Genomic DNA, 576,716 nt, shown 5'->3' on the forward strand with positions numbered 1-576,716 from the left:
ACCCAGAGATTACACTGAAACACATTATGATTAAATTATCAAAAGTCAAAGACAGAATTTTGAAAGCAGCAAGAGAAAAATGACTTGTCACATACAAGGGAACCCCCATAAGTCTATCAATAATTTCTCAGCAGAAACCTTACTGCCAGGAGAGCGTGAGATGATATATTCAAGAGCTGAAAGATGAATCTACCAGCCTCAAATTCTACATCCAGCAAAGCTTCCTTCTGAAATGAAGCAGAGGTAAAAAGTTTCTCTGATGAACAAAAGTGGAGGGAGTTCATTACCACCAGACCTGCCTTCCAAAAAATGCTAAAGGGAGCTCTGCAAGTCAAAACAAAGATGCTAATTAGTAACATGAAAACATATAAAAGCATAAAACTCACTGGTAAAGGTTAGCATACAGTCAAATTCAAAATACTCTAATACTGTAATGATGGTGTGTAAATTGCTTATGACTTTATTATAAAAGATGAAATTATATAAATATATGCAATGATTTGTTCATTGATACACAATGTAAAAGGATGCAAGTTGTGACATCATTAATATAAAATATAAAATATGCAAAAGTGTAGAGTTTTGTATGTGATTAAAATAGACTGTTGTAACTATTAAGTGTTTTATATAAGCATCATTATAACCAAAAGAAAAAAATCTGTAGCAGATACAGATTTTTGATATGGATAAAGGATAATGATAAAGGAAAAGAATCAAAGCATACCATTACAACAAATCATCAATGATAAAGGAAAAGATAATGATAAAGGAAAAGAATCAAAGCATACCATTACAACAAATCATCAATCACAAAGGAAGACAGCAAAAAGAAGAAAGGAACAAAAGACCTATAAAAGTATTCAGAAAACAATTAACACAAAGGAAATAATGAGTATTTATCTATTAATAAATTACTTTAAAGGTAAAGTAGATTAGATTTTCCAAACAAAAGATCTAGAATGACAGTATGGATTAAAATAAAAATTATATGCTGCTTACAGAAGACTCACTTTGACTTTAAGACAAAACATAGGCTGAAGATGAAAGGATGGAAAATATATTCCATGTAAATGGTAATCAAAAGGGAGTAAGAATGACGATATTTGTATCAGACAAAACAGGCTTAAGTCAAAACTGTCGCAAGAGACAAAGAAGGTCATTATATATTGATAAAAGGGTCAATTCAATAGGAGAATATGAAATTACACACACACACACACACACACACACATATATACAATCCCAGCATCAAAGCACCTAAATATATAAAGCAAACATTGACAGATCTGAGGGGAGAAATAGACAGAAATACAACATTTGTAGGAAACATCAATACCCCACTCTGCAATGGATAGATGGTCCAGACAGTAAGTCAATCAGGAAATGGTAGAACTGGACAGGGCTATAGGCCAAATGCATCTAATAGACATACAGAACTTTCCACATATTCCACACACTCATTCTCAAGCACACATGGAGCATTTTGCAGGATAAATCCCATGTTTGCTCACAAAATGGGTCTTAATAAACTCAAGAAGAATCATTCCAAGTATCTTTTCTGACCAAAAGAGAATGAAGCTAGAAATCAGTAACAGCAAGAAAACGAGAAAATTTACAAATATGTGGTAACTAAACACACTCTTGAATAACCAACCGTTGGGTCAAAGAGGAAATAAGAAGAGAATTTAAAATATCTGGAGACAAATTAAAATGAAAATGCAACATACCAAAACTTATGGGATGTAGCAAAAGCAGTTCTAAGAGGGAAGTTTATATTAATAAATACCAACATTAAGAAAGAAGAAGGATCTCAAATTAATGATCAAACTTCACACCTCAAAGAACTAGAAAAAGAAGAAGATATAAGTCCAAAGTTAGCAGAAAATAATAAATGGATCAGCCAACTGATCTTCAATAAAGGTGACAAGAACACACAATGGGGAAAGGATAATCTTCTCATCAAATGTCATTATGGGTCATTCATTCACAAGACAAGTCTTAACAAATTCAAGAAGAATCAGTCCAAGTATCTTTTCTGACCAAAATAGAAGGAAGCTAAAAATCAGTAAGAGCAAGAAAATGACTCTTATTTGGTATTGGGCAACTGAACCTCATTCAGAAGAATGAAATTGGACTTTTACCTCACATGACATGCAAAAATCAACTTGAAATAGATTTAAGTCTTAAATGTAAAGTCTGAAACAGAGAAACTACTGGAAGAAAACAAGGAAAAAGCTTCTTGACATTGGACTTGTCAATGATTTTTTGAATATGACATCAAAAGCATAGACAATAAAAGCAAAAATAGACAAGTAGGATTTCATGAAACTAAAACCCTTCTGCACAGCAAAGAAAACAATCACAGACTGAAAAGGCAACCTACAAAATGGAAGAAAACATTTACCAACCACATATCCAATACAGAATTAATATCTTTACCCAATATCCTGTCCAAATAATTAACTAACTAAGCCTCATTTCTTAAGCTGAGTTATGTTGCCAAGCACTGTGCCGGGTCACCAGGCAGGCTAGAGAGAATATTTGTCTACTGGGTCACATGAACTTGGCTTTACAACTGAAGATACTGAAACCCAGATCAGAAAAGTAATAAGGCAATTTTCGTGGAGAGGTTTGGTGGCAGGACACCTGGCTATGGAGACAAACCCATCCACAAGGCATTCCAAGAAAGCCATAGTCTTTTTAATACCCAAATGGGTGGCTCTTCACAGATTCCAGGGTGGACACCACATTAGCCCTATATGTGTTTGATAATGGGCAAACTGGCTGAGTAGAAGGCTTCAATTTGTCTTTTCTGGTGTCATGTAAACACACACTAAAATCGTTTGGGATATAGAGTCCATCTCTTCTCCCTAAGACTCCTATGGGGTCCTGAAATATCATTCTTACCTGCCAAACTCTTCTTCCTAAGTTCTGTCCCAGACCCTGGGAAGGCCTTTTCAAAGGCAGGATCTTCACAATAGCCACCCAAGTAGCGAACCGTTCCAAAATGCTTCTGCCTTCATTTTTTTTTTTTTTTTAATTTTTAAAGTAGGTCCACCCCCATTACAGAATCCAATGCAGGGCTCAAATTCACAACCATGAGATCAAGACCAAGAGTCAGACACTCAACTGACTGAACCACCCAGGTGTGCCCCTGCCCTCATCGTGTGTGTGTGTGTGCGTGTGTGTGTGGGGGGTGTTATTCTTGTTGTTCTTTTTTTTTTTTTTTTAGTTTATTTAAATTCAAGTTAGTTAACATATAGTGTATTATTAGTTTCAGGGGAGAATTTAGTGATTCATCAGTTGCGTATAACAGCCGGTGCTCATTACTTAAAGTACCCTCCTTAATGCCCAACACTCAGGTACCCCATCTCCCCACCCACCTCCCCTCCAGCAATCCTCAGTTTGTTTCCTAGAGTTAAGAGTCTCTTAAGTTTGCCTCCGTCTCTTTTTATCTTATTTTATTTTCCCTTTCTTCCACTATTATCCTCTGCTTTTTTTTTTCTTAAATTCCACATAGGAGTGAAATCACATGATAATTATCTTTCTTTGATTGGCTTATTTTGCTTAGCATAATACCCTCTAGTTCCATTCATGTTGTTGCAAATCGTAAAACTTTATTCTTTTGGATGGCTGAGAAATATTCCACTGTGTATATATACACCACATCTTCTTTGTCCGTTCATCTGTTGATGGACATGTTGGCTCTTTCTGTAGTTTGGCTGCTGTGAACATTGCTGCTATAAACATTGGGGTGAAGGTGCCCCTTTGAATTTCTATGTTTGTATTCTTTGGATAAGTACCTAGTAGTACAAGGTACTACTGAGTCATAGGGTAGTTCTATTTTTAACTTTTTAAGGAAACTCCATGTTGTTTTCCAGAGTGGCTGCACCAGTTTGCATCCTGCTCTCATTCTTTAAAGGTAATCTGGACTTGGAAAAATACATAAGGAGCTGGACTCACTGTAGAGGGAACACTGCATGATGAGTCAGGGGGTCTGAGGTCAGCCTCTGTGGGTTGACACTGGAAAGATAATTAGCTACCTCAGGACTCAGATTCTGTTTTATTTAGGGTTCTCTAGAGAAACAGCACCAATAGGATACGTGTGTGTATAAAATTATAAGATTTGGCTTATGGGATTATGGAAGCTGAGAAATTCCACAATATATACCATCTGCAATCTGGAGACCTAGGAAAGCCAATAGTGTAATTGAGTCTGAGTCGGAAGGCATGAGAACCAGGATAGCTGGTGTCTGAGGGCAGAAGGATGACCCAGTTCACACAATGGGAACAAATTTGCCCTTCTTGTTTTTTTCTATTCAGGATCTCGATAGATTGGATGATACCAACCTGCATTGGTGAGGGTTATCTGCTTTACTCTCCTAGCAATTCACATGCCAATCTTTTCCAGAAATATCCTTGTAGACATACCCAGAAATCATGTTTTATTAGCTGTCTGGGCATCTCTAGTCCAGTGAAGCTGACACATAAAATTAAGCATCGCAGTCTCCTCTCTTGTAAAACAATAAGGTTAGAATAAATGACCAGTAAAATTTCCTCTTCCCAAGCCAAACCTTCTAACCCCATTGCCCAGAGTGTCCTGCTGACCCTAACCCTGACTCCGCCCTCTTATCACTTGCCAATGTTCACTGTAGGTGAAAGCCTGCACATTTACAATGGCAGTTGCCACACTTGTGCCCAAGCTGGCTACATATCCTCACTCCCTATGTGTGCTGTGAGAGGAGATGGGTCTATAGTGTGATCAGACACCCCTTCTCTGTGCACCTGAAACCTGCTGCTTGGAAAATCAGGTAAAGCCTCTGACAGCATCATTAGTGTGAGTCAGCATGATGCTGTTCAAGCCCACCGTAATGTGAGGAGTGAAGGGTGTAATTTGCTTGAACACACATACTCTCCTGAAGAATAATTACTTGGTGACCCACACACTTTTGGGGAGGTCAGAATTCCTCTTGAACTAAGCACAGCCTTCTTTGTCATCTTCTGTCTGAAGAAAGACAGCTACTCCATTGTCAGGAATGGAAGCATTAAAAATGAATGGAAAAACAAATAATGCAGGGAAGCAGGACAATTTTTGTATCATTTGCTGCTCAAAGGCTTATTTTGCCATTGGGATGAAAAGACATTCACATGTCTCATTTTTTTAGATCCTGATACAAGCCCAAAAGGAGACCTGTAGCTTCTAAGCAAATCGATTTGGCAAAAAGGTAGTGCTGGTGATGGAACATGGGACTTTCACCTATACCTCTGTCTCTCAGCCTATTGGACTAGGCCTAAGGTTCCTCCCCAACCCTAGTCTGTTACTACCTCTGCCATGTGTTTTGAATTATGATTTGGAAAAACATATAACCTGCCATCGTGCACTGTATGGGGGAGTGAGGTGCCCTGGGCCCTTGTTCTGTGGGTTGACCTTGGAAAAGCAAGTAGCCATTTCAGGCCTTGGCATCCTTTCTTGTCAAATGATAAGGTTGGAATGAACAGCCTTAAAATTTGCTCTTTCTGGGGCCAAATTTCTATAATTCCACTTCTAACTCTATTGCCTAAAGAGCCCTGCTGACCCTTACTCTGACTCTGCCCCATTGTCCATTTCCTTTGTCCATTGTAGTCGAGAGATCTAGATATCTGAAGGCATACCACTGTGGCTTCAGTGATTTAACACAACCAAACATAGAAGTACAATAATACTAGCTCGGTGAGATTACAACCATTGTGCTTTCTTTACTGTACATATAGTAATGAATATCAAGCTTGTCCTTTGGACCTAGCTTGGCACCAGGTACTGTGGGGGTATCTAAGGAGAGTGTGACCTGAACCTTGCAGTCACAGAACTGCAGGTTTTCTTGTAAAGTTCATTTGTTCAATCTTTGTAAAACAAGGGGATAATAATTGAGCCTTAGTCTATGATACATGAGAATAAAAGAAGTTCAAAGAAGGGAGAGATGCATATGAGCAGAAGTGGAAAGAGGTATTTGGGATCAACGTGGGGCTAAGGCTGGGCTTTCAAGGATCGGTGGGAACTGGACAGGTGAAAAGAACCTCAAAAAGAGGGAGAGGAGGGACACTTGGGTGGCTCAGTGGTTGAGCATCTGCCTTTGGCGGTGTGATCCTGGGGTCCTGGGATCAAGTCCCACATAGAGCTCCCCATGGGGAACCTGCTTCGCCCTCTGCCTATGTCTCTGCCACTCTCTATGTGTCTCTCATGAATAAACAAAATCTTTTTAAAAAGGGAGAGGAGAAGAAATCCCCAATGTTGAGGGGTGGTGAAGATCCTGTGCCCTCTGAGCAGAGACCACATATTGGAAATGAGATAAAGTATACAGAGGTGGTTATAATCATACAAATATAGCACTCTTCTCATTGGAGAACTCTTATCTGAGTTATCAAAGTTGATTCTTACAACATCCTTCTTAGCTGATCTTATTATGGCTTCTTTCACAGGTGAAAAAGCTATGACTCAGAGAAGCTACATAACTTTCCAGCAGTCACAGAGCTAATAAAAGTGGAAGAAGCAGAAGCCCATGTCTTCTGAATTTAAGTCAGTGGTCCTTTTTCTCTACAATGCTTTGAGAGCTAGATTATAATAAGCCTTAAGTGATAGGGCTGACATCAGAGAGAAAGGTCTGAGACTCTAGACTCACAGAGGCGATCATCGTAACTTCTATCTTCTCAAGAATTTTACCTGGTCCCGACTCAGCATAGATCTATGGGTTTTTGTGAGGAGCTGTTGGGGTATGGACAGGGCAGAGCATATTTTGAGATCAAAGGATCAGTCTGGCTAAAAATGTTGAAGTATGTTGGAGGAGGAATGGAAGAGGAAAACTCAGTTGAAGGAAATTAATTCATGTAGAACCCATGACTTCAAAATTCTTTTCATTTATTTCACCCTTCACGGAGTATCTACTATGTGCTAGGCACTAGGCCAGGTGCTAGTGTTTTTTCTTCAGGGTCTTGAAGAATTCCAACAATACCTCACCATCTTACAACCTTTTCCTTGCATCCTTCCGCCATTCAGAACTTCAATTATAAATTCACCCAGCAAATATTTAATGCACACTTAACAGTTTTACAGGCCCTATTTTAGGTTATAGGAAGCACACACAAGAGACAGGCTTCTAACCTGTGGTACAGGAATGAAAATACTAAATAATGAGTTAGAGTTAAAATCAAAGCCTCTGAAACAGACACAAAGTAGATATTAAAATTTGATATATATTTGGACTGGTATTTAAAGTCACTAGATAGTGCTGAGATAGTAAATATTTGGAAGGCCTTAGACTTGCATCCTTACCTGTACAATAAGTAGATTCTAGATGGATAAGAGAGTTAAAGAGCAAAAGGAAACCAGGAAGAAGTTGTAAGATCATGTTTCTCTCTCTTTAGATGGAAGAGACCTTTCTGAACATAAAAGCAGGAGAAGAAATAATATAAAAATATCAATAGATCTAACTTCACAATTTTTAAAAAATGTACACACAAAGAAAAATACTATAAACAATATTGATGGAGGTCTTCCAGGGCAATTTGATGCTGTGAGTTTACAGCTTGAATGATGCTCTTTGCTAGAAACTCTTTGCTAGAAGTGATGGATAAAACACAAAAAGCAAACCTAAAGGATAGATTGAGGCTCAAGTACAAGATAAACATCTTTGTGGATTGGACGCAGCAGAAATGCAAGCCAAAGTCTTGGGTTTGCTGGACCCTGGGTCTAATGTCAGGCTGAGAGTAGCAATAACTGAGCTAAAATCCCTGCTCTGTTTGAAGATAGGAGCTGGAGAAAGTCTTCTGAACTTGTTCATGAAAACAGCCTGGAAAAAAGCTACAAAATACTACAGAAGGAAATATTTTCATATCATACAACTGATAAGAAACTTGTATCTATGTTATACAAACAGTTCCTACAACTCCACAACGAAAAGACAAATAACTCTATTAAACATGGGCAAAGGATTTGAATAGACATTTCTCCAGGGAAGATGCAGTAGAATTCCTTAATCCACAGTTTCACTCTCTGAGGTTTCAACCACCTACAGTTAGCTATGGTCCAGAAGCAGATGACCTTTCTGACATGTGCTATGTCACAAGACCTACACCATTCACCTCATTCGATCTTATCACATAGATATTTTATTATCTCACATCACAAGAAGAATGAAGGCAGTACCTTCAGCTATTTTGAGATAGAAATAGAGAATACATTGCCATAATTCTCATTACAGTATATTGCTATAACTGTTCTTTTTGGTTATTGTTGTTAACCTCTTACTGTGCCTAATTTACAAATTAAAGTTTATCATAGGTATATATGTATATAGTATAGTATAAACATAGTATATATAAGGAAAAAACATAGTATACATAAGGTTTGATACTATCTGTGGTTTCAGGCATCTGTTGGGGGTCTTGGAATGTATACATTATGGACAAGGGGGGACAACTCTACTCAAGCCACCAATAAATACATGAAAATGTGCCTGATATCATTACTCTTAGGGAAATGCAAATTAAAACCACAGTGAGATACTACTTCACACCCACTAGGATGGCCTTGATAAAAACAATGGATGGCCAATGTTCATAGCAGCAATGTCCCACAATAGCTAACTATGGAAGGAGCTGTGATGTCCATCAATAGATGAATGGATAAAGATGTGGCCTATATATACACTGGAATATTATTCAGCCATCAGAAGGGACAAATACCCACAATTTACATTCATGTGGATGGAACCAGAAGATATTATGCTGAGTGAAAGAAGTCATCCAGAGAAAAACAATCATCATATGGTTTCACTCATATGAGGTATATACGAAATAGTGAAAGGGACTATAAGGAAAGGGGGGAAACTGAGTGGCAAAAAATTGGAGAGGGAGACAAACAGTGAGAGACTCCTGAAGCTGGGAAACAAAAAAGAGTTGCAGAAGGGGAGGAGGGTGAGGGGATGGGGTGACTGGGTGACGAGCACTAAGGAGGGCACTTGATGGGATGAGCACTTAGTATTATACCTTATGTTGGCAAACTGAATTTAAATAAAAATTTTAAAAAACCAAACAATGGATGATAACGAGTGTTAACAAGAATGGGGAGGAATTGGAATTCTCACACATGTGTGTGGGAATGTAAAATGGTGGAACTGCTGTGAAGAACAATTTGGCAATTCCTCAGGAAGCTAAACCTAGAATTACTATATGACTAAGTAATTCCATTCCTAGGTATATACCTGAAAGAATTGAAAATATGTATCCATACAAAAATTTATACCTAAATGCTAATATTAAGTGCTATGAACTGAATTATGTTCCCCATCCCCAAATTCATTATTGAAGTGTGATGGTATTTGGAGGTGGGGTCTTTGGGATATAATTAGGTTTAAATGAGGTCATGAAGGTTGGGCCTCCTCCCATGGGATTAGTGCCCTTATAATAAGAGACTTCAGAGAGCTCGTCAGCTTTCTACCATGTGAGGACACAGCAAAAAAAGTGGCCATCTTCAAGCCAAGGAGTTCTCACCAGAACTTAACCATACTGGCAGGTTGGACTTCATATTTCCAATCTCCAGAACTCTGAGTAAAAAATTTATGTTGCTTTAGCCACACAGTCTGTAGTATTTTGTTATGGTGGTCTGAGCTAACTAAGCCAGATTTTGGTACCAAGAAGTGAGACGCTTTTGTAAGAAATAATAACAAGTGGAAGGAAGCAGTTTTGGAACTGGGAAATGGGTAGAGATCAGCAGAGTTTTGAGGTGCATAATCAGAATATGGAATTAAAGGTGATTCTGGTGAGATCTCATATGGAAATGAGGAATATATTACTGAAAACTGGAGGAAAGACAATCTTAGTTGTAAGGTGACAAAGAGTATGTCTGGACTATGTTCTAGTGTTTTCTGGAAGGTAGAACTTGCAAGTGATGAAATGGGACATTTAGCTGAGGAAGTTTCTAAGCAAAGTGTTGAAGGAGCAGCTTGGTTTCTCCTGACTTCTAACAATAAAACACACAAGGATAAGGATGAATTGAAGAAGGTGTTAGGTAAAAAGGAACTAGTACTTGGATATTTGGGAACATCTCAGACTATCCATATTGCAAAAAAATGAGAAAAGTTGTTCTGAAGAGAACACTAAAGGTGTGACTGAACAACCATTTGATAAGGAAATCATGGGTATGACTCATGGACTCAATCAGCTCAGCTATCTCAGCAGAAGCCAGGAATAGAGACGGTATTATACAAGCAAAGACACTGCCAGCTTGAACTAAAGGAGACAGAAGAAGCTCTCAGACTCCTTGGATTCTATAGCACTGGACTATAGAGATATTCAGCTGTAATGTGCGTTGTTGTTGTTGTTGTTGTTGTTGTTTTTCATAAAAAAGGAAGAATGACCCCAAAGGTGATTCTGAGATAATCAGCGCTGTCTCTTTGGTTTCAAATAGCAACGCCATTACCTCAATTTCAACAGGCTAGATAGTCTCCATCCCAGAACTTTGGGTGTAGGAACCCCGCCTGGAAGAGCCAAGAAAATAGAACTGCCACCCTAGAGGGTCCAGAGGCAGGATATAGAGTTAAAGAGAATTATTCTTGAGCCTTAAAATCTAATGGAATTTACCTCATTAGGTTTTGGACTTTCTTGGGACCCATAACCCCCTTTATTCTTTCTTATCTCTCCCTTTTGGAATCGGAATGTTTATCCTATGCCCGTCCCATGATTATACACCACACAGTTTGGTTTCATAAGTTCATAACTGGAGAGGAAATTTTCTTCAGGATGAATAGAACCTTGAATCTCACCCATATCTGATGATATTTGGATGAGACTTTGGACATTAGACTGTGCTGGAAGGGGTTAAGGTTTTGGAACTGCTGAGGTGAAATTAATGTATTTTGCATGTGAGAAGACAAGAATTTTGGAAAGCTAGGAGCAGAATACTATGGACTGAATTCCATTGCCACCCCCTCCCCCCAATTCATATGTTGAAGTCCTAACTCCAAACGTGCTAGTATATGGAGACAGAACCTTTAAGAGGTGATTAGATTAGGTTGAGGTCACAAGGATAGGGCCTTGGGATGGGATTAGTGTCCTTATAAAAAGAGTGAAGACACAACAAGAAGGTGCAATCTAGAGAGCCTTCACTACAGACAGACCATGCTGGCATCTCAACCTCAGACTTCCAGCCTCCATAACCATGAGAGATAAACTGCTGTCATTTAGGTCACTCAGTCCATAGAGTTTTCTTATGGCAACCCAAGATGACTAATACAGCAAATTAACTCACAAATCAAAAAATGGAAACAGCCCAAATATCCATCTGTTGAGGTGTTGAGGTCTAGATAAATAAAATGCGGTAGCCTGTATAATGCAATACTACTGAGCCATAAAAAGGGATGGAGTACTGCTACGTGCTATGATATGGAGAAACCTGGGAAACACTCTAAGTGAAACAGCCAGACACAGAAGGCCACACATTGTATAATTTCACTTATATGAATTGTCCAGAGTAGGCAAACCCATAGAGATAGAAATTTTAGTGGTTCCCAGGGGCTAGAGGTAGGAGGGAATGAGGAATGACTGCCTATGGGCACAGGGTTTCTTTTTGGGCTGATAAAAATGTTCTGGAAATAGTGTTGATGATTGGACAACTTTATAACTATACTAAAAACTACTGAATTGTATACTTTATAAGTATCAGTTTTATGGTTTGTGAATTATATCTCAATAAGACTATTATTTTAAGAATGCTTTCTAGGGCTATAGCCTCTGGCAAACTGTAGGCCATGAAGGAAGGTGAACATAAGCTCCTAGATTAGCCAAGCCATGGTGAGCCAAGCCACCTTGGCCAAGCCAAGGTGAACATAAGATCCCTAGATTAGCCAAGCCATGGCCCAGCTTTATGATAGGATAGGTGATGGTCTCAGTATCAACACAAAGCCTGGTTATGGATTGAGATTCTGAAGGATCCAGTGGAGGCAACTGCAACCACTAGGCAGAGAGGAATAAATAAATTAAAACAAAAAGAAAGTCCATAGGAAATTACACTGCAAACCAAAATATCAAAATACAAGAAAATATGTTTAATGGAAGCCAACAATCAAAATCAACATTCAGAACAGAACATAAATTCATTTGTGTGAAATTACATTTATAGAATGTTCTGATGAAGACTTTATTATAGATATAATTAAGATGCTCAAAGAGAAAAAGAAGACATATTTTCCATTAAAAAAAGAAATTTCAAAAAACAAGCAAAGCTGAAAAAGAACAAATAGATATGAAAAAGAGTCAATTAAAATGATACCATCCCAGAAAAGGGATCATTACAATTTTGCAAAATGGAAATAAAAGGAGGATCAATTAATTGGAAGACAAAACTGAGAAATTCACAGAAAGTGTATCACAGAAAGGCAAAGATGAAGAAAAAGCAGTTAAGAGATGTGGAGGATAAAGTTGAGATACCTCAACATTTAACTAGTAGGAATTCCAGAATAGAAGAATTGTGGGAACAATGAAAAATCTATTTTCTTAAAGAAATAATGTACAGAAATATTCTAGAATTTTATAAAAATAGTCTTCAATTTGGAAATGCATTCCAAGTATAAAGAGATCAAGAACAAACCCTTTGATGTATGGAAACACAACATATGAAAGAGACAGCATCATAAATTAATTGGGAAAGTAGTACTGCTAAGGAAATATGGAAACTATTATGTTCTTATTGCATAGCATAAACCAAATAAATTTTAAATAGACTAAAAACCTAAATTTCAAAGGCAAAGCTTTAAGACGTTTAGAAGGAAATATTAAAGGATATATTCATAATCTTTTGATAAGGTGAATCTACTTAAAAGAAAACAGAAAACACCAAGGAAACATTGTATTAATTGGATTATTTTAAAATATAAAATTTCTTAGGGACACCAGGGTGGCTCAGTGGTTCAGCGTCTGCCTTTGGCTCAGGGCATGATCCCCCGGTGTAGGGATCAAGTCGTGTATCTGAATCCCTGCAGGGAGCCTGCTTCTCCCTCTGCTTGTGTCTCTGTCTCTCTGTGTCTCTCATGAATAATTAAATAAAATCTTTAAAAATAAATAAATAAAATATAAAACTTCTTTATAATCAAGATAGAAAAAAGAAAGTTAAAAAAACAAGATAGAAGAGATATTTACAATATATGAAACAGACAAATAGCCATTCACGGAACATTTAAGGAATGCCTATTACCAATAGAAAGAAGACAACACAATAGAAAAGTGGACAAATCATACAAACAGGCAATTTAGAAGAAGAGGAAACCTGAGTGATGACTGAATATTCATTTAAACCTTGAATGGAAGAAGGTCTCCATTTAACAAGTAATGGTGGAAATACAAATTAAAATAACAATGAATGTCAAAATCACACCTCTCAGATAGGAAAGATTAAAGTTTGACAATACTGAGTATGGGTAAGAATGTGGAGAAACAGAAATTCTATTACATTGCTAGTGGGTGAGCACATTGATATAACGACTTTGGAGGTGAATTTTTTTTAATTTATTTTTTATTGGTGTTCAATTTGCCAACATATAGAATAACACCCAGTGCTTATCCCATCAAGTGGCCCCTCAGTGCCCGTCACCCAGTCACCCCCACCCCCCGCCCACCTCCCTTTCTACCACCCCTTGTTCATTTCCCAGAGTTAGGAGTCTCTCATGTTCTGTCTTTGGAGGTGAATTTGATTGTATTTAGTAAATACAAAAGATTTACAAAAGATTAAAAAACAAAAGATTTTTATTTTCTACCACTTAGGAAAGAAATTCTCACACCGGGCTAAAGGAGGTATATTTATGAATACTCTTGTAAAATTGTTGGCAAAAGCAAAGCCAAACAAAAACAAAAAAAGAGGAAAGGAAAAAAGGAAACAATAGGAGTTTTCTTTTTCTTTTTTTTTTTTTAGGAGTTTTCAATCCATTCACAGGAGAATGGATTAATCATTTGTGGCACGGCATGTAAAACAATCTAAGGTACTGCAGCTAAAAGGAATGAACTACAGATACATGTATCAAAATTGAAAAATATTGGACAAGAATGTGGAATTGAAAATAGCTAAATGCAGAAAGATAAACACCGAATACACATTATATACTTATAATGTAAATTTAAAACATGGAAAGCAATGTCATTGAAAATCTAAATTTGTAGCAAATGTATGGAATAAAATGACTGAATTCATGATAGTGGTTAACCAAGTGGGAAAGTACAGAAGGTTTTGGGTTTGTGGTCAGTGGGCACACAAACCTCAAGTTTGGCTGCAGCTTCTGCAAAATAAGTCTGAGCTTATTCTAGATATAGAATAATGTTAAGATTTTATAAAGGAGAGTCAAGAGAGTTTATTTTATTATTTTAAATGTTTGCCCTACATTTTAGATGCTTATTAGAATGAAAATATTAAAATTTAAACACTTTAGTACTGATATATAAAGTACACGTTGGGAAAGAATAATTGCAACATGTGCTGGACAGATGCTCGAAGTTCTCGTTATATAAACTACTCTTGTTGAGCAATGAAAATGAGGTGAGCACACCAGAGGAAGTCGGAGGAACAGCATTAACAGGCAAGAAGAGAAAGTTCATCCTTGTGAGTTTATAAAAGCAAGTTTGATATCAGCACAAAGATGCAGATTGGAGCAGCAATGAGGTCCACTCTTAATTTACCAAATTCTTGGAACTGGTCTGTAGGAAGTGGCCAGAAATTCTAATTGAAAAAAAATAAATAAATAAAACAAAAATGCCACAACTTCATTTTCAGGGATATTATTCATGGTTAATTAAAATGGTGAAAAAAAAGTGACAATAGAGTATGTGCCTCTGCCCACGCCAGTAACCTAGGAAAAATTATTGATTCATCCTGTCTTTTTACTCGCCATCACCAAAGACTGACAGTTATACTTATTAAATTCAACACATTTGTTCTTCACATCTTAATATCTGGGAAACTGGGATGTGTCTTACAGTCCCTGCCAGCCAGGGGGCAGTCATGATGTAGCTGTCATTGTCGAGTTGCGCTGATCAAAACTTGCAAAATGGTTGTGCCTGTTCTTCTCAAAAGCTTCTTGAGCGCTGTACAAACTTCATACATACAAACAAGCTCAGAAACCCACAGTCGTCTAAAAGTACCATCTTAGTACAAGTTAGAGCAAATTAAGACAACTGTGTTGAACGAGACAGAAATGAAACCGGAAAGCAAAGCAGAAGTCTGTATGGCATCTTTAGGAGTTCGAATCTGGGAGGCACAGACTCAAGAAGAACCCCTATATGTACTCTGAAAGGGAAGGAAAAGAGAGTTTATGAAAACAAAAACCACAGGCATATGTAAGTTGTTTTGAAAGAATCATGATTGACATAGGCAAAAATAATTCTTGTATAGAGAGGTTACTAAGCTGGTTGCTAGGTTGGAGTTCAGTGAAATCAGCCTCATTCTGAGAACTGTAACAGGATGTAGCCGTTTGTGGTTGGCACAGTCTGAAAGTTCCATCCAGGTGTGCTTTGTGCAGAAGACCAACTTCCCCAATCACCTCCTGGCTCCATTGTAGGGCCCCTTGACATTCCCGACTCTATTTCAGATGTTTCTGTTCACAAATCTAAACCAGTTAAATGAAAACAAGCAGGAACAAGCAGGACATGACATTTTTAATTTAAGTGAAAGGTGAGAGCAAATTTAGACAAAACTAAGCAGTTCCTGTCAAACTCTCGATCTATCATCCTTCTTGGAGCTGATCGCTTACAAGGCACTAGAGCAAGTTCTAATTGATATACTAAGCATTTCATGGGAAACAGCTCAAAAGTCACTCATTCAAATCCAAAGTTCCTATTGCTCATTAGAACTAATTAATATGTAACTAAACAGTTTATCTCGAACCAAAGACAGACTTAAACGTTCTTCTCGAAAGTAACATCTTAGGATGGGTTGGAGTGTGTGTAGTTGAAACTAAGCTGTGGAGGTGAAACCAACCTTGAAATCACTCATTCATTTAAAATAAAACTCATGAGCTTTGTAAATGCTACATGTGCAAGCAAACAGGAGAAATGTTCCTTGTCCTGCTTATCAAGAGGTCATTGGACTCAGTAATCATTTGTTTCTCACTTGCTTGAACTCAGATTTGGGTTGCTTTGAATGAAAAGGACAATCTTAGCAGCTTTTTGGGGAGAACAGTTTGACGACACACAAAGGAGGATTGTTGATGTGCTAAAGGATGAAAGAGTGACATGGGATGAAGAGTTAATACCTCATTGTATAAACGGCCTCTGAAGATCCATAAGCCCCCAATAGATGTTTAGGCCAAAAACAGAGCTCGCAAAGGAAGCAATAACAATCAGCCAAGAAACATTTGAAACATATATGAACTTGGAGGATATCAGAGAAGTGCAGACTAGGACAAAAAGTTCATTTTCCTTCTTAAATCGCCAAGATGTAAACGATAAACCACCCATCAGTGCCCAAGTTATGGTAAAACAGGAAATACTATGTCCTTGTAGGAGGGCTCCCAGAGGTAGCTTTTCTAAAAAGCAATTTGCCAATATTTAAAAAGAGACTTAAAGATATCCATGCCTTGCTTATTTATGCAAAAAACAAAAACAAACTGTAGGAAGTGTGAGCTGAAAAGTGAACAAATTAGGTATTGAGGGTGAAGGAGAGATCCTAAGAAGAGGAAAGGGAAGTCAGAGAGAAAGACAGGCAGTAGCACTTTCTTTTTTTTAAAGAGATAAAGAAAAAGACAATGAGCATTCGGAATGGAGAGAGGGAGTGGGGGAAAGAGAATCCCAAGCAGGCTCCATGCTCAATGCGGAGCTCTACCTGGGGCTCGATCTCACCACCCTGATATCATGACTTGAGCTGATGTCAAGAGCTGGGAGTTGGGCTGACTGAGCCATCCAGGTGCCTTATGTGTTTATACACCCTTTATGTAGTATCTCTGAGTTTTAGAAACAGACCACCCTCCCCCAAATAAGTAAATAATTTAAATCAACCAGGATGTGGGGAGACCCAGAATAGAACACAGATACCAACAAATAAACCTAGTTGTGTTACAAGTGATTAACCTCCCTGAAGATGATCAGAAGAAAAAAGTAACCTTAGTGACCTTGGAAAACAGGGTTTTGGATACATACATACTGCAAGACTAAGGACACACAGAACAGTGTAAAATACTATATTCATATTATTAAAAGCTTGAAATCAGAAATCAACTGGCACCAACCTATCCCTCATAAAAATGGTTTTCTACATTTGAATCTGATCCAATCCCTGCAACAGCTTTAAACTCTCTTCTTGCAAGACCAGCACTACCAAAAGTGTCAGAGCTTATTGTTTACTTCAAAATTGTAGCCTTTGCTAAAAGTGCCAAAGCTTGGAAGGCAACCCTATGCCTGTCTAAAGTACTTTTATCTAAACATATTCCACTGAAAGCTTGGAGGTTTCCATTAGCGAGGGTTCCAACTTTTCAATGATCAGAAAGGGGGGTAATAGACACTTTAGTTCCCCCATTGAGGAACACTAACCCATGGAGAGTGTTGAAGAGACACTGAACAACAGGATATGCTTCGGAATTACAAATAAACTTTATAGTGAGGTCTGGGACAACTATTTTACAGAGATCTTCAAGATTCCTGGGTTAAAATGTGGATTGAGAGCACTGGCTGTTACACACAACTAATGAATTATTGAACACGACATCTGAAACTGATGATGTACTATATATTGGCTAATTGAATTTAAATTTTAAAAATCTGGATTGAATGTGTACATTTATTTTCACTTCCTTCCTAAATCCTGCTGGGACTATAGAAAAGAGATTTAAAAACATGCAAACACAAATGTATGGGAAAAGCAAGAAAGAAGATAGCAACAAAATTTTGCGTGATGGACGGAAGTAGCCTTATGTGTGGTAACTGACTTAGGAGATCCAATAAAGCTAAGTCCCAAGGTACCAGGGGGTAGAGCTGCAGGCCACTCTGATATATACTGCAGAATCCTGAAGAGCCACAGGACACATTGCTCTGAATCTCGGCAAAGTGAGTGGCTAGGCTGAGAGAATTGGGTAAAAACTGAAAAGATATGGAGGGAGAATGGTAGAAAGGATGCAGCTCTGTGACCTACTTCCTCATGTGTGTGAGATCCAAGGCCATCTTGAGAGGGCTTAAGTAGGCAAAGCCTTCTGTGTGCTTCCTTCAGCATCTGCCTAAAATTTAATACATCAGGTTAAAATTGTTAAAAGAAATGTCAAAAAGCAACTTTGAATTAAAAAGGCAATAGTTTGAGGATGTCAGCAGAGTGAGGACCTGTAGATTAGTTGTACGTGTACAAGAATGAGTGTATTTTTCCCCTTCAAAATAAATCTTCTCCTTCACTCACTTCATGTACCCTCTGATGGTAGGTGCAGTGCCGGGATGTTTCTAAACTAGAATGCCTCAGGTCATGACTCTAATTTCTTACAACTAAAAAATGGTTCTACCTAAGGCCCACATAGCCTCTAGTAGAAAAGTGCCAACGCCCTAGAATGTTTTTCTTGCTACCAACTGCTATAAATACCTTTGAGTTACACATTTCTGAAATTCATTAGGAATTATCTTTGAGCAATATACTGAAATGTCTTTGTCTGGGCTTGGAGGTTTTATTTTTTCAGCTATCTGAATTCAGCACTTGGTCAGATGTTGTAACCTGCCATTATGCCAGCACCAATGTTATTATAAAACTACATTGAAATAATTTCTGTGACAGGTTTGCATAGTAAATATAGAGACAGCTTAGTGTAGCATGGCATTTTTCAATTTTAAGTAAAGAATCTCTTTTAAAGGGAGGGAAAAAATGCTTTCACTGTACCTCAAGCATTGACTCAAATTATTTTTACTTGTTTCTAAAACAAAAACAAACATTAAATAAGGTATAGATTCCTTATGTTTTTATAGCTTATAAACTATACAATCAAAACAAATATTAAAATTAAATTTAAACTACAGCAAAAAAAATCACACAATACTTTTAAATTGATAACATTGAATTTCTCTAGTTAGGATATAGAAGTTTATGGCAAATTATTACTTGTGTCATAATGACTAAAAAATAACTGGATGAAATGAAATTTCCCATATTTTTAAAAATATACCAGAGAGCTGTGGGTGCAAATAAATTTAAAAGAATAAGTTCCAGAGAGAAAAGAGTCCTTTCTAAATGAAGCAGAGATCTCATCTAGAGATTAACAAGCTTCCTTAGTAGGCGCATTTGCTAAATTTGGGCACAAGAAGACATTTTGGCTTACCATAGGCAGGGAACTTTATGAGGGAAAGAAAAGTCATCATAGTTTTTAGTGACCTTGTGGACTGGCATGAAGGAATGGAAGATGTTTTTCCCACCTGCCAGTTTTCGATCATATAACTTTTACTGAGTTTTGGGGTATAGTTAAGAGGAGAGCTTGGCTAGAAAAGCAGAGAAAGAGTCCTGTAATCTTCTGGTTCTTTCAAAGGATAACCCCTGAAGGAAAAGCCCAGAAATCAACACAGACAAATCTCACCCTTAATATTCTCGAAAACAAAGGAAAACTAAAACTAACAAACTGATACTGAGCCCCAACACAGCTCAATTTGTTGACAGAGGAAAAAAGCATGTCTTGTCTGGAGAAAATAGCATTAACCTCAGTCTCTTTGGCTCTTTTATGCACAATATCTGACACAAAATAAAGAATGAAGAGATTTTCAGGAGAATATGATCATACTACTAAATATATATGTATATATATGTATGTATGTATATACACACATAAATGTTATATACATGTATGTATTTCATATGTGTATTATATATACTGTATATGTAATATATAGGGAATTTTTCCTAAGTTATAGGAAGAAAATCTTGCCATACAAATTTCTAGATCATATTATTAAAAGTGAGAAATACTGTGATTCAAGATAAATAACATTCTGTCGAAGCAGACCTATAGACAATCCAAGTTTTAGAATTAGCAGAGGACCTTAAAATAATTGTTATAGATATCTGTTAAAAATAAAAAAAAATCTAGACAGAAATGGATGAAAACAGAAAATTTCAACAAATAAATAGAATCTATATCAATGAAATATCATCTGAGAACTTAAAAATACAATATTTGAAGGGAAGAATGGAAAGAATGGGGAGGACAGGAATTCCAAAAACGTGGAGTGAAAAAAAAGGGCAAATTTAAAAATTTTAAATAAATTCCATTTATTAATTCTTTTCTTAAAAATCCCATTTTGGTATTATTCTAAGAAATCTTTACTTAACCCAAGGTTACAAAAATTTCTCCTAGGTTTTCATCAAGAAGTTTTACAATTTTCTCTTACGATCCATTTTCAGTTAATTTTTGTGCATGGTTTGAAATGAAGTTCTAAGTTTCTTGTTTTAAATATGGATATCCTATTTTCCAGCCCTGTTTGTTTAAAAGACCATCTTTTACTCCATTGGATTGCCTTGAAACCTTTGTCAAAATCAAATGACCATAAATGAAAAGGTGTTTTTTTTTTCCTGGATATTCTATTATTTCATTAATACACATGCCTATCCTTTGAGAACAGCTACTGGCAGTCTTAAAAGTTTGTTCTTGCTCAAATTGCTTTGGCTATGGATTTTGATATGGATTGCACTGAATGTATTGCTCAATTTGGAAGAACTTCCATCTTAATAATACATGAATGTGGGATGTATCTTAATTTAGAGCTTGAATGTCCCTCACTATGATGTGTCTATGTGTGGATCTCTTTATATTTATAGTAGGTAGAGTTCACTGAGCTCCTTGGATGTGTAGATTGTTTTTCATGAAATCTGAGGAATATTTTTTCTTCCCATTTCCCTCTTTTATCTGATTCTAGGAATCCATGTTGGTGTACCTGATGGCTTTCCACATTTCTCTGAGGCACTGTTCAGTTTTCTTCCTGTTCTTCAGATTAGATAGTTTCTATGGGTCTATTTTCAAGTTCACAAATTTTTCCTTCTGTTAGCTCCCATCCTATCTGCTTTTGAGCCCTTCTAATGAGTTTCTCATTTCAGTGTTATTCAATTCCAGAGTTTTCCTGTTCATATTATGCATTTTTATTTTATTTTATTTTTTATTTTATAAAAATTAAAAAAAATTTTTTTATTTTATAAAAATTTTATAAAAATTTTTATTTTATAAAAATTTTATAAATAAATGCAAATCAACACCACAACATAATACCACTTTACACCTTCACACCCACTAGAATGATTGTAAAAAAAAAAAAGATTGGCATTATTAAGTGTAGAGAGCAGGTAGAGAATATACATGTAGAGAAATTGGAAATCTCATGTAATGCTAGTAAGAATGTAAAAGGGCATAGCCACTTTGGAAAATCAATTTTGGGGAACCCTGGGTGGCGCAACGGTTTGGCGCCTGCCTTTGCCCCAGGGTCCGATCCTGGAGACCCAGGATCGAATCCCACGTCAGGCTCCCGGTGCATGGAGCCTGCTTCTCCCTCTGCCTATGTCTCTGCCTCTGTCTCTATCTTTCTGTGTGACTATCATAAATAAATAAAAATTAAAAAAAAAAAGAAAATCAATTTTGTGGCTTCTTAAGTGGTTAAACCCACACTCGATGGTATAACCCAATAATCTCGTTCTTAGGGATGTATGAGGAGAAATGAAAATATATTTCCACAAAAAGACACATATGTGGATGTTCATAGCAGCATTACTCATAATAGTCAGAAACTAGAAACAACCAAATTATCCATCAACTGGTGAGTAGATGAACAAAATGTGATGCCTGCATGTGATAGAATGCTACTCAGGAATAAAGAAGAACAAATTATTTACACATATTACAACATGATTGAACCTAAAAAAAGGTAAACTAAGGAAAGTAGACAGACACAAAAATTATACATATTTTTGAACTGTATTTATAGGAAAAATTCTAGAAAAGTCACATTTTTAGACACCAGAGGCAGATCACCCGAATAATAATCTGGGTCTAGGGAGTGGGAGTAAAAATATACTGTAAGTAGGCACAAAGGAGTTTTTTACGGTAATAAAAATGTTTTGAAACTGCATTGTGGTGATAATTTTGCAACTGCATAAACTTACTAAAAGTTAACTGGACCATATGCTTACAGTGGATAAATTTTATAGTATGTAAATTATATACCAATTGAACTGTTTAAAAACTTGATAAGGCAGTAAGGAAAATATACAGACCCATCTTACTCATGACCACAATGCAAAAGTCATACCCAGAACATTAACAAACCAAATCCATGAACGTGTAAAAAATGCTACTGTATTACCATTAGATTGTGTTATTCCAGGAATGCAAGGTTGGTTGAACATTCAAAATTGGCCAATGCAGTTGTCCCATCAGCTTCTGCTGGGTCAGTGGTGAGGGCTCTGCCACCTGACTCAGTGTGTGCTCACATGGATTACTAGTTGCCTGTTTCCCCAGGTAGTTTTGGAAAGCCCAGGCCCCTGGCTCAAAGGAATCTTCATTGGAAGCATGGATGGCATTCTGTCTGTGACTAGACTGTGAGGCACCTGCTTACTTCTGCCTCAGTCAGATGAAATACAACTTTGACTTTGGCTCTAAGCAGTTGAGTTTCCCCAAAGTTAACTTGCCAGAAAAGCAGGAGATGGTCTTGTAGTGCTGTGTTTACCGGCCATTACTGTGGTTGGGCTGATGTTGGTACTGGAGTTATCCATAAGATGCAATGAGCCTAGGAAGGAACTCATACTACAGTGGCACTAAAGTCCATGGGAACCCATGCATAATGTGTAGAGAAGACTTCTTGGAGGAAATCCTCAGTGTGGCCACTTTTTTGTGCATTATTGGAGAATATTTAAGTAAGCGGGATGGGTGAAATTGATAAGATATGTTAAGCATACATAGTGAGTAATCTATTAGCTTGACAGATAGAACATGAATAGGGATGTGGGGTTAGGGGTTAGAAATTAGAAAAAGTAAGGAGGGGCGCCTGGGTGGCTCAGTCAGTTAAGCGTCTAACTTTTATTTTATTTTATTTTAATTTTTTTTTAAGCATCTAACTTTTGACTTCAGTTCAGGTCTTGATCTCAGAGTCATGAGTTCAAGCCCCACATTGGACTCCATGCTGGGTGTGGAGCCTGCTTAAAAAAAAAAAAAAAAAAAAAACTTAAAGTGAAAGCAAGGAAGGGCTTACCATGGACTGTTCTAGTTGACACCTGAATGTATGTCCCTGACTTTTCTTAGAGCATTTCCTAAAAAGGTCTTATAATTGTGAAACCTTCCCCTGTCCGTTTGAGTTATATATGTATATCTCACAACTTCAGAGTGTCTTTCTCAAGGACCTGAAAGCCATTCCTTTAAAATATAATCCTTAGGAAGGTAAGGCCTCTGTCTCCCAGTCTTCTTAGAAGGAAAGAATCCTAACTTGGAGAATTGCCATAACCAAACACAGCTGGCCTAATCAACATTTACACTAACCCACCCTTCATAATTCTCACTTCCCTGATTCTACTGACCCCAGCTCACATCCCCCCACCCCACCCCAGTTTCTCAGTCTTCTGTTAAAATACCCAGTCACCTCCGCACAAATCAGGGTTGGATACTCTTCCCTACTGCAATAGTATGTTACTGTTGGAAATCTGTCCTTGGCACTCTTGAATTAGTGTCTGGCCTTGCTTATCTTTGATGCCATAAAATTGGGGGACAGAAGGGTAATGATGGGAGAAGATGCTATGGGGGCTTCTGGGAGCTGAAGTTCTATTTTTTTTTTTTTTTTACTATTTTAGGGTGATGGTTACACAAGTGGCAGCTTTTATGTTGAGTCCTTGAGCTGCCCATCTTTGATTTGCAAACATTTCTGTAGGTGTATTATAGTTCATCATTTTTAAAAGGGTTAAACAAAGAATAATTGGCTCTGCTTCTGCCTAGAGGCTGGTGCTTCACAAATTGCTTCCTAGAAACGTAAACGCTGTTCATTATTAGCTTCAGGAGAAAAATTGTGCAGACTTGGTATTACTGATATGATTCATTGTAGGAAGAGTATAGATTTTTATGTATTAATGACTTTTTGAGAAGCCACTCATATTAGATTTTAAGACTTTTCATGCAGAATCTTTTCACATACTAATAGTTTCTTTACATTTCTTGATGCATATGTATTATAGCACAGGAAGCTCATAGACAGTAATATCCTGGTAAATTTTGGACTTTGAAGGATGTTGCATAGTACTGTTATTTTTTTTTCTTTATTTAATTTTTAATAACAGCAAACGTCTCTATAGTGCTTATTCTGTGGCCAGACCCAAGTACATTACAGGGATATTATTAACCCACTTAATCCTCAAAGTAAGTCTGTAAAGTAGATACTATTTTTATCTCTATAGATAATGAAACTGAGGACCAGAGAAGTTAAGCTATTAGCTAAAAGATTGCACAGACAATAGTGGTAGAGCTGGACTTAGAACTATGCGGCCAGGCCCACAAATTCATGTTCTTAACTAACAGGCTATGCTGTCTTACAAATGCTAAATGAATAATTGTATTGCAATGGCAAAATAATAATGTGCAGTTTAAAACATATGTAGGATTAAAATAGGGTGAGAGTCTGAGTTTGCAAACAATGGCCGGACTGTACATAGAGCTGTGACCCCCATCTGCAGCAACCAGCTCAGGAAACCAATCAGTTGTGCACAGTAGCCAGTCCAAGAATCAAGCTTCTATCTCTTAGACTGGCACTCAGACAAAGGAAGCTAAATAATAATAAACAGAAACAACTGGCCCCAGATGCCCAGGATTTGGTTAAAACCCGACAACTTCTCTAATTTTTGTCCCCATTTCGGTTAAAGACCAGAGGAGGCAAAATACACTCCTCTAACCCATCATATGGGATGTGTCTCCTGATGATCCTATCTACAGCTTCCCTGTGCCAACAGCCTCCTCTCAGGGCACACCTGAAGCTCCTACCCACCCCAAAAGCTCTCCGACACCCTGCCTGCCTTTGAGTCTCTGCCAAGCCCACATGATGGTGGCTGACTTCCTTGCAATAGCACATTCTGAATGAACAGCCTATTCTTTTCCCCATTTGATTGGTCATTGTTTATTTCCACAAAGGCAACAATGGCAGAGCATCTGAAGGGGGCCGTTCTAGAGCGCCAAGGAAACACCACCATTAGCATGATTAAAATATATTTCTGAGTCAATAACTGTATTGATCATATTCTCACCTTTGTGGACAAATGATTACAGCCATTACTATGTCCACCAGTCAGCCCTTCAGTTTGAAATATTATAAAATTGAATAGGTTGTAAGAATTCTTGGGTACCATGTCGAAAGCTTTCTCCCTTTCCACCATTTTACCTGGGCCTATGATCCTCTTTCATAATTCATTCTTTTGCTGGTTCCTGCTTATATCCCCTCTGCATACCAACCCTTCCCAAATTTCCAGTCAAGATTCATTGCCCTACTTAGAACACCAAGGCCAGTCTTGGTCTCTAGCCCCAAATAATGAATGAACTTTGGAAAAAGCTTCTAAAATCAGCCTCAGTACTTCTTTCGGGTGGAGCTTATGGCTGTTTCCCCCAGGGCCATTCAGGGGAGGCCTGGTCAGGATTTGTTCTGAAAAGACAAAAGAAGAAGGGATATTTGACTTTCAAAATCCCTGTTCCAACTGTGAGATCCTGCAGTTTCCTGATTAGACAGAATGAAGGATGGAGCCTGGCATTTACCCATTAAGGCAATGACGAGTAGGTCTAATTTGTGGTATCTCTAACTGATAGTTTGCATTTTAAGGTTAAGATATTTTATTGCTTCCAGATGGTCAGCTAACTTCCAGCCACAGGAATATTACTGCAGAGCTTAAGAATAGCTATGATGCAAAGAGAGATTTTAATTATCATGTAAAGGATCTAATTAAAAAGACATACAGTAGTCGGCTTTTCACATGCTCAAGCCCATAAAAATCAGTAGTTTAAAAAATTACCTTGAGAAAGAGATTGGAAAATTATTCAATTTGAAGCAGAGACACTTGAGGAATTTCTTGAATTGAGGAACCAGAATTAGGTTAACTGCTTATTCCTAGAGGCCTTGATTTCCATGTTCTTCCTTCCCTTCTGTTTAGTGGCACAAACTGGTAGGAGTTCAAGTCTTTTTGCTTCCTTGTTAGTCTACTTCTGGAATGAGGCGGATTTTCTGAAATCAATCAGTCAATCAATCAACTCAGTAAACAAGGAATTGGTTTCTTGGTCTCTGAACTTGAGGCCTGTGTTCAGATCCAGATTCTTCCATTTATTGGGTGACCTGGGACAAAGAACATAGCCTCATTGAGCCTCATCTCTCTGGTGTGTAAAATGGTGAGCCGTCTCCTGAGAGTTTCTGGAGTGTATCATGAGACAATGAATTAGCTATTGTTATCTGCAGAGTTTCAGAATGTGTACTCATTCACAGACAGATGAGGCTGAGGACTCTAGAAGACAGGCTCCTAGCAGGAATTCTATAGCAAGGTATTTGACAATGTACTGTTTCTTCTGTGACTTCCTCTCCCTGACTCCTGAGCTTTGCGACATAGGGACATTTTGCAAGAGGAGGGGTGGGTTTTGTCGCAGGGATGAACAGAAGGTCCTGCTGCAGATAAACTGAGCTCTTGGGACTTCATGATTTGGAACCAGATGGCTATTGATGAGTGATATAGTGACACTGGATAGACACATCTTCCCACGATGCCCCTGCACTTATCTGCATCAGGATCTCCATCCACCATCCCCATTTTCTATATTTGGTACCTGGGGCCAATGCTAGAACAAAAAAGCTGAAAATGGCCAGCAAAACTCAACTGAAAGCCTGTCCCATATGTGTTCTTCCCCTTTGTGGCCTCCTGTCATCCTAAAGTCTCCATTCTCTCCCCATTCTACCTCTCCTTCTCCTTTCCCATTCAACCCAAGGGATTAGTTTGATTGGAATAAATCTGAGGTCTCCAAATATGTTAATCCTTTTCTTGGAGAGTGAAGTTATCACAGCCCAGTCTTTATAGCTCTGCAGAGTGCAAGCTCTGAGGCTTGGCCAGAGGCTATGAGAAAAGAAAGACATCCCTCCTTCCACTGCTCTGGTTTGGAGACCCTAATTTATTGGGCACCAAGGCTGTTCCCCTTGATAAACACAAGGCAACCCAACAGTGGACATAGCTTGTGGACTCTTTCCATTTCTGTTTTCTACCTTCAATTGTTGGTCTCGTTTTTTTGGTTAAAAGGAGGTAGATGAGAGCCAGTGGGATCATTATGGAAGAATGAGCTGTGGTCTCTTCTTCCATGAATCAATGGGTACCAGAACATATGTTCTATTTTCTGGAATTGGTAGACCTCATAAGGTAGAAAGTTAGCCCAAGTCAAAGAATGTTTAATTTGTTAACTTGAGTGACTGTAATAGACTTGCCGAGTGGGGGTTGTAGGTAGCTAATACTCCCTAGAATCTCCTTTATCCCTACTTTCCTTTTCTTCCTTCCTGCCTGCTATGTTCAGAAGTCATATTTAAAAGAATGAGAAGGTTCTAGATCATACCTCTTTTCTCCCAGAAACAAAGCACAGAGCCCTAACAAATGTAGCAAGTGTCAGCTGCATCCAGAAGCCCAGGCTAGTTTACATAACTATTGTGAACAATGAGCTTCAGGTAATTAGGATAAGTAGCTCTGAGAATTAGGATAGGGCAAATCACTCCCTACTGCCAAGTACATAGAAGAGTGGGACTTGTGTCTAGAACATCTAAAGTACTCTGACAAATCAATGGAATAGTATACAATCTATTAAAAATAGGAAAAAGACTTGAATGAGCATTTCATGAGGGAAGATTTATGAATGACTTACAAGCAATGAGATACCATTTCATACCCCCTAACATGGCTAAAAGGAAAAAGGTTTCCCATACCAAAGCATCAGTGAGGATGCAGAAGAACTGAATCTCTCGGATGTTGCTGATGGGGATATAAAACGGTACAGCCACTTGGAAAGCCAGTTTTGCTGTTTCTGATGAAGTTAAAGGTACATTCACCATATCTACCACTGACTCTCCTCCCAGGTATTTACCTGAGAGAAATAAAGACGTATGTCCATACAAAGACTGGGTGGATATTCATAGCAGTTTTATTTATACTAGCAAAAACTGGAAACAATCTAAATTCCACGAACAGAAGAATAGATAAATAAATGGTAATATCTATATGAAGGAATATTACTTAGCAAAAAAAGGAATGAATTATTGATACATGTTGTTATGTGAATGAATCTCAAAATAGTTGTTCTATGTAAAAGAAGACAGCCAGACCAAAAACAGAGTATGCATGTTTAACTTTATTTATAAAGAAAATAAATGAGTGTCTTCCTGGGACTGGAATAATCGACCACAGAGGGGCATGAGGGAACTTTTTAGCGGTGATGAAAATATTCTCGCCTTGTGAGGGGATCTTGACATTTGCTACAACATGGATAAACCTGGAGAATGTTATGCTAAATGAAACAAGCCAGACACAAAAATAGAAATAACTGCATGGTCTCACTTATCGGTGCAATCCAGAAAAAGTGAAATACATAGAAGTAGAGATGAAAAATAGTTAATAGAGGTGGGGAGGTGAGGAAAACAGGGAGATATTGGTCCAAGGATGGTTGGATGGTTCAGTGGTTGAGTGTCTGCCTTGGGATCAGGTCATGATCCCAGGGTCCTGGGATCGAGTCCTGCACCGGGGCTCCCTGAGAGGAGCCTACTTCTCCCTCTGCCTATGTCTCTGCCTCTCTTTATGTCTCTCATGAGTAAATAATAAAATCTTTTAAAAAACCAAAGATACAGTTACGTAGGATGAAGTCTCTAGACTTCTAGAGATCCAATGTGCAACATATGACTGTAATTAGCAATGCTGTATAGAATGTGGGAAATTTGCTAAGAGTATAGATTTCAAGGGCTTTTATCACACAAAAAGGTAACTATTTGAGAAGATATGTTAATTAGCTTGACTGTAGTAATCATTTCACTATGCATATGCATATTAGATCATGTTGTACACCTAAATATATATACAATTTTTGTTAAAAAATAAAAAGTAAATATATTGGTCACTAAGTAAAATATTCTTTATCTTGAAAATCACAATTGTTATGGGAGTGAATATATTTGTTAAAACTCACTGAAATGTACATTTAAAACTGACACCTGTTGTTATACGTAATTCACACCTCAATAAATTGATTTTTTTTAACTGGGAAAGCACAACTCTAAACCCAAACCAATGAGCACAACCAAAAATATTGCTAAGACTTCTGAGTGGGCTGAGGAATTACCCAGGGGGAACAATAACCAGAAGTCACAGGAGAGAGGTGGATTAGCTGTGCCAAATCAGAAGTTTTTGGTGTTTCTTTGAGAAGGATTTTTTTGTCAGCAGAATTTCCCCACCCTAGTAGTGTGTGCATAGCTGTCTCTCTGCAACAAAAATAGTGGGTTGCCTGGTGAAGATTGAAGGACAGACAACAGGCCGGTAGTCCTACATAAAATCACGTCTATCACGCAAAGAGTATTCGTTCGTCGGAAGTGGCAGATGATAATGGTAAATCAGAGATTTCGGAGCTCAGAAAATGTCAGCTCACCTGCTTTTGCTAGGCCTGCATTGAGACATGAATATTTTAAGCTTAGGGATGCTATTACGGGTCTGGAAGGCCCAGGGCAGGTGTTCTGATATTGGCTTTATGGATACCTGCAAGGAAATTCTCCTGTGTATTGGACACAAACAGGCTTTCCCTTCCTAGAAGATTCAAATATCTCCTGTTTCCTTTTAGAGGAATAAAAGGCTGGATGTACAACCACAAACACAAATCAAATCTCAGTGGAAATGCTCCAGAATTCAGATTGAAGGGACATCAAGAAGGGCCGCTGGGGGGTCACACTCATGACCCGTTCAGACAAGAGAGGGGTCTTGACCATTCATTCATTTATTTCTTCAGGCCATTTATTCACTCGCTCATTCAGTCAATATTCCTTGTGAAGCTTCTGCATGCAAAGTATCTGAGACAGAGCATGTTCCTGATTGTGTCTCACAGTCCATTTGGTGATAGACATGTGAACAAGTAATTATGACGTAGTCTGATCATTGAGTGAGTGTTCACGAAGATATGAGAATATAGACAAAGGAGTAACTCACACAATCTAAGGAATTAGGAAAGGTTTTGTGCACACTCGGGGTGGAGGGTGGTACTTACCGGACAGAGGTGCCAAGGGCCAAGTTGGTGAGAGATCCCTGACCTTTCACCTTCCCTAAAACAATCCATGTGAAGATATCACCTATGTTTTCTCTAGGCCCATTGAAGGCTGAAAATACCAGAAAAATGAGGAAAGGGGGAAAGTTGTTTAGAGTACCTCCAGTTCTGGGATGAAAAGGATGGGCAATCTTATTTCCTTCACCCAGCTAAGCTATGAGCCATCTTCTGGATATAAAGAAAATAGCACTTTGGTATCATTTATTCATTCATCTTATTTATTAATGTGCGTGGATGTGTTTATTGATCTCCATGATGCCATTGTACACATACATTTTCCCCAAATCCACAAGGTGGTGGGATCCGGTTACATCATTCTTGATTTTTCATTCTTTGTTTTGCCTTGCTTTTTTCCTTTTCCTCTTTGAGAGATTTCCGCCTACTTGTCCTCCTAGGCAAGAAGATCAATAAGAAAAAAATGTCATTCACAAATTTTGCAGTGACACTCCGAAAATGCAGGTTAACAATAGTGCGCTCTGGGGCTGATTGTAGCAGAAGGAGGGTGGCACCTTCTCTGCCCTGACTTCTCTGACACACCCTCTCCCTTCCCAGTTGGGGGGTTTTGATATCTACCCCCACGGATGTGTAGTAAAGATGAAAAGTAGTTAAAGCTTAGCTCTGGGGCAGGGTTTGCTAAAGTGGGGTACCCATACCTCTAATGAAACCTGAGAAAAATGAGGTGGTCTATGGATGGGTGTTTTTTGCGAAAAAGTTAATCACTTAATGGGCATTACAGGCACATGTAGCTTATAAAACAGAGCTATGAAAAAAAGGCAGCAGCCTATAATGGTTCAAAGCATGAGCTCTCGAGTTACGACCACTTGGCAAATCCAGGCTCTTCCACTTACCAGCTGTTGAAGCTGTGCCTCGGTTTCCTTAATTGTTAAGTGGGTATGATAATAATAACACCTACTTTGTATAGGGTTCTTATAAGGATTAAAATGAGTTAATGCATGTAAAACATCAATAAACTACATAAGCAAAACATTAAATAAGTTAAAACGTGTGTCAGAAGCATGATGCATAGTAAGCATCTGACAAAACTCCACTTATTATTTTGTGGCTGTTACTGTTTCAAATGTAGCTACTTGAAAACAGAAGGGTTTGTTTGAATAAAAAAGTTCTGTAGTTAATAGTACAGTTGGTACTTAAACATGAAAACATTGGTAAATCCATCCACAGTACAGTAGGTTAGGGTGACTGTAATGAACACAACCCCAAAGTTCAGTGGCTTAAAGCACAAGAAATTTACTGTTTTCTTAACCTCATGGGACAGATATTCCCATGAGCAGGTGGTTTTGCTCTATATGGGGTTTCAGAGCCCCAAGGTCTTTTCGTCTTGAGGCTCTCTCTCTACCTGCCCTGCGAGTTTCCTCGTACCTTCAGGCTTGGGGCAGGTTGTCACCTTTGGGTTCTGGCACAGGCAAGGGGAAGGAAGGCTGGCTGCTGCCTCACAGTCCCCAGCTGGGCAGTGGCCACCCCACTTTGGCTCACGTTCTGTTGGCTTCAACTTCATTGCGTGAGACTGGGAAGAGCAATGTAGCCGCATCCCTGGTTTTGATGGACAGCTACTGACTCCGAATGTTAAATGATTGAAGTTTGGGGAATACTGATCTTGGGGTTGGTGGTGGGATTCTTCCAAGGGCTAGGGCCAAGGAGCAAGATTGCCGTTAAGGGCTTCCCTGTGACAGGGAATGGCTGATGAATTTTAAGGCCCCTGCCACTTAAAACTGACCTTTACCTTTTCTTTTTCTGCATTGTAATTCCCATGATACATGCAGCTCTTATGGAAACTCTGTTAGGACTTGGAAAGTTAGGAGTTAGGAAACTCATACTACAGCCTTGAGTTTGGGGGTGCCTGGGATGTGACGGATGGGGGACTGGGATGGGCAGGATAATGCCTCACCCCAAACCTCACCAAGATCATTCTAATGATCATCATGTTATCATTCTAATCCCCAGAACCTAGGAATATATTGATGTGTATGCGAAGGGACTTTGCAGACGTGGTTAAGATCGAAGACCCCGAGATGGGAAATTAGCCTGGATTTTCCAGATGGCTCCAGTCTGATCCTGTGAGTCCTCATAAACAGAATCTTTTCTGGCTGCAGTCGGAGAGCCAGAGATGGCAGTACGAATTCTTCCCTAGACGCCCCAGAAAGGAATACAGCCTGCCAGACACCTTGATCTCAGCCCAACGAGGACCGTGTCTGGCTTCTGATCTATGGGACTACGAGACCAACTTGTGTTGTTTTAAGCCTCTAAGTTTGTGGTAAGTTTTCACAGTTAATACAGGGACCTGTATCCTCAGTTTGGAAGAAATGGTGAAGCAGGAGCAGGAGACATGGAAAAATACTAACTGGAGGGACACCTGGGTGGCTCAGTCAGTTAAGCATCTGCTTTTGGCTCAGGTCATGATCCCAGAGTCCTGGGATCCTGTCCCACATTGGGCTCCCTACTTAGTGGGGAGCCTGCTTCTCCCTCTGTTGCTTCCCTGCTTGTGCTATCTCTGTCTCTGTCAAATAAATAAATAAAATCTTAAAAAAAATAAAAAAAATTAACTGGAAATCCAAGGGTTTTGAGCATGAGGTGACAGGGACAGCCAGGTGAAGGTGAGCAACCCCAGAGAATCTTTCCCTTAGAAGTACTTGGGAGGACATTGGATTTCGTGCAGCAATTTGATGGAGGATCTTAAAGGAAAAGGTGGCCCAGGGACCTAGGGAGCTTGAGGACAATCAGTTTACATGCCCTTGGCCATGAGTCAGGTAAAGATAAAAATACCACCAACTTCCATTCATCCCAGAAATTCCACCTGCACCACGAGAATTCCCCGGAACCTTTTTCTTTTTCAGAATACTTGCAGAGTATTTGGGGCTGTTCCACGTGGACTCTCAAAAATTATGCTGTCCTGTGTATTTTCTCCAAACAAGCTTTTGCATTCAGCAAACTAGCCCAGGAAGCTGTGGTTTCAAAGGCCACCTCCCTAGGCTGCATGAAACTACCCAGCAGAGCCAGTCTTGAGTCCAACCTACCACCCATTATAGAAAACCTGTTGTTCTGTATCAACCAGTAAATATGTCATGAGAAAGGTATCATGGGGTTTATGAACATGCATTTCATCTGGCTCTGGCGCATAGGTTAGCAGGTATCAAGTTGTGAACAAAAAAAGATGTGTCAAAACAACGCAGAAGCAGAATTCTAGTCCTTGAAAAAGAGCATGGGGATTAATGACTTAACAAATGCCTCTAGCTCCCCTGCCTCTGACCTCAAGCACTCATATCCGTTCTTGTTAGCAGGACAAGGACTGGCACGGGGCTGAGTGGGGTCAGGGAGGGGGGCCAAGGCACTGCAGGGTGAAGGGCTTTGATTGCTGTCCGTCTCACGGATGGTTTGAGCCTCTGGCCATCTACTTCCTTTCTTTTTTTAATTATTATTATTAAAAATTTTTTTCCATCTACTTCCTTTCTGATCTGCCTCTTCCACTCAGGCCAGAGCCCTACTGAGCGGCATCAGCATCACAGCATCTGTGGCCCATGGTGAGAAAAGCCTGGTCTCTCGGCCTCTCCTCCACATGCTCATACTCACCCCAAAGCCAAAGCAAGCAGGAGTCCAAGAAGTGTTTTTATTCATAGTAACAACAGGCAATGAACAGAAAGTGAAAAGTTGCTTTTGAGTTCCTTACTCACACTTTCTCTCTTTTTTTTTTTTTCAGTTAGAACCTATGACAATATTTTGGTTGTTATAAATGTTCATTAAATTAAGAAAAGTTGCATATACAGTATGGCAGTTCCTCCAAAAAATAGAAATACCATATGATCCAATAATTCTACTACTGGTTATTTATCCAAAGAAAATGAAAACATTAATTTGAAAAGATATATGCACTTCTATGTTTATTGCAGCATTATTTACAATAGCCAAAATATGGAAGTAACCTCAGTGTCTGTTGACAGATGGCTGATTAAGGAAGAAGTGGTATACAGTGGAATACTCTGCAGCCTTATGAAGGATGAGATCATGCCATTTGCAACAACTTGGATGGCTCTAGAGGGTATTATACGAAGTGAAATAAGACCGAGAGGGACACCTGGGTGGCTCAGTAGTTGAGTGCCTCCCTTCGGTCCAGGGCATGATTCTGGAGTCCCAGGATGGAGTCCCACATCAGGCTCCCTGTAGGGAGCCTGCTTCTCCCTCTGCCTGTGTCTCTGCCTCTCTCTGTGTCTTTCATGAATAAATAAATAAAATCTTAAAAAAAAAAGACCGAGAAAGACAAATATCATATGATTTCAGTCAGAAACCCAGATGAATAAACAAACAAAAAAGCAAAATCAGACCTATAAATACAGGATGGGAAAATGGGTCAAGAGTAATGGGAGATGGGATCCCTGGGTGGCGCAGCGGTTTAGCACCTGCCTTTGGCCCAAGGCGCGATCCTGGAGACCCGGGATCGAGTCCCACATCGGGCTCCCGGTGCATGGAGCCTGCTTGTGTCTCTGCCTCTCTCTCTCTCTCTCTCTCTGTGACTATCATAAATAAATAAATAAATAAATAAATAATTAAAAAAAAGATGCTTTGTTAAAAAAAAAAAAAGGAGTAATGGGAGATAATAGGCTTCCCATTATGGAATGAGTAAGTCTTGGAAATAAAAGGCATGGCCTATGGAATACAGTCAATGGTTTTGCAATAGCATTATATGGTGACAGAGAGTAGCTTCCTTGTGGTATATAAACTTATCCAATCACCATGCTGTACACCTGAAACTAATGTGACATTGTGTGTCGGCCATAGTAAAAGAAAAAAATTGTATATATAAATAAAATAGAAGCTTGGGCATACCAAAAGACTGGAGTGAGGTTCATGTACATTTGAGAAGGGCATTGCCAGGGCACCTGGGTGGCTCAGTGGTAGAGCATCAGTCTTTAGCTCAGGTCATGATCCCAGGGTCCTGGGATTGAGTCCTGCATTGGGCTCCCCACAGGGAGCCTACTTCTCCCTCTGCCTCTGTCTCTGCCTCTTTGTGTCTCTTGTGAATAAATAAATAAAATGTTAAAAAAAAAAAAAAAAAGAAGAGAGAAGAGCCTTTCCATTCCAAGGTATTCCCAAGGGAGCTGCCCTTGGGAGGGGTATGGGGTCCCTGAGTGAAAATAAGAAGGAGTCTGGCAGCAGGGAGGAGGGAAGGGCACTGGGCCCTCTGCAGCACTGACTCTCTGAACAAACCGGCCCAGCCCACCAGTCCCCCATGGTTAGGCAGAGTTATTTCTCCTAAGTGCAATTCAATAATTTTGATGTTATAATTTATTTGTTACTTACATCTCCTCCTAGACAATAAACCCCACAATGCCCTGCACACAACAGTACATGACAAGTACTTGAGAAATGTTCAATTAATGAACAAATCAATGAATAGGTACTTTATAAGTTTGTAGATAAATCTGTGGATAATTTGTAGATAGAAAGGAGTTGGGGGTTCTCTGTTAGGGCTTCCCAGAGGACTGGGATGATAAACTGGGCCTTAAAATGGTCTTTGAGTTTTAGAAGGAATCCAACTTCTAATGGAAAGGAAGCATTTTAGTGAAAATGTAACCCCAGGGGTTCCATTCAAGTTGGCCAATAGGAAACCATTGCTCTTTAATGGCAGACCGTACCAGGAAAAGATGTGAGATGTGTATGCCCATTATACATACAGTTCTTCAGAAATCATATACATGTGTGACCCTCACTGTATATATTAAATATCAGTAGATTTTTATTTCTTTCTTATTTTGGGTAACAGTAAACGAAAGTTCTAATATTTTCTTCCCATACCCCAGTGGGTTGCTTTGTGTGCCCACATCCTCCTGGACAACGTGATCGTGGCCAGAGAAGAAGGCCCTGGGGTTCAGAGGTGGCTTAGGTCTCTCGGACAGGTGAACCTGGTCTTGATGCATGTTTCTAGCAATGACAAGGCTTTCTCAATTCTAGTGATTTTAATAACAGTAATAATAACCAATATATACTGAGTGTTGAGAAGTACAATGGCCAGACCACATGTAGCAATAGGACTTTGATCCTCGCAACCTCTGCAGCAGCCAGCCTGGGAAGCCCAACCCCAGTCTCTGCAACCATTGGCCCCCAAGGGTGAAGAATTGCTCGGTAACTGCCAGCTTCTCTAATTTTTGTCCCTGCTTCCAACTTAGGATCAACCAAAGAAAGCCAAGTATGCTCCCATCATCAACCCTGAAGAATGCCCCACTTGCTAGGGACCCTGCCTGCAGCTTCTCCAGGCCAATGGCCTTCAACCTGGGCTTATCTGAAGCTCCCCTCTCCCCCGACTTTCTTTACTATTAAACTCTCTCCTCTGCCTTTGAGTCAACACAAATGATGGTTGACTCTTGCAACAGCAAACTCTGAATCAACAGCCTTTGGTTGTCCTCAGCTGGTGGTCTTTGTTTCCACAGTGCTTACTACATGCCTAGCACTGGCTAAGTGATTTACACATTAGCTATTTATCCTTCACAGCTGTAGTAATATAATGGATAGTATTCCTGTTTAATAGCTCTGGAGGCAGGCGACGCCCCAGAGAAGTGAGGTGACTTGCCCAGGGTCACACAGCTATGAAGCAGTGAGGCTAGGCTGAGATGCATACAAGCATGGCACATAGCATTGGCCCTCAGCATGGCCTCTCCCCATCTGCATAGCCCCCCCCAACTCACTCCACCCCCCATTACTATGTCCTGTGAATTCTTGAAGGGGAGAAGGGTAGATTCTTGTCTTCTTTATTTTCTCCCCCCCCCCCAAAAAAAGCAAACCCTCCAGTGAAGTAAGTCAGACAGAGAAAGACAAACACTATGATCTCACTTACATGTGGAATGTGAAACAAAAACAAAAACCCCTCATGGATGCAGAGAAAAGACTGGTTGGCAGTTGCCCAGAGGTGGCAAGGGGATGGGCGGTAGGTTGGCAAAATGGGGAAAGCGGGTCAAAAGGTATATGCTGCTAGCCGTAGAGTAAATAAATCTCTGGGGATGTAATGTACATCGTGTTGACTGTAGTTAATACTGTATTGTGTATCTGAAAGTTGCTAAGATAGAAGATCTTAAAAGTTCTCATTGCATAAAAAAATCTCTGTAACTGTATGGTGACAAGTGACAGGCAGACTTACTGCGCTGATCATTTCACAGTGTACACAAATATCACATCATTATGCTGCACACCTGAAACTAATATAATGATATATGTCAATTATATCTTATTAAAGAAATCAAATAAAACCCCCAGTTTCTGTTGCTCAGGGTTTTATGGGAGTGATGGCTCCACCTCTGTGCTTCCAGCAAGAGTAAATAAGTAGCTTGGCAAAGCCTCTGCAGAGAGATGGGCCCCGGCTTTTCCTGATGAACCTCCAACTCTTTCTAGCTTCTGTGATAGATCAGGGTGAGACGTGAGAGATTTTTAACAAGCAAGGAAAGGTGACACAGGTAAGTTAGAGCTTCACGTCACGTGAGCCATGGTTGATGAATGAAAAACGTATGTAGAATTGTAATCCTTCTTGGACTGCGGACAGAAATACATCCATTTCCCTCCTTTCAGCGTGCTAAATAAACTTACCAATAGACCTCGTTTTAAAAGCGTTTGCAGTTGGGCACCTGGGTGGCTCAGTGGTTGACTATCTGTCTTTGGCTCAGGTTGTGATCCTGGGGTCCTGGGATCGAGTGGCACATTGGGTTCCCTGCAGGGAGGCTGCTTCTCCCTCTGCCTGTGTCTCTGCTTCTCTCTGTGTGTCTCTCATGAATAAATAAATTTTAAAAGTCTTTAAAAAAGTGTTTGCAGTTTAACTGAGTTTTATGATCGGGAAAGATTTTTTGGAGCTCTCCAAAAGTCAAGCACTTATTTGCTCCTTGGTAGCAGGGGGAATAGAACCCGGATCTCTTGGTGAGCAGGCCACAGAGGCTCGGAGGTATGGTTTTGTTGGTTTTACAAGCTGGATTGGGGACCAGTGGTGTGCAGTTGGATGGCATCTTGACTGAGGGAGGTCGCCCACCCCTCTGGGAGTCTCTGGTTCCAGGACAATTGATGACTCTGTAAATGAGTCCTTCCATCCCTGAGTATGTGGTTTAAATGGCCAGGGGTGCTCCTCCCAGGCCTGACAATTTCCTCAGCAGGCAGACGCTGCTCAATTCAGTTCCTTCACATTAGTTCAACCTTCATCCATACAAGCTGCTGGCCTTCATCCAGAGTCTTCTTTCTTCTCTCAACATATGCAAGCAACCAGAGAGTTCCACCAACCCGGTATGCCTTGGAGCCACCGATTTCACAAGCAGCTGGCATACAATAAATATTGAGTTGATTACGTTTCTGCATATCCAACATATGCCAGGCAGGTTTTTAACTTTTTGGTGTCTCGGCCCACACTGAGAATCCGAAGGAGGTTGGAGGTCTTTTCCCCCAGAAAAATGCCCAGGTAACACCCACTCACAAATTTCCGCATTGGATTGGGGAATTTGGTTTACGGACTTGCAAAGTCTACCTTGGGCACTTCTGGGGGGAGGAACTGGTTAGGATCAGGGAGTTAAGAAGAACTAAGGATCCAACTGCAGTTAAATACCCCCAACTGGTAACGTCTCCCAGCTTGGGGTGAGGTCAGTTTCCCTAAGCGCGTGCTCTTGCTTGGATGCACCTTAGCAAGAAAGAAGGTGGGGAGATTAATTCAGAGGTGGGGATTGCTGGGCTGGGGACCATGGGAGCGTAGGCATAAGAGAGTGTGTGAACTGTGGCCAATCCTGGGAATGTGTTTGAAATAAACAAGTAATCAGAACTAAAGAGTAACCAGGAAGGGTAGAGAAGGAACTCAAGAGAGGTTGGAAGGGCTTAGGTACTTGGGAGGGAGGCAGGGGTTGCTGGTGGCTGGAGAAGATAGATGTGTGTTTGGAACTGTGAGGGGGGAATTTTAGTGCAGGATTGCAAGAGTGCAGGCAGTACTTCTGTGATGCTAGGGCTCAGGATGTGAGCCTGACACTGGGCCACTCATGGACTTGTGGGTGTCAGATGTCATTTAGGAATGTAGAAGCTGTGCGGGATGCATGTGGAAAGTGAGGAGAGAAGCCTGTTAAGGAGTATGGTAAGATCATCAGTTATGCTGAGCCAGGGACCTCTCCCACCCTGGAGGGCGAAAAGAAATCTCCCTGAAGTTGAATCTTGCCTGGAAACAACTCCAGGGCTCAGAGGGTGCTCCCTCGGGCTTTGTTTTCTGTCTCCTACTCCCAAATAGGCACACGCTTGGGAGTCAGACCCACGTGGGTTTACAGCCACTCAGCCACTCACTACCGGGGACCTTAGCCCCTGGCCTCAGCCTCCCTGGCTTCAGTGTTGTGGCTGAAATGCTAGAAAATGATTTTTGCAGCAGTTTCCACTGGTTGTGTTAGATTCCATCTGGGTCCTCAGTGAGAAATTGTGGGGACCCTGCGTGCCCCGGTTCCTGCCAGGTCACTATTACCCAATAACTCAGGTTTCTACTCCCTTGGCGCCTTTCCTAGCCAACATGTGTGTCTAGAAATGGTCCCTTGGGGTTTTTTCTTTTTAATGCAGCTTTTTCATTTAACTGTTTTTGTATTCACTTTTTGTAGGTTATATACAGCAAAAACCATGAAGATCCGATTGAACCCAGGCACCAAGTTCGAAGGGAATATATATATATTTTTTTTAAAAAAAGCTCTATTTTTTTCCATGCACTTTTCTGTTAAAAAACCAATAGTCAAAATAATAAATAAGCAACAAAAGCCCCAAAGCCCCAAACCCAATGGTAAAGAGAAATAAAAAACTTTAGTGAGATGGGAATGGTGAGGCGGAAACCACCAGATTCATTGGCCTTCGCTGCCCATCCTATTGGTCGGCAGTCTGGTTTCTTTTCTGGGCCCCAGGAATGAAGTGCATCGAGAAGGGTCTCTGAATTCCAGCCTGCGAAGCGCCTGGTTTTGGGAAGAGGAAGACATCGTGGAAACCCGGCAGCCAAAACACGCTCCTTAGGACTTCGGTGGGGCACCTCGGAACTGAGACTTGGACGTTGGGCCGTTCCCTCGGGGCGCCCACCCGGCCCGCCGGCGCGGCCCGCTCCCAAAGCAGCGGGATCCGGGCTTCCAGGCCAGGTTTTCCCTCTAGCCATTCCCGGCCACGCAAAGCGGAGCTGCGGGCGCACCGAGAGGGATGTCCTCCTCGCCTCCCCGGACGGAGCGAGCCCGCCAGCCCCGGAGCGCCGAGCACCCCAGGGCCGCTCCCGCGCCCGCAGCGCCCGCAGCGCCCGGCATGGCTTGACGTACCCGTCCCGCGCGCGGCCTCCTCCCCGGCGCCCCCGCCCTCCCTGCCCGGGCGCGCGCACGAGCCGAAGGGCCGGGAGCCTCGCGCCTCGCGCCTGCAGCCCGGCAGCCCGGCAGCCCGGGGCGGCGGCGGCCGACAGGCTCGCGGGGACTCGGGCGCCAGGGCGGCGGGGGAGGGGGCGGAGCAGGCGCCGCCGCCGCCGCCGCCGCCGCCGCCGCCGCCGCCGCCGGTCCCTCGGGCCGCGCCCCGCCCCCTGCCGCCACCTGCGCGTCCGCTCGGGGCTCTGCGACCCGCGGCGGGGCCAAGCGGGCTCTCGGGGCCGCGGCGGCGGGATCGCTGCGTCCGAGGGCGAGACTCGGCGTTTGGCTCCGCGGCGCGCGGGACGAGCGGGGCTGCCTCCCCGAGACTCACGGGGCCGCCGTGACTTTCGCGGTCCGACTCCTCCTTCCGGCCGCCTCGCGGCGCGCCCGCCCGCCCGGAGCCAGGCCGGTGTGCCCGGCAGGCCCCGCAGGCTCGCTGCGCGCGTCGGGGCTGGGAACGCGTCCGGGCGCCCGCGCCGCCGTGCGCGCCGGTGAGCTTGGTGGCGGGTGGGTGGCCCCGGCGCGAGGGGCGGAGAGGACGTCGCGCTCTGCCCCTGGGCCCGCCCCCGAGGGCTGCCCCCACTTTGAGAGTAACCGAGACTTGAGCGTGACTGCGGAGGCGCGAGGATGCGGGCGCCCGGCGCGGGCTTCCCCTCCGCGGGGCGCGATGGAGCGAGTCGGTGAGCGGAACAAAGGCGCCCGCCGCGGGGCGCGGGTCCTGGGCTGAAGACCGCCGCCGCCTGCGGGCGAGGGTGGCGGCCGCGCTCCCCGCGGACGGGCGGCGGCCCCTGAGCCCGGCGGCCCCTGAGCCCGGCACCTGCGCGCGGCTCCACGCGGCCCCGGCCGCCCCGGGCCATCGGAGCGCGGACAGACCCCGGCCCCGGCCCTTCGCCGAGAGCGGGGGCGCCGGCCGGGCCGCGCGCTGGGAACTGAGCAGGCGGCTCCGGGAGCACCTCTGCACACCGAGCCCCCCGCCCCGCCCCCCCCCGTGCTCCCCGCCCTCCCGGCCGCCTCCTCTGCCCGAGCATCCGCGCCGCGGGGCCGGGAGAGCCGCTGGGCGCCCGCGGCCGCCCGGAGTGCGAGGCTCGCACGGCCCTCGGCTGCCCCGCGCCTCGCCGGAGCCCGAGGGGGCGCGGGTCCGGGGCGAGGGCCGGCCGGGCGTGTTTGATGGCTTCACTGAGAAGAGTCAAAGTGCTGCTGGTGTTGAACTTGATCGCGGTGGCCGGCTTCGTGCTCTTCCTGGCCAAGTGCCGGCCCATCGCGGTGCGCAGCGGAGACGCCTTCCACGAGCTCCGGCCGCGCGCCGAGGCGGCCAACCTCAGCGCGCACAGCGCCAGCCCCATCCAGGACGCCGTCCTGAAGCGCCTCTCGCTGCTGGAGGACATCGTCTACCGCCAGCTGAATGGTAAGGACACGCGCGGGCGCCCGCGGGGCTGTGCGCGGGCGGGCAGGGCACTGGTACCCCAGGGGCCCGCGCGGTGCGGGGGAGCCCGTACTCCTGGCTCCCGCAGGCCCCCTCCGACCCTTCCTGCCCTGTCTTGGCTGCCGCAGAGAATTGCCTGCTTCTTCCGTGCCCCGGCTGTAAGTTTGCTTTGATTGTGGAAAACATGTCGGCACAGCTGGCTCCCAGTCCCCGCGTGCGGCCGCATTACCTGATGACTCCCGTCCGAGTGCAGAAACTAGTCTCCCGGCCAGATGGGACGGGAGGCGCAGGCCGGCTGACTTGGACCAAAGGGCTCTCGCGGCCTTTGGTCGTGCGGTGGGGCTCAGACAGGGAGGGGCGCTGGCGGGCTTGGAGGTCTGCAAAGTCAAGGCCTCAGGTCTGGAGCTAATGCGCTCCGGTAGTAAGTTGGAGGAATATGTCATCTCCCCGGGAGGCGGGCTGCACAGCTAACATGAGGACTCCTCCCTTCCTGCTGCCTCCGTGGAGGCTGCTATTAAAAAGCACACCCCGTTTCTCGTTTCTCGCTGGAGAGCTGCCTGAGGGTGATTGTTCCAGTTCGTGGTGGGTTGGGGAAGCAGTGTTTCGGAGTGTAGGAGAGCGAGGCTTGCCACCCAATTAATGACAGTCGTCAGAATCTGTCCCATCTAAAATGCTCTCCTCTGTGCTTCTGGAGAAGGGGGACACGCTTAATGTACCCTGACCGCATCTGGCCCAGGGGCTGATGGGTCCTTGGACCCACGCTATCCCCAAGGTCAGAGTGAGTATTACCCACCTGAGTACAAGCAGCTCTCCGGGGTCCATAGGGCTGGCGTCCAGCGGAGATCCAGGGTTGCCACCTCCCTTCCTGGGCTTCTAACTATCCATCTCATAATGGTTCCAGAACTACAAATTATGGTAAAGATACTGATAAGAGTAATTGGTATAACTTTTGCTCCCCAGGGGTCCCGGCTGGGTCCTTCTAGGTGGGATGTGGTTGGATCTCTGAGCACCCTCTGAAATAGCCCCATTGGTCTCCTTGATGTCATTTAACAAGTATCCAGGGGATGCTTTCAGCTTGTATCTGCCCTGGGGAGTTATAATCCCTGTTTCTTTCCGGACAAATTAGAAGCTTATGGGGCTGAGCCTTTGATTCTACTCAGATACCTGCCAAAGACCTACACATTGGGCCCGAAAGAGAGTGCAAGATAGCCTGGGTCTCACTTCTAGGCTGCACCCAGGGACACAAGTCATTTTAGTATTGGTTTCAATTAGGAAGCAAAGTATGGCATAGCCACGCCCCCATATGCCCCAAAGAAGAATAATAAAATCTAAATGGTGTTTACTAAGTGCACAGACATGCAGGGACTCATTTAGTCTTTATAGCAACCCCAGGAGATAGGTGCTGATACTGCCCGCTGTGGGAGCTTGCTCATCGCCACCTAGCCAGGGGGTGGAGCTGGGAATTGAACTTGGTCTGTTCCAGAATTGAGGTTCTTAGCTGCTACACCAGCCTGCCTCAGCCTTTTGTCATGTGTCAGAGTCACATGGAGGGCCTGTTAAGTCACAGGTTTCTAGACCTCAGCCCCAGAGTCTCTGATTCAGTGGATCTAGGGTGGGAGCCCCAGACTTTGCATCTCGACTCGCACCGTGGCCCGCTGCCTGCACAGAGCAAGCAAGGAGGAAAGCCCATTCGCCTGGCAGTGCCAGCCGGTTGGGGTAGGGGTGGGCACTTCTGAGAAGCCAAGTGGGCAGGGGATCGGGGTTCTTTGCATGCGAGCTCTTCTGTCATATAAGCAATCTCCCTGGGGGCCAAGGAGCATCTGGTGCTTGGGGCTGGTGGGGTTAGGCACTGTGGGGTGGGAAGACGGAGCTTTCTCAACTTGTAGCCTCTGAAGAGGAGCTGCCAGGAAGAGTGGCTTGAGGGCTTTTCCTGGGCAAGCCAGGAATTCTAGCTGCAACTAGGTGGGTGTTATCTTCCCAGCAGCTAAGTGTAATTTGGAGCAATGTGAAGTCTGGGGGAAGAGGGCAGAGCAGAGTCGGGAAATGGAGAGAACCCTCTTCTCCACCCCACCTGCTGGCGTGTCAGGCCTCTGCTTGCCTTGGGAACTGTGTGTGCCACCTGTTGGTGCAGCAGGACTGCTGGGGCTGCTGGCTTCAGGGGGAGGGTAGCCCAGGGTGGCAGGAGTCCCAGGGCCTGGCAGATGGGACCTGGATTCCCTTGTCCACTTGCTCTGCAGCCTGTCTTTGTCCCTTTCTACTAAAGGAGAAGGAAACCTTGACCTTGGTGTTTATTCCTCAGGAATTAGTGGAGGGTCTGTAAGAGCCTGTCACCGGGCCTACTGTAGGGGCAAGGCCACTTGGGTCCAGCCCTTTGGGTACAGAGTGGGAGCTGGCCTGTTAGAGGCTGCTCAGATTTCTCTGACCTTCCTGTGGACTCAGGGAGTTCCGCCGGAGGGCCTCAGGGAGAGTTCTATAGCTCTCCCTGGCCTCGAGCACTACTACCCCTAGTGGCTGCTCACTCCCAGAACGGGTTTCCTTGGGTGTCCAGGGGGACCCAGGCTTCCTTAGAATCAGCCCCTCTGCGAAGATTGTCAGTGCCAAAATCGTGAGTCCTGCCTTTTGTGTGTGTGTGTGTGTGTGTGCGCCTAAGATTTTATTTATTTACTTATGAGAGAGGCAGAGACACAGGCAGAGGGAGAAGCAGGCTCCCTGTGGGGAGCCCAGTGCAGGACTTGATCCCAGGACTCCAGGATCATGTCCTGGGCTGAAGGCAGACGCTCAACGGCTGAGCCACCCAGGTGCCCTGACTCCTGCCTTTTGAAAAAACAATTGTAGGTTGTTGTTGTTGTTACTCTTTTGTTTTTCTTACTACAGGCTGGGAAGGACGCTTTCAAGAGAGAGTGGGGGTGCTGGTATGGCGGGGAAGCACCCAGAGAAGAGTTAGGTTTTTCCCGTGCAGACTGTCTGCAGGGCCCCCACTGCTGGGCCGGCTCCCTGTGCCCCGCGCCTGCACCTGGTCTCTCACCCCAGCGCTCCGCCCAGCACACGGGGCTCCGCTTCCTGAGGGCCCAGCTTCCAGTGGCTGGCTGTTTCCTAAGGGGTCATGGGCAAGCCTGAAGGCTGATCGTCAGGGCCCGCCACAGCCAGCTCCCACCAGCATCTCCCATGTCCCCACCTCTCCCAGTGCCTTCTGCCTCCTGCGGCCAGACTGATGGACGCACAGTTACGCCCAGCATTTGCCTTTAGGGTTGTAGCCTCCACATTTCAGCCCCAGCCTTGGAGAAGTTGTCTGGCTTGGCTGTGGCTGCTCCCTTTCTCTATTCCTCCATCCTTTCAAAGTTTGGCTCAAGGTCCTTGCCCTGGGGTGGGAGTGGGGCTGTGCCAGGCCACACGGCGGAGCTCTTCCTGCTTCGGGTTCCTTCTGGAAGCTTTCTTGTCGGCGACTCTGCACCCAAGGCTTATATGCTTGTGCCTCCGTGGGTTTATCTCTTGAGCCCAGAACTGGACAGTAGGTTTTTCAAGGGCTTGAACTGTATTTTGGACTTTTTAATACCGCTTCCGTTCTTTAAGCATCTCCCACGGCACCTTGTACGAATGTGGGCATCTACAGTTTATGGGTTGATTCATTGGATGGGAGCCAGTTTTAGGAGGTGCATGATGGACACACAGGAAATAGTCTCGACACTGCCTTGCTTGGGTTGGGCTGGGTGGATGTGGTGAGGAGGAGGGAGCTGGACAGCCTTAGCAGGGAGACCCAGTGTTTGGCAGGCTTCTGGTCTCTGCCACCTTGCTTGCGCCATCTTGAGGCTGTTTGGCCCTTCACCCCCCTGACGGAGGGGCCCCAGACCCTTTGGAGGAACTTGGGCGTGAAGCAGTTGTCCAGCCTAGGGCATAATGCATTTCAGTATATTTTCTTTGAATGTGTAGTTTTTATAATACGAATATGGTTTTCTACTTTTTTTTTGTAGAAGAAAATTAATTCACATTTATTGTAGGCAATTTGGAAAATCTAAAAGAATTACATGAAAGAAAATAATGCTGTGTTAAGTTAGTTTACGAAATGGTGGCCTGGTGGTTTTGTATGAGCATTAGGAAAAATGGACCTAGGGACAGACAGATTTTCTGTTAGAATTTTCATGGAACTCTGTATGTGACTTGTGAGTTTCGTGAGTTTCTTTCACCTTCTGAGGAAGTTGTTTGTTTCTCTCATTCTAGAGCGGAGAAAAAGGTGAGAAACAGAGATACTGTGTGGCCTAGCGGGGATGACATAGCCAGTGAAGGGCAGAGCCAAGATTTCTTGAATACTCAGTACTTTCCCCCAGCCCGGTGCCCTCCCAAGGAGTCAGGCAGGGTAAAGACACCATTTCACTCTTTTGCTTGCCCCGTGTCAGCCCCGAGCTCTGGCAGCGACCCCCTCCCTCATTGAGCCCCGTGCAGTGAGTCAGAAGGGCGCACGTCACTGCTCCAGTAAGCCCAGGGCAGCTCTGTCATAAGAGGAAATGCAATCGATTCAGGTTAGCTTCCAAATTTAGATTTCAGAAGGATATTGAGTAGAAGCAGGGTTGCCTGAAGAAATTGAAAATCTTTGTGGGAACAGAGAGAAGTCAAAATTACCTATCCGAGTCCTGCCCCCAAGCCTCAGAGGCCGACAAAGCTGAGTCTGAGCTATGGAAAACCAACAGGTTCCCAGTAAGGCAAGCACAGCCCACCCAGCCAGACGCCTAAGGACAGGCGGATGGAGGTAGTGATTTGCTCTCATAGGCCTCATGGTGGAGTCAGAAAGAGAGGGATGGCATCTTATTTTTGTTTTAGTTTTTTTTTTTTTTTTAAAGATTTTATTTATTTATTCATGAGAGACACAGAGAGGCAGAGACATAGAGGGAGGGAGAAGCAGGCTCCCTGCAGGGAGCCCGATGTGGGACTCGATCCCAGGACCCTAGGATCACAACCTGAGCCAAAGGCAGATGCTCAACCACTGAGCCACCCAGGTGTCCCTAGAGGGATGGCAATTTGAAGGCGGGTCTTCTTGGATGCCAGAGCCGGCCTGGCGCTGTTTCCTCTCTGCTGCCAGGACATAGCTGTGTGCCTGTAGACTCCAGAGTTGGATGAGACCTGCATTTGCTATGGGAAGGAAGTAAGGGGGAAGGAGGAGAGGGCATATTTGTATGAAAATCACTGCAGTGAGTGTCAGAAGGAGGCCAGGGCAGTTTGAGCCTCCATGTGCTGGCTCGTGGCGGGCTTCTGCGGCAGGCAGGGGGCCCAGCAGAGCCAGCCTGGGCGCTGGAGGGAGGCTCACTTCTTACCTCTGATGGACTCATACCATCTGGTGCAGCCTCCCCTCCTGGAGAGATGGGGAGCCCGTTCTCGGACAGCCCTGGATGCAGGCACGACTGCGTTGGCCAGTGTGCGCGACAGGCACCCTGCCAGCTGGGTAAGCTGCCGCCTGCCCCAGCTCAGAGGTGGCGGGGAAGAGGCCACCATGTCATTCTCGAGGAAGAAATCCAACCTGCTGACCTTTGCTGTTGCCAAATCGGGAGTGTCCTTTGTGGATAGGAGGAATAATTAGAGCTAGAAGTGGCAACGGGAAGAAGGGGCATGGACACGGTAAGGCGCATGTCAGGCGAAGAAAATCTGAGATCAGATAGCTTGCAAGTCCTTTTTAAGAATATAAAATTAGAAAAGGTTTGTTCACTCGGCTGTCAGGGCAGACTGGATTGGATTACTGAGTCTGTCACTTACTGGCTGTGTGACCTTGGCCCAATCACTTCACCTCTCAACTGAGAAGTGGGGTCGTCGTAAGTCAGGACGAAATGGGATCCGGGACATGAGACCAAGCCCTGGGGCCCGGCGTGTGACGGCTGGGAGAAGGTGCGGGCACCCAGAGGAACGGACCCTGCTGGCCTGCCCTCCATCACATCCCTGATGCTGGGAACTATCCTGGTCTATAGTAGGCGCTTGACAGATGTTTCTGGCATGAATGCACGAACAGCTAGCCATGCTTTGTGGCGGAGTGGGGTCATTGTTATCAGTGATGTGAATCCCAAAGGGGGTAAGAGGAGGTCGTTTTCCTTTTAACTTGCTCGATCTCTGAGTTAATTGGGATTCTTTTCTCTCCTTGTGTTTGTCTGAGGCTGAATTCTGTTTCCTTCTTCCCTCTTCTTTCTTTCTTTCTTTCTTTTTTTTTTTTAAGATTTTATTTATTTATTCATAAGACACACACAGAGAGGCAGAGACACAGGCAGAGGGAGAAGCAGGCTCCCTGCAAGGAACCCGATGCGGGACTTGATCCCAGGACCCCAGGATCACAACCTGAGCCAAAGGCAGGAGCTCATCCACTGAGCCACCCAGGCATCCCTTCCCTCTTCTTTCTCTCTCTCCCACTCAACATCTTTAGATGATGCCTTTGGGTGACACCTGTGAGGCAGAGGAGAAGAAATGGAAGCCCCTACATGTCCGATCCCATGACAGAAGCTGCCAGTTGCCCACACGTCTTCGGAGCACCTCCTCATGCCAGGTGTGGGCCAGTGCCAGGATGTGGAGAGGGGCAGACATCTGTGGTCTAGTTGGGAAGGTGCCTTTGTGGTCTTTTTGGGTGCACAGAAGGTTCTGGAAGGGTAGTAGCTTGAGTGTGGAAGGGTTGAGGCCTGAGCCGGCACCAGCGAGGTGCTTAGCCAGTGAGTGTTAAATTTGAACATGGAACTCAAAAGTTTTGATGCCTGGGGACCAGATGTGGATACAGGTCATAGAAGAGGTTTGGGGCCCTGGACTGGGAGGCCGTGGTGTGGTCGACATGGGGGGCCGCGTAGAGGCAGAGTGTGGGGACCTATGAGAAGCCTTGTGGTGGGAGCTTGCTGGTGAGGTGGAGCTTGTCTAGAGGACCAGGACTTAATTCTGCAGATGTGGGGGTGCCACTGGGTGATCAGAGCGACATGCTGACATGTCATGGTTCAGTGTTTGCACAAATGGGGGGAAAGTGGGTTCGGATCCAGAGGTGGGTAGAGGTGCTGACACCACTGGCCCAGCCATGCCTCTGCTGCAAGATCCAAGTGGCACTCTGAGCAACCAAGACCCTAGTGCCCCTCACTTTGGAGCCCCATCCTTGGCCACATCCCGTGCTAAGCGTCAGCACCTGGAATCGGTCCCTCTGGAAGGTCTGAACCAGCCCTCAGAGCTCTGTCCTGTGCATTCCCCTCGAGCTTGCTCTCCCCTGCCCTCCTCTGCTGCTCTCAACCTCACGGAGGCCCTCCCAGCTGCCCTGTTGCCCCCCCAGCCTTTTCTGGCTCTGTGTGGCTCCATCTTTCCACACCTGGACAGTCGCTCCCATGGAGAGCCCGTCGGGAATTCTGCTGGCTTCTCCAGGGTCCTCATCTCGGTGTCCTCCACCCCATTTACCTCTTCTCTCCCTGATCCTGGGTCAGCCTGAGGAGAAGCCCCACCGTGGCAGGGGGTGGTGCCCTTAGGATGCCCGCGGTGCTGTCTTCACAGGGCCCCAGCTTCCCCAGCACTAATGACAGATCTCCCTTTCTGTTCCCCAGCCAAAGAGGAAGCCAAGGTGAGGGGGTTGCTGGGGGATTCTGGGGTGGGGGGAGGCGCATAGTTGAGGACTTGTCTGCTCTGAGCGAGCCCAGTCCCCCCTGCCCCTGGCTGCTCTCGGGTGACACAGAAGCCTGCCTCTGCAGCAGCCATTTACGCAGGCTTTGGCCCAACTGGAACTCCTCTGCATCTGCCTCCTGAGGCCACCACCCGGTGTCTGGGTTCTGCGGCCCCTTCTGGATTCAGCTGGCATGTCATGTGGTGAGGCCGAACCTGCTCCCCCGGAAAGGACCAGAAGACAGAACCCAGAAGTCCAGGAGAGCCAACTCTCCATGGGCTGGCCTTTGACCAGGGGCCATGGGAGCTGTTCCTCCCTACTTCCCTGAGGGCTTCAGCAGTTGAAAAAAAATGCAGGACTCGTTTGGTTGAAAGATTTTCTTCTGCCTTAGTTATTGTTCCTCGCAGGTCTTTAGACCATTCTGACACAAGGATGACTACTGGCTTAGCCACTGATAGAGAAGTTTTCCCTTTTAATAATGTCCCTGTCATTGCTAACTGCAGAGCCTCAGCCTTGCCACGCATGAGTAATAAACCACTGCCATAATTACAGGCGGCCCCATCCAGACACCAACACATGAGCGTGCTGACAGTTAATAGGGAGCAAGGTTCCACAAGAGCCTCCTTCCAGCCTAGTCTCAGACACAATGTCTAATTGTGTGATTAGTGTTTACTGAGGGATGTCTAATGGTTACACATGCCTTGTTAGGTGCTGTATGTCCCTGTAGAAAGAGCGATGAACTAATGGGAGACCCGGGTTCTAGTTCTACCCTTTTTCTAGGGACTAGAGCTTATGTGTGTATGAATGAGAGCCACGTGACTGTGGGGTCCTTTAACTCTCAGATTATGAGTAACACTCTCCTCCCTCCTGTCTCATTAAAACTTTGTGCATTCTCCAACAACCATTCAGAATCCCTTTCATCTCTGGAATCACCTCGTCAGAATTAATTGTCTCATCTTCGGGGCTCTTAATGGTACTTTGCATGGGCCTGCTTTTAGCCCTTGCTCATCTCTGTCTTGCATTCTGACCAACAGTTTACATGGCCAGACCCAAAAGTTTATAAGAGAATATATCTATTCATTTCTAAAAATCCTTCTCTGTGTCATTTGGGAATTAGTTCATGGAGTAACTTGGTCTTTTGTAATTGTAACAAGCCCACAAGTAGTGAGTAGTGGTAGCTAGCATTGGTTTGGCATCATGCGGTCATTATGAGGACATAATTTTGCGACATTGTATTTCTGCTGGTCTTCATGGTTATAAGATGACTGCTGTAGTTCCAGTCGTTGCACCTTTGTACAAAGAAGGAAGTGGCCACATCTCTTATACTTAAATCTGGAAAGAAAATCTTTTCCAGAAGTGTCTGGCATGCTCTGCATGTGGTCTAGAAAATGGTCGCATGATCAACCTTGCTTCAAAAGAATAGCTGCTTTCTGGAGAAGGTGAGTACGGCTGAGGTGAAAGACCACAAAGAGGGAATGGCATTCACGTCACGAATCCACGGCGCCTGCCATCCCCTCCACACCTCTAGTAGATTTTCAGCAAATATTAAAATGAAACAAGATCCTTTGCTAACTAGAAGTCAGTGAACTAGAATATTCAAGTCTTGGGGCATTTCGATTAACTTAGGTTTGCTTTGAAGATATCTCACAGATGGAAACTATAGCCATATGTTGTCAACAGCCATTTTTGTGTCTCTGAAACATTTGTTTTAGGGTTGGTGATGTCATAGTTTAATTGGTAGCATTTTTTCCCCCTACAGGTACAAAAAAATGGTACAACTTACAGTTGGAGGCATCTTAGATTTGGTGAAGCCACCGTGGTTTACCCTGCTCAGTAGTTTTTCTGAGCGCTTGATACGTATTAGGTGTTTTGCGTTACTGGGTTCTGCATCATGCCCATGTACGCTACTGTGCCCACTTTATGTATGAGGAAGCCGAAACTCAGAGAAGCAAATATGTCTGGAGATAGCCGCCGGCTGCCTCTCTGTGCCTCACCTTGTGAGACTGGGCTCCCTACCTCCTGGGTGTGCCGCCCCGTCCTGATCAGCAGGATGGCAGGGCCGGGGGTTGCAGAGTGGCAGGCATGGGGGCTCCGTGACAGGAGCGTGGCAGGGAACCTTACTTCCTTCAGGTTTAGCAGTTACCAGTGTGTAAAGTTGTAAAGCTGTTAATTCTAGGGCTCTAAATTATGCTGCGAGAGCTTTAAATCCAGCCCATAATTAGAACAAAATGTGAGAAAAGTGAAATTGATATTAAGTTAATTAAAAGGCTTTGCTTATATTTGCAAGGAAATTAGCACAACAAGAGTGCTGACAAGTGCACATTGTTAATTTCTCCTTGGTTTGGGCGACTCTGCGCAGGCCTGAGGCCAGCTTTGTTCTTGGCTTCTGCCCTGTGCCCTCTCTACAGTCCAGTCTCCAATTTACTGGTGTTCACGGTGGCTTTAATTGGGCAAGATCAGCATAATCTCACGAGGGTCATTTTTTAATGCAAACCAAGCCTTGAGTCGGAGCCCCACCGACCAGCGAGGGCGCAGGCACAGTGTTGGCACATGCTTCTGGGAAGCCGATGCCGGGCTGGCGTGCAGCTCCGAGAGTCCCAGAGTGAGCCCTTTGGCTCCAACGCACCCTTGTCATCCCTGTTCGCCATCCTGATCTGTGCGAGAGACGTGAGGCTGGGTGTGCGGTGTAGAGCTTCAGCTGGGAGTTCCCAGGAGGCGGGGACAGGTCTTTTTGATGGTGCTGTTGATACCAGATGAAGGTCTGCTAGGGAAGCCGACAGCAGGCAGCCTCGAGCCTTCCTTGCCCGGCTGGGGTGGCAGAGCTAACGCTGCTGTTCACCAAGATATTTTCCTTTCCTCTGAGCGCACAGCTCATCTTTAGCCTTGCCTGCAGCGAAGTGGGGCCACATGACTGAGTTCTGGATAGAAGGTGGGTGGAAGCGATGTTTGTCACTGTCAGATTTGGCCTACGAAATCCCTGTGGGGTCCCTGGTGCTTTCTCTCTTTATCGGTTAGCGGTGGCCTTGGAGTCCGCCTGTTGGTGGCATGTAAGATGGAAGGGCCGTCAGTCCCTGAATGGTTGTGTGGAACAGAGGCCCACCCTCTGTGGCTCTCCCTGATGTCTCTGTGCCTTTGGACCCATTGAGATGTTGGAGCTTCTCTGTTACAGCAGCTAGTGTGAATTATCCTGACGAATTCAATTAGGCAGAGCCGGAACTCGAGTCCTCCTAAGGGACAGGCCTGTGTATCTACTGGAGGTCTCTCTTCTTGATGGATGTGTCAACATGTGCTGACTGAGCTGACAGTAAGTGGGTTGGGGAACGGTGGTCCTATTGAAATCCTTCTGGACTAGCTTCTCCGTCTGATCTTTGGCTTTACGAAAAGAGTCTTGCTTCTCAGTGTCCCGGTGTTCTATTTACAGAGTGATAGAATGATTGTAATCATCCCCTACTTATGCTCCATGTTGGAGCTGAGGGATAAGTATTGAAATATAGCTAAGTTGTTTGCAATTATAAAGAACTAAATAATATATGCATTGTCTTTATTACAGCTTCTGCTGATAGGAACTGGCATTTTTCAAGATGAGACAAACTGAAAAGGTTAGCTTAAGAATTAGCAATTTAAAAAATCATGATCTTTGCTGCCACTGCATTTTAAATCATGCAAACATTTATGTTTGTGCCAGAGTTCCACAATTTCCTTTAGAGCAATTACTGAAATGCATTCACAAGATAAAAATGGAGTTCAGGGAAGAATATTTAAGAGCTCTTTAATGATGTTACAAACTTTGCTAATTTGCCAAGTTGTTCTAAAACCCACTTCCATTTTCTTTTTCTTTTCTTTTTTTTTTTTTCTGTTCTGCCTCCCCATCTTCCTGCAATTGAACTGATTCCAGAAGGTTTAAAGAAAAGGGCTGAAATCAATATTGAAATACACAGATCTTATGAAATATCTTTTTTTAATGAAATATCTTTTCAAGAGCTTTGTGTCTTCCTTCATTAGCTGAAGGTGAGCACTCAGGAAGAGATAAGAACCCTTGGGCTGTGTTTACTCGTACGAAGCAGTTTGGGGAGCAAAGGAAAGTCAAACAGTAGTTACTAAGTGGGAAGTTTGAGAAAGCCTCTTACTGCTCCTCAGCAGCTTGGGTATTAGAGCCCTGGGGAGGGGTAGCAGGCCCCAGTGTTTTCTTCTCCTCCTCCTCCTCTCTCAGAGGTCAGCTTGGCACAGCTGCGGCCAGTAAAGGGCTTGGGGTCCTTGCCACTTCCTCGTTAGGGCTCTGAAAACCCACAAGAAACCCTTCCCCTTCCCCACAAGAAAGGATCTAATGTTAATGGTGCGCAGTTTCATGAGTGCTTAAGTAAGTCTATGGCTACCTCTCAGGTTCTCTTGAAAGCTTCATTTTTAGTAGAGAAAGTGCGATGGCGCTGAGTTTGGGACAAGAGCCAGAAATGCAGCGCTGGCCCCGCCAGCTACTTAATTCCCTAACCAGTGCATCTCCAGGGGGCGCCACACAGTGGACTGAGCAGGGACTTTGGGGTTAGATAGATTTTCCCAAAACTTCCTTTTGGCTACTTAAGTCAAGCCCAACCTTGAGTTTTGGGCAGCTCTGTGTTGCCGAGCATCAGTTTACCCATCTGGGAATCAGCAGCTGCTCCTAGAAGTGTGATAAAGACTGGACAAGATGACATTTGTAGAATACCTCGAGGAGGGCCTGTAGGTTGGCCAGGAATCCTGCTAATCCTGCAGGGCCCAGACCGACCCTCTGGGACTGCTCTTCTCCCCAGTGCAACCTAGGTGGGATCTAAAGTGTGCTCATGTTCTGTAATTTCATGGGACACGTAGGTAGAGTCGGTGATTCAAAGGTGCCTTTTCATGTAAATGGTGGTTGATCAGCATTGGTTGGACGTGCACTTTTTGGCAGCAAGAAAAAGTTCAGTCTCTAAAGGAATGAGAAAGGATTTCTGTAGGTGTGGTGGTTTTAAAGTGTATCTGCAAATTCTCAGATGGACGCTATTCCCAGCAAAAGGTGGAGTGGACGTCCCCCTCCTCCGATTATTATTGGGTGGCCTTAGCGACTGCCTGTAGAAGCTAGAATTCATCGGACATGGACACGATTTTTTTTTTTTTTTTTTTCGGACATGATGTTGTAGGACTTCCAAGGCTGGGCCTCAGGGGTGATAGAGTGTCTCCCAGGCGCTCTCCCTGGGGATGTGTGTCTTTGAAGCCTTGAGCCACACCAGTCAGACACCAGGCTGTCTTGAGGCTTCTGTGCTGGGGCTGCTGGGATGAGGGAGGGAAAGGGGGAAGGAGCAGGGGATGGGAGGGGGAGAGTCTCAGCTGGTCCAGCTCCCAGCCAGCTGCTTTGGTCTTCCCATTGCAGGTGCCCAACATGACAGGTGAGTGAGTGAGCTTTAATCTGCCCCATGCCCAACCCCCTCCCTGCCCATCCCCCCTCCCTACCCATCTCTTACCCAACTTATCCCCCCTCCCTACCTATACCCCACCTATTCCCCACCTCACTCATCCCCCCTCCCTACCTATACCCCACCCATCCCCCACCCCACTTATCCCCCCTCCCTACCTATACCCCCACCCATCCCCCACCCCACTTATCCCCCCTCTCTACCTATACCCCACCCATCCCCCACCCCACTTATCCCCCCTCTCTACCTATACCCCACCCATCCCCCACCCCACTTATCCCCTCCCTACCCATCCCCCATGCCCCACCTATTCCACCCCACTAATCCTACCCCACCTCTTCTGCCCTGCCCCTCACCACCTTGGCCTTCAAGCCTCGCCCGCAGGTGCCAAGTGGAGCTGAGAGTAGTCTCCCCACCCCGGAGCTCTGCCCAAATGGCAGATCCATGAGCAAAATACATGCAGTTGTTGTTTTAAGCCAGTAACCCTTTAGGTGGTTTGTTGTATACAGCAAAACATAGCATAACGGGAGCACCGGGCCAGCACCCTTGTGTTCAGTAAGGTGTTTTTTTTTTTCTTCCTGACCGCGAGAAACGGGATTCCTGATGATGATGAAGATGACGGTGCTGACAGTAGTAGATGTATCAGTAGCTAACACTGTGCATGCGCTCAGAGTACCCAGCGCTGTGCTAAAGACTTTATGTGGATGTAAAAGTGGGTAATGAATTTTTTTTTCTAAGTCTTGGGTATATGCCACCGATGGACCGTGGGCAGCAAGCAGCCTAATGGTTGCAAAGAGGGTCAGGTCGGCCAAGACTTCGACGTCTTAGCCAAGCCTGACTTGGCCCTGAGCGCAGAGAAGGAAGGGTGGCGGCGGGGAGGCTCCCTCCCACCGGGCGTCACTTCGCCAGCGCCCAGCATCGTGTCCAGACCCGCGGACCCTCGCACCGGAGTCCCCGACACCCCACCGTTTCAGGTCTTTTAGGTGAAACAAGCAGACATTTGACAGAGCTTGTTTCTGCAGGAGGCAAATGACCTGAGGAGAAGTTGAAATAAATACAGTAAACTTCTTTGATTCTAGGTAAGTAGGCTGGGAAGTAGGGGCCTTGTCTGGTCTTTTTTTTTTTTTTTTTTTTGAATATTTTATTTATTCATGAGAGACACACAGAGAGAGGCAGAGACACAGCCAGAGGGAGAAGCAGGCTCCATGCAGGGAGCCCTACGCGGGACTCGATCCCGGGACTCCAGGATCAGGCCCTGGGCTGAAGGTGGCACAAAACCGCTGAGCCCCCCAGGTGTCCCTAGACTCTGGTCTTAGAATAAAGAAACAAATCAACATCGTGCTTTTCCCAGAGTGAGAACATTCTTTTTTCCGGTCCTAACTTGGACGCCCAGTGCTTCTGGGCCTTATCACTTACTCAAGAACCTGGGAACCCAGAGCCCAGTGGTTCCCCGCCTGGCTGAGCTTCGTATGGACTTGGGGAACTCTGGGGGAAAGTGCCAGTTGCCAGATCCCTCAACCTGGAGGTTCACATTTTGCAGATACGGGTCGGCCGGACTTGGCTTCGGAAATCCTTATTTTTCAAAATCTTGGTAGGCGATTCTGAGGAGCAGCTGGGAGCCACCAAGGCGGTTGCCGCCTGTGCTTTGAAGTGTTTCTTATGTCTTCCTCAAGGCCAGAGCTTTCCCGCCTCCCTACCCGCGGCCTGCTTCTTCGAGGGCAGATAGCACTCCTCGTCTCAATGTCTGCATCTGTGAAAACATTATCGATTCCACAGGGCTGTTGGGAAGCTTGGACGTGTTTATTCACATGGGGTGTGTGATACATTTCTGGCTCCTAGTAGATTTATTTTTAACTTTCCAACACAATTAATGTTATTGCCAGCATTTGCCTCTTAATTTGGAGATTCAGAAATGTACCATCAAAAATGATCTTTTCTTTTCCTTACGGTAAAAACACTTAACATGAGATCGACCCTCCTGATCCTCAGCAGGTTGCACGCCCCCTGTTGGGGTTCACGGTGCCCCCATTCTGCCTGGACCACGCCTACATCTCACACCGCCTCAGTGTCTTGTGTTGGATAAGTTGGATCTGAGTGAATATATTTCATTCTGTTTGCTGGGAGTACAGTGTTCCCTTTCTATGTAAAACCTGCTTGTCCTCTGGTGTTTGCTAAATTAGTTTACTGTAGTATTGATCTTCCGGTTTACAAGGCGCTACCTTCCGTCTTTGTTCTCAGGGGCTACCAGAGCGGACTCCCGAGGACTCTCCTCTCCCCCATCCCCTTGCTGCTTCCTCTCCCTGGTGTGGCCTGGCGTCGTGCCTTCTACCTGGGAATAGACTCTAACGGTTTCCATCTCCAGGCTGTGCTCCCTGAAGTCTGCTGCCACTTGGCCACCATCGCGTGGTCCCCGGCCACAGTTTTGATCAAGCCACGCCACGCGCTCCGTTCGCTTTGTTCTTTGTCCCTGGCAGTACTTCTCACCCCTTTCCTGCAGAAAGCCACCTGTCATCTCAGAGTTCCTGAAAGTGATGGGGGTCTGTTTGGATGTGAGAGCTTGGACCCTATGAAGGCAAATTTCGCAGTGTGCAGAAAACTTTTTTTAAAAAGATTTTATTTATTTATCCATGAGAGACACAGAGAGAGAGGCCGAGACATAGGCAGAGGGAGAAGCAGGCTCCCTGCAGTGAGCCCGATGTGGCACTCGATCCCAGGACCCTGGGATCACGACCTGAGCCAAAGGCAGATGCTCAACTGCTGAACCACCCAGGTGTCCCATGCAGAAACCTTCTAAATTGATCAGTTTTTTTCCCCTAATCTTCTGTGGTCGTCTTGCCCACATCCAATGGCATCTTTGTCTGTTGGTAGCCTTTTTTTCCCCCTTGAGTCTTTCTAAAGCATTCAACTTGGTTTTCACTGAGACAGTCACCCTCTTTTTTTCTCACTCATACTGTCATCCATTTATGTGATTTAATAGAATTACATAATTACAGTAACAAGCACAGCTGGTATGAAGAGGTTTGGGAAAAACACAAGGGACTGTTGGCAGGTACACAACTCAACTGGTGAGAGCAGAGGCAGGCGGCATGCAAGATAGAGGGGTACCTGTCAGCCTGGCGAACGCACACCAGGGTCTGTCAATCTGTCTGTGTCCTGCTTTATGGAGGTGACAGAGGGTGGTGGCCAGGCAGTCTGCATGGCAGTTAAGAGAGTATCTATGGTATCAGCTTAGCATGTTCACTGTGATAAGTCAAGAAGGTGGGAACAATAAAAATGTGAAAATAAAATTGTTAGAGAGCTGCAGCATTCTTTTTTCTCTGTAAATGTTCTTAAATATTTAAGATCATGCTTGCATATAAATGTTTGTGTTCTGTGCTTTCTCTTAACATTTTTACATAAATATTTCCCTATATTATTAAACACCTCATAAACATTAACTTTAGTTGTTACATAGTATTTTCAAAAGGATTTTATTTATTTATTCATGAGACACACACAGAGAGGCAGAGACACAGGGAGAGGGAGAAGCAGACTTCTCATAGGAAGCCTGATGTGGGACTCCATCCCAGGACCTCGGGACCACGCCCTGAGCTGAAGGCAGACGCTCAACCACTGAGCCACCCAGGCATCCCTTACATAGTATTTTCATGCAGTGGTTTTACCATAAGTCTCTCCCTCAGCTCCCTATAGACAGAGATACTGATTATCGCATGAGGAAAAAATTCAGATTTTTTTTTCTTCTTCTTAAGGAAGGACCCCATTTCCTTCCTATTTCTCTCCTATGTGTCTCCTTCATTACTCACAGAGAACACCCCATTTCTGATGCTCCTGGCCACCAAATGTTGTTTCCCACACCAAGTGATTCTCTGTGTGTCCAGCTTGGAGGTCCTGTAATTCAACTCCATCCTGATATTACCTCCCTGAGGGATAGCATCAGATGCCACAGGTTAAGGGTTAGCCCACAAGACTGTCCCCACAATTCAGATGTAGGGTACAAGCCAGAGTTTCCAAGGACTCCTTCCTAATCATGGCTCCATCTTTCTGGTGATCAGCTCTCACCCAGGAGCCCACCTAGAGTCACCTCATTAGAACAAGACTCCATCACTCAGGAATGTGCAAGGCTTTTGGGAGCCCCGTATCAGGAACCAGGGTCAAAGATCAAATACTAGAACACAAGATTCTCCTACTGCTCTTATCACTTAAGTCACGAGGGTTTTAGGAGCTTTGTGCCAGGAGCTGGGGGCTAGAGACCGAATATATATTTTCTATGATCTCACAATTACTTTCAAATTTTTATTATGAATAACAGTGTGATGAACATCTTTGTATAGAGAACTTTATATCCAGGATCAAATAGAAGTAGTGTCGTATGGAATTAGTAGAGCAAAAAGTATGGGCTTTTAAAAAGACTTGATATATTTTCCCAAACTGGTTTCTATTAGGTTTGTATGAGTTTGTTTTTTACAACAGTATGTGACAGTCCTTATGCTCCCCTATCTTCTTTCACAATGAAGAGATGTTACAGTTTCTAAAACCCTGCTAATTTGATCAACAATCATACCTTCTTGTTTTAGCTTACATTTTCTTGATTGGTAGTGAGATTGAATATTTTTCCAAATACGATTTATTTGCATTTGCATTTTGCTAAAATTTTAAGCTCTGATTGATCTGTTAAAAACAATTTATCTGTTGATTAATTGAATTGTTGATTTGCATACATTTTTTATGTAGTGAAGAAATTATCTTTGTCTTCAGTTTTTATTGCAAATATGCTTTCCAAACTCATCGCTTACCTTTTAATATTGACTGTTTTTTTGGAGGGGGTGTATTGGGTTTACATTTTCCTAGAACATTTAATTTTGCAAAGTTTTCTCCGATTCAGTGTTTAAAAAAATATCCCCATGTATCTTTCTGGCCTTATATAAAAAATTAAGTTGAATTTTTAGCATATACCTAAAAATACCCATGAGAATTATGCTTGGGAATTATACTTGGGAGTTGAAGTTCTAGCTTGATCTTTTCCACTTATTTTAGTTATTTCAGCCCCGTTGGTTGAGTAATGCTGCCTTTCCCACTGACTCATGCTTCTCCTTTGTCATGCTTTCAATTGTTACGCAGAAAAGAACGATAATGTTTCCCGAGATGTCTGTTCTGCTCTAATGTTATATCTATACTTGAATCAATGCAATGTTATATTAATTATGTGATCATATTGGTCTCTAACATTTTTCTGTTCTTTTTTTCCTTTTTTAGAAAAATTTACTTATTTATTTGAGAGAGAGAGAGAAAGAAAGAGAGAGAGAGAGAGAGAGAGAGAGAGAGCATGAGCAGGGGGAGGGGCAGAAGGAAAGGGAAACACTGAATCCTCAAGCAGAACCCAAACCCCCTACTGTGCATAGAGCCCAACTTGGGGCTCCATCCCAGGACTCTGGGACCCTGACCTGAACTGAAGGCAGACATTTAACCGACTGAGCCACCCAGGCGCCCCTACATACTGGAATTCTTAATTTTGTTTGTCTTTCACAGACCACGCATATTCCTGAAGGAAAGGTATGGAGATGATAGATTTTTAGAGATCTCGTTTTGCATTTTTCCTTTGCTCTTACATATTTATGCCTTGGCTAACTACAGAATTTCTTTGTCAGAATCTTTTCCTCTCAGTTGTGGCATTGTGTTCTGACGTTTAGTACTGTGATGCGTAAGTTGCATCCATCTGTCTGGCCATCCATTGATCCATGAGCTTGAGCCATCCATCCATCTGGGACCAGCTATGTAACTTGTGGAGCCCCCTGGAAAATGAAAAAATGCGAAGTACCTTGTTCAACAGTCTTTAACAGCTTCGAGATGGTGACAGAAGAGCCTTAAACCAAGTGCGAGGTGCTCTGAGTTCAGGGCTTTTTTATTTCATGGATGCTTGTTGAGCATGCGCTATGTGTAGTGTTCTTTGGGCTAAAGAGCCCTCAAGGTACATTGGGACATGGGCAACTTAGTTGTGGCGTTGTCAATATTTGATGAAGGTGTGCACAGGATATTGTGGACACACAGAGGAGAGAGAATCCCACGAGACCTAGCTAGCTTCTGGAGAAGGCTTCTGGAGGAGATGATACATGTACTGATGTTCTGAGTGATGCTGGGAGAGTTTTGAGCTGAAAAGTAGAGACATGCTCCGATTCAGATGTTTTCAAGAGATCATCCTCCTGTGTGGAAATGATGTTGTAGTGGACAGGGTGAAAGCAGGAGTGGAAGCAATTGGAAGGTCACTGTGGTAATCTAGGTAAGGGAAGATGGAAATGGTGGCTGGAGCCTGTTTGGAATAGTGTCATATCCCAGGTTGATTTTGCAGTTAGCACCGTGTCCATCTGTGGATGGGATAGATATGAAATTGGAGAGAAAGAAAGCAGTTAAGGATGACTCTGTGGTTTTAATCTACTCAGAAGAAAGGAGTTGTCATTTCCTAAGATGGGCAAGACTTGCAGGAGAGCAAGTTTGGGGGGAAATGAAACATCCACCTTTGGACACATTGGATTTGAGATGCTTATTATGCATCCAGGTGGAGAAGTTGAGTAGACAGTTCTGTTTGTTGAGGAACCTCCATACTGTTTTGCACAGTGGCTGCACCAGTTTGCATTACCGCGGGCAGCTCACAAGGGCTCCTTTTTCTCCACATTTGATATTTCTTGGTGTTTTTGATTTTAGCTATTCTGACTAAACTGTTCTTAGTGACTTATTTGGCATAGAGGAGAAGGAGGAAACAGATTTAGAAAATGAGACTGACCAGCTTTTACGACTCTTCCTCCCTTATTCATGTAACAGGGATTTTGGAATATGGGATCCTGTTTCTTTCTTTTGCAAAGAGCCAGTCCTGGGAATATTTCTTCTAGTTCATATTCCTGTAGAAGATGGTGAAGGTAATTTCTTGATATTTATTTATGATGAAGAGAGAATCGCTGCCACTTAAATGTTGAATTATTAATGATGTAGGAGGAAATGACTTCTTTCGGAAACACCAGTTCTGAAGGCGTGTTAGACAGAGACCAGGTAGTAAATTACCTCTTTTAGCTACAGGCCGAACGTGTTGATGCACATCTAAAAGGATGCAGTGATTACCTTCTCCGGATTGGGTTCAGGCAGCCATGATTCTGGAAGGAAGTTCAAGATCAATTCACTTATGACACTTGGAACATTTTAGACTTCGTTACTAAGGGATTGATCTATGTCTAGAGGGAAAGTGGGGCTCCCTATCAGAATCAGTAGATTTGGAACCCAAACAGAACATTTTCAAGATTCAGGGAAGAACCAATGGGTCGCAGGCCATCCTGATCTGACCTTATGAGACAGTTGGTCCAGGATCTGGCTTGTTCCCGGGCATGGTGTTGTGTGAGGCAGGGAAACACAGCACATAATCATCCCCTTTCAAAATTAAGAGGAATTTTTGTAGAGAAGTACACTTACATGGGACTTGCCTTGTGTGTCCTGTCATCAGTATGAAACTCAGTGAGGAGACAGGGACAGTAGAGAAGACCATTTTATCAGCTGGGTAACCAGGTGAGTGTGAGTGTGTGGGTGTGACAAGGTATGTATTTTATCATCATCTCATACACTCACTTTAAAAGAAGTTCTCTAAGGCCATTCGCTGTGTTCTGAAATGGATTAAAACCTGTCTCTATTTCCAGCGAGTGATTTAAATATTGTATAGCTCATTTATAATTGAATAAAAATGCGGTGGCTCTTTACAGATTTTGAAGGCATTCTCTCTGAAAGGCTGTTTTGTTTTCTCTTTTTGAAATAAACATGAATTAGCATAAGAAATAAGGAGGCCCTGCAAGGAATCAATAAAATTAACTGGAATTGGATTTCACACTTTGAATGCACTACACGTCCCTATTAGGGGAGATATGGAGCAAAAGGAATCAGTTCAAAGAGAAGCCAAGGCTCATGAAAGACTGACCTACTTCAAGAGGATGAATATTTAAAATTGGAATAGCTTGAAAAATAATTCGTTTTACATTGATGGACCGAAGCGCAAAATAACAGGGAAGCCTGATGGCGAGACAAGTGGAGGAGGCTGGACTGGCCCCACGTTGGGGAAGCCCGGAGGTGTGGGGAGGAAGACCGGGCTTGGATTCTGATCTGGGTTTGAGATCTGGTTCTGCCGATTAGTTTATTTGAAGTGTTTTCCTTTGCATACTCAAAACTGTTTGCCTTTGCGTTGCAAATGAAATTGGCTTGGCTTGACTTGAATGTTAAAACTAAGCCTGTTTAATTTTTTTAGGTGCAACAATGAAGGAGGAATTTAGGAGTTCAGACCTAGCTTGAGCCTTGGCATGGAGGGGCTGAGCATGGGGAGTGAGTGCCCCTGCAAATGTGACCCAAGCTCTCCTGGACAAGGTGGCAAGGGCTTCAGGAAGGCTACTCTCCTCCTGCTGAAACTCTCCTCACCTCCCACTTGTGGGGCCCTCCGAGCATGGAGTCATAACCTCAGTACATATTCAGGGCGGTGAAGTTTCTGTCTTCTGAAGAGTTGTCCTTTGCAGAGTTGCCTTGACTTCATAGTTGAAGCTCAGTGTGCGCATCCATCGATTTTTCTTCTGCAGAAGAACGTGGGCGCTTAACATAGAGCACCTATATGGAATCACAGGAAAGTTTTCTGGTTAGCTGGCAAATAATGATTTCCTCTTGAATAAAATGGAGAGAGGCACCTGGGTGGCTCAGTGGGTTGAGCGCCTGACTCTTGGTTTCAGCTCAGGGCGTGATGTCAGGGTCATGAGATCAAGTGGGACTTTACTTGCGATTCTCTGCCCCTCACTCACTCTGCCTGCCGCTTGCTCTCTCTCTTTCTCTCTCAAATAAATCTAAGGGAGATGATAATGCCCATCAGATTGGTTTAGAAGTCTCCATTTCTTTATGTTTACTTGGACTTCTTAGAAGTTTTTTTTGAAATAGCCTTATTGAGGTATAATTAATAGACAATAAGTTGCACGTGTTTAATGCTTAACTTTGCTGAGTTTTGAAATATCCATGTACCGGGAAACCATCACCACATTCAAGCAAGTGTACATATTCATCACCCCACAGAGTTTCCTTGTGCATCTTTGTAATGATGCTTCCTACCCCTCCCACCTGCCTTTCCCTAAACAACCACTGGTGTGCCTTCTGGCATGATAGATCAGTTTGCATCTTTCCCTAGTTTTACATAAAGGGGATAATATAGTGTGTATTCTTTCCTGGCTGACTTCTTTCACCCAGCCTATAATTGTTTGGAGGCTCATCCATGTTGTGGTGTGTATCAATAATTCATTCCTTTTTATTGCTGAGTATATTCCATTATACGTGTGGCCCATGGTGTGTTTATCCATTCTCTCGTTGATGGGTATTTGGGTTATTTCCAAATTTTGGCTGTTCCAAATAAGACTGCTATGAACATTCATGTACAAGTCTTTGTATGAATATATATATATATTCATATGTAAATATATATATATATATATATATTTTTTTTTAGGTAAATAACCAGAGACAGATTGGCTAGATTATATAGTAGGTAAATGCTTAAGAAAGTATTTCTAAGATACTACCAACCCAATTTCCATTTATTTATTTTTGTAATTTTTAAAAAGATTTTATTTATTTATTTGACAGAGAGAGACAGAGGGAAAGAGAGAGAGAGAGCGGCAGGCAGAGGGAGAGGGAGAAGCAGGCTCCCAGACCCTGAGCGGAAGGCAGACGCTTAACTGCTGGAGGCACCCAGGCACCCCTCAATTTCCTTTGAAATTCCCACCAATGGTGGTGTGTGAAGGTTCTGGTTCCTCCAGGTCTTGTCTACACTTTTAGATTTGAGCCATTTGAATGTGTGTAGTGTCATCTCTTTGCAATTGTAATTGGCATTTCCCTAATGACTAATGTTTTTCTGTTGAAATCTTCTCACATATTTTATTTTTCATTTTTTTGTTCCCGAGTTTTGAGAATTCTTTGTGTATTCTTGATACAATCACCTTATCAGCTATGCGATTCACAAATATTTTCTCCCAGTCTATGGCTTGTGTTTTTATTCTTTTAATAGTGAATTTCGGAGAAAGGCTTTACATTTCAATGAGGTTTATCCAGTTCATCAGTTTGTTCTTTTATGGATCCGGCTTGTGGTATCTTATTTAAAAAGTCTTCACCTAACCTATTGTCACAAAGGAGTTCTTCCATGTTTTATTTTACACATTTTAAGTTTTCATTTTACATTTTGATTTATGATCCACATTGAGTTATTTTTTGATTCATATTGAGTTATTTTTTGTATATGGTGCAAGTTACGGATTGAGGTGTATTTTTTTTCTTTTTGTATATGGATAGCCAGTTGTTTCAACATCATTTGTTGGAAAGACTACCCTTCTTCCACAAATTGCCTTTTGTATATTGGTCAAAAATCAGTTGGCCATGTATGTGGGGGTCTATTTCTGGACTCCCTGTTCTGCTACTTTGCTGTGCATGTCCATATTCACAATGCCACACTGCCTGATTACTGTAGGCTCATAGTAAGTCTTAAAATGGATAGCATTTGGCTTCTAACTTTGTACTTCTTTTTGAAAAGCTGTTTTACCTGTTCTAGGTCCTTTATATTTCCGTATGAATTTTGGAACCAGTCAGTTTATACAAGTGGGGATGAACTCCAGTTGGCCATCTTTTAAATTTATTGCTGAATTGTGTTTAGAATTACTACCTCCATGTGCCTGTTGGCTGGTAGCAACAGATACTGTTCCTGGCCCTCTGTGAGTCCCAGCCATTGTTACCTCTCTTCCTTCTGGGTGGTTCTTTTCCCAGCCTCAGGTCCTTTCTTCATGCTATGCATTGATCCATATTCAGCCAGTACTGGAGGGGGTCCCCTCCACAGACCTCTGGAATTCTCTCTGTGTGCAGTTATCCCTCTCCAGTGCTTTGCCCTGTGAATTCTAGTTCTCTTGGTCTCCCTGGACCCCCATCTCTATTCCTTCAACTCAAGGAGGCTGCTGGCCTTTGCCTAGGTTCTTCCTCCTGTAATATGATAGGAAACTCTCAAAGCAGTGGCTCACCTCATTTGTTTCCTGTGTCTGTGGGGGAATCATTGTGCTTTGTTGCCTGATGTCCAATGTCTTGAAAACTTTTTTTTCATTTTGTCTGTTTTGGTGGTTTCAGGTGGGATAGTAAATTTGGTCTCTGTTAGTCCATCTTGGTTGGAAGTAGAAGTAATTTAGTTGGGTTTTACATATTGGTTTCTTCTTCTTTTTCTTTTTTGAAAAGATTTTATTTATTTATTTATTTATTTATTTATTTATTTATTTTATTTTATTTTTTAAATGTAATTTCTACATCTATTGTGGGGCTCGAACTCACAATCCTGAGATCAAGAATTGTATGCTCTACTGACTAGGCCAGCCAGATACACCTACATTATGGTTTCTTTGTTTGGTCTGCTTTTTAGATGGGACATTGCCCTGACCAGACTGTCTGACCTTCTATAAGGGAGGGCAAGTACTTTCCATCTAGAGTCTCCATTCCTTGGTCTTGAATTTATAACACCTTGTCTAAATTTTTGTATTTTTTTGTTTCTCTTTTCCATTTGATTAGAGTCTCCTTGAGGATTATGGCTGAGTTTTATTTTATTTTATTTTATTTTATTTTATTTATTTATTCATGAGAGACATACAGAGAGAGGCAGAGACACAGGCAGAGGGAAAAGCAGGCTCCCCACAAGGAGCCCAACACGGGACTCGATCCTGGACCCCTGGATCATGCCCTGAGCCAAAGGCAGACACTCAATCACTGAGCCACCCAGGCATCCCTATGGCTGAGTTTTATTTACATCTTACATCTTATTTACATTTGCTAATGCTTATGTATTGAATAAGTGAATGAAAGTGAATGAAATTCTCCATTTCCATAACGATGCATAGGTTGCTACTTTTCTCTCCCTCCTTCAAAAAAGTAGATCAGCAAAGGATATACTCTGAAGGGTGAAGCTTTATTTAAAATTTAGCTTATTTGGAATTTTGAGTGTGTTCATGTGCATGTGTATGTGTGATAGTGATGGGGTGCTAGGTGTTTTAATATTGTAAAGAGCTGACTAATTGGAAGTTAAAGTGGCCCTAAAATAATTTATGGTAAATTTCTCTCCAGGACTTACAGGTCTGGGACCATATGGTCCTGAGCTTTTTAATGAAAGTTTTAAACAAATGCCATTATATTTTATAGCTATATAATCTTTGCTGTTTAATTCATTTTTCTTATTTTGCTTTTGCTGCTAAACAGTATTAAAGGCAGAATCACAAAAATATATGATTAAGAGGAAGCCCTATGGGAATTTTGTGTTTTTAAGGGTTCTAATGATTTAGAAGGAGGATCAACACTAGTGAAAAAACTTAATAGAACAGGTATCTATCTCTATGAAACAATTATTTTAGAAAGAAAATTTATAACTCGGAAATATTCTCATTAGAAAATTTTGATTTCCAATTATTTTCAAGCTACTAATTTGGGGTGGTGAATTTACTCATTATGTTGCCATGTACTCTGCTCCATTCTCTGTGATTTGTGCTTGTGGCTGTTGCAGAATGCAAAATGTAAAACAAATGCAGACTGGGTTTTTAATCTATTTGAACAATTTGGAAACTTGCATCCCACTGTAATGGAATTCGCTGTGTAGTGCCAAAGGATTTTTTGATTCTGAAGTTTTTGTGCTATTTGCTTTTTGCTTTATTTGAAAAAGATTCTGGGATGTTGCCAAAGACAACTGGGAATTGCTTGAAACTATATTAGAAATACACGCGATGTGGTTGAATGTGGAAATATAGCTGCATATGTTGTGAGTCATTCCTAGAGCCGTTGTGGGACTGGGTATGGCTTTTCTTTAAGTAGTTGTGATCATATTTGTAAAGAGACAGTCAATAGTGAGAAGAACGTGAGGTTATGGGAGTTTTGCAGTTAGGACATATTGAACGAAAGTTTCTAGAGTGTTTTCCTTGACTATTTTTGATTTTCTACTTTGTTTAGATTTATTTTCAGGAAAGGATGCACCTTCACCTAATCTGATGCCACGTGAACAACATGGTGTCTGGATTATAAGAGTGAATGTCAAGAGAAAGAGGATGAGCACACGAGATGGAATGATAGGGGATTTTATGATGTAGCCTCCAAAATCCTGTCGCATTGTTTTCAGCACATTCTGGTCATCAAGGCAGTCACAAGTTTAAGAGGAGAGAAAATAGTCTCCACCACTCAGTGAGGAGTGGCAAGATTCTAGAAGAGCATGTGGATCTGGAAATACTGCTGTTGGCCACTTTTGGAAAACACAGTCAGCCCAGGGGCAAAGGTGGCAGGATTTGTAGTTGCATGTGGGGAAAGAAGAAGTGCAAAGAATCTGAGACCTCTTGGCGGGTGGGGATGCACAGAATGGACAGTGTTGGGTAGAGGCTCTGCCAGGAAAGGGGAGATGATGAGAAAGTTTGGTTTGGGGTCCCCTTGATTTGCTAGTAAATCCTGCATCAGAACAGCTTCAAAAACTACAAACCCACAAGTGTAACATTATTCTGGGAACAGACAACTGAGTTTTCCAATTATTTTCTGATAGTTTTGGGACAAGTCGGGCTTCCTGGCCTCCCCCCATTCTGGGAATGTCATGGCTCTCAGCATTTGCTTCCTTTAGTGGAGCTGGAGCAGCTAGTCAGGATCCAGGACTTAATGAATTCATCTAGCAGGTATTTATTGAGCACCTGTGGTATGCTCTGACCCAAGGAATTTAAGTATGAACTAAAGCCCTAAAGAGTTTTGTCCGTAAAAGGGGAGATGGTGCCTGGGGCCACCCACTTACCACTAATCTCCAAGGCTACAGAGTTCTGAGCAGGAACAGATGTAAAATGTGCTCGTTGGGCTTTTCTTTGCCTCTGGGTTCCCCCTGGGGTGCTCTGGTGCTGGTATCTTGGGAGCACAGAAGGTTCTGCCTGTGAGGAGAGGCCAGCCCACCATCATCATACGTTATAGAACATTTGTCCACAGGGCTCTTGGTTCCTGAGTCAAACTCAGCATCAACAAGATGCTATCCCCTCTTTCTGCCCCTGGGACAGAAAGCAGAGCCTGCGGCCACATGGCCCTGACTGGTATTACTGTCTCCAGTCATCCGGTGTCCCAGAAAGCCCGCTTCCCTAGGAACACCCTGCCCTACTCCTCACTCCCAGCCTCCCGCATCTGGACTCTGAGTTAGTGTCATACAGCCTGGGTGGTTCTGAACACTATTTATTCTGAAAACCCCGAATGAAGATCTGATCCCCGTAGCTTGTACACAAACGACTATAATTCAAGTCAGAAAGCCCTGAAATGCAGAAAGAGTTCCATAGAGGGAAGGAACCTTTCTGCCTGGGGAGAAGAGGGCAAGTCTATTTGAGAGGAGGGCATTCCAGCTGTACTGTGAAAGTCAGATGGAGCTGGATCTACAGAGATGATGGAGATGATGGACAAAACATTCCTGTTTGAGTCCCAGCTTGAAAAAAAAAAAAAAAAAAGCAAGGAGCAGGACAGAGATGTGTTTTATTCGAAATAATTTTTATCAGCCATTCCATTCCAGGAGCGTGCATATAGTTTGTGTGGAGGTATTTACCTTTTTTTTATGTCTTAAAATTCTTACTAAAATTAGTTCATTATTTCCTCCTGCATACATGCAGACATTTGCTTTTGTCAAGAAAACCCGAGTAGAGCCCTCCAGCTGAATCTACGCCATGGGTTATGTGAAAGAATCAGCAAATTGGGAACATTTTGATTTAGTCAAAACTTCTGATATGCTTTGAAAAGACTTCCAGCATTTGAAAAATCAATACTAGAGCGTGATATGGAATGTATATTTATTTATATTAAGAGTAAGAAAAGGAAATCAGAAGGTTAAGTTTGCTTGTCTGAAGATTTAGATAATCTGGACTGTGTTTTCCAGTAGCTCTCTGTTTTTATTTTTTATTTTATTTTTATTATTATTTTCTTATTATTATTATTATTATTATTATTATTATTATTATTATTTGGAGAGAGAAAGAGAGCAGGAATGGGGGTTGGGGAGAGGCAGAAGGAGAGGGAGACAGAATCCTGAGCAGCCTCCACAGTTGGCATGGAGCCCATCATGGGGTTCGATCTCATGACCCTGAGATCATGACCTGAGCTGAAATCAAGAGTCAGCCAGTTGAGGCACCCAGGCGCCCTGTAGACTGACCTCCATTTTTAGTTCAGAGACTACTTCATACATTTTATTTTCATGACCTTCACTCGAGTCTACAGGAGAATGTGAATGGTCATGAAAATAAAACTACTTTAGGAGTTCTTATACTGCGGGCTTGCTTGTGGTAAAATTATCTGATTTTGTTTATTGGAGAATGTCTTGATTTCATTTTCAAAGGAGAGTTTTGCTGTATAATGAAACCTGGGTTTATGGTTCTTTGTTCAGCATGTTAAAGACACGGTCCCACTGTCTTGTGGCCTCCAGGGTTTCTGATGGGAAGTACACCCTCGTTTGCACTATTGTTCTCATGGATGTCCCGTGTCACTTTCCTCTGCCTGTTTTCAATATTTGAACTTTGTATTTCCAGTTTGCTTAGATGTAATTTTTAAAATATTTATTCTGCTTAGGTTTCATTGAGTTTTGTGAAGCTATGCTTGTCTTTACTAAAGCTAGAAATTTTAGGTCTATTAAAATTCCTCAATTTTTTTCCTGCCCCTTCTCTGTTTCCTCTATGTTCTGGGACTCCAAATATAAGTTGAATGGATTGATGTTGTCAGACAGGCCTCTTAAGACTCTGTTCATTTTTCTTCAACCTTTTCTCCCCCTCTATTCTTCAAATTAGACAGTTTCTGTTGATCTTTCTTGAAGTTGAGAGACTCTTCTGCTATCTCCAAATCTGCTATTAATCCCATTCCAGTTATTGTATTTTTTACTTCTAGAATTCTCATTTGGTTCTTTTTTTTTTTATATATCATCTGATTTCAGGGCTGTGATTCCCCCATCTGTGCATTCATTGTGTATATATTTTCGTTAAATTCTTGAACGTGTATATAATAGCTGTTCTGAAGTCTTTGTGTACTAATTTTTATTTTATTTTTTTAAAGATTTTTTAACTTATTCATGAGAGACATGCACAGAGAGGCAGAGACACAGGCAGAGGGAGAAGCAGGCTCCCTGCAGGAGCCTGATGTGGGACTCCATCCTGGATCCCGAGATCACGCCCTGGGCCGAAGGCAGACAGACGCTCAACTGCTGAGCCACCCAGGTGTCTCTTTGTGTGCTAATTAAAAAAAAATGTTTTATTTATTTATTTATTTTTAGAGAGAGAGTGCAAGTCTCAAGCGTATGGGGGTTGGGGGGTGGGAGGGGCAGAGGGAGAGAAAGAATCTCAAACAGGCTCCACACTCAGAGTCCGATGTGGGGGCAGGGATTGGTCTCACCCGAGATGGTGATTTGAGCCCAAATCAATTGTCAGATGCTTAACGGACTGAGCCACCCATGTTCCTCCTTTTTGTGTTAATTTGAATTTCTGAATCATCTCTAAAATGATTATTTTTTTTTCTCAAAAATGGGTGATATATATATATTTTTTCATGTCTGGTGATTTGGGATCTGTCCCTGGATGTCATTAAACCTATGTCGTAGAGATTCTGGATCCTGCTTTAAGTTCCTTTCAATAGGATTTTTCTTCTAACAGACCATTGACTTGGCTGGACCTAAACTCCGACCTCATTCCCCTGTGCTATGTAGCACCTGACATCTCTTTTTATTTCTTTCAGTTTCCCTCTACTACTTCTTCCTCTGTGTGCCCCCCGCCCACCTCCGCTCCCAGTTATGGTACATCATGTCTGCATATAGTTCAGTGTCTGGCCAGGGATCTGTATGGATTTCATGTATGGATTTTATGGATTCATCCCACCTGGCCTTTCTGCCAGGATTTCACCTCGAACTGACTATTCTTCTAGCCACTGTTTTCTTCTGATGACTGAAGCCAGCTCCGGCTGTGGCCTTCGGCCAGGTGCTGGCTGATTGGAGAGGGCCTTCAGGTAAAGAGGCTTCTGTGAAGTCACAGAATTTACCTCCTGCAATTGTTTTTCCAATGTCGACTCCTGTCCAGTTTCTACCTGCTTTTGGTCCCTCTCCCCTACCTTTAAATACATTAAAAAAAAATTACACTTCATCTAGATTTGATCATTATTATCTGCTGAAGGCTTAGTCTGTACAAGCTGTTCTGACATTACTGAAAGCTGGATCAACACTGAAAAAAATTTTTTTAAGTTTCATTGAGGTAGAATTGATACAAAATAAACTGTACATATTTAAAATATGCAACTTCAGGGTGCCTGGGTGGCTCAGTCAGTTAAGCCTCCAACTCTTGATTTCAACTCAGGTTGTGATCTTGGCACCGTGAAATTGAGCCCTGTTGGGCTCTGCGTTGGATGTGAGCATGCTTAGAATTCTCTCCCTCTGCCCCTCTCCTCATTTGTACACGCATGCTCGAAATGAATAAATAAATCAATAAAATCTTTAAAAAATACAACTTCGTAAGTTCTAGTATACATTTATGCACTACAATCAAGATAACAGTGATGAATTTGTTAAGTTTTGAGTTTTGTTAAGTCATATATGAAATGAGTGGTGGGAAAACAAGGCTCTCTCATGCTTTGTATTTTGTGCATCACTTTCAAATGCAGTGTCTTGTTTTGGTCTTCATAATATTCCTGGGTTATGGACTGAATGTTTCTCCCTCTCCCCCTCCCCCATTCATATGTTGAGATCCTAACCCTCGATGTGATGGTGATGTGATGGTGTTAGGAAGTGGGGTCTCTGGGAAAGATTAGGTGATGAGGGGGAAACTCTGGTGAGTATAAGGAGAGGCAGGAGGGTTTGCTCTTCCTCTCTGCTCTGCCGTGACAGGATACCAGATTGCACCTACAAACCAGGAAGTGGGCCCTCACCTTACCAGATCCTGGATCAGCTGTTGCCTTGGGCTTGGACTAACCGGCTTCCAGAACTGTGACAAGTAAATGTTTGTTGTTTGAGGCACTGAGTCTGTGGTAAAGTGTTCCTGAACAAAGATACCCAGTGAATGTCAGCCTTCTGCAGATGAAAAATACTTTCACGGTTCTTAATGTCACCCTTCTGCAGATGAACAATTGAGGTGATGTGTTAAGTGGCTTGCCCTTTTCGTGATACCTGCCATGCTTCCTTACACCACCACACACCCGTGATTCTCAGACACATAAATTGTGGTCCTGCCTTCAGGAGTTTAATTTTATTTTTAGTGGGGAGAGAGAACTGCTCAGAACAGGACCAGGTAGGTTTGGGGCTGAGAATTTGGAGAACCTGCCAGCCAGGTGGAGGCGTTTGGACCAGATGTGGGTTGCGATGGGGGCACCCGGCCGTGTTCGACCAGAGGAGCTCAGGGACAAGTGGGGTAGTAGGGCTCAGGGAGCAACCGAGGCAAGGAGCCAGGTTTGGGAAGTGTGTGCAGTAAGCTGGTGTACTATGATGAGTGCGGTTGTGGAAGTGGAAAGGCAAGCAGGTATTATTAGAGCCTTTGCAAAGGAAGAACTATAGGGAAATAGGAGAAAAGGAAAGGAAGGATCCAGGGTAGCCTTTTTATTCATTCCTGATGCCTGAGCTGTTCACTGAGTAAACGCCTGACGATTATTTAGTTGAAATAAAGTGAAAGGCAGTAGGGAGAAAGGTGAGGGGGTGAAGTCGGCCTCTAAGCCACTAAATTAACACTTCCCTAACTTGCATGTGCATCACAATCACCTGGAAGGCAGTTTCTGGGTCAGCAGGTCTGCAGTGGGTCCCTCTATTTGCATTGCTAACAAATGACTCGCATGCCACTGGCCCAGGGCCACACTCCTCGGAGGACCAGCTGCTCAAGGTCCAGAGAACCTTCATGAATTCTGCTGTCTGCCCTGTACGCTTCAGGGGCTGACTCTGTAGGAATATTTTTCTCTCAGTTTTGTCTGCTGGGATCGACAGTCAGAGAGGTGTCTTGGGGATCATTAATCACGATTTAACATTTGCAAGAAATCTACTTTATTACTTCCCTTAAACTCCAGAGCCTTGTTTCTGGGGCCTCCCGGGTAACATTTTCAAAGCACTGTGGGTTCTGCCACAAATTCTTCGTGAGCAAACGAGGAGGCTTTCCGAATGTTACAGAAGATCCCATGTTCCGGGAAGGGCAGAGCTGGCTGGCTGCGGCAGCGGACAGATTGGGAGGTCCTCCTGGGATGACGGTCTGCTTATGGGCTAATTTGCCAAATGATGACTTCACATATCATCAGGTAGGGCATCCTGGGCATCTCTCCAGGATGTCCAGAACTCTCTCAAGTTCGTCAGGGGTCTTCTTGAGTTTCTGCTTGGATTGCAAAGAAGGGAATGTTGGTGTTAATGAAGCACTGAATGTGTGCAGGCTTTGCAGCCTGGGCCTTCAGATGCAGGGGGCGGTTGTTTCTTAGAACAAACCACGCGCATTTCACAGCGGTTGTGGGTCTGTCGGGGTGTCGCGGACCTTGAGGGGTTTGGTGATTCTTTTATAATTTTATGGCCCAGCTGTGCAAAGTGATGGGGTTTGGCTTTCTTTCCACTTAATGTCAGTTCCTGTCAGGAACTGAGCCGAGCACTCGGGAGCCTGTCCGCTCTCTAGCTGGACATTTATCCTTCTCACCCATCTGGCGCACGGTGGCTAATGGCTTTGCTGTCGTCCTGCAGTTCCTCGCAGTGTAGCTCTGGAAGACGAGAGGGATCCCCCTGGTGCACACCCCTGGCCTGGCCCTGGCATGCCATCGGGATGTTGGGGTTTTCCCTACTTCCTACCCCTGCACCCCACAGCATGTGTTTTACAAAAGCCCCGACTCCCACATTTTTGAGACCCAGAGGCCTTACAGGGGTGTCGAATTCCTCCTCCAAAGGATTTTCACCCTTAGCGGTTTCCCCAGGTGAAAGTGGACTCTGGGTGTTGCTCACCAAGACCTTGGCTTCTGATCCCCTTTGAGAACTCCCCCTGCCCCCCACCCAAGGCTAGAGTCTAGTGTCTGCTGCTTGTCTATAAAAACCAACAAACGAAAGAAGTTGGCAACACCGCCGCCTTCACTAAGAACTGCCACACATTGTGTTACGGGCTGAACTGTGCCCCCCACAAAGTCCTGTGTTGAAGTCCTAGCCCTTAGCACCTCAAAATATAACCATATTTGGAAATAAGGCCGTTAGAGAGGTAGTTAAGTTCAGATGAGGTCTTCAGGGTGGGTCCCAATCCAGTGTGACCAGAGTCCTTATGAAAGGGGAAATTTGGATACAGCAGGAAGGCAGCCAACTGCAAGCCAAGGAGAGCAGCCTCAGAAGAAGCCCACTCTGCCCGCATCTGGATCTCAGACTTCCAGCCTCTAGACTGAGAAAATACATTTCTGTTGTTGAAGCCCCCCAGCGTGGTACTCAGGCAGCTGTTGACGTAACCCAGATCTGCTAGATGATTTCTCTCTTCTCTGAGCTTGGGAGCCGTGGCCAAATTGTACTGTCTCCCCCCCGCGCTGTCCCTTAGGCCTGCAAAGAAAGCTTATAATCAGACCCGACCTGTCTGCTGGTTGCGGTCTTCACTGACACACTTTACCTCGGGTAAAGCCTTCCCATCTTCAGCTCAGCTATCTAAGAGACTTACCCTCGTAGGATAGGCCCAAGAGGCCCTGTCTGGCTAAATTTGCCAACTCCTTGGCTCAACCCTTAGACTTCCCTTCACTTCCTCAAGATGGAAAACAGCTGGTTACCTCAAATGGGCTGTGCACTTCCCTTCTTGGTTTTACAGCACAGTGAGTGTTATTAAAGCCCATTTTATGTTATTCTATGTGTAGCCACACTTGCAAAGGCCAGGTTAGTTGGCATTAACCAGAATTCTAAGTTAAGTCTCAGAGCAGCACTAAAAATTGTGTGGGGAATGACGGAGGGGTTTAGGGCTGTGTATGCGAGTTTTGAATCTAGAATCAGCCTGCCATACAAACTTCAGGACCTGGGGACATTACCTAGTTGTCTACAATTCAGTTTCTAAATCTGACTTGTGAAAACCTCATGGGTGGGAGTGTGGCCTTTTATTGCTTCTTCTGTCCATGCTGTGGCCCCACACTGAGCCGGACCCCGCCTCCTGGGGCACCTCAATTAGCTTGCCATCTTTGCCCTTCTCCATTGCTGTCATATTTTTAGTGGAGAGTGTAAGAGCTTGCCTTTTGAGTTCGGTCTTAGCAGGTGGGAGAGGCTTGTAGAGCTAGATCCTCAGTCTCATGAGTCACTCAGAGTTCACGTCACACTTGCCATTGCCCTTTGGGTGTTGATCAATTTCAAGAGCGTGATGGAAAGGAGCGGTTACTACCCTAATATCATCAAAGTTCCCTACCATAGAGTCTTACAGCCGTTATTTCCCTAGCCAGTACCAAAATGAAAGTGGGATTTGGGCCTCTACAAGCAAACTCAGCTACCTGGTCCTGTAAGTCAAGGCTGATGCTATAATGAGAAAATAAATATTTCCCCTAAGGCAAGCCTGCAACTCATTCCCTTGAGACAGAGCCCGTGTTTTCTTATTTTCTCTTTTTCTCCCCAAAGGTAAACAAGATAGGCAGACAGCTGCTCTCACCTCTGCTCCCCAGATCTCCTTCCTGTTTTCTCTGGGTTTTGTATTTAAAAGGAAAGCTTAAACCTCTGACAGGTGGACCCAGCCACAGGGTAAGAATACACACAGTACAAAGAGGGGAGGACACCCCCATGTCTTAGCAAAGCTGCCTTAAAATTACCAGTTTAACAAGAAGATCTGGGATAAAGACGTGGTGGGAATTTTCCAGGGGCAGGTAGAAATATCTCCTGAGTTCTGCTGACTTTTTGTCTGCTTTGTGTATTTACATCGCTGTTGTTAGTTTTGTGAGGTCATTTGATTTTTAAAGAATACAAAAAAATTTGTTTCCTAGTGTTATTACCCCCTTGTCCATTTTTCATAGTGAGAATCTTCATTCTTATTTTTAAAAAAGATTTTATTTATTCATTTGATGAGAAAGAGAGCGAGAAAGAGCCAGCGCACAAGCAGGGGGAGCACAGGCAGAGGGAGAGGGAGAAGCAGGCTCCTTGCTCTGCAGGGAGCCCTACGTGGAGGTTGATATCAGGACCGCAGGACCATGACCTGAGCTGAAGGCAGACACTTAACTGACTGAGCCACCCAGGTGCCCTGGGATTCTTTGTTCTTGAGAGTATAGTTTGTGCTTAAAAGCCGGGAGATGCTGACCTTGTGGGCTGCAGTTGTCCTAGGGATGGTGCTGCTTGTTGAGAGCCCTATCACTTTTATATGTTGAAATGTCCCCAGCAAAGCTTTGGGTGCATCGCCAGGTCACTGGACACAAGTATATCTCACAAGAAATGGGTCCCAAGGAGAGTGAGGATGCAGGAAAGGTTTTTTTGTTTTTGCTTTTTTGTTTTTTTGCTTTTTTTTTTTTTTTTTTCTGTAGCAGCAGCTCAATGTAAATGTAAAACACACCTGGGTATATTAAGTGTGTGTGTTTTGATTCATGCCCTACGGCTCTTGAATGAGGGTTTGATATAAGAAAGAGGAAAACTGAACAGCAAGGTTGGATGCTCCTCAGGAGGCAGCCTTTCTCGTGGTCCTTCACTTGAAAGTTGTTTCTGCTTGCAGAGGCTGCTGCAGTAGCATGCGTGGTGGGTAGGTGCCAAAGAGATTGATGAGAACTGGTACCCGGTCTCAGTTCCTGGAGGGGATGGGCAGTCGGAGGGAGGGAGGGAGAGAGGGAGGGAGTTGTGAGCGATCTTGACCATGAGAGCTGACCAGTCAGTGTGGTCCAGTGGCTAGTGCGGGGAGAAAGCTAGGATGTGGGTTGTTGATGCTGTGGCCATGCTCTGAGGGGGCCCCTGTACGGATGTCTTGGGTGAGGGGGTCAGGAGAAGGCCAGCCTCGCCTCAGCTCTCCCTCAACGAGACCATCTTTGCTTTGAACTTTTTATGTATTGGGCATGCCCCGCAGGACTGTAGATGAAATAAGATTAGAAACCACATCTTCGGAGGAATCCCAAGGGGCCTGAGGCTTGGTCATTAGAAACAGCTGGTCATTAAGAAGAAACAGCTGTACAAGATGAGCTTGAACTTGAATTTCAAATGTGAAGCTAAGAATGCATAGAGTTAGAGAAAGATAGCCCAGTTTAGAGGTAAGGTCCCACCCTTGTTTCTTGAAAAAAATTTTTTTTTTAGTATTTCTAAACTGAGGTGTAATTTACATATGGAATGAAATGTTTGGACCTGAACTGTACAGTTTTGATCAGTTTGGACAAACTGCTTAGGTTCGTGTAATCCACGCTCCACCAATATATAGACCAATTCCATCACTCCAGAAAGTGCTCTTGTACCTCTTCCCAGTCAGTTCTATATCCACCAGAAACAAGTACTATTCTGATTTTTTTTTTTTACCATAGGTTAGTTTTGCCTGTTCTAGAAGTCACAGAAACGAAATCGTGACATGTATACTCTTTTGTTTGTTTTCTTTTTCACTCAGCGTAATCTTTCTGCATTTATCTTTGTCAGAGATCTATACACATTTTCTTAAAGAAGCAGACAGTAAATATTTGAGGATGGTTGGTTGTTAGGTCCCTGAAAATATGCAAATGACTGGTCACTGCTCTGTTTCAATAAAACCTTATTTACGAAAACAGGTGGCCAATCTGCAGGTATAATTTGCTGACCTTTGACTTGTGTTAGTTTGTTTATCAGAAGTTTCTTTTTATATTTATGAGACGCATTCTGTGTATGAATATATCACAGTTTATTTAACCTCCTGTTAATGGACATCTAGGCTGTTTATGGTTTGGGGCTATTTTTTTCTTCCTAAGATTTCATTTATTTATGCATGAGAGACACAGAGAGAGAGGCAGAGACACAGAGGGAGAAGCAGGCTCCCTGCGGGAAGCCCGATGCGGAACTCGATCTCAGGACCCTGGGATCATGCCCTGAGCTGAAGGCAGATGTTTGACCACTGACCCACCCAGGCATCCCTCCAGTTTGGGGCTATTATGAATAAAACTACAATGAATGTTTTTGTGTGAAGATTTTCATGGGCCTAAATTTTAATTTCTCTTGTATAAACACCTGGGGGTGTATTTACTATGTCATAGGGTACATGTATGTTCAGCTCTTAAAGAATGTGCCAGATAGTTCTACAAAGTCATTATATCAACTTGTACTTCTGTCAACAACATACGAGAGTTCTCATCCTTGCCAACACTTGGTGTCGTCAGTCTTTTTTTATTTTAGTCATTATGGTGGCTATGGAGTGGTATCTCATCATGCTGTGAATACTTGATTAATACCCTTCCATCCCAGGAATTGTCTCTATTTCTGAGGTGGCTGGAAAGGCCATATCTCTAACGATGATCAACCTTCCAAGCATGGAAGCTATAGATTCTATGTAGCTTCTCTTTACATAGAATCTGGAGGAGTAAGTGGCATATGTACCTTCAGAGTCTTGGACAGAATGTATTTTGGTCTTTAGTCATCATCTAGTTTAATTATCCCTGTGAATCAGATTTTATACCGATACCCCTTTGTCTTCTTTGGTGTGAAACGTCCCACTTCCTTGGTTCAGTTGGTGGAGCAGAGCTGGGAGAAAGGTGTCAGCAATGACATCATTTCTGATTTTACAAATGCCATGCTCTTTCCTCCTTCACAGGTTTAAGACCAGACTGGTCCCCATTTATTGAAATACCCAGTTGATTTCTTCCTTCCATATGGTTGATTTTCCCTGGGGGTAAGGGGAAGGATTGAGAAAACAGACCCATATGCTCCTGGGTATTCTGTTTGTGTTTGGATATAGAGTTTGATTTGTGTCAGAAAATAGCAGTATTTTTATTTCATCGATTTCCTTTTTGCTTCTTTTATAAAAGGAAAGGATAGAAGCTGGGAAATTAGCTACAGAAATAGCAAGTGAATAATAAAATAATGTGTGTTGGCCCATGTGCGGTAGAAGAAAGGAATAATGTTTTACTTTCTTTTGGTGTGTATTGACAAAAGACATACTGGTTTCTTGTATCAATGTGGTGTTTTAGAGGCATAAGGAATTCTTGTATCCCCTTTTTTATTCACTAATAAAAATAACACTGTGAAGTAGTTTTATCAGCTTTGAAGCTCATTTTTATAAATGAGGACTCTGAGGGTCACAGAAATGTAGTAACATGCCCAAAGTCTTTAGGTTGGACTGTGGTCCTAGTTGAATAGGTATTGGACATTGGAAATTACTTGGTTTATCATAAGATACTTCAGTGAATATTTTTTTTCCACCTTGGAAAAGGAGATATGGCATCTTAAGAAAACAAACAAACAAACAAACAAACAAAAAGCTTTTGGATTGTCAAGTTCAAATACTGGTTCAAGATTGAAATTAGAGGAAGAAGAAGCGGAAAGGTGCACTTGGGGGAAGATAACTTTTTCTAGAGGTTCAGCCATACAATCAAAGCAAGCCTGCGCCTGGTATTGATGCCAATTGGTGGGGACATGAGGTGGTGAGAGTGACAGCCTGGGTGGTAGGGGTGACAGTGTGGGTGGTGGGGGTGACAGCGTGGGTGGTGGGGGTGATAGCCTGGGTGAGGCACTGGGGGTGACAGCCTGGGTGGTGAGGGTGACAGCTTGGCTGTTGAGAGGTTCTGATTAACCCTACGTCCCTGGGTAAGTCACTGAATCTCTCTGTACTACTTTTCTCATTTGTAAAATTGGGTTCTTGGATACAATCTTCTTTCTCCCCTCCAGCTCTAAACTTTACTCATTACCTAAAATAGCTTCAGTTTCCTTCATTTTGGTTATTCCCTTGGATCAAAGTCTGCTGTCTTGGTAGAGTGATGAACAAAACACCAGCACCCTTCAGTACCAGGTACTGTCTTAGATTTGTATGGTCCTATTGGAACAAGGTCCTTAAGGAATGGAGATAGATAAAAGCTGTCTGTTCCTGTGTCTGGAGACACTATAATGGCCTCTGACCACAACTTCCGATTCTTACACCCACCTTTAGGTCCCAGTGATGTGAGTTATGTAGAAAGGTGTTTGCCCAGCCCTGGCCTGGGTGGAGGGGCTAGGTGGGGAGGCAGTCGTAGCTAGTATGTATTGAGCACATAGTCTGTGTCTGGCACCTGCTCAGAGCTTTACCTACATTACCTTATGATATATCCTTCTAACAACTCTATGGGGTAAGTATTACGATTAGCACCATTTTGCAAATGAATGCATCCTGAAGCTTTTAAGTGATACATCTAAGGTGACAGAGGTGGGATTTGAACTTTGATTAATCCGGAGTCTATGATCTTAACCATTATTTCATGAGTAGCCACATAATAATAATAATATCAATAAGCCAGTGTTTCTTGACCCTTGCATTTGGCCAGGCGCTGTTGGTGAGGGGAAGGTTGGTGGGCAGGTGGGCCAGAACTATGGCAGGGGACGCACAGTGGGTTGGTGTTTTGTGTCTTCTTAGATTCCGTGTTAGTGTCTTTGATATCCATCAATCACAGAACCAAACTAATGGCCAGGGTCGTCGTCTTCTCCCCTGTGATCCAGAGCCCACACTTGGAACCACCTTCTTGTATAATTCACCCACCAGGCCAGTATCCCCCCTGCTTTAAATCAACCCAGGGCCAGGGACCAGACAACTGGGGACAGTCCCTCTGCCGCAGGTGTGCTGGAATGATTCAGACCAGCCAATCCTGAACTGCTCACTTGCTCTGCTTTGCTGTGGGCCAGGCTTTTGCCTTTGTTCTTCCTTCTGTCTCCTGAACGACTGACTCCTGGTGGCCCGGGTGGCCCTGTGTGGTGTGGTGTGCCCCTCACTCTCGGGAAGTGTAAGTAATCAATGTCTTCTTTCAAAGACATTGTCGCTCAGGTGCTTCTTCTTCTTTTTTTGCTCAGGTGCTTCTATAAATCAAAATCCTATGGTACAGTTGAGACAATCAGTTACATTTTGCTGACCGAGGATTGGTTCTGGAGAATGGAGTCATTGACTCCGGGCTTGTATACATTTAAAAAATTGCCAAGGGGTCCATTGGGATTTTAGGCAGACATTTGAGGAACACGTTTGTCTAGCACAGCAGCAGAATGAGAAGAGGCTTTGTACCTGGCTTACCTGGTGTGCAGAAAAAAGATTTACCTAGCAGACCCGAGACTCTTTCCAGAGATCTTCCTACAAGCTTGGCCCTTGGCTGGCATCTGAGAACTTGGATTTTGAGAGAGTTTTCACCCTTTCCTGGTAGGAGTGCCGAAACTATTTGTGCAAAGAATATGGTTTATGCTGAATAACTGCTTTCCTTCTTGCAGTGTGGAGTTTAGGTATATGGTAGGCCTATGTGACAACCCCCAGTGATAACCATGGGCGCTGAGTCTCTAATGAGCTTCCTTGGTAGGAAATATTTTACGTGTATTGTCACAGCTCCTTGCTGGGAGTACTGAGTGAGTCCTGTGTAACTTTCCCAGGAGAAGATTCTGGAAGCTTGTTCCTGGGTCCCTCCAGCCCTTGTCCTATGTACCTTTTCCCTTGGCTGATTTTTGCTTTGTCTCCTTCCCCTCTAATAAATCATAGCATGAGTATGACTATGTATGGAATCCTGTGAGTCCCCTACTGAATCATTGACTTGGAGGTAGTCATGGTGACCCTCAACACACCTGAGTTTGAAAACCTGGTTATGCTACTTAATTACGTGTGTCCTTGAGACTATTGCTTAAGTTATAAACTTAGCCTTTCTCTATAAAACAGGATGAAAACACTGATTCAAATGGATACGGTCTGAGGTCAATGAGATATATGCATATGGTAGCTTTCAAGTGTTGGTTCTTTTTCTACCATGGTACCCAAGGAGAGTATCTAACCAAAATGAGTGATGAGTCTGTGGCCGTTGCTGCAGGAAAGGAAAGGCCTTCAGGTTCTTTCAGTTTCCTGTTACCATTGCCTTCATCCGTTGAGTTATGTTCCTTGCTCTCTGTTGATCTGGAATATGCCTATTAACCTTGGCCCTGTACCAGCGAGATAGATGGAGAAGACACCAAAAGACTTCAGACTCCCAGGATTTTCTCTGGGCTGTCTGGACTAGTGGTAGACAACCGATGCCAACACAGAACACTAAGAAGGAAGAACCTCACGATTACCCATACTCTAGCTTACATAACTCAGGAAGGTGGGTACCTCACATTAGCCAAGAAGCCATTTTAGTCTTGGTGTCTGAAGGTGGGGTGGCTGGAAATTTCAGTAGAAAGAATTTTTATATCTGCATTTCATCTGGAAGGTCTCTGTGTTTTCCATCAGAGAAACTTTGTGTGTGTGTGTGTGTGTGTGTGTGTGTGTGTGCGTGCGTGTGCTTCTGCCATCCTAAAAAAGAAATCTGGGTCAAAACTAAGTGTGTAGTTCCCTTAATTTATATGCTGGCTGAAGGGGTTCTTGACCTTGAGCGGGCTTCAGTGTCACCTGGAGGACTTGTTAAAACATAGATTGCAAGCAACACCCCCAGAGTTTTTGATTCAAAGGTCTGGGTGGGACCTGAGAATTCACCTTTCTAAAGGTTCCCAGTTGTTGCTGCTGCTCCTGCCACTGGTGGTGGTCTCTGTCACACTTTGGAAAGCTCTGCGTTAGCCTGTAGCTCCTGTCGAGGCACAGCTGACTCTGGTTGAGGAATGTCTCTTTTGTCAAGAGTAACTCATTTATGCTCCTCACTGTGCTGCTTACACCCTACGTAATGGCCTAGGAGTTTAAGCTTAATTTACAAAAGCAAGAAGCCCTGAATTTTTTGAATGATTTCATAAATAATCCATCTAATTTTTTACAGAATGACATTTTAAGTCTTGTTTGCTCTCTTATTTGACTTGTGTTCAGAATACCACTGTTCATACTGTTATAACTTTTGTGAGTCACTGGTATGTATAAATGGTTTGAGCAGGTCCTTCCTTGTGGATTAGGACCCATAATCATCCATCCATCCATCCATCCATCCATCCATCCATCCATCCATCCGTCTGTCCATCCTTCATCATAGCTATACAGTCACCCACCCAGCCACCCATTCATCAGTCTACCTATCCACCTTTCTATCCATCCGGACACCCAGCCATCTATCCACCCACCTATTTACCAACCCCAGTGCAGCCAGCCAGTCACCCACCCATTCATCAGTCCATCTACCCACCTTCCTACTCATCCATCCCCTTCCCCACCTCTCCAGCCAGCCAGCCAGCTACCCATTCATCAGTCCACCTACCCATCTTTCTGTCCAGCCATCCATGCATCCATCCATTCATCCACCTACGCACCCAGCCACTTGTCCACTCACTCATCCACCACCCATCCATACATCTACCCATCTGTCCACCCAGCCATCTATCCAGCCAGCCAGCCAGCAAGCCAGCCAGTGAGCTATTCATCCAGCCAGCTAGCCATTTACCCAATATAATGTGCTGGTAGACTGTAGAGTTATAAAGAAAAATAAGACAATGTTCCTGCTCTCAAGAGGTTTATGGTACTGTAATAGAAACTCCTCTTTCTTGTCTTCCCTAGAGCAAATGTGCATTTCTTTCTTCCTAGTGAATTGCGGTAATAGTTGAATCCATTGGATTAATATCGTCCTTTCCCTGCAAGCGTTCATTTCCTCAGAAAATGTTGTGAGAAATCTCTGATTTCTTGAAGTAAAGGCAGAAATGTTTTTAACTCAATACATTATGTGGAAAGACAGCTCAAGGAAGCCTTTCTTAGCCTCTTGGGGGATAATGACATAAAGGTTTTCTTTGAATTAGGGTGCTGCTTTTTAGAAACTTCTGCCATGTTCTCAGATTACCTTCAAAGACCCATGTCTGTTTCAGCAAGCCTCATCAGTGGCTCTGCAAGATGGTTGTAGGAGGGGTTTTTTCAGTGATGGAGCACCCTAGCTGAGTCTCTTTATACCATGTACTCATAATTGTTAGTGAGCACCCCTGTAAATAATTCTAGAACATCTTCCTGTTTTTTTTTTGTTTTTGTTTTGTTTTGTTTTTAGTTTCAGAGGTAGAATTTAATGATTCATCAGTTGCATATAACACCCATTGCTCATTACATCAAGTGCCTTCCTTAATGCCCATCACCCAGTGACCCCATCCCCCCTCCCAACTCACCTCCAGCAACTCTCAGTTTGTTTCTTAGAGTTAAGAGTCTCTTATGGTTATAGTCCCTCTCTATTTTTATCTTACTTTATTTTTCTCTCCCTTCCCCTATGTGTTTTATTTCCTAAATTCCATATATGGGTGGAATCATATGGTGTTTGTCTTTCTCTATCTTGCGTGCCATAATGCCCTCTAGTTCCTTCCATGTCATTGCAAATGGCAGGATTTCATTCTTTTTGAAGGCTGAGTAATATTCCATTGTATTTATACACCACATCTTCCTTATCCATTCATCTGTCAGTGAACATCTGGGTTCTTTCCCTATTTTGGCTGTTGTGAGCATTGCTGCTATAAACATTGGGGTGCATGTGCCCCTTTGAATCACTATGTTTGTATCTCTTGGATAAATACCCAGTAGTGCAATTGCTAGGTTATAGGGTAGCTCTATTTTTAACTTCTTGAGGAACCTCCATAATGTTTTCTAGAGTGAGTGGCTGCACCAGTTTGCATTTCCACCAGTAGTTTACGAGGGTTCCCCTTTCTCCACATCCTTGCTAACATTTGTTGTTTCCTGAGTTGTTAATTTCAGCCATTCTGACCAGTCTGAGGTGCCATCTCATTGTGGTTTTGATTTGTGTTTCCCTGATGTTGAGTGATGTCAAGCAATTTTTCATGTGTCGGTTGGCCATTTGTATGTCTTCTTTGGAGAAGTGTCTGTTCATGTCTTCTGCTTTGACCAGGTGCCACTTTGGGTTTCACTGCTGGATAAGGTGGTTCAGGAGAGTGCCTGTCATGGACAAGAACTGTAAGAATGGCCTTATGTTTCTAGAGGCCTTTACTGAAGCATTTAAAATGGTAGCTTTGCTCCGTGCATCCCTGTATCCTGCAAAAGTGACAAGAATTTGCACTATAAAGTTGTACTAAAATATCTGAATTATTTTCACCTCTTCTTATCCTTGTCCCATCTTTATTTAAACAAATAGAGCTCTTTACATGGTTGTAGTCATTATGGATATTCAGTTTTTAGCTTTTCCCACTTTGCGTTATTTGGCAAATGTTCTTTCTTGCTCCTACATGGCCATAATGACTTCATAATAGTCACAGTTTAATATACTTTTATTGCTTTTCCATTTTCCTTTGCTGGATATTAGGTCATTTCTATTTTTTTTAAATATAAGTAAATGCTTCTACACCTAGTGTGTGTATATATATATATATATATATATATAAAGAAAAAATACCCAAGCACACTCTTTTTACTTTTTATGAATTATTTACATACATTTTGATGCTTGGGTTATTGTTCCTGTTATTATAGTTTTAATCACTCTTGATATAGTGAGTGAGACTTTCTTTCCGAAGACTTGAACCGAGGAGCTCCTGGGTGGCTCAGTTGGTTAAGCATCTGCCTTTGGCTCAGGTCATGGTCCCAGGGTCCTGGGATCGAGTCCAGCATTGGGGGGGGGGGTCCCTGCTCCGTGGGGAGCCTGCTTCTCCCTCTCCTCCCCACTCGTGCTCTCTCTTGCTATCTCTGTCTCTCTCTCTCAAATAAACAAATAAAAAAATCTTTAAAAAAATTGAACCAATCATCTCCTTGTCGAAATTGAGCTTAATAATTATTTTTTTTCAATCTAATAAATTTTAAAGCATATGCCCACTGTTTTGATTTAAAATTCTTTAACTGCTAATACCTTAAACCTGCTTTCAGTTATTAGTAAAAAAGTTCTGTTCACGCAGGCCCGTGTATTTGTGCTAGAGACTGATAACATATTTCCTTTGTATGAACTGTTTACATATATAGGTTTTTTGTGCATGCATGCGCATGAGTATGTGTTAACAATATTTATATCTGGGTTTTCCAGCTATGTTTTCTTTTTAATTAGGCTTCCTTGGCCTCATACAAGTAGATGATTTTAATAAAAAATACATAAAATAGTAACTCTGCCTGTTAGGAACTCAGGTATTTATTGAATGGATGAGTATTTCTCTTTTAAATGAAGTCTCTTCTATCACAATCCATTTTAGAACCACTTGGGAGAAGAATGCTATTATTGTTTCTAATTTTTTTCCTATATGCTGTATTTTTCATTTCTATGACTTATAAACTCTTAATTTTTTTTTTTTTTTTTTTTTTTAGGCAAACTCTACCCCCAGTGTGGGGCTTGATCTCACAGACCCAAGATCCAGAGTCACACACTCCACCAACTGAGCCAGCTGGGCTCCCCAAGTGTCATTTTTCTAATTATAGTTTTTCTAGTGGGTTTGATTTGTTATACTGGGTAGTTTTTGCCACCAAATTCAGATCGGGTAATGAATCTCAGCTTCATGAATCTCAGCTAATTTTTCTTCATCTTATTGTTTGGTTTCTGTCATAATGTATGCTATTCCATTTATTTCCCTTTAAGATTTAATTCTTAAAAGTTTGGATCATCTTTGGGGTTTCTCTTATGCCTCTTTGTTCTGTGGCTTGGCTTTGAGCTATTATTACGGTTCATGATATGCTTATTTTGAACATGTTCTGATATTTAGTGGAGAAGATCCTTTTTTTTAATTATTCATCCCTTTCCTCTGAAAGGTAGTATTTTTCCTTTCTTTTTTCTGTTTTTAACTGCATTTTACTTACGACAGTGTAAATAAGTAATGAAAAGCTGTATGGAACACAAGATAGTTTAAAGAGCAGCCCTCCCCTATTTAGTTCCAAGGAGATATAATTAGAAAGGTGTTATATATTTTTTAGAAATTCATCACACAGAACTGTAGTAATCCATTTGCTCTACACATATATTTTCAGAAAAGGATTATGTTGTACACCTAAAAATGTCAATTATATCTCACTAATAAAAAATTTTGTCATGCAGACAATATTACAGCAATAATAAAGAACATGAAGTGAAAGAAAATCCCCCATGGTCACTTGTAATATTTTTTGAACATGCACATAATTCTGTTAAAGTGTATCTGAAGTTTTATATGGTTTTAATTCTAGCCAAACTTTAGTTTTATCGTTTCATGTTTTAAATGTATCCATTTAACCCTGTGTAACAAAGATATTTCCATGGTATTATGTTTTAAATAGTAATTGTTTAATGTGACTCAGTAAACTCTATTGCATCAAGTTAGTGTTTAATAATTGATCTAACCAATTTGTTTGTTAAATATTAGGCTGTTTCTAGCATTTTGCTCTTACAGATAATGTAGTAACAAACTTTGTAGTACATATGGCTTTTTCTTATTGAGAATGATTTTTTGGGATATTTCACTGCAGAGAGGTCACTAGGCTAGAGCGTAGAGACATATGGGTGTTTATATGAATTGCCAAGTTGCTTTCCCAGCTTGAGAATGTGTGCAAATTGCATAACGTAAACAAATGCTTGGTGAATTTTACTACAGCTTTGCTTTCATATATATGTATGAATATATATATATGAATATATATATATGAATATATATATATGAATATATATATGTGTGTGTGTGTGTGTGTGTATAGTCACCCTGTGTTCCTCAAATTAGCAATAGGTATATTTCGTGAGTACAGAGGGACCCAGAATTTCAAATTATATTTTTTTGAGGTTGAACGTTTCTCCATTTTGTTTATTTATAGGATACTTCTTGTATGAGTTGGGTCCCCTGTCCGATTTTTCCATTCCAGAGAGCTTTCCTGAGCTTCCCTCGTGGGCCATGTAAGATGCAGCTCAAAGCAGCACTGAGTATCCCTGCCCACTCAGAGGAGGGGACGCAGACAATTCAGCAAGCATGAGGAAGACCACATTTGGGAAGTGACCACGGCTTGGGAGCACATGGCAGGGCACCTACCCAGACCCAGATTTCCCACCTTCCCCAGTGTGTAATCCCTTCCTGATCACAGGAGTAATGAATAGACCAGGTGACCCTGTGAGGACAGTGTAACCACATGACTTTGGCCATAGGCAGCAGGAGTGGCACCAAAGCCCTCATGAGTGTGGAGGTCCAAGTTAATCTTTCCATAATCAAGTCAAATTTTCACTCTTCATGGTATTCCTCTCTGAGGCACACACTCATTACCCAAGTTCCTTCCCAGAGATTCCCTCATGGTAACCTCAAGTGGACAATATGCAGCCTTGATTCTAATTAGTATTAATTTATTTGCAGGATTTTCTCACGTGATTCCATTTCTCAGGTGAGGTGTAGGGAGAGGTTCTATTGTCAGGGCAACCAAGGCGGTAGCTTTCCAGAGCAGCCTTGATGAAGATCTCTCCTTGGGCAGGGTCCTATGTTTCTATGGCCAAAAATGCGCACCATCTCTGAGCTCTTCCACTTTATCTCTTTCTTTTTTTCCCTCTGCCCAAGAGTCCTCTCTCCTCCTCAAGACTGATCAGCAAGTAGTTTCTCTGGAAGCTTACCAGCCTAACTTTGTGATGCCTTCTGTCCTCCCAAAAGAGAGAGCCCTTCTCTGAGTTTTGCCTTTGATCAGTTGCATTCTATTATTGGTAAGCAACATATATTTAGATTTTGATCCAGTTTCATTTTCCCTTTGGTAACTTGTAAGTGTAAACCATGCCCCTTTGTTGTCATATCTTATTTTTTGGTTTGATTTTTGACATGATGTATTATTGAGCTGCCACCTATCATCCGTTCTATGGAATCAGAATAATTTTACTTACCTTCATCTTCTCTAGTGATGCAGTGGGTGGCTACCCTATTTAATTCTTCTACTAAAAGGCACTGAGGACTGAAGGGATTTCATCTCCAACGTGGATAGCAGGAATGATGGAAGCTTGTTGGGGTGAGGGTGGGGATAGGATTGGAGGCATGTCATGACAGCTGGACAGTGTGAGAAAGGGCTTTCCAAGGCAAAAAATGACATGCCACTGTAGGGAAGTGTCACCAATACTTGCTGGACCTTAGGAGGAGACTGGTGGGAAATGAACTGACAACCAGCCATCAGTTCTTGGGGGCCTTACGTGCCATGTTGGTGAGTGTGAACTTGATCTTGAAATCGCCACGAGCTATTGGAGCTAAGCCACCAGCATCTTTCTGAAACAGCAGAGCAAAAGTTCACTGAAGGTTTTCTGGCCATTGCTTTCGCCTGGGGATTTGTCATAAGCACACGTTTGGAGCTATGGATGTATGTTGAGGTATGAGATGGACACACAGCCATAATTTTGATTTAAACATGATGTTCCAAGAATAACAACAAATACCTGCTCCCAAAGGAAGATTGATCAGGGGAGAAGTGACTTTCCCTACATGGATTGCTGTAACCAAAGAGCCTCAGCCAGACTGACCCATACAAATTCCTCCAAAGAACCACTTATGATATGGCTTTCACACTGTGTTTGTTTCAGTGTAGTAATTAATGCTTACAAAATCATATAAAGTATTTGTGTTTCCTTTCTTATGTAAGCAGTTTCATAAGCAGTTTTTTTTCTGGTATGATATGGACCTCCAGAAATGGAATCTCTGTTAAAGACATTATACTCACAGGAAACAAATAATTGATTTATAATTACTTGACTTGCTGCTTTTGTCCAATAATTGATTAGGTCAGTGGTTGGCGAACTTCTTTTGAAAGGGGCTGGAGAAGAAATAGTTTCAGCTCTGCAGGCCATATGGTCTCCATCAGAGCTACATAACCTTGCCTCTGTAGTGTGAAAGCAGCCACAGGCACTGTGTAAACAAATGAGTATAGCTCTGTGCCAATAAAACTTTATTTTTGGCCCATGATATTTGAATTTCATATAATTCGCATGTATCACAAAATACTCTTCTTCTTTGGATATTTTTTGCACCCTTGAAAGATGCAAAAATATTCTTAGCTTACAGATTATACAGAAGCAGGCCAGGGGCTGGATTTGGGCCATAATTTACTGATCAGCTGGCTTAGGTCATACTTTAGGGTTGTCTGGATAGCTGTGATTTACATAACACTCTCTTCGTGCTAGGTTCTGTGCTGTATCTTTCTTTTCTGATACTTTTCATATATCAGCTCACACAATTCCCATGAAAACTCTGAATTGTATCTATTTATTTACAGATGGGAAGACTGAGGCTTCCTGAGTGCCTAGGGTTATAGATTAGTCCATGTAATGCATGATGGGGGTCGCATTTTGAACTGAGATCTTCCTGAGTTTAGATAAAAATCCCTCTTCTTGAGGAGTTTATAGAGTTTCAGGGAAGAGAGTAGGCAGACATTTTTGTAATTGTTACACTGTGTTATTATAATTCAGCTGATGAGCAGATTCCTAGCTACAACATACTAATAAAGACTGGAATGTCTTTAGCTCTTGGCTCTTCAACATACTTAGTACAAGAGAGAGAAGAAATTGGGTGTGAATCTGGCTCCAAACTTGGAAGTTTGTTGACCTTCAGGTTATTTATCCACTTTCTGCCCCAGTGTCCTCATGTGTAAATGCAAGTAAAAATAGTGATTTACACGGGGGAGTTGTCCAAAGGATTATATGAGTTGGGATAAGCTAAATGGTTGGCACGTTAAATGGGAGCTGTTACTATTTTGAACTTCAAGTCAAGCTTAAACCCCCATAGCTATGTTTAAAACTCATGCTCCCCATTCTATTTTTGTGAACTTACTTTTGGAAAAAAAGATGATATTTTATGGACTAGTATAGTTGTTCAATATATTTTTCCTACAAAGATGAAATTGCAGAAGAATTTCCTTTTGTACATAGTCCTTATTAAATGTTTGTGATTGCAGGTGACTTCTTTCAGGATGAAGTATATATCACATACCTTCTTTTCCTGTGTTTAGAATTACTTTGCAGGGCTTAGCAAAACTGTTCCATTTATTACAGTTCATTGTAGATCTTTCGTATTTGGGAATGTTTTGTGAGTATATGTGTTTTATGGGTCTGTTTTTTTTCTTTTTGCCCGTCTTCCTCCAGTTATTAATATTTATATTTCTCATTTGCTTGGTATTTTAAACTTTAACGGAAAATTATGAATTACCTTTCAATTAACCCAACGTGACAATACATAGTATTCTCAAATGACTTCTCCATCATATACATTGTTCTTTTTTGTAATATTGTGCATTTGTGTTTATTTCTAATTTAGATTTTACCTGAGGATTTTGTTTTTTTTTTAGAATTTTGAAAAAAAGAGAAACTCTTCCTTTTATTTATTACTCCCCAAATGTTTTTATTTGTCTTTTAATAACACATTTATCATATTGTGATCAGAGAATTAGATTTCTATAATAATTACCTTTCTGTACTTAATGGCATGTACTATCTTTCCAATTATTATTCTATTGGTTTCTTTGAAAATAAACATTCTGTTTTCATTTAATTTGTTCTAATTCTCCATCAATTAAGCCTTATTAATTATATTGTTCAGATGCGTGCCATTGCTTTTTAGTGTACCAGATTACTGAATTCTAACAGCATGGCTTTATGGTAAATCACTAGTGTAGTGATTCTATCAAGTTCTCAACATTGGGCAGTCAGTTTTTATTTATATATTTCACTGACATTTATTATTTGAAAAATGTTCAACATTCTTTGGCTTTCAGTTCTTAGTATGCCTTTAACATTTTATAGTGGCTGTATGTAATTCGTTAAGTGAATTTTGACTCAAAAGCTCAGTAGTGTATCCATTTTTATTAAAGTACAGTTAACATACAGTTTTATATTAGTTTCAGGTGTACAATATAGTGATTAAACAATTCTGTACATTTCTCAGTGCTCATCTGGTAGGTGTTCTTTTGATTCCCTTCATCTATTTCACCCATCCCCCCCACCCACTCTGGCAACTCCCAGTTTGTTCTTTGTGTTTAAGAATATGCTTTTTTGGGATGCCTGGGTGGCTCAGTGGTTGAGCGTCTGCCTTTGGCTCAGGGCGTGATCCGGGAGGGCTCTCCGCAGGGAGCCTGCTTCTCCCTCTGCTTGTGTCTCTGCCTCTTTCTCTGTGTCTCTACTGAATGAATAAATAAAATCTGAAAAGACAATTTTTTTGGTTTCTTTTTTTTCTCTTGTATTGTTCATCTGTTTTGTTTCTTAAAGTCCACATGAGTGAAATCATATATTTGTCTTTCTCTGACTGACTTATTTCATTTAGCATAACACCCTCCTCTAGCTCCATCCATGTCATTGCAAATGGCAAGATTTCATTCTTTTTTTGTGGCTGAACAATATTCCATTACATATAATATATGAATATATAATTCTATAACATATAATCACTACATATATATGTATATATATCACTTTTTAATCTATTAATCTATGGATGGACACTTGGGTTGGTTCCATATCTTAGCTATTATAAATAATGCTGCAATAAAAATGCATATACCTTTTTGAATTAGCGTTTTTTTTGTTTTCTTTGGGTAAATACCCTGCGGTGGAATTACCAGATTGTATGGTAGTTCTATTTTTAATTTTTTGAGAAACCTGTTTCCACAGTGGCTGTACCAGTTTGCATTCCCCCCAATAGGGCATGAGAGTTCCTTTTTCTCCACATCCTCACTAACACTTGTTGTTTCTTGTGTTTTTTCTTTTAGCCACTCTGACAGGTGTGAGGTGATATCTTATTGTGGTTTTGATTTGCATTTCTCTGATGATGAATGATGTTGAACATCCTTTCATGAATCTGTATATCTTCTTTGGAAAAATGTCTATTCAGGTCCTTTGCCCATTTTTTAAATTGAATTATTTGGGGGGTTTTTTTTTTGGTGTTGAATTGTGGAAGTTCTTCATATAGTTTGGGTGTTAACCCCTTATCAGATATATCACTCACAAATATCTTCTCCCATTCAGTAAGTTGCCTTTTTGTTTTGTTGAAGATTTCCTTCATTGTACAAAAGTTTTTTATGTTGGTGTTGTTCTAATAGTTTAATTTTGCTTTTGTTTTCTTTGCCTAAAGACACATATCTAGATAAACATTTCTGCAGCCCACCTCAAAGAAATTACTTACTGTGTCTTCTAGGAATTTTATGGTTTCAGGTCTCACATTTAGATCTTTAATCCATCTTGAGTTTATTTTTGTCTATGGTATAAGAAAGTGGTCCAGCGTGGTCCAGTTTCATTCTGTTGCTGTCCAGTTTTCCCAACACCATTTGTTGAAGAGTCTGTCTTTTCCTCATTGTATATTCTTACCTCCTATGTCATAGATTACCTGGATTTATTTCTGGGCTCTATATCCTGTTCTATTGATCCTGTGTGTCTATTTGTCTTGTGCCAGTACCACACTGTTTTGATTATTACAGCTTTGTAGTGTATCTTGAAATCTGGGATCATGACCCTGCAGCTTTATCGTTCTTTCTCAAGATTGGTTTGGCTGTTTATTTATATATATTTTTTTGTGGATCCATACACATTTTAGAGTTATTTGTTCTAGTTCTGTGAAAACCCTTTGGTATTTTGATAGAGACTGCATTAGATCTGTAGATTGCTTTGAGTAGTATGGACATTTTAACAGTATTGGTTCTTCCAATCCATGAGCATGGAATTTCTTTCCATTTGTTTGCATCATTTTCAGTTTCATTCACTGATGTTTTATAGTTTTCAGAGAACAGGTCTTTTACTCCCTTAGTTAAGTTTATTCCTAGGTATTTTATTCTTTTTGATACACTTATAAATGGGATTGTCTTCTTAATTTATTTTTCCATTTCCTCATCATGAGTGTATTGAAAAGCAACAGATTTCTGTATATTAATTTTAAATTCTCCCATTTCCTGAACTCATCGGTTCTAGTAGTTTTTTGGTGGAGTCTCTAGAGTTTTCTATATGTGGTATCATGTCATTTGCAAAGAATGAGAGTTTTACTTCCTTCTTACCAATTTGCATGCCTTTGATTTCTCTTTCTTGTCCGACTGTTGTGGCTAGGACTTCCAGTACTAAGTTGAATAACAGTGGTGAGAGTGGACATCCTTGTCTTTTTCTGAATCTTACTTAGAGGAACCACTTTCAGTTTTTACCCCTGAGGATGATATTAACTGTGAATTTTCATGTAAGGCCTTAATTATGTGGATCTCTGTTCCCTCTAAACCTAACTTTGTTGAGAGTTTTTTAAAAAGGATTTATTCATTTATTTATTCATGATACAGAGAGAGAGAGAGAGAGAGAGAGAGAGAGAGAGATAGGCAGAGACACAGGCAGAGGGAGAAGCAGGCTCCATGCCGGGAGCCCGACACGGGACTCGATCCTGGGACTTCAGGATCACGCCCTGGGCCAAAGGCAGGCGCTAAACTGCTGAGCCTCCTAGGGATCCCCTTGTTGAGAGTTTTTATCATGAATGTATGTTGTACTTTATCAAATGCTTTTCCTTCATCTGTTGAGATGATCATACTTGTTTTACCCTTTTTCTTGTTAATGTGAAATATCACACTGATTGATTTGTGAATATTGAGTGAACTCTGCATTCCTGGAATAAATCCCATTTGATCATGGTATATGATTTTTTAAATGTATGTTGGATTTGGTTTGCTAATATCTTATTGAAGACTAAGTGCATCTGTGTTCAGCAGAGATACTGGCCCATAGTTCCCCTTTTTTTGTAGTGTCTTGATCTGATATGGTATCAGGCTAATGCTGGGGTCATAGGATGATTTTTAAAGCCTTTCTTCCTTTTCTGTTTTTTGGAATAGTTTGAGAGGAATTGATATTAAACTCTCTTTTAATGTGTGGTAGAATTTCCCTGTGAAGCCACCTGGTTGTGGACTTAATGTTTGGAAATTTTTTGATTACTTAATTGAATTTCATTGTCAGTAATCAGCCCGTTCACATTTTCTATTTATTCCTGATTCAGTTTTGGAAGGTTATATGTTTCTGGGACAGCCTTTATATTTCTGTGGTGTTGGTTGTTATTCCTCCTCCTTCATTTATGGTTTTATTTGAACTCTTTTATTACTTTTACTTTTTTATTTTTCAAAAATCTGCACATGTCCTTTTATATTTACTTCTTATTCATGTGCTATAGATTTTGCTTACTAATCTGGCTAGAAACTTCTTTTCCCCCTCATGGAATAGTAGTTAAGTTCTTGTATTTGGCATTACAGTTGGATCATCTTCTGTCATCCTGAAAAATATTTTCATATTTTTAGTTCTTTAGACATTTCTTTCCAATTATGACTACAGAATCCTGGCCATTCCTCAATGACTTTATTCCTTATTTTTTTTCCCCTCTCGATTAATTTCATTCTTCTGGTAACCAGCCTCTTTCTACTGTAATACCACTAAACCAGATTGGTCGGCAAACATCATATCTCTGTATGTACCTTTAAATTTTTAACTGCTTGATGCAAATCCGCAATTCTGGTTTAAAACAATTCTAAATAACAATTATGTATGTTTAAGGTGTACAGCATGGTGATTTCATGTACACACACATAGTGAAATGGTTATTATAGTCAAAGTAATTTAACCTACTGATTCTTTACATAGTTACCATTTTCACCTGTGTACTGTGGGAGCACCTGAAATCTGCTCTCAGCAAATTTCCAGTATTCGATACTATGTTATTAACTACACGCATCATACTGGCATCAGATCTTTAGACTTATTCCTCTTGCATAACTGTGACTTTGTGCCCTATCTCCCCATTTCTCCACCTGCCTGCCCTTGGTTAACCATCATTCTGCTTTTGTGCTTCTGTGTTGCCAACTTTTTAAGATTGCACACCTAAGTGCGATCATGCGCTCACTTTTTTTTTTCTTTCTGTGTCTGGCGTATTTCACTTAACGTAATGTCAGTAATTTGGGATCCTCTCAGTGGAAGAAGAGTGGCTGTGTACCCCCCACCCCACTCCTCAGCTTTCAACCAGTTCCCAGCTTTTCCTTTGCATACGGAAACTTTGAGAAGCTAGAGCCGATTTTTGGTCTTTATATGGTTCTCATTGATCTGCGATTGTATTGATTCTTATTCCTCACAGTACGGCAGCCACTCCCTTTAGTGTCCTTTATTTATCTTTTGGAGTTGGCATTTAAACCCAATTGCTGCCTTGAAGTAATTTCAGAAGTGAAATTTGTCAGCAGTGGTGCACGCAATAAATAATTCCTTCAGGAGTTGGACACATTTAGGTCTTCCGTTGAGGGCGCTCTGAAGCGACAGCTTTGCAAGGTAAACGATACCTGGAAATCTCTGCTTTTATTTCTGAAGTTTTATGTGTATCACTGAGATCTAAGATGACAACTCTGAGGAAAGCCTTATTTGTTGTGTTTCTTTAAATGCATCTCATTCTTTCCCTTTTCAGTGCATTAGGAAGGCATTTCCTAGGAGAGATTGGGGCCTTGCTCCTTGCTTGCAGATGCTGGAAGGAATGTCATGAGCTCCGTTGGTCTCCAAGCTAAGTTTTTAAACAATCTAGGAAAGCTGTCTCCTTCCAGAGCACGTTTTCCTTCATTTCTTGATTCAGCTTTTACAGGCACCTTTGCAATTTAAAGGTTAGGTCCTCTGTTGTATACTCGTGTCTCTCCTCCATATGTCAGTATCGTTTCATCGTTTCATCGATGTGATGTTTTGCAAAACCAGGGTAGCTTTTGACTGCATTTCTCGGGTGTTTCTTTTCTTTTCTTTTCTTTTCTTTTCTTTTCTTTTCTTTTCTTTTCTTTTCTTTTCTTTTTTCTTTTCTTTTCTTTTCTTTTCTTTTCTTTTCTTTTCTTTTCTTTTCTTTTCTTTCTTTTCTTTTCTTTTCTTTTCTTTTCTTTCTTTTCTTTTTTTTAAGATTTCTTTACTTATTTGCAAGAGAGAGAAAGCACAGAGGGGAGGAGGAGAGGGAGAGGGAGAGAGAGAATCCTAAGCAAACTCCATGCTCCGTGCAGAGCCCAGCGTGGGACTCGATCTCATGACCCTGAGATCGTGACCTGAGCCAAAACCAAGGGTCCGACGCTTAACAAGCTGCACCACACGGGGGCCCCTTCTGGGATGTTTCCGATTGTTACCATCTCACTGTAGCCTTCTTTTCAACCCTCGTTTAATCTTGATTTTTATGACCCCACCTTTCATCTTTTTAAGAGAAGATGCCAGTTGTTTCCTGAATGCCATTTTTGATTTTGGTAGTTGTTACAGTGTTGGTTATCAGAGTGGTGTGCCCATCCCAGCCCCCTGGCTGGCTCCCAGGGTTGAGTTTCTGCCATGGAATACATTTTCATCAATGCTAGGCTTTAGGGTGGCGCAGCGGTTTAGCGCCGCCTGCAGCCCAGGGCGTGATCCTGGAGACCCTGGATCGAGTCCCACGTCAGGCTCTCTGTGTGATGCCTGCTTCTCCCTCTGCCTGTCTCTGTCTGTCTCTCTCTCTCTCCCTGAATAAATAAATAAAATCTTAAAAAAAAATGCTAGGCTTTAAAAAAATTTTTTTAATGTCTTTAAATTTTATTTTTCTGTTGACTATGTTTTATTTTGTTGATATTTTCAGTGGAAGAACCTGTTGTCTTCAATTTTTGAAGTGTTTTCATGATCATTTTTCAAAATGATCCTCTATTGTATTTTATTTATTTCCCTGATGTAAGTGTGTGAACAATTATGACTTTATTCTGTTCATTTTAATTTTAGTTGTATTGTGATAATGAAATTTTAACTTCTACATTGGAGAGGACTGTATCATGCTCTCTAGGTACCCCATGCAGATAACCAGGTACCACCTGGCTCTACTAATGATTAGTTTTTTTCAGTCTCATTTTATTTATATCCCTTGGGCCCCATTATTTGTCCCAGAGTATTTTCAGGTGAAGCTCAGAGAATATGTCATTTCACCTATACATGTCACATTATCAGAGTCCTGGGTATGGCTGATGCCTCCGCATGGTGTCATTGAACTTGCTTTTCCAGACCCTGTGTTTCCTGTAAACTGGTAGTTGGATCAAGAGCATGGGTGCTCCAATTTTTTGGCCTCAGGACCCCTTTGCAATCTTAAAAATTATTGAGGACCTCATGTGCTTTTATTAATGTGGTTTAAATCTACTGATACTTGGTACAGGAGAAATTTAAAACTGAGAAACTTGTAACACCCTAATTAGCTATAAGCTCACTCTCCTTTGGTCATAGAAGACATCATCACGTATCATGCCGTTTCTGGAAAACACCATATATTTGGCAGGAAATGAGAGCATAAAAGACAATGTCATCGTATTACTAATTGTTTTGATCTTATGGATTCCGTGAAAGAGTTCTGGTACTTCCAGAGGTCCCAGATTACAGTGAGAGACGTGCTGATCTAGGGGCTCAGATCCATTCGGATTCATCCTTTTAGGGGTAGTGGTGATATAGAAGAGCTTGCTTCTTGTCTCACAGAGTCGAAGAATGAATCTTGGGGACAACAAGGAGTGAGCAAAGCAGAGAAACAGAAAGCTCTGAAAAGTGAGAGGGGTCCGGCGAGGGTTGCCACTGAGGGCTCTTATGGTCTATCTTTTATAGGAAACTGACCCGGGAACTTGGTAAATTTCTAATCAATATCAAGGTGGATATTTAGAACAAACTGGGTGAACTTGTAACTATCCTAATAACAAGATTTTTTTTGGTAAATATCCAGAGCCCAACCAAGGTATTCCCTTCTCTCCTCTATAACATTTCCTACATCTGGGATTTCTGTGATGACTTAGTCACCATTAAAAGGGGATACTGCCTAACATTTTGGAGCTGGGGAACCAGGTTTATTTTCTTCTGTTTTTACTGTCTTATCTCTGTTTTCTTGGGATGGGTAGGAGCCTGACTCTGGGGCCTTTCTCTTACCTTTCCCTGCCCAGCCCCTCCTGACCCTTACTTGTTCCTGCATCAGTGGGGGAGAAAGGGGCTCCTCAGATGGCCCTGTGTTCTCCTGCGGGATCCCATCTGGGGGGGGGGGGTTGTGAGATCTGGCTATCTCCTGTTACTGACTGATCCATGGTTATAGGTAAGACCATATGATCTGACCCAGTTTTTGAGAAGGTCTCGTGTACATGTGAGAAATATTGTTTCGCCTATTACACGCTTTTTGTTATTAGTTCGACTTTCTCAGTCACTTTATTTAAATTAAGTATCTTAATTTTTTGCTTGGTTACCATATTATGATATTGGGTGTTCTGATTCGGCGCTATTTATGCGAGAAGAATTTTTCTGGAATTTATGACGTTTTTGCCTTTCATATATATCACTACGATATTGTTGTTGTGCCCAAGATCGCGAATCCGAGAAACCACCGAGGAGCCGACACCGATGCAATCACACGAGGGTTTATTTACAAGCTCGAGCCTGGGTCCAAGGGTACCCGACGCAGCGGAGCAGGGACTTGGACCCCGAGACTAAGAGGCTTAGCAACTTTATAGGGGCCAGTGGCCAATGGGATATGCTCTGTCCTGCTCTGCTTGTCCAGGGGTAGGGGATTTTGTTCAATTTCCTGGGTCCCACAATTGTTTGGGCATGCAACTTTAATATTTTGTTCGTGTATTTTGCCCTATATTGTATATACTTTTCGTGTATATGTGTGTTTAACTTTTTTGCTTTTGTTTTCACTTGATATTTTTGTCTTTAATTTTTATGTGTGGGCATAATGCTGTACTTGCATTTGGTTAACCCAATTTTGATATTTTGTATTTTAATGTGAGGTGTTTCCATGAGCCTTGTGTAATCAGCAGATTATTGCATTTGGTTTACTCCAGATGGAGAATTTGCTTCTCCTTTGTCAGACCAATCAGCTTTCTTATTTCCAGGGCGGTGATTATTTTATTTGAAATAACTTCTATCTTTCCAGTTTTCCCACCATTTCATTTTTACCTCTCTTAGCCTTTTCTTTTCTACTTATATAAAATCACCCAAAGTCATAGGTATACACATTATTACTGGAAACTTCCATAATTGGGAAGTAGAACAGCAGAAGCTATCCGCATACTTACCCATGCTCTGTGCTGTCGTTACCACTGTGAACCATTGGGGATGTGCCTTCTCAGAACCTCTTCTGCATGCTTCTCTGCCAATTTGGAGACATTGAGATAAAAGTAAATACTTGGGTCTTTAAAAATGCTAATTGGATATGTACCCTGTATTTTTTCCTGCAACTCACTTTTTGTCTTTTAACCTGGCAGCATGTCTTGGAGATCCATCCACGTTGGCAGAATGGCTGACTGTATCTTGGAGATGCTGCGTGGCCGGGTGTAGACACAGCAGAGTTTACACAGCTGGCCTACTCTTGATAGACACCAAGGTGTTTCATTGTTTTCCTTTGGCAACCACTCCCATTATTAACATCCTCACCACAGCCTGTTTATGATACTTATAGTGTTTCTCCAAATAGAAAGCCAGAAATAGGGGCGGCTCAGCAGTTGAGCACCTGCCTTCGTCTCAGGTTGTGATCCTGGGGTCCTGGGATCGAGTCCCGCGTCGGGCTCCCTACAGGGAGCCTGCTTCTCCCTCTGCCTGTGTCTCGGCCTCTCTCTGTGTGTCTCTCATGGATAAATAAATAAAATCTTAAAAAAAAAAAACAAAACAGAAATAGGAATACTCGGTAGTAGAAAATTCTGTCTGTTTGGGGGCACCAGGGTGGCTCAGTAAGTTGAGCTTCTGACTCTTGATTTCAGCTTAGGTCATTATCTCAGGGTCCTGAGACTGAGCCCTGCGTCCGGCTCTGCACTGAGCATGGAGTCTGCTTGGGATTCTCTTTCCCTCTCCACCTCCATGCTCTCTCTCTCTCTCTCTCTCTCTCTCAAATAATAATAGTAATAAAAAAGAAAACGCTGTCCATTTTGAAATGTAATGGGCACCACCACGTTTTTCTCCCTGCAAAGCTGCACCACACAGAGGATTTCTGTTCTCATCTCTTGCCCATTTTTCCAATCGGGTTGTTTGCAGGCACCATTTAGGAGGTCTGCCTATTAATCCTTTGTTACATTTGTTTTAAGCACCGTTATTTGCTTCTGGTGTTTTGCCTGGCTTTTAGCTTTGTCAGTGGCTTCTAGTTTTTAATCTTTTGGCACCGGCTCTTTTTTTTTTTCTGCAGTAAAATTTCTCAGTGCCTTTATAAAGTATTTTTTGCATGGTTTTGTGTTTTTGCATATTTTAAATATTTTACGGGTCTGGAACAGACTCTTTGGACTTCTTTGTCATTCACTTCTGCTGTCCTCGACACTCCTGACACAGCCTCACCTCTGCGGGCTTGTGGAGAGATTGGAGGGGAAGACTGTGGCTGGGGCAGACAGAGGTCTTTTCCCTGCCAGACAAGGTCCCGCATCTGCTCTTTCCTTGTATCCTGTCCTCAGACGGAATTTTGTGTTTTGTCTTTACTAATCCCTCCACGTTGTCCCATGCCTCCGTGCCTGCACGTGTGTTCTTTTCCAACTGGAAAGTGTCCCTCTTTTGCTTGACTCGTGGCTGCTGAGTGCTTCGGCTGCGTGGGGCGCCCTGGAAGGCACGTCAAGTCGGTCATCTCTGCCACTGCTGTCGTCCTGCAGGGGCGGGTCGGCAACTCCGGAGGTGACTCCGGATGAATCACGCCTCTTGGCTGCTGCTGGGTGTCGTGCCCTCCCACCCTGCATCCACGCCGGCCAGTGACTCGCTCGAGCCGGTACAATGTGGTGGCATCAGTGAGGCCCTGCTGACCCTGGGCAGCGACCCGAGGAAGGTCTTGGGTGCCTGGAGCCGCCGTGTAAGGAGAGGACCTGAGGCCTTACAGACCCAGAGAGGACGAGAGGGCCACCTGTGCCAGCACCCGGCCGAGCCCTGCCTTCTCTCCATCCTGGCCACGGCGCCACGCTACCGTGGCTGTTACAGCTCTGTCCATCACCCGGGTGTAGCCATAAAACTGGCAGGAGAACCCATCAGCTGAGCCCAGTCATGAGAAGTGATGAAACGGTGGTGATTTTATACCGCTAGGCTTGGAGGAGTGGCTTACGCTGCAGTGGATCAGTGGAACAGAGAGGCACAAGTGATTGATAGAAGGGCGGGGATTGTTTGTTTATTTTAAAGATTTTATTTATTCATGAGAGACACACAGAGAGGCAGAGACATGAGGCAGAGACACAGGCAGAGGGAGAAGCAGGCTCCCTGCAGGGACCCTGACATGGGACTCGATCCTAGGTTTCCAGGATCACGCCCTGGGCCGAAGAAAGACGCTCAGTCGCTGAGCCACCCAGGTGTCCCAGGGCAAGGGCTTATTTTAAAGACATAATGGAAGGATGGCTACTATTGCTAATATTATTAAGTGTCTACAATATTATTAAGTGTGGAGACACTGCGCACATGTTCTGCGTGGAACACAGCCCTGGAATTCATTCTTCATGGACCGTCGTAATTTTAGATGCACCTGAGCAGTAGTAACAAGTGCTGGTCAACGAGCAGCTAGTACCTGCAGACATCGTCTCCAGGTACTTTGCGCCCGTTACTCTCAGCAGATTCCCCCTCGCATGGGTCATTCTCGCCCGACTTCTGCTCATCCTGCAGGATGGTGGCTGACGACAGGGGCAGGCCACCTGTCCAGGCTGCGTCGCCGCCGGCCGCCCTCGCTGCCCCCGCGGGCGGGGTGTCTGCCTGCGGCCCTGTGCCCGGGCCCTCTCCCGACACCTGCCGGCCACAGCGCGGGGACGAGTCAGCTCTGCGTCTGCCCTCCCATGACTGTGGACGTATTGTTCCCTGACGACCTGCGGAACTCTAATCACATTCTTAATCTTGTGCAACACCTGGAGTTAATAATCGCCTTGCCTTTTTTTTTTTTTCCTTTTCGTTGCTTTTGGATATTTTTGTCTGTGCTTATGGCGACTGTCCCATATGCTGCCACAAAATTATAAACCCCTCTGGATGCTCTTTTCCACCCGATCAAGCACATGACTTCATTTCTGTTGTGTTTTTGTTCTTCCCTTGGAGACGGGCCTCCTGGGGCCCCCTGGGGCCTGCGGGCGCCCTCCTCCTGGGGTCCTTCTGCCTCCTCCTGGGCTCGGGGCTGTGTTTCCAGGAGCTTCTGTGCTCTCTTTGATTTGTTCCCTTGGGATCCTCAGTTCTGCTGTACATATATTTTAAATATTTGTCTCTCCAGTTTTTTGAAATGCTTCAAAATGCTATGCCTTGTCCATTGCACCTCTGACTTTCCTTATTCCCATCATATGTATTTTTTTGGCCTTCTTGTCTTTTCATCCAATTTTGTGGGGAGATTTGGTCTCCTGACTCTTCTCTTAAAATTTTAAAACTTCTGTTTAATCCCTAAAACATGCTTGTTATCTAGCAGTGTTCCTCTTCTGAATACTCTGGGCCTATGTGATGAGTGTAGTACCTGCCCCTCGACTCTCTGGGGGCTCACGGGGGGCTTGCCCTGTGCCCAGCCGGGGGTGCACATGCTCCACGATCCAGGCATGACATTGTCTATTTGTTTGTTTTGGCATCTACCCTCATGTGCCTGATTTTTCCTGAAGGCCTGGGGATACTTTGTTCTTTGGTGTCTAAGAGGAGGCGCTGAGGTTTGGGAACTTTCTGCACCTGGTGGGTTAGAACAGCTGGTGGTCCCCACTGGGCGTTCAAGCAGGTGGGTGGCTGTTTCACTGGTGCGATGCCCTCCTTGTGTCCTCCCAAATTCATATGTTGAAGTCCTCATCCTTAGTACCTCAGGATGTGCTCGTATTTGCAGATAGGGCCCTTAGAGAGGGAATTGAGGTACAAGGAGGTCATTAGTGTGGGTCCTAATCCAATAGGACTGGTGTCCTGATAAGGAGTGGGGTTTAGGACACACAATCACACGGAGGGAAGACCATGTGAAGACGGGAGAAGGCAGCCATCCACAAGTGTCTGTCCTCTACAAACTTGTGTAGTTCATGGCTTTTAAAATACTTTCAGTTCCACTTTGATAAGTTTTCAGAGGGAAGCACAGAAGCATGTGTTCAGTCCCATGTTTTCCCTAAACTTTTTTGGTCATAAAGATTTTTTTTTTGTTTCTTAGGATGTTATTGTTATTTTAATTATGTTCACTGTTGTCTAAATAAATAATCCCTGCAGCGGACATCTGGTCGAAGGAGTACATCCAGTCCCCGTCTTTCCAGACACTGTAACCCTGAATTTCCTCCCCCATTCTTAGCCTGGTGCAATTGGGACTGATGTTATACCTAACTCATGCACAGGATCCTACTCGGTTTAAAACATTTGGCACGTTCGATCCTGGTCAGAGCCACCAAACCACAAGAAAATCCTTTCTACGGCTTTGGGAAGGGGAAGCTTTCTCTTTCTTCCATAGAAGTAACCAGAAGAAATGTTCTCCCATTCCTTGGATGATGATGTGAAACATCAGGTTTGGAACTGCTGCAGCCATTTTGCCACCATGAGGTGAGGGTCAGGTGGAGCTGCCGGCAGCTGTCACCATGTAGAGTCTGAGTGAGGATGAGGCCAACCTAGGAGGGGAGGAGAGGTCAGAAGAACCAGCACCTGGGAGTTTTGTTTGAGTTACTGCTGTAGAAAGCCCCACCTGACCTCTGCTTGGACATCCGAGTCACGAACCAAAATACTTCCTTTATTGTTGAAACCAAAGTGATGTATCGTTTTTGGATAACTTCACTTCCAACGAATATCATCTCTTTCTTACAGAAATAGTGCTTTACTGCCTTAAATGGGCAGGCATGGTAAGCAATAGAGATAATAATGATCTCAATTGATCTGCAGCTGTTGTGAGCCAAACACTGTCTTATTTTGTATTTCCAGGTCGTAAGTGCTTTGGGCTGTGTAATGAGGACAGTGATTACATTGGAAGCTGTTTCTTCGACAGCTGAGATGTTTGGGACTGTAAACTCCCTGCTCTGGGCCATTCTCCTAGGAAGTTAGAATTAAGTCCAGTCAAGGTGCCTGGGTGGCTCAGTTGGTTGATGCATCTGGCTTGATTTCGGCTCAGGTCATGATCTCAGGGTTGTAGGATCGAGTCCCACATTGGGCTCCACACTTGGTGCAGAGTCTGGGATTGTCCCTCTGCACCTGTTCTGGCTTGTGTGTGTGCTCTCTCTCAAGTAAATAAATAAATATTTTAAAAAAGAATTAACTCCTGTCAATTAGTAGAGCTCTGTTTTTTTTTTCCCCCACATGTGGGGCAGCACTGTACTCTGTTATCTAAGAGACTTCTCCAGATGTCTTGTTGCAGTACATTACACAACTTGCCTTTTGACCAAGCAATTACATCTTAGGAAATTCTCTCAAGGAAATTAGTAGATAAGTATGCATATACAAAGAAGAAGTATGCCAGAGGGTTATTGTGGCGTTGTTACTACACAAGAAGATTAGGGATGGTGTGAAGGACCAATAATGGGCAGTTGGTTACCTAAATTATGGCACATTTGTGCAATGGCATGCCATGCAAGCATGAAACAGTGATGTCCATGTATAGTTGGACTTGAAGCAATGCTTATGATGCACTAGTAGGTTAAAAAGAAAGCAGATATATCATAGCGGAGTATGATTGCATTTTGTAGAAAATTATATATATGTGCATATAAAAATTAGCCATCATAGATTTTTAAAATCCCTTTGGTTATTTTTTAATTTTTCTAAATCAGATCCATGCCATTTTTTGTAATATATTAAAGCTAATTAAAACCAAAATTAGCTTTGTGACACTAGTCCCCTTCTTCTGGAGCTTCGGTTTCTGAACAGCAACTGATGCGTGCGTGAGGTGCTTCTTTAGTGATTGGTCATTAAGGAGCTGGTAAGGTCTTATGTGTCTGTAACATGGATATTTTCCCCTCCACCCCACCTGGCCTTTCTCGGGGCTTGTCTCAGGCAGCCTGGGCGGGGAGTTGGGGCGTCCTCTGGACAACAGCAGAGCAAAAGGAGGTATGAAAAGCAGTGGACCAGGATTCTAATTGGGGAGCTTTCATTTCCTATCTTTGTGGTCTAGTCTGCACCCATCTTGTCACATAGGGTCGCGATCATCGCTTCCTCTGCTTCATAGCAGTATGGTCACAAATGAGGTGATACACCTGAAAGAGCCTTATAAACTAAAAACATCCTTGGAGAGGCTCTGTGGTCCTGTCCGGTCTTATTTGGGACAGAAGCTGGGATGTTGACTCTGCCACTTAATGTTTCTTGGGCTGGTGGTCTGTACAGTCCTGTGCTGCCTTCTGAGGAACCCCACATCATGGGAACAGAGTGGGGGGCAGGGGGATCACTATATCCTCTCTAGCCTTTGAGCCCTTCCTTAGAGATTTCCCTCCATGCAGTCAAGAAGGGAGACCCTAGGCCAAATAGTAGGTCCTGGAGCTCTGGGGAGAGCCCAGTTCTCTCCAGGCCATCCTGTCTGCCTCCTGTAGGAGCCCTGTCTGACCACACTCCTTGTCCCATTCTTCTGCTTTGCATAGCTACATGATCTGGATGCTTTGAGCTCTTTTCATAAGCCATGATTATGTTCCTTTGGCAGGAGACCTCTGTTATCTCTCCTGCCCCCTTTGCTTGATGGCTTAATTTCGTTTGCTCCCACCATTTGATTTGATTTGATGGTGTGCGGCATGACGTCTCCAAATCATTTCTGCCTGTTAAGCAAACATATATTTCTGGGATTGATGTTTTAATTTAATGAAACACATTCTAATGAGGGTCAGCTGCAGCCATGAATTTTTTATGAGTGATTTGCTGAAAAGCACATCAGATGGTAACATCCTGTGCTTGGCTGAGTGAGCCTGAATCCTCGTTCCAGCACATGGATTGAACGAGACATGAGACAAGGTTCTGCTGGCTCTGGTGTGCCTGGCTTCTCCTGCTGTGTGCTGTGGTCAATCCCTTTGCTTTTACGCCGTGGCTCGTCAGATACCTATTTCCGGCATTCATTGTTATAAAGAGAGAGCATTGGGAAGGTCCAGCCGGATAGAGGAGGAAAGAGTGGTCACAGAGAACCCCAGCTTGGTATTTGCTCCAGGGGCTCATCTTCAGGGTATATCAGCACAGGGAATTAGGCGGGTTTTGCTTGATGTGTGTGTGCGTGCATGTGTGTGCGCGCAGATGTGCACACGTGTGTTGGGTGCTGGAGTGGGAAGGAGAGGTCAGAGTCTCCGTGAGGGAACCTGGGGCTTACATAGCCGGTCTCTTATCCCAAAGCCATTCTCCTTTGGATTTGTTTCCTGTGGCTGCAGTAACAAATCCCTACAAACTTAGTGGTATAGAAACAACACTCTCGACCCTGAGTGCCGTTGGACTGAGGTCAGGGTGGCGGCAGGGCTTTGCTACCTCTGGGTGCTCAAGGGGAGAAGCTGCCTCTTGCACCTGCTGGTGGCTGCCAGCATTCCTTGGCTTGTGGCTGCATTGGTCCCTCCTTTCAGACCAGCCCTCCTGCTCCCCTTGCCCTCTCTTCTCCAGTACGTGTCAGTTGAATCTGCCTCTGCTGCTTCTTATGGGACACTTGTGATGGCTCGCAAGGCCTGTGCGGGTAATCCAGGATAATCTCCCATGTCAAGTTCCTTGACTTGAGGGACGCCTGGATGGCTTGTTCAGTTAAGCGTCTGATTCTTGAGTTCAGCTCAGGTCATGATCCCAGGGTTGTGAGATCGAGCCCTGTGTTGGGCTCTGTGCTGAGTGGGGAGCCTGCTTGAGATTCTCTCTTTCCCTCTCCCAACCACATGCACATGTATGTTCTCTCTCTCTCTCTCTCTCTCTCTCTCTCTCAAAAAAAAAAATACTTGGTCACATTTGCTGGGAACCCTTTCCCAAATGAGGGAACACTCACAGCCTCCAGGGATCAGGATCTGCCATCTTTGGGGCATTTTCAGCCTACAGCAATCTTTCCTCTTGCCAAGGCTACGATTTGATGCTACATGACCAGCGCTTCCCTTGCAGTCCACTCCCCAGTGCCTGGCTGGTCTGGTTCATGAGGCAAAGGACAAGTCAACAGTGGGCTCCAGGGTTTGCTCCTTGCTCTTCTTTTCTGCTCTGGGGGCCACTGTGTGGAGATGCGATTCTCAGAGGTGATGTAGCCATTTTATAATCAGGGGTGTACATCCAAGAGAATCATGAATAATCCGACTCAGAGCCCAGACAGGACTGCCTGCTGGCATGTCCCTCTGCAGCCAGAAAACTGTTCACTGACCCAGGGTTCACTTTGGGGGAGGGTCCCTCCTGCCCTGGCTGACAGGCCAGCCCACCTCACTGGCCTTGGGGTGAGAGCACAACGGGCCCAGACTGGATCCCATAGGCCTTTCTTGGCATGTTTTTGGCTCTTTCGGCAGCCACCGAACATCTGAGAAGCTGCTGGCCACATGGTTTGGCCACAGGCTATGCTGTCTCTCGGCTTCACGTCTGGTAGCCAGGACGTCTGAAGTTTAAGATCAGATCCAGGAGATCCACGTAGGTGAGGTAAATTTAGGGCCTCTTGGGAGCCATGCTTATTCTCGCTGTGGAGAGGGGTCCTCTAGCTGTCCCCAGTAGCCCCTGATGTCCGGGCAAAGAGGTACAGGATGGCTCGGCTCTTCAAAAGGTTCCTAACTCAACCCAGCAAATAAAGTCTCTGCTGGTAGCTGGGCCCTACCTGCATGTGGGGTGTATGAAAAGTAATGGAGCCACCCACCCCTCTCATTCAGCTCCGTGTCTATGATGAGCTGTGCCCAAGGTGAGGCAGATGCCCACTCGGGTCACCCCACAGGCAGGAGAGTAATGGGGTGGAGCCCAGAGCAGCAACCTGCATCTCTGATGAGCTCAGACCAACTGAGCCCCTTTGCTTGGAGGGATGTGTAGGGCAGGCCTCAGCACCACCACCCCTCACCCCGCCCCCGACACAGAGAACACTGTGTAGAGCTGGGGGCCGTGACTAAGGGCTGGAAGATGAGCCATGGCTAAGTCGGCCAGTGGGTAAAGGGACAAGTGGGTGGAGTGAGGGTCCCGAGAAGAGAAAGTGGAGGGCGTTTCTTGCATTATATCACTGCTGCTTCTGCTTTGTGCATCTCCCTCCCTGCAGTGAGACCGATACTGAATGACCAAATATGAGGTAATTGGTTAAAATGTGGAGATCTTTCAGCCTTAAGGTGCAGAAAACCAACTAACAGCCAATTCACTAGGGGGCTTGTTTCATGACCAAGAATGTAAGAATGGGTTGCTACTGCGTGGCAAGAAGCTGAATGTCAGGGCTTCCCTCTTGGCCACAAGAAGGCTGCCACAGCTCCAGGCATGCTGCCTACATGCCACAGCATTAGGGGAGCAAGAGCTTTCTCAACTCCCCCAGCCCCCAGCAGACTTTCCCCTTATCCCTTTGGTCAGATCTGTCATAAGGCCACTCTTAGCTGCAGAGGAGGCTGCAACATTTGTATTTGGGGGCTGGGAATGGGGCTGGGTTGGGCAACCACCCGTGTTGGGACAGCATGGCTTGTAGACCTTCGATGTCTGCGGGTTGAGAGCATTATGATCAGTGGATGCTGCCAAAGAAGGAGGAAGGGAATCCACCCCTCTGGGTGTGTCTCTGGTGGTGTGAACTTCTGGATCTATAGATCCCTGACATGGGAATGTCTAAAGAGAGGTCACGCAGGACTGGTTCTCAAAGCATGGCCCCCACAGGAGCATCATCCGCATCAGCTGGGAAGCTGTGACAAGTGTAAACTCGTGGGCCCCACCCAGACACACTGGATCAGAAACTCTGGGTGGGGACCAGAGTTTCACAAGCCCCCCAGGTGATTCTAGTACGCACTGAGATTTGAGAACCACTGACTTAGAGGCTGGGTGTTGGAGATCAGGGTGCCAGCCTGGGTGGGTTCTGGCGAGAGCCCTCTTCCTGGCTCATGGATGGCTGCCTTCTTGCTGTGGCTTTACAGGGTGGAGTGGGGAGGATGGGGGGAGAAGAAGGGGGGAAAAAGGGGAGAGGGAGGGACCCCTACTTTTGTATCCTCACCTCCACCCAGCACCCTGCCTGCCTTGGGGGTTGGAGCTTTTAGTGTCTGATTTGAGGGGCACACAGACATTCGGTCCATAATGATGGGGAAGTAGGGTGTGTGGGGCTGGTCTCTCCTGGGGCATACGGGGGTCTTCAGCATCCCAGCATTCCCTGAGTTATGCTCCAAGTCCCTGTTCACTTTGGAGAAGTCTTGGTGGCCACAGAGACCCACTGGGCACTGTGATGCTCAGTGGGTGTCCGCCAGCACTCAGAGTTTGGGAGGTGGGATGAGGTGGTCATAGCAAAGTGAGTAGAAGCGTCATCCCCCCAGGGGTTGGGTGTTAAACCCCCAAGGGGAGGCCACAGGTCCACACTCTTGTCCTCAGACTACACTGCTCGTCCCCTGGCTCGGACCAGCCGGTCTCATTCATCCAAGGGCAGAGGCTCCCGTCGGGGCCGTAGTGCTCGGGGTCGTGGAGTGACAGCCTTGCAGAAAGTGCTGTGCCCCCGCTGACCGCTCCCGGGTGAGCTGGGGGATGGGGAAGAGGGGACACAGGCACAGGGGCTAGGGGAGCCGGGGGAGTGGAAGGCGAGGGGCTTTTATATGTGGTTAAGAGCAGGTGCATCGCCACAGTGAACTCCAGATTCACACACGTGTCATTGGGTCGTGTCCGCAGCCCCGTGAAGGAGCTTACACTGTGTATTACAGACAGGGAAACTGAGGCTTGGCGCTCCACCAACCTGGAGGAAGGCTGAATGTTGAGTGTCCAGGGCAGGGTTGGGATGCAGCCGCGAGGACTGTAGCTAACACGCTGCGTGGGATGCACAGGAGGGCTGTTGACGGAGGAAACCCCGAGTCCTCACCACTAGGAAAAAATACTCTTTTTAAAGCGTCTCTAGGAGATGATGGGGGCTCACTGAACGTACTGTAGTAATCATTTCATGAGCTACGCAAGCCACACCATTAAACGGGACACCTTCCCTTGACACAGTGAGGTATGTCAGTTATATCTCAGTAAAACTGGGTGGACAGGACCCTTCGGCGTCCCGCCGTGGACCCTGGCTGCCTGTCGGCCACAGGGGCTCCCTCGCCTTCCTTTCTACGGGTGGGGTCTGTCCACAGGCCTGGGGCCGGGGCTGTGCCGGTGGCAGTGCCACTCCCCACCTCCCAGGCTGTCATCCCGTTTCATGGCAGTGGCAGACAGGACGGAGCTGGACCGGGTCTGCATCTGCCTTCTGTCCTGAAGGCTCCAAAGATGGGAGGAAGCCATGTGTGGGACCCATTCCCCCTGAGGGTCACTGTCAATGGAGGTAGATCCCAAGATGCTAGTAAATGAAATTGTAAGGAGAGATGTACCTGCTACAAGACCTAGAAGTTTACGTGGGCATGACCAGCACCGTCTGTTAATGATATGGAAAGACCAAGAATAATCAGCAGTTGACTTTGGGAGCCTGGAACCCAAACCAGATGGGTATATCGGTGTGTGATGGTGCAGTCCAGGACAGAGGATGCGTTGTTACTGTATCGGGGCGGGGGGGGGGGCGCGGGGGTGGTCCTTCCCTGGGGGTTCTCATCCTCGGGTTCCAGGCTGCCCTTTGGAGCCCTTTGCCTCTTGCTGCAGATTTTTCTAAAAGATTTTTTATTTACCTATTCATGAGAGAGACAGAGAGAGAGAGAGGCAGAGACACAGGCAGAGGGAGAAGTGGGATCCCTGCAGGGAGCCCGATGTGGGACTCGATCCCGGGTCTCCAGGACCACGACCTGAGCCAAAGACAGATGCTCAAGCACTGAGCCACCCAGGTGACCCCTGCTTCAGACAGTTTACACCGTCAAGCAGGCTATGGTCTGGCAGCCATCCTGTCTCCTTCAGGTGATTTTGCATGACTGCTTTCTGAGCTACTGTGTCCTGACATTACAGTTAATCTTGGAGGACAAGCCAGATGGGAAGGCCAGGGAGTTTGGTAAAAGGAAGGTAAGTAAACTCACCCTTATGCAGTGGTCAGATGTTCTGGAACGCATCATCGTTCCGTCCATGGTGATGATTAACCTTGGGTTCTTTCCTCCCACAATGATAACCCACAGTACTGGACCAGATTGCTTTTCTTCCTGTCCTTGAAACCAACCCCAGTGGGGCAGCCCCGGTGGCTCAGTGGTTTAGCGCCGCCTTCAGCCCAGGGCACAATCCTGGAGACCCGGGATCAAGTCCCACGTCGGGCTCCCCGCATGGAGCCTGCTTCTCCCTCTGCCTGTGTCTCTGCCTCTCTTTCTGTGCCTCTTGTGAGTAAATAAATAAAATCTTTAAAAAGAAAAGGAAAAAGAAACCAACCTGAGTGTCATGGCTGCAGATTCCCAAGTGTGGGACCAGAGGATTTATCCTGGCATTAAGTGCCTCTTTGTACCTGGCCTTCTGCACCGTGAGGACACTGGAGCTTCGCCTTTGCCCTTCACTAGAAAATAGCCAGTCTGCCCCTCTTGGCTTTGCCCCCAGTTGGGGGATAAGCCCCTCTGTCCAGGGTTGGTGACTTCCCGTCCCTGGAGCCCGCATTACTTGGCCTCTCCGGTGATCATGCTGCGACATGATTTTATTTTGCTGTTTTTGTTTGCTGAGGACCTAAAGTTGACTTGGATGGAATTACCGCTGGAATAAATGATGTATGAAATGAGAAATCTTTGTCCAGGACTGCCGGCGGGAGGGAGAGGACAAGAGAAGGCTTTCAACAGAACCACTGTTGTGCAGAATGACTTCCGATACAGCCAGAAACACAAAAGAATAAGACAACGAATCATCATATGTTTCTCTCCGTTTTTACTGAAAAGTCAGGCTTTTATCACTTTGCCATTAGCCCTTTGAGGCTCCCAGCAAAAGAGAGCGGATCTTATACCAAATGAAAGCAGATTTTCACTCTGCCCGGCCTCTCCCAGGGGCCGAGCACAGGGGCAGGTGACCAAGCACAGGTGCTTTTCTCCTTTCTTGACTCTAGGGGTGACCCTTCCTTCTGCCTGGTTCCTGGTGCCCTCGCCCCGTTGTCTCTTTGGCCTTGCCCAGCCTGCTCTCTCGGGAAAGGAGTCGACATGCTCATCCACCTGAGGTTTAAATGGGGGTTATTGCATCATTGCTAACTTCCCTTGGGGAGCGGGGGTTATTTAGAATGTTGGAAAACTGGGATCCAGGATCTGAACATACCAGGAAACAGATGATGCTTCTCAAGGCTGGTGCCCGTGAGGCTGAGCCGTACGGCCTGGCTGCTGGATGGGTCTAGTCTCCTCGTCGTGAGCTCTTTGGAGCCTGCAAACCACATGCACTGACCTGTCTGTGAGACTGCTTTTTTTCCGTTCTCCAAGGAGGGGGCGGCTGCCCTGTTCTCACCCCAGAGCTCCTTCTATCCCACCTGGGGCAGTGGGGGCAGGCTGGTGTTTCCCCCACTACCACACGCTCCTAGATCTCCGGATGAAACCTCTGGGCTGTGCTGGGAATCCACGACAAGAGCGATGAGAGCCAGAAACGTGGAATCCAGGCCAGGCCTCAGTGGGGCACCTGCCCTTGACCTTGCTCACAGCACTTGCGTGGGGTGTTTCCAGAAAGTGCACCTGCTGCAGTAGCTGGTGGCCGTGCTGGGGAAAAGTAATCATCTCAACCATTGGAAAGAGAAAAGCAAAGAAAGTCAGCCTGGGGAAGGAAACGATCCATACCCAGCTCTATTTTTGTCTCTGCTACATGCTCACTGAGTGTCCTTGAGGGAACTGCCACGGTGCTTGGTCTTGGTCTGTTGCTGTCCGGGCAGCCTTTCGTGCTGTGCTGGCCAGAACTCCCAGGGAGTCTCATGCCTCCCTGACAACGCACAGAGGTACTTGCATGTTAGCTGTTTGTTGGGGGGTGGGGGGATGTGGGCAGAGGGTGGGAGGTTGGCCCATAAGTCGTGGGAGTGGCCCAGCAGTGCCCCAGTTCACCAGATCACAGGCACCATGGATCTTTCTTTGTGCTGCCCTTGTAAGGATCGTCTTAATGTGTTGCCCCAATAGGCTCTACCCCCATGAACTCCAAAGTGCATAGGAGAGCTGCCATTTGCTGGCTGTTTCCTGAATCCTTCATACCCACTTAGTGCATTATTTTCTTTGCTTCCCATTTCCTAGATGAGAGAATTGAGGCTTAGGTAGGTCAAGTTATTTTCCGGGAGCAGAATGCAAACATCTCTCAATTTTAGACTCCAGCACAGAGCCCAGCACACAGTAGGTGCTCAATAAATAGCTGATGACTAAGTAGGGGTTTGGGGACTCTGAGGGGTGTTTCTCCATGCTCTGTCCCTGTCTCAGTTCTCTAGTTGGTTCACCTGTAAAATAATGTAAACTGGGGCCTCGTGCGTGATGGGGGAGGGCTGGGGGGTGAGGGCAGTTGTCAGCACCACTTTCTTCCCCTCCTGAGTTTGAAATCACTTGAGAGGTAAGCACAGGAATCAGACCAATGGAATAAGAATATATCAGCTTCATTAGTGGTAGGAGCTGGCCTCCGGAGAGTGCGGCTTCAATCCGTGCCCTTTGTGGGCTTCCTACCACTTCACCCCACAATTAAACTAATCCACCAAACACACCCAGACCTGGACAGCTTCCCTGTGGGACAGAACACATCCCACGTGGCAGAGGGCAGGTCAGCCACACTCTGTGTAGGCGACTGGAGCTGCAAGAGAGAGCCCCAAGGGGCAGGGCCAGAGCCAGGACTGCCTCCTCTACTGTCCTAATCAGGTGGGCCCCTCCGGTTCTGGAGTGAGGTGAGGGAACGTGAGGAATTGGGGGAGAGGTAGCTACATCTAGTATTTATGAAGTTAATGGGTTAAGTCTCAAAGACGGGGGGAATGCAGGTTCCCCTAGCCCTGTGGGTCTCTTGGATTCAGGGTTTGCTCTTGTCCCAAGTGAAATAATGAATGATGCCTCTCTTTACACACAATTAAAGCCTGTCCTGTATCCTAGCAAGGGAGTCACAGGCAGCCTCCAAGGCAGCCTCACGAAGTTCATTTATACGCCGGTGGCATCCTCTCCCTTTGAGTCTGGGGAGGGCCGTTAACCCATTCTAGTGAACACAATACAGCAGGAGTGACTTATGACACTTCTGCATTAGGTTATAAAATTCTGCCGGGGCAGTAACAAACCAAGACCAAGACCTAAGGCAGCTCCCTCAAGGACACCCTGTGGTCATTTCCGCCATCTGGGGCATGCTGTCTTGGAACACTCATCTGGGAGAACCCAGCTGACATGTCACACAAGAGGCAGCCCTGTGGAGAGGTCCACATGGCAAAGGATGCAGGCCTGTCAACAAACATGTGAGTGAGCCTGGAAGGGATTTCTCCTCATCTCCAGGTTGAGCCTTCAGATGAGACAGCAGCCCCAGCTGACAGTTGGGTTGTAACCTAATGAAAAACCTTGAGCCAGAGGCACCGTGGGAAGCTGTGCAGATTTCCAACCCATAGAAACTGAGGTAATAAGTGTTGCTTTAAGCCACTACATTTTTAAAAAGATTTTATTTATTCATGAGAGACAGAGAGAAAGAGAGGCAGAGACACAGGCAGAGGGAGAAGCAGGCCCCATGCAGGAAACCTGATGTGGGACTCGATCCCGGGATTCCGGAATCACGCCCTGAGCCAAAGGCAGACGCTCAACTGCTGAGCCACCCAGGCGTCCCAAGCCACTATGTTGTGGAGTAATTTGTTATGCGATGACAGCCAATGCGGAGAGGCTTCCCCTTCCTTGCACTAGGGCCCTGCAAAGTAGGTTACCAAGAAAGCCCAGTGGTATCCTAACCCCGTGGCCTTTTATGTGTAAGGAGCTGCGTCTGCCTGTTTGAAGCAGCTCAGCCAAACCAAGCCCAGGATTCTTTTTCTTTCTTTTTTTTTTTCCAGGATTCTTTTTCACCCTGGGCCCCAGACTAAGGATATGGACGAGCTGGACCATGTGATTAGGCTCTGCAAACAGGTTTAAAAATAGCTTTACTAGCTCCCACTTTGAGATTTAAGCCATCCATTTAGGAAATACTGTGTGGAGCTAGAAAAATGATCTTTGCATTATTACTTTTCAAGAACAAAATGATAAGTGACTTTGGAGTCAAGAAGTGGTTGTTTGCAGAGTATATGAAAAATAAGCTGTCATCCTTGTCCTATATTACATTGGAGTCACTGGGAGTTAGAACTTAGTTTTCTTAAATTTGGGTGTTTTAAGGGATCTTGGACATATTGAAATAAAAGAATGCCTCACAGTTACACAGAAGTGACATTTCCCACTTTTTCCCTCCAAGGATAGAACATTAAAAGCATGCTTACTCTTTTGGATCCTTACCAAGGGGCTCCTGCGCAGTGCCCAGGGAAGGGCCCAAAATAGAGACACATGTGTTGCCCCAGGCGCCTTAGCTGAGACCAGAGGAATTATCAATTATATTTAGAAACGACACCGTCTCAGATACCAAATATACTCTCCCAGCGACATTTGGGGGATTAGGCAGTTCTGTTTCCCTGGCTCTGGGCTTGTCCATAAGATCTCTGAAAGTGGCTTGTTTCGCCAACATACTTTGCATGTTCCTGGAGTTACAAATTCCCAAGGAGACTAATGCCCTTGGGTGACTCTTGCTTTCTCATTCTTTCTCTCCTTCTCGGTTTGGCTGTTCTGACAAGGGCTCTAATGGGAGAGTTGTTTGGTAAGCTCCTTGGGGACAGGCACCATGCTTCCATTGTGTCCTTGACCCTTTGCGACAAGGACTGTTAGTTGCCCATCTTCCCTAGAGATGGACTTTGCGACTGGATGCGTGGCCAGCCTCCCTTGCCATGTGACTGCAGAGATACGAACAAACGGGCTATGAACAGATGGCCAGGTGACATTTAAAGGGAAGGAGACATTTAAAGGGAAGGAGAACATGCCCCTCCTCCCTTTCCCACTCACCACTGGCTGGAATGCGGATGCTGTTTGGAGCCAGCTTGGACCAGATCTTGCGGCTAGCTAGGGATGGCGGGGAAGAGCCAGGGCCCCTGAGGACTTTGTCAGGCAAGACTGCCTGCAACCTGCCTTGTGTCAGCCAGTATCACTTTAGGTCTCTGTCACACACAGCAGACACTGTGTCCCAGTTCATTTCCCTGTACGCCTCTCTGGGTGCGTGTCGCCGGGCCTGCTATGGCAGGGACCCAGCGTTCATCGAATCGTGTGTTGAGTAAGTCACCGCCCTGGATAAAGACAACCACTGAGGATGGTTGCAGATGGCACCTTCCTTCTTCAGCCTGTGGTCTGCAACCACTTAGGCCATTAGAACCTAAAGGGTGGAGGGAAACTTCTCAATTATCTCTCTAGGGACCCTTCCCTGACATCATTCTTCACACCATTCTTGGCCAGTCTAGCGCCCAGCCTGATGATGCGACACACTGTTACGGGGCAGTCTTGATTATGCCAGAGTTCTTTCTAGCAAGCAGAAATCTGCCACCTTTGATCTTCTTTTCCTCTTTGAAGCCCCCTCAGATCAGTACTTGTGGGGGGCGATTTTTCAGGGAGGTAGTGATAAAGGGTCTAAACTCGGGAAAAAATGAAACCTATCCATTAAGGCAACGGGTGTCGTTGGCAGGAACAGGGTAGAAGCCAACACTGAAGCGGGTTGGGATTCAAGGTGAGGAAATGAGGAGATGAGATGCTGATGGCATGAGAACCAAGGGGTCACAGGAAGGGTTTGTGGCACCTCTCTAGGAAGGAGGGATGGGAACAGTGTTAGTGACTGCAGAGAAAGGTGGGATGCATGGCTGTGTCCGGTGAAAAGGTGAAGGAGCAGGGAGGACTAGGCTGGTTTGGGGCGCACCGTCCAGGCCAGGAGGGCGGCCCTGATGAAATTGAGCAGCGAGGTTATGAGCAGAAGGACACACAGTTCATCCTTTGAGACCAGAGGGAGGGGGAGTAGATGTGCTGGAGGGGGTTTGCCCTGAGGTGGAGGTCCTGAAGCCCAGGGAGATGAGCTAGATGGAATTAATGAAGAAATAGGCAAAGATTGTTGCTAAGCCCAGTGTCGAGCTTTAACAGGATACTTGAGTGGCATCATGAAGATGTGCCACAGCTCCAGTGGGTGGAGGAGAGGGAGCTAAAGGAGCTCTGTAGGGCTGACCAGGTGCCCAGCTGAGGTACTAGAACTTTCCAATAGTCCCCACAATGGTGTGATACTTTCTTGAAGTGCTCAGCCACAGTGATACAGGCCGAGAGGCATGGATTTTAGCCTTGATCCAGGGTAGGGTGAGGTTGGAGGTTGCCCTGGAAGGACACGGGTGCTGGGGAGTCGAAGTGAGAGTGAGACAGTGGTTTGGGGGCCAACCTTGGGGCTAGGTGGGGAGAGAAAGATGCAGGGGATGCTGGCTTGTGGGAGCAGTTTCCACTCAGGCTGGGGGGAGGAAGAGAGCGTGTGAGGGGGTGTGGAAGGGTGTGTGCCCTGCTTTCTTCCAGCTATTGGACAGGAGCAAGCCATACCTTCTGTGTGTCTGGATGCAGAGGATAGTGCCTCTGTCTCACTGGGACAGTCCTGTGACTTTTCCCGACCATCCAGTCTCCTCCTCGAGGGTCTCATCGCCCGCTCCCAGCACCCCGGCTCAGTCCACATTCCTCCCAGCTCTGCAGCCATCCTAGGAGCAGTTCCAGTACAGTGCACCCTCTGCTCCCACTTGCTCAGCCTCCCCGTGTGTCTGTCGTCGTAAAGGAGAAAGCTTGCTGTTGTCACTCTGGGTTTGAGCTCCCAGGCACCGCCAGTTGTTCCCAGCTTTCTAACACCATGGCATTTGATGCTGTGGCTTGTTCATTCTTCTACGAGAGACCAAGAGCTTGGTGGTCAGGAGCCAAGACTGTGGATTCACGTAGACCTGAGTTTGAGCTTTACCTCTGCCTCTTATTAGCCCTGTGACCTTGAGCGAGTTGCTCCGTCTCTTTGTCTCCATCTGTAAAATGGGGACAATAGAGATGCCGACGTAAGGAATGCGAGCTCTGTGGCAGTGATCTCGGGGTGAAGACAGAGACCGGGATCCCGAACACGGCCAGGACTTGGATTAGAAATCCACCCACTTAGGAAATATCAGAAAGGGAGACAGAACATAAAGACTCCTAACTACTCTGGGAAACGAACTAGGGGTGGTGGAAGGGGAGGAGGGCGGGGGCTGGGGGTGAATGGGCGAAGGGCACTGAGGGGGGCACTTGACGGGATGAGCACTGGGTGTTATTCTGTATGTTGGCAAATTGAACACCAGTAAAAAGTAAATTTATTATTAAAAAAAAAAAAGAAATCCACCACTAAACCACCCATTTTTTGGGAAGGACCCCCATGAAGAAATGGGGACTTCTGAGGAAAGGCGATTAATCCTTGTCACATAGCCCCACCCTGCACATTCCCAAACACCCCATTGTGCTTGAGTGGTTTATTGGCTCACAGACAACGAACAGTGCCGTAGTTACATTCTAATTGTTGAGCACCCAGTGACTCTTATCTCCCCGCCCACCACCCTGCCCTGTGGAACCTCTGTCACAGCCCACAAGTACTGTGACCGAGATCCGTGGTTTTTTTTTTAAGGGAACACACACTTGTATCCTGTGGGCTCACAATGTGTGCTAAAAAGACAAACTACTTAAAAACCATCTTGATTTTGTGAAGCACACTGACGTGTCACTTTTACTCTGCACTGTTTGTCACCCAGGATATATAGGAGGGCACAGGTCTGAAGTAGCCTACGTTAATTGTGACACTCCTGGCAAATTCATTGTCCTTGGGCTGGAAGGGAAGAGGCAGCGGAGAATAAGCAGCACCAGGCTGGGTGCGGTTGGCCACACACCACTTGGCCATGAAAGAGTGGGGCCTCCGGAGGTCTCCCAGGCTTGTGTGCGGCTTCTCGCTCTGAGTCCCTAAGGGGAACCGTTCTGTGGGCCCCAGGGCCTGAACCGGCTGGGTGTTTAGATTTTCTGGTTCTCTGAGGGGCAGAGTCTAGAGATAATGAAAGGGAAGCCTATGTGCAAATTCGTATTTCAAATTAGCTTTCTGGAGATGGAGATTTTGACACACACACACACACACACACACACACACACACACAAAAACAAAACACAGAAATCACTCCATAAAAACAAGAGAAACCAGTAAGAGAAGGCCAGCATGAATCATGAATCTGCAGAGATTTTTTTTTTTTTTTTTGGCAAAGAAATCCTTGCTGCCCAATACGGTGAAGGTTTTGCCAGCACCCACAGGCTTCCAGCTCTCTGGTGGCCTTGTAAATTCCGAGTCACACTTTTGGAAAGCCATTTGGAAGTACATATCATGAGCCATAAAAATATTTCATACCTTCTGAACTGGTAATCTCTCTTCTGGGAATTTATCCTAGGGCAGTTGATCTGAAAGGAGGAAAAATACCACATGCATGAAAATGCTGATTGTCTCGGTTTTAATACTAAGAATTTGGGAGCAACCTAAAGGACCAATGGTGACAGAACGGTGACTTAGATTGTGGTGTATTGAATCACAGAGTATCATCCAGTCGTTACTGTTTATAATTACGAAAACCACGTAGAAGTGCCTGAGATGACAACCTTTCATGATATAAATACATGAAAATAAGCATAACATAAGCTGTTCTCTGTTCTGCGATTTCTACATAAAACAGGGGTATCTGTAATAAATGGAACCTGGGAAGGGCACACGGAAAGTGAGAACATTTGATGGGTTCACCGGGTGAAAACAGGAGTGATTGCTTTTCCTTCCTTGCAAACCCCCCGCCCCCCCCCACACACACAGCCCCGTCGTTGTTTACATGTGGCAGAAAGTCAGATCCTAGTTTGTCACTGAATTGTTTGAGTTTGGTCATCTGTAAAATGGGTATAACGATCCTTCAGAATATTAGCAGCTCATCCCCCAGCCCAGGCTCTGTTCTTGGCCTGTCTATACATCCGCTCTTTAGCCTTCCCTCACCCGCCTTGGGGTGATGCTTGCAGACAGGCAGGAGAGCTCGGACACTTTGTCTTTTGAGGGTCACTGGGAGCAGAGTTGGGTTTCCAAACCCATGGGGTTTGACTACAGAGGCAATGCCCTTAACTCTGCCAGTTCCGTCTCCTTCGCCTTTGCTTTCCTGGTACTTCCTAAGCATGTTGTCGAGGTAATGTATGCTCCGTTTGGGCTTGGCATTTAGCAGGAGCTCAGTATACCCTAGCTGCTAATCACCATCCTCATTATACTGTTTGTATAATACAGTAATAAGAAAACAACAACAAAAGTGGAATCAGTACCTCGATGCTAATGTATACAGTGAGTAAAGCTTACAGGTAATGTTTCCAGGTCCATGCCCCAGTTTAATGAATTCTTAAGGACCATCTTCAAATAACAACATCTCTTACAGATTTACTTATTATAACAGAACCTTGTTAGAATGAGCATCGGAAGGGCACCTGGGTGGCTCAGTTTGGTTAACTGTCTGCCTTTGGCTCAAGTCATGGTCCCAGGGTCCTGGGATTGAGTCCTGCATTGGGCTCCCTGCTCAGCGGGGAGTCTGCTTCTCCCTTTCCCTCTGCCTCTGCCCCACCTGCTCATGCTGTCTCTCTCACAATAAATAGATAAAAATGTTTTTTAAAAAAGCATGAACATTGGACACCTTTAGCCTGGATGAGGCTAAAGTAGCACAGATTTTTCGCCAGCGGGGTCAGAAATGATAGCAGTTTATTTTAGTTGAGACGTTTTTATTTATCATGCTTTGCTTCTCCTTGGCACTCTGTGCTTCTTTAAAAGCATTTTCATATTTATTTTTCCCTCATTAATTTGGTGAGACATGCGGTGGTCTCCTTACTTAACAGGTTGGGGGCTGTAACCTTTATTTTGATCATATACCTTATTGGTAAAAATTTTTGAGTGCACACCTCTAATATCCCTATATTTGTTTACTTACAAATTATATGTTTGGCTCACAGTGCTGACAGATCAGATGTGAAAGCATGAGATAGTAAGGTGAAATAAGCGACATTTAAAAAAATAGTTTTCATAATATTTGATATAATAGCACAGAAAATCTTTTTACTCTCATTACAGTATCACTACTAGTCATGTTTTCAACGGGAGTGGTGGATATATTTTATTGTCTTCAAAATCCTGATTTAGTCCTTTGTGATAAGGTAACTCAAATGTCTGGTTTTAATTCACTTATTTCAGGTTTCAGCGTCTGCAGAGGTACCTCAAGGAGATATGTGGATCCGAGTGGAAGAGGTTCATAGGTACTTATGAAATTATGATGCTCATTTTTTAGTCCCATTCGTGTATTATGCAAAGGTTTTTGTTGAAATTCAGCTGGTAAATTTTCATTTCTCAGGATGTCAGTCCCTTGTTCTTGCATACTAGCCGAAATGAGCTGCATTTCAATATTTTTAACAAATGGGTTGGAAGCCCAGTGAAATTCTTCATTTGGAAGACATTTAAAAGACTAGAAAAATCCGTTTCCAAGTTTTTGAAGTGTGCAGATATGAGTTTTTGTAAATCGAATTACAGCATTTTCAGCCACAAATCATTAATCATGGAAACGTTTCCAAACATCCATTTTCAGAATGCTTCTCCAATGGTACAAGTTTTTGTGTGGGCTTTTTTTTTTTTTTTCTTTTCGGAAAGCATTGCTTCCTCATTCATCGTTAAAATGTCGTCTTTACATGGAGGGAACAAATTAAACATATTTATTTTTCCTGAACATCTCTTCTGGATGCTGTATGCTTTTGATAGTCACCTGTCATCCAAGAATGGACCATCAAATTTTGAACTTTAAAAGGTTGATAATGCATCACTGCTTTTTAAATTCACAACTCTTCTTACGTTCTTGAACGCAATTTGGCCAGGAAACATCTGGGTGTTCCAGAAGATTTAGGTCACTGCCCACCTTATTAAAGAAGTTTGGCAAAAATATGAATGGATTTTAAAGATGGTGCATTTTTACAGTTGATGTCCTGGAGCCTTTGGTGCCCTTTGCAATGGTCACTTGCCAGGAGTGACGCAGTGAGTGAATTTCATTGTGCTGCTGTTTCTGTAACCTAGCTGCCAAGCCTGTTTTCATTTCAGGTGAAGCTCTCATTCCATTAGGAGCTGCATTGAGTTCCCTCCTAGAACAGAGGGAAATCTATTTATTTGTTTAATTTTATTTTTGTTGTTTAAAAATATTTTTTAAATTTAAATTCAATTTGCTAACATATAGCATAACACCCAGTCCTCAGCCCATCACATGCCCTCCTCAGTGCCCATCACCCGTTACCCCATCCCTCACCCTCTCCCTTTTCTGCAACCCTTTGTTTCCCAGAGTCAGGAGTCTCTCATGGTGTGTCTCCCTCTCTGATTTTTCCCCACTCAGTTCCCCCCCTTTCCCATGTAATCCCTTTTACTATTTCTTATATTCCCCATATGAGTGAGACCATATGATGATTGCCCTTCTCCAATTGACTTACTTCACTCCCAGCATAGTACCCTCCAGTTCCATCCACGTTGAAGCGAATGGTGGGTATTCGTCGTTTCTGATGGCTGAGGAATATTCCCTTGTATACATAGACCACATCTTCTTTATCCATTGATCTGTTGAAGGACAGAGTTTTCATTTAGTTTAGAATACGAATTTACTGTAAATCTTTTGTTCATTGACTCACAAAAAACAACAAAAACGATAACAACAAACCAAAGACAAACCCACAGCCCTTAGGTGTGTCATTATGGAGACAGAACCTAGGGACTAGGACAAGCAGAGGAACCCTCACGCCAGAGCACAACACTCCTCCCCTGCATGCATCTTCCTCAGCTTTCTCTCTTCAGATTGTCACCGCTGTTTTCAGGACGTTTACCAGAGGTCTTTAATGACCAAGAAGTACATTTAATTTGGGGACAGATTGTTTCAGGGGTGATAGTTCAGCTAGTTTTGCAATGGTCAAAAGCACAAGTGTCTCTCCAACAGGATTTCTTTCTTACCTTTGGCTATAGAGCACAAAACCTTAAAAAATTATATATATATATTTTTTTTCATTCGTTCCTTTTTTTTTTTTTTTTTACTTATTTGAGAGAGAGACAAAGCGAGAGAGTGTGAGAGAGTGCACAAGTGGGAGGGATAAGGAGACTCCCCACTGAGCAAGGAGCTCTATATGGGGCTCAATCCCAGGACCCCGAGATCATGACCTGAGCCGAAGGCAGACTTAACCAATGGAGCCACCCAGGCACCCTGAGAATCAAACTGTTAATCATGTAGTTTGGGAAAGTTTGGAAGGCACTTGGATTGTGCCTCATAGGATGTTAAACATCACTGAGAACAGGATGGCGATTCTTGTTCATTTTCTGTGTGTGATGGTCTCTTGCTGTTCTTAGCTAATTGCTCAAGGCACAGTCTATTCTTAAGGTGAGGATCTGTTATTTTTTTTTAAGATTTTATTCATTCATTCATGAGAGACACAGAGAGGCAGAGTCACAGGCAGAGGGAGAAGCAGGCTCCCTGTGGGGATCCCGATGTAGGACTCGATCCTGTGACCCCGGGGATCACGCCCTGAGCTGAAGGCAGACGCTCAACCACTGAGCCACCCAGGTGCCCCCAGGATCACTGTTATGGTAGTGGATCTGCACCTACATATTCCAGTTCTCCTCCGATCATCCTCTTTCTTCTTACTGGGTCTGTGTCAGATTGGCACTGTTTTTACTTCCTATCGTGGCTGAAGACAATCTCCCATCAGGTGGGCAGGTGTCAGCTTTGCCCTGTTGGGTTGTTAGCCTGTGTTTGCCTTACCACCATCATCCTCTGTGCACATGCGCTTTGCAAGGAACCTTTAAGCCGCTCTCCTGTTTTACAGAGGCTGGTTTTGTTAAAGCCGTGCCCTAGAATCTGTGCAGTGGTGCGTGGGCATGTGTAAACTGCATGCTCAGTGCTGGGCTATGATCAGGCCCCAGCAGGTGTTGCATCCTCTGGGCTGTGGAGGTGCTGGGCTCACTCGGGCATTTTTTTCTTAACCACATGTGACAGCTCCCCCAGTGGGGATGCCACTGTTAGGGTGTGTATCACATGTGGTCAGAGTCAATATCCTGTCTTGTTTTCAGATCAATAAGCATTATGATAACGGAAGTTGTAGCATAGGCTTGTAATCTTGTTTTTCTAAAAGACTTATTTACTTATATGAGAGAGAGCATGTGAACAGAGGGAGGGAAGTGGGGAGGGAGAGAAGAATCTCAAGCAGACTCTGCGCTGGGCAGAGCCAGATGCGGGGCTCCATCTCAGGACCCTGAGATCGTGACCAGAGCCAAATCCAAGAGTCAGAAGCTCAACTGACTGAGCCATCCAGGCTTATAATCTTTTATCTGCAGTTCTTAAACTCAAAAAAAAAAAAAAAAAAGGTTTCCCAGCCCACAGAATGTACAACACCAAGAGTGAACTGTGATGTAAGCTATGGACGTTGGGTGATAATGATATTCAATGTAAGTTCCTCGATTATAGCAGACATGGGAGGTGCTGAGCGTGGGGGGGGGGCTGTGCATGTGTGCGGGCAGTGGATATGTGGGAAACCGCTGTGCCTTCCTCTCAGTTCTGTTGTGAACCTGCTCTAAAAAAAATAAAATCTTTACCACCTTTTAAAATATTATGATTAAAGTCGAACCCCCTATGAATATAAGGCTATTGATGGTATGTATGTGTTCCATTACTGTGACTACATTTACAATGTATACCACAGGAATATTCGTGTGTTCATTTGGGGTACTGGCTTGAGCCCATCAAAGAGTACTAGGTCACATGTATATAAACCCCCAACCCCAAATTCTGATTTTGAAATTGAGCTGGGCCCAAAGTTTTGGATAGGGGACTGTAACCCTGGATGCTCTTCCTATGGACCTGTGGATGGTACTGCCTCTCCCTGGTGTGCATGCACCCTGCTTTTGAGCATACAGAGGGTGAAGTCAAAGCCCAGGGGAGTTGTTTGTCGCTCCAAGTCACCCAGCAAGCTGGAAACACGAAATGAGACAGGTCTAGTGCTGCTTTCACCAAGTCACATCCTGTTGCCCATCTGAGGAGAAGATTCTGGGTCTGGTTTAAAACCAGAGCTTCCCCAAGAGAACATGTCTATTGGTGGCCTCCTGCCAGGAGAGGGTTTCATTCATTGCCAGCATCAGCTGTGAGAGGCAATGTCAGCAAGTGGGATGAATCTAGAATCACAGAATGTTCAAGTTAGAACATTTTGTCAATGGATTCCTTTCTATTTCACTCGCCCATTCAACACAATATTTATTGATCCTGTGCTAACAATCAAGCTAAGGCCGAGGAGGCCAAGATCAAATGTGTGTTCATTACCGCCCGCCCTGAAGCACCCACGGGTCGCTGTGGACAGACGTGGTGTCTGCAGATGGCATGCTTGCAGCTCCAGTGCAGCAGGCTGCATGCTCGGGACTCGGAGGGGAGGCCACCCCGACTCTGCAGACGGAGTGAGGACAGGTTCGTAGGGAAAGGAGCTCCTCAGTGGAGACGTGAAGGTTGACTGGGACTTGCTCAGGTGCAGGAGCCTGGAGAAGGTGCTTCAGGTGAGGGAGCAGCGTGGGTACAGGCGTGGCGGCTGGCTGGGGCCTTGCTCTGTCCCACTGTGTCTTTGTCTGTCTCAGCTCGGCGTTGCCCGCGATGAGCGCGGTGGGAGAGAACCCAGCCTGGGAGGCCGCCTCCTGTCATCCCAGGCCTGGGCCGAGGGGTGTAGATGCCCAGCGTGGAGCTAGTTTGAACCGGGAGGGACGGGTTTGTCGAGAAATGCTTCCTAACCCTGGCCCCCACAGCAGTTCCTTCTGCGGCATCCGTGCATGGATGGTTGGGTGGCCTCTCCTTGACTACTTCGTTGACATTATTTGGTTAACATAGAAATCGGTTTCTTTTACTTGGCTCGTCATTTGTAACTTCAGCTCATTTTAAAACCTGTTTTTTTAGGGTGCTCTGCACAACTTCAGCATGTTCTTTTCTGGGAATTGGGTGCAGGATACTTCAATTTAATTCCTTTTGCGTTTCTCATTTTTCACACCCATTGCCTTATTATTCTTAACTATTATTAAAAGGAATGATAAAAAGTAATTAACCATCTGGAACAGATTCATGCTTCCCATTAGTCAGGGCATCCGTTATAAAACCTCCCCAAAGTTCAGCCTTGGAAATAAATTCTCCAAGTAGGTGGATTAGCTAATGAATTTTTCTTCTCTAAAGGCGAGTGTATTTTCCCAGCACAGCCAGTGCTTCACTGCCCATTTATCAAAGGGGGGAAAAGTAGAAGTGAAAATGGAAACAACTTATCAATATAATTTACTGTGTTAAGGCTGTAGATTTGATAGGGTTTTTGTAGGGCTTCTGCACTGTACTTTCCTACTACTATTTATTTTTACTGTGGCTTTTAACATCAGCTCATTCAGCCAGTGCTCCTTTCGGGGTCCCTGGGAAACTGTCCTGGCCCTTCCAATCCATGACGGGGAAGATGGAGATGGCTCTGTAGCGGGAAAGCACCAAGAAAATGTTAGAGGTTCAGCTTGTCATGTGTGAGTCCTGCTGTGAATATTAGGGGTACTTGGAATTTGCCGAGAGGAGGAATTATGTTATGTGGTGGTGGGTAAGCTCTGGGTCATGCCTGGGTTCCATGAATCCCTCCCTCCCCCCTGGGCACGGATAGGCCGATTGGTTCCTGGAAGACCCTCATGACTGGGGGCGCATCTGTGCCGGACTGCCATACCGGCTCTTTGTACATAGAACCCCAGACATTCGCTTCCCTCTGCTACTTCCCTGGTGTCCCACAATGGCTAATACCCAGAAATTGAGCTAGGATTTGTCATCACTCAGCGTTCCCTCCAGATTCTGGGCTGCCCTTGAGCTGACATAGGCTCAGACCCCGAGAGTCCCTCCTTGGGAAGGTGCCTCTGCCCTTGGTGCTTCTTCCTCCACACAGAACATGGGGCCAGGCCCCCGTGGGCTGCAAGGCTGGCTCCCCATCAGCTGTGTCAACAGGAACCGTTTGCTTTTCACCAGCTCTGAAGCCGTTCATGGCACTCAGAATTCCCAAGGTGCCATGCTGATTCATGGCCAAGAGTGAACTCTTCATGCTCCATGAACTCTTCTAGTTTTGTATTAGGCTGATAAGGCTTAGCTTAAGTACATTGTCCTTCATGAAGCTTTGATAATGCTAGTTTACAAGTCGATTCTATTCAACAAATATTTATACACTACCTTTTGTATGCCAAGCCCCGTGCAGCGTGCTGAGGATACAGGGGTGAATGAAGCATGGATCTGTTCCCAAGGAGCTCTGACTTTGCTGATCGATGAACATACAGAAAAGTTACAGATAAATATGGTTAGTACCATGAAGAGAGGTCTCAGGAATATGCCACAGGAGCCCAGAGAAAAGCCTCCCCATCTACTTTGGAGGCTTGGGAAAACCTGCACAGAGAGGATTATATTTATGCTGGGCCTTGATGTGTTCCTAGGAGTTTGCCAAGTTGAAAGCAGTTGAAGCAGAAAGGATATGTACCATATGCATGGCTTGAAAGATTGTGGGGTGGGGCATGGTGTTTCTTTTTTTTTTTTTTAAAGGTTTATTTATTTATTTTTAGAGAGAGTGAGCGCATGCACGAGCAAGGTGGGCGAGCAGGGGAGAGGAAGACAGGATCTCAAGCAGTTTCATACAGGCATGTTTTTAACTCCTCAAATAGATGACACTTGAAGGCAAGGGGGGATGGCTTTCTATTTCTTTTTTAAGTCCTAAGCACCAAGATCTACTAAAGTATTGTCAAAACATGTGAGAAGTCCTGCCACTTGCTGCCAGTTACAGAGTCTGCAGGGTGGCAGGATTAGAGGCAGGATTAGTGTGCCTCTGGAGCCTCTGTGTTGACCTCAGCCCTAGATGGCTCCTAGAGACGGAGAGCTTTGTCCTCACCTCCACTGCCCCCCAAATCCAGATATGGAGAATTAATTAATTCCCCAGTGTGGTGATGTTGGAAATGGGGCTTTGTGAAGTCACAAGGGTGGAGCCCCCATGAATGGGATTAGTCTAAAAGCTCCCCTGTCCCTTCCACCATATGAGGACACAGCAAGAAGATGGCTGTTTGCGAACCAGAAAGTGAGTCCTCACCAGACATGGAATCTGTTGGTGCCTTGATCTTGGACTTGCCAGACTCCAGAACTATGAGAAATGAACATATCCTGTTGAAGCCACCCAGTTTATGATATTCTGTAACGGCAGCCTGAGTGGACTAAGACAGAGGCTTCCAGGTGAACGGAGGTGGTGGCCCCTGTCCAGTGGGTCAGATCTAATTCAGGGAATGTACTCAGCGGACAGTGTCACAGATAAGAATGGACATTGATAAATTAAACTGCATGCAGAGGGTGGAGACCTGCTATCCTTTGTCTTGTCCTATGAACAAAAATTAAGGGAGCAGAAAAGTTGCCAGAGAGGCCTATGTGTGTTGGCTGGGTGGGTGGGAATCATGGTCATTAAATATCTGCAGGAATTTCTTGTGGAAGAAGGATTCATTTTGGCCTGTGTGGCCTCAGGGGCCGGACATAGAGGTTGCATTGAGGCAGATCTCTCCCTAACCACTGATGCTGCTTAAAAGCACAACAGGCTGTTTAGAGAGAATAAACCTCCCTGGATGAGAGGCAGAAACAGCAGGGATATTTTCAGGGAGCTTCCTTTTCTGGGTAGGGGATCCCACCAAATGATTTGTAATGTCGCTTCCAATTTGAGGATTCCATAAATCTCTTGATGCTTCTCTAATGCTGCCATTCTATCCTGGCTGCGAGCACAGGCCAGGCTGTGTGGAGACATCAGAAGCTGAGAGGGTAGCTGACTGACACCTAGCCTCTGTCTTCATTATTTCAGCGTGTGGGATCCATTTGCCAAGACAAATTGGGGAAAGTATTTTTAGCTGCGGCATTTACTTTCACGGGTCCCAGTTTCCTAGAAAAAACTCTGTTCCTCCTCTTTTATGCTGCACCTTATCAGTCCCCAGGATTTTTACTCCTTGGGGTGCTATTTAGATTATTTTCTTTTTCATCTCTTAAACCAGTTTGATTCCAGAAGGATTAAAACCCAGGTGTTAAATTTCACCTAAGAGAGACAGCCTCCTATTGATTACTACAGAAAATACCCACTTCTGAGTCAGTGGCTGACTTTAGAGTGGGGTTCTCAGCTTTGCCCAAACTCTGAAATCACTTAGGGAGGTTTGAAACATCCCAATACCCAGGCTGCATACAGACCGGTTAGATCAGGTCTGGGTGGGGCCAGGTACCAGAGCTTTATGAAGCTCTCTGGTGTTTCCCCCTTCAGTCAAGTCTGAGAATCATGGTTTAAGATGCATTCTGGATTCCCCTTGTAGGACCTCTTGGCCTCTGTTCCATTTTAGACTTTAAAGGGATGGAGCAAAACAGCTTGCAGTTCTCACACCTGCCACCTGTATATTTTGGGGAAGTTAATTGAGTTCTTGGAGCCTCAGTATGGAGCCCCTAGAAGGTCAGTTATGAATGTCATGTCCTTGACATGGTTCCTGGTGAGGATTTCACTCTGGAGCTGTTAGCTATGATGACAACAATGATGTTGATGATGATGATATTGTTGAGGGCAGTGATAATGACAACGATGATGTTGATGTTGGTGATGGCAATGATGACAGCGTTGATGATGACCGTGTTCATAATGACGACAATGACCATGTTGATAACAATGATGGCAAGGATGAAGATGAAAATATTCATGACGACAGTGAGGATGATGAGGAAGAGGATGACAATGTTGGTGACAGTGTTCATGATGATCTCAATGACACTGTTAATGAAGATGCCGCTGATGAAGATGATTGTGAGGATGAAGATGATGAGGTTGAAGATGACAAGGTTCATGATGATAACAGTGATGATGGTGACGAGGATGAGGATGACAGTGTTGGTAACATGATGGTGATGATGATAATGATGATGACAACCATAATACACACTGGCTGGGCACTCTCCTGTATGGCTGTGGCCTTTGTGCCAGGTGTTTTGCACATGAACTTCCTGTGTTCCTCTCAGTAGTCCTAGGTGGTGGTTACTATTAATATCTTGCCATTTCCACATCACCACCTCCATGGAGAATGATGACATTTGTAGAGCACACTGCACTAAAGATGTGACAGCTGCGGGGGCTGGAGGTGATGAGCCTGGTCCCGGTGCCAAGAGCCATGAGCATGGTGGGGATCAATATCTTGGGCACCTCCCGGAATCCCACCTTATAGCCAGAAAGCTCTGCCTTTTCTACATGATGTTGTTGATGGGAAAGAGTATGAGGACTATTGCTGTCTTGGTCCCATACGCACATCATGTCACTTCTCATTGGCAGGCAAATTACAAGTGTTCACATGGCATATTTTTCATTCTTAGGGAATTTTATGGACTAAGTTGTATTCCTCCAAATTCATATGTTGAAGTTCTACCCCCCCTCCCAGTACTCAGAATATAACTGTATTTGGAGATAAGGTATTTAAAGAGGCAGGTGAGTTAAAGTGAGGTCTTTAGAGTGGACACTAATCTAATGTGACTAGGATCCTTATAAGAAGAAATTAGGGATCCCTGGGTGGCTCAAGCAGTTGAGTGTCAGCCTTTGGCTCAGGTGGTGATCCTGGGGTTCCAGGATGGAGTCCTGCATCGGGCTCCTGTAGGGAGCCTGCTTCTCCTCCCTCTGCCTATGTCTCTGTCTCTCTCTCTCTCTGTTTCTCATGAATAAATAAATAAAATCTTTAAAAAAAAAGAAGAAGAAGAAATTAGGACATGTAGAGAGGGAAGACCATGTGAACACACAGCAAGAAAGCAGCCATCTACAAGCCAAGGAAAGAGGCCTCAGAGGAAGCCAGTGCTGCCCACATCTTGATCTGAGACTTTGGCTTCCAGAAACCGTGAGAACACAGATTTCTGGTATTTGAGCCACCCAGCCTGTGGTGCTTTGTTATGGCAGCCCATGCAGACTAATACAGACACAGAGGCTTCTTTACCACTTTCTGGCATCTGCCTTTAGAACTTCATTGGGTTTCTCCTGCCTCTAAAAGAGTGGTTCTCAAACTTTAGCAGGTGTCAGAATACCCAGAAGTCTTATTAAGCAGATTTTTGGGCTTTACCCCTAGAGTTTCCGATATGTCAGTGTGTGAAATCAGGGGGGACCTGGAAATTTACATCCTTAGAATGTTCCAGGTGTCTTAGTTTGGCTCAGTGCAACAAGGTGCCACTTCTGGAGCTGGAGATCCGAGATTAGGATGCCGGCATGATTGAGGTCTCATGGGAGCCCTCTTCTGGGTTATGAATTCCTGCTTTCGGGTTGAGTCCTCATCTGGTAGAAGGAGAGGGGCTAGCTCTCTGGCTTCTTCTCAGGTCACAACTCCCATTCAAGAAGGCTCCACCGTCATGACCTAATGACCTCTCAGAGGCCCCAGATTACCTCCAGATCCTATCCGCCTGGGAATTAGGGCTTCAACACAGGAATTCTGGGGGACACAGACATTCAGTGTGTAACACGAGGTGATGTGGATGCTGCTGGTTTGGGGATGCTGTCTTAACAGGCCTGTAGGTGGTTCTCAGCAGGCCCTTCAAGCCTTTTGAACACTTCGGGATTGATGGGAGTCCTTCTGGGTTCATGTGCCTGAAGTGGCTGGTGTTTCAAGTCCTACCTCCTTTCCTCTCTCTCACCTTCTTTTCTTGGATCTGGAAGCATCTGAGTGCAGTGAATCCCTCCTTTCTGATAGGCCTTTTTGTTGGACAAACAGAAGGGCAACACCTTTATCTATTTGGAGTCCCTCTCCCCATGTGGTTGGGGTTCCACTCTCCCATACACAGGTATATCCCTGGGGTTACAGAGATGATGAACGCAAGCAGTCGTATTAATAAAGTTACTATAAAAAAGTAATTAATGCCGAAGACCTTTGAGTCGGCTACCATGATGACAGAGTGCCAGGTGGCTTACCTTTGCACAGAGAGAGAAAAGACAGCTCAGCAGAGGCAGGGGCATGACACCGGGGTGCGCCTGAGAGCAGAGATTTTCCTGGCAGAGTGGAGGGCATGCTGGGCTCCCGTCAGAGACAGTGGCATGTGCCAAGGCATGGGGGTTGGCAACAATTCAGCCTCTTGAGGTAATGAAGGGTGGCTTGAAGCATAAGTTCTGTGGGTGGAGTGTGGTGGGAGCCGAGGCAGGAGAGAAAGGTGGATGCCATCCCCACCTACTGGGTGTTTAGTACGTATCTTAGGAATGAGGCTATGTATCTTATGCCGCCTCTGTAACAAATGACTACAGACTTTGTGGCTTAAAACAACACTTTTATGCTCTTTTAAGTTATCAGGGTCAGAAGTCTTAAAGGAGACTTACGCACTAAGACCCATGTGTCAGGAGGGCTGTGTTCCTTCTGGAGGCTGCATGGGAGAATTGGATTTGTCCCTTGCCTCTGCCAGTGTCTAGAGGCTGCCCCTGTTCCTTGGCTGCAGCCGCAGGGTTGGATTCTCTGCTTTTATGGCCACGTGGCTCCTCTGACTGATTCTCTCGTGTCTCTCTTATAAAAATCCTTGTCTTTATTATTTATTTATCCATTATTGTCTCTGTTTATTACATGGGGATTGCCCAGATGACCCAGAATTAGATCCTGGATCAAGATCCCTAACTTACACCTGTAGAGCCAGATAAGGTAACATTCATAGGTTCTGGGGATGAGGACTGGACCTTTATTATTGGAGGTCATTATTCAGCCTGCCACAGGGCCACTGAAGAATTTTTAAGTCACCTCAACAAGATGAGCGAGAAATCCAATGTGGAAGATCAGCTCTGCTGGTCCCCGAGGCCGTGGGACCCTCAAATGGGGTTATTAATCAAGAAGAATCCAGGTCCTGATGAATTACTGAACTCTACCTCTGAGACTAATGATGTACTAGATGTTGGCTAATTGTATTTAAATTATAAAAAGAAAAAAGGAAAGAATACAGATTCTTCCGTGATCTGCCTGGCTTACTCCTCTGGTCGTCAGGTCCCTCAGGATTCCTCCCAGGCCTGCGTGGTGAGGTCCCCAGCACATCTGCTTCCTATTGGCAGACGACACTCTGCCTGGTGCATCGGTATTTAGTCGCCCGTCTCATTTGTTAGGCTGCGAGTTTCTCGAGCACCTTGCAAGGCATCAGCTGCGTAGTAGGCTCTGGCTTTTGTCTGTCAGCGTCATATTTGTATGTCGACATTGGGTGGCACCTGGGCAGCAGCCGATGCCGGGAATCATGAGATCTGCGGATCTGCGGTTGCTAGGACACCTGCTCACTCTCCACGCCTTCCTGGAATGATGACAGGGTCTGAGCTGGTAACCTTGATCCCTCTAGTTAGGGATTTCTTCATTTTGTCCCCTTCAGGAAGTCATGTATCTTCCAGGATGTCATGTAGTCTTTAAAATGGGCATAAATAAACCTAATAGCTGAAAATGACTTGGAAATCATTTAGCAAGGAGGAATAATTCAGTTGGAAATATTAGAAAGCAATTTTCAAGGCTACTTGCCTGTGTATTTCCAGAAATGTGCTCTCCCTTGAGATAATATTTCTTGCATCCGTTTCAGTAAGTATCTGTTCTGTTCATTTGCTGATGGATTTGGGGGCATTCTGTCTCCTGGCTCGTCCTTAGCCTCTTTTATCCTGCTTGTTCCTTAAAGCCACAGAGAATAGTAGGCTCCTTTGTTTAAAAACAGGAAACGGGATGGGAAGGGGACTTTACCTTTTGCTTGGAAATTCTGGTTTCCTGTCCCAAAGCAGAAAGCAATAAGAGAGGGTTTCCCATTATTTAGGGAGAAGGTGGAGCCCTCACGGGAGGACCCGACCAAAGATGGTGTGATTGGTCCACGCGCTCGTGACGGTGACGTCTCCTCTGTGTGGACAAGATGTCTTCATGGAGGAGACTTGTGGGAGAGATGGGGTGCTTGCTCTTTCCTCCAGGGGCCTGAGTCCCCCCAATATAAGCAGACCCCACAGAGAGATTGTGGGACGGCTTCCAGAAGAGGAGTCTGGCTTCTCCTTGGCTGGCTGGAAGCTTGCTGAGCCTTAGCTCTCCTAGGTCGGTCTTCAGATGGGGGGGAGGAGGAGGGACAGAGTCTGATGAGACTGTTCCTGGGAGCCCTGGAATGTGGAAGACATTGACACGAGTCCTCAGGGTCGGGGGCACCTGTGTGGACATGGGGTCCTGAAGGCAGGAGACCAGCAGCAGGCAGGGGGCGGCCTGCACCGTGTCCCCTCCCCCCGGGGCAGGCAGGTGCGAGTCCCCTGTGGCCCCCTGGAGGCCTCAGGGGCTGTGGGGGAGGGGCAGGCTGCACAGGGGGCTCTGCTGGGCGCTGGGGCTGCCCAGGTCGGGCCGGTGAGTCCCAGAAGAGCTAATGGCCACATCCGGGAGTCCCAGGTGAGGGGGTCTTCACAGCAAGCCTGGGGAGCCCCTCGAATGTGCCCTGCGGGAAAGCCCACCTTTGATCGCCCTCCAGGAGGTACCCCGAGACCTCGGCTGCAGAGTCTGTGAAAGGCGGGGGGCTCTGCTCCCCTGGCTCAGTCTGATCCCTAGTCCCGCGCCCTGGAGGAGTCAGGAGGTGGGGCTGGAGGAGGAGCGGCTGAGGTCGGCGGAGGTCGGCGGGGTGCACCTGCCTGTGCGGGGGTGACCTCCGCGGGGGCCGGGCATGGGCGGGCGAGGACCCGGGCGCCCCGGGCCGCCCGCACCTGGGAGAGCCCAACCCCGCGCAGTGTCCGCAAGTGAGAGGGAAGGGAGGGTGGAAGAATCGCCGCGGGGTGGTCGCGGGAGGAGCGGGCGGCCCAGGCCCAGCGCAGCCTGCGACCCAGAGAGACACGAGGCCAGGGCCTTTTGATCCCCCTGGGTTCAGCCCATTCCTTACATTTGTTAAAAAAAAACCTGCCAGGAGCCCCGGAGAGGGGTATCACTCCGGATCTGAGGCCCAGTGTATTGAGCGAACCCCTCTGTAGGAGGTAGTGGCCCTGCGAGGTAGGTGTGCACGCGTGTGTGTACCCGTATAATCCCATCGCCTCGCATCAGGGCCAGCACCCAGTGGGTGCTCACACATGTGTCTCCCTGCTGCCCCACACACTTAACAAGCGTGCTTTAAACTCAGGGAATCCTCACAGCAGTCTTGTGAGTGGGTGCTCTCAGTGCCATTTTGCAGAGGAAAAAGAAAGCACAGAGAGGTTAAGAAACTCACCGAAGGGCGCACAGCAAGTGTGGAGGAGCAGGGATTCGTCTGCCGACCCAGGCCTTCTGGTGCGTGTGCTCTCTCTCTCCCTCTCTCTCTGCCCTCCTCTCCCTATCATCTCTGTCTCAATTTTTTATTACAGAATTTCCTAAAACACAAACTAAAGAGAATGATACCACATACCTGATAGACACACATCTCCAGCCCTTCTCAATTTATAAGCTCTGCTCCGAACCCCATGCTCTTCTCCCTGTTTTAGCAAATTTGTTTGAGGTGGTGGATGTTTGCTGAGCCGATGGATAAAAAACAAAAAGAAAAAAAAAGAAAAGCAAGGAGTAATTGCCATTTGATACAGAGCAGAAGAGCTTAGCTCTGGTTGAAGCTGTTCATCCCCCCTCCCACATTCTGAATCAGCTGCAGGAAAAAAAAAAAAAAAAAAAAGGCAAGCAATTTAAATTCTGCATGCTGACTTAGTTTCGTCCTCATCTTATCTGACCTTATTTAGTTAGACAAAAAACAAAAACAAAAAAACAAAACAAAACATCAGGAAGGCATTTTCTAGGGATTTCATCATGACTCTTTAAATGATTTTCCCATTTACACTTATATAATTGTTTCATATTGGTTAGTCTTAATAATATCCAGTTTCATTTCTAAAGCAAGCTGACAAAAGCTTTTAAAGACTCACTCATTCAAATGTGTTAGAGAAGCTGAGAATAACAATGTGCTGCCAATTCATTTACTTTTCAATATTTTCTGCCTCAGGGTGCTGCACTTTTCCTTTAAAAAAAAAATCCACAGGTACAGAAAAGCCCTCCACCTTGATCCCAGGTCCCTGTTCCGGGTGCTGTAATGTAGGAGTTGGCCACCCTTTGAACCCAGCCCACGTTCAACTGCAGACCCTCTCACATACCTCATGTCCTCTGGCTCAAAGCTCCAAAAGTGTTTTTTTTTTGAAAGAATCTGATCTTACAGGAGTGAATAATAAAAAAAAAAAAAAAAAAAAACCTCTGGCCTTCATTCAGATTTTTCCTTTAAGTGAACTGATTAAAGGCTAATTTTCTTATAATAAAACTGACCTTCGTGGTTGTAGTTTCATGAGTTTTGGCAATGTATGCAGCCATGTATCTCTCACAGTCAGGATACAGAGCTGTTCCATCTCGTAAAAGCTTCCCTTGTGAAAGCCCATCTGCTCCCTGCTTCTGGGATTTTGCTAGTCTAGAATGCCATGTAAATGAGAATCCTACACCGTGTAGCCTTTTGGGTGTGGCTTCTTCCACTCAGTATATAATGCTTCTGAGGTTCATCGGTGTGGTTGCATCTGTCAGGAAGAGTTCATGCCTTATTGCCAGGTGGTTGTCCAGTGTACGGATGGACATTTGGGTTGTTTCCAGTTTGGAGCAATCATGAATAAAGCTGCTGTTAAACATTCATATATGGCCATTGTGTGAACATATTTTTTCATGTCTTTTGGATAGATACCTAGGAGCGGGATTGCTGGACCATCTGGTGATCAGTGTGTGCATTGTTGGCAACAGCATATAAGATTCTAGTTGTTCCACATCCTTGCCCACACTTGGTGTTGTCAGGTATCTTTTTAGCCATTCTTTTATACGTGCAGATTCCTATACATGGAAGGATAGGAATGCAGTATTTATAATCCAGCTGCAGTGAATTGCTCCCGTGAGCCTCTTTCTTCAAGAAGTTGACTGTAGGATTCCCTGGGTACGGGTGAACGTTGTGCCACCAAAGTGAACGGGACACTCTGAAGCGTAGCTCTTGGCAAGGTGGGCATTGTAATGGAACCATGTGGCACGATGGGAAGAACATCCACTTGACAGCCTGGGACCGAATTCCCTTTTTGCCATTTATCATGCCCTAGACATCTAGCAAATCATTTAAATGCCCAGCCTGGGCCTGCCTGTCCCCTTCTGTGAAATGGAGATAATCATGCCTGCTTGCCCACCCTCCTGGAGAGTGAAGAAGGGCCTTGAAAAAGGAACAGTGCCATCCAGAGAAGAAAGGAGGGCATGATTATTTTTATTGCTATCGAATTGCTGCTGCCTGAAACCCCAGGACTGAAGTAGAGCATTACTGTTATTAGCAGTGAAGGTCAAGAGGACTGTTTTTCATCCGCTTTGTTATTTTTAACCATTTTATGTACATATAATCCCATGAAAATGCCAGGGAAACTGCTTGGAATAGAAACTGCATGTTCTGCTGTGATTTTTAATACAAAATTCTCTTTAGGCATCACGACCTCTTGTAATCACTCACCTTACTTCCCAGATACCAATCCTCTGCAACGTTATTGGAGACCTTGCTCCAATTTCAAACACTGTCAACTCTTGCTCATAAAAGGAGCTGTTTATATAGTTTGTGGATTATGCCTTTTCCCCCTTGGACCATTTGTTTTACTGCTCAATGCCATTCTCAGTTGGTTCAGACAGGAGGAATGGAAGGTAATGAAATGTAGGCTGGATTATTTTTTCCCTGGTTATGGCTGTTGTTGAAAGTTTGGCTAAAATGTAGTGTTCTGGGCTCTCTGGGGATTTGAATTATTCATGCTATACCCCCTTCCTCTGTTAGCAAAGTCAGCAAACAGTTGAATGAAGGTGGACAATGAGCTATTCTTGTTTGTGGTCTATGGTTTCTATCTTACATACGCCAGAAGGTTTTGTTCAAAGTTTGTATGGAGCAGAATTTATGAGGAGCTCACTTCTCATTTGTACGTTGGAGACAACAAATATTTCTTTTGGGGAAGTGAAGGCGGGAGCAGGCGAAGGAGCCTTTGGCCGAGCATTCTCTGATGAGCTATGAAAAGTTTGATTGTTACTGATGGCCAAGTACAATAGTGGCATTTCTAAAAAATTTTCTCAAACGAGATACTGCAGGTGTGTGAGGGAGAGAAGGAGTGAGTCATAGGTCTCCCCTGACCTCTATTTTAATTTCAGAGTCTCACTTTAGAGATGTAAACCCACAGAAAAATGCCCGGCTGCTGGCACCGCACACAGAAACACTCCTGTTCATGTCTAGCGGTGCTGCGCTGGGAACCGAGCCCTTGCGTGGGGAGCGGGGGCGCAGGAGTGTGGAGGCGGGCGGGGGGCCTTGGTGCAAGGCTCCTGCCACGGTCCGTTTCAAGCTACCAGTAATTGACAGCTGGCTTGCAAAGTTCCTGAATATCTAGCAGCCGGCTCTGGCGGAGCTGGCTCCAGCACACCATTCATTTCGAGGAGCATTCTGCGTTTGTCAGTGATCCACTTTCACGTGTTTAATTCTCCCACAGATTCCCCTTAGAAGATATTTGTCGAGCGCGTTGCACTTCACATCAGTGCCCACAGTGATAGGTTAAAATGCGTTGGCAGGTGTCAGCTGGCTGATTTTGCTTTGACCGCAAACCCTCATCTCTGTGCCCTTGTGTGTTTCTGTGGGTGCCGCAGGCCTGTGGATGCTCCAGAGACTGGGTGGACGGGAAAGTTCAGGGCTTTCTGGTTTGCATTTCAAAGTGCGGGTGATAACTCCTGTAAGAAAAGTTCGTTTTCCAACCAGGGACATGGCTATTAAGGTAGTGGGGGACCAGCCTCCAACCTGCCTTTGGGGGGCCACAGCTCCTGCCCTTGGTCCCTGGTCTCTAGAGTGGCTGATGCAGCCTGTGAGGGTTCTGTCTCAGGAGTTAGGTCCCTAAGCAAACTACAGAGTGATTTCAGCAGCAGGAGGCCCCATAAAATGAACGCAGAAATAACCTGAAGGGTTTGTGTTTGCCTCCTGCTGGCCTGGCGGATGGTTTAGTCTCCAGAACCCCAGCTTCCCCCCTTGATCAAGTCACTATAACCCCTCCGTTACAGCAAGGTTGTCAGAGTGGGGATTCCCAGATGGGCAATGGCAGCAGTGCTGCCGATCTGTTACAAATGTAGATTCCTGGGCCCCCTCCAGATCCCGGCACCAGAAGCTCTGGGGGTGGGTCCAAGGATGGGTCAGTGCTTACTGAGCTCTGCAGGTGACACCAGTGCCTGCTCAGCTGTGAGACCTGCTGAGTCATGGGGCTGCTTATGTGAACACGCAGCCCAGAGCCTGACATGTGTATGAGCTGTATGGCAGCTCCACAGAGGGCCCTCCAAGGGAGACAACACTCGGTGGTCTGCAGTTCAGAAAGAGGGACAGATAACGCTGCTGGTGCTACAGTGGTGACTTTGTGGACAGGCGTGGCCAGCAGGAGGAAGGAAGAAGGGCTGCTTTTGCAGGGTCAGGCAATAGAATCACCCCTCTCTTAAGTGTGGGTCAGCCCCGGCCTGCTGTTGCCCAGCTTACAAAGAGCCCCCTTTCTAAGTTGGGGCCCAGTGCTTGGTTCTGACTTGTGGAGCCCTAGGAGAACGTGGTCTTGCTGCTGAGAGGTGGAAACAAAGGCACAATGGCCCACTTTTCCTGTAGCCAAGCTATCAGCTCCTGTCACTACCCATGCTCTTGCCGGCTTTCTTTTCTCCCTCACATTTAATACTCACTGCACTTAAGTCCATCATTTGTGATTAGAGTGTCTATTTGTCTCTTGTTTCCCTTGCCTAGCAGAATATAAGTACCGTAGAGGCAGGGACGTGATATTTAGTTTGCCTTTGTCTCCCCAGCACCGTAGCGCAGTGGTGGGCATGCCTGTAAAGGTCTGTGGGATTCATGGTGAGAAGACAGGGAGAATTTCAGTGCCGAGTGCAACCGCAGTGCTTCACGGATGAAGGAGACATGGTTTACATCACAGTATGTCTGAAGTGTCTTTGGTGATCTGGAAGCACTAAAAGAGGCCATCAGAAAGTAGAGGACAGGGGCTCCTGGCTGGCTCAGAGGACCGTATGACTCTTGAGCTCAGGGTTGTGAGTTCGGGCCCCACATTGGGCCTGGAGCTTACTTAAAAAAAAAAAAAAAAAAGTAGAGAGCAAAACAAGCGGGAAGCATCCCTCTTCCTGACTTTAAAATGGATTACAAAGCTAAGGGAATTAAAATAGTCTGGTCTTGGTGGGGCAACTGGGTGGCTCTGCCAGTTAAGCATCCAACTCTTGATTTGGGCTTAGATCATGATCTCAGGGTTGTGAGAGTGAGCCCTGGATGGGGCTCTGTGCTGAGCATGGAGTCTGTTTAAGATTCTTTCTCCCTCTGCCTTCCTCCCCACTGCTCGTATGCTCTCTCTCTCTCAAAAAAAAAAAAAAAAAAAGAAAAAAAGAAAAAAAAAAAGACACCTATAGACCAGTGGGACAGAATAGAGAGCTCTAAAATAAACTCTCAAATGTACAGTCAACTGGTCTTTGACAGGGGCACCAAGAATGCAGAGTGGGGACAGGACAGGCTCCTCAACAAATGGTGCTGGGAGAACTGTATACTCACATGCAAAAAGAATGAAACCGGACCTATTTCTTACACCATACTCAAGAGTCAACTCAAAATGGATTAAAGACTCGAACATAAGGCCTGAAAATGTAAAACTCCTAGAAGAAAATATTCTTAAAAAGCTTCTTGACATTGGTCTTGGCAGTGATTTCTTGGATATGACACGAAAAGCACAAGCAACAAAAACAAAATTAGACAAATGGGACTGCATCAAACCTAAAAGCATCTGCAGCAAAGGAAACAATCAGCAGGATAAAAAGGCAGACTACAGAATGCGAGAATATATTTGCAAGCCATCTATCTGATAAGGGCTTAATATTTAACATACGTCAGAACTCCTACCACTCAATAGCGTAAAACCCCAAATAATCCAATTAAAATACTGGCAAAGATGTAAATAGACATTTGTCCAAGGAAGACATGTAAACGGCCAGCAGATACATGGAACATTGCTCCACCTCACTAAATATCAGGAAAATTCGATTCAAATAAGATGCTATCACACGCACATTTGGATGGTGATTATAAAAACCCACCCACCCACCCACCAACCAACCCAAAGCTAAGTGTTGGTGAAGATATAGAGGAATTGGAACCCTTATGTACTGCTGCTGTGGAAGTCCAATTGGTGAAGTCTCTATGGAAAACAGTAGGGAGGCTCTTCAAAAAAATTAAAAATAGAGTAGAGAGAATAGACTAGAACTATATATGATCCAGCAATCCACTTCTGGGTGTGTACCCAAAAGAACGGAAATGGAATCAGAGATATGTCTGCACTCCTGTGTTCCTTGTACCAGGATTCACACTTTTGGCTACTCAAAAGGTGGGAACACCTAAATGGCCATCAGCAAATGAGTGAGTGAGGAAAGTATGGTATATGCATACTATGGGATGTTAGCCTGACATCCTGCTGTATCCTACAACAGGAAGAACCTGGAGAACATCATTATTATTTTTTTTAAGATTTTATTTATTTATTCATGAGAAACAGGGAGAGAGAAAGAGAGAGAGAAAGAGAGAGAGAGGCAGAGACACAGGCAGAGGGAGAAGCAGGCTCCATGCAGGAAGCCCGATGTGGGACTCGATCCTGAGTCTCCAGGATCACTCCCTGGGCCGAAGGCGGCGCTAAACCGCTGAGCCACCCGGGCTGCCCAGGAGAACATCAATATTATACTAAGTGAAATAAGCCCGGCGTGGAAGGACAGATACTGCATGATTCCGTTTATATGAAATATTTAAAATAACCAAACTCATGGGAGCAGAGAGTAGAATGCTGGTTGCCTAGGGCTTGGGGAGAGGAGAGCTTGCTGTTCAATGGGTATAGAGTTTCAAATAGGCAAGACGAGTAAGTTCTAGACATGCTGTACAGCATAGGGCCTGTAGTTAACGATACTGTACTGTGCACTTAAAAAATTTGAGAATAAATCTCAGCTTAAATGGACCTAAACATAGGTCCATACCCAAAGAGCGAAGGGGCACAGGGAAACTTTGGGAGGTGCCGGATATGGTCACTACATGGGTTGTGGCGATGGCCTCATGGGTGTATGCATGTGTCTAAACTCCCAAATGGTTTACATTAAATACTTACAAGGAGTTTTTCGTTTATCAGTTACACTTCTGTAACTCCGTAACAAAACAAAGGAAGAGAGTGGATGACTGTCCAGGGGAGGGGAGCATTTTTCCCTTGAGGAATCAGGAGGATTGCAGTTTGTCTCCTCACAGTCCACACTTACGGCCCCGGATTTCATGTATTTGCTTGCTGCTGTCGTGCCTGGTGTGGTCGCCCCTGAAGGAAAACATTTCAGTCACACAAAGGGGAAAGAAACTGAAAATTTTTTTCTGAGGAATTAGTTTGAGAAATTAATTTGAGAATAGAGCTGGTATTTGGACCCCAAGATAATTGGGCTTTTTTTTTTTCAAAGTTCTGTCTGATGATACTTAAGAGAAGGTCAAGGGAAGCAATTCATTTTCCTTTTTGAGGTAATGCCCAGGGGAGGGAGGGATGAGGGATACAGTAACAAGCCATCATAATAATATAATGTATAATAAGCAATCAAATAACATTGTATATGTAACAAGTAATAATATATAATAATGATCACATATTGTATTTATATTACTATTGTGTATTGTGTTATGTAACATACTACATCATCATATTATATATAATATGAAACATTAACTTATAAATATGTTATTACAATTATAACATAGAATGTATTGTATATATAAAATTGTATCGTTATTACTTAATAACATTTATTATTATTATTTTTACTTGTATATATATGTTGAAAGAGAGAGATTTATTTAAGAATTAGTTTGAAACTCAGGAAGCCAGAGGTGTACTTCAGTCTGAATCTGAAGATCTGGGGGCCAGGGGAGAGCCAATGGTGTGAATCCCAGCCCCAGGGTAGGAGAAGATGAGGTGAGGTGTCCCAGCTCAGCAGTGAGGCAGAAAGAAAAAGGGGATGAATTCCCCCTGCCTCTGCCTACTGTCGTAGCCCGGCACCCAATTCACCAGAATCACCCCCAGAAAGAATGTGGAATCTGGGCACCCCGGGGCCAGCTAGGTGGACACGTACAATTAACCACCACGCTCTGCTTTTCCTTGATCCTCATAACCACCCTGGGCATCGCTCCCTGTTCACAGAGAGGTTAAGTGACTCATCCCAGGTCACCTGCACCCTTGTGTTCGTTTCCCAGGACATTGGTGACAAATGGCCGCAAGCTGAGTGGCCTGCAATGATGAGCATCTATCTCTTCTCTCAGATCTGGAGCCTGGAGGCCTGACATCAAGGTGTCCACAGGGCTGTGCTTCCTGTGGAGGCTCGAGGCTCTGGAGAAGAATCCTTCCTTGCCTTTTCTAAAAGCTTCTGGTGGCTGCCGGCGATCCTGAATGTTCCTCGGCTTGCAGGGGCATCGCTCCAAAGTGTGGCTCCGTGTCTGCAGGGTCCTCTTCCCTCTGTGTGTCTGTGTGTCCTCTTCTTGTAAGGACAGCAGTTGCTGGAGTCAGGGCCCGCCCTAATCCATCATGACTTCCATCTTAATTACATCTGCAAAGATTTTATTTCCAGATAAGGTCACATTCTAAAATTCCAGGTGGATAGGAATTTGGGGCGGGGGGTGGGGAGCACTACAACCACTACAACCCTGTGTGTCTGTCTGACTTCAGAGCCGTGTCTGATGCCCTGTACGGGCTAGAGAGTGAGGCTTCCCTGGAGGTGTGCCCAGGCCTGGGGGAGCAGAGAAAGGTGGGAAAAACTGGTTGGGGGGTGGAGAGGAAGTTCTATCAGTGGGTGACATGGGCTTTGTTGAGGTTTTTTATGCTATTTGGCATGTCAACTTGTTTGCCCGTCATGTCTTCACTGGAAATTTTACCATTTGTCAAAATTAAAGAGTTTGGGGGCTCATTTAGTGATTTGTATTTCTCAGTCCTCTTTGACATTAACCTGAAATTCTTTCTGTTTGTGTTTGCCCAGTATATCTTGGGGCATGCTTTTAATTGGTCTGCATTATCTTGTTCCAAGCATGTTTTGTACAAGAGGAGAGAGTAGCATTTTCTATCCTGCTGGAAGCTTTTTACCTTGGGATGAGAGAGAGAGATCACAGAGGGAGGGGCATCCCTGTAGGGCAGAGATGGGGGCCAGAGCCCAGGAGGGCGCGATGGCACTGTCCGTACTTCCATCTCTCCTCTGGTCTTCATGGTTGTCCTGAGAAGTTGGTGTGATAATCCCTTGAAGGCTGAGGTGTGAAGCAGCCTCCTCCTGGTCACCTGGCTCATTGGTGGCGTAGCAGACTAGGTCACCATGTCAGCCTGCCTCTGCTGTCCACTTCCATTGAACCAGGAAGGCAGCAGATGAAGGTGGAAGTGAGAAAGATCAGGGTTAACACTTTTAGAAGTTATCAAGACCCTTGTCTAGTTATCAAGACCTTCTTGGAGCCGCCTGGGTGGCTCAGTGGTCAAGCATCTGCCTTTGGCTCAGGTTGTGATCCCAGGGTCCTGGGGTCGAGTCCCACATCAGGCTCCCCGCAGGGAGCCTGCTTCTCCCTCTGCCTGTGTCTCTGCCTCTCTTTCTCTGTGTCTCTCGGGAATAAATAAAATCTTAAAAAAAAAAAAAAAGACCCTCTTGGTTCCAAGTGACAGAAAACCACTTTATCTTCGATTCAACATGAAAAGGAGGAGGCAGAGATTTATTAGCCCCTATAACTGGGAAATCTAGGATAGTGTCTGGCTTGAGAAAGGCCAGGTCCAGGGGATCAAGTGATGTCTTCAAGACTCTGCTCCCTTCCTATCTCGTAGACATGCTTTCTCCGTGTGATAGCTAAGGAGGGAGCTGGGAACTTCCAGCAAAGTTGTATCAGAGAAGTCTTAGGAAAGTCTCTGGTCTGGTTTGAGGCACATGTCTGTCTCTGAGCCCCGCCTAGGGCTGGGGTCCTAGGGTTTGAGATAGGCCTGGTCTGCATCACTCACCCACTTGTGCTTTAGAAGAGTGGGGCCACATTGGTCTGCGTGGGGTGGGCTTCCCACAGAGGAGTTCTGCTCCCACTGCAAGGGGGTCAGGACTCTGCCCAGGTAAGAGACAACAGGTGCCTGGAGGTGGTGGTGGTGGTGGTCTTGCCGTGAGAGCCGATGGCTTTAGCCGGTGAATGTAAAAGAGATGGAAAAGCTGGAGCACAGGACCAGCTGTTAGGATAGCCTGAGACTCCAAGTTTGAGGAACAGCCAGAGGTAGAGAAACAAAAGGGGAGGCGGGGCTGAGATCAACACCAGGCCCTTCCACCAATTACCATGCTGGCCCTGTCTGGACTGACTGCGGATCCACACGCAGGCTGTCTAGCTCTGGCTGCCATAACAAAAAAATCCCCCAGACTCGAGCTCAGACAACAAACATTCATTTCTCACAGTCTGGAGGCTGAGAAGTCTGAGACTGGCGCGGCTGGGTTCTGGGGAGGTCCCGATTGCCAGTGTGTACCTGTCTGTCCTCTCCCAGGATCCTCATCAGGCAGACAGCAGAGAGGGAGAGGGTGAGGGTGAGAGGACCATTCATCCCACCATGGGCTCCACCCTCATGACCCAGTTACCTCTCAGAGGCCCCACCTCTAAATAAATCACCTTAGGGCTTCCCCCTGTGAGTCTCGTTGGGGGGAGGGGTGGACACAAATAGTAGGAGGGCGGGCAACAGCCAGGCCAGAAAAGGGGAGTGTTCTTAGATGGGCCAGTCGGACATCTCAGCCTTGACACATGTGCAAACTGACTGATGTCTAGGGGCTTCTTGCGAGTTAACTTCAGGACAAACCCCCCACCCTCCCCCACCCTGGGCTCTGGGTGATCCCCTGTCCTGCCATCAACCCTAGAATGTGCAGCTGGTGACTGCACAGGTGGAGGCCACCCTGATGGCCTTCCACTGCTGTTGGAAAAGAGGCGGCCACGTCAGGGCCCTAGCACCTGGCTGCTGCTCGGAGGGAGGAAGACAGAGTACATTCAGCTCACAATTGGTCCACCTGTGCTCCTGCTCAGGGCGGACCAGAAAATGGTCCATTTCCTGGAACCTGCAAATGTCCAGATGCAGATGCATGGGCCAGACACAGGTATTTCAGACCCGCCACTGTGGCTTTGATTGGATTTGGCTCCTGTGTGCTCTGGTGCCCAGAGGATGATAGGGTCCGTGAGGCAGCTTCTCGGCTGAGCTAATGAACGTCCATAGAGATGCATTGTCTTTTTTATTTGTGATCGCCTGCCTTCTCGTTACTTTTTCCTTTTGATCATATCACTGGATTAAACCCTTTCTGAAGTTAACTGTGGTGTCAGGGTGCCACCGTTTCCTTATGCTGGAAATTGTGTCAGTAGTTTGGAATTTGAGAGAAAATGATATATATTTTCTGATATCAAGAAAAATCAATTTTGACCTAACCACCTCCTTGGGTGGGAACAATCTTCTACTTGATGTTTTGAAAATTTATTTGGAATTAAAAAAAAAAAAAAGTGACCCAGAGCTAGCAGGTTAGCCTTCCGGAATGAGGATGAGCTACCTGCAGGATCCAATTCTATTCTAGAATGAACCTGATTGCTTCTCATCCCTACTAGGTTCTGGGGATAGTACCAGTTGTCCCTGGCCAGTTAACTGTTTCTTTTTCTTTCTTTTAATTTTTTTTTCTTTTTTGAAAGATTTGTTTATTCATGAGAGACACAGAGAGAGAGAGAGGCGGAGACACAGGCAGAGGGAGAAGCAGGCTCCCTGCAAGGAGCCTGATGCAGGACTCGATCCTGGGACCCTGAGATCACGGGACGAAGGCAGATGCTCTGAGCCGAAGGCAGACGCTCAACCACTGAGCCACTCAGGCCCCTTACGTGTTTCTTCCACAAGATTCTCCCAGCTTCCCTTTGGTGGTAAATGAGAACTCTACTTTCCTTGGGCTCCTGTTTCTTTGTGTTCAGGAGCACAGACCCGAGAAGCATCCCCACGGTGAAGTCGGCTGTGTGGAATCCTAAACTCATTCAGTGCGATGTTTTCTTTTGTGAGCTAAAGCTTAGATAAACCTGGCTCATCCTAATGATAACTGGCATACCTGTGACCCCAACAGTGAGACTGAGGCCTTATTCTCAGTTCAGGTTACAAACCTTTGGGGTTTGAGATGCAGCCACATGAGGACCTCTGAGCCTAGCAGGAGAGGCCGAGATTGGATCCGGGGATCAGCAGAGCTGGGAAGAGCAGTGCCAGGGAGAAGGGGAAAGACATTTAGCATCGTGTCAGGCGCGTGGCAGATGCGCCCTGTGTGGCCAGTGAGGGGAATGAATGGCTGGACGGACAGAAAGACCTCAGCCAAGGCAAAGCCAAGCACGAGGGCAGAAGAGGGAGGAATGAAGTGCAAATCGGGTGGCGTTGGGGGATTGTCTCACATGGACTCCGGGCTTGGGTGATGCGTCCACTTTGGGGAAGAGGAGTGTCTGCATCTTTGGGGAGGAGTGCCAGGTTTCAGGGAAGCAAAAAAAGGGAGGTTAGTTTACCGGGAAGAGGCCGAAGCCCCGTGGAGTTACATACCGGGGCGTGGGGTCTTCGAGGCCACTTGGGAAGGGTTTGGCAGCAGGAGAGAGGAGCGTCAGGGAGGGAAGGGCCCTGGGCAGTGCGTGGCTGGGGTCCAGGGAGGGACTGAGGCAGGAGGGGCCCTGAGAGATGCGGCCGGGGCGATGGCAAGGGCTGGATGAGTCCTCCCAGGGCCGAGGTGGGAACAGCAGCTGCGGTGTCCCTTGCCTGTGTGGTCCCAGGACACATCGTTCCTCCCTCTTCCTCCTGAGGATCCGTGGTTCCAATTTTGTCTCCAGTTAATTATTTTAACTGGTTGTACCACAAGCCACCTTCAAATTATCCTCATGTACAGGTGTGTGCATACAAATCAGTTAAAGAAAAGTCAGGCTCTCCTCTCTGGGACGCAGCATCAGTGTACATTCAGGGAAGAGTACTTTTCCATTGTTTCCAGACAAAGTCTTTCCTTACAGGGTTCTTGATAAAGGGTTCTGTGAGCTTTCATGGTTAGGAGGTTCTTTGCCTTCTATAGAACTGTTCTACCCTCTGCAGTTCAAATCCATTTTCTTTTGGTCGTTGGTGGAGATGCTTTAAAATTAGAGCATTTATTTTTACTAAATGAAATGCTGAGCTTTTCTTCATAACTGAGTCAACTATTTGAAGGAACACACATTGGAGCACTCGGGACGTGGGATTTGAAGTTTACTGGGACTTAAGCTTATACAATTTTGTCTTCCTCTTTTAAGAGAAGAAGAATGCAAATTTAGTAATACAGAATTACGTGCAAAGTAAATATCTAGAATGAGAAAAAAACTGTAAAAAAAATCAATAAGTTAAAAAGGCTGAGAAATATAAACATCCCAAAGTCTGGGAAAATAGTGTATTTTTGTTAGCTCCCAGACACCTTTATAATCTTTTTTGTTACATTTTTGATTGCGTATTATTAGGCTCGCTTTTTGTATAGGACAACAATTTGGGCATCCTTTACTGTTGAGGGAATACAAAGAGAATTCAGTCTTTTTTTCCAGTATGGTTCATTTTGGTTTTAGCTTCACAACTCCATATCAGCAACGTCCTGTAAATTTATAGGATTGTTGTCAAGTTTGGGGTGTGACTCCTATCCATTGTTACATGAGCTGTAAAATTTCAAGGCTTTCATTTTTTTTTTTTTTATTTTGTGGTCACTTGTCTTAAATATACTTTGAATTGATGACATTATGAGCACTCTTTTATTTTATTTTTTTAAAATATTTTATTCATGAGAGAGAGAGGGAAAGAGAGAGGCAGAGGGAGAAGAAGGCTCCCTGTAGGGAGCCCAATGCGGGACTCAATCCCAGGATCACGGGATCACGTCCTGAGCTGAAGGCAGATGCCATCCAGGTGCCTCCATTATGAGCATTCTTGGAAGCTGTTGCTACCCGGGAATTTCAACAATATATGCGAGACTGATAACCATCATCAGCATATTCCACTGGCGCTAAAATAAATGTATTCCCAGCTCAGATGTCCCAAATCAAATCCCAAATAACCATCTTTCTGCCACTCCTCCCCACCATATGGGGGAATCTGTCACAGAACTAGAGAGGAAAGAGCTTAGCTGATTGCAATAAAAGTATTTTGCTTTTGCAAATGTTTTGGAAACATCTGACCCTGTGTGCACACTGCTAGGGCCCTTTCCAGGCCCTGAAAGGGGCCCGTGTGAGTGAGGGACCCTGAAGCTCAATCTACAATACTTCATGGTACATCCAGCTCTGCATTCATTGATAACTTCTGAACATGAATATTTACTAAATCCTCTGGGTGAAGGAACTGGGGAGCATACTCTGGCATGTTCTTTTCTCTAATGGACCTTTAAAATAAAAAAAAAAAATTCTCCTTGAAATAGGCCTTAAGAATACTTGCCCAAATGATAATTACATTTCCTAGCATCTGTGTGGTGGTTTACAGTTTGCAAGGGTTCACAGTCTTTCTCTTCTTGCGTCTCCACTCCAGCCCTGCGAGCTAGACAGAGCCCGCATTATTCCTGTTTGCAAATACGGAGCCGCTCTCTGAGCCTGCCGGGGTTTTACCATCTGCCTCGCAGGAAGGGTACTTGGGGCAGGAGGCGCCTAGGTGCGCGCAGGGCCCGCCGGGCCGCTCCAGCCGGCTCCGAGGCCCGTTCCCTCATTTGTCAAGGAGGGATGGCCTCCTCGAGGTGACTCTTGGGGTCCTTTGCCTGCACCGTCCTCTACTTGATCCAGAGCACAGTTCCAGGCTCTTGCATTACATTCAGATCAGCGGTAGTGGGGGCTTTTCCTTCCCTTATTTCTCTGCTCTTTGATACCCTTTTATTTCCTGGCATCAGCCTGAAATCCTCTCACTGCATCTTTTCCGGAATGGAAGACCTGAGCCGGCTGGATCGAGGTGGAAATTATTTTCCTGATTCTCAGATTTCAGAAGCACATCCCAGACTCGCAGGCTGCTGCTACTGTGGGCTCTCCTGGGCCCAGGGGCGGCGCGGGGACCCTGCCCGTTGGACGGATTCCCTGGCTGTGCTCTGGCGCCTTGCACCCCCCCACCCCCTTTGATGCACACGCATCTGGGCATTCAGTGGTTCCCGCAGTTTCAGACCCGGCTTAGAGCAACACACAATGCTGGCAGACATGCAGCTGGAGGGTGCAGGAGATGGGAGTCCATTGTCGACCCCAGGAACATTCTGGCTCTGCATATATTTCTTCCTTTCTTTCTTTTTTCATGTATATTTTTAAAGATTTTATTGATTTATTCATGAGAGACACAGAGACACAGGCAGAGACATAGGCAGAGGGAGAAGCAGGTTCCCTGCAGGGAGAACCTGGTGGGGGACCTAATCCCAGGACCCCAGGATCACGCCCTGAGCCAAAGGTAGATGCTCAACCACTAAGCTACCCAGGTGCCCCTATGGATATATTTCTTTCAATGAGACTAACTTCTCATCAGATTTTTCTTTAAATTATGTCTCTAAATAGCACAAAATCATGCTTTGGTTCATATAATTGAGAAAGACTGTGAACTACGTAATTCAGTGTGCCCATTTTACCCTACAAGGACACTGAGGTCCAGTGATGAGTGGTTGGGAGTCTTGGAGCAGAGAGGTCAGTGGAAACCTGGACCTGTGTGCAGGCCCCCTCCTCACTGTGTGTCGTCCATCATTGGACCACATGTCTTTTTCCTTAAAATCTTATTTTGTGCTTTGTTATCAGAATCATTCTTGGGCATCTTTAATAAGGAAGTGATTGAATTTGAATATTCTGTGTTTGTTTGATTTTGGCCTTTACATGCATTTAATTGTACATGCAAGGGCAGCCTGGGTGGCTCAGTGGTTTAGCGCTGCCTTCAGCTTAGGGCCTGATCCTGGAGACCCGGGATCGAGTCCCACATCGGGCTCCCTGGATGGAGCCTGCTTCTCCCTCTGCCTGTGTCTCTGCCTCTCTCTCTCTCTGTGTGTCTCTCATGAATAAATAAATAAAATCTTAAAAAAATAATTGTATGTATAAATACAGAGATACTTTTATAGGTAGCTTCATATTTAAATATGTTCTTTTCTTCTTTCAGTTTTCATCTTTCCTTTTCCAAATTTTAATGTTTTTATTATAAAAGTGACAGAATGTAAAATTCATCATGTTAACTGAAGTGGACTTTAATATATTTCCATGTTGTACAACGATCACCATCATCTTAATTCCAGAATGCTTTCATCACTCCCAAAAGAAACCTCGAGGCTATTAGCCATTGAATATTTCATTTTACAGATGTGCTAAATCATGGTGCCAAGGGTATGCTTACAAGTGGACGTGTCCCCCCTCCAGCAGGTGTACCTTTGGAAAGGTTTCTGCCCAGGCGGGATGGTCAGGAATATGTTCCTTTGTTGAACGTGCCCTGGATTGCAAAGCCTTCTTTCTCAAGGCCAGTGCTGTAAGACACATTGGGGAAGGTGTGTGGGATTGGGGGGCCCCCCGGGGAGGCTGCAGGCATGGCAGGGAGGGAGAAGAGATGCTCATGGAGACCCCTGAGCTCTCCGAGCCCTGGTGGGTCAGAGCCAGTGCAGCAGAGACGAGTTGAGCTGCGGAGGGGCTGTCTGTCCAGAGGCAGTGAGCCATGGTGTCTGCTCTATTAAAAGCTCCCTCGACACTTTTGACAAAAGCCCCAGTGTTGGCTGGTCACATCCTGATTCGGATCTTTAGCCTCTGCCTCTGAAAACCCTCCTTGATGTTCCATTTGCATGTGTGATTCCATTCTCCCCGAGCCTGTCTGCTGTGGATTACTCTTGTTCTACAGACTCATGTGTCCAGGCTCCAGAGAGCTGTGTTCGGTTATAATAGGCGATAATTGGAAACAGTATGGTTAGGCAGGCGTGATGCCGGCCACAGCGCTCACCTTGGCTCTCTGCCTAGTGGGGGACCCTGACGAAGTCACTTAGCTTCTGTGGGCCTCAGTTTGCTTGTTTTTAAGTGAGTTGGTTGGAATAGATGATCTAAAAGTAATAATACCTACTTTCTAGGAGTCGTCGGGATTAAATGAGATAATGTATGTAAATCCTTTGGCATAATGCCTGGCACACGGCTTAAGTGCCCCCAGAGGCTGTTAATATAAATATACTAAACCTTATTAATATAGTAACCATAATAAACTGGCTCATCTATCCAGAATTAACTCCTAAATAACCAACGTCTCCGACAACATTTGATAAATAGCAAGAGTCCTTAATTTGTAACACCTTTTTAAAAAAATTTTATTTATTTATTCATGAGACACAGAGAAAGAGGCAGAGACACAGGCAGAGGGAGAGCCAGGCTCCATGCAGGGAGCCCCACGTGGGACTCAACTCTGGGTCCCCAGGATCAGGCCCTGAGCTGAAGGCAGATGCTCAACCGCTGAGCCACGTGGGCATCCCTGTAACACCTTCTTTATCATATATTAAATGTATTGATTAGAATAAGCTTTAATTATGACTTATCTTAATTATCGTGGCTTTATTGAACTTTTTAACATCTGGGGGCAACCCCTCTTATCATTTTACCAAGAAGAATTTCAGTTTTTCTTGCCTTCCTGTTCTTCTGTGTAATTTCTATGACTTTGCGTGACTTATATATATATATATAAGTCGGGTTATATTTTTCGGGTTGCCCCAGACAACCTGATCCTCCTGGGATTGTGATCAGAGTCCAGTTCCATTACACTTACATCTTGGTTTGTGAAAACTGGCTACCTAGTGATTTTTTTGGTCTTCCCATCTGGGACAAGGATGGACCTCTTCATTGGTTTATATATTATATGTCTTTCTAAACATTTATTGCCAGGATTCTTCCGAGACAGGCAATGATTTGGTACTATTTTGACCAGTATTTTCCCCATCTTGTGTTCTAATTGGCTTTTGCTTTGGGAAAGGGGTTGGCTTTTAATTTTTTCTATCATATTTGCCTTATGACTCTGACCTACACACTAATTTAATTAACACAGGACTTGAACTCACGACCCTGAGATTAAGAACTGAACTGAGATCAAGAGTCTGATGCCCGAATGACTGAACCACATAGGCCCCCTGTCTCTGATTATTTTACATCATTTTGTATTTACCCAACTATGCAATTTTTTTCCTGGTTTCTGATTTATTAGTATCTGCACAATTTTATTCCTCTTTTTCACTTCCCATTTTCTTTCTTTGTTTTTCCAATTTCTTGAGTAGAATGATTGGGTGTTCATTTCATTTTTTTTCTCATAATACATGTACTTAAGGCCAGGAATTTTACTCTGAGTGGGTCTGCATACACATAACCCTGACGTGGATTATTTCCATTTCGGATATTTTTAAACGAGTTTATCATTGTAGATTGGATTTTCATTTTGAACTCCCAGTTCTTCCAATTCTCCTTCTGGGAGGGTGAGATCGACAGCCAAATAAAAGTGTCACTTCGAAAGTGTCACTCTGTAGGGGCCACAGAATGCTGAGACTTCTTGGGCGTCCGGACACCAGATGCTCTGGGGTGCTCTAGGTGCTGGGCTGCAAAAGCCTATTGAGGTGTCAAGTCTGAATAGACAATGATTGTCAATGAAAGGATTGTCTTCAAATTTTCATGTGGTTTGGGTTCTTTTTCTTTGAAAGATTATTATAATTATTTTTTTTGTTTTATTGTGTTGTGGACTGCCTGTGGGCCAGCCAGTAATCTCTTTTAAAATTTTTTTTAGGTTATTTCTTGTGGCCTAATAGGTGATCTATTTTTATAGATGTTCCATGGATGCTTGGGATAGAGGCATAGTGTCTGTTCATAGGACATACATATTTACCTGTACATCCGCTAATTTAATGGTAAACATCCACATGCTTTATGTTATTACTTATGTGTTTTTGAACTTGATGCGTCAAGTATTTAAAGACGTCACTGAGAAGAGTTGTTTTGTTCATTTCCTCTTTTTGTCTAACAGTTCTGGTGTTCCGTTATCTGCTATCCCCGGCCCTGTGCTGTGATAGTCCATGTGAATTACGAATTTTCTCTTTTATCAGTATATAAGTGGTAAGCCATATGTGTTGCCGTTTGACGTCTTAACTTTTGTGCTCTTCCTCACACTTTGTGCTGCTCCTTTGCTCTCGGTCTTTGACTCTACGGGCAGTATTTTGTTTGTCTTTCTTGTCTCCCATTAGTAATTCTCTTTGAAGTTAGAAAGCAGCTCTTGAGCCTATAGATCTCCATTTATCTGAGGCACAAATGGAGTAGTTTCTTTTGATTCCTCATTGTGTATGAGATATTCTAGTATTTCTTAACCCTCTTACCTCACAGACACATGAATCCTTCACCTTCAGGACTCAGGGTGTGTGTGTGTCTATGTGTATATTATAATATATTGACCCAAATCATGTATAGCAATTTTTAAACATAGTACAAGTGCATATATAAATATAACTTAATAATATATGCAATATATTAAAATATGGCATATGTATATGGATGTGTATATATGTGTGTACACAACAGACACACATATACATTCACACTTATGTATTTATGTATTTATTTATTCCCACCATATGGATTGAACTTGGGCCCCATCATGGCACATGAGCTTGCCATGCTGGTAGATTGGTAGATTCCTTCTCTTGAGGCTGCAGGTATCAGGAAAGACAAGAACCTAGTTCTTTAATTGAATTTCTGCCACTGTTGCTTTAGTGGACTAAGGGGAAGCTTTCCCTTACCCCATTGCCTGTTCTTCCATCACATTCCAGTAAATTAAGTGGAAACAGTCAGGGCTCTTCTTCCCCTGCCCTGGGGAGGGCATATGTCACACGTGGTGCTGCTATAGCCTCTTCTCTAGGCCATGCTCTTCCCTAGGTCCAGAGTCTCAAAACTGATCTTGTAAAATAAAAAAGAGGGACACAGATGCTCAGTGGTTGAGCATCTGCCTTTAGCTCAGGTTGTGACTCTGGGGTCTTGGGACGGAGTCCTGCATCGGGCTCCCTGCGTGGCATCTGCTTCTTCCTCTGCTTATCTCTTCCTCTCTCTCTGTGTGTGTCTCTCATGAATGAGTAAATAAAATCTTTTTTTAAAATATTTTTTTTAATTTTTATTTATTTATGATAGTCACAGAGAGAGAGAGAGGCAGAGACACAGGCAGAGGGAGAAGCAGGCTCCATGCACCGGGAGCCCAACGTGGGATTCGATCCCGGGTCTCCAGGATCGCGCCCTGGGCCAAAGGCAGGCGCCAAACCGCTGCGCCACCCAGGGATCCCAAGTAAATAAAATCTTAAAAAAAAATAAAATAAAAAAAGATCTGGATCAACATGCTCAAAGTGGCCTTACTCATAGTAGCCCAAACGAGAGACAACCCAAATGTCAACCATAGGTGAATGAACAGACTGGTGTGCTCATACTGTGGCATACCATCCATCCAGCAATACAAATGAATGAGAAATACAGTGGATGAACATAAAAAATATCGTGTTGTACAAAGGAAGCCCCCACCATAGGATTCCATTTATAGGAAGTTCTAGAATGGTAAACGTAGTCTCTGGTGATAAGTGACAATGTATTGTTTGTGGTTGGCAGAGGGGACAGTAGACTGGAAGGGAGTATCAGTGCATCTCCTCAGGTGCTGGAAATGTTCTAGGTCTTGCCTTGGGTCGGGGTTGTGCACCAGGTCTTGTCAGTTATCACAGTGCATTGAACTTCAGATCTGTGTGTTTTATCATATATAAATTATAGATCGATAAACTACATGGCCATGCTTTTTGCAAAAAAAAATAAGGGTCTGAGGTACCACTTCACAATCATTAGGCTATGGTGAAACAAGCAGAAAAGGACAAGTATTTGAGAATGTGAAGAAACTGGAAGCCTTGTACCTTACTGATGGGAATGTAAAAGGCTACAGTCATGTGGGAAAGAGTTTGGGGGTTCCCCCAAAAGGCAGCCATAGAATTGCTCTATGACCCAGCAATTCCGATCCTCAGTATATGCTCTAAAGAATTGAAGATGGATCTTGGAGCAAATACTTGGATAGGAACATTTATGGCAGCACTGTTTACAAAGTAGCCAGAAAGTGGAAACAACCCAAGTGTCCATCAGCAGACAAAGGGATGAATGAAATGTGGTACATCCATGCAATGCAGTGCTATTTGGCCACAAAAGGGAATGAAGTTTGGATGTCTGCAACATTATGTGAAATGGAAGAAGCCACCCCAAGGTCACATGTTGCATGATTCCATTTATAGAAATATCCAGAAAGCAGATTAGTGGTTGTTAGTGGCGGGGCAGGGAAAGAAGATTGTGTACTGCATATGGAGTTCCCTTACAGGGCGATGGAAATGTTTTTGGAATAAGACAGAAGTGGTGGTTGCACAGTATTGTGAATGTACTAAATGCCACTGAATTGTACACTTTGAAATGGTTAATTTTATGGTATGCGAATTTCACCTCAATTTTAAAATATGAATACAACGTAAAACAAAAAAATCAGGAGAATAAAATAACATGTGAACCTAAATTAAATGTGATTAATGAAAAAAGAGACTGAAGTTGAAGTCGAGAGCTGGCCCGGGGGTGCGGCTGAGTCTTGGCCCCTGCTGGGGTCGGTGCCACATGCAGGCTGCTCCTCTGTCTTTCCGGTTCAAGCCCGTGTTTTCCTCTGAGCTGACCGCAGAGCACAGCCACAGCCCGGCTCTCCTGTCTCTGTTCCGAGTGGCTGGGTTTTTCAATTTACCAAAGTAAAGGTGTGTTTAGACCTTAGCTTCATCAGATTTCTACATCATTCTTATTTCCGTGATTCCTGTGTGTGTGTGTGTGTGTGTGTGCGTGTGTGTGTGTGTCTGTGTCCACCGTGTGTGCATGGGCCTGTGCCTTCTATGGGGTATTGATAGAAAGTTATTTTGGGTGTGGAGACACCTGATTCAGAGGTGCCAGACTAATGCAGTTTTAACTCCAAGATACAGAATATGATTTTTAAAAAACAGTAGCTGCCTGAGGGAACTTGGCAGGGAAATGAGGCTGATGGTGTGATTGTGGGTCTGTCACAACTCCCCGAGTAGGCTCACGAGGGTTTTCACCCCAGCGACTTGCAGATGCCAAGTCCGCACCCCTGCGCTGACGAGCAGAGTGTGAGTGCCAGAGGCGGAGCCTTCCTGCCCTCACAGGCTGGATCCTTACACCTGCTCCCAGGACCTTAGGTCCTCTTACAGGTGAGCACACCTGAGCCCCAGAGATACGTGACAGGGAAGCCCCTGTGGGGACCTGGGCCCATGTGGAAGACTAGTGCTCTTGGCTGATGATTATCTTTTCTCTGGGATGCCTTTTGGATTCATCTTGGTCTTCATCACATGAAGTTACCTCCAGTGTGCCAGGTGCTCAGCATACGTCACCTCCTGAATTCCCCGCAGCAGACCTATGAGATGAGGGTTTATGCCCCATTGAACAGACAAGGAAGCTGAGGCTTAGGCAGCCATAGGATTTGCACCACCGTGATTTCCTGCAGCTGCTTGCACGTACACGCTGGCTGGGCGTCTGCTGTGTGCCCCCGTGGGGGGTGCGGGCAGCCCTATGGTCACCCCCACGGGGGCCCAATTGGTGGGGTTCAGCAGAGAGGACATGTGGTGAGAGAAGGGCGGTGGTTAGGCAGAGAGCTGCGTGTCCTTCACGTGTCTGTGCTTTTAAAAGGTCCCGGGGGAGCGATGCGCCCTCATAATCACAGCATCATGGAGCCTGCTCTTCCTTGGTGCCTGGCCTTGATGGAGGAAAAATACCTGTTATGTTCAATCAAACTTTCTTTTTAAAAAAATTTTTTTTTCAATCAAACTTTTGAAGGAGGTGATTTAAATTTTTTTGATAACACGCTTGGGACTTGGGGTCCCTTTTAATAATTTAAGGTGAAGGAATGTGTGCTTTCATTAAAGGCAGGAAGTGGATTTGAAGTTTTTCTTTCTACAAGGAGGCTTGTTGAGTTTAAAACTCAGAATGACCTGGAGGCTCGGAGTGCTGGCAGGCAGGGAGAGGTCGGGCTGTCTTGTATCGGGTGTCCCCCCTCTGCCACAGCTAACGTGGCTGAGCTGTTCCGAATCACTGGCTATTGGATGCTCATGGACTTGGACAGGAGAGCAAATGGAAGAAGGTATTTTCTGATCCTAATAAGTGAGAATCAGCTGTTCTTCCTAGCTCGGAAGGCTAGTCATTTGTTTTCTACACACACCTATACACACATGGTTATCAATGTGCTGCTAGGCAAAGTTAAAAGTTGCACACAGTTGTTTCTTTGTTTTTATTTTTTTAAGATTTTATGTATTTATTCATGAGAGGCAGAGATGTAGGCAAAGGGAGAAGCGGGCTCCCTGTGGGGGATAAGGACCCCGGGATCACGCCCTGAGCTGAAGGCAGACTCTCAACCACTGAGCCACCAGGCACCCCGTACATGCTATTTCCAAAAGTGGGAGAAGAGAAAAGGGATTTCCAGAGACCCACACATGCTCGACATCCCCGCGTGTCCTCCTGGTGCGGATGCTGTGCTGCAGTCCTGTGCGCGCAGAGCGTGTTCCTGCAGTGGACCCGACACTGACCTTGAGCTTCTGGGCCCTCCCTCCCCACTCTGGCCAAGACTGAGGAGCTGGATGCTGCCGAGGGGGCGTCGGTACCTGGACTTGGTCTTTTCCCATAATGTATCAGCAACTGCTTATTTCACTTAAGCAGAAGTTTATTTTTGAGACAAATATTGTTGAATCAATTTACATTTAAAGTAGTTATTGATAGGGAAGGATTTACTCTTGCCATTTTGTTAATTGTTTCCCGTTAGTCTTGTAGTTCTTTTGACGGTCTTTCCACAGGCATAAAGTTTCGGTTAAGCCAGATGGATCCATCGTAGAGGTCTGCTGTACAACGTCGTACTCATAGTTAGGAGTGCAATATTGGACACTTACAAATTTGTTAGGAGGCTATGAGCTCATGCTAAGTGTTCTTATCACAGTAATATAAAACAGAAAAAAAGAATAATGTAAATGATAGATAAATTAAGGAATCTGCTTCAGGGAGAAAAGAATTTAGCTATCATTTGAATTAACCTTTTCTGGGTAGCTTCTGCTCTTTATTCAAGGGAAGAAGGTGAAAGACCTGCGGTAGGTGGTAACTTTTAATAGTCCTAGTAGGTACAAAGTATGAGGACAGACAATAATGATGGTTTCTTAAACGTATACTAGACTTTGTGTTTTCAAAATGAGCATCCTCTCACTTTAAATGATCACCTTGGAATTCTACACAGTAATTTCAGGGCTTAAAGACACAAACATACAAGTGTGAGGCTGTTGTGCGCACATGCCTCTTTCAATTGTTCTGGGCACGAAGTCTTTTTGTCTCCTGCTTCCAAGCTCAGATACTGCCACTGCACAGAATGTTAACTGCAAGTGGAGAGAGGTAGCCAAGTGGAGTTGGTGAAAATCCAGAAGTACTGTTTTACTGGATTTTATTAGTTTTACCAAAATTCATTATTTTCAGAAACAGAGCACGACTCTGCTGTTTTGAAAACAGAAAGCCCAAAACTGTCTCCATTGCAACTCTGTGGAACTTGCCTTATTCAACACGGGGTACTATATGTGATCAGGAGCAGCAATCTTCATGCACGTAATTAGTGTTACCAAGGTCCTTAGAAATAGGGTGGCTTCTGTAGGTTAGATATGCCAGGCTTATTTATACCACTTAATTCCTTTCTTTTCATTTTCTTCAAAAATTGCACCAAAAGTGAAATTAGCCAGCCCATTCGGAGTGAATGATTCCTGAGTCCACATTGGTCGGGTCTGTTAATGACGGCTGCTCGAATATACTTTGGGATGCTCAGAGAGAAAGAGAGCACGATCAAATACAGATGCAGTGGTTTCTCTCACTTGTGCTGGAAAGAGGGCTGATTCTAAACTGTCTTGTTAATAGAGTCATTACGGATACTTAGTACATTGATCTGTTCCTTGGAAACGATGTGCAGATTCTCTGGTATTGGGGGATTACTCTATTTCTTCATGACTCAGAGTAGGTTGGCCTCCCCTCTAAAGAAGATGTTCTTAGGTTTGATGAAGAGCCACATTCCTTGCAAGACTTGACCTCGAACATTTGAGACGAGCCCTTTGAATTTCTCTTTCTGGAAGCCTAACAGAACTTGGTACATATTTCTCTCCAGGATCCGAATAATAGCTGAACTCCCCTGGGGCTGCTGTGAGGCAAGTATTTTCAAAACAACCAAATTAAAGTTTTCTGAAGAAAGCAAACAAGAATCCGCTTTTATTTCTCTATACGTGTGTCAGGGAGCACGTGTGTATTTGGGTCCATTAAAATATGAAATGAGCTTGTCCCTCAAGAATGTACAGGAAGCTGTCTGCTTTCTCTGACTCATCTCTCAAGCATACCTTGCTTGTTTGAACAAAACACACCTCATTTTCCTGCTCTTTGGGTAGCCACATCCTTGATTTTGCCAGCTTTCCTGCTTTAGAGATAATCATCGGAACTCAGGCAGCACTCACTCATTCACTGATTTCTTTGCTCTTTTCGGCAGATAGTTTTTGAGCATTTGCAAAGTGCTAGGCACTGGCATTGGTGAAGTCCCAGGCTCTGGGTACACAGAGCTCTCGACCTCCTGGAGCTTATTATCTGGAGAGGCTGACAAACCGACAAATACCTGCATACTATGTAAGGTGCTGATGACAACTTGAAAGAAAATAAGGCTAGGTAGGGGATGAAGAATGGCAAGGAGGTGTGGTCTTATTTAGAGTGATGTTTGTGCAAAGATTTCAGAGTAGGAAGGGAAGAACCCACAGAAGGACTTGAAGTAGAGGGAGCAGCGTGTGCAGAAGGAGCAGAGGTGACAGGCAGGAAGGATGAGCAGATGGCTTTGGGAGCACGTGGTAGTGATTGATTTGTTGGGAGGAAGTGGTCAAAGTTGGGTATACTTCAAAGAAAGAGCTGACAGGGCTTCCTGAGGCTTTGGGGGGTTGAGGGCAGGTGTAGAGCCCACAGAGGGCAGTCAGAAACCTGAAGGTGGTCTGGGATGAGATGGGGAGATGGGTGAGGGGCAAGTTGGGGAGGGGTCTTGGGAGTTTGGTTATGGGTGTGTTAAGCTTGGGATGCCCTTTGGACATCCAGGGTGAGGTGCTCCGTGCACAGGAAGGTTTAAGAGTTTGGAGTTGGGAGGAGAAGCTTGGGATGGAGAGGTCGTTGGTATAGAGAGTCTGTTTAGAGCCATGAGACTGGCTCTAAGGCTTAGGCAATGAGGGGAGCCTGAGAAGAGAAGATACGGGAAAGGAAGGAGCTGAGGATGGGCCTGGGGACATCTTTCAAAGCCAGAAAATGATAAAGAATCACCAAAGGAGAATGAAAAGAAGCCAGTGATTAGATGGGAAGAAAACCAGGAGAGGTTAGTGTCCTGGGGCAGGGAGGTGGAGGGAGGGAGGAAGAGAGAGAGAGAGAGAGAGAGAGAGAGAGAGAGAGGTATTTATTATAGGAATTGGTTTAAGATCCAGGTAGCATGATTCAGTCTGAATCTGAAGATCTGGGGGCCAGGGGAGAGCCAATGGTGTGAATCCCAGCCCCAGGGTAGGAGAAGATGAGGTGAGGTGTCCCAGCTCAGCAGTGAGGCAGAAAGAAAAAGGGGATGAATTCCCCCTGCCTCTGCCTACTGTCGTAGCCCGGCACCCAATTCACCAGAATCACCCCCAGAAAGAATGTGGAATCTGGGCACCCCGGGGCCAGCTAGGTGGACACGTACAATTAACCACCACACTATGCTTTTCTTTGATCCTCATAACCACCCTGGGAATCGCTCCCTGTTCACAGAGATTAAGTGACTCATCCCAGGTCACCTGCATCCTTGTGTTTGTTTCCCAGGACATTGGTGACAAATGGCTGCAAGCTGGGTGGCCCGCAACGATGAGCATCTATCTCTTCTCTCAGATCTGGAGCCTAGAGGCCTGACATCAAGGTGTCCACAGGGCTGTGCTTCCTGTAGAGGCTCGAGGCTCTGGAGAAGAATCCTTCCTTGCCTTTTCTAAAAGCTTTTGGTGGCTGCCGGTGATCCTGAATGTTCCTCGGCTTGCAGGGGCATCGCTCCAATGTGTGGCTCCGTGTCTGCAGGGTCCTTTTCCCTGTGTGTCTGTGTGTCCTCTTCTTGTAAGGACAGCAGTTGCTGGAGTCAGGGCCCGCCCTAATCCAGTATTACCTTCTCTTAAGTCATATCTGGAAAGAAGGAATGGGGGGGGGCGGACAGAAACAGAGGAAGGAACAGTGCAGATCTGTCAACTACAGGGATGGGCAGGGAGGCTCTCAGACCATAATGCAGCTCTTGGTTGACTCTTAGTTGTCTTTGACAGATTGGGCAGAAATACTTAGCCCCCAGTACCCCGGCCACGCTCAGCCTTTGGCTGGGGCTGCCCAGGAAGAGCATGGCCACTGCTCCAAAGACGAGGCCACCCGTAAAGGTGCTAACAGCTGGGGGCTGTCCATCGGCAAGGTCTTTCTGGAAGGGAGAGTCAGGCACATCTGCATGGCTGCCATTCCTGGCATGCAGTTCCCTGTGTATTTCCACGACACTGTGGAGGGAATCAGGCCAGTACTCCTCTTTCCTTGTGGTTGGCTTAAGATGTGGCTTTGTTCACTGTGTCTGGTTTGTTGCCACTCCTCCACATACTGGCCAGCCTCTCAAGTCCTGTTAATGTTGCCTCCCTCTGTGAGGGCTTATATCTTAAGAAATAAATCCCTCTTCTAAAGTGTTAGTTGGGGTCTTGGGGAGAGAACAAAATCACATAGGTATACTCAATCCGCCATCTTTTCTCAGAAATCTAGTATTTTTTCCCTTAGCTGGAAAAGACAAAGCACCAAGGAAGAAGAGAAATTAGAGATTAAAAAAAACAAAACAAAGCAAACAAAACTGACTTCCATATTGGAAGAGCCAATATCTGCATAGACAGGTCTAATGCTGAATTAGGAGAACGAGGATGGAGAGCTAGATTTAGGGATTCGTCCTTGTGTAGATGGACCATGAAGGCACGGGGGAGGGGGAGGGAATGACCATGTGGGCTCAGGCATTGGTTCTCCCCTTTGCAGCTTGAATGACCTCGGGAAGATTACCTCATGACCCTACATAGTTCTGAATGCCTGGTTACATTCAGTCAATGGGTAACCACTGGAGATGGAGAGGGCTGGTGGTGCCTGGGTGGCTCCGTTGGTGAAGTGTCTTGACTCTTGGTTTTGGCTCAGGTGATGATCTCAGGGTCGTGGGATGGAGCCCCGCATTGGGCTCAGTGCTGGATGTGGAGCCTCCTTGAGATTCTCTCTCTCTCCTTCTCCCCTAACCCCTCCCCTGGAGACCTCTCAGTTTACAGGGGTGTCAAGGTGCAAATTACTTATGTTTGCCCACCTGTACCAATGGGTTATCTGCAGTTTGGATAGCTTCCCTTCATGATTCTTATTCGTTTTTTCTAGAAAAGGATCTGTTAGATGAGCATCCATTGCTAGTTTTACCACAACGTTCAGTATTTTACTTAGAGATGTAGTATTTTTCCTCCGTGGGTGTTAGGGACTGAGTCACATCACTCTAAAGTTAATATGTTGATGTCCTAACCCCAGTACCTCAAATGTAATAGTATTTGGAGATGGGGCCTTAAAAGGTAATGAAATTAAAATGAGGCCAGTAGGATGGGCTGATCTTTTTTATTTAATTTAGTTTTTAAAATTTAAAATTTAATTTTTTTATTTATTCATGAGAGACACACAGAGAGAGGCAGAAGGAGAAGCAGCTCCCTGCAGGGAGCCTGATGCGGACTTGATCCCAGAACCCTGGGATCACGCCCTGAGCCAAAGGTGACGCTCAACCGCTGAGCCACTCAGGTGCCCCTTAAAAGAAGAGAAAGTTAGGACATAAACATACACAGAGGGAAGACAGGTGAGGACACGGGGAGAAGACGACCATCCCATCTGCAAGCCCAGGAGCAAGGCCTTGGAGGAACCAGCCCTGCTGGTGCTTTAATTTTCGACCTCTAGCTTCTAGAACTTTAAAAATATAAATTTCACCCAGTTCATGGTGTTTTTATTAGGGCAGCCCCAGCCAACTGGGATTTTGTGAGGAAATGAAAAGAACAGGGTTGGAATGGAGGTAGATGTAAATAGAGATGCAGGTGTACAGACTCTTAAAATTAACTGCCTTAATCCCTGACTTCATTATTTTTCTTCTATCAAACGTAATCCGATTTGGAGCAAAAAGGCTTTGAACACAATTTAATTTTGCAATTGGGAGGGGCTTCTTTCTTTCTTTCTTTCTTTCTTTCTTTCTTTCTTTCTCTCTCTCTCTCTCTCTCTCTTTCTTTCTTTCTTTCTTTCTTTCTTTCTTTCTTTCTTTCTTTCTTTCTTTCTTTCTTTCTTTCTTTCTTTCTTTCTCATACTCCTGCTTCTCAGACTAATAAATTAGTAAATGCTCAGACAAAACTGTACATATTGGCAAATCTTTACCCTGCTTCTTTCTTCCTGTGGTGACTCTCCTTAAACTGTGGATCAATCCTGGCTCCAGGCTAAAGAATCACGATTGCTTTCTTCTCTCTTTCTCTGACCCACAGGGAGAGTACATTTTTCTTTTCCTTGGGATGGCAAGATTCCACCCTGTGGAAGATTCCACTCCTGTGAACCCGTTAGCAGTTGTTCCTAAAATCTGGCTCTATCTTTTGTGGAGACTGTATCTCTGACATTCCTTTATGTTTAAAGAAGAAATCTGTCACCTGTTATGCTCAGAGTTCCAGTGTTTTGGTGCATGTCCTGTAATCGGCCAGGGCAGGGCCCTTTTTGGGATGCAGTCCTCAGAGCTCCCAGTGGGATCAGTGGTTAAGAACATGTCACTGGGTTATCTGGTGTCCCAGCCTTTGGCCATGGAGCTGGAGAGCTTCTATGTTTTAACTAACATTTTGGATTTTGTAGAGATCCTAGTTGTTAACTGGCTGCAGAAGACTGTCCCCCTAACATAGCATGGTCCATTTGCCACTTTTTTGTTTTTAATATTCTAAGTTCCCTGGAAAGCCACTGGATATTGTAAATAGGAGAGTGTCATGATTTGATTGATACCTTTTTTTATACATTGTTGTGCAATGTCCAGAACTTTTTCATCTTCCCCAACATAATGTAAAATTTATCATCTCAAGGGGGGCCTGGGTGGCTTAATTGGTTGCTCAGCTGGCTCAGCCTACTTAAAAATTTTTTTTAATATCAACCATTTTTTTGTTGTTTGTCAGAGAGAGAAAGTATGAGGGTGGGAGAGAAAGAATCCCAAACAGGTTCCACGCCCAGCTTGGAGCCCAACTCGGGGCTCAATCTCATGACCCTGAGATCATGACCTGAGCTGAAATCAAAAGTCAGATGCTTAACCAACTGAGCCACCCAGGTGCTCCCCCCCATCTTAGCCATTTTTAAGTGTACAGTGTAGTAGTTTTGAGTACATTTATATTGTTGTGCAATTTCCAGAACTTTTTCATCCTCCCCAACTGAAACGCTGTACCCATTAAATGACTCCTCAGTGTTGCCTCTCCCCAGCCCCTGGCAATCACCCTTCTCCATTCTGTCTCTGACTTTAACTAGTCTAGGGACTTCACGTAAATAGAATCATGCAGTGTTCATCCTTTCGAGACTGAGTTATTTCACTTGGCATGATGCCTTCAAGGTTCATTCACATTGGAGCACATGCCAGAATTTTCTTCCTTTTTAAGTCTGCGTACTATTCCATTGTACGCATATACCATTCTGTCTATCCATTCATCTGGATGATGATGATTGCTTCCTCCTTTAGGCCATTGTGAGTAATGCTGCTTTGAACATTCTGCTGTGTGAACGCAAATATGTTCTTTTGTATATATACCTAGAAGTGGATTGCTGGATCTTTTTTTTTTAATTTTTATTTATTTATGATAGTCACAGACAGAGAGAGAGAGAGAGAGAGGCAGAGACACAGGCAGAGGGAGAAGCAGGCTCCATGCACCGGGAGCCCGACGTGGGATTCGATCCCGGGTCTCCAGGATCGCGCCCTGGGCCAAAGGCAGGCGCCAAACCGCTGCGCCACCCAGGGATCCCTGATTGCTGGATCATATGATAAATTCTATTTTTAATATTTTTGGAGGGGGAACCACCATAGCAGCTGTACCATATTATGTTGCCATGAACCATGTACAGGGCTCCAGTTTCTCCACATCCTCACCAACACTTATTTTCTGTGTGGGTTTTTTTTTTTTTTAGCTTAGCAATCTGTATGAGGTAGGATCTCACTGTGGTTTCTAGCACATATGTGAACTTCTGCTGCATGTGCATTATGTTTTCAGATACTAGTGCACAGAAACAGTAAGACTCATGCCACAAGGAGGGATGTCATGGTCTGTTGGAGGCCAGAGGCATCTGAACAGAAAATTATAATACATCATGCAAGTGTCATCATAGAGACAGGGCCTAAGAGAACACAGAGTGGTTACAATCAAGGAAGACTTCCCTAAAGTGGGGGTACTTAGAGTACTCTCTAAAGCCTGCTTGGTGGAAGAAACCAGAACAGGAGACACTAAAAATAAAGCTTGAAGTGTTTGCTGGGTTTGGGTTAGAGCAGTGTTTTTGGAATAGAACAATGTTTGACGCATTTTTTTCCCTTTTAGTTTGTCTTTCTGACTGAGAGATTATAAAGGTTACTTAATGGGGATGCTTACTTCACAGTTTGTGGTTATCTGAAAGAGACCAAACTGAGGCCTTTGGGAGGAAGTGCACACAGCAGGTAGGTAGGTGGAAGGTGCTGCATGAGCCTGATCCAGGGTGACGTGTGTTTGAAGGGGAAAGCTTGAAGGCTCTGGGTTAGGGGGAGTGCAGTCACGTGGGGAGGGGGGAGCACAGTGACAAGATAGCAAATGTGGACAGAGAAACAAAGTATATAAAGGCCTGCTATTTAGGAAGGGTGCTATTGTTGTCATGGTGACTCATATTTGTCAAGCCTTTGAGGATATATATGCAGAGGAAGAAAGAAGGATTGAATTGCACTCGGAGGTGGGCAGTCTGGCTCCCGGTCCTGGGACCGAAGCAGTGTGTGATCTCACCCGTGTTTCGGAGGGCTGTCCTGACACCCAGACTGCTCGGTTTCCATTCTCATGCCTCTGCACTGCCTTTTATAGAACTGCTCTCAAATGAGACAGTAGGTCTGATGTCACAAGATCTGTATGCTTTTCTCAGGGAGGAGAGAAACAGACAGAGGCAGAATATAAGTTTGCTGAACTACTGTATTAAACATCCTTCCCACCTCTTGGGGTTTGGTTTGGCACTTATACATATAGCATATGATCCCTGTAAGGCCCCCCGCAAATCTGTCTCTTGGAGCAGATCGAGGGCTCCTTGTATCCCAGAGCATTGCAGAGTGTCAGGCACTTTGCAGAATAAGAAACAGGTCCCTGGATGAATGGATACGATGGACATCGGGAGTACAGAGGTGGCCGGCCAGCCCTCTCGGAGCTCCCCTCCTGGAGGATCTTTCCTTTCTCTCTGCTCTCTCCACCCACCGCTTCTCTTAGCTCCTTTTTCATCGGACTTGGACAGCCGAGGTCACCTTCGGATGGTCTTTTCTCCCTTCAGTGTCATTTTTCTGACTTTTGTTGGTCAGGGTCATCTTGACACCATCGAACGCAGATCTGGTCATGTCTTTTCTCTTTCCTACTCAGAGCGTTTCGTGGTTTATTGGGACCCAGAGACCAAAATCCATGAACCTCTGCAATCTGATTTCTGTCTGTCTTTCCGGCCTGGCCACCCTTCCCATCCCACCTCTCTCTCATCTCATTTTGCCTGAAATTTGCCTCTCCTTTCTGTGATTTGAAGTAGATACTTCCCCTTCCCCTGGGAGCATGCTTTTACCAAGTCTCTTTGGCCTGGCACACACCCGCTTGTTTTTCCAGAATAAAATCCAGTGTTGGCTCGTTAGGGAAGCTGGTCATGTTCCTCTCAAGGAGAGAGAGCCATACTTTCAGTTGGGTTCTCATTACCTTTGCATAGACCTTCGCTGAGTCACTTATCCTGTAAATCCCCCCAAAGTATCTTTTACTTATATTTATTCACTTATTAATTTCAAAAATTATTTAGACCAAAGAAAAATTACATACTACAGAATTATCCTTATAAATATAGAATGTTGCAATTGCAGCAATTGTAGTTGTGTTCAGAGGAATTCATGATAAAGAGGGAGTGAGGATGAAGTCAGGGGCCATGTGAACTTATATAGTGTGTGTGTACACATGTGTGTGTGCGCGCACATGTGTGTGTGTTTGTGTGTGTACAGTTCAGCACTTTTGCCAGAAATGGAATCTGAATCTGCGGCAGTGCTTTTTGCCAGCCACATGAGGAAAGAAATGTCATCCATGTGGTTCACCTCATCTCTAGGAGAAAGCAGGTCAGAAGCAACACAACTGAGACTGGCGCAAGACCCCAAAGAGATTTTCCCTATGTAAGTTGTCATAAAGGACCCCCCACCCCGAGCCATATCACAATGCCTTCCATGGCGTATAAGGTCAATGTCACCTCACATTTTGTGTCTGGTCATGTAAGTTTGCAAATAACAGAAGGGCTGGTAGTGGCAGAGACCATGAAGATGTTTACTATCTACTTAACAAGAGTTCTAGAGGTCTGAGGTCCCAGGCTCTAAGGTGTCAGGTGTGAGCTTCTCATCCCGAAAGCTTGCACTCTTTTCTCCATGGTTGATCCAAATGTCATGTCCTGGTGCCAGCATCCCAAGTCGGGTAAAAGGGCTTGTCTTTATATTAGAGAGGGGCAACCTTTCCAGAATCTCTTTGGAACAAAGTCACATGGCTCCCCAACCAGTAAGATAGCTGGAGAAGTATCCAGAAGGGTATAATTGGCTTAGGCCAGCCTGATCATCATGGGGCTGTGCAGATTGCCATCTGGTCAATGTTCTTTTGGTGAGGAAGGAGGTGGGGGCAGAGGAGAAAGGGTTTGGGAAGACAGCTCAGAACGATGGCTCCAGTAGGCCACCCCCCACCACCAGTCCAGTAGACTCTTTTCCAAGAGGCAAACCCAATGTGCGACTCAGGGTTGATTAGATTTATTCCCCAAATAACTTTCAAGTCGAGAGAAGAGTGGCCACCCTGTATTTCGTTTTGGCGATCCTCTGGATATTATTTTATTTCCACTGACCTAGTCTGTAACCTGAGCAGCAGGGAGCTTAAAAGTGAAGCTTCCTGACAATATCTGGAATGAAGGCTTGCTGTCGGCCAGTTAACCCTGCATGGTGTCCCTCAGCAGACACGGGAATAAGGGACCACACATTTTCAGCCAAGTTGATGAAGTCAGTGAGGACAATGGCTCCCAAAGGTGCACAGCATCATGATGGAGGATGCTTTAGGTTTGGCATGCTTTAGGCTTGGCAAACACTCATTTGGTTCAGGCCTTCTAGCTAAGCTGTGCTGGGGTGGGGTTCACTGCTGATTCAACCAGATGAAGATGCTTCTTCTTTTTTTTAAAAGATTTTATTTATTTTTAAAGATTTTATTTGAGAGAGAGGGAGGAGAGAGCATGAGATCAAGAGAACATGAGATCCAGAGAGCATGAGCAGGGTCGGGATACAGAGAGAGAGGGAGAAGCAGACTCCCTCCTGAGCAGGGAGCCTGATGAGGGGAGCAATCCCAGGACCTTGGGATCATCACCTGAGCCGAAGGCAGATGCTTAACTGACAGCTATCCAGGTGCCCCTAAAACAGAGTGTAAAAGGTGAATGCTTAAGCTTATGAAAAAAAGGTTGGTGGAGACCTTTTTTTTTTAATATGAATAGCCTAAAAGATCGAGAAAGCTGAGAGGGAATACAGCTCACGCTTCTGTTTTCTCCAGAGCACAGGTAGGGTGCTGTGGTCCAGGACCACGTCTGCATCATGTAAGTGAGGAGGCTCCCAGGACAGTGGGGAGATTAAGCAGGATTATACAGCTTATCAGTGTGTAGAGTGCTGACAAGGACAAAATTGGGAGGATCTTCCCTTGACTCGTTAAATTGTCGAGATGGGCTGGCGAAGGGGTGGGAGCATTAGGATGTGGACGGCTGCACTGTGCAGTTGCTCTGCTGGTCCCAACGTGGGAGAAGCAGAAGATGCTAGAGCCCAGAGGACCCTTGGTGGTCTCTGAGACAGAAGAGGACATTAGTTTAGAGTATGAATCCTCTTCTTACACCAGCTGTCTCTCTGTCTGCATCCACCATGGAACCTTCATCAGTTATCTGTTTACTTGGATCAAAACCTTGATGTCAACTCCTCCCTCCATGCCACCACTGCCAAAAAGCCCTTGAAAATTTGACAGAGGGACACTGGGTGGCTCAGTCAGTTAAACATCCAACTCTTAATTTTGGCTTAGGTCATGATCCCAGGGTCATGGGACCGAGTCCTGTGTTGGGTTCTGTGCTCCACGGGGATTCTACTGGAGATTCTCTCTTCTTCTCTCTCATCTCTCCCTACCCCTCCCTCAAGTAAATTTTTTTTTTTTCTTAAAGAGAAAATTTAGCAAGATTGCCTGTGATTGTGTTGGTCTGCCCGGGCTGACATAACACATTTCACAGACCTAGGGGCTTTAACAGCAGAGATTTATAATCTCAAGTCCTGGAGGCTGCGAGTCCCAAGATGAAGGTGTCTGCTAGGTGGGTTTGTTTTGAGGCCTCTCTCCTTGGCTTGCAGACAGCTGCCTTTTCTTGGGTATGGTCTTCTTCTATGTGGTTATCCCTGTGGTGTCTTCCTTTTGCTATTAGGATACTGGTCAGGTTGGATTAGAGCCCATAGTAACAGCTTCATTTTAACATAAATCCCTTTTTAGAGACCTTTTCTCCAGTAGATTACTTTCTGAGATACTGGGAGTTGGGAATTCAACATCCAATGGCATGTAACAGGGCATGTTCCATGCTGTACACCTCACCTGTTGTATTTGACCTAATTTGAATCAATTCTGTGTGTTATTAGTTGCTTAATGTTTGTTTTCCCCATTAGCCTGTAAGAAGCATGAGACCAAGAATTGTGTCTGTTTTATTTGTGGCTAAATCTTCCCCTAGGTGTGGAGCACCGTAAGTGCCTAATGAATCTATGTTGGTTGAAGGTAGAAATGAATCTCTTCCTTTCTGTCCCCCTGTGATGTGCCTCATGGAGGCCACTCGCTTCCCAGCTCTGCTCACAGTGGAATACACACTGGCTGTGCTTGGTGGACTTGGCAGGTGAGGGCTTCCCCAAGAGAGATTGCTGGAATCCCAACCCAGAATCCATGCTGGGGAGAGCCACAGACTTTCACACTTACTGGACTAGGACCATCGTGTCTTACCATCCTTGGGTATTAGGAACATGAATACATTATTCTAAGCTTGTGTTGACCGCCTCATTCTCTGAATCATCCCCCCAAAGTATTCTCAGGAGTCTTTATTTTTACCACTCAAGCAATGCAAGCGTATCTCAGCTTCCTGTCCAGATTGTAGATTCCAGGAAGACGAGGGTGCATCCTCAGGATACTTCTTCCCTTCCGGTATCCCTCCAAGAGCTCGGAAGGAGTGTCTTTCAGTAGGCTAAAATTCCAAAGAGTAAGAAAAGAGAGTTGTTGAGCCCCAAAGGTTCTTCTGGGCTGTGGCCAACTGTCCAGTGCGGCAGAAGCACATTTGCAAGCCATAGGGCTTGTTTCTCTTTAGCAGAGAATAATTATTGAGAATGAAAGCCGCCTCAGAAAAAAAATCTTCAGTGTATCAGGTGAATATTTTGTAAAGGAGACTTTTTGACCTTAAAAAATGGTGAGCCGTAGCTCAGCAAAAGCTAATTAGGGAGAGAACAAGCCAGTCGGGGGAGAAAATGCATATTGACTCAGAGTTTCTCTCTATGAAGGCAATTTGTATAACAACGAGCACATATTGGGTTGGAGACACTTATTGCTCACTGGAATCCTTCCAGGGTGACTATTGTGTTGGATGCCAGAGCCCCCTCGGAAACCTGGGTTTAAAAGGAAATTAAATGTGAAGGGTTGAGTTGCCGCACTTTGTTAGCCGTGGGGAGGGATTTAAGGGGACATTTTATTGTGTGAGACATCAGGACAATTCTCGAAGAGCTCACTAGGTTGTCCACTTGAAAAAAAATCTCCCCCACACATGATGGATTTTAAAAAAGATCATTTAATTTTGGCTCTTGGGCATCACGGGTGGGGTAGGGAGGAGGCCCTTCATCCTTAGAGGAACAGTTCAGTTCTTCTAGCTTTACAGAAGAAAACACAGCTGAAATACAGTTTGGGCCTGTGATTTATTACCCACAGACAATGGTAATGGAAAAGTTACAGTTAATTATTCCTGAAGAACAGAAAATTGTGTGTGTGTGTGTGTGTGCGTGTAACCATGACACAAAACTGCTTCTCCTTTCGTTGGCCATAGTAACTGAATTAGGCCGGATAAATGTGACAGAGAACTTTGCAGAGAAAAGGAGGTAGAATGAAATTTTGAGTAGATGATCTGTAGACCAATACGGATGGATAGATAGATACAGAATATGACCCAACAAAGAGGTAGAGGATGGCCTTTCCTGGGTTGCTCTGAGCCCAATGGTCTTAGGAGTTTGAAGTGGAAATAAGAACTTTGAAGACAGGAGGCTAAAGAGCCTTTACTGTTGTTTTCCCTGCATGGTCTACTTCTGTGTATTTCAATCTTTATTATTATTATTATTATTATTATTATTATTATTATTATTATTATTTTATTGAGACCATTTACCTGCCATAACATTCACTCAATACAAATCACCAGTATGTAATCCTAGAACATTTCATCACTCCAAAAGAAACCCCATGGTCATTAGCAGTTACTATGTATCCCACCCTGGCTCCTGATAACCACCAATGTATGTATTTTTGTCTCTGTGTGATTGCCTCTTCTGGACATTTCATACATACAACCGTACAGTGTCTCTGCTATTTTGTCTGGCTTTGACTTAGCATAATTTCAGGTTTCATCCACATTATAGCCTTTAGTCCTACTTTATTCTGTTTCGTGGCTGCGTAGTATTCCATTATGCGCCATATTTGTTATGTGTTCTATAGCTGATGGACACAGGGGTGGTCTCCACCCTTTGGCCACTGTGAATAGTGCTGCTGTGGACACTTGTGTCCAAGCCTTTGTGTGGACACGTGTTGCTTCTCTCAGGGATATATCCAGGAGGGGAATTACTGGGTCTCGTGGCCACTCTGTGTTGAACCTTCTGAGGAGCTGCTCAACTGTTCTCTAAAATGGCTGCACCACCTTACATCCTTTAGGAATGTATGAGAGAGCTTTTATGACTTGAGCCCCCTCTGTCTGCCCAGCACTGTGCTATATCTGTCCTCTTGGTGTGCACTCTGCTGTATGAGCTTGTAAGTCATTATTCCTCCTTTTCAGAATGAGAAACTGAGGCACCAACAGTTTAAGACAGAGAGAAAGGAGAAACCAATCATTGTGGTTATTGTTACATGACTGAGTGTGGGGTCTCCCCTGAGGCCGGAGCCCTGAGATCCTGCCCCAGGGGATGGTGGGCAAAGTGGAAGTACAGCCTGGAAGGCAGAGAGGCTGTGTCCGGGCCAGGGGCAGGAAGTCTGTGGAGTAAGCAGCCTCTCTGCTGGGCCTGCAGCTGGAACCAGAGCAGAAGCCATGGAAGCCAAGAGCTTCATGGGCCACCTGGGGCTCAGGGGGACACCTCGGATTGGAACCAGAGGAAAGACAGAATGGGCCGATCCCTGCCTGTGGTCACCGGAGCCCCACCAGGTGAGAGCTGCTGGGCGATCCCTGAGGCCACCTGTACACAGCACTTCCCAGCTGCCTGTCCCCATCCTCACGCGCCTCAGCTCGAGAACTGGGCTGGGATGGATCCATATCGCTTCTCAGTCATTCCTGTCCTCTCCACTCCTCATCTTTGCTTTGATGATTGTCATTATTTTTGCTATGCGCGGGGGTAGGAATAAGTGTCCCCCTAGGGAAGGAGCTTTGCAGCACCACGTGAAACGAGCACCAGGTAACCGAGTGTCTCCTGCTGACCCTCTGGGCAGAGGGAGGATGGTGGCGCCACCCACACCTGCACACCTGGGCAGATGTGCTTGCCTCACGCTCCCTACCTGTTCCAGCCCTGGGCCGAGGTTAACCAGCACATGCTGGGGAGAGCGGCCCTGATGGCAGAAAGACGACCAGTGGAGACCCTCTTTGTGTGTACATTCACTGTAGCGCTTTGGAAATGGACACAGGCATTTCTGTGTTGGGGCCTCTTAGGATGCTCGTGTCCTGTAGGTCTTTACCCCCCAAAACGCTTCCAGATTCTTCTCAAGCGAAGAACGATAAAACCAGGGTGTTCTTCATAGATCATTTCCACAAACTCCCACCATTTTCTAGAAGGTAGGTCATTTTCTAGAAGGTAGAGAGTAACAGGGTCATGGGAGTGTGTGAGTTTTCTTTTGGTCCATCGTATCCATTTCAGTCTCTGTTTAGTCAAGCGTCCAGACTGTTCCATCTGCAGAAACCTGCAGCCTCCAGGTAGAGGCTGTTCGCCACGGTGGGAGCTAGGGCTGTCTGTTTCCCCTTGGAATACTTAACGTCTACTATGCCTGCTTTTTGTTTTTCTCCTTGGGGAACTCCAGCAAGGGAAGGAACCAAAGGCACGTGGAAGGAAGACTGTGCATGAGATGAACTGGGGGGAGCCAAGATGGGGAAACCTGTCCTGGTCACAGATGCCTTGTGTTCTGGGGATGGTGGCGACATCAATAGCTCCGGAGCTCAAAGGAAATGAGCTTTTTCTGTGTGTTCCCAGCCAGAATTAAGACCAGTATGTGGAAGGTAGAATGTTGAGGCTGACATTGGCTGTATTTAGAGAACATTTAAAATGAACACCAGCGGGAGCACCTGGGTGGCTCAGTGGTTGAGCATCTGCCTTCGGCTCAGGTCATGATCCCAGGATCCTGGGATCGAGTCTCGCATCAGGTTCCCCACCGGGAGCCTGCTTCTCCCTCTGCCTGTGTCTCTGCCTGTCTCTGTGTGTCTCCCATTAATAAATAAATAAACTCTAAAAAATAAAATAAAATAAACCCAATAGGCTAGTTGGGGGCTCACAAGTGAGTTCGAACCTCTGGAATGGGTTTATTCTGAAGCTGGATTCCATCTTGGCAGCAGTGTGGAGGAGATAGACGCATTAGGTCAAGGACTGGAGTGGCCCTGGATGAGACTAACAGTCTGGGATTTGGGGGTTCGTATTTGTTTGGGGGGCTATTTTTCATCTGCTGAATTTATTGAATCTCTCTTGGATTTTACCACCTGTACATAGAGTGATGAATCCTAAGCTGGTGCCTATGATGCTATATCTGGGTCAGCCTACATACAGCATTTCGCTTCTTGCTTCCCTTCTGGTCTGCTGTGACGCCACAGTACCCTGAGGTTTGCGTTGGGTGGTGGGACATCACAGTTGTCCACTGTACAGGTCACAGGGAACCACAGAACCCCCAAAACAAAGGCCTTTGGAAATCTCCTGATTTCCAGATGCCACCAGGTTAGTCTACATTCTTTGTTTTCTAATAGATGAGCTTTCTTGCTTGTGTCCTCATTCTGTCACATATATTTTCCCACTGGGACTGCAGAGAGAGAAGCATGGAATCTGGGACGACAAGGGGTCTCAGACACTTTTTGGACATTTTACACGTGTGAGTTTCATGGCAGGAATTTGCTTGAGGCCATCATCTCACCATGGCAGGGAGGGGCCTAGGACCTACAGAACCACATCCTGTGTGTGCCATGCCGTATGTATGTATGTATGTATCTAGCCATCTAGCTAACTAGCTATTTTTCTATTAGGGTAACTTTCCCGTAAAGATCCCTAAAATAGAAGCAGCCTCACATTTCTCTGCGCTTTCTTCCAGCATCTTCTTGGAAGCGTTACTTGTACCTGCTGCGTTCATATGTTCACTCTTGTTCTCTCTTGAGCCTGACCCAGGTTTTTTGGTTCCCTGAAGTTGTTCCTACGGGATTTGCTGGTCCTTGGCATTACCAAATCCATGGGGCTGTTCCTGAAATCCACCATTTGTAGATTTTCTGTCTCCATTCCTTTCAATTTTCTTGTAATGACTCTTCTCTTTCCGTCTCCTGCTTGTTGGCATGCCCAGGGCTCAGTGTTCACAATTCCTTTTTCTCTGTGTATCTCCGTTGCCTAGGTGACTCCTCAAGGAATGTGCCTTTAAATTCCCTTTGGACACTGGACAGTGCCAATTTTATATCTCCAAAACTGACCTCATTCTCTATCCTATGCTTGACATCTCCATTTGGATGTCTCATGGGCATGTCCAATTCAATATGTTCCGCCCAACCAAACTCTCCAGTCTGTATCACACCCACTCATACCCAGAGACCTTTTCCTCCCCGCATTTTCTGCCTTACTGAATGGCCCTGATGTCCAAAATCTTTCATTGCTCAGGTAAAAAATGTAAGTGAGCTGTTCTTGGAGCCTCTCTTTCTCTCATGTCTTCAGAGAAGCTGATCTAGCCTAAGTTTAGCTGGGCTGGCTTCTAAGTTGCAGATTGGACCCCACTGTCCCATGTGACTGTCATCCTCTTTGGATCATTGGGCCACTCAAAGCATGTTGTCATGTTGATACCAGGTGAAGAGGCCAAGGTCAACAGTCTAAGCACATTTCAAGCCTCTTCTCATGTCACATTCCCTAGTATCTTTTGGCCAAAGCAGGTCTCATGGCCAAGCCCACAATTAGGGGTGGGAAGTACACTGTGCCCAGCAAAATAGGGTGTGTATGTGTACTCTTCCCAGGGGTGTGGAGGGTGGAAAATGTGTATTTGCTGAACAGAAATCTAATGTAGCACCTTCAAGAAGCATTTCAAGGAGGAACTTTCCTTTTATGTTAATGGGATCTTTAGTCAACAGGTTCTTTTTATGAGGAACTGAATGCTCATTTTTAAACTTGTGGTGCTTCTGATGAGCTCTTTGAGAATACGTATCTTATTGTTTCCAGTTTCTAATTATAATTAGAGATGGTCATGATGGTATTGGTGGTGGTGGTGGTGGTGATATTGATAGTAATGATGATAGTGATGGTGCTGGTGGTGCTGATGATCATGGTGGTAGTGATTTTGATTGTTGTGGTGGTGATAATGATGATGGTGATGTTAATGGTGGTGGTCGTGGCAGTGGTGTGTGTGTGTGTGTGTGTATTAAAGGAAGGTGATGCTCATGGTTTTGAGGGGTGAAAGAGATAGCAACATTTTCCTGAGGTGGTTCATTTTTGTGTTGTCTTACTCCTTCCTCATCCCTCTTCTGATTTCATAATTTACCCTTTGTGACATGACCATAGGTGTTGTCACCCAAAATCTGTGGAACTATATGGATACTATTTAAAACTTACATGCTTTTGCAGAATTTGGTGAAGATTAGTGTTGCTAACCTTCACTGCCCTCTCTCTATCCTATTTAACCCCTCTCATTAGGCATAAAACCCTAGAAGGAGGGTTCAGGGCATGAGAAGGGAGGAGTGGGCATTTTCTCTGAAAGTTGTCAGGACAGGCAGGTACTAAATGAATGTGGCAAATGGCATGGTCTGCAATGTCTTGCACGCATGTGACACCAGCGAATTTCATAGGTCACAGCAGGAGACTTTCTCCAATTCAACATATTTCCTACCCAGCCCTAGGTCAGCTTTTTTCCCCCCTTTTTGTAGTTTTATAAGTGATGTGAGGCTAAGTGACACAATTAACCTGTGCAGCCAGCATCTTCCATCCCTCTGCTCCAAGCAATCTCGATGATTGCCAAGCTCTTCTTTTCTTTATTTTATTAGAAATATTTTTTTTCATCTACACACTCAGACATCTGCATCAGCTAGAGCCTGGGCCAGGCCAGAGGCATGTGTTTATCACCTCCAAACACAGGGGGATGTTTGTGCCAATGTTTGTTTGGCACTAAGAATGAGATCCAGGCCTTTTGGTCCTCTTCATCAAAGCATGAAATCAGAGAGTGTATTTCCTTAAGATGTGCTTGGCAACCTGAAATATGTTGACCTGGGTTCTAGATTCACCTCTGACCATCTTCGGTGATCTTAGGATCATTCTTTATCCTCACTGGGCCTCCTTTTCATATCTGCTGAATGCAGTTGGGGCTATTCTGAGGATCAAATTAAATAATCTTTATAGAAAGGTTCCAGGAAGTATAAAGTTCATAATACATGTGCGATATGTCATTTTGTATAAAACTGCAGTTTGAAAATTTATGGACGGTTTGTTCTAAAGGCACTTCAAGCACATAACAATGATTCATATCTCTTGGAATTGCAAATGCTGCATGAACAGTTTGGTTAATGGGCAAAAATGTACTTCTAGTATCCTGGGCTCCCAGGAGGGAGCACACATCCAAAGACCTATTAGTCATCGTTTTGTCTTTTAGGACAGAATCCAGCAGCGGATGACCATGTGTTATGGAGCGAATGTGTGTATCACCCCTGCCAAATTCACATGTTACAGCCCTGACCTCCAAAGTGATAGTATTAGGAGGTGGGGCCTTTGGGAAGTAATTGGGTTTTGATGAGGTTAAGAGAATGGTGTCCGCATGATGGCACTGGTACCCTTACAAGAAGAGGGAGTTACCAGAGTTTGCTCTTGTTCTATCATGTAAGGACACAGCAAGAAGGCAGTTGTCTGCGAGCCAAGAAGAGAGCCCTCACCAAGAACCAAATATACCAGCACCTTACTTTTGGACTTCCCAGCCTCCCAAACTAAAAAATAAATGTTTATTGTTTACGCCACTCAATCTCTGGTATTTTGATGCAGCTGCCTGAGCAGGTTAAGAAATCATGGAAAATTTGAAAATTTGAAAACACGGTCATACAGAGAGGGCTGAAGGAGTGGATATGTTTAGCCAGGGGAAAAATATGAAGATAGGTCATGATAATGAAACAATGGTGAAAACTATACGAAAGTATAATTATTTGCCTGATGGTTAAATCAGCAATGCCCTGCCATGTAAGGTGGTGAGTTCTTTATTCCTAGAGGAATTGAATAGAAACCAGGTGGCCATCTCTCTGGAATTCCATTGCTGGGTGGGGCGGTGGAGAAACAGTTGAATTTTCCTTCCTTCCAATTTGAGATTCTGTGTTGGATCCCAGGTGTACTATTGCCTTTAGACATAGGCAAAGATTTAGTCAGTTCTCTTGCACCAAGAAACAGCTGGTACAGTTGAACTCTGGGAGTTAATTCAGGATATTAAGACTCACGTAACCTTTGGACATTGTATCTAGGAAGCCGCGAGGATACAGGACAGAAAATGTCAAAATCATTATAATGCAGATGTCAACAAATGTCAAGATCATCATACAAATATATGAGCCGGGGGTTTTATAATAATTCGATATGAGTTCGTGAAGCAGTGCTTACCAGTTTCTGATGTGTGCCCAGGAGATGTCTGTATCAGCTGTATACTGTGGTAATATATTTGGCTGACCCAGCTTGTAATGCACTCATTCAAGTATTCTTTCATTTATTCAGTTGCTTTGCACATTCAGCTCTTCATTCCTGTGTGCAACATGTATGAAGAGCTTCCTATGTGCCAGGCCATGTGTAAGACACAGAGAGATCTTCCTGTTGGCAGGAAGTGTGAGTGATAAGGACGAGGACACATATGATAGGAGCAGTGCTGTGGTTGAGATTTCCACCCAGGAGCCGCCTCTGACTTTCTGGGTAGGGCAGTGCTCAGAAAGGGTCTGTGGGGTTGTGGTGAGTAGCAAGGATGACCTGCAGAGGCACGAGAGGGCAGTGACTCTTTTGGGGCATCAGAAGAGCGTGCGGTAGCTAAAATGATGCAGTGGAGGGAGAGGTGGAGGATGAGGCTGGGCAGGAAGTCAGCTAATGAGCAGCTTTGTATATTACATGAAGATTTTGGGTTTTTGGTGGGTTTTTTTCCCATAGCGGCAGGAATGCACTGATAAATTTTAATTTTAAGCAGGCAGTGATCAGACTTGCATGTCTTCTCCTGGCTCAGGCTCATTCTGAGGATTGGGTAGCGTTGACTGTAGTCACTCAAGGAAGGGGACTTGAGCTTGAATCCGGGAGGTGGAAGTGATACAGAGGAGGAACAGTGTCAAGAGATACATAAGAGTGAGCGCCAAGAGTCACTGGAGTAATGAATTAGAGAAAATAGGTATATGTGAATTAAGGGAATTAAATACATATATATATATGTATTATATATAATACATATTTTATGTATATATAAAACATATAATTAGCATATTTGTCTATTGTAAATATTATGTAATAATACTTAAAGTGCTTAATGTAGTACTTTGCATCTAACAAACATTAGTCAGTTTAACTAATTATCGCTAATAATCATGTCCAAAATGGAGCTACCTTTTTTTGGCAATATTTCCAGGCTAGCTTTTTTTTTTTTTAAGAGTTTATTTATTTATTTGAGATAGAGAGAGGGAGTGAGAGAGAGCACAGGCAAGGGGCAGAGGGAGAGAGAGAAGCAGGCTCCCCGCTGAGCAGGGAGCCTGATTCAGGGCTCCAGGATCATGACCTGAGCAGAAGGCAGATTGAGCCACCAGGCACCTCTGGGCTACCTTTTCTGTTTCACTGATTGGCCTGCCATTTCTTGTTCTGTTTTCACACTGTCTTAATTATCAGAGCTCTTCAGTATGTTTTACTAGCTGGCAGGTTAAGCCCCTTCCTAGCCCCTTTACACACATTTCTCAGGAACCCCCCTCCCCCCTTTAAAAGTTGGCCAGGAATATACCTGGAATTGTTACTCACTTTTAAGTTTATGACTGCAACTTTCTAATTGTAAGTTTGATAACTTCCGAATGCTTTAGCATCGTGGAGGACCTCCCTGAGACCCTCTGATCTTCAGGAGGCATCAGGCCGCTGCAGAGACCCCCCCCCAACACACGCTTACCCAACTGGGCCATGGGATATGCCGGCCTCTTGCTCTTGGGCTGGTGTGTGTGTGTGTGTGCACACACACATGCCTGCTTCAGCTGCCCAGATGATAAGGAGCTTCATGAGTTGACGAGGCACCAGACTGCATTTCGCCGCAGCCTCTATCTATCCTGGAGTTTGTACATCAGTTGTGAGTGCCATCCCTATTTCTGGAAGAATAATGCTGGTTATCTGTAAACTCATAAGTTTAAACTGTAACCCTGGAGAAAATTATGTCCTTCGTTGTACGGAGGGAGGTAGAAAGGCAGCTCGGACTTGATTTACAGCCATGGCTCTTTATTTTTGCTGCCACTGTGGAGTCCTGGTAGCTCGGGCCAGGCCGAAGGCAGACGTGGGCCGAGTGATTGAGCCTTGCTGAGCGGTCATCAAGTATCTGCACCTCAAGGTCCCTGGGCCCTGCGCAAGGTGGATAAGCTTCTTTGTTATCCACCGGTTAGGTGTTGACTTGACTATACTAGAAGGGAGTTTCTAGAATTTCAAAAGTGGAGGTTATTTTTATGCCTTAATGTTTGGAGAATTGGATGACTATTTGAGAAAAGAAATATTTAAAGCCTTGCTTCCCAGCATATATGTAGAATTTCCTCCTGATGACCTTGCCACTTGAATTATTATTGCTTTTTTTTTAGCTTAATATTGGATAGGGCAACCCTTCTCACTTTTCTTCTTTAAAAAAAAAAAAAGCTATATGTTCTGGCCTCTGCATTCTTCTGGGGTAATTTTAGAATTTTCGTTATGCTGCTGAAAAAAAATCTCATTTGAGGTTACATTTAACCTCTGCATTAAAGAGGAAAAATATGTGTCTCCGTTGCATTCCACCTTATACTTCAAAAACATATCTCTCTCTGCTAAGCTAGATACGTCTCATTTTATTCCCTTCAGTAGAATTTTATAATTTTCTTCCTATTGGTTAAAGTTATCTCTAAATATACTGCAATATATGTTGCTGTTATAAGATTTTTTTTAACACTGTATATTCTGGTGGGCTTATTGCTGGAATACAAAACACTGATGGCACATGACCTTTGATGTGCTCCAGCTTAGGGTTCCTGACTCAGGAGTGAAATTGCCTCCTGCTCCTTTCTTTTCTGCCCTGGAGGCACCTACTTCACAGACATGACAGTCTTCAAGGGCACCAGGGCCCTTTCATGGCCAAACCAGATGGCCTCTTTCAGGTTTGATTTCCCTGAAATCAGTTCGTCAGTGTAGACTCTTCTTTATGACTATGAATACAATGATCAGATGTAGTTTTAATTGCTCTTCTCTTAGTAGATGTTTACCTCATGGATATCTAGTGATATTTCTCAACATCAACTTTATTTTTTTAAGATTTCACTTATTTATTCATGAAAAACACAGAGAGAGAGGCAGAGAGAGAGGCAGGCTCCCTGAGGGGAGCCTGATGTAGGACTCGATCCCAGGACCCCAGGATCTCTACTGAGCCAAAGGCAGATGTTCAACTACTGAGGCACCCAGGTGCCCCTTCGACGTCAACTTTATTATGGATGACTCCAAGTTGAATCTCCAGATCTTTCTCTACTCATCCATGTAGTCAACACTTTTTAAGACCTTCCTGTGTGTCAGGCAGGCACCAGGGTGACCACATCCCTGTTCTTCATGAGGGTAGGGTGGTGCTAGACGTGGCACCGTGGGACAAGTCATCCCCTGGGGAGAGGTGGGATGCTGTATCTGTCAGGATCCCAGCAAGAAACAGATGGCACACCCAGGAGAGGTGACTAAAGAGAGTTTAGCAAAATATTTACCAAGGTTGATAGAATGACAAGTGATGGTGACTCGCCTAGGGCTAGCGACAGAGGAGGAAGCAGTTGGCATGCCATGGCCTGAAGGGGGAGCGGGGGGAGTGGTTCATGGGGCTAACTGTAACTCCAGGCTTACCCTAGGAGAAGGCTGTGTGGTAGCAGTGGTGGCAGAGAGGAGGTGACCCAACTGTTGCCCCTAACCTCTCTCTCTTTCCATCTGTCACTCTCTCCAGATGCCTCCTTTTGGTTGACTCCAACCCAAAGGCATTGATGCTTTCTCTGTAGAGATATGGGATATGAAACAAGCGAAAAGGGTGGATGGTGGATCTGGAGAGAAACATGAAGAATATTTGGTAGAGGTGCTATGGGATGACCACACTCAATTTGCTCTTGCTCCCTTCATCTTCAGCTTCTTGCCTCATAGCTCCCCTTGGATCTGCAGCCTTTGGCTGAAATAACTCATAAGGCAGTGCTTAAAGAAGCAGAGAATGACATGTCTTCCCAGACTGAGGGCAAAGCAACCACCCCTCTTTGCCCTCTTTTCTTCTTCTCCTCCTCCTCCTCCTCCTCCTCCTCCTCCTCCTCCTCCTCCTCCTCCTTCTTCTTCTTCTTCTTCTTCTTCTTCTTCTTCTTCTTCTCCCCTTCCCCTTCCTACCTCCTCCTCCTCTCCCCCTTTGCCAGTTGGGACTTCCATGCCTACAAGCACATTTTGTCTACAGTGGCTGCAGTTGCTTCTTGCCAGTTTGAGAAAGGCACTGTCAGAAGAGGAGGTTCCTGGGTGCCTGGAGTCATCCCCACTTGCTCCAGGGGCATCTCTTCCTGGCTAAGTGAAGACCAACTTGAGCCTTATTGGTGATCTTGAGTAATTCTTATTTATCTTTGCCAGGAGTTTCCAGGGCCTGCAAAGTCAGCACATTCAAATGCCAGTGAAAATTTTTGCTGCTTTGTTGAACCTTTCTGGCAGATTCAATTGGGGGGAAAATGGGAGCACATGGACCACAAAATACATAATTTGTAGTTGTCACATTGCATGGTGAAGAATGATCTTTTTTGAGGCTGCTAAGTGGGTGCCTTTCATAATGGAGGGAATAATGACACAAAAAGGAGGAAAAAACATATCTCCCTGGGAACTCTTGTTCCCTTTGTGTGGTTGGTGGGAAACGCGTTCCTAGTCTTAATTCCTATGCCATTCTGTTTCTTTCTTTTTTAAAAAAGATTTTATTTATGTGTTCATGAGAGACACACAGAGAGGGAGGCAGAAACAAAGGCAGAGGGAGAAGCAGACTCCCTGCAAGGAGCCCAATGTGGGACTCGATCCCCGGATCCTGGGATCACGCCCTGAGCCGAAGGCAGACGCACAACTGCTGAGACACCTAGGCATTCCCCTAGGCCATTTTCAAATGAATTCTGTCCCTCGCCCTTCCACCTGCGTTGGAAAGGCTGCCCATGGAAGATGCTGGGCAAACACAGCTGAGATAAATTTTGGCTATGAGATGGCATTTAATGGACAAAAGGAGTCCTTTGTCACCAAGGGAAGGAAAAGATGTGTTAACGAACCAAACTGATGAAATTAGAGGAAGAATAAGATGTTTTCTACTAAAACTGGTCAATCATGTCCCATTCCAGTAGTCTCCTTCCTTGACTTGTGGGCTCCAGGCTGGCAGGAAAACCATGGAAGGAAGAATTTGTGACTAGTGATAAAAAGGGAAAAGCCAGGTAAATGAGCCAAAGTGTACAAAACAACAGAAAAAAACCCACTGTCAGTAGTCCTTGCATGATCTTATCTGTAATGCAAAATACCGTACACATATATCACCTACATGTCAGGTAATAATTCTCTAAAGAATTATTATAGAGTTGAATGAATGAATGAATGAATGAATGAATCCTAGTAGCTTTCCAGTGGAATGTTACCAGGACATTTGAGGTCCTTTGTGTCTCTTTTCTGCAGTTGTTTCTGGTTTCACTACATAAGTTTATACCTCTGAACTGTTTTGATTAGCTTTCAAAACTTTGTATAAATGGAATTATTTGCATGTTTACTGCTTGCTTTTCATTTGGCATCATGTCTCTGAGATTCACCCATTTATTGGCAAGCTATTTGTTTTCATTGTTGTATAGTATCTTCTTAATGAGTTTGCTACCGTTAGCTTACCACCATCATGTTTTCCATGCTGGATTCTTTCTCCGCCCCCCCCTTTTTTTTAAAGCTTTTATTTATTTATTTGAGAGAGAGAGAGCAAGTGAGCACAAGTGACAGGAGTAGGAAAGGGAGAAGCAGGCTCCTCCCTGAGCTGGGAATCTGATGTGGGGCTCCATCCCAGGACCCCTGGGATCATGACCTGAGCTGAAGGCAGATGCTTAACCAACTGAGCCAGCAAGGCACCCCTGGATTCTTTCTTCCTAAATAATTTTCTGGATAGAACGTGTGTGTGTGTGTGTGTGTGTGTGTGTGTGTGTGTGTTGGAGGTTGGAAGGAATGTTTTCTTCCATTTCCTTTATTTTTGGAAGGTCAAATAATTAATCATCTGAGTCTCCATTTCTTTATCTCTAAAGTGATCCTGGTAATGTCAGCCTTGCCTGTTTAGTACAGAAATGGATATAAAACCATTAAGAAAATTAAAGCCTAAACAGTGATCATTAATTGGTAGAGAGAAGGTGGTCGAATGGATCTATAAAGACAAGCAAGAAGTGTAACCACTTGGTTCATACTGAGATATTCATTCCTTTAAGTTGTGGTTCCTTGAAGTCTTGAGCTTCATGTGTAGATTCAGTGAGAGAGCCTGAGTATAAAGTGGAGAAGATAGAAGCCTTGAAGAACGCAGTTCCTACTCTAGATACAGTGAAATCCCTGAGCATTGTCTGTCTTTCTCCTTGCTGCTTGACCGCTGCCCGAGCCTGCCACCCCTGCCGTCTCTCATGGCTATAGCCCCTGTCAGGCTGTGGCTTCCAGGCTCATATTTTGGGCTTTATCTTCTATCTGAACTTCCATTCTTGTGTGTTTCAGCTCCCCACTGGACCTCTGACTCTATCGGAACGTCCCAGGGGTGCCCTGTAGACCACATGACCTCATCTTCTCAAACCCTCTTCTGAATGCCCCATCTTTGGGAGCGCTGTTCCCACCTGCTCATCACTCTGGAAGCCAGGCTCACTCACTTCTTCCTGCTTCCTCCCACCCTAACACTTATCTGTCTCTGCCTTGGGATGCTATCTCTTAAAATACTTCTCTAATCTCTTCTCTCCTTTTGAACACTATCACCACTGTCTTAAAATGAGGCCCCTATCGTCTCTTGTCAGCTGCTGCAAGAGCCCTGGAACTGGCCTCCTTACTGTCACACAGGCTAGATTTTGTCCTGCTTTGTGTCTCCAACTATATCCAGAATCCTAGTCTGTTTTTCTATACCAGCCAAGGAACTTTGACAAAGTTACTACATTCTCAGACTCAGTGTCCTCATCTGTCAAACAGATAGAAATAATACCTTCCTCATGAGGTTGTCAAGAGAGTTGATGGAACAATAATACACTACATGTAAAGCACTTAGCAGGGTCCCCAGCATGCAGTAGAGCTCCTCCAAAAATGGTGGCTGTCATTACTGCTAGTGCCTGGGGTCTGTCCCTGTGCAATCCACCTTCTAGGTAAAATGTATAAGTCATTCATCAGATCTTGTAACTTTCCTTCTCTATGCTTTAGGCACCTGTCACTTACAGAGAAGAGTCTAACCTCAAGGGAAGGAGGGCCGCATAATGACTTTGGCTTTGGTGGGTTTCTTCCTCCATTAAAAAACGGTATTAAGAATTATATTTTATGACTATGTTGTTCTGATTTTAAAAGAACTTTAAACATTTTCCTGGGCCCCTAAAAGTATCGTGGGCTCTAGGTACTGTGTCTGCTGTGATGAACAAATAAATCCTCCCTGAAGGGTACAGTACCTTCTCTCTCTCTCTCTCTAGTTCTCTCTCTGTCATCTATCTATCTGTCTATCTATCTATCTCTTTTTAAATTTTTATTTATTTATGATAGTCACAGAGAGAGAGAGAGAGAGAGAGAGAGAGAGAGAGAGGCAGAGACATAGGCAGAGGGAGAAGCAGGCTCCATGCACTGGGAGCCCGATGTGGGATTCGATCCTGGGTCTCCAGGATCGCGCCCTGGGCCAAAGGCAGGCGCTAAACTGCTGCGCCACCCAGGGATCCCATATCTATCTATCTATCTATCTATCTATCTATCTATCTATCATCTATCATCTCTCCATCCATCCACCCACTCACCCATCTATCCATTGGTCCACCCACTTACCTATCTGTCCATCTACGTACCTATCTACCTACCTACCTATTATCTGTCCTGGTCTAGTCTTGCTGAGGTTACTCCCCCCTCCACACACCTTTTATTTTCTTTAAGTTTACTCCTCTCCCTTCCCTCCCTCCCTCCTTCCCCACTTCCCACCCTCCCTTCCTTTCTTTTTTTTTCTTTCCTTCCTTTCCTTCCTTCTTGTCTTCCTTCCTCTTTCCCTCCATCTCTCCCTCCCTCTCACTTTGTCCTTCCTTCCTTCCTGTCTTTCTTTTGTGCCTGTGTGTAGACATTCATTTTTGTTCTTTTGTTTATTGTTGCTTTCTTTGGGTTTCCTCTGTTTTTCTAACTGCTTATGTTAGATACTTACCACATTAATTATCAGTTTAGATGCTTACCCTTTCCCTGTATGTGCACTGAAGGTGATATAGCTCCTTCCAAATATCATTTTAGCACTCTCCTATCCATTTTGAGATGTACTATTTCATATTCTATCCTTTGTGTGTATCTTCTGATGGCACTGCAATTCATTATTTGTTTTAGAAGTCTTTAAATTGCCAACATGTGCAGGTTCTTTGTGGTATTTTTATTACTGGTTTCTGGTTTATTCTTCTTGTTATTATTATTTTATGTTTAAAGATGAACTGAAGATAGGTTGAGGCTTTGTGGCCTGTCAATCGTGAATATGTTCCATATGCCCCTGTAGAAAATATGTACTTACTAGAAAGTCAGGTGTAAGGTCCATTAAGTTGTTTGTTGATACTGTTGTTCAGTTGTTCTGTACTGAGAGATGTGTTCATATTTCCCGCGGTGGTTGTGCATTTGTTGATTTCTCCTTATGATGCGACTGGCTTTTGCTTTATATAATTTGAAGCAATGTTGTTAGGTGCATGGTAGTACATAATTTTTAATAGCTTCCTGTTATTAGATGGATTGTTAGTTTTATAATTAGGTGATGTGATTATGTTCCGTGTTTATTGTTATTAAATATATTTATTTATTATTATTATTTATCCCCATAGAACTGTTTGCCTTAGTCTGTTTTATTTGATAGTAATAGAACCAACCCAGCTTTAAACATTTTTTTGGTATTTTCCCAGTATGTATTTTCTCCATCCATTTCCACTCGTTTTTTTTTTTTTTTTTTTTTAATTCATTGCATTAGTTTCCCAAAGCTGCTGTAACAAATGATCAGTCTTGGTGGCTTAACACAACAGAAATTTGTTCTCTCACGCTGCTGGAGGCTGGAAGTTTGGAGTCAAGGTGTTAGCCAAGCCATTCTCCCTCTGGAGGCTCTAGGGAAGAATCCTTTTTTGACTCTTTCTAGCTTCTGGGAATTGATAGTAGTCCTTGGCATTCCTTGGCTTGCATTTGCATCCTCCAATGTCTGCCTCTTTTGTCTGATGGACTTCTTCCCTCTGTGTATCTGTATCTCTATATCTCTCTTCTTATGATGATGATACTAGTAATCTTAATTTGATTATATATGCAATGATCCTATTTCCAAATAAAGTTGTATTCACGAGTTTAGAGTAGACAGGGGTCCACTACTCACCCCAGTACCTTCATAATTAAATATTATTAAACATTTAAGGCATACAAAATGTCTTATATCCTGTGCATGGTGGAGCGCTACAGTCTTTTTTTTTTTTTTTAAGATTTTATTTATTTATTCCTGAGAGACACAGAGAAAGAGAGAGAGAGGCAGAGACACAGGCAGAAGGAGAAGCAGGCTCCGTGCAGAGAGCCCGATGTGGGACTCCAGGATCCTGGGACTCCAGGACTCCTTCCTGGGCTGAAGGCAGCACTAAACCACTGAGCCACCTGGACTGCCCTACAGTCACCTTTAGTTAACAAGCAATCCATCCTTCTCTCCAACCAGCAGATGTAGTCTCAACTCTGATTGTAGCTTACCTCTGGGAGTTTGCTTTTCTTTCTTGTAAGCTCAGCTATGTCTCTAAAGTATTATAAAATATTGTAAAAGTTTTTTATTCAGTTTACTGGAAACTTTTCATGTTGTTTAACCTCTCATCTTGTTGGAAACAGAATTGTCTATCACCAGTGGGTTTTATTTTGTAGCTTTATTGAGATTTTTCACATACCATGTCATTCTTCCACCTAAAAAGTGTGCAATATAGTGGTTTTTAGTGTATTCACAAGGTTATGCACATAACACTACAGTCCAACTCCAAGACATTATCATCACCATCCCTATTTCCCTCCCCGATCTCCTCAGCCTGAAACAGGCACTGATCTACTTTCTGTGAGATTTGTCTATACTGTACATTTCATATAAATAGAATCATATGATATGTGGTCTTTCCTGACCAGCATTGTTTACTTAGCATAATGTTTCAAAGTTTGTTCACGTCCTAGTGTATATCACTAATTCCTTCTTTTTTGTTGCTAAATAATATCTGATGGTATGGTTTGACATTTTGTTTATTCATTTGTCAGTTGATAGACATTCAGCTAATATGAATAATGCTCCTGTGAACATTTCCGTGCCAGTTTTTGTGTGGGCAGATCTTTTCATTTGTCTTGGGTATATATGCAGGAATGGAGTTGCTGAGTCATGTGATAAAATGATGCTTAGGATTTGAAGAACTGCCAAAACCATTTCCCCAGGTCCTTGCACCATCTTACATTTGTACCAGTAACGTTCTATGACGAGATTTTAAAACCCAGCACAGGTGTTTGTATGTGACATGGGAAGGGTTCTTAAAGATTTTTGAGCATTGTGAAAGTGAGGTTATTGGGGTGTTTGTGGCACGTTGAGGTGGGATGAGGGTTCAAAGCCCAGGAAACAGGTGGGAAATGTTGGAATAATCTAATGCTCACTTGATGGTGCCTTGATGGGGATAATGGCAGGCAGAAATGTCAGGGTTTCCTAAAGCTCACAGTGGACAGTGGAAATGATTCTCAGGTGGAAAAATGATGTTCACTTGAGAGCAACTCTGAGATGCTTGCTCGACCTTTGCTGGATCTTGACATAACAGAAAATACCTTTCTGTTTTCAGAGAAGCGGTCAAGTCTTGCCATTGTGTGATAGAGCCCTGTTCTGCGACTGGAGCAGATTTGTTGGCCTTTGGCTGGTCTGGGGATGCCTTCCTGGGAGGTTTGAATCATCCTCAGCTCTGTGGGCTGCCCATCATGAAAGCTGAGGGCACTGTTCACATCTCTGCTCCGTGTTCTTCCTGCCAGGAGCAGCAATGGGACTTGTGTGGATATAAAGTGTGTGTGTGTGTGTGTGTGTGCATGTGTATGTGTATACACACATGTCTGAGTGTGTACTGAGTAGCTTAAGCATTTGAAATGGCAAAAGGGAATGAGAGCCCTTAACAACAAAAGTTTTCTAGCCAAGAAGTAAAATTTCCCATAACTCTTGGATTTCAAAATTGCCCATCAAGCTGTTTATCGTATAATGGAACAGTAGGTATAAAGCTGCCACCTTGCTGGGAACTCCCAATTGCTCAGGGAGGCTTGCTACAGAGGCCTCCTACTCTGCTTGGCATGGTTATCACCCTTATGGTTTTTTTTCCCCTCTATGATTTATTCTTAAGCATATTGTATTTCCTTTTGCCGTTTAGATGAAATTTAAGTAAAACCATTAGGTAAAGAATGGTGTCAGGTTGTTACTTTAAACTTGTGATAAAATCCATCTGTATGTCATTCTCTGTTCAAATGAAGTAAAGACACCTGTGGTTTGGCAGTTCCAGGTACCGGCTGTCCTTCTTGTGTGTTGTGTGCGGAGCTCGTGGAAGTGTCCCGTGGAGAAAGGAATGTAGGCACTCTGATGGCTCCACTTTTGTCCCATCCTGTGTGACCTTCTTGGTCTGCATTTCTTCCAGTTTCAGTAATCTCTCCTGTTTGTAAATCCCTGCCCACTGAGTTCCCCCAGAGGAGGAAGAGGCTCCTTACTGGGAATTAGACTTAATCTCGGTGACCCTGACCTTATGTAGGATGAATGGGTTCAGGGCCTATACCTGGAATGACAGATTGAGGACCCAATTACCTGTGACAGGTAATGTTAGAATTTCCGCTGAAGCTGTATCTGAGCTTGAGTGCCATATCCTGATGTGGTGGTTTTCAAATTATTCTTTTTCCTTCCTTTTTCTAGGCTTATCCAAATCCCTTGGGCTCATCGAAGGTTATGGTGGGCGGGGCAAAGGGGGCCTTCCTGCTACCCTGTCCCCGGCTGAAGAGGAGAAAGCCAAGGGCCCCCATGAGAAGTATGGCTACAATTCCTACCTCAGTGAAAAAATTTCACTGGATCGTTCCATTCCGGATTATCGTCCTACCAAGTAAGTTCTAATTGAGTCATTCAGAGTGGCTTGCTGTCATGTGATGGGTGCAGCCCCGAGTCTGTGACATGTTCTCATGTATCTTGTCACTAGCACAGGGGCTTCTGTCTCAGTCTCCTTCACGGTCAACAAACCTAATACCAGGGATTATGAAATATGATCTAAGTATTGTATTTATTGCCAAAAAGTAATCCAGAAACGCATGGGAAAGTTCTCTATATAAAAAGTTTTAAGTAAAAAATAAAAAGCCCATGATCTCATTACTGAGAGACAGCAGTCAGTTAAATCTCAGCATCTTGTGTTTGAGTTGATTTTCTATAGAGTATGAGCATGCACCCCGATGCATTGTTTGTATCCTCTTTTCATTTAATATTATTTCATGAACACTTTCTGATGTCATTAATTATGATTGATGATGATTGTCATTATGACCATTTTGATCATTATTTCCGTTGTTGGAAATTTAGGTTATTGTTGGTTTGTCATCATTATAAATAACAATTTGATGAATATCTTCCCACTCACATCCTCGTGTGTAGTGATTTGGTATTTACTTTCTCAACCCACACTTCTAAAAGTATAAGCCTTATACCACGTCATAGGGATACTTCTGGAAGCTCTAGACACATGTTGGGATACTGTCCTCCAGAACGTTTATGGCAATCCACACTCAGTTTCAGAAATGCTCTGCCAAGCTGATGGGTGAGAAAGGGCATTCTGTGATTGTTTCAACTTTCCCTGTTTTGTTTCAGCCTTTCCTTTTAACCAATTGTGTTTGTGTCTTGGTTGTCTCATGAAACGTCTTTGTGCTATGAGCTCAGATTTAAGAATTATTATTTTTTTCTACTTGGGAAGTAGAGAAGAGGGATGGGTCATGGAATTAAGATGCTAGAAGAAAGCGTGTTTCTAGGCAAGCATCCACGTTGGCTTAACAGATTCTTTGTTTTGTGTTAGATTTGTAGTGTCTCTTTTTTTCCCCATTTAGACTGTGCCCTTGCTTAGAAGAGATTATTTCTTTTTCAAATGGATTTTGTATAAATCAGTTAAGTATCCTGGTTACTGAGAAAAATAGATTCAAGATAAAGAAAATTATCTTAAATGGATTTAAAATTGCAGCATTAGCCGAGAAACCTGTTAAGTCTCTCTCTGCCTAATAAACATATATTCATTTTGAATCGCTCAGAAAACATACATCACCCCTGTTGGAAGCTATTTTGTGTTCTTGGACTTTTGCTCTCAAACACATCTGGCTGTTTTCGTTTCCTGGTGCTCTCTGATTAGCCTTTCATATTTGGACGTTGGCAAATAAACAGAGCCTGTTTTTTCTTTTTTTTTTGGCCTTCCTTTGAGAATGAAAATGTTTCTAACATGGAGCTTACTGGAAGTGGGTCAGTTGAACACATATCAGTGAGCACCTATTAAGATGCCAGATGGCTTTTCACACACTAGAGGCAGAACATTGGAGAAGACACAGTCCTTGCCTACTTACTTGTTATCCAGGGAGAGAGGCAGACTTATAGTCAGATTGATTCAACACAGTGGTCTATGTGGTGTGTGTCAAGCCAGAGATATATACAGGCTGTGCGGGGAGGATCTGGAAGGTTTCCTGCTGGAGATGATGCCTGAAGCTGATCTTTACGTGTCACCATGGGTTGGGAAATGGACAAAAGAAAAAGAAAAGAAATGGACCAGATGGGGGAACAGCAAGAGCAGAGTTGGGAGCAAACAAAAGCATGGTGTGCTGAGAGGGGTGGGGAGCTATGGCTCCCAGTGCTCTGTACATTAGCATGGTTTCTTCAACAGACCCCTTGTATCTGACCCCTCTTGGAACTTCAGTAAGATGGCAGGAAAGAGCTGGAGAGGATGGTGATCTACAACGGACAACTGAACAGGTTAGGGAATGATAGCAGGGAAGAAACACCCACAGAATTTGGGCAGATGGAAAGAGAGGGGATGAATGAATGGTACTGATGACAGAGTGGGTGAAGCTAGGACCCAACCTCCTGCATGTGGTGGGCAGTGGTGGGAAGAGCTGAAGAATGCAGGCAGCCTCATCACACCTCAGAACCTCAGGGACCTGGGCATTGGAGGTTCTGGCTATTTCCAATGGCTGGGAAGTGGATTTGAAAGGAAGCATTGCAGATGCTTTCTTTCTCTAGAAGCGCACAGCCAGGGGCTACCCTTCCCTACCTGGCAGAGTTTGGGAGAGACACTCTCAGGAAAAGGTGAACTCTGGGCTAGAGCTCATAAGATGTAGCCTAGGACAGAGGGCAAGGCTCTGTGCCATCTGGGGCACCCTCACCATCATTACCCCCCAGGCTTTCACACCCCTATAATCAGCATGTGGAAGGGATCTCTTCTGAAGAAACCAGCCTCAGAAAAAGCCAATAGATGTGATCATTGGCTTCCTCCCCAAATGACTGAGTTCTGCTCACTCTTAGTAAGGCAAGCTTGTTGTAAAGCTCCATTTGTCTCCACGTACCTGTCTCCCTCTGAAATAAGACAGAAGAGCCAGGATCCCTGGACATCTCAAAGTGTCTCAGTTACAAAAGACCTTAACAACAGCAGCAACAATAGAAAAGGTACATAGGGGAGGAGGAGACTGTGAACTTTAAAACTATAATTAGTGAGTTAGGTTATGGAATGTCTTATTTTATTCACCAAATAAGAACCAAGTAAGTTAGAGAGGGAGACAAACCATGAGAGACTCCTAACTCTGGGAAACAAACTAAGGGTTACAGGAGAGGAGGTGGGCGTGGGCTTGGGGGAACTGGGTGATGGGCACTGAGGAGGGCACTTGATGGGATGAGCACTGGACATTATACTATATGTTGGCAAGTTGAATTTAAATAAAAATAAAGTAATAAAGTAAAGTAAAAATAAAGTAAAAAAGAAGTCTTGCAAGTTAAAAATAAGATAGGAATACATTAATAAAAGAGTGGAAGATAGCATTGAGAAGAACTGACAGATGGAAAAAAATGAAAAATAGGACAAAAAATAAAGCAGGAGGTCAGTCCAGCAGATTCAACATTAACTAATAAGAATATCAGAAAGAGAACAGAGAAAATGGGAAGAAGAAAATTGACAGACCAGTGATGGAGCACAATTTCCCAGGCCCGTAGGACATGAGCTTTCAGATTAGGAGGTCCTCCCCTGGGTCTACAGAATGAATGAAAAGAGAAATTAAACCCACATGAAATGTGAATCTTTTTGTGCAACTCCTCAGAGCACACTACTGTTTTCCAGCTGAGATGCCGCCTGATTTGTGAATCATTTCATAAAGGCAGTTAGGTCTTCAGATTTTACTGATTTATTTATTTTTTAAAGATAAAGACAGAGAGTCAGTGTGTGAGTGGAGAGAGGAACAGAGGAAGAGAGAGAGAGCATCTCAAGCAGATTTCCCACTGAGCACAGAGCCCAACACAGGGTTGGATCTCAGGATCCCGAGATTGTGACCTGAGCTGAAATCAAGAGACAGACACTGAACCAGCTGAGCCACCCAGGCACCCCTGATCCTCAAAATTAAAAAAAAAAGTCAATATAAAAATTCAGAATCAGTAAATACATTTAAGCAGGGCCTCCACGTGCACCTCTTCTGCATCTGTTTTCAGGAAGCTACTCAAGGATGTGCTCCAGTAAAACAAGGGGGTAAAGTAAGAAAGAGAATAATAGTATTGAAGAAACAGGGGACCCAAACAGGAGAGTACAAAAGGCAGATCCCAAAAAGCCAATAAAGGGATGTTCCAGGGTCACATTTCAGGGTGACAACTATGTAGCCGGCCAGGAGAACCACCATTCCACACTGGAACAGGGGGATAGAGGGCTTTGGAGGAGGGCAAAGGAGGCCAGGGGATAGAATTATTTTATTATCTAGTGTTTTTGACTACATTAAGAATTATTATTATTATTATTATTGACACATAATTGACACACTACCTTAGTTTCAAGTGTGCAACATAATGATTCGATGTTTGTATATACTGTTGAGTAATCACCATAAGTCTAGTTAATGTCTGTCAGTACACATAGTTGCAGGTTGTTTTTTCTTATAATGAGAACTTTTGAAATCTACTATCTTAGTAACTCTCATATGGGTGATACAGTATTTTTAACTATAGTCATCATGCTGTATTTGACAGCCCCAGGACTTACTTATTTTATATAACTGGAAGTTTCTTCCTTTTGACCCCTTTCACCCGTTTGGCCTCCTCCCAACCCCACCTGCCTCTGGCAACTACCAATCTGTTCTCAGTAGCATTGAACTTATTTTGTTTGTTTTTAGCTTCCACATATAAGTGAAGTCATACAGTATTTGTCTTTCTCTGTTTGACTTATTTTGCTTATCCTAATGCCCTCAGGTTCCATCCACATTGTCACAAATGGCAGGATTTCATTTTTTTAAATAGTGGAATAGTAGCCATTATGTGTGTGTGTGTGTGTGTGTGTGTGTGTGTGTGTGTGTGTGATATTTTCTTTATTCACTCATCCAGTGATGGACACTTAGATTGTTTCCATTTCTTGGGTTTTGTGAATAATACTGCAATGAGCATGGGGGTGCATATATCTTTTTGAATTAGTACTTTAATTTTTTTTTGGATAAATACCCCAAAATGGGATTGCTGGATCATATGGTAGTTCTATTTTTTACTTTTTTGAGGAATTTTCATACTGTCTTCAACAGTGGCTGCACCAATTTGCATTCCCCACCAACAGTACACAAAGATTCCCTTTTCTCCATGTCCTTGCTAACACTTGTTTCTTGTGTTTTTGATATCAGTCAGGTGTGAGATGGTCTCTTGCCATTTTGATTTGCATTTCCTTTGTGATTAGTGATGGGGAGCATCTTTTCATGTACCTTTTGGCCATCTGTATGTCTTCTTTGGAAAGATGTCTGCTTAGATCTTCTGCCCACTTTCTAATTGGATCGTTTGATTTTTTTTTTATCAGGTTGTCTGAGTTCTTGATAAATTTTGATATGAATCCCTAATCAGATATATGACTTACAAATATTTTCTTCCATTCAGTAGGTTGCCTTTTTGTGATTTTTTTTTTTTTTTTTTTTTTTTGGCTGTGGAGAAGCTTTTTAGTTTGATGTAGTTCCACTTGTTTATTTGTTTTCCCTTGGCTTCGCAAGATTTTTAAAAACCATTCTTTAGGAAAGTTTGGGACTTAAATTAGTGATAGAAACAGAAAGGGAAAAAGAAGCTTCTGACAAAGCAAAGCAATAGTTAGCCACAAGAAAAATCCAAGAGTTTCTCAAGAAAGGAATTGTAATTTTCTATACTCTGGCTCAACTGGGCACAATAGAGTCACACAAATGTAAATATTGGATATTTACTTACTTGCAAATTATGATATGGCTGTGTTGGAAAAAGGAGGAGGGCAAAATGTGTGTGTGAGGTGTGGGGAGTATAAGACCATTAAATCTTGGGCACCTGGGTTGCTCAGTGGTTGAGCTTCTGCCTTTGGCTCAGGGCGTGATCCCCGGATCCTGGGATTGACTCCGCATCAGGCTCCTCCTAAGGAAGCTACTTCTCCTTGTGCCTGTGTCTCTGCCTCTCTTTGTGTCTCTCATGAATAAATAAAAATCTTTAAAAAAAAAAAGACCATTAAATCTTTATCCTTAGAAACAGAAAAACCAGTTGCAAATGTGGCAAATTTAAATGTCAAGAAATAGAGGCATCATCGTGATTTAGGCATGTGGAGATTACAGAAATGAGATGGGAAAGTGCATGTTTTGTTTTCACAACACAAAAGTTTAACTAAGCAATAAGCATAAACCTACACAAAAAAATCAAGGCTGCCCAGGAAAGGTGGAAGTATGGTAGCAGAAAGAGGTGGAGAAGAAAGGAACAGGTGGGTTGGATGACATACATGACCACATTTGCCTTTTTAGATTATCCTGGCAGCTGTCTGGAGGATACATTGGAAGGTGGAATTGGAGATGAATTTGGGAGATTGCCCACAGTCCAGATATGGTAACCAGAGGCACCACTGTAAAGTCTGGGCTCCACCACAAAAGTTACTGAATTAACCTTCACTAATTGCAGATTAACCCTTGCCATTGAAGAGTGACAAAGGATGTGCATGTGGAAGCTACTCTTTGATATTTGAGCCTTGAGGATGTGAAGGGCGGTACCTGTCTGGGGCCAGAGTAGCTTCCTTTCTCCCGTGCAGTCCAAGCCCAAGAGGAAGTATCCCCGATGGATGAGATCCTTTTTTGGGGAAGCTCCCCAAAAGCCTTCCCAAGTGTAGAGGATTCAAATCAGTTAGTTTCATCACAATTTTGTGCAGAACCTTATGTTGCTTTAATTCCTACCATGTTATTATCATGCTACTCTTAAGAAAATTGTTTTTCTTATAGACGTGAGTGAATTTTTAGATAGTAGTGGGATTAACCACTTGCTTGTCATATTTCACGAAAATGGATTCCAAAATGTTGTTTTCCGTTTCAATTGTGTGAGGCTTTTTTCTTCCACTGGACAGATAGTTTAAATTTCTATGAATTCCATACTGTCAATCTTGCCAATTTCATTTCTTCACTGCTTTAAAGCTGAGAAAGCTATCGTCCCTCAGAAATACTTATAAATATTCTATTCTGTTCATGTTGCTTTTCCGTGACTCTTGTTTTTTGCTCCTTCATCCATCTAGAGTTTATTTTGGCATATGGTACAAGGTATGTATCTTTTGTTTAAAATGTCTCTCCATTTTTTTTTTCAAAGAAGCTTTTTCCAAAAGAAAAATCTGTAAATAACTCTTTCATTTGGAGATGCTGGATGTGATGCAGTTTATATGTTTTCTATATCTAGGCTTATTTTCTTTTTTTTTTTTTTTTTTTTAGGCTTATTTTCTAAGCTGTATGCTGTTCCCCTGGTCTCTATTGGGTTTTTTTCCCTTTCTTTCTTTGTTTTTAAATAAATTATTAAAAAATGATTTTTGAGCGAAGTCTCCAATTGGCCAGGCAGTGTGCTGGCAGCGTGGGGAGGAGCCAGGTGCGCTTGGCCATGTAGGAAATTGGAGCGTGTGGTGAGGGGCAGGTGGCAGAGGAGTTCACCGGGGTCAGGGGGCAGCATGGAGGAAGCCTTGGAGCAGGGATTGCTCCTGCAGGGAGACGGCAGGGCATTTCAAAGAGAACAGCCTGTGCCGGAGGATGGACAGGTTCTTGGATTTGGGGGTGAGGGGAACAGCACACAAGCTTCTAGCGGGAGCAGACTTTCTAGAGGGAATTATGGAAGGAGAGATCCAAGGGGAAGCAAGTGGCCAGGTTGGGAGGCGCCTCATGCGCCAGCCTGGGTTCCAGAGGGGACTTTCTCATCATCAGTGGACGCCAATGAAGGATTGGGGCAAGATGGTACTACTGGTATGATCCCTTTGCTGACAAAAGAGATAATGATTAACTGTGGGAGGAATGCGTAGGCTAGGCCAGAACAGATGGAGGCTGGCGGCAGGCTGGTTAAACAGATTTAGTCTCTTCTCCATCCACTCAGCGTTTGTTGAGTGCCAACTGAGTGCTAGGCATCGCCTGATGGAGAGGATGTTATTACTCTAATAATAGAGTGAGCATTTTATTATTAATGTACCATTTTTATGGAAATGGCTTCTCTGTAGCAAACCAAGGACTAAGGGTTGGAGTGGACGGGCTAGATTCAAGAAAAACTTTCTGAGACTCAGCCAGATGAGGCGAATAATTGGATATGGATGAAGTGGGTGCAATCAGAAGTTTCTAGCTTGGGAGACAGAGTGAAGTGATTTCATTAACTGGGAGAGTCCTGCAGAGGCCCAGGCTTTGTGTGGAAGATGGCAGTTTTGCTTGTCCAGGTTTCCCCTTAGTTATAATTTTCCTGAGGCAACCACATGAGACGAATCTGTCTGGCTTTATTCATTATGTGACGAGGTGTGTGCGAATGAAGAGGTGACATTTGGTGACACTGGAAGCCAGATAGGGCTTTAGAAACCCCACTCCTAAGATGCCTGGGTGGCTCAGTGATTGAGCGTCTGCCTTCGGCTCAGGTCATGATCCTGGGGTCCTAGGATCAAGTCCTGCTCCGGGCTCCCCGCATCAGGTTCCCTGTATCAGATTCCCTGCAGGAAGCCTGCTTCTCCCTCTGACTGTGTCTCTGCCTCTCTCTTTGTGTCTCTCATGAATAAATGAATAAAATCTTAAAAACAAACAAATAAAACCCACTCCCATCCCTTGCAGAGATATGCCATTCTACATCCTATTGTGGCACATTAATGATCTGCTCACCCGGTGATCTGGTAATATGGGGGTGGCACTGTCCAGCAGCACACAGATCCATCTGTGCTCATTTAAAGCCACCACTGAGATCCTTTTTATGGCTGCCCTCCTCCTCCCAGATCGTGTTGGTAATTTATGGGCAGTTTCTACTGCTGTTATCTTCAATTTCTCCTTTGGCTTCTTGCTTATAAATCCAGACGTCAGGTTTCTTTGGAATTCATTTTGCTTCACTCAGAAAGTCCCCTCTTTGCTTTGTTGCCACAAATTCTAACCTGTTATATTCCAATAACGTCTGCATTGGGCACACACTGCTTGCAACGTCTGTGGACCATCTTCGTGTCATGTCCAGTGGATCAGATCACTGCGCCTTTGGGTATGGAGCTCAGGAGGGATTTCCAGGCTGACTATGGAGATTGGAGAATCATCCAAGTCCAGTGGGTATCTTAGGTTGAGTCCATGTGTGTATGTGAGTTATGGTATTATAATTACCCGATTAAGTTTTCCATCTCCCGTGGAATCTTGATTATTGAATTTGTGACTGGGCTTTTATTTTTTTTCTGAATCATTCTTCTGATGATTGATATCCTGTGTCTCATAGGTTAGTTTTCCAATAGAGCAGAAGTACCTCAAAAAGAAGGTCAAGGAGCATGTGTTAAACTTTGTCTTTCACAGATGTGGGCACAAAGGGCAACTGTCCCATAAATACTTGTTGGTCGACATTGTAAGGCGGTACATGCTTAGGAGTGTCTCTGAATCACTGACCACAATAATTATTCCCTTTTATTGACTGCCTTTTATGTTTTGTCACTGTGCTGCATGTTTTATTGATCTTGTTTAAATTTAACTGCTCTCTGAAGTAACTGCTCCCATCTCTGTTTTATAAATGAGGTGAGGGGGGTTAGGAGACGTTGAGCAACCTGCCTGAGGTCACACAGCTGGTAAGTGCTGGAGCCCGGAAGAGAAATTCTGAGTCTTAGAAACAAGACAGTTTCTTTGGGGAATTGTGTGTGTGTGTGTGCGTGTGTGTCTGTGCATGTGTGTGTGTGTGTGTGTGTGTGTATACTCCTTTGTTTACTTCTCTTCATCCTTTTTACCCTTTCCTATAACTGAATTCCATCACCAAAGGGGCTCTACTTTGAATTTGATGAACTATTGTCTATTAAGACCTTCTCATAGGTAGAGTGATATAGTTGCAGACTCTTGCGGGATACAGTATTTGTTTGTAAAACTCGGAAAGAGTAAATAGTACAATATTAACAAGTTCAGGAAATGTCTTACCGTCAAATTGATTTCACCCAGAAGCATAACCAAGAGGATGGAACTTCTTCTGCTAGAGCTGGCCCTCACCCACAGTCATGGGAAGTAGGCAGATGGCAGTACCCGTACTTTAATATCTGATCATATCTGTGAGTGAATGTTGATTGCACCTTTGTGGGTTTCTTAGGTCTGAAGAGCATGTCTACGTCACTTAAAAACCTTAATGAGAGAGTTTTTTCAGATAGGTCAAGAGCATGGACTTGGAAATCTGAGTTCCAATCCTAGCTTTGCTTCTTACTAGCTCTGCAACCATGGGCAAGCTATTTAACCTTTCAGGGCCTAATATGTAAAATGCTGATGTGTTGGTATTTACTTCAGGGAATTGTTGTCGGGAGTAAATCGATTATTTCCTAGGAGCTGCATAGGCTGGTGTACCAGGCAGTAGTCTCAGCCTTTCTCATAAATGATACCCAATCAATACATATTAGCTGCAGTTATTTCTTAAAGATCCTTCATTGTACATACTTCAAACACCTTGCATATAACGGTGGAATCTTTAGGGAAGTATCTACGTGATGGGTAGGGCACAGCTGTGTGTCGCTAATATGGAAAACTCAAATCTAGGCTAATGAGTATTCTCTTGCCGGCAAGTCGGCACAGAAATCCAGGGGACCCAGCCCGAGACAGATGCCAGGCTATGTGATGAGCTCCTGGGAAGGGCATGTCACTTCCTCAGGCTCTTCCGAGCTGGATCAGTAGGCTCCACTTCGGGATCCACAGCAGCCTGCCTCTTACAGAAGATCAGTTGGGTGTTCAGGGAGCCCGGAGGCCAAGCAGAAGCTGGTGGAATGAGATCAGCAGTCTCCTGCTTCTGCTTTGCAATCATCAATAGCTGTCAGACAAAAAAGAGTATACAGTTGGCCTTTGAAGGGGGATCCATGAAGATTAGGGGTGCTGATCTCTTGCTGGCGAAAATCTGCCTATAACTTTTGACTCCCTAAAATCTTAACTACTGATAGCGTACTGTCAACCGGAAAACTAACCAGTAACATAAACAGCTGATTAACACATATTTTGTATGCTCTGTGTATTTTACACTGCATTCTTAACAATAAAGTAAGCTGGAGAAAAGCAGATGTTAGTAAGAAAATCACAAAAAAGAGAAAACACAATCACAGTACTGTTCTGTAAAAATCTGCATGTAAGGGAATCCCACAGTTCAAATGTGCTTGAACCCATTTCAAACAATTCAAGGATCAGCTGTTCTTATTTTTTCACAAATCAAGATGATTTCTTTCCACTGCATATTAAAATAATTTTTCCATGAATAGCACTGAATATTCAAAAGCGTATTTTAGAGTATTTTTCAAAGTGAGGTCTTCAGAGCTTGCAAAAAAAAATGTAGGTTGCTGGGCTCTACAGAGTCTCCCGTTTGAAGTTGTGACCACTTTTCCTCAATTCCTTCTGAGAACCTCTGAAATGGTAAGAGAGTTTTGAAAGATCAGAGGTTATTCAGCGGTGGCCTTGCCTGCAGAATGCCTGTGTTCTCAATGAAATTTTGATTTTTGAGACTTTCTGTGCAGCTGCTCCAGTGTGGAGCTGAACCTAGCCCCTGAGGCTGGCCATTGGCCTGGGGCAGCTGGGGGAGGGCAAGGGAGCCCTCATCTTCCAGGCTGGTCTGGGGTCCATGCAAGGACAAAAAGAACCCATTGTTGCCTCAGGCAAGCGCCTGCCTTAAAATCCCCGACTGTTATAGGCAAGAGGCAAAAGGCCCAATTTCCATCATTATTTGCTGCCTGTTATGGAAAGATGAGAATCTTAGAATAAATGTTCGAGAATGTTCTTTGGGTAAGAGTGTCAGAAATTGCCAAAGTGAAATGTGGAAGCTCTAGGACCTGCATCCCTGCTTGCCTAAATGCATGCATTCTTGCTACACAGTGGTTCTGTGCATTACATCACCTGGGAAGCTTTTAACATTGGGTTGCCTGTCTTCTCCTCCATGGTGATCAATTCAGAATCTCTGGGAGTGGAGCCTAAGCATCAGTATTAATTTTTTAAATTTTATTTTTAAAAATTTTTAAATTAGATTTTATTTATATATTCATGAGAGACACAGAGAGAGAGGCAGAGACACAGGCAGAGGGAGAAGCAGGCTCCCCTTGGGGAGCCAGATGTGGAACTTGATCCCAGGACTCCAGGATCATGCCCTAAGCTGAAGTCAGACGCTCAACCACTGAGCCACCTAGGTGCCCTGAATTAGCTTCCTTTTCAAATTTCATTGCATCGCACGAAACAATTGAAACCCCTCTGGGGTGTTTCAAATGTGGAGATGTAGAATTGGAAAGACCCACAGGAAGCCAAGATACTATTTGCACTACTAAGGGCATCGTAAACATGAAGGTCAAAGATTCAGCTAATGTTTAAGAAAGGATTCCACTTCTAGAGGTAATGCCACCCTGGCCACCCAAAAGTTTATGAATGGGCAAATTAACTTAATCTTTTATTCAAACCTGAAAGGATTCTCATCTAAGTGCATCAGAGTGAGGCCGCCAGAGGGATTCCCCTCCACTTCTGTTCTAGACAGTTTTCTGGACCAGTTCCAGTTACCTGCATGGGGCACATGACATCAGCAGATAGAAACCCAATGTGAACCTTGTCCTGTCCTGCAGATGGATCTGCTCTGTGGCCTGTGTCCAACCTCTAGGGTTATTGAGTACCAGGTGCATGTCTCCCAGATGTAGATGTGACTCCAGGAAAAGCCAATGTTGGGATTTATAGTTGCAACCCTTTGATATTTTATGTAAGGGTTGTAGGCATGCATGAACTGTATAGGAGTAGCTCACTTCCGGTTATAGTCAGAAATTCCCACAATGCCTGTCACCGGGGACTCTTGCAACCTGCAACCTGTGTGTTTCTAGGGGATTTTCCTGCCTGCCTAGTCCTAATGCCCCTCATAGTAGCAGTGCACTCTGAGTTAAAACAAACTCAGACACATGCACACACACACACACACACCACACACATACACCCCTACAAGAAAGTCCAAGCCATCATTCATGAGCCCAGTGTTAGCAGCCTGCTGAATTCCGCTCTGATTCGTCTGGTGGCTAGTTAGGTGAAATACTTTCCTGAGAACATTTGTTTTCCAGCTCTGAATATAATCAATAGAGGCAAACATCTCTGCAATCACAACACCTTTTTTATGTGTGGAATTCTCAGTTGTTTTTGCTCTGTGAGCAGAGTAAACATCCCCCAAAGTGGCAGTGGGGGAGTGCCACAGTGCCTTGTAACAAGGTGAGATTTACAGCATGGTGAGAGCCGGGGGGATAAATAGGGCTTCTGGCGGAATGGGCGAAATGGGCTAAATTCAGGTATTAATGGGAGTGCTGTATATGCACTGCAGAGGGAGACAGGCTCATCAGTATTACAGATGGAACGTCCTTGGAGTTCATTTAGAAAAAATTCTGATCAGCCAACAGAGCTCTGAGGATGGATGCAGGAAAAAGAAGACGGTGGCATATGGAGAGAACATATTTGTTCTTGGAAAATCAGTAGAAAATGTTTAATGTCATCATAACCTCATTTGCATAAAAATAGTCATATGCAGCAAAGCGAACGAAGGCAAGATGCAAAGCAGCCAATGCTGTTTGAGTTTCATTTCATTATGAATGACATAAATAATTCAATTGAATAAATAAATATAAAATTGCTTCAAGATGATGTACTGCGAATTATTACTCCTTGAAAATTTCTTTAATGGTACGTGTTGCAATGATGAAAGAATGTGATATCCCTCTGTGGGCAGCACCCTGCTGTACACTTGACCCTTGATAATAATATCGTGTTCTCTGTAACTCTCAAATGCATTGTGAACACACTTGCAATTTTTAGGGGACTGCCCTGTTCATAACATGACTTTGAAGAAGGTCTCGTCTTCATTGTGGTGAGTCTAGTCCCACTTTGCACATGGGTCTGCTTAACCCACATCTGATCATGGAAAGTTGAATGAGTCTTGGACTGCTCTTAATAAATACTTGAAACCCTGGTGGCAGAATTAGAGCCTTTTTTTGTGTGTGTCTTACAAAGTCTGATCAGGAGAATTCTTAAATAAGTATAAATTAGGGCATGGAGAAAATTGATGGAATTTGTTCGTTAATTGATATAAAAAAAATGTTAAGGGCTTTGTAGAGAGCCATGGGAAGTTTCTGTGGGAGTTGTACATGCACATGCGTGCGCGCGCACACACACGTACACACACGAATTTATTTAATCATTCAGCAAATACACATTGATCAACTCCTATGTCCCAGTTACTATGTTGGATGCTGAAATTGTAATGGGAGACAGATAAGAAACAAAAATAAACACAAGAAAATTAGAGATTGTGGTAAATGCTTTGAAGTAAATCCAGAGTGCTGATACACAGAGTAACTGGAAATGAGGTACTTTAGAGAGAGGTCCACTGAGGAAATAGAAGAGATGAGCATGAGCCAGCAACTCAAACCCTGGCAGAAAAACACTCCTAATGGAAAGAACAGTCCCCAGCAAGGCCTTGAATCTGTGGGCTTGGCTTTATTTAGAAACTGATAGGAAATACTTGGCAAATGGAGGAGGATGGAGAGGTAGGTAGGAACCAGATCATGCAGGAATATGGGCAATGATAAAGAATTTGGGATTTATTCCAATGGGAATAAAAAGTGACTTATTAGGTTAAATAATATAGCTTCCAAATTCAAGTCTATTTGGAGCCTCTGATGGTGACGTTATATGAAAATGTGGTCTTTGCAAATGAAACTTAAGTAAAGATGAGGTCATACTAGACCAGGGTAGGCCCTAAATCCAAGATGACTGGTGTCCTCATGAGAAAAGAGGAGACACAGAGACACGGACACAGAGGGAAGAAGGCTGTGGGAAGACACAGGCAGAGCATGGAGTAATGATGCATCCACAAGCCAAGAAATGCCAAGGATTGTCAGCGATCTCCAGAAGCTAAGAAGGAGCAAGGGTAGATTTTTTTCTAGAGCCTTCAGAGCATAGCCCCAACACCTTGATTTCAGACTTCTAGCCTCCAGAACTATGTGATAATAGATTGTTGCTGTTTTAAGCCACCCACTTTGTTATGGGAGCTCTAGGAAACTAGTATTGATAGCAATGGAAGCCTCTGGAGATCTGATATGGGGAGGTGTCATGATCTGATCTGAATGCTTTTGGGGAATGGACTGTAGAGAGCAAGAGAGAAGCCAGGAATCCGATTTGAAGAATAGTTAAGGTAGGAGATAATAGCGATTTCAGCTAGGTGAGCACAGGAGATGAAGAGAAGATAGAGTCACGATGGAGATGATCAAGGGAGACAGCAGAGTTTTAGATCAAATCATAGATGGAACAGACTACCATATGGGTGGATGATAGTGCTATTTACCGAGGTGAGGAGGACTGAAAACCAAACAGATTTGGGGAGATATTTAAGAATTCTACTTTGGGCATAAGTTTATATTGACTTTTAGTCCTGTCATTGGAGATATCAAATAGGCGATTGAAAGATTTATGACTCTGGAGCTCAGGGGAGAGGTCAGGGTTGGGTATAGGCCTTTGGAGGTACCAGCAAAGAGATGCCCATCGAGACTGAGGTCATAAGGAGGGCTGGAGATGAGGCAAGGGCCCAGGAGGGAGTGCTAGTTCATTCCAAAACTTAGAGCATCGGAAGAAGAGAGGAATGCAGCAATTGATGTGAAGAGAGAACAGCAAATAAAGAAGGAAGAAATCCAGGAGAGGGAGTGACCTGGAAGCCAAGAGAGGAGAGTATTTTCGGAAGGAAGGAGTGGTCACTAGCCATGAGTGGTACTGAGGTGCCAGAGGTGTTCAGTGGGTTTGACAACAGGAAGTTCATTGATGATCTCCACAAGGGTATTCAACCCTGATTTGAATTGTTTAAAGAGTGAATGGGAGAGAGGGATTGGGAAGATCAAATGGACTATTCTTGGTGATTTTAAATTTTTTTTAGTTTTAAAAGATTTTATTTATTTATTTATGAGAGACACAGTGTGAGAGGCAGAGTCACAGGCAGAGGGACAAGTAGGCTCCCTGTGGGGAGCCCGAAGCGGGACTTTATCCCAGGACCCCAGGATCACGTCCTGAACTGAAGGTAGACGCTCAACCACTGAGCCACCCAGGCGTCCCTCTTGGTGATTTTTGGTATGAAGAGTCATGGGATTGCATCCGAGGGTTTGGGGAATCAAAGGAAGTTATTACTATCATTATGCTGATTTTTAACTTTTCATTATGATATAAATTCACACTTCAGAAAAGTTTCGAGAATAGTACCTAAAAATTCTGCATACCCTTTACCCAGATTCTTTAAAAGTTAACATTTTATAATATTTATATCTCTCCACGGGTACCTATTTTTTCGTGAACTGGTTGAGGATAAGCCGCAGACAAGATGCTCCTTTCCCTCTCAATACTTCTCAATCCTAAGAACAAGGACATTCTCTTACATAACCACAGAACAAAATGGATAATATTACGTGTCTCCAGTCCTTATTCACATTTCACCAATTGTCTTAGTAACATCCTTTTGGGGAAAAAACTGCTAGATCACAAATTACACTCATTTGTCATGATTTTTTTGTTTTGAAATGGTCCTTCAGTATTTCTTTGTTGTCCGTGACATTGGCATTTCTGAAGATTGCAGTCCAGTTATTTTGAGAAACATCTCTCAATTTGGACGTACCTGTTTCTTCAGAATTAGATTCAGGTTATGCGACGGTGCAGGAAGACTACAAAAGTGCTGTGGTCATTTCAACGCATCTTACGAGGATGCCCGTGGGATCTAGTTGTTTCGTTGCTGGTGGTGTTGTTAATGTTGATCACTTGGTTGAAGGTGACATCTGCCCGGTAGTCAGCTGCGTCTCTGGGGCCCGCCTGGGCAGTAGGGAATTAGTAAAAGCAAGTGGGCTCATGTGCCTTGCTTTTGACCTTAATGGAAATGCCTGTAGTAGAGATGCTGGTTTTATGACTATTGGTATAGTTGTTTCCTGGTTAAGAAAGTATCCATCAATTCCGATTTTCTTGAGTTTTCTATTAGGAGGAGTTCAATTTGTTGAAGGCTTCTCAGTATTTTCAGTGCCTATACAGATAATCATAGATTTTCTTCTCCCCGTATTGTATATTATGTTATTAGATTTCCTACAACTGAATCAAATTTGCATCCCTGGAATAAATTTCACTAGGCCATGGTGTATTATTTTCCTAATGTGATATTCACTCATATTTTATTTAGAACTTTTGCATCAATATTTGTAATTCTCTCTCTCTCTCTCTCTGTACTTTCCTTAAGAGGTTTAGGTATCAATACATATAAGAAGAATTAGGAAGTTTTCTTTCATTTTCAATGCGTGGAACAACTTATGGAGCATTATGACTATGTGGTCTTTGAAAGTTTGTAAAATTCACCTGTGAAATCATCTGGTCCTGAGAGTTCTTTATGTGGTGATTCCTTGATGCTTTTTCTTTTCTATTTCTCCTGGGGAAACAGGCCTATTAAAGGCTTCTGTCTTTAATGAGGTTAATCTTACCAAACTGTCTTTTCCTGGGATATTGTCCATTGCATTTAGGCTTTCAAATTTATTTGCATACATCTGTGAATTATTCTCTCTTAAAATTGTTTCAAGAGTTATTTTTTCCCTTTGGTTTCTTATTTTGTTTTTTGCTTTCTCCTGTTTTGATTAAAGTAGCTAAAGTTTGTCTATTTTGTTAATTGCTTTTTTAAAATTAGAATTTTGATTTATTGATTAGATATTACATTTTCTGTTCTCTGACTCATTAACTTATGCTTTTATACTTATTATTGCCCTCCTTGTATTTCTTTGTGGCTTACTTTATGGTTCTTTTTCTAGCTTTCTGAGCTGGTAATGAAATTCAACTATCTTTGTTGCTAAAAGTTTTTAAGGCCTGGAATATTTCTTTTTTAAAAAAATATTTTATTTTTTTATTCATGAAAGACACACAGAGAGAGAGAGGGGTGGGGCAGAGACATAGGCAGAGGGAGAAGCAGGCTACCTGTGGGGACCCCAATATGGGACTCCATCCCAGGACCCTGGGATCCCGCCCTGAGCCAAAGGCAGGTGCTCAACCACTGGGCCACCCAGGCATCCCAAGACCTGGAATATTCTTATTGCCTACCTATTTTATGTGCTGTTTTCATTATCATTACTTTCTAGAAGTACTTTAATTTTGGTTTCTACTTACCCCAGACTCAAGATTTGTTTAGTAGCAGTTTTAAAAAATATCCAGATGGATGGCTTTAAAACAACTATTAATAATTTTTAATTTTATTGCATTGTGATCAGAGACTGTGATTTGTAATATTTCTACTTTATGATATATACTGATGTTTCCTTAGTGATTATTTTTTTACAACTTCCCCTGAGGTTGAGAAGGTGTTTTATTTCCAGGAGTAACATTTGATAGGTAGCCATGAATTCTATCGTAGTGATTGTATTACTTAAGCATACTTTATATATATATATATATATATATATATATATATATATATATATATATTGATCACAGGTCACAGCACTGGAGAGGGAGAGGGAGAGGGAGAGGGAGAAGCAGACTCCTTGCTGAGCAGGGAGCCCACTGAGGTCATGGGGCTTGATCCCAGGACCTCAGGATCGTGTCCTGAGCCGAAGGCAGACACTTACCCAGCTGAGCCACCCAGGAGCCCCTTAAGCATTCTATATTTTTACTCATTGTCTCTTTGATTTGTTTGCGCTAAACTTAGGGTGTTACGATTTCTTATTAGTGTGGATTCTTGCCTATGTTTTCTTACCTCTACTATATTGATTCATAAAGATGGTGGCTGTATTATTTGACACATAGATATGAAAATTTTTGTATCTTCACTGTGAATTATGGCTTGTAGCATTAAAAAGTAACCTTTGTTCCGTTTAATTGGCTGCATTTAATGCTTTTTGTCTTCAATCTACTTTTAGTGGTATCAGGATCACGAACCCTGCTTTCTCATTTTTCTGCTATTAATGATAATTTGAAGTTTTGGGGGTTCTCTGTCTTAGGGTAATGCTGTAATTTTATTTGCTCTTTTAGCCGTTATTTATTGTTATTTTGGAGAGTGTGGTGGAAGATTTGGATCTCTGGACCCCAAAGCTTTCGTTGCTATTTTGAAGTTGGGAGATACTGGATTTAAAGTTTATAGTGATGGGAATATCGACCTACATCAGTGGAGAAACTGCACCAAGGTCCCTTTAAGTTCTTTTTGTACTATAGATTCTTAGACTCTACCCTATGTAGACTGGATTAGAACCCCTGGAAGTGGGGCCCAGCAATTTGTATTTCAAGTGACACCTCAGATAGTTCTCATACCCATTAAAGTTTGAGAGTCGGGACGCCTGGGTGGCTCAGTGGTTGAGCATCTGCCTTTGGCTTGGGTTGTGATCCCGGGGTCCTGGGATTGAGTCCTGCATCGGGCTCCCCACAGGGAGCCTGCTTCTGCCTCTGCCTGCGTCTCTGCCCTGGTCTCTGCCTCTCTGTGTGTGTCTCTCATGAATAAATAAATGAAATCTTTAAAAATAAATAAAGTTTGAGAGTCACTGAGGTCGACGGGAAAAATGATAAAAATCAAATACAGAAACAACTACTCTTGGTCACAGCACTGCAGACTGAAATTTGAGGGACTTTGGGTAACTCATGTAATATTTCTTGGCCTAATTGCATCAGCATTCATATATTCATTCTACAAGAACTTATTGGTCACCAGTAACTTCTTTGGGGTTCATTTGTTTCTTGATATAAATTATAACCATCAGAAAGTGTAAAAAAGAATCCTTCCATATATTATATTTTATCCCTTGCTATTAGGAGAGAGGAACAAGTGACAATCTGGTATTTGAGATTTAGTAAAAACAAAGCATTTGCAGTGTCTGTCATTATATAGAGTTCACACCAATTCCCCCTGCCTTGTCTGTCTGCTGGATTTAGAGCGATGGCTGATGTTCCATGGCCATGTTCCTGGGAACTTGCAAAATGACTTTTCCATCACAAACTCCTTCCTTCCAGGTTCTTTGCTTCAGTGACTCCCATGACCTGAAAATCGCATTTCTTCCTTTTCTTTACAAGTTGTGATAATGGGAGATCACATCTCATCTGAATTGGTAGTCTTAGTATCTGGATGATCAGATGAACTAATTTTTTTTAAAGATTATATTTATTTATTCATGAGAGATACGGGGAGAAAGAGAGGCAGAGACACAGGCAGAGGGAGAAGCAGGCTCCATGCAGGAAGCCTGATGTGGGACATGATCTCGGGACCCCAGGATCACATCCTGGGCCAAAGGCAGGCACTAAACCACTGAGCCACCCAGAGATCCCCCAGATGAACTAATTTTTGAACAAATGAGTTTGCTCAAAGTTTTTAGAAGATGGTGAAGACACCAAATTGTTTACAGTAGATTTAGTTTAGTGCTGCGTGTCCTTTCAGTGTATTTGGTGGAGCCACATGAAATTGCTGATGTTTGACCAGAAATGGCAGTTTCCTGTGGTGCAGCCTATCACTTTGGTGCTTTGAAACTTGGCCCGGTTACGGTCTAGAGCTGGCTTCCCCTCAAGCCGAATAGTCGGATAACCGCTCTCTGCTTTTCTCTTTATTATGGGTGAACTATTTACGTAGATAACTTGTCAGATTTTTTTAAGTGTTTCTTTTTTGCAGCCAAGGGCTTCATGAATTATTTCACACTCGACTGGAAGACCTTGAATGGAAACCGGCTCAGGATCAGATTATCATTTTTTCAAACAATTGTCTGGCATTTTAGTTGTGATTTGGGAGTCAGCAAGCTCTATTGGTACGCTGCTCTTGGCGAGCCTGCCACCCCCATTCTCCGTTCCTTAAGGTGGCCTTCACGTTCCTTTTCATGGGCTATTCCTGTGCCTTGGGAAGGCTCTCCGATTCATTTCAACGAATAGCAGTTTCATACTTATTGTGTGGCAGACATAGAGCTTGAGGAATGTGAAAATGGGCAAGAGGTCCTCCCTGACTGCAAGGAGGTTTTAATCTGCTCGGAGAAGTGGGCACCTGTGGCTGTAAACTTGGCAGCATAAAATAGCTGTGACATTGACTTCCCACTGAGCTTTACTTTTGTTGCATAGATTGAAAGCCTTCTGCTTCAGGTTGCAAATCCTAGTGACTGCAGCACAATATATGTTATAAATAGCATTGCATCTTGACTGCAAATGAATTCAGAGACAGAGAGAAAGAGAGAGTGAGCAGAGAGAGGCATAAAAGGTTGAGCACAGTTGGTCTGGGCGTTTGTTTCTGGGAGTGAACTATGGCTGGGCCCAGGTATGGTGCATGACTGGAAGAGGCAGCCTCTTCCCCGTGGGAGATTTTTGGCTCTGTGGTGAGTGCCTCTGCGTGCAAACTTGCTTTCTGCCCGTGAGCACGTGTGTTCATGCTTAACTGATGCAAGGGCTACATTTCCCCCAACATATTACACCAAATGTACTTAACGGCAATTAGAATGTTTGCCGCCTGCTGTGTGCAAATCTCCCCAGAAAACAAAACTCTCCTAAATGGCACTATAAGTAATTCTGAAGATTAAAGCCAGTGATTTGCAGAGTGCTTGGTTTGTTTGCTTCCTGCAAATATCAAGATTAACAAAGAAATTCATTGATCCCATCTCGCCTCCTCGAAGCTTTCGTGTGGGCCTCAGGGAGTACATCACACGTGGCTTCTGCGATTCAGATGAAGACTTGCTATTGCTTTTATGGCCAAGATGCTGATTTAGAGGCATTTCTCTTGGCAAAGAGGTCTCAGGAAAACAAATCAGTTCATGTATATTTTTACAGGAAACGCCCCACCCTAGCCCTTCCCCAGCAATAGCCTTCTCAGTGGGTGTGAAGCAGGCCTGACCCGTTTCCAGGCTTTGAAAGGGCAACTCAGGTTGCTGCTGCTCTGGTTGTGTGATGCCAGGTGAACCTCAGGCGCTCTGGGCCGCTGCGAGAACAGTCCCTTTGCTCCAACTGTGAAAGAGGCCTTCAAGTCTTCCTTCATTTCTATTATGTTAATTTGCTCAAGAACCAGTAACTTTGGACTATTAGACAGTGTGCCTTGGATTGCGCCAGGCGCTGGGAAACACAGGGCTGCCTGGGTGGCTCCGTGGTTGAGCGTCTGCCTTTGCCCCAGAGCGTGATCCCGGTGTCCTGGGATTGAGTCCCGCGTCAGGCTTCCTGCATGGAGTCTGCCTCTCCCTCTGCCTGTGTCTCTGCCTCTCTCTCCGTCTATCATGAATAAATAAATAAAATCTTAAGAAACAAAAAAGGAATCTTTGCCCTCAGAGCAGAGTCACCTCCAAACATACATTATGTCCTGGTTGCTCTATAGGGACCAGCGACCCACACCGGCTGCCGTTTCAGGCGACTTCTTGGGACGCGCCAGCTTCCCGGGCCCCACCATCTGCCATCTCAAGATTATCCTTCCTCTGTGCCCACTCCCAGTTTCTCCCCGTTCCTCACTCTGCACCCAGATCAGTTAGGTAACTTGCCCATAGCTAGCATGTGGCAGACCGGGAATGCAAAGGCAGTTCTGCTCGGAATCCTTAGGATGCCAAGGTGATCCGTGTGCCCATGGCCTCCTCATCTGCTGGGAACTTGCTAGAAATGCAGGATCTTGGGCCTCGCTCCAAACCTACTGAATTGGAATCTGCTGTTTAACAAGATTCTCTGTGGTTCACATAGATGGTCAAGTCCAAGAAGCCTGATCTTAGACTGGTACCCAGACCCTTACCTTCGGGAGCGACCCCTGAGGCGTTGTGGCCAAGGCCCCATTAGCCAGGCGAGGCAGGCGGTGGTCTTCCAATGCCTTGACTTGCGCATCTCCTGTGCTTCTCTGGTGGCCAGGCCTGCCTAGCAGATACCTCGGGGCAGAGAGGCTGTCCTGCCCCGTGTTCCCCGGGCTGGAGGACTTGGCTGCACCTAGCATCATTCAAAGCGACTGAGGCAGTGTGGGGAGGGAGGCAGAAACAGCTGTACATACACTGACTTTCAGCCAAGATAAGGAGCTGCAGTAATTGGGTTCCCAAAGGTGTCAAATAATCATGCTCAGACTGATATGGAAGAAAGTGGACTGATGAGTAACAGTTCAGCACTCTCTTCCACCTGCAACACACATGTGTGCCCCCTGCCTGCTTCTCTGCACACCAGCAAGCCCCCTGGTGCCCTGAAACTAGCCAGGATGGGAAGGGCCTGTGGGCTGCCCAGGGGCGGGTACACAAGGCTCCTCGAAAGTTCCATGATGCACAGTGTGAAATATCTACTAAACATTACTGGACAGCAGCCCAAGAAGCCCCGGCTGGAGATGCCCTTCAATGCCTTTCTTGACATACATAAAAATTTCTCTTGCTGACACTTAATGGTGCTACTTGGGGCCGTCTGTTCCTCCAGAAACCCTCTGATGTTACACCCGAGCAAGCCCCACTGTTGCCAGTATTTTGCATCCTCTGTCATTCCTCACTGTCCATATCGCATCCACCTGGACACAGAGACCATGTGTGCGTGGATAAGTCACAAAATGCTCCCAGGCCGCCACCAGCTCCTGTACCTGGAGCTGTAGACAGATCAGGAATCCGAATCTTTGGAGCCAGCTCCTGCTTCACAGAGGCTCCCCAGTCATCAGAACAGAGGGGGCTGTGGTCTGCCTCACACCTGACCTTTTAAGCCAGACCCGTTCTCCCATCCCGGCCGGCCCAGATCCTGAGCTCAGTATTGAGGAAACAGGATGCTAACTCTGTAACTGATTTCAAACCCATTGGACACAGGTGTGGTGATCCACCTTCTTCCAGTCCTACCATTTGGGGCCTTGGTGTCCTACACACTTTTTTTCTTTGCAGGCTTGGGGTGTCTTAATGAAGCCTGTTGCCCCAGCCCTCATCCTCAAAGGACTTGGTACCCTCCGCCCTTATCCCACCCAGGTCAGTCCCAGACCCTCTTCTGTGAGGTGTTTGTATGGGAATGGAATCCCCAATTTAACATCGTTTTGCCAAATAACAGCGATCCTATAAATATTCATTTGGACCGGTATGCAAAGTGAAAGATTTTATGGAATATTACAGACATTTTCTACACATGTTTTTTTATTAGAACCCATTTGCAATTACTCAGGAAGGCAATTTTTAAACATAGGCACACACAGACCCAGGGTCGGGGAGTAAAATGTCTTAGGAAAAGAAGAGTTAGATGCCAGGACACTCATTTTGAAAAAGTCATTACTTTGCCTGCTAGACCTTAACGTGCTTCCTGCCTGCAATCAGGCCTGCTGGTGGAAGAGGGAACAAGATTTTTTAAGGATGTAGGAGCACAGGACCAGAGGGACTCATTTGCTGGGGCTGAATGCCAAGTGAAGATTTCTCTTTTTAAACCTACTACTCTCCTCTTTCCCTTCCCTTCACTGCTGGGCTTCTGGGAGGAAGTTTTGATTCACTCCCTATATTCCTTCCTCCACTACTCATCGTACAAAAGCACTATGTTCAAGTTTACAGATGCTTCCTATGATCCTCTACCTGCCACATCCAATAGATTTTTTCAAGGTTTTTTATAAAGTAAAGTACACAGTAACTGTTGAATGTATTCTTTATAAATTACACAGATATATACAGAATAACAACTCAAAAAATTCCTCTTAAAGCCTCAGGCCCAAACCTCACTCTTCTCAACAAAGGTAACCACCATTGACTGCTTTATGTGTCTTTCTGACATTTGCTAATGCGTGAACGTGCTGGGCATGTTCATTTTTAATTTTGCAGGGTGCTGATAACTTGTTCTTGAAGGGATTTTGCCTATTTGTACTTCAACCGGCAGTATATGAGGGTGTCATTCCTCACATTTGACAAGACTGTATAAGGTCTGTCTTCAATTTGTTTTGGCAACCCAAAGGATAAAAAAAAAAAAAAAAACTTTGTTATAGCTCTTGGATGCATGTCTTTGATTACTATAGAGATTGATCATCTTTTCATATACTTACTGGATATTTTGTTTCTTTGGATTTCTGAGAGAGCTGTGTTAATATATCTCAGTGTGATTGTGAATTTGTCTTTTACTTCTTGGATTTTCGATACATTTGCTTTGCATGCTTTCAAACTATGCTGTTAGGTGCATACATTCATGACTATCTAATTGCCCTAAATCATACCTTTTATCAATAAAAAATATTCACCTGACCCTGGATCCCTTCATTTTCTTGCAAAATCTCTCTACTTTTCATTGATTTCCTGCTTCTCTTGCTCCACCTTTTCAAAACTTCTTCCTCATTGCTTTGGAATATCTATCTAAAACATAGATCCGATTCTACTGGGTATAAGCATAGGATGAATGATGGGCCCAAAAAGAGTATTGGTAGAAACCCCAAATTCCAGTCCCCTGGCCAGGTATTTCTCTTCATATATGGGGGCTGGAGGACATTTCCTGCTTGGCTATGTGGTCTACTGGCCTTGGGCATAGGCAGGGCTGCCTTTCTGTTGGACATTTTTAAAAATATATATATTTATTTATTTATGGGGGGGATGAGTGGGGGAGGGGCAGAGAGAGAGAAAGAGAGCGAGAGAGAGAATCCCAAGTAGACTCCCTGCTGAGCCAGGGCTCCCAGATAGGATCGTGAGATCATGACTTGAGCCACAGTCAAGAGTCGAATGGTTAACTGACGTGGCACCCCTGTTGGACATGTTTGTTGGTGATTTTTGGGTGGGTACCTCTGAGCTATGTGGGTTTTCTGGTAAGGGATGGGCCAGATTTGGGTGAGGTCTCCTAATGCCTGAGGCCCCCAGGAAATTGAGAAATCCGGTCTGGCAAGTAGCTGGCTTCTTTGCCTGGTGTGGCCAGCCATTGATGAGTACATACCTCCTCCTGAGTTGAGTTTCAGAGATCAGCCCATTCCATCTGGGACCTGTAAGATAAAATGCCACGTTCATAGTTCTGATGACTTGAACTGAAAAACATCATTTCCTGTCAATAACACAGTGAGCTGTAGGTTTATGTAATTGGTCAAGGAAGTAGTTTTTGTTATGGTCTTTATTCAGGATGGGGTAGAGAGGCCCTGCCAAAGATCCACTCAGAGAACTGGTGGGTAGGAGAGGAACTGAAGTATCTGAGCCAAGTGTGAGTGCCTTTGGAAGATGTCTTGATAGAATCCAGCTTCCCCAGGCCTTATGAGGAGCGGGTGAACAGACCAGTGAGGAGCCGGGGTTGTGATCTGGGCAATGTGAAATGAATGAGCTTCTTGGACAGGAAACTTGTACACCCACATCCTTTTTGAAAGCTTGGAACTCAGCCTCTGAGGTCACATCTTGGCCTAACTTGAAGGGATGCTGTCCTTTGATTTAGACACATGCCATGTGTTGTCATGCCACTTCCCAGCTCAGTAATCCTTGACCTCATGGCTTCACACTGCTGAAGGACTGAAGACTGAGTCTGAATTTACAAACTGCCTTCAGAGCACCTGGTCAACCACTGGTTTCTTTTCCTCACCCTGGACATGCCCCGAAACACCTATTTCTGATATGGGTGGTGCATTACACATTTTCTCTCCTCTGTGTTTGCACATGCAGTTCATTTTGTTTTGCTCAAAGATTTTTCTCTTCTTTCCCTCTCTCCCTTCACTGTCCTCACCTGGAAATCACCTTCTAGTGCTTCACAGCACAGGGCAAATTTTATCTTCTCTGTGAAACCTTCCCTGGGCAGGCACCCTCCAGACAGAAATCCTAGACCTTCCTGAACAAACCTCCCTTGTGACATTTATCATTCCATAATTGTAGTTAACAAATCACCTGTTTTTTTCTCTTTCCAGGGTAATAGTGAGGTTTCTAAAAAATGTCTGTATCTTCAGCACTTTGTTAGTTCATAATTGATGTTCAGTGTGTGAAAATGTTACCATTAAGCTATTGTTTCCACGTGATCCATATACATTTGTCCTAGGATGTGTTAAAAATAAAAGAATAGGTTTTTAAATTTTTTATTTTATTTTTTTTAAGTAGGCTCCATGGAGCCCAACACAGGGCCTAAACTCACAACTTGAAGTTAAGACCCAAGCTGAAGTTCAAGAGTGAGATGCTTAACCAACTTAGCTACCCGGGCACCCCAAGAACAGGTTCTTTTAGAGGAACAAAAGATCCATGTTAAAACTGGGGGATAGGGCAGCCCAGGTGGCTCAGCGGCTTAGCACTGACTTCAGCCCAGGGCCTGGTCCTGGAGACCTGGGATGGAGTCCCACGTCAGGCTCCCTGTATGGAGCCTGCTTCTCCCTCTGCCTGTGTCTCTGCATTTCTGTCTCTGTCTCTCATGAATAAATAAATAAAATCTTTTTAAAAAAAACTGGGGGTTAGACACTGTCTTCCATCCATCATAAGATATTTAGAATTAAATAAAGTCACCATATTCTTCCAGAAGAGCTTCTTCTCCAGGGGTCTGATGTGGCATCTTCGGACTGGTACCCCAGGAGGGTACTCAGTCTTCCTGTGATTCTGGGGTCCTCATTAAATCCCTAGGATTCCAGACCTGTGCATTCCACACAACCTCTTTATGCCACAAGGGAATAGAATGTCTTTTCTCTATTTTACTTGTTAATGAATTTTACAAATATTTATTGAGCATCTGGGATGAGCCCTTACCTGTATGCTAGAGATGTATCAACCAAAGAGATGTGGTCCCTGACCTCATTAAACCTGCTGGCCAGTTATGGGAAGGCTAAGGTTGGGGCCTTTAGCCATGTGGACAGATTTATTATTACTGCGTGCTTCATGTGTCTGTTACCATTTCTGTACCTCCCTCACCACGCCAAGATATGAGGAGTTGAATCAACAGGCTACAAGTCTCTAAATTAGAGTGAGATCTTACCTGTAGGATTTTAGAAGGAAAGGCATTACCTGGAGGGAGGTTGAATAAAAATTGCATGTGATTAACATATCTGAGCGATGGTGTAAGTGGCAGGGAACATTCTACAGGACATTGAGAAATCAGTAGAAATGGCATTTAAAGAGGATTGTAGTTTGCTTTCATGCCGTTCTCCTCCAGAGTGGAAATATACCCTAGCGCAGAAGTCACCAGGTCGTTTCATCAGTGGTTATTAATGGGTAGACTAGATGCCTGGCAGGCTCTGTGGGCTGGTTCAGTTTCTTTGTAAGATGCCTGGGCTTGGGCTCACGTCTCGTGCAGCATTTATTATCATTGTAAATGGGCAGTTCCCATAACCTTAAGAAATTGGTATAGAGCTGGAACTAACTCCATAATTTAAACAAAATTACAGTTATTTTATATTTAAGTTTCTTGTGCCCTTTCAAAGCTACATGTTGACTAACAGAAGAAGGTCTACAATTGCAGTGATTGGTTTTATGTTTATTATACCTTTAGAATAGAAACCCTTTATTATAGAAGGCCATCTTGGAATGGCTCCTAGGTAGAGAAAAGAAGTGGAGGTCTACTGCGGTGGTAGGTATGCTTGCTCTCTGGAATGGATAACCGATGAGATCAGGCCAGTCATTCTTCTCCCCTGACTGCATTTGAAAAGGTAAAATAGTTGTGATTTTGGTCTTGACTCAGAATTCTCTCTGATTGGGTGTCAGAAGGCATGTTGTGAGGGTGACATGGGGTGATTCTTATTCGTGCCAGCTGATGTCAGGCCTGTATGAAACTCTGAGAGCTTGTAGTCAGGCATCAAGGTTCCTTTTCATTTTGTAATATGAGTCTGTCATTCATGTATTAATCAAAACTGATGTGTTTTTCTGCGTTATATTTGCTCACTATAAAACATAACAAAAAATGTACAAAGAAGCAAAGTTATTTATAATTCCACCACATAGAGGCGAAATGGCATCTCATTATTGTTTGAATCCTTTTTATTACTAGTGATGGTCCACCTATTTTCACGTTTGTTATTTATTTCTTTTGTTCTCTGAATTGTGTGTTCATTGTTTTTGCTTATTTATCTGTGTTCTTTGGGTTCTTATTATCTTTCCCCCTTGTAATTACTCTAAGGTTTTTGGTGTTTGTGTGTGTGTGTGTGTGTGTGTGTGTGTGTGTGTGTGTGCAGTTTGCGGTTTTAATTTTATTGTTTTTGTAATCAGGGGTTTACAAATATTACCAAACTATTGAAGATTCTTCAATATCCAGAGTTTGTATGAATATTCCCATACATATTTATGTTGCTTTCCTTATATTTTGAGTTCTACATTCAACCATTTTGTCTATCTAAAATTTACTTTTAAGGGCACCTGGCTGGCTTAGAGTAACATGAAGCTATTGATTTTGGGGTTGTGAGTTGGAGCCCCATGTTGGATGTAGAGTTTACTTAAGTAAATAAACTTAAAAAAAGAGAGAAAATTTACTTTCAGTGTGTTTGTAGGAAAGACTGTGAGTGTCTCACCCAATAAAGTGGTCCTAACACCATTTATTGTGAGAATCTTGCCTTATTGGTTTGTGGAACCACCTTGGCATAAATTATGCAAGATCAGATCTGTTTCTAGAATCTTTGTTCCGCGTGTCTGGCATCTCCTTCTTGATTAGATAGTCACTTTATGTTGGATTGAGCATCATGTATGTCTCCGGGTTTCCTTAATACCCTTTCCCCCTCTACAGTTTGTTATTTACTCTTCCCTGTTTATACTTTCTGGTCAACGTTGGAATTATTTGGCAAGTGCTAAAATCATTTCTAAATAAATCTTTTTTTTAAGATTTATTTATTTATTTATTTGATAGACATAGAGAGAGAGAGAGAGAGAGAGAGAGAGGCAGAGACACAGAAGGAGGGAGAAGCAGGCTCCATGCCGGGAGCCCAACACGGGACTCGATCCCGGAACTCCAGGATCGCGCCCTGGGCCAAAGGCGGGTGCTAAACTGCTGAGCCACCCAGGGATCCTTTTTTTTTTTTAAGATTTATTTATTTATTTATTTATTTATTTATTTATTTTAGACATAGAGAGTAAATAAATCTTTTAAAAAGTAACATTTTAGTATCTTAAACTTACGAAAGTAATACATGTTTGATAGAGCACTGGGACTACAGTTAAATATAAAGAATGAGCGTGTTAAAAAGAGAATTCTACCAAATAAACTGGAAGATCTAATTGACTTTATTAGGCAATTCATGAATTAGGCAGCATCTCATCTAGCAAATAGCAGGGTTCTCCGGGGAGTTGTGCAAAGTATGTTTTTAATTTTTTGATTTTTAAAAAGGATTTTATTTATTTATTCATGAGAGACAGAGAGGCGGAGACACAGGCAGAAGGAGGAGCAGACTCCCTGCTGGGAGCCCAATGGGGGACTCCATCTCAGGATCCCAGGATCATGCCCTGAGCCAAAGGCAGATGCTCAACCGCTGAGCACCCCAAGTGCCCCAGTAGGTTTTTATAGGAAGGAGGTGGAGTGAGAAGTTATTAGGAAAAGAAAGGATTGTTTCAGGTAGGGTGACATTCCCTGAGGGGGAAGGGCTGGGGTCTTACTAGGTGATTTACCCATTTTACTTTGGGGGATGGAGGAGGGTTCCTGTGACAATGACCTCATCAATGCCAACCAGAAAATTCCTGACTGACAAGTCAAAACAACATTCCTGGGGGAGGCGGAGGCTGCAGTGAGGTTGGATATGAAGCCCCAGTTTGGAGACCTGGCTTAGCAGAAGCCATCCCAAATCCCTCCATTCAGATCATCCTTGGGAAATCGTCTCTTTATTCTGAGGCTACAGTGTGGGGCTTCCCACACTGGGTAGCTCTGGGTTTCCAGTCTGGCTCTGTGTACACTCGCTTGCCTTTGGGCTGGTGACTCTGAGCCTCAGGTTTCCCATCAGTGCAATGGGTACACCCCTGGCTCACTGTGACAAGTGATGAGATAATGCAGACACTGTAAGGTTCTTAGCACAGCGTGTGGCCCCAAAGGCTGGACTCGCACAGGCATGTGTGTTCTACAGGGGGTGGGGGTCACCTTTTTACTACTCATTTTCCAGCCCCCTCTCCCCCACCCCGGGGCCAGAGGGCTAGCCCTCTGCTTCTCAGGTGATGGCCAAGGGCAGGAGAACACCTCAAGGTTCATGTGTGAGCCCTTCACCTGGTCCTGATAGTCAAAGCAAATCATGTGGCTGCGCCCAGATCCCATGTGTGGGGACATCGACTTTGCCACCTTGGTGAGAAGAACCTCGAAGTCACGTGACTGAGGGCCTGCACACACTGTGGGGTGAGGAGGAATGAATGCATTTTGCCACCAGGATTGACAAAATCTGCCCAACTGCTCCGGCCCGCCAGGGAGGGAGAAGGCGTTTTCAGACTGAGATGGCAGGGTCAGGTTGGCACTCGGCGGGGCCGGGGGGAGCAGCTGGCATGTGATGTGACTCTGACTGGGGTGGGGGTGGGGGCTGCCCCCAGGGAAGACTTTTTGGGTGGAGGACAAGAGTACCAGGGACAGGGGTGGCCAGATGTGGGAATCAACAGAAGTGTTTTCAGGGTCAGCGTCCTGGGCTGGATGGGCCAGCTTGGCCAGAGCATCGAAAGGAAAAGTAGCCAGCTTAGTAAGATGTTTCTCAGTGCCATGCTGACGTTCTAGAAGATGACCTGCGGCTCCAGATTGGAGCTCTGTGAGGGGCTGCGGGTGGAGGGGTGACCCTCTGGCTGAGAGCAGAGCGTTTCAGGTCCTTCCGTTTCTCTGAGGACTCCGATTGCCTGCAGTTTGGATCTGTGGGGCCTCGGAACCTGGCTATTTATCATTTCCACTTTGCATCATTCCCTGGTGTATCTGGGCCCTCCGGCAGCAATCAGGCATCCCCCTTCGCGGGGCTCCCCTCTGGAAGGTTACGGGTTGGATCCCATGTGTGAAGAACTCCGCGTCTGCTGGGTCTTCAGTGCACCGAGGTTTTCTTAGCTCTGGCCTGAAACTGTCTGCATTCATTTACCCCTAATTGCTTTTAGAGATTCTGTTCCTGAGCCATTGCTTAATGAAACTCTAGGGTTTTTCTTTTCTTTTTCTGTTCTTGTCCATTGACTGTAACAGGATAAGCTTCCTCATAGCCAGATAGATCCATCTGCAGCTGAGAATCCGAAGGAGGCCCCTCCCTGGCTCCCCCTGCCTCCGGCCTCTTGTGTATGGTTCCTCCCTTCCCTTCTAGAAAAACCGTGCTGCACTAAGCAGGGGACTGTGGTCAGGGTTGAGGGTTAAAGAAGGGGAATCAACCCTTTTCATTAAAAAGAAAAAAAGAAAAAACCAAACCAGGCACTGGGCGGCTCACTGGTTGAGCATCTGTCGTCGGCTCAGGTTGTGATCCTGGGGTCCTGGGATCAAGTTGCACATCGGGCTCCCCTCAGGGAGCCTGCTTCTCCCTCTTCCTGTGTCTCTGCCTCTCCCTGTGTCTCTCCTGAATAAATAAATAAAATCTTAAAAACAAACAAACAAACAACAAAGCCCTTCTGAAGACAGAAAGAGACACGCTGCCACCTGGCCAAGGATAGCTGAGTCTCATGGATTTTCTAGCTAAAGACAATGACCTTGTCTTTGCAAAAGCAGCTCTTTGTGACTCCGAAAGACTTCCCAGGAAGCCACGGAAGGAGAATGCACCTTTGCCATGGAGCCAGGACGTAATCAGCTCAAAACTCAAAAATGACTTGGGGAATATTCCAAAATAAATGTTTGTAGGAAGTAGGCTGGCAGGGGAGGACTTGAGCTCTGTTGATGGGGCAGTGTTTGAGAACAGGGCGCGGGCCTGGCGCAGGTTCATGCCCAGGACGGGGGGCTGCAGACGGGCTGCAGACGCCCTCTGGCCCCCTCCTGCCAGGCTTCTGTGGGAAGCCCACGGGAGGCATGAATTCTCACCTCAGTAGAAATAAATCCTCCTACACCCCAACATCTTGCATTCAGTTTGGGGGGCTTTTCCTGAGGGCCCTCTGGACCCCAAGATAGGAACCTGTGCCAGGCATGGAGCCAGCGGCCTCCTGATGGGTGCAAGTTGCCCCAGTAAAGCTGATGGGCAGGCCACACGGAGCTCAGGTGCTGAAGTAGGCAGATTGTCCCACAGGCTGCTCTGTGCAGGAACTGAGCTAATGAGGTGTGATGCTCCTTCCTGGATGAAGTGCAGAGCTCAACTTCAGGAAATTAAACCACTCAGCAAAGTGTGCATTCTCCCTTATAATGAGAGGTCCGGCACAGGGGCCTCGTACATCTGAGTGGCTCAGCCCCACATCTTGTTTTGCAAGGTCTGCTGTTGCTAAAAATGATACCACTCTTTCCTTGGATTACAGGAGAGGCTTGATGAGGCAAGCAGAAAAAAAAAAAAAAAAAAAAAAGGAATATAGGCTTGGTTAATGGTTTAGGTTTTTGGAATTTGAGTTCTGATTAGTAAATCAAAGGAGACAGCAGGCAGTTGAGTTCAGGATGGGATCTTTTTTAAGTGTGGAGGTGCCATGTTATAATTTGGGAGGAGATAAGGGAGGCCTTTGATCATAAAAAGAGCAGAGAGAAGAAATAGGCAAGGTAGGAGGGTTTTCATTTGTTCGTGCGGTAACCATTTATCTGCCAAGGACTGTGCTGGGCTCTGAGGAAACAAAATGAAGAACCCGCCCACCCCCCCCACCCCCAGTCATGGATGCTTTGAAATGGGAGAGAAGAGAGTTAAAGGTCTCAGGACGGCAGCTTGCATCATGAAAGAGAGAAAACAACAGAGGACGGGACCTGGCATCCGGCTGGGGGAGCATGGTGGGGGGACATGCTGGAAGGTTGGGGGCTGGATGGGGATGGGTATGTGCGGCAGAAGGAAGGGCATTTTAGGTAGAGAAGAAAGAGTGTGAATTGAGAGAGGGCATTCCTGGTTCTGGGAAGTACAAATGGTTTTCAGTAGTTGGAGGAAGTGAGGGACAAGATGACGTTAGAGGGATGAGATGGGGCTGAATTGGGTGCCAAGCCAAGGAGCTTGAATCTGATTCTGAAAGCAGTGGAGAGACAAGGAAGTAGAAGAGTGCCGGATCCCATTTGCATTTTATTTCATTTTTTTAAAAGATTTTATTTATTCATGAGACACACAGAGGCAGAGATGCAGGCAGAGGGAGAAGCAGGCTCCCTGCCAGGAGCCCGATGTGGGATTTGATCCCAGGGACTCCGGGATCACACCCTGAGCCAAAGGCAAGAGGCTCAACCCCTAAGCCACCCATGTGTCCCCCCCATTTGCATTTTAGGAAGATCATCTTGGGGGTGCCTGGCTGGCTTGGTGGGTGAAACATGTGACTCTTGATCTCAGAGTTGTAAGTTCGAGTTCCACGTTGGGTGTTGAGATTACTTAAAAATATAGTATTGAGAAGGAAGGAAGGAAGGAAGGAAGGAAGGAAATAAGTCATGCTGGCATCAGTGCAGTGGATAGAACAAGGTTGAATTGCAGAGGGTCAGGCAGGACAAAGGGCACCAGTAGGTGACTTTTGGTGTCATTCTGGAGGGAAATGATGAGACGTGGAGCTAGGGTCCAAATGGGCGGGGGGAAGAGTGTCATAAAGAGATCCTAAAGGTGGCAGAGTCTTCCAGATTTGATGACCGACTAGACGTGGTGAATGTGTCATGATTCTAGCTTGACCCCTAAAAGAGAGAGTAGGGTGCGCTGCAATGAAGACAGGAAGGCTCAGATGAAGCAGGTGTCGATTTTAGGCATGCTGAATTTGTGGGGCTTATGAGATGTCCAGGTGCAGATGTCCCACGGAAAGTTGATGCTTGAACCAAGGTCTAGGTGAGTCACGTGGGTTTGGAAGTTGCCAGTGTGATGATTGGAGCCACAGATTTGGGTAGAGACTCTAGCCAAGTCAGAGTCTGTAAAGTGAGACCATTGGAGGGTGGAGAAAGAAGCTTAAGGAGTTTAGGGATTTGGAGGACTAGCAGAGAGGCCACCCAGAATCAGAGCGGGCGGCCAGGGCAGGTCGCGTGGGAGAAAGAGCAGAGGCGGGGCTCAGGGGAACCCGGAGTGTGCAGCATCCAAGAGTGAATCGTGTTTATATAAGCAGAGAGGCAACAGTGTTACATCCTGCAGAAACGATGCTCACCCGAGGCCAGAGTGGGAAGTTTCCCTGGTTTCTGGCCACGTGGATGTCATTGGAAGCCACCGGGAGCAGCTGTAGTGGCATAGGGTGACTTGAAGCCAAGTGAGAGTGGAGTGAGGAACTGGAGGGTAGGTGGCAGGTGGGGGTGAGGAGAAGAGAGCCGGCAATCAGGCTGCTGGAGGGGGCTTTTGTTCATTTAGATGGGAGAGGCCGGGAGTGTCTGACTTGCTCACTCAGTTTGGACGTGCACACGCTCGCGGTGGAGGGCAGGACTCGGAAGCGCCTCACCTGGCCACCTGCAGAGGCCCCGCTCTGGAGCTTCACAGGGCCTCTGGGTCGAGAGTCGGCATGTTTGCTGGATGCTGCTGCTGCTGATGCTATCGGCCGGTGACCATTTCTGGCAATCTCTGCTGGTGGCCTTGAGTCCTTCCGTGGGGTAGGGGGCACCCTTCCCTGCCACAGGGAGATTGGCCAGCGGGGAGTGGTAAAAGCAGAGTGGGGGTGGGGGGCCCTCTTCTGAGAGGGATCCGAGGATAGTGGAAACTTTGGCTTTGTCTTGTCATCGGTTGCAGTGTGAGACTTTCTCTGTCTCTTTATCTATCTCTATCGTCTATAATTACGTCTATAGATAGATGTAAATAGATACGTAGAGAGAGAGAGAGAGAGAGCTGAAGAGAACTTATTTCAAAGAATTGCATACGTAATTGTGGAGGCTGGCATATCCAAAATCTGCAGGGCTCGCCAGCAGCTTGGAGACCCAGGGAGGAACTGATGTTGCAGCTAGATTCCAAAGATAGTCTGCTGGTGGAATTCTCTCTTCCTTGGGGGGTCCTCGATCTTCTTTCTCTTAAAATCTTCAACTGATTGGATGAGGCCCACCCAAAGTTTGGAGGGTAATCTGCTTTGACCCAAACCTTCTGATCTAAATATTAACCTCATCTAAAAAAAAGTACTTTGGGGGCACCTGGGTGGCTAAGTCAGTTAAGCATCCGACTCGATTTCAGCTCAGGTCCTGGTCTCATGGCTTGCGAGATGGGGCCCTGCCTCAGGTTCCGTGCTCTGTGGGAGTCTACTTGGATATTCTTTCCCTCTGCCCCTTCCCCTGTTCATGCTCTCTCACTCTCTCAAATACATCACTCTTTAAAAAATAATAAATGGATAGATTAGCCTTTCTAAATAAAAAAAGAGCCACTTAAAAAAAAAAGAGTCACTTTCTTAGGGAAAGCAAAAAAATAATAATAATAAAATAAAATACAAAAGTACTTTCAGAAACATCTAGAATACTGTTTGACCAAAATACCAAGGCCTAGACAAGTTGACACATAAAATGAAGCATCACTGTCAGTTAGACTTGCTTTTGGGATCTGACTTCATAATCTGGCCCCACATCCACATTGAGCCTGAGGGAGATGGGAGCGAGCAATTTGTCTTCTTGTTGAAGAATAAGTAAAGTTGTTGCTGGTGTGCCATAGAAAGCGTGTGGAGTACTCTGAAGTTTTGTGCCAGTTGGCATGTGTAGTGTCAATGTTCATGGCCATCTCTGGGCTCAGGAATGCGGGCATTTTTGCAGTAGGGCTTCCTAGGAGGAGACCCATTTCTGTTCCTGGTTGATCATAACCCATGGCCTGGTAGAGCTTGAGTTGGCACACACCAGCCACATCTTCAGTTAAACATTTGCTTAATGCATGTGGACTCAGGGAATTCGGGCAGCGGCTAAGAGGTGGGCTGACGCACTTGCCTCTCCTTCCTGATCACCTCTCTCTGGCAACTGGACACCACTGTTTGGAAAATGAATCCCATTGCTAAGTGGCTGGGCCACACCAGTGCTTTCTTGGGAATTTTGCCTCTCAGTTTGCGACGGTCGAGTATACATGAAGTGTGTCTGCTTTGGATCAATGAGAGTGTGGCCAAGCCAAGGACACATGTGGCCATCCAGGTCGGGGGAACGGGTGTGCCAGTTCTCAAAGTGCAGGGGATAGTGGCACAGGGGTGCATCCCAGATTTGCTCTCAAACATAAAGCACATTCAGAATTTGAAAAGGAGACACTCCTGGACCTGGACCTTCCATTTGGAAGCAGATTTGATATCGTGTGGATGTGATGGTGGTAGACGGGCAGTCATAGAAGGAGTCCTCACCTCTCACATCGGCTCACAGCAGCAGAAGGAGTGGATGTGAAGATGTGTCTGCCCCAAGCCTGTCACATCCTCAAGAGTTTGCTTGTTGGAGCATGGCTGCTCTTGGGGTCAAGGTGGTGTTTTCTGACTCAAAGCACCTATTCTGTTTGACTCCCCACTCTTCCTCCCTCTTGTTTCACTCCATGCTGCTGGCACATGCTGCAAAGAACCTTTATTATTTGACCTTTGTGACCTTATGCATGTTTTTGGTGTGCTTTGAAAATGAAAACGAATCAGCTTGGTAGGAATTTGCAGAGCCTGATGTGAGTCTCTGATTCCAAGACCTGACTCTTTACTGCTCCATCTCTAAACAAGGTTAGATAGATTTCTTCTGGAAGGCCCTGGAAGATAAAAAGAAGGGGATCCTAGTGCCTCTGTGTGCTCAGAAGTGCTCTTACTGTCCACCCCGCCCTCTCTTCTTGACCATGTAAGTTTGACCCATTGATCCACCTTTCTAGTTCATGGCTCCTCTTCCCTGTCCCCTTGATCCAGCTCAGTCCATCAGTCACATCTGGTGTAGGGACAGCCGTTTGGCACTTAGCATTTACTGCATTGTGTTACAAGCTGCCTTGTTTTAAGTGTTGAATGTGTTTTAGCTGCAAAACCCAGGAGTCTTGGGTACCGGCAGCAGAATTAGAGCCTGGGCAGTGCTTACTAATCTGTCCCCTCACTAGGGTGGGGTGACACTGCGCAGAGACTGAGGGGCATCACTGCACCCAGAGCCAGAGCTGATGGTGAGCAGCCAGGAATGCCCTGCAGATTGGCCACATGGTGACCGTCCTGGTGATCTGAGTGACTGGGAGAGATTGGGTTGGCCCTGGAAGGGGAGTCCTCACCTCAGCGCTCCTACACCCTGCCTTGGTCAGACAGGGGCATCTGAAAGAGTCTAACATCAGATGATAAAGTTCACTTCCAGGCACCCTTGCTGCCTTTCCGGCTCGTTGTGTGACTCAGAGCAAGTGACTGTGCACCTCCAGTTTCCTCATCTGTGAAGTGGGGATGATAATACTGCCTATTTCATAGGCAGGTTGCTGTGAGGATTCAATGAGACAGAAAAGTCTACTGAAGCTTCCAGAAGTTTCTGGCACATAGCCTGCACTATATAAATGTTGGTTATCACCATCATTATCATCATCATCATCATCATCATCATCGTCATCATCTCCATCATCTCTAAGTTTCCTGAGGCTTTCTGGACCACATTGCATCTAAGGTCTTTTACAACAGTGGAGATGTTTGGGCATCATCTTTTTGTTTCCAGCTTGACAGACTGGGTCACAAGTGTGACTTGGTCCCTCTGATCTGTACCGCACTGGGGTCATGTGAGTCGTCTCCTTTTTAAAAGGGGTTCACAGGCAGGGGTCTGCCTGTGACAGGGCATGGCCAGCTGCTCTCTGGGCTTGGTTTTCTTCTCCTCTGGAGGCCTAGGCTGTGACCTTCTGTTGTGTCAACTGTGATCCTCTCTCGTGGGTTCTGAGGTGACCTGTTCTCCCCAGATCTCCTCCCTTTACTCAGCATCCAGGAAGGGAGGTAGCCGACACTCTTGTTGTTAAGTGACGTCAGTGCCAAGGGCTCTGGGAGAGGGCGAGACAGTCATTACCCTCGGGGAGCTACCAAGTTCACAGAAGTATCCCAGGCCTGTGGATATATGGACAGGCAGGCAGGACAGATGTAAGGTGTCTGAGAGGTCTCGTTTGGTTGGTTACTTGTCTCTGCTTTCTCTCTCAGACTGCTTCCCCATCAGCCCTCTGCAGACAGGGTTGGGCCCGAAGTTCCCCGTAGCCCCTTGGGCCTTACACATGGACTGAAAATTATCCAGACTTTACGACAGCCTTCCTGCCAGCCGTCTCCATTCAGATGAGAGATTGTTCATTGCTCGCTGACCTGTGATTGAAAGGAAGTGTGTGATTTCCCAGACCCAGATCCAAGCCTGTGTTGCTAGAGGGAGCACACAATACCCAGCTATGGATTTTGCAGTATTTTGCAGTTTCTGTGGCATGCCATCCTCTGCTCATTCTTGGGTACCTTGCAGGTATCTGCAGATCCAGAAGCTCTTCTTTATCCTCACAGCCTTCCAGGTTGCTCTTACCTGGATTTTGTAGCCCGGAAGGCGGTCGGGAGAGGGGGATGGGCAGGAAACATGTCCTGATTTCATATGTTCCATTATGTAGAGAAGGGGCCAGAAGCCAAGCTGTGAGCTGATGCTCAAGTCCATTTGTCCAGCTGCCTGACATGAGCCATCACTGGGCCACCCCAAGAGTACCATGCACATCACCGGGGCACTGGGCACAGAGCGGCTTCCACTCACTCAGTTCTGTGGGGACTTGGGAATGACCGGGAGGGCTTCTTTCATGTTAGCCTGTGTACAAGGTGGGACACCCGGATGTGTGTGGTTTGGTAACCTCTCTGAGGGGCATCAGGCCACAGCGGGAATTCAGGATCAACTGCTAGGGGGTAGGAGCCATGTCTGTTCCCTTTCTCTGGGTGTTCTCTCTGTATTTCTATGTCCTGTGAGCCTCTCTCTTTGCCTGCACCATCCACACTTAATCTTCCCTCCCGCACTCCTCTTCTGCCATTGGGCACTGGGTATCTGGTTGTGGATCTGTCAGCACCTACTCCCTACTGCTTCAAAACTGCAGTGCCCGAGGCAAGTGGTGGTTCAGTGGTTAGGCATCTGCCTTCAGCTCAGAGCATGATCCTGGGGTCCTGGGATCGAGTCCCGCATCAGGCACCCTACATGGAGCCTGCTTCTCCTTCTGCCTATGCCTCTGCCTCTCTCTGTGTCTCTCATGAATAAATAAAATCTTAAAAAAAAAAAAACCCACAACACTGCATGCAGTGCCCATCTCTCCAGCATATTCTGTACATTTTCTACATAGCAGGCAATAAGCCAGCTAAGGTTATTATTATTTTTTTTTGAGGCGGAGTCCACCTCCCTAGACATTAAAGACCAAAGAAAGAATGCTGATTTTCACAATAATGACTGCATTCATCTTGTCTGCCCACTGTGAAACCCTGAGGGCATCGGGCACAGGAGAGATGAATTGTAAGCTGGGCAAGGATAGAGGCCTGGATAGGCCAGGCCTGGGAGGAGAATCCCAGGTGGGTCCTGCAGGAAGGGTCTGGGCTGAGTGAAAGCTCTGGAAGCCTGGCTCATGGTGATAGGGAGTACACAGAAGGGAACAGAGGAGCCGGAAGGGGACAGTGGGAGCATGGGGCAGGCAGGCCGCCTGGGTCTTTCCTTGAGTTGGTACGTTGCATTTGTACGGTGCTGTGAAATGATCCTTGTGGGGATCTTAGCCTGGCACCCACAGCTAGGTGTGATGTGGATTATTTTGACACTTTAAGAGATGAAGAAATATGAACAGTGTGCGCAGGTGACATGTCCAGTGCGTGACAGAGTGATTCTCATTTTTGAAACCTGCTCCTCCACGATTTACTGAATGGGGCGGGAGGAGGTCCCCCCTTCCTCCCTCGAGGCTCCCATGTTTCCCATTTCACGGCGGGGGTGGTGGTGGGGGTGAGTTGCGTGCTCCAGTGGAGACGCTTGACTCACCCCTGAGTCCTGATTGCATCATGACCCCATTGCCTGTGGGTGAAAGCAGTGCTGGTAAGATGCAATCTGGTCTTTTGGCTTCTTAATTCCAAGCCAGAAGGTGTTAAAAACAAGGGGCCAAAGACACCAGCCCGAGGGAGGAGTGCTCGCAATAAGTGAGTGTGTACAGCGTGTGGCTCACGTGGGTGGGCTGGTGAGTCATAGCAGCTGCCGGCCTGCCAGGCTCAGGGCGGTCGAGGGGGCTCGGAGGGACCTTCCGGGGTGCCCTCCTCCCTCAGATCACCACGCAGCAAATGGGATGATTCCTGCCAACTGCCCAGAAGCCCGTCAATAACCATTCTAATCTCCCTGGCAGCCCCCAGAAGTGAATTTACAGCGACGTGGTAAAAATGAGGCTCCATGATCAATGGATCCCTGGACAGTCTCCTCCAGGAGACACAAATGTAGATTGTAACAAAACTATTTTCTTCCGAAAATTGCCTGCATGATTAATATGGCCTGACATAGCCCAAGCTGTTCCGCATAAAAAACAGCCTTTTTTCTGGCTCCTTCCACAGTGCTGTTCCCCTCTCACTCCATTCCTTCACCTGGTTTCCTTTGTTTCTTCCTCTAACATGTGTGCTATGTATTGTTCAGTCTCACGCAAGGAGGAGGAAAACGTATGGAGATGCCCGAGCTTGCCCTTCCATTCTGCGCAGTTTCCGCTTGGTATTCCCAACGTGGTTCAGCCTGAGCACAGGACCAAATTCTCCAGTCCCCCTGGGACAGGGCGCCAGTGCTCCTGTGATTGAGCCTGCAGAGCGTGTCCCCTGGGCATTAAACCACCTCTCGTGTCGCTGGGAGCTCTAGGGAGGCCAGAGCTCTACACTCCCGTGTCCAGCCTGCGTGAAGAGGACTCTCTTCTCTTTCACCCTATTTTCAGAGATGGGAGAGTTGCCATGAAGGAGGACCCCATAGGCAGGGGTCCCATCCGCCCGCAGGGTCGGGCTGTGTCAGGCAACACGGTCCTATGCAGGCAGAAGGCCTGCTCCCTTGATTAGGATTATTGGCATGTGCATATCAGGGCAGGGTCTCCAGTACATGTCTTAGTTTGGGTTCCCCCAGAAGCAGACCATAGGACAAAGATTTGAGTGCACTGGTTGATTTGGGAGGTGGAGAGAACACCACTAGGAACATGGGGAAGTAGGACCTGGAAGGGAAGGCACCCCTAAATGATGCAGTGTGCAGATTGCCCCTGTGCGTGATGGAGCTTCATCCCACTGGGTGAGGGGGGGAAGTCTCTGGAAGTCAGTGTAAACCACCCTCTGAGTCCACCTGCTCCAGGGGTGAGCCAGCTGGGTATTTATGCGTCAGCTCCTGGCAGATGGGGGCAGGGAGATTGCTTAGGTGGCAGCGAGGTAGGCTCCAGGCCAGGAAATGCAGGCGCCCAATGGGGAGTCAGGCAGGTGGGCCCTGAGGTGGGATCGGGTGGCGTGTACGGGCACATGGGCAGCCCATGATACGGTAAATGTACCTGGGAGATGCTTCTGGTTCCTTTGGAGTGGTAAGTTTGGGAGAATTGGGACCGGATCCCTTCAGGTTTTAGCCCAGAGGGGCCAAGAGGGACCCAGGGATTCACACCTTGTGAGGACGTGTGCCATGTCCATGTGTCCATCCACAGCGCCCCTGCCTTCCTCCTTCCTCTGACTCCACTCCCGCCACCTCTGCCCACAGGTGCAAGGAGCTGAAGTACGCCAAGGAGCTGCCCCAGATCTCCATCATATTTATCTTCGTGAACGAGGCCCTGTCGGTGATCTTGCGGTCCGTGCACAGTGCTGTCAATCACACACCGACACACCTGCTGAAGGAAATCATCCTGGTGGACGACAACAGTGACGAAGGTAAGGGGCGGCCAAGCTGTCTGGGGGAGGGACATGCCCATGCACGGTGTCAGCAGTCGGGAAGTGCCACGTGCATTGTAACGCGAGCCTGCGTGTTGTTGCATCCTGTCCCCTGCGCAATGGGAGCAGGAGATGTTTTGAGGAAGACATGTGGGCCAACGCTGGTCCATTAGACTGCACGTCCTCGTGGCTCTTAAGGATAAATGACCAGCCTCATGTCTAAACTCATTTCTTCCCTACATGTTACCTAAACATGTTGACACTGAAGGGCTGAATTTGCCCACACTCCCCGCCCCCCAACCCCACTGCCAGGAGGTAAAATAAACAGTGAAAGCGTCCTGCAATGGGAGCCGTTCAGCTGGCATCCGAAGGCCCCTCTGGGCCGCTGCACCCAAAATGATCGTTGGTTTCAGAAATGAGCGGTGTGCACAGGCGCCTCGGAGTTCAGCCCTGTAGGCAATGATGGCTCAATTTAAAAAATCAAAAACAAGCCCGTGTTGGGTGGCAATAACAGAAATGCTCTGAGGTTCTCAGAGACAAGTAGGGGAAGGCTGATGTCAAGGTGAGAGGTGGAGGGGGTGGTGGGGAGATTGGTCTTCTAATTGTGCCTTTGTGTTGGCTCTTAGCCTCCAAAATGCACTATGCTCATGGCAGGGAGAAACCCCCACAAGCTGAGGACATAAAGGAAAGCCAGCCAGTGTGCCTGCTCAGCCAAGGGGGCTTATCTGTTGCATAAGGATTAGGGACAGGCTAAACCCCTTGCTCTCAGCGTGCTGAGGAGAGAAGGATTACCCCGAGTGCACTCCCGGGGAGGAACAACGCTGTGTGAAGGCTGATTACCTTCAGGAGCTCTGGTCAGAGCCCGTCACCTGTCCTCGGCCCAGGTCCAGAGGTCCCGCTGCCCCTTCCGAGCTGGCTGGCTGTCACACCAAGGGCTCCAGGGGACCTGGGCTGGGCAGTCTGCCAGTCGGGGTGCTGCCTTCTCGGGGGCCTCCAGATGTTGAGGGTTGATGGGTCATTTGCTGTATTTCTCACATCCATAGTTTTCTCTTTTTACCTGTGGCCATTTCATTATCTGTAGATAATGTAGTCTCTTGTGAGATACTGATAGTCTTCTTGTGTGAATGTGGCTCATTCAACTCTTTGAAGCCGTGACGTTGTCTCCCTGATGTGGTTCCCAGAGCCCTCCCTGCAGCCTCCCTGTGTGCCCACTGTGGATCTCTTGCTGCAGCACAGGAACCCCCAATTCTGTGCCCTTCATTTGCTGGTCTAAGTCCACCCACTTGTTCCCCAGGTGTCCCCGATGTGTGCCCTCCTCAGAGGATCCTTTACCGCCTTCCCAAGGCCCTTGCTCTGTGCTGCCATTCCCCTGTGGAAGCACGTAGCAGGTGGTGTCCCTGTGTCTTGCACAGCTGGCCTCCCAGTGCTGGATGGGACTTGGTTTCGATGAGCCTTGTCCAGTCTGGGGTGAGTAATGAATAAAAACAGGGCTGGCAAAGGGTCAGTGGGGGCTGTGGCTAGAGGCAGTGCAGAGAAGAGCAGCAAATCCAGAAAAGAAAGTGAGTGGTCTCTTCTGGGCTGAATTGGGATGAGGACTCACTACCAGTGGGGCTCCCTCCCCTGAGGAAATATTGGCAGGGCCCAGCCAGGGAGGAAGACCTGGAAGTACAAGCCAGTCTCAACCAGAACCAAGCCATGGTCCCTGGGAGATGTCTTATTTTAGGTTCCCCTGGAAGCAGACCCTGAGACAAAAGATTTGAGTGTGTTGGTTGATGTGTGATGGGGAGAGAACGCCTTTGGGGACATGGGGAAGTAGGACCAGGAAGGGAAGGCATCCTCCCTGGAGGAAATTCCGTTTCAGGAGGTCTGGAGTATGGCGGAGAATTTGCATTTCTCCCAAATTCTGAGGTGGGGCTGATGCTGGTGGTGCAGGGACGGTAAATGTACGTGCCATTTCAGTGGTTCACATCTCAGCTCTCAGTGAAGCTGGTTAGTGGGTGAGAAACAGGGTGGGACAGGTATTCAGTCCAGTCTGACCATAAGGCTAATTCCCATTCACCCTCTTCTGTCTCTGCTCCCCCCGCCCCCCAAATACCCAGTGGACTATATTAACTCTGGTTCCCTCTTTTTTTCTTTGGCTCTAGCCTCTCTGTGTTTTCCAGGCCAGAAATGCCTTCTCTTTAATTGGAACAGGAACTTCAGATTTTTTTCTTTGTTGAGATTTTCTTTGTGACTAGTATTATCGAGTTTTGTAAATGTTCTATATACACTTGAAAAGACCCCCACACACTGTAATCATGGAACTGAATTCCTGCCAGACATCAATTTTGTGTATTTAGGTAGAGTCTGAGTTTATTTTCTTAAGTCTTTTTGATGATAGTGTTTTAAAATCTCCTCCTACAATGACTAGTCCTTCCCATCTTCCTAATAATGTTTGATTTCTGTATCTTGTTGTCAGTTTCTTTGGTAACTGCAGATCTGGATCTTTGTGGCTTCATTATTAGTGGTGGTTGTCACTATTATGTAATGCTCTCTTTATCTTAAAAGCATACTTTTTTTTCTTGCCTTGAATTTTGTTCATCTAACATTAATATTATCCCATCTTACCTTCTGTTTGTGTGTGATTAAACCATTTTTTTCCCCCAGCCCTTACCACATTTTCTGATCTTCAAAATAATGCATGCCCTTTGCAGGAACATTTGAATGTATCAAAAGGTACTTGTAATTGAAGAATATAAATACTATACAGACTACCTAGAGACAAGTGCTCATTCCCCCACACCCCCCTTTTTTAAATGCATGTGTACATAGTTAAGATCCTATGGTAAAAACAAGTTAATGTTCTTCCTGTCTCCCCCCTGGACTGTGAAACATAATATTCATCCTTTTATTAAAAAAGATCTGGGGCACCTGGGTGGCTCAGTCAGTTGAGCATCTGACTCTTGGTTTTGGCTCAGGTCACAATCTCATGGGTTGTGGGATCAAGCCCCTTGTCTGGCTCTGTGCTCAACGAGGAGTCTGCTTGAGATTCTGTCCCTAGGCCCTCTCCCCCACACTCTGTCTCTTTCTCTCTCTAAAATAAACAAATCTAAATAAATAAATAAAATCTGTAAACATAATTTTTATGAGGGTAGAGGGGCCCGTTCTCAGGCTGGTCAAGACTGGCTCAGGTGGGAACTATGATCTCTCATCTCTATGCTATCATATACATTAAAGAAAAATAACACTTTTTTAGAAAAAGAAAAAGGGCGCCTGGGTGGCTCAATTGGTTAAGGGTCTGCCTTCAGCTCGGGTCATGATCCCAAGGTCCTGGGACCCAGCCCCACATTGGGCTCCCTGCTCAGTAGGGCAGTCTGCTTCTCCCTCTCCCTCTGCTCCCGCCCTTGCTTGTGCTCTCTCTCTCACTTAATCTCTGATAAATAAATTCAAAAAAATCTTAGAGAGAAAAAAGAGAAAGGAAAGGAAAGGAAAACGAGAAGGAAGGAAGGAAGGAAGGAAGGAAGGAAGGAAGGAAGGAAGGAAGGAAGGAAAGGAGGGAGGGAGGGAGGTCGGTCCTAGCTCAGAGAATGTGTGAATAAATATGATAAATAAGGAAAAGACACTGACTTGCTTGTGTACACAGATCCCGAGACATCTGGATTTTGTTTTTTAAAAGTGATTTCTTTCATTTGGGTTGAATGTTGACATTGGCCCAAATTAAGCTAAAGTAAGATGCAATTCTTGGTGCTCGTGTACATTAAACTGAGGTCACTTGGGCGAAATTGGCTAGTGATCACTGCTCACTCAATCCAGTGGGCACTTTCCTGTTCTGAGCCAGCCACAGCTGGCATAGTTGGTGGCTTCCTTCCTGGCACTTTCTCCTCCTGAGGCCCCAGCACCACTGTCTCCTCTGCCTTGACTCCTGCTTGATCACTCATGCTTCTGACCATCAGGACACAACGGGCACTTCCCCCCGTGTGTGTGCTCTCAACGACATCCAAATCCATCTTTCCTACGCAGGGCAACCTGGCCTCTCCTCTGAGCCCCAGACCTGTGTCCTCTGCCTCCTTGCTGGCTCAGGGTCCCTCTGAACCATAAGCTCGGTCTGTCCAGTGACCAGCTTCCCCTCTTGGCCTTGGAAACCTGCTTCTTGTTCTTATCTCCTGTGTCAGCGAAGGGCTTTGCCTCTTCTCAGTTTTCTCATCACTGAAGACTGGAAGGCTTTTCATTCTCTCTGTGCCATTTCTCAGCATTGAACATGATCCTACCTGGCCATGTCCTAAGCCACTTCTTTGCTTAGGTGCTCAGCATTCTTTGCCTTGATCTTTATTTGAGATGCTGAGGGGGAAGGAATTCAGGTGCATAGAATTATATAGATCATGATTCTTGACTCACTGAGTCATGGCCATCCTTTATCATTTTCCCTTACTTTTAATTGAGATTATAATTTGCATACCATAGAATGCATTGTTATAAAGAGTATATATATAGTTCAGTGACTTTCATTATATCCACGGTATTTTGTACCTACAAGCACTCCCTCATTCCAGAATATTTTCACCTCCCCAAAGAGATTCTGAACCTGTTAACCATCTCTCCCAGTTCCTCGGGCAACCACCAAGATACTTTCCATCTCTATGAAATTTGCCTTTTCTGGACATTTGAGATCAATGAAATCTACAGTATGTGGCCTTTAGTGTCTGGCTTCTTTCGCTTAACATAATGTTTTCCAGGTTTATCCATGTGGTTGTAGCATAGGTCATTACTTCATTCCTTTTTTTGTTTTGTTTTGTTTTCTTTTTAAAGATTTTATTTATTTATTCCTGAGGGGGGGTTGGGTAGGGACACAGGCAGAGGGAGAAGCAGGCTCCATGCAGGGAGCCCGATGCGGGACTTGATCCTGGGGCTCCAGGATCACGACCTGGGCTAAAGGCGGGTGCTCAACCATTGAGTCACCCAAGGACCCCCTACTTCATTCCTTTTTGTGTTTCAATAATAGTCTGTTATGTGGATCTAACACATTTTATTTATCCGTTCATCAGTTGAGGGATGTTTGGGTTGTTCTTGCTTTTCCGTTATTAGGAATAACACTGCTATGAATGTTCATGTATAAGTTGTTGTGTGGGCATGTTTTCAGTTCTCTTGGGTGTATACCTAGGAGTAAAATTGCCAGGTCATGTGAAAAATCCATAGTTCATTTTTTTGAGAAAGCATCAGACTGTTTTCCCCACTTTTTCACAGTGGCTGCACCATTTTGCATTCCTACCAGCAATGTATGAAAGTCCCAGTTTCCCCACATGCTCAACAACATTTGTTATTTTCCTTTTTAAAAAATAATTATGGCCACCCTTGTGCATGTGAGGTGATAGCTTGTAGTTTTATTTGCATTTCCCTGATGACTTATTATTTTGAGCAACTTTTCATGTGCTTATTTGCCATTAGTCTATCTTATTTGGAGAAATGTCTATTCAAATCTTTTGCCTATTTTTAAAGTGAGTTATTTGTTTTTTTAGTGTTAAGTTGTAATTGCTTATGTCTCCTGGGTACACACTCTTAGTGAATATATTCTGTAAGTATTTTTTGCAAATGTGTTTGCATATGTTGTCTTCCATTCAGTGGGTTGTCTTTTCTCTTTCTTTATAGTGTCCTTTGATGCACAAATATTTTTAATCTTCATGAAGTCTGGTTTGTTTATTTTTCCTTTTGAGTATTTTAACTTTTGGTATCATATCTAAGAAACCATTGTCTAATCCAGGGTCACAAAGATTTACATCTGTATTCTCTTCTAAGTGTCCTATAGTTTTGGCTCTTACATGTAGCTCTATATCCATTGTGAATGGTTTGTATATGGTTTGAGGTAGGGATCTGAATTCATTTTTTTCCCCCATGAGGATATTCAGTTGTCCCAGTACCATTTGTTGAAGGGACTGTTCTTTCCCCATTGAATGATCATGGCATCCTTGTCAAAAATAAACTGCCTTGAAAATGTGAGGGTTTATTTTTGGACTTTAAGTCCCATGTCATTCATCTATGTGTCTATCCTTGGGCTAGTACCACCCTATCTTGGTAACTCTTCTGTTATAGTGAGTTTTAAAACCAGGAGATAAGTCTTCCAAACTTATTCTTCTTTTACAAGATTGTTTTGTCCATTCTGGGAGCCGTGTGATGTTTGAATTTTAGGACCAGTGTGTCAATTTCTGCAAAAAGGCAGTTGGAATTTTGTCGAGTTTTGCATTGAAGCCATAGGTCAATTTGAGGTTTATTATCATCTTAGCAATATTAACCCTGCCAATCCATGATATGGAATCTTTCTGTTTATTTAGATCTTCTTTAATCTCTTTCAGCAATGTTGTGTAGTTTTCAATGTACAAGGCTTGCCTTCTTTGGTTAAATTTATTCCTAGATATTTTATTATTTTTGATGCTGTTGTAAGTGGAATTGTTTTCTTAATTTCATTTTTGGACTACTCATTGCTTATATATGGTAATGCAGCTGGGTTTTTTTTTTTTGTATCGATCTGGTGTTCTTCTGTCTTACTAAATTCATTTATTAGCTCTGATTGTGTGTGTGTGTTCTTTAAAGCTTTCTATCTAGAATAACATGTCATTTTCAAATAGGATAATTTTATTCTTACTTTCCAATCTGGATGCCTTTTGTTTATTTTTCTTGCTCAGTTTTCCTGGTTCCTTTATTTCTAGAAATGTACTTTTTACCAAATGCCTGATATCCTATCACGTCTGGAACAAGAGCGTTGACCCATGTGCTAATCCTAATTGTTTACAAAAGGCTCTTTGGGAGATGACAGCTAAGTCCTGAGTGAGCTCGGGGAAACACAGGGCTCACCCCAGTGGGGATATCTGGCAGGCTACTGTGTGGACCAGTGCTGGATATAAGGCAAAAATCTAGAAAGAGGAATGTCTGCTCTTTGTTTCCTGCCTGTGACCTCATCAAGGTACATGGCCTACTCTTAGGAGGAGGTCCAAGCAGACCATGTCTCAGGGATGAAATGAATGTCCTCAGCAGATCCAGGCAGCAGGCGTGGAGAGAGAGAGCACAAACTTTGTCAGCCTGTGGCCAGGATATCCAGTTATAGGGAAGAATGGGGATGATCTATCCTTATTCAGACATCATTTGACTCATCAGATCTTCAAAGATGACAAAGATTAGTAAGAGTCAGTGTCTGAGGATACAGAGAAAAAGACACATATACTTCTCATGGGACAAAACCACATATCTGGAGAACAATTTATCAACTCATATTAAAAGTTCTTGTCTCATTCAGACAATCTATCCTCAGTTTAAAAATAGGGTATGTTTGCAGGAGAGAGCATAATGGCAGGTCTCTATGGGTCTGCCTCAAGTTGACAGTGGACAGTTGGCCGTGGTGGCTGTACATCACTGTCACCAGGGGTTCCTCCTTACCTTCCTCCTGGGGACCTCCTTTGACCCCTCTCCTATGCTAGACTCTATGCTTTTCTTGGTTTCTGTGCTTATTTTGGTGAAACACAACAGCTAGCAGCTTCATTAAGAAGGACTGCAAGGAAGATAAACTCTTTTGAGATCATCCATGTCTGAAGAAAGCTTTATCCTAATTTTCTGTGATTGATCGCCTGGTTGAGATAGATATCACCTTCTTTCAGAATTTGGATGCTTTTGCTTCATTATCTTCTTTCAGTGTTTTTTAAAAGAACCAAATGCATTCTGAGTTCTGATCCTTTCTGTGTTTTTTCTTTTCCAGAAGCCAGTGGAATCTTCATTTTGTCCCCTGACTTTTGAAATTCACAATGATGAGCCTTGGTGTGGGTCAGTTTTTGTCCATTGGGCTTTAATTTAATTAATTTAAATTTAATTTAATTTAAGCTACATTTAGTGGCTTCAATCTGGAATCGAATGTCTATTAGTTTTCAGAAGATTTCTTGGAATATTTCATCGATAATCCCTCCCCATTTTTCTCAGTTCTCTATTTCAGCGTCTCCTATTATTCTGCTATTTTCCCCCATTTTTCCATTATTAAGCCTCTTGGGTGGAACCTTTAATTTTCTTATCTTTTCTCTGCTGCCTTATCTTTCCTTATATTTTTGCCCTGCTTTGTTTGCTCTCTTCAATTTTATCTTCCTTCTCTTCTATTCAGTTTTTTTTTTATCTCTGCTATCATGATTTAACTTCCAAGTGCTCATTTTTATTCTCTGAGAGTTCCTTTTTATAGCATATTGTTCTTATTTAATAGAAGCAATACGTTTTCTTATCCCCTGGAGGATATTAATAATATTTTGTCTTGTGCTTTGTTTTTCGGTTTTTCTCCCTGCACGGTTGCTTTTTTTTTGCTCTTTGCTGTTTGGGTTCTGTCTCCCACATCAGAGGTCTCCCCCCAAGGTCCAGTGAGCCTGTTGTCTGCTCATGATCACTGCTGGCTTTGACAGCAGAGGGGTCGCAGGGCGGGGGCATGGGGCAGGGATGGGGGGTCTAGTGATTGGTTCCCTTGCAAATGGCCTGGTGCTCTTGCCTTCACTGCCTCTTGAGGATTCTCTGGTGTAAATTGAGTTGAATCTCATTGTTTCCCACAGTGAGCTTGGGGTCAGTTGCCACACAACTGTCTGTGTGCTTTCTACCAATCACAGCTTCCCCAATATTGTGCTCTGTGTCTCCTCTCGTGTTTTCTTAGAAGGGTATGTGTGGTTCTATCCTATTTTGTTCTTAAAAATCCCTCTACTCTGGTTTTCAGTGACTGTGAGTAGAAGCAGTTCAGATTCATGAGTTAAATTCATCTTCTTATCCCCAAAATTCCATATTAATTTTTAAGAACTTTTAATATGAATTGATAAATTGCTCTCCAGATATGTGGTTCAGTTCCATGAGAAGGATATAAGAGTGTCTTTTCTCTGTACCCTACGGACTCTATCCTTTTCATCTTTACTGTTCTGATGAGTGAGAAGAGGCATACTTTTTTAAAATATATTTTTAGGGGATTTACCCCAAAGATACTGATGCAGTAAAACGCCAGAACACCAGGACCCAAATGTTTATAGCAGCAATGTCCACAATAGCCAAACTGTGGAAGGAGCCTCAATGTCCACCGAAAGATGAATGGATAAAGAAGATGTGGTCTAGGTATACAGAAACGACAAATACCCACCATTTGCTTCCACGTGGTTGGAACTGGAGGGTATTATGCTGAGTGAAGTAAGTCAATTGGAGAAGGACAAACATTATATAGTCTCATTCATTTGGGGAATACAAAAAATAGCAAAAGGGAATAAAAGGGAAAGGAGAGAAAATGAGTGAAAATATCAGTGAGGGTGACAGAACATGAGAGACTCTTAACTCTGAGAAACGAACAAGGGGTAGTGGAAAGGGAGGTGGGTGGGGGGGTTGGGGTGACTGGGTGAAGGGCACTGAGGGGGGGCACTTCATAGGATGAGCACTGGGTGATACGCTATATGTTGGCAAATTGAACTCTAATATAAAAAATAAAACAATTTCTAAAAATGAAAAAAAAATAAAATATATTTTTAAAATATTTTATTTACTTATTTATGAGAGCCATAGAGAGATTGGCAGAGACACAGGCAGAGGGAGAAGCAGGCTCCCTGCAGGGATCCCGATGTGGGACTTGATCCTGGGCCTGGAACAGGACCCTGGGATCACACCCCGAGCCCAAGGCAGATGTTCAACCCCTGAGCCACCCAGGCGTCTCATGACATACTTTTAAATCTACATTTTTTTTTGAATCCTAATGATGATGGGAGCTTTTACATGTTTTTTTTATAATAAATTTATTTTTTATTGGTGTTCAATTTGCCAACATACAGAATAACACCCAGTGCTCATCCCGTCAAGTGCCCCACTCAGTGCCCTTCGCCCATTCACACCCACCCCCGCCCTCCTCCCCTTCCACCACCCCTAGTTCGTTTCCCAGAGTCAGGAGTCTTTATGTTCTGTCTCCATTTCTGATATTTCCTACCCATTTCTTCTCCCTTCCCCTCTATTCCCTTTCACTATTATTTATATTCCCCAAATGAATGAGACCATATAATGTTTGTCCTTCTCCAATTGACTTATTTCACTATATATTTAACTGTCTTTATTTTTGTAGAGATTTGCCAAGTTGATGAACCCCTCCCTATTCTGTTTTTTCCTGGAGTGTTTATCTTCGCCTTATTGATTTGTAAGAACTTTGTATATATTAAATAAACTCCTTTCACATTCATCTTAGAGGTATTTCTGTCAACTTGTGCTTTTGATTTTAATTTGTTTACTGTATTTTTGGCAAACGTAAATTTTACATTTTTGTATCGGCAAATCCATTAGGTTTTTCTTTGATTGATGTCCCAAGAATGTTAGTCATCGTCCCCAGATGACACAAATATTCACAGTTTCTTACAGGTAAATCATTTTTTCCCCCCAAACTAAATTCCAAATGGGTTGAACATTTTTGTGTTCAGGTGTAAGAGTTTCATTATAAAGATCCCTGTCTCAGTGTGCTCACCTCAGTTTCTTCAATAATCTATCTTTATTTAACCGCTGATTTGAAATTTCCTATTTTCGTATGCGAAAATACTTTAGATTTGGAAACATGGAGACTGAATCACACGAGGACTGATTGATTTTTGGAGGAAGGTGAAGAAGAGTAAGGAGTCATAGAGGGGTCCTGGCTCCAGTGACAGGATGCGTATATGTGCTGCTCGTTAAGAAGGGAAATATGATAGAAGTAGCAGGTATGGAAGGGGACTGAGGTCACTTTTTAAATTATGCCTACCAAATTCCCGTGGAAGTTTAGCATGCCTTCAAAACTCAGGGGAGGGGTAACTGCAGCCATCAAAATAATATTAATGGCTTGAAATAGTATTAGACTAAAATAATATTAAAATGACCTTAGAGACTTCTTTATTTCTACTCTCATAACCCTTAATACATTTTAATAGGTCTAATCAATAGTTTTCAACTACTTTCTAAAACCTTCCCTCATTACCTTCTTTGTTCTTAAGCAGTAGCATATGGAGAAAAAAAGTAGAATCAAATCCAGTGTGAGGGGTGCCTGGGTGGCTCAGTCCGTGAAGCGTCTGCCTTGGGCTCAGGTCAAGATCCTGGGATCCTGGGATCGAGCCCAGCATCGGGCTCCCTGCTCAGGGGGGGGCTGCTTCTCCCTCCCTCTCTGTCCCTCCCCCTGCTGTGCCTTTTCTCTCTCTCTTGCTTTTTCTCTCCTATAAATAAAATCTTTAAAAATATATCCTGTGTGATGTTGGCCAAGGCACGTACCTTTTCATATCTTGAGTCCATTGGGGGTAATAGTGACTTTTATGCAGGGTTTAAATTGTGAGGTTTAGAGGTCATATTTGCAAAAGCCCACAGTACAAATTCTGGCAGTATCATAAAGGATGTTCCTATTGAGTGTGCTCACAGTATTATTTGATTTGCTGGCTATAGCTCCATCTTTAGTACTCTACTTCTGTGTCACCTCCCCTGGGAAGCCTTCCTGGATTTCCCAGCTGTGGCACCTAGTGTGGAGATGGGCATAGCACTGGGCCTGCTGAGTTGCATTTGTGTATTTGCCCATCTCTGGACTGTAAGACCCCTTAGGGCAAGAACCACAGCTCCTTGCTGCGTTCCCAGCGCCCTGCACACTGCTGAGTTATGGTGATTGCTGACTACATTCATTTAAATTGCAGGTGGGCAAAGATCTTTTTTTTTCTACTTCATCCCAGGAGTTGTTGTATTTGGCCTCATTGTATATATTTGGGCTTCAACACTGTCCTTCTTTTGGTTGAGATCTCAAAAAGCACCAAGCTCCAGTAATCAGCATTTGAGTCTTGGTGACCAGGATGTGTGTTTGTCTGGTTGCTGATGTTTTCCTGTGGGACAAGTGCACCAGATCTGGCTCTTCTTTTGGTTGATGCATTCAGTGGTTGGAAGCAGGATGGCTCGAGTTAGAAAACTTTTTTTGAGTGGGTTACACCCTCTGGACTTCCAAAAGGAGTTTTGGAGATAGCACGCTGCCATTGTTTGCTTTTCTTGTTGGTTTATAATTGCAGGGATAGGAGAAGTCCTGTGTTTCTGGAAGATAACATGTTTCCTGTGTTGTCGAGGCTCCCAGTCAAGTAGCCAGGAGACACCTTGTTATCACACAACAACATGCCGGGCCAGGCTTCCTCCTTGGAGCATCACCTGCCTTTCCCCCTGCCTGTAGAGAGCCTTCCTAACCAGAAACAATACTTGCTTTTGTCCCCAACCAGATCACAGTAAGGTGACGGTATTTGCGTTGTAGGTCTGTAATCACAACTAGATTGTGTATTTACATTTCTCCTGTGTGATTTTAAGCCACGAGGAGGAAAGATTAGGAAAGAGAGTGTATATTTTTACACAGGAGACAGTGGGAGAACCCCAGTGAAAGCTTCTTCGTAGGCCAACTGTCTTTGAAATTCAATAATGAAAAAAAAATGCAATAATGACAACAAAAGCACCTTGCTATTTAGAAATAATTATCAATTCATAAGAAGTTGCAGAAGTATGCGAGAAGTCTTACGTGTCTTTAGTTAGTTCCTCCCAATGGCTACTGTCGTGCGAGGCTCCAGTCCATGATCATGACCAGGAGGACATCATGACCAGGACACTGATTTTGGTACCATACACAGACCTTACTCTGATTTCACTGGTTGAACATGCATGTGTGTGTCGGTGTGTGTGGAGGTGCTTCTGTATAGTTTTAGCACATTACACGTACACGTACATGGTGTGCAGCATCCCTGTAACCAACACAATTAAGGTACAGAACTATGCCAGTACTCCAAAGCTCCCCCGTGTTATCCTTCAATACCCACAACCCACTCCCACCCCCATCCCGAACTCTTGACAACCACCGATCTGTTCTCCATCTTATAATTTTATTTCGAGAATGTTCTGTAAATTGACCCATACAGTATCTAATCTTTGTGGTTGGCTTTTTCACTCAGTATGCGTCTCTTGAGACCTCTCCAAGTTGCTGTGTGCACAGAGTTCATTCCTTTTGATTTCCGCGCCTAGTTCCATGATACGGCTTTCTCATACTTTGTTTCCCCCTTGGCCTCTGGAATGACGTTTGAGTTGTTTCATTTGGGGTTTTTACAGATAAAGTTGTTATCAGCATTTGTGTACAGACATTCATGTGAGAATAAATGTTCATCTCCTGGGATAAATGCCCAGGAACATAATTGTTGGGTCTTATAATACATGCATGTTCAAACAAGCTTTTCTGGTCGTTCATTCTAGTTATGTGACACCCACTCTGATCGAGACACCCGGGTGGCTCAGCAGTTGAGCATCTGCCTTTGGCTTAGGTCGTGATTCTGCAGTCCTGGGATCGAGTCCCACGCTGGGCTCCCTGCGAGGAGCCTGCTTCTCCCTCTGCCTATGTCTCTGCTTCTCTCTCTGTGTCTCTCATGAATAAATAAGTACAATCTTTTTTAAAATCCAATTAACTTTCAGTCTTCCAATGCAGCTTCCAGTGGGAGAAAAGTTAGTTTTAACCTTGGTGACCATGACTATGGCACCAAAAGGAACGGTTGCGTTCTACAAGAACCAGGGGTTATCCTGGTTCAACATGGGGAGTATTGAAAGTTTGGCCCCATGGTCAGAACTTGGGTTCGCATCGATGTGAGCCAAACAAGAATGCTGGAGTGTCTGACCCAACCCAGGGACAAGAGTGAGGCAGGGCCAGGAGAGATGGAGGGAAAGATGGCCCAAAGTTGCTATAATCACAGCTTTGGCCATTAGGAGAGGGTCAGGATCATCTCTCCAGTGGAATCCAAGGGAAGGAAAGTGGTGTTTTAGTATGGGTCAGGTGCCCTTCCTTAGACCTGCCAGGAGTGGCTAGGAGGGCAGAGTCATGCACAGAACCACCATGTCATAGTCACCATGGAAGAAAGCTCCAGAAAGGAAGGGGGCTGGATGGACAAGCACATCGTGGGCAGTATCTTGAGTATCCTCAAGATAGTGGCTATACTTGGGGTTCCCACAAGGTGGGGAAATAAATGAGGTCTCTGTGGCACTTGAGTGGGCCTATGAGAGAGAGATTTGGGACACAGGGAGATGGGAGGAAACAACAGGAGGAAGAAGTACCCAAACAGAGGCAAGGAAACCCAGGGCACACAGAGGGAAGTGTGCAGCTGGGACTCCACGTGTAAGAAATGATGGGTGGATTGGGGTTTCAGAGAGAGGGGGAGTCTCAGTCAGATACAGGGAGCCTTGCCGGGCCACAGGATTGAGGAAGGGGAGCGTGAGCAGGTGAGTGTTTGACATCCCCCAGCGGTGCTGTGCAACCTCAGAGCGAGAGGGATGCCAGGGCCACGTGAAGAGCCCAGGCCAGCATGGGGATCAGCAAGCCTTAGACAGGGGCAGATGGAGACCTGGAGCAGGGCTGCCCTGGAGGTGGCTGCAAGCATTATCAGGAAGGCCACATAAGGCCATTGGCACATTGGTTCCTCAAAGAACAGTGTTGGAGCTTTAACTTTATTTTATTGGGGAAAAAAATGAGCTGGGTACCTGACACGAATGTCTCTAGACCACTGTGGCTGCGAGCGAGCTCTGTCGGCTTGCTCTTGGGCCTCAGGTGTGCTGCAGGGTCTGGACCGAGACTGGCAACGACCTAGAGCAAACCCCGACTTGCCGCGGCCCTTAGGGCGGGAGGGCCGCCTCCGGAGGCCTGGGGGCCAGTTGCGACTGACTTCGCTGCTGTCCTTCCGCCCAAGAGAGGACAGTCAGCGGCTGCCCTCAGGGGGTCTATGAGTCCTTCCTCTACAGGCCGCCGGGAACGCTTGGAGGTGTTGGTGCCAAGGCAGCGCGGGTGTCATGCGGCAGCTCACGACCGGGCGTGTCACCGACCCCCTCCAGCAGCTGTCCCTGGCCTGATGCACGTGCACGCAGGTGCCCCGTCCCCCTCTGTCGTGCCCCTGCAGCCTCCTGGTTAGCAGAGCGCAGCGGGCTCCGCGGCCTCCCCGAGCCGCTCCTTACACAGCCCTTGTGTGCCGCGGGTCGCTTCCAAGTGGGCCCCGCGCTTGAGCATGAGGGACACCTTGCCCCTGCCTAGGACCACGCTGCCCTTGACCTTGGAGCGTCCAGGGCTCTGAAGGCAGAGACCCCGAGTGCCGGAGGAGGGTGGGCTGACCTCCATTCCTGGCTGCCGGCAGCATTTCAAGAAAACTCCAGCGACCCAGTGCCAAGATGTGACCCCGATCTCTCCGGGGCTTCACGTTTCTGGTGTTCTGTTTTGCTCTCCACCCCCCGCCCTTAATGACTGTGACTTTTGCTATTTCAAGGAAAAATTTGGCCGGCTTCAGAGCGTCCAGAATCAATATCGCAGTAAATAAGAAACATAATGAAAGAAAAACACACTCCAGCCTGTAGACAAATTTTATCGCTTAAATTCACATGTTATTATTAGAATCAGCTGCAAATACCAGACTTTCAACTGCCTTTTGATGGCGCAAGATAGAGGAATACTCTTTTAATTTGGGGCAGCAGCTTAGAGGCACCCCCTATGGGTATTATAATGTTTCCCTGTTGGTTTGGGCTACTTGTAGGGTTTTTTTTTAAAGGTGAAATTTAAATGGGGGAAGCAGAGGAGAGGAATTTCTTAACAAAGGAATTGAAAGCAGGGATGGCTTTTCTTTTCAAAGCACCTCTATGAATGCACAACTCTGTGTGATATATTTAGTTTAACACTTTGGTATTTTGTGCCTTACATCTCTTTTCTTGCTTCTTTTCGTCTTTTGCTTTCTTTGGTCCTTGCTTTGATCTCACTATGGAATAGCCTTTAAAACACTTTCACACACAGCAAAAACATCTCTTTTTAATCTCCCCTATTCTTCTTGAAGTTTTCTGCTCCTGCCTCTCTTTTTTTTTTTCTCTCCCACAGTCAGAAAATGCATTATTTAAGTCACAAAGCTGAGAGCTGCTCAGAGAATAAAATATGCATTATAGCTGGCTTCCGTATTATTTCAACGAACATTTTACCATGCTCCCTTCCTCTCCATGGAGGTTTGCAAAGGGCAGGGTTTCAGACAGGCAGGCTCGTGCAGTGGACTGGGGACCATGGCCTGTGTATCACGGCTGTCCCTTCTGAGTCTGGTGGGACTGTCTGGAGATACTCCAAGTTTGACAGGTTCCCCCCCCCCATACCTTTTGAGCCTCTCCAATGGCCCATGGGCTTGTTCTTCAGAGATGGACCGACCGTGGATAGGTCGTGGATAGATGCCTGCAGAGGTAGAGGCATGCACCAGGCTCAGAAGAGAGTAGGGGCGCTTCAGAGTTACAGAGGGGCCAGTTCCAGGACACACCTGGGTCAGACCTCTACTTCTGTTTGCAAGGTACAGTCCCTGCATGAGCAAACCAGCGACTTTGGATTTCACAGCAGTGCATCCATGGGGAATCAGGCAGAGTGACCAGGCGCGTAGCAGTGTCACTTACAAATTGTGTGACCTGCAGTAAGGACCGTACCTTCTCTGTGCTTCAGTTTGCTCATCCATAAAACGGGGAATAATAATACCCCTTACCTCATGGCATCATCTTTTAGGGTAAACAGAGTTGATATAGTCAAAGTGGCTACAACAAGTATGTGGTGCTTCGTTAGTGCCAAAAAATCTAAATGTTAAAGCAAAAATGCAAAACAAATACCTGTTAAAAGTTGTAGGGTGTTCGAAGTTTGCAAGATAGGTCATCCTCTCATTGATGGTGAAAGGGAAACTTACCTGAATAGTGTTCTGGAGCATTTCATGATTAGCTGACAGCCCTAGCTTGCTTAGTGATTTTGGCATCTAGATGCTTCATTCCAGATGCATACGAGCATCGTATTTGAAATATTTGAAGTCGTGATTATTAGCAAAAAGGAACTTTGCATCCATGAAATCAGCCTCACCAGGGTGTGCTCACTGTGAGGCTAAGGAAACTCATGCTCTGGACCTCTCACGTATGCTGCCCTGCTGACAATATGTTCAGAAGCCCATATGTTTTTGAAAAATTTATGAAAAAGATTTTTTTTCTTTGAGAGAGAGAGCATGAGTGGGAAATGGGGAGGGGCAGAGAGAGAATCTTAAGCAGATTTCATGCCTAGTGCAGAGCCTGACACAGGGCTTGATCTCACCACCCTGAGATCGTGACCTGAACTGAAATCAAGAATTGGACGCTTAACCAACTGAGCCACGCAGGCGCCTCCAAGAGTTGTCTTTTTCTTAAAGAGAATCCTCCAAATTTTACAGACTTTAGGTTCTACAAAACCTGGATTGATTTCTGGAACTTCCTATCTCCGTTTGACAATGTGAAACCCATATATATTGTATGACCAGGGTATGCAACCAGGTTTTTCTGTCCTCCCTTTTTTTATTTTAAAAGATCATTTTTTAAAATGCAGTATCATTTTTTTGTATGGCCACTTTTATGCATTTAGCTGGTTATTTGTTTCAGGCACAAAGATATTCTCAGGCACACCTGAAAAGTCATGTGTTTTAAGTCCATAAGTCCATATTTTGTGTTCTTTCTATGGTATTATAGCTGATTTTTTTACATTATCTCATAAAAAAAGACACTGCAGAATGTAGTCATGGGTAATCATGACTAATAACTCCACTAAAACCCGATGTTGAAGACCATGTTTTTCCCCTGAGTGATCTTAAAGGCCTCAAGTGTGGTGAGCTGGAAGTTCTCATCAGGGATAGAGGAAAGACTGGTGTCAGAGGAGCCTGTGGGTATGGCATAGATCCAAGGGCTGAATCCTCTCCTTGGAGAGGTCAGAGATCCCTTCACTGAGCGTGGAATTGCTTTGGGAACCAGCTGCCAGTCAGTTAGATGACCAAAGTGAGGGTAGAAAAGCAAACTGGCAGCAAAATATAGAATCAGATTTTCAGTGAGGTCTAGGTGTTAAAGATCACACTCAAAACAACTCTTCACCTCTCCTTCCCCAACTTCAAAGCTGACCCAGGCTTATAGACCAAAAGGCCGCATGCTATGTGACTCCATTTTATTGAAATATCCAGGAAAGGCAGATTCATAGAGATGGAAAGCAGAGTAGCGGTCATCAGAGGCTGAGGTGGGATAGAAAGTGGAGAGTGACTGCTTGATGGGTGTGGGATTTATGTTTGGTCTGATGGAAAGTTCTAGAGCTAGAGAGGGGTGATGGTTGCACCACATTGTGAATGCACGGAATGCCACTGAATCATTCACTTAAAAATAATCAAAATAGGGGCACCTGGGTGGCTGAGTGGTTGAGCGTCTGCCTTTGGCTCAGGGCGTGACCCTGGGGTCCTGGGATCGAGTCCTATGTCGGGCTCCCTGCATGAGGCTGGCTTCTCCCTCTGCCTGTATCTCTGCCTCTCTCTGTGTGTCTCTCATGAATAAATAAATAAAATATTTTTTAAAAATAATTAAAATAGTCAATTTTATGTTCTGTGTATTTTATCACACGAAAAACAGTGAAAAAAAAGAATCCATCAGTGCTGAAAGAGTGTTGGTACTTGTGTGAGAATCATCTGGAGTGCTGGTCAACCCTACTGATGCCAGCTAACTTAGAAACTCTCAGCATGTGCCTGGGAACCAGCATTTGCATGAGCTCCCAGGTGAGTCCCAGGTAGGGACCACATTCTTAGGGATGCTGGCTTTGAGGCAGGAGTTTTTTGTTTTTTGCTTTTAATTGGAAGTACCATTTTCTCGTCCCAGCTGTCGCAACCCATGCATTCCCAGCTAGAGGCATGCCCAAAGCTCAGCAGCTGCTGGCAGGGAGAAGTGTTGGTAATAAGTGGCTGTGGTGGCAGAAGTAATATTGGTAGAATCGTAGCACTGATAGCAAGAGTCAGAGGAGTCATGGGAGTGAGAACAGAAGCTAGGATCATGTGAGGCCCTGGGCAGGAGACGGACTTAACTGTGAGGTTGCTTCGTGCAGGGGTGACCAGCAATGAGGATCCAGTTTTGGAAGTGGGAAGACAAACCTCATCACATAGATTGAGATCACCTTCAAAGAGCTCCATCTTTCAGAGGGGGCAAGAGAAGAAGATTGAGGTAGTGGGAAAAGCAGAGATGGGCAGGGGCCCCACTAGGATTCTGGAACTTCTGCTCAGAATCACACCCAGGTGGTCACCACGAAGCCAGAGCTACTCAAAGCACATTCACCTGGGCAGCAGCCGCCACAGCCCCTTGGACCTCGTTAGAAATGCAAGTTCTTGGGCCACACACCAGACCTACCAGTGATTCAGATGCAGCTCAACATTTGCGAAACACTCACCAAGCTTATACTGATTCTCTCGAGTCGCCATACCTTGAGGGAGAATTAGAACATTCCATAGGTCTCATCATCAAGACATAATTACTGTATGAGGGTTGACAGGTACAGACATGGCTCCGCCCTAGGCAGCGTGGCCACTTCCCATTTCGCATCTTTGTGGCACCAAGGTTCATGGACTGGTTCTGGAACAGCTAGAGATGAGTTTGTAAGGTCAACACTTGGTTCTGAGCAGGGCTTAGTCACAGGACCGGACTCCTGGTTTATTCTGTAATATCACTGAAAGGGTGGGATTTAGATATAATTCTGTAATAACATTTTTGCTGTAGTTCTCAGTCTTTGTAACTTTCTTGTTGCCAATATGTACTCCTTAAGCCTGGATGACAAGTGTTTCTTTTATTGGTAAGGAGAAGATAATCTCTCTTCTGGCTCCGTCTGATTACAGGTGGTATTTGCTGCTTTCCTCTTGACCTCCCCAAATGCTATTTACCAAAACCTTAAGAAGCACAAAGGTTCCCAAATGACTCTGGAGCAATTTAGAATTGGATTTTAGAGCACTGGAAAGTAAACACTGATTTTTGGAGACACAAATTTTTGTTTTTTTTCTCTGAGTTTGCTGGTGCGAAAAATCATATGTCTAATGTTTTTCTTACTGTTATTATAAAATCTAAGCATGGTTTCATCTGTTAAGGATGATAAAGGTTCTCAGGTGATGGGGGTGACATTTCTTACCATTGTCAGGATGGGGATGGGTTTCCTTCCCTGGTGAGCCCGAAGGCTTTGTTTTAACTTGGTAAACTTGTAGGCTCTCTTGCTTTAAGGCAATTCCACATCTCAACACCCCAGTCTCTCAGACTGTTAAAACCATGTTCCACCCATTGACGTTAAATCCAGGCAAGGTCACAAGCCACTGCTTTCTGGTATAGAACCATATTCGGTGACTGGGAAGAGAAACCTGACCATTATCGTTTGTCCTTGAATTTTGTGCAGTTAGATGGTGGCATCTCCCTTGATGTTCCCCTAAAAGCCCATGGAGCATCACTTCCGTTGTGTTTAGAACAACGTGTCCCCAGATCTTGTAAGTGAGGATGGTGTCTAGCCCTATACGGTGGGCCCCAGACTTCATATTGATGTTGACTAGCTAGGAAGACAAGCTGTCATTCATGGGAAGTTATAAAATTGATCTCCGTTGCTAATATGGATAGGAAATAACATTTATTGAATGCCTATTAAGGGCTTTCTATGTAATAGAAATTTCTCATTTATTCTTAACAGCCATAGGGCTGGGCAGCCCGGTGGCTCAGCGGTTTAGCGCCACCTTCAGCCCGGGTGTGATCCTGGGGACCTGGGATCAAATCCCATGTCAGGCTCCCTGCATGGAGCCTGCTTCTCCTTTTGCCTGTGTCTCTGCTTCTTTCTCTCTCTCTCTCTCTCTCTCTCTCTGTGTGTGTGTGTGTGTGTCTCATGAATAAATAAAATCTTAAATAAAAAAAAAAACAGCCATAGGGCTAGTACCAAATGGGTAGGCATTTCCCCTTTACACTTTTCAAAGCCTTTTGAAAAGTATCTCAGTGGCCTTGAGATGTGGAAAGCAGTGGTAGTGAGCCACACTGTCTTTTGTCAACAGTGTAAATGCCTATCACTCTCTCCACCCTCAGTAGAGTGTCTCGGTCATAACCACGGGACAAATGAAGAAACCACTTGGCATTTAGACATGGTGACTGGCAGGTCTAGGGATTGCCATCCAGTTACCAGGTCCCAGGTCACCCAGCAGCTAAAGGGTAGCAGTGCCTGTAGGTCCCCTGGTATAGTGCTTTGCACTTGGCACTCAGAATAACCTGTACCTACAGAGATTTCCCAAATTACTACCACCATGGGCTAATCCTAGTGAATGGGTAGGTTTCTCATTGTACCATTCTGTGGGTGCAGTGCCCATGCATGATCCATTGTCTTCCATGGCATGTCCCTTCATCCACTGCCCACCCACCCAGTGAAAAGCCAAGCAGGCATGGCCTGCCCAACACTCTTGCTAGAATTTTTGTTCCAAGAAATTTAATTAACAGACGGGAAAATCCAGCCAACATTCAGTCAGTAGATGGTTTCTAGAATCTGAAAACCCATATATTCGATTATCCTTCTCTTAGTTAACAGTGAGTGAAGAAGCAGAGGGTCCCTGCAGCCTGGCTTCTCCACCAGCCCCCTCACAACCCTGGGATGATGGCAAGTGCCGGTGAAACCAGTTGGTGAAAACACCAACAATAAATAATTTCTTGAGGGTGTATGATGCACCAAGCATGTGCCAACAAGCCCTATGTGGTGTGAGCTGGGTGGTTCTCAAAGTGGTTCCCCATACTCCAGCATAGGCACTCCCTGGATCTGGTTAGAAACACAAATACTAGGGCCTCGCCCCCGACCTTCTGAAAATGAACTGTGGGGAAGGGGCCCAGCACTCTGTTTCTGCACCCCTAGGTGGTCCTGCCATGCCCTCCAGTTTGAGAGCCATCATCTAGCCTGTAGGCCTCTCCCATCATGGGTGCAGCTTCCCCAGGCACCCTGGGGTGCTCTGAAATCTCTGTCTGAGTGTCCTGCACCTATGTGGATGGAAAGAGGGAAAAATATGACTAGTGCCAGCTACTCAAGGTTGAGCCTTTCCATTGTGGCAGCAATGGTTCTCAGCATTCTGTCTGTAGTAACTCACGTAGTCTTCACCATCACCCTAGAAGGTCTATATGACGATCATCATCTTCCTTCGGCAAAGGAGGAGATAGATTAAGGCATGGATTGATTGGCTAAATCACCCAGGGCCGCTCAGGTGATGTCTGGCTGCACTAGGTTCTGAACCCTAGGCAGCCTGACTCCAGTGTCAGTACCCAAGCACACGCTATGCCTCAGTAGAAGTTTCTGACCCAGTGAAGTGAAGTTAGAAAAGAATGTCTCTTAAAGTATAGTTTGTGGACTGCTTATATCAGAATGCCCTAGAATGCTCTCAAGCCCCATGAGTGACCTACAGCATGAGACTCTCCAAGGGTGGATCCTCGCAGTGTGCATATCTATGAGTCCCCTCCTCGCCCTCCTACATCTGGTGATTTCTCAGGTACAGAAAGGTGTCAACCATCTTGTCTATGTAATGAGTTAGACACATTTGGTTCGTGTTCTAGCTCTTCCATTGGTAGGTGTGTGATGTCGGGACAGGTTAGCCTCCCCAAGGCAGTTTCTTAATTTGCAAAGTGGAATTAATCTAGTTAATTAATGGAATTGATCTACTTCCTTCCTAGGTTGTTGTAAGGATTAAATTAGATCATATAAATAACACTTTATACCACTTGCTTCTTGCAGAAGAATGTTCCATCTCTGCTAGCATTAGGTTGGCTGCAAGAGCAGCATTTCTACTCCTAGGCAAAGATTGCTTTGTTAAACGAAGACCAAAGGAACAAACGTGATAACCTTGCGTCTGGTGCATGACTGTGGGTCTGGACCACCCAGGACATGTACTATATGAACCAGTGTATGTACAGATGGGAAAACCTCTCTAGACGTGGGATAACAGGACCCAGGGAACAGTCGGAGGGCAGGAATGCTGACCTAGAAAGGAGGAAAGGCCACAAAGAAAAACCTCAAAAGATATCTGCTGGCCTGTAGCAGTCGGAAAGTAAAAGCCAGGTGTGGACTCTGCCCAACTGTATACCTGGGATGCGGGGTGAGCACTGCTGTCCTGGGCTGGTGTGTCAGCAATATCTTCTGACCTCACGCTGCCTGAGTTGTCTCTTCTACAAAAATTACTAACATGCCAACTCTTTTGCCGCTCCGAACTTCCTGAAGATCTGTTGGCATCCCGGTGGGTTGTACACACATGTGAAACGCCATGTTGATGGACTTTCTTGCATTTTGTCATTTGCAGAGGAGCTGAAGGCCCCCTTGGAGGAGTACGTTCACAAGCGCTACCCTGGGCTGGTGAAGGTGGTGCGCAACCAAAAAAGAGAGGGCCTGATCCGAGCTCGCATCGAGGGCTGGAAAGTGGCCACTGGCCAGGTCACTGGCTTCTTTGATGCCCACGTGGAATTCACTGCTGGCTGGTAGGTCACAGGCTGGACCCTAGGGGCATTCAGGACCTGCAGTAGTGTGGTCAGAAGGAGTTAGAATCTGGGAGGTAGAAACTTCACCTGTTTCCTCTAGGGCTGCTGGACCAATGAAGAAGGGTGGGTTGATAATCTGGGATAAAACCGGGAAGCAGGGAATAGTGTGCTATCTCCTCTGCTCCTCGTTGTTGTGGTCATCACCACCATCATCAAAATTCCAGTGAGGATGACATATTAATTAGACAGAACTCTTGATAATCCTTGCCAAGGGGTCAAGAGAACCTTATTTGCTCTCTTTTCCTGCTTGTCTGTCCCCTTGTGTGAGGAGGATGGTTGAGTGATATTTGGAGGAAAGAGATCCATTATAATCCTACCTACTCCTGAAACACATGGGATTATCTTTAACGTCGTTTGTAGGAAGGGGGGGGGGTTCATAACTTTGCAGGTGTGGCCTCGGATGGTTTCCCAGGTGGTAAAAAGAACAGTCTGGAAGAGATTGTGGGGAGCACATGGGAGAGGAGACTTAGGATACAAGAGTAGTAAAGCCGGGATCCCTGGGTGGCGCAGCGGTTTGGCGCCTGCCTTTGGCCCAGGGCGCGATCCTGGAGACCAGGGATCGAATCCCACGTCGGGCTCCCGGTGCATGGAGCCTGCTTCTCCCTCTGCCTGTGTCTCTGCCCCTCTCTCTCTCTGTGACTATCATGAATAAATAAATAAAAAATCTTTAAAAAAAAAAAAAAAAAGAGTAGTAAAGCCTCAGAATGCCCAAAGCACTCAGTGAGCGAGCTGACTTTAGATTAGGGCTGTAGATTTGAAAAGCATGTCACATGGGTGTTGCTGACTACCCAGTTTAGGTAAACCAAGTCAGAGGTTAAATAACCTGTGCTCCGTTTGCTTAATTCCTAAGAAGCAGAGTCTTTCATTTCACAAATCATGTTTGGGACATGCGTCAATTCACTGGTGCGATCTTAAAAATAAATGCCGTTTGCAGTACCAGATTGGAAGAGCCACTATCCGTTACCATTGAAACACTAAAACATCTGCTCTTCTCCATGTGCAGCACACTTTAGAATCTCTTTAATAGCTGGATCAAAGGAGAATGGTTGCGTGCATGAGCGTGTGAAGATTTGGAAGCTGGGGTCACAGTTAACACTGGCTCCTTCAAGTGCACCTGGATATCTAGTGTCATCTCAGACACTAGTGTTCTTTCCTGGTTTTTCTGCTGCCATCAGACTTGGTGACACACAGCTGTATGTTTGCAGCCCCGACCTCCCCTAAGCTTCGGAGTTGTTTATCTCTCATCAGTGGTTCTCAAAGTGTGGTCCCCAGATCAGCAGCATCATCTGGGAGCCTGTTTGAGATGCAGATTCTTGGGTTCCCCAAGACCTCTGCAATCAGAAGCTCTGGGAGTGGGTCCAGCAATCTGTTTTAACCAGTGCTCTAGGTAACTCTGATGCTTGCTCAGGTTTGAGAATCATTGAACTGGAAGTCTTCTGAACAGATGCACTTGAATATTCCATTGGAGCTTTTCCCTTTTTTGCTGCATCCTTCCCTCCCTGATTCTTTTCTACCAAAACTAGTGATTCTCCCATGTCCCCTTTCACTTGACTCTTCCCTCCCCATCATGTCAGCCTCTAGCTATCATCACCTCTAGCTCTAGCTGGTTTTCCCTTTTATTTTGGATGTCTGCCCTTCCCCCTTGGCCTCGACCTCCACTTGCCCATCTCACACCCTCATCATCATGCATCTAAACGCAGTGGCTGCCTGCATCTTCCTTTTGACAAATATTTGCTAGTTGCCTACTATTGTCCCATACAGTGTCCTAGGCCAGAGGTGAGGTGACCAGCTGTTCTGCCCAGTGCTGAAGGATTTCCTGAAATGCAGGACTTTCCTTTGTAAAACCAGAACAGTCCTGGACAAACCGAGACAGTTGGTCACTCAGCCAGGGTTCAGAATCTGGCAGGATTTGGTATCTGCCCTCATGTAGCCTAGAGTCTAACTGGTCTCTATGTTCATCACACTCAGTTTCCACATGTCTACCAGAGTGACATATGTCCCTATGGTCCCTCATTACAAGGTAGACACTACACTATGTCTCAACTTTCACCAGGTTATACTGCAATAATAATCTCCAACATCGGTGAATCATGACAACAAAGATTTTCATCTTGTCCGTGTAGCAGGTCAACTGCCTCTGACTATGGCTTGACTCCACATGTGCTCCGCATTCTGAGACCCAAGGGGTCTTTGTTATAACTTCAGATACCTTGCTGAAGTCAACGGAATTGGTAATAGCAACTTTTAAGACTGGCATTAGTTTTGCAATATTAGCCAAAATGTAGTACAGAGAAGAAAGGACTATTTGCAATCAGTTGCTTATAATCTGTAATTTAAAACAGCTTAATTTTGTACAGGTTACACACCTGGCCGCTTATGTAAAGTCCTTCCAAGACTGTGTCCTTTTTGTTTAAAAAACTGGAATTCGTTCTCCGTTCTTGGAAGGGAACTTCGATAGTTAACAGTTTTTAGACTGTCATATACATAAAATGGAAATACGACTATAAGAGATCACGTAGGAGATAAGTAGTCATGTATTTTATTTTATATGCCAACCTACTTTATTGTGAAAAGATTAGAGGTTGTGGGAACTTGTAGTAAAATGCCTTAAGCTGTTAATGGGAAGGCGTGAAATAAGAGTTGCCTGGTGGATTCGTTGGATTATCTAAGTCTACATTTGTTACAGCGCTAATAAGCAGTGTTAAAGCAGCCACCTAAAGAGAACAAAAATTTAAAAATATGTAAAGTCTATAAATTAGCAATCTGATGATTGCCAAAGTGAGGCTGTTTTTATTTATTTGGTGTAGCTATATTGGCCCCCTAGACATGCTACCCTTCTCCCTGTTTTTAAAATCCAGGAATTTTAGTTAGGGGCTATGGGTCTGGGGATCGTAAGATAATGGTATTATTATCTAAAAACACAATCAGGTGGTAGGCATTTCTCAGCAAGGGCACGTAGTGCCGCCTCGGGTACGAGCACCCCAGCAGCGGGCAGCCCCTGTGACTGTCGTGGCTGCTCCATCCTGGGGTGACCAGGGAGGGGCAGGGGTAGCAGGTCACGTGGAGACATTCATGGGTCTCAGAGAATCGGAGGCTGCTTCCCTGAATAAACCCAATTCTTAGCTGATTTGCTCTCCAGAAGATGTGCTTCCAGCTTGAAGTAGCACAAATGGCCAAACGCAGACAATTTTAAAATATCAAATACAAATCAGTATTGAAGTGAGAGATACATGTCCTGTCTCTGCGGCCTGAAGTGACAGGAAGCACGACTCTGTTGAGGACATCCCACGTTTGTGGCTGGGGCGTGGGGGTGGGGTGGGGGGGAGGAGCCGGGGTGTGGCTAGTGGAGCAGCTGCTCCGATATGACGTTATCCCTTTGGTTCACACCCCAAGGGCCAGAGCAGGGCACATGTGGCCTGGGGGTGAGGGAGGGAGTGTGCCCTCTGCAGGGAAGTACAGGCGGCCGCGTGGCAAAGGTGGGATGTCTCCAGGGAGGGGTGCAGATCACTGGGAACAGGTGTACCTTCCTCGCAGACCCAGAGATCACGCTCTGCAGCATCAGAAGCGTTAGCAGAAGGAAGGCCTTCTGCCCCTGCGCTTAGAAGTTCATCACAGCGATGGGCTGAACTGAATGCTTCTATACAGCAGGCCGCCAGACCGGTGGAGCCTGACCCAGTGGAGGTCACAGTAGACTCATGGGTAGGGCATGAAGCCAGAGCATCCAGGTTAGAGACCCGGCTCTGCCACCAGCTGGCTGTGTGGCCTGGGGCAAGCGACTTAACCTCATTGGTCAAACACGGATCATAGTGTCTACTTCATAGGACCGTTGTGAGATCTGTTAGTCAGCCTGGCCCATCTGGAATGTTTAGAATGGCACCTAGCACATGGCAAGGGCTCCATAAATACCAGCTACCCTTAGCTCATTAGGGAAAATAATGTGTGTTCCAAGATTAGCAAAGACAACATGTAGCCAGAGTGACTTGATAAGGTGGAGAAGATGGTCCAAGAGCTGGAAGGAGAGAGCCCTCCTCCAGAGAAATCAAGGACGGCTTCTTGGGAGATGTGGCGCTTGATCTGGTGAGACTCCATAGGTAACTAGGCTTTTTGTCAGTGGCCAAGAGCATTCCCGGAGGAGAACAGCATGAGCAGGTGTTTGGAGGGGTGAAACTCAGAAGTGTATCTGGAAACCATTGACAAGTGAGTCCCATTTGGCTTCAGCCTGTACGGTGTGTGCAAAAGGATTGGAGGCAGTCAATGGCCCAGGGTATATTTTATTGCTTGTTTTAAATAGAAAGATGAGATGAGCCAACAGGTAATTCAATAGCTGGAAATGAAAAGAGATGGGAGGCAGGCCGAGCATTCTCATTATTCTTCCAAATAATGCAGAGGAATGGGATTTTCACTTGACTCTTTTCCAAAGCCTGAGCTCTGTTCTAAGCAGGGAGATTAATGCCCTGGCTTACGAGAGCCATCTTTTCCTTCTCGAATATAGGAAACAATCTTTTCCTACGTCTGCCTTGGAGACACATTCTGGTGGGGGAGTCTGACCATCTGCTTCCTCCTAAGCCGTCAGGGCGGTACCTTGAACCTGGAGCCAGGTCCCCCTGCCTGTCTCCCGCCACAGCCCTGAGCGGGCAGGCTCGCAGGGAGGCAGGGTTCCGCCTGCCTCTGCATTCAATGAGTTCCCTCCTGCCATTGCTAACCAATTCAATTAGATCCCTTTTAGGAAATCAATTAAATAATCAATTAAAACAACTGAAATAGTCACACACACCGAGAAGCTGGTGAGATGCTTATTAAAAACAGGCCACCAAGGGCAGAAGTGACCCATTTTGGGAAAGAAAATTCAGCTCCTGCAGAAGAAACAAGAAGCATCAAGCAGCGCCTGAGGGGAACTGGCAAATGCTGGGAATCCGTGGTGCAGAGCGAGCTGTGTGGAGTCAGAGTGGGAAGGACAGGCTTGCCTTGGCTGCTTTTGGGCCGTCAGCACAAGAGAGGCCTGGGGCTTTCTGGGGAGAGGCCCCCAGGTTCTGAAGCCTTGCTCCCGACCTCTCGGGCCCTGGGCAGCAGCGCTGTATGATCCCTCCAGGCCAGGGCACGAGCTGCACTGCACTGCCTTGCAGAGCGCGCTCACATCGCACCATCCACCCCGGTGCCACAGTTTCCATCTGAGCCCCGGCCTGCCCTGGACCCCTCCTCACCCTTTAGCTACATTCCTGCTGTTCCTTCTCTGTGGTGTTGGGGGCCCGGTGCCATTGGAGGGGTAGATGTGCCGCAGGAGAGAGATTTTATTTTTACCTCCCTGTGTTTCAGGGCCGAGCCAGTTCTGTCCCGAATCCAAGAGAACCGGAAGCGAGTGATCCTCCCGTCCATCGACAACATCAAACAGGACACCTTTGAGGTGCAGCGGTACGAGAACTCGGCCCATGGCTACAGCTGGGAGCTGTGGTGCATGTACATCAGCCCCCCAAAAGACTGGTGGGACGCCGGAGACCCTTCTCTCCCCATCAGGTCGGTGGCAAGCAGGCTCCGGGGGCCCTGGTGTCCCCAGATCGTGGAGACGGGGGGGGAGCCAGAGTGAGGGGTGCAGAGAGGACCCCCGGGGAGGACCGGCAGGGTGCAGAAGCTGCTGCGGGCCTTCACGGTGTCCTGCCATCGGGGCTTTCTTGCTGAGCAAAGACACCACAGTTTGCTTCTTTAGCTCAAGTTTTCAAGTGCAGCTTATCAGATAGCGATCCTGAGAGCTTGAAACGATAGGAATGTTCGCCTCCTTTTATTCATCCCCATCTTCGATGGGCTGTGCTCAGGACAGCCGGGGACAACCGGAGGGTCTTGGGGCAGCTCTGGATGAGTCTTGCCCAGGTCCTGCCCTGCTGCCCCCAGAGACAAGGCGATCAATACCCCGTGGTACCCCAGCTGGGGAGCTCCCATGTAAGGGATGCTGAATGACGTAGGTTAACTTTGGTGCCATATTCCTATGGCTGCTGTGACAGATTACTCCCAGTATGGTGGCTGGGAACATGCAGACGTATTGTCTCACACTCCACAGGTCAGAGGTCTGAAATGAGCTCTTACAGAACTAAACTGAGTGTGTGCACAGGGTGGGGATCCTTCTGGAAGCTGTAGGGGAGAATCCATGTCTGTGCCTTTTCAACTCATAGAGGTCCTCATTCTTTGGATTGTGGCTACATCACATCCCTCTTCCTCCTCTTCCTTCATCACATGCCTTTCTTCTCCCTCGACTTTACTGCCTCCAGTGTGATGGGCCCCTGTGATGACATTTATGGTACGTGTGGTAATCTAAAATAATCCTCTGGCCCAAGGTGAATCACATCTACAAAGTCCTTTTTCCCGTGTAAGATAACATTTGCAGGTTCCAGAGATTAGGATGTAGATTTTTTTTGGCAGGGGGCATTGTTCAGCCCAGCATAGATGCTCTGATTTCTCACGAAGATGATATCTGACTTCTCGTTCAGTACTTTCTGGGAGTTCTGCTGAAAGGCCATACAGACTTAAGATCATCATGGTTTTGTCTTAAGTTAGAAGAGGTGGAGGAAGCTTTCCTACCTTGGCCTGGTTTTAGGGCAGTGTTTGTGGGCATACAGGAGGATGGCAAGAAGGAATTGTGGAATAGAATGAGGAGTTTCTGCAGGTGGTTTTGAAGTTCAGACTTGTCACATTTTAAATAACTTAGATGCCTCATGTTCTCTTATTTTCCTGCTCAGATTGAAACCTGAGGAACTAATGGCATTAGAATAGAGCTGCCCCTGGGTTAATTTGTGCAACAAGGAAGGTGATGTTTTGGGCCAGTAACTTCCTCCACCAAAGATGTCTCGTGACTCAGTTTCCATCCCAACCTAGATGTTCATGCTGTTGTGCAATGCTGTATGAACACACTCTTCGCTTCTTGCAAATAATAATGTAAACTCATCACTAAGGTGCTACCTGGGAAGCAAAGCATAACCTTTGGGGATATTTAAATTTAACGGGTGAGATACCACCTCACATCCATTAGGATGGCTACTATCAAACAAACAAATGAAAGACAGAAAGGAACAAGTGTTGGCGATAATGTGGAGAAATTGGAATCCTTGAACATTGCTCGTAGAAATATAAAATCATGCAGCTGCTATGGAAAACCAGTATGATGGTTCATCAAAAAATTAAAAATAGAATTACCACACGATCCAGCAGTTTCACGTCTGGGTACATACCCAAAAGAGTTGAAAGAGATATTTGCACACCCATGGTCGTAGCAGCATTGTTCACAATAGCCAGAGGGTGGAAGTAACCCAAAATGTCTACCAGCAGATGGATGGGTGGATAAAACGTTGTGTATACACACAATGGAACATCATTCAGCCTTAAAAAAGGAAGGGAATTCTGACATATGCTACAGCATGGATGAACCTTGGAGACATTATGCTAAGTGAAATAAACTAGCTACCAAAGACAAATACCGTATAATTCCACTCGTGAGGTACTTAGAATGGCCAAATCCATAGAGACAGATAGAAGAATGGTACTTGCCAGGCGCTGGAGAGACGAGAGGAATGGGGAGTTGTTATTTGATGGGTATGAGTTTCATTTTTGCAAGATGAAAAGAATTCTAGAGATTGGTAGCACAATAACATGAATGAAATTAACGCTATTGAACTGAGCACACACAGTACTTCCTTCCTGACACACAGGGTGGCTGACCTCCAGCTGTGACAGATGAGGGAATGGGTGTGCAACAGGGGTGTTAGCCCCAGAGGGAAAGCAGTGGGTACAGTGCCATGCTGTAAGATACCCAGAAAACATAGCTTTTCCTACAGATGAAAGGCACTAAGCCGAGATTTAGCTTGTATTTTATGAGTTACGGTAATATTAGCACATGATTAATATGCACTTTAAAAAGACTCAAGAAAATAGAGTCGTGATCATGAGTCATTAATATTACATGTATCTCTGATGTACAAAACAGAATCAAATATCAATGATCTCTTTTTAATGTATCATAACTTATGAAATGCTTAATTTGTTAATAGTGGATGGAGCTATTTAATTGTAAGAAGGAATTTTTATGGCCCTTCTGATGTTATTATGCAGATACACTGTGATTTCTTAAATGTTAGGACATGGTGGTTTCCACTCCCCATTGTGTTCCTAATATTTTAATAGTAATGCCTTTATTCTGGTGAAGGATGGGATGGGGAGCACATTTTCACAATCCAAATAGCGTTCAGCTAGATGAGGCTGTAGATCCTGAGTCTTCCTAGTAGACAACATAATATAGGAGATTTTGCATTAAGAAAATTTGTATCCTTAAAAAAAAGAAAATTTATATCCTTTCTGTTTTACTTTTTCCTTTATCTTCCTGTATATAGATATTTTTTTTTTCTGCTGCCTGGTAAATAGTTTATTTCCCACGGTTTTCCATTTGTCCTCTGCTCTTCCTTGTCTCCACCGGAGCTTCTGGAGTGGAGAGTGGGCAGGTGCCATGAAAGAGAGCAGAGTCCAAGTATAAGGCTGGGGCATGGAGCCTGAAGTATATACATGCCCCACCCAAGGAGGCAGCTACCAGCCCCCTGTGATGGGTAGAGGGTGGGGACACATGGCTTTTGGGTCCTCAGACTTTGTAAAGAGAAGACACACATCTAGATCATTCTGGGATGCTTGGGTGGCTCAAGGGTTGAGCATCTGCCTTCAGCTCAGGTCATGATCCCGGGATCCTGGGATTGAGTCCTGCATTGGGCTCCTCCCTCTGCCTGTGTCTCTGCCTCTCTCTCGCTGTGTCTCTTATGAATAAATGAATAACATCTTTAAAAAAATCTAGATCATTCCATGAAATCTCCTGACTTCAAAATGTGGCCCCAAATCCCTCTTCTTCAAAGCTATGAGAGAGACCTCTGTCATCCCCAGGACAGCTATGGTTGCTGTTTCCCACACAGGGAGCACCTGCAGTATGTGGCATCATGGCGGGACTGGGGGATTTGGGGAGTGTTACTTGGAGCTATAGGAGAAGCACAGTTAGACGTTTTGGAGCTTGAGGTAAGCCATGAGGCCCCCCTATCTTGAGGCCCCCCTGTCATCTCCATTGTCTGTCACTGCCCTCTGCTGCCATGATTCTTCATTGAAATCCTTGGATCCCTGACCCAGCTCTCACCTCTCAAAGAAGGGGCTCACATCTATGACTTAAGCCCTGATTTTTCTTCAGAGTGACATCATGCCCAGTGTCACATTAGTAACCTGTCATCAGACCAGTGGATTTTAGACATTTTTGAGTCAAGGACCTTTTGGCTAACCTAACAAAAGGCATAGATTATATCAACCATGAACATGTACAAGTGGGCAGAACTTTGCATATAATTTCACAAAGTTTATGGAGGCCTTTATGATCCACAGAGCTTATTTGAAGGACCACTGCTAGGTGTTTCTACTTGCCCCTCTGGAGAGCCTCTCTATACCATTCTTTAATGGCCCCCAGACCATCTGCTTTATGAAGCCAGGCTAGTTCACAGTGGTAGTCTCAATGCCTAATTACCACCTGGCATTTAGTTGGTTTGCAGAAAATCTTTAGCCAGTGAATGAATGGATGGATGACATCTGAGGCTCTGAAGAGAGGTCAGGGCTAACAATCAGAAGGAGAGATTGCCTGGAAGTCCATTAGAGAAAGACAAGGAGAACCCCAATATTCCCGGGATGAAGGGAGCCTTTGTAAAGGAGACTGACAAGTCATGATGAATGGTCGGAGAGATGTGAGGACAACCAGCAGAGTCAGAGATTTAATGACAGTAAGACCTAAAGCACCATTGGGCTTAAGAGGTCAGTTCATCATGGCCTTGGTGAAGCCATTTTAAGGGAGTATTTGGGTCTGAAGCTAGCTGGCAGTGGGTGGAGGAACAGATGGGACATGAAGAACCTGGGAAAGTGAGTGAGGTATTTGAGGCAGACTCAACTCAGGGAGGTGATGGGTAGAAACTGGAGGATGGAAAATAAAGATCAAATGATATGTTTTTTAGAATGGGAGAGACTGAGCATGTATGTCCAGTGCACTCAATAAGTAGAACTCATGGGGTAGATTGGCTGGCCTAGTCAGTAGAGCACGTGACTCTTAATCTCAGGGTCATGAGTTTAAGCCCCACATTGGATATAGAGATTACTTAAAAAATTATTAAAAAACAAAGGAACTCATGGAGTATATTGATAAAACCCCAACTGTCTCGGTTTTCTCCTTGCTCAGTGAAATGAGCTCTTCCTTAGCCCAGATGATCTCATGAAGACCCCATGTAGATCTCATGATGTTTCTTATCACTCTTCAGTAACACAAGCCCTATGGTCACTTTAAGTCACAAACCAACCTCAGTCCGTTATAGAAATTATCCCATCTCATGTCATTGTAAAAATTTGAACTCCCTTGAAATTAAGATCTCCTCAGGGAGCCGGGGTGGTTGAGTCTGTTAAGCATCTGACTCTTGGTCTCAGCTCAGGTCTTGATCTCAGGGGGGTTGGTTCAAGCCCTGTGTTGGGCTCCACACTGGGCATGGAGTCTATTTAAAAAAAAAATTAAGATCCCCTCCTGTCCCTGGCTGGCCCTTTGCAGTGAAGAGTGGCTGGAGTCCTTATTCTTTCTGTCACCCACTCACCTCTTCCTCAGGAGGGCAAGAGGAAGGTTCTTTCAGTTGCTCTGTGTAGGGCGTGGGCGTGGGGGATCTGAACCTCCAAGCTACTTTATTAAGGTGACAGGGACCCTCCTACCTCGGGCCTCCCCCAGGGCTCCCTCTACCTCTGCCTTGGTATCTATCCCACGCCCTCTTATTGCTAAGGCTCCTGTACTCCAGAGCCACTTGTATTTCCAAGTAATTAATCAGTTAATTAATTTACATATGCATTTTAAACATTTACCTTTTTTCAAGCTTTATTGAGAAATGATTGACGAATGAAAACTAGTGTGCACGATGTGATGTTCTGGAATATGTACACATTGCAAAATGGTTATCACAATCAAGCTATTTAGTATGTCCATCACTTCACGTAATTACTTTTTTTAAATGGTGAGAACCTGTAAGATCTGTTTCCTCAGTTAATTTCGAGTATATAATGCATTATTATTAACCATGGTCACCATGCTGTATGTTATATCTCCAGAACTTACGCATCTCATAATTGGAAGTTTGTACCCTTGGGCCAGTGGCTCCGCATTTCCCCTACCTCCCAGCCTCTGGCAACTGCAATGCTAATCTCTGCTTCTCTGTGAGTTTGACTTTTTTAGATTCCATATGTATGTGCAATCATTCAGTATTTGTGTTTTCTCTGTCTGGCTTATTCCACTCAGCATTGTGCCCTCTGGGTTCATCCTAGTTGTTGCAAATGGCAAGATTTCCTTCTTTCTTAAGGCTAGATCGCATTCTGCTGTATGGATAGATCACATCTTCTTGATCCAGTTCATCCATTGATGGACACTAACGTTGTTTCCATAGTTTGTAAGCTACAGTCTTGGGCATCCCTCTTGTTCTGTTTTGTTGATTATTTTGTTTAAGGTGGTAGAGTACACACAATGTAAGTTTTACCATCTTGACCATTTCACGATATAGAATTCAGTGGCATTAAGGATACTCACACTATTGTGAAACCATCAACACTGCCCACTGCCTTCCCCTGCAGGGAAGCATTCCTCTCCTAAACTCCACTCCCTTGTTGGCTATTTCTTGGCTGTTGACATTGAACTTTCTGCGTGATCTCCTGTTATGTCCTGATATGACACCTGTTGCTTGAACATCCTCTTCCCAGATGAGGATGTGAAGAGTGGGTTTTCACACAGTACACACGACTGAGAGCAGGGAGCACTGAGAGGAAAGGTCTGAGGACACAGGAGAGAGGGCCTGGTTGGGAATGAAAGTCCCTGAAGCACAGGGAGGAGGTCGGGTCGAGAATACAAACAGTAGTTTGGTCTTGAAAAGTGGGAGGAGAGAGTTCATGCTTTATGAACTACATTTTCCTCAGGACAGAGGAGGAGAAATCAGCCTTGAAAGTGAGAGCTAAGGAGGTTATGGGAAAGTGATAAAGGTCTGGAATAATTTCCAGAAGAAATCGAGGATGGCTGAGCTGGCCAAGAGCAAAGAAGTAACGGATGGCGGTTTTGAGGGCCTGGGAATATACATTCAACACTTTTTTTCCATGAGAATTCCCTGACAAAAGAACAACTGTGAATTCGCTTGTACTTTGGTACAAACTTACATTTTATTATTTATAAACTTATGCACCTATATATGAAAACTAGCCACAAAAATGAGAGCGACGGGATGAATCTGTGTAGCCTGGTGGCACCTAGGCTGGGTGCAGCATGGCTTCATGGAAACCTAGCCCAGCCGCCTTCAGAAGCGTGTAGCTCACATCTCGGCAAGTGGGCATCTTTACGGGTCTTTCTGGCTATAAAATCCCGTGACTTACCAGGAGGCAAGGGGTCTGGGGTTACCAGAGACGGGACATGTCCCAGCACTCTCCTTTCAGGGACTGTCTGAAGTTGAATTAGGCATTTTCTGTGAGGTGCCACGGGTACCCGCCTGCTCTGTGTCAGGTGACCTTGTAATTAGTGGCATTACTCATTAACAACTAATTCAGGCTGATGATTAATAATTAGCCATCCTAAATCCAACATATAATTTGATTGTAATTATAAGGTATAGGAGCCATTAGAGGCTATTAGATTATCTTTAGTTGAAAGGGCTGTCCTGGATACGTGTGGCTGCTGGTATCTCAGATTCTACACACAAAGGTATAGACAGAAGGTGTTTTGTTTTGTTTTGTTTTGTTTTGTTTTTCCCTCCCTGGAGGAATAGGACTGGCTTATTCAAGGGGAAATCCTTACATGAAGAATCAGATTTTCCTAGACTTTTAAATAGAAATATCTTCCCTCTGCATCAGCAAATATATTTTAGGAGCCAATTGTGTGCTCTGCCATGTGGGAGCTTTTGGCGGGGACAGTGGTGGTGAATGACATGATCCTCCCGAACGAGGTCGCTGGCTATTTGGAGACACGGGACCCAAGTGGGCACGATTGTACGTTAAGCACAGATAAGTGTGGATTTATTGGCAAGAGGGAACTCTGTGAGTGGAATGGTCGGAAGAGCTCGTAAAAACCATAACTAAAGTGGGAATTTTCTGGGTGCTGGGCATTAGTCTTATGCTTTACATGTTGCAAATCCATTTACATTTGATACTAGCCCATGGAGGTAAGGATTATTATGGTCTCCATCTCCCAGGCAGAGCAAGCTCTTTACACAAGGTGATACACTTAGTAGGATATGAAGTTGGGATGCCAATCCAGTTGCCCAGGGTGTGCACTCTTACCCATTATGCTGTCTCTCCTGGAAAAGGTGCGACAGAAACTGGGCCTTGCAGGCTGGCATGGTATGTGGGAGACTAGAGGGCTAGGAATGAAGATGAGTGTGTTTGGGTTTGATGGTTTACTAGAATGACTCACAAAACTCAGAATAGCGTTCATGCTCATCGACTTGTTTTGGTAAAAAGGGTACAGATTAAAATCAGTAAAGGAAAAAGATGCATAGGACAGAGTCCTGGAGAAACCAAGTGTGAGCTTCTGCTTGTCTCCTCCCATGGAGTTGCATGGACAATACTTCATGTCCCAGCAGTGACATGTAACAGCAGGTATGAAGCATTGCCAACAGGAAAGTTCACATGAGTCTTGGCATCCAAGGTTTTTAGAGGGAATTAGGACTGTAAGGTTATTAACCTTTGGCTACACAGGCTCCAGCTCCCCACACCCAGAGCTTGAACTAGTACAGTACGGGGCCTCAGGCATGCAAAGACACTCTTATCAGGCAGGATACCTCAAGGGCTTATCAGTTATGTTCCCGGACCCTGGTCAGAGCTAGTACTTTCTTTAGAACGTGCAGGGTTTGGGCAACCCAAGTCCACTGAATTAGCCATTTACTACACCAAAGGGTTGAATTATGTTGGGTGTGGCGAGGAGGCTGAAGGTAGGGAACGTGCATTGAAAAGGAGAGGAAATCCATTCTCTGGAAAGGTCTAAAAACCAGAGGAGCCCAGATCGATCCAGCAGTCCAATGAAGTAGACTGAAGATGGATGAAACAGTAATTGGGAAGGACAAGAATCAGAAGAGCAGTTGTCTAGGCCTGGGGAAGGTGCAGAGAGAGGAGGGACTAGTGATGAGTACAGGGCTTTTTGGGAGAGTGATAAAAATGTTCTAAACTTGAATTTGGTGTTCTAAACTTGAATGTTCTGAAGTTGAATTGCACAACTCTGTGAACTTACCAAATGCTGTTGAATTGTGTACTTTGAATAGATGAATCAAATGGAATGTGAATTCTGTCTTAGGAGCTGATGGCCATCAGCAAATGGCCAGTCTTGCAGCGAGAATAAGACAGTTGGGTATTAATTCTTGGCTCCTGGTCTTGTGTGGTCCCCCTTTGAAGGGAAGTGGCAGGGCAACACAGAGTATGCCAACTACCTAAAGTAGGGTCAAATCCCAGAGCAACAGAATCTGTCTATGTTAGAGTCTCAAGCAGGGAATCAGAAAACAAGGAGCATCCTGGGCAGAAGTTGACCATCACCCAAGGCCAGAGCCTGGTCTTGACCAACCTAGGCTGTGTATCTGATCCTGGCCAGCCACAGCATGTTGTGTAGAAGGACAGATTAAAGACCACAGTGATTAGTACTTCCCTTTGGATCTAGGGAAGGAGAGTCTGGAGAGGAATCCAACTCAGGTGCCAACTGAAGTCTGTCCCAGTTCAGGAAGAGACAAACACCATGGATAAGCCCCACCTTCTTTTCCTGCGTTGCAGTTGTCCAGTAACAGAGAAATGACCTGTTTGATTTTGCCACCAAGAGTCTGTGACATTAGGCAGGTCATTTGCCCTCTATGTAGACGAGCTTTTCATTTTCTTATCCACAAACCATACCCAGTGTGTAAAGATGGATTGTCCCAAGAGTAGAAAATTTCCATAACAAAGCTTTTGGTCCCTCAGATGAAAAACACTCACTGTGAACTCTGAAGTTTGGGCACGAGATATCGTAGATAATCAGTTTCCGTAAATGGAGTTTTACTACAGAAGCAAGACATGAGGCAACTTATAGTTAAAAATAACAACCCTCCACCAAACTCTACTTGCTTTCTTTGGGGGACAATCCTGAAGAAGCCCCGTTGATAGAAGGTGTTATTTTGGTCAATACTGGTCACCTGTGGGGTTTCAAATCCCTCTGGAGGAAGCATTGTTACGAGTAGAATCAGGCAGGGGGGCTGGCTCTGCAATACTGTGTTTGTCACTCCTTTGCTTCAGGAGCATTTATTCCTATTGCGTATAAACTGTGTTCTAAGCAGGACAGAGGATATGCAACCTGGTTTCAGTCTTTATCAAGTTTTTCCATGTTTGCACATTTTTGAGACCCCAAAAGAGAGCTCCGTGAATGAGAATGGCTGCTGGAGAAGCAATGAAGCATTCTTGGTTTTCTGTCCTGTAAGAGTGTCCAGGGAAGCCATAGCCATTTCTTTACAGCACTTGCTGTTTGGTCAGACGGTTATAGCTGGAAAGAATGCCAAGTAGTGATCACAGTTGATCAGGACCTTGAGAGAGCATATTCCCCAACTTTGTCACTTCCTGGGAAAGCAGCAGGTCCAGCCCACATGGAAATATAGGACGACATGCGTCCCCTCTGGAGAGCCGGCCACCGCGGACTGCTGCCTACTCATGATGCTCAAGGCTGGGAGCAAGCACTTCTCGATGGCTCCATGTGTCGGCAGCGTGATGGGAGGGAGAGAACATTGCCAGGACCTGTTTTGGGGCTGGGATTTTGACGGTTGGCTTTGAGCCTTAGTTTACTTCTTTGTAAAAGGGGTAGATGTGCTTTCAGACCCATTCTTCAAGACCTCAGACAAGCTACTTTACCTGCCTGTGCCTCAGATTGTTCATCTGTCATTGAGAACAGTAATCTATTTTACAGGATTGTTGTGAAGACTACAATAAGTGCAAAATGCTTAAAAATGCTAGTTGTTGCCTTTGTTGTTATGGCTCTTCTGTGTTCTGCAGTGGCAAGCCTTGCCCCTCCCTGTGGGAGCCCTAGAGCCCTTTTCTTCGTATTTGGTCCATTCAAACAACTGTGTCTTGTGACAGAGAACCTGATCATTGGATTCACCCTAATCAGTATCCTGCATGTGGAGCAGAACCCTGTGCGTTAACAAGGAAGTGGCAGGGTTGTTTTCTTTCTTTCTTTCTTTTTTAAGATTTTATGTATCTATTCATGAGAGACGCAGAAAGAGGCAGAGGGAGAAGCCGCTCCCTCTGGGGAGCCCAACGTGGGACTTGAACATAGGTCCCCGGGATCACACCCTGAGCTGAAGACAGACGCTCAACCGCTGAGCCACCCAGATGCCCCAGAAGTGGCAGTTTAATGAAAGGGGATTTGCCCAGAAAACGAGTTCCAAGTGCTCAAGTCAGTCCCTTGAGGGAAGTTGTTCATTATAAAACCGAAGTGTGCTCACACATTGGTGAACGCACTGCTTTTGGGCAAAATAAATGGTATTTCTTGACATCCCCTGTGTACCTTCAACACCAGCCTGGGTAGATCAATTTTTCTCTTTGCATGACACACTGATACCGCTGCTGGCTGCCGTTCTTTTGGAAGCAAAATTCCCAGGCAATGCCCTGGAGCTAGAGCAAGGCTTTGCAGGGCAGCCGTCCTCTGCGATGACAAGCAGAGACCTGCCTCCATCAGCCGACATGTGTGATGACAGCTCATAGCAGCAAGTAGGTAAATCTGAATAATGCTGGGAAGGCTCTCCTCCTCACTTACAAAGAGGCTCAGTGTGCTGGGCTGCCAAACAGCAGATAAGTTTCCTTTTAAATTTAAGGGTTTTAAAAATAGAAGATGCTTTGCCTCTCAGTTAAATGCCCAATTCCTGAGTTATTGCTGGACATAAATAGGGGAGCAGAAGTACCATTAATTCTGCCAAATTGATCTGGCTGGGCCTCAGGTTCCTTATCGGAGGGAGCTGGATAGGTATGATTAGGGAAGGGGTGGAGGGAGGGGAAGGCTCCAGCCATGACTTTGGTAGCTTTAATCCTCCTTTTCTAGATGATTCCAGAATGTGCCACCTTCCAGCCTTGCATATATTTTCCTTCTCCTGCTCTTTCCTGCCATTTCTTTTCTCCACTCCACCCTCAAAGGCCAAAAAATAGCTATAGGAGATCCTCGGTTTGAGCTCAGAGGAGGAAATGCCCTTTGTTTCTTTATTCCCCGCCGCCTCATTGTTTTCTCTTACGGCAAAGTTTGGAGCTCTGGCCCAGTGTGTCCACAGTGAGTTATCGCTCCCTGGTCTTTTTTAGGGCATCCCCTGGACGAGGTAAGACACAGGTCATAACTTGTTCGCATGCCTACCCTGCCTTTGCCATTTTTTTATTATTTATTTTTTCTTTTTCTTTTTCTTTTTCTTTTTTTCTTTTTTTTTTTTTTCTGCCTTTCCCATCTGTCTGGCTCCCCGCTAGCATGGCCAGAGTTCCCCTCCACGACAGGTCAGTTCTGCTCAGGACTTATCCAGTGCGCGGTGTCTGTTAATCCTTGCGCCTCTCCTTGCCCCTCTCCATTTTCTTCTCCCTTTTATGGAAACATAGGAACATGTGGCTGTTTCATTTCGCTTGGGTTGGAGAGAAAGCAAGTTGGGTTTTCTGCTAGGGCCCGGGACATGAGTGACGAGCCCTGACAGCAGCGCTTGTGCTGCTCTGCCAAGTAGTGAGCTGCCAGTCATCCCACATGCGCAAGTGGCCCGTTCACTGGCAGCTGATTGGGCACCCCGGCGTTCCGTACCCTGTGGACCCAGCACGGTTTCTAAGGCTGCAGGAGCTTTGACGGAGGCTTTCCCAATGTAGGGAAGTCTGGTTGACACAGTGCAGATATCTCTCTGGAATTTGAGTCATTTTTATGACTCTGCAGAGGCTCTAAAAATAGCCTCTGCAACCAGGCCCACCTGAGGTCAGGGGCATGAGCTTCATCTTCCCCAAGAAGTCCAGGCTCCCGCGTCATAAAGCCACCGGGTAAAGCATCCTCGTAGCAGCCGAGAGGCTGTGACAAGCTTGCTTTACTGTTATGGACAACATAAGTACGAGTAGTGTGTGATGGAGCAGTGGCCCCTTCAAAGCCTTTTGAGAACGGACAGCGTCTGAGGTCTGGGAAAGCTCCCCAGCACGGGAGGTCCTTTATGGACCTGGTAGGATGCTCAAGTCAGAATTTTGGAGTTTGACTTCTGTGCATGAAGTTCAATGGACTCCCAGGTTCCTAAGAAGTTTAACTTAAAGGAAAAATGAGAGAAATGTTCCTTGAGTGTCTTTTATTAGTGTTGGATTTCCGACTGTGGCGTACGTGGTGGCTGCAGATGGTTTTGTAGACAGAACCAGCTGCAGGTTGAACCACTCGCGTGCTGTAACCAAGTCTGAGAAGCACTCTGGGCAAGTCACAGCATCTCCCATGGGAGGTCCACTTCATCTCCAGTCCTGACTCCACTTAGCATAGCTGGTGAACGCGTTTATGTATCTTTTCACCATCGCTCAGAAAGGTTTATAGCAAGTTTGCTCTCACCTGTCCTGAGAATCAAACTGATCATAACTCCCAATCCAGGAGCTACTATTACTTGTGTATGGACCGCTCCATCCCCGACCCCTCGCCCAGCGGGGAGTGGCATGTGCTGTTAGGAAGTAAATGGAAGTAAAAATGGAGACAAAGCAAGGCCGTGAGCACGCACCTTCTCACCCTGCCTCCAGCCCCCTCAATTAAATGCTCTGAGCTAGAGACGAAGGATAAAACAGCACATCTGCCATTGAGTTGTTATGAAATTTCTTTAGTTTCTTTCTGCTGTCTTGGATAGAAAAGTGCAGAATAGCGAATCCTTCGTTGACGTAGTAGCAACAAATATTTATTGTGCCTTTACTATATGCCAGGCTCACCCTGTTCAGAAATCTAGGGACTGTAGCTGGGTTTGTCCCTTTGGAAATGCTCAGCTGCCTCCAGAAGGACTGCTCAGGCCCAGACAGCGTGTGTTGTGGGGAGCAGGTGTGGGGACAGGTGGGTGGGCTCATGCCCTGGTGGCTGAGTGGAAGCCTTAATGTCTCTGTGTGTCCTTCCCTTGAGCAGTGTCCCTGGCCTGCCTGGTGGCTCCCGGCCCTACCACAGTTGCTGGCAGAGGACTACAGCCAGCCTCATGGTGATCTGACCTCTGGGCTTGGCCAGGGCCCATCTGTCAGTGCCTAGTGACAGGCACCTGAGTTTGGTCATCTTTCCCCCAACCCATCCCAGCCTCAGCTGCAGGCTCCTCTTGCTTCAGGAGAGATACTCAGCTGCTCTTCTGGCTTTTAGCTCAGCCTCCCCCTTCCATCCAAGGGAGCAGAGCCTCCTGCCCCATGGCCACACTGCACCATCAGGTTCATTTTGATGAGGTGAGCCCTAGATGGGTGTGGGCTCCCAAGGGAAATGGAGGCAAAAGCCCTCCTGTGCCCTCTGTACCAATGTCTCCGTGGAACACAGCGCTCCCTCTTTCTGGGCCAAAACTGGGCACCTGTCACTGCTCACCACCTTCCTGTTCCTTGTGCCCCTTCCCATGGGACCATAGGCAGGAAGCCGTGGGCTTTCCTGTAGAGCCCATCTCTGTTCTTCTCAGCACCGACCCCAGGGCTCAGCTTTGGTGTAGTGAGAGGGTTTTCTTCCAGTTTCTTCCGGCTCTGCTTACCCTGAGCTTAGCTTCAGCCCTGAAAGAGGCAGCGAGGGCATTGGGAAAGCTCCCCAGTCACCCCCTTGCAGCTTAGAGCTGGCGAGCAGAAGTTGTGTAGCCCAAAGGAAGGAAAGCACGTGGACGGTTTTCAAACTGCCACCTCTAGCACGTGGGTTTGCCTTTTCCAGAGCAAAGAGAAGAGGGTCTGTGAAGGATAGCTTCCCTGAGGCTCTTCTTGCATTCCAGGTTTTACAGGACAGTGGGCAGAGACCTCTGTCTTCTCCCGGCTTGTTCATTCCCCAGCTCCCCTGAGGTTCCCACCCTCCCTTATCTTCTGCAGTCTTGGTCCCACTCTGGGCCTGGGCCCTGGTTTTGACATGGTGGGCCCAGCCCCCACAGGGGCTTTGGCATCTTGCGCCTCGAGCCGCCAGGCATCCCTTGTGTCCTTCTTCCTCTAGGTAGCCAGCACTATTCCTGTAGGCCTCTGTTTTATTCACGAGGCTCCTGGAATAGGGGTTCCGTTTTGAAACCCTCTGCTCCACCAGCGCGCTCTGTCCTAGAATCCCAGCTTCCCAGCAGCCACGGGCTGCTGTGTGGCCAGGCCCTCTCTCATGGATGCATCTACTCAGAGCCCTAGGCTCCTGGAAATTGTTGCTGTGCCTGCCCTGGAATCACACCTCTTAATCCCACTTCTCTGCTTGCCAGCCACACCTCTCACCCCAGCCCCATGTCTCCCTTTGGATTTCTGGTGACCTGACAGCTGAGCTCGGATTATAAATTGCTGGAACCCTTAAATGCAATGAATTTGCCTGAAAGACTGAACTTCTCCAGTCTACATCTGTGCTTCTGTGGCTGGGAGATATTCCTTCTCTCCAGGTGGCCACCCTGACCTTTCCACCCCCCTGTCTTTGTGTGTCCCTTTGTGCACAGTCTCAGACCTTGAAGTGGTAAAGAACGGTGGTCTGATGGATTGTAAATGTTCACGTGACTGGGACATCCGTACTGTCCTCCACCAAACCCTAGAATGTCTAGAGGAAAAAAAAATCCTTGATACTTGTAGTCATCGCTGGAAAACTGGAATTTTTGCTGGAAAAAACTTGAAATTGCAGAGACTTCAAATCTGAAAGAATATGAGGGGGGGGGGGGAGCAGAGGCTGACAGCCATGAAATTAGAGCTCTATAATTTGTCTATAGGCATTCAGAAGGGGAAGGAGTAAGAGTCATTTTTTGTTCTGCTTCTAATCCAGATGTTGTCTTCCAGCCAACAAGGAAGAACAAGGACAGTGGCGAGGCGAGTGGGGAATTTGAAAATCCATTGTAAAAATACTTTTTTTAAATTATGTATTCATTGTAAATTTAATATTCATTGTAAAAATTTAAAAATACAGAAATTATTAGATGATCCCTCATCATCATACCACTGGTAATAATGTTTTAATTTATTTTGTAGTTTTATGAAATTTATATCTATGTGTGTTTTAAAGTCCTAATACATAGTCTTGAAGGCTCTATTTGCTCTCTAGAGGGATCACTGTCCACTCTCAAAAATAATCCTTTTGCTTACCTGTCTCTTTCCAAATAACAAACTTCCAGTCCTGCTTGTTTTTTGAGATTTGGGCATGATTTCTTGACTGCCTACTATGGAAGCTGATGTAATAGCTCCTTATCATTCACCCATACCTACCTGGCAGAGGGATTTACAAGTACTTCTCATCCCTTCCCCATCCTCCATTATAATTATATTGTAATTTTGTGTAGGTCATTTAAAAATATTTGTATTACTATACTAACTTACTCCTGATCTACATGGTATACTTTGGTTATTTCCCCTTTCCTGCTCAGCTTTCTGTTTTTCCTGTACTTGATCATTGTGTTTCTCTTTGTTTGTTTACTTTTTTAAAATATTTTTTTATTCATTTGAGAGAGAGAGAGATAGAGAAAGCACAAGCAGGGAGAGAGGCAGAGGGAGAGGGAGAAGCAAACTCCCCACAGAGCAGGGAACCCGATGCAGGGCTCAATTCCAGGACCTGGAGACCATGAACTGAGCTGAAGGCAGACACTTAACCATCTGAGCCACCGAGGTGAGCCACACAGGCAGCCCTATATCTGCTTATTTTGTTTTCTGTATACTTTTCACTAATTCAACCTCAGACCCTCTACCTCTTGTCTGAATTCCCTCTCAGTCCTCTCAGCCACATTAGATATTCTGATCAGATGATCTTTTTGAGGAAATGTCTCTAGAGTGCCCTGGCCTTTTCCATTGGGACAGGCTGTGCAATTTAATAGATTCTAGGGTTCCCTTCCACTCTTCCTGTGTTGGGTCCTCTGTGTTCTGATCTCATGCCTTTATTTTCTTGGCTTACTCCTTCAATTTAGTAATACATATCCTCAAGTAAAATTTTTAGTCCTTACATGTCTAAAAATATATGGATTCATGCTTCCCACTTGGAATGACTTTTCTTTCAGATTTTGAAGGCTTTCTGACTTTTAATACAGCTATTGGGAAGTTCAGAGCCATTTGACCTTGGTTCTTTGAAGGTGACTTGTCATTATCTTTTTAGAAATCCTTTTATCCCAGGTATTCTAAAATTTCATGATGATGTACTTGGGCATTTGCTTTTATCCATTGTCCTAGATGCTCAGTAGAGCTTTCCAATGGAAACTTGTATTTATTGTTAATATACTTTATTTATGTGTGTATATGTATGTGTGTGTTGGTTCTTCATTTTTGGAACTCATTTTATTTGAGTGTCATACCTCCTGCCCAGTTCTCTAAGTTTTTATAATCTTTGCCCTCTTATTTTTCATTTTTTGCCTTTTGACTATATACTCTGGGAAATTTTCTTAACCTTATTTTCTAAACTTTCTGTTTCTGCTTTTATATTTTCATTTTCAGGGGTTCTAATTGGTTCTCTAACTCATCTTTTGCTACAGCACCCAGTTCTTATTTTATGAATGTGGTATATTCTCTAATTATCTGAGGATATTAATGCCATTTTTTTTCAAAACAAAGGGCATGTACATCTCTCAAACATAATATTGAATCAAAGAATCCTGATCTCAAATAGTTTATACTATTTGATCCTTTTTATATAAGTTTTAAAAGTAAGTACAACCAACCTGCAATGTTAGAAATCAGGATAGTAGCTACCTTTGGGCAGGTAACCACAGAGTAATGCCTAGGAGGGTGCACTGGGAGATTTTGGGAGATTGATCATCTTCTGTTTCTGACTTGGATGATGGTTAAGTGGGGGTGTTCAGTTTTCGAACTGACCAGGCTAAACACTTGAGAGTTGTTTGCTTTTTAAAAAATGTCTGCTCTACTTCAGTAAAAAAGTTTTCATTAGAAATGATAACTGGCCACATTTCTGGAGTCTTTAAAAGTTCTAATAATTTTTGTTGACTTTCTTGTTTTTTTTTTTAATTTTCAAGGTAGAGCATCTCATGAACAAATAAACATAGCTTTGCCTTTTTCTTTCCCTTAATTATATTTACCTTTTTTATTGCCTCCACTGAAATCTAGAGAGCAACATTGAATATTGATGGTAACAGCAGATCTTTATCTCGTTTCTGACTTAATGAAATGCTTTGCGCATTTTACCATTATAACTAATATTGGATGTTTGTTTGAAAAAGACATCAGGTTCAGGAAATTTTCTTTCTAATTTTGTAGGGGTTTTTCTTGAGAATACATGTTTCCCTGTGGCTTTTTGGCACTTATCAGTGTGATTATTTTTTCTCTTCATTTATTAATATTTTGAATTGTATAAATGGATTATCTAAAATAGGGCCATATTTTTATTCCTGGAGTAAATTCTACTGGGTTGTCATGTGTTAGTTGCTAGGAATTTTTTATGAAAATTTTCAATCCTCATTTTACCAGTGACACTTGTATATAGTTTTTCCTTTTGATTGTGTATATGCTGTTGTTTTTTTAAACAGCTTTATTGAAATAAAATTCATGTGTCATACCTTTTGTCCATTTAAAATGTATAATTAGATGATTTTTTTGTGTATTCACAGAGTCGTGCAACCATTATCGTGATTTTAGTACATACTCATCACCGTTAAAAGAAATCATTTACTCATTTCCTCTGATCCCCACAGCCCTAGGCAATCACTAATCTACTGTCTGGCTCTACAAATTTGCCTATTCTGGACATTTCATGCAAATGAGATAAGTGGTATTTTGTGACCGGCTACTGAGCCGGATGTTTTCAAGGTGCGTGTATGCTTGCTTTACTGCTTTTATGATGGGCATTTTACCTGTGTGGGGAAAAAGAACCAACTTTTCCATTTTCTTCTGTATTCCGTGCTACTTCAGATTGTATGGTATTTTTCTATTCCTTAAAAAAAAAAAAAAAAAGGAAAGAAAAGAAAACTGACAGAATTTCCTTGTAGTACAATCTGGGACTAGTGCCTTTTTGGATAGTAATCCTGGATGACTTTTCCAGGATTTTGAGTGGTTGGCTCTTGCCAGTTTTCAGCTCTGTCTCCGAAAGCTTTCTGGGTTGACATTTCTTCCATTCATTTATCATTAAAACATGTAAAAGCTTCTTTATGTTTGTGGCCAAAGCCCTTTTCTCAGTCCTAATGGCATGTAGGTGGTTTTTTTCTCTCCTTTGAAAATTAGATTTAATTTTATAATCTATTAGTTGGCCTCTTCAAAGAACCAGCTCCTGATGTAACAATTCCTCTCTTTCCTTGTATTTGAATTCTACAACTTGTTTTGTCCTGTCCCCTTGCCCCTTGGTTTCTTGCTTTCTACCCTTTGAGTTAAAACCTCAGTTCATTTATTTTCCTTTTGTATTGCTTAATAGCAAAAGCATTTAATGTTATGTGTTTTCCTCTGAGAACTGATCTCACCACAGCTCATAAGTTTTTATATGTAGTGTTAGAGTTGTCACTATTTTCTAAATAGTGTGTAATTTCAGTTTTTATTTTCTCTTTGATCTAAGAATTATTTAGAGGCATTTTTTTAAATAACCCAGTGGTTAGATTTTAGAAATGTGAACCTTTATTCTTCATTTCTTGCTTTAATGGTGTTGTGGTGATATTTTTTATTTTTTAAGTAATAAGGTTATTTTTGGAGGAGGGGCTACCGTGTGATCAACTTTTATAACAGTCATTGGAAAAGAGGTGTGTTGTGCACGGGGAAGTACACTGGCAGGCATTTTTCCATCACTGGCATTGGCTTCCTCAGTTTGTCGCTGAGGAGCTGCACAAGCTGGGCTGAGCAGAGGGGATGTCTGTGTACTTTCTGTGCAGTGTCTTATGGGAAGGGGGATCTCCAGTGAGCACAGGCTCTGGGGCTCTGGAGCAAGCATAAAGCATCTTGTGCTTTTTTTTTTTTCCTGGCAAGTTTCTGTCTCATGAAGTATAGTCAGAGTATTCAGTCTGCTGACTCCTGGGTGGCTTCTTCTCCATTTTGCTCCAGCTGCTTTAAAATGATTGCCACGCCTGCCTGGACCCTGGCCCTCAATTCTTTGTCACTGTCAGTATTCTTCTGTGTCCTGGCCATCAGTTTCCCATTCTCGTGGTTGCTTCGGTGAGGCCCAGATTGGGAACTCCATAAGGGTAAGAGCCATGCTGGCTCTGTTCGTTGCCATCTCTCTAGGGTATAGACTCCTGCCTGAAATGTAGTAAGTAAATATTTTTTGCGTGCATTCAGGTTGAGAGTGGCTGCCTCGGTTGGAGTAGGGGGACGGGTGTGTTACCCAGATTTCCTTTTAGGCATCGCTCATAACTATATTCCAGGTATTTTTTTTTTTTTTTTGTCTACAATAATACCCTGGGTAATCAGCAAACTTGATCCCAAATACACGCTAATGGCATTCTTTGGTGTCTGCCCGTTATACGGCGATGGCGTGGTTGGGAAGCACGCAGTGTGTGCTGATGCTCTCCTGTCCTTGATTCTGTTTCACCTCCTCAGGCAGCACTTTCTCCCCTGTTCCACACATCCTCACAGGATGTTGAGTATGGTCATCAGATTCCTTCTGTCAGTGTCTGCAGACACACTGATTGGCTCCTTTGGCTTCTCCTGTCCCAACTTCTAACTTAGCTTTCTGTGTCCCTCTTTCTGCCTGTCCCCTCTCCATGACTGATTTGCTAATCTCCTATAACCTCATTCACTCTACAGTTTTAAAAGATCAAATGACAATTTAATATGTCCCATGAGTATTACTACTTAAGGTTTGGGTGTGAGGTTTTTCTACATTTTAATAAGAGTCTTTATTCATCTTCTCAATTATTCACTCAGCAAACATTTCTTGACCCTCACTATGATTAAGGCATCTTACCAGACCCTGTGGGACTGATGATTGCTCTGCTCCCAGAGAAGACAGCTGTCTCTAATCCTTGCAGTCCACATTCCTTTGCTGGGGTGGGGGAAGGGCTTCCCATCTGGAACCTCAAATCCCCTGGGCAAATACAACACTGAGCAGGTAATGACTTCTCTTTAAAGGGTAGTCCTGTCTGCAGAGAGCAAGTCAGACCTTCAAAATCAAGGAGACCTCCATGAAGCCTTGGTCTCAGAATTTGTCAGGTTTCATCCTGTTTAATTTCATTGGGTCTCAGATCCCATGAGAAGTCTTGGGAGAAATTGTTGCCTCTTGGGGCTTCTATGAAGGTCAAGGTGGATGACATGTCTGACTCTCTTTCCTGAGCCACGGACCATTAGCTCTTTCCTACACTTCCGAAAATCAAGTGTAAGGCCTGGGAGGGGAGGGATGTTTGTGCTGTTGCATTTACATTTGAAAATACACCTCTTTGTAGAAAAGAGCTAATGACATTTTATCCCAACAGCAGGCAGCAACAGAAGGCCAGGCACATGGCCATCCCCTCCCCCCAACTCTGTGAAGTCACACTGTGTTCCCTGGTAGGGCCTATTTTTTTTACCTACCCTCATCCTGCCATGGAACAGCACACAAACTCGGCATGAGGGGTCATCCCAGTCCTGCTGCCACCCTCGATGGCGGGCTGATCCTTTCCACCAGGGGTGTAGTGGGACTCTGTTCTGTGTATCAGCAGACAAACATCTGATTGATCTCTGGTTGCTCCAGAAACAAAGAAAGGAGAGCTTTCCTATTGAATGAAAAGCTGCATGGAGCAGTAGATGGACACATCTGATACGCAGGTGTATTTAGAGATTTCCATTAAATAGACAAGGATGGCAGTGTTGGGCCACAGCACTGGGGGCAGTATCAACCACCATGAGATTCTTATTTCTAAAGTAGAATTTTTGGTCCCATGTGGCAGATAAAATTAATAGAAACTGTAGTGGAGAAAAAAAAATCTCTATTCTTCTAGGTTCTCAACTAGAGCTTCAGTAACAAAAGACAGATTGGGAGAAAAAGAAGCTTATTAACCTGTATATCTCTCATATACTTGGGAGAAACTAGGGGATGGGTTAAGTCCAAGAAGTGGCTTAGAATTTGGGCTTAAATGCCATCTTCAACTAAAACAGAATAAGAAGGATGTGGAGGAGAGCATTTATTGGGAAGGGGACCAGGAGAAGTACTGTGGACAAGGATAAGGTTTGTTACTTTGATTTACACCAGTGTCTTCTCCACGGATAAGAATCTCTCATGATTTGGAGTCTCTTCCTTCTCTTCCTGGTACAGAGTGAGAGACACCCTTGCAAACGGAGATTTCCTTTATAGATGTTAATTTCTCTTACAAAAGGGAAGCTTCTATTCTGTTTTCTGAGCTTCTCCTGTGTCTACTGTTTCTCAAAATAAACAGCTCAGAATAATCTTTATGACAAAGAGGCATATTTTGAGGTGGCGTATTCTTGTCCTCTACAGTGCTATTTTGGGGCGGCATATTAGAGTTTCCTACAAAGCTAACTTACCACCATCCTAAAAAAAATTTTTGAGCAGAGCTGCTTTTTGCATGGTCACTGTCTACTTATGATTGGTATATATGGCCAAGCCTTTTGAAGGGATAAGGGGGCAAAGTTGATCTCACAGGAATCAGGTTTGGAACTAAAATATATAAGTAGAGGGAAATTAGGGAGACATAAGACTTCACATTCTTAGGTGGTTTCTCATGCCTCTGAGTGAAATCCAGCCATTTAAGGATATATTAGCCAGAATATCACCACCCCTGTTTTCTAGGTCTTATAGATACACCATCAACTTGTCAAGGGAAAGCCAAGTGTGAACACCGGAGATACCTCATGGATGTTAGATGAACACTTAAAAAACACACCTTGAGGGGGAACAAATGGAGACAGAATGTAGGAATGAGCTTTTCAGTTTTCTCAAGCAGAAGGCGTTGAAATAAATGGTTGACCTACTGCACTCTCTTCTCATTAAAAAGCTGAGTATTTAATGACTTCTCTGGTGAGTATTCAAAACAGGGAAGTGATAATGGACGGATTTCTTAGAAGCAGAGTAAAGAAAGAGTCCTTCATCCAAAAGGACATAGAAGAGTATTTGGAGAGTGATTGCCGAGGGCTGTGGTTTTCTTTCATGTGTGTTTAATTCAGTGTCCTTTTTACTCAGTGGGGCATAAACATACATCATTTAAATTAATATAAAAAGTCAGAAATGGGGCCTCCATTAAATATCCTCAGGGGGGAAAAAGCGCTTCCGTTTGATTGCTTGCTGCTGCTGCTTCCCTCAGCTGGGCCAGAGGGTGGGGCCTCCTGCGGATCCCCTCCTGGTCCTCTGCCTTTTGAGGTCCTGCTCTTGAGTGTCCTTCTCAGCGACTTCTCTCATCTCTGTGCCTTCTCCCACAGATGTCCCAACAGGTCTGAGTTATTTATTATGTAATTGCTGTACGCTTGTTGCATGGCCCTCAGGGAACAAGAAATAATACATGTCTTTCTTTAGCTTTTGAATAAAGTGAAAATTTGTGTAATTGGCTAAATGTCCAGGAATGCCACCTTCGGCTCACCTGTTCCCATCTACTTCAAGAAGGAGGCAGGCATCCTGAGAAAAGCAGAACAGAGCCTTGCACTCAGCGATGGTGGGGACATGAGCCACTCTGCCTTATAGATATACCCTGTATGTAGATCTGGATGGTTCTCTCTGCTGTTGAGCCTTCTGAAGGCATCCCTGCAACTGCACCTTGTTGGGGCATGGAGGGGACCTGGGCATAGGACCCCTCTATGGTGGAGAGCCTGATATCAGCCCATTTATCCTCCATTCAGTCTCAAGGATGTTTATCTCCACTCCTAGCCATCCATGCCCTCCACTCAAAGGGGGTTTAAAAGAAATGAATGACACTTGTTAAAATCATAAGGAAGACTTTATTCAAGACGATTGTAACAGGATTTAACTCTGTTGTAATAGAAGAGAGAGATAGAGTTCAGCTCTATATAGGACAAGTGGGGGACATATATAGGACAACTCTATATAGGACAAGTTTATAGCCAAGGAGCAGGGTGATGGGGTCAGTGGATAGAAATTACTAAGTGGGGGACTCCTGGGTGGCTCAGTCAGGTAAGCATCCTACTCTTGGTTTCAGTTCAGGTCATTATCTCAAGGTTGTGAGATTGAGGCCTGCTTTGGGCTCCACATTGAGTATGGAGCCTCCTTAAGATTATCTCTCTCTTGCCTCTTCCCCCCACCCCACTCACATGTGCACTTGGGCTCTTCCTCTCTCTCTAAAAAAAATATTAAAAGGGGACATCACAAGTGGGGGGATTCTTGCTAAACTAACCTAACAGGATTCTTGCTGAAGGCAGGCCAAGTACTTAGGCATTAAGAGTGGGGGATGAAAGACTTGGTCATATGTCAATGGTGGGGGATTCTCCCTAAACTGACTTTGTGGGATCCTTGCTAAAACTAGACTAATCAAGGACAGACTGAGAAGGCCGAGGTCAAGGCCTGGTAGAGAAGAAGGCTCAGAGAAGCCCTACTGAAGTTTGTTAAGAAGAGAGTCTTCATCAAGGGATCCCCTTCTACTGCCCGCCCCCTCCACACCCTCGATGTATATAACCTCTAAACAAGAAGGGGTGCAGACTTTGGAGATACCTCTGAAACAGGATGAAGCTGTTTACTGTCCCCCTACCACCAGCATAACCTTCAAACCACAAAGATTTGCTAGAAAACAATCTTTCATTCTTTCCCATCTCTTTGTGCAAATAAAAAAGACAGGGATTAGAACCCTCCTTGGTGAGCCTTTCATCTTGCTTATCTGTGACTCCCACCAGGTCTGTGGATGGCATCAGGATCCCTAGAAGAGGTGATGGCTTTCTTTTCTGGTTGTTTCCCTTCCCTACTACTGTTGTTTCCAGCCTCCTACACACACTTTGGTTCCAGAGTTATAATGTAACATGAAGAAGAAAAGCATTAAAGAAACTTCACTTTAGCTACTCAGCTTGCTCTCTGGAGAGTATGTCAGATGTGCTTCCTCATGCAGCAGGTTTCATCACCTCTGCTTTCCCCAAGATGATTTCATGGAAGACCACATAGAGAAGAGAGGGAGATTTCCTACCCAGGTTCATATTCTCCCACGGTGTCTAAGCCACACATGCCCCATGTTGGTGGGAAAGAAATTCCAGAAGAGTTTCTTTGTTTCATCAAGGCTGTTTAGTAAAAGGATTTGCTCCTGCTATGCCTATTCCTCACCTACTTGCTTTTGTCCTTAGGTCTAGTAACTTTTTCAAGTAATATGTCTGTAAACAGTTCGTGGGACGACAGCAGTAGTGATTCCAGGATCTATAAAGAAGAGGTTTGAGGTGTGGTTGGAAAGGAACTGAGGAGAAAGTATGAAATGTGGTAGAGGCACTTGCACGTCAGCTGTACTGTTTCCAGATCAGTAGGGTCAGCTGTATCTTTTAAATATGCTTTGATTAAAAAAAGACCCACATGAGATTGAGTAGCTGCTGACTATATTACATAAACATTAGTCTTTAAAAACAATTGGGTTAATTTGGGGTTATGGGGAATACGGTTATGCCTGAAACACAAAGGCAGAGAAACACAGAGGCAAGGAGCCCTATTTTTCATGTAAAGTACGGAAACATCTTGTTTTCTATAAAAGATGTATGCTTAAAAATATGGGCTTTAAAGGAATTTCTGCATTTTAATACTACTTCTCTAATTATCTCTCTCCCATGGCAGGACTTGGCCTGGTGAGTTACCCACTTAGTGATAGAAGGAAGGCTTGGAGTTCTGGGAGGCTGAGGCTCATATAGAGAGTTCCATTCTAGATGGCAGGAAACATAGTAAAAGAAAGAGCTCAAAGTCTGCAGGGAAACCTGAAGTCCCAAGTACTGGGAAGACTAGACATGGAGACAGCTATGGTGGGGACCAAGGGGCCTCAGAGCCAAGGCATACTGGAAAAATTATACAGGGATCATGGAGGGAAGAGTTGGGGTGGGGAGAGATGGAACAAGTGTGTAAAAGAAGATTCTGGAGCCCCAGAGGTCTGGGTTCAAATGTTGGTTCCACTCTGTCACTTTGCACAAGTTATTTAAACTTTCTAAGCCTCAGACTCACCATTTCTAAATTAACAGTGGTACCAGTGTTATGACTAACAATGCTACATGCTTAAAAATTGCTGAGTAGATATTAAATATTCTCACCATAAAAAGAATATCAGGGTCCTTGGGGGGCTCAATAAGTTAAACATCTGACTCTTGGTTTTGGCACAGGTTATGATCTCAGGGTCATGGGATTGAGCCCTATGTCAAGCTCCATGCTGAGATTTTCCCCTTGAGATTCTTCCCTCCCTACTGCTTGTTCACTTTCTCTCTCAAATAAATAAAATCTTAAAATAATTTTTAAAGAGAATATATGTGTGTCAAATCATTTTGTATATCTTAAAATTTCACCATGCTATATGTCAATCATATCTCAAGAAAGCCACACAAAACAAGGCAAAATAAAGAAACAGTAGTAGCTATCACCTAGGGCAGTGACTAGTAATAGCAGCCAATGTTTGTCCGTTGTCTTTGAAGACTGAAGTGAGGGACCAGAGGACCAATGGGACGTTATCATGCAATTAAAGATGTTGTCCACTGGAAAAAATGTTGGTCTCAAGATGTGTAGTACCCTTATGTTTAATATTGTAGTGTAGTTCAAAAATTGGTGCTAATGATATATTTCCAAAAATAAAAGACAAGATGTGAATACAAATAAGTGTTAGGGAGATGTTGGTCGGTTGGTTGGTTGGTTAGCTGGTGTTTTGACTCTCCTAGGCTGGAGGAGAAATACCAGTGGAGGTCAACCTGAAGGGAGCATTTTGAGTTAAATGTCCCTTCCCAAGGCTGACCTTCTCGACTATGTGTAGGTGTCTCCCTGGTTGTTCAGACTTAGAAAGGAAAAAACTCTTTTTCAAATGCTGCCTTTTAGAAATGAAAAGACTGATCCAAGCAGAAGGAGGGAGGCAATGTAAAATCTACAACAGAGATTTAAAGCAGATCAGAAAATGAACAGACTGGAGACCTTGCTTAACTGAGACACCCAAGGGAATCTAGAGTGCTGGAAACAGGTGACTCGGAATCGCAGACGGAGTCAGTTGTCTGATTCTTACATTTCAGAGTGAGGGTGTGTGTTTTGCATATTGAATAATATTTGGGTTGATTTTTTCTAATACAGAGGTTTTCCCTGCTTCCCCACCCATTGTTTAAGCTTTTTTTTTCTCCATGCAAATTTGTTGTTTGAGTTGCATTAAGTGTACTGAAATCCTGCCCATCGGCTCCTCAGACCATAGATAATTCATTGGACATTTTGAAAAGCATACATGCAGTTTTAAATATAATTGTGTGATTCCAACATGACTGGGCCCCGGTGAGTACAGCCTCTGTTCTTCTCTCAACATCTTTCTTTCTAGAAGTAGGGCTCAGCATCCTTTGCTCAAAAAACAAATTCAATGGTGCATCTGGGTGATTCAGTGGGTTAAGTGGCCAACTCTTGATTTTTGGCTCAGGTCACGATCTCAGGGTCCTGGGATCCAACCTATGTGGGGCTCCATGATCAGTGGGGAGTCTGCTTCTCTTCCTCTCCCTCTGCTCCCCCAACCACCACCCCCCGCCTGCTTACATGCATGCGTTCTAATTAATTAAAAAATTCACCTCTCCAAAGCATGTTTTGCATAAAAGAGATTTTATAAGCAATTAATGCATGAGGACCATGTCACATGCCACAGTAAAATGTAACGGATTCACTGTTAGAACACCGGATTCCACCCTTTCATTTCTTCATTGGCTGACAGTTACCTCCTTCTCCTCCCCGAATCTTCCTATAGTTCTTCTCTTAATGCTAAGCACTGTAACTCTCAGCTTCTCCAATCTGCTTTTCTCAAGTCCATCATCCTTTTTAGCAAACAAAGGACCCTTCTGGCTCCATCCTTTGCAGTGGGATTATAAACAACAAATAATGCTTTCCTAGCACAGATGTTTTTCAGTTTGCATATGTATGTTGGTTCAATCCTAATATTTGCATTTTATGATTGTGTTCTGAAGTAGTTGAAAATAACCCACCTCTCCTCAACTGGGCACATCGTTGTGTCTACCCTCAGAGAGCCTGATCAGTGCTTCATTTTTCGGATGGGTTGTTTTGAAAGGTGTTTACTGGACTCCCAGAGCATACTACAAGCTTTTATGGAATCATGGCAAAGCCAGCTTAAAGATTGGGACATGACTGGTCACTTGGTCCAGCCATCACATTATGACAGTACGGCAGAGTGGGCCCTCAAGCCAGACCTCCCTTCCTAGCTCCGTGGCCTTGGACAGCTCTCCTAACCTCTCTGGGATTCAATTTTATCGTCTTTAAAATTGAGATAAATAACAGCACCTATCTCATGGGCTGGTTTTGAGGATTAATATCACTAAAGCATAATTTAAAATCATGGTTTGCATGCAAATGTAAAGTGAGAATATAACGCTTCATTCAAGTTATCAATTCACAGAAGAATCTGTAAGATGTTAAGTCCAGTTCAAATGAAAGTTTGATTTATAGTGATTTATATTCTTTACCAGAAAAAAAATTCAGTACAAGTAGCATTTGCACTATTCCTAGTTGTCTATAATGTAACAGCTACCCCTGTAGTGAACACCCCGCACCCCACCCAAAGATATTCATGTCCTAATACCTAGAACGTGTAACTGTTATTTTATATGGTGAAAAATGACTTTGCAGATGTGATTAAATGAAAGATCTTGAGATGAAAATCTTATCCTGGATTATCCTGGTGGGCCCTAAATGGAATCGCATCCTTTAGGAGGGAAGCAGAGGGAGATTCAGCAGGCACACACGCACACGTTTGTGCGCACATGCACGCACACGCATGCCCTAGGAAGCAGTGTGACCGCAGACTCAGAGTGGAGCTATGTGACCACTAACCAAGGAATGTGGGCAGCCACAGACTCTCCCCTGCAGCGCCTAGAGGAGGCACAGCCCTGCAGATGCCATGATCTTAAAGCCCAGTGAAACTGATTTCAGACTTCTGGACTCCAGAACTGAGAGAGAATAAATTTCTGGGTTTTTTTTTTTTTAAGATTTTATTTATTTATTCATGAGAGACACAGAGAGAAAGAGAAAGGCAGAGACACAGGCAGAGAAGCAGTCTCCATGCAGGGAGCCCGATGTGGGACTCGATCCTGGGACTCCAGGGTCATGCCCTGATGGTGGCGCTAAACCGCTGAGCCACCCGGGCTGCCCAATTTCTGTTGTTTTAAGCCAGCAAGTGTGTGGCGGTTTGTAACAGCAGCCCTGGGAGTTGGCTTTGGAGGTGTGAAATAGCCTCTTCAGCAAGTCCATCAAAAGCCCAGAGTCCCTGGAGGGCCTCCTGGGCCGCACCCAGAACTCCACCAAAGGGATCTCCAGGAATTTCTTTGGACAATTCTTCCTGACAGTCTCGGAGCTTCTGTGAAGTCCAGAGTTCTCAGGATACATGCAGAGCATCCAATTCACAGTAAGCAGTGCTATGGGGTAGCTATAACACCACTCTCCTACTACCACCACTACTGATTACTTATCTTGATCCTCACCGCCATAGTCATTTTCTTCTGTGTTCCTAGCTCGTCCCTTCCACTTGTAGATAGGGACCAGTGGTTCACTTGACTAACTGGGATCCATGTCCTATGGAATAGAACGATGATGGGATCACATGTGAAAACAGTGGTTGTTGCAGTTGTGATTTGTGTCTCAGCTCTTAGATGAAGGGGGCGGAGGTATAAAGGTGTGGGCAGTGATGGACTTTGTGTGATCTAAGCCTCTGCAGCTCCATGTCCTGAGCTTCTGGGGAGATACAGATAGCAAAAGGGATAATTAGCTGGAAAGATGTGTCACTTTCAATGACCAGAATCGTGAGGAGCATCAACAGGATATAAAGAGGCTTACTCACAAACCCCCCGAACAGCAGAAGGAAGTGCCTTGTTGCTAGCTTAAAAGGAGATTGTATTTTTTTCTTTAATGAACGAGCAAAAACCATAGGCTGATCAGGCTAGAGTGTGACATTTAATAGCATTTTGAATAAATCTAGGATTGTGGTTGTTGAGGTAGGGGAGGACTTTTGTCCCCCAGGGGACACTTGGCAATGTATGGTGACATTTCTGGTGAATATAACCAGGAATGCTGCTAAGCATCCTGCACAGGATCCCCTTCAAGAAGAATTACACAGTCCCAAAGGTCAGTAGGGCCAAGCCCAAGAGCTTGCCTCTGGGAGGAGGGGTCCAGACTCACAGAATCAGAGCCTCCAAAGGGACCCAGAGACCATGCAGTTGAGTGGTTTCCACAGGGTGTAATGAGGAGGCCCTGGGAGCTATAGCAGGTGCAGTGGGCGTGTGAGGGTGGTCTCCAGGGGCCACCACCTCACTGGCCTCCCTTCCTTCGGTGTCGGTGTAAGATGGAGCATTTCAGCTGTGTGCTACTGCCCTGCAATAGAAGTTTGAAGATAACGGATGTGTTTTAATCCTTTTATTGTGTAGCTAAAAAGTGGAACTCTGGTGGCTGGAGCTCAGGTAGTGATGGTACCCTTGGGAACCTGGCGTCCTGGCTTCTCTGGTACCGTAGCCGACCCTCTCAAGTGTCCCCTTGGACCCCGCAGGAAAAACTAGGGTTTCAAACTTTTGTCGGAAACTCTTTCAGACCTGATCTGAATTCGTTTCTGACCGTAACGTGTGGTTATTGAGGATCTTACTGAGACTTTACTGAAGCATTTGCCAACCCACCGTGTGTTTGGCCCTGATCATTTATTTTTTTTTTATTTTTATTTTTTTTTATTTTTATTTATTTATGATAGTCACAGAGAGAGAGAGAGAGAGAGAGGCAGAGACATAGGCAGAGGGAGAAGTAGGCTCCATGCACCGGGAGCCCGACGTGGGATTCGATCCCGGGTCTCCAGGATTGTGCCCTGGGCCAAAGGCAGGCGCCAAACCGCTGCACCACCCAGGGATCCCTTGGCCCTGATCACTTAGAGGTTATTAAATTTATAGCCAAAATGATCCAGTTCCAGTACACATTCTAGAAAATGGGGTTTTAAACAAATCTACAGCTTATATGTTGGCCTCTCCTACACAGAAAGTGGTAAGGACCAGGGAAAAAAAGGACACACTGGATGTCCTGCTGTCAATCCGTCTTCCTCGTTGGTGGCTGCCTAGCCACTGCGACCACCCTCCCTTATGTTTAGGGGGAGTTTCCACCAGGAGTCCAGCCTTTCTCCTGTCAAAGTGGAAACTCACTTTCTTGCCTTTCTGGTAGCTCAGTCCAGAGGTGAGAACCAGCTCCTCTAGTCAGACTCACCCAGTGGTGGAAGAGCATGTCACAGCCAATCCATTCCCGTGACCGGGAGGCAAACGTTGGTGCCTGTTGTTGTTGGGGCATCTTGTTGCCACCTAGACAAAGTGGCAGCCGGCCAAGGGCCTTCAGGAATCAGTCCCCGTGCAGCTGAACTAGCTGGGATCTGTATGTAGGTCGCAACTCAGAACCCCTCCTGATGCAGAAGAGGGACAATAGAACTGTCTCAGAGACCAAATCACTCCATTTCTGCATCTCTGTGAATGTCACCCACTGTAGCCATCACACAGAGCTCCCCCATTCCTGTCTTCTCTGTCTTGCCAACCCTAATCAGGCAGGTTTTGGAAAAACTCACAGTAGTATCGGCTAATCTAAAAAATCATCCTTTACAGTTGAGTTCAAGGCCACTGGCTTTATGAGAGAGGCGTCGCCCGGCTCATGGCAACCACCTACGTAGGACTGATTCACTCTCTATACTTACATTTCTAAAAATGTTTCTAGTCAAGTAAAAACAAAAAGTTACAGTTTTGTTTTGTTTTCCCACCCAGCCTTTCACTGGGTTGCTCAACGCCTCTGGTTCAGGTGGGCTGTCTGAACAGATTCTTGGAAGAAGCCACAGAGAAGTGGCTGTGGCAGTCTCGGGGAGCTGCCTTGATTACAGCTCAGCAGGGCTTCGGATGACACTCAGGGAGCTAATTGATCCAGGCAAGAGGATGTGGGAGTGATAAATAGCACCAGCCTTCTCCCTTCAGCTGGTCAGTGAGAAAGAAGGCTCCCTAATTCAGCCTTCGGGAGGACTCTCTTCCTCTTGCGGGAACTCATTCATTTGCAAATAGGAAGATGTTTAAATGTCTGTGGAAGTGTCCAGAGATTGTAAAATCAAAGATTATGTTTGCAGAGATGGCATCAGGCTTGCCCTCAGATGAATAATAAAATTGTATTTGAATGGGCCGGGGCTTGAGGAGCTGCTAATGGTGTCTGAGTCAAGGATGGCTCTGATGTTCGCAGGCTACAGGGCCCACTTTGTAACCACTCCAGCCGTTTTTCCGGAAAGCGTTCAAATGGAAACACTGCAGCAGAGCTGCTTTTGTGAGACGTGTCACATCTTCTTACATGACACTGGCAGAGCCATATTCTCTCTCCTTTGAAGTAAACCCCTTCTCGACCAAGCAGGTTTCTCCTTTGAGAAGATTCTTTTTGCCACCTGTTGTGTTTCTAACCTTTGACCACTTTGATGCAGGTTTTCCGGGCCACCCTACACCAATTGGGCTGATGTTAAAACTTGGTCCATGTAGGTAATAGTCCCAGATCCGTGGCTCTTGGGACTTTAAAGGCTCCTGTCCTGGTCTGGCCGTGCGTCTTCCTGGGCAGGATCTCTGGAGTAAGTCCCCTTGGCTACCAGCACGGGGCCTCCATTTCTCTCTCCTGCTCCTGTTGCTCTGAACCCCCAAACACCAACTCTGTGGGCAGCATGCTGCCAGAGACAGGCACAGCTGCCCACACTCACCCAGGGTGTTTTGGTGACACAGGTGAACATGTGTGCCGTGATGCCATTGGTGTCTGATGTCAAGGACTTTGTCTCCTCATTGCAGAAGGAGCCAGTGTGCCCCCTGCTGAGGCTCCGAGATTTCAAACCCACTATTTTCCCGAGTGAGCCCTTTCACGGTGGCCCGGTCAGCACGGAGCTCAAGAGCACGGAGCCTTTGCAGCTCATCTATGAGGATCATAAAACACACAGCCTGCATCCTGGCCTTGCAGTCACCTGTCTCCTTTGACTGTGGTCCCCCCAATTCGTACCAACTAAGGCACTATCTCCAAAGGTAGCCTGGGATCCCTCGTGAAAACCCGTGGGACGAGTCCTACCGACAGGTGCAGTTTAGGTGATAGCTGGGTGTGGCAGCTTGGTGATGGGACAGTTGCCCTGGCTGACCTACACTTCCCAGAATTCCCCTCCCTGTATGTTTCCAGGCAGGGAGACCACGAGATTCTGGGGCAAAGTGTGGAAGGTGGAGGTACACACCACACATGCTGCTGCTCATCTGCTGGCTCTGCTGTCAGCCACTCTGCATCGCTCTGCATCTCCCGGGAGCCTCCCTAGCTTCTTTGGCATGTGTGAACTTAGCTCCATGATAACGGGCCCTGGCTTCTGGAGGATGCCCCAACCACCAAGGTCAGAGGTAGCAAGACCGCTGGACCAGCTTTGTTCATCCACCTGGGCTTTGGCGCCTGTCTGTGGGTTCCACCTTGTTCTCGCTCCTCCTCCTTATATCCATTGTCTCCTCTTTCTGACCCTCTGCCCTATGGAGTTCAAGCTCCAGCATCAGACATGAAGACAAGAGCCTTCCAGAGTCTGCTTAATGGCTCCCACAGTAGTGTCAGCTTAGATGTATGTCCCTAGCTCTACTTTCACCATCCAGGTCCACCTCCCACCCACCTCCTCCCTCTCCTCCCCCCCTCCCTCCCCAAGTAAGGCCCCCACCCAGACTATTCAGGGTGGGACATGAAGGTCTAGCCTCCTTGCCTGATTCAGGGCATCTCTGGAGGGCAGCTCTGCTTCACTGCTCCCCAGGGGATCATCTGGGGTTCTTGTCATGTCTGCATCCCAGTTCAGCTTCTCCTCTGCCCAGCCCTGCTTCCTGCACCCCAGCACCCTAATCTCTGTGTCAGAGACTGCTTCCCAGGGAACAGACGTGTTAGCATCTCTTCATCTGGGTGGCAGAGTTTCTCCCCCTTAAGTATTTTTCCATCTCTTAGTTTGCTGGAGCATGAACAACAGGAGTCTGCTTAACTGATGTAGAATAGGATTGACCAGAAGGAAACCAGAACCTGGAAAGTAGAGCAGGTGGGTTGGAAGTTTGGTGACGGTACTGAAGCCTGTCCAGGGAATCCCTGGGGGCCAAGCAGCAATAGAGTCAAAGCAAGAAGCAAGCCCTTATGCAGTAGGGTGAGGAAGAGCAAAAGGACGTGCCAGGGTGGAGAACATAGGGTGTCTGGGCAGGCAAGCTAAGGAAGCCCAATAGCAGAGAGCAAGACCCAGTATCCCATCAGACCAGAATCCAGGCGAGGCATACCGTCTTTGCTGGGGGAATGAGAAAAAACTTTGAGAAGACAGGTTCCACACAAATTGCAGAGGAGAACCCTGTCACTCATCAGGATGCAAGCCGGAGCCCAGGTTCTAAAACTTGAGTGACATTAGGATCACCTGGAGGTTTCACTGAAACTCTTCCCAGCCTCACCCTCAGATTTTCTCATTCAGTAGGTTGGGTGGGTGGGACCCAAGGGTATGGAACAGGCTCCCGGGTGATACTGCTGCTGATGATTTGGGGCCATGCTCTGAGAACCCTGACACAGAATAAGACCAGAAGGCAGGTCAGCCTGATGTGGACCCCGAATACAAGCTCTAGAATGCCTTACTCACAATTAGCTCCTATTGGCGAGGACAGGAACCTGACAGAAGGTCAGAGATTCACACAGAAGGGACAACTTGATCTCATCAATAGACCGGAGTCAGATGTTTGCCGTGGGAGGTAACTCTACTCCTCTGAGCCTGGTCCTTTTACCTGTAAAAAGAGGATAACACCCGCTATCACATAGGGTTCTTCTAAGAATTGCCAGACATCAAGTATGGAAGGTGCTAGCATAAAGTCTGGCCAGAGCAAACCCTCGCTAGGTAGAATGCTGGCCAGATAGAGTAATTAGGTAGAACGATGGAGTGATAACTAGACTTTCATAAATGTCTGTAGAGTGTGTGGGGATCAGGGAGATATAAGTGGAGGGGAATGTCATCTTGAATGACCAGGTTTGGGTTCCATGGGCAAGGGGAGCCAACTCTGCCCCCACCCCCAATTTTGGCCTTCTGGTGACCTGGGCTCTGAATCGTGCTTGTTCTGCTGGGCCTTCATGGTAATATTAAGTAGCTGGGGGTAGGGGGGCGGTAAGAGTAGTGGCACAGGTGATTTTTGTTTTTCCTCAGGCAGGGAATGCAAGAAGCTGTCAGGATGGCTTTCCTCCACCAGTTGCGTTTTACAGCTTATGATTTGTAGTAAGGGCCGTCATGGCCACAAAGCACCCAGCATTATTTATATGTTTGTTCCTTGCCTTGTTCCCAGAAGATTTAAGGCAGCTGCACACCCAAGTAAATTAATCCACTATCAGTGCCCGTGGGGAGAGAGAGTCCTGGTATCAGCTCAGGCAGGTGGGTTTGGCCGAGTGGTCCTAGCAGGAGACCCCGGCCCCACTTTGCAGGCCGGAGAAGATAACCCAGAGTAGCTGGATGGAGGGCCTGTTCACGCACACACTGCTGGACCCCACGCTGATTTTCTGACTTATTAGGTCCAAAGCAGCCCCGAGGATATGCATTTCTAACAAGTTACCTCATGATGCTGTTACTGCCGGTCTGGGAAGTCACGCTTTGAGAAGCACTGACCTGGAGAAATTTATGCTGAGATCTTTCTTCTAAAAGCATGAGCTGGATACCATGTCCCTGCTCCAGGGATGACTGGGGACTGGTTTAGATGCTCTCCCCACCCACAGAGCTGCTGGGAGCCTCTCGCTTGTACCCTTCTTCCTCAGGTGTGTCTTGTGCTAGAACTTCCCAACCTTGGCACCTGTGGAAACCCTCGTTTCTCCAGTGTCACATTCAGAGCCTTGCCAGGAGCCAGCATCCTCATTCAGTTGTGTTTTCACTATGACATCGGATGATCTGATGGGTGGCTTTTCCCTGGCAGAGCAGAGGGAGAGAGGAGAGGGGGGCTTTGGTGGCAGATGGACCCAGCTTTATAAAGAAAGCTGGCTCCTTCCACAGTTTGGCTATCGTGGCCATTGCTGCTATAAACATCGGGGTGCAGGTGTCCCGGCGTTTCATTGCATTTGTATCTTTGGGGTAAATCCCCAACAGTGCAATTGCTGGGTCGTAGGGCAGGTCTATTTTTAACTGTTTGAGGAACCTCCACACAGTTTTCCAGAGTGGCTGCACCAGTTCACATTCCCACCAACAGTGCAAGAGGGTTCCCCTTTCTCCACATCCTCTCCAACATTTGTTGTTTCCTGCCTTGTGAATTTTCCCCATTCTCACTGGTGTGAGGTGGTATCTCATTGTGGTTTTGATTTGTATTTCCCTGATGGCAAGTGATGCAGAGCATTTTCTCATATGCATGTTGGCCATGTCTATGTCTTCCTCTGTGAGATTTCTGTTCATGTCTTTTGCCCATTTCATGATTGGATTGTTTGTTTCTTTGGTGTTGAGTTTGATAAGTTCTTTATAGATCTTGGAAACTAGCCCTTTATCTGATAGGTCATTTGCAAATATCTTCTCCCATTCTGTAGGTTGTCTTTGAGTTTTGTTGACTGTATCCTTTGCTGTGCAAAAGCTTCTTATCTTGATGAAGTCCCAATAGTTCATTTTTGCTTTTGTTTCTTTTGCCTTCGTGGATGTATCTTGCAAGAAGTTACTATGGCCGAGTTCAAAAAGGGGGTTGCCTGTGTTCTTCTCTAGGATTTTGATGGAATCTTGTCTCACATTTAGATCTTTCATCCATTTTGAGTTTATCTTTGTGTATGGTGCAAGAGAGTGGTCTAGTTTCATTCTTCTGCATGTGGATGTCCAATTTTCCCAGCACCATTTATTGAAGAGACTGTCTTTCTTCCAATGGATATTCTTTCCTCCTTTATCGAATATTAGTTGCCCATAAAGTTCAGGGTCCACTTCTGGGTTCTCTATTCTGTTCCATTGATCTATGTGTCTGTTTTTGTGCCAGTACCACACTGTCTTGATGACCACAGCTTTGTAGTACAACCTGAAATCTGGCATTGTGATGCCCCCAGATATGGTTTTCTTTTTTAAAATTCCCCTGGCTATTCGGGGTCTTTTCTGATTCCACACAAATCTTAAAATAATTTGTTCTAACTCTCTGAAGAAAGTCCATGGTATTTTGATAGGGATTGCATTAAACGTGTATATTGCCCTGGGTAACATTGACATTTTCACAATATTAATTCTGCCAATCCATGAGCATGGAATATTTTTCCATCTCTTTGTGTCTTCCTCAATTTCTTTCAGAAGTGTTCTATAGTTTTGAGGGTATAGATCCTTTACCTCTTTGGTTAGGTTTATTCCTAGGTATCTTATGCTTTTGGGTGCAATTGTAAATGGGATTGACTCCTTAATTTCTCTTTCTTCAGTCTCATTGTTAGTGTATAGAAATGCCACTGACTTCTGGGCATTGATTTTGTATCCTGCCACGCTAGGAGCCTCGGTGTCCAACAAAAGATGAATGGATAAAGAAGATGTGGTTTATGTATACAATGGAATATTACTCAGCTATTAGAAATGACAAATACCCACCATTTGCTTCAACGTGGATGGAACTGGAGGGTATTATGCTGAGTGAAGTAAGTCAGTCGGAGAAGGACAAACATTATATGTTCTCATTCATTTGGGGAATATAAATAATAGTGAAAGGGAATATAAGGGAAGGGAGAAGAAATGTGTGGGAAATATCAGAAAGGGAGACAGAACGTAAAGACTGCTAACTCTGGGAAACGAACTAGGGGTGGTAGAAGGGGAGGAGGGCGGGGGGTGGGAGTGAATGGGTGACGGGCACTGGGGGTTATTCTGTATGTTAGTAAATTGAACACCAATAAAAAATAAATTAAAAAAAATAAAGAAAGCTGGCTAGGTGGGGTGAAACTGGGCAAGTTCCCTAAATCCTCTCGGTCATTAATCTGTAAGTTGGAGAAAATACAGTTACATGGAACAGCCGTCAGAAGCCCGTTTTCTAATACAAAGTACAGTTGACCCTTGAACAACATAGAATTGAAAGACATGGGTCCACTTAGACACGAATTTTTTTCGATAAATACAATATAGTAGATATATCTTCTGAGGTTCTTAATGATGTTTTCTCTAGTTTCCTTTGTTCTAAGAATATAGCACATAATACGTATAACATGCAAAATGTGAACTCATTGATACTAATGTTATCAATAAGGCTGCTGATCAACAGGATATTAGTTGTTACACTTTGGGGGAGCCAGAGGTATATTCAGATTTTCCACTCAGCAGAGGTTCCGCACCCCTAAACCACATCTTGTTGAAAGGTCAACTGTACTTGACACCATGCTGTCATTCTTCCCTTATCCTTCCAATTACATCCTAAAAAGAGCCTTATCTTGAAGGAATGACCCAAAAGGAGAGATTTTGGAGATGCCAATGACCAGAGCAGCAATTGTGGGAAGATGGGGGACCAGGAGACCCCCTTTAGCATTCCTTAGTTCACACACTTATGTATGTATGGGTTCCTCCAAGCCCCCTGGTTTCCCCTTGGATTCAAATAAATTGCGTGAGCAAATACATATTTTAGTTGGAATGGTCAGTTCCAGAGTAAATAGTTTTGATTTCTGCTACTGCTGGTGACTTGAACTGGAACAGGTTCCAAGCATCTGAGCTGGGCATTGGAGGCACAGAGTCCAGTGTAGCATAGTCTTGCCTCTGAAGAGCTCTGTCTAAGCCCCGCTCCAGCCAGGGTTTGTTAGGACTCTCTCAGGGGTACCGAGCACAGAGGTGGGTCCCTCGGCCACGCTGCCAGAGCACACATGTGCATCTTGACACACCCCAATTCACCCTCACATTGAAGAATTATGTGCACCTGCTAAGAAGGAACTTGTAGCTTTGGTTAGATCCCTCCCTTCTCTACCCTTCTCCTTCCTTCTTCCTATCACACCACCCCCATGCCTATCTTCCCTGAACAATGCAAATATTTCCATTTAGATCTATCCAGTGCTCCTTCTCTCTCTCTCTCTCTTTCTCTCTCTCTCTCTCTCTCTCACACACACACACACACCTCCACTTTATTTATTTTTAAAAAGATTTTATTTATTCATGAGAGACACAGAGAGAGAGAGAGAGAGAGAGGCAGAGACATAGAAAGAGAGAGAAGCAGGCTCCTTGCAGGAAGCTGGATGTGGGACTTGATCCTGCGACTCTGGAATCCTGCCCCGGGCCAAAGTCAGATGCTCAACCACTGAGCCACCAGGCGTCCCTCTTTTATTATTATATTATATTATATTATATTATATTATATTATATTATATTATATTATAGTATAGTACAGTATAGTATATTATTATTATTATTAAAGTGAGGTTGACATACGATGTTATGTGAGTTTCAGGTGTACAACATAGTGATTCAACAGTTCTGTACATTATGCGGTTCTCACCATGGTAAGCAGTTACGATCCGCCACCAGACACCATTATTACAATATTGTTGACTATATTCCCTATGCTTCTTATCCCCATGACTTACTTATTTTATAACTGGAAGTTTGAATGTCCTTAACCCCCTTAATCTATTTCACCATCCCTTCCTTCCTCCCTTTTCTGGTAACCCCCAGTTTTGTTCTTTGTTCTATTTTCTGTTGTTGTTGTTTGCTTTTTAGATTCTATACATAAGTGAAATCATCTGGTATTTGTCTTTCTTTGATTTATTTTATTTAATCTACTACCCTGTAAGACCACCTGTGTTGTCTCAAATGGCAAGATTCAAGGGAAAAGTATGGAGGGTCCTCAAAAATGAAAAATAGAAATACACTATGCTCCAGTGATTCCACTACTGGGTATTTATTTATCCAAAGAAAACAGAATTACTAATTTGAAAAGATGTATGCGCCCCTACGTTTATTGCAACATTATGTACAACTGCCAAGATATGGCAAGTGTCCATCATTAGATGAATGGATAAACATGTGGTTTATATATAATAGAGTATTAGTTATTGAAAAATACCTTTACTATTGATGGCCTTGATGGCTGTTTCGGGTTGTTTACATTCAGGGAAGAAGGGAGTCTGTCAGCTTTTTTAGAAAGCAGAGGAGAGGAGCCTACGGAAGACCATAGTCCATATCTTGTGTGAACAATGAGAATGATAGCTGTCTCTACTGAGCACATATTACTATGAGCCAGGACTTCGCTAACCACTTTCCACGGATTAATGACTTACTACTCAAAAGAGAGCTACACATGAGGCAGAAAGAGATTAAGTAGTTTGCCCATGGCTAGCAGTGGCAAGACTGGATTTAAATGTAGTGCCAAGGTCTGACCCCCAGCTCATGGGGCTCTAACCGCCAAGTCTTGACCGGGCTTGGAAAGGGAGCCATGTCTTGGCACAGCCCCCGTAATTGGAGGGTGTTTGATGGTCGTGCTGGAGGCTGGTGATTTCTCTGCTTGAATTGGGAATGAGAATAATGCCCCGCCTCTCTTCAAGTGTGTAGGATGTTGCAGGGTAGCAAAAGGAGAATTCTAGGAATGTCCATTTTTGGTCTAGAGCAAAAAAAACAGCAACCCCAGTGGCTGGCAGGTGTCCTTAGAGCTGAGGGAGCCATGTGTGGTATGCTTGGGGACAAAGAAACAACTCCAAAGGAGTTCCCTGTCTTCATGGAAGCACATAAAGAAGCTCTCGGAGCTTAAGGGTGAAGGGCTTTGAGGTGGTGGGGGCAGGCCTCACAGGAATGCCCGGGTGGCTGCAGGACCAATGGCAGTGAGCCTTACCCGGAGTATTAGCAGGAACAAAGCAGGGATGGAGCCGGTGGGAGACAGGGCTGCCTCTCTTTGGTAGGGGTGAGGAGACCTTCAGCATTAGAGGCAAACATTCCCCTGGAAGGAACTGCATGCCACAGGGCCTGTTTAGTACATACCGCACTGGTGAGGCCAGTAGCCACAGTTTGAACCAAGGGAGCCAAAGTGAGTACATGGCCCCCTCGCACTGACCTTCTCCAGTGACATGAGACTGTCTCTACCTCCCCTCCCAACCCGGCCCCATCTCACTTTCCTGACCCTCCTGTTCTTGAGAGAGAGGGTGAAGAGGAATAAGTATTTAAGAGCCCAACACTCTCCTCTTTCTTATTCTAGACCCTTCCAACTGCTCTGGTGCAAGTTAAGAGGGCCAAAGCAGAGTGAGATCAGTGTTCTTAACCGTCCTAGGTGTCAATAACTGAACATGACTTGAAAGGTAGGAAATTTGTCCCAGGAGGGAACTTGGATCTCCATCATTTAACTGGAAGCAGGGACTGGATGAAAAAACTCATCCCAGTGAGCTAACCTTCCTCTGAGTCTTAGCTTCCTGGAGCTGCCATAACAACTTACTACCAGCTGGGGAGCTCAAACAACAGATACTGATTTTCTCACAGTTCTGGAGGCTGAAAGTCCGAGATCAAGGTGTGGGCAGGATTGATTTCCTCTGAGGCCTCTCTCCTTGGCTTGTAGACCGCCATCTTCTCCCCGGCTCCTCAGATGGTCATCCACGTGTGTCTTTGTCCATATTTCCTCTTCTTACTAGGACAACGGCCGCATTGGATTAGGGCCCACCCTAACAACCTCATTTTAACTTAATTACCTCTTTGAAGACCTATTTCCAAATACAGTCCATTCTGGGGTACTGGGGGTAAGGTTTCAGCATGAATTTTGAGGGGACACAGTTTAGCTCCTAATACTCTGTACACGTGGCCCCACTGTGGCCCTGTGGGAAGTAGGCCACTTCCCTGGAACACATACTCAAAATGCTGCAAACAGCCTGCCAGGGTTAGTGACGTCCACCGCGGCTGCCCACGCCTGTTCTCATTGCTGCGGACGAATGAATCGCAAGGCCAGAAGTGACAAGAACACCATCTGTGGGCTCCAGCAGGAACAGCTAGCTTTGGGAATGCAGGTGCTTTTCGCAGCGATTCATCCTACAGATGGCTGGGACTTTGGGGGAAGAAGAACATCCATAATGTGCTTTACTCGGTGACAAAGGCAGTTCGCAAAGCAGACAGGACAGCATGATTCTATTTTAAGAGAATGTCTGTGTCCACATGCATGTGTGACCATGCCCTGTATCTGTGCAAGCAAAGAAGCCTGAGGTGACGGCACACGTGGGGCCGAGGTTGTCCTCGCGGGCAGGAGGATCGGTGGTAACCATTTTTAGAAATTCTCACCTGTATTTGCCATGTTTCCTATGATGACTTGATATTACTTTTGTAACATAAAAGACAAAGGGCTACATACATAACAAAGGAGAAGGGAGACACAGAGAAGGTAAATGCTTAGCCTCGGACCTGGGAGTTGGTGAATGAAATGTGGATTTCTGAGCCAGGACTTGAAAGGTGCCAAAAACTCAGAAGCAGCCGAATTAAAAGCACCAGATCAATGAAATAGCATTCAGTAAGAGTTTATTGTGCCTATAAGAACAGTTTGTTAATTGGGAGCTTTCAAGCTTGAAACTGATAGGAAGCTCAGGGGTGTGAGGTTACAGGGCGGCTTATAAAGTGCAAACGAGGAAGTCATTGAACCTTTATGATACTTGGGTCGTTACACTGGCAGGGGATGGGTGAAAAGTGATTGTCTTGAGGAATGTGACTGGAGTCTCTCTTATGCTTATCAGAGGTTTTGACAAGAAACACCTTAAGTATTTCACTTATGCCTATGAAATACTAGGTTGTTTTGCTTGTGTGATTTCAGTGTTTTGTTTTTGTTTTTGTTTTTTGTCTGCTCAGGGAACTTTCAAGTCTGGTCTCCATTTTGTATTTAATTTTAACAGCTGTCAGAGTTACAGGCCTGGGGTCCAAGAGGGTGTGTGTCCGTGGAGGGGATGAACATTTGCCCACACTCGAGATGGCTGGAAAAGGATGGGGAGCTGGCCGAGGTTAGGGCCCCATCTGTACAGCTCTGCAGCAGCCGTGAATGAGCTGCCAGGCTGCCTCAGATGAATGTCCAAGCAAGAGCAGATAACTTCATCAAAGAGATGAATAGAGTTGAAAGATGACATTTAATGTCCCTCCTAACCCCGAGAGTCTGTGCTTCTGTGGAAATGTAAAACCCCTGAGTTGAGCTGTCTTTGAGGGCACGGTGACATTTGATGCTAAGAGCATCTGTTGATATTTTCTTTGAAATCTACACTGGGCCCACTCTACCTGTAAGGATGACCTGCAGGACATTGGAATACTTTGTAAGTCTCCATAGCAACTCTTCTGGCGGAAATATATTTTTAGGGAGACCCGAAGGCAGAAAGACAGTGTGGCATTATGTTTTCATCTCTACATCTCCTGTCCAAATTAACTACCATTTCATGAAAAAGCATTTCTTTCTCAGATTACCTGTATCTGAATACCATCAACCTGTAATGGGTTCCCAGTCTGGGCAGAATGTGCAGATGGACTCCTCATTTATAGGTATTTTACATGGATGACTAACATTTCCAACCTCAGGTGATGTTGATTTATATAGGCCAGTATTGTAAGTGGGAGAGATTGACCGTAACTCAAACCTGGTCCCAGAGTGCTGGCTCAGATCACCAGCAAGACAAGGTACTGCAAAGATGAGCATTTTCATTAATGACATTATCACTTCATAATGAGTGCTTGAAAGATTCCAAGGAAAAACATCCTTAAACTCAGACAGGTCATGAACAAGACCATTTGCTCTGGCCTCCATCTGCTTGAAATGCGCTCCTAATGTCTTTTTCCTTCTCCAGATTTTACCTGTTCCACAAAAGCCATTTCAAATTCATATTCTTCCCCCATAAATCCAGCCCTGACTCATCCATCCCAATTGATTGCCTTCTCCTATAAATTTCCTAGAGCAATTATTGACAACTCATTGCACTGCTTTGTGCTGTGTCTCATTACACTCTTGAATGTCTATTAAAACATTTTTGTGTGCTTGTGTCTCCTCATAGTGTCAAGTAAAGTGCTGTGAGAAGAGTAGGCATTCAATAAAGACACTGCGTTTGCTCTGATGGTGAGCGGAGTTTACTGCACATTGGTTTTGTCCTCGTCTGAGGCTGACTCTGATGGCGGTGCTCCTTGCTCCTCCTTGCCCCTCCACTCTGCCATCATCACCACTGACTTCAGCTCCTATCAGGGTGCCCCTTCTAACACACCAGCCTCTCTGATTCTTGGTCTCCTCCTCTCTAGTCACCTCCTACACTTGGTTTCATACACCCACTCTTGTGGCCATATCTCCAGAGCTTGTCATAACCTACAAGGCAGTACCTGTAGCACACTACCCCCTCTTGTTTCTGTTGGAGTGTTCCTCTTGCATCACCTCCTCCTTACCTAGTTTGGATTCCAGGGCTCATTATTTAAGTCATGCCATTGCTACACAGTAACAGCTCTGGTTCCTCCATCCTTTTGTCACACACATACTGCAAAGCCTCAACCCTGGATGAGTCTCTTTCTGATGAACTCATGCTCTGAGTGGTGTCAGGGACCCTTACCACAGAGCAGATGGACTCCTGATCACCAACCTCAGGTGGCCCTTTACCATGTCACGTGGGGGCGATTCCAACTCTCCATAGTTAGTGTTTCAGTTTGGCCACCCTCCCAATCCAAACCCTGACTGCCCTTATCCCACATACCAAATGAATACATCTGTCACAGAGGAAACAGGAGACATCCTCATCCTCAGGAATACAGACAGACTTCTAGGAATATCACCACCCTCTCCTCCTTCAGGAACCCTGTCTTCTCCTAAGCTGGTTCCTTCACCTACACTCAGGATTCAGTCCCCTGTCCTCATGGGCTCTCTGCACTGTTTATTGATAAGCTCTTTTCTCTTCTTTTAACATTCAGCCATCCCCCTCAAATGGGTCTGTCTCACTGGCCTTCAAATGTCCCCAGACACTTGCATTAAAAAACAAAACAGATGGATCTCATATTTACTGGCATCTATTCTCTCTTGCTCCTCATGGCCAGCACTCTTTTAAGTTTTGCTCATCTTTCCTCACCTCCTATTCATTCCCATGGCAGCGTGTCTTTTCTGAAGATAACAACACCAGTATAAATTTCAACCCTCTGGCTCTTCTAACAATGTAACACTGACATTCCATTGAGATGTCAGGTCCTGGAAGGACCTCTGCAACTGTCTCAGCCAATAGAATATCATGAAGTGTTGCAGTCCGACCTCTGAGTTTGGGTCATAACAGGCAATATGGGGTATCTCTCTCTCTCCCCGCCCCACACACATATCTTGGGAGCCTTGAGCCAACATGTAAGAAGTCTGGATTCTCCAAAGCCTCCACGTTGGGAAGACCATATAGAAAGGCCACATGGATACAGAAAGATGCTCAAGGAGCCCCCACTGCTCCAGCTCTACTGTTTAAGTTTTCCTCGTCTCAGCCACCAGACATGAGCACAAGGAAAAATTTGGATGATTCCAGGCCCCCAGCCTTTGAACTGCCCCAGCTCACACCAAGGAGAGCAGAGACAAAGCCATCCCTACACAGCCCTGCCCAAATTGTAGATTCACAAGCAAAATTTGTGAGCAAAGATACTGTCACAAGCCACTGTTTTGGAGTGGTGAGTTACACAGCAGTAGTTAGGCCATCTTTGCCCCATCAAATACTACAAATGGCTCTTCCTAGGCTCACCATGTTGGTAAGTCCAGTAGACACTGTTCAGACCTCCTCTCTCTGGACAGTTAGCCTCTACACTGTTGACCACCCAACCCTGAATGCTGGATTCCCTTGTGATGCATCATATAACCCTCTTCTGGATTCTTGGTTTTCTTCCTACTTCTTGGGCTGCTTCTTCCCCCTTTTTAACATCATTCAATCCCTAACTATTAAATACAGAAGTTCTTCAAGACCCAAGCCTAGTCTTTCTTCTGTCCTCATACTGTGGCCCCCAGTTTAGGCAGTTGCCTCCATGTTCACATGGCTGTGAATTCCGTGCAAAAGTCACAGTTTGTATCTTCTTCAGGCTCCTGACCCGTATGTCCAATTTCCTGCTGGCAGTTCCCTCTTGGGAATGAAAGAGACATCAGATTCAACATGGCCAAGATTTCAAAACTGTACTCATGCTCTGCCCCTCCATTCACTTGCTCTGCCTTGAAGTTTGTGAGATTCGGTCATTGCATGGATGTTACTGTGCCTAGAATTTGAGTAAGACAGATGAAGGTCCTGCTCTCATAGAGCTTCTATTCCAGACACTTGGAGCAGACAGATACATAAATATGTAAATAAATAAACAAACTGAAAGATAGTGGCAAATACCAGACAGCACATTTTACACAGGTAGTACGCTGAAGAGAGTCTGGGTGGTTCAGGACGAGAAGACATGAAAGCAGCAAGACGTGAATGACCAAAAGAGCCATCATGCAATGAACAGAAGTGAAATACAGGTACAGGATACAAGGTAGATGAACCATGAAAACATTATGCTGAGTGAAAGAAGACAGTCACAAAAGACCACATATTGTATGATTCCATTTATAGGACATGTCCAGAAGGAGACAAATCTCTAGAGACAGAAAGTCAATTGTGATTGCCTAGGGCTGGAGATTGGGGGGAAATGGGAGTGGCTGCCCAATGAATCTGGGATTTCTTTTTGGAATGATGAAAATGTTTTAAGCCCAATTGTGGTGATTATTGCACAGCTCCATGAATATACTATCAACTATCGGCTTACATACTTCAAGTAAGTGGATCATATGGCTTGTGAATTATATCCCAAGAAAGCTTTTGTTAAAATAAAACTGAGCCAGCACATACAGATTAGGTAGTAAGAGCATTCATGTGATGAAAAGATGCAGAGGTAGAAAGAAAGTCTTGGAACTTGTGGGGAGCTCAATGAATTCCATTGCATGCTCTGGAAAGTGAAGGGAATGATGATCAGAGGTGGACCAAAGAGGTAGGCACCAGCTGGATGGATCACACAGTAAAGCTGGGCCTGGGACTTGAATTGCGTATCCCTAAATGGGGTAGAAACTGCAGTATGGTCAAAGGAGGGAAGTGCATGATCTGGCTCAAGAAGATCCTTCCAGCTTCTGGGCAGAGAAGGGACTATAAGAGACGCGTAGAGTCAAGGAGACCAGTGTGGAGGCTACTTCTCTAGGAGGCCAGGCAGTGATCAGGCTAGGGTGGGGATGTGGGTGTATTTGGGATGTGGTTTTTGGAGCTGCAGCTGCAGAATTTGAGAGTACGTTAAGTGTGCGGGACGAGGACACGAGAAGAGTTGAGGATCATCCCTAGATCTTGGTTTGAGCAGTGAAGTGGAGGATGGTGGTGCCATTTCTAGATGGCAGAGACTCAAGGGCAAGCGAAGAGTTTGGCTTTGCTCAATCTGAGATAGCTGTTGGGCATACAGGTGGAAATGCTGTGTAGGCAGCTGGATGTAGGAGGAGCCTGCAGAATTAGGGCTGTAGGTTGAGGTTTGGGGGTTCAGTGTTGTTATTTAAACCGATGAGGCTGAAGAAGTCACTTAGGAAAAATGGGTAGTTACACAGAAAAGGAGATGGGCCACAGAGCCCCGAGGACACCAACATATAAAGAAGGAACAGCCCTTGAGCAAAGAGGAAACCCAGGTACCTTTGGGTATAAGGGCAAGTGAGGGGTCTTGCCACCCAGTGGGTTACTCAGCCAGAAGCATCATCCTCATCCCTCACCCTCTCTGTCACAGGCCTCTGTCGATGGTCAGTCCCGAACGTTGCCCCGATCTCTCCGGTGCTCTGCGGCAGCCACCCCAGACCAAACTGTTGCATCTCCCACGTGCACTTGTGCTGGAGCCTTCACACTGGGTTACCTCCATCCCCTCCTGACATTCCCTCATTTCTATCCCAAATTGTGATCTTATGGTTTTTGTCAAAATGCAGCCTGGAGGGATGCTTGTGTGGCTCAGTGGTTGGGCGTCTGCCTTCAGCTCCAGGCATGGTCCAGGGGTCCTGGGATTGGGCTCCCCTCATGGAGCCTGCTTCTCCCTTTGCCTCTCTGCCTCTCTCCCTGTGTCTCTCATGAATAAATAAATAAAATCTTTTAAAAAATGCAGGCTGGATCATGGCCCACATGTTTGAGTGTTCACACACAAAATAATGCAGTACTTTCCTTTGGCTTTTAGACCTAGGAGTCTAATCCTTTCCTTGGCCTTATGTACCATCCCTGCACCCGTGGAAGAGTTTAAGCTTTGCTTTGTTTCTTCTTCCTGCTACAACACCTCCTGCCACAGGGCCTTTGCACATGCTAATCCCACTGCTGTAATGCCTTTTCTTCCTTCTGCTGCCAGTTAATTCCTTCTCATCTCTCTTCTAGAGAACCTTCAGGGCATTCTTGATGAGATCAGATTCCTCCATTATATGCTGTTAGCATGTGCCTCTCCTTCTGAATGTCCAACTGCAGTGAATTATGTAGTTCTCTTTGGCCCCATTTCTCCTCCTAAAGACAAGGTTCTTGAAGGTTCCCTACAGGTGCCTACCTTCAGAGAACTGGGCAAACAACATGAGGACAGAGAGAAAGAAGCAACTACTTACACTTTGTGATGTTGAGTATTTTTACCTTTGCCCAACCTGAAAGTTGTCTTATGTCCTTAATAAAATAGTATATTCCAGAAAGATGGAGGCTTCCATCGCTCTAGTTTGGCTCTCTCTGCTTCTTGGCTAAGACGAAACCGAGATTCAAAACCAAAGAGCAGGACACACCAGTCTGGGTGTGGAGGAAGTCCTTAAAAGGCGTCTTCAGTGCACCAGAAGTGTGTGGTTAGGGCTCCCCCCTCGCTCCCCTGCCCAGACACAGTTGGGATCCTGAACTCATTTGGTAACTTATTTTTCATACAATGAAAATTAAATTCAGTCAAATTGATGCAAACCCTTGGTGTTTATACATAAACCCGGGTGGTTTCTGGAGAAAACCTTGTCGTAGGCCCAGAATAATTTGAAGATGGTTCTGCTAGAACTCCCTCCTGGAAGTAAACGCTCATTCACAGTCCCTTTGTGACCGTGAGGCCTGAATTTTTCGTGGGCCAGCCTTGACACAGCGAGAAAATTAAACCTGCTGGTGTCTGCACAGCCGGGCCGAGAGCCAATGTGTTGCTTAATCTTTAAGCTGTGTCCCTTCCACGCAGCAGTAATTTGCATCTCCTGATTACCTGGTTATTACCTGCCAGATGAAAGAGTGATCCAGAACAGGCACATTTCCCCACAAGAGAAAAGTCCGGAGCAGCGCTTTCGGGTCTGTGTGGCCGGGGAGCCTTTGAACGAGAGACGAGGGAGGAACGGGAAGCCTGTCCCTCCCCGATCCGCCTAATTGTTTTAAGCAGGGGGATTTCAAGTTGCACACACCTGGGATCAGCATTCAGCTCACAGGTTTTGCTAAGCTTGTGTGACAGGATAATCTCCTTTGTTCAATGCCCGAGGAGGATATTTTCTGCATTATTAGACAAGTCAATGAAGATAAAACAAAATATTAACTATTTTAAGCTGCACTAGTCCACCCCAAATAAATTAAGCCGCCTATTCTAATCATGCCCAGCCTCCTTGTCCTAATGAGAAGGGGCCGAGCCGCAGGCACGAGGTGGCAGGTCTGTGGGGGTGCGCAGCCCCTCCTTGTCAGGAGCAAGCTTCACCTTTGCTCCGCTTTGCTTCTTCCCCCCGCCCCGGGCTGGTGGGGGGGGGGTGATTTGTGAAGCTGGGGACCTTGTTTCCAGGCAGGGAAAGAAAGAAATGGAACATAAATGAAGTCCACAGTGGCATGACATCCCTCAGCCTATTTTTAAAAGGCACCTATGTCTCTTTTGCAATTGTTAATGCAGCTAATCCTAGGCCTGGGCTTATGGCAACTTGGAAACATCGGAGCAATTCAGCATCAGGGTTCTGTCCCGAGAGAACTGCTGGTCCTGTCTTGGCACCTGTGATACTGTATCATTTCCAAACCTGGCCACCGTCCCCTGAGCAGTAGAGGCATTGGCCTACTTTTCTGGCTCCTTCGAGACACGAGGACCCCCGTTAAAGACCAGAGAGGTGCGCGCACAGGGCCCTTCCCTGGCAGCTCAGCCGAGCCCGCGTGCCTTAAGGGAGGGCTGTCCCTGGTGGTGTAGGCGATCGCTCCTGGTGCTGCCTTCCCTGGGCGTAGCTCCTGGTGCTGCCTTCCCTGGGCGTGAGCCCGCCCCTCCAGCTCCCCGCCTGTCACCCTGGCTTTGCAGATTCACCTGTGGGAGGCCCTCTGTCCCCATGTCGCTGTCCCCAGAGGACCAGTGCCACCCCCACGACAGCCTCATGTCCAAGGGCTGCCACTTGATGGTGGTCCCCGCTTTACTCTCCTCTGCTGGGGAGAACAGCTACCTGGTCCCCCAGCATCAGGGCCTCCCGGGAGAAGACCACGAGCACCTGCCTGCATGCACGCCTGCACGGGCTTGTGTACCTGCGTGTGCACCGCCCCCCACCTGTGTCATCTTCCAGCCTTGGCCCAGCTGCCCCGCCGAGTCTGATCTCTGTTAGTTCCTGTGCTCAGCACCGTTCTGGGTGTTTACATTTGCTGTCTTATTTAATCCTCACAAGGATGTTTATGAAGTGGGTATAATTATCTCTGTTCCGTAGCTGAGGAAGCACTTGGCTTCCCTGAGCCTTAAACTGGCCCAAAGCTAATAAGTTTGTGGCAGAGTGAGGATTCCAACCAGAGCTGGTGTCTTTAGGGTGCCCCCCAGAGACCCTGCAACGAGGATCTGGGGTGAGCACTTTCTTGGGGGGATGATCCCCAAAAGCAGTGTGAAAGGAAGGCAAAGAGGGAAGGGGCTTTATGAGCCAACCACTGCTGGGCCCTGGGGGCCCTCTGAGAGCCAGTGTGGGACAAGGGCAGCACTGTCCCAGGAGAGGGGAGGACTCCAGCCTTTTTTTTTTTAATTGAGATTTAAATCTCATGTTATACAATGTGCCCATTTAAAGTGTGTACTTTTCTTTCTTTTCTTTTCTTTTCTTTTCTTTTCTTTTCTTTTCTTTTCTTTTCTTTTCTTTTCTTTTCTTTTCTTTCTTTTCTTCTTTTTCTTTTCTTTTTAATGGCAGCCTTGAGCTACAGAAAGAGCACTGGGCTGGCAGTCAGGTGGGGTCATTCCTCTCTCCTGGCCTCAGCACCAGCAGTACAGTGGACTTCAGTAACCAGCCCTCCCCAGGACCTCCTTTGCCTGGCCCCACACTCAGGGGCCAGAACCGCACCCTGGGGGATCAGGCCCAGCCCGAGGCTTGCCAAAGTATACAGCTCACTGGCTTTGAGTGTACTCACAGCTGTGTATGACCATCACCAGGATCGATTTTATCACATTTTCATCATCCCAAAAAGAAGCCCTATCCTTCTTTGCCATCATCCCCTGGCCCTAGCCAACAGCTAGTCTACTTTCTGCCTCTATAGGTTTGCCTGACGCTGGGACATTTGTCCCCCGAAACCCTGTCCTCCATCAGTGGGGTCACTCCTGATGCTGATTCCCTGGCACGTCCAGCCGCCCAGAGTGCAGGCTCACAGGCACCCCACGTCTACGCAGAGCACACAGAGTGCACCCAGGCAGAGAGGCCCAGGAGCTGACGGCCTCAGGGGGTGTGGGGACTCAGGGATGTGCGATGATTTTGGCAGCATCTGCTCATTATGCTTTTTCCCTGTGCCACCTTGAGGATCCCTGCTCATCCATGAATCTTCTTTGCTTCCCTGTGTTAAATCACACCTCTTTTATCCTGAGATCCAAGAAGGCTGTCAGGAAGTCTCTGCTCACAAAGTCCATCCCATTTAACTTATCCTCTTCTCAGGCGGGAGGCTAACGTGGTGTTGAGAGTCTGTGGTCAGGGCATGGGGCCTAAACGGGGAGGTGAAGTGGCTGAGTCGAGTTCCAGGAGATGAGCCTCCAGGTGCAAAGCGGGAGGGCAGGGGTGAGCGGGAATGGGCTTGGCATCTGCATGGATCCCACCGGAAGCCCCTGGGCTTCCGAGGCTGGGAGTGGGCATGGTGGGAGGGAGGGGAGCAGAGGATGTCAGAAGAGACGGCGGGGGCAACAGATCCTGCAAGGGGCTCTTGGTGACCTTGGGAGTTTGGATTTTCTTCCAAAGCAAGAGGAGCCCTTGAAGAGTGTTAAGCAGGGATGAGACCTTCTGATTTCCTGTGGAGACCTACTCCATGTGCCTCAGACTTCGGCCCTTAGCATTGGGTTCCTGTTGGAACAACCCCACCTGTTTCTATCTGGCCATTAAATCTGGTCCCATGACACGGACTCTGTCACTACCACCCTTGCGAGCCCAAAGGGCTAATTAGAAGGCACGAGACACTTTACTGCCATCTGCTGGAAAACCATCATAATTAATGGACACATCTATGCTGGTGCCTCTTAGAGTTGGGCAGTGTACAGCCTATACAACCGTATATAGCAACCCTGACCGCCTCCCACGACAGACTTCTCCGATACTATTGCTTGGAGTAGCCAGGGTTCCTCTCACCTGCGGGACATCCTGGAGTCCTGCTTCTGCTCAGCATCTCTGGTAGTAGCTGCCACATGCCACTTCTAGCACCCGAGTCTCATCTACCTAGATGGAAAGGAATTCTTTGTCTTTCCCTCATTAGAGTTTGTTGTCTCAACACTGACTCTGCTAATGAACAGCTAATTTGGGATCCATCCTCCAAAACTATGGGATCTATCCTGTGTCACTGAGGTCGCCCTTCCTTGCCCAGTGTGTTAGAGTTGGTGTGACAGGGGGAAGCCACTTGGTGGCTGGTGGTTTTCCTAGCTCTCTCTGTGTGGACAGCCCCTGTCTTCGGCATCCGGGCCGGCCTTGCTGCCTGGGCCTTATCAAAAGCCTGCTGGCTCCCCATCAGCCTCTCAGGGAGATGCCGGTGAGGAAATGCCTGCCCAGGACATTGGCACACACGCCCAGAGGGGAGCTTTGCTTTGGGGCTCCCTTGGTTTCCCTGACCCCCGCCCCTTGGGAGACAGGTGTGGGAGGCATCGGGGACTGGGTGTGTTTCTGAGGCTCTCCGCTCTGTTGCCCCCCTGGCTGTTGGGGGGGGGCTGCCTCAGGCATCATTCCCTCCAGGCCTCTGACCGCCAGGCGTGGACCGGGCTCCCTGTGTGGGGGGGAGGTGGGAGCGATGTAGGGCGGTTGGGGGGAGAAACGGGCCCGAGGCCCAGGTTCCCTGTCAAGGGAAATATTTCATTCTCGTCTAATGGGCCAAGATTCCTTTAGCTACAACCTGGTCTTCTCTTTTTGAGCACTGCGATTTCCCAAAATGGCAAATGGAAAGTGAAACACTACATTAAATAGCATTTCTATGCAATTAAAACACATTAAAATGGCAATTAAGTTTCGCAAACAGCCTTCTCTATGTTCCCGGGTTGATTAGGCTGTTTGTGTTGTTTTTCAAGGATGATTGTTGTAAGTAAAGGCTGAGCTGCCTTTTTACGGACTGAGCCATCCCCTGGGAGGGAAGGAACCCTGAATTCCAAGTCTTTTATTCTTCCCTTGGCAATTTCGGTTTATTTTTATTTTTATTTCTTTATTATGAACAATTTCAAGCTTATGCAAAAGTAGAGAGAACAGGATAACACACCTCTGTGCACCCATCACCCAGCTTCCGTAATTATCGACTGATGGGTGGTCTCCCCTTGGTTCGTATTTCTTCCTAAGGAGAAAAACATGTAGGAAGGTTCTGGAAGAGCAGTTGACATGGAATAAAAGCTTTCTAGAGCCAGGAGGCCCCCAGCCAGCAGAATGCAGCCAGGTCGGTGGTGGGAGTGGGGACAGTCCTGGGCAGATGCCACTTGTGGGCTTGGTAGTCTAGGAGGGCTCCATCGGGGCTGCCAGCAGGGCCTGCTGAGGTGGGGCTTCCTGGGAACCCTCGCTGACCTCCCGAAGGGTCTCTGGTGGTGCCCCTCTCTCCTCATTCATAAGTACAGCCCCCATCACGTGGGCTCATCTTCTCTTTCGCTCCCTCGCTCCCCCCAGGGGGGAGGAGACCTATTACACTCCTCTTCCTGATAGTTGAGGAATGGAGCACTTGCTCAGAACCGACAGTGATGAGGAGCAGGGGAGGCGTGGGGCTCGGCTCTCGGTGTCTCGGAGGAGCGAGGAGCTGCTGTCCTCAGCATGTGTTCGCAGGCTGTGGGATCAAGTCTGAAACCGCTTACTTTCCCCCTGGCCACCCTGGGACTGGACTGACATCTTCATCTTCTTGCTGCCTCCTGAGTGACTTGCCCCCGATCCCAGGGCCTCCTGCAGACAGCAGATGGGTACAGTGTACACCTCATGCTCCCCGGGTACGTGGGTCTGCTTGGGGAAAGGGAGCTGGTCTGGAGTTTCCTGAGGTTGCCCGCCCCTTGGCTCCCTGGCCCCCTGCCCCGGCTGGCATGCATTTCCTTCTCTTCGGCTTGTCATTCTGTCACCCACGGCAGAGTCTGTGTTGCAGCCCGATTTCTGCTTGGGAGGATGGCTTTGCACGGGCTGCTGTCCCAGCTAGCAGCAGCCACAGTCTCTTCGCCCGGTGCCTGGCTTCTCCAAGCTCTGAGCACACGGTGCGATCCGTGGGGCTCCCCGGGCCACCTGGGATGAATGTCATCACAGCCGAGATTTATATTCTCTCTGTGTCACCATTTTTCAGAGCCTGAACGCACCCCTGGGGCTGTTGGCAGCAATGTAGGGATGTCGGAGACCTCAGGACGGGAGCACTGTTTCCCTGCTCTTTTCCCCATCATATTGATTTTCATGTGCAGCTCTTTTAGGAAGAACACAACCTTGAGGGCTCCTTCCGGCCAATCCATTGGTTTATATTCTCTTTTTAGTGTTGTGGTTGTTGTTTTTCTTTTTTTTTTTTCTAAAGATTTTATTTATTTATTTGACAGAGAGAGAGCACAAGCAGGGGCAGAGACAGAGGGAGAAGCCGACTCCCCACTGAGCAGGGAGCCTGATGTGGGGCTTGAACCCAGGACCCTGAGATCATGACTTGAACCAAAGGCAGAGGCTTAACTGACTGAGTCTCCCAGGTGCCCCATGTGGTTGTTTTTCTTATTAGATTACACATCACACTGTATAAGACATCAAGATTAATTTAAGATAATAAAGATCAATCATTAAATAAAAAATATTTATTAACTGCAAGAACACACCAGGGGCTGTTCTGGGTTCAAGGATTTCATTGACAAACAGTACGGAGAGGGCCCCTCCTTTCATGGCGCTAACAGACTAGAGTAGAGAGAGACATAAAACCAGTAAGTCCTCACATAAATAAAAACAGAAAACCTAAGCCCCTGATCCATGTTATATAGGACATGGAAAGGGGGAATAGGAGTGAGGCATGGGCACTGCTCCAGGGACAGAAAGGAAGAACCAGCTGTGGGGAAAAGGTTGGGACCAGGAGCTCTCATCACTGAGGGAGCAGCCCATCAAGGATCTTGGGGACAAGAGTGCTTGGCCCCTAATGAGACGGCCAGGATGGGCAGTGGGCAGGAGCCAGTCAAGGAGAAGAGAAGGCATCCAGGTCCAGATCATGAGGACCTTCTCTGCCAGGGCAAGCAGGTAGCATTTATTCTTAGTTCAACGAGAAGCCTTGAGAGGGCTTTAAGCAGGGGCATGGCATGATCTGATCTAGTTTATAAAAATAGCAGTGATGTGCAAGGATGCTTATCAGCAGTTGCCACCGTATGTATTCCCTTTCTTATCTTCTGGTGTTTCTGCACGTTTCCTATTTCCCTGATTTCTGAAGAAGACAATTATGGGATCTTCACATCATTTTGATTCATCCTTTCCTTTGGGATCCAAGTTCTAACTCCAGGAATTGCTTTCTCCAGGGAACTTTGGTTGGGTGGTTTGCCATCTGATAAAATCATCATAACCTGCTTTGCTTTGAATACAGTGTTTCTGGAAGTCCTGGATCCAGAGATTTAACCAGGATACCGTTAATCACCCAAGAGACATAGTCCAGCCCATGCCCCTAAGATCAATATGGCTTGGGATTGTTATTTCCAGAATGCCTCCTCACTCAGTGAGTCACCAGGAAGCTTCAGAATGGCGGTACGGTTCCCAAAACTTGCAGCTTTCTCTAAACATGATTTGGAAATACTCTCACACTGCCCCTGGGGTGGAGGGAGAAAAGATGGATGTTCTGAAGAGCACGTATTTCTAAAAGCCCACTGCCAGACAAGATTAAAACCTTTGCTTGGAAAGAAATTGGAAGATTCTCTGTGCTCCAGTAAATGGTCCCATGCCTATTTTTCCCTGTCTCTTGCTTGGATTAGGTAAATGGTTTAATCAGCGAGCATTGGCCAATTCATTCATTTGTTTCCACATTCATTCATTTTGTAAATATACCCTCTGCCAGAAGTCCTGGAGGGCACTGAGTGGAGAAAGATGTTTTTTTTTTTCTCTTCAGGAAATCACAGAGATTCTTCAAAGTCATGGTTGAGAATCATGGAAGCATATTTCTGTTTTCTAAGTTAAAGAGTAAACATCAGGCTGGGGTGGCTTCAGCACAGATAAAGCCAGGAGGGGACTGGTCAAGTTGACTCAGGACATATGACAAATGGAGAAGGGTGATCTGGAAGTGGGTTCAACAGTTGTTCTAAGGAGTAGGCATAAGGACTGTGTAAACGCAGGTGCGGGTGGGGTGGGGGTGGAGAGTAGAGAAGCAGGCCTGATGGGGCCATACTCCAAGCAGAAGACATAGGCACTCCCTCGTTTGGTGAGCATCTATGGGGCACTTACTATGTGCTGGGCTTTGTATAAGACTCTGAGAAATCAGTAAGATTTCAGTCCTGGCCCTCAAAGAGTTCACAGTCCGAGGGGGAGACATATATTTAGATATAGATTATAAACAGTGGGGTCAGACTGTGACCAGTCTATGCAGTGTCCCTCGGGGACCTAGAGTTGCAATCCTCTGTGGACTCTGAGGACCCTTCCTGGAGAAAGCGGTGCTGGAACTCCTTGTGAAAGGAGGTGGGAAGGGACATCCAGGCAGAGGGATTCGCGTAGCCAAGGGCGAGGATGGGGTGTGGTTGGAGGCTGCAGAAGCAGACTTGAGGTAGATGATGGGAGAGACAGGTACATGGTGGGACTTTATTCTCCATGTGATTCTCAGAAAAATGCTCGGGCAGGAGATAGGAGCAAGAGGTCTGAGCACACACGGCAGGGGACGATGCGGACAGGGATGTGGGACCTAACAACAGGACTCTCTCCTTAGAGAGTTTGGATGTTGGATGGAGTTTTGCTGAAGGCTGGATGACGTCACTGTCCTGTTTCACCAGGACGCCTGCACTGAGATCTGCTGAGAGCTCAGTGTGATCTGCTGGCACTCTCTGAAGTGCAGTGCTGACCTTCACGTAGGTTAGGCTGAGAGCCAAAGCTGCCTGAGGGAGATTCCTGAGGGCCGTGGGGAGCCACTGAGGACTCGGGGCGGGGTGGGGGTGTGTGCATGTGGGCCTGCACATGCATGTGTGATAGGTGCTGGGATTCCAGACTGTCACATACCTCTTTGTAGCACAACAGAGCTGTGGCTCTGGGTGCTCAGACAGATGCCAGCTGTGTCTTTCTGAAGGCAGGTTCTAGGGCCCCTGTGCATTTTGGACTTGTGCATTTGTAGCTTGCGAGTCAGGTGAAGGCCAGGCTTAGTACACCTGTCTCCAGGTGGCCCAGTATAAAGGCTGCCTTCTTCCTCCATTCCTGCTCATCTGCCCGGAGAACCTCCTCCAGCCCCTGCTCATCCTTCCCCAGAGTCTGGGTCACAGGCTTCCAGGGCCTGCCTAGGAACCCATCTTTGTTTAACTGCTGCTTCCCACAACTTCTCCATGGAAATCTCTGGAACCCTGGTGCCAATGCGGCAGCTTCTCTGCCCCCAGTGGGTGAGGACGGCAGTTCAATCAGATCACAGTGGCTGAATCAGCTCTGGGCCTGCTGCTGACATAGGCTGCTCCATCCACTCTGTTTTCTTGGGGTTCTCGAGTCCAGGCTCCGAGCCCAGCATGCTTCATTACACTGGCTTGCTTGGAAAATGGTTTCTTCCTGATACATGTGGTGGCAGGTTGAATCTCATCAATCATTACTGCAAGGAAAGGATGCAGATTACCAGCTGATGGCATTGTTGTGTTTATGACACATCTGAAACAGTAACAGATGGTCTGTATTAAAAACTTAACTGTTGAGTGAGTATTCCCATAATCCTAGAGATTTTCTCCCCCTGAAGTTTTGATTCTAGAAGGAGTCATAGAACATTAGACCCCTGGAAAGCTTCCCATCCAAATGTCTCATATTACAAACTAAGAAAAGAAAGTGTGGTGACATTAAGGGGTTTGTCCAGGGTCACTGAGGTAGTTAGTGACGAAGCTGGGAATAAAATATGGGCTCTGGAATTTCAGTCCAGTGTTCTTTGTGTAGCACCTTGGGGCCTCCAGATCTAGGCTTTGTCTTCTCTCAGAGACAAAATGCAGAAAATGCTGGAAGCCTAGGAGTTGATACGTTCCTGGCACAGTACTGTCTCAGAGCTTCAAACAGTCCCACAGCCTTTCTGAGATGATGCAGGTAGTTTTGGGGGCCTCTGAGGGTGTGGACTGACTACACCCCCTAGCCCTGTTCTTCAGGTTGGAGAGGTGGTCACACCGCTCAGGCCTCCTACCTGGTGAAATCTGCTTTCACCTGGGGCCGTTCCTGCTCCACTGGGGGTGTTTGGATGAAGAGAGAGGAATGCGTCATCTAGGCCGACGGCCTCAGACTTGCTTCTTAGACCAGCAGCACCAGAATCGCCTGGGAACTTAGTAGAAATACAGGTGTCAGCCCCACCTCCCCATCCCCCACTGTCACCCCAGACCTACCAACTAGGAAATTCCTGGCGTGAGCCCAACCAATCCAGGTGACCATGATGCCACCCACCATGTCTAGGCTGTCCCCGGCACATGGAGCTCTGACAGTACCCGAAATCCACACATGACCTCAGCCTCCAACTGGCTAAGCAGATGGTCACAGTGTACCACATGCATTTCCTCAAACATTCAGTTATTGCCCTTGGAGAAGGATGTTCCAGAAAGCAAAGTCATTGCGTTCCTGAGAGTAGAACTTCTATGTTTTAATCTCATAAAGAATGATGAGTCTTAATCAGTGCGGGTCTTCGAATTCATATGGGGTTAGCAAGCATTACCTTTCATCCTTCTGACATCAGTACCACTGTCCTTGCTTTTTTGGGCCCACCTTTTAAACCTTTCTGGGTCATTTTGTTTTGAGCCTGTTGCTTGCCAATACTACGTGGACGGATTTTGTTATTACAACCTGAGCTCTGTGATTATTGTCAGAAATAGCACTGACGCCCTTGGTGTCCTGGTTTATGGCTCCCTTTGCATACTTCCTTGACCTCTTGTTTCTGCCTTTTCCTCCGATGTAGGTCTTTGTTTTTGTCTTCTCTGGTGATTTGGAGAATGCACATTTCCTTTTTAATTCTAGCACTTTATGTTTTTAGAAGCTGTAGTGAAGCCTGTGTCAAATGATCAAATGATCCGGGTCAAGAGGAAATCTCTGTTGGTTGAATTCTCTAAATACAAGGTGTGTGACTCAATTCAGTGTTTCCTGCTCCCTACTTCCCTCCTTTCCTTCTTTCTCTTAATAAAATGTGAGCTTTTGGGTGCTCACATTATTATCAACTTACTAACTTTTCCATTAGCTAACTTTCCTTTGAAGAATAAAATTTGACAGTCATGCTTACTTTTGTGACCGCCTCTATAATAGTGATCAGACTGACCTGTTTAGATGATTTTAGGGCCAGCCACAACTTCTTTTAGTCCAAAATGTTCCCACTTTTCCTTCGTTTTGACACTTAGGATGTTGGATTTTTTTTTTTCCCTCAAAAAAGAGTTTATGTGACTGCTGCTTCCACGCGGTGCCAGAAATAGAAACAAGACCTTGGTTATTTCAATTTCCTTCTCTCTCTCAAATGCTGCCATCTTTTCCCAAATCTGCAGCCAATTCCTCACAAACTGGTTGAGCCTCATCAGAGGACCAGGCAAGACTTTTCATGTTGAAATGCAAAATATATCCTTTTGCAAACTGAGACCACACCATGCTCTTAACATTTCCAGACACTGCCCTGCTTCAGTGGCTTTACTAACACAGTCGCAGGTGGCTAAAAAGCCCTCCTTGTCCTCTGATGCCTCAGCCACCTCCTCCACGAAGCCCACTATCCTCTCCAAATTCCATATAATCTCCCCACGGCCCCTTCCTCCTCCCTCACTTACGGCAATGGTTATTTTCTTTGCTTTATTACCTATCACGTTCCACATCCCTATCCCTTCTGTCAATATGTGAGCCCTATTAGATTATTTTTTTAGAATTTTAAGATAGAATCTGGTTCTGTTTATTTTTGTGACCAGCCTATATCGAGCACAATACATTGTACACAAAAGGTATTCCATCCATTGTTGCTGTAATGATTACGGTTGTTGACGGGAATATCCAATAAACTAGGAATGAATGAAGTTAATTCAGCATATATGGAAACATCTCTTCAGTAAAATATTAAAAGGGAAGGAAGGTCTAAAGATAGTTGAGCACGATATATAAAGATCCTACAAAAACCCATCACATAGGTCATTAGGCAGTGCAAATCCATAGAAGAGAAAAATTAGAACAAAATCATCACGTAACACCACAGTTTAAGTGTGAAGAACTGGTGTTTTGCCCCTGATTATGTGAGAGTGGCCCTCGGAGAATGGCATTAGATTTCCTGGTATGTAATTGAAAGGAGCTCTCTGGCTGCAGATTTCAAAGCTGCCACTGCACAGAGATCCTTTTTTGCCTCTCTTCTGGCCTGATTATTATCCTGTCCTCCCCAGGCTGACACTGAAGGCTCACTTTAGTCTTCACTTCAAGGCTTATGTCAACTTTTGACTGTCTTTTCTTGCTGTGCTCATTTTATAGTTGGTTTGTTAATAAATATTTGCCATCTGTAGCAAATCTTAAAATGGAGCAAAATCTTAAAATGTCTACAGTAAAAAGGCACGAGATAAGGAACTTGGCATTTCATAAGAAGAGACCTTTATTTTCTCCCTAAGTACTCGTATGTGTGTGGAGGCGCTCGTCAGTGCGCGCGTGTGCACGCACACACACACACACACACACGTGCACACACACATTCCCTGCCATAACCCCCCCCCTTCCTTATTTATTCACCTTTTCTTCGCTTTCGAAATATCATTGAACCGAGGTTTTTACCAAAATTCCCTTCAGTTTGGGGGGCTGAGGAATCATGGCGAATGTGCCAAACCCAAAGGGTCTCTGCAGGAAGGGTATAAAATAAGCAGAGAGCCTCAAAACTATTCATAAATTCTCCTTGCAGTAGGGCACAGGATTATGGAGGGCCCTGGGATTTCGCTCCTACAGTCTTTGGTATCACTTCATTGTCTTGGAATTCTTTCTGATTCATGCATTTCTGTTTTCTTTGCTGGAAGGTTCTAGACAAATGTAACGCGCATATGTCTCTGACCTGGTGGCAGGTTTGGTGTCTCGTCGGCTAATCCCAGCTGGGAGTACTCCATTGATTGTGGCCAGGCCTCCATCTTGCCCTTTGAATCAGCAACAGTGACATTGAGAATAGTGCTTATGTTGTGTTACGTGGCATGACCTGTGTCCTCCCAATCATAATGGCCTCACCAGCAAGAGATCATTGTTGCTCATGTCACATGTCCTCTACAGGTTCGAGGCAACCCTGCAACCCTTGTCCAGGCTGTGAGTTGACCAAACATCCATTTTTTGTCTTCTCATTTTGGGGACCCCGACCAGTGGGTCATACCTATGTAGCACATGCTATCCTTACAGAGGGGACAGTAGCAATGACAGCTGAATAGCACAAGGGCACTTGAAGATCTTGTTTGAACATGGCCTGCATCACCTCCATTCACATGCCATGGGTCCAAACTTATGGTCAGTGAGGCGGGGGAAGTTCCCAGCATGAGAAGAAGGTGAACAATTATATTCAATAAATATAATCTATTTCCTTTTATAATTCCAATATGTTCAGAGGAGAATTAGAAATCCTAGTGAAGGGGATGCCTGGGTGGCTCAGTTAGTTAAGCATCTGCATTCATCTCAGGTCATGATCTCAGGGTCCCAGGATCAAGCCCGGGCATTGGGCTCCCTGTTCAAAGTGGAGTCTGCTTACTTCTCCCTCTTCTTCTCCTCCCCCACCCCAACTCCTGCACATGCTCACTCTCTCTCCCTCTCTTAAATAAATAAATAAATAAATAAATAAATAAATAAATAAATAAAATCTTAAAAAAAAAAAAAAGAAATCCTAGTGGACTTAGTTACCAAATGGTCACTGTCACCCACAGCAAGGAAGAAAGTTTTGGCTGGATGAGGTGGATGGGTGGGTGAACTTATAATCATTTACAGAAAAAAATGTGAGGGGACTCACAGTAAAAGCATGGATATAGAAGACCTGCAGGAAGGGTATAAAATAAAGGGTATAATCTTACCACATGAGGTAAGATTAAATGTGAAAAAAAAATTGTGTATAAGATACAATGTAAACTTACCTATAAAATGGAAATGGATTGAAATAGCCCACCTGGTCACCAGGACAAAGACAGAACAGTGGAATACCTAGCTCATCTGGTGGTAGTCAGGTGTGTACACAAAGAGACACCTTTACCCAGCTCTGGGCTCCAGGAAGCCTTTATTACTTGGTTCTTTGCATAAAGGCAGGAGGGAGCAGTGTATGGAATAATACTCTCAGTAGTGGACTAGGCATGTTATGCACATCTCCTCTCTAAGAAGGGAGAGTTGAGTGCCCGTGTTACAGCACAGCTAGGTAATGAATAATCTGTGAATTTTAATTATGTTTACCTTAGTATTTGCAAAGCTAATTATGCAAGAACTCATTGTTACAAAAGCGTTAAGTTTGACACTTGGGTTTTCCTATGCAAAACTTTTGAACTATTATTACCTATGTAATGTAACAAACTTTTGTTTAAAAATAAAGATTAATTGGTGATAATGAACATTGTAGCATTTACTCAACAATGAACTTCGTGATTAGCAAGGTGAACGGGAACAATAATTAATTAGTTTGCGACTCAGGCAAAAAGACACTTGGCTGCTTATTTCTCCTACTTCCTTGGTCATCTGTTGTCTAATGACAGAGTTCTGCTGAGAAGGTGGCAAGTCTTGGGTCCCTGCTGTCCCTTCAGCACAGTTAGTAGACTCCTGGGTTGACTGAGGTTTTGTTTTGAGATGTTGTCATCTCTAAAATTTTGATTTCTAGAATTCTGGTTAATCATTAATTCATGGTATTTGTGTTTATCTAGAGGCAACACACACACACACACACACACACACGCACTTGAGGACTTTTTTAGGAGGAATGTTAGGAGAATACCCCATTCCCTACCTCAGTTACTCTTAAAGTCTTCTCTAGAAACATAGCAGCACTTGATGGGCACTGTTATCAATATCGATTGCACAAACCTTCTAAATCAGCATATTTTATAGAAGCAGAGGAATTTTTTTTAAGATTTTATTTATTTATTCATGAGAGACAGAGAGAGAGAGAGAGAGGAGGCAGAGACACAGGCAGAGGGAGAAGCAGGCTCCACGCAGGGAGCCTGATGTGGGACTTGATCCCTGGCCTCCAGGATCAAGCCCTGGGCTGAAGGCGGTGCTAAACCACTGAACCACCTGGGCTTCCCTAGGAATTATATTTTTAACCAGCTCTCCAGTTGATTCTTAAGCACAATAGTCTAAACCAGCATCATCCAGCAGGGCTTTCCGTGATGATAGAAATGTTCTGTATCTGCACCACCCAACGTGGTAGCACATGGGCCAAGCAGACCCTTCAGATGAAGCCAGTGCACTTGAGTGACTGAATTCTTTATTTCATTTTATTTTAACTAATTTATATTGAAATTTAATTAGTGACATGTGGCTAGTGGGTACTGCATTGGATGATGTAGAGCTAGATACTAGGTTGGCAGCAGTGGTAGTAGTAACAATAGCCACTGTTTGGTTTTTGTTGCAGTTTTAAAGAGTTATTTATTTAAGAGAGAGAGCACAAGGGTATTAGTGAGGGGAAGGGCAGAGGAGAAAGAGAGAGAATCCTCAAGCCGACTCCGTGCTGAGTGTGGAGCCCGACTCAGGGCTCAGTTCTAGGACCCCGAGATCATAACCTGAACTGAAAAGTCAAGAGTCGTACGCCGTACTGACCGACATCCAAGTGCCCCCATAACCACTATTTGTGTATGACTTGACTCTTGGGCTTCTCAAGAAGCTCCACGTCAGACACCATTCTGAGTACTTTCCATACATTAACTCTTTTAAACCCTGTAAACTCTAGGGTATGAAGACAGTGGGTGGGTCAGGGACCCGTCGGGAGCACAGAAGCTCAGCTGCGAGTTTCAAACAAGGTATGACTGGCAAGCCCGTGTTTCACCTGGGGACTAAGTGCAGGTGGTGCCAGGAAAACTGGCTTCACTGGAGTTTGGAGCTTTTGTCTTCCTTCGCTTCTTGAGAGATGTAGACCCAGGCTGAAGACGGAGAATGGATCCTGTCTCCTTCTCCCGACTTCAAGCCTCCTGCCAGTGCCTCCCATTGGCAGAATCTAATTTTATGGCACATATAATCTGTAGAACCTAATTTAATCAGAACCTAATCAGAAATCTAATCAGAATATAATCAGGCAAAGGGGTCTGGAAAATGTCATCTGGGGACTCCCTGCCCCCAGAATCTCACTGCAGGGCTTGGAGGGGTGAGCATGGCTCTGATGGAGCATATAGACGAGGTACCTGCGTAGAGTTTTCAATTAGCATTTCTCTTAAAACGTGCATATGTCTAAATGTGCTGATGCTGTCACCACTTTGCAAGCTCAACAGCACAGGTCAGACATTGTCTCCTGGGATGCTTGGATCTAAAGGACTGAATCTGGACTAATCATCAATTTCCACATTCGCTTCAGCTTGATTGTATGCACTGGCACGTATGCCCCTTTTACGGGGATCTCCATTCCTATTTTGCTAATTGGTCTCCTCTCTGATGAACCTTGGGGCTCTCTCCTGCAGAGCTTGAAGCTCTAGAGCCAGCCCTGAAGAACCTGCTCCTTGCTTTTCCTACTGGTCCAGTGGTGTCCATAGTTCTCCAAAGTTTGCTACTCCCAAGTGGGGAGAAAGAATGGAGTGAAAAATACATGGAAGAGAAGTTGTCTCTTGCTACACCTGTTGAAAGTTTCTTTTCCTTCTCTCCATTGCCTTAGTAGGGTCACTGTGACTTCTCCCTTAGGCTCCTGTGTCTCCCCATTTTGGCCCGGGTTGCACTAAGCTCTTTACCTTAGGAGCTGGATTAGACATGGCAGGCACTCCCACCTCCACCCATAACCTCATGCCAGGGAGAAGAGTCATCAGTGCTCAAATTTCTCTTTTACCCAACACTCAGACCAAGACATTGTGAGATTAATTTCTCAATAAAAAATTTGAATCTTCTAGGGAACTTCTCTTCAACACAAGGTTTAAAAGTCCTCACGTGGAAGCAAAGCTAAGGAATTATAACAGAGATTAACTCAAGTTAGCAATACAAGTGACTAGCTCATGAATTTATTAAGCTGTAGGGAAACAAAAAAAAAAAGTGTCCATCTTCCTTTCCAGAATCCATAAAATAAATATGAGGTATAATCTTAGAAAATAAATTAGGGAAGATCACAAGACTATATATTGTTGCCTTTCACAGTGGATGATGACAATCTTTAAAAAAATTTTCTGGTGTAGCAGATAATTTCAGAGCCATACTTGTTCTTGGAAGCTTCAGCAAGATACTCTCTTTCCCTAGCATTACAGTGTTTTCCCACAGACTTTCATCCTCAGGAGAAATGCCGGGCAAGGTGATTGATTACCTTAGGCCTGAGTTGCTCATCAGAGCCCATCATTTTTCATTCTTACAGTGAGAGAGAAGGATGTGCACAGATCATAGGGCTACTTCTGGAAGTGTTATGCATGCGTCTCTGCTGGGCTGAGGTGGCATCATCTCTGTACCCCATCCCCGGGAGTTTCTCAGGTGCTGTATATTTGCTTTGCCTTGTTGGTTTTGGATTTCTTTGCATTAATTTCAGACTCAGGATCTTGGTGTTCCCTCTTCCTTTCCCTGCCTACTTGGGAGAATTATACTTTTGTGATACTGTATCATAGCCCCTCCAGGGGTATCTCTAGCCTCTTGTTTTCTGGACACTTCAGGCTCCTAAGGGAGAATGGTACAACCCGCTATCTCATTCCTCAAAGGAGTAGGTTATCCTGCCCTGTTGTCTATCTCTCTCTGTCTCTGAGCCTTTTGGCCAGCAGGAAGATGATGGGGGAAGGGCCACATAGTTTTCTTCTCATCCTTCGAGAGGGCAAGAATGATATTTCAGAAGGAAGCCACAGTTGTGTCTCTCTATCCAGCCCTACTGACATGCACTTACTAGATATTTCTGCCAGATTCTGAGAGTAGATTGCCTGAATCCAAGCTGTAGAATGATTAGTAATTTTTATTTTCTTCTGCGTTTTCATCCATCTTGCCACCTGATGAGAAGGTGGCATGAGGGGGTGCCAGCCAGATGCTAACTGGCATCTGAGTCTAGCTCACACTATTCTTATTCTGCTGTCTCTCTGTTCGGAAATGTTACCCAGGATCATATCCCTGACTGCTGAAAACACCAGATCAAATCTGTGTGGGAGGGAAAGGCAGTCGAATAAAATTGAGTACGTTTCCTTTTATGTCTATGTATTTTTACCTATGAAGTAAGAGTGGACCAGAATTCTGTTTGGGGCCCATTAAGTTCTACTGTGAACAGATGATCATACAAACAATAAGTCACCCGCTCTGCAGTGCTTCCTTCTAACATATGGCCTGCTAATGACCACGCTGGCTTTGTCTCTAGAGTTTGCATTGAGCATCTGTGTGAGGAAGAGTGGTGGGTGTGAAGGCCTTGGTCACGTGGGCATGATTTCATTTTATCTGCTTATTAAGAAGACAGATGTCATTTCTGGGCCAAGTGTCAAGACCCAACAGGGTTACTTAGCAATTGGAATATTAGTTGGTAAACATTAAGTACTTCTGCACCTGAGATGATTTCCCCAAGGCAATTTAATTTGTAGGAATAAATACATTTAATTTCCAGCAGTTGGAATTTTTGACTCTGTACTGACATTCCTGAGCTGTGTGTGTATTATGCCCCTGCCAGCCCATTATTAGGGCTTGTGTAGTAATAAAAATCAATGATTTCAGTTTAACAGCTCATTTTATGACTCAACTGACTGTCTTAACAATCAGTCTATTTGGACATTTAGCTATTGAAGATTAAAGACCAAGCATCAGTGATTGTGCATAGCAAGAGAGATTGTTTATCAGCTTTGGTCACTGCTCTTCTCACTGAACTCCTTTTCCCAGAGATGCCTAAGAGGGCTAGCCATCATTAGTAGATGTGTTCACCCAGGTTTCTAATTGCAGCCAATACTCTGCTTTGGGGAGGCTCCTACATCTGGGCCTCAGCCTTCCCCAGGCAGCTTTGCACCGATACTGAAGCCCTATACACAGCCGTGGCCTGGACACTGTTCTCTGCTCAGTGGGAGCAAAGAAGATGGGTCTTTGGCCTTGAAGAGCTCCTTGTATTATGGGGAGTACATGGATACAGATAAGTTTGGAGTTATTTTAAGTCTACCCTTAAAAGGTTGAGTAGTGGCAAGTGGTTGGCAAGACATGGACTTGGAAGAACAAGATCCTTCATATCCTGACCCCACATGGTCAACCCCGTCTTGAATGAGTGAACAATGAATAAACATTGATCATGCCTCCCCCTCTGAGACACCCACACAAGGACTCTACGCTCCTGACCCCTTCGCTTACTGGGCATGCCCTGAACACACCATGCCCATTCAAATCTCTTTGCTTCCTCCATGAGTTCTGGATCTTTCTGCCACCTGGGATGCCCATTTGCATCTCACTGCATCCCTGCCTAGTGATTACTTACTCATTCTTTAAGGCTCGCCCCAACACCTCCTCCTTTTTACAGCTTTCCCCCCAGTGTCTCACCTGTAGGAGGGTGGTTTCCAGCTACCTTTTGTATTTCGGATTGCATTGTATCACAGCTATTTGATTACACATGGAAAACTGTGAACTCTTCAGTGGAGAGAAGTGTGACTTAGGTATCATTGCGTCCTCAGTGTCTAGTATAGGTGGTGGACTGAATGGTGGTCCTCCAAAAAGCAGACACAGCCCCTGGAACCTGTGACTGTGACCTTGTGTGGAAAGGGTGGCAATGGGGGAGGGGGTGTCTTTGCAGATGTGATTGGGTTCAGGATTTCTAGATGAGACCATGCCGGATTATCTGGGTGGGCCCTAGGTTGGATGGCAAGTGTCCTTATAAGAGACAAAAGAGAAAATACAGTCACAGAGGAAGGGTCCAGGGTTGGAGCTTTGGAACCACAGGACAAGAAATGCCCGGGGCCACTGGAGGTTGGAAAGGGCAAAGGCAGATTCTCCCATGGAGCCTTTGGAGGGGGTGCAGCCTGCCTACATCCTGATTTTGGACTTCTGGCCTATAGAATTCTGAGAGGATACATTCCTGGTGTAAGCCACCCAGCTTGTGGCAATTTGTTATCGCAGCCTTAAGAAACCAGTATACACAGCGACTGGTACAGAGTCAGAGCTTAGCTGTTGAATGAATAAACACTGATAATAATGTACTTAGAACATTTGAAGTGGTTAAAGATATTTCAGCGGCAAAGGGAAAGTCCTGAATGTATCTTCTGCACACATTTTTATGGATCCAGTTGCAACCCTGGAAATCAGAGCTCACCGATAGTATTTCTTTTTTATTTTTTTTCTTTTTTTCTTTTTTTCTTTTTATTTTTTTACCGATAGTATTTCAAGCATTGAGCTCCTCCACAAATGACCAAGTGGCCTCTTACACCTTCAGCCCATAAGCCAAGCTGCACAGTGAGGGCAACTCCGTCCCCTCTGCTTCCAGTTTTCATCAGGGATGAGAGACTAAACTCCACTTTGAGCCCTCCAGTCAACCTGACAAGACATGGAAGATTGCAGAGGACAAGTGTACACAAAAGACCATCAATTAATCTAATAAAATTGATTTAAGGGCCTTTAAACTTGAGAGTGTGTTCAGTGCCTATGAAAGATCTTCCCAGTCCCTTAAAGTGATGAGATAAAATGATCAATCGCCCTTATCAACCTCCCTTTTTTGGTAATGTGATGGCGGGAATAGCTTCTCCACTGTCAGATTAACCCTCATTTTGTAAAGGGTCTCTACACTCTTCTTCCCTCCTAAGTGCTCGGGAGCCATGCCGTGAAACTCATTTCTCCTTCATTGCTCGCCTCATATTGTATCGGAGGGGTGGTAGGAAGCAGTGTAGGACTAGCGCTGGCTCTTGACTGCCCTTTCTCTTGGAGATTTTCTCAGAGGCAGAGTTTTTTTAAATGTCATTTGAATTATAAAAATAGAAAAGCGTTTGTTGCAAAAAAAAAAAATTCAACTCATTGAGAGTTACATAAGTCAAAAGCCCCTTATTTTACTCCCTTCCTTTGAACAGTTTGTTTTATAGACTTCTGGACCCTTTCTTTACGCATTTACCAAGATGTGTTTGTGTGTGTGCATATGTGCATGTGTGAGTGTGCATGTACTCATGAACATATATGACAATGTCTACAAAATTGAGTTCATTCAACAAACATTTTTCAAACAAATATTTTGATGGTACTGAAGACATGCCAAACTGGGATTGCCTCATTCATATTATTCCGCAACTTGCTTTTTTGCTTAATTCACCAAGGACACATTAGTAGCTGGAATTCAGTTCCATCTCAGTCTTTTTGACAGGTGAGTGCCATCTTGTTCATTTTGTAAACAAGTATTTTTTGAGCACCTACTGTGTACCAGCACTGTTCTAGGGGCTGGGTTCATAGCAATACACACAGCAGATAGGTGTCTGTCCTGTGGAGCATTTTAATCAAGACCTATTATTTATGAGCACTTAGTTATTTCTACTGTTTTTCTCTTCCAACAAATGCAGTAGTTAATAGCCTTAAATGTATATTTTGTTACACAGGTGTATTTCTAGGCCAGTTTCCCAGAAGTACAAGTGTTCTGTTCATTCATGTGGACTTGATAGTATTATAATTCACAAGCTGGAACAGGAGGTTTGAACTGCCCATCAAGACAGCGTTCATCAAATGGGCCATTTTCTTTCTTAACTGAAGGCTAATTACTTTCAGGTAGGTCCACTTCTCCTGCTTAGAATCCCTACTCTGCACTTGCCTGCCCTGGATTCTTTAAGCCACAGGACAGAGTTGTGTTGAGGGACCAGTGGCCACTTGCCACCAGGTGGTATGGCGAGAGAGTTTTGGGGTCTCCTGGCCCCACACAAATCCCACTCAAGCCCCTCTTCTACCTGTGTAATGTGAACCTGTGCTTACTCTCACTTACCCCCAATGATGTGAGAATACATGAGGTGCAGCTCCAGCTTTCTATGAATTCTTCCTGAGAACCCAGTGTGATGGAGCTGCAAATCTGAAACATGAACAGGAAGGGCAACTCAATTATAAATAAGACCATTTGGTGACTTGCACATAATTTCTCTCTGAATTATTGCTGCTCTCTTATGAATACACATGGAGGCCACTTTCAGAGAAGACTTCTTTAAGCAGAAGAGTTACTGAAGAAAGAATGTGCTAATCAGGCCCGTGCATTCATTTGCCACCCAACAAGAATTTATGGAGTACTTGCTAAATGAAAGACATTGTGTTAATTGCTGTTGATGATACACAAGAGGACTAAAACATGGGTACATTTTTAGAGCAGGAGAACGAGATCATGTAGGTGAATAACTGCTGCGTAAGGTAGAAAGCCATGAATGCCTAAGAGAAGTGAAGAACCAAGCTTTACTTGGAGTCCACGACGTCACTTCCCTGCACTGTTGATTGCTCTCTATCTCTGGGAGAAGCCACTCTTGCTTAATAAAAGATAATGATAATCTTGAGAAGGTTATTGAGATTGTCAAGGATGTAGCTGGAAGCAGGGTACATAGATCTGCATTCTACTTTCCTTGCCCTTTTGAGAATTAAAATATACAGCAGGCATTTTGCAAGCAGATTTACCCAGGCTCCTTCTGCCAAGGTTAATGAATCCAGAGCCTCATCAGATTTAAGATCCCACCTGGCAGATGTGTAGAATCCCAATAACTTATAAATTTGAGCTATCAGAATAGAGAAATCAAGCCTGTTTTTCAGGAACGAGATGTCTGAGCAGTTTGTTTCAATGTCTCCAAGGGGAGGGTGCTTGCCCTTTTAAAAAGAGAGCCCACGCTCCAGAAGAATTTCATTTTTCCTTGTCCTTTGGTCAAAGAGTTTCAGTGACCATCATTGACTTATGGTTTTGGCCCATGGTTGAGAATGTTTCTCATTTTGTGCCCTGTGTGTGAAATGGACCCTAGCATTGTTCCCATCCAGTTTATTTTCCCCTGACGTAGGAAGGAAATGAATGATACATTATCTCCCTCCCACCAAAAATGATGAAGTCCAGAGTGGCAAGAGTTCATTTGGAGAACCGGCTGTAGCCAGCAGTTCCTTTTTTGCAAGCTAGCCTTGTCCTCTTCCCCTGTCTTATATCCTCTGCAGCTGTAGGCTGACTCTGCTTAAGCAGGAAGAGAGCCCTCTCCATGGCCAAGGAAGGAAAGCTGCTTTGTGGTTCTGGCTGGGGGCTGTTGTTAACACTGTAGAGACAGTTAATTTCGCAAAGTTGACTCCATTAGCATCCCAGTTGGCATCTAGGATGATCTGAATGTGTGTGCCCCTCAATCCCCACCCGCCCAAACTCATATGTTGAAATCATCACATCCAATGTGATGGTATTAGGAGGTGGAGCCTTTGGGAGGTGATTAAGTATAAAGACAGAGCCCTCATAACTCAGATTAATGATCTTATAAAAGAGGTCTGAGAGACCTCCTTTGCTCTTTCACCTTGTGAGAATACAGAGAAGTTTGCAACCCAGAAGAGGGCCTGCACCCAACCATGCATTCTGATCTGAGACGTCCAGACTTCAGAAGTATGAGAAAATACATTTCTGTTGTTCGTAAGTCATCTGTGCTATTTTGTTATAGCAGCCAGAACAGACTAAGACAGTGTCTCTCTTCTGTTGAAAATATTCATCAAGGGGGAGGATATAGTAGTAAGGGAAGGCTCTTGGATTTGGAAGATTGCCTTTGACTTTCAGCTTCATCATTGATGAGCTGTGTGATCTTGGGCAAGTCCCTTAAATATCTCTGAGCTTCCATTTCTCCATCTATAAGATGGGTGATTAAATCCATGAATCTCCATCACATGGGTTCTTTGTGGATCAGACAGATTATATGTATTGATCTTGAAATCTTTATTTATACATTATAAAGCTTTATTCAAATATAAAACATTTAGTAATTTCTACTCTTGGCAACAGGGAGAAATCGCCCAGGCTCCATGACTAGTCGATGTTGCACCACAGGATCCAAACCCTGCTGGCTGATGTTGCATGGCAGGATCCAACTTTAATATCTCTTCATCTCTTTTGCCTGTTTTCCATCTCTTTATATGCACTAAGGATGATGTCATCACTCTATCCCCTTGTTCACTCCGTTTCACTCGTCAGTTCTACATAATTTATTATTTGACTTGCCTGCTGCGTTTCAAGTCTCAAAGTCTGTATTTTTCATTTCTAGAAGTTTTGTTTCGTTACTTTTCATATCTGCTTTTTATTTTTCATAGGGTCTTATGCTTATGGTTTTCATCTCTCTTTTTAAGGTTTTTAACATTTTTTTTATTTTATGGTCTCTGATCTGTTATCTCAAGTTCTTGAGGATACTAATTCTATTGTATTCACTGACTATCACCTATAGTGGATTGTTTCCTCATGTTTGTAATTTTAGGTTGTGAGCTCACTTTCTGTGGAGCTTCTGGGTTGCTTGGCTCAGGGTTGAATGTGGATGTCTCCAGTGAAGTTTCGTTGTTTTTTTTTTTTTTTTTTTTTTCGTTTTGTTTTTTAATTGAAGTATAGTTGGCACACAATGTTACACGGGTAGGTTTTGCATCTGCTTTTGCCACTCGCTCCTGGGTGTCATCACCTGGGGACTATGTTTCATGTAAATCTCTAGATTTGGTATTTCTTTCTTTCTTTTTAGATTTTATTTATTTACTCATGAGAGACACACAGAGAGACAGAGATGCAGACAGAGGGAGAAGCGGGCTCCCCATGGGGAGCCTGATGTGGGACTCGATCCCAGACGCCCTGAGCCCCAAGGCTCAACTCACCCAGGCATCCCAGCTTGGTGTTTCCTTACCATGTAGCCAGTATAAATTAAAATCTCAAACCCACTTAGGAGCAAGTTATTCTGAATTTTCAGGGCACACTGTTTTCATGCCCAGAGTTCAAGAGGAAACGGGTGAGTTTCCTTGTAACTTGTGCTCAGAGCAGATTTTTCTGAGTACAGACAGGCTACACAATCACTGGGTTGAGAGGGAGATCCAGGGTGGCATCTTCTTTGTTGTGTTAGCATGAGCACCCACATTTTCTGAAGTTCAGTGTTCCCAACTCTCAAAAGCAGGTGCTATTACTCGTCTAAAAGCGTTGCTATGAGAATCAGATAGAATGACAAATATATGTTAAGCTTATGGCCTCAAACCCACAATAAAGGAAGCAGTCCATCCATAGTAGCTGCTCTCCATCTCTCCAGTGCAGGGGTAAAGAAGCTCAGACCCAGAATCAGCCATGGCACTACTGGATGGGGCATTCTCCCTACTTCAGGGTCAGGCCATTATCCTTCCCTCAGAAACCCTTTCATGGGTGTACTTGTCCACACTTGGGTAAATTTACCTGCCCTTAAAAATAGAACAGCTGAGGGTTTTATTTTTCATTTTCTTCTTTTTCTTAAATTCTGTCTCAGACTTAGAACGGGGCCTTGGCTGCAGCAGAAGAGAAGCCCAAGCTGAGGAAGGAGAGACCATCACTGTTTTCCTTGATAATGAAGGCAATTTTCTAACAATAAAGGAAGCACAGTAAAAGCTATCTCACATAATGGCTTTCATTACCCATTCTCCAGTCTTTTCTAAACAATAGGTTATTAGCCATATGCAATAGGGGCTGAAGCTAATTGTTTTCCCTATTTTTTTAAATAAAGAAATGAGTTGTACAAAGTGATTTCTTAAGGACACTTCTAGTGCTAATATCCTGTGAATTGATTTAATGGAGAGCACCGTGGAAGAGTCAGAAGTTCATGGAGACTCAGAGTTCTGTTCATCTTTTTGTTTTCTTGAGTGGTAGAGACACATCCCTGTCTCACTCTACCCTCAGATGACAATAACAGCAACAGTCCTTTCTTACACCTTTGAAAAGACATGGCTTATCTAGGTTCCACTCTGTGACATCGCTGTACCACCCATCGTGCCTTTGTCATGGGGAGGAGGAGACTGGCTGGTCTTAGGGTTCAGCTTTCCCAATCATTTTCTCAGTGACTTAGAATCAAAAATTCCCTCAGCCTTGATCTGCTCATCTCTGAAGGGATTGATTCCCGCCTGCCTCCTGTCCAGGGTTATCATGAGACTCTAATAAAATAGATATGCATTGGAAGTGTGGAATCTGGCACAAATGGAAAGGAAAGGTAATTCTGTTGGGATGTTATATTGTCTATTTGGATTATGTACAGAAAACAGTTAACGTAACAGGCCTAACTATTCTTTAAAAGGCTCACTTAGAAGGTTGGCTGTTGGCTGGCATCTTGGACTTCTGATGAGAGTGGCTGACTTCACCCAAACTGTACAAACAATGTGGTTTATGCTGAACACCTGCCTTCTTTCTAAGAGACTGGAATGTTGGTACATGCTAGGCGGAAGGTACTCCGTAATCAACAAAAACGATGGATACTGAGTCTCTGATGAACTTTCCTCATAGACAGCATTTCACACATGTTGGCATAGCTCTTTGCTGGGTGACATCCTATCTGACTCCAATGGGAGAGGATCTCGAAAGCTTATACTTGATTTCTCCAACTGTGTTCCATGCTCCTTCCCAATGCTGACTTTTCCTTCTATCCTTTTGCTGTAATAAATCATAGCCATAAAAAAGAAATCATAGCCATGAGTATGACCATATACTGAGTCCTATAATCTTCCTACTAAATAATCAAACCTGAGGGTGGTATTAGGGATACCCTTGTGCAGATGCTCAATTAGGTCTGCGGCTTGAATTATACATTGTGCTGGACTCCCCTATGTACCTTATACTCCCCAACGCCTTGATGGCACAGAGTTAGAGCACAGGCTGTAACTCTCAGCAGGGCTAGTGTCTTGGAGAAAGAATAGGAGGCAGTGGGTCCAGCTGAAGCAGAAGAAATGGAGGCTACCAGAGCTGGGAAGATCCACATTCTCTGGAGATAAGGACTGGATTCTAGAAGAACAGGGAGGCACTCAAGTTGAGGTGGGGCAGAAAGAATCTGCCCGAAGGATTGCATGTGCCGGGCAAGGACCAGACCCATGTAGGTACTGTGGACCATTCCCAATACAATGGTTCTCCCTGAGGCCAGGGGTAGGACCCACCCCACCCATGCTGGGGAAGATAGGGAGGGAGGGAAGGCTCCATGGGCTTTGTCTGGGTTCAGGTCTTGGCTACACACTTACTAGTGATTTGCTGCTGGGAAAAGGATTTACCTCCCTAGTGCCTCAGTTTTCCCATCTTTCAGTTGGGGAGATTAATAGTACCTCCTCACAAGTCTTTGGAAGGATTAAGTGAAACAATGTATGTAAGTGCTTAGAACAGTGTCTAGGATGTACCAAGCACTCAGTCAGACTGAACTCTGGTGGAGTTGGTGGAAAAACTATAAATTTCATGGCCCAGAAATCCCTGCCCCTCAAGCCAGGCAGGAGAGGCTGCTCACTGTAGGTACAGGGGCAGAGGTCCCTCTGGGCTTACACAAACCAGATGAAATCACAGCTGCCCGCTCAATCCTATGTAAACATACCTCCACTCTGATTTTCACTCTGTGACTCTTTGGGTCTGGATTTGACTCTTACTTAGCTTGGATTTTTCTGATATCTTCACTGGCAACCATTTGTAGCCATGTCTTCTAAACTCTGCACCTGGCAGGGCTGCCAATGCATAACCCAGCCCCGTACAAAAGGCTAGCCTCATGCCTGATCTCCCTGGCTTGCTCTCTGCCAAGTTCCCTCCTCCCACCCAGCTGCTCCCAATGCATCATGAGTCAAAGCTGTTCTTAGTAGCTCATTCCCTCCTGGAATCTTCTCAAATCTCCCAGTGACAGAATTATCCTGTTCTTTTGGACCCAATTTGATGAGTGTGGATGGCAGAAAGGCAGTGCAGTCATCCTATCTATTAAAGGTGGAAGCACACTCTGCTGCAGATTTGTGCTGCCCAGACTCTCCCATTGCCTAAAACCCATGACTGGGAAAAGAGCAATATGGCCATTTCCCCAGTCTGGGGCCTGGAGGTAGAGGTGGGGAAACAGAGGACAATGAAAAATGGAATAATACACTTGCTAAAGGAGTTCTGCAGACAACAGGTTCTCTAGACATAGGGCACTTTTGTGCTGAGCTAGTCAGAGGATCCATGGAAGCAGCTGGGCCAAAGCTAACCCCATTAAATATAAGGACTTGAATGGGAGATAGCAGGGGATGGTCTAAACACACAGGATAGGATAAAGCACAAATAATCTTGGCCTTTGAGTGAGGAGCAGAGGATTCAGAGAAGGAGGGGATTCTAGAAAAAAAAAATTTGGAAAGCTAATAAAGGGCCAGATCTCAGTGAGCCTTAAATGAATATTGCCTACAAGTTTGGAATTCATCAGGCAGGTGTTGGGGATACCTTAAAATTGAGCATGGTCATGACCTTTGGAAAGTCTCTGTACTTGGAAGCAGAAGAGAGAAAACATTCGGGGCATTGGCCAGTGTTCTGAGGCAGAGCCAGCTGGTCTGCCCATGCTTAGAATTGTTGACCTGTCTCTTCTTCCTCACAGTAGACACTGTTAGAAAGGAATGACGTCATTAAGGAAGAAGGCAGCCAACATCCTATTCCTGAAGAGGATTGCTTAATGACATATGTTACATCTCCTTGTAATTATCAACTAATCAGCCTTCTAAGGAAGTAACTGACAACATTTTCAGCTTCTTTCTCTGAGCCAGGGAGTGAGTGAGGGTGTGTAAGAAATTGCTTAGCTTTTGAGCTCCTGGGAATTCTGGGTGAAGTCCCTTAGCAGCCTCTGGCCTCTTGTAAACCATGTGACCTCCATATCCAACCCCTTCTTCATGCCATTATTTCCATGAGGGCAGGGATGGTACAGTTAATGATAATGTGGTCTTGCTGTTATCCCAGTGATTTCCCACACTGCAAGTCTACTTGACCAGACTTGTCAGTCCTTCTGGGCACCTGATCCTTTGTTGATTTAACTCCAGAGTGGAATTCCAGAGGCTATTAGACCCATATGAGTTGAGGTGATTGAAGGAGATTTTCCTTCATGAGCTTCTTGACCAAGTATCTATTAAGACCATGAGAAAAGATCTTACTGTAAATCTGATAATAATATAAGATTTAGTATATCTTTCTAAACTAAAAGAGTATTTTTTTTTCTCCTTGAATTGTGCTAGGGGAAAAAAAAAAGTCCCTTTGGTCATCCCAACTTGTTATATGCCAGACCCAAGAGGGAATGGGGACATGCCAATCTCCTTGGGAGAATTTCAGAGGAAAAAGAATCCTCTGATGCTTCTGAGAAAACACGAAAAGAAGTGTGGAGGAAAAGCCTGGTAGATTCTCCACATAAGCATCTGGCAAAGAGTATGTGACTTTCTCAGCTATATACTCACCCTGCTCACTTAATACCATGTTTGAACGTATAAAATCCAACATACTTAAAAATAGAATAATTAGAAGGTGATATGTACAAAATCACCACTCGCTCAAATGGATCCTGCCCCAATTTGAAATTGAGAACAGTGGCTGCTGGTGTTATATTTTTAAGTAAAACTTTTCCTACATCATTCAGTATTTTTTAAATGATATTTTAAGAGCACCATATATTTTATCATGAGGATACACCAAAACATATTTACCTACATTTCTGTTGGTGGAAATTCAGAAGCTTTTAAGTTTTTCTCTATGACAAATAATGTTTTGATTAAAATTCTTACACAAAAACTTTTTTTTAAAAAAAAGTCTTTATTTCTTTTTCTTTCCCCATCTGACTGCTTATCAGATTATGTCTGTTTTTTTTTATTTCATTGTGGTGTGTTTATTTCATTGTGGATTTCTTTTTATGTATTCTGCTTGAGATTTGTTGAGCTCCTTAACCTGTGCATTGATGTTTTCCCTCAATTCTGGGACATTCTCGGCCATTACCTCTTCAAATATTGCCTCTGACCTCTTTTATCCTCCAGGATCTCACAAACCCTTGTCAGACCTTGTTGTATTCTCTTTATAACTTATTCTTTCTCTCCTTTTTTAAGATTTCATGTATCTGTTTATGAGAGACACACAGTGAGAGGCAGAGACTTAGGCAGAGGGAGATTCAGGCTCCCTGCGGGGAGCCTGATGTGGGACTCATTTCTGGGGCAATGGGATCATGCCCTGAGCTGAAGGCAGATGCTCAACCACTGAGCCACCCAGGTACCCCAACCTATCCTCTTTTATGTATTTTTCATCTGCTTTGTCTTTGTGTGCTTTGTTCTTGAAAGTTTCTTCTGACCTATCTTCCGCTTTAAAAATGCTCTCTGCATCTGTGTCTAATCTATTAAACTATCTATTGAGCTTTAATTTTAGTTACTTAACTTTTCAATTCTAGATTATCTCTATTTTCTTTTTCAAAACCTGCTGTTTCACTTTTTATATAGTTTCCAGTTTCCTTCCAAAATGTTAAGCTTACTTAAATCTTTTTGTATAAAATTCAAGAGTTGAAGGTCCTTGAGCTACTCAAATGAAATGAAGTGGACTTGTAGCCTGTGGAAGGGCAGGTTGATTTCTAATAGACTGTTACTCTTAGAACAGCCTTTCATTGTTATAGCCAAAAATGGAAGGTGGTTTATCAGGTAGCCCATCATGGTGGGCCCTGAAGTCTTAACTTTTTACCTTTCTGATCTTTTGAGGTTGCCATAAATGGAGCCCCACTTTCCATAATGGTGAATAGCTCTGGGCAGAAGCAAACCTAGTGCTGAGATTCTCTCCCTTTATTCCAGTCTCAGCAAAATCTCAACTCAATAATTTACATTTTGTTCATCTCTAATGATTTTAGCAAGATTAAAAAAAAATTTAAATCCAGTTTCTTTCATTGTTTTCAGCTGGAAAGTTGTCCAAATCACGCAATCCAACATTCTCAAAGTCAGAAATCATTATTATTTTCTAGGATAAATTCGTAGGCATGGAATTTCTACATCTAAGACTTGTATGCTGTTAAAACTTATGAGACATTTTGCCAAATTACTTTCTAGAAAAGTTGTTTTCTCATGTGACTCCTTTGTCCTTTTACCCTCCTAGTTTTCTGTTGGTATCTTAGAGTCCATTCTTCTAAGTCCTCCAAAACCTGTAGCAGGTTTTAAATTATAGCTGCAAGTCAGATGTGGAAAAATGTTGGCCTTGTTTTTCCAAACTTGAATACAACTTGATCTCTAGCCCCCATTTTCACTGATGATGAGAAAGAAAACTAATCTTGCCATCTCGAGGGAATTCAGTTTCTTCCAATTTAAACCTCTATTTCTCTGAAGTCAGTTGTTCAGCTAAATCATGATTACACAGGCAGTTCTCTGTAAGGGCTCCTCTTTTTCCTCAAATGGTCTTCCTCTTCTGCTTCCCCTTTTGCCTAACTCCTAGGAGCAAGCAGGAGCTGGCATTGTACAATGGTAATGGGGTGAGGAGTCTGGGCTACAAGCTGTACTCTATTACCTTCTTGGCACCTGTTAATGTCTTCTACCTCCCGTCTTCAATTTTATCCCCTATGTATTCACTGCTGGTGTCCTTGGTCCTCGTTCTGAACTCTAGGCATAATATTTACCCATTCTATGCTTTCCAGGACCCTGGCTCCCTTGATCCAATCTGTTTGGCCTTTTGCCACCCCTCCCCTGGGAAATGAGGGATCATCAGGATTTCCTTCAAGCCAAGTGGTAGCTATGACACTGGGAGCACTATTAGAAGTCTTCTACCTGCCTAAATATCACTCAACCATCTCTGTCCCATGGCCTGGGCACTCTGCAAGACATCATCCCTCCTGCAGAGTGTTAGGCAGTGGTGGGGAGGAAGAAATTTTCTATGTTCTTCAAAATCCTTCTAGCTGGACTAAAGATCAAATTAACAGTATTTATGGGGAATCCACACAGATAGGAAATTCTAAAGACAGTAGGCCCCATGAGGATTATATGAGCTAAGGAGAGGCATAGGGTGCCTGAGGATACAAAGGGAGGAAGACCATTAGCAGAAAGGTAAGAGGAGATGTTTGGAAAAAAAAAAGGTGCCCTATTATGCAGCTGCTTTTTTTTTTTTTTTTTTTTTTTAAGGTAAAGAGGAAACTTTTTTAATAGCTCTCATCCTAGTTCGGGCTCTGTTTTCCAGCGTAAATTTAGGCATTTGAGGAGGAGACAAAGTTCTTTTCTGAATCTGCTGGGCTTTGTTGCTTTCATTTTATTTTTCCTTTTTGAAGATTTTATTTATTTGAGAGAGAGAGTGTGTGTGTGTGTGTGTGTGTGTGTGTACATGAATGGGGGGAGGGGCAGAGGGGGAGAAAGACTCTCAAGTGGATTCTGTGCCAGGCATGGAACCCAGTGCAGGTCTTGATCTCACGACCCTGAGATCACAACCCAAGTCAAAATCAAGAGTTGGACACTCAAGCAACTGAACTACCCAGGCATCCTGTTATTGTTTTTGACTCAAAATAATAATCATACTAAAGTGGCCCATTTTGGGGTGATCTCCCTTTGGCCCCCACAGCAGCAAGCAAAGCATCGATCCCTTTGCCTTCCTAGTCTCAAATCTATTTGTAGAATTTCTCTCCCCACACCCTGAATTCCAACCTGAGCAGTGGAACTAAACTAAAACCCCCTCAGAGGAGATCTGGCTGCAGGTCTATCTGTCTCCACTCTCTACAGACTTTGCCCCCAACCCACAAAGAATTAGCCTTCTTTGGGGATTGAGAACATTCCCTCTGTCAGTAGTTCTCAATTCCGGTTGCATTTTTGAATCAAATATGGATGTAGAGCAGTTGAATCCGAGTGTCTGGGAGTGAGCCCAAGCACAGGTAGTTTGTCAAAGCTCCCCAGGTGATCCCAGAGTGAGCCAGCATTGAGACCCATGGCCATGTCTCAACCTCCATCTTCTGCCTTTGCTTGATATTTCAAAGGAGGTTCAGATTTAGAAAACACTTTTCTTCTATGCATGGCTAATGCACTTGAAATCTTGGTTTGAAGACTGTTTCAGTAGTTTCAAGAGTTGGCTTTATAGTCACAACTGAAAATTAACACTTCTTTGCTTCTTTTCATCTTAGTTCTGACAGTCTTTACTCATCTCAAATCTATGACTGCCTCTTGATGAAACAGTGAATCCAGAATAGAAAAGCATACTCATATATTTCAAAATATATATCTTCTTGGACTACTTTCTTATAGCTACTTGACTACTAATCTAACCCATAAATAAGCAAGGCCATCAGAAAGCTATGTTCTTACTTTGACCTCATTTTGGCCTTGAAAACAGTTGTCTTCGTCTCATTATACTTATCTAAATGCTGTGGGCCAATGCTGAGGAATGCTTTAAGAGATTTGTGGAGTTGGTATTACTGAAGCAGCATTTTGAGGAGACGGTTCACCAAGTTACTCAGTAGAGAAATATCTTTTGGGTCTTAAAGGCCAAGTATCTGTACTTCTCTATTAAAAATCTTTTAGGCACTGCAGCTGATTCCAATAACTCTGTTTGCAGTAATGCCAGAAAGCTTATGCTGCATTTGTGACACACCTTTATTAAGTATGCGTTATGTGCACTAAGCTCAACTTTGACATCATCTTATCCTGCTCACTTCCCCTTTGCCTGCCTATTCTCATTTACTTCTAATTGTATTTTATCCCATGGTGCCTGCATTTATATAGGATGTCCTCAAACCTTCTCAGAAAGATCCTCAACCATGCACACACCTCAATACTCTTCCTTTGGTAGGGTAGGAAAAATAATTTTCCTTTTATCTTTCTAGGTTCTTGGCTGAAAATTCCTCCCTGTAATAAAAAGAATAATAGGAGAAAAACAAGCAGAAATTTGATAACATGTATTCCTTTCGTATACATGGGAGAGACCAAGGAAAACTGAGTAACTCCCCAAAATGGCTCAAGCCACCATCCTAAATACCAAATTCAGCTAAAGACAAAAGAAAGATGGTGGGGAGAAGGGAGGCTGTCAATGGGGGTGGCCAGAAAAAGCACAGTAAACATGCTTAAGGTTTGTTACAGGGATTTAAGTGGATGCCCTCTCTACTGATGAGAGTTTCTAAGGACTTAGGGTCATCCTTCCCTTCCCAGTACAGAGAAGGTGGCACCCTTACAAATGGAGATTTCCTATATAAATGTAAATTTCTCTTTCCAAAGGGTAGGTTTTCAGAGCTTCTCCTACGTCTGCTGTTTCTTAAAAATAGCCAGCTCAAGATAATCCTTATATCAAAGAGGCATATTTTGGGCTGTTATATTCTGTGCATCTTCCCTCTCTTTAGAGAACAACTTGTGTTGCTAGCCTGATGCCACTTTTGAGTGTGCAACCCCAAAGCCTTTATCAGATTTGTTCTCACATCAACCCTGGAGGCTAGAGAAGTACTATTATTCCCTTTTTCCAGATGAGAAGGACACTCATCCATCTTTTAAGTCTTTCTCTCCCCAAGTCCCTTATCTGTTCTTTTGAAAGTTACCTTTTTTGCCCATCACCCAGTATCTTGTCGCTCCACATGCAGTCTGTACTCCCCTCCAGGGCTCGTGTTCTAGAATAGAGTTTGGCAAAATTTTTCTCTAAAGGACCAAATAGTAAATATTTTAGGCTTTACAATCCAAGAGGCAAATTCAAGGCTATTATGTAGTTACCTACAAAAAAAAAAATAAAAACCAATTTCTACAAATATTTTATTGATGAAATCCTAAATTTAGTAATAAGACAGTTTTTTTGGAGTTCATGTCTACTAATGAGGATAATTGGATTTTTGTTGGGAGAGAGCTAACATTTTCCTGGTGTTCTCATCTTCAAATCAATATGTTCACCTATGAGAAAGCATTCTTAGCTCTTGGGTTGGACAAAAACAGGCTGCAGAGTATGCTGACCCCGGTTCTAGACCTTTATTCTTTATCTCTTCCCCAGACATTCACCCAACCTATGTTACATCTCATAAGACAGCTAACCAGATGCTTAAATATACATATATATGAAGTGTTGATGGCTGATAATGGCTTAATGTGTTAACACTTCTTGAGAAACTTTGTGCTTTTACAAAAATTGTCTTCAATGGATTATTTGCAAATCAATTCCCAAAGCCTACAGAAAATATGATTAGCAAGGAGCAAAAGTGTTATGCTGAGAAGATTACTTGTAGAGAACATCTTACTAGAGAATTTTGATATGGTCTTTGTTTTAATAAAACAAGCCCAGGCAAAATCAGCCAGCCAAGGAAATGCGTTTGAGACTGGCAACTTCAATCCCCACTCGCATTTTCTGCATCTGTGAAAAATCACACTCCGGAGAGATGAGCATTTCCTTTATCCTCCACAAGGAAAGGCTCTTAATACCCAGACAGTTCACTTCCCAATCTGGAAGAAGTTGTTGTTTCAGCGTGAATTATCTCTTAAGCAATGAAGGGGAATGTGCTACCTCCATTTAACAGACGAAGCACTGGCCTTTGGGTCCTATTTTCTTGTGAGATATTTGTGTGCTGGATACAACATTTGATTTTTAAAAAGGCAGCGGTACTTACCCTTTTGGTATTTATATGTATAGCAGAGGCAAATGGAACTCTGAGTATTAAATCACTGTACTGTGCCAGTTGAGAATTCGATGCAAGCCAGCCAACTCCTTCCCCCAAATTGTATTTTTAGTGTTTAGCAGCTGCAAGTTCCCAGAAATCTTCAAAGCGGGACCACTTATTCCACCCAGTGTGAGAGCTCTTAGTTGCTGCCTGTTTTTGATGATCTTGTTTAGGAGGCAGCAGGATACCTGGGAGGCTGTGGGGTCAGACACCACCAGGTTGCTCCTGGGTCTGCACTTACTTGCATTTGTCTGCCCTTGGCCAGTTCACCTCACCTCTAATCTCAGATTCTTCCACTGGAAAATCGGGCTATAGTATCTACCAAGGAGAGCTGCTTTGAGGATTAGGGATAACTATGAATTGTCCTAACATAGCACTGGATACATCCGCCCTGTGCCCCTCCTCCCCAGTTCTCCTCTCCCATTCCTGCTCTGTCTTTTGGGCACTTTAGCACATCAGTGTCTGTGCCACAGGATGACTAAAGAAGGGTGACATCCACATGAGACACCCTTTCTGAGTATTAGGAAATGGTGTAAACATGCTCATTGCATATATTATTGTAACAAATGCAGTGAAATAAGTACATTTTGGGTAAACAAGATGCTTATTGCTGAAGAAGTTGACAATACCACCAAAATACCCAGTTCAGGTTGTACCCTGGGAACGGGATTTGTAGAAACTCAAGGATATCTGCAGTAATGTTGTAGAGTTTTATATACTTTTCCTACAAATGAGTTCTTAGCATTAGAAAGCTCAGTAGAGGCGCCTAGGTGGCTCAGTCAGGTGTCTGGTTCTTGATTTTAGCTCAGGTCATGATATTGGGGTTGTGGGGTTGAGCACCATGTTGGGCCTCCAGGCTCTGTGGAGAGTCTACATGACAGTCCCTCTCTCTGTCACTCTGACTGTCCCCCTGCTCTCTCTCTTTCTCTTTCTCTCTCTTTATCTCTCTCAAATAAATATGAGCCCTGGACCCCTGACTCATGGATCATCAGCCTCACATGAATTTGGAAACATGGCCACCAGAGACAGGGACAGGAGACAGCAGGGACCTTTGAAAGCAGCAGGAGGTATTAGGCAGGCAGGGCAAAGCAAGGGGCAGACACCTCAGCCCCAGTACCCTCCGTGGTGATCAAGACAACTAGCCACATAGTGAAATACACACACCCTGGTAGGAGCAGACACTGAAAATCAGGAGAATTAGGGGCAGAGGAAAGACCCCTCCCACTGAGGGTTTCCTTCTGAAGACAGCACACCACCTGGTACACAGGACACAGATCAGCAGAGTCTCCATTTTCTAACATCTTCCTTCCCCTCTACCACTGCTCTTCCCACTCCAATGGCCTTGCTAACCAGTAATAACAAGGGTCAACCAGAAAACATGTTTACTAAGAAACAACAACAAAAAATAGTGTTTGTTTGCTAAGACGGAATCACGTGTGCTTTTATCTCCTCAAGTCCTTGGGACTAAGCCTAACAAAGGTATCCTCCATTGCCTTACCATGCCTGTTGACCAGATGAACGAATGAGTGAATGAGTGAACACACATGACCCCTACTCTGATCCCCTTTCCACAGTTTATGTTAAGGCATTCAGGATGGAAAGTTTGCCATCACATGATGGTTAAGGTGCTAGGAGCCATGGAGGTGGGATTGCACACACATTCTCTTGGACTCCCCATGCAGAGGCATAGACTTTGCACTTAGTTGTGGAGGTGAGAGATGGCCTCAGCATGGGCTGGACATTGCAGGCTGGGCAGACATTTCTCTTGGGGCCATTCTGACTGTTCCACTCTCTTCCCTGGGGTGTTTTCACACACCTGCCCTAGTACTTAACTCAAACATGATACTCCTGTGCCATGCCCTACCAGACTTTCTCATTTCCCTTACCTCCTGGAATGCAGGTCACCTCCTCTGAAATGTTTCCTGGAGTGACACCATTTGTTGGGACACTTCCTTACCAGTTTCTGCCCCCTTGCCTAAATCCCCCCTGTCTGTCCATCATCCTTCTACTGTTCTTTTAAATTTCTCTGTAATAATTCACATGTATTAAGCACAGAGCACATCTGTTTTCATTATCTTCTCAGAATATTACCACAATCCTACTAGGGTCATCAGGGCAGTTTCATGCCCAGTTTATGGATAAAGAGACTGAGTCACCGATGGTTGGATGACCACCTAGCAGGATGTTTAGATGAGTGTGTCTTCCCTGAACCCAGGGGCCATGTGTTTCCTCCCATTCTAGATTGAAGACCGTGGTGCTCAACATGATACTATCATTTATCCCAGATTGAAAATATGGTGTTTAGCCTAAAACTTTAAATATTTTGGGACCTTCTTTCCAGAGTGCTAAAAAGACTGTCTCCATGAACAGAGAGTAAGAATGGAGATAGAACCACCCCTCTGCTCTCCCATCTCTTTGGTCTGATGGCAATTGGAAATTTGAGGCTCATATTTATAATGTAACATAACAATCAAAGCAAGCTTGAGGATTGTTATTATCAGCTCCATATTTTTATGGTGGCAAAATACATATAAAATTTATGCACACTTAACCATCTTAAGTGTACAACTCGATGGCATTAAACACATTCACAATGTTGTGCAGCCATCACCCCTTTCTCCTTTCGGAACATTTTTATCACTCCAAATGGAAACCCTGTACCCACTAAGCAGTCACTCCCTGCTACCCCTTCCCCACTGTCCCTAAAAACTACTAAGCTGCTTTCTATCTCTATGGATTTGCCTATTCTGGATATTTCACATAAATGGAATCATATAATCTGGGACTCTTTGTGTTTGGCATTTGTCACTCAGCATAATGCTTTTGAGGTTCATCTGTGTTATAGTATGTATTAGTATTTTATTCCTTGTTATGGCTCAATAATATTCCATTGCGTATATACACTATATTTTGTTTATCCATTCATCCATTGATGGATGTTTGGGTTGTTTCCACCTTTTGGCTATTGTGAATGATGTTGCTATGAATGTGTATGTACAGGTTGATATGGGAACACCTGCTTTTCTTTATTTTGAGTGTATAGCTAGGGGTGTAGCTGGAGCACAGAGGGCAAGAAAGGAGGTCAGAGAAGCCCCAGGAAAACAGACTCTCTAGATGGAGTCTGGTGGGCTATTGTGAGACCCTGGCTTTTGCTTTGAAGGAAATGGGGAATCATTGGAGGGTTTCCAGCAGAGGCATAGCCTGATCTGATTTATATTTTAGTAGATCATTTTGGATGCTGCGTTGAGAGTTTACAGAAGGTGAGCAAAGGTGGAAGCAGAAGCCAGTTAAAGGCCACTGTGGTTATGCAGGTAATATGATGATGATGGCCTGCCCTAGATGGTGGCAGCGAAGGTGGCAAGAGGTCATCAGATCCAAGGTGTGTCTTAAGGTAGAGCCTAAGGATTTTCTGACAGTTTGGCACTGAGGCCAGCACTAGGGTTTTTATCTCAATATTTTGGAAAAATGGAATTGACATTATCTAAGTAGGAAGGACTGTGTGGGAGGCAGATTTGAGTGGGAAGAAGGTTAAAAAATCTCATTTTGGCCACGTTAGAAAGATCTCATAGACACAGGAGATGTTGAATAGACAATTGGATATGCCAAGTCTGGAGTCCAGAAGAGCAATTCAGACTAGAGTGTAAATTTGTAAGCTATTAGAATATAAATGTTGAAAGCCCCGAGAGCAAACAAGACCACCAAGGAGTGAATATAAATGGAGAAGAGATCCAAGGGTTCTGTCCTGGAGTCCTCTGGCCTTGAACACCAGAGAGAAAAGGAAGAATCAATGAAGAAGATTGTTAGGAGCATCCAGGAAGACAGCCAGGTATGTGTGGTGCCCTGGATGCCCAGTGGAGATCCTGCTTCCAAGGAAAGGGAATGAGCTGCTGGGTCAGATGCAGCTGGAAGGACACACATGATGAGGTCTGAGCATTGGGGATTTCATTTAGGAAGAGTTATTTCTGATCTTAACAAATGCACCTGCAGTGGAGCAGTGAGGGTGAAAGCCTGATCAAGTGGGTTTGAGAGGGAACCGGAGAGAGGAATTGGTGGCACAGGTATAGAAGTGCTTTAAAGGGGTTTTGCTGTCAGGGGAAATGTAAAATGAGGAGAGGAGGGGTGGCTCTAAGGGAAATGGGTGGAGAAGGGGATTTGTAGCTACTAGGAATAATCCAGCCCAGGAGGCAGGCCAATAATGTACAATATTATTCCTAAAGGTACCTAGGATCTTTTCTTTTTGAGGCACAATGAGGACAACAGATCAAGAGGTCCAAACCATTGAAAAGATAGTTTGTTACAGCTCCCAGAAGGATGCATGCCATGCCGTGCAGGGTCATATGAGGAAGCACTTGGGTCAGTCAGGAGGCAGGAGGAGTGAAGGGAAAGCACCGGCTACTGTGGTTTTTTACAAGAAGGAATAGGCAAGGCAGGATAGGCAGCTGATCAGACTTAGGATCGGCTAGTTGGAATAATTTTGGCAAGCTCTGGGTTATAAGGGCTGCCTCCAGTCAAATGTTTCCTGGCCCTGGGATGATGGGGCAGGGAGATACTGCCTCCTGGAGCATAGGAGCCAGATAATGGCTACAAGTGTGGGCTTTGGGTTGGTTAGTTTCCATAGGAAAGGCATGCTCCCCAGCGGGTCTTCTGCTGTCTCTAAGAATTGGCTGTCTTCCTCAATTTCTTTCAAGTGTTCTGTAGTTTTTAGGGTATAGATCCTTTACCTCCTTGGTTATGTTTATTCCTAGGTATCTTATGCTTTTGGGTGCAATTGTAAATGGGATTGACTCCTTAATTTCTCTTTCTTCAGTCTCATTGTTAGTGTATAGAAATGCCACTGACTTCTCGGCATTGATTTTGTATCCTGCCACGCTACCAAATTGCTGTATGAGTTCTAGCAATCTTGGGGTGGAGGCTTTTGGGTTTTCTATGTAGAGTATCATGTCATCGGCAAAGAGGGAGAGTTTGACTTCTTTGCCAATTTGAATACCTTTTATTTCTTTTTGTTGTCTGATTGCTGAGGCTAGGACTTCCAGTACTATGTTGAATAGCAGTGGTGAGAGTGGACATCCGTGTCTTGTTCCTAATCTTCGGGGAAAGGCTCCTAGTGCTTCCCCATTGAGAATGATATTTGCTGTGGGCTTTTCATAGATGGCTTTTAAGATGTTGAGGAATGTTCCCTCTATCCCTACACTCTGAAGAGTTTTGATCAGGAATGGATGCTGTATTTTGTAAAATGCTTTCTCTGCATCTATTGAGAGGATCATATGGTTCTTGGTTTTTCTCTTGCTGATATGATGAATCACATTGATTGTTTTACGAGTGTTGAACCAGCCTTGCATCCCGGGGATAAATCCTACTTGGTCATGGTGAATAATCTTCTTAATATATTGTTGTATCCTATTGGCTAGTATCTTGTTGAGAATTTTTGCATCCATGTTCATCAGGGAGATTGGTCTATAATTCTCTGTTTTGGTGGGGTCTTTGTCTGGTTTTGGAATTAAGGTGATGCTGGCCTCATAGAACGAATTTGGAAGTACTCCATCTCTTTCTATCTTTCCAAACAGCTTTAGGAGAATAGGTATGGTTTCTTCTTTAAATGTTTGATAGAATTCCCCTGGGAAGCCATCTGGCCCGGGACTTTTGTGTCTCGGGAGGTTTTTGATGACTGCTTCAATTTCCTCCCTGGTTATTGGCCTGTTCAGGTTTTCTATTTCTTCCTGTTCCAGTTTTGGAATTTGTGGCTTTCCAGAAATGCGTCCATTTCTTCTAGATTGCCTAATTTATTGGCGTATAGCTGTTCATAATATGTTTTTAAAATCATTTATATTTCCTTGGTGTTGGTAGTGATCTCTCATTTCTCATTCATGATTTTATTAATTTGAGTCTTCTCTCTCTTCTTTTTAATAAGGTTGGCTAATGGTTTATATATCTTACCCTAAAAACTATAGAACACTTCTGAAAGAAATTGAGGAAGACACAAAGAGATGGAAAAATATTCCATGCTCATGGATTGGCAGAATTAATATTGTGAAAATGTCAATGTTACCCAGGGCAATTTACACGTTTAATGCAATCCCTATCAAAATACCATGGACTTTCTTCGGAGAGTTAGAACAAATTATTTTAGGATTGGTGTGGAATCAGAAAAGACCCTGAATAGCCAGGGGAATTTTAAAAAAGAAAACCATAGCTGGGGGCATCACAATGCCAGATTTCAGGTTGTACTACAAAGCTGTGGTCATCAAGACAGTGTGGTACTGGCACAAAAACAGACACATAGATCAATGGAACACAATAAAGAATCCAGAAGTGGACCCTCAACTGTATGGCCAACTAATACTCGACAAAGGAGGAAAGACTATCCACTGGGAAAAAGTCTCTTCAACAAATGGTGCTGGGAAAATTGGACATCCACATGCAGAAGAATGAAACTAGACCACTCTCTTGCACCATACACAAAGATAAACTCAAAATGGATGAAAGATCTAAATGTGAGACAAGATTCCATAAAAATCCTAGAGGAGAACACAGGCAACACCCTTTTTGAACTCAGCCACAGTAACTTCTTGCAAGATACATCCACCAAGGCAAAAGAAACAAAATTAAAAATGAACTATTGGGACTTCATCCAGATAAGAAGCTTTTGCACAGCAAAGGATACAGTCAACAAAACTAAAAGACAACCTACAGAATGGGAGAAGATATTTGCAAATGACGTATCAGATAAAGGGCTAGTTTTCAAGATCTATAAAGAACTTATTAAACTCAACAGCAAAGAAACAAACAATCCAATCATGAAATGGGCAAAAGACATGAAGAGAAATCTCACAGAGGAAGACATAGACATGGCCAACATGCATATGAGAAAATGCTCTGCATCACTTGCCATCAGGGAAATACAAATCGAACCCACAATGAGATACCACCTCACACCAGTGAGAATGGGGAAAATTCACAAGGCAGGAAACAACAAATGTTGGAGAGGATGCGGAGAAAAGGGAACCCTCCTGCACTGTTGGTGGGAATGTGAACTGGTGCAGCCACTCTGGAAAACTGTGTGGAGGCTCCTCAAGAAGTTAAAAATATACCTGCCCTACGACCCAGCAATTGCACTGTTGGGGATTTACCCCAAAGATACAGATGCAATGAAACGCCGGGACACCTGCACCCCGATGTTTATAGCAGCAATGGCCACGATAGCCAAACTGTGGAAGGAGCCTCAGTGTCCATCAAAAGATGAATGGATAAAGAAGATGTCGTCTATGTGTACAATGGAATATTACTCAGCCATTAGAAATGACAAATACCCACCATTTGCTTCAACGCGGATGGAACTGGAGGGTATTATGCTGAGTGAAATAAGTCAATCGGAGAAGGACAAACTTTATATGTTCTCATTCATTTGGGGAATATAAATAATAGTGAAAGGGAATAGACGGGAAGGGAGAAGAAATGGGTAGGAAATATCAGAAAGGGAGACAGAACATGAAGACTCCTAACTCTGGGAAACGAACTAGAGGTGGTGGAAGGGGAGGAGGACGTGGAGTGGGGGTGAATGGGTGACGGGCACTGAGGGGGGCACTTGACGGGATGAGCACTGGGTGTTATTCTGTATGTTGGCAAATTGAACACCAATAAAAAATAAATTTATTGTTAATAATAAAAAAAAGAATTGGCTGGCCCTAAGAGGGGGAGTCTCTCCCCCATGCACAAGGCCCTAGATGCCAAAGCATCAAGAATACAGAGAACAAGAAAAGACATTTGATACAGGTGTATTAGGGGAGGGGGGATTGCTGGAGCGAGGTCCTGAGTAACAGGAGAGAACAAGTGGAGGGGTTGGCCTCGGCTAAGAGCACGAGTTCAGTTGAGCCAAGAGTTCAATTATAACAAAGGTAAGGAAAGCAGGTGACAGCCCTCAGTGAGTAGATGTGGGAGGCAGGGACATTCTCTTGGGTTTGCTGCCTTTCTAGAGAAGTAGGAAGCAAGGCAGTCAGTTGAGAGTGAGAAAGGAGATGTAGCAGAACCTTCTAGGTGGGTGAGGGAGAAGTAACTCCGGCCCAGGAGCAGGAACCCAGGGCAGCACAGGGCCCCACTGGACGCTCACAGCCTGGATTTAAAACAAGCCCAGCCCATGTGGTTGTGTGCTTCTCCACCTGCATCCCACTGTGTGCTCAGGTGTGTAGCAGGAGAGGATTGCATGCCTCAGCACTAGGGTTTTGCCAGCTGAGTACAGCAAAGGGGGATGGCTCCAGGGGACCATGAAGCCAGCTGATGTGGCTTTAGGCTGGCTAGAGAGGGGTCTGCAGGGCCAGTGGGACAGAAAGACGGTAGGGCCGCAGCGCTCAAGGAGGCGAGCCGGAAAGCTGGGGGTGGTCATTAGAATTGAGGCTGCTTGGTCAGAGAGCCAGGATTTTTGTTTCCTTGTTTTTGTAAGGTGTATTTTCTCTAAGGTAGGGATTCCTTTTTTGTGTGTGTGTGTGACATAGAAGATTAATGTTTTTCAGAAAGAAATGCATTTGCAAGGGTGGGTAGGACTTGCATAGACGGAGGTGGTCTTGGGGAGGATGCTTCCGAGGAGGGGGTACAGCCATAAACTGGGACACACTTTCTGAATGACGAATGGCCAGAGCGGCCAGGCCGTGGAAGCCGGGAGGTGTACGGCTGAGCAGGTGGTGAGTAGGACAGCAAAGCTAAGGAAGATCCTGTCCTTAAGTGGGGAGAGAACGGGGAGCCAGTGAGGGGTCTTGGAGGGGACACTTAGAACCCAGAGGGGCCCTTCGGCACCTACAAGAGGAGGAAGCAGGGCCATCGAGAAGGTTTTAGCTGGGGGTGGAAAGCCTCCCTTCCTCTCTGCCTCCCGGCTGGAACCATTGCACATGTTGCATATATTCTGCGCAACAGCAACAATAAAAGTGATTATTTTTAATTTCTGTTCTTCTCCTCTGTAATAGAGCTATTAGACTTTGGCAGATCCCTTAATATGATTATCGTTTTTGAATGATTTCGAACTGAAATGTTTGCACTGATGGTGGTAGCTGCAGCTGAGTCTGGGGAGCAAGGCAGTAGGCGCATGTCCCAGGATCCCGCAGCACCATCAGCCGTGGCAGGCACCCCTGCGCGGGTGGCAGGGAGACTGGGGGGGAGCAAGCTTGGCCAAGGATGGTGTCTGGCCAGCCCTGCCCGCAGCGTGGCTGCTCCCAGGTTGGGGCTGGGAGATGGTGTTCTGCTGGACACCCACTCCTCCCTGTGCAGAAAGACAGCTGCTCATCAGCAGTCCCATTGGAGAGTTCCAGAATTCAGAGCAGTTGTCCCACTGACCTCACGAGAAATGCTGGCTGGCCCTAGCCGTGGGTGGGGACACGTGTTTCATTCTTCAGTCTCCACGTTCCCCAGTTCCGCAGAATCCACCTGCTGGGAGCCCTGAACCCCTCCCAGCGCGGTGTGGCAGGTCTCGGAGCCCTGCTCCTGTAGCGTGGGAGCCTTGGCCTCCCTAGTGACAGCAGCAAGGCCACCTCCTGGGGGCTGATCTCCAGGCTGGTCCCAGCCTCCCTCTTCCACTGTCCCTGTCTGGTGCCACCTCACTAGAGAGCCAAGATGTGGAATGCTGTGTTCCTCCTCTTGACACCGTGGCAGGTTTTTCCTCCTGTGGCCTTTAGGGCACCTTTTCACAGGCCAGCCCCGACAGTAAGGGTCACGTGTCTGTTCCACGTCTCCATCTCCTCAGGACCAGCCACCCACCCTTCACCTTCAGCTTCTGAGGGCCTGCCCTGGTTGTGCCCTGAGGCCTGCTCTACGGGGTCTCCCATGGGCCCTGGTGCCAGCTGGCCTGCTTTCAATGAGGAGACCCTTGAGGACCTCTCAGTCCTGTCGTGAGGCTTCCTAGGGCTCATGGTAGGGCACCTGGTTGAACATGCTGACCAGAGCTGTGGCTGGCAGAGAGGGGACCCAGGGCAAATCCTACTGTGAATTCTTCTCTCCTCGCCACTGCAGGTGAAAAGTATTCAGATGAAGCCGGTTATACTAAATATCACGCTGCTTGACAGGGAAAGATGTTTCCCGAAGGGCAGTCCAAGAGGGAGCTGGAAGTAAAAGCAGCCTGTCTACACTCCTCAACAGTCCAAGTTTCCTGCTTTGAAGCCCGTCCCCCCTTCCTCTTCAACCCTCCTCCATGTCCTCCTCGTCCTCCCTCCCCTCCTCCTCCATTCCTCACCCCTCCTGGTCAGCCCTAGCTACAGCACGCTTCCTTGCTGTCCCTGGGTTCCGGTCCAGTTCAGCTGGTGTGTCCCTGAGACCTCACAGGGCCCAGCCCCGCAGGGACAGTCACCTGTTCTATTTATTTCTTTGTTCAGCAGCAGCCGACGGCTGCCGGCTCTGTGCCAGCGAGGGAGGCACTAGCTCCTGGGAACCAACACGAAGCCAGGGGGATAACTTCTCTGCCCTCGGGGACCTGACCGGTGGAGAGACAGATGGCTCGGCAGGACGGAGCTGTTGCAACAGACCCAAGCTCCTGCGTCCCATCTCTGGAGACCTGTTTCCATGATTCTGGGTCACACTCAGGGCTCTGCATTTTCTAAAAGCCATCCTGGCGATGGTAGTGCAGGTGGGTGGTGCAGGAGAAGCACCCTTCATCCAAAGCCAGCCCATCGAGAGTGCTTGTTGCCTGACAGTGCCATCTGATTTCAGCAGCCTTGCTTGCCCTGGAGGCACTAGAAAGTACAGCATTTCGGGGCAGGATCTTAGTCATGTGCGTATGGTAATGTTGGGAATTGCTGGATGCTAAGCGTAGGCTTTGGGGAGATGGTTCTAGCTTACCAGAATTTCTTGATGCGCTCAGCATGCCCTCAAGGAAACTGATGTGTTCTGCTGCTGCCTTCTGTTCCCGGTCCTCTACAGATCCCTGCACCGCCCATGCCCAAGAAGCTGGCATTTCTCTATCACTTGGGTGGACCTCGGTGCTTAGCTCCCCCAGAATGACTCTTCGCTGCAGTTTGCTCTCCTGGCTGCGTGATAACACATCCTTTCTCACTCCCATGATCATAACTAGGAGAAGATAACATGTGTTCTCATCACTGCTGGGTGGCGAAAAACAGAAACCTATTCACAGTGTGAGTCAAGGAGATAGAGCCCAAGGACTCGGGGGACCTCTCGCATGACCCAGGGGCAGAGAACAGAGCTGGGCTTGTCAGCTGATGGGAGGCCAAAGCCACCAGGCAGTCTCGCCAAGGCCTCATTCCCCCCCGTTCATCTGCTTCCTTCCTCTGCACAATCACACGTGTACACGGGGACCAGTGCAGGTGCCCCAAAATGGTGCCCTGAGTCCTGAAGATGAATGAGACCATGTGGTTCTTACTTCCAGCATCCCCCTAATCCCAACTCTGAGTTTTAGGAAAAACATGATTCGGTTGACCCAGTTTGAGTTTGGTACTCATTCCTGGCTCAGTTAACTGAGCCTGGGGGTCGGGGATGGGCTCACATGATTTCTGGAGAAATCATTGCAGATGAGCCTCATGATGAGAGGGCAGAGGAGCGGTATTCATCGGGTCCCTCCTCTGTGCACGTTGCATCTCTTTACAAAGCAATACTCTGTAGGGACTTACCTGGGATCCTGAGCATTCCATTAACATCACCCAAGTATGGTTCTCAGTGGCAACACCAACGTTCAAACTACCCTGATGAACTCTGAGCACTGATTTTTCCAGTGTGCCTCTCTGCTGCCCTACCACACGGGTACCAAGAGGTGTTCCATGGAATCAGAAATCTGGACCTTCAGGTGAAACTCAAGCTCAAGGTCAAGAGCAAATGAGCCTCTGACATTGAGGTGTATGGTTCAGCTCAAGAAAATTTCACCTAAAGAACAGCTTCTTGGTGGCCCCAGGGGAGTTTCACTGGCCTTCCTGTCTCTTTTCCTCTGGAAAGCATTAACAGTGTTTGTGGCTTGTGGCAACCTGGCTTTTGCCTGGTCCTCCACAGAGTCTTTTCTGGAGAGCACAGTGAGCTGTCCCTCACTAGAAATGCATGCTTTTGTGCTTCCTGTGGAATTGCAGTGAACGTGGTGGATTAATACCATATTTCCATCACTTCTGCACATACATCCTTGATGCTTTGCTTCAGATGGTTTTTGCCTCTGATTTGCATTGAGCCAGCTTATGCCTACAGCCCACTCTAGAAGAAATCATCAAGGAGATAAATATATTAAAAAATAAAGTGCAGGGGCAGCTCAGGTGGCTCAGCGGTATAGCGCCGCCTTTAGCCCAAGACGTGATCCTGGAGACCCAGGATCCAGTCCCACGTCGGGCTCCCTGCATGGAGCCTGCTTCTCCCTCTGCCTGTGTCTCTGCCTCTCTCTCTCTCTCTCTCTCTGTGTGTGTGTGTGTGTGTCTCTCTCACACACACAGTACTGTGTTTACTGAATAAATAAATAAAATCTTAAAAAAAAAGTGCAAATCTTTGTTTCCAGACTTTATGGTCATAGGCCACCCTGCCGATACTTTTCATATTTCCTACTGGGCACCCTTCTCAGCGGGCTGAGGTGGTCTCCCCTGGCACCGATGGTCTCCTGGATAAGTCTTCTCCCTCTTGGTCCTTACCTCTGAGCTTCTCTGCGATTGCCTAGGGGTTCTCATCCTGTCACGCAGCTGTTGCCAGAGCTGCCACAGGAACCGTTGCTATGTTTGCAGACCCCGTGTGTGTGAGAACATCCTGTGTAAGCTTCCCAGAAGCCGGGTTGCCACTGGATGCTTTGGGTATCCTAATTGGTCTGAAGCTAAAACAGAGCTTTAGGGAGAGAGGGAGTATGAGAATTGAGGACTTCAGGGAAGTTTCTTGATTTGCCAGAGTGAAATCCAACACCTGTTGTGACATTGCCTGCAGAGGGACTTCTGGTAGTATCACCTTAGTGGCTTTAGCTTCTCCCTTTTTTTAAAAAATTAAGATTTAATTAACATGTAACATTGGGTTAGGTGTACAACACGTTGACTTGATACATTGATATATGGCAGTATGATCACCACCATAGCATTAGCCTGTGTCTCCTTCACGTCACATAATTATCTTTCACTTTGTAGTGAAAACATTTGAGATCTAGTCTCATAGTACGTGGTGCAGGTATTCTTGACTATAATCACAGCACTGTGCCCTCAATCTCCAGAATGTATTCATCTTCAAACTCCAAGTGTAGAGCCTTTGACCAGCATCTCCCCAATTCCCCCTTCTAACTAACCACCATTCTACTCTGCTTCTATGAGTTCAACCTTTTTAGATTCCATATATAAGTGAGAACATAGAATATTTTCCTTTCTCTGTCTGACTTATCTCACTTAGCCCAATACCTGCAAGGCTCTCCTGTTGCAAATGGTAGGATTTCCTTCTTCCTCTCGGCCGAACAATACACCTGTCAGCTGACTGTAACTTCTTTCTCTCTCCCGCAGGACTCCAGCCATGATTGGCTGCTCCTTTGTGGTCAACAGGAAGTTTTTTGGTGAAATCGGTCTTCTCGACCCTGGAATGGATGTGTATGGGGGAGAAAATATCGAACTTGGAATCAAGGTTTGTGCGTGGCATCCCCCATGGGATGGTTTATTTGTGGTTTATTTATGGTTTCCCCCATGGTTTATTTATGTTTGTGAGCAGAGCTGTTGGTCACCCTGAATGTGTATTTAAAGCTTCTTTGGCTGGTAAATGGCAGAGGCATTCACCCAGCCTCGCTCTTGAGGATGTGCCAGCAGGGTTGTACCCTCTTTGGGGGGGGGGTTCCCCTGGGCTTTCCTTTCTCCAAAGATTGAACAATGTGTTTCATGCTTTGGTGACCCAGTTTAGACATGACCAGAGAGTTTGGTTCCCGCTTCCATCCAGTTTTAATTCTTCCGTTAAGTTTTTCTTAAAATTAGATGATCTCCTCAATGAGTACTTCTATCTCATGCATTTTGACAATTCATGTGCACCAGAGAACCATCAGATGCCAGAATATGCCAGAAGACCATGTTCTGTGGGACCTTTCTTTTCCTTTCCTTAGAAATGTTTCTAAGGAGGGTGGGGGGGAGAGGAATGATAAGATGCAGAATGGGCCTCTTGCTGGACCCAGCCCAGATCAGCCTCACTGTTAGGTATCTTGTTATATACAGTTGACGTTTAACACAAGCTTGAACTGCACGGGTTCCCTTATATGCAGACTTTTTCGATAAATACAGTATAATATTGTAAATGTATTTCTCTGCCTTATGGTCTTTTTAATTACAATTTTTCCTCTAGCTTCCTTTATCATGAAAATACAGGATATAATACACATAACACACAACATACGTGTTAATCTGCTGTTGAAGGTATCAGTAAGGCTTCTGGTCAGCAGTGGGCTATGAGTAGTTAAGTTTCTGGGGAGTCAAGGGTTTATTTATGGAGTTTTAACTGCACGCAGGTGGTCAGTGCCCTAAACTCCCGTGTTGTTCAGGGGTCAGTTGTACTGTGTTTTGCTTAAGATTTTGTTTGAAAAAAAAAAATGAATTCCAGTGTAGAAAAAATGCAAGTTGGCCACATTGATGCATTCCAACCTCTTTGTTTTAGAGTTAAGATAAACGAACCCCAGCCAGGAGCTGGGGTGGGTGCTCCTTGAGGACACGGTGACCACTTGACTCCATGTCTTCATCCATGCCACAGAGGAGGTAGTGGGGGCACCCCCAGCTGGGGCCTCTGTGCCCACTGCCCTTTGTCCCGAACCTTTGCATACCTGAGCCCCTGGGAAGCAGGCTTGTTGGAAACAGCTCAGAAAACAATTGTAAGGTTTAACATTTACTGAATTTCTTTTGCATCCCTCTACCACACTCACTTTCGTTCTACTGGGCAGACACTGGGACGGATCGCCCACCCCAGTCAAAGCCTGCTTTTTGCATCTGATCTCTCTTGTTTATCCCTAACTGCTCAGTACCTCCCATCAGCCCCACATCTCCCCTTCAACACCCTTGGTGGAATGAAAGGCGGCGTGCCCTCATGATGTCATGTCCTTCTGGGCCGCAGGACTGAAAGGGGATGGTGAGGACTTTCCCTGCCCCCTGAAATCACTCCCTTTTGAGGATTGTAGGCTCTTCCTGTGCTTTCCATGTCAGGCTGGGTTCTTTCCTCGATGGAATTTGTATAGGATTTCTTTGTAAAGCCCTGAAATTAAAAAGCCCATGAATAAGTGATTATAGTGAATATACTTGTCATTCATCCATTTGGAGTTTAACTGAAGAAAAAGATCTGGGCCCAGCATGTTGAACTGGGCCTATAACTTAGACCTCTAACCTTCCTCCGGCCCTTCTCATTTCTCTTTGTGCTGTTCTGCTGCCCCACCCCTTTTTTTTGAGTTCTCACTGACCTCTGGCATGCCCTAGAACTTATTTATTATGAGTATTGTTTTTCTCTACCTTGCCCTCACTAGATTACAAGCTTTATGGGACCCAGATCTTTGTTGGGCTCACCTTTGTGTCCCAAGCATTAGAACCATGCTCGGCATGTGGCTCAGTAGGAGCCTGTTAGATTAAGGCCGGGATGAAGGTCTGTTAGGAGTCTGTGATGACTTGTTCCAGGTACCTATCTGTGAAAGAAACGAGCTGATAGAAGCCCTACATTGAAAGAGTTAAGCTTTTTATTTTTATTTTTGAGATAAGAGAGATTTGGATGTCTCTATATGCTGCTAGAAGGAAGTCCATGAAGAGTAAGATGTCGCCAACAGAGGGGAGAACCAGATGGTGGGTGGAGCACTGCCCCTGTGGAGCTAGGGACACAGGTAGAGGGGTTATGGGGACGGGGGGGATGCCCAGATTTGATTGCCATTGCCCACTGCATTCTGGGGAACACAGGCTGCGACAGCAGAATTCAGTGCTACGACTGGGGAAGACTCTTTTGGACTACCCACACTTGGAAAAGCATTTGCTTTGCACCAACTTGGACCTTGCAAAGGTCTGTGGGGGGTGCTCTGCCCCCCAGGCTCAGTGGTGATGATAGTGACAGTGCTGTGTGGCTGGCCCCACCCATGAAGGGGGCAGGGGGCTTGGCCGTTTCCACCTTGAAGCACAGCCAGCACACCAAAGCCTGGGTCGCACCAGCTCAGGGGCCGGTGAGTTCTACTCCACTGCTCCTTGTGAACAGGCTGGAGTGAACAGTCCACGGAGCCGGCTCCCAGCCTTAGCTGTACTTCAGTCCAGCTCCTGGCTGCTCTCTGCACGCCTTTTGAAAGCTTCACATGGATTAGGGCACAGATGCCACCCTCCAGTGCGATTACCTGCCTCTTACTGTATACTCAGGTATATCCAGTGTCCCACTGGAGACGTGGGACTGTTCGTGCCTTATTTCCCATTGATCATGTGGTCCTGTGAGTTATCAGCCAACTCTGGAGAAGCCTTGGTTTTCTGTCAGGGCTTAAAGCAAGAGGTGAGTGCTATGGGGTCTTCAAGGCCACAGCCTGCATCGAGGGTCCCTGTAGCTGCCGTATACACGCACTGTTCTTTGGTTCACACAGTGTGGTCCCCGACCAGCAGCACTGACTTCATCTGGGAGCTTATTACACAATAAGGTGCGGATTTAGGTGCGGATTCTCGGGCCCCACTTCATTCCTGCTGAATCCGATGCTCTGGGGTGCATTTCAGCAAACCTGTATTTTAACAAGCTTCCCCGGTGATTCTGTTCCACACCGTGACCTAGCCCGCTTCTTGGCAAATACCTACCTTTCCTCAGAAAGGAGCTCAGATGAGGATCCACATCTTTCAAGGCCTTCTTCTTGGTGGCCCTCACAGCCACCGCAGCCCCACAGGGAGACGTTCCTCCTCCCCCCATCCTGCACGGCCTGGGCCCTCTTGGGTACCAGCCTGTGAAGGTACCGGGCAGGTGTTTGGACCAAGCAACTATGGGGTTTCTGATTACATGAAGTAATCTGTTTTACAAACTATATTCATTATCTTTCATTCTGTGCTATGTTATGCTGCTCAGAACACAAATTACGTGGAATAGTAAATACATTGTTAAGAAAGCCATTCCTATTGCTTGAAAAAAAAATCAGAGCTTTGTTTGATATACACACAAAGACACACACACATATACAGTTATACAAACGAACCTACAAGAAATGACACAAAATTGGGGCGCCAGGGTTGCTCAGTCAGTTAAGCATCTGCCTTTGGCTCAGGTCATAATCTCAGGGTCCTGGGATCCAGTCTTGTGTCGGGCTTCCTGCTCACTGGAGACTCTGCTACCCCCTTTCCCTCTGCCCCCTGCCTTGTTCATGCTCTTTCTCTTGCTCTGCTCTACTCATTGTCTTCTCAAATAAATAAATACAATCTTTAAGGACTCCTGGGTGGCTCAGTTGTTGAGCGTCTGCCTTTGGCTCAGGGCGTGATCCCAGGGTCCTGGAGTTGAGTCCTGCATCGGGCTCTCCCTCTGCCTATGTCTCTGCCTCTCTCTTTACGTCTCTCATGAATAAATAAATAAAATATTTTAAAAATAAAAATAAACAAATATAATCTTTTAAAAAAAGAGAAATGACACAGAATCTTATGCTTTAGTTAAGTAGGAAAGTTTTGATATGAGAACACTTCCTTTGTGATTTTTTTCACCAAGAAATAGGTCCATCTGCAATCTTTCTGACTCTTCTTTGACATTTTTTATTACTTTTGATTTCCATCCTCAGGAAGGGTAGATGTATCACAAGAATAAAAGTACAAAGTCCTACTATGGTTCAGAAGAAAAAAACACCAGCAGGGTTGATTCTTGGGCTGTTGTTTAGGTGAAAGGCAGCTTGCCTGTGACCAAAGCAATTGATACAGGAAAGGGAAAAAAATCTTTTTAGGACCCAGAAAATAAATGAGATTAGAAATGAAAGATATCATCTTGTACTGAGTAACATTAATCAGAAACTATTAACAAGGCATATTATTGTAACATGTCTAAATGGTAAGAGAGAAAAAATTCTCCAAGGACAGAAGACCAGATAGATTACTTTTAAGTGGTATAAAATCAGATGGCCTCAGATTTCCCTAATATATCAGACTTCTCTGGGAAGAAGAGGCACTATCTTATTCTGAAGCCTTATAAAAAAGGGTGGCACACAGTCTACTGAATCCTGTTGGGCAGCCATTCCCAAAGAAGGACAAGAGAAGGACTGTACCAGATCCTCAGACTCTCAGAAAGTATCTTTGCTTGATCAGGACCCCAAGGACTGTGTGTGTGTGTACATTTTGGTAAGTATTTGTGAACCAGTGATTCATGATGCAGGTCAGTAAACTAGAGGGTATGGGAAGGCACAGGGGTGATGGAGCCCCAGGGGCTTCCCCCTGGTGAAGCCTTTACAGGAGGCTCAGCAACAGTCATGGCTAAGAATCAGACTCACGTCATGGTGAGCAATGGGCAGAGGATATGTGTATTTTAGTTTGCTCAGAGTGATAGTGATGTGCTTAAACAGCAGAGTCTGATTTGGCTGCCACAGCTGCTGGCTGCATGGTGCATGGTGTCTCTGGGGCCATGTCATTTTCCTAAGGGATTGGGATGCCATTCTCATGACCCAAGTGGGCCCAAGGGTAACATCCCTGCCATCTGGCCCAGCCCAGTCCACCTGAGTTCAAGACTCCGAAGACCTGCAGGGTTACCCACAGGTGCTGGTCTTCATGGTTCCTGAGCCAGTTAGGGTAACGACAGCAGCAGATTTGAAGGACTACCCCCTTCAAAGGGTCATTTGGAAATTATAGGCTGTCTGGAGTGGCCAAAACCCCAGACCCCCAAAGGTATTCCACTCACACTGGTCTCTTGCTCACAGTTTTGCTTCCCACCTTATCTCTTGTCTCTTTCAAGCTGATGGTGTAGTTTGGTCCAACTCTGAAGGCCTGAGTATCGGGGGTGGGGCCTGGTATACATACAGTCCCAGTTTGAGTCTGAAAATCTGAGGCCTGGGAGTGCTGATGACTGAGGGCAGAAGAAGATGGATGTCGGAGATCCCTGGGTGGCTCAGCAGTTTAATGCCTGCCTTTGGTCCAGGGCATGATCCTGGAGTGCTGGGATCCAGCCCCACATCGGGCTCCCTGCATGGGGCCTGCTTCTCCCTCTGCCTGTGTCTCTGCCTCTGTGTGTGTGTGTGTGTGTGTGTGTGTGTGTGTGTGTGTGTGTGTCTCAGGAATAAATAAATCTTTTTTTAAAAAGGGGGGAATCCCTGGGTGGCTCAGCGGTTTAGTGCCTGCCTTTGGCCTGGAGCACGATCCTGGAGTCCCGGGATCGAGTCCCACATCGGGCTCCCTGCATGGAGCCTGCTTCTCCTTTCTCCTGTGTCTCTGCCTCTCTCTCTCTCTCTCTCTCTGTCTCTCTCTCTCTGTCTATCATAAATAAATAAATCTTTAAAAAAAAAAAAAAAGAAGATGGATGTCTTAGTTCAAACAGGAACATGACACAGCTCTGACTGGTGCCATGATCCCCACCCCAGCCACTTCTCCATTCATTTGGGACTCATCATCCAGCACCCCTCTTAACCATCAGAAATCCCCCTGCCCTCTCCAAGACCCTTGACATTCAGAACCCTTGATGTCCAGAAGCCTCTTGTGACTTTTATCTTCCATTTGGAACTCTTGGGCCCAAGTCTGCTACATCTAGTGAATGTTGTGATTTGGATAATGGTCACTCCTGGGGGGAGACCAGACCACCAGCTCTGTTTGGTGTTCCCACTCCTTAGATTGTATGAGTCTTTGGTTCTCCCTTCCCTGCTGGCACTGGTCATACCTGGCTGTGTGAATCGCTTCCTTGTACAGGATTAGAGTATATCTGTAATAAAATTCAGAGTGAAGCTCCTGGTCAGCTAGGGATAGGGTTGGCCTTGGGGTTTCATGCACTGACCTTTAATCTAGATGAATATATTATAGGTGGCCAACAGTTCAATGGAACACTTGTGAACAGAAAGGAGGTGTGTTGACTGCCCGCCCTGCTCTAGCCGGATTTCACTGGGGGCACCAGTGACTGACCTGGTTTCTACTTCCATAAAATTGATGGTCAGGCAGGAAAACCATTCATCTAATAACTAGCAGTGTGATCAGTATGAAGAGACAGGCTAGGAGGATGCTAGCAAGGGAATCCCTAGCAAGGGAGTATAACTTAGGCTAGGGAGTTGGGAAGAGCCTCCCTAAGGGGATGATGTTTAAGACTTTAAAAATAAGGTGAATTTAAATAGGCAAAGAAGGTGTGGGTGTGGAGTGTGGGAGTAAGACTATTCCAGGCAGTTTTAGTTATGCAAGATGAGTAAATCCTATAGATCCCCAGTACCGCATGATGCCTGTGGTTAATACTGCATTGCATCCTTCAGCATCCCCTAAGAGGGTAGATCTTTGTGTTGTATTTTTTATTAGTTTATTTTATTGATATATAATTGACATACATCACTGTATGAGTTTAAGTGGTACAGCATGTTGGTTTGAATTACATATTTTGTGACATGATTACTGCAGTTAGTTAGCATCTCATATGGGTACAATAAAAATAAAAAAGCAGAAAAAAATTCCTTATGATGAGAACTCTTAGGATTTACGCTTTTAACTTTCATATAAATCCTAGAACAGTGTTGACTATACTCATCATGCTGTACGTTATATCCCTAGTACATAATTGTCTTATAATTGGAAGTTTGCACCTTTTCCCCTTCCTCCATCCCCTGCCTCTGGTAACTACAGATCTGATCTCTTTTTCTAAGAGTTTGTTTTTAAATTTTGCATATAAGTGAGATCATGTAGTATTTGTCTCTCTCTTTTTGACTTATGTCATTAGCATATACTGTCAAGGTCCATCCATATTATCACAAATGGCAGATTTCCTCGTTTTTTTATGGCTGAATAATATTTCATTATTGACAAATCAATTGATATACATATATAACGATTTGTAATTCATTTTTCTGTTAATGAATACTTAGGTTGTTTCCATGTCTTGACTATTATAAATAGTGCTGCTATAAACATGGAGGTGCATATATCTCTTGAAGGTAGCATTCTTATTTCACTTGGATACATTCCTCAGAGTGGAATTTCTGGATCATATGGTAGTTCTATTCTTAATTTTTTTGAGGATCTTCCATACTTTTCCATACTGAGTGCACTGATTTACATTCTTATCAACATTGTAGAAGGGGTCCTTTTCTTGTCTTTTTGATGATGGCCATTCTAATAGGCATGAAGTCATAGCTCATTGTGGTTTGATTTGCATTTCCCTGATGACTAGTGATGTTGATCATCACTTCATATACCTGTTGACTTTTCATATGTCTTCCTTGAAAAAATATCTATTCAGATCTTTTTTCCCAATTACTGATTTTTTCCTTTGAGTTGTATGAGTTATTTATAAATTTGGATATTAGCCCCTTATCAGATACAGAGTTTGCAAATATTTTTCCCATTCCATAAGTTGTCTCTTCACTTTGTTGATTACTTATTTTACTGTGCAGAGGCTTTTTAGTTTGATATAGTGCCATTTGCTTATTATCTGTGATGTTGCTCATGCTTTATGTGTCATATCCAAGAAATCATTGCCAATACCCTTGTCAAAAGAGCTCTTTTTCCGTTTTCTTCTAGAAGTTTCATGGTTCCACATCTTCCATTTAAGTCTTTAATACATTTTGAGTTAGTTTTTGTGAAAGTGGTGTTAAGATAGAAGTCCAATTTCTTTCTACTACATGTGAAGATCTTATTTTCCCAGCACTTTTTAAGAGATTGTCTTTTCTCTTTTGAGTACTCTTGGCTCCCTTGTCATATATTAGTTGACCATATATGTTGGAGTTTACTTCTGGGCTTTCAACCTATTCCGTAGGTCTGTATGTCTATTTTTATGTCTGTTTCACACATTTTGATTGATACACTTTTGTAGTATAGCTTGAAATCAGGAAATGTGAGGCTTCTCACTTTGTACTTTCTTCTCAGGATGACTTTAGTTATTTGAAGTCTTTCATAGTTTCACATAAATTTTAGGATTGTTTTTTCTACTTCTGCAAAAAGTGACATTGGAATCTTGATAGGGATTACATTGAATCTATAGATGGCTTTTGGTAGTATGAACATTTTAACAATACTAATTCTTTCAATCCATGAACATGGGATATACTTTCACTTATTTGTGTCTTCATTAATTTCCTTCATCAATGTCCTACAGTTTTGAAAGTAGAGATCTTTTACCACCTAGGTTAAGTTTATTCCTAAGTATTTTATTATTTTGATGCTATTGTAAATGGGATCATTTTCTTTATTTCTTTTTGTCAGATACATTGTCAGATACATTGTTACTGTATAGCGATGCTACTGATTTTTGTATGTTAATTTTGTATCCTGGAATTTTACTGAATTCATTGATTAGACCTAACAGTTTTTTGGTGGAATCTTTACATTTTCTATATATACAACCATGTCATCTGTAACTAGAGAAAATTTTACACTTCCTTTTCAGTTTTGATGCCTTTTCTGAAATAAGGCAAATAAGGCAACATACTTGGCTTGTTTCTGATCTTAGAAGCAAAGATTTAAGTTTCACTACTGAGTTTTATATTAGCTCTGGGCTTATCATATATGGGCTTTATCATGTGAAATACATTTCTTTTGTACCTAATTTGTTTAGTTTTTTTTTTTTTAGCATGAACAGATGTTGAATTTTGTCAAATGCTTTTTTTTTAAGATTTTATTTATTTATTCATGAGAGACAGAGAAAGAGAGAGAGAGAGAGGCAGAGACACAAGCAGAGGGAGAAGTAGGTTCCTTGTGGGAAGCCCAATGTGGGACTGGATCCCGGGTCTCCAGGATCAGGCCCTGGGCTGAAGGCATGCTAAGCCGCTGAGCCACCCGGGCTGCCCTTTTCAAATGCTTTTTCTGCATCTCGAGATGATCATATGATTTAAGGGTTCTTACCAAAAAATAATGATACTAACAGTAATAATTAATTAATAAAGAGTATGTTAGGGAACTTTTGGAGGTTATAGATATGTTATAACATAGATTGTGATGATGGTTCCATAGGTATATACATATCTTCAAACTCACCAAGGTGTATACATTAAATAAGGCTAGCTTTTTGTGTGTCAGTCATACTTTAATAAGATGTCTTAACAGAAAAATAATATTTTAGGAAGAGAGGATAGTATGTGCAAAGGTTTGGGATTCTGAAAGGGAAATATTCTGGAAACTGCAGGCATTCCAGATGTCTGGAGTAGAGAAAGAAAGAGGTAAACATATTGCATGTGGTGATAACAATCTGGGTGGGGCTTGGGTTATGGAAGACTTGTAAACGAGAATGTGGCTTTTCTTTAAGGACCACCGTGAACATATTGAAAAATGTCTTTTGAAAAAAAATATATGTATGTGTATACACATATGGGTGTGGTGTGTGTTTGTGTGTGAGTGTGTAATACCATGTATACCATTACCCAGGCTCTTTGAAGGGATTTAAGGGAAGTGAGGTAGTATGACTTTTTCTTTTTTTAATAAAGGATCATTATGATGACCACATGGAAAATTATAAATTATAAAGCTGAGTAGACTCAGAGGAAGCAAGGCTCAGTGAGGAAATGTGGACTATGGTTGGGGCAGTGGGAGACACATGGGCAAATTCAGAAAGTAGAAGAGATAGTATAAGGGGAAGATTGAGTGTATGAAGGTAATAGTGGGAAGTGGGGGCCAAGGCTGACGCCCACATTACTAGCTCTAGCAACTGGGAAATGCTACTGGAAATGGAAATGCTGCTCTGAGATAAGGAACACTATTGGAGGAGGGTTGTGAGAAGGCAGAAAGGTGATGCTTTCTGTTTAGTCCCTGAAACACTGGAGATTGTCCAGCAGGTAGTTGGCTGTGTAGAGATTAAGCTAAGGAGAGAGCTTAGGTCTGAAGTAGGCTTGAGTATCCTTGGTCCATCAATCATATCCAAAGTTGAAAGAGAGAAGTTGTGTAGAGAAAGGAGAAGAAAGGAAAATACAGAAGCCCAGAAAAAAAAGCAACATTTAAGGCATGAAAGGAATAACTGGGAATGAGGCTGAGAAGTAGGCCAGAATAAAAGAAAAACCAAGAGAGTGAGTTTGTGGCAGCTGAGAGAAGAGCATGTGTAGGTTCCCAGAGTTGGTCCTTTGGGAGGCATGGAGAGGAGAGAGTGGAGATGAGCACCATTCAGGAGGTATGATTAACAGCACCTGGTGAGTGATTGAATAGGAGGAATGAATGAAAAGTGAATGTGAAGGATGTTTCCCATCTTGCCCAGCAACTGGATTGATTCACTTAGTGAACAGGGGCACAGAGGAAGTTCTATAGGTGGAGACTTGAGTTCCGTCAGAAACATTGGGTTTAAGGAGTAGCAGTCCTTTGTAACCTACCAGAGATGTCAAAGGGAATGTAGGAGTAGGATGGAGTCCCAGTCAAGAGCGTGAATTGGTAGAAGAGTTCCAGTACAAATGCAGGGTGTTCACTATTTCACTAGGGGATCTGCAGGACTGTGGCACTTCGGGCTTAGAGCCGCTTAAAGGAGCTAGGGCATGGTGACACCTTTTATGGTTTGAGCCAATGGCCTGTTAAAGAGTTAGGAAAATAGTGTTATTGTTGTTATTGTTTTATTATAAGTAACATATAGTGCTATATTACTTTCAGGTATATAATGGTTCAGCAATTCTATACATTACTCACTGCTCATCATGATAAATGTACTCTTGATCTCTTTTGTCTATTTCACCCATCCTCTATTGTCTATTTCACCCTCCCTCCCCTCTGGAAACCACCAGTTTGTTCTATTTAAGAGTCTTCTTTGTTTGTATCTTTCTTTTTTAAAGATTTTATTTATTTATTCATGAGAGACACAGAGAGAGAGGCAGAGACACAGGCAGAGGGAGAAGCAGGCTCCCTGCAGGGACCCTGACGTGGGACTCAATCCCGGGTCTCCAGGATCAGGCCCTAGGCTGAAGGCGGCACTAAACTGGTGAGCCACCCGGGCTGCCCTGTTTGTCTCTTTATTTTGTTTGTTTGTTTCATAAATTCTACATATGCATGAAATCATATGGTATTTGTCTTTCTCTTACTGACTTATTCACTTAGCATTCTACCTTCTAGTTATCGATGTTGTTGCAAATGGCAAGAACCCACCAGATGGGGGAAAGATACTTTCAAATGATATACCCAATAAGAGACTAATATGCAAAGTGTATAAAGAACTTATACAACTCAATGCCAAAAAAGCAAGAGCAAATAATCTGATTAAAAAATGGGCAGAGGACCTGAAGAGACATTTTTCCAAAGAAGGCATTACAGATGGCCAAAAGACACATAAAAAGATTTTTTTAAAGTGAGAACTCTTTATCTCTTTTTCTGCATATTTTTTTGGGAAAAGATTTTGGTTTTTAAAGATGTTTAGAATTTTCATATCTCTACTACATACCTCCGTTTCATACAAGTACATGAGTTTCCTAGAGGCTCATCCAGCCCCACTGTGTTCACCTGTTTGTTTCTATGATGATTCCCAAAAGGAGATGGTGAGGCCCCCACAAACTCCCCATCAGAACACCAGCTGATGAGCCACCTACCTGCAATGTTTTAAAATCCTCAGTGACACCTTGCCTTGCTCTTCTAGCTCTCACTGCTAAATGATATTCTCACCACGCTGCAGAATAGTGCCTTATAGGACATGGAAACAGAAAGTGAATTTAGCAGTTTTTGGCATTAGATACCAGGGCCATTTTGCTATCTTTATTAAAATGTATTGCTATTCCCTTAAAGAAGAAAAAATGAGCTAATGAATCTAGGAGAACTGAAGACACACATATATGTGCTCACACACACACACCCCAAATAAATCTTCCTCAAGAGACCTTCCAAAGGACAGATGGCACTGTGATGTCAGTTGTAGAATAAAATGGTCTCCATAGACTTTCTAAAATTCTTTAATGCTAATTTTGTATGGGCTGGGAATTCCACCCTGAGTGGGTGAGGGGTTTTGATTATTGTCTCTTGCTATGTTTTTCCCTCAGAACAAATTGGAGAATGAAGAATTTTCAGTCATTACATTTATGTTAATTTCTTTTATCTTAATTCAACATTTTATTATGAAAATTTGAAACATACACCAAAATAGAACAGTCTAATGAATCCAAATGTACTAATCATTCATTTTCAACAAATGTCAACATTTCGCTATGTGTCTCTCAGCTACTGCCCCTCAGCTTTCTGAAAGCAAATCCCTAGACTCCTATCATTCCAGCTGCAAAAACTTTAGAGCGCATTGCTAACATAGGCTCAACATAAAATTACACTTAGTAAAATTCAGTACCCAGACCATGTTTCTCAAAAACATTTCTCAAAAATCTGTGAGATCTCTCTATATATACTTGTGTGTGCATACATGTGCACACGTGCACACACACACACACACATACATTTACGGTTGCTTCTTAAGTGTCTTTTAATCTATAATACTCCCCTCACCTTTATTATTCCCCTTTCATTCATTTATTGAAGACCACCCCAAGACATTTGTCCAGTAAAGTTTTTCACAATCTGGATTTGGCAGATTGATTCCTCTTGAGGTCTTTAACATGTTCCTTCTAAACTCCACGTTCTCTAAACTGTGCTGTAATCACCCCCTTATCTGCAGTTTTGCTTTCTATGGATTCCATTACTCATGGTCAACTGTGGTCCGGAAGCAGGTGATCCTCCTGACTTATTGCCATCAGGAGGTCATAGTAGCCTAATGCTACATCACGATGTCTTGTATTACTCACCTCACTTCGTCCCATCACACAGGCATTTTATTATATCATGTCACCACAAGAAGAAGGAAGGATGAGTGTAGAGCAATCAGATATATTGAGATAGAGAGACAAAGAGGCAGAGACAGAGAGAGACCACATTCACATTACTTTTATTACAGTGTATTGTTATCATTGTTAAATTTTATTAGTAGTTATTCTTGTTAATCTCTTATTGTGCCTTATTTATAAATGAAACTTTATCATAGGAATGTTTGCATAGGAAAAAACCATAGTATATCTCGGGTTCAGCACATCTGCAGTTTCAGGCATCCATTGGGATCTTGGAATATATCCCCTGTGGATAAGGGGGAACCACTGTAATTAGACTTAGGAAGTTTACTAGATTTGGCTTCCTTCCTTCCTCCCTCCCTCCCTCCCCTCTTTCCTCCCCTGCAAGAATACTTCAGGTAATACTGTAAACTTCCTATTGCATCACATCAGGAGATACATATCATCTGGTTGCTTCACACTTTGTGATGTTAAGTTTCAGTAGTGGATTCATGTGTTGTTAACTTGACTCATCCTTTATAAAAGTTCCTCATCAACCTTTCACCTAAGGGTTTTGGCAGCCACTAATGATCACTGCCTTGATCCATTATTTCATTAGGGCCTACGAAATGATGATTTTTAAATCTTACATTAATTCTGCATTTATAAACTCTAACTCTCCTATCAAAAAGGAACTTTATCTCATCAACTATTTGGATACTCTGAAATACAGTTCAAACAGGAAAGGCAGGATTAATGCTTAATTCTTTCCTTTCATTTAAACATTTTTTAGAATAATGAATCAGTGCCATAGCAACCTCTAAAGGTGACCAGTAGGGTCTTTTCCCCCCAGTAATATAATGGACTTGTAGCTTTTTAAAATATATATTTTATGTGTCTAAATCCATTACAGTCATTATTGATTTGTTTTCCCATTCTATATGTGTTTTTGTTGAGGTATTATTTAATACAATAAAATATACATATTTTTAGTTTTCAGAGTGATGGATTTCACATTAATATAGATCCCTGTAATCACCTCCCAAAACATGATCTGAGCATTTCCATTGCCTGAAAGAGCCTCCCTGATGCTATCATTCCCAGCACCCTTTCCAGGCAACCATTTTCTGATTTCTGATGACTCATTTCTGTTTTAAAACTTCACATAAATGGAATCATATCTTACATACTTTACTTTTCAACACAAGTAATGTTTTTTTTTTTACATTTTGTCTCGTTGTTGTATATGTCAGCAGCTCCTCCTCTCTTATTGCTGAGAAGTACTCTACTGTGTGAATATATGATAAATTTGTTCATTCATTTTCCTGCTGAAGGAAGAGTTGGGTGTTTTCCCATTTGCAACTGTCAGGAATATTCATGGAAAAGTCATTTTTGGACATATGTTTTGGTTTCTCTGGGGCAAATACCTAGACATTCAATAGCTAGCATATAGGGAAGATATATGTTTAACTTTTTAAGAAATTGCCAAACAGGTCTCCAGAGTACCATTCTCCTCTCCCACCAGCACTGTATGAGAGTTCGAGGAGTTTCACATTTTTACCAGTATTGGGGTTGTCAATATTTCTTTTAACAAATCCAGTAGGTTTGAAGCAGTACCTCAGTGTCATTTTAATTTAATTTCCTTCATGGCTAATGACACTGAACACCTTTTCTTATGCTTTTGGATAATATTTTTGGATAATATCTTCTTTCACCCACTTTCTAAACATTGTGTTATTTTATTCTTGATTTGTAAAGGTTCATTATATGTATACTGGATACTATTTTCTTTTCTTTTTTTTAAGATTTTATTTATTTATTCATGAGAGAGACAGAGAGGGAGAAGCAGAGACATAGGCAGAGGGAGAAGCAGGCTCCCTGCAGGGAGCCTGATGCAGGACTCAATCCCAGGACCCTGTGATCATGCCCTGATCCAATGGCTTAACCACCCAGGGGCCTCTGATACTACTTTCATATATATGTACTATGAATATTTTTTTCCAGTCTGTGGTTTTTCTATCCATATTTTTCTGTTTTCATCTGAAACTTTATGGTTCTAGCTTTTACATTTAGATCTTTGATCCATAAAGCCCTTAAAGAAAACATAGGAGAGTATATTGAGGTAGGCAATGTTGTTTTGGACTGGACACAAAAAATACTAACAATCTTCATAAGTGACAAATGAGACTTAATCAAAATTTAAAATTTCAGCTAATCAGATTGTACCATTAAAGATGTAGAAGCCGGGACACCTGAGCGGCTCAGTGGTGAGCGTCTGCCTTTGTTTGGCTCAGGGCATAATCCAGGAGTCCTGGGATCGAGTCCCACATCGGGCTTCCTGCATGGAGCCTGCTTCTCCCTCTGCTTGTGTCTCTGCCTCTCTCTCTTTCTCTGTGTCTCTCATGAATAAATAAATTAAATATTTTTTTAAAAAGTTGTATAAGCAAATCGACACACTGGGGGAAATAGTCACAGTGTATATATCTGACAAAGGAATTTTATCCAGATTGTATATGATAAATCCTAAAAACCAAGGGTAGAAAACAGCAAGATATTTGAACACCCACTTTGCAGAGCCTTCTTGCTTTCTGACATAAGAGGTTTTGGTGTCATTTTGTATGTTTCCTATTCCCCGACCTATAATCAGCCCTTTCTCCAAGAAGCCCTAGTTCCTCCTAATGGGAAATAGTGAGAGTATAGAGACCCAAGTCTTGTCATTAAGGTGCCCATTGCTATCGGATTGTCACTGTGTTGCCTTTTCAATGAGCAAAGCTAGATCATATTGAGTTTTATAGACAGAGAGATGTAGATCATTGTTTCACACAAATATTTCTTTTTTTTCATACAAATATTTCTGATTCAAGTTTGTGATTACAGAATTTTTACTTCTTTGATTTTGTACTTTTTTGAAAGACTTGGTTCTTATTGGCATAATTTCTTATTTGCATGATTCCACAACCACATAAATCATAGTTTCAAAATAAGAATACGAGCTACCTAGTAAACTGAATGAATTTTAATACTTCTTTGTGCCTTTTTTTATCCTTAGGAGGTGTTCCACTGGGGATATGTAGTCAACATTCTATGATTTCAGGTTATTTGAAGTAATTTGCTCTGTGTGGTTATGTCACATTCTTGATGTAGGATGTTAGAATTATGTGACAATGGACAATGAGCTTCACTTTCTTCTCTCCTTTAGAGTTTACAAGTCAGTTGATTAAAATCATTCGACCCAAAGCTTTGACCTTAAAAAAATTTCCTAGAGCAATTTTAGGTTTGGAGTAATATTGACAGAAAGGTATAGAGATCTTCCATATGCCCACTGCCCCGACACATGTGTAGCCCCTCCCATTACCACTATCCCTGACCAGAGTGGTACGTTTATTACCTTCGATGAACCTACACTGATGTGTCATTATTATGACATAGTTTATATTATTACTGTTTGCTCTTGGTGTACATTTTATGGGTTTGGACAAATACATAATGACACACATCCATCATCTAGCATCTAGCATCATACAGAATATTCTCACTGCCCTAAGAATCTTCTGTGCTCTGCAGAAGATTTGTTCTCTTGTCCCCAATCCCTACCAACCACTGATCCATTTACTTGTCCACAGTTTTGCCTTTTTCAGAATGTCATATAGCTGGAATTGTACAGTATGTAGCCTTTTCAGATTGATGTCTTTCACTTAGTAATACGCATTTAGGCTTCCTGCATGTCTTTTCATGGCATGATAGCTCATTTATTTTTACAGCTGAATAATAGTCCATTGTCTGGATGTACCATAATTTACTTATTCATTTACCTACTGAAACACATCTTGGTTGCTTCCAAGTTTTGACATTTATGAATAACTGCTATAAACATCCATGGGAAATTTTGGCAGTACTGTATGTTATAGCAATATGCATGCACCAAACAGTTTTTAAAAAGATTTTTTTTTATTTATTTGAGAGAGAGAGGGAGAGAGAGCGCAACCGAGGGGAGGGAGAGGAACAAGCAGCTAGCGCTGAGCCCTCTGTGAGGCTCAGTCTCTTAACTCTGAGATGGTGACCTGAGCCAAAATCAAGAGTCGGATACTCAACTGACTGAGCCACCCACGCACCCCCCCTCAAACACTTTTCTAGGCTAATTTCTATCCAGCACCCTCTCAGGCTTTTGATTCTATAGTGTCCAGCAACCCATACTGCCAGAGGAGCTGCAAATCTGGACGTCTGTTTCACATGGATTCATTTTGTGTGTAAATCTGCCCCAGCCCACCTTCATTGTGGCCAAGCTCCTGGATCTGATTAGGTGGGGGCTCAGTTATTATTATTATATTATTATTATTATTATTATTATTATTATTATTATTGCTAGAAAATTGGAAAAATTTAGAACTAGTCAAGCATAAGGAGAACATTGAACCCTTCCCTCCCCCAAAGCATGTTATTGATTGTCAAAGCTAAATTAAATTCTCATATACCAAAGCTAAGCCAGAGAGGAGAGATAGCCCATATAGGGGTTAAAACAGGGCCCCCAGAACTATGCAAGTGGGAAGAGAGCAGCACTGTTATCGGTGAGTGGAACAAAGGAAGAAGAGCTCCCAGGCCTTCTCTGTATCCTTCATCGTGTGGTACTTTTTTGCACCATAGTTTTTCATTCGGTATTTAAGAAGATAAGCAAGTGGGTAATAAGTTTGAGAATGGGTTCCGGAAATGTCATTAAATTGACATAGGAAAGGAAGGCATTTAAAAATAATATCTACTGTTGATTGGCACTAACACTGTGCCAGACGCTGTGCTAAGTGCTTTATAAACATCAGATTATTCAGTCCTCATGACAGTCCTGTGAATTAGTCATTATCGATTCCATTTTACAGATGATGCTAGGATTGGCAGAAGCCAAGTAATTTGTCTGAGATCTTAGAGCTAAGAAATAGAAGAACCAGGACTCAACCCCAATCTGACTCTAAAGCTCCCTGTGGCTTTGCTCGCCTACTGCTTGGTGTCTTTATTCATCCAGAGCATCTCAGTCATCCACCCTCTGGGTAGCTGTGAAAACTGCAGATTATGCACTGATGTCATCATATAGAAGGTGCTCAGGATGTTGCTAGTATATAACACAGATCATAGAGTAATTTCATTTGTAGTAGGTACGATGTTCATAATTCCTATGTAGACACACAGATAGATCCCATGCCCATACATCTATTTCATGTAATACACTATCTCATATATAGAGAACTGTAGTTATGTAATAAACAAAAATGTGTTTGAAACAGCATGAAATTGGATTTCCTCATCCATAAATTGTGTTATATTTATGTCTAAGTTATAGTTCAAGAAACAGAACCGCGATGTTGATATTTTTATAAATGGTGTCTAATGTATTTCTATTAAGGGGAGATATATTTTCTGTGTTGAAATGTATTATCATAATAGCCAAACCATTTACTCTACCACTGGAAAATGGTGTGGTAGTCTGTCTGGAATTCCACTTGCCTGCTCCCAGCCTGCCAGATCTATTGTAAATTATTGTAGGCGTCTGTGAGTTATTTTATAGGAAGCATCCATCTATTTTTACAACTCTGAAAAGTCTGTCACTCTCATTCATCTCCCTGGGAATAAAGCAATAATTTGATTCTCTATAAATGTGAACCTGAATTTACACCATCCTCTCCAGTTGGGACTGCAGTGATGTGGGTGATTTATAGCTCTGTGTCTCTGGGGCAGGGGACTAAAGTGGCATCCTGGCCCAGTGCGTTTGTTAGCATTTTCTATTACTTCTGCAGGAAAGGGGATGGAAATCAACCTGTCCCTACTGTGTTTAAGATTTAACTGTTTTGCTCCCTGTACCATGTGGGCTTGTTGAATGCCATGCCCCAAGGGGCAGCCCCAGGGGTCCTGAGCCACTCCATTTAGCTCTGGACCCCATAGTTGGGTGGATGTCCACAGATGTACCTTGGACACTGTCATGTGCTCAGCCTTGAGAGACCATCAGTGCAAATGCTTGTACTTCAGAGGTTCAGTGGTAACGTGGTCAAATGTTTGAGGCCTTCCGGATATTTGCTCAAATGTTTGAGGCCTTCTGGATATTTGCTGTCCTGTGGAGAGCCTGTTGGGCAGACCCATGCTATCCATCTTTGGCACCTGTCTTTTGGCTTATTGGAGAAGAGTTTATCTGGGAAACATCAGTGTTTTATCCCGTGATAAGATGCCAAGAGGGCTATCCTTTTGTCAGTTGCTTGGGGTCCTGTGGAACTGAGGCTGTTTGAGCCTGGAAATCTGGATGCTTCCTTGGCCAGGGAAGCAGGCAGTGGGAAGAGAGCTTGAATAATCACTAAAACGAGGAGGGAGGGAGCATGAACAGGAATCAGAGCTGGAGTGTATAGCCAGAGAATTGGAGTTACAGGAAGACCAGAGGGAGGGATGATGGATGATGAGGCAAGCAATGCAGAGAGACATCCTGGAAGAGGACCTGAGGCAGATGGGGTCTGTTGCCCTGGGCTGACTTTCCCATGCATTCTACAGCATGGCATTTGAGTGGGCTGGCAGCACTTATAGGACTCAGCCCTTGGCTGTAGTTCCCACTATGGAATCCACAGTCAAGCATGAAACCTTGACTCTGAGTTCTCTTTATTATACTCTGAATCAGGAAGGTTTGTGCTGGTGGCTCTCCCTAATTGAAACCACTTGTCCCAGAAGGTCATTGCCTGAGTATTACATACCAGTCTGTCTCAGCAAGGAAACTGTTTATGCAAATGGCCTGGATTATTGTGGAAGCTCTTATTGAAGTGACTTAGTTTGGGGGAAAGAAGTGGAAATATGGTGGATGGATTTGCCAATTGTCACCTCAACTTTGAAGCTACTGTCCATCCATATGCAGAATGCCATGTATGAGCATTTCTTCTAGTTGACAATCACATGTAGCCACTATCTGCCCCCACAGAGTATGAAACGGCTTCCCATTTGACTATTTTGTAATTAATTCTCTCTTCTTTTGAAAATCTAACTGGAAAATATATTGTGCATTTGACAACTCCATAAATTTTGAAATACTCAAGCTTAGAAATGCAACTACATGTTTCCTCTATGTGACAGGAATAGAAATAATTAAGACCTCACGTATTTTTCAAAACTTGCAGTTAGACTCTTTTAAACCTTTGTGAGGCACATTCAAATTCCATTCCCCCTACAAGGACAACTATGTAGGGAATTATAAAGGTCCATTCTGTTGATGTAAAAGAAGCCAAAGGAATGTGCACACTCAGTGAAAAGCTATCATTTTCTCTTTTTTCTCCCCGAAGTTCTCCCTTTTTTCTCTCCTAGAAAATCAGCCAGTTCTTTGGGCTTGGAATGGTTGTGAGAAATTTGGAGCTCTTTTTGAGGGGAAGTTATCAGGGGAGAGTCATCCCAGAGGCATGCCATGGTCTGGGGCAAATTAGGGTGGCATGCCAGAGTCAGAAAGCACAGGGGTAGGTTCGAAGCTTGCTGTACAGGGTGGGGATGCACCCCAAAGATGCTCAGGCTTCCTGAAAACCAACAGCTACGACAACCTGTAGTAAAGCTGTTAAGATAGGAGGAGATTTGCACCAGGTGGAAAAGTAGGAGGCACAATTTCTTGAGAACCAGATGACAGAAGAGGTAGATAGATGGGTTTGAGGGAATTGGTGGATATTCAAGTCCTAGATATATGACAAATAGCCCCAAAACGAATGGCTTAAAATAACAACAGTCATTTTATTATCTCTTCTGTGCATCTGGAATTCAGATAGGCTATAGTGTGTTAGGGGATGAATTGTGTGCACCCTCCCCACAAAGATCTGTTGAGGTCCTAACTCCCAGCACCTGTGAATATGATCCTGTTTTGAAGTAGGATCTTTGCAGATGTCATCGGGTTGAGATGAGGTCATTAGGGCCTGTCCCAATCCAGTAGAATTGCCATGCTGATAGGAAGGGAACACATAGATACACAGAGAGAATACCATGTGACGACACAGGCAGGTCCTGGAGTAGTGCAGCTGCAAACCAAGGAGTGCCAAGGAGCACCAGGAATTGGTGGCCACCACCAGAAGCTGACCTGAGGCAAGGAAGGATTCTCCCTTCCAAGTTCCAGAGAGAGAGTGGCCCTGCCAACACCTTGATTTTGGGCTTTCAGTCTCCAGAACTATGAGTCAATACATATCGGTTGTTTTCAACCACAAGTATGAGGTCCTTGTTATGGCAATCCAAGGAAACTAATACAGGGAGGATAGTTCATGTCTGTTCCACGATGTTTGGAGCATCAGCCGGAAAGGGTGGGAGTTGGAATCATCTGGAATGTTCACTAACATGTCTGGCAGCTGATGCTGGTTGTCAGCTGGAACCTGTGCTGGGCTCCCAAGTAGAACACCTCCCTGTGGCCATTCCAGGTGGTCTCTTGGGTGGGTTCATTTGGGGAATTTGACCTCATGGTGGCTGTATTCCAAGAGCCGGTTGGAAGTGGTATCACTGTATCCATTTTGAACTTGCCACCCAAGTCACATGGTGTCATTTCTATCATAGTCACAATACAAGAAAAGTCCTGGGTTCAGGAAGAGGTTACATAGACTCCCTTGGGCAGGACGTCAGGGTCACATTACAAAAGTGCATTTGGAATGGGAAAGATAATTACAGCAATTTTGGGAAAATATAGTCTGGACATTGGAGAACATTCCACCCCCCAGCTGGGGTAGAGTAGACATCCCCATCCAAGGGCAGGGGCGGGGACCATATCTCCTCCCCCCACCCTTTCAGCTCTACCATCTCCTCTCTGGGGTGTCTGTGCTGCCATGCTCAGTCCTTGGAACCATGGCCTGGTCCCCCACCAGAGAAGGAATTAAATTCTGTCCAGTAAGCATACTCCCAAGTCCTGTGTGCAGGAAAGTGAGCTAAGTGTTGTGTCAAGCTCTATGCAGAGAAGGTTGCTGGCCTAGAGGAGTCACAGTGACGGACTGTGACAGATGTGCCGCTAAGACCAGATGTGACTTAACTGCTGTACATCACGTGGAAGCAGAGTGTTGGGGGACGAGGGACTGCAAGGGCTTTCTTGATGGACGTAGTAAAGATCGTCTCCATCGTAGGGTCCCACTGCAACCAGCACTGCATGACTGCCTTGCAGAGCAAGTGGGGCCTATGGATCTTCTGCCCTCAGCCCCCCTTTCTGCTTGTCCTGGACTTCGTCTTTCCTCACGGCCCCCTATACATAGCACCATGGTGCCATTTCTTACTCTGAGGGAGTTGTAGTTTTGTCATTCAGAAGGCAGGAACAAATCCACATTCTAGAAGAGGCTTGTTTCTGATAAATATTGGCTGACTCCCTCAGAAGCAGCAAAGTGTGTCCTTAATGGACTGTGGTTGACAACTGGCTTTTCTTGGTCGGCAGGGATACAGATAATATGGAATGTACGTGTTGATCTCACACATGCAAAGTCACAACAGCTGTGTGTATCATTTATCTGCAGTGGTGGTCATTTTTTATTTCCAGTGGGACTTTGGGGTTTGTTTGGAGACTTTTTATTCTTTTTTTTAATTTAGTAGATTTAAGGCAGAAAATCTTGGGAGATATATCTGCAGAAGTGAGATGTCTCAGCCAACTTTCTAGAAATATTTTAGCATGCAATTAGTGGTGAACAGAATACTATGGAAATGCCTGGAGTTCAGTCATTGGACAAATATTTACTAAGAGTCGACTGTATGCTGGCCTGTGGTATTGAGAGGTCTCCTACGTCATAGAGTTGACAGTCTTGTTGGGGGATTAGGTGTTCAATAGCTAAGCACACACAAATAGGCAATAATGCATTGGGATAAATTGTGTGAAGGAAGAGGGCCTGAGTGCCTTGAGAAAGGACAGGGGGTTAGGAGGTGGGCTGGGGGCATTTGTGGTCAGGGAGGACCTCTATAAGGAGTGATATTGAAGCATGACCTAAAGAGGAAAGAGGAGAGCAGAGAGCAGCTAGAGTGTTCTAGACAAAGAGCAGGATAGAAAGTGACTCCAGCTCGAAAGACAAGTGGGTTCATTGGGTTCTAGGCCCTGGGGAAGGCCTATATGGTTGAGCAGGAGCATCAGACTGAGAGTGGTGAGTTTAGAAAAGCAGGAAGGGGCCAGATCTCATGTGGCCACCTGGCCCATTGAGGACTTCATGGTGAATTAATGAGAAGTCAATGAAGGAAGAACCACATGATCCATAACAGACTTGGGTAGAGACAGGGCTGAGAGGAGACAGGCTGGTCTGATCGCATTAGGAAAGCCCTGACAAAAATGTTTTTAGGAGTTTTGCTTTCTTTTATTTAAAAGGTCGATGTGACAGTCAAACTCTGTGAATCTGTGGGTAACAAGGGTTTGGGCAGGAGCAACCAGAATTTGGGGCTCACCAGGGCCTGTGAGTCTCATTGGCTGTGGAAATGTGGTCTTAGCCAGCACTTAAGGAGCCCAGTAGTGTCCTGTCACCACATTACTGTGGTGCCTTAAGAAAGGCCCTTCCCTGTGTGAGAGCCAGCTAGAGGCCAGCAGAAATGTAAACCTAGGCTATCTCTTCTGCCTAAGTGATATCCTTGGATCATCCATTTGAGCAGAATTTCTTACCTGGACACTAGTGGCATTTTGGGCTGGGCCATTCCTTGTTGTGGGGGGGAAGGGGTGTCCTTATGTTGTAGGATGTATAGCAGCGTCTCTGGCCTCTGCCCACCAGATGCCAGTGGAGCCTACCATCACCACCAAGTTCCCATAACCAGAAACCCCAGGTATCACCAAATGTCCCTGGGGCAGAGGAAGGGAATCAAGCTGTCCCCCAGAGGAGAACCACTGATTTAGATCATGCCTGCCTGCCTAGTGGAGTCATATGCTCTCTGGGGGCAGGGTTAAAAACAATGGTTCTCAAGGAGTGAGAATCTTAGCTATTATATGGTTTATAACACAGTACCTGAATAGAGAGAGGCATGGCATTAAAATTGCAGGGGAGGAAGGCAACTGAGTAGAAAACATGTCTAGAAAAGGCTTCTGGGGAGGGTGATAATAAGAAACGAAGCTGAGAAACACCGATCTAGACCAAGGGAGAGCCAGTTTTTCTGGGAGGCTACAGGACAGGAAACTGGAAATTAATTAATTAATTAATTAATCTATTTATTTATCTATATTTAAATATTTTATTTATTTACTAATGAGAGATACACAGAGAGAGGCAGAGACACAGGCAGAGGGAGAAGCTTGCTTGTTTTTTTTTTTTGTTGTTGTTGTTGTTTTTTGAACCTGGAAATTTAAATGAGGAAGCGGAGGGCACAGTGGGAAGACTCAAAGAATCATCACAGTCTTAGCTAACAATAATTGCTCACCGGACTGCGTGCCAGGCCATGGGACCAAGCGGTTTGCATGTGCACAGCAGCACCCCGATGGGAAACTGAGGCAAACACGGATTCACAGTAAACGACCAGTGGCCAAAGACCATACCACCCCTCCTTGGGGCAGGACCAACCTGTGGGTGGAAGGGCCCGACCTAAAGAGCAGGAGGCTGGATAGGGAGCAGAGGGAGGCAAGACAGCAGGGAGTGAGGAGGAAGAAAATGAGAAATCGAGAGATCAGACAGGAGGATGTGGCGGGAGCTGAGAGTCCAACAAGCACGCAGGGACTGAACGTCAGAGTTCTGCAAAATCCTTAATACAGGCTTCTCGCAGTGCTCCTGCCTTCTCTCTGTCCGCCCCACTGCACCATGGCTTTGGAGCCGACTGGGGGGCAGCTGCAAGTGGATTCTTCCCAGCAGACCCACGCAATGCTGGCCCTCGCCGTGTCCTCGCACACGTGCCAAGTAAATCACTATGCCTCCTGACTTCCCTCTGCAGCCTGTCTCAACTGAATCCTTTCTTGTCCTAAGCTGGTGGTCAGGAAAGGAATTTTGCGAGCATCCTGATTTAAAAAAAAAAAATGCAGTCTTTCCCACCCAAGCTATATATCTACACAGGGAAATAACACTATTTCATGCCTTTTTTTTCCTTTTGGCAAATATTGCTTTCTTCTGGATTAGAATTTTAGCTCTTTTATCCTCAATCTGTGCCGAGAAAGGGTTTGAGGTTCCAGTTTGAAGTTCCCATTGCTGGGGAGGCAGTTCTGAACCCCCAGGATGTACCCCCCAAACCGATGGAACCTCCTTTGCTCATCGGTGGTGACCTAGGAAGGCAGTCGAAACTGCATCTTGGATGTTTCAACTTTGAGAAGTTGCAGTAATGTCAAGTAATTGGAGCACTTCAAATTAGGAATGGAATTACGATCATTGGCTCTACGTGTTCTCTCCAAAATAGTTCTCGCACACAGATTATTCCATCCCGCTCCAGCCTCTTCCTCAGCAGCTGTTGGGGTTCAGAGCAGCTGCAGCCTCATTACAGGGAGGGGATGTCCCACCAGGTCATTGTCAGGCTCCTGGATTCACTGTAGAGTTCTGTTGGGAGGGACCTAAACATTTACATTATGTAAACACCAACTGTGTCGGCTGTCCTCCAGCCTCTGCTTGAATCCCTCTGGCGACAAGGTGCTTGCCACCTAACACTGCTCTTACCACTGAACTCCTGGGGCCAACAGAAATAGTGTTTCTCCTGGCCAGTATTTTAGAGCGCTGACCGGGTATGATGCCAAATGCGCATCACCTTACTTAACTCCTAGAACTGCCTAGCAAGATGGTATCATTATCTCCATTGCACAGATGGAGAAACTGAGTCAAAGAGTGAGCAAATGGCGGAGCCTGGTTTTGGCCTCAAGAAGTCTGACTCCAGGGTTTAATGAACCACTGTGCAATATGGCCCGACAGTCTGTTGCAGGATGTTAGTGTTAATGCAATGTCTCCACGCGGCTCTCAGACTGCACTACTGGTTCTACCCATTGCAGCTCCGGAGCACAAGTTCAATTCCCCTTCTGCGAAAATTCCTCAAGCTAATTCAACCCCGTGGTATGCTCCCCTGCTCCCATCTTCTCCCTTTAGTCTTTTCTTCTGTAGGTATGTCTAAGCTCATGCGTGAAGCTCCTACTGTCCAGGGTCTTCTCTTCTTGCATTGCCCAGAGAGGAGGACCTGACTCTTCATATGTGGCCAAGATCAAGATGGGGGGGGGGGGGCTGCAAAGAGCACAGCCTTATTCCTTTTTCTAGAAGTTATGTGTAAAACCTAAGATCACATTATGCTGTGAATACAAAGTGGATAAACCCACTTGTTTTCCCAAAAAGAAATGTTTGGGGGAATTCCCTTCCAAACGGATCACTGAAGCCACATTGGCAAGACCTGAATTAAGAGTACCCTGTCCCCAGGCTTCCCTCTCACACTTGACCCATTCTTCAACACTGTGCCTATAAACTTCAGGAAGACTTGCCTCGGTACCAACATTCTGCTTATTCATTCTCTTACCTATTCATCTGCTCAATATTGACAGAGTGGAAGGATGCCTGCAAGGTTTCCAGCAGAGCATTGAGTTTCGGGAAAATAAACATGAAGAAGTCGTAGGCCTTGTTTTCAAGGAAGACAAAGAAGACACCCATAGTTATAATAATGCTGAGGAGCCCAATAATACAGATGTGCCAGGATATGCTAGGATTACAGGAGAGGATTCCAGGGCTAGGGGGGGTCTGGAAGCACTTCTGACAGTACCTTGAAGGCACATATGAGTAATTGTGTTCTAGAAGGAAAGGCCACGTGCAGAGGAAGGAGAAATCCCTTCAGCCTAAGGGAAGCATTCCAAGATCAAGGGAGGCATGTTAATATAAATCATATTGGAAGGGCTTCTCAATTTAAATGTTATGGACTGCAGCTAATGGTATACACTCCTTCAGATGCCACTCACCCCATTCCAAAGCTGTCACTGCATGTGGCTGGTGTGCTCAGGTGGCCAGAATATAATATGAAGGGAGTAAAGGAGGCTCTACAGCTCTTGGGAGTATTTCTGTTTGTGAAATCGTTTTTTCTCCTGTATCTTTTGACCTTAGGGATGCCCTCCTTTGGCTGATCTTTATAGTCTCTGATCTCATCTCATGGCAACAGCTATACATCTCTAATTTCATAGAGTATCTGAAGGGATACTTGTGGTACCCTGGTAGTCTGATTATAGTGTCTTGTCTCTCAGTTGGCTTGATACTTACCCTCATCATCCCCGCTCCACCGTTATGTAAGTGGTAAGAGAATGGCGAATATTTCTCCAGAATCCTTGGTTTTGCTTTTCCCTGAGTTAACTTAGCCATGAATGTGACCCTCATTCACACCCACACACATGCTCACATGTACACACACACCAATCCCATCTTGATTTATCTTACTCATAATCTTGGATCACAGGTCTCTACAACAGGGCGAGATAGACATACACTCAGGAAGCCATGAACAGTATTAATGGAGAGTATGGTGAACCTGAAAGAGGTGGGGGGAAGGCAATGTGATAGAATGACTTGGTGGTCAGAAATAAATGGCCCGTACTTATGGGGCATCTTCCTCAACTGGAGGTCTTATTAAAATACAAGTTGTTATCCAAGATGGTGATAGAATAAGAAGCTCATTAAAAATGCTTCCTGGGGCAGCCCCGGTGGCGCAGCGGTTTAGTGCTGCCTGCAGCCCAGGGTGTGATCCTGGAGACCCGGGATCGAGTCCCACATCAGGCTCCCGGCATGGAGCCTGCTTCTCCCTCTGCTTGTGTCTCTGCCTCTCTCTCTCTCTCTCTGTCTCTCATGAATAAATAAATAAAATATTAAAAAAAAATAAAAATAAAATAAAAATGCTTCCTGTACAGGGCACCTGGGTGGCTCAGTAGGTTAAGTATCCGACTCTTGGTTTTGGCTCAAGTCATGATCTCAGGGTCGTAAGATTGAGCCCTGTGTCAGGCTCCATGCTAAGCAGGTAATCTCCTGGAGATTCTCTCTCCCTCTACCCCCTCCCCCTGCTAGCACACACATGCGTACATGTCCACACGCACACATGCTCTCTCTCTCTCCAATAAATAAATAAGTAAAATCTTTTTAAAAATTTTCTTCTGGTACTACTTAAGGAATACGAGTTTTATCCTCAATTCACCAAACTCAAGGAAGTATGTGAGCACACAGTAAAAACATCGAAAGCCCATGGACAAATTCTGTAGCACAGAAAAATAAAGTCATTAAGAACTTAAAGGTGCACCTGAATTATTTCTTACTTGAAACCGATGGAAAAGTTAGGAAGAAATTACTACACACTCTCAATAAGATAGAGGGTGGGATTTATATATATTAATTATAAACAGGGTGGCACATAAGAAAGTGGAATTAGAGATGCTAGGTGGCTCAGTCGGTTAAGCATCTGCCTTCAGTTCAGGTCATGATGTGGGGTCCTAGGGTAGAGCCCCACATCGGGCTTCCTGCTCTGCAGGAGTCTGCTTCTCCCTCTCCCTCTGGCCCTCACCCCCTCCAGCTCATGTGCATGCAGTCTCGCTCTCTTTCTCAAATAAATAAATCTTTTTTAAAAAAGAAAGTGAAATTAAAACCATAAGAAACTATGTAGTATTTTTTTTTTGGTTGCACTAAAAATTAAAACTGACCCTGAAGAAAATAAACAGATAAATAAGAGGGCAGCCCCAATGGCCCAGTGGTTTGATGCCGCCTTCAGCCCAGAGCGTGATCCTGGAGACCCAGGATCAAGTCCCACATCAGGCTCCCTACATGGAGCCTACTTCTCCCTCTGCCTGTGTCTCTGACTCTCTCTTTCTCTGGGTCTGTCATGAATAAATAAAATAAAATCTTAAAAAAAAAACACAACAGATAAATAAGAAATATTTCCCAGGGAATGTGGGAAAAGATGACTGACCTGGTGATAAAACAGAGGTATAATTAGTGAAAAAAATAAGAGTTCCTAAAGAAAAAGAGAAAAAAAAATCCCCAGAGGAAAAGAGGGAGAGAATATCCTGTTGATTTTCACTTTTCCTCCAGCACTTTCTCAACAGAGCCGACCAAATGCAAAACAAAACCTCTTCATTCCTTGTTGATGATCAACATGTTGGGGACCACACTGATACTTCCCAAGGAACCTTGTTAGGGCAGGATAAGCTCTGCTGTAGTAACAGCTTCACTCTGAATTTTCTGTTGCTTACCCACAAAAATTTTGTCTCCCACAAAGTCCAGTGAGAGGTTTGGGACCCTCCAGGGCAGTGGCCCTTGAGCAATTATCCAGGGACCCAGACTGCTTCCACCTTGCTTACCGTAGGGCACCCACAGTACTGCTGTCCTGGCACTATTGTGGCAGGTGCCCATAGGCTCCCCAAAATGTGCACGTGAGTGCCTAAGTTATGTGGTCATCCTGTTCCACCATCTGGAACTAGCTTCCAGGTCACTGCAGCAGGTAAGAGAGAAAATGGACACTCGTGTGCCAGTTTTGTTCTTAAATACTTTGGCCTATGTGCGATGCCCATTATTTCCACCAACCACTCATTGGAATCACAGTGATTTATCTTTCATCTGGCTAGGGAGAGGCCGAGACACAGAGGTGAGCACATGGATAGTCAATGAGCAGTAAATATTACTGTCATGGTAACCTTAGTAAAATTCAACATTAAGGGAAAATAGCTAGATAGGTACAGGCAGTATCAAAATAATGAAGTTTCCAAGTGCAGTCGTGTAATTTTAGCTCATCTGTTATAACCGCGGGAGGAACCCAAAATCTGTCTGGATTGTTAAACCCCCTTCCTAGATCGACACCAAACACCATCTCATTTTTGACCCCTCTATAAATATAGTCCTTGGACATCCTTGCTTCTTCCTTGATCAAAGCCACCTAGCTAATTCCTCACCTCCAGGGCCTTCATCACAATTCAGTGTCTACACTGAAGGATGTGCCTTCTTGCATTTCCCTGGTGTTGCTTCTTTTGTTCTGAACCTTTTGCCTGGGCTTGCCTGAGGATATTAAGGATGCAGAATGAGTGAGTGGTTGAGGAGTGGTCAGGTACCAGCAGGCCTGAAGTAGGAAGACCTAGGTCACAGATGTCTGTTTGTGAATAGTGAGAGCCTTTTGAAGAAGAGGACAAACCACTCCAACCACTGTGCAGATAAAGAAGGAACTGGGTGCAGAGCAGCAGGTGAGTTGGGGTTACCGCAGAAAGCAGAAATAGCGCACCATTATATGCCATTACATACGGCAAACCGAGGGGAAAAACATCAGAAAGAAATTATATAGCTTATATAAAAGATGTAAATACTTAGACTTAATCGTATTTAACAAACACGTATTCATCAATTATATGATTAATAAGTGAATGAACACACATAATTATAGAGATAAATATTTTTAGAACTCGAATACCTCCCAGAAGGAGAGTGTAACTTCTTTGCAAATGTCTGTGAATCAGTCACAAAAGCGGATTGTATCCTAACCTGCAAAATTGTCATAGATCCTTAAAAGGGAAAAGTTGGGATGCCTGGGTGGCTCAGTGATTGAGTGTCTGCCGGGGTCCTGGGATCAAGTTCCACATCGGGCTTCCCGCAGGGAGCCTGCTTCTCCCTCTGCCTATGTCTCTGCCTCTGTGTGTCTCTCATGAATAAATAAATAAAATCTTAAAAAAAAAAAAAAACAAAACGTTTTCAGGTCTTATTTTCTGATCACAGTATAATAAAACCAGAAATTGATGGTATAGGATTAAATTAAAAGACCACAGTGGGGGGAGGCGGGGAAGAAGTCTTGGGCTTTTAAAGATGCTCCCAAATACAGCTTTGCTGGTCAAGGGAGAACAGCAAGAAAATCCTGAAAAGCTGCTAAAAAACAACACAAGTGAAAACAGTAGTTGTCAGAACCCCAGGAATGTTGCTAAAGCAGTGCTCAAAGGTAAGTTGACAGCTTTTATTGTAGTCAGGGCAATGACATGTGGTGATGGGGGAACCAGGAAAGCTGTCTCCACCTCTTTACTTGGCTCTGCATCCAGCTCATCCAGAGGTTCCCTCTGAGCACCCTCAGGTCACCTGCCAGCAACACCTCCTCTCTGTGTCCATTGCCTACTTTCCTTTATTTTTTAAAAAATATTTTATTTATTTATTCATGAGAGACACAGAGAGAGGCAGAGACATAAGCATAGGGAGAAGCAGGCTCCTTGTGGGGAGTCCAATGCAGGACTCGATCCAGGGACCCCAGGATCACACCCTGAGCCAAAGGCAGACGCTCAACCACTGAGCCACCCAGGTCCCTCCCCCCACTGTCCTGTAGACCATTACTTCCATCTGTGTAGTATTTTCCAGCAGACTCCTCTTTCTAAAATAGATAAGGGCCTGCTCTTCCCCCTGTGAGAAAAATTTGCTGTCTCCCTACCACTATCTCCCTACTGCTGCCGGATTGGAATATGTCCTCCGTGGGCAGACACTCAAGCCCTCTTCCTCAGAGGACCCTGGTGCGAGGCACTGGACCTCAAGATCCCCACTCAAGTGCCAACTGACCTCTGCTCACAAATACTCATTTGTCCCAGCCAGCAGTCCCCACCTTGCTTGTGCTTGGAGTGAAAGTGGCATATTGTAAAGAAACACACCACTGTTGACTTGTCTTTCTTTCCCAGTAGCTTATAAGCTTCTTTCCCATGTCTTACTACTTCCCTGAATCGTTTTGTCCCTCATCTTCCTCGCTGTGCCTCAGCACAGTGTTTTCAATATAGAAATATAAGACAGATGCTTGTAAGATGGCCAACAAAACAAAACAAAAACACTTCTCTGGTCTTGGAGCAGATGTGGGCATTCAAAAGGCATTTCCTCTCATTGCTGTTAATATATTAAACCCTTGGACAAAGGGGGGAATCTGTGTATCACCCAGTGCCGTGAAAGTGCTACAGGAATTCAGAGAAAGAGGAAGATCACAGTGTAGAATAACCCAGGGTGCCCTGATATGTTGCTGGCTTTGCAGAGAGCAAGCCTTGGAGCAGTGAAGGGGCTCATGGCCTGGAATTTCTAGCCAGAGGAGTAGAATTTCTCCCAAGCAGAGAGAGAGAGTAAGTGTGGTGACTGTGGAGGGGCTGCCCTAGCTGAGGAACAGTCCCCAACGAGGAGCAGAGGCCTTGCGTGTGGAGGTTCCCACAGCCACCACCCAGCCACAGTGTGGGACAAGTGGGCCGAAGCCCGTATCTCGAAAGCATCAGTAATTGAAGCAGCTGGTGTCATTCAGACAGTGTTTCTAATGGCTTAGAAACCTTGTTTGGCTGGCTCAGTGAAGTCCTCAAGCTCCAATGGAATGTCCCCCTACCCCCTATGTAGAAGGTTTTATCTACTGTTTGCAAACTTGACTAAGAGAATGAAGGAATTAGAGGTCAGACCTGAGTTCCTGTGAGTGGGAGAAGAGAGAATTTTACTGAATTGTTTGGATTTTTCTCTGTGTTGGTTTTCTCCCACACTGCAAATAGCCCTCTAGACGCTTAGAATTAGCCACTTTCTATTGTGCATAATTACTCTGTCCGCCTTTCGTTATGGACGACTGGCCTTCAGCGCATGCCCTTCATGTGTTCTGTGAAAATTAGTTAAATCAAAGAAATGCGTGGAAAAGAGATTGTGTTTAGCAAGCCATTGTGCTGATATCTGATTAAGTATAAGCTTTTTAGCATGCTGTGTCAATGAGATGTGCTGTTGTATTAATAAGCTGTAAATTCTAAATAATTGCTTGATAGAATGAGAACCTGAAGTGATGGGTTCCTTTCCAGAATGCTGATTATTCCCCTAACAGAAGACAAGAGGACCCATTCCTGCAATTGTTTCCCTTTGGGAAGGAAGGGACATTCTGTCCTGGCATATTGATGGAGAATGCTAAAAATTTCCTGGGTGATTCTTTTGTTTCCTTTCTTCTGAGCTTCTACTTGATTCACACCTTTGCAGACATCAACTAGGCAAGGTGAAGACTCCTGCGTGAGCCACTCATTTTCTCTTTGCCAGTTCCCCTGAATGGCAAGTACTTCTTTTTTTCTGGTCAGCGAATGGAAATTCTGTTTCCTGAGCCAGCAGAGTCCCCAGATATAAACAGAGCTTTCCTGGGGAGTCATAACCTGAAAGTAGATGACTTGGCCACCCTCTCGCTGATCTCGAGGTTCTAGCAGACATTTTTGATGCAGGGAGGCTTAGCTCTGAATCCAAGCCAGCACTGGTTGTTGGTTCCAATTAAAAAGCAATTGCATTCCCAGCAATTCAAGGCTGCAGCCAAAAATACAGCATGTTCGGAAAAGCATGATCATTTTTGAGAGGCAGTTTCTCCATAAAGGACTGGATGCAGCCAGGGAAGGCTAATGATGGTACATTTGTATGTGATAAAAATTTTTAAGTTCAAAGATGAAACCGTAGTAAATTATTTACTTTATAGTTATTTGTAGAGTGAGGGTTTTCTGTTGCTCTTTTTCTTTTCTTTTCTTTTCTTTTATTCCTCTAGCATCAAGCAGCCCATTTATTAGAGGACAAATGGAAATTGACCTTTGTCAGACAGTGGGGAAACAAAGCAATCACATTAAGGAAATCAAAGGCGAAAATGCCAAAGGGTCTACATCAGCCAGCCCTGGGAAGCTGTGCCATTCTGCAGGTGCATCAGCCGGATCAGCATCTGTCCTTCCTGGACAGTCTCTGCTTTCTTATTGGACCAAGAGCTTGAAGAGGAATTCCAGACCATTGCGTGCTGTCCCCTCCCCTGGGTTGAGTGGTTATGTCTGGGTATTTTTATTTTTATTTTATTTTAAGATTTTATCTATTTATTCATGAGAGACACACACAGAGAGAGAGAGAGAGGCAGAGACACATGCAGAGGGAGAAGCAAGCTCCATGCAGGGAGCTTGACGTGGGACTCGATCCTGGATCTCCAGGATCACACCCTGGGTTGAAGGGTGGCGCTAAACCACTGAGCCACTGGGCTGCCCTGTCTGGGTATTTTTAGTAACCTGTTCTATCTTGTTTGGCTCCAGGGCACATAATTTCAGAAGAATCGTGAAACTGAGAGTCAAGAACCCTGATTTATTTTTAGGTCTAGCTTGCTGTTGGACCTGAGCCAGGTCCCTGAACCTCTGGGTGTTTATTGGGAGTTATAACTGACTTTAGTTTAGTTTAGTCTTCTTAGTTCATTATGTTCAAATAAAACCATCCAACTTCATCATCAAAAGTAGTATTTCAATACAAAGTCTCTTAATTCCCATTGTGTGTGTGTGTGTGTGTGTGTGTGTGTGTGTGTGTACATATTTAAGTTGAGCCAATCCCAATGTTTCTTCTGGAAGGCCCAAGAGATCACTTTCAGGGTCATTTCCAACCTCACATGCTAGTCTTCCTTAAAGAGGAAATGGGCTACTGCTGCCGAGACATCCTGTTTCAAGACCAGTATGACTAGCAAGAATCTTGTGGTACCACCACAGTAGTATCCAGTAGGTGATATCTGGAGGGAGGATCGTTGCCCTGGAAGAGAAGAAACCTGGGGTGTGGTGAAGCAGGAGCATCAGCAGCGAGCTTGCAGAGGGTCAACTCATCTCTTGAGTGAGCCAGGGCTTTGTGTAACTCAATAGGCAGTTTGTCATATTTCATTTTAGATTTAATTGTTCAGCCAGGACCCTATCCAGACTAGCTTCCGACCCACTAGCCTGGTCTGCCCCCTTGTCCCAGGGTCTGTGATTCTCTTACTTTCCCAGCCCTCCATCTTCTGGCCAGTCCCCCACCAGGTCACCTAGGATGTTGGCCTCAGGTGTGGCTTGTCCAGCCTCCGTGGTAGATGAAAGCATTCTGGCTCCCTCTTCTGTCTACACTTCAGAAGCCAAGGGTTTCTGTTTTCTTATTCCCTCACTCTTTTCTTTTTCTTTCTCTTTTTTCTTTTTCTCTCCACTGGGCTCTGAATGAATGAGGCCATGAGAAGAGGAGGCATGGCCTCCACTTGGCTTGACAGGAGGGAAGCAGAGAGGTTTTCTCTGATGATTCCAGGTGAAGGAGGCATCATCCTCATCTCTCCTACCCCTGATAAGGGCAGGTGTGGCTCCGCCACAGGAAGAGCCAGGAGCTCGGCATCTGAGACCTAGGTCCTGGTTCTGAAGCTTGTGTTTTGATGGTCAGGACTGCGCCTCAGTCAAATGGAGCAAGTGCCTGTCCAGCCATCCTCACAGGGGATGGGATGGGAGCCCCTGAGGTGGTATATATGGCGGCACCATCTCAACTGTTAAGGTCTGCACACACGTGCCCAGAAGGTGGTCTCCCAGCCTCTGCCTCAACCAGATGAGAATGGTGCTCTGACTAGGCCCTGGGCCTGTATACGGAGGCTGAGATGGGCAGTTCACAGTGGTATTTCAAGAGATGCTTAAAGTCATCCAAATCCAAGATTTCTTATCCTCCCATCTCCTTAGAATGTGATGGCTTCTCTTGCACTCCTTTCTTCAACTGTTCCCTCTCCTCTTACACTGGCCAGTCTCCTCCCCTTCTGGCTACAGGTTTCTCTCCTACTGTTTTTGCCCTATGCCCCGGAAATGAAAGGTGATCCCCTTATAACACTGTCCTTCTTTCAGCGTTCCTCTCTCTGTCTCTGCTGGGTGACTAGTCCGGAACTGCTTCCCCTCCAGTCACCAGAGACTTTGTGTGAACATTTCGAGCTCCTATCCTACTGCGCCACCCTGGCCTCTTTCTCCTTTGTGACCTCCCTTGCTACCACCACTATGCCATCACTCCTCCCTCTCCTGACCTGAGGGAATCTGCTTTTCAGTTCACGAAACAACCAAAATGTAACTTGGCTTAATTATCTTTTTCTATTGATTTAAAGAAGATGTCTTATTCTTGAACTTGTGTGATATAGGTGGTATAAGGTCAGGATGTTAGAAGACCTAGATTTCCCATGGGACAAAAGAAAAGAAGACATGACATGCCTCCTTTAAGAATGGGAGCTCATCTCCCCACCCCCCGGCTCAGCATTCTCTTGACCCGTCTGATTGAGGAATGGAAGGAGGGGTGCCTTCTCTGCTGTGTGCAGAACACTGGACTCATAGACTCAGGGTAGCCTTGGAAGAGTCGCAGATGGTCTATAGACTAGAGTCATAGTTTGTCCATGCTTAGTGGCCAAGGAGAGGGGGGATTGCTGACACCCTGTCCCTGGACTTTCTGCTGTAGGTGGAGACTGTGTCCATGGGTCAGGTGCTTAAAGCTTATATTTGGCCACAAGTCCCTCTCTGGAGAGCAGGTGTGGAAGGTTGCCTCTGCAAACCAAGAAAACACTAGCTCTTCAGCCACTTCTGCCTAGAGATGCCCAAATGCACCTTGAGGTGGGGTTCTGGGCATGCTCTTTATCTTTCATCATTATGAATGAGATTCCAAAGGACTGAATCAGCCGTTTACTCTGAAAATTAGTTGGAAGTGTGAAATGACATAGGTCCTTTCACTTTGCTTCTGGTGTTCTGTGTGGGGAAATGTGAATCTTTTGGCTTCCCCCTTTCATCAATGCATTGCTCATTTTTCAAAATTTCTGAAAGTTTTTTGAGACCATTCATCTCACTCAAAGGGTAATTTTGAAATAAGGTGGAGAGAATTGATAGGAAAAGGCACCAAACCTTTTTGACAGAAAAGGAATAATTGTCAGAAGCATAATGCCTTTTCAGTGTCAAGTTTCTGCTGACCTCTTCAAGCTACTCTTGTAGCTGTTGAAAAGGTTGTCACTCTTTTCTGGCATCAGAAAGCATTTTTTTCCTCTTTGGATAAATATCAGGTTTGTTCTGATTCTCAATTCACATAAGCTTGCAAATTCGGATCACACTGAAGACCAAATTACTGCCTTTGGGACAATGGCCTTTGTCTGATTGCTAATTGGGGATTTAGTAAATAGCCCAAGAGACAGGATTTGGGTCTGAGATTTCACTGGGTTGCATTTAAAAAAAAATACAGCTTAATTATAGGCTTAAGTCATATATTGAAATGCAGATATGAGACATACCACATTCCCACATTTTAATTGGATCTTTAGGTAAAGAGAGTTTAAGCTGTGTATTAATTCAGTGTGAATAACTCCGTGTGAACACACTTTCATTTTAATGCCTGGCTTTCTTTTCTTTTCTTTTTTTTTTTTCTCTTTTGCCTTTCATCCGTGCTCTTGTAGCACCCTGAACATCTTTTCTTCTCATCGTACTTGAAATACTTGTAATAGCTTCATCAGCACCCTTACCTATTAGATTGCAAACTTCCTTAAAAAACGGTTTGTATTTTATTTATCAGTGTACACCCTGACCAATCTAGGATGGTACCTGGTATGTTGTAGGTCTTTAAAAAAATATTTAAAGGAAAAAATAATTTGTAGGATGGATGGATGGGTGGGTAGACAGATGGATGGATGAATGGACAGACAGAGGTTGGATGGATGGATGGATGGATGGATGGATGGATGGATGGATCAGCGGATAAATGGATCAACAGATGCATGGATAAAAATGTATTTTTCCTGTCTTCTATTTTTGAAAACCATGATAAGATCATAGCACCCTAAAATAGAAATAGAACCTGCATTGTGCATTAAAGTGTTCTCTTGGCTACTCTTCCAGATTGGTGACATACCATGTCCTCAAAAAGGGCTCTTGTCCTGTTTCTTAAGAAGTTTAGTAGAATATCTTTTCCTTGATCATAGTCTCTGGGGTTTATTTTTTCAAATGTGTCAACAAGAAGAAGAGACTATCTCTGAGATGAGTTCTAAGAACCTGTTTGTTTTTCACTCCTTGGAGATGAGGGACCAGTAGATCCCAAGTGCTTGTCTGCCCAGCTCCTTTGCCGCAAAGGGATTTTTTGACACTCGGTACTTTGGAGTGATGGTCCTATAGCCAAAGAGCCTGATGGGCAGGACCACAGGCTGCGCAGCTTCAGAGTGTATCATACAGGAGAATGGGAACCCAGCACAGAATCCACATGAATGAGCACCTAGAATGTGCGGCAACTCTGCTGTTAGGAAGATAGATGTCCTGTTTTGCAGTGTACATTGTAAGATTGCCCGTCTGTTCATCAGATTGTTTAGGCATTCTATTCCTGGGGTTCTCTGAGCACAAAGTGATGGTTTTACTATACATTGAAATAGAAAATGAGAGCATATTTTCCCAAGTGGTAGACGCATCAGTTCAAACACTGGACTCAGTAGCTGTTAAGACTTACTGAGAGCTCCTGGAGCCATGGGTCTTCAGAAGAAGCCCTCTTGTCCCCAGAACGCGTGGCCTCTGTTTGCACTAAGAAAGACCTGTGTCTTTCTTAGCTTTGCTAAGCTTTGTTCTTGAGTGCATCCCCTCGCCCTAGCTCCCACCTTGCTCTAGTATAACTTGAAGTTTCTGTCTATCCTCCCTTGAGGATGTGGCATCTCTCAGAACCTGACCTGACTCTGACCAATGTGGGCTTCATCGGTGCCGTCCGTAGGCTGAGAGAGTGCTCTCTGGGTCTGGCTTGAGGAAGAAGGAAATAGAAGGACTGAAGTCAGTTGCAGATTCTTTAGCAAACATAGATTTTTCTAACCAGGTTCCAAGATGCTGTAGCAACAGGAAAGTGGCAGTCAGCTCAGGGGTAGCGGTTGGAATGTCGCTCCCAAGACCCTGGGCTAGACTTTGAGGGGTCCACAGGGAGATGAGCCAGGGTCTTCATGCTTAGACTTTCCTTACAGCCCATCTTCTCATAACATCCTGCCAGTTCCCCCTCGTCTCCTTGTCCTGTCAGCTTTTAGGCCTCCTCAAGGTCAAGTTCTCCCTCTGAGTTGAATTCGATATTTGACCTACACCTTTCTTCTTCCCCTTCCCATCTTCCTGGATCTGGACCTCCTTCTTCCTATCAGATGGTGAGCTCCTCACCTCTCTGGAAAAGGATATCACATCATCTTCTGTGTATACGATAATAGAGTCTGGCACAAGGCTTCCTGAGTGTAAACCCTTCCTCTGCCATTGGCTAGCTGGGTGACTTTGGGCAAGTTACTATATCTCTCTGTGCTTCCTTTATCCCCACCAACAAAATGGAGATAGCATTAGCACCTTCTTCCCAGGGTTGTAAGGATTAAGTGAATAAATACACACGAATGACTCAGACGGTGTCTGGCAAGGTGGAAACCCTCAGTCAGTGTCTGCTCTTGGCACTATGATTTGCAGTAGAAACTCTTGGTACAGAGGTTCTTGGGAAACATGCACTGGGCGAGCCTATGTGTGTGGAGCCTCTCACCTCTCAACCTCACTCCCACTGTCTCCCTCCTGTCTTCTCCCACCGCCAGGCAGTGCCAAAAAGAAAGACAAAAACTTAAGTCACTTCAACCCAAAAAGGTGAGGGCCTGGCACAGATGGAGGGAGTACGCATTTCTTTATGGCTTTGTGGTGTTGGCCACCATCCCTGTCTGTGTGCTTGTTAACCACCTGGGTCAGCAGCAAGTGCTGATTTCCCACGTTTGTACCACCTGCAGGGTACAGGGTTCATCAGAGGTTGGTGAGGGGTGTCCTGGGGAGTTAGGAACCTGCCCCAGCAGCTGACATGCCATCCCGCGGTCGCCCCCATCAAGATGGAGAGGCAGTTCCTGTGGAGCACAGGCAGGGCAGTGAGGGGCGGAACAGCACTTAGGTCAGGGTATTCAAAGGGTGCTAGGTACCAGTTGAAGTCTCTCCTTTCTCTGAGGGCCTAGGGGAGAATCAACCAGATCATGAAAGAAGAATGAAGGAAAATGACTGATGATTTCATCAGTCAGCTTCATCCACTGTTTAGAGCACTTATTCTCAAACTTTTTGGCTTAGGCACCGCTTCACAATCTTAAAAATTATGGTGGGCCCCCAAAGAGCTTTTGCTTATATATCTCCTATGTCTCCACTTTTACTGTGTTAGAGATTAAAGTGGGTGTTTTAAAAAATGCATCCATAAAATCATTCAAAACAACAATGTACATGACATGTTTATGAAAAGTAAGTATATCCTCCAAAACAAACAAAAAAAGTTAGGAAAGTGGCATTGTTGCACCCTGTTGCAGATCTCTTGATGTCTAGGGTACTAGACAACAGGTGGATTCTCATTCCGTCAGAGCAGTGGCATCATCCCTGTGATGTCTTGTGACAATGAAAGTGAAAAGGGTGAATGATATCTTGGTATAACAATGAAAAGACCTCGTAAAGCCCTGAAGAGGTCTCAGGGACCCACAGGGGTCCCTTGGAGCATACTTTGAGAACTGCAGCTGAAGAGTGTAACCAAGTCAATGTTGCTTCTTCGGTCTCCAGCCTTTATAAAGCCAGGCTTCAGGTTGTTAAGGAAAGAATATATTGGTAAGCAGACTTGAGTGAGGACCACAACGACAGGCGCAGTGACCACTGCAATGGGATTTTGCAGAGGGGGAGAGAGCCTGGGCTCCACTCTGAATCCAGCGCAGGCTGGTAGGGATTTATAGCCATGGGGCAGGATAGGAGGTGAGTGGATGGAAAATTGCTAGGAGGGAATTTCGGGGGTTAAAGAGGTTCTGGCTAAGCCAGGCAAACAGGACTCTTGCTGAAGACAGGCCGGGGTGTCAGCCGTCAACTGGGTGATGGTGGACGACAAGGAACCTGATCTGATATTAATGTCAGGAGTTCTTGGTCAACTGCCTTAGTGAGGCTTCTGCTAAAACTGGAGTGTACAAAGAAGTGTACAGAAGGGCCCAGGAGAAGGGTCAGGAGCCTGATTCATGTTTGGTCAAACAAAGTATCTTTTTTTGTTTTTTGCTTTTTTGTTTTTTTAAAGACTTTATTAAAGATTTTATTCATGAAAGACACAGAGAGAGAGATAGAGAGAGAGGCAGAGACACAGGCAGAGGGAGAAACAGGCTCCATGCAGGGAACCCGATGCGAGACTTAATCCCAGAATCACTCCCGGGCCGAAGGCAGATACTTAACCACTGAGCCACCCAGGTGTCCCCAAAGTATATTTGTCCAAAGATTTGCTTGGCCTTAAAGACTTATTTTTCCTTCTCCCTTGTTAATTGCTTATAATCTTTTAGTGTGTTTGTAATTTGGTTTTTCTAGGGGTAGGGCGAGAATGGTGGTGCAGGGAGGAAGGGGTCTGAGGGGCCCTGGGAGCCCCAGGTTTGAGTCCGAGGCCTGTGAGCTGGATTACTGCAAGCAGTTACTTCTGCTCCTGAGCCTCATTTTTCCAGTTTCTGAAATGAATGGATTCAGCAGTTTCCAAAGCCTGACAGTGTTTATTTCTCTAAGACTTACATCAGAGGGACCAGATATCTTTCCCACCCATTCTGGGCTAAGTTAATTTCTCCTCAACGTTCATATGTTGAAGCCCTAACCCCCAGCACCTCAGAAGATGACTGTATTTGGACACAAGGTCTTTAAAGCAGTCACTAAGTCCTAATGCAGTCATCAGGGTGGGCCCAAACCCAATCTGACCAGGGGACTTCTGTGAAGAGGAGCTTAGGATACAGATATGCACAGAAGGAAGATGACCCTCCCATGTGCAAGCCAAAAAGAGATCTCAGAAGAAACCCAACCTGCTGACACCTTGACCTTGGACTTCTAGCCTCCAGAACTGTGAGAAAATTAATTTGTGTTGTTCCAACTGCCCAGTGTGTGGTACTCCATTATGGCAGCCCTCGCACACGAATGCACCATCCGTGATGTACTCTAAGCCTGTGTCCAGCTGTTCCACAGACTCTGGTTTTGAACTCAGACTGAATCCTCAGCAATCAGAACAATTCCTGTGGGAGAGGATGAATGACCACTATTTAAGGACATAAGGTAAAGATTTTTCTGAAGAAACACATCATCTGGGCAGCTCCAGAGAGTGCTTAGGAGACCCGGGCCCCAAATATGCCTGTGATCCTCCTATACTTTGGGTTGTCTCCCAGGTGGAGAGAGGGTGAGGAATGATAGGTATCTTCAAGGTAGAATGAATCTACCTTTGTTTGAAGAGAAATCAGGAAATGAATTTGAGTCTGAATTTGAGTGCCTTCCAAGTCTTATACGAAGCCTTGAAAAGAGAGAATGACCACAGAAGCCATGATGGTCCTTAGACTTGCTACAGGGACAATTGTGGGCAGGGTTTCAGAGCGCACTGATGGGGTGTCAAGGCACGGGTGCTGACACACCCAGGAACCTCCAGCCTCTCTGCATTAGCCCACATGAAGAAGACATTCTGATTTTTACTGACTGACTTCCAATGAGTTGTGGCCTTGGGGAAAAGGAACATGAATTAACAAAACCCTGGGCTCTATTTTTTCCAAAATATTTCCTTAGAATGCTAGTTCCATGGCTCGTCATAGGGGTCCTGCAACTAAAGTGGTTGTGTGTAAGTAAGAGTAATAGAGTTCAAAGATTCTGACTGAAATATAAGTAAGTGGGCTTCTGGGGTACCTGGCTGGCTCTGTTGGTGGAACATGCAACTCTTGATGTCGGGGTTGGGAGTTCAAGCCCCATGTTGGGTGTAGAGCTTACTTAAAAAAATAGAACTTTAAAAATAAAAGAAGAAGAAGAAGGAAGGAAGTGGGCTTCGCTACTAAGTGGACATGGCCCCCAGCTCTTTACATTGCTGAGTGTGCTGCATGTGTATCAGAGAGGAGCATTTCTCAGACTGGTGTTTTCTGCAGAGCAACTTGCTGCACATTCCAGATGGTCTGCAGGGCTCCCTGTGGCTGCCCTGAGATGTCCAGGTGATGAAGAGGATCACAGGGTAAATGACACAGGAGCAAGAATATTGAACATGACCAACCAGATCCATGATCTTGGCTTCTTCCTCATCTGCCAAAGAATCACAAGACCCAACAGGTAGTTTGTAGATAAGGGAACTTAACCAAAATCCATAGGTACACAACTCGGTGGATACTTTCACTATAATGTACAAGGGAGACAAAAGGTGATTTGCAAGAATATATATATTTCAATACTTCAGCACAATGACTAGCTGACAAGAATCCCCCCGACACACACACACACACACACACACACACACACACAGATTTCCAGATCCCCCCTGGGGCCGGCACCTGCTTCACCCAGGACCACAGTGGTGCTTCTCAAACCATCTGTGGCATGTGTTCTTGCTGAGAGTGACATGGTCCCCAACAGGGTGAAAATTGGTTCTTGGAGGAGGATGCAAAAGAGTGTTGCTCTTTTTATGTATAAATCACAAACATATATACAGCATGCAAACAGATCTACAGAATGTCTGTGGTATTAAAATTTCATGGTGGGAGCAGAGTGGGTGGCTGGCAGGGGAAGGAAGATGACCTACCATTGCTCCACAGGGGGGCAGTAATGAAAAGAAAGTTGAGAAACACTCTCAGTCGATCACAAACTGATACTTTCACAAAATGCAGTAAAAATGAATGGCTACAAAAATAAAATGAAGAAAAAAAGAAGCAAACACAAGGCCCAACTTCTTATTATCAGGTTCAACCAACATAAAATTACTCAGTTGAATTTTTGTGAATGCTTTTGAAGCTTACTCACAATTTCCATACCTTGTTTTACAGACAATTCATGGACAGGCAGTGTGGGCCACACTTTGGGTAGCCCTGATCTGGTGATGCTGGGGTGGGAGAGAAGCAGAGGTGCCCTGGACAGGCGTCAGGGAGGGCATCCCTGAAGGTTCTAGAAGCACCAGCAGGAGTGGGCAGGTGGGGAAGGAAGAAGAGTGTTTTAGCAGAAGGTACAGCCTGGACAAAGGCACCACGTAGGAAGCTCATGGGCCCTAGAGGTATGGCTCTCGCAGGAGGGGGGCCTGAAGAGGAGGTGGGGCCAGGCAGGAAGGCAGAGCATACCGTCCCAGGTGAGAACTGGACCCATAGCTCTGGAGGCTGCATTTAACACCATGCTCTACCCAGGTAGCCACTCTGAGGTTCCGATGATACCCATGGACCCCTGCCCCGAAGACAGAACAAACTCAAGACATAGTATGAACAATCTGGGGGGATGGTTTTGCCATCCCATAAGCCCATCAAAGTTTCCATATTCAGAGCCGGAGGCAGCCAGTGAGTGGAACTGTCCCTCTGAACCTTCCTTTGGAGGTAAGCTCATTCATTCCAGTTCCTGTGTCGAGATCCCAACTCTGTGCTGACCACAGTCCTATCAGGCCTGGCAGATTCACAAGGGACAGTCACCATCCAGAGATTTGACTAGGTTCCAGAAATCCGGGGTTAAAGGCAAACACTTCCCTTGGCAGAGCTTCCAGGCCAGAGGAGCAGAGGGTAAACCCAAGGCATCTTGTGAGGACGAAGAGCTTGGTGTTCTCCCAACATGCTAGCAGCACCCTCTGCACCCCCACTCAGGGGCAATCTGAGTTTCCTTTTCCTGACCCTCTCCCTGTCAGACCAACTCTGCATTTGGATCCCTTTTGTGCACGTCTTGTAAGCTTCCCCTGGATAGGCTATGGCAGCAAAGGCCACTCAGGACTGGGATGTCATTATGGTTTTCGGATTGGCACACACTTAGTGGGCAATTTCATCAGTGTTGGTACAGATAAAAAAAAAATGAACGAGCAAGTGGAAATGTACCCAGAGAGGCAGCTGGGATAATTGGCCCTCACAAACACACAAGCAGTACTCTTCTAAAAATACTGGGGCATTGCTGAAAAGGCAGGCCAGGGACTCAACTCAGCAAGAGTTGAAAATGGTAAGGATGAAATGTTTGGATCTTCCAGTGCAATCCAGAAATCATGGAAGTTGGGATTGAGGACTCAGAGGAGAGGTGCCATTTTGGATGTAAAGAAAGGAAGTAAATCTGCTATGGGCCACACTGCTGGGTTCAAACCCAAAATACTAGGTGTGAGTGCTGAGACAAGAGGCTCAGCTATAGGTCCTCTGATTCTTTATACAACAGGTACTCATTGAGCACCTTCTGTGTTCTGGCACTGGGAATGCAGCAGTGAACAAAACAGACATAGTTCCTGCCCTCATGGAGCAGACAATAAGCACATATATAATATGGAGTATAGGGACAGAGATTGGGGGGTGGGGGAGAGACAGTTTTGAATAATGTAGACAGGGAATTATGGGGGGATAAGAAGTATTTAAATAGTAGACCCGGATAAAGTCAAGGGACAAGTCGTGTGGGTTTCTAGGGGAAGAATATTCTATGCTGAAGGAACAGCAAGTATAAAGGTCCTGTGGCAAGAACATGCTTGGCCCAGTTGAGCAGCAGTAGGAGGTCAGCATGGCTGGAGTGGCATGAGCAAGGGTGTGAGCCACAAGAGATGGCAGGTCATAAAAGGAAGCCCATAATCCATTGTTAGAGTTTTGCTGTGTACCCTGAGTAAGGTCGGTTTACATTCTAAAAGGATCCTTCATTGCGCTATGGGGATTCTACTACTGTGGGGCAAGAGCAGCATCAAGGGCCTGGTTAGGCAGGTAAGGTGGGAATAATCCAGGTGAGAGATCACCAGGTGGCTTCAACTCACATGGGCAAGTGTGCAGATGCTTGAAGCTGATGACAGACTTTAGGGAAGAGGAAAATGAACCAGCCGCCAGCCTAAGACTTTGACACCATCTGTGGGGGTCCAGGAGGTGTGTCATATAGGGATCTATTAAAGGATCTGGAGATGTGTAGCCTAAGGATGTAAAGAAGTAGAACAGGGGTCCTGAGCCCTTTCTTCAGATACCTTACAGATGCCCTTCCAACAAGGACTGTTACGACTTTAGATGAGGAGGGGCCTCTGTCCAGCTATGCTTCCCCCCACCCCAATCAGGCTGCTTGGGGGATGTGAGGTCCCATCCCAAGAATTGATCCCCTGAGGGCCCCCCTGCAGAGATGCAGTGGGCATTGGGAGCCACCCCAAGTTTGTTCATTCATTACACTGATATGGAGTTCGAATATTGAACGAGATCCAGCCCCAGCCCTAGGGGAGGGGAGATAGTGCCAGGTGTTCTGAGAAGGTGGGAGTGCGCCAGGAGGAGGCCTCATGCAGGCTGAGGGCAAGACAGTGCTCACTGTGGCCAATGCTGGAAGCACAGCACCGTTACCCACACTGGGTGGGTCCGTGAGTCTCTGTGTGCGGGGGACCAGGCGTGAGGAGAGCACCTGGCACCCTGCTGGATGCGGAAATCCAGCAGAGGGGGGGTGCATGGCACACGAGGAGCGATGGGGATGCCAAAGGCGCTGCAGTCAGGTAGATGGACAAGCTCTCTGGAGCTGGCGCTGGGGGTAGGCGTGCAAGGTGAATTGTGCACACGCGTGTGCACGTTACATAGGAGCTCTACATGGATTTTTTTGCATTGTTTTCCATTTTTAAAATGCTGCATCAAAATATTTTTTAGCTCGACTTCTGAGTTTTTAAGGCATCCCTTACATGTTGTGGATGGAGTGCCTGGCCTGCGCCTCTGCTCTGGACTGGGCGGATCTAGGGCCAGCTGGGAGGTTTGCCTCAGTAAATTGTGGAAGAGGCATTAAAAATCATGGCCCGCCCACTCCGACACCTTACAAAGGGGCAGACTGAGGCCGGACGGTTGGTCCTAAGGGCCGGGATGCCCCTCCAGTCGGCTGACCGGGGGCCCCCGCGGAACCCCTCCGAAGCCGGAGCCGAGCTCCCGACCAGCGCGGAGTGTTGGTGCCGAACGGGCCGGGAGAGGCCGGAGGCTGCGGGCGGGCGCCACCTCGTTATTATTTATTTCGGGAGATCGGCTGTTCTCTCTGCTAATCTTCATCTAACATGCCTCATTGCCCGCCGAAGGCCCTGAGAGGTTTCTCCCAGCATTTGTTGGATGAATTTGTTCTTGAAGTCCTGTTTCTGGTTGCTCATTAATCGCTCGCCTGGAAATACCAGAGAGGAAGCGAGTCGTGCGAGACACAAGCCAGCGGATGGCAACTCCAGGGCGCAATTGGCACTTGCAGGTGGGGACCGAAGAGAAGCCCGTCTTTACTTTCCTTTGGCAGCATAAGCTCAGCTGCGTCAGGAACTGTGAGGGCAGCAGCCCTGGGCGAGCCAGAGACCAAGGAGGGGAAAGCTTGTGCGTCGGGCCCAGTCCCCACTGAGAGGGGGCACCAGCCTCACACTGGAGCCCGCTTCCCTCCCTGCACATGTCTGGGGACCACCCTGCCCTCGTTCCCCTGGGGTTGTGTCCTTAGGAGTAGCCTACCACCCCCCACCCCCTACCCCTCCAGGGAGCACATTTTAACAGAGGACTGGAGTGAAGACCAGCTTCCTGGGGCAGGTGAGCCCTGGGACGGGGCAGTCAGGACAGGTGGGTGTTCCCTGAGTGCCTAGGCGCTGGCGCCTACGTTTTCTGCCACCCACCTCAGACCCCTGGCCCCTTTGGTTGTCCTGTAACCAAACCCCTTGGCACCTTCTTACATTTTCTAGGCCATGGGATCATTTGCAGATGTCTTTGATTCTGGGGCATTCCCTCTCCATGCTTTCTCTGGAAGCACCTTCTGAATACACCTAGCAAAGAATTAGGCCAAGGTGGCCAGGCTCCGTCCTCTTCAGGCCTCCAGCACATATGGTGGATGAGTAGCGTTGCTTCATTGAATTCTGTTTTCTCCCTCCAGTGCTGTTTCCACAGGGTCTGTGTCCTGCCCTGTGTGGCAGCCCGGCTGCCGTCCCTGGAGTGGGAGGTGAGGTGAGGTGCAGGCCTGCCCTCTGCCCTGAGGCTACAGCTCCCAGGATCTGAAGCTCACTGGCCAGCCTGGCTCTTTCTGGAGCCCAGTTTGGGTCACTTTCTGTGAGATGGGCCAAAGGTGGGCAGGCCTAGAGGCAAACCACTGAAGGAGCTGCTGATAGAGACCTCCGTTCCCACTTAGAACCCCCTCAGGAGACCAGGACTGGAGGGGCAGTTGGCACCAGGCCCTAGGAGGCCTCGCAAGGCCCACACACCGTGCATCTGCCCTCCTGTAGGCATTAACTTAAGGAAATAGATGACAAATCAGAGAGCGTATTTCCTTACGTAGCGGTTTGTAGACCATGGAACTTAGAGCTGTACAAGCCAGAGATTAAATGTGTTCAAGAAGGAGACTAAGCAACTCGGGTAAGAGGACAACAGATCATTATTAGAAAAAACAGGGATTATTATTTTCCCCCTGGTTTGGGGACTACCTCATGGAGGCTCATGGGGACACCCAGATCCAAAGTCCTGCCAGTCATTCACTATGAAGCAAAAGTTACTTAACTTCTAACAGCTTTGGTTTTTCATTTTAAAGTAAATATTATAAAGCTAATCTTACAGAATTGTGGGAACTAAGTGAAATAACCTATAAAATGCTGAGTCTGGGGGCCTTGCACTTTGGAGGTGGGATGATCATGTTTTGGATGATTGTACAGGTCATATAAAGGACATCCCAAGGCACTTGTCAGTGCTGGTCCCACAGATCATAGCATTGACTCTAGGAGCCACTTTTATATTCAGAGACCAGATTCCCTGAGAATCTGGATCCCACCAGTTAGTATTTTGTTAATGGGCAAATGGCTGTGATGCCTGAGACATCACTCTGTGCTGGGATTCTGACAAGGGATCAGAGAGGTGGGCGCCAGCCCTCGGTGACTTGACGGTGTGATGCAGACACAAACGAGTGAACAGCAAGCAGAATAGAGATGCCGCGGCCAGAGAAGTGGACGATGCATGTGTGGGGCAGGCAGCCCAGATCGAGGGTTAGGGAAGCTTCTAGAGAAAGTGACATTGAGATAGGGTCCAGGGATGAGTGGGAGAGATGGAGGGTGAGTGACGGGTGTTGTGGCCACATGGGGTTGCAGATGGCAGGGCACGTGGGACAGAGGGGGTTGTGGTAGGTGCCGACACACCTGTCCTGGGGTTGGAACAGACCCACAGAGACTCGCTCTCCAAGGCCTTGTGGATACAATTGAGACCTTCTCCTAAGGGCAATATGGAGCCACGGAACAGATGGAAGATGGGGGCGCCGAGGCATGATGTGCACATTACAAAGTGCATCCTGGCAGAGGTGTGGGGTGACAGAGACACAGTGAGACCACCTAGGAGGCCCCACTGTCCCTCCAGGAACGTGGGGGATCAGGGAAGTGGCGGCAGGGATAGAAAGAAGCAGGTGCTTCAGAAGCTGTTTCAGAGGGAAGATCACCAGATCCTGGTGATAAGTGTCTTCTTTGGATCCCTGGGTGAGTCCCTGGGTGCCATTCACTGTGGTGGGATGAGCACATTTATGGTGACTTTGGGATGCATTTCTGAAATTTGTGGCCCATCTGGGCAGAGGGATGAGCAGACCGTCAGGTCTATAGGTCAGCAGCTCAGCAGAGAAATTCGAGCTGGGGACTTGGCATCAGCAGCGTGCAGACGGCCACTGACCACAGAGAGCTGGTGAGAGGGCCCCAAGGGAGCCGCAACACAGAGTCCAGGGGAGATGCCCTCCAGGGAGGATGAGAAGGGCAGGCAGCATGGCAGAAAGAACCAAGGGAGAGTGGTCCCAGAGCAGCCGAGGAAGGAGACAGTTCCGAGAAGCCAGCCACCTCTTACCAGCTCCCTGCTCCCTTCTGGGCTAGGACATCTCCTTTCGGGATCACTGCTGGAGCCTCCTCCCTGGGCACCCTACCTCTGCCCTGCCCACCCCCAGTCCATCCTAACACAACAGTCAGAATGATGCACTTAGTACTTAAGTCAGCTCATGGCACCCCTCTGCTCCCGAACCTTCGGTGGCTCCCCATTTCACTCGAAGTACAAGCTGAAGACCTTTCCATCCCCTCCAGACCCTCCGGGAACCGACTACCACCTACTATGCTCTCGCTCATCTTCTCTCCTTCAGCCTCATTGACCTCCTCGCTCTTCCTTGAGCTTCTGCCATAGGACCCCTGTTCTAGCTCTCCCCTGAGTGTCTGCAGTGCTCCCCCCACAGATATCTCTCATCGCCTTTGTGCTCCAGCCTCTCCCTCCGCCTGCCCACAACCCAGCTCTGCTGAGTCCTCCACCCCACTTTCCTTCTTTCTCCGTAGACTTACCACTTCCCAACGTGCTACATAATTTACTGACTTATCATATGTATCATTTAGTGTCTCTCTGCCCTTGCTGAAGTGTCAGCTTCACAGGGCAGGGACCTGTGTGCTTTTTCCCCTGCTGCCTGACACATAGCAGGTGCTCAATAGATGACACCGCAGCCAGGTAAGGGGTTAGGACTACCCTTGGATTCAGCCCAGAGCGTCCTCTGTCACAATGGAGACAGTGATTTCAGGAGTTGAGCTGAGACAACGGCTGGACTGCACTGCGCTCAGGCGTGAGGTCACAGAGGAGTAAAGGCAGCGAGTGTAGACAGCTCCCCCAGGTCCGACTGTAGGGTTTTGGTATTGTATTTGCTTTGTATTATCTTTGGGGACATAGAGACTTGGTCGTATTTCACGCTGACTGGAAAAAAGCCAGCAGAGGGGGAAGGAGACTGCAGGTAGGTGACAGATAAAGCCAGCGGAATAAAGCCTGGCCAGGTGATCAAGACTGGAGGGGCCAGTGTACACACGAAGGCTGCATTCCCCCCACAACGGGAGGAAGGGAGGAGGCGAACTAATTTGGTGACAGAGGCGGAGTGGCTTCCCACCTGGCGGCTTCTGTTTACTGGGGAAGTGCAGGCGATGTCATCGCTGAAAGTGAGGGGAGGTTTTAGAGCAAATAGGGAAGCTCAAAATTGCAGCAGTCAGGACCAAAGAGGTAGCTTCCAGGGAGACTCGGCTCCTCCAGCAGAATCCCAGGTCCCTCTTGAGGGTCAGGCACATCCGTTTATGGTGACAACCAGTGCTTATATGATTTTCCTCCAATAGTATTTAGTGGTTGGGTGTTGGTCCAAAAAACACAGAGTGTTGTCAAATCTATGACAGTGGTTTTGCCAAGAGAATGCAAAAGAGAGACAGAGGGTGCAGAGAGAACAAGAGGGGAACAAGAGAGACAGAGAGGGGACAAAGAGAGGGCAGAGAGGGACAGAGAGGGGGCTGTGAGCTGAAGAGGAAAGGAAGAGCCAAGGATAGCCCAAGGAGAAGGCACAGCGTATGCAGACTGCCAGGGTTCAGACCCCAGCCCAGCTATTTCTGAGCGCGGCAATTCGTACCTGGGTCTTAATTTATAAATTAAATTTATTTTCATGTCCCCACGGTGACACGGAGAGGTCAATGCCGTTGAGAAAAAAAGTCTAAGTTATTCACAGTTCCACCAAAATGAGAGGCTTTCCGCGCCACACGAGGCCACAGGGGGAAGCCCCAGGTTTGCTCAGGAGGCAGAGAGGCAGGTGACTGGGTTTCCCTGGAGGACAAGGCAGAACACACAGCTTAGGAGTCCCTAGCCTGAATGACTCAGTCCCCCTGGGGCAGGGGACTATCTCTAGTTGCCTGGTACCCGGCCCTGGGGGGTGGGGCCTGGTGTGGGAGTTAGAGAATGATGAGGTTCAACGCAAGGCTCTAGTTCGCAGGGGAGATATAAACAACCCTGGCCGTTGGCTTGGCTCTGTGATCAGTGGACACCAAATAGATACGGAATCTAAGAAAACACAGTTAGGACACTGGGCGTCTTTGGGAAATTCGCTTAAACTCTCTTTGCCTCGATTTCTTTGTTTCTAAAACAAGGAGCATAATAGCACATACCTCATAGCGTTATGATGTGATGGGGTTAGTAATGAGTTAGTAAATGTAAAGAGCCTAAAACACAGTTAAGTGTTAGCTGCCATTACTTTGTTACTATTATGTCATTATTCCAGGCATCGAGTGGCCTGAGGCCCTCCTTTCTGAACAAGTTTAGTGGGAGAAAGTGAGTGAGAGAACCGGAAGAGAAGAAAAAAAGCCTGGGGTCAGAGTGGGTCACTCTGAATGCAGCCAGGGTGTAACTGTGGAACAGATTGCTGCGGAGGGGGAAGGCCACCGAGACAGGGAGGTTGGGACATTCCTCAGCACTGGTTCCGTATGCAGCTCACGAACTGGAATCACACACAGTGTCCCCGTGCACAGCCTGCATTTTAGACCATCTGCTCCATCTGTGAAATAGTGGCACAAACGCAGAGTGTTATCAAATGAAGAAAGGAGGCCGTCCCTCCCTTGGAGGGGGAGGACAGCGCCTTTAGGGAGGGTCCTTGGGCCTCAGAAGGTGAGTGGGGTTCGGATGCTCAGAGAGGACAGGAGAAGGAGGCCCTGGTACGGGCACAGGGTGGGCAGTCCCTGAGGTTAGGATGGACAGGAGGGAGAACATGCGGTGACATCTAATGGGGATAGTGGAGGAGGTGACTCTGAAAGTGTAGGCTCAGGCCACGGGAAGAGATGGGAATGGTGAAACAGACCTTTTGATATTCTGGGTTTGGTACCTGACGTCAGGGTATGGTGAGGCCCCGAAGTCTGGATGCTGGGCACCAAGGCCCATGACACTTGTGGGAGAGGAGAACCTTGCTTTCAAAGGAGCCCACAGAAAACACGGCTGGGTGGGCCTGAATGACAAGGACGGTTTGCTGAGACCGTGAGGATGGAGCCCTGTCTCGGTGACCGCACTGCCATCTCTGTGCACACATCTGGGAGAACACCTCCCCTCTTCCTCCACCCGCCTCACCCGGGCTGTGCCCACAGGTGTCCTGGAGACGCCCTCTGGTGTCCCCACCGGCAGCTGTCCACCCTCCTCTGCTGGCTGGTGTCGGCTCCCACACCACAGGCTCTGACGCAGAGTGATCGCAGGGGGAGGTCCGTGGGGCCGCTCGGCTCGCTGTGGCAGGTGTCAGTGAGCTGCCCGTTACCTCTGCCATGGAGATGAGTAATTGTGAGCAGCCCAGAAATACTAGCCTGCAGGGCACAACTGAAAGTGGCAAGCGAGAGATGCTTTAAGCTATTAAATGCTTTGTGAGCATGCACAAAATCCTATTATCCCCAGTATCTGCTGAAGAGCTACGTGCAGCAAACTTTCTGGTGCTCGTAAAGCATTGTTCCTGGTTGCAACATGGAGCTCTTCCTTATTGCTTTATCCAGTTGAACCTCCAGGTAATCTCATCAGAGAGGGACGCGCTCTGACAAGGCGAAGGAGAGTGTGGCTGATTACGGGAAGAACGCAGCCCTTTCCATGAACATATCTCCGGCACCATTTGCTCTGAATAAGGCTAATCATTTCTCGCAATCTGGAAACCATGTTATTTAGAAAATTAGGATAAGTGCAAAACAAAGCAAGAGTGGGAGGAAAAAAAATAACTTTCATCTTAGAATACAAGAACTCTGACAACAAGATAAATCATGCAACATTTTCCCCTGTGAGATTTGCACGAATGTGATTTCTTGTGGTTGCTATTCCACTAGGGATCGTTAATTTTTATATCAATCATTTAATACAGTCCCTTGGCAAGGAAGAAAAGATCAGAATATCCATGCAGAACTCGCATTGCCAATGAAAATCAAGCACCTCTTCGGCTTCATTTTGCTTCTTAAAAAACCTGTGTTTGTGGAGAGAGAGCTCTTGATGTTCATATTCTAAGTATTTCAAATTTTGTAGCTGGCCAGAGCCCCAAAACAAGAGTGTTTAGCCTGGGGGCCACACATCTCCAAGGAGTTTTATGATAAAATGGACAGGTGTATAAATTTGGTCAGGAATATTAAACACATAGGGTTTGTTTTTTTTTTAAGATTTATTTATTTAAAAAAATAAAATAAAGATTTATTTATTTATTTATTTGAGAGAGGGAGAGACACAGCGTGTGAACAAGGGAGAGGAGAGAGAGAGAATCTCAAGCAGACTCTGTGCTGAGTGTGGAATCCAATGTGGGGCTCGATCATGACCTGAGCCAAAATCAAGAGTCAGATGCTCAATCAGCTAAGCCACCCAAGTGCCCCTAAAGTACCTGTAATTAGTACCACTAATCTCCACCTGGCACTAGTGACGCTCTCAATGATGAATGGGGGCCATGGTTCTATCCACTCTCAGCCATACCTGGGCTTTTGTCTCTAGTGCTAACCACAGACCTGTGCATATTGCCTGCCAGTTTCTGTGGACGTCTTGAAATACGTAGGTGTCATCCTGTCTGTGTTCAGTGATCGTGGTTAAACCCACACTAGACCTTGTTACTTAATGTGTTAAAGAAGCATATAGATTACTATCTCATGGCTTTTTAAAAACTTGAATATGCTATTTCAACATAACTGGTTTCCTTCATATTTCTGTGGATCTTGCTGTATTGAGGCATTTTTATTCTGAGAAGCTTTACCAGACTGCACAGGTGTCCATGGCACAAAGGTTTTAGGATCTCTACACAGCTCCAGACAAGTGGATTCTCTAGGCCCATTAAAATGCAGAGGCCAGGTCCTCCCCAAAGCTAAATCAGCATGGCTCAGAGCCTGGGGCCTGGACATGTGTGCCTTTCAGAAGCTTCCCAGATGATGAGGACACAGCCAGCCCAGATCAGAGGGCTGTTATTCTGAAACCTCTGACTTAGTAAAGCACCTGAATCCCGATCATCAGCACCTCAGAATTTGAGGTTGTTGGCACTAGCGAGAGGTGCAATCACAGAGAGACAGGGTCTTCTTAAAGAAGATTCTGGAAGTATGTGTGGTGGGAAAACATTTGTCCCCAGTTTGCATTTTGGGCCCCTTACTTCAGAAGTGTGTGCCTGGGGCATGGTCGTCAGCCTCTCTGAGCCTCAGTTTCCTCATCTATGGCACAGACTCATTGTGAGAAAGGAAGAAAATGACATGAACATGGAGCACTTGGCGGGGAGGCTGACAGGTCTCACATCGGCTGTCTGTTTTTGGTGATGCTGATGACATTCTTGTTTGCAGGCTGGCAACCCTGAGGCTGCCAAGGGAAGCAGCGATTACAGAATGACAGCAAGACCTGGCTTCTGAAGCTTTGTGGGTCATTTCTCCTGGCAGTTACAGGGGCTGCTGAGTTAGATGGGGTCCTGCCAGCATCAGCTGTCCCTGCCCTTATGGGATGGGGCTGGCATGTCCCCAGGAGTCCGGGGCTGTCTGCTGATGCATGGTTGTGAGAGTCCCGTGTCACCCCTGGCAGGCCCGTCTCTGTGTGTATGAAAACCAAATATCTCATTTTGCCAAAGAAACCCCCTCCTGTCTGCGGGCCAGAGCTAGCTTTCCTCTATATGAAGGGACTTCGAACAGATCTCTTCTGTTTCTGAGAGAGGATTTAAACCCAAAGTGGGCCTTCAAACTAATAACAAGGTGCTATAGTTTCGTAGGCAGCTGAATGCTTCAAGTCTTTCGAGATGAAACGCTTTGAAGGAAAGTTTTCTTTTATGGACTTTCTTCTAGATTCTCCAGAACCTTCTATGGGCCGGTCCATGCCTGGGGCAATGCCCTCTCATAAATCCAGGGAAAGTGTAGGAGGGATACTGTTTGAGTGCAATTCGGGTTGCTGTAAAGAAGCACCACAGCCAGGGTGGGCTTCACACCAGAGATTTGTTTCCTCAGACTTCCGGAGGCTAGAAGTCGGAGTTGGTGTCTCCTGACACCTCTCTCCTTGGCTTGTTGACACCGTCTTTTCTCTGTGTCCCCACATAGTCTTCACTGGGCATGTGTCTGTGTCCTAATCTCCTCCTGTTATACCAGCACCACTCATATTGGATTAGGACCCACCCTCATGGCTTCATTAAACCTTAATGCCCTCTTTAAAGACCTTCTCTCCAAGTACAGTCACATTCTAAGGCACTGGGGGTTAGGATCTCAATATACAAATGAGGTGGAGTGGATTAAAGTTCAGCGCCTAACAGACATGACTTCTTTATGCTCCGTGAGTACTCCTCATAGGACCCAGCGGTGCCAAGAAAATGCAAGGCCCATGGCATCAGTTGGGAATGTCAGACATGAAGAGCTTCAATTGTGGGATGGGTCAAGCTTCAAATTCTCCAGGACAAAGGGCTGGGGTGGCCTCTAAGGACACCTGAGCTGATGTCTCTTTAAGGTTTCGGGATCAGTGCTATTCAGTGGCACTCTATCTAAAAAGTATCAAAACCCAACCTCACCCCCCACCCCACATTTTTACAAAAGGAAAAAGTGGGAGGGGATGTGCATTCAAGAGAATACGTCAGCCCTGTGTTTTCTCCGAGCCAGAGGGTGGATAGACATATTTGAGTCAGGTCGCCTTTCTTTGTGACCGAGCCTTCTGTGAATGGGTAGTGCGCACACACATTCCACCTCCCAGGCTCTGTGGGAGCCGGGCTGCTCGTGGCTTGCAGCAGCAGAAGTCAGCAGGTAGGAGATGACATTTTAGAATTGTTCAAATAGACCCCGGGCCTAGCAGATATGCCGGACACAGTGTTAGGAGAGCAAGAACAAAGCAGCACCAGAAAGAACTGTTTAAAAATTTAAAAGCACCTTTCCCTTTATCAGCGGCCCTGCTGGCTATTATTCTAGCAATTTCCAGAATGTGAAACTGGCCCCAAGCAGAACAGAGAGTAGAATGGAAGAGGGCGAATCAGTGACATTTTCAATATCCATGTACAATATCCAGCATCCTCGAAAGCTGAGGAATAGATTGTTTTCTGGGAGAGAAACATAAAATTACCAGATTGGAAAGGCCCTCTATAAGGCTGCCAGCTTCAGGACATCTAATCCATTCAAAGCATGGGATTCCTGTATACATTTTAAAATTCTACACACTTACAAGTCAAAATAGGGGATAGGGAGTATCTGGAGCAAGTAACTTTGGCCCCTGAAACAAAGCAAACCTCCAAATCTCAGCGGCTTCCTTGAGATTTCAGGGTCAGCAGGTAGCCTTCCTGGCGAGCCTCATTGCTTGGGGACCTTGGCTCACATGTGGCTCTTGTACCTTCAGCAGGTGACTTCAAGCTCCCCTGTGCAGTGGGAGAGAGGGAGGAGCAATTATGTCAGGCTTTGGGTGACATGCCTCCCCAGGCTCACACACACTGGTAAGAACCTAGCACACCAAGCTTCGGGGGAGTCTAGACAGACATGTGCATGCCCAGGAGATGGTGGTGCCCTTGTTGCTTGGTCTCCGAGTGTGGGCGGGCACCAGAGCAGACACTGGTCGGGGTGGTGCACGTCTTTCCCCTGGGTGATGTCATGTTTGGGTGAGGTTGGTCAGAGGATGGTTATGGGTTCAAGCAGAGCATTGCATGACTCCCTGCTCTTGCCAGGGACCACAGTAGAAGTTGGATTGAGTAAAGAGGAATGAGATCCATCAATTTCTCAGTACATGAGAGTCCCCTCCAGTTGTTGGGATTCATTCCTGTTCCAGGTCCGAACATTTCCATAGAAAAATTGGAAAGATTGTGTGATCTGTCAATGTTGTAACTCATCAAGCTGCAAGCCACCAGGCTACAGGCCCAGGAGCACTGAGCATCTAATCATTGGGTTTCACTTTGTGCCGAGACCCAAATGAACCAGATCCATGTTTATCTTTCCTCGGCTATAAATTGCCCAACATACCCAAGAGCACTGGATGGTGTGAAGATGTGTAATTTCTGGTCTTCAGACTCTACTGTGCTGGCAGCTTTCTCATCTCTAAGGCCACTCCCCACATTCCCACTGATTATCAGTAACGACTGGGTCAGCCGTTTTGTCCGTGAGTTACTGGGGCCCAAGGCTCCATCCTTTCCTGACTCACAGCTCATCATCAGCTTCCGAAACCTCACTTTCCCTGACATCTGAGACTTCTAACCCACTTGTTAGTCCAACATTTCATTTTATTTTTTTTAAAGATTTTATTTATTTATTCTTGAAAGACACACAGAGAGAGAGAGAGAGAGAGAGAGACAGGCAGAGGGAGAAGCAGGCTCCACACCCGGAGCCCAACGCGGGACTCAATCCTGGGACTCCAGGATCACGCCCCGGGCCAAAGGCAGGCGCCGAACCACTGAGCCACCCAGGGATCCCCTTAGTCCAGCATTTTAAAAATGATTTGTTGCTCCTAGCAGTTTATGCAAAAAGAAAAGACTTATATGGAATCTATGGAAGGACTCTGACGAGCCTCCAGCCTTGGAGGAGGCAGTGGGTGACCCAGCTCAGGAAGGCAGGACCAGGGCTGCTCTCAGAACACCAGCAGCCTCAGCCAGGAGCCTCTCACTAACTAATTGGCTGCCTGTAAGGGACTCAATGTCTTTATCTTCCAAGTGGAGTGGGAGGTGGATTCATTTTCCGTTTAAATTTAATTTACAGTTGTATCTCTCTCTTTTTCTTTGCCAAGCCTGGGAACTTGAGTGTGTGTTCATTTATTAATATGGCTCCCAGTTCACAGGGGAGGGAAGTTGGTTGTACTCCTCATCTTGACTGCAGGAGAAGCAGAGAGGATAGACACCTTCCTATGCCCAGACTACACTTCTTCACAAACCCCTACCAGTAAGGTCAAGGTGTTTGGGATGCCCTCCCTCTAGGAACACCCACAGCTGCTATTTGTAAATGGTGACAAGGATGGAGAGACAGGTTGGAAGTTGAACAGGCCCCATTCATCCTGCTCCTATGGGAAATGGAGAGGAAGAATGTCAGTGATGGCTTCTTTCATCCTGTTGACAGCAAGCTGGCCTCCTGCCAGGCCCTGGGACCCCACAGCCTCACAGCCCCAGCACTGCCCTATCTGCACCTTCCAGGAGGTGTCTGTGATCATGGTCTCAGGAGCACCAACCTCGGGTCACCATGGACTTCTGATGGCACTCAGGGCTCATCTGAGTTCCTCCTAAGTGGCTGTCCTTACTCTCCATGCCTCTGTGAACACCAGACACCACTCTATAGCAGGTGCACCCCAGTAAATGCTCAGGCCTGACCAGCTGAGGGAGGACAAGGAGGACAAGAGTCTGTCCAGCCAGGCAGGGCAGGGCCAGCCACCACAGAGCCCACATCCAATCACAGATTTGTGCCTTGGGCAAAAGCCACATGCTCACAGAGGGACTCATGGTGCTACAGTGGTGAGGTGTGTCCCCTGCCGCAGCATCAGTGACCCTTGCTCCCCCTGAGGTCATTGGGTCATTATTTCCTACCTATCCCTCCAATAGCACATACCCCTCCTGACTACGTTATAATAAATGGGAGGTCCTTATCATATGACAGCTAATGGGTAGATGGGCTGTTGCATCTAGTGAAGGTATGGTGGGTTGGACAGTCCTGACCTCTTCCTTATCCTGATCCCAAATGGTAGGCAACCCTGAACACACTGTCTCCTTCTATAGATTTCTGGGAGTGGTAATTGGCAAGGGCTTTCATTTAGCCTTTGGTTGGTTGGTTTCAGTGAAGGAGCTCTAGAAAGAGCAATGATACCCTTCAAGGACCTTTTGAACCATCATTATAGGATGCTCTCCAAAGCATGTGGACATTTCAATCTCCTTCCAGATCACTGTACTTGATCTCAAAGCTCTGGTTAAACACTCTTGATATTAAAGACACAATTGAATATAATTCATTCTCCTCCTATGGAGAAGCATAGTTTACCTCTAATTGCACCTTACCAGCTCCTCTTTTATCCTAGACAAAATTGCAGGCTAAATGATAGTAGAACATGGATGTACAGAGAGGGGAATTAATGTAGAGTTCGCACCCCACCCCCCTTCTGGCTACTTCCACACCAAGGTTCTAAAGCAATCTTCAACACTTTCCTAGAATTCTAATTTTAAGCTCTGAGAAAAGAGCAAAGACTGTGCATTAGATGTACATCTAAATTATCTTTAGATCCCTGGTAGCATTTAGCTCTGAGCTCTGGTCTTAGTAAACATGTAGATGGTATTGAATTGAATGACCAAAGAAGGTAAATTATTACAAGTTGAAAGCATCAGGCTGGGAATAGAGGGATAAATGCTTAATACCTACTTAGTTGGAGCTGCTCTTGCAAAAGGAGGGACCGTCCATAGGAGGAAGTCTGTGAACAGAGCAGAAATGGGAGGAGAGAAACAGGAAGGAGGGAAAGCCCACACGGGGAAATCCTAAGTGGTAGAGAAGGAGGGGAAGGCAAAGAAGTTGGGGCAGGACATGGGCAGGATGACCTAAAAGTGCATCACTGAAGTTGCCTTGGGCATTTTTCCTGACACAGACCCCTGAGTCCTCTCTGACAGTAACATACTATTAAGCTGGGTAGCGAGGCTGAGCTAAATTTTAAACTGGTAAAGGCATAGACCTGATCTTACTTGTCCCCTCCACCAATATTATTCTTTCAAACACATAAGCAACAACCACAAAAATTAAAAGAAAAGGAGAAAGCCCTCCCAACACCTTCCATGCTCAATAAATCAAGCTGCTTCTAGTAGGTATGCATTTCTTTCCTCCTCTGAACCACATGTCATTTTACCAAGCTTCATTTTAATTTCTCATCTTGTATTAAGAGAAATGACTTGCATCCACTGGCAATAGAATCCAGGTATTTAGAGGTTCTTGCCACTGTGGTGCTTAAATTGAGATATGTCTTGAGGTCCATATTTGTAAATCCTATTTCTGAGAAATGGTAATAAATAAAGCAGAAGATTGAAATTGAATTTTTGTTAAAGGACTTTAGGAGGAAAGCCATTACATGTCTGTTCAACTTAGGAGGATAGAACAGACATTTCAGCCATGAAAAGCCAGCTCACTGTCTCCAGGATGGCAGAGGGGAACATGGAGGAGCAGGGGCACCTCTGGGAGTCCTGATTCTCAAGACGATGAGCCTGTGCTTTGGGAAATGGGTTACCAGGTAGACCCCAGAAAACACTGGTAGGATGGGAGTAAGAAATTTCTTAGTTAGAAACCTGTGTTGTTTTGAACAGATTTTACCAGCAGACAAAAGGCTAAAACTTGCCTGCACTTGGATTACCAAATGAAGTTATTTACATAATTTGTGTTGAACATTCCTCAAGCATAGATTTTAACAATGTAAATGGGCTTAATGGCTTGCAAAGTGACTTCAGGCTGATACAAGGAAGAATTTGTGTCCATGGGAAGGAGCCCTCTGAAAGACTAGCTCCAAAGTGCTAGGGCTTCAGTTCCTAAGGGAGAGGTGGAAGAGGTCCCCAGTACACGACCTCCAGGCTCTGTGGGGTCAAATACATAGGTCAGGCCATGAGAGGAGCCCATGCTAATGAAGGCCCTGAAGCTAAAGGTCCGTTAAGTCCACTTCTCCTTGGGAGATGGCCGTAGGGACTGCAAGAGCTTGTGTGGGCCCAGAATACTTTATAATCTAGAATCTCAAGGTGCTGGTCACAAACCACAGGAACACATCAGAGTGTCTATAGAATTCTAGGCTCTTTGACTCCTCTCATGCCACCTTTTTTTTAAAGGGTAAGTTTTTTTTTTCCTCTTATATTCCAAGTTTACATGACAGAATAGAGACAAAATTATGTTTTCTTCCCTCCTAAGAGATGTCAGTGAAATCTCCTGTTAACTTCATGTGTATGTGCCTCTGAGTTGGGGAGAAATTTTACCGAAGATAGATCAGAGCGGAGTTTTATTTCCCATACCCCTTCCTGGACCATCAACTCCCTTAAAATTCTCCCATTAGAATTCTTATATTTGTCATTCTCATCTAGGGAAAAGCCAAATGCGGGGTCCCTGGGTGGCTCTATTGATTGAGCATCTGGCTTTCGAACAGGCCATGATCCCGGAGTCTCAGGATTGAGCCCCAAGTTGGGCTCCATGATCAGTGAGGAGTGTGCTTTTCCCCCTCCCTCTCTCTCTCTCTTGCTCACTGTCTCTGTCAAATAAATAAATAAAATCTTAAAAAAAAAAAAAAAAACTTTAGAGAAAAGCCAAATGTAACTTGTGAACAGCAGCATCCTGTAGGGTATCAGAGAAGGATATTGCATGGCTCCTGGGTGGTCTGGGAGCTGCAGAGCTACCTTGGTTGGCTTGCCTCTTTGGCTGACAGACCAGGATGGACAGACCAGGCTAGAGAGGTGGCCAATGGTTGGTCACCTTTGGAGCAGACACAGATCCTGTGGATAAGGTTGGTGTAGAGGAGAAAAAAAAAATCTTCCCTTCAACTCTTCTAGGTTCTTAACTAGGGCCCTGTATGAAAAGACAGATTAGCAGGACAAAAACAAACAGACATCTATTAACATCTCATGTATACCTGGGAGAAACTCAGGGATGGGTAAACTCCAAGAGGTGGCTTAGAACTTGAGCTTGAATACCATCTTCTGCTAAAACAAAGGAAGACTGATGTGGAGGAGACCAGTTGTTGGAAGGGGACCAGTAAAAGTACTATAAGCAAGCGTGAGGTTTGTTGTTCAGATTTAAGTCAGTGCTGTCTCCATGGATGAGTGTCTTTTGGTTTGGAGTCACCCTTCTCTTCCTGGTACAGAGCAGGGGGAGGAAGGCACCCTTGCAAATAGAGATTTTTTTTTATAAGCATAATTTTCCCTTACAAAAGGGGAACTTCTGCTCTGTTTTCAGAGCTTCTGTGTCTGCTGTTTCTCAAGATAATCAGCTCAAAATAATCTTTATGGCCAAGAGGCATATTTCAGGGTAACATATTCTGGTCTCCTACAGTGCCATTCCTGGGGCTTGAGCAAGAAGGGGAGGATAGGGATACCAAAAGACATGTATTTGAGGGAGAGTGTTGGCAAGAACAATGAAGGGCACAACCCCCACACACACTTGGGACACAGGCCTGGACATTTTGGAGAGACTGTTAGGGTGGACAAGCCAGCACAGCTCATCAGCATGCCAGTCCTGTCAATATATTCAGTGCCCAATCAGAAAAACCTTCTGGAAACTCAATCCAGCCCATCCTCTTCTCAGGTGGTGAGTAATGTTATCATTATCATTGGAGTAATGATAACTGTGATGGCCCAAAAAAACATGTATTGAGAACTTGGGGCCACCACTGCTCTAAGCACTTGATATATAGCCCATCTCATTTAAACATCATGACAATTTGGAGATATTATCCATCACTTGGTGGAGGGAGCATTGGAACACAGAAGGGCTAAGTTGCCTAAGGTCAACTAACAAGCAGTGGAACCAGGGCTGGAAGCATGCAGTCTGAAACCTGAGTCCAAGCCCAGGAACCACATCACTGGTGTCCCATTGAAAGGCTGGAAGCCTCTGTGGTGTCCCTACATTTTTACACCTACAACCTCAAGTGGCCCCCATAACAGCTCTATGATGTAGGCATGTTGGTAGTAGGACTCCATCTTATAGGTGAGGAAGCTTTAGCCTGGGAGGAAAGAGGAAAGTGACTTGATTAACACCATTCAGCTGGACTTTGGAGGAGGTAGAACAAGAATATTGGCCTCTGCTGCACAGTTCATTTTTCTGTAGTTTGTGGCCATCTCCATGCCAGCTCTACACACAGCCCAGGGAAGGAATGATTTAAAAGGCCCTGAACACTGGAGCCTTTGGATGATGAAGAGTGAGGAGAGGGAGAGAAATGATACTGGAAGCCAACTTCATTTTCTTCATACAACCCCTGCTAATAATGAAAAGACAAACAACCCAATTAAAAACTGAGCAAAGGATCTGAATAGACATTTCTCCAAAGAAGATATACAAATGGCCAATAAGCCCATGAAAAGATGCTCAACATCATTAGCCATCAGAGAAATGCAAATCACAACCAAAACAAGATGCTACTACACACCCACTAGAATGGCTGTAATCAAAAAGATGGACATTAACAAGGGTTAGTGAGAATGTGGAGAAATTAGGACCCTCATTACATTGCTGGTGGGAATATAAAATGACACAGCCACTTTGGAAAAGATTTAGCAGGACTTTGAGAGACTAAACATTGAGTGACCATATGACTCAGCGGTTTCGCTCCCAGATACATACCCAAGAGAAATGAAAATATATCCATGTTCATATAAACACCTGTACATGGAGGTTCATAGCAACATTATTCATAACAGCCAAAATGGACACAGCCCAAATGTCCATCAATGAATGAATGTATAAAAAAAATGTAGATCAGTGTCCAGGTATAAAAAGCAATGGTGTACAAATGCATGTTTCAATGTGGATAAACCTTGAAGATGTTATGCTAAGTGTCACTTATGCTAAGTGAAAGACGTCAAGTACAATGGGCCATATATTGTGTAATTCTGCTTATATGATATATCCAGAGTAGGCAAATCCTATTTGACAGAAAGTAGATTAGTGATTGTAGTGATGAGGGGGCTGACTGGTCATGAGTATGGGATTTCTAGTTGGGTGGTGAAAATGTCCTAAAATTGATTGCGATGATGGTTGCGTAACTCTGAACATACTAAAACCAATGAATTTTTACACTTTAAACAGGTGAATTATATAGTATGTGGGTTGTATCTCAATAGAACTACTATATATTAAGGAAAACAAAAAAGCAAAAAACAAAAACCTCGGCCTACTAAGATTCCCTCTTCACCAAGATCTGATGTGATGCCCTGGCCTGTGTCCTGTGAGTTAACTCATTCCCTGTTTTGCACCCCTTCCATGTTCTGCTGGACTGTTTGCTGGGCATTCTACAGCATCTCCTAGTCTCTTTCAGACTTGGATCTTGCTGATAATCATCTAGTAGTGACTTTGACCCCCTTCTGCTCTCTGTAGTTCATCCTCAAAGAAGCCCATGGATGCCCCCTGACAGCTTGCCTTTGCCCTCAACACTCCTACTCATTTCCCACCCCAAGGATACTAGGCAGGCCCACTGGGTCACATGGTCAGGACCTGGACAGGACACTGGCCTTGGTCTGGGCTGGGTGAGGATTCAGGACAAAATTAATTAATTTCTCTTAATTTCTTTCTTAATTAATTAACTTTTATTGATCAGGAATAGTCCCCCAAACACAAGAAACTGATATTTGATGGTACAACATGCTCAGTTTTGACTATGTGAGCGACATCAAAGACTCACTCACACATCACCATGGGTCCTCTTGACCTGTGTGTCCTCACAGGAGAAAAGACTAGGGTGTTGAGCTGCCCCACAATGAGTGAGGAAGACCAGCAGCCATCTTACTTTCTACTCATCTTAACATCTTAGGAAGTGATAGTACTTGTTTTGTGAAGTATAAAAAAATGGCCTTCAAGTGAAAGTCAACTATACAACTGATAAGAGAATAAAAGATGGTGATGGTTGCTCACCAGAAATAAGTTTGAGACAAATTAGAAGGATTGACACACTTAGCCTTAGTTTTTAATTTTTTTTAATTTTTATTTATTTATGATAGTCACAGAGAGAGAGAGAGAGAGAGAGGCAGAGACATAGACAGAGGGAGAAGCAGGCTCCATGCACCGGGAGCGCAACGTGGGATTCGATCCCGGGTCTCCAGGATCACACCCCGGGCCAAAGGCAGGTGCTAAACCGCGGCGCCACCCAAGGATCCCTTAGCCTTAGTTTAGATTTGAGACCTGGTGATGTCGATTTTACACTCTATGCCAAGACAAGAAAATGCCATTCAAGAAATTTGTTCAGTAAGTGGCACAGGGGGTGGTGATTGGTTCATAAGGAGAAAACAGTTTTGGTGCATACCTGGAGGCTGCCTGTGATAGAAGGTGCACATGGGAACCCCAAGGCACCCTATAGATTTAATTCAGAGATAAACCAGTAGTCTAGATAACATGCCTGAATTCATTAGTTGGGGGACTCAAAATTATTCCTCAAAAAAATGAGACCTGGGGTGGGTAGCCTAAGGAAGCATGGATCCTCCACTGGTCATGTCCCTGGCCCTGCAGCCTGGGACTGTGGTCTGTGCTGTAGGGAATCATAGACTCTGAACACCAGAGCTGAAAGGAGCCTTAGAGATAGCCTTCCCCTCATTTATAGATGAGAAAACTGAGGTTTGGGGGAGTAGAGTGAGTGTGCCCAAAGTGTGGGAGAAATGTAGCCTGTGGCCTTTCCTTGCTAGAGAATAAAATGGTTGATTCCTCCTTGGTATCTGTCAGCTTGTGCTAGAGGATGCCTCCTAGCTGGGTCCCAGCTGGACTGGTCATGACCACTGTAGGGTAGATTTGCATAATGAGCCAGGGTGCCAAGGAACAGCAGTCCCAGAAGCACAAGGGTGGTTTTGGGTTTGTGGGCAGAGAACTTGGGGAGACTCAGAGCTTCCTGGTGTCAAGTCCTATCTGATTTTCCTTTCTGTGCCTATCATGTCATATCTCTAGACTATTTCCATTTTTTTCTTCATTTCGTTCCTACCTCCATCCCTCTTGTCCTCTCTCCAGTCTTGTTCCACACATGCGCCCTCGTCCCCATGGCACTCATTAATGCATTCACATGTTCATTCAGCCATCAAACAGGAATTTGTCAAATGCTTACTGATGTGCTAGACCCAGTGCTGGGCAGTGGGGACACAGGATGACTTGGGTCTTGTCCCCATCGAGCTAATAGCCCAATAAAGAAAAGAACAAGTAATACTCATACACACCGTGCTTAGGGGCACGCTCACAAAATCACAACTGCAGTAAGTTGTGCTTACACAAGGGTGTCCAAGTGCTACAAAAGCATACAACAGGTTGGCCCTGACTTGATGGGGACTTCCTTCAGGAGGCATTGGTTGAGGTAAGCTGAAGTTGCAGAAGGAGGTAACTAGACAGAGGAGGAAGCAGTGTCCCAGGCAGGGACATAGCAAAGACTCCAAAGCTGGGAGAAGAGAGAGAGGGGTCACCAGGAGGAGCTGCAGAGATGATGGTGGCCTACAAGGCCTCAGAAGCCATTTTAAGATCCTGGATCTTATTCTGAGACCCAGTGGGAGCCCACACAGTGTTCAGGGGAATGACATGCTCGGATCTCGGCACTCTGGCTTCTAAGTGGAGGCCACATGGATGGAGCCATGGGGAGGTGGGTGCTGTGGTCCAGGTGGTAGGAGCTTGGAGTAATGGTGGAGGAGGTGGTAGCCTGGTGGTCATGATGGGTATGCAGAGAAATGACTGCAATTGAGCCATAGTTAAGAGGCATCATTTGAAACCATAAGAGACTCTTACTCTAGGAAACAAACTGAGGATTACGGGAAGGGAGGGGAGGGGAAGAGGGGATGGGGTCACTGGGTGATGGGCATTAAGGAGGGTATGTGATGTAATGAGCACTGGATGTTAGATGCAACTGATGAATCACTAAATTCTACCTCTGAAAATAATAATACACTACATGTTAGTTAAATTGATTTTAAATTTTAAAAAAGACATCATCTGCAGGACTTGGTGATGGATTGACTAGTGCCTAGGGAGCAGAGTGCTGAGGATGGCACCTGGATTTCCTTCCTGATCCTGCAGCTTCTTGTTCACTCTGAATGACTGAGGTGTGAGGGTAGAGGGAGGTACAGAAGCTGTGGGCATCTAAGGCACTTTTCAGAGACAGCTGACCGCAGATGGTGCCTGGAGCATCTCGGGAAAAGTGGCTTTCATGTTATCATGGCACTCACTGTTCACACTCTAGTGACACAGCTGAAAACTGTCACTAGATTACTTTGGCTACAGACCTACTTATTCCTGAACAAAACTTTCTGCTGCTTTTGAGCAAAAGCTGGCCTTTAAAAATGGCAGAATAAGGCTAGACCTTGAATATTTGAATTCTTGTAATGGTTTCCAAAGCCAGACCTACAAGTTAAGCCACCTGGGTCCAAGAGGAATATATTAGCACTTCCATTTCTCTAGAATTTCAAATGTCTCTCTCTATACACTTATCATCTGTAAAAATTTATTCGTACAAGAACACATACATATAATTTAAAATGGGTAAAATAAACCTATTAGAAGATGGGCTTCAACTGTTTTTTTTTCCAGATGAGAATGTATATCAAAACTGTTTAGAGGCCTCTGCCTACAAGAGATGATATAAAGGAACCAACCATGTTGGCTTTAACTCCTGGCCTCCTCCACAGCTCCCCACCTCTGCCAAGATGGTGACTTCTGGCTCTCTTGCTTTCCCCCTTACCGACCAGCTCCTTGGTGATGAAGCACTGGGGAGAGCATGGTCCAGGCAGTATCTGGAACATTAGATTCCCTCACCTCTTCCGAACATCCCTGGAACCACTACTCGGTGGTCTGAGCTTTGGCCAGGCACATCCTAACTTCTCCTGGCCTCAGTCATAAAACCATAGACTCAGAATAGATATTAAATGACTTTAAGCCTATAGTTCCCAAACCTGGCTACCCATGTTTTTAAACACTCAGTGGTAACTGGATGGAGAATGTGACTCATAGGTCTGGGGTGGGGTCCAGGCATTTGTAATTTTAAAGTACCCCATTGACGATTTGGAGGCACAGCCAGGTTTGGGAACCAGCGATGTGGGTCAGTTTCTCATCTTGCCCTTGAAGGGAAGACTTGAGGCTCTGGAAAGTACAGAGGACATTCAGGGCGACCAGGAGACAGGCTGAGATCCAGCCGAAATTCTGGAAAATACCAACTTTTTGCCTAGCCTGATGACATACTTTCTATGGTCTTTAAGACTCTAATGAGATATTGGAATATTTATGAAACATCATGAGTTGAATGAATGAAGTACATCAAAAGATGGAATTAAGCCAGCGTGCCCTTGAAGACTCTCTCACACTGGAACAATGGTGGAGAAATCAGAAATCATTCGTACCCACTGACATCACATCATGTCCCTCTTCTTCTAGGGCATCACTGTCCAAAGCAGAAAGGATGTGTCTTGTGATGCTCTTTGGCCTCCGGAGGCCCGGGAAGCCGTGGGCAGGCTTTGCGGCCCAGGGTGTGATGCTACCACTCTATGTCCAGCTGCACAAGCAGGAAAACCTAGGAGTCATTCTTAGTCCTTCTGTCTTTGCCACATCCAATCCATTGTTCAGGATTTTGCCCTTAAAAAGCTCTAATCTGTCAACCTCTGTTTTTCTACTCCAGTGCCCTAGCCAAAGCCACCAGCATTTCTCCCTGGGATGACCATTAGACCCTCCTGCTTCCTGTTTCCCCTCTCCTTGCTGCTTAAAGAGTGACTTTTTCAAATTCGTTTTCAGTGGCTTCTCATTGGGAATGAAGATCAGTTTCCTCGATGTGGTCTGCAGGGCCTGCTGGTGTGAGTCCTGCCTGCCCACCCAGCTTCATTTCAGGCTCTCCTCCTCCCTTCCACTCCTGCTCTGAGAGACAGCCACATGGCTGTTCCTTCAGTTCCCTGAATATTCCACTTACGTCAGTTGTTTGTGTGTGCTCCCATTCGGCGGCTCGTAAGAAAAATGACTCCGCTCATGATTCTGGAGTCTGGCAGTTTGGGCTGGGGTCAGCTAGGTGGTTCTTCTGCTCTTCACCGCACTAGTGGGCTCCTTCACACAGAGGTGGCTTGTCAGTGGCTTGGCTGGAGGTGTCCAATCCAGTTGAGGCCCAAGGCGTGTGAGAGAGGCCAGGCCAGACCCCCTTCACCCCATGGCCCTTCGTCCACAGCTTCTTCACGGTGGCAGACTCAGGATCCCAGTAGGGAGAAAGTGAAAACTGGAAACTCTCCTAAGGCCTGGCAAAACATCGCTTCTAGTGCATTCTACTCATCAGTGCAAGTCCAACCCTAGCCCAGATCCAAGAGGATAGATCCCATCCTTTGGTGGGAGGAGCAAAAAAAGCCACATTAGAAAGGAGTGTGGAGGGGGGATCGTTGCAGCCACCTTGAACACAGCTCGCCCCCCAGGCTCCCTGTACGCAAGGCCACTGCATCTGTGCTGGCTGCCCCTGCACTTAGGCTCTCGTCCACTCTCACCGTACCTGCCCCACATCAGAAATACTTTCTCTGAGCCTACGGTCCACATCCCTTGCTTGAACGCTAGTTTTTCCAGCACTGTGTTGCTTTCCTTCATAGGAATTAGCTCCATTTCTGAGCATGCGTGCATCTACCTGTGAGTATTTAATGTGTTTCCCTTGTAAGATCATCAGCTTCGTGAGAACGAGTGACTTGCCTGTTGACGCTTCCCATGTCATTCTCATGCTAGAAAGTAGGCTCTGTGTGGAATTTCCTGGATGAATCAATGAATTAATACCGTTCCTGGAGTCACCACACCTTCTGGTGGCTGCCTCCCCACTTCCCGACAGTCACCAAGAGCTGTGCCATGGCTTCTCTGCAACCCCTGGGACTGCTCCCATAGCTTGGAATGTGCTGTTTTCCTGGCCCATTTCAGCCCATCAGGAAGGCCTACTGCCCTCCCCCCGCCCCCCGCCAGGGAGGAGCTCCAAGCCTGGAGCACTGTTCCAGGGTGGCAGTTCCCTCTCTTTTTCTTTCTTGGCATCAGAGATGTACGAAGTAGTCTTTCATCCCCACCTTCTTGTTCATTTCCCTTTGGTATCATTTCTTCCAGTCTCTGTAGGGCCTTGCCATTTAGGCTGATAAACAGTAGTAGTAGTTCTCCCTGGAATCAGCTGTACGTGGGACACATGCAGCTCTTGCTTATGTCTGGCAGGATAAACTAGATCACTCCCTGTTTAAGGAGCTGCCCTTTTGCTTGCATACCTCTCAGGTAGACTAGGAGGCGAGGTGAATACCAGTCTTCTGGAATAGCCCTCGGCAGCTGCCTTAGTTCACCTGTGGTTGGTTTTTTTCTAAGGTATTCGGTTTACTCTCTTATATGGCTTCGCTTCTACCATCTACACTCAGTGGCCATGGACAGACTCCACACTGACTTACCAATACTTAGGGCCAGCCCACAAGCTCTGCTGTGACCACTCCTGCCAACCTGGAGCAGAGCCTCCTGAGACTTGAGAAACTCAACTCACTGGCTCCTTCCAGTTCCCCTTGCAGTGCCACACCATCAGATGGCTTTGTGTGGCAGGAGGCTAACCTTGACTCCCTTAACAATGACACCCCTAACCTTGAGGGTATCATTGGTACCACTTGGGATCCACTGAGCTCCCCGGGCCTTGTATATACACCATGTCCACCCCACTCACCCTGGCTACGGTGCAAGTCAGAGGCACAAGCTATGGCTGAGGAAATTCTGGAGGACCCGTGACCACTGGAGCTCCCTGCTTGGGGGGGGTCAGAGCTCCAGTGCTTACCAACTAAGGGCCGGCCTTGTGTGGCATGTGCTTAGGTTGTGGTTCTGGCTCACCCACTTACTGACTGTGGATTGTAAACAACTTAATCAACCTCTTGAGTTCTCAGTTTTCCTCATCTGTGAGGATTTCATGAGGAACTTTGTGTTTGGTGCTTGGTAGTAAGGATTTGGTTGGTTCTAGGTTCTGGAGCAGGCCGAGTGAAGACACTCACCTCTGTGTGTGGGGGTGGGGGGGAGGTGTCAGCAGAAGTAGAAGATGGGGGAAGGATAGAGCAGAGGGGAGCTCCCAGGACCTGCTCCAGGACTGGGGCTCTCCCTCAGGGCCCAAGGGATTGGGCTCAGTTTGCCTCCCACACTCACTGAGTATTTACATGTCCTCCTCTTCCTTCTTTCCTTCCTTCCTTCCTTCCTTCCTTCCTTCCTTCCTTCCTTCCTTCCTTCCTTCCTTTCCTCCTTCCCTCCTTCCTTCCTTCTCTCTCTCTCTCTCTTTCTTTCACTTTGAATCACCTCTTCCAGACTAGTTTGCAGCTTGAGTGTTTCAGTGACATCATTTTCTGTGTCATTCAAGATGTGATGCTGCTGGTTGCTCATGATTATGACCCTGAATCCAGCCTGAGTCACTGGAGATGACAGGCTGAGGTGTCAACCAAGGCCACACAGGCACAGGATGATAACAGGAGTGTGTTCCAAGCAGAAGGGGTCTGTGATGATGCTACAGGTATCCAGACCAGTGCCCAAACCTGGTGATTCACTCTAAGTTTGCTGGGTCCAGCAGAGGGCTGTACCATCAAGACACTAAATAGCCTGAGAGCTCCTTGCCTCTCCCCTGACCATACAGGAAAGGTTAAGTGGCTCTGAGTTAGTGCCCACTGAGTGTGCCAACTGGTATCCACATAGCAGAGCCCAGGGCAGGAAGCCAGTGACCCTGCCACACAGGGCAGACATGCTGTCCTTGCCTCCCAGCCTGGCACACCATCTCCTACTCTTGTTTAAGAGGCTTGAGATCTGACCTGGCCCCTCAATTTTCTCAGCCCACTCACAGCAAGGAAGGGCATTTGACATCCCTTGTGAGCCTCATCGCACCCCCAGGGGCAATCTGGGACAATTTGGACAATCCTGACCGTGGTCTATCCAGACCTTGATCTGGACAGCTTACAGAAGACTGGCAGCAAGTCAGCTTGCCTGTGGGTTCCCTTCCCACCTGGCATTTCCATTCTTGTAACTGGGTTTCTGTTTTCTGCTGAGGCCCTTCATACACCTGCATTGCACTTGTGATCCCTGCTCAGGAACTGGTCTTCATAGAATTCTGCTGTGGCTTGCATCACTCTCCTTAGCTCTTCAAACTGGAATGTATCCCTCCCCATCTCTCTGTTGAATTATTTATTTATTTATCTACCCATTTATTTTTATCACAGTTTGTTGAGATAACCACATATCATGACTCACTCATTTAAAGTGTACAGCTCAGGGGATCCCTGGGTGGCGCAGCGGTTTGGCGCCTGCCTTTGGCCCAGGGCGCGATCCCGGAGACCCGGGATCGAGTCCCACATCCGGCTCCTGGTGCACGGAGCCTGCTTTTCCCTCTGCCTGTGTCTCTGCCTCTCTCTCTCTCTGTGTGTGTGACTATCATAAATAAATAAAAATTAAAAAAAAATAATAAAAGTTTTAAAAAATAAATAAATAAAAAGTGTACAGCCCAAAGGTTTTTAGTATATTCAAAGATCATTCAGCAATCACTTCAATCAGTGTTAGAACATTATTATCACTCTAAAAGGAAACCCCATGCCCACTGGCAGCACCTCAACACCGCCTCGCCCCCCGCCCTAGGCAACCATGTAACTTTTGTACATGTTGTGAGGTGATAATCCGAATTCATTCACTGGCATGTTGTCTGGCACAATTTGTTGAAAAGACTATTTCCCCCCATTGAGTTGTCTTGGTACCCTTGTTGAAAGTCAGTCAGTTATAAATGTGAGAGTTTAATGTGTGAGTTCTAGACCCTCAACTCTAGCCTGTTGTCTGTCCTTATACCTGCATCACACTGTCTTGATTATATTGGCTTTGTGGTACATTTTGAAGTCAGAAGTGGAAGTCCTCCAGCTTTGTTCTTTTCAAGGTTTGTGGGTTTTTGTTTTTGTTTTTGTTTTTGTTTTAGTCTTTTATATTTCCACATGAATTTTAGAATCAGATTGTTAATTTCTGCAAAGACGCCATCTGGGGTTCTGATGGGGATTGTGTTGGGTCTTTAAATCAATTTGGGAAATATTGCCATCTTAATAATATTAGGTCCTTGAATCCATGAACTGTCTTTCCATTCATTCCCTGAATCTTGAAACTATTCAATGCTCATACCTGTGCAACTCTATATCTTTGAATATTGCCCACCCTTGGAAATTCAGCCACTGTGTTTTGCCCTGCAAGATCCTTTACCTCTATTCCGCATAGGCCTTTAGCCATATATGCCTCCCTGACTTGGCTTCCTTCCACTGTCAGCAGTGGCCATGCCAACCCATGGTGGTACCTAATAAGTCCCAAATCAAACTACTCTGGACCTCCCATTGTCTACCAGTCTCTTAGCTCCCAGTCTCTTCCTTGAAAGTGAGGATGCATGGCTATGGGGAGAAATTTCCTTCTGTATCATTCCCCCCTATGGTGTAGAAATAGAAACAGAAGATAACACACTTCTGGATTTTGCCACCAAATTCAATCAGTAAAGACCCAGTGGTGGTATGCAAACTTGCAAGAGGGTCCCAGCATCCTGGGGTTGGGGGTGGTCTGGGAGACTAAAGGTAGAGTGGCTTGAAGTATTCCAGGGTGGAACATGCAGCATTGTCTGTGCTGACTGGGTCAGCTCACCAGTGCACTCTCATTATGGACAGGATCCTTGTGGCAGGACAGCAACACAGGTCCCTGAAACCTCTTTGTGTCTTCTCTCCCCACCAGGACCAGCAAGTTTATTTCCACAAATGAGTCCTTCCTGACAGTCAGAAATGCTTTGTTTCTCCTGCCTGGGACTGAGGGAAGTTGGTTAGTTCAGCTTTCCCCCACTGCAAGCAGGGCCTTTTGAGCCTGGATGCCTGCCATGCCCATTCAGAGAATGGCAAGTGTCACTTCCCTGGGCTTTTGCATCCCTCAAAGGCAACTGCCATTGTAGCCTTCCACCTGAATATTCCAGCAATCACAAGTGATGTCTTTACATGATAACACTGGGGCAAATGCTTCCAGGAGGCTGGACATCTGTGCTCTTAGGACTCTGAAATAACACATATTAACAGTGCATAAGTACACCCTTGTACACTTTGTGCTGATGTGAATAAAGATGGTTTGTTTTCCAGTTTGAATTTTCCATCTAGGGCTGCAAGGCTTAGCTTTAGCCAAGTGGGAAAGAAAACCTCCACAGGTGCCAATTGTTCACTACTGAGAACTTAAGAAAACCCATGCATCACCAGGGGGCATCTTAGGTTTAGGGGCCTCTGTTACCCACAGCTCTAGTAAACTAGTAAACTTAGGATATTAAAATATTCTAAACTATTATATCTATTAAAAACACCCCCAAGCCTTTTTTTTGACACATTTTGGTTAGGTTAGGTTAGTCTACAGTGCAGTAACAGACCTGCCCTGAAATACAGTAAAATGTATTTCTCATTCATGCTCATGCTAGGTTTCCTGACCATATTGCCTTTGGGCCTTGGGGAGGGACACTGGCCTCTAGGAGTTTCTCTGTTGGTCTGATACAGTCCTTGTGCCTTCAGGTGTGGCTCTGCGGGGGCAGCATGGAGGTCCTGCCTTGCTCACGAGTGGCCCACATCGAGCGGAAGAAGAAGCCCTACAACAGCAACATTGGCTTCTACACCAAGAGGAATGCTCTCCGGGTTGCCGAGGTCTGGATGGATGATTACAAGTCCCATGTGTACATAGCGTGGAACCTGCCACTGGAGGTAGGGCACAGCAGCCCTTCCCCGTCCCCCTGGACCATTGGTCCCTTTAATCAGTTGATGGTTGCTCCCCAGACAGATACTTACACCTGCAAAATTATAAGAGCATTTAGAGGGGGATTCACAGACCTCCAGGTGCTATAACCCCTCCTTCACATGGGAACTGGTACAATAGAAATCTTGAAATCCATTTACAAAGAGTAGAAGGATCTTGTCATGTTACAATAATCCAGATGCCCTACTGCTGGGCCAGCCTTGTATCCAGGAGACTCTCGACCAAGGTTTTTGGTACGAGCTCCGTCATTTGCTCTGACCGTGTACCCTCCCTTGGACCTCCAGCTGCCCCATGACATATGCCCCTACTGTTTATTATCTGACTCTTCAAATCTCCTTTATACTCTGTCCAGAGTATAACCTAAGAAAACTCCTGTATTACTGAAGCCCCGTAAAAGCATTACATAGTGGCTGTGCACTAGCTTGGTTGGACCCTCTGCTCTGCCACTTACTAGTTCTGCAGTCTTGAACAAATCCATTTATTGCCTCTGTCCCTTATGTTCCTCACCTAAAAATAGCAATAATATCAAGTCCTCCTTCCTAGGATGATCAGGAGAATTAAATCCAAAGTACTTGTATCAGTAGTAAGTATTAAAATACCGAATCTAAGTACTAGCATACTCAGGTTAAGTCCTGAGTGCTAAAATACTCATTATATATACTTAGGTACATAGCACAGTGGGGTGACCAACACCCTGACCCATAGTTGGGTTTATTTCCTCAGTCAGAGTACCTGTAGGTATCTCAGCCGTGCCCTGAGTCTCCTGGAGTTGTTCCCACTGAGAATTGGCAGCCCCTATGTTTCAAGAGGCTGGAGCTCAGAGCAGCAGAAATGCAGTTGAATATGTGCATGAATCATAGATAAAGAGGATAAAAATGAATTTTTATCATGTTGTTATTGAAATAATGTTCTAAAGCATTGATAGTGCCCTTATGGCTGTATGGCACTTTATAGCTCTTGAGCCAGAAGTGATTTTACACACGATTATTTATATAAACATAAGTAGCACTTGCTGAACACTTACTATGTCCATGACCCTTGGTGAGTTCCTTATTTGCAATATCTCATTTAGCCCCCATAACAACCTCATGACATAGGAAATTTCAGCCTCAGTTTCATCATCTGTAAAACTGGGATTGTTAACACTGAGGACAGAGCATAGCAACTATTAAGAGATCAATAAATGCTAGCTTGACATGGACCTGTTCTGATGTCCATTTTACAGATGGGCAAACTGAAGCTCTGGGAGGTTAAACGTGACTAGGTTAAGGTCCTACCCATAACACATGGCAGGGCAGGGATGTGAACTCACACCCGAATTCGACTCGCCCCACAGCTCTGTGGACGTCAGCACAATCGGTACTGATTCCTGCTCGTGGGCGAGGAGTTGTGACCTCCTGGCTGTATTACTCGTTCCTAAGAGTTCAAGGCTGCTGGCTCTGTCCCCGCGCTTTGTCCACACAACCTCCCGTCCCTAATGCCAGTGGTACCCTCCGTGCTTTTGGAAAATTGACCGTTCTCTTTCATTATGCCAACCACGTTAGAACCAGGAGTTAAAATGTCACTGTCCAGCTTTGCCATTGAATTTTAAAGTCTTACATTGAAGAAGATTTTCCTTTAAAATCACCGTTTGGCTGTTGAAAGAAGAAATCTCGATGAAATAGCGTGAACTCTGCCGGGCTGCCCGCCATGGCACAGACAGCATCCGGGGCCTCCCAGCCGCGGCCATCTTGTGGCGGAGTCTGTGGAGTCATATTTCAGCTACTTTATTTTCCCCTGTCAGCACACAGCAGCCCATTACAGGTTCATTTCTGTAAAAGCAGAGTGAATTATTCATTAGAACATCATTACAAGCTTTGCGATGGAAAATTATTTTCACTTCTGTGTATAATGAACTCCACAAAGCGCCAACAAAGGGAGAAATCATACATGTATGGAGAAGAAAGACAGGAGGTGGTTATAGGCATTTATTTCCTTGTCTTAATCAAATAATTCCTCTAATAATTGGCTCTGAGAGTTGCTGAGGATATGCAGGAGAGACAGAGCTGGGAACAGAGGTTGCCAACATCAGTATGTCCCGGGCTCCCTTTCGCACAGTGTTAAGGATGGTTGACTTTGGGGGCTGTGATCTGCTCTGAGGGGATAGTGGTCTAGCTGGGGCTCTGATCAAGTGAGTCCCTATAAACCGGCAAGCATGCAGGACTTGGGGTTTCTCTCTGATAGTTTCTTCAAAGGCTGCTCGTCCTCTCCTCTGGCCAGAGCTCCCCAGTCACTAATGCCCCTTGCTTCCCTCCTCTTTCAGAATCCAGGAATTGACATAGGTGATGTCTCCGAAAGAAGAGCCTTAAGGAAAAGTTTAAAGTGTAAGAATTTCCAGTGGTACCTGGACCACGTTTACCCAGAAATGAGAAGATACAATAACACCATTGCATACGGGGAGGTAATTAAGACTATACATGCTCTCAGCTTGGATAGCTTTACAGTAGGCCGGGCGACTGCTTTGATGGGGAAAAATAGAGAACAGAGTCATTCATTTACTCACTCATTCATTCATTCATTCATTCATTCATTCAAGAGTGGTTTTTGGAGGTATAGGACCTGACTGCAAGACTGTCACCAACTGGTGGGGGGCAATGTAATAAATGTTACAGTGGAAGCGTGGACCAGAGTCTCTGGTGGCCTGTTTTCCTAGGGATGTGGCGTGCATGGTCAGTTCTGTTTGGGACATTTTGATTTTGAGGTCCCTGGGACCTGTAAGTGAGACCTTGAACAGGAAGTTGGCTAGAAAGACAGGCAATGACTGGAGCTGTCCATCACTTAGTGCTGGGGGCCAGAGCCACTTGCCACCAACAAAAGGGGAGATGCTCTTAAATTGTCTATGATGAGATGACACATTGCCTCTCTAAACATTAGAACACATTAACTTTTCTCTTATTGCAAATATTATTGTATTATATCATATTACAAATAAATATGCATTTTAGAAAATTTTGAAAGTAATAATAATAGCAGTCAATACTTAGGATGTGCCGGGCACCATTCTAAGTGCTTTCCATGTATGAAATCATTCTACTCTCTCTTTATGAGGTAGAAGTATTATTTCCATTTTGTTGATAAAGAAGTTAAAACTTAGATGAATTAAATAAATTACCTAAGGTCTCAACCTATAAGCTATGAAGCCAGCCTTGAATGTAGGCATTCCAATTTCATAGATAATACGTACATTTTGATATATGGTCTTCACTCTCTGTGTAGGTGTATTATAAATAATACAAATATAAATAAATATATTTTAATATACACACATATATGTTCTTTTTATAAACACTTCTGTATCTATGTATTACTAAAGCCATGGTATCCACAGGTGTAATAATTTGAAATAATGTTATATGAAGAGTATTTTCCTATGTCATTTCTGCAGCATTAATAATAACTATATGATGTCGTTTCCGCAGCATTATAATAACTATTACGATACCTTTGTGTATGATGTATTTTGCTTGAAAATATAGACATTTATGCTGTTTCCATTTTTAAAATATCGCAAGCACCACTGCTGAGAACATGCTTGTATATAAGCCTTGTTGCTTCCTTGAGTTGTATGTTTGGACGAGGAATCTATGGCACAGAGTCAGGTTAGGGCACAGGCAGCCAGATGCGCCAGATCCAGTGGAGATACCCCACTAGTTCCAGCATTTGGACTTCACCGACTGTTTGCAGCTGCTCTGTGACAACCAGCCGGAAGCTAAGAAGGCTCTCTTTGACTTAGAGTGTTTCTTTTTTCTATAAATGTATATTTTCCTACTTTATGCCTGATGCCTTTTATAGGAAGTAAATCAGCTCCAGGTTAAACCATCAGGGTGTGGGTGAGGTGTCCATCCTGAGCTGGAATCTGGGATGGGAAGCATGTGTCTTGCGGGGGCAGTCTATATAACGATTAGGGGCCTATTAAGACTGAATCCATGGCACAGGGCTGTAGGGAAGATTTAGGACAGTAGCTGGCACCCGGCTGTAACTGCTAACAGGTCCAAACTGCCTTATCTTTTCTTCTTCCAAACAAAAGCATGGTTTTGGGGTTTTTTGATTATCAAAGTAAGATCAAACAAAAGGAGTCCTCAAGAAACAACAAGCAGTGAATGGATTATTCGTAAGACAATTGGGTGAATTGCCTAGCTCTTTGGAAAAGAAAACAGTTTAGATTCTTACATATCCTGAAGTGTATTTCGGATGAACTATAGCGTTAAATGCAAGAAAAGAAACTGTAACAGAACCATACGGAAATGCATGTGCATCTGATCTCTGAAAGGGCCAGAGCTTTCTAAGAATGAAAACCCTGAAAGAAAATGCAAAGGAAATGGATAATGGACCTGAGCTTATAAATATTAAAATAACCTATATATCAACTGAATAGAGAAACAGTATGCCAAAGTAGAAGTATATATACCATAAATAGTATAGATTAATGGATACTATAATTAATATATAATGAGCTCTGTGAATGGTTTTAAATTTTAATAATTAATTTAAATAAGAAAATAAAACATCCCCAAAGAAAAATCAAGTAGAAGAGAAAAATACAAATGATTGGAAAACACATGAAAAATTTTCATGGATTTCATCATACATTTTAAAATACATTGAGGTAGCTTCTTTGCTTCTATCAAATAAACAAAAATTCGTTTTTGGAACGTATTTTGGACCTCTGCCAGCAAGATCTTGGTTATATGAAAAGCCGCAAATCCTCTGGTGAGAGTGTAAATTGAAACAAGCTTTGTAAAAAGCAATTTGAACCACATGTATTAAAAGGCTTAATGATAGTCACACTTTCATCTCCACTCTTATCCGAAGCAAATAATTTGAAATGAGGACAAAGATTTGAGAGTAATTATTCATCTCAGTGACTTTTTTTTGGACCAAAAATGTTGAATCTAATTTGAAATTTAGTTAAATATACCATTTTACTGGTTTGAAATATCTTGCAGCCATTTTAAAAGGTGTATACAAAAATTTAAGGACATGAAAAAAATGTTGATATAATTCTTCAGAAGAAAGGGTCAAGGGGACACCAGGGGCGTTCAGTCAGTTGAGCGTCTGACTCTTGATTTCCACTCAGGTCGTCATCTCAGGGTTGTGAGATCGAGTCCTGCTTTGGGCTCCACACTAGGCATGGAATCTGCCTGAGATTCTCACTCGCCCTCTCCCTCTGCCCCCTCCCTGCCTGCTTGAGCACATGGATTCTCTCTCTCTCTCTCTCTCTCTCTCTCTCTCTCCTGTCTTAAAAAAAAAAGTCAGAATTATAAAATTGAGTTGGCTGCTATTTTAGATTGAATTCAAGTGGGAAAATAGCAATGGGGAAATGGTGATGATGACTGTAGTTACCTCCAAATAGTGAGACAGGCAGTCTTTGTAGGGGTACATTGTCATGTTTTCCCATTTTTTGCTGATGTTTATGTGATAATATTATGATTAGGAGAAAAACAGTATTAAAAAACAAAGAGTAGGGGATCCCTGGGTGGCTCAGCGGTTTAGCACCTGCCTTCAACCCAGGGCGTGATCCTGGAGTCCCGGGATTGAGTCCCACATCGGGCTCCCTGCATGGAGCCTGCCTCTCTCTCTGCCTGTGTCTCTGCTTCTCTCTCTCTTTCTCTCTCTCTCTCTCTGTGTCTCTCATGAATAAATAAATAAAATATTTTAAAAACAAACAAAAAACCAAATAATAAAAATGGGGAAATTCCAGAAGATGACAAGGGCACAGTTCCACAGGCTGTACACTGCACAGCTCTGGGGCCTGCCATTCACATGAAGCACAGTGTAAATAATGTCTCTGGAGCTGAACAGTGGTGTGGTCATGGAGTCAACATGGAGATTGCAGTCTGATTTTTGGAGAAGGGGAGACTTTTGTTTTTGCAAATCTCTCTATTTCGTTTAAGTAATAAATTCAATGCATACACTCTATAGAAAATACAAAGGTAAAACAAAACTTATTCCAGATACCAATTCCCAGATATGATATTGTTTATAATGTTGCTATGAACATGGGGGTGCATGTAACCCTTAGAATCTGTATTTTTGTATCTTTGGGTAAATACCTAATGGTGCAATTGTTGGGTCATAGGGTGGCTCTATTTTTAACTTTTTGAGGAAACTCCATACTGTTTTTCACAGTGGCTATACCAGTTTGCATTCCCATCAACAGTGTAGAAGTGTTTCCTTTTCTTCACATCCTTGCTAACACTTGTTGGTTCTTTTGTTATTAATTTTAGCCATTCTGATGGGTGCAAGGTGATGTTTCATTGCGGTTTTGATGAAGAGTGGTGAATTTCCTGATGAAGAGTGAGAAGTGAAGTTGCTCATCTTCTCATGTTCCTATTAGCATTTGGGTGTCTTCTTTAGAAAAATGTCTATTAGTGTTTTCTACCCATTTCTTAACTGGATTATCTGGCTTTCATTTTCCTTGATTTTTAAATGTTTATTTACCTCTATTAGCCAGTATGTCTTAAAATAATTTTTAAAGAAAGACCTGTGGATACTTTATGTACTGACTCTTCCATGTTTGAGATAATTGCTTTCCTACCTGTAAAAGCAACTGCACAAAAACATTCACCACCAAGGCTTCTGCTGAAACTTCTGTGATTGGCTCCTGTTGTCCTCGTGGCCTGAAGTGCCTCTGCCTCTAGTTTGGTTTTACTCATCTTTTTTTCTTTTACCGTTATTAATATGGAAGACAATACACATACGATATGCATTAAGCATACAGGTGTAACATAATAATATAAAACAAAAACCTAAGTAGCTACTACCTGGGTAAAAACTACAACATTTCCAGCGATACTCCCACTGAGTATCGCTGGCTCACGAGTGCCTCATCTTCATACCTGAACCCTCAGATGGAGTGAGAATGTTCTCCTTGCTGCCTGCCAAAACTCAGTATTGCACTATCTCTTCCTTTGCCTATCTCTCCAGACTATGGATTGTTTTTGGGCAAAGATGGTTTTGTTTATCTTTACATTCACTAAACTTAGCACAGTCCCAGGCACGTAGCAGGCCCTTCATAAATAGTTATTAAGTTCCTGAATAATAGATTTATTTGCATAAACATTAAAAACAAAATTTAAATGCCTAACATTCTGAAATCATTATATGGAACAAATATGCCATAAAAAATATCCTTAATATATAAAGAGCTCTTATAAATCTACAATAAAACCACTTGAGATCCCAATGGAGAGATAAACAGATAATTCTCAAAAAGGGAAATAATTGCTAAACATGAAACATTCCAATTTACTATTAATTGTAAATTCATAAAAGCAAGATGTCTTTCTTCATCTCTCAACACAATATTTTTTATTACCTGTAATTTTTATCTTATACTTTTTTTGAAAGCTTCATTAGACTTCATTAGGCACATTTTATCATGTTGCTCTTGTGGAGACATAAAAAGTACATTGATAGAGGTATTTCTAAGATTTAATTGTTTTCAACATTTTAACTCTTCTGAATTATTTTTTGACCAAGAAGTTGTCTAGGTTTTTCCATGTAATTTATCCTTTGCATAATTGAGAGCATTGACAATGAGCGGTTACTCAAAGTATCTAAGATAGAACTAAAATATAGTGTGGGGCTCCTAAGGTGGTTTTGCAGTTCTTTGGAGATCACTTGCTTGGGACAGTTTGTGCAACACGTCTGATTCATTGCTTCTACTCTTCTGTACAAATTTTTGGTAACTTGGGTTTAAAACAATACCCCACTCTAACTCTGTTAGAGTTTTTCTTCTGAGCAGTGTTCTTTTGCTTTCTTCTCCAGCTTTACTGAGAGATAACTGACATATAACATTCTGTAAACTTAAGGTATCTAACGTGTTAGTTTGATACACTTCCATACTGCAAAATGATCATTGCTATAGAGTTAGCTAATACCTCCATTACATCCTAAAATTACCATACCATTTTTTTTCTGCTAAGAACATTTAAGATAATCTCTCCACTTAGCAATTTTCATGTACTTAATATTGGCTATAATCACCATGCTGCATGTTAGATTCCCCAGAATCTAGCTTTGGGAGTTTGTACACTTTGACTAACAAAATATTTTTGAATGGTGAAATTCAAGACTCTTAAGTATTTACAGATCTTGTGGATCAGAATAGAAATTAGGTCAAAGCTTCCAGAAAGGCATCAGACAGCATATTTTAAGGACAATAAGGGATCCATACCTTTTGCTCCTGTTATCTGAGTTCTCAGATCATGTTCATAAGAAAACCTGTAATAAGAAAACCTGTAATGAAAACAAAGCTTTATGTGCAAAGTTTCTCACTACTGTCAAAATTGAACAAAACTGGGTAGCCCAGGTGGCTCAGAAGTTTAGCACCACCTTCAGCCTAGGGCCTGATCCTGGAGACTGGGGATTGAGTCCCACCTCAGGCTCCCTGCATGGGCCTGCTTCTCCCTCTGCCTCTCTCTCCCTCTGTCTCTGTGTCTCTCATGAATAAATAAATAAAATCTTAAAAAAAAAATTGAACAAAACTAAATTGTCTCAAAATTGGGAAAAATTAACTGATTGTTAGAAAGGATTGTGAACAAGTGTCACTTTCTTCTACATTTGTCAAGATATCTCAATAAGATGGTATTATTTTTGTAGTCTTTAAAAAAAAACAGCATAAAAACTCTGCTCCGTTTTCTGAACCCAGACACAGTCTGGTCACACAAAAGTAAAAGGTCCGCTTTGGATAACCAGTGGGTGACTAGTATTCCTAAGTCCCAACGTTCCCTGATCTCCTCTTTTGTACTGGGGATGGAGGAGCTGTGTGTAAGCAAGGGTGAGAGGTGCCCCAGACAGAGGGCTGGTGCCCATGCAATGACTTGGTTTTTCTTGCTAAAATGATAACCTCACAGATTTGGGCCTTGGTCCTTACTTGGGGAGGGGTCATGTGGCCTTTACCTTGAGAAGTTGGAGCCAAGGCCTGGGCAACAAGGGCTGGGCAGAAATTCTGCCGCATGAGCTCTGACAGGTGATGTTTTGCTTATTCCTGCAGCTTCGAAACAACAAGGCAAAAGACGTCTGCTTGGACCAGGGGCCGCTGGAGAACCACACAGCAATACTGTACCCGTGCCATGGCTGGGGACCCCAGGTAGGAGCCCATTTCTGACCAGAAGGGAGTCAAATCACCAGGTCCCCCAAGGATTTGTTGTCCCCTATCTGTAGTTATTATGTGTTCTGAAATTTTAAGGAGAAGGTGAGGGGCTTTCCAGTTGTTCCACATGGCACTTAGGGAAATATTCATGAGTGTTTGCCTCAGCATAGATGTTAAGAGGAGCAATGGGCACATTTCACACTGAAGAGAGAAAGTGAATAAATTGTGGAGTCATTTGCAAATAGGCGACTATATACTACATGTACTTACGTTGTAATTAGAACCAAATATGCCTGCCTACAACTTCAGAGAAATAGCAGATTTCCTCATGAGAACATGCTTGATTTGTTCATCCTGAAAGGCCACCAGCAGGTGGGTGGTAAGTATGACCAGGTCTGTAAGCGTTGATACAAGAGCCAACTGCTGACTCTGAAGGAGGAGTATGATTGCTGTAACATTTCAGAGAACACACGTGTTCTCCGGTATCTCAGAAAAGCACACAAGATAATTCAAAAAGGGAAAATGACCAACCAACAAAGTTTTAAAAATACAGCCCAGTAAATGAATTTTCTTTGGCAATTTCATGCTAACCCAAGGTTTGTGTACGTGTGTGTGCACTCGTAAAGAGCTTAGCAGAAATTCTCTCAGATTGGGAGAAAATATATCCAAAAAATGTCATTAGACTTGACATTCATAAAAAATTGAAAACATTTTTTTATGTCAACTAATAGTAATAAAAGACTGGTGACAGATGGGGAAGATATTTGTAATTCAATCCCAGAGGAGCACCAGACAGGTGATAGCAGACTCACCAGTTCTTTCTCTGGGTCTCAGTCTGTTCGTCTGTAATAGGAAGACATTGGACAAAATGCCCTGTAAGCTCCCTTGGTCTTGCTAATTTCTGTGAACACACACATCCAGCTGCAAATTCACACTCACCGGTCATGCATATACACTCACACATGCCCTCCTAAGAGGAGAACTGTATTCTTTCTACTATCACAGCAGATGATTCTGAGAGTGACTCTCAGCCTCCCTCAGTGTATGACAGGTCTTCTGAAGATAGATAATGGGAAGGATCAAATCCTGAGTCCTTTGGTCCCTGCAGCCCTTCTGGGAGGTAGACAGGCAGCATAGGGAAACTGAGGCACAGAGCAGCAAATGCCTGTGAGCAAAGGAGATTAGAATCCAGGCCCTCCAGCGTGACCAAAGTGCTTTAAATTCAAGCCCAACCCATGCACCTCAAGATGATTTACTGAGCCCTACCACCCACAGTTGGCTAAAAGTGCCCGTGGAGAGCAAGAGAAAGACTGGGAAGCCTAGACCTGGTTCACTTCCTGATGGGCCTCCACGGGGAAGTGGGGCATTGACCCTAAAGGCAATAGGGATTAACGAATCCAGGGAGTCTCTATTCATGGATTCATTCACTCAGTGAGTTATTTCTTGATCACTTACTGCAGATGCCAGACACAAGTGTATGTGGCAGTGGATAAAATATAGCCCCTGTTCTCAGATGGTTTGCACTTGAGGGAAAAGACAAGGAAAGAGGCAGGGAAAGCTACAGCATAGTGAGTGTGGAAAGAGCGGGGTGGCCCAGGGGGCCGGGACACAGAAGGGGGGTGGGGAGGGAAGGAGGGAAGAGGAAGCCAAAGGGGATGGAGAGGTAGATAGGGCATGCTTCTGGGCCCCACCCCCAGAGCTTTTGAGTCAGGGGGCCTGGTGGGAGCTGAGATGTTGCATTTCCAGCAAGTTCCCAGACAATGCAGTGATGCTACCCTGAGAAGTTTGGGACTTGCCTCAGGGTCAGTAGAATACCACCAGGGATGGGATGATATGCTCGAATTGGGCTTAAACTCCTGGAGGAGTTCAAAGAGGGGTGGATGCGATGGAAACACCCGGCCTTGTGCCCCTGCTGACTCTCCAGCTTTTCTATCACAGAGTCTGGGGGTGACAAGGACCCTGGAAGCCCCGGTGACCTGGGAAATGGAGGTGGGGAGCCGTGGCTTACGGGGGGTGGTCAAGGCAGACATTTAGAAGTCTGCATCTTGGGATAGGCCAGATGACAAGCTGGCAATCCAGCCCAACTGGTGTGGGGGGAGCTGGCTGGGAGGGGACGTGGGGACAGGGAAGTATCGTGCCAGGAGGGCAGCAGGAGCCTGGATACTACACCTTGGAGACGTCCGCTTCAGAGCCATATTCCCGTATGTGACTGTTGTTCGGGGAGATGTGAGGAGAGGCTGTTAGAAGAACACTCACTCCCAGGTTTCTCCATCCAGTCTTCCGAATAGGTTACATTTGGACTAAGTGCCTCCTAACTGTGGGGTGATAGGCTCTCTCGCATTTGGATATCTGCATAATCAGAAACTGGCCTGTGAAGCCCACCTCTGGGAATGGGAAAAGGAGTAAATGTGGTCTAATAAACGTCTCCTGGATATATGAGGGCTTCCCCCATATGGCTCAAGCAGTGGCTTTGTACCTAGGTGAGTCCAGGGAAGGCTTTCTAAGCCACCCGGGAAGTTCTTAGCTGAACCCAAGGATATTGAGGTGCTTCCATCTGCCTTCTGTGGCCCTGTGACCACCTCCCCCAGGGCCCTCTGCCTCCCCCAGGGCCCTCTCCTTCTGCCCTGGCCACTCAGAACAAATCTAATGCCCTTGTGATGCTCCCAGCTCTAGAACAGACCCCTGTGAACTTGACCTTCCTCACCCTTCTGTCCAGAGCCTCCTTTCCTCTTGTGTCTCCTGCCTCAGAGTCCCACCATTCACCTGCTAGACAGGTCCGGCAGGAACGCCCAGGTGGCCCATCTCCCGGGCTGCAGATGGCCACCGGTTAGCTCCCTGCCCACTCCGGAGCCAGCCAGCAAGCTCCCCTCTCCTCGGTGGCTTACACAGCATAATACCGGTGCCTCTGGTGGGAAATGGCTGGAATTGATCGTGCACCGGTTCCACCCGCAGCAGAGCTTTTCCAAATGAACGCTCCTGCCATTTAGTTGCTTACGAACTGGCAAACCGAAGTAAGCTGCTCATCGCTGCCCGCACATCTCGGATGAATACCTATGAGTGGTCCATGGTTGCTTCCCATCAGCTGGTTTTTGGAAGTAAGTCTAGTGTTGTTTGACCACATGTTCTGGATTAAGAAGACACCCTTCGTACTGCTCTCCTGCTGCCAGGCCGCCCCCAACCCTGGCTCACCCAGCTTTCCTCCCCCTCCTTCCAGAGCCGCTCCCTCCGCACTGCGAGTGGGGTCCCCGCTGATCATGTGCCTTGGCATCTTTTAAAACCACCTCGCAAAGCGCTGTGGGCAGACAGCTTCTGAATCAAAGCTCCTGGAACAGGGCAACTCCCAGAAGAAGGAATTGGTGTTCCGCGGACATTGTTAGCTTAATTAATGGACTCTGGGTTGTAATTTATTATCAAACAGCAATTAAACAGAGATAAAATAAGCACCAAGGAGGGTAATTTCCAATCTTGCAACATGTGTTTGTCAACAAAGTGGACGAGGTTCCGACTCGGAGAGCCTGCTGGCTCACAAGTGTCTATCCGCGAGCTGGCGACCAGGCTTGCTCGTCTCGTTACTAATCTGGGTTAGACGAGTACCTTTTTCTTTTTTGAGCCTCAGTTTTATTTAAAAATAGGAAGTCAAAGATGCAACAACAGCCTTTGATGCCAGCTTGAACCCATGTAGAACGGGGGTGTGGTCTCAGGAGAGCCTCGGCTCCCCCACCTGCTCCAAGCCACTGACCCAGGCCCAGGTCAGGTGGGCCTCCGAGCTGGAGCAGCCACGGTGGCTCTGCAACGATGATCAAACATGAGATTGGCCTTGTCTTCCAGCCCCTTCCTGCTGTCTCTCCCTGTCCACCTGGTCAACCCATCAACCTTCCCCAGCCACTGCTGCTGATTGCCTTTGAGGGCAAAGGTCAAGATAAGAGCAAGGGTGGGCGGTGCTGCCCCCAGGGGTTCAAGGGTGAATGCAGTATCCTCCTCACCCCCAACAACTCTCTTGGCTCTGTGGCTGAGCTATTGCTAAGGTCCCAACAGTGTGCAGCAGGCCTCAGACTGTGAGCACTGAGCACTGTGGGCCAGAGCCATGCGGGGTTAAAACAGGGAACAAAAATAAACCCCTTTCTGTTTTTAGTAACATGTCTAATCCTATCAAGTGGGTAGTGGCCCTCCCCTAATACTGTTAATGAGAAAACTGAGATTCAGATAGGGCCACGACACCTTTGAACTGAAAGTCCTCTGATTCTTGGTGGTGAATTCTCAGCTGTGACATTGATGCATTCTGGGGAGCGGGTTGGGTCTTCTTCCTTTGGGCCCCGACAGGTCTGCTGGCCACAGCAAGGCACAGTGGGAGGATTTGAAGCAAGCATGGAGACAATGCCAGGCAAGAGGTAACAGCAAAGGCGTGGAGGTCGTGGGGGTGGCAGTGTATGGTATATTGAAGGGACAGTGACACAGTGGGCTAAGGCAAGTGGTGCAGGGTTGAGAGCTCTGGATGCCAGGATGAGGGGCCAGGACTCCCCAACCAGCACCTTAGGTGCGGTCCACAGGACCGTGAGCCACCAGTAATGTGTGACAAATGCTGATTGACCCCTGAGTCAACCAACCCCAGACCTACCGAAGATGGGGTCTGGGGATCTACCTGTTGTCATCTCCCAAGTATTTTCCTTTTTCAATCAGTACCATCTGTTGAGCATCTCTTATGGACAAGGCTATATGTTAGACTTACAGGTAGTGATCAGATTCTGTGTCTGCCCCAGGCTATGCTTCCTGTCCCAACCTAATTCCTTTTTTTTTTTTGCTTAAGATTTTACTTTTTTGAGAGCAAGAGGGAACACCAGCGGGAAAGAAGGGGGAGGGAGAAGCAGACTCTCCACTGAGCAAGGAGCGTAACATGGGGCTCAATCCTAGGACCCCGGGATCATGACCTGAGCTGAAGACAGAGGCTTATTAACCAACTGAGCCACCTATGCACCCCTAGTCTAATTCTTTTTTAAATTTATGATATTATTTCAGCTTTTACATAATAGGGGTTTTTTTTTTCATTTTTAAGGAGAATTCATTCTTGTTAATATAGTTTTGCAAGTTTCATCAAACACATACCATCAAGTCCCCCCACCACAATCAAGATGTTGAGAGGTTCTGCTGTCCTCCAAAATTCCCTTGAGCCCCTTCATAGTTAATCCCTCCCTCTGCCCCAAAATTTGAGGCCCAACTTAATTGGGCGTGGTTGTGGAGCCTCGTAGTCAGCAGCACTCCTGACGTAGGTTGGTCCTGAGCCAAGGACCCTGGCTTCTCAGCAGCCCGAGCCGGGGACTGGCCTTGGCGGTCCTGGGGAACTGAAGGAGCGCTGTGGGAAACAGCCCCCAGCTGTGGTGGGACATTCCTGGAGGTGCATGTCATGGACAGGAGTGTCAGGCTCTGTCCCGAGGACCTTTGTGTTTCACTGGGCCCCAGGGAGATAACAGAGGTCTCTCTTCTGTTGGTCCTTGTCAAGACATTTTATTCTTCCTCTACCTTCTCTTTGGAGAAGCTCACATCCCTTACCCTCAGTTAATTCATCAACAGCATGACAGATGAGAATTCTTTTATCCTGTAATTAAATTTAATCTGATCTTGGACTTATTCTTTGATGGCTTCATCTTTTAAGTGATACATCATCCAAATACCTTGTCACGATGATGCATTGTGCCAATAAGGCGCTGGTGCCCCACTGGAGTGACAGGGCTCCCATAGCTATTAGCATGTGGAAGGCACTCAGAAAACGCAGAAGTTAATGGCATCCAGCCGCCTCTTGGCTTCCACACAAAGTCATGGAACTGTAGGGGCTCAAGGGATGGCGCCATTGAGAGCACGTTGGAGTTAACACCCAAGGAAAGATTGCTTTACCCCAAAAAACAGGCCTGTGATTCTGGGGACCGGCCTTCTGCCTTTGGTAAGAAGCAGATCTAGGAATCCTTTTCAATTCCTAGAGAGCAGCATGAGGTCAAAGCAGGGGAGCTTTAGACCTTGTGGATGAATAGGTTGGAGGAGGGAGGGCAGGTCCTTTCTATGTTAGGGAAACCTACAGAGACACAAGAGAAGACGAGAGGTGGGAGAGAAAGCGCTGGTGCTGTTGTACCCCTCTGCGACCCGGCGGAGGCTCTGTACTGCTCATTTCCATCTCCTTTCTCCTATGCAGGGTGTTTTTTTTAAACCCTCCCCCTGCATTCCAGTGCAACGCTTATAAATTCATTTTGCCTCCTTGCAGATAGCAGGAATATTAAGCACCTTTTTTTGTTTCTCTGACTCATCTTCTCTCAAAACATTCAGAATGCTTCTGATTTAATTATTTCCAGGTTGTGAGTTCCCGCCTCTTGGGTCCTCCTCCCCACAGCTTTTGTGAGCATCCCTGGTGCTCACCTTCTCTGCAGACCTCCGTGGAGAGCATGGAGAGCACGGTTACTGCTTTTCCACTTCTCGAGACTTTCCTGAGGCTTCAGGGGCCCCGAGCCTCTTGCTCTGCCATCTGCTTTGCTTCCCTGTTTTATTTCCAATCCCTAGTTCATTCTTTCTAATTATCTCTAACAAGTAGGTCTCATGGTCCACATGCAGGGAATAGGAATGCCCAATTTCCTAAATGGCATTCAGGAGTAAAAAGCACATGTATTTGATCATGCTTAAGGAGGACTCCAGGTTAAGGAGGAATTACTGTATTATTGCTCTCTTACCAGGAGGAGTTGCTGAACTATTTTTTCCCGAAAATCAGAATCATAGTCATAAACTGTTTTCCAGTAGAGAGTCTTAGAAACTTTATGTCTCCTTAGAAACAAGTTTGGTGGATTTTCTTTTTCTCTAGACATGAGAAGTGGTCCAGGCAGATTTTGTGTCAATGTTAGGTTTGAAATAAGGAACTCAGACTGAATAGTGGGATGGTGGCCACATTATCAAAGGAACCTTTCTACCTTACCCAGAGCTTTTAAATTCAAAGAAAGTCACTGCTAGCTAATCTTTCTCTTTTCTACTAAAGATGCAACAGCATTGTAGATGAGTTTGAGAAAAAAATTAAATCATCCATAATCCTGCCACCCTAAAACAACCATTATCATTTCTGAGGCATGCTTCCAGCCTTTATTTTTTTCAAATAAGTATTTTGATTTCTTAGGATGTTTTCAAATCACTGAATTAATAACATCGCTGCTTCTGAAGGACAAGACAGGGACAGTGAAACCTGTTGGTGAAAAGGTATTTAGTGCCTTAGCACTACCAGGTACAGCAGAGCAAGAGAAAAACATTAGAATCACCTCATCCCCTGACCATTTAGCTCAGAGCATTTCAGTGTTTCTTTGGCACAGCTGTGTCTGTAGAGGAGTTGTTTGCAAAGGCTTTGCTTGTTTAAAATGGAGAGGGTCTGAGAACATGGCCATTCAGAATTCAGGGCAGATCAAAGCAGGGGCCCTAAAATGTTTAGGGCTATTGGAGTTCAGGCCTGGGCCTCAGAGGGTTGGGTTCCCATCTGAGAAGGCCAGAGGAAGACTGAACGTAGCAGAACGTCCTAGACCGTTCTCATTGTACCACCTGCCTGGCCTAGAAGGTAGGGTTGTGTAAAGTGCCAGGTTTAAGACAACCTGCTGGAATTCCACTCACATGAGGACCACCAAGGGTGCCATGTATTCCCCGAGATTGGTTCCAGAAAAGTGTGAAGGACTTCTTCAGATTGCTCTGTGATGGGGTGTTTTCATCACCAGCCCCCTTCCTGAGAGTTCTGCACTGCATGGCCTCCTAGAATTTTCCTGCAGCTACAGGGGCTGAGTGTCCAGGGTGGGGCCTGCATTCAAGGAACTCCTATCAATCATGTTGACTGCTTGATGCTGTTCGCAAAAGACTAGGTTCATCCATGAAATGCCTGCGGGGCCTGAATCTATGACCCCTTTATGGAAATTTAAATGCCAACCAGCCAAATGTTGAAGGTGAATTATAAGAAGCCTTGCAGGAAGGCCATGTGCACAAAGACATGGGTTCTCCTCAGTCTGGGTTCCATATTCCCTACTTAAATGGTTGGTTTGGCCATGAACATGACAGGAGATATCAACCTAGGAGGATGTGTGGTCAGCTAAAGGCTCATCCTAGCATTCCAGATACTTATGGCTTTCTCTGTTGGGGATGAGGTTCCTAATATACTGCTAAAGTGGACCATGAGCTAACCAGAGCTATGTATGGCTAAAGGAAGGTCTCTGGTCCCTGCATCTTAGTGAGACTGGAAATCAGGAAATGACATGCCACATACATCCTGCACCAGAATTAATTCTTCCATGCTGATGTTCAGAGGGACCTTCCTGTGTGTGGCTGACTCATAAATGCGACACAACTCAGCTCCCCTGCTCACTAGCTGTGACCTTGGGCAAAACAATGAAGCTCCTTGTACTTTACTTTCCTTCTCTGTGATGTAAATAGAATGATAGTATGTACCTCATAGAGATACTGTGCCAGTTAAATAAGCTCATCAATGCAAAGTCCTTAAACAAAGTCCGTGGCACATGTCCTATAGAAATGATGCCTGTGGTGCTGACTGTGGGACCTTGGGAAAGCTTTAGTTTTCCAAGAAAGATTCAATTAGGTTCTACTTCTACGAGATTCTACTTCTTGAGGCTATAAAAAAAAGCCAGTAATGAATAGCAGTGAAAACTTGAATACCTCTAGGCATTTGAGCATCTCAAGCCCTCAGAGAACTTGCAAGGGATTTCCAGTCTTTATTGGACAAGTAATATCCAAGGTTCCTTCCAGTTCTCTGGTTCTGGAACACATGAACTTTCCATCATTTAGCTTGTCTTCCAGCCTGGTTCAGTTCTTTAAGGAAATGTTACCTGGAAAACAAGTTACTTGAAAATATAGGTGAGACATGGAGGCTCCTACCATCTAGGAATTCATAGTTAGTTAAGATTAGTTATTGTATAAGATAGGCTGGTGATTGGTTGAGTCCAACCACTGATTTTTTTTTAACTCATCAAATAAATTTCTTTAGACTTCATCTTAATGATGAATATTATGCATCTCGTGACCAAATTTTTCTAATTTATTTAATCTTCAGACCAAGCCAATACACTAAATATAGCTATGATTTTCCTGATGGACAGATCACCGTATTTTAGGATATATATATAATCTACTGAAGTCTTATGCTACTGTTTCATTCTTATATGCCTTTGTTAATTGCCTCCTTTATAAAACATCAAAATATCTGAATCATAGACATCTTCTCCCTGGAATTCCACAATATTTTGTCAAAAAAATGTCATTGTTTCTGAGAAGCCTTCTATCATTCCCATTTTAAAGACGAGGAAATGAAGTCTCCAAGCCTAAGGAGTTTGGAACACAGAACAGGAGGTGGTGAGTGACCAAATGTGAGGCCAGATCAATAGGCAGGAGGCAGATAATGTACAGCCTTATAAGACTATTAAGGAGCTTGGACTTTACACCAGCCCCCACAGGGAGCCCCTGAAATATTGAAAGCCTTTCAAAATATAAAGTTGGGGTACATACAGTCTGATTTACATTTAGGAAGGAATCACTTGGGATTGCAGTTTGGGGAATAGATTAGATGGGTCTTAAGCTAAGAGGCAAAAACTTCAGTTATGACACTAGTATGATTATCCTGTCAAAAGTCAGTCACCCAAACTTGAGTAGTGACAATGAGGGATACTAAGAAGTAGACAAATTTTGAATATGATTAGGGATAAAATTAAACCCATACACCCATACTTTTTTGTTGTTGTTTTTACCATGTTATGTTTGTTTATTTATTTATTTATTTATTGAAGTTTGATTTGCCAACATAGTGTAACACCCAGTGCTTATCCCGTCAAGTGAGTCAAAGGCAAACACTCAACTTCTGAGCCACCCAGGGCTAATTTGTCCCAAATTAGACCCATACTTGACACTACACACGAGCTTAAATTCCAAATGAATTAAGAATCTATCTGTGAAAGATGAAACTATGCACATACCAGAAAAATATTGGGTGAATTCTACTTTAATTCTGATCTAGGAGAGGGCTTTCTAACTCAAAATCAATTATAGATTGATGTATTTGACTACATTAAAATTTTTTAAAACTTACATGGCAATATAATACCATAAGCATGTCAAAGACTACTGACAAACACAGAGAAAATATTTGTAACATATCCTACAAAGGATGATTTTCCTGCTATTTAAAAGATTCTTAAGGGCACCTAGTGGCTCAGTGGTTGAACGTCTGCCTTCGACTCAGGGTGTGATCTCAGGGTCCTGGGATTGAGTCCCATATCGGGGTCCCAACAGGGAGCCTGCTTCTCTCTCTGCCTATGTCTCTCCCTCTCTCTCTGCATCTCTCATGAATAAATAAAAATCTTTAAAAAAAAGATTCTCAAAAATTGAGGGAAAAAGGACTAAAAATCTGATAGAAAAATAGGAAAGAAACACAAGCAAACAAGTTGCCAAAAAAGGTATAAATGGCTCCTAAATAAATTTCAAAACTGTTCAAACTCATTCGTAATTGGGGAAATTCAAAGCAGAATAACACTGAGAAGCCATTCCTCATCCATCATATTTGCAAAAATTAAAATATTTGACAATATACTCTGTTGTCAAGGTTCTGAAGAAATAGCCAATCTCATAGATTGTTGGTAGAAATGCAAATTAATATCATTTTTTGTAGGGGAGTTTGGCAATACTTAACAAAGCTTACAATATGCTTACTTTTTGACCCGGTGATCCACCTCCAAAAATCTACTCCGATTTCCAGCAATCTGAAAATTGTATGCATTACAGCATTATTTGCAATTGCAAAATATTAGAACCTGCTTTAATGCCTCTTCCTAAGAGAGTGGCTAAATGAACTGAGCTATATCCATGCGGTGGAGTAGCATTCAGCTATACAAAATAACATGGTCAATCAATGTACTGGTACAGAGTGATTTCACATATTGCTAGGTGAAAAAGGCAAAGTACAAAAGAAGATGCATAGTCTGCTAACCTTTATTTAACACAAATGGTCATTCAATAATAAATACTTGGATCTGCTCATCTGTACAAGCAATTCAAGAAGGATAAATCAGAAACTAATGAGATTGGTTCCTACTAGAGGTAGGTGAGAATGGGATGGATGGAATGTGGAAATAAGGGCAGATAAAAGGAATAAAAGGGGAGTGACACTTGTCTCTCAGTGCACCTTTATGTCAAGCTTGGACTCTTGGAATGGTGGTGTTTCAAATGTCTGAGAAAGAATAATAAATTCAACTAGAATGTGGGAAAGACGACCCACAATCGTATGCAAACAGTAAAAAAAAAAAAATATTAACCTAACTAAACAAATATAACAACACTGATTGATGGAGGAAGAACAGCACCAATCTTAGTAACTTTGGAACACTTTGGACAATTTTGAACTGGATTCTAGAAGAAAAGAACCATTGCCAGTAATGCATTCTAGTAAGTAAGCTTGTTTTCCACAGAAGTCTGGATTAACAATTCTGAAATTACTGTGTGTATATACTAGGATTGAGCAAGTAGTACATAAAGTATGGATTTTGGGAACCAGGCCTCTTACTGTTGGAGAGTGGCTGTAAATAAGGAGAGGCATGGCTGGAATGAGTGGAAGTTGGATTGCAATGTGAGGGATCAGGATGATTTTATTTCATAGATTTATATAAAAATATATAAATATACATACATATAACATATGTAAATAAAGATGTAGAAATAAATTTTTAGAAAATGTAGAAAGGAAAACAAATGTGTGTATGAGTCGGCATGTACGTACATATATTTCCTAGCTCTGAGACAGCCTAGAAGCAATAAAACCCAGTAGCACTGAACACATCTGGCACCCAGATTTTGGATGATCCCAGCAATGGAGTAGGAAAAATAGGGATTAAACCTGGGAAACCTTGCAGTGTCAGAATAAAAAGAAGTTCTTTTAAAAAGAGGTGTCTTCTCAATAGAACACGGAAGCCACCCTGAAGGAGTTTCTAATGTCCAAAACTGGAACTATTTGAGCAATAAAATAAATAGCGATACTATTGGATTGTCACTCACATAATTTTTTTCAATTCCGTGAGCCCATACTGACATAAATAAATAATGGAGAGAGAAGGACAGCTATTCCCTCAGTAGAAGTCCACTTGGTAAATGTAGAAGGCATGTGGGAAATGAAAATCACTGCTAGGCAGCTGCTGAAGTCCAGAACTAGCAATGGATGCTAAAATTAGTTGATGAAAATATGATGAAAAGTAATATATTTTCCTGGTTTTCAAGTATCTCCCTTTTTAAAGTGAAGACAGTAATTTGACGGTTGAGAAGCCCAAAGACACCATCTTAACCAAATGTTCAAGGTTAACATCACCAGTAATGAGACATCATGTACCCCTGATCTGATGCCCAAAAAAGACCACAGCATCACTTCTGTGGTTTTTCTTGCTAAGAATGTACAACTATAACTTTAATCTTAATCATGAGAACACACCAGACAAACCTAAGTTGAGGGATGGTCTACAAAATACTTCCCCGGTACTCTCCAAAAGTGCCAAGGTCATTAAAAACAATGAAAGACTAAGGAGCTGTCCCAGATAGAAGATTAAGGAGACAGGACAATGGAATGCAGTATGGGGGCAGCCCAGGTGGCTCAGTGGTTTAGCAGCACCTTCAGCCCAGGGCGTGACCCTGGAGACCCAAGATCGAGTCCTGCATCAAACTCCCTGCATGGAGCCTGCTTCTCCTTCTGCCTGTATCTCTGCCTCTCTCTGTCTCTCTGTGTCTCTCATGAATAAATAAAATTTAAAAAAAAGAGAGAGAATGCAGTATGGGATCCTGGAGGAGAAAATATAGTTGGAAAACCCACAAAATCTGTCGGGTTGCTAGATTAGTATCAATGTTAATTCCTTAGATTTGGTAATTATACTATGATGATATATGATACTAACTTTAGGATAAGCTAGGTGCCACGTATACAGGAACTCGCTCATTTGTATTTGCAACTTTTTATAAATCTAAAATGACTGACATAAAAAGGTTTTTTTTTTTTCAGTGTTTTAAGAGGGCTAGTTGGCTGGAATTATTGTTGGAGAGGTCAAGGGAAGGGATGAGGGAGGTGGAAATGATACTCAAGTCTCTGGCTAAACCAAGGATAGATGGTGATGCCATTGCTGAGACTGGAGACACAGGTTTTGGGGGAGGATGATAGGAGTTCAGTTTGGGGCATTGCGAGCTGGGGGTGAGGGATGGGCCTTGGGACCCCCCACGGTGATGTCCTCCAGACAGCTGAGCATTCCAAACAAGTGCTGAGGACTGAGTGGCAGAGGCAGATGGAGCTCTGGGGTGTGTGCCAAGGGAGAGACCAGGGACAGACCCCAGTGTGACACCCAGAGGTCCAGCAAGCTAGCCTACACTGCAGGTTAGATACAATAACAAACGTAGGCAAAAGGATTCTCTATGGGGCACGGAGAGGAAGCCAGATGGGAGTGGATGCAGGGGAGAAAGGGAGGTGAGGACATGCAGACCTGGTCAAGAGAACTCTCCGGATTGAGGGAAGGTGAGACCAGGTCAGGAGGCACCGAGGGGTCTGAGCTGGAAGTACACTTAGGGCAGAATGAAAGGGAATGAAGACTAAACAGAAAGGAGCTACTTACATTTCTAAAATACTAGTGGAAATTCTAAAAATCACTGAGGATTAATGCTCAGGAAGTAGACTTCCTACCGTCTTCATTTGAGCATGACTGTACCAACACCAAATTTTCCCCCGGTCAAATTATGGTATATAGGAGCAGAAACTTAGACGTTGTTTTTTTTTTTCTGCGGGAAATCTGTGAATCCATCACAAACAGAAATCGACTGACCTGCCAGCCAGGGTTTACCCTCCTGAGAATCATAATCCCTAGCACAGCTTGCAATGCTGAAGGCCCTAAATTCTTTTTTTTTTTTTTAAGATTTTTATTTATTTATTCATGAGAGACACAGAGAGGCAGAGACACAGGCAGAGGGAGAAGCAGGCTCCATGCAGGGAGCCCGACGTGGGACTCGATCCCAGGTCTCCAGGATCAGGCCCTGCGCTGAAGGCAGCACAAAACCGCTGAGCTACCCAGGCTTCCCTGAAGGCCCTGAATTCTAGGGAAGAGAGTTCTTCCAGGGAATCTCAGGGAAATGCTGTCTCTGATTGAGGAGGCTGTAGCACAGGGGGCAATCTACGAATGTTTAATGTCGAAAGGAGAGTGCACAAATGGAGTACTAGCCCCTGACAGGGAAGGCACTGGATGCTTTGAGCAGACCCACGTTGTGGCCAGGGGCTGAGTCCAGGGTGGACACAGTCTGGCACAAACTTCAGGATATGCTTGTGTGCTCAGGTGAGAGGGTGGAGATGAGTAGCATGACGGGAACCAATCTAATTGGAGAGGTGCACAAAATGAGGAGGGAAGTGCCACCACTGTGCCAACAGGAGTTTTGGCTTCTAGAATCAAGAGAAGAAAATTTAGTCTTTCTAGTGGAAGGTACAAAGGGCAAGTGCCCTGACTTTTGTAGTAGGGTCATTATCGTTGGATAAATTACATCAATGAACAGACCCAGAATAAGGCTTGGGGTAGAATGGCTCTTCTGTAATGTTAGAAACCTGGAACTGACACTCACAGGTTGGGGCCATTTCAGAAGATCTTCGCGCCTGCGTGACTACGCACGAACACCAACACCAGACTCACATCTAACTCCTCCTCTGAGACTCTGAGCTCCTGAGTGGTTGAGGCTGATCAAGGCTGGCTTCTGGTCGGTGGTGTGCCTTGGATTTACCAGAAGCAGACAACAGGCAGAGTTCTCTCCTCTGCTGCAGAAGTGAGAAGGAAGGATAATGAGTCCAAGATGAGAGGCCGCGAGACCTTGGGACTCGGGGGCATCAGTGGAATGCAGGGCTGCCTCAGAGACACAAAGTGGAGTCCCAAGAGTCCCATCCAAGGTCCGATTCCCCCAGGAATCAGGCCCACTCCAGGCAAGGGCACATAAGGTCTGGACCAAACCAGGGAAATGAAGTTAAAGTTGGGGGAGGAAAGGGCAGGAGTGTAGCAGGGGCCCACCCAGCCTTCCCTGGATCAGGGGTCCAATAAAAGTTACCCACAGACCCAGCCCAAGAGAACCCAATGGGCCCGGCAGTATTCAAGTATGCTTGACCTTGGACAAATGGCTCTGGCAGAGAACGGGAAGCCTGAAGTGGCTGAGTGCTGGGAAGGAGCTGCGGCCAGGGATTGCTGGCCACATACAGCCACAGGGGAGCCCCGGTGGGAAGAAAGGAAGTATGGTGAATTAGAAACAAAGCCCAGTTCTCAACTGGTGGATGAGGTCAGGGAAAATAGGAATAACAAACACACAGGGCTTACTATGTGCCATGTCCTCTTCTCACTTATATATTGAATTCCAAAACTACCCTATGAAGTAAATTGTAAAATTATCCCCAGTTTGAAAATGAGGAAATAGAGTCCCATAAGGCTTAAGCAACTGGCCCAGGGTCATAAAACCATTAAGTGGCAGGGCTTGCATTTCTTAAACAGGCTCCAGAGTCCAAGTCTTTAATCGTATCATAGACTGCCTCTCCGATGACACAGCACAAAGCCAGGAACACTGTTTCAACTGGCAAAAATGAGGTGAGACAGATTTAATTAAGATCTAGCTAAAAAGGGAGCCAAATATTTGCCAGCATTTCCATGCTATACCCGATAGAATCCTACCTTCCTATTTTACATGTGGAGACGAGAAAGAAATGTATCTATTTATTAAAAAATAGAAGCTTCGCTCCTCTCGGCAGTCAGGATGAGCTTTGGAGGCATACCTAGGAATTTGCTCCTGACCCCCAGGAATTGGAAGGAGGCTATCCTGCTCACCACTCTCTCCCACTTGGCTCTTCTGACCCTCATCCTGGTGCTGCCCACACTCCAAGGGCCCCTCTCCAAGAGGCCTCCAAGCCCTTTCCACAAAGTTATGTGGGCCAGACCCTGCCATCCCTCCACCTCCACTGGCAGTGGAGATACATTTTTAAATCAACTTTATTAAAGTATAAGGCCAGTACAACAAATGACATCTATTTAAGTGTACAATATGATAAGTTTTGACAGAGTACATGCCTACAGATCTCCCTCCCCAATCAAAATACACATTTCTGTTTCCCCGGAAGATTCCCCTGGTCCCAGGCAGCCCCTTTTATGGAAAAAGGGCACTATGTGTCCCCTTTGAGATACAACTGGAAACATTTTTTTCTCTGTATTCAATTTGGGACCCAGGCATGCCCTGGACAGTGACATGGGCACAATAGACAAAGTCTATTTGTTTGTCACTAGAAACCACTCCTTCAGCCAAGCAGCAAACAAATAGATTCACCCCAAAGCAGATTCAAATCAATGGAACCCCATCTCTCTGGGTCCTGAGTAGAAGCTCGGTAAAATGCACTTTTTTCATTTAGCAGTGGCTTTTACACTGACCAAGCCTGATTCTGAAGTGATGAGAAAGACACTTAATATGAAAGCAATTGCAAACTATGTTTTTATTGACAATTTGATGGATTTTTCTGTGTTCCAGATTCATTCCACAATCATTTGGCTGAGTTTTGTTTATTTGGCTATAACCTGCATGTTTTAGTTTTCCCTCAAGGCTGTCAAATGTGGGTTAATAGTTGTGTGTGCTTCTTAGATCATCTCAAATAGAAAATTCTTCTTTTCTGCTAAATGAGAATTAATTGTATTTGAGCTCAGAGGTTGTTGTTTTTTTTGTTTTGTTTTGTTTTGTTTTGTTTTCCTAATGCATTAGGGTTGTGGATAATGACATTCATTTCTCCTCTTGGGCCCAGCAGCCAAACCTAGAATAATCCCATTCAATTCAAAAGGCATTTATAGAGTACTTGCTTTTTGCAAGATACTTTCTTACTCTTTATGCTATATAAAAATGAGTAGGATGCTACTGTTTTAAAACAACAGCAATAACCTATAGCAAGGAAAGTCACAGAATACACATGTAAGTTGGAAAAGATCACATCTGGTTGGGGTCTTTGTGTAATCAGGGGAGATAGGGGTAGGGTGGGGATATATTCTTCACAGGGAAGACTGCTGTTTTTGAGAGACCTCAAGTCATCTGTCAGAAAGCAAAAGTTAAGACGGAAAAGGTAAACTGGGGACCTAGAGTAGAAGATCATGGTACAAAAAAAAATTTATTCTTAAATCAGGGCGTATTGGAGCAATTGAAGTTTGAAGCAGGGAATGATATGATCTGAACCCACAGGATTGGGAAGGGAAGGTGGGAACTGGGAAGGCCTGGAGGTAGGAGAGCCAATTACAAAGCTCCTGCAGCAGTTCACCTGGGAGACAAGGAGGAAATACATGAGAGAGGCGTATGGAAGCAGGACTTGGAAGACCTTGTAGCTTTGTGGATGGGGGAGAAAAGTGGGGGAAGATGACCCAAGTTTGCAGACCTAGAGCCTGGGAAGAGATCAGGAGTATGTATGAGTGTCTAGTAGGGAACTGGTTGTCTATTAGCCATAACTGGAGAAGTGAGAGTCAAAAAGTTGCAGCTCAGAGGAGGGAGCTTCACCCATTGGTTCTTCAGTGGAGCACATAACATGTGGACTCATGCTTCTCCTGCTGTTAGCCGGATTGCCTAGGCAACATTGTACTGAGGTGACAAATTCCACAGACAGTGACTTGGCCATAATTTTGTGAGTGAGCATTTGGAGAGAAGGTGAGGACATAGCTTCCAACCATAGAGCAGATTAGATACTTTGAAGGGTCTTCCTCCTGTTGCACAACTAGATCTAGATCAACCACAACAAATGCCATTTTAAACCCTTTCTAGATACACAAGAAGCAGTAATATCCATTAGCTTTTGCTGCATAACAAATCACCCCAGGACATTTTCAGATAGACAGAACCTGGGAGAGTTTACCATAATACATAACCACCAAAGGATCTCCTACAGAATATACTTCAAGAAGAATGTCTTGAGTAAAGACTGAATTATAAACAAAGAAATGTATAAACATATAAGTAAACTCAAAAAATGTTTCTTACATAAGAAGAATAATGTCTAATGTGGGGTGGGAAAATATAACCAACGGCTTAACAGTGAAAAGGAGGTGATCAGATCCTAATGTCCTTGAATTTTATTGAATGAAGTAGACACTAGAATATTGAGTAATCTGCTAAGTTGTTAATTGTTAAATTTCAAGAGTGAACAGTAAAATAATAGAAATGAAACAGAATTTCTAAATCTGTACAGAAAAACAATGAAATATGTTAACATTCCAAAAAACAAATCAAACGGAACCAATCCAGACTAAGGCAAATAAAGGAGAAAAAGAAAACAGAGAAGGCTGAACACAGTGCTGTCTCTTTGGGACAAGGAGAGAGCACTGCAGGTGAAATCTGAATATAGTTTGCTAATGGGTTGAATATGGTGGGTCAGAGGAAGAGGCAAGTAAAGGATAAAGCCAGTGTTTGGCATAAGCAACTGAAAGGATAGAATTGTCCTTACCAAGATAGAGCCCATGTTGGATGAGTGTAGTGAAGAGGATAAGGTGTACACAGAGAAGGTAGAATTCAGTTTTTATCATGTAAATCTGAAATGCTTATTAGACCTCCAAGTAGTACGTCCAGTAGTGAGTTGGATATACAAATCTGGAATTGAGGAGAAAGTTTGGTGTGACGATAGAAACTTGGCACAATTAGCCAAGTTAGCATAGAGATGCTTCTGAAAGTCCCCAGAATGGCAAGCTCTCCAGGAGAGAGGGTGTAGAGAGAAAGGGTGGTTTCACCTGCACCCTGAAGAGCATCTGGCCCACAGTCAATGCCCCGTATAAAGACTAAGAAAAAACAATTGAAGTTGATAATTAATGGATATTGGTGACCTTCAAGACAACAAAGTCAAAGAGGAGTGGTGGTAGAAGCCAAACTGCAAAGCACTAAGGAAAGAAAGAGTGGAAAATCAAGGACAAAATGAGGTAATGAGAGCTGTGGCTGATTTCTGGACATGAAGATCTGGTTATGTTTGTAAGCTAGGAAGAAATGAAGGAGAAGGGAGAAATAATGACTTAAGGTACCTATGGAGTGAGGATGAGACAGAGCTGAAAGAAGTGAACAAACGTGAAGGATGACAGGTTTTGAGGGGTAGGGAAGATAAACTTCTCAACAACGTGGGAGGCAAGATTCCCTAGGGCAGTGAGGGCCCAGGACACCAAGCTAGGGATCACAGTGAAGGGCATAGGTTAATCCAGATCCTGCTGGGAGTGGGAAGGGTGTTGGCTGGCAGAGTCACAGGAGGTGAATGAAAAGATGAGAGACTTGGGGTGAGGTCCCGACACTATTGAAAATGGGTCTGAAGTGGGTGTGGGCAGTCAGTACCCAGCCCTGACCCTGTGGAAGCAGGAACCAACGGGATTTACAGACCCTGCAGTTCTGAGTGACCATGAGGTACCAGGCTGGTTGCCCATGGTTCACAGAAATGTCTTAAAGACCCTGCTTGCATTACCGATGCACATTCTGACAAGGAAATTAAGAAATGAATACCATTTATGGTAGAATCAAAAAGGATAAAATACTTTGGAATAAATTTCACTGAAGAAGTATACACTAAAAGACTTATACACTGACAACTATAAAACACTGTTGAAAGAAGCGAAAGACCTAAATAAAAAAAAATGCATCCTGTGTTCCTTGATCAGAAGACTTACTGTTCTTAGGGCAGTACTCCCTGAGCTGACCTACAGATTCAGTGCAGTACCTATCAAAGTTCAGCTGTCTTCTTTGAAGAAATGGAAAAGATAATCCTAAAATTCATATGAAAAAGCAAGAGGCCCAGAGTAGCCAGAACAAATTATAAAAGAACAAAGTTAGAAGAGTCGTACTTCCAATTCTTAAACCTACTACAAAGCTGTACTAATCAAGACATTGTGGTGCTGTCAGAAGGATAGGCACATTGAGAGTCTGGAAATAAATCCCACATTTATAGTCAATTAACTTTTAACAAAGATGACAAGACAGTTCAAAAGGGAAAAAGTCTTTTCAACAAACAATCTTGGGATGACAAATATCCATGTGAAAAAGAAGGAATTCAGACCCATACCTTACATCATATAAAAATTACATCATATAAAAACTCCAAATGGATCAAAGATCTAAATGTAAGCGCTCAAGCTACAAAATCCTTAGAAGACATAGGGGTACATCTTCATTACCTTGGATTTGGCAGTGGTTTCTTAGACATGACATCGAAAGCGTAAGTAATTAAAGAAAAAATTGATAAGTTAAACTTCATCAAAACCAAAAACTTTTGTGCTTCAAAGGATACTCTCAAGAAAATGAAAAAACAATAAACAAAATAAAACAAAAAAGAAAGTGAAAGAACAACCCACAGAATGGGAGAAAATATCTCCATTCATATATATATCTGAAAAAGGTCCAGCATCCAGAATATATACAGAACGCTTATAACTCAACAATAAAAAGACAATTTGCCCAACCGAAAATGTGCAAAAGATCTGTATTGACATTTCTCCGAAGATCTACAAATGGCCAATAAACACACAAAAAGATCCTCAACATCATTAGCTATTAAGGAAATGCAAATCAAAACCACATGAGATACCACTTGACACCTAGTCAATGACCAAAATTTTTCTAAGAAGGGAAGAAGAAAAGAAAACAATAACAAGAGTTTGCCAGGATGTAGACGAATTCGAACCCTGGCTCATTGCTGGTGGGCATGTGAACTGGGGCAGCTGCTTTGAAACAGTTTGGCAACTCCTCTAAAGGTTAAGTACAGATTTACCATATGACCCAACAATTAGCAATTCTACTTCTAGATAGATAGTTAAGAGAATTGAAAACATATGTCACACAAAAACTTATACTTGGATTTTCATAGCGGCATAATTCATAATAGTCAAAAAATGGAAAAACCGAGATATCTATCACTTAGTCAGTGGATGCTCGGAGCGGTCAAGAGGAAATGAGATCCTCCCACGCCACCTCGGAGGGAGACACCAGAGAACATGGATCATCATGTTGCTCCAAAGACTTGAGGTGTGGGGGTGTGGAAGAGTTACAGAAGACAGCGGAATGGAGAGAATTGCACTGAGGTCTCAGAAAGTTGAAGCCAGAATGTTCTAGAAGAGGGCCAATAAATAGTGTTTCTAGGCAGGGAAACAACTGGAGCAAAGCCTTGGGGGGCAGGAAAGCCTGATGTACATGCAGAGAACAGGGAGCAGAATTTCTTAAGGAAGGAACACCCGGGATGGAGAGCTGGGGAGGTGGACTAGACGGTGGTCCAAAGACATCACAAAGATTCGCTATCCAGGCCTGGCATGAGAAGGGGGATGTGGTTGGCATGAGGTCCAAGCACACACCACCCTCCTGCCTTGTGGGGGAGAAGCAGCGTGAGATCTGTTAAGGTAACTTGAGCCCCGTGATCCTTTCAGACCACAGCACCCTTCCCCTGACCCTGTTCCCTTGGCCAGGCCGGCAGAACCTATGCATGTGTTTTTGGCTTGAGAAACCACCTTCCCCCAGAATAGAAATCCTGCAGGGCCCTCTTCACCCTCCTTGCCCACCCCAATGCCTGCCCGGTTTGGGGCTGCTGCTTGGCTTTGCAGGTCCTGGTAGCTGAGGTCTCATCCTTTGCTCACAGACCTCAGAAGAGAGAGCCTCTAACTCCTGGTGGCATTTAGCTTCACTCTTTAAACATCTGGGTCACAGATATGCTCAGTTAATTAATGTTCTTAGCGCTGTTCATTTGCCTGCTGGATAATAGATTGATTCATAATTTCAATAAGCAGCTGTGTATATCTTTCCCCTGAACATAAAGGCAGCTTGCTGTCATTCATCACTTTGCATTTGGTGAATTTGAGTATATTCAGAGAGACATTGTTTAGGAGGGGAGAGGAGGGCTTTTGATTTTCTTATCATTTTGCCTCTAACAATCACTCTGATTTGGAACTAATTTGGATTTAAAGCACATGTTAACCACATCTCTCTCAAGGGCACTTAATAAACTCCCTGTCACTTGTTTCAGAGGGGACCAGGTGGGCTCCCCTTTGGGGATGGAAGCAGAGGGTTTTGGAATGGTTTTCATCAATAGTCAGGACCCCTGCAGAAAATTCCCCCCTGGAGAAGAGGTACTGACTGAGCAGGGCTACCTTCTGGCTTCATTCCTGGCCAGAAATGCCCATGCTCTCAGAAGACCAGGACCCTGAGGTGGCCCCTCTACTGCTTAGTCGTTGGGCCAGGGCAGCCAACCGTTGACCCTCTAGGGTCCCAAAAGGAGAGGCCAAGACCCAGCCAGGGGACCAGATGTCTTCATACCTCAGTTTCTTTAAAATGGAGAGAGTAATAGAAACTTACTTCATCAAGTTGTAAAAATTACATTCTTTATTTTTTTTTCAAAGATTTTATTTATTTATTCATGAGAGGCACACAGAGAGAGGCAGAGACACAAGCAGAGAGAGAAGCAGGCTCCCCACAGGGACTCGATCCCAGGACCCCGGGGTCATGACCCGAGCCAAAGGCAGGCAGTCAACTACTCAGCCACCCATGTGCCCCTACATCCTTTATTCTCCTCACAATGTTTAGAAATGATGGAGAGTATGCCTTTAACACATGCGGGCTGGTAATTTTATTTTTTAATTTATTCAGCACCAGCTGTATATTAATAATCTTCACTCCTACCCCCGCCACCTCCTAGGATGTGAGAGCAAAAATGAGAGATGTACTTTCTTGTCTCATTGCCTTCACCAGGCTGTGCTGGAATTATCAGTGGGAACCATCCCCGTCCTTATATTCCCAGAGACCGGTTCCCACGCTGGTCACACAGAGAACTCTTCAAACATGCTTGTGGAGTTGAAATGAATGGATGGGGCTACATCTTTTAAATGATACAGTTCACCACATTTATAATGTGTTCATCCACAAACATGTTTTTGAGCACTTGGCCTGTGATTTTTCTCCTTGCAAGGAATAAAATTAATTAGACACAGTCCCTGCCCCTAAAAGAGTGTGAAAGACAGATGAATGCACTAGCTTAAAAGTTGGAATGTGGAATTTTAAACAACACAGACAGGCAAGAGAGGGAGTCCCTGCTGCAGGAAGGGTTGGTAGGCAGCTCCATCTCCGTATCAGTTAGCTTTTGCTGCATAACAGCTACCCCCGAAACTTAGTAGCATAAAGCAATATGCATTTATTATTGCTCATGAGTCTATAGGTCAACCAGATGGTTCTGTGATCCAGACGAGGCTCAGTTAATTTCAGCTGTACTCATTCATACATCTCTTGGTAGCCAGCAGAGTCAGCTGAGAGCTGCCTAATCTAAGATGACCTCATCTACTTGTCTGGTGGTTGGCTAGCTGTTGGTTGGGCCACCTGTCTCTCATCCTCTGGCAGGCCACCCAGAGCTTACTGCCATGGTGCCAGCAGGACTCCCAAGAGCAAGAGGGTGGAAGCATGCAAGGCTAAAGTTCGAGTCCAGGAACTGGCACATCCTTGTTTCCATTATATTCTGTTGGTCAAAGTAAGTCCCTGATATTCAAGGGATGGAGAAACAGGCTTCATTCACTTCAGAGGACATTGCTGCAGAAGCCATATTGCCCGGGGTATATAGAAGGAAAAGTGAAGGATGTGTGTCTTTTAAAAAAAAAAAAAAAGATTTTATTTATTTGAGAGAGAGAGAGAAAGCGAGCACAAGTGGGAGGAGAGGCAAAGAGAGAGGGGGAGAGAGAATCTCAAGCATTCTCCATGCTGAACGTGGAGCCTGACATGGGGCTCGATCCCACGACCCTGAGATCATGACCCAAGCCAAAATGAAGAGTCAGCCTCTTAGCCAACTGAGCCACCCAGGCGGCTGTTTTTGAAATCTACCACAATCTCCCAGCATTGTTGGTGTGCACGGAGTGGAAGCAAGTGCCAGGATTCTGTTGCATTTAGGACACTTCTTCTTTTTCATCATTATAAATAATGTAGCAACAAATAACCTATACATTAACGTGTGTTCACAATTTTGACTGTTACCTTGGGATAGATTTCTAAAAGTGGATTTATTGGATCAAAAGAGAAAAACATTTTAAAAGCACCAAGTATATGTTTTGAAATCCCCTTTTTGAAATGATCGCAGCCCATTTTATGCTAACCTTGACAAAATGGGAATACTTTTTTTTTTTCAATGTGGTATATCACATTGCTGTTTTAGTTTATTTATTTTAATACCTATACGGTTGAATGCTTTTTAATATGTCTGTTTCTCCTTCAGTGAACTGCCTCTTTGGGTACCTTACAGCAGGGTGGAATTAATTAATCCCAATTTGCAAATGAGGTGAAAATGCAGACTCAGAGAGGCTAAGTGACTGTATTCAGGGTGACCCAGCCAGCTGGGAGCAGAGCCAAGCTTTAGAAACCAGATGTCCTGCTCTTTTACTTATCTTTGCTCCCCCGTGTTGCTGAACAGAAGGCCCAAATCCAGAAACATGACTGAGGACAAGCTTAGAAAAAAAAATCAGACTGGCTCTGGGGAAGCCATATCGGGACTTAGCTTGGGGAAGCCGTGTCTGGACTTAGCAAGCCAGGGGGCTCCCTGAGCAGGGCTCCCCGAGAATGCAGTGTGTGGTAGCGAGTGTGCAGCCGTGCTGGAGGCATGGGTGAGCTCTGCACTCCTGAGTCCCCTCCTCCAGCCTCTTCTCTGCTCTCTCCCCAGCTTGCCCGCTACACCAAGGAGGGCTTCCTGCATTTGGGAGCCCTGGGGACCACCACGCTCCTCCCTGACACCCGCTGTCTGGTGGACAACTCCAAGAGTCGGCTACCCCAGCTCCTAGACTGTGACAAAGTCAAGAGCAGCCTGTACAAGCGCTGGAATTTCATACAGGTGAGCAGCCCATGGAAAGGGCCGGCACCCCAGAGCAGGTGAGGGTGCTACAGGCCACAGGGAAATCTGACCCCTGCCCCCCACCCCAAGGAACAGTACCCAACAAAGCACGCCAGAGGTCTCCATCCCTGGACCAGCCTCATGAACCCAAGGCACAACAGAGGGAATCAGCGAGTGGGAGTGGTGGGGGGACTTCCATGTGAGACAGCCTTCCAGATCCCCCCAGGAGCACCAGGCAGGCTAGGCTCTCATAGATCTCAGAAGGGGAGTATAGGGTGATTTCCCTAAAATCTGTCAAGTACCTACCATCGGTAGGGCTGCAGCAGGGACTCCCTCTCCTGAAGATCTCCCTGGAAGGTCTCCATTCTGATACCATCCCTCACCAGTGCTTGTCAGCTGGTTCAGCCATTCGGACTGGTGAAGCTGATACCTTTTCTGACTTCAGGGTTTCTGGAGGAGGCTCCGATGATCCCTCCACAGGTGCATAGAATTTTGGTGGGACTGTTCCCCAGGAGAGGCCATATGCCAGGCCCTACACCGGTTAAACCTCCTCTCTGTCTCTTTCTCTCTCCGTCCACATCTCTCTCTGCCTTTCTGTCTCTCTCTGTTTCTTTCTCTTACTCTCTTTTCTCTCTGTCTCTGCCTCTTTTTATCTCTTATTCTCTTATATCTCTGTCTCCACCTGTCTCTGTCCATCTTTCTGTGTCTCTGTCTCTGTCTCTCTCTCCTCCTTTTACTCAGAATGGAGCCATCATGAATAAAGGCACAGGCCGCTGTCTGGAAGTGGAGAACCGGGGCCTGGCTGGCATCGACCTCATCCTCCGCAGCTGCACGGGACAGAGGTGGACAATTAAGAACTCCATCAAGTAGCCAGAAGGAGTGGGGGGCCCCCGGAGCCTGGCCCCCAGGACCGGGACCGCCTGTCTTCTGGGCCAGCCATGCTGGTAGAGAGATGACTACAGGAAGACAGCAGGTGCTCCTCGGGCCTCCCGGGGCTTCTCCAGGGCAGCACAGGGCCCCAGCTGGAGACTCGGTGTCCGCCTTTGGCATTCAGCTGCCATGAGGCCCGTGCTCCCTGGAAAAGCCCATCCCCCTTCTCTGGAAACCCAGGAGCTGTGTCTTCTGCAGTATGAATGTGGACCACATACCATGGAGTGAAACCCCCACATCCTCCTTGTCCTCTTCCCAGCCACTCTCAGGACTGGGACTGGCAGGGGCCCCTCTTCTTTCTCATCTCTTGGAGCAGCAGCAGCTTCTGAATGCCACCCCAGCCCTCAACAAAGCAGGGTGGGGGGTGGTGCTCAGGTGCATCCCATCTCCCCCCTCCTTGGAGGACACCCTGAGGCCCTGAGACTCTGTTTCCCTCAAGGTTGTTTCTGCCCAGATGCCCATTTACAAGGCAGCCTCCATCCCAAACCTTTCCATCAGACATACAGCCCTGGACTTTTCTGGATCCTCCTCCCTAAGATGGCCTAGAAGGAATTAATGCTTCCATGGTCACTGGGGCCCTCGGCTCCTATGTTCCTGGGCCAGCTGCTCTGTCTGTGTCCTCGGGGAGCCAGAGACAGGAAGAGGCTGAGCACATAGGGAGGTCATGTCTGTGAGCCCCCACCCCGGGCTGGAGCCAGGCTGGCACAGCTGTGCCCACCCGGGGCCCCGGGAGCCCTGACTCACGGAGGCTGCCACAGGCACCTCCAACTGAAGCCAGCACACCAGGGGGGCCTGGGACCCTGGAGGATGCTCTGTGTTCATCTCATTTCACCCCGTGCTCTGCTGGCTGACAGAGGAGAAGGCAGTCGATTCCTCTCTGAAGAGTAATAATTTTTTTCGATTGCCCTCTGGTTAGGGTGCACTTATAAATCAGAGTTAATATATGAACGCGTGTGCATGCCTATGCATATGTGAGCCTGTGTGGCGTGCGTGACAGCGTGTGTGCGCGTGCATATGTGTGTCTGGGTGTGTGCGTATGAGTGTGCAATAGGGCAGATGTAAAAGTGTGGCCTTGGGCTTGTCGCTTCATTGTTCACCTGGATCAGGACAAGGCTGCTGGAAGCTTGGGAGGGGTGGGCCATGCATCTCTGGCCAGGAGCACAGTGGCCCAGCCTTGCTCCTTGGGGAGCCCCAGATGGAAGGCTGTCCCTCTTCCAGCTCCCTCTCGGTCCCTCGTGCTATCCCCAACAGCCAAGTCCCGCCCAGAACCAAATCCTGTAGTTGCCCAGTTTGGGGTTCACAGTGTCTCATTTGGTGGCATCTTATTGGTGATCACCACCCCCTCCCCGCCCCATCCTCCCTTGTGAAATAAATACATGTGAGCACTTCCCAAAGCAGCCTTGTTTGCTTCTCAGTTCCTCCAGAACCCGGGGCCTGGGGGGAGTTCTGGAACACGGCAGAGGGCTCCCTTGGTTTGAGGGTTTGGTCTTACTGTGAGCAGAAGCCCTCAGAGCAGAGGCGGAGACAAAGCCCACCTGCACTCGGACTCAACTTCCCCCCAAAGCAGGACAGAATCTGACATTTGGCACTCACTCACTAACCCCCTGGTGGACCCCAGCTTACGAGGGTCAGGCTGGTGCAGGAAGCTGCAAAGACGAAGAGGGTCGAGGTGAGCTGGCGACGCCACCCCGCTGTGCACACTTCTGGTGCCACGCTGCCACCGCCACCTCTCAACATCCCGGAGCCTGGCCCTTTTTCTCACGGGAATGCGAATTCCTTACGGATGCCAGACCTGTCACAGTCGTGGGTATGGTCAGGGATCCCCTCAGCTATGACAGTCCCTCTTCCCTTTGAGGAGGCCAAGAAGGTCATCTTGTTTGATGCCACACAACAAGCAGACATGTGTCTCAATGGACGTTTCCGCTTTTCTTTTGGGTTCTATGAGAACCTGGGCCCGTGAGCATGCTGATGGAAAATGCTGCTGTTTGGTAAGAAGGAGCTTGTCAGACGTTAGTATCAGAGCCTTGCGGCAACCTTGAGGTAAAAAGGCTTACGGTCTGCAGGTTCCCAGGGGTTCAAGGGAGACGTTGATGTAATAGCACAATGCGATGCCTTGGGGAGGAGTCCTGCCCTGACTGCACATTCTGCCTCTGTGTGGGTCTTGAAGTAAAAATATAAAGAGGCCATCATCCTGTTTTACCATTTGGTGAGGTTTTGTTCCCAAATCCTGGTGAGGTACTTAGTGGGCCCCTGGTGGGATCCTTCATTCTACAGGAAATGGATCAGATGGCCTCAAACCAGAGTAAGCAGCAAGGCCTGCTCAGTTCTCTAATGCAGCGGGAGCCCACACCCTCTAGCGCTCCAGCACGCTCACGGCATCTGGGGCTCCTTTGTACTCCAAGCTGCACCTCTAAAATACGAAGAGCAGCAAGTATCCTGGAAATACTCTTCTTCGGAGTCCCGTGCAGCAGGATAGGAAGCCCGGGTCTGCTTGTTGATGCGTGTTGGCGAGTTTGGGGCGGGGAGGAGGCTAGTGGTGTTGGTTCAGAACCATGGGAGGCTCTCTGTGTTCATACAGGCACCTGCTGTCAGCACTCACCTGGGCTACCTCCCAAACGCTCGGGCACCTAGAGAAAGCCGCCAGCGCGTGAGGCCAGCATCCCAGGACAGTACCCTCTTTGTCCCACAGAGTCCCCGTGGGCCTGAAGGCGGTGGGGGTGGCGGGCCAGAGGCCAAGGCAGAGAAGAGGAATGAACAAAGTTAAAGGGAGAAGAGAGAAAAGAGAAGCAGGGCCCTGGGGAGCCTTGCATCTCACTCCTCGGAGGAATTTGGAAGCTCTTGGGGCCCCGAGTCTCTGCACGGTGGAGAGAGCACCAGGCACGGGCTCTGGGGACATCGCACAGTCCTTCGAGTTGGCATCATCTGTCACTGGGGATATCACTCCCAGCCCTTGCAGGGGGGACCCTGCAGAGAGGCTGCCCAAGCTCAGCTCAGCACCCTCTGTCTGCTCAGCCCCTCGCCTGCACCCCCAATCCCCTGTCTGCCGGCAATTTCTTTTCTCTCATTCCCTTCTCTATTTCTATGGCAGAAAACATCACAGATGGTACTCCTGACACATGTCCAAGCCTCACTGCCGATGTCTGATTCTGTATGTGTTCTTTCTCACATGCATTCCTTATACTTGTTCAGGTGGCCAGAGAAGGAGAAATAGGGAAACTGGGAAAGCACAATTTGGGCCGGAAGCCACCATCTTAACCCACTCTAGGCCCTTTGGCTTGGTTCTCTGAAGCCATTACTCTCCATATGACATAGTTTCCTCCCATTCTTGAATAGTACCCCAGTTTCCCAAAGGGCTGAAGGCTGAGTGACAGCCCGGCCACCTCCCCCATGACGCACCCCACTCTGAGGGAATGGCGTTGGGAGGGCCCTGGAGCCCCAGCAGGAAACCAGGATGCCCAGGTACGTGGCCTTGGGTTCCAGGTCCTGCTCATTGCCAGCATGTCCTCGTGTTTTTATTTGTTTTTTATTAAGTTTTAATTTTAATTCCAGTGTAGTTAACAAATAGGGTTATATTCATGCCAGGTGTACACTGTAGTGATTCAACACTCCCATACATCACCGGGTGCTCATCATGACAGATGCGCTCCTTAATCCCCATCACCTGTTTCCCCAGTCCCCTCCCCTCCTCTCCGGTAACCATCTGTTTCTTCTCCATAGTTAAGAGTCTGTTTTGTGGTTTGCCTGTCTCTTTTTTCTGTCTTTGCTCATTTGTTTCTAAAATTCCACATATGACTAAAATCATATGGTATTTGTCTTCCTCTGACCAACTTCGCTCAGCGTCATACTCTTGAGCTCCATACAGGTCATTGCAACTGACAAGACTCCATCTTTTTGACGGCTTAGTAATAGTCCATCGTATATACGTACCACATTTCCTTTAGCCATTCACCTGTGGACGAACACTTAGCTGCTTCCATAGCGTGGCTATTATCAATAGTGCTGGTGCTAAAAGGCAACCAACCTCCCCTAGCTCCAAATCAGCGGTTGGGCTGGCAGGTCGTCAGCAGCCAATCAGTTGCCCTTCTTCTCGCCCAAATTATGAAATCTGAGTCTCTTGGCCACTCTGCTTTCTCACTTATCAGGTAACTTCCCTAAACCTGTATGTGGCGATCCATTCTGGGCCCCAAACTCCAGAGGCCCTTGTTGTTCCATTCAACAATCATATTTGAATACTTATCCTTTGGTTTATTTTTCTCCCACTTCTTGGGAGACAGGGAAGGAAGGAAGAAGGAGCTAACACTCACTGAGCACGTGCATGATGAGCATTTTGGTCTTTAGCCTTTAAAGCTTCTATTTGAAAGAAGAACATAGATACAATATATATGGTTTCCCTACCCTTGGAGCCTGGGCAGCCCTCAAATGGGGCCTACTCAGCACAGAGCTATCAACATAAATGGGAATCTTGGTGTAATTACAGATTTCGGTGTTCTTGCCTCAAAGAGGCTCCAGCTGTTAGCTCTTGCAAGTGCGGCTCCCAGCCTCATTTTATCTGCTGTCTGTTGGTGTGGGCTCCCAACACTGCCTGAGCACAAAGAGCCAAGCTGAGGAGTGAAGAAAGCCAGACAGTGATCATTGGTGTTGATGGTGGCAGGACCCTGAGACTGTCAGACCTGGCCAGTTATTACCATCATCCTTAATAAACAGAGGCTTCCTAATACTAATACCTAATACAGGGTCAAAATGTCATGTCATTCACTCTTTCATTGGCTGCCCACCTACCTTAATCACCTGGTGTCTACTTCATACACTCTACAGACAGCTTGTCCCAGGGCAGGAAACTCTGCTGGCAAGCCACACAAAGATCAAACCTCAGTAACCTCATCCCACTGCCCACTCTCTGGAGCTCAAAAAATAAGATTAACTGGCCATTAAAATCCAAAATGTGCCTTAAAGTCAATGCCCTACCTTGACATTTTAACGCCACTGGTTTTAACAGAGAGCAAGACACCCTTTGACAGCAGTTTCGTCAGTGGACAGAGTTCGCTTCTGCCACCTGGTGAGGTGGTTAACTTTCTTGGCTAGAGAAGCTGTGTCCCACTTGCCACAGGATTGGTCACATATTGTGGGAAAATTGTTTATCGACTATTTCTTAAGAAAATTAATAGATGGAATCCTTCTGAGAAAAAAACAATTCTCACGGCCCCTCAGGGTTGACCTCATTTATCTTCTATTGTAGTGTTTCTCAAATATGTATGAACATAAAATGGCTTTTGCTCATAGACCCGTTACTGCTATAAAATAAAAATATATTTACAAGTCGATACAAACAAATCTACAAAGTCAATAAAACTTAAGTTAACATTCATTCAACCTGGTGGTGGCCTCGCTTGCTTACACTTAAAAGTCGCTGCTACTTTGAATGTGGTGTTGGCAGTAACTGCCCTAGCAGAGGTCCTTCTGTGGTAACTTGAATCTTCCACCTCTGTTCTGCATGCCAGCTGTTTTTGAAATATTTATTCGCCGTTCATTTATTCAACACAGAACATTCATTCCCCCCAGCTCACCCGGGATGTAGCTAAGGATAGAGCAGTGAACAAAGCATATAGAAACTCTGCTTTCCAGGGGCACTTGGGTGGCTCTGTGGTTGAGGGTCTGCCTTCGGCTCAGGTTGTGATCCCGGGGTCCCAGGATCGAGTCCCACATAGGGCTCCTCATGAGGAGCCTGCTTCTCCCTCTGCCTGTGTCTCTGCCTCTCTGTCTGTGTCTCTCATGAATAAATAAATAAAATCTTTTTTAAAAAAGAAGACAAACAAACCCTGCTTTCCAGGAATCTATATTCCCCCAGCTTACCTGAAGGGCAAACACATTTATATTAAAATCTCCATTCCTCTTTTCTTTTTCACCTGAGACAATTACCATAGAACTATTTAATGCCAGTGAGGTTATGACACCAACTCAAAGCCCTGTTCCAAATTCACAGTGGGTGCTCACGTGATCACCCAGCTAATCCAGGATACACTTATATTAATTTTTAGGTAATTACCAAAATGAAGACACAACTTCTGAAAATTCTATGGACATCTTGCAACCGCAGGAGTCAGAAAACCTGCAGGTGCTACTAAAGCACCAGTTCGGAAAGTACAGTTAGCTCTCTCCATTCCACAAGGTTGGATAAAGACATGGTACCAACAGACCTATGACAGGTCTCATCCTATGAGATTGTCTTCAACTCTTGCTTTTCTTCCAATTTCTCACCTTTGGGTCACACCCAAATTTGGTACAATATGTAGCCGAGAGCAAAACCTCCTAACTGAAATATTACGGGATTATTTTTTTTTTCCAATTTCAATGTAGAGCAAGAGCTTGTGGGATAGGACTTTGGAAAGCATTGGTCAGACTGAGGTTTAGAGATTCAGTGGGCTTTATCAGTAGGAACTGGACTAATCTTTTCACCAAATACATAGTTCATTGGTAGGTGACATTATAAAATAACTTTCCTCAGTCCCAGGAGTCTGGGCTCACACCCAGTATGCAGCTCAGAAAGGCCAGAAAAGTGGGGTTTCCCATGACCACGCTGAAATAGGCACTGGGTAAATGGCCATTAGCATGAACTTCAGACATTGAGGTTTCTGCAAAAGCCTTTGGCACGGTCACTGGTTAGTTATAAGGCTGGTGTTCATAACGCAGCCATGCGGATAACAAGAACATACAGGCTGCTCAGTTTTGTTTTCTTTTGCTTTCTTAAAGATTGTATTTATTTGAGAGAGACAGCACATGCATGAGAGAGTATGGGCAGGGTTGGGGGCAGAGGGAGAGAGAGAAGCAGATTCCCCACTGAGTTAGGAGCCCCGCGTGGGGCTTGATCCCAGGACACTGAGATCACCACCTTTAATCCACTGAGCCACCCAGGTACCCCTCGGCTGCTCAATTTTTAAATTTGCCCCCAGACTCTTTGTCCTAGAAATCACACACAGAACAATGAAACCTCCCCTGCTGGCCCAGTGCACCACACCAAGTCACATCTCCACATTTCTTGGTGTCACGACAGGCCACAACCTCTCTCTAATTCAGAATTCATACTTGAGTTAATGCTGCCTATACATTGGCTCATACGAACAAGCCTTAGAAAATGAAGAATGTAAACAGAAAGCTATCTAACTGCATAGTTTCTAAGCGCCTCCAAGACCCCTTGGATATGCATTCCACCACTGTTAATTCACCCCCCCCCCCCAACTTCTGACATGTTCTTTGAAGAGTGTCCCCACCTGGTGTCTGCAAGGACCAGAGGAATGTCCCATTCCTGTGTACACGGAGACTACCTTTCTGGGCCACTGTTTCATGCTACACATTCCCTTGCCCCAAAAAACCCAGATCCAAACTACCACGAATTTGCCCAAATGGATGAGGTTCTAAATGTGCCTGGGGGCTGTTTCAAGAATTCTTTGAAAGGGTAGAAGTGCTGCTCTGGCCCCTGGAGTAAACTTGTGTTTCTTTCTGGATTTTTTGTGAAGTTCTAATGAGTAACCAGCATGGTGCTAGGCTCCAAGCAGGTGACAGGTCAGAGGAAGTGGCTCTCTGCAGGAGCCTGAGGAGAGAAAAGGCCAGAAACTCCCATCAATCCTGTGCTCTGGCGTCCACAGCCTGACTCTGACCCTGACACTGACCCTGACAGACAGCCTCTGCTATCTGAGGCTCTCCTAGTGCTTGTGACAATCTTCTAGAGCTGTCACATCAGTCAGGGCCCAGCTCTTGAAACCTGTGGCATCAAAATGAGTGAGGACAACTTAGCGGAGGAAAGCTGCCACCTCTGAGGAAGAAAGAGTCGTGCTCTGGATTGTTGTGGTGGGAAGTTTGTTGCTGTTGTTTTTGTTTTGTGTTCTGAGTTTTTATATTTTAAGGTATGTACTCTTTAAAGTTCTTTTTTACCCATTAAAAAATCTCCCAGAGGTGTGAGGAGGCTGGGCACCAGTGCCCAGAGGTTGATGAAGGTGAGGTAGGCCAGGATTTCTCTTGAAGGCAAGAAGGTTTGGTTTGGGTTTGAGTTTCAATTTTGGTATTTTTTGCTTTTAGTGCTTTCCTTGTATTATTCTTGGTTTCTTCGCCAGACTGGTGCTAATGGCCGCCACTTAGTGGGTGTTTTCTGGTAGGATGGAGTCCACGTTGTGTCTGGAGAGTGGGGTACCTAAGTGTGATTATCACCATAGCCACAACCACCACCACCACCATCTGAGCACATACTGCACTCGGCCCATGCCAGCACTCGGCACATGCTAACACTTCTCTTTATAGATGAGACACTGAGGCTTAGAAAGATCAAGAACTTGTCCCCATCTCAGGGAGTGTGCAAGTGGAAGGCGTGGGTTTCGGACCGCAGTCTATATTGCTCAAAAGCTCGTGTTTGTAACCACTAGGCCACACCATCTATGCAGATGGCTTTACTCTGCAGCCTCTGTTCTAGCATAAAAGCCCTAGATATGACAGGAAGAGGACTAGCTGTTACCAAGACTATGTCTAGGTTCTCTGCACAGATCTCTAGTTGACAGAGGAGCAGAGATTCATGGACTTCATTTAGCATGTGCCCAAGTCCCAAGAGCACCTTGGTCCCAATGAGGCAGCAGCTGATTTAGAAGAGCCAGTGCTGCCCTAGATTCTGGCCTCCTGCCTCAAACTTCTGTTCCCTTTTTATCAGCTTGAAGTTCCAACAAACACATAGTCTGAGGACTCACAGAGGAGGAGTAGCCAATTCTGCCTGAATCGGTTCAAAAAATCCTCCGCAGGCTAGGAAAATAATCTGATTCAAACAAGAGCAAAAAAAAAATTGTTTTATATAATTTACAAATTAATTGATGGTTGATTAGAGAAATTAGATAACACAAGCAAGTAATAACAAGAGGAAGATAACTTTAATAATCCCACCACCCAGAGAGACCTTGAGAAGCCGCTCATTGCATTTATGAACATCCTTTCCTACTTCTTCCTTGCATGTAGATACTCATAACTTCATATATATAATACATAATGGAATTGTAACATGATTAGCTCTAATGAGATAAATTGAAGTTCCTGCACTTTGGTCCAAAAAGCCAGCTGTACTAATGTATGCTAGGGGAGATATGGCTTAGCAAGCATCTTGTATAAAATGAAATGAGCTTTATTTAATAGTTGCCTTAATATGGGTCAGCAATGTCCAAAAGAAGCCGTGGAATCTTGAAGCAGAAAATCCAGAAAATCCAGTGACTGTCCTGCCACCTTGAAGCCCACTCAATGAATGGGTGGTAATGAGCCTGGAAATCACATCTTATAAAGGAAAAAACCAAGTGTGTTGAACTTGGCAGAAATGACCACTGCCTTGAAGACTCAGTGGACCACCAAGGATTAGGACGGGAGAACATCCATGGGAGACAGTTTGAATTTCTTCTTTATGACCCAGAGAGTCAGAATGCAGCCAAGTGGATGGGAGTCAGGCTATGGCTTTGAGCTCAGTGTAAGAATCTGCTTTCTAAACAGAGCCATCCACTCAAGCTGGCTGGAGGGGTGTCAGGAAGGCATGAGATTCAAGCAGACTAGGTGGCCTTAATGTTACTGCCAGTCCTGTGTTTATACAACCCCGCTGTTCTCAGGTGAACCTCCCAATGGCTTCCTGTCCCAGCCTCCAGTGCTGGTAAAAATGTGAAGTGTGTGCTGGGTGTCAGAAGTAGGTGTCAGAGTGCTTCTCTTCATGTTGATGCGCATGACAGTTGGGCAATGAACACTGTACCTGTTACATGTCACTTGGGAAGAGATGGACCCGACTTGACAGTTCAGGATTTATTTAACTGGATGACTCATGAAAGGAAAAATAAAACACATCATTTCCCCAAAAAACAAAACAAAACAAACACTGCTTAATCTTTAATCATGGGCAAAATCAAAATGTACATTCCTAAGTGTTTCAAACACATGCAACAGGTTTATTTTAGGTCTAGCGCTGAAAAAAAAAGTTATCGTATATACTCTTGTCATTTTGAAATATCTCCATGGGAGGAGGTGCATATCAGGTATGGAAGGATTCTGAATAAATTATATACACACTTCACCTGAGGAGGGGAAAGCATAATTCTCCACTCCTCACACATGACTTCCTTCCAGGAAAATACAGTATGGATAGGGGGACAGAACAACTTGACAGTGGAGGAACCCAACAAGCACTAAGACAGGTAATGGTCAACATCAACACAAGTCATGCTGATGGTGTATACCACCAATATGATGTGATAAAATGGCATTTTCCTCTGCGGTCTTCCTCCAAGAGAAACCAGAACCACAGTCTAATCATTAGAAACACATCAGATAACTTCCAATAGAGGGGCATTCTACAAAATAGCTGGCCACATGATTCCTCAAAACCATCAAGGTATTAAAAACATGAATTATCTGTGAAATGTCACAGTCAAGAGGCGCCTAAGGACACCTGAAAACAAAATCCAATGTAGTGTCCTGGATGAGATCCTGAGAAAATAAAAAGGACACTGAAGTGTTGTTTTTTGTTTTTAAAAAAGGAAATCTTAATGAATTACCAACTGTAGTTTGTAATGATTTATCATGAGAATAAAAACAAAAATAAAATATTGGGACTACATCAAAATAAAAAGCTTCTGCACAGCAAAGGTAACAATCAACAAAACTAAAAGGCAGCTTACAGAATGGGAGAAGATATTGGCAAATGATATATTTGATTAAGGGTTAGTATTCACACTATATAAGGAACTTATACAGCTCAACACTCAAAACCCAAATAATCCAATTTAAAAATGGGCAGAAGACACGAGCAGACATTTCTCCAAAGAAGACATTCAGATGGCCAACAGACACACGAAAAGATGCTCAACATCACTCATCATCAGGGAAATACAAATCAAAACGACAATGAGACATCACCTCACACCTGTCAGAATGGCTAAGATTAAGACTACAGGAAACAAAAGGTGTTGGTGAGGACAGAAAAAAAGGAACCTTGGTACACTGTTGCTACTGTGCAAAACAGTATGGAGGTTCCTCAAAAATGTAAAAATGGAACTACCCTATAATCCAGCAATCATACTACTGGGTATTTACTCAAAGAATACAAAAATGCTAAATCAAAGGGATACATGTACCCTGATATCTATAGCATCATTATTTACAATAGCCAAGATATGGAACAGCCCAAGTAGCCATTGATTGATGAATACATAAAGAATACATGGCACACACACACACACACACACACACACACGGAGGAATATTATTTAACCATCAAAAAGAATGAAATATTACCATGTGCAACAATATGAATAGAACTAGAGAGTATATTGCTAAGCAGAAAAAATCAGAGAAAGATGTATGACATATGATTTCACTCATATGTGGAATTTAAGAAACGAAATAAGCAAAGGGGAAAAAAACAAGACAGAGAGAGAAATCAAGAAACAGACCCTTAACTATAGAGAACAAACTGATGGTTACCAGGGAGGTGGGGGGGGGTGGATGATTAAGTATGTGACAGAGATTAAGCAGTGCACTTGTCATGATGAGCACAGGGTGTTGTATGGAAGTACTGAATCACTATATCGTACACCTGAAACTATAACACTGTATATTAACTACCCTGGAATTAAAATAAAAACTTAAAAAATTAAAATTAAAAATAGCAATATTGATTCATAAATTATAACAAGTGCATCATACTAATGTAAGGTGTTGATAATAAGGGAAATGGTGGGTTGAGGGATGAATTATGAGAACTCTGTGTTATCTGTTCAACTTTTCTGTAATCTAAAACTACTCTGAAATAAGTCTACTATTACTAAAAATAAAAGTGCTCCATGGGCATTGTCTCTCCAATCATCTCAGGCACTGGATGCCATGGTCTGGCAAGTGGCTGTCCATCTATCTGTCCAGGAGATAGCACTGCCTTTCTCTTACACTCGGCCATTATTATCTACAAAAAGGAGCCATGGCCTGGGGGCATTTTTCAGCAGGAGCCATAAAAGTGCAACGATAAAGACAGTTTAGTCAATACCATTAATGGCTATTATGGAAAAGCCAATTGGGATTTGGATCAGCGGGAATCCATCTTTCCGCTCCCTTAAGGAGTAAGAGGATATATAGAAGCTGCTGGCTGCCTATCCAATCTCCCCCTTTTTGGTAAGAGAATCTTGGTATTACTGGGTGCAGCAAGGTGCCCAGCTAGGAAGGCACAGTTCCCTGCCTCCCTCGGAGATGGGAGTGGTCACTGAGAGGTAAGTAGAAGTCATTCCTCTGAGGATGCTCTTTAAAGAGGCCCATTAAAGAGGCCCATTCAGGGGCACCTGGGTGGCTCCTTCAGTTAAGCAGCAGACTCTTGATTTTGGCTCAGGTCATGATCTCAAGATCCTAGGATGGAGCCCTGCATCGGGCTCCATGCTCAGTGCAGAGTCTGCTTGGGATTCTCTCTCCTTCTCCCTCTGTCCTTTCCCCTGTTCTCTCTCAACAACAACAACAAAAATCTGAAAAAAAAAAAGAAAAGAAAACAAAACAAAAACCAAGAGGCCCATTCAGCTTGGAGTTATACCTTTGGCTCCGGACCCCTCCTTTTTATGCCACCCAGAACATGGACAGGATGGCTACTGCAGCACCATAGTGTACTTATAAGGTGACCTTGAGAACAATGTGGCCACAAATAAAGGTAGCTGGGGCTCCTGAAGGATCTATAGTACTAGCCCTGGGTTGCTATTTAATGATTTCTTTACATGGGAGAAAAATAAAGTGAAAAATGAACTTTTGTTTACAGAACAGTTTTTTGGGATTCTTGACATATGGCATTGAACCACATCTTTACTGATTCAGAAACCAAATTTCTTCTGATTCAGCAAACCTGATTCAGGGCAGTCTAAAATGTCTGGTTGGTAGTTCAACCCTGAAGGCACACACATGGTGTGGGGTGGGGTGGGAACCTTCTAGAGCTCATACTTTTGCAGGTGAATTAGGAATAAATCAACCACTGCAGCATACAACCCGCTCTCTCCAAAGCAGGCCAGACACTCTGTAGAGCCCATGACCTGACTGGTGGCAGGCCATAAAAGGGCAGAGACCCCCACACATACCCAGGCCTTGGTTAGGCAATATTAGGACACATGGACCTGGATGAGATGAGAAAGGCAAGAACTTCTCAAGACGAAGTCCCTGGAAACGTCAGTGTCAGGAAAGGTGACCTGGAGAAGATCCCAGCACCAGGCTCTCTTTGGCCAGTATATATTGAGGATTTAGGCAGGTCTTACACCACCTACAGCCATTTCCTCCAAGATGACAGCTACCATACTAGATACAGTTCCTAGTCTCTTTTGAAAATAGGTGAGATCATGTGACTGTGTTTTCCCCAGGACACTGTGAGTGGATGTGATGGGGGTCTCTTTGGGGCTGAACTTTTATAGAAGTGGGGTTGCCTCCACCAGGCTCTCTTTCCCCTCCTGGGTTGGATGCAGACAACAGTGGGATTTTAAGGGATAGTAGAGCCATAAGGCAGAAGGATTCTGTCCCTTAATGACTGCATGAAAGAGACCCCCTCATTGTTTTGCTGAGCCATTACATGTTTGGGTCTATTTGTTACTGTACTTTAGGCTACCCTAGCTAATACAAGGTCTTTTATGCACTGTTTTAGCTATCTACTGCTGCATGACAAATGATCCCAAAGCTTAGTGACTTAAGGCAACATCTATGATCCCACAGTTTCTCTGGGTCAGCATCTGAAGGCAGCTTCTCGGGGCCCTCTACATCAGGGCCTCTCTCAGGCTCTAATGTAGATGTTGGCTCTGGATGGACTCATTTCAAAGCTGGACTGGGTGGAGATCTCCTTCCAAGATCCATGGTTGTTGGGATGATTCAGTTGGGCTGAGGATTTCAGTTCTTTGCAGGTGGCCAGCCAGAGGCCAGAAGCCACAGTCCTTCGCCCTGTGGCCCACTTTACACGGCAGCTTCGTGAGAGCAAGGAAGAACACCAGGCAGAAGAGGAGTCGACAAGACTGAAATTACAACCTCGGAAGTGAAATCCCATCACTTTTGCCATTCTCCACTTCTAGAGGCAATCACTAGGTCTGGCCCACACTCGGGGAGGGGACCCATGAGGGTCTGAATGTCAAGAGGCCGCCACAATCACCAGGAGCCACTCCAAGGCTGCCTCGCACACACACCGAGTCCCCCCATACTTAACATGATTGGTGAGGCCTCTCTACATGAGGAAACCGATACCCAGAGACGTTAGGTAGCTTGGCCAGGGGCGTCGGTGTTGGATTGAGAGCCATCCGTGTGCTTGTCTCCCAGATGCAAGGGCACAGTGTGCAGCAGTGAGCCTGCCTCGGGGGGCAGTGGATTGCACGAGAGCCTGAAAGAGAGGGTGCCCACCCACTGCAATGCCTGTGCGGGGCCCCTGCTTCCAGCAGCTGCACCCTGGCCCCCAGCCTCAGAGAGCTGCCCCCCTACCCCGGGGGGGAGCTGTGTGTGCACATGTGTGCTTGAGAGAGGGAGGGAGACGGGGAAGGAAGGAGGCAGAGGCAGGATGGGACAGGGAGAGACGAAAGAAACATCCATGAAGAGAGAAAGAAACGTTCAGAAGGAAAAGGAAAAATACACAGAATTAGAAGCACAGATGGAGAGACATTCAGAGAGAAAAACAACAGAGAAAGAAGAGAAGGAGCGAGATAAGCAGACAGTGGGGAAGACCAGCAGGAGGGAAACAGCAGGGGGAGCCTCCTGGGGGCCCCAGCGTCTCTGCTCACCCGTTTCTGGGAGAAATGCCGAGGGCTCCTCGCACCTGCATGCCAGCGCCCCCTGCTGGAAACCGTCAACAGCGTGGACGCCGCTTCCCGGCTACGGGTTAAGAGGACCGTGAAGTGGGGCCCGCCCGCTGGGTCCCGCGGGGGGTGCGTGGGCAGGTGTGCAGGTGGGCAGGTGTGCAGCGGGGCGTGCAGGTGTGCAGCAGGGTGTGCACGTGTGCCGCGGGGCGGGCAGGCGGGCGGCGGGGCGTGCGGGTGGGCAGGTGTGCAGGTGGGCAGGTGGGCAGGTGGGCAGCGGGGCGTGCAGGTGTGCAGCGGGGTGTGCACGTGTGCCGCGGGGCGGGCAGGCGGGCGGCGGGGCGTGGGGGTGGGCAGGTGTGCGGCGCAGTGGGCAGGTGTGCAGGTGGGCAGGTGTGCAGGTGGGCAGGTGGGCAGGTGTGCAGCGGGGCGTGCAGGCGGGCGCACGGTCTCCACACGCTGCCTGGGCCCCGCGGAGCTCCCGCCTCCCGGCCCCGCCGCGCTCTGAGCCACGCTGCCGCACCCCCTGCCGGCGGCGACAGTGATTTCCGCTGCTCCTTTCTCTAGAGTTAAAAGGAAAGGTGGTGGCACTTGAGTGACTTTTGGGGGGCAGGAAGGAGGAGGAGGAGCCCAGACCTCTCTGGCACCTTCCCCTTGTCGTCGGGCCTCGGTCTGACGGGTGGTCCCAGCCCGGGGGTGACCACTCCTGCCTTTTGGCATCTGAAGGCCAGCTTGGCATTTTTGACCTTTCCATGCTGTGAGCCCTTTGGGCAGTCTGTGGAAGCCTATAGACCCCTTCTTAGAATTACATTGTAGAAAAGTGTAAAATAAAGTACACAGGACTACAAGGAAACCCAGTTATATAGAAACATACAAATTTTATGATACAGAAATATATGTGTGTTTTTATCAATATGTCAAATAGAAAGTGTGACGGGTCTAATCACCATAATTTCAAAGTTCTCTGTGGGGGTGCCTGGGGTTCAGTCTGTTAGGCAGCGGACTCTTGATTTTGGCTCAGGTCATGATCTTGTGGTCGTGAGATTGTGGCCCAAGTCGGGCTCTGTGCTGGGTGTGGAGCCTGCTTAGGATTTTCTCTCCCTTGCCCAAACTCCCCACCAAAACCAAAGTTGCATGAGTATACATCACGAGATTTCTGCAACAACTAATTTGACACAAAACTCTCTGTGGTTTCTGTTGGTGATAAAGGTGCAGGTGCTTTTCACCTACCGTGGTTCATTGTCTACTTTCATGATTAAAGGAAAGTGCTGAATTTCCTTTAGAGGAGAAAGAAACTAAAGGCATAATTATTTTCAACTAAAGACATAATCATTTTCCCATCCAGTTTACAGACTCTCTGAATTCTGCAGGGACAGGGGCCCCTGGCTGGCTCAGCCAAGAGAGCACTCCACTCTTGATCTCAGGGTTGTGAGTTCAAGCCCCACATGGGGCACGGAGCCTACTTTTTTTTTTTTTTTTTTGTATATTTTTTAATTGGAGTTCAATTTGCCAACATATAGCATAACACCCAGTGCTCATCCCGTCAAGTGCCCCCTCAGTGCCTATCACCCAGTCACCCCCTCCCCCACCCACCTCCCTATCCACTACCCCTTGGTGGAGCCTACTTAAAAAAAAAGAAAAAGAAAAAGAAACTGCAGAGAGTTCTTGGCTGGGTCCTACCTTACCAAGTACTGCCTGATGCCAGACAAGGTTCTGGCCACCAAATCCCATGTGAGTTCAAGGCAGGTAGCAATTCAATGGATGATCCCCTGGACACTGACAATAATGGTAACAGCAACGCACGCACTTCAGTAAAAGAATGGTGGCCGGGATCCCTGGGTGGCGCAGCGGTTTGGCGCCTGCCTTTGGCCCAGGGCGCGATCCTGGAGACCCGGGATCGAATCCCACATCGGGCTCCCGGTGCATGGAGCCTGCTTCTCCCTCTGCCTGTGTCTCTGCCTCTCTCTCTCTCTCTGTGACTATCATAAATAAATAAAAATTTAAAAAAAATTAAAAAAAAAAAAGAATGGTGGCCGAAACGTCTCGTGTGTGGACACCATGCAAAGGGCTTTATTTCATCCAGTCTGTCCACCCCAACCCCCATAACCAGCCCAGATAGCCCCACAGTATCCCAGGACAGTGCTGACTTCCTAGGTCATACAGCCAGCTCCCACACCAGGATCCCTGGAAAGGGAGTCTGGGAACCTGCCTTTCAGCCTGCCCTGGGGACGAGGCCATCAGATTCAAATGTGTTCTGGAAACTTTCCCTGCTAGTCTGCTCCCAGCATTCTTGGTTCTAAGTTCCATTTTGCGCCACCCCCTGCCCCGGACCAAAGATGCTTGCCTGTGTCACCTACTCTGATGACCTATTTTCAATACGCCTCTCTGGTTCAATCCTAGATTGAGCATTTGCCCCATAACTACAGAGAGGAAACGCTCTGGTCCTCCTCTGGGACCCATGGGGCCTGGGATAGCCTTTCCCATCAGGGCCACTTGCCAGCAGAGGATTATTAACAGATGCTGCCGGTGGCCCTCAGGTCTTCCACAGTGGGCTCTGGCTTACTTCCAAGTACCCGTCCTGGTGTCTTTTGGCCTGGGGGCCTCCCACAGCCACCAAGCAACGCCTGACAGGAGTCATCTAAGTATCCAGCTCCCTCACTGCTCCAGTAGGAAAATTCTGAGCCAGCAGAATGTTGGGGAGGCGCTCGTGCCATTCCCCAAATCTCCCCCACAGAGGAAGCTCAGGTCATCCAGCTGGTGGCTGGCTCTGTTGGCAGCCTTCCTGTCCCTTCCCTACTGGTTTCCTGCTCATCCCAAATTAACTGCCCACACCTGAATCTTTGTCTCAGCATCTGTTTCTCAGGAAAAGACAAAGGCTCCCTCCTCACCTGGAAGTCTTGTCTCTGGGGGAAGGAATTGTGTTCTGAGGGCATACAGCTGGTCTAGAGTCCTTTCATGTTTGAGGAGAATCACAGCTAACTGGATCCAGCCTTGGATCCCAGCCCAGGCCCTGAAGGCCCTCTTTGTGAGGGGTAGGGAGTTCTTTGGTGGAGTCTAAAACTTTCATGTTTGTGCTCATCAGCGAAGTTAGTGGGGATGAATCTGTGGGGCAGGAAGAGTGTTCCCCATACTTCAACCTTCTCCACGTCTGGGAAAAAGAATCTCTCCTTCTCCATGCTCTCAGAGACACTTCTCTTTTTAGGTTCTTCCTGCAGGATAGCTAGTGAAGGCCCCTCCACGATTCAGGATTTTACAAAGGATAAAAGCAGTTGGCTTTGAACTTCAGCAAATGACCTGCCATAATGTCCCCCCAAGGCAAAGCTATTGCTAACCATCCAGAAAATATGGGGGAGGGGTGGGTTATCTGGCTGTGCAAACAGTGTCCACATCTGTGATCATATCCCTTGAATGCAACAAACAATTCAGTATCTGGGCCACAGAGCATGGACCTACCCTTGTGGCTATAATAATGGACACAAGGTCACCAGGAATCCAGGACTGGTTAATTCTGCCCATCAGGGCACCCGGCCAGAGACCAGTGACTGTGCCCACATTGCACAGGTGGACATGGTAGAAGACCCCTGACCCTCATGAGTTGCCATTAGGACAAATGTGCTCAGGACAAGCTCTAAGGTTAAATATGGAACTCAAGGCACCATGGACACCACCCATATAAAGAACTGCAGGAGTGTGCAACTGAGTAGAAACTTCTGGCCTCTTGGTCCCTGCCTGTGTCTGAGCCTCCTTCCCAAAGGTTTCAGAAACAACATTGTGGCAGTGCCATCTAGTGAGCAAGAGAGCTAACTGAAGTCATCTTTCCATTGAGAACAGAACCCTTTGCTTCATTGGCTGACCACGCTCCCCTGGGCCTGGTTTCTTCCTGACTCTAGGCCTCTGACTTCCCTTTTCTAACAGCATCTACTTTAGAAAACATAAAATTGTTCTCTGCCCTTTGGAAATATGTATATATCTCCTCCAGCCTCTTGCCAATTTTCCAACACAGGGATGTCTTTCTCACGGACCTGGCTATGATCCTGAAACAGGTGCGTGGGCCCTCAGACTCTTTTTCCTGGAGATCTGTACTTTGGTGCCACTCCTCGACTCACTTAAAAAAATATTCATCACTCACAGTCTTCAGGTTTCATGGTCGCCAGTCTCAAAGGTCAACTGTGTCAATTCTGAAAAATTAAGTTGTTGGCAGTTGCAGAGAGCCATCTAATTTCTTCAAATATTCTAGAGTGTTTCTTTACCTTGGTGGTCAATTTATGATATGGCATTCACTTCTAAGCTAGAAGAAGATGGACCATCTCAACCCCCTTTATAACCAGAGCAGAGAGAGAGATGCCATCCTGGCCAATGGTGGAAGCCGGGGAGGTGCTGGCTGGGCCAAGCCTGACTCAGGTCCACATGAGACCTGAGCTTTATTCATTTCAAATTTTAGGAGTGAAATTACAAGTGTGTTTCTGTGTGGGTGACTTTGGCTTGGAGGAAGTTTGAGTCAGGAAAACTGTTTATCTCTTCACATTTCCCTCAAATCTTCTTTTCAAAGCAGGATATTCTGACTTAAAGGCTTCCTATAGTTTGTATGTGTCTCCTGGGGTCCGTAGATGAGCTGTAATTTTATAAAAGTGGAGTAGACTTGAAATGCAGAGTCTCGGAAGTGCAAAGATGCATATTATTTCATCTCTTTGACCTCCTTTTGCTCTGGAGCTCCTCTGCCCAACATGATGGACGGGTGGGCAGGTGACAATAAATTTAACAGTTCAGGGTGACATAGTTCCTTCCATTCCAAAGCAATCTTTCTAGGTACATAGGTAATTCAAACTTCCTCTCGTTTTTTTAAGTTCTGGTTTTACAGAGCTATAATTGATATTGTATTAGTCCAACTTATGTAATACAATGATGATACCTGTATGTACTGCAAAATGATTATCACAGTAAGTCTCGTTAATATCCATCACCACACACAGTTACAATTTTTTTTTCTTATGCTGGGAACTTTTAAGATCTATTCTCTTAACAACTTTCAAGTGCGGTATAGCATTGTTAACTATAGTCACCATGCCATACATTACATCTCCAGAACTTAGTTTATCTTATAACTGGAAGTTTGTACCTTTTGACCACCTTCACCCGCTGATCCCATCTTCCACTTCTGACAACAATCAGTTGTTCTCTGCCTCTATGATTTCAGCTTATTTGGATTCCACGTATAAGTGACATCATATGGTATCTCTGTTTCTCTGTCTGACTTATTTCACTTAGCATAATGCTCTCAAGGTCCATCTGTGTTGTTGCAAATGGCAGGGTTTCCTGTCTTGTTACGGATGAGTAGTATTTCATTGTGTATACATACCATGTCTTATTCATCCATTCATCTGTCTATGGACACTTAGGTTGTTTCCATGTCTTGGTTACTGTGAATAATGCTGCAGTGGACATGAGAGTGCAGATATCTTTTCAAGACAGTGACTTTTGTCACTGTTTCCTCAGGTACATTTCATTGCTGGATTGTAGAGTAGCTCTATTTTTAATTTTTTGAGGGACCTCCATACTGTTGTCCGTAGTAACTGCACCAATTTACATTCTCACCAACATTGCACAAGGGGTCGCTTTCTATACATCCTCACCAACACTTGTTATCTCTTACCTTTTGATAACAGCCATCCTACCGAGTGTGAGGTGGTATCTCATTGTGGTTTTAATTTGCATCTCCTTGATGATGAGTGATTTTGAGCATCCTTTCATATACCCGTTGGCCATTTAAATATCTTCTTTGGAAAAATGTCTATTACAAGTCCTCTGCCTATGTTTGAATCTGTTTGGTTTTTGCTATTGAGTTAAGTATTCTTTATGTATTCTGGATACTATCCCTAATATGACTTGCAAGTATTCTCTCTCATTCCTGTGAAGTTGCTTTTTCATTTTGTTGGTTTCCTTTGCTGCACGAGAAGAATGTAGTTAGATATATGTCTCATCACTTCAAACATACATATCCTGACATATTACATGCCTCATATATATGCCACATGTATCCTCCTGGCAGCAGCGATGGAGGTGGGGATGGGGCAGGTGTCTCTATATGCAGTCCTTGGGGCCCCTGCCGACCTTTCTTGAGATGTCCTTCATTTTGTGTCCCATGGATGGGCTCAGCAAGCAACTGAATTGTATTGGCATCTACCCACTACAACCTGAGGCATCTTTTGGGCACAAAGATGCCATATTCTGTTGCCACCTTATCCTGTCCCCAGGCTTCTTCTGTATAATTGGTCCCTTTACTGATTCCAGGTCCCTACAGTGTTGCCTGCAGAAACTTCTGGACTTCCTATGGGCTCTGACCAGGCCGTAGGGAAGTGGAAGCCTCTTCTATCTCACTGGGCTGGACACTGTTTCTATAACACTCTGGCTACCACATGTTGGCACAGGACACCCTGTAAGTCAACCTGTTTTCCAAAACTCTGTCCTGTTTGCTTCCTTCCATCTTTCTTCCCTTCTCCAAATGTCTCCTGCATACCTCCATAATTGAGAGGGGAAAGAGGGTTGCCCTTCTTCCTGTGGGACAGGATCTCCCTGCACTGAAAGCCACATGAAAATCTATATTCAAACCACCTAGCTTTGCTCTTGCTCTATAAAGGGAGACTACTGGATGCTAGGAAACCCTTTTCTCTATCAATAAAGCCTGCAACCGTGGATTCCTATTGACTGGGAAAAGTGGAATTTGAAATACAGAACTATGCAAGGACCTTTTGTCCCAGGCAACAGCCACCTTTTCTTTGAAGCAATTAATAGGTGAAGGAGAGACCTCTTGGCAAAACCAAGAATCAGAAATTATTGGGAATGTAAATACCTTGGTTTATAATCTAAGAAAACCAGAGCTCTTGCAAAACAAAATTTTGCATGCATGTCCATTTAGGAGGAAGGAAGCTTTCCAAGCTTTCATCAAATTCTCAAAATATCAAATTCCAAAAAAAGTTAAGAATTTCTATTTTAAGACATCTATCTGGCTAGTCCTGACAGTGTAGTTTGCCCCATACATTTGTAAAAGCACATTGACATTTCAATTGATAAAAGCTCTTTATAATTACCTTCCTGCACACTGGAGTTCGCCAGCACCTCTTTCTGACACACACAACAATATTGTTACCCTGATCTTACAGGTGAGAGAAACAAAGCACTAACTTTCTCATTCTGATCCAGCAGCTAGTAAGTGTGGCTCATTTTAGAGAAGGCTCCAGAATGTCAGAGAAGACTCTAGAATGTCAGACAGAGAAGGACCTTGGGGAACGTCTTGGCCAGTCTCGTTGGTTTCCAGGGAAGGAAAAGAAGCTGTGAATGGGAGGCTTAACCTCCCCCAACCACATCACCATCAGTACAAGAGCAAGACTGGAAGGACTGACAGCCTCATGAATGCAACAGGATTGATCCTGGCACAGAGAAACAGATGATCACCCATCCTAGAAACAGTTTCCATATCCAAAAATGTTGTTGCCAACCATAATCAGCAAGACCAAGGTTTAATAGAAAGCTAAAGATGGGGGCAGGAGGGTTAAACATAACATTAAACATGTATTTTAAAAGACAGATAATGAAAATTCTGTAAGGAATCTATTCTCAAAATGAACCCAGTTCCTTGGCATTAAAAACTCTGTCTTATAAATAATCCTTTTCCCAAATCACCATCTTTAATTCTTCAGTAATTGCCAGTAGCACTATGATCTACTAGGGCAAATTTCCTATTTGTTTTATGGAAGGCAAAGCAAAGCCAACCCCCCCCCCCCCTTTGCCTCCTTTAGTGTTTGTGACAGTTCTTACTGGCTTGTCAGTTGCCTTCTCCTATTTCCCCTCCTTCTCTCTCTCCCTCCTTCCTTCCCTCTCCCTCCCACCTTCCTTCCTTCTTTCCTTCTCCTTCTTCTCCTTTCTTTTCTTTTTGTTTTTTCCACTGGCCACTGCTCAGTGTTGCGAACCCATAGGCCTTTTCATAAATTATTGCCATCCCTGGGCTTGGCCTTATTGCCTGGGATCCAGAGCTTGCAGCAGAACACAGCATGCTTGGCTGGCTGATGCCTAGTGCTTCCAGCAAGCACCACATGGTGGCAAGCACACGTGCTCTTGAATGTTTTTGTTTATGGAGGCTAAACTTAGTTACAGGTTTTTAAAAACCAAAGATTCTAAATATTTTGTTTAGGCATAAAGTTGAATTATTTTTAAAAAATCAGTTGGAAAGAAGACAAACAGATGGCCAAGAGCCACATGAAAAGATGCTCACCATCACTCACTGTTGGGGAAATACAAATCAAATCCACAGTGAGCTGTCACCTCACACCTGTCAGAATGGCTAAAGCCAAAAGACAAATAATAACAGACGTTGGTGAGGATGTGGAGAAGAAGGAACCCTCGTGCACTGTTGGTGGGAATGTAAACTGGTGCAGCCACTGTGGGAAACAGAGGTTTCCTCAAGAAATCAAAATTAGGAATATCACATGATCCAATAATTCCACTATTGGGTATTTACCCAAAGAAAATGAAAACACTTGTTTGAAGAGATACATGCACCCCAATGCTTTTGAAGCATTATTCCCAGTAACCAAGATATGGAAGCAACCCAAGGGTCCACTGATAGACAAATAGGTAAAGAAGATGTAAGATAGATAGATAGATGGATAATAGGACAAGATCTTGCCTTTTGCAACAACATGGAAAGACCAGAAGGGTATTTTTCTAATTGAAATAATTCAGAGAAAGACAAATACCAAATGACTTCACTTATATGTAGACTCTTAAAAAAAACAAAACAAATGAATTAACAAACAAAAAGGAGAAAAAAACACAAAAAGCAGAATCAGACCTATATATACAGAGAACAAACTGATGGTTGTCAGAGGGGATGGACAAAATGGGTGAAGCAGAGTGGGAGATACAAGCTTCCAGTTACGGAATGCATAAGTCACGAGGATGAGAGGTACAGTGCGGGGAATACAGTCAAGGGGATTGTAGTAGTGTTATATGGTGACAGGTGGCAGCTACACTTGCCGGGAGCATAGTATAATATATAGAGTTGCCAAATCACTATGTTGTACATCTGGAACTAATGTTACATTGTGTATCAACCATTCTTGAATAAATATATATTTTTAAATGGGCATTTTAAACAAACAAACAAACAAACAAACAAACAAACAAACAAAAACTTCAGGTGGAGGAAAGCTTGTGCCTCTAGCTTAGTGACGGAGAGCCATCAATAATTCCCATTGTTACATCTAAAGAGCTATTAAAAATTCAGATTCCTAGGCCCCACCCCGACCCTACGGGTTGAACCCCTTGGAGAGCAGCCTGAGAAGCTCTGATTTTATCAATTTCTCCAGTGATTCCTATGCAAAGAATCCAGCACCAACTGGTAGGAGTTAAGGGTTGCCATGGTTCTGGTAGCCTGTGAATGCATGTGTATGTGTGTGGGGTGAGGACACAGTGTGAGGGATGGGTGATGGGAGCACACATTTCTCTTCTAGCCTCCAACTCCACCCTCTGGCAATCAAACTCCATTCTATGATTTCAGCATGGTTCTCTAAACTACGACTGGGTCTGACCACTGAGGGGCCTAAGAGGGTGTGTCCTGGACACTCAGGGCCTTCATCTCTGATCAGCAGGAAAAAATGGCATCCTGACAGCAGATATGAACTCCTCCTCTTAGGGCTCGTTGGAGGCAAACTGTCTTCAATGCTTTCCTCACAGCCTGTCCCATACTTACTTGGCGACCTCAAGACAGCTCTTCTCTCTTCTCTCTTCAGCTCTTACAAGTATTTGTAACACAATCAAGCATGATATGGGGTAAGCATGATCACCAAACATCATTGCCCCTGCAAGGCAGTGTGTTGGGACCCCCCATATCACCCTTGAATCTAATAATTCACAAGATAGATGCTCAGGATCCAGAAAAACTCTTTTTTTTTTAAGATTTTTTTCATTTTTTTTCATGACAGAGAGAGAGGCAGAGACACAGGCAGAGGGAGAAGCAGGCTCCATGCAGGGAGCCCAATGCAGGACTTGATTCCGGGACCCCAGGATCATGCCCTGAGCCAAAAGCAGGCGCTCAATCACTGAGCCACCCAGGCGCCCCTAGAAAAACTCTTATACTCAAAATTATGGTTTATCTCAATGGAAAGGTTCAGCTTTTCCAGAAGGAAATCAACAACAGAAAAAGGCAAGAGTCCCAGGAGAGACCAGGCAAAGCTTCCAACTGGGTGCACCCCGCAGAGTCACGCAAAACGGCACTGGATCCTCCCAGCAAGGATGTGAGACAACGTGTATGAAGCACCACCGACCAGGAAAGCGCACGTGAAATTTGTCCGAGGTTTTCACTGGGGGTATCACGTAAGCATGAAACACCTCACTGACCTTAGATACCCAGCCCCTCGCCCCACCCCCAGAGGTCGAAATGATAGAGCCCAGGCAAACAGAAGCAAGCATTCACCAGAGATCCCAGTGTTCGCGGAGGCACACAAACACTGTCCTTATCAGGCAGGCTATTCCGAAGGCTCACAGGTTATCTCCCAGGAACTGGAAAGAGCCAGTCCCGAAGACCTTCAGAGCATCCAGGGTTTGGGGCAACCTGGTCTGCTGAGTCAACTCTCTCCTGGCCAGGCAGGCCAGGCAAGAGTTACTGTCAACAGCCAATACACAGGGAGACTGAGATCGAAATATGACAGTGTCATAGACGGGAAGACAAGGAGTGGGGTGTCCTGCTGCCAGAGCAGTGTTCTTGCATCCCAGAAGGGTACAGTTCAAGACAGGGAAACTGTCTGAAAAAGGAATTGAGTGGCATGAGCAGTGCTAAGCCCCTGGGGGCCGGGGTTGCAAGAGGATCTTGCTGGTGGAAAACTCCAGCAATGGGCAGCGGCTGTTGGAGATGCTCCTGGGTGGTGGGGAGCAAGGCTAGGGCACTGGGAGTCTCCACCTGCAGCCAGTGGGAGAAGAGGACTGCTAATGTGTTCATTAGTCACTAGTCTGTGAGCGAGCTCTGGAAACTCACAGCATGAATAGCTTCAGCATTTAAGTAAAAATGAGGGGAACTTACGGTCCTGATTTCTAAACTCAGGAAAATGATGTACATGGAGACACACCCAAGGCAGGTGCGGAGTAAGGTTCAATGGGGGAGTGCGTTGGGGCACCACCTGGGTGGCTCAGTGGGTTAAACCTCCAACTCTTGATCTCAGCTCAGGTCTTGATATCTGGGTCATGAGTTCAAGGCTCACGCTGGGCATGGAGCCAACTTAAAAAAAAAAAAAAAAGAAGAAGAAGAAGAAGGGTGTGAGCTTCATAAACCAGAGTGGCCCCAAAGCGCCAGGGGGGTTGCCAGGCCTAATGGTTGGCAAAGATCGTGACCAGTGAATTCCCCTGCACTTTGGCTGCGGTGCCCTCGTAGTGCCTCTGTGAGGAAGGGCATGGCCGTGGCATCGAAGATGTGTTACAGGAACAAGCAGATGCTGGGAGCCTCTCGGTGGTTAGGGCAGAGGATACCCCTGCATGAGGCACCCACACCTGCCACCTTCATCCATCAAGTTCCACCCCTTGGCCTTGCTCAAGCCCCTGGGGGTGGGGGGCTGTGTCTTGGCGATGGTTCTGTCTGCAGCAGGATCCACACCCTGCTGAAGACCCAGAGACGCCAGTCAAGCTCCTGCCTTCCACGGCAGCCTCCCCGGGCACCTGGCGCTGCCACTCATGTGTGCTTTCTCCCTTACCTGCTTCCACCACTTGTCCCATGTCTGTTGGGGGTCCAGTGAGGGTCTTGCTAATGCTTCAGTGGACTTAAAGAGAGGGTTTTGTGGACGGATCTAGAGGAAACTCAGTCCTCTTATGGGTTTTTGGAGCCTGGGGGTTGGTGGTTTACATTGTTCTCGTGTGATTCCCGTGTGTCTGGCACAGGGGTATTAAGAAGGTTCGAGAAAGCCATTCCAATTTTCCCCTCAATCATTTAGGTAGTGCTTACTGGTGCTCAAGATCCTACAGCTAACTCAGCAGTTCTCCAGTGTGACCCCAGGAGCAGCAGCAGCAGAAATCTCCATGAAACTTGCTAGAAATGCAGATTCTTGGGGTCCTTCCCACGTGCCCTGAATCAGAGACGGATGCGCCCAGCTACCCGGGTTGTAACAAGCCCTCCAGGTGATTCTGAAGCATCTCAAGTCTGAGAATCGCTGAGTCAGCCACTGAGGCCCTTCCTCTGCCAGTAGGCAAATCCCGGCAGGAGGGTGGGAGGTGAGTCCTTGAGCTCGCTGTGGACAGTGGGGAGTAGGGGTGGGGTCCTCAAGCACAGGGACAGGAGGACTTCGGGAGCGGGCACCAGCACCAGCACCAGCACCAGCACCAGCCACGCACAGCCTGCCAGCCTGCCAGGTGTTCGAGCACACCCCTGCCCGATTGCCCTGACTTCACAGCCTGGCACTTCGGTGAGGTCAGCAGGGCAGGACCTGTGAGCTCCATGTGACAGATGGGGAAATTAAGGCGGGAGAGAGAGATCCAGGCGGGGGTCCGGGAGCAGGAGGCCGGCTCGAAGCAGAAGTCGGTGAGGGGGTATGTGTGGGGTGCTCCCAGCGGGTCCCGGCGCCCAAGCGCGTGCACCCACTGAGACAGGCCCCAGGGGTCCCCGCCTTGCACCCGGGAATGGGGCTGGGGGCTCACTCTGCCGCGCTGGTGGCGGCACAGGCTAGCCAAATGTCACCTTTCTTTGTTTTCGGCAGCAAAATTGTCGGAGTCATACCCGCGGCCTGCCTCAGTTGCCCTCACTCCACCTGGAATTCCCATCATTTTTAGGAAAAATGCGAAGTCTGATTTAATGAAAACAAAATCCTTCTCAGCACAGGGTCTAAGGGGCGCAACCCTACAGCAGCAGTACAGTGACGGGCTAGGACTCGGGGTGGGGGTGCAGACGCGGGGCTCGCCACGGGCTCGGGGGCGGGGTCTCCCCGCGGGGCAGGCAGTGGGGTTCAGTCTCCGGGTGGGGGGCGGCGGGGAGCCCTGATCGCCGCTAGAGGGCGCCCGGCGGCCGTCGGAGGAGGAGGGGGGCCGCGGCCCCGCGGTGAGAGCGCCCGGCGCCCCGCGCCCCGCCCCGCCCCGCGCCCCGCCCCGCGCCCCGCCCGGGGACCTTTGCCGCCCGGTGCCGCGGCCCCGCCAGCCCTGCCCTGCCCTCTGGGCCCCTCCGGACAACCCAGCCCAGCCCCTTCCGTGGCCCCCCGCACGCTCCGCTCGGACGCCTCCTCCGTGCCGCCCTCCGGCTCTTTCTTAAGGACTCTGGTTGGTCCCAGAGGCTGCACGCTGGGGTCTGGCCGTCTGCCTGGTTCTCTGGCCACCACGGCCTTTCCGCCTCTAGGGGTGACCTGGGGACACTGGGGGCCTGGGTCCCCCAGGGTGGCTCAGAGCAGCGCGGCCCCCAGCGTCCTGATGTGCCCGGCTCGCTGGTGCGCGGCCGGCCCGGGGGACAAGCGTCCCGCAGGGAGGAGCAGCCCGCCCTCCGGGGGGAGATGCGGCGGAGCAGGCGGAGGGTGGGTGCGAGCGGGAGCCGGGACCCCGCAGCCCCGAGAGGTCCGCTGTGCGCCCGCCGACCGGCCCCTGGCCTTCTGCGCTCCACACCTCTTCTATGAGGCCCGCGCTTAGGCTATCAGGTCCCCCTTCCCCAGGGGGCCGGGGCGGGGCGGGGGGGGGGCGCAGCAGCCTCGTCTAGCGGAGGGGAAGGCGGAAAAGAGGGAGGCGGGGGCCAGACGCCTGTGCCCACCAGCGAGGCTCGCGGGACCTGCGGACCAAACGGTGAATCTGGGGGCTCCTCCCCGGCACCAGCCCGGCGCTTCGAGGCCCTGCCTGCCCGCCCGGGGGCTGATGCCTGCCCCTGCCGCCCACCCGGCGCCCCTCCCTCCCTTGGGCCCCGCAGCGGCCTGGGTCTCTGACACGGTTCCCTGGGCCTCAGTTGTCCGTCCTGCAACGCTCCTTCCTGCCCACGTTCGAGAGTCAGATAGTCCGAGCTCTCGACCCTCCCGGGTTCAGGTCACGACTGGCGGAGCGTGGCGTCCTCCGGCCGGCCCGGGCGCCTCCCCGCCCCGCCCCCGCCCCCGCCCCCGCCCGCGTAACGCGTCTGCGTGGAGCCCCGCACCTGCCCTTCACCGCGGCTCCTCGGACAGAACGTGCAGCCGGCAGGGTGGGAGCCTCTGGTTGCTAGTTCCTGCTGCGAAATCTTTGCGATCTCCTAGGGGACCCCTGGAAACCGCAAAGTCCCCGCTCACCCTCGCTCTCACGGCGGGGTAACAAGCCGGTGGCAGGCATGGAGTGACATTTGGGGCAGCCTCCCTCGACGACTTAGGAGCCTGTCGAGCCCCTCGAGGATACCAGGCATGACCAGCAGAGGGGCGTCCTCCTCTGTGTCCAGCCTCTATCCCCCTCCCCGCTGGCTCCTCCCGCCTCTTTGCTCACCTGCGCTCCCTCCTCCCCCCCACCGCGCCCCCACCTGGTGGTGGTTGCCTTGACTGACTGGTAGCAGCTTCTGCCTCTGGAAGGGCTTTCCCTTTAGCCTTTCCTGCCCACTTCCATGTCGTCTGGAAGATCTTCCTTCTCCGGGACAGCGTCTCTCTTCACCCTCCACAGGTTCACAGCCTGAGCGGGCAGCCGAATGCTACAACTAGGGTCGGGAGCTTGGACTGAGAGCCCAAGGGAGGGGATGGTCTCTTACAGTGACACTGCCTGGGCTACATTTTGAGCAAAGTCATCCACATCCCCATTGCCTCGATTCAGACCATTGCTGGGGGAAGCTGTGAGGGGAAAGGCAGGGCCAAGACTTGGGGGACCTGGCTTATGTCCCAGGTCTGCCACTAACTACTTGGCGTGTGACCTTGAGCTTGGCACTTCTGAGCCTGTAAAATGAGATGTTACTAGCTATTCCTTTCGATGATGCTTTTTTCTATGACTTGGGTGACTCTCGGTGGCACATCCTGGATCCAGAGAGCAAAATGGCCTTAGGACGAAAAACAGAAGAACCTCCTGTGTTGGAGACACTGTTGTAAGTGCTGGGAATAGAGCAGTAAACTCAACAAATCCCTTCCCTCCTGGAGCTGACAGTGTGCAAGGAAGCTTGGCATTGGGTTTGGGCGCCTCCAGGTGTACCTTTTAAGTCCCGGCAGGGGAAGGCACTGTAGGAGCCCCAGCAGTAGGGTTCTGGGGAGCCTCCAGAATAGGCAGGGGAGGTGCCCTGTCAGAGGTAGCGGTTGAGGCAACTCAACTACTGGCAGGAGCTCCAAACTACACAAAGAGCTTCCAGGCACAGAAGCCAGCAGTGGATCAAGAAAACTGCTACCAAGCATGTCATCCTCCAGTCTTGCTAAAGTCTAGCTGCTTTTTCTGCAGATTTTATCAGATTTTCCATACGGATAATCACATCTTTTGCAAAGAAAGACATTTTTTCCTTTTCCTTTCTAACATGGTTGTATTTTATTTCTTTTTCTTGCCTAATTGCACTGGCTGAAGCCTACCATACAAGACTGAATAGAAATGGTGAGAATGAACACCTTTGTCTTGTTCCTGCTCTTCGCATAAAAGCATTCTGATAGTATTAAAACTGAATGTTAGCCGTAGAGCTGTTTTGTAACTACTTTTTATCAGGTTGAGGGGGTTGCCATGTATGTCTACTTTGCTAAAAGCTTTTATCAAGAATGGATTTTGGGTTTTGTCGCATGCTTTTTCTGCATCTATTGAAATCACTGCATGTTTTTCTTTATTTACTTTGTACTTACGAGTTTTATGTGGATTGATTTTCAAATGATAAATCAAGCTGGCATTTCTAGGATAAACTCCTGTTGGTTATGATGTCTTATTTTTTATATGTTATCGGATTTTATTTTCTAAAGTCCCATTAAATTTTTTGCATGTAAGTTAATGAGAGGTATTGGCTTGTAGTTTTTGTTTTTTGTAAATGTCCTCTTCTGGTTTTAGTATTGGGTTAATTCTGTCTTCATGGAGAAAGTTAGAAATTACTCTATCCTTCCCAATTTTCTGGAAGAGTTTGTGTAGGTTGGATATTTTTACTTCTTTAAGTGTTTCTTAAAATTTACTACTGAAGCTATTTGAGGCTGGAGTTTCCTTGGTGGGAAGATTTTCAACTAAAAACCTTCCCTTTTAGTACCTATTAAAATCTGTAGTGGTATCACCTTTTTATTCCTGATATGGGCAATTTGTGTCTTCTTCTTTTCCTTTTCAGTCTGACTAGAGGTTTGTCAATTGTTTTAATCTTCTCCAAAAACTAGCTTTTGGTTTCATTTATCTCCTCTACTATTTTTCTGTTTTCTTTTTCATTCATCTTTCTGCTCAATCTTTACTATTTCCTTCTGTTTTTAGGACTACTTTACATATCTTGTAGAGTGTTTCTGTTGGTGACAAATTCGTTCATCTATGGTATGTCTGTAACCTCTTTATTTTGCCTTTGTCTTTGAAAGATATTTTCGGTACATAAAGAATTCCAGGTAAGGAGATCTTTCTTTTCAGCATTTAAAATATATTTCTTTAAGCACTTCTACATTGATTCCCGATATCTGCAATTATTCTTATTTTAATTATACATACATAATATAGTTCCCCCCCCCCCGGATGTTTAAATCTCTTTATCACTAGATTTATGAAATGTAGTATATAATCTTTATTTCTTATGCTTGGAATTCATTGTACTTATTGGATCTATGGTTTATGGTTTTTTCAGATTTGGGAAAGTATTACATGTTGTGTCTTCAAATATAATTTTCTACTGGATGCCCAATTTTGTGAATTTTATCTTGTTAGTTGTTGGATATTTTTGTATTACTAAGCAAAATTTTTTAACTTTGTTCTGGAGTACACTTGAGTTACCTAGAAAGAGTTAACATTTCGGTCTCATTTTAACGTTTTTTTTAGGTAGAACCAAATCAGTGTTTTAGTTTAGTGTTAACTTTTCTCCACTGGTGAGGCAAGACCCTGCTTAGTATTTTTATTAGGTTGAATAACCTAAATAGGTTGAATAACCCCCCTCCCAAAAGTCATGTCAACCTTGGAACCTCAGAATATGATATTATTTGGAAATAAAGCCTTGGCAGATATAATTAGTTAAGACGAGGTCCTATTGAATTAAGGTGGGCCCTGAATCCAATGGCCGGTGTCTTTATAAGAAGAGGAACAGACACAGGAATGCAGGAATGATGGCCACGTGAAGACAGAGGGAGAAATTGTACTCGTGCTGCTGCAAGCCACATATTACCATGGAGTGCTGGCAGCGGCAGAAGCTAGAAGGAGATAAGGGAGCATTTTCCCCTAGAGCCTTCAGAGGGAGCATGGCCCCACCAGCATCTTCACTGAAGACATCTAGCCTCTAGAGCTGTGAGGGACTAAATTTCTGGTGGGTTAAGCCACCCAGTTTGTGATAATTTGTTACAGTAGCCCTAAAAAACTAATACAGTACTTTAACTTATGTTCATAATTGGCGAATTAGGAGGTTTCTACCCTGGATGTTGGGAACAGGCATTATCTGAGAATTTGACTTCCAGAATCTGATTGTGTCCTTACACACGTCTGATGATCAGCAACTGGATCCTGCAGGAAATGCTCTGCAGATCCTCAAAGTCCTCTCCGTTTAGCTGTTTCCTCTTTGGTCCTCTGCCTGTGACCTGCAGCCACCTTGCTATCTCCACATGTCCAGGTCCAGTTTTTCAAGTCAGGAAGCTCACTAGCCTCTGTCTTATGTCCCGTGTCTATTTATTTATTTATTTATTTATTTATTTATTTATTTATTTATTTATGAGAGATAGTGAGAGAGAGCATAAGTGGGGAGGAGAGAGAGAGGCAGTCTCCTCTAGAATAGGGAGCCCAATGCGGGGCTCCATCCCAGCACCCCGGGATCATGACCAAGTCAAAGGCAGACGCTTAATCACCTGAGCCACTCAGGTGCCCCTGTCCAGTGTCTTAAAGCCATGGTTTCATACATTTTTCCCTTTTTTTTGATTTTGTTATGATTATGTTATGTGGATGATCAGTCCTAGTTACTCTGTTTTGTCTTGTATATTTTTTTGTTGCTCTTGATGTTAAGCTTTTCCTCCCTCTAGTAGGGATTTTATTTGTCACCTGTTTTTAAGATTTTGTTATCTGCTTTTTATTATATAAATTTTTAATTACTGCTGTCCTCTCTTCCATATCTTTAAAAGCTTTAGACACACAGAAATGTTGAAAGAAATAGTGAGATGAACACATGTATACCCTTGGTCTAAATTCAATAATTATTAACATTTTCCCATCCTTGCTTTCTCTTTTCTCCTCTTTCCCTCCCCTCTTCTCCAATCACCCCTTTTCACCTGTCTCTCAATGTGACTACTAACTCATCATTTTTTATTGTGTTAAAAGCAATAATGGTCTCTTTTCTCTTTCTGGTGTTCAGATTGTTCCAGATGTGGCCAGTGGCATACCTTCATGCTGAACTCTGGTGCATCTCCACTATTCTTTGAAATATGCTTAATTAACTGGCACAATAATATGTCCCAGATTCACTTTGTGTTTTCCCAGCCCAACTCTAGATTCAATCTGGTTCCTTCTGGCAGCATTTAGAAGCCAAACTCTGGTCACCAGGTGTCCTCATTGCTATAAAAGCATCTTTTCTTCTATACCTTTTCTGTGGAAAAAACCAAGGGATACATTTTTTTTTAAAGATTTATATATTTCTTTGAGGGGAGAAGGCAGAGCAGGAGGGAAGAGGAAGAGAGAATCTTAAGCAGACTCATCAATAAGTACGAGCCCAAATCAGGCTCGATCCCACAACCCCAAGATCATGACCTGAGCTGAAACCAAGAATTGGATGCTTAACTGACTGCACCACCCAGGTGCCCCAAAGCCAGGGGATTTGTTGAAATGAAAAATCAAGAGTCCATATTGACATGTTTGTTTCAAAAGAATCATTACAATAAAATCTTTTTTAAAAAAATCATTACAGAGCTTTGGTCTACTGTTATCTCTTGCTATTTTTAGAAGTTTATGTTTTTTTGAAACTAGTACTAAATTTTAAAAACACATTCTTAAATTTTAATTTCTATAATTCCAAGTTAAGAAAAAAATGTAGGCTTTTTCTCCTTTTATAAGAAATGAGGAGAAAAGGTGTCTTTTCTGAACATCCCCCTTCCCATCTCTTCCTGGGTCTTCATTTATTTAATATGAGCATCAGACAGAATTAGATTTAAATCAAGAATCTGCTACTTTCATGATTTGTGTGACCTTGAGAGAAGTAGTTAAACTCTCTAAACCCACATTGTTTTGCTGACATATCAAGATTAATAGTAAAATCGGTTTCATATGGTGATTCTTAGGATTAAATGAGAAAAAAAATACTCAGCAGAGTGCTTATAGTAATCATTTTTATTTTTATTTTTTAAGATTTTATTTATTTATTCATGAGAGACACAGAGAGAGAGAGAGAGAGAGAGAGAGAGGTAGAAACACAGGCAGAGGGAGAAGCAGGCTCCCTGTGGGGAGCCCAATGTGGGACTCCATCCCAGGACCCCAGGATCACAACCTGAGCCGAAGGCAGATGCTCAAACACTGAGCCACCCAGGTGCCCCAATAGTAATCATTTTTAATGTTATTGTATTTTATTGCTCTCATTTTAATATCTATATATTTATGTATGTATATATCTTTCAATTTGGGGGCTTGGGGCTAGCACAGACTATATAATATTTGCCACAACTATTTAGCACTAGCTCTACTGAACTCTTCTGGGCTACACCACTGGTCTTTTTGTGTGACTAGTTTTTTGAACAGGTAAATTTGAGTTCTCTCTCAGGTTGTTGATATACAACCTGATTGTTTTAAGTGTATATTACTTCTAGTTCAGTAACCACTAGCCACATGTGGCTGTGTAAATTTCAGAAGAATTAAAATTAAATAAACTAAATCATACAGTCCTTCATTTGCATTAGCCACATTTTGAGTCCTTTTTTGTTTTGTTTTTTGTTTATAAATTTATTTTTTATTGGTGTTCAATTTGCCAACATATAGAATAACACCCATTTCTCATCCCGTCAAGTGCCCCCCTCAGTGCCTGTCACCCAGTCACGCCGCCCCCCTCCCCCCGCCTCTCCTTCCACCACCCCTAGTTCGTTTCCCAGAGTTAGGAGTCTTTCATGTTCTGTCTCCCTTTCTGATATTTCCCACTCATTTTTTCTCCTTTCCCTTTTATTCCCTTTCACTATTTTTTATATTCCCCAAATGAATGAGACCATATAATGTTTGTCCTTCTCCGATTGACTTACTTCACTCAGCATAATACCCTCCAGTTCCATCCACGTTGAAGCAAATGGTGGGTATTTGTCGTTTCTAATGGCTGAGTAATATCCCATTGTATACATGAACCACATCTTCTTTATCCATTAATCTTTCGATGGACACCGAGGCTGCTTCCACAGTTTGGCTATTGTGGCCATTGCTGCTATGAACATCGGGGTGCAGGTGTCCCGGCATTTCACTGCATCTGTATCTTTGGGGTAAATCCCCAACAGTGCAATTGCTGGGTCGTAGGGCAGGTCTATTTTTAACTCTTTGAGGAACCTCCACACAGTTTTCCAGAGTGGCTGCACCAGTTCACATTCCCACCAACAGTGCAAGAGGGATCCCCTTTCTCCACATCCTCTCCAACATTTGTGGTTTCCTGCCTTGTTAATTTGCCCCATTCTCACTGGTGTGAGGTGGTATCTCATTGTGGTTTTGATTTGTATTTCCCTGATGGCAAGTGATGCAGAGCATTTCCTCATGTGCGTGTTGGCCATGTCTATGTCTTCCTCTGTGAGATTTCTCTTCATGTCTTTTGCCCATTTCATGATTGGATTGTTTGTTTCTTTGCTGTTGAGTTTAATAAGTTCTTTATAGATCTTGGAAACTAGCCCTTTATCTGATAGGTCATTTGCAAATATCTTCTCCCATTCTGTAGGTTGTCTTTGAGTTTTGTTAACTGTATCTTTTGCTTTGAAAAAGCTTCTTATCTGGATGAAGTCCCAAATAGTTCATTTTTGCTTTTGTTTCTCTTGCCTTCGTGGATGAATCCTGCACGAAGTTTCTGTGGCCAAGTTCAAAAAGGGTGTTGCCTGTGTTCTTCTCTAGGATTTTGATGGAATCTTGTCTCACATTTAGATCTTTCATCCATTTTGAGTTTATCTTTGTGTATGGTGCAAGAGAGTGGTCTAGTTTCATTCTTCTGCATGTGGATGTCCAATTTTCCCAGCACCATTTATTGAAGAGACTGTCTTTCTTCCAGTGGATAGTCTTTCCTCCTTTATTGAATATTAGTTGACCATAGAGTTGAGGGTCCACTTCTGGGTTCTCTATTCTGTTGCATTGATCTATGTGTCTGTTTTTGTGCCAGTACCACACTGTCTTGATGACCACAGCTTTGTAGTGTAACCTGAAATCTGGCATTGTGATGCCCCCAGCTATGGTTTTCTTTTTTAAAATTCCCCTGGCTATTCGGGGTCTTTTCTGATGCCACACAAACCTTAAAACAATTGGTTCCAACTCTCTGAAGAAAGTCCATGGTATTTTGATAGGGATTGCATTAAACGTGTAAATTGCCCTGGGTAACATTAACATTTTCACAATATTAATTCTGCCAATCCATGAGCATGGAATATTTTTCCATCTCTTTGTGTCTTCCTCAATTTCTTTCAGAAGTGTTCTATAGTTTTTAGGGTATAGATCCTTTACCTCTTTGGTTAGGTTTATTCCTAGGTATCTTATGCTTTTGGGTGCAATTGTAAATGGGAATGACTCCTTAATTTCTCTTTCTTCAGTCTCACTGTTAGTGTATAGAAATGCCACTGACTTCTGGGCATTGATTTTGTATCCTGCCACGCTGCCAAATTGCTGTATGAGTTCTAGCAATCTTGGGGTGGAGACTTTTGGGTTTTCTATGTAGAGTATCATGTCATCGGCGAAGAGGGAGAGTTTGACTTCTTCTTTGCCAATTTGAATGCCTTTAATGTCTTTTTGTTGTCTGATTGCTGAGGCTAGGACTTCCAGTACTATGTTGAATAGCAGTGGTGAGAGTGGACATCCCTGTCTTGTTCCTGATCTTAGGGGAAAGGCTCCCAGTGCTTCCCCATTGAGAATGATATTTGCTGTGGGCTTTTCGTAGATGGCTTTTAAGATGTTGAGGAATGTTCCCTCTATCCCTACACTCTGAAGAGTTTTGATCAGGAATGGATGCTGTATTTTGTAAAATGCTTTCTCTGCATCTACTGAGTGGATCATATGGTTCTTGGTTTTTCTCTTGCTGATATGATGAATCACATTGTTTGTTTTACGAGTGTTTATCCCGGGGATAAATCCTACTTGATCATGGTGAATAATCTTCTTAATATATTGTTGTATCCTATTGGCTAGTATCTTGTTGAGAATTTTTGCATCCATGTTCATCAGGGAGATTGGTCTATAATTCTCCTTTTTGGTGGGGTCTTTGGTTTTGGAATTAAGGTGATGCTGGCCTCATAGAATGAGTTTGGAAGTACTCCATCTCTTTCTATCCTTCTGAACAGCTTTAGTAGAATAGGTATGATTTCTTCTTTAAACATTTGATAGAATTCCCCTGGGAAGCCATCTGGCCCTGGACTTTTGTGTCTTGGGAGGTTGTTGATGACTGCTTCGATTTCCTCTCTGGTTTTGGCCTGTTCAGGTTTTCTATTTCTTCCACTTCCAGTTTTGGCAGTTTGTGGCTTTCCAGAAATGCGTCCATTTCTTCTAGATTGCCTAATTTATTGGCGTATAGCTGTTCATAATATGTTTTTAAAATCGTTTGTATTTCTTTGGTGTTGGTAGTGATCTCTCCTTTCTCATTCATGATTTTATTAATTTGAGTCTTCTCTCTCTTCTTTTTAATAAGGCTGGCTAATGGTTTACTATCTTATTAATTCTTTCAAAGAACCAACTCCTGGTTCTGTTGATCTGTTCCACAGTTCTTCTGGTCTCAATTTCATTGAGTTCTGCTCGAATCTTTATTAACTTCTTCTGCTGGGTGTAGGATCTATTTGCTGTTTTTTCTCTAGCTCCTTTAGGTGTAAGGTTAGCTTTTGTATTTGAGTTCTTTCCCGTTTTTGGGGGGATGCTTGTATTGCTACATTTTGAGTCCTTGATAGGCACGTGTGACTTGTGTCTTCTGTATTGGATAGCACAGATACAGAACATTCTCATCGTAGAAAATTCTATCACATAGCACTGCCATAGACAGTAATATATTATTTTCTGATATCTAGAGGTTCTTAGAACAATCCAATTTTTTTTTCCTTTGGAGGTAAACCATCTCTTGTTTCAGTTATTTATTTGAAGACATATAATATTTTTTACTTGGGGATCCCTGGGTGGCTCAGCGGTTTAGCGCCTGCCTTCAGCCTAGGGCATGATCCTGGAGACCCGGGATCAAGTCCCGAGCATCAGGCTCCCTGCTTGGGTCGGCTTCTCCCTCTGCCTGTGTCTCTGCCTCTCTCTCTCCCTCTCTCTCTCTCTCTCTCTCTCTCTCTCATGAATAAATAAATAAAATCTTTAAAAAAACATTTTTTACTCTATCATTGAAATTCAAGAAGAGAAGTCCTTTTGCTAGTTAGACTTCAGCACAGCACATTTTTTCCCACTGCTTAATTTAATAAAAGTACACCAGTGATATATGAATGCAATCATGGTGTGCTTTTATAAAATTTTAAATGAAAGTCAATATTTTCTAATTGAAATAAAACATGAAATATAGAAGTACATGGAGTTAAAAATTAAATCTCCTCCATTATCCCAACTCCTCTCCCTAGGGGGAACTACTGTTAATAATTTGCTATACATCCTTAGGCATGCTTTATATAAGTAGATATTCACAAATTAAAATCATATAATTGAGGCTTTTTCCATTAATTGGTTGATACATAATTTACTGTCCTACAACTTGCATTTTTCACTTAACAATATTTATTAGAAATCTTTTTGTGTCTGTACATAGATTATTCTTTCTAAAGATTGAGAAAAATGCCAAAGAATGGGTATCCTATCAAGTATATAGTAAACCCATTATTTTTAATAATTGCCCTCAGTGAACATTTGTTTTTCAATTTTTTTTTTTTACTTTTCTAAAAAATGCATGATTTGCATCTTTCACACGTACCCTTATGCCCACTGAGTAGGACAGATGTCTAAAAGCCAGAAGTGGAAGTGCTGGTTGAATAATTCGTGTATTTAAATTTTTTGTAAGTACTGACAAATTGCCTTCCAAAGAGCCTCTCCAGTTGATAGCTCTACCAACAATATATCAATATATCAATGATGTCATTTCCACACTGTCATTAACACTGGATAGCATGATTTAACATTTATTTTTGGTAAATTATATGGTAAAAATTAACTCCCATAGTGTCTTCATTGGGTGGGACCAGCTTACTTACAAAGTCATTCTGTCATTCTGTAAATAGTTCTTTATATTCTCTGCATACTGACCCAGCATGCACTTCTTTTCTCTGCACATGGAATTCAAGCTTAGTGTCTCTCCATGTGCATCGAGCAACATACATCCTCTTTCTAGCCTCTGGTGCTTGCCCCGCACCCCAAGTCCATTTACCCACAATATAGCCTCCCTTCCACTTCTGGACACTTATCAGAACCACAAGGTCTCTGATGGCCTTTCTCTACCTCTGATGACATTTGACTAAGATTCTGAAGGTGGGAGGGGAGGGAGATGTGGGTCCTCCATTTTTGTGATTAGTTATCCAGTTTCCTGTCTATACAAGGGAAAAAATCATAGGTATAACATTTTATGAAAATAAAAATATACACATTTTGAACATGGTTTTTACACATTATTTTGTAAATATTTTTATGCATTAAATATTCTACAACGTTGAGCACTGCATCTATCATGTGGATATTTCATAGTTTATTTAATAAACTGACTCTTGAGACATATAAACTGCTTCCCAAATTTTTATATCAGAAATAACACTGAGGTGAATAATAATTTCATTATTTTAATAAGAAGTGAAACAGTTGGGTTAAAAGGTATGTATAATTTTTTAAAAGATTTCATTTTTAAATAATCTCTACACTCATTGCAGGGCTCAAGTTCATGACCTCAAGTTCATGAGTTATATGCTCTACCAATTGAGCCAACCAGGCACCCCTAAGGAGTATGTATAAATTTAAGACCAAAGACAACAAGCTTTCCCTTAGTATAGTATATCAATATATGAAGTTTTATTATTTAATTTCCACAGAAAAGACTATGTATGATCCATTTCATTTTTTTAAAGATTTTATTTGTTTACTGATGAAGGACACATAGAAGAGAGGCAGAGACCAGGCAGGGGGAGAAGCAGGCTCCCTGCAGGGATCAAGTCCCATGACCCCAGGATCAAGACCTGAGCCAGAGGTGGATGGTCAGCTACTGAGCCACCCAGGTGCCCCTATATGATCCATTTCAAATTAATATTTTTAATGGTATGAGGTAGGATTTCTTATGCTTTTTTCTTTTTAATTTTGTAAACAGTGAAATTAAATAAGCATACAAGAAGTTTATTTAAAAAAATAAATATACTGGTTTTCTATTACTGCTAAGTGAAAATTGTGTGGTCTCTCACCTAGTTAGAGAAAAAGAATATAACCAGCACCCCAGGCCTAGCCCAAACCAAGGTCACCGAGATTTGCTATTATGTTCTCTTCTGGGAATTTTATAGTTTTAGGTCTTATATTAAGGTTTCTGATCCATTTTGAGTTAATTTTTCTGACGGTGAGAGGTAGGGGTGCAAATTTATTATTTTGAATGTGTATATCTAGTTGTCCCAGCATCATTATTTGAAAGACTGTTCTCTTTCCTACCAAATTTTATCATCCTTGTTGAAAATTAGTTGGCCATAAAGATAGTTTATTTCTGGGCTTTGAATTCTATTTCATCGATATATCGATATATATCTCTATCATTGTGCTAGTATCACTGAATAGTTTATTATAATTTAAGAGTTTTGAAATGTGTGTGAATTTTCTAACTTTTTTTTTCAAGATTGTTTTGACTCTTTGGGCTCCCTTATATTTCCATATAAATTTTAGGATCATCTGGTCAATTTCTGCAAGAAATCCAGATGAGGATTCTGATAAGGGTTGTGTTGAATCTGTAGACAATTTGAGAATTGCCATCTTTACAATACTAAGTCTTCTGATCATTAAACATTGAAAGAATTTTACTTCTTCCTTCCCAGCCTGGATACTTTTACTTTTTTTCTTCCCTAATTACCCTAAAACTTCCCATACAATGATTATAAGAAGTGGTAAGAATGTACATCTTTGTCTTGTTCCTGATGTTAGAGGGAAAGTTTTTGGTCTTTCATCTTAAGTATGCTATTAGCTTAGGGTTTTTTACAGATGCTTTTTTCAGGTTGAGAAAGCTCCCTTCTATTCCTAATTTGTTGGTTTTTTTTTTAAAGGTTTATTTATTTATTTATTCATGAGAGACAGAGAGAGAGAGAGAGAGAGAGAGAGAGAGAGAGAGAGAGAGAGGCAGAGACACAGGGAGAGGGAGAAGCAGGCTCCATGTGGGAGCCCGATGTGGGACTCAATTCTGGGACTCTGGGATCATGCCCTGAGCTGAAGGCAGAGACACCCACCACTGAGCCACCCATGTGCCCCTGTTGGGTGTTTTTAACATAAAATAGGATGTTGACGTTTATCAAATGCCTTTTCTGCAACTATAGGCATGATCATGAGGATATTGTATTTTATGCTATTGATATCGTGTATTACACCAATTGATTTTTTTGGTGTTAAATCAACCTTGCATTCTTAAGATAAAACTCACTTGGTCATGTTGTATAATCCTTCTTATATGCTGTTAGAAGTGGTTTACCAGTAGTTTGCTGAGGGCTTTTGTGTCTGTATGTTTATAATGGATATTGATTGGCAGTTCCCTTTTTATGTTTCCTTTGGAATCAAGTTAATGTTGATCTCATAAAATGAGAAGTGAAGTGTTTCTCCTTATCTACTGGAATATTTTGAGGATGGTTGGTGTTAACACTTCTTTAAATGTATGATAGAACTGACCAGTGGAACCATCTGGTCCTGGATTCTTTCTGAGAAGTTTTAAAGTTTTCTATTGAATCTTTTTATAAGTTTATTTTATCTTCAATTTCTTCTTTATTCTGTTTTGGTACTTTGTGTTTGTCATATTGCTGTTCATAGTATTTTTTACAGTTCTTTTTATTTCTGTAAGGTAGGTAGTGATGTCTCCTCTTTCACTCCTGATTTTAGGACTTTGAGGTTTTTCCTTTTTATCTCCCTCTCTCAATTTATTTTAAGATTTGTCAATTTTGGTTGATCTTTTCAAAGAACCTAATTTTAATTTTATTGATTCTTGCTACTGTTTGTTTTAATGTGTTTTTTGATAATTTTTTGGGTGAAATAAAATCCATGTAACATAAAATGTACAATTTTAAAAGTATGTAATTCAGTGCTGTTTCTTTAAACTCACAATGATGCATGACCATCACCACTACCTAGTTCCAGAACATTTTCATCACCTCACAAAGAAACCCTGTACCTAAAAGCAGTCATTCCCAATTCTCCACTCAGGCCACTCCTGGCAATCACTAATCTGTTTTCTAGCTCTGTGGATTTGCCTTTTCTGAACATGTCATAAAAATAGAATAATATGATATGTGATCTTTTGTTACTTGGTGACTTATTTCATTTAGAGTAATACAACGTTTATTCACTTGGCAGCTTGTATCAGTACTTATTCCTTTTTATAGCTAGATAACATTTTATTTTGTTGATATGCCACATTTTGTTTATTTGTTGATAAGGTGATGGAGATACGTGTTATTTCTCTTTTTTGGCAATTATTAATAATGCCACTCTGAAAATTCTTGTGCAAATTTTTGTTTGAACATATGTTTTGAATTCTCTTGGATATATACATAGAAGTAGAATTATTGGGTCACAGGCAACTTTATGTTTAATGCTCTGCCAAACTGTTTCCCACAGCAGCCATATCACTTTACATTCCCACCAGAGTGTATAAAATTGTTGACAATTGAATTGCTGAAATTATTTCAAATTTTCCATGTCCTCATCAAATCTTGTCATTTTTGTTAAAAAAAATTATAGCCATCCTAGTGTGTATGAAATGATATCTCTCTGTGGATTAACTGTGTATTTCTCTAATGACTAATGATATTGAGTGTCTTTTCATGTGTTTATTGATCACATCTTTTTTCGGAAGTAAACATTTAACTCTTTAGCCTATTTTAAAAATTGGATTATTCCTCTTTTTCTTGTGAAAGAACTATTACTATGGTGGTAGTTCTTCATACATTCTGAATACTAAATCACTATCAGATATATAATTTCTGAGTATTTTCTATCATTCCTTGGGTTGTCTTTTCACTTTATTGATAGTTTTTTTTTTCAATGTATAAAAGCTTCTTTTTTTATGAAGTATAATTTATCCGTTGTTTTTCCTTTTGGATGCTTGTACTTTTGGTGTCATATTTAAAATAGTGTTTCTTAATCCAGGATCATGAAGATCTAAACCTATTTTTTTCCTCCTAATAGTTTTATTGGTTTAGTTTAGATCTTTGATCCATTTTGAGTGAATTTTTCTATATGATGTGCAAAGACACCAACTTCATTCTTCTGCATGTGGATATCCAGCTGTCCCAACATCATTTATTGAAAACACTGTTCTTTTGCCCTTGAATGATACCTTTGTCAAAACTCATTTGGCTATAAATGTATAGATTTACTTATGGGCTCTCAATTTTATTTTATTGATCTATATATTTATCCTTATAGCAATTTTACACCTTTCTGATTACCATGATTTTGAGGTAACTTTTGAAATTGGGAAATGTGAGTCTTCTAACTTGGTTCTTCTTTTTTTGAGACTGTTTTGGTTGTTTAGGGTCCCTTGCATTTCCATCTGAGTTTCAGGACCAGCTTATCAATTTCTGCAAAAAAGGCAGTGGAATTTTGTTAGGGATTTCACTGATCATGTATTTGGGAAGTTTTGCCATGTTAATAATATTAAATATTCCAATACATGAACATAGAATAGTATTTCCATTTAGATCACTTCTATTTTTTTAATATTTTGTAATTTTCAAACTACAAACCTTGCATTTTTTTAAAGTAAGCTTTACATCCAACATGGGGCTTGAACTCATGACCCTGAGATCAAGAATCACATGCTCTACTGACTGAGCCAGCCAGGTACCCCATGCCTTGCACTTTTCTGATTAAATTTATTTTGAAGTATTTTATTTTTTTATATTATTGTATACAGAGGTAGGTACATGTATGTTTATTTTTATATCTTTTGGGGGAATTGGTTCTTTTTTCATTATATATCCTCTTTTGTCTGTAGTAACAGTGTCTTCATGCCTATTTTGTTTGATATTAGTATAGCACTACAATTCTGTTTTGGTTAATGTTGGATAGACCGTTTTTGTTATTGTAAAAGATACATAGCGTTTACCATTTTTAACTGTACAACTAGTAGCATGAAAATAATTCACAATGTTGTGTTGGCCATTGTCATGTATTTCCAGAATTTTCTCATCATCTCAAGCAGAAACTTTGTACTCATTAAATAATATCTCTCCATTCCTCTATCCCTCCAGTCCACAGTAACCTCTATTCTACTTTGTGATTCTATGAATTTGCCTATTCTTGATACCTCACAAAAGTGGAATAATACAGTATTTGTCCTTTTGAGTCTGGCTTCTTTTGCTTAGCATAATGTCCTCAAGGTTCATTATGTTGTAGTATGTATCAGAATTTTATTCATTTTTATGAGTAGATAATATTTCATTGTACTCATATGATGCATTTTGTTTATCCATTCATGTGTTGTTGGACTCTTGGGTCATTTCCACTTTGTGACTTTGTGAATAATGGTGTTGTGAACATTATTGTACAAATATCTGTTGGAGTCCTTGCTTTCAGTTCTTTTGGGTATAAAGCTAGGAGTGGAATTGGTGGACCATATGGTATTTCTATGCTTAACTTTTTGAGGAATTACCAAACTATTTTCCACAGTGGCCATACCATTATCCATTCACAGCTGCATTATATGAGGGTTCCAATTACTCTACATTCTCAGCAGCATTTGCTATTTTCTGTTTAATTGGTAATGTCCATCATACGGAATGTAAAGTGGTATCTTATTGTTGTTTTGACTTGCATTTCCTTCAAAACTAATGATGCTAAGCATCTTTCCATGTGTTTATTGGTTATTTGTATATCTTTCCACACATCTTTCCTCTTTTTAAATTTGTGTGTGTTTACAGCTATAAATTTCCCTTTTAGCACTGCTTTTGCAGCATGCCATAAATTTTGGTATGTTTTGCCTTCACTTTCATTTGTCTTAATATATTTTCTAACTTCTCTTGTGACTCATTTCTTGAAATTGGTTGTTTAGAAGTATGATGTTTAATTTACACATAATTGTGAATGTTCAAGTTTTCCTTCCTTTATTGATTTAGTTTCATTCCACTGTGATTACAAAATATACTTTTTATGATTTCAAGTTTTAAAAATTTATGAAGACTTTTCTTTTTTTTTTAAGATTGTATTTATTTATTCATTAGAGACAGAGAGAGAGAGAGAGAGAGGCAGAGACATAGGCAGAAGGAGAAGCAGGCTCCCCCCGGGGAGCCTGATGTGGGACTTGATCTTGGGACTCCAGGATTATGCCATGAGCTAAAGGCAGACACTCAATCACTGAGCCATCTGGGCATCCTGAAGACTTGTTTTTTATCCTAACATATGTTTAAACCTGAATAATGTTTTCTGTGCACAAAGTGCATTCTGCTATTGTTTGGGTGTAGTGTTCTGTATGTGTCTCTTAGGTCTATCCAGTGTATAGTATTGTTCAAATCCTCTATTTCCTTGTTGATCTGTGTGATTGTTCTATAAATTATTGAAAGTTCAGAAATTCTCCAACTATTATTTTTAAATACTTATTTATGTATTTATTTATTTGTTTATTTATTTATTTATTTATTTATTTATTTATTTATTTATTTAAGAGAGACAGAGACAGAGCATGAGCAGACGGGAGGAGGGAAAGGGAGATGGAGAAGCAGACACACCACTAAGCAGGGATACTGACATGGGGCTTCATCCCAGGACCTGAGATCATGACCTGAGCTGAAGGCAGATGCTTAACTGATTGAGCCACTCAGGTGCCCCTCTCCAACTATTATTATAGGAGTGTTTCTTCCTTCAATTGTTTTTCTCTTTCTTTCTTTCTTTCTTTCTTTCTTTCTTTCTTTCTTTCTTTTCTTTTCTTTTCTTTCTTCTTTCTTTCTTTCTTTCTTTCTTTCTTCTTTTGCTTAATAAGTTTGAGCACTCTGTTATAAGGTCTGTGTAGATTTATACTTGTTATATCTTCTTGATGTATCAAACATTTTATCATCTATCTATATATCTATATATCTTCTTTGCCTTTATAAACTTTTAAAATACATAAAGCCTATTTAAATCCTCATATTAATATAGCCAGACAGCTCCTTTTTGGATACTATTTTCATAGAATATATTTTATCATTCCTTTGCTTTTGATTTCTTTTTGTTCTTATATCTAAAATGAATCTCTTGTAGATAGCATTTGGATGGATCCTATTTTATTATCCAGTCTGCTTATCTCTACACTTTAACAAGAAAGTTTAATTCATTTACATTTAATATTATTACTAATAAAAAAGGACTTACTTCTGTCATGTACCTATTTATTTTGTGTGTCCCTTATATATGTTTTGTTCAATTCCTCCATTATTCCTTTTTTTTTTGTTGCTTAGTTGGTTTTTTTAGTGTATTATTTTGACTCCCTTGTTTAATTTTCTTTATGTTTTTTAGTTCTTTTCTTAATAATTAACTTGGATTATAATTAATATCTTAAGCTGATAACCTTCCAGATTGAATAATAAAAAGTTAGTTTCAATAGTATATACTCTGCTTTTATACATTTATTTTCCTCTCCTTTTATATTTTTATTGTCAAAAATTAAGTTTTTATATGTCCAGTAACATAGACTTATAATTATTATTTTATGCCTATTATGTATTGCTTATTAAACCATATAGAAGAAATAGAAATTGCAAATCATACCAAAAGTACAGTAATACTGGATTTCATATTTACCTAGTTAACATTACTAGTATTCTTTCCTTTTTTCATTAATAGCTTCAAGTTAATGATTAGTGTTCCTCATGAAGGACTCCCCTTAATATTTCTTATACGGCAGGCCCACTAGTAATAAGCTTCTTCAGCTTTTGATTATCTGAAAATGTCTGAATTTCTTCATTTTTAGTAGCTAGTTTTCCTACATAAAGAATTATTGATCGACAACCATTTTCTCCTTGGGCTTTAAATGTATCATCTGATTGACCTCTATCCCTTATGATTTTCAATGTGAAATCAGCTGTTAGTTAACCTTATTGGAGATTCCTTGTGTATGACGAGTTGTTTCTCTCTTGCTGTTTTCAAAATTCTCATCTTTGAATTTTGACAGTTTGAGTAAGATGTTTCTTGATGTAGATCTCCTTGATTTTATCTTCCTTGGGGGATGGCTCACCTTCCTGAATATGTATGTTCATGTTTTTCCTCAGATTTGGGAAATTTTGGACCATTCTTTCTTCAAATGTTTTTCCTTCCCTTTTATCTCTCCCTCTTCTCCATCTGCGACTCTTGCAGAGCATATGTTGGTCAATGTTTAATAGAGTCCTACAGGTCTTTAGTTTTGTTCATTTGTTGTTGTTTTTTTTTTTTTTTCTTTCTGTTCCTCAGACTGGATAATTTGAAAGCCTTAATCTCCAAGTTTGGCAGCTCTTTCATCTGCCAGTTCAAATCTGCTGTTGAACTCCTCCAGGGAGGTTTTCATTTCAGTTATTGGGCTTTTCATCTCCAGATTTTGATTTTTTTTTATAATTTATTTTTTGTTCATACACTGTTTTCTTGACTTCCTTCAGTTTTTTGTTCATGGTTTTCTTCAGCTATTGAACCTATTTAAGTCCGTTGATTTAACAATCTTGCACTAATATTTCCAATATCTGCATTTCCTGAGGGATTGTTTCTGTCCAATTCCTTTTTTTCCCTGTAAATGGACCAAACTTTCCTGTTTCTTTGTATGTTTTGTAGCTTTTGGTGGGAATTGGACATTTGCAGTATTATGTTGTTGAAGTTCTGGGGATCTAATTCCCCCAATCCTCAGAGATTGCCAAATCTTGCTTGTTGAGTACTGCAGACTTCCATCTGTGACTTTTCCAAAATATATTTCCAAAGTGTGTTTTCTTTGTTGTATGTGGTCACTGACCATTATCTCTCTGGTGAGCCAGTGACCTGACAAAAATGTCTTTCAATTTCTGGCTCCAAAAGGGGAAAATAATCTCACAAGTACTGTCTCTTTAAATTCCCTGGAAACCATCTCCCTCTGTGAGGTCTGAAAACAATAGGCAGCCTCTGTGCTGGCCCCTCAGCAATCAAAGCAACTATCATAGTTCAAAACAGGCAACCCTGGTGTTTGGAGGACAAGATTCTTACTGCCCAAGTTGGCTCCAGGAAGCCACCCTCAGAATGCTGGCTGCTGTCCGCCAGCTGCCTACTGTGGGGCTAGGGACTGGTAGCCACTATGCAAAAGGTCATAATTCACTCGAATTTATTGAAGTTTACTAGCGTCTTTATCAAACTCTTCCATGGACACTGTGAGTGTTTATGTAGATGCCGGAGTTCCGAACTAGTAATTTAGACAGTTCCTGCCAGCTCACTCATTCAGGTGGAAAACAGATCTCTGGATCTCCTTACTTCACCGTGTTCTGTGATTTCCTACATGGAGTAACTTTTACTTATCATCCATGACTTTGAATCTCTAACAAGTCTCTTGTAGACAGCATATAGTCGGATCATTTTTGTGAATCCATTCTGCCAACCTCTACCTTTAGAGAGTTTAATACATTTACATTTAGTGTAATTACCAACAAGGAAGAATCTCTGTCATTTGAATATTTATTCCTATGTCTTTTTTTGTTCCTCAATCCTGCATTACCACCTGCCTTCTTTTGTGTTAGAAGAGGATTTTCCAGTACACCACTTTAATTCCCTTAACACTTGTTTTACTATGTTACTTGAATTTTTTTTGAGTGGTTTCACTGAAAATGGCAATTAATATCTTAATTTAAAATATATTAGTTCAAGGATGCCTAGGTAGCCCAGAGCATGATCCCAGGGTCCTGGGATGGAGGCCCCCCGCATTGGGATCCCTGCAGGGAGCCTGCTCCTCCCTCTGTGCCTCTCTCTCTCTCTCTCTCTCTCTCTCTGTGTATCCCATGAATAAATAAATAAAATCTTTTTAAAATAAAATAATATGGGGATCCCTGGGTGGCTCAGCAGTTTAGCACCTGCCTTTGGCCCAGGGTGCGATCCTGGAGTCCCGGGATCGAGTCCCACGTCTGGCTCCCGGCATGGAGCCTGCTTCTCCCTCTGCTTGTCTCTGCCTCTCTCTCTCTGTGTGTCTATCATGAATGAATGAATAAATAAATCTTTAAAAAAATAAATAAAATAAAATAAAATAGTTCAGATTAATACAAACTATTAGTTTCAGTAGTACACAAAACTTTGCTCTTATAATATCTTGATTCCCCCATACTATCATTTTTGCATATTATACCTTTACGCATTATGTGTCCATCAACACAGACTTATAATTATTGACTTTATGCAGTTGTCTTTCAAGTAAGATAGAAAAAAAGCAGTTACAAACAAAAGTGCATTTATACTGTCTAGTTTCTGTAGATATAAAATTTGCAATTGAGGTTTTTTTTTCTTTCAGCACTTTGAGTATATATACCATAGCTTTTGGCCTTCAAGATTTCTGATGAGAGATCAGCTGTTGGGCCTTAGACTGTGTTCCCCAGATGAGTTCAAGAATATAGCAAATGTTCCTTTGATGGAGAGTTTCTGGCTCCCGTGACCCATTGGTATAGGGAGTACTGAAGTAAAGGTACCTTCTTTAAATCAGAGAGATGGGAGTGCTTGGGTGGCTCAGTTGGTTAAACAACTGCCTTTGGCTCAGGTCATGATCCCAGGGTCCTGGGATTGAACCTTGCATTGGACTCCCTGCTCAAGGGGGGGGGGGGGGGCTTGCTTCTTTCCCTGCTTCTCCCTTTGCCTCTCTCCCTTCTCATGCTTGTATTCTTGCTCTCTCAAATAAATAGATAAAATCTTAAAAAAAAATCAGAGAGATGAGACATAGCTTGTTCTACCTAAGCTGGCTGTAGACTTCCTACCACTTATAGTTTGTCAGTTTTTATGGCTCAGAAGGTGGAAAGTGAGATGATCATCCATTATATTTCTTCATTTAGTCTCATTGGTTCTGCAGTTATTAGAAACTTCTCTCTGAACTCTAATCTTTGCTTTCCATTGTTGTAGTTTCCCCTCTATTTTTACATCTTCATGATTATTTTAATGGTAACTCAGGAGAAGGACAAGGAAGCATCATCTTTTAGCAATGTATAGAGCTTCTTGACTGGCTTTTACACTAAGATAAACAATGAAGTAAAGAAATCATGGAAAAATATCATGATGAGAAACTAGAAGTTCCTCTTTCTTTGCTTAATGGAATGGTAGACAAGAAACTCGTCAGGCAATTACTAATCTGCCTGAGAATAGAAATCTCTTATAGTTAAGCTAAGATATATAGTAGTTTCCCCTTATCTATAGTTTCTACTCTTTGTAGCTTCAGTTACTTGCATCAGTTGTGCTCCAAAAGCAGATGATAGTACCCCAATGTTATGTCATGATGCCTACATCATTCACCTCATTTCATCTCATCATGTAAGCATTTTATCATCTTACATCACCACAAGAAGAAGGATGAGTGCAGTACAATAAGATATTTTGAGACAGAGAAAGAGGGAAAGAGAGAGACAAGCACATACTTATTACATACATTGTTATAATCATTCTATTTTATTATTGTTAGTCTCTTATTTTACTTAATTTATAAATTAAATTTTATCATCAATATGCATGTATAGAAAAAAAACAGTATATACAGAATGTGGTACTGTGATTTCAGGCATTCATTGGGGGTCTTGGAATGCATCCTCCATGAATAAGGGGGACTACTGTATTTGGAAACTAAGAAACATCCCCATTCCAGTCATCAAATTGTGTTGTGAGGGTCTCCTATTTCACATCAGTTCTCACACTTTTTATCCTGACAAGTGCGTGTAAACTGATTCTCATGGCTTCAATATGTGACATGTGGTAACATGTGGTTGCAGTGAGGACACTTGAAAAATGGCTCAGTGCTCAAACACCCTTATAAAAAATCTGAAGTCTCCAAACTCGCTGAGAGAAGGCAGGGGCAGTGGTCTTGCCAAAATGAGTCAACCAAAGAATTTTTTTTTTTTTTTTTTTTTTTTTACCTCTGGGAAGGGAGTTCAAAGCATAGTATTTCAGAAAGTCAAGCAAAGAAAGTTCACTCCAATGATATGGATATTTGATTTTATACTTCTTAGCAAGATAAACTATTCTTTTGTGTGGGCTGATGGGGAGCCTCTTGCCAACATTCTATTTGGGTTTAATAGGATAGATTACCTCGGAGCTTCCCAGAGTCAAAACAAGCAACCAGCAGAGGTTGCTGAAGTCAGAGCAGCAAGATCTTTCAGAAATCACAGAGGAACCTCAAGTTAAAGAGCAAAACCACAGGAGTTCAACTTGATTTCAACCCTCACATTTCCTGGAAATCATTTGTGAAAACCCAGGTTTGGCAATGAATCCGTTAAATAATTGAGCTAAGGTCAAGATTAGCAATGTGTGTGGTGGGACGGTGGGCTCACAGTTGAGACTTTGATTGAACAACTGCTTACATGGGCATATTGTAAAGGGGCTCAAACGAGGCTGTGCCAGCTGGCTGTTCAGAACAAGGCTCTGAGCTGAGCGGAACGACGCTCTCAAGACAGTGTTCTTATCCCACAGCCACTGCCGCTGCCTGTTTAGACTCTAGGAACCCCCTTCACACACAGAGTTTCTTCCCAAATTTTCTGGGAAGTTGGTGGCTACAAAGAAAACAAGGACAAAAAACCAGCAGCAGGATTTCTTGTAATGTGGAAACTGAGACACCATGCTCTGTCTCCATGACACCAGCCTGGTTCCCTCTCAGAAATGGGTTTGATTTTGTCAGACCTTCCAGCCTGCCACTGGCATGAAACCCCCTCATTTGCCCAGTTCTGGCAGAGGCAGGCTGATGCTGGGTCTACATGATGTCAAAGAAATAAAGGAAAGTGAGCAATTTACCTGAACTCTGGATATGGGGATGTCCCAACGCCTGAATGGTGGGAACTAACCAGACAGCCTGCAGTTTTCTCTCTTGCCACAAGGTGGAGGAGGAAGGAAGAAATGGACAGGAAAGGTTTGAAAACAAAATTGTTTAAGGGGCTGCCTTTTTCTCTAGCGTCTCCAGGGCAGGCCGAACAAACTGCCCCTTGTTTTTCTGCAGCAAAAGCTATTTAGCCCAAATCTCTCTCTGCTATCTGGTATCAGTAGGAGACCTTAAAAGTTCCTGAAATGAATCATGACTTAAATTCAGTGACTCCCCTAACCCTTCTCAAACCAGAAACCTGGGTGGGCTTTAGTCATTCTTTTCCATCAAGCCATATACCAAATCAACCACCAGGCACCGGGGACTCTCTTTCCCCAATCTCTCTGGGTCCTGCCTTCTTTCTCCATCTCCACTCTCACCTTCCAAGGCCACCATCATATGTCTCCCCTGGAGTAAGATGAGGCCTTCCAACTAGTCCCTCAGCCAGGTGTGCTGTGCCTCCGGGCTTTGCACATGCTGATCCCTCTGTGTGCAAATGCACTGTCCGCCTCTGCCTGGCTTATTTGTCTTACACCTCCAAGAATTCCCCTACAAAGAATATAAGTGGGAACAAGCAATTTCAAGAAGGTGGTCATATCAGAAGAGGGAGTGGAAGGGAGATTGATAGAATTTAACTGCAGTATCCACAGCATCTTGAGGTTTTATTTCTTTTTTTAAAAAAGAGATTGTATTTATTTGAGAAGAGAGAGAGAGCACAAGCAGAGAGAGCAGCAGAGAAAGAGGGAGAAGCAGACTCCCCGCTGAGATCATGACCTGAGCCAAAGGCAGGTGCTCAACTGCTCACCCCCTCACCCGACTGAGTCATCCAGGTGCCCCAGGGTTTTATTTCTTAAGGGAAGGAGGGGAGATAGGAGGAGGGGGAGGGAGGGAGAGAAAGTGTGAAAGCGTGAGGAGGAATCTCAATCAAAACATTGACATCTATTAAATGTGGTTGATGGGTATACCGTTGTCTGTTTTATGTATGTTTGAGATACTTCATAATTTACAATAAAAAACATGACTCAATATGAGTGATCATCCTCCTTTGTTTTGCTGTAATCTTCCATGGTGAGTCCTTCCATAGGGCGTCTGACACGGAGCTGTAATCACAGGTTTACTTATCTGTTCTTTCTCCTGGACTCTAAGCTCCCCGTATCTTGTTTATGTTTCCATGTGCATCCTGTTAGTACCTGGTCGACACCCAGCTGGGTTTCTGAAGCATTGGCCACACAGTGAAGGCTGGAGCTCCACGGTGGGATTGGCTGTCGGCAGGGGTTGAGGGAGACGAGCAGAGGTGAGAGGAGGGAGCTGTGTAGAGCAGCTGGCAGAACCGCATCCATCCCAGCCCAGGAAGGCTATGCGTTAATGCCTGTGACGACCTTGATCCCAGCTGAGACCAAGCCAAGGGGATGGACGCTGTGGCTTTCAGGGAGGGTGGTGGGAGAGCCCTGTTCTTTGGCACCAGATGCCAGTTGGTAGCATTTTCAAGAAGCTGAAGGGGGCTGAATCTAGCTTATTAAGGAGGGTGAAGAATTCCTGGACAGGCTGGATGAACCAGGAAACAAACAAACAAACATGTAAACATAGGCTTACCTGATTTTGACAAAGGCATGGGAACCAGGGTGCAAAGATGGGAGGTGAAGGCAGGTGATGACAAGAAGGGAGGGCACCACCAGAGGATTTGGATATCTGGGCAATGTGAGATGATCTGGTTCTTTTATTTATTTAGCATTTATTTAGGACCTACTAGGGGCTGGATACAACATTAGGTGCTAGAAATAAAATGATGAGCAAAATAAGTTGTTGTGTGACTAAGAAGCTTATTTTAGTCACATAGCTGAGGTCATTTGTTCACCAATGGTTCTGGATGACCTGGGGTCTGCAGAGCCCGACCCCCACCCCGCACACAACAACCCCATTCCTCCCTTATGTGATGGCACCGCAGACATCTCCAGCGCTCCCCATCCCCCAAATTCTCTTTTCTAGACTCCCCACTTCATCCTTGGAAGAGAAACCTGGTAGAAGGACCAGAGGGCTGGTGCTAGAGAGACACTGATCAAGAAGAAACCGGTCCATGTGGCTCCTGGACCATGGAGGCTCGAACACGTGAGGATCGGGTCTGCTCCTCCAATTCTCAGCAAGGCTGGGAAGAGCCGAGCCTGTTCGAGGGGACGTGCTCACGCCTGGCCTGCCATTGCTTCTGAGCTGCAGGACTTTCTGCACAAGGCAACTGGGAGAAGCCGGGTGCCCCAGGTTCCCACCTGAGGGCCCCATACATTGAAGAGGCTCAGAGCCAGCCCCATGCGTCCACCTCTTGATTCTTTTTCTTGTTTGGGGCTTCTTTTGTGCTCATTTGTAATTACAGCTTTACTAGATAGAATTCACATACCAGACAGTGCCCTCCCTCTCTCTGCTCCGTTTCAGCCTGCTGCCATCCAGATTAACCTCAGGGTAAACGGGGGAGGAGGAACGTCATCGATTTGGCATCCACCAGTGCTGCCCCTTGGCTGCCTAGGGAGAGCCTGGCAGCCACGGCCCTGGCCTTGGGCAGGCAGGAGGGGGGGCCACTGAGAGCTCCCGGTTCATGAGCCAGCGGCACCTCCCTGGGGGGGGGAGCGGAGGTCTCCACAGCCGCACACGTCTCTGCCGCTGCGCTCAGGGGCTGTAGGCCACAGCTGCAGCTCCCGGCCTGGAGACCACATCCTCAGGTCCATTATTAGGGGCACTTGAGGAAACGGCTCCTGATCCCTGGCCTGCCACTTCAGGCAATGAACCCCAAAGGGTCTGCGCGAGCATGGCATCCCAGCACAGCACAGCACAGCACCGCACCGAAGCGCTCCTGCGCTGAGGCACCTGCATCTCGTCTTCCACCTGGGAAACCGGACGGTGAGAGCGCTCCCGGCGGGCGCTGAGCACAGTGCAGGGCTGAGCGCTGACCAGCTCCAAGCCACCGCGGCCTCCTGGCCGCACACACGCTGACGCTCGGGCTGGCATGGCCCCAAGTGCGATGCTCCGAGACCTGGGGCGCCGCGCACCGTAGGCTGGGGCCCAGCGGCTCCCTCCCTCTGCCCGTTGCCCGCGCTGGAAGCCTAGGTGCGCTGGGTTGAGGTAATACCGAGGTGTGTGAGGTCCGCCTGAAAACGTGGCCCGAGGGCCACACGTCAGCCCGGGCAGCCCAAGGCCGAGCCACTTACCACAGGTGGACCCTCCAGAATTGGCAGGAGAAACGGTGGGAACAGCGCTTTAACTGTGCCCATGGCTGGATCACAGACGAATGAAGAAACGCCTTTGAAATTCTCTTATCATGAAAATTATGGAAAAATCCCAGTGGGATTCAAAGGTACGTTCATAAGTTGAGGGAGAGCTTTGTTTTACCTTGAATATTACCAGGTTTGGGCCAATGTGCAGGCTTCATTATCTCTGTGGTCAGGGGTCAGAGACAAAGAGTTATGTCAGCCCCTGGTGGGACTTTTATCCTGCAGGACACTCCCTGCTGCGGTAATTACTCCCAGGAGAATAAATATTCATGACTAAATGCTCCTTTCTAATAAAAAAAAAATCAAAAATCAGATCAGAGAGGATAAAATCCAAGTTATGATCACTGGAATTTGCCAGAGGCCCCCTTCAGCAGAGAGAAAAACATGTGTTTTATGCCTAGAACACTCTATTTTTAGAGTTTTTAAACAATAACAAATGCTTAGTGATTTTACCTTGTGAGTTTCCCCTGAGAAGGTATATAAAATGCAACACTTAACCAGAAGGTCTCCTGGGAGATTCTTCCCAAATGAAAACTCAGCTTTTTGGCTTAAGGACAAGGCATTTGGGAAAATGTGTGATAATATTTTTGAAAAGTAAAGTAAATATAGGATGCCCTTATGGCGTTTGGGATCAGGAGGCCGAGGTTCTGGCCCCAATTCAAGCAGGATCTCAGGCCCTTAATCAAGCCATTTAACTTTTTGGTGCTCTATGTCTCCTCATTGACATCAGGGAACATATACCTCTTTTTATGCCTAAGAAGCTCGAATAACATTGCTTATTCCAGATTCAGGGAAAGCTCTGCCATTCCTGAATGCTAGCATAGGGAAGAATTTGGCAAATGGAATCCCAAAAGGATGACACCATTAGCTCGGTGTCTGCAAAGTTTTCTTAATTATAATGTCTGCCGCCGGCCAGGAGATGTTTCATATTTCTCACCATATGGTCCATAGTCAGCTGATTTCCCCTTATGTCAATCATCCCCTTCCAAAGCCCCACCAGGAGACCAGATCCCCAGCTGCTTCCTTTCTGGTTGCTTCTTGGAAGCGGGTGATGCCGGACTGTCATCCAAATGGATCTGGTTGCCCTTCAGGGTCACAGGCATGAATTTTCATGACAGGTTTGCAAATCATACCACAGATAATGAACTGAATCTCTCCTCAAAAGAAAAAAAAACTTTTATTTTTCGTCTATTGCATAAATAATGGTAAATTAGACTCTTTTTTTATACAGATTATATATTTACAGACAAGTTTGGTTACAGAAAACATCTGGTAGATATGGCAGTCAGTTTTCCTTTATACACTAAAAGAACATATTAATAATATATACTTCATTGGATTAGTAAGTTGCATGCCAAGTTAATTTATATTAATATTTACATTTTATATAAAGATTTTCTTTTGACTAGTTTGCTGACTCTCTCATCACTTATTAGCAGAAATCATCACCTAATACTGAATGAAAAAAAAAAAAAAGGAACATGAATGAGGTAAATGGGAAGACTGTGACCCAGGATTTCAGTCTTAATGGCCCATTCTGGATATGAGAGCTGCCGGGCTCTGGGCGTCCTGGTCCTAAGAGTCCTCAGCTGTGCTCTGGTCCGCATCCAGCCACTAACTATACTGTGCTTTGAGAAACAAGTCACGTCTCAAGTCTAATGACTTCCAGGCTCACTGAGCCCTCCCTCCCCCATACTCAACAGGTGACAGTTTGCCAGCCCACTGCCTGGCCAGACTTCTGGATCTGATTTCCATCCAAGGGCATTGTCTTTGGTTAGTCCTTGGAGAAAGAGCTTCTTGCTGGATTCAGAATTGGGGGGCGGGGAGAATCAAATCCCACTAAGAAGCCATTCAAAGACCCCTGAAACCAGAATTCCAGGTCAGAAAGGAAGAATATTCGTTGATTTTCCTTGAAGAGAGCTGGGAAACACTGGCTTGTGTAAATTTCTACCAAGCTGAGAGGACCCTTTCCTGACCAATCTGGGTCTTTCCAGGGAAGATCAGTAGGGCTTGTATAAAAACCTCAGTCCACTTCAGGAAGAGGAAGAGGGACAGAGACCCAGGGTGTTACATTGTCATGGGGCAGAAGGACTGGGGACTTTTATAGGTCCAGCAGCCACTCTTGTCCTGCTCTCACCCCTCATCAGGGTTGGGGTGCATCTAAACCAGGCATCTGTGCTCAGCATCCCTCAGCCTTCAAAAGACGATCGCAGTGGCTGGTCTCCGCAGACTGCTAATGTTATTCCTGACAATCATGAGACAGTGACTCTCTTCCTTCTGCAGTGTTACGAATAATTATAAGCCACGATCACATATACTGGAATGGCCAGGACAAAAAAAGGAAGGAAGGAAGGAAGGAAGGAAGGAAGGAAGGAAGGAAAGAAGGAAAGAAAGGAGGAAAGGAGGGAGGGAGGGAGGGAGGGAGGGAGGGAGGGAGGGAGGGAGGAACAGGAAATTGTGTTTTTTAGTCAGTAGCTTCCAGTTAGGCTTTCTCAGATGGAGAAACACACATCTTTTCCTGGGCTCTGGCTTTGTTTCAGCCCACTCATTCATGAATTCTGATGCACAAGATCTGCAATAAAGTGATCAAACCCCCTTACTTTTCGCACTGGCTAAGACAAGGACAGAGAGCCCATCTTTGATGTTCCCTTGAGTCAGCAAGACTTAGGGAGTAAACAAAACCTCTTACTTGCAAGACATCACACATTTGACATAAACTGATTTGCATTGTTTCATCTATAGACAATGGACATCAAAAGAGATACTTTATTACAACTGCCTCTTGGGACCTGTGTTCAAGAAGAAACTGCCAGTCCCTAATGCAATCCCTGGGGGGAATAGGGACCCTCTCAAGTCTAGGCGTCATTTTGACTTGTTTCAGACCAACTGATCACCGTGGGAGGGCTCTCTTGGTTTACCCTTCCTCTTTAGAGACGAGACACCCGAGGCCAGGAAGGAACGTCACTCAAAATTACCAGGCTGGTGGGTGGCAGAAGTACGTGGGGTCCTGCACGTGACCGCACTCCCATACTTCTGGCTCTAAACTCTGCTCTCCTGGCCTCAGCTCAACAGGCAGAAAGCCCCGGGAGAGGCACTTTGAGCTTGGCAGATGTCAGCATCTCCCAAGGGAAGGTGAGCTACCAGCCTCCCCTTGATGTTTGCCATGTGTGTCACTGCGATCAGGTTGATGGGCAGCAGCCCCGTGGCACTCTGTCCCTGGTATGTCACCAGGGTAGGCCAGACACACAGACACACACAGGAAATGTCCAGAGACCAGCCTCGGCAGCCCTTCACATTTTTTCTTTTTCTCTCACAGGTCCAGGGATGGAGCAACAGCACACTTGAATTTTTCATTCCCTGGAATATTCCTTCCTAATTAACCTGCTCTTCTACTCCCCTGGAAGACTCCAGCCTCTGCATCCCTTTCACTTGGACGATAACGTCCAAGTGAGAAGCACTGTTTTGAAAGCCAGCCCATCAAGTTCAAGGAAAAGAGGTGGATGAGAGCCACGCCCAGCATGGGTGTTCAACCCATAAGCTACCCAAGGTCAGGGCGGGGGCGGGGCGGGGGGGCGGCGGTGGCAGGAGGCTGGGCTAATCATTTCCAGTTTCAGAGCACTGTCTTTTGTGGGGCTGGCGAAACTTGATTCTTTGTGGCTATTATTTCAAGCCAATGAAATCAAATTGATTCTGCCATGAAGACTTTCCGAGTTTTGTTATCATGCCCTTTGAGACCATTTAAGAGGGTCCCAAACCAATATAAAGTAGAAACCATAGCCATGCGCTATGGCCATGCGCATTAGCAGCGAGCACAGGATACTAAGAAATGTTTGGTTGGTTTGTGCATTTGACCTTATTCCTCCCCAAACCAAACGTCTCTGGCAAGGCCACATAACCGAGGACAGTCCCCTGAGTGACTTAGTCAAAGGAAGTATGAAGTGAAGATGAACAGTTCTGACGTTTATATTGTCATGGAGACAAGGTTTATAGGGGGCAGCCCGAATCCTCCTCTACTTCACCATCGCTTTAAATAACTCAAGTTGAAAACCCCAGCTGTTGAATAACGTACTCTTCTATTTCTGATGGATTCCCCACCCCCCTCGGGGACAGTTGAGTAATGAGGTGGTGAAGAAAGATGGCTATGGCCAGGCCTTTAGGTCATGGACGCGTAGCCCTGCGAGGATCACTGAAGAGGCCAACGGCAAGGTTCTGATTTCAGGTCACTGCAGACAGCTGTTCTCCAGTCAGTCATTCTGGGAATACAAGCAGTATGTGCCAAAGTCTGGAAGCCTAGGCTCGGCCCGTGTGTCATCATGGCGTGATAGAACAACAGGGCCCTCTTTGCAGCGGGGTTCCAGATCTCCCTACATCTCCGTGGAGCAGGGTGAGGAATACTATAGCTATGGGCTTTTGGAGAAATAGTGCAGTAAAATGACCCAGTAGGGTTGGGGACCTCCAGCTGGGAGAGCAGAGCTCAGTAGCTCCGCGGGGATGGAGGGGAATGGCATCACGGAACGGGGTTTCGTGACATGCAGCCACACGTGGCCAGGCCAGCCAACCCAAGGACCTGTGCTTGGCGTCACACCCTTCCCCTTCTTGTCATGGTCCCAGGGAGGCTGCCAGCTATGAGTTAAGAGCAAAACTCTCTTTGATTTATAACCTGAGTCTGGACTTAAGCCTAGAGAAGGCATTTGGAATAAAAGAGAAATTTCTCTTTTGCGTTCTTAGATATATCACTCTGTGATTGTGTAGATGGGAGGAGAGGAGGGGCATTCCCGTCAACATGAGCTTGCCATCTTTCACTAGGTTCTTTTGGCTAACCACGAGACAGACCATTTGTCATGTGAAATTTGAGACAGGAACAGCTATCGAGAAAGAACACATCTCGTGGTACACATCTTGTTCTCTGCAAATAAAACACCTAGAAAGTTCTGAAGCCTCTGAGCTTGCCTAAGACCACATGTAAACCTCAGTTCACCTCAGTTCACATTTCTGGCTTGTGGGAGAGCGTCTCAACAGGCAAACAGATGCTTTTAAAGACTGAAGCCTAAAATACTTTTTGCCTTCCAAATGACATTTCTGCCTTTTTGCCCAGATGAAGGGGTCCTCGCTCTGGGCCCTGGGAAGTGTGGCGGGGGGAGCAGCGGAGTGGGGAGGAAACCACCCGGTGCTCAGGTAGCTCCTGTTCCCAGAGCAAATGGAAGGGTGGTTCCAAAACACAAGAAAAGGCGGAGAAACCGCCAGATTTCTTGAGTGTAATTTACTCCACCGGTGGGATGTGGGTGCAGGGAATTGGGTTGCAATCAAGCAGAGCCCAAGTGTTCTTTAAGAAAATGTTCCCTATTTTTGTGTGCCTGGGCAAACCCAGGGTGGAATGCAAGTGTTGCCATGGCAACACCATCCCCCCTTTTTCTACAGATCAGTCACGTGGGACCCATGCACATTCTGGAAGCCACTTCTAATAGTTCCCGTGCTAGGTCCTGTCTGGGGGCCCTGTCTGCTTCTGGGGTGATAGGAGACAGCTTTCTATAAAGCCAAGGGGATCAGGGTCTAGGTTCCTTGTCCCCCAAGCCAAATGCCTCCCCGATCACCACTGTGTGGCCTGGGACACCCGTTCTTACAGCAAGAAGGAGCCGCGCGCTACCCATGAGCATCACAAGTGCCACAGCGAGGGCCCCGCAGTAGCTCTGATGTGGACGGGACCCAGGGTGGGGCTGCGGAAAGTCAACATTGTAGGCCATACAAGGAACCCCAACACCTCTGACACACAGTCCAGGCGAGGCAGCCAGGGGTCATATCCCAACGACAAGCTCCTGGCTCCCAAGGTCTCAGGAATGCAATTCGCTCTGGGCTGTCTCCCCGCACCTCCGGCCCTGGGTGCCGTGTGTGAGGCCACCACGTGGGAGGTCAGCTCTAGGCCGCCCAGGAGAGTTCTGTAGTTTCTGTTTCGTCCTCCCGTCCTTACATGCTCCTCGAGTCCCTCCTGGGTGAGACAGCCTTGCTTGCTGGTCACTGGGAGAGGCGATGGGTCCTTTTTAGGGAGATGATGCTGAGGACTTGAGCAGGCTGCTGCTGTCTCTCCAGGGCTCCGCTTAACCCTCGCCCCTGCCTCATGGCTACAATCTCTTCTAAGCCTCACATCGTTTGGGGACCCCGTTCTCTGCTCTCCGGTGAGAAGTGGAAGAACTTGCAGACCCAGCCTTGAAGAAGCATCGCAATCCCCTCTCATGGGGCAGGCTCCTTTAGGAATCATCCCCTGGGGTCTCTATTCAATCCGCTTTGTACACCCCCCCCCCCCGGAGGACATGGTCTAGTGGCTCAGGCGGTCCTTCTTGTCCAAGTCCAGTTGAGGGGGAGGGAAGGTAAGCTGCTTTGGGCAAAAACTAATGACGAAGTTGTTTGAAGTGTTAGTGCTCTGTGTTTGGACCTGTCCTGGTTCTGGAAACCAATCCTGAGGACCATGGTGAGTTGGGCAGGGGGAGAGAGAGAAGAGGCAGATGTGCAGGGCAGGGTGGGTGAGAGGGACAGGCAGGCTGCTGCCTTCCTTGGCCTGGATGTACGGGACTCCAGGCATTTCCCCAGCGGGACCCTCAACCCCCAGGCTCCTGGGAGCTCACACCTGCTCCATCCTCTGTAATATGGCTCAAACCCTAGTTCTACTTGTGCTCATCATGAATATTTGCAGTCTCCCACAGTGAGGAAGTTTCTACAGCTGCCCGCTGGCTGTTGCCTGAAGTGCTTGCAGCGGTGAGGTGGAAAAAGACCCTAAAAGGCCAAGTCAGAGAAGGCAGGAAGGGACAAAACTCAGCGGGAGGGACTCTGGGGCACGGGGAGGGGACACATACCTGTCCTCACTGCAAAACCTAGAGAAGAAAGATTGTGGCATCTCAATAGTGGAAGAAAGGGGGAGAGGGAGCATGTAGCTTCAAGGATGCAATGGGGAGAAAGAGGGGCAGAACAATCCTACTACAGAAATAAAGACCCGAGTTTGAAAAGTACAAAGGAAAACATCACATCGAAACATTATCGGCGAATCAGACTATGCAAGCTTGAATCAACAGTGGTGGCCGATACGGCAATTGGGAGAAGTCGGGAAATTACAGACTTGAAATGGCGTTGAACACGGACCCCCGGACTCCGGCCCCTTCCCCAGCACAGGTATTCTGCAGGCAGGAGCGAGTCACCTGTTGTGTTGGCTAAGCTGATTCGCATATTTTGTTTCCTCATGAATAGGAGTCAGTTGTAGAATCTGGGTGCTGGAAGAGGTTATGTAAAATACAATAGTTTGATCTAAAGATCACTCTGGGTGGTACTTCTCTTTTCATCTGGGGAAGACTAACAAAGCAAATTTTAAGATGAAAAGAAGGTAGGATGCTCAAGGACCTGAATTACAGGGGTCTTCGGGCATGGAGGTGGGTTCAGGTCCCAGGACTCCTGGCAGTTGGGGTGTGGGCTGCAACACCCCCTCCCCACTGGTCTCAGTGCCTTCCGGCACCCACCCCCCGAAACTACCTGGCCCACCCCAGAGAGGCAGGGATGCATGTCAGAGGACAAGCTTCTATCAGGAGTAAGCGGTTAGGAAAGAATGACATCACACATGAAGAAGCCCAATGTCTACGTCTGTCTACTGTCTAGGTTATAGAGATGCCCACGATTATGCTTCTTTTTTTTTTTTTTTTTTCTCCACTAATGGCAGCACAGGTGGCAAAGCTGGGAGAAAGGCTCTCTGCAGATTCCAAAATGCTGGTGCGCGATGGGCTCTAGGAACAGAAAGCCAAGTGCCGACGGAAACTGAGAGCTCCCCAACTCTGCCCAGAGTCCTGTAGAAAAGGCAGTAAGAACGGAAGCAAGGGGTGCAACCTGCAGACTGCCAGGCACTGCACCCCGTTCGATGGCTTTCCCCTCACGCCTTGGGGGGGGGGTGCTCCACTGGGTGGAGGAAGGAAGCCAGGGTGGGATGGGATGGATAGCCCCCTCTTCCATGGCAACCCAGAAGTCAGCTTCTTGGAACTGAGGGTTTCCTCAGCGGGGAGTCTTCAGCTGACCCCTGGGTTGACAGAATGGGGCATGGAGATGACTGCATGTCGATGGCTCTCTCTTGCTCTCTGACACCACCAACCTGGATGGCCACTGGAATATTCCGAGATGAAAATGAAGTCTCTCTTCAGAGTTCCTAGGGGTGAATGATGCAGTCACTGGGAACTCCTGGCTATTTTATTGCATTAGGAAACAAAACCATTAAAGCATTTAAGACAGCCCTTTTGTGTCCCTGCCAAGGAGATGAAGTGGATTCGCAACACCTTTTGCCCCGCAGCCTTGGGCGCTTCACTGAACTGTGCCATGTCTGCATCATCCATACCCGCTTCCGTGGAGGAACAGAGTCTGCCCGCAGGGCATGCACATGCGCGGTGAGCCGGGACGCAGTGCGGTGGGGGGAGGCTGCTACTCCATGCCACTCCGAAGGATCTGGTTGGCCGCGATCAGCATGACGCTTATGATGAAGGCCATGGCGAAGGCGCAGATGAGGCTCTTGCGGACGCAGGTCTGTCTGTTCTGTTTCTGGGAATGCACTGGGGTTGGGCGGGGGAGGAAGAAGAGAGAAATGACACAGTGAGACAGGCTGATCTCCTCCTCCACCAGCCCAGTTCATAGGCCAAAGAGCGGTCACATGGACAAGCATCTCTGGGACCATTCTCAGAGGCCGGACAGCACCTCTTCTGGCAAATGGTTCGAAACAGTAAAGCTTCTATAACAAAAACCATGAGAGATGAGATGTTCAGAGGAAGGTACAAACTTCCAGGCCCAGTAGACCTACAGTGACTTTCTGAGTGAGAAATATGGAACATTTCAGGGTTTCACAAAAGGCATCATCCAGGCATCACTGTGTCCCTTCCTGCAGAACACCGGGCTCCCATTTCTGAGATAGCTCTTGCTGACACAGCGAGGTTCTGATGCTTCCCTACTTATCCCCACCCAGCGGGAAGCAACTTACCCTCCCAGATCTCTTCTTGTGGCTGCTGGTGAAAATGACTAAATGCCTTCTGGTATTATTTTGGCTGTGCATACCAGTGGTTCTGGACTGGGGTCCCTAGGCAAGCAGCATCCGCATCGCTGGGACTTAATAAAAATGCAGGTGCTCAGGCCAGACCCCATGCCCAATCTACTGAATCAGGAATTCCAGGGATGAGGCTAGTGATCTACATTTACTAGGGGATTCTGGTGAAATCTGAGAAGTGGAGACCACATGCTCTGTGGACAGGACCAATGTGAAGCATGGAGAGAGGCACAAAACCCTGCCAGACTTTTCAGAGGCAGGGTGTCCCTGCCCCCGTGCCCTGTTGCACCCGGGGTCTGACCTTGGATCCTAGGGTTGTGTTCTCTTAATCCTTTTTGTTGGGCTAGGTCTTGTACCATCATTTTTAGAAAGCCCTTGAGGAGCCATTAGTGTAGATCTGAATCAGTAGGAAAGTAATACAGACCAGATACAGGGAAATGGAAATCAGAAAGAAAAGCTTTGATAAAGTGTGCTGAGGATGAACAGGTCTCTTTTCCAGGCATTGCTTCCCATGCCAGAACTTCTTTTCTCGCTTTTTCTTCTATTAGTCTACACATTCCCCTTTCCCATCTGTCTGTCCATCCGTGATTTTTGCACACAATTTACCACTTAACATATGGAAGAAATCTGTGCCCTGGAGGCAGGTGGGAAGCTGTGCACACCAGAGCTACTCACTGGACCAGCAGCAGCAGCACCATCTCAGAGTTTGATGTAAATGTAAAATCTTGGGTCCCACTGCAGAATTACCGAATCAAAATCTCTGGGTGTGGAGGCCAGGAATTCATGAATTGGTAAGTTCTCCAAGTGATTAGGGAATTGTGGGGCCCCAGCCCCAGAGTTTTTGATTCATTAGGACGGTGGGGAGTAAAGAATCTGATGAAGTTTGAGTTGCTGGGGGACCTGACAGGGGTGTGTGTGTGTGTGTGTGTGTGTGTGTGTGTGTGTGTGTGTTAGGGACACAGGGTGGGAGGCACTGGGAAAGATGGTTCTTTAGATTCAGACGTTAAGAAACCCAGTACCAGGACAGAAGAACATTTTCAGATTACTCTCCATTTTGAAAAGGGGTCCTTCTACCTTTGCAAACTTCCAGCTGAGGAGAGTGGTTTTTCTTTAGGCCAGATCATCGAAGGGGGAGAAAGAAATACAATATCCCTTCATATTACTTGCAGTCTCTCTCTGTGAGGAAAGAAGACTGGCAAAAGAGCAAGGTCAAGGTAGGGGCCACATGCCTTTAAAGAACAAAAATTGTTCAATTTCAGGTATGTCTTCCCTTTGACAATCAGTGGCTCCTCTGAAGTCCCTGGAAATAATAAGGAAGAAGTAGGAGGCCTGGGATGTTCCAAGGACAAACAGAGCATTCCCTGAGAGAAGGGGTCTCAGGGAGTCGTCCAGGGGTCTCTAAAAATTATATCAACCATGAGGGTTTCTCCAGCAAGCCACATTTCACAGAGATCCAGGGCTCCCTGGCACAGCTCTCCATCACCAATGCTTGTTGGTTATTTCTGCCACCATCTCTTAGGTGCTGTCTTATTATCTTTAATCCTGGATCTTCTGGGCTTTTGCTTCTCTTGGGTGATTGGGAGTATTTTTGGCTCAGTTCTCCACTTGCTGATCATGTCTCAGTCTTAGAATCTTACAAATCTTTACCTGGAGGAAGAAAATTTCCTTGGTGCAGAGTTGTGCCTTCCCCTACCCCCAGGAGTGAGCAAATGTAAAAACGTGCCAGCGCTCCGCAAGGAAAAGGGGAGGTGGTGTTTCAGAAGGATAAGGACCCTAGCAGAAAATAAAATGAAGATGCGGAAGTAGCGTATCTAACACTTTCTGGCTAATTTATTCTGGGCAGCTCCTCAGCATAAAAATGCTTCTGAAGGCAGTCATCTACCTTTCTGTCCTGAGGGCTGGCGAAGGCCAAGAAAAATTGTGTGATTACGCTGAGGGAGAAATTTTTGGCTGAAGCTCTTCTTTGTGAAGGACACTCGGAAAACAAGGTTATGGGCAACAGGATTATCCCCCAGGAGAGTGGCTGCATCTTTGATCTGAAAATCCTTCAAAGCAGTAGGAAGGGAGAGATAGGGAAGGAGGAAAGGCCTGGAGACCTAATAGTTTATACTTGGGGCCCTGCAAATCTGAACCCAGACCAAAGTCCTGCAAGCAGAGTGGCGCTTCTAACTCGTTCCTCGGGAGCTCTGACACACGTCATTGTTTGAGTCTGCAATACTCAACATGCCCTGATGAGAGTCCTTTGACATCCGGTTCTCAAGTTGTCACCAATTGTGCAGCAGGGTACAAAAGTAACGACCCCAGAGCCAGAGCCAAGTCTGAGTCATGGCTGCTCCACATCTTGGCTGTGTGACCTTGGGCCAGCGAATTTGCCCCAGCCTCAAACAGTTCGCTCATCTATGAAATGGGACTAGTAAAACCTATCTTGTTGTGAAGATTAAGGATAGACGAAGGTACTGCGGTATCGTTTGTGCCCAGTAAATGCCAGTTCTCTCTTGTAAACCTTTTATAAACTCCCCTTTGCTTATTGAACACCGCCAGAGCAGGCCTGGCATGCGCAAAATTACACAGCATCTGTCCTGGAGAGCAGGGTGTGTGACCGTCACGTAATAGGCCACGGCTTGGAGAACTGGAGTCCAAGTTAATTTGGCAAGTGGCAGAGGTGGAGCGTGAACCAGGTCTGATTCTAATAACCAGGTTCAAAACTTCTATCTCTTTGATCTTTTGCTCAGCAATAGAAAGCTCAGCATTTGCAAGATCCAAAGAAAATGCATTCAAACACCTGATGTGGTCGACAGAGTGCAACCCGGCACGAATTAATGTGTTTGTTGATAGTAATTTAAGGTCTGTCTTTGGCTATCATATATTTGCACTGTGTTAAAGTTTTGGGGTTTTATTTACTTTCTTTGCTAGGCTTTGCTTCCCCTGCAAGACTACAGGTCAGCCCAGGATGAACTGTGGGGTCCGGCTTAGGGTTTCTATTAACCACACTTAGGAGCAGCTCCGGGCAAGTGAGTGAATTCTGAGCCTCAGTTTTTCTCTCGGTAAAAGGAGCTAGTGATAACTGTTCTGCCAATGTCAAGAATTATCTCAAAGATGAATGAGCTAATAAAAAAAAATGAAGGCTATGTCCAACTGTGAATTGCTAAAGAAATGCAAGACTTCCTCCTTTCCCTTCAGGGCTGGAGGAAAGGTCTGCTCATTTTTCTCCTGTTCCCTGTAGCCTCCAGCATGGGAATGCATATCCAAGCAGTGCTCCCAGACTTTGCTGTGATTCCTTCCCTCATTAATTCATTCCAGGCTGCAGTGAGTCGCATCTTCGTACAGTGGCACTTAGTATGCACCACTAGTGCCTGCAACCTTTCTGCAAAGATCTTGCTGGAGAAGTGCATTCCATCCAGCTCCTGAGCTCACTAGGGAGGACCACAGACCACCTCCTACCCTTTCCTACCTCTGCTCCTCAACCACCGTGCCTCTCTGCCATCAACCCCTGTTTCAGGCAAGCAGCTCATCCCCACACAAGACTCTGCGTTGCTACCCAAGACCTGGTGCCAGTTCCTTCTGCTATGGGTGCCTGCTGACCCTGCCTCTCATTTCTTTTGGGCCCACCCCAAACTACTTTCCTAGGAGGCTTCTAGGCTTCTCCTTTGTTGCTCTCAAAGAGCTTGGTCCTTTTACATTTTTGGATTCTCTAACTCCCAGTATATATTTAATTGTAATTGAGATGGCATTCCCATACCAGGACATTCACCCTTCTAGGGTGTACAATCCAATGGCATTTAGTACATTTGCAAGGTTGTGAAAGCATCACCACTACCTAATTCCAGAATGTTTTCATCACTGTAAAAAGAGGGATCCCACTCACATTAGATGTCATGCTTCATTCCCACCTCCCCAGCCCCTGTCACTCACTAATCTACTTTCTGTCTCTGTGGATATATCTAGCCTGGGTATTGCAAATATATTACAGGGCATGCAGCCTTTTGTGCCTTACTTCTTTCACTTAGCCAGGCCCATGCATGCTGTAGCATGCATTTGTACTTTATTCCTTTTTGTGTCACATTTTGTTTATCCGCTCACCAGCAGATGGACATTGGAGTTGTGTCCAATTTTTGGCTACTATGGGTAATGCTGCTATAACACTCTTATTCAACTTTTTGTGTGGACATGTTTTTGGCTCTCTTGGGTACAGATCTAGGAGTCAAATTTCTGGGTCATATGGTAACTCTTTTTGAGGAACCTAAAACTGAACACTGCAAATGGCAAGAATGCATCATGCTGCTGGCAATCCTTTTTATGTCTACCTTCCCATCAGGCCTTGAACTCCTTTCTAGGCTAGTGGTTGACAGATTAGGAGCCCTGAAAGTACATGGGGATAAAATGTGAGTTGAGGGACGCTGACACAGGAGGACACACAGAAGTGGGGTCTCGAGTCTTCTTGAAAGCTTGTTAGCAAGTCCTGAGCACCTGCAGGCTCTTGGCTGCTGTGACAGGACCTGGGTTTGTGAGCTCTAGCAGCAGATCCCTCCTTTAGCTTTCTCATTTTAACAGAGATTCACACTGCTCCATTCGGCAAATGACAGGCAGTAACTCTTGGATTTTCTCCTGGAGACAGGGGTCTGTACAGTTTTGCCACTGACTAGCTGGATGACCCTGGATATATGGGGTTCACAATCCCTCTGGCTTCTCTTAGAAATGAGGCTGCAGGTCTGCAGGCACTGGCTCCCCAATGAGGCAAACCAGAATCATTACAATTCTGATTAATTGCACCAACACAGAGCTAGGTAATTGATATTTCTGGCAGCAGGCACTTGGGGCTCAGGAATGTTTAAAAACAAAACAATATAAAACCCATTTTAGGTGATTCTCACAATGAGCCAGAACTACCAGGTGTGGGCGCTATTATTGCTCTGTGATCCTTCCAGGTCTAACATTTTATGATTTTATGAAACTGAATTATTTCCATAGCCTGAAGTGGAACTAGTTAAGAGCTTCTGAAAGAGATTTTTTTATTCGTCAGGAATGCTCAGGTACCCCAGTTAAGACCTGAAGACAAGATGGACAAGGTGGCCTCTGAGGAGACAGCAGGGAGGCTGGTATGTTTTATGATGCCCTTTAAGAGGAAGAGGGGCCACCTCTCATTCTGGGGGTGGGAGCTGGCTCCTCCTCTACCACAAAATCATCTCCAGTTTCTGGCCATCAGACAGCTGTGTCTTACTTTGAGGCTTCCATTATGGAGCAGGTGTTGTTTTGTCCTTTCCTCTTCTTGGAACAAAATTCATCTTTTGGTCTGGGGATCTGTCCCTGTCCACCTGGTGGACCTCTCAATCCAGCGCTTCACCTTTCCCACTGCAGCAAACCAGACTGGCCAAGTAGAGTGTGCCAAGCTCTTGGTTTGGTTCGGGGCTAGGCACGTGGGCCATGCACGATTGATAGCAGCCCCTTCTTGGAATGGAGAGGAGCCTTCGAGGAGGGAATCCTGTCACTTTGGGGAGAGCCAGCTTGCCCGGGAATGAAACTGATGGAGAAGAAAGAAGGATGAGAGATTGGAAATGAGACTGTGCGAGACCAGGGGGTGAGAAGGGGAGAATCTCACCAGAACTCCTTAGGTCCAGGTCAGCCAGAGTTCATCCCTTTGAGTTCTTATATTATTTGAGGCAGTGCTTTTTAGTTTAAGGGGGTCTGGGTCAAGTTTCTTTTACTTGAAACCAAGAGTTTTGACCAGTATTTTTAGTAAGTCCAGTATTGGCGATGACTGTACTCTAGGCATGAATGTGTCAGGAAGAATGTTCAAACCCTGCCGATTTGATCCCTGTCCATCCTTCAAAGATGTGGCATTTTAGCTAGCAGTGGGTACTTGCTTGTCTCCAGGAAAACAAACAAACAAACAAACAAACAAACAAACAAAACAGAACTGGGGTTAGGGACCAGCTAATTTGTTTGTTTCTTTGTTTGCGTTGAGTGCTTACTATTGTATTAAGCAGTACACAAAATATTCCCATGTGTTGCCTCACTTAACCCTCCTAATAACCACATGAGGTCATTATATGATTCCTATTTCATGGATGAAGAACATTAGGCTCCTAATATCTATTTCAGTGTCTCAGGCAAGTGACCTAATACATGGTGAAGCAGGATTTTGAGCCAGGCCTGTCCAGAGTGCAGAGCTGGAGTTCTTCACCGCCAGGTGAAGACTCAAAAACAGTCTCCAGCCTTCTGACCTGTGTCTCAGATTCTCATCTCTCCTCACTCATGGCTCCAGAAAATTTTCCTACAGGATTGCTGGAAAGGATTCCCAAATAGAAGACAAATCTCTTCCTTTCTGAAGCCCCAAATCTTTTTGAAAACTGTCTCCTGTCTCACCACCTGCCATGGACCTCAGCTACACCTTAACCTCTTACCTCTACCCAAGGAGGACAGGTTTTATTTAAGGAAAGTCAAAGCACCAGGCAAACCAGGAGCAGATGGTAGAGATGACATATTATGCCCTTTTCATTTGGATGGGCCTGAAATACCCAATGTGCACGGCCAGGTGATGGGGCAAAGCTTCCCATCTGGGTGTGCATTTGACATCCTGATAGGAATACTGCAACTTCAGCAGGAATGGCTGAGCAGGCGACCTTGGATTTGGCTGCAAATTCTTCCTGACCTTCCAGAGAGCCCAGAAATTGTTGAATCTGGATGTGACTGTCATTGTTCAATCTTTGCATTGGACAGATGAAGAAAAGAAGACCCAGAGAGTTTTTAAATAACTCACCCAGGGCCAGGGCCCCTGGGTAGCTCAGTTGGTTGAGCTTCCGACTCTTTGTTTTCACTCAGGTCATGATCTCAGGGTCATGAGACTGAGCCCCACATTGGACTCTGCACTCAGCAAGGTTGGGATTATCTCCCTCTCCCTCAGCCCCTCCCCTCACTTTCTCTCTCTCTCTCTCTTTATTGTTTTTTTTCTCCCTCAAATAAATAAATAAATCTTTTAAAAAATAATAACTAGCCCAGGGTCACATATCTAGTCTACACAGGGCTGGGAACGAAACACACACATCCACACAATGATGCCTTGGGGCTACCTGGCCTGTGTCACCTCCTTGGACTTTATTTCATTTGTCCATCCTCCCATCACTGAATAGTGCAGAGCAGCTTTGCCATGCCTTTCAGAGAAACTATTTATTCCCCTGTTGATGATTTTGCTTTACTTCCTTCTGCTGTGCATGTTGTCAGAATGTCTAGAAAAATCTGACAGCTGGTATTCCATTTAGGGACAACATTTGGGGGATGTGTCTTGAAAGGGCTCACACACAGACTTGCTGCGCTTCTACTCAACTTCCAAATATAATATGATTTCACTGGTGATGAAATGAAAAATGAGTAATGATGGGATGTCATTCTGTAAGGAATCTGAAACACCTACGTCTGGCCAAAGGACAAATGAAGAGGCCAGGACAGGGCTTTGTCAGAGAGCCCCAGGTTCAAATCCTTACCTGGCACTTGATTTTGGACAAGGGACAGCACTCTGCTGAGCCTCATTTCCCTCATCTGTACCAGTGGGGCCACAGAAATTATCTCCCGGGATGTGCTGACAGGTCAGTTGAATATGTTAACAGAAGACCAGCACCTGGCTGGCATGCTGGGCAGTGTTCCCCTGTCCTTTTACCTCCTGGACTGTATCAGTATGAATTAAGCAGTAAACATACTGGAAGCAATAAATCAAACTTAATATATAGTATAATGTTCTATGTGAACCCTTAATAAGGAGCCAGTGACGAGCAAATAGATGATTCAATCACAAGAGGGAGAAGCAGAGGGAGAAGCAGGCTCCATGCAGGGAGCCTGATGTGGGACTCGATTCCAGGACTCCAGGATCACACCTTGGGCCAAAGGCAGGCACTAAACCGCTGAGCCACCCAGAGATCCCCTGAAAGTCAATACTTTTAGTTGGGTATTCCCACTGGATCAGGGCCATATAGGTGACAGACTAGTGGGTTATGTCAGAGAGTCCCTGAATTCAGTGAGGTTCAATGTCCTCATGCCCAGAGCACCGCACGGTGGGTGACACCTGGTCAGGTGCCTGATTTAATCCGAGTAACTTCTCATCCAGAAGCCAGGTGTGAATAATGTGTGTGTTTGTATGTGTGTGCATGCCCGTGTATATCTGTGTTTTGTGTTGACTTAAAAATCAAACAAATAAAGACAACAAAATCAAGCCAAAAGGAAAATTAAAAGGAGAAAAAGAAAAACAAACCTCTTCCATTACCCATCACGAGGCCATACCCCTTGGGCTCCTAGCCTATTTCTCCTTTATGTTTCCATTCATTAGAAGGAATGATGTGTATGTCCTGACTCCGTGGACAGAACCAGAGCATCTTCGTACAAGTCTCAGACTCAAAATTCATTAAGAGTGAAAAGTATAATCACTCATGTAAAACGATGCTGGTGGCATGTGGAAGCCCTCCTGCTAATGCCTAACTGGCTCGTGTCACACGGCTTGCACAAATCAGCACTTCCAAAGCTGTGCTGCACTCCCGAATCTCCGTCTTGACCCAAACATTGCTGTTAGTTCCCCCCCACCCCCCGCCATACACCATCAGCTTCATTGACCACTTCCTCCTTCCTTGCTTAGAGACGATGTGCCCTTTCACCTTTTAAGGCAGAGACCTGCACTTTTAGGTTTTTTCTTTTTCATAGATTCCTTCCTCTGACATAAGGAGGGCAAGACTCCCAATCCCCATGGATCTCCCGGCTTTCGTGGTGAGCTAACCAGCATGGGTACACGCTTGCTGCAGCAAAGTTGTTTTCTTTTGTTTGTTTGTTTGTTTGTTTGTTTGTTTTGCCGCAGCAAAGTTTTAACAAGAGCAGGAGGGAAGAGCTCCCTGGGTGGGAAGGGAAGAGGTGAAGCTCAGCCACTGAGTCTCAAATGGACTCTTCGAGTCCAAGGGCACCAGGGAGGAGCTCAGTGCTTGTGTGGCATCTCTCCCTAGACAACTCTGTCCAAAAATACAATCAGGGAATCCCCTTAAACAGGAGATGGCTATGGGCATATATCCACCCGTGACTTCGATCCCATCCAAAATTGGAAAAATCTGAAACCTGAACACAAGGCAATGAGGTTGTGTTTGGAGCCAAACAGCACTGACATGATATTTAAAATACAAGACACAAAGGACAGCTCTCTGACATGAAAAACAAGCAAGACGGATTATGTAATCAAAGTTGCAGAAGTCATTCAAAAGATCAATGTACTTACTGATCATAAAGCAATGATTCTCTTACTAAATAAGACCACAAAGTTTAAAGCATTTAGTAGAGTGACTGGAAGTTACCAGTTACCGCCCCCCCCCCCATGGTAGCTGTTGCCGATGTTATTCATCTGAATCAATTAAAGCAGACTCGGTAAGATTTCTATTTGGAAATCTCTTTCTCAGTCACTTAGTTTATTAACGTATGAGCTTTTGAATAATAAAAAGGCATTGCTTAGAGTTCAGATTATTTCCCCTTGCAGTCTGACCTTTCCCAAATTACTAAGACTTGTGACATTTCTCTGCACAAAACAGTGATCCATAAACAAAGGCTCTTGTGGAAAACAAAACGCCCAGAAATACTCTTCCCACCCACTTCAAGAGTGTCGCTGACAGTGGGGGGTTGGAGGCCCAGATGCTTCCACTGCTTGAACTCACAGTCTGTCATCAGGGAGGAACGAGACTGGGGACGCCGAGGAGAACGTACCCACATTCTTGTCCCATCTCTGCCTCTCCCCGCCCCCCTGTACCCACCCAGTCTCCAGGCCTGTCCCGCTGCAAATGGCCTTGGTGGTGCCCATTCTGCTCCTGTGTGGCTCCAACTCCAAATACAGCCATTCATGCTGCAGCTTGGGTGTCTCGTGGGGGCTGACCAAGGTGGCCTCTGGACCACCACTGGCTCATGCTTGCCATTCATAGCATTTTCAAAAAATTTAAATTTGGATGTCTTTAGAAGGGGCATTGCTGTCAGGTTTACCCCCATTCCCGTCCACCACTCCCTATTTCCCTGGCTTGGATTAATTTCATTTATCACCTCTGAGTAGAAGCATCTCCTCCTGTTTTCTCTTGTCATGGCTTTTGATCCTGCACATGGTGCATCCAGGCAGGACCCACGGGAGGCCAGGTCTGAAGGAACCACTGTGGCTGCCTAGACTGACTTCACCCAGAGAAGACTCTTGGCCACAGTGCTCGGCCAGCTCCAATGCGGCAACTCCAAGACCAGGCAGCCGAATGCCATTCTGGTGGCCATTTGACAGCTTACCGACTGTGTACATGGATTTGTTTAGTGTTCAGAAAGAAAGAATAGAAATAATAGTTTGCTCCCTTTAAGAAATCTCAGCACCGAACGAGTTAAGAATTGCAGGTAGCCTGATAGCCTGCTTTAATGTAATTTCAATTTTTTTTTCTTTGCATCAGAGTTGCTAAAGCAATTCTGGTTTTCAAAGTTGGAAGGAGGGATTCAATCAATTAGCTTTCCTGGAACTTTCTACTAATCAGTAAATTAGGTAGGAAGGTTTTTTTCTTCTTAAGTTTTCTTTCCTGAGCCCCCCCAAAAAGGGCTTCTCATGGGTCTATATTTTGGCCCCAAGGCAACCTTATTTCTTCTGAAACTCCATGTTAAGGTCATGAGAGTCCTTTCATGAATGGGGCTCTTTCTGAACAGCACCTTCAGGGAGGAGAGCACAGAGGTAAGCCATTTCTGGTCCTGAGAAGTCGATGTAATTATCCTGATGCTTCTGGGTAGGGATACGCCCCCCGAGAAGGCACCCCTGGTGGCCAAGGTCATGCAGCCACTGGACTCAATCCACATTTGCTGTCAGCATAAACAGGCTGTTTGTAGCACTCTGTGGGGCCCCCAGCAAGAAAAGGCAAACATAACAAATGGCACATCTAATCACAGACCTCAGAGAATCACTGGAGGAAACACAGGGTCACTAGGCGTCCTGCCAAAATGCAGAATTTGGGGAAAAAAAGGAAGAAAAATAATAACCTGCTGCATCTTTGCAGAAGGATCTGGTAACGTCAGTCTTGGATTCTTGGCTCCAGTCCAAGGTACTGCAGCCCTGACTGTAAACACATTTTCCATCAGTGGTAGATGTGGTGGTGTGGGCTGAGCCCCAAGCAGGTAAGAAGCAGGAGCATGGGTACCTACCTCCCTCAAACTCTGTTTGACAGTTCTCCGACGTCTCCTGCAGGCTCTCCTCCTCATTGATGATGATGTTCTCAATGTCCTTCATTGTTAAGTGGTCCCGGAAGGCGTGGTAGAGAATGTGCTTCAACTCCTCCAGAGTTATCCTCTGCATGTCGAACTGTGGGGACAGAGAGGAGTGAGAAGGTCTCGGGCACACAGGGGTGAGAACCCAGCTTGGGGCATGACCAACAAGCCCTAACGCCCCGAAGTTGGTCTGCCGAAGCTTCTCTCAGCTTTCCTGGGTAGCAGGTGAGCGGGTTTTCTATCATGTTCAGCTCCATGCATACTTGTGAACTTGGAGGGACTTATGGGAATACAGTGAGTGCAACATAGCCTCTTCAATTGAGAGTCCTGGAGGAAAAAATGCCACCTGCTAGTTTGGCTTCCTACTCATCCAGCTATCTGCTGTCCCCTCTGCACACCCTGTGCACCTCACGTCCTTTGGAGTTGTGTCATACTTCAGACAATGCACATGTCTCTAAAGATGATATATCTCCCAAGGAGCCAGCCATTCCCATCTTGCTTTATTTTTTAAAAGATATTTTATTAATTTATTCATGCAAGACACAAAGAGAGAGAGAGAGAGAGAGGCAGAGACATAGGCAGAGGGAGAAGCAAGCTCCCCGCAGAGAGCTCGATGTGGGACTCGATCCCAGGACTGGGATCACGCCCTGGGCCAAAAGGCAGAGGCTCAACTGCTGAGCCACCCAGGTGCTCCCCCATATTGCTTTAAATATGTATCTTGTTTGGGGCTCCTGGGTGGCTCAGTCGATTGAGCATCTGACTCTCGGTTTCCGCTCAGGTCGTGATCTCAGGGTCATGAGATCAAGCCCTGCATTGGGCTTCCTGCTTAGCACAGAGTCTGCTTCTCTCTCTCACTCTGCTCCCCCCCTCCACTCTCTCTCTAAAATAAATAGATAAATCTTTAAAGAAAATATGTACCTTGTTCTAACAAGATAAAATGCAAGTTCAATGCCATGTTTATGAGGAAGAGAAGCTAAAGGGCAGGTGTAGCATCCCCAGGTATGTTCCTCTTGTCCTAGGAAGAGGACTATACTCTCCCACTCCATTTCTATCAAATTTGGTCATATCACTTTCTTTGCCAATGAATGTGAGTAGAAGTCACATATACCACATCCAATGAAAAGCTTTAAGGGGGATCCCTGGGCAGCGCAGCGGTTTGGTGCCTGCCTTTGGCCCAGGGCGTGATCCTGGAGACCTGGGATCGAGTCCCACGTCGGGATCCCGGTGCATGGAGCCTGCTTCTCCCTCTGCCTGTGTCTCTGCCTCTCTCTCTCTCTCTCTCTCTCCTTCTGTGACTATCATAAATAAATTTAAAATAAAATAAAATAAAATAAAAGCTTTAAGGGCGACTAGGCGATTCCAGCATGTGCTTTTTCCCCTCTGCTGTGACGACAGCATGCCTCACATGGGGGCTGTTCCTTCTGTCTGGGCCCCAGAGTAAGGATAAAGTGGAGAAGATCTGCAGATACCTGATAAAGGATAAGTAATGTGAATAAGAAATGCCATCTGTTGTTATCAGCCATTAGAGATTTTGGGCTTGTTTCCTAACTTGGTTTAAGTCAATAGCACAAAAATTAATACACAGAAGTGAGGCTACCAAAACAAACATTCTAAAATCTGATGGTCCAGGACCAAGTGGTGAGAAATGAGAAAAATGTTATCAGAGGCTGGAAAGATAAAAACCCATGAATGCTATGCAGAAGCACAACATTTGGTAAGTTATTGCCTCTGATGACTAAAAGGACAGGTACATATTGAATGAGCTTGTGGCTTTAGGTAGTAAGTTTGGGGAACAGCATGGTTTCAACTGGTTGTATCTGACAGGGTGCCACAAGAAAGAGGTGAGTTCAGAGTGAAAGAAATAACACGGAGAAAGACAAATATTATATGATTTCACTTATATATGGAATCTAAAAACAAGCAACCAACCAAACAAAACCCTGAACTCAAAGATTGCTGGTTGCCAGATTTGGGCGGGGGGTGGATGGTGGGTGAAATGACTGAAGAGGGTCAAAAGGTAGACACTTTCAGTTATAAAATAAATAAGTTCTGGGGATCTAACATACAGCATGGTGACTACAGTTAATAACACTGTATTGCATATTTGAAACTAAGACAGTAGGTTCTAAAGGTTCTCATTAGAAGGCAAAAAGTGTGTAATTATGTGTGAGGATGGATGTTAATTAACATTTTTGTGATGGTCATTTTGCAATATATACAATCATTCTTATACGTACAAAGCTAATGTAATGTTATATGTAAATTATCTGGCAATTTTTTAAAAAGAGAAAAAAAAGCGAGATGAGTTCAGGAAAGAATTTGTTGGTTTGCAAGCCAAGAATAGAGACAACTCAAAAATTCCTGGTCTTACAGAATGGAAAGAAGCAATTGTTTCTCATTTTCAACTAGAAAGAGGTAAAACCCAGAAATGCTATAAATAACAAAACAAATCTAAGCGTTGCTTATTAAAACCTCTGAATATGTTAAGTGACTCTCCAAGGAAGCTGGTTATTAAGTTTAGAGAGAGTTATGTCTCAAAATAATTGTGGATGTGGCTATTAGCAACAGACAATTGAAATCAAATAGATTTTAAAAATGACTAAGTTTTTGAGAGAGCTGTACTGGGCAAGAGCCAACAGCCTAGAATTAAAAGACTCGGTGACTATTCAAAACTTAAAATGATCTTTGGGCTTCCAAACTTTTATGGCCACAAGCCATTAGGAGAATAAGCTACACAGGCCCCAAGCAAGGCATATTTTCCAGAACCCTCATCAGATGAGTACTGGGCAACTAGTGCAAAGGATGGATCTCCGAGATGGTGAAGCTGGGAGCCATGCTTGAAATCATGTATGGACTCAAGAGCAGTTTCAGGAAGCAAAACTTAGGGTCTGATCAAGGAAGATTCCTCACCCCGAAGTCTGTTTAACAAGATTTCAGAATTGCGCCAAGCCTTTGACGGTGATGTGTCTTCATTTTTTGTCTTTCTGGATGGGATTTTTTCGGGTGGTTAGCCTGAATCTGTTCCCTTCTTATATGTTGAGTGTGTGTATTGTGATGGGGGTGGGGAGCAAGAAGGGGAGAGTAGGGGGATTCGTTTTTTCAGTTTATATGTCTCCAGTTCAGGAGGAGCCATACCCACATTTTTTAAAGATTAGTTTATTTAAGATTGAGACACACACACACACACACACACACACACACACACACACACACATATAGCATGACTGGGGTGGAGGGGCAGAAGGAGAAACAGACTCCATGCTGAGCAGGGAGCCCCACATGGGGCTCGATCCCAGGACCCTGAGATCATGACCTGAGCTGAAGGCAGAGGCTTAACCGACTGAGCCACCCAGGTACCCCAAGCCACACCCAGATTTAATGTATATCATGAGATTCTAGATCTGGAGTCTATATGTTATAATTGGATGGGGCTTGTGAGTATTTCCCTTGTGGATGGAGGAGTATATTTTGTGCCTGAAGGAAGGAAAATGAAAATCTGTGAGCAAGAGTGTGGGCTGTAATAGGTTTTATTATTTCCAATTATTTCTTTCCCCTCCCTGTGAGAAGATTCTATTTTCCTGCCCCCTGACGTTAGGCTTCGGCCAATTAAATGCCAGTGAAAGTCATATATGAAAGTGATGGATGTCCAAAGAGAAGTCTCAAAGCCATCTTGTCTCCTACCATTTCTTTCTCCCTTCTGTTACAAGAACACCTACACCAAATAGGGGCTACTCCTTTATTCTGGCTCCTAGAATGAATACAATGTGGAGCTAACTCACAAAGGGCATGTGATTTGAGAGAAATAAACCCTTATGTTGGTCATAAAGACTTTGGGATTTTGGCAGTGTAACTTGGCCAAGAATGAATACAGATAATATTTTAAATTAGTCTGGTCACAGTGAAAGAAAGTTCTAGACATCTTTCTTCCTCTCTCTTTGTAAGCAATCCTTACCTGCTTTAAATATGCCTTTATTCTAACAGATGAAATGGTGATACTAAAGTTTGCTGGAAATCTAAATGACTCAAGTTCAAAGCCATTTATGTAAGTAAGAACAACTGAAGTGGAGGTATGAAGTGGCTTTGTTTTCTGCCTGATAGTTTACTGACTATACAGTGAATTATGACACGTACTTAGGGTTGACCTATGGTCTAATCGCTCCTTAGATCTGATAGAGGAACATGTGGTTGTTAGCCAGGGTGCTGGGAGAAGGCTGGCAAAATGCATGGTGAGGGTGATAGATGTCACAGATGAGAAAATTTGGTCACCCACTCAGTGTGCCATGATCAAAGGTAAAAAGTGACAAAATCAAAGAGACTGAGAAAATGAGTAAGCATTTTCCTGGAAGACCAGCTGAAGGGCTGGAAGACCTGAAAAAACCGTAACCAGCTGAAAATTCACTGAAAATCAGAAATTAGGTTAAAAAAATCAGCCAGAGTATGACAAAGTGAAGGCAAAATGCAGGTTCCAGAAATCTCTATTTCTCTTCTATTCAGCCATCTGGGTCATCTTTTAATGACAGGATACTAATAGTTAAGCAAAATTAATTATGTAGGATTCCAAGTTTTCTATATTGTGAGAATAAATCTCTTTTACAAGTTTGAAAGACATCACTATGCTAAAAAGTATTCCTTCCATGATTATCAGTCCCATAACTTTTTAATTTTTCTCGAGTCAGTTTTGGAATTATGTTTTTTTTTTCCAGAAAACCAGCCAAAAAATTAGCATGTAACTATACACACTAGTACCACAGTTTTAATTTTCCCTCAGTACTTCTTATATCTCATTCTGTATTTATAATCCTACTTGTTTTTCTTTCTTCTAGGTTTGCTTTTTGTTGTTTTATTCTGTTTGTGGTGGATCATGGTTAAAGAATGCAGCCTGTACATCTGTTAGTTTCTAGGAACATAAGGAGTTTTCCATCATGATATCTCTGCAGGGTCAATAACACAAACATATTTATCTTCATTAATTATATTACATAGCCTTACAATTATAATCTGTTCTCTCCTATAACCTTATTCTCTGGGGACTGCTTGATTTGTCAAAGACCATGAGTAACACATTAAAGTCTATGAAGAGAACTATATCCTACAATCCTAATATTTCTTAAATGAGGCTAGTCCTTAGTGCACAAAAGATTGATTTCCTAACCCAATAAATAGTCATTGAGGCTGACTCCATGCCAGACACTGATGGAGATGCAAAGGTGAGCAAGACCTGAATCTTGCTCTCCAAGGACAAGCCTATAAGTGATTTAATTCAACGTGTTATGAGCCATGACAAGTAGGAGCACAGGATGGCCTGGGAACCCCTGGGAAAGGCAGCAGGTTCTAGGGGGCTTCCTGTAGGACAGGCATGCAACCTGAGACCTAGAGGGAGAAGATTTGCCAGGTGAGTGGGAATGGGAGGAGGGCAAGGGGAAGGGAAGGGGGAAGGACATGATGGCCACAATTCATGGCTCTACCAAGACCTAGGGTGTGAAAGCTGACATGTTCCATGAATGGCCATAGATTGAGTTCTTATGAGGACTGGGAACAGTAGAAGATGGTGGGAGATGAGGAGAGATCTGTGGGAAGGATGATAATCAGTAAATTCTGTGACATGAAGTACATTCACATTGTTGTGTAACCGTCACCATCAACCATCTCCAGAACTTTTTTCATCTTCCTAAACTGAAACTCCACATTCATTCAACACTATGTCCCCATCCCTTTCTCTGCTCCCCTAACTCCTGGCAACCACCATTCTACTTTCTGTAGATAGTCTAATATGAATCTGATACCTCATATAAGTGGAATCATACAGTGTTTATCCTTTTGTGATTGGCTAATTTCACTTTGGTTCGACTGTGTTGCTTCCACCTTGTGGCTACTGTGAATAATGCTGCTACAAACATCAGAGTGCAAATATCTGATCTTGTCCTTGCTCTGTTTTCTTGGGTAGATACCATCCAGAACTGGAATTGATGAGTTATACAGTAATTCTAGGTTAAGTTTTTTGAGTAATGGAGCTTTGTTTTATCTTTTGGGCAGAATGGTGTACCCCTAAAGGAGTTTTACTGGAGAAATTATTTCATTGAGTTTCAGCTTGAGAAAGATTATCCTCGGTATACAAGGGGCAAGATGATGAGATATGACTCCATTGAAGCGATAGGTTTAGAAACCTACAGTTCTAGGTCCAGGAGGAAACCACTCCTGAGGTGCCACATCAGCAAATAAGAATTTAGATAAATTTTGTGTCCTTGTAAATGTTCTTCTTGAGAATCAGTGCAATGTGTCCAGTCAGTCAATTTCCCAACACCAAGCTAATGCTGGGCCTTGTCACCCCAAACAAGGCTGACTGTGTGTCCCCAGGCAATCAGATATTTTCTGTTTTTCTCTTTCTTGCTCTTTATGCGTGATCCTAAAAAACCTTCCTGTCTCCCACCCCATTTTGCAGTTCTCTGAATGCAAACTGTCTGCTTCATAAAGTGTGAAAGTTTTCTTTCATCACCTAAATTGTCGTCTTCAATCATTTTTTACCACTGGGCTATGGTGACTGAGAGAATGAAGAACCATGCAAGAGAGCCACGTTAAGACTGTGATTGGCAAGCCTTAATGATTCATTGTGTGTGGAGCATGAAGGAGAATGAGCCAATCAGGATGACGCCCTCTGTTTTATGTTCAGCTGGATGGGAACAGAGAGAGAACAGGACTAGACAGAAAGGAGACCAGGTGAATTCTGGATGCGTGCCCTGGAGGCCCCTGAGGGACAGCCCAACAGAAAAGCCCAGGAGGATATCTAGATATGGGCTAATGATATAGCTTTGGAAGTCATTTGCATACAGATGATAATAAAAGTCATCAGAAAGGATGCCAACACCAAGGGAGAGGGTATGGAGTTTGAAAAGGCATTGGGCGGACATCAGGATAAACAGGTTATAGCCTCCGTTACAGAATGGGCAGTGTGAATACTGTGATTTATAGTAAATGTATACTTTTCATCTTCCATTTATTGTTCCTGATTTCTGGCTCACAGCTCCCAAAACCCTTGGAATTTCCGAAGTGATAAGAGCAATGGGAGCATCTTTTGTTACAATATTTGGTCTCTTGGCCTCAGTTCCTGCAATTGCTTTCCAGCCATACATGGGTATTTTGTTATTCACAAGTCCCTTTCAACCCCAGCTGAGTTTGTTAGTGAGGTGACTTTTGGAAATTCCTAAGATGGAAAGCTGGTTGCCGGGGAACCAATCATGTATACAGGGTCCTAACTTTTAGTCCCATCCCCTGATTTCCAGGGAGGAGAAAGGGGTTGGAGGTTGACTCATTCAGCAATGGCCAACGTTTTAATCAATTGTGCCTTCATGGTTATGAAGCCCCCATAAAAACCCAAAAGGAGGGGATTTAGAGAGCTTGTAGCTTAGTGAACCAGGACACTTCCATGTGTCACTGTGCCGGGCCCCAAACTCCATGAGGACAGAGCTCCTTTGTTTGGGACCTCATCCCCTGTATATCTTTATCTGGCCATTGATCTGTGTCCCTTAATATCCTTTGCAGTAGGGATCCCTGGGTGGCGCAGTGGTTTGGCGCCTGCCTTTGGCCTAGGGCGCGATCCTGGAGACCCAGGATCGAATCCCACATCGGGCTCCCGGTGCATGGAGCCTGCTTCTCCCTCTGCCTGTGTCTCTGCCTCTCTCTCTCTCTCTCTGTGACTATCATAAATAAATAAAAATTAAAAAAAATATCCTTTGCAGTAAACCAGTAATCTGTGGGTAAACTGGTTTCCGGAGTTCTGTAAGCCACTCTAGCAAATTAATGGAACCCAAAAAGGATGTCCCGGGAATCTTTGACTTATAGGCAGCCAGTCAGAAGTACAGGTAACAAACTGGACTTGCAGTTGGCAGCTGAAGTGGGGGGCAGTCTTGTGGGATTGAATCCTCAATTTCTAGAATCTGATATTGTCACCAGGTAGATAAGGTTGGAATGGAGTTGGATTGCAGGACACTCAGCTAGTTAGTGTTGGAGAATTGCTTGGTAGTGTGGGGAAAAACCCACACATGGGAGTCAGGTATAGGATTGTACTATACCTTTTATCAATATACACAACCAGTCATTAAAAAAATATTCAAGTGCCGAAAAAAAAAAAAAAAAGACCAGTAAACACCCCTGCCCCACAGACTCTTAAATAGGGAACAAATGGGTGGTTGCCAAAGGGGAGGCAGGTGGGGAGATGGGTGAAATAGGTGATGGGGATTAAAGAGTACATTTATCATGATGAGCACCAAGTACGGTATAGAATTGTTGAATTGCTATATTGTCCACCTGGACCTAATACGATGCATGTTAAAAATAAATACAAATTTAAAAACAAAAACCTAGAAGCCCTAAGTTTCAAGATATATCAAATTACTTTTCAGATCACCCATGCTATCAAATGATATTAAATTTCTCAGGCATATATAGTCCAAAATAATTTTCTAAAAATTTAAGTGACTTCTATTTGGAAAAAAAAAATCTGTTTTTACATCAATATGGCTATGCTTGTTTTCTTTTTGAATGGATTTTCTGCTAAATTCTCGTCTCCTTTTTGGTTCTTAAACTTTCTGTGTTGTATTAAATACATGTCTCTTTATTTTTATTTTATTATTAAATTTTTTTAGACGGGGGGAGGGGCAGAGGGAGTAGCTGAGAGAGAATCTTAGGCAGACTCCATGCTGAGTGTAGAGCCCAATGTGGGGCTCCATCCCAGGACCCTAGGATCATGTCCTGAGCCGAAATCAAGAGGTGGATACTTTAACTGACTGAGCCACCCAGGTGCCCCCAGTACATGTCTCTTTTAAAAAGTATGTGTCTTATAAAGAGAATCGAGTTGGATTTTTAAAAAAATCTAACTTCAGATTCTTTGCCTTCCCATGGTGGAGGCTAATTACATTTTTCTATTTCAAAAAAATTTTTGGCTGTACTCTTCTTATTTCATCCTCTGCTTTCTAGACTTCAGCTTTACCTATAGTTTCCTTGCTTTTTGTCTTTTGCAAAAAATAAAAAATAAAACCCCTAACCTACAGTTATCCTAGTTTTGATTATACTGGGGGATATCTTTCCATTTATCAAGTGCATTACTTAAGCTATAATTTCTTATATTATCAAATTGAAGAAATTAAATTGCATTTTCTCATCTTCCCTTGTACATGATAAGAAAGTTTATAATACCTTTATTTCTAACCTCTTATCCAACACTTTACAGTCTTGGTTAAGTTTAATTGGAGATTTATTATGACACATTTCCTACCATGTGCATTTTCTAGAATAGTGTTTGGTTTCTACATTTAATTTTACAACAGAATTTATAACAGCTACTGCCATTTCATTGTATTTGATTTCAATACTCATTTATTATTTTTTTTCATTTATTTTTCTATGACGGTCCCAACCCTGAGTACCTGATTTTCAGCCAAATATCTACTAAGAGGACTTTTAAAAATAGTTTGATAATGAAGCATTTGTGAACACCACATTTTCTGAGTTCTTATAATCTGATAATACGTTGTTCCCACCATCTCCTATGACAGAAAACTTAGCTTAGTATGAAATTCTAGAATCACACAAATCTTCCCCTGCAAGCTCTGTTGAAACGCCTCTGTATCTTCTATTGGTTAGTATGGGGTGGGGGGGGGGGGGAGCAAAGAGATCAGATGGTGGCCTAAGTTTTTACTTGGATGATCATTTCTTTTTTCTTCCTGGACACCAGCAGGAATAGTGCATTATCCACTGAATTTTAAAAACGTTTTCCATGGTGTGTTGTTATATGTTTTTGGAGTGATCTCGGCTGGAGTTTTGCGAGGGGGTTTTTAATGTTTATACCAATGTCATTTTCTGCCTCCTGCTGTCTTGGGACAACCACTTTGATTATTGTCTTGCTCCTGTTCCATCGAATAGGTCCTTTCCTCTGGAACACACATTATTCTAAAAATCTCTACCATCGTTTACATATTTTCCAACTTTTCCCTGATCATTTTCATCTCTTTGCTTTGTATTTCACATCATTGATATTTTTCCTCACTGATAATTCAGCTCCTACTCTCTCCAGTGAAGGTTTTATTTCTGCAGTGTTGTTGATTCCTTCTGTCATTCTGTCCATTCCCTTTGTCCCCAGATTGTTATTGTTGCTTTTTTAAAAAATTGATCCAAAATCTCTTGCATTGCTTTTAAAGATTAACATATTAAAGAATATCAAACAGAGTCTCCTACAATTCTTCCCTGATGCACTTTTCAGAGGCACCTCCTCCTCTGTATCTCTTTCCTTAGGCAAGCTACATTGTCATTAATCTGATGTTACAGTTGCTGCTGTTTTTGTGCATCTATACTTGAATGAGAAAATGCAGGACTTGCAGAAGAAGAGACTAGGTGGGCTATCTTGGTCGCTCACTGCCCGGTTGGTCGCGGGATTTTTGCTTAGCGTCAGGAGCTGTGGGTACCCCGAGCTCCATCCCCGATTCCTGGGGCCATAGCTCGGGTGCCACTTTGTGGGTGCAAATTCTCTCTTGCTCAGGAAGCATGGTTCTCTCAAGGTGGGAAGATTGTTGCACATCCTCCTATAGTCTAACACGGAGGTTCTAAAGTGTGTTACCTGGACCAGCAGTGCTAGCAGCGCCTGGAAACTGTTGGAAACGCAATTTCTCCAGCCCTCCCCACTGCCCGCCGGGCCTACTGAGTCAGAGACTCTGGGGGGTGGGACCTAGCAACCTACATCCAACAGGCCTCCAAGGGATTCTCCTGCTCACTCAAGTCTGTACAAAGATACCTGGAATTCTAGTAGGGAAGGGAGACCGGGGCATGCTGCCCCCACGTGGCTGGCTACCGCGGTGAGGAAACCTGCCAGGCCCTCCCGCTCTGCGCTCCGCGTCATTGGACGCTGGGAATTGTCGTCTCTAAACAGGTGCACAAACAGAAGAGTTGGTGGGACCGGCTGGTGCCTCGGGCTTCCGGGGGCTCTTTATCACTGCTCTTCCCACGGGCCTTCTGTGGCTACTCCTGGGCCTCTGCCACTAGATGCCCAGCGCTCTGAAGGCGTGCACCTGCCTTACGCAGGGTCTACCGTCAGTCCGACCACAGAGCCTGGCCCCAGCCCGATGCAAGACAGGTGTTTGCTGAATGAAGAAACGTGAAGCCTCCATTCACTCCAAGCATTGTCTTCCTCGCTTGCCTTCCCTGCCCACTCAATGTCCCTAAACCCCAAATCCTACAGCAGACCAGGATAAGCCCCTGTGCAATGGGACCTCCCAAGTTCAGATTCTCTGCCATTTCAAGGTGGAGGAGCAGAGTAATTGAATGTATTTTCCTGCTGTGAGAAGAACCTCAGGGGCGCCTGAGTCTTCAGTGAAGTCCTGAATTCTTGATGAGATGAAATACTCAGCTGGAGGAAGGACGGGCCCTCCGCCCTCTGCGGGGCGTGCTGTGAGGAGCCTGCGAGCCTGGAGGCCCCAGCTTCCCTGATCAGACTTTAGGTGGATCCAAACTCACTCATCACAGAAGGTATGAAATTAATTTGAGGACAGAGAGAGAAGCATGGAGAGAAGGATGGGCTGAATAATCTCTGGAACACTGCCTACTTCTATTCTTTTCTCCATCCATCTGCAAAAGGCATCATGCTACCAAGAGAGAGCTGCCCAAGTCTGTGGGTTAGAGCTTCTCAGTCCTGGGGAGCAATTGTTTACATTTTGCCACGGCAGCCCCCCCCCCCCCCGGTCATCTGGAATATCTGAACAGGATCTCGGGCAGCCAGAGTTCTACAAGCATCATTGAATGCTCTCATCCATTTATTGTAGTGCAGCATAAATACACAACCATTGTCTAAGTGTGTCCCGAAGATCAATGTGGCAGGGCTGCTCAAGGTCATTAGATCTGCAGCATTTTCTGCCCATGGTCTTTCATGCCTGGCCCCATACTATGGACATGCAGCTTCCCATCTAATAAGCAGACCTCCCCCCAGATGGGTCTGTCTCCCATCAGTCTGTCAATGGTGTCCGGATGTGAAGTGCAGGAGACCCCTTGTCACCAGGGGGACTTCCAGAGTCCTTTCTGGCTCTAAGATTTTCCCACATGGAGGAAGAAGGGAAACTGGGATGTCTCACTGTGAGATGCCTCCCCACCACGAGCAAAGGGGTGGACACATCTGGATCCTGGACAAGATGAGCAGGCCGGGCAAAGGAATGGGAGGTTGGTGGAGGTCCCTGAAAGCAAGAGCAGGTGTCAGGCCATGATGGATCCATCTCACTCATGTGGTTTCTCCACCTTTGATGTGGGGACATGAGGACAGAGAGAAGGATATACTGGGTTCTGTGGTCCTACAAGGAATCTATTCAGGTTGGCACAGGGATTGGGTTGTAAGTCATGGCACAGCCTCTGCAGACACTCCCCGGAATGCAGTGGTGACTCAGAAAAAAGATGAAGACCCATCATCACCCCAGAGCCTATTTATTGGCACATTCCAGAAGGAAGCTTCTACTAACTTCCAGACTCACGGAGCAGGCAGACGTGTGGCTCAGAATCTATGGCTGGCATGGAAAAAGCTCTGCCCTCTGGAAGAGATTCCCCATTCTGAATGGAAGCGAGGAGCTGCTTTGACCTGCCCTGGTTGGCACCCTGGCAGGTGCCCCCACCAGCCCCCGCTCCTGAGGGAGCTCAGACCCTGGGCCCAGCCTCTCCCAGCTAGTGGTTCTCCATCTGCTGCTCCTCAAAGGCCATCTCGGATGAGCAGCGCAGAAGGCACCCTAAAGGGGCCCGTCTCCCACCCAGCATGCAATGCAGCAAGATGTGTTTTGTCGCCCTCATTTGTCCCAGGCCCCCTGCGTTGGGAGGTCAGTCACCCTCCAAAGCAGTCAGAGTATCTCCAGCTTCGTATTTCTTCTCGAGCACGGCCCTGAACACAGACCAGCACAGCAGTGCGTGCTCACATGAACTGGCCTCCCAGCCCTGGAGGAAACGCTGGTCCCTGTGCATGTACTGACATGTACTGACCCTGTGGCCAGGGTCCGTGGCCACAGACTCCACGTGGCTTCTGTCTCGTCACAGAACCCAGGCCCACAGTGGATGTGTTTCACTGCTGTATGGGTCAAAAAGGGTTGCATTTTAATTGGCTGTGCCTTTCTGGATAAAAAATCTGTAAATATAGAGAACTTGCTTAGGACCTGTGCCCAATAATGGGTCCTCTGGTTGCAGATCTGAGACATGACATCCAATAAGACCAGACTGTTTGGATGTCACATGCCTAGTTTCCAGTTTGATGGTCTGGTAGCAGGTAGGAGGAGAGGGCAGATGTAGGGCAGGCCTCCTCTCTGCCAGGCACATGGAGCTCCAGCCTCACTGGAGCCTCAGAGGGGTTACTGCCCTGAGGAAGTGCAGGCTACCTCATGCCCACTTCACAGATGAAGATGTTGGAGCTCAGAGAGGTTAAATAATGTAGCCGAAGATAAGAAGCAAGGGAATGGAATTTGTGATTTCAGATTTAGCACATGCCTTCTGCTTCCCTCTGCCAGGGCCACACCCTCTGCTGCTTTAATCTGAACTTGGATTTGGGGTGTGCACCTTGTTCTCCCCAGTGTGGCAGTTAAAACGTGCTGGCCAGGTTCCCCTGTGACAGGGGACAGCCATGGGTCGACCTCAGACTCTGACTGTGGCTGGGATATTTATTTTCTCTGTATGCTTTTTTTGACTTATTCAACAAATATATGTTGAGAACCTGCTAAGTGGTAGGCATTATTCTAGGTGCTGGGGATACATCAGGGAAGGGGACAGAGAAAATCCCGTCCTCATGGAGCTTAGAATATAGTTGGGACAGACCTAAAGTGTGGAAACAAAGAAGAGAACAGAAGGTCAGATGGTGAGGTATGTCATGGGCTCAGTGAAGCCAGAAGGAGGCTGGGGAGTTCTTGGTAGGGGTCGGGGTTGGGGAGTGGTGGTGGTGGTGGCGGTTCACTTTCAAATGAGGATATCAGGGGCATGTCCGTGAGATGGGGCCATTTGGGCAGAGACATAAATGGGGTGAGGGTGGGTGGTATGGCCCTTTGTGGAGCCTGCACTCCAGGCAGAGGAAATGGCTATTGCCAAGGCCCCGAGGTAGACACATGCTTGGGGACGGGGCTGGGGGTGCTGGAGGGCAGGGAGCGGGGGCACACTGTTCTGTAAGTCATATGTCACATGGTAAGAATCAGGAATATGTTTCTCCTCTTAAAATGGATATAATCACTGCACTGCAGTGCAGTCCCTGGAGTAAAATTAAAGGTATGGTGTCTGAGTATAGGTCAAAGGAGAGGACATTAACAGCTCTGTGCTCCCACCCTCAATTGCCATGGTGATTGGACCTTAGACTGAATAACAATCACTCATCTCAGTACCTTTCTACCAGCTTGATCTGTCCTACTGGAGTGAACCTGTGAGAGTTTCTCGGCCCTCCTAGACGTGGGTTTTGTGGAAGGTTAAATAACAGCCCAAAGACATCTACATCCTCATCCCAGGATTTGCAAATCTGTCCCTTTATGTGGTAAAAGGGACTTTGCAGATATGACCAAGTTAAGGACCTTGAGATGGGGAGATTATCCTGGATTCTCTGGGTGGACCCAAAATGTATTCACAAGGGTCCTTATAAGATGGAGGCCGAGGGAGGTTGGATGCAAGAGGACAAGGCAATATGATGAAGCGGTGGTGCCATTAAAGATGCAGGAAGGGCCACATGCCCGGAAGACAAGCAGCCATCAGAAGCTAGAAAAGACAAAGAAAAAGTGTCCCCCCAGGGCCTCTAGGAAGAACACAGCCCCATCGACACCTTGATTTTAGCCCAAATGAAACAAATTTCAGACTTCAGATTTCCAGAATGCTAAAACATTTATGTTTCTTTAAGCCACAAAATTTGTTGTAATTTGTTAGCACCACAATAAAAAGGTTTTTGTTTGTTTTTTGTTTGAAAAGGCAATTTACTAAAAGCCTACTCAGCTCTGGCCAGAACTCATCTCATCTTTGAGAGTTCAAACACAGGGGATGCTGTGGTTTGTCAGGCGGAGGTGCACACTACCGGACTGTCAAGTTTAGGGGCCAAAGGTCCCAATAAGGAGCCCACTCTACTCAACCCCTGGGAGGTGTCTGAAGTCTGCTATGTCTGAAAAAGAAGAAGTGGGACCATCAGAATCAAGCAGGAGGCCTAGGAAAAATATGTCCTCATAGCAACTCTTAAGAACAAAAACCACACACAATTCCCCTTTGCAAATTTAAGGGGACGTGGTGAGGCTCCGAGTGGTTTGTGTTATTAATAGGATGTAGAGTGTTAAGGTGAGCATGTAAGACAGATGTCTCTGAAGGGGAAGGCATAATGAAAAACCTGTGTGTGTGTGTGTGTGTGTCTAAGTCCTCAGTAGCAATACATTGAGAAATGTCTCATGACCTTGGTTTACATCCAGACATTGTCACATTGTAGTGGCTGTGTGACTTAGACAAAGTTTCTAAACTTCTCTGTTCCTTAGTTTTCCCCCATGAAATATAGAGTGTCATTTATATCATAGGGTCATTACGTGCATAACACTCTTTTTATTCTAAAATGCCCAGCAATTTGTACTTCATACATTTTGCTTGCCTGAGCCTCTGTTTTGTTGTGGCCCACACAAGAGCCAGTGTGACCTGGTCAGGTGTTACAGAGAAGATTCAACTGATTCAAATCCAGAATCTATTAACCACCCCTTCGTTGTCTACTGTGGCAGTTCTGGAAAATGCTATTAATCAGCTGAGACCTCTGGATCCCCATGCAAATAAACACAGAAAGGGGTTCAGAGCATTTGTGCCAGGGGCTGATGGAAGTGTCCTGTATGTAGAGACTAATAGAATTGTAATCGAGGATGGATTGTACCACTCACTAGCTGAGTGTCCATAGGCTGGTCACTTAACAGCTTGGAATAGGTTTCTTTATCCATTTAATATAGAAGAATACTACTAATAATAAAATGATAAGAATAGTAATAATGAGGTAATAATAACAATAATAGTAAGAAGCCACCTCACAGAGATTTTGGGAGTATCAAATAAAATAAGAATGTTAAATCTTTTTAATGAAAATGCAAGGTAATACAAATATAAGACATAATTTTGATATGCCTATTAATGATGTGATATCCAATTTCATCTCTGTATTTAGGTTCATGGCATCCATCTCTGCTCCAGGCTGGAAACTGAAGTCGACCAACACATAATTCTGTCTGAGAACAGTGAAATATAAGCTCCTCATGGCTATAGCATACCTGCTTTTTTTTCTCATTTACGGATTGTCATTTAGGCTTTTAGAATTCTCTTGACAGCTTCCATTGGGCATTCCGCAAAGCAATAGGGTGAAATATCATTGCATTACTTGTCTCGTTCTGGAGCGTTCCTTTTACCACATCCATGACCCCAGTCAAGTAATTCCTAGTGAAGACCTTAGGATAGAGAGGAAAGCCATTTCTGATGGGCTAGGAGTGGGGGTAGAAGAGACAGGTGGCAACTACCTGTAAATGTAGATAAGGAATGTAGAGCTGGTCAGGTGGAACAATGGGTGAGGTTTGGCTTTACTTCCATCCAGTCTGCAAGGACTGGGACCTTTCTGGATCTACGTACTGGTTGTGAAATAAGGTCCCAGAAGCCAAGGTGACCTTATGAAAACCCTCCAATTATTCCCCAGTTCTTTCATCATTAAGTCTAAGTTCTTCAACACAGCTTCTTATGAACTTTTATGATCTGGCTTTGCCATCATATCCTGCCTCATCCCACCCCTCCATCTGATTCCTCCATGAGCTGCCTATCCTGAGCACTTGGAGGCTGCTGTATCTGGAACACCATTCTCTGGCCCATGCCCTCCTCTAAACCAATTCCTTCTTCAGGTCTAAACTTCTCTAACATTCTTCTGGTAAGCCTTCTTGAGTCCCCTGGGGTTGAATGTGTTTCCCCTCACTTATGATCTATATTATTCCATAACCAACTTGATCATCGCACCTATGAGAGTTATGAAAATTGTCTGCTGGCATTTCTGTTTTATCCAATAGACCAGAAGATCCTTGAGGATGGAGATATATCCTGTTGGTGGCTTTATTTCTACAGCACCCAACAAAAGTTGGCCCGGGCTCAGTATTGGTGGAATGGAAGAATGAACACATGCTGTCTTGAGAAATGGGTAAAAAACTCAGTGCACTGAGGAAAGTTCCCATGCACAAAAAGAAGGATGGCAAATGGAAATATTCAAAAAATGGGCCATGATTACATATGAAAGTTGAAAAAAGGATCAATTGAATAAAATCCAGGGATAATCATCATAATTAAAGAATGGAAAACACGGGATGCACAATGGATGAAGAAAACATGACTAGATACAGGATAAAGAATCAAAAGACCTCCCAAAATACACACAGATCAATGGAATGGAATGGAAAACCCAGAAATAGCCCTCAACCATATGGTCAATTAATCTTCAACAAAGCCGGAAAGAATATCCAATGGAAAAAAGATAGTCTCTTCAACAAATGGTGTTGGGAAAATTAGACATCCACATGCAGAATGAATCTTTCTTACACCATCCACAAAAATAAATTCAAAATGGATGAAAGACCTAAATGTGAGATAGGAAATCATCAAAATCCTAGAGGAGAGTACAGGCAGCAACCTCTTTGACATTGGTCATAGCAACTTCTTACTAGATATGTCTCCTAAGGCAAAGGAAATGAAAGCAAAAATAAACTATTGGGATTTCATCAAAATAAAAAGCTTCTGCACAGTGAAGGAAACAATCAACAAAACTAAAAGGCAATCTTCAGAATGGGAGAAGATATTTGCAAATGACATATCTGCTATAGGTTTAGTATCCAAAATCTATAAAGAATTGATCAAACTCAACACCCAAAAACCAAATAATACAGTTTAAAAATGGGCAGAAGACAAGAATAGACACTTTTCCAAAGGAGACATCCAGATGGCCAAAGGGCACATGAAAAGATGCCCAACATCACTCATCACTAGGGAAATACAAATCAAAACTACAATGAGCTATCACCTCACACCTGTCATAATGGCTAAAATTAACAACTCAGGAAACAACAGGTGTTGGTGAGGATGAGGACAAAGGAGAATCCTCTTACACTATTGGTCAGAATGCAAACTGCTAAAAAAAGAAAAAAGAATGCAAACTGGTGCAGTCACTCTGGAAAACAGTGTGGAGGTTCCTCAAGAGGTTAAAAAAAGAACTACTCTATGATCCAGGAACTGTGCTATTGGGTATTTACTCAAAGGACACAAAAATATTGATTTGAAGGGATACAAGCACCCTGATGTTTTTTTTTTTTTAGCACCCTGATGTTTATAGCAGCATTATCAACAACAGCCAAATTATGAAAACATACCAAATGACCATCAATTGATGAATGGATGAAGAAGATGTGGTTATATATATATATATATATATATATATATATATATATATATATATATAATGATGTGATTATGTGTGTGTGTGTGTGTATAAATATATATATATAATCAAAAAAATGAAACCTTGCCATTTGCAACAACATGGATGGAGCTATGTGAAATAAGTCAGAGGAAAGCGAAACAAAACTGATGAATGTAGGGGCAAAAAAGAAAGAGGCAAACCAGAAAACAGACTCTTACCTACACAGAATACACTAAGGGATGCTGGAGGGGAGGAGGGTGAGGAGTGGGCTGGATGGGTGATGGATTAATATACAGGGCACTTGTCATGATGAGCACTGGATGTTGTATATAAGTGATGAATCATGAAATCCTACACCTGAAACTAATATTACACTGTATGTTAAGTAACTGGAAATTGTGTAAAAACTTGAAAAAAGGGCAAAAAAGAATCAAAAGACCAAAATCAAATGGGTCTAGACTGAATGGAGGGCAGAAAAGAAACGAGTATGTAGAAGAGAGAGAAGAATAGCAATGAAGGACTGTGTGTCCCTTCCCGGCTGTAGACTGTTAGCATTAGCGGTTAAAAATGATGAGACCTAAGGTACTTTGTTCTGAGATTGAGAATGGAAATGAAGGTAGTGACTTTTCCCTTAGAATCCCTAATTAGTTAGAATATCCTTGACCCAATTTTAGTTCCCAGAGGAAACCCCGTGCAGTTCAGAGACCTTTGTCCTCCAGAAAAACAGCCAGACAGGAGTCTGGGGTTAAGCCCATGGCTCTCTGTTCATGAACCGATCACAAATGCAGACTGTGTTAAGCCATATGGCCCTCGTTTTAGTGACTGGAACCCAATCGCCGTGTGGGGGAATGTGGCACAGCACACTGTTTAAGTAGCAGATCACAAACACAACATTTGGTTGGGCTGTGCAGGCCCCTGTTTAGTAACCAGATCACTAACATGGCACTTGGGTAAGTTATGCTTCCTTGTGCTCATCTCACCAAGTCACAACGAAGGCATGTGGTCAGGAATTACAACTCTGTTTTAGTAACCAAATCACAAACATGGCACATGGGTAAGTGGTATAACTTTCCAATTTAGGAACCAGATGACAAACTTAGGCTGTGGTTAAGCTGTAGCCTTTCCCTCTTAATACTCAGATCACACACGGAGCAGGTGGCTTTGCCTCTCAGATCACAAATTAAGCACACAGCAAAGCTGTGCAATGCTACATTTATTGGATTCAATTATACATCTCGACCTCATCTTTTAAAATTTTATTTGTTGCCTATGAAATTTTAATCAGCTAAAGATAAACATTTTATAGAAACAAGACAACTGAGGCCATAAAATAAGCAGCTCCATATAAACACTTGAAAAGGCAGGTTGAGATCATGTCAGGAAAGTTAGGGAGTTGAGATAAAGCACTCTGGAGCAAACCCACCAACCCTGCTGGATTTGGTGATGAGAGGGCATCAGAAGAGCAGTGGGATAGACCAAGGCCATTTCATTACAAGCTCTTTGCCACTGTGGACTGTCACATCAGAGAGGAACTGGGTGTTATAATTTGAATAATTGCAAAACAAATTCTTACTCTCTATACTTCGAATGGAGTATATCCTGGCTCCAATGGTGTAGGCCTTGGCCATGTGACTTGCGTTGGGCAATAAGAAGGTAGAGAAGTAGCATAAGCAGAGGCAGCTGGGCACACCTTCTCGTACCAATAACACCTCAATGCAAAAATCTTTCCATGAGTTTCTGCTGACTGGGCCCAGAATGAAAACAAGTGGGACAGACGGGAACCCAACTCGTGCTGGAAGCAGAACCTCCCAGCTGACCCTCGGCTTGGATCAATTGACTCCGCAGACCCAGAACATCATTGTAAGTGCCTCTGATTACATGCCACTGAGTTTTGGGGGTGGTTTCTTGTGCAGCATTGTTGTGCAACATTAATTGATACACTAGTAATTTCCAAGGGCACGAGTAACCACACCACAGGAGCAAGAAGCAGAACAAAGGAAAAGCGCACACAGCTGGATGTGGCTCTGAGTGAAGGTCGGGTCTAACAGAAAACAGGAGAAGAAAGGCTGACCCAGATTCTGCCTCTACCCTTTGCAGAGAAGCAGCCCCAAAGAGAGGGACTTCCCTGAATGTACCTGCCATGTTCTTGGCCCTCCCCCCACCCAAAAATGTTGCTGGCTCAGAGACTCACGCCAGTTTATTGCAAATTCTATTCCATTATTAATCTTAACTTTATGCAATGGACGGGTGTACTGGAGAAAATGAACACACAAAATTTGCAACCTGTGAAAAGAATTCAAGAAAAGAAATCCTACAAAAATTGCAGGAGAACCAAGCACTTTGGAAACTGAAGAAAACATACTTTTGAAAAACACAGGGAATAAAAGTAAACTTTACACAGAAATTGCTTTGTGCTCCTCACGGTACTCTTATATCCAAATAGTTGTTGATTAGATGGAAATTAGTTAATATATGAGAAGTAATGTTTTAAAAATCTAATAACACCATAGCAGAAATGACAACAGAAGCAGTAAAGAGCAAGATTTATAGAAGAGAAAATAGACTCCATGAATCAGATGGCAAAATAAATATCATTAGCTCTGACATACAGAAATAAGGATTCGAGGATGAAAAGCATAGGAGAGAAGATGATAAATACAAAGGACGTAGAATAGAGACATACAGAAAACCATTCTTTCTCTTTTTTTTAAAGATTTTGTTTATTTATTTGACAGAAAGAGAGAGAGAACACAAGCAGAGGGAGCAGGAGAGGAAGAGGAAGAAGCAGGCTCCCCACTGACCAGGGAGCCTGGCACAGGGCTTGATCCCAGGACCCTGAGATCATGACCTCAGCTGAAGGAAGAGGCTTAACGGACTGAGCCACTCAGGCTCCCCGAAAACCATTATTTCTGAAGAAGAACCAAGAAGGCATAGAACAGAAGCAATAACCAAAACTTTTTAACAAAATTTATAATAATAAAAATATATAATAATAAAAAATACTTCCTAAAAGTTTAGTTCTTTAGATCTTTAGGGCTTATCATGAATCATGAAAGATACCAACACTTGGACATATCTTGGTGACACGTTTGAAATGCAAAAATGAAGAAAAAAATTCTGCAAAACATCTAGGCATAAAGAGTAGGTTAATTTCCAAGTAAGAAAACCAGGCCCTCTTGGACATGTCCTGTGCAAGTCTAAACGCTAGGAGACACTAGACAGATATCATCAAGATTTTAAGGGAAAATGCTTTTACTTAAGAATTTGACACCTAGCAGGTTTGATTCATCTTCAAAGACAACAGATCTCATAATAGCTCAGAAAGCATAAAATCTACCACCTTTCCTAAACAAATGATTTAAAATGTACATCAGCCCACTAAGAGATGAATAAAATAAGGAGTTTGGGAATGAGGAGAGCAGGATATAAACAAACTTTCTGAGAACTGAAACCATCCAATCTAAAATTTAATTTAAAATAAATATTACAAACGTGACTATAAAGCAAAATGCAAGTAAGGTGGCTACTTCTTAAAAAGAAAGACATAATATGAAATGCCAATAATTTAACAATAATAAATTGGATCTAAATCCCATTTTGCATAAACGAAGATCAAGAAGTAAAAACAGGAGAGATAAGCAAGGAGGAAAAAAGTACTAATTTTTTTCCTATGAAATCTGAGGTTGTGATGCCCCCAGCTTTGTTCTTCTTTCTCAAGATCGCTTTGGCTATTTGGGGTCTCTTGTGCTTCCACACATAGATTAAAATTATTTGTTCTAGCTCTGTGAAAAGTGTTGTTGGTATTTTGGTAACAGTTGCATTAAATCTATAGATTGCTTTGATGGCATGAACATTGTGGACATTAGAACAATATAGGTTCTTCCAATATTTAACAATATTAGCTATCCCTGAGCATGGGATATCTCTCCATTTTTTTGTCTCATCTTCAATTTCTCTCATCAGTGTTTTTTTTTTTTTTTCCATTTGTGTTTTATACTTTTGGAGTCTAGGTATTTCATCTCCTTGGGTATTTTTATTCTGAAAAAAAGTACTAATTTCTTTATTTAAATGAGGACAGAGTTCTTATTTAATTGTATTGGTTAGTAGATTAATGTTAAATGATAGTTGTGTTAACAGGCTTATGTATCATGATATTTATTTTAATGGAAGTGCTGTGTCTAATTGCATTTTTTTTCTCTAAATTTTGTTCTGTAGAAGATAGTTCCAGGAAGTGAAGCACTCTTCTAAAAATTATTACATAAATAAATAGACTTTCATTGTAAACATGAATGAGAAATATGGCATATGATTTCCCCTACTGAAAATGACAAATATAATTAGTATCAATGTTTCTGAGCAGTCTTGTAGTTAAAAGATCAGATTAATTTTTTATATTTTAGCGTTTGCTAATAGTTAAACAGGGAAACCTTTTCTTAGGTAATATTGTTATAGACATTGAGGTTGTCCCCACCCCCATCCTGTCCCTGGTGGGCATGTGACTCACTTTTGACCAAAGAGACATGCTCTGATGCCCGATGGGGGTCCTGGGAAGCATTTTGTCCTAGAGATAGAGGATCACAGAAAGAGATGGCCCCTCCTTAAGCTCTGGGCATTGTCAGGTTTAGATGTAATGTCTGGAACAGCTCCAATCATCTCGTTACTTGTATGAAGATGACATTGTTCTAGTTATCATGGTTTGTCTCTGCTCCACAATGTCTGGGGTCTATTTGGAAAGACTTGAAAGCTGGGGTGACTTGACAGTAGGGGCTGAATCCTTTAAAGGCTTGTTCACTCACAAGTCTGGCAGATCCAAGGAAGATTCCAAGACTAGGATTGCCAAGGATGGAGCCTATGTATTGCCTCTTCACGTGGCTTAGCTTCCTCACAGCATGGTGACCACACCATGGCAGGTAGCTGGACTTGCTACATGGAAACTCAAGGCTCCAAGTGGTAGTATTCCAGCAAACAAGGTAGGTGCTGCATGGCCTTTCTGACCTAGCAGTGGAGAGCACACAACATCACTTCCACTGCATTCTGTTGCTTAAAACAAGTCACAAGCCCACCAGACTCAAGGGAGTGAGAAGGTGGACCACCTATCCTTGGGAGAAATTGCCAAGGTCACACTGCAGAACATGTAGTGCTATGGCCATAGTTGGAGAATACCATCTATATAGGTAGCAACATGGAGGAGGCAGAGGAGGGGTCAAAGCTACTGACTCAACCAACCCTGAAGCTCATTCAAATCCAGACTTCTGTTTACTGAGGTGTTTCCCTACTCTTTAAGCCAGTTCAAATTGGTGTTTTTGCTACTTGCAACAAAAGCCTTCTAACAGAAACAGATATTAATATCCTGCAGAGCCAAGTGCGTGAAGAAAATTGTCCAGAGAACGCTAGTGTACTGGCAGGGGATACAGACATTCTTGGCAGGGAGACCTGTGATTTAATTGCTGTGTCTTTTTGGGTATTTACTGAACCTCTCAGAGCTGAGCCTCAGTGTCTTTATCTGTAAGTGGGAATAATACTACTAATAGAGTTGTAGGGAGGACGGAATGAACCTGCATCTGTGAAATGCTTATTGTGTTATTGTGCCTGGCACAGGGGAAACAGTAAGTGACCACCCTCACTAACACTGTTTTGCCACTAAGTATGTGGCAGTATTTTGGGGGCAAAACACATTTAGGATGTAATCTTTGTATATTTTACAGGATGTGTGTGTTAGGTTTTTATTGAAGTAATCTCCACCACCACCACCACCCCACCACCGGCCACCCAAAGAATGCCCTTGTCAAAGAAAAAAAAATCATGGAAGACTGTGTCACAAAATGACCGCCAAAAGATCTCCGTTGTCTTAGTGGAGGAATTCTGCAAAAAGCAGAAACTTATCTGAAGTGAGTTAAGCAACAAACAGGGGCTCTTTTAGAAGGATACAAAGGAAGGGGATGACACCGAGTCCTGGGAGAGGGAGTGAGGGATAGGACGGCAGTTCTCAGGACCCACGGGCAACAAGGGCTGCCGTGCTCCCTAAAGACACTAAGAGCAGAACGTATGGACCACCGTCTTTCCCCAGAAGGCAGCTCCTGTTCCCTGTCCCTCCCTGGACTCATTGACCTTCAATTCTTTCTGTTTCCCTGTGTTCACAGGAAGAGGCCTGAATGACCACTCAGCTCATGCTAACAACCTGAGCATAATCAAGGAGGGCCAACTGCAACAAGACCGACACCTCCCAGCCCATCCAGGTCTAAGGCTCGCTCTGGGTTCTGGATGTTACATGAGGGAGAGGTGCCTGGCTCACACCTCTGTGGAGAGACTGGGGTAGGCTGGGCATACTAGGCCATGTGTCTGCCTTGGAAGGGTAGGATTCACTGGGTGTGACATTTGGAGAATCACAGCTTGAGCATGGGAACTCGGATGATTCAAGAAAGAAATGCCATGCCACCCTGCTGGGGATGCTCGTGTCTCCCAACAAGTGGGGGCTCTGCACTGTCCCACTAGCCGACTCCGACGCGCTGGGTGTCCCTTTCAAAGTTCTCCTTGGATGTTGACAGCTGCCATTTTGTGTGGGTTCCCAGAGACTCAGAATCCATCCTCAGGGGACTCAACACTTGTTTCAGAAAATCAGGGGATGAGTCAGAGCTCTTGGTATTTTGCCCCTGTGGCTTAGCTGATTTCTTCCTGGGATGCTGGCAGCATGGTTGGTGGCATAAGAGCAAGATGTCCAAGTTTACAGTCAATTCTAAATTAAGAAAACCTCAGTGCATCCTGGAATCCTGCCAGAGAAATGCACCGGTACATTAGCTTCTCTGCTTTCATTTGCAGGCTTTCCGAATGCCAGCAAGCTGTGCTTGTTATGGAGAGCTTTGATAACACGCTAATACACTTAGCAAGGTAAAAATAAATAATAGGGCCTCTTGGAGCTTTCCTGGCTTTGAACCCTATAACTATGAGTACTTCTGTAAGTAATTATCCCAAACAGCTACAGGTCCCTCCCTGCACCCCCAGCATCGCCTAACATCCCAGTTATATCTCCTTGGAATTACATTTAGGTTATAACATAAATACATTAGAAGGTAATAATGCATTTTAACTTAACTGAAATCTATTTAGATTTTATCTGCTTTATGATGTTACTTGGAAAATCATTGAAGGAAAATCCTGGACACCCAGAAGTCTAGGGTGATGAAAGGGGGTTTAATTTGCTCTCCGCTGGGCACAAACTAATAAAGACAGAGATGTGAGGATGGGCATGTTCCAAGCACAAAATGTGAGTAAAAAACATGATTTATAGTAATCTGATCCTTTGTGATTTCTACATCTTATTCTTATTCCCCTCCATTCTTGATTAACAAGGAGACAGTCACCTTCTCCCTCTTTAAATATCTCTTTTCTGTGGTTCCTGAAGATCTCTTAGAAGTTGGGGCAGTTTGCAAGTGCACTGGACCACCATTCAGACTCAGCAATACAGAGAGAGACAGCCAGCCACACCAATGCACCAATCATGAGTAAGAATATGATTTAAAAAAAAAAATCAGTCCTTTCTACATTTAAAAAATAAATGTTTTAGAAATATAGATTGTCTTCATTTTGTTCTTTCAGATGGAATTGTGCTGGGCTCTGCGAGTCCTGGAAGGGTGGTCTAAGCAGCCAGGATGCTGAAGCAGCCCACTTGCTCAGGGCTTCTCTAGCGACAGCAGAGACTTGGAGTGCTGAGATGCTGGAGGCAAGGACAGCCTAGTTCTAAGCCAACAGGACTTTGCAGCAGAGACTGCTTGCTGCCTAACTACTATCTACTCTCCCCTTCATCCTATACTGTTGGGGTGGTTGAGTGCCAAGACTTTCACAGACATACGTAAAAGCAGTGGGTAGAATTTGAGGGGAGCTCTTCAATAGGAAGTCATGGAATCTGGCATCCTTTTCTGTTCCTCCCTCCTATTACTTTTCCTTCCTGCCTAGTCCTAATGGCTGGAGCTTCAGCAGCCATTTTGAGACAATGAGGGAAAGAACAAGCAAATTGCAGAGACCCCTAGTCCTGACAACCTTAAACTGCTGGACCAACAGCAAACATTGTTTCCTCTGACCATCTCCTTAGGTGAGAAAAATAGTTCCTTATGTGCTTATGTCATTGTAATTAGCACCCTTCACAGGCAGGCAAATGCAATTTCCATCTCATGCACACTCTGTCTTCCATAATAGGCCAAAAACTAGGGTTGGACAAATCCAGCGCTGGTTGCTATTTACTTCAGCAGGATCAAGTGGGCTTTCTGGTGTCACAACCCTGCTCCAGGAGCAAAACCTCGCAATTCCTATCTCTGTTTATTGTTGATGATGTTGCCAGCGTGTGGTGACCACAGTTTTTCTCCAGAAAAACTTCCAGGGAAAGGAAAGAAAACATCAAACTGATTCTGACAAGGCTTTTCTGGGTGCAGCAAGAATTAACTCACTGTTGGAATCACTAGGGAAACTGGCATCTCTAAATCCAAAGAATCTTTAAAAAAGAAAAAAAAAAGATTTACTTATTTATTTGAGAAAGAGAACGAGAGAGCACCTGTGATTGGGGGGAGGGAGAAAGAATCTCAAGCAGATTCCCTGCTGAGTGCGGAGCCTGATGCAGGCCTCCGTCTCATGACCCTGAGATCATGACCTGAGCTGAAACCAAGAGTCAGACGCTTAACTGACTGAGCCACCCAGGCACCCCCTAAAGAGTCTTTATTAACTGACTCCCCCAAAGGTTCAGAGAGAATTAGGGAGGGGGATAGTCACCAACTAAAATCTGCTGGCAAGTCTGGTAATGGGGACAGCCAGACCAAGCTACCTGTCCATGTAAAGCCCATTTTTTCAGGTGACCAGGCCTTCCTGAATTTTGACTTTTTCCAGATTTAATGATTTGATGCAGTAGGTTTCTGACTCCATCCCATACTATCGTGTGAGCATCTGTTCCAGGTAACAGCCCAGCTCTGTCACTAGAAACACTACGGTGTTGTTAAGTGGTAAAGAGCGCAGACTTTTAGCCAGATTTCCTGGATTCACATCTTAGCTTGACTTTTAACAGCCCTGTGGACTTAGGGCAAGTCACTTAAGCTTCTGCTCCTCAGTGCTGGCAACTATAAAGCGGGCATGAAAATAATGCTGTAGGACGGTTATGAGGATTAAGTAAACAGTGCCTGGCACCCCTGTGTGATAAGTGACGTAAGTACAATATTTTCATTTATGACAGAGGGCTCCGCAAGGTTCTTTATGGTGATGCTAAGCCTCGCTTTGCTCATTTGTAAAATGGGGACACGATGGAGCTAATCCATACACTCACCTCTGGGGCTGCTGCGACAAGAGGCGAGGTAAATGCCTGGCACACTGCCTTGCACCAGCAGGCCCTTGATAAATGTTACCTTCTTCCCCTGCCTCCTCTTTCCCCTCGTGCTGTCACTGACAGCCTATATGACAGATGGCCTGAGTGTGCCCAGTGTGCTTTATTCCATGGATTGCTATTTAAGGGAGGGAGGAACCAGGGTGAGGGCAGCAGATGAGACCCTAGTACGGAGGCTCCTCTGGCCTTGACCTCAGTAGCTTTGTAGCTGACGGTGCACTCGGCATCCTGGTGTTGACAGGGATGGGCCTTAACGGTGGGAGAGCGCTGCCGCTTTTGCAGAAGGAGCACATGGTGATTTGTCTTTTTTTCTTTGTCAGGCGAGTTAAAAGAGAGGATGCCTAGTTTTCCTGGGGTGGAAAAGCTGGATTTCTGAAGCTCTACACTTAGGGTGGATTCCTCACAACAGGATCTACCTCCCCCCTGTCTGGTGTCCCTCCTTCACCACAGCTGATATTTGCTCTTTGCGGGGGAAAAGGTTTTAAGCCAGGCCCCATTTCTTCTCATTTAGTCTTACCTGACTCCTTTATAACAACCCAAAAATGTGATGTCGTAGGACACAACTTGGGCTCCAAGTTAATGCTCTGCTCACCCTGGAAAAGCTGGCTTATGATGGCTGGCTTCTCGAGTGTAAATTTGGTATCAAGCATTAGAATATCCATAGGCAGAAAAATAACAAAAGAAGAAATAATTTAGTCATTTAAATCGGAACAAACTCCCAAAATATCTTCTTGTTATCACTTTGATGAATCAGACTCCAGAGTTCTTAGGGAATATATCAAAATAGCTAATTAAAGTTTTTAATATGCTGGGGAGGGATTAATATGAAATGGACTAGAGTGAGAGAGGGAGCCACATCACCCGACCGGGAGGGCACAAGGCAAGAAAAACAAAAGAATCTGGACTAAGAAATGGTGGTGAAATGGGTTCCTTGTCAATAAGTATGAGATAGGGACCTAGGGGGCTCAGCGGTTGAGCGTCTTCTGCATCAGGCTCCCTGGATAGAATCTGCTTCTCTCTCTGCCTGTGTCTCTGCCTCTCTCTGTGTGTCTCTCATGAATAAATAGATAAGATCATTTTTTAAAAAAGCATGAGATAGTATCATACAGTAAATTCTGCCTTGATGTTAGGATCTATGGTTTATTGGAAACATCACACATTATAAACAGGAGACAACACCCCCCCCCATCTGAGCTCTATAATGTGCCTTATTAATTTAGTTTCACAATGCTTCTGTCTCCTCATAAAGCAAGCTAAGCCCAAACTCCATGCTAAGTCCGAGCATTTGATATTGGACATCCACACTGACAGACTGTCACTCCTCCCCTTCGGGACACATGACCTGCCAAAAAGAAGGGATTGAGGAGAGGGTCTGCACAGGGTTTCCCTCACACGTGAGTTTTTCCTGAGGTGTGGTCCAGCCCTGGGTGCCTATATAGCCTACCCCGTTTTGGGACTTTCAGAAGCTGGCATTCAATGAAAACAAAGTCTTGACATCTTGGCACTGTCCATGCCCAGGTCCTGGTCTTGCTTCGGCCTTGCCCTCTGCCTCCTGACCTCTGTGTAAGACTCTGGACTTTTTCCTTAATGATATTTCGGTTCTAGTCCTTCCTCTCTAGTCCTGAACCCTAATGCAGGGGTTCAGCAGCACAGTTGGGGACCTTGTTAGAAATGGAGGGACTCAGGGGGTGGGGCCCAGCACCCAGAAACTGGGTATTCTGACTCATGACTTCAGGTGCTGCCCTGGGTTTTCCTGCTGGGTTTAGATGGCACTATCCAGGATCCCATCTGCTTCTGATCACTGTGAGTAACCACAGTGAGTGACTACACAGGAAGAGAGCTAATCTCTA

General features: G+C 44.8%; 2 protein-coding genes across 15 annotated transcripts in view; one reads left to right on the forward strand and one right to left on the reverse strand.

Moving 5' to 3' along the window:
* Positions 1 to 41,731: 41,731 nt before the first annotated feature.
* On the forward strand, positions 41,732 to 472,737 carry GALNT17 (polypeptide N-acetylgalactosaminyltransferase 17). Of its 3 annotated transcripts, none has more exons than XM_077908312.1 (11): positions 41,732 to 42,062; positions 193,173 to 193,356; positions 235,343 to 235,509; positions 258,624 to 258,798; positions 264,172 to 264,369; positions 361,463 to 361,580; positions 436,166 to 436,351; positions 438,706 to 438,843; positions 445,441 to 445,536; positions 470,246 to 470,413; positions 471,155 to 472,737. In XM_077908312.1, exons 1-11 carry the CDS (start codon positions 41,825 to 41,827, stop codon positions 471,281 to 471,283), a joined length of 1,797 nt encoding a protein of 598 aa, XP_077764438.1. In that variant the 5' UTR covers positions 41,732 to 41,824; the 3' UTR covers positions 471,284 to 472,737. The 3 variants fall into 3 exon arrangements, with proteins under 3 accessions (XP_077764438.1, XP_077764439.1, XP_077764441.1); XM_077908313.1 differs by lacking the exon at positions 41,732 to 42,062 and adding an exon at positions 48,573 to 48,594; XM_077908315.1 differs by lacking the exons at positions 41,732 to 42,062; positions 193,173 to 193,356 and adding an exon at positions 193,964 to 194,058.
* A 55,212-nt stretch (positions 472,738 to 527,949) lies between these two features.
* The window catches only part of CALN1 (calneuron 1), a 526,620-nt gene continuing 477,853 nt past the window's right edge, over positions 527,950 to 576,716 (reverse strand). For 11 of the 12 annotated variants that reach the window (XM_077908317.1, XM_077908316.1, XM_077908324.1 and 8 more), the window contains 2 exons: positions 547,013 to 547,169; positions 527,950 to 535,361 (listed from right to left, as the gene is read on the reverse strand). In XM_077908317.1, coding sequence (XP_077764443.1) covers positions 535,234 to 535,361; positions 547,013 to 547,169 — 285 coding nt within the window. In that variant the 3' untranslated portion in view covers positions 527,950 to 535,233. Of the gene's footprint in view, positions 535,362 to 547,012; positions 547,170 to 576,716 lie in introns of those variants that run through there. The other variant, XM_077908330.1, reaches the window with a different exon arrangement.

The sequence above is a fragment of the Canis aureus genome, chromosome 8 (assembly GCF_053574225.1).
Source record: "Canis aureus isolate CA01 chromosome 8, VMU_Caureus_v.1.0, whole genome shotgun sequence".
NCBI lineage: Eukaryota > Metazoa > Chordata > Mammalia > Carnivora > Canidae > Canis > Canis aureus.

What these genes read in the sequence shown, in the direction of transcription:
- GALNT17 (XM_077908312.1), top strand. Translation starts at nt 41,825, where the DNA reads ATGGCTTCACTGAGAAGAGTCAAAGTGCTGCTGGTGTTGAACTTGATC. An exon ending in CGTCTACCGCCAGCTGAATG is followed by an intron (nt 42,063 to 193,172) that starts GTAAGGACACGC and finishes TCCTTTTTCTAG; the next exon opens with GCTTATCCAAATCCCTTGGG. An exon ending in CCGGATTATCGTCCTACCAA is followed by an intron (nt 193,357 to 235,342) that starts GTAAGTTCTAAT and finishes CTCTGCCCACAG; the next exon opens with GTGCAAGGAGCTGAAGTACG.